The 516,414-nt window shown below is 41.8% G+C and overlaps 2 protein-coding genes, 1 non-coding gene and 3 pseudogenes across 4 annotated transcripts; 3 read left to right on the plus strand and 3 right to left on the minus strand.

Moving 5' to 3' along the window:
• Window positions 1–40,060: 40,060 nt before the first annotated feature.
• Window positions 40,061–108,645, plus strand: TAX1BP1 (Tax1 binding protein 1). Of its 2 annotated transcripts, none has more exons than XM_016135951.2 (18): window positions 40,061–40,203; window positions 46,342–46,507; window positions 49,864–49,966; window positions 54,381–54,568; window positions 58,517–58,675; window positions 67,791–67,939; window positions 68,026–68,116; window positions 71,375–71,560; window positions 75,137–75,361; window positions 75,878–76,024; window positions 77,349–77,469; window positions 78,762–78,865; window positions 81,255–81,380; window positions 83,737–83,808; window positions 93,787–93,970; window positions 94,298–94,446; window positions 106,843–106,925; window positions 107,535–108,645. In XM_016135951.2, the coding sequence occupies exons 2-18, from the start codon at window positions 46,349–46,351 to the stop codon at window positions 107,734–107,736; spliced, it is 2,448 nt and encodes an 815-aa protein (XP_015991437.1). In that variant the 5' UTR covers window positions 40,061–40,203; window positions 46,342–46,348; the 3' UTR covers window positions 107,737–108,645. The 2 variants fall into 2 exon arrangements, with proteins under 2 accessions (XP_015991437.1, XP_015991438.1); XM_016135952.2 differs by lacking the exon at window positions 40,061–40,203 and adding an exon at window positions 40,831–40,948.
• Window positions 108,646–109,293: 648 nt separating this feature from the next.
• Window positions 109,294–405,516, minus strand: JAZF1 (JAZF zinc finger 1). The gene is made up of 5 exons (XM_016135954.2): window positions 405,182–405,516; window positions 234,688–234,760; window positions 151,463–151,659; window positions 117,233–117,402; window positions 109,294–112,004 (listed from the first exon to the last, which is right to left on the minus strand). The coding sequence occupies exons 1-5, from the start codon at window positions 405,294–405,296 to the stop codon at window positions 111,828–111,830; spliced, it is 732 nt and encodes a 243-aa protein (XP_015991440.1). The 5' UTR covers window positions 405,297–405,516; the 3' UTR covers window positions 109,294–111,827.
• LOC118610948 lies at window positions 314,139–314,257 on the minus strand (annotated as a pseudogene).
• Window positions 346,484–346,602, plus strand: LOC118611242 (annotated as a pseudogene).
• Window positions 405,517–414,976: 9,460 nt separating the features above from the next.
• Window positions 414,977–415,046, plus strand: LOC118610888. Its single transcript, XR_004954143.1, has one exon. It is a non-coding gene; the product is annotated as a small nucleolar RNA SNORD2 (small nucleolar RNA).
• Window positions 415,047–448,217: 33,171 nt separating this feature from the next.
• Window positions 448,218–448,802, minus strand: LOC118610667 (annotated as a pseudogene).
• Window positions 448,803–516,414: the final 67,612 nt, after the last annotated feature.

Here is a 516,414-nt window from a genome sequence, read left to right on the forward strand (position 1 = left end):
TCGGGATGGTTTTACAGCATCACCATAGATGTTATAGGGATTCGGTAGTCTACATACCAACAAAGAACGTAAGGAAACAATGGAATGGGTGTTCTATTAAGCACTGGTAACAGCCTGAACTTTGTGCAGCACTGATGGAGTGTGGAGGCATACTAGTCTGGAACTAAGTGGGTGTGAGTGAAATGAAATGATGCATTATTCATATTTTGTTCTTATTAGCAATTCATTATAAGCATATAACCTATAAGCAGTAGTGTGCTAGTAAATTTTTTAAGGCCAACTCTATAGGGGGAAAAGTGTGTGTGTGTGTGTGTGTGTGTGTGTATATATGTTTAGTATAAATTTTTATAATATAAAGGATGTGTGGCATACAATTTACAAACAATAAAATATACAATACTTTTATTGTAACTTCCATACAGCCAATGGAATCTTACAGAATGCTTTGTTGATTTTTGCCAAACTTTTGTATCTGTAGCCAACATATGGTTGCAATTGAACTATGATTTGACAAATGGAGTTGCATCCCAATCTGCTAACTCTTTTCCTAATAAATCTATTGTCATTAAATCTGACATATGTAGTCGATTTTTCATGGCAGCCTTGCTTAACAACCAGCTTGCAAAATTCCTGAAATATAACAATCAGCTCTAGAAAACTGGCACAAGCCAACTCTAGCACGCTACTATGTATAAACTCCACTTCTCTGACCTAGGGCTCAAAATGAGGATCCATCTATTTTTATTATCCAAATAATACTACTCTGATATCACGAAAATGTCTTTCTTCTCCATAATCCCCTCTCTCTAACCTTGTTTTATCTCCCATCATAAGAAATCCATATCCCCTATGAACTGGGCAGTTAGCCCTACTTACCTCTGGAAGAGATGCTAGAAATACAGCGAGTCAACCAAGGCGGTATATTGGGCTAGGGCTAGGCTGTAGCTGGCGTCGCAGCCACATGGTGGCGCAATTGAAACACAAGTATTGCAGTTGCCTCAGTGCCCCCTCCACGCCCTCCCCACAGCTGCCCCCCGCCCCTGCTTGCCCCCAGTCATGCAGAGCTTTGCAGTGAATCAGCCTAAATCTCCTCTAAAAACTTAGCATCCCTCTCCCTTTTCACATACAGTTTCTTTCAGTGCAGGAAATAGTATCAATGTAAACAAACCCATGGGCATTCTCCTTGCAGAAAAGTTACCTAATAGGACGTTCCTGTTACCTAAAAGTTACCTAACAGATCTGTCCTGGCAACTTACACTTGACCTCCAGTTTGTAAGTCACCAGAGGCCTCCTTGTTGCAGATTTACCTGTGATGCAGGTAAATCTTTGAATACCAGTCCAAGATCTGGAGAAGCTCAAGCCCTTTTTATACTTTTCATGTGTCTTTACTTATTTGTGTCTTTCTATCTTTTGCCATCTACTGTATCCACATGGCCTGTTAGATTTTATTCCACACTAGACCCCAAAGGAAAAACTCCATTCTTTATCATCTTCCATAAGAAATCCAACAAAATTCAGTCTTTTTGTATTTAAGCAATTTCATTGACATGCTCTCAATTTCATATAAATATCCCAGTGAAGGACTCCAATTGGCATACATTGGGTTATGTGCCTAACTCTGGGCCAGTATATGGTACAGTATGACTGACAAGACCTATATCACATGCAAATTTCTTTGTTGGGGGTGTATAAGTGGCAGCTCAGAATTGCAAAGATGACAGGAAGTAAAATACTCCGAAGAAGTGGGGAAATGTTAAGTGAAAATGAAAGACAGAAACGCTGAAAGAACAAAAGCAATAAACATCTACCCCTGGTAGATATTCGAACCTTCCTCATAGTCAGTTCTCTCTTTTTGGATGTTTTCACAATTCCTGGAGAACAACAGGGAAAAGTATGCTTCGTGGGAAAGAATTGTAAAATGAAAACATGTTTAGCATGGTGAAGGGTGTCCTTTGAAGCATTCCTTTGAAATCTTAGCTTATCTATTATGAAGTTTAGACTTTTGTACACTTAGTGTTCTCAAAGTAAGTCACAACTTTTGCGTGCTTTCAAACATCTTGACATGTGGTATTAAATTTTCATTTAATGTCATGTCATAATTTAGGGCCTTCCGTAGAAATATTAAATCAGAAGATTCCTTACACTACTTTAGGTAGAGGCAAAAAATGCCTCTACTCACCCCACTAGTCCAGCTTTATCATTTTGTGTCTTACAGGCTTTTTCATCTTTAAAAATTCTGGATCTAAATGTGAGAACTAGGTCTTAAAATATGAGCTGTTGCAACAATGGGAAGCATTAACCAAGTTCCCTTTGTCCCACCGAGTTTCTGGAATGCCCGTTGCTGTTTGAGTGTCTCACCACTGGAAGGCCATCTTGCATCCTGTATCTTTGAAGCACATGTTTAGAACAGCAGACGGCAAACTGGGTACTCATACTCCGAGGGTAAGTGAAGACTCTTCAAAAACATGGCGACTGGATAGCTTTAATACAATCTTTTACCAGAATCTAGAGTTCCACATGTTCCTTTCCTGAAAAACCTCTTTCCAAGTCCTGTCGATACTGCCCCCTCCCGCCCCACCCCCACCCCCGCCTGCCCGGCTTTTTGATGGTCACCCATCCACCACCTCACAGAAGAGAGACATCTCTCTCAACCTGAATCTTATCTTGGTGCATTGTTTCAGACTATAAACATCTTGGAGGCAATTCATTAAGGAATGATTAAACATGCACCACCATTCCCCCGAAGTAAAGGGAGCCTCCTCCCATTCCTCTCCCCCCCCAAAAAAAAAGCAAAGAAAACCTCAGTAAAAAGTACTTGTCTTGCTTTGTCTAGGCATCCAACTCTTGGTAAATCTCCATGCCTTCTCTCTGTATCTTTTCATCTCTCTCATGTGGAATTAAAAGTCAGAAGGATATTATCCAAATCATTAAAATTTTAAAATGGTAGACATTTGTCTGATTGAGCTGATTGGTTAGTCAACGAAGATTGGTTTGACAATACTTACATGGTGGACTTATTCTATAAACTGAATGAGCTGAACCTATAGCTCCAAGAGTTTGATAAAAACGAAGTCAAAGTATATATTTAAATTACAATGTACCAAGAAGTAGTAAAGTTAATGAATTAAAGTTAAAATAAAACATGTTGGATTTCAATGTAAAATGTCCAAGAGATTGGTTTTCAAAATTCTTTCAGGATTACATATGCAAAAAATTTTGAAGATCTCTGGTCTAACGAACCAGGAAACCACCTCTAGTAATTTAAACTCTTCATTAGGAAAATAGAATTGTGTAACTTATAGCTATAATTAACCATGAAAAATGTCCCACTTAAAAGAAGGATATAAAAGAACATAACATCTTAGTAAAAACTCAGACTTAACTAAGCTAACCTTTTTCTTATGTTAACTTAATTTTTTCACTCTTGAGTCTAATCAAATGCGGGGTTTCTCCCTGTTAAACATAGAGTTTGGCCAGAGGACATACTAAAGCTTTCTTTCCGTCCCACCATCTTTCAGCTTGTTTGTTTATGCTGTAGGTTGGAAGTGGCTAGTGCTTAAACTCTGTTTTCCCAGTATTCAGACGTATTAAGCACATATTTTAACCCTCACAAGACCAAAACTCCTGGTGGTAGTCTCCCGCCTCCCCTAAATATCAAAAAAGAAGAAGGAGAAAGAGGAAGAAGGAGGAAAAAGGAGGAAGAAGGAGAAAGGAGGAAGGAGGAGGGGGAGGAGGAGGAGGAGGAGGAGGAAGGAAGAGGAGGAGGAGGAAGAGGAGGAAGAGGAGAAGAAGGAGAAAATAGCAGTTTTTCCAGACTCTGGTAGATCCCATGACTTTCTCTACCCTGAGAAAAAGAAAATTGCAAAAGCATTACTAACTTTGCCTTCCCTCTTCCACCTCTGTTGCTTAGATACCTTAGGGTCATTGAACACAATACGACGCAAAATTAATTACTGAGGTTTACTTCTATTAAATTGCCAGACGGGTTTACTGACCCAGAGCCAACACGGTTTTTCTACTACCAGTATTTTCCTCCCTGTTTCTAATAACTGAAAAATGTTGAAACATATAAAGACATTGTAAACACTTAGCAGCAAGCACAGTTTTCTCCACAAACCTAACTTCTTACCCATTAATTAGCTGCCAACTGAGAGCAAAATTTAGCCAGGGACACAGAGACCCCCTGAGAGCAAGTAGGAGAGAGAGGAGAGGTGACTACAAAGGGCAAAGGGTTGTTTGGAGAGTGAGCGTGCCAGGGACAAACTTATTGCACAAGCTTGCCTCTGGCCAGGCCAGTCCTTGTGGACAAGGCCCTCTTTAATCACCACTTTTAGCCTGATACAACCTTGGTTTGAGGAGAAATAATAATGTTTTGATATACATTTGGAGCACTGGGTTCATTTTAATTTTGTTTTTCTATGTTTAATTTTCATTTTCTATCTGCATTGTACACTTAGAGTTGTTTTCTATCTGCAATGTTACTTACAGCAACCAGTTGGCCCAACCGTATCTTTGACAAAAATGTAGTTTTCAGAAAGATATTGTAGCTATAGAATTTGTTTGTTTTCACAAGATTTTCAATGTTAAGGTTGTTTCATCTAAATTTTTGCATTTGCATCCTGTAAAGATTTTTCCATCTCCTCATTTGGAAAGTAAAAACTCCATCAATGTTCTTCCTCACAAAAATAATCCCCAAAGCGTAATTATGTATTCCCTGTGGTGATAGGAATGTTTTCTAGTCTCGTCAGCAGAGACTGCAGAGCAAAATCAGTGCACAATAAATAACGGTTTGTGATGATAAAGTCATAGATAAGCAAAATTAAGGTGTGGATTCATTATCAATAGATGATGAAATGGTGAACTTGTTACTAAGAAGAAACAGCTTAATTATTCATGTAATATATTTTAAAATGATAAGAGAACCATCAGTTTATAAAGTAACTTCACCAGCTCAGATTAAATGAAGATTTAAGTGCAGTTAAGTGCATGCACATGCACTTGAGAAAAGACAGAATCTTCTTTTAACTGCCGCATGCTAATAAGGACACCGAGGTCACTGAGGAATTCACCCGAGACTTTGTCTACACAGAACCCTAAATTGGTCAGTTTTGAGACACTGCCTTACAAATCTGTGTTCAGTATCATGTAGGAATAACCTTTATTTTAAAATATCAGCATAATCTCTTTCAATATCCTTAATCCCTCAGCAGGTACTATGTGGAAAGTTTCTGATTTCCCTAGCCTTCTAAGGTTAAACTAACACATATTAAGTGATCTACTGGCTTACTTCTTCGAGGCACCATATCTAGTTTTCCTTTAAAGAATAAGAGGATGATGCATCAAGAAGCAAATCGAATACCGGGAGACAGACTAGACATGTAAGATGAAATGTGGAACAAGGAAGTGGAGGCATGGAGAAAACATGTGGGTGGGGGATGTATCTTATTTGGAAACACTAATTTAAAGTGTTTCCTTCGATGAATTTCCTATTGAGAGTGGGTTCACCGAGAAGCAGCATTCAACTCACACAAACCACCTTCTGAACCCCACAGCATCATAGATGGACTGTTTAATAAATTATATCTAAAGAGACACCTCCAAGCTCCAAAATGAGATGGGTAAAGTGGAATATAAAATAGTATGTGTCTCTATCATTTTAGAGGAATAAGAAAAATGATAAAGTTAAATTTATATCTTTTGACCTGCAGACAAATTCACGATATATTAAATGAAACTAGTAAGCTGTAGAGTAATGCATATGATAGGATTCTACTTCCTGGAAAACAAATCCAAAATTCAATCAATTGATCGATCAATCAGTCTCTCTCTTTTTTCATCATGTATGTATGTCTGTGTGATAAACAAATTATATAGGTTTGATTGTACTACATGATTTGTGAAAAGATACATGTCAATCTTTTAACATGTTTACCTTAGATGACGGATAGAATAGAGAGATAAAATTGTTTTTATATATAACTTTGTATTGCTTCAGTTGTTAAAACCAGCCTTTATTAGTTTTATAATTTGAAAAACTCCAAATTAAGCAAACTGTACAAAATTACATGAGGTTGAGTTTTATACAGTTTCTAGATTTAGTGGTTAATTTCATACTAGTTCAGGATTCATTCATAAATTTTCTAAATTTTATCTATTTATAAAGTAATCGGTGTTCATTTTATGAAGATTGGAAAGTACAGAAAATCACACACACACACACGAAGAAAATAAATATTATCAATAATTCTATTCCCTAGAGATATATACTATAAACATTTTGGTATAATTATTTCTGGTCTTTTTCTGTGTTTGTCTTTTTTAAAAAAACAAACGTTGTATACTGTGTATAACTCGCTCTTTTTTAACCTAACAGAAATAAGTTCTGCAAAAAATCAAATATCCTTCTTTAGCAGCAATTTAGTGATATACTGTGTACTATAAGTGCCACTTAGAATTAGATTCAGCTAAAACAAAATAACCATGATTTAAACACAGAAGTAGGCAGTTCACAGATGGTGTATTGGTTCCACAAAGTCAAGTCTAGCGACATGATTGTGGGGCCCAGTGCAAAATGAAAATGTGGAGCCTCTTGTTTAAAAAGTAGGGGAAAATTTCATTAAAAGAACTAAATATAAAGATTTCTCTTTTCTTCTATGGCCTGTCTCTTGACTTATCTTGTTTTTTTATTTTCTATGTAATATCATTCTAAGTAACAAAAAAATAAAAATTTAAATTAATTGCAAGATTTTACCCTTCATCTTTATACTAATAACAGTTTTAAATGCAAATATAAGAATATTTAACTTGTATATGGAATCTCAGAAATCACATAACTCATATGGCATAGCATGTGCATGCATCCTACCTTGTTCTTATGAAAACAGGAACAGTGTTGCACAGAATGGAATTAACTGTTTTCATGTCACTTCTTGATACATACACCTTCTACTAACACTTGCTACTTTCATCTTACTGATGAGTAAGGAGGACTGAAAGGAAACAGAACTATGAGTTGTCTATCTTTCCTTTTCTTTCTATGTCTTTATTTTTAGGATATGTTGTTTGTTGCCTACTACAGAGAAGTACCATGAAATGATACAACACAGTTCTTTGATTGTCATGTTTCTAGGAATGCCGTTGCCTTCTTTCTGTGTAGTTAAGTTCTGGTTCAAATGGAAAGTGTGGCCTTGTAGGGGTGTTAAGGACCCAGCTTAGTCACTTTCAGATGTAACACAGTTTCTTGTCCTTGCTTTGGGTCTTGCTGAACTGTGGCTCATTGTGGGACCACAGGAATTCTGAGCTCATGAGGCTGGCTACATGCGAACAGGGCAACTAGGAATGGCAAACAAATATATTGCCTCTACCCTATGTCTGGCACACATGTTCCACTGTTTTATCAGAGCTCATGAAGCATAGCTTCAAAGACGAAATTTAGCATTTAAAAATAGCAACAATCATTAGCTAGGCGTAGGGCCCTTCTGAGCAACTGCATAGTTTGCCTGCTTGTGAATGAAAAAAGGGCTCCGTGATGAGCCTGGTAAATTCAGTAACCAAAAGTAACCTCACAGGGTGCTCTGATCATCCGTTTGTAACTGGACAGGTCATGGTGGGAAGTCAAAGTGCAGGCCTATAACTTCTTTAGTAAAAGGTTTGTCTTTGTCCTAAGTAAGCCCTCACCTTGTTATGCATCTCAGTTGACACACCTTTGAAATGCCAGAGAAATCCTCTCTTTTAGACCCCTCAGCTGCGAACCACCCTCAAGGGACACATGGTGTTAACTATTCTATAATCCAATTATACAGATTCCTCTGTCTTGCTTTCATGTGAATCTTCCTTATGTTCCTGCCTTAATTCTAAAGCTATGAAAAGGAACTGCAAAACTATCCTTCTCCAGAGCATTTGAGATCCTGCTTCTCAGCATGGCCTCAGTTGGGCTCAAATAAACTCTAATAAAAAATTCTCTACAGATTTGGACGTTCTTAACATGAACATGCCCATACCACCCTGAATGAAATCAAGAAATTGCTCAGAAATAAAGGTTAATTGATACAGATAGGAATGTCTCTGCCACACCAACCTAAAAACATAATTTACTTACTCAAATCTTAATTTCTATATTTGTGGGTTGTTTCTGATTCCTTACCATTATCAATATAATTTACACTTTCAAATCGTATCTTATGCTAAATTTTGAGAAACTTGTCCCTAAACTACTAGTATATTTCTTCGGAAAAAATTTTTCCATTTATTAAATCAAATTAAACAATATACACTACAGAGTTTTTTTCCTTTAATGAAAAAAAGGGGGCTAATATTTAAATGTTTACACTGCTATTTAGTCCTGACATAAACACTGTGTGGGTCAAGATGACTAAATATAAACAACTTAAATTACATACCTGAATCAATCTAATGAGATACACTGCATCATCTTGTGTTAATATTACTATTGCTAATACTGAACACTAGAATGCCTTTAGAATCTTATTTGAATGTTATCTAATTTCTAATATTGAGTATCTGGATGCATCATCTGTGTTATCTTGACATTGAAGCATGACAGAATACAAAACCTAAGTGAAAACTAGCTATTGCTGATTTTCACACTAGCATTTGCATAGCATATAATCAAGCTGTTCTTTAGTTGGTGAAAATTAGTTCTCTGTTCATTATCAGTAACTTAAGACTAAAATAACTTGAATGTTCTTTGGTCATTTATTTGTCACATCTTTGCCAAGCTTATCAAATTATTCCAAATGAAATGTAAAAAAGATTTTATTAGCCTGCAAAACACTTTTATTTGAAGTAAATAACCATGAAAGAATTTACTTATTTTATTCTTTAAACAATTTTCAGATGGCAAGTATTTAAAATTTATTAAACAGGAAGAACAGTTATCTGCATATTCAGATTCTAATGTGAAGTTTTTCTGAATGAATTTGGGTACAATTAGATTTCAGAAATGAACCATTAAAATCTGAGCATTATGAGCAAACTATTATTTATAGAGTATAGTTCTACATACTCTAACATTTTGTCCTTCACATATAAATATCTGGGTACACGCACCATCTGAGTGTATAAAATTAAACTACCTGAACACCTTTAAAAAATTAGAGTAAAACGTAAAAATGTCTATAAAAAGAAATTCATTAGAGATTTCAAAATATCCGTAAGTGCTAAATAAGGTTTCCAGAAATCGGTGATTATGCTGAAACGTGTCACAAGGGGAACTGTTAACAAGTGTTACTTTGCCAATGGTAGGAAGATTGCCAACCTTTAATTGGCTTTAAAGTTGGTGTTCTATCAATGGTGTATTGTAAAAGGCAATAATGCCCACATTTATGATTTAAACCTGAAATGGGAACTCTAGATTCGACTGAAAGTAGCACTATATGCTAGTCCCTCTAATTAAAAATATTCAAATGCCCGCCTCTTACATTTGGTTAGGATGTTTATTATTATGTTTTTATTAAAAACAACAATAAAACAAAAGATGTTTGTCTACACTTTACAATATACAATGACCTCGACCCCCCCAACTCCCCCACCCCTGCCTTCCTTGGTACACATTAACTCTTGTTCTAATGGAAATACTGAGAGTAGTTCTGAAATGGGCTGCTGGGAAGACGGAATTCTACAAAGGAAATGAAAATCTGGCATGGCGTTATTCTATGGGTTCTGTAAGGGAGGGTGTCCTCAATGATAAATGCAAGAGAGAAATCATAGTATTCTTAATAAGCAGAGTAGACAACACTCTCTCCCTCGGCTTCTAGATTTCCAACGGCGAATTTCTAAACTGCCCCTGACCCTAGGGCAATGCAAAAGAACTCAAGAATGACAATCTGAACAAACAAATACGGTAAACATCCAGCCAAACCTTTAAGAGAGGGGAAACCCCAACAGAAAGATCACTTTCAATATGTATGAGGCTTCAGAGATCCAGTGAGGATTTCTAAGGGGATTCACCCCCACCCCCACCCCCGTATTCAGTATTCGGCTTATTAACCTGGTGGTTTTGTCCTGCTGAATTGAATAGCTGTGGGGATTAGGGATAGTTTACAACTTTTTTGACTCTTGCAGGTCATGCGTTCATCAATTGTCTTTCTACACCAGCCTCATATTTCTGCTCTCTCCTCTTCCTCCTACTTTATGTAACATTGCACACTCCACATTTTAGCTCATTGTCGGTTAGAAATAGGCAAGGCACATGCAGTGACCATAGCTACTGGCAGACACTGTTGGCTGTCTTCCCAAGGTCAGACCAGCTCTCCTGTCTTCCTTGCAGGCAGGGCTGTCCCCAACAGTAGAGGCAAAAAGAAGAAAAAAGCCAAGTACTAGCATTCTCAGCTTCCCTTGTGACCCTAACTCTGGCCTGTGATATAAGGGGAAGTCTATTGGGGGTTTCTGGGAAAGGAGAAAAGACAGGAGTTTTTTCTCATCGCCCACTCTCAGCCTTTCTGTTTTTAATGTGATTGTGTGAAGATGGGTGGGATGCTCCCAGCCCTGGAGGCCATCTTGTGACAATGAGAGTAGAGATCAAGAAATTAACAGAAAAGCCAGTGAAGGGTAACGGTTTGTCACACCAAACTGGGATAGTGATTATTTTAAGCTGGTTAATTTAACAGACAGGAGCGAAGCTCTGAAAACCAAGGAGAAGTCTCCTTTTGTAAAGGACATTTACATTTGTAAGGTAAACCACCACGGGACAGTTTTTCTCCTTGTCCAGGCCGGCCTTCGCTATCAATGGAAAAGGCTGGAACTTAAACCTGCATAACAATCTTCATCTTTTGCCTTAAGCAGAAGGTAGATTTAAATAAAATCTACATAGGATAATGGCCTAAAACAATTACTTATCCTTCATGACAAAGTTAACCGGCCCTAACACTAATGCAAATTTTGTCTATGATACTAATATAAATATAAGACAGAATGCCTGTGGACGTAAAAATGTGTTTCTTAGAAAAGATTTTGTTGTTGTTGTTGTTGTTGTTGTTTGTCATTGGGGAGGAAATGGTTTGTGGAATGTAAAATATGAAGACTCATCGTTACTAAGAGCCAAAGGAGTGATAAGAATTCAAAAAGAAAATATGACTTCCACTTTTTGTTCATGGAACTCATTCTCATGTAATTACAAACTATAATAAAAAACAAATGCACTTAAACCTGAGGTTTTGAGTTCATCTCAGGAATATTCGCAAAAGGAATCTTTTGCATCTATTCTTAGCTGGAAAAATTTGGCAAAAACCTGTTGTCTCCTAAAAGCATCACAATGATTTAGGCAGAAGAACAAAATATGGAAAGGATACTAAATGTTAGGCATTGGATTCAGGGTCAGATCTATCCATCCTGAGGCCGTCCCTAAATTAATTTGGAACTCACATGTCAAATCTTGACTAAATCACTTTGTCTGGTAGTCTCTCCCTTCTGTCAGAAAGAGAAAATCATCCTCTACCCTACGGGTTCTTCTGACTGGACTTAATATCAAACAAACACGAAACAGATTAGCAGGAGAACAACAACTTAAAGTTTAATAACACGTGTACCTCCCTTCTACACGAGAGAGACCCGAGAATGCTGAGTAACTTGCCAAAATGCCAGAAGTCATTCACCTTGAATACCACCTTAAGCTAAAGATAAAAGAAGATGTTAGGAGTGGAGAGTTAGTTCCCGGAGGTTACCTGAAAAGCACAGCAAACAGGGATAAGATCGTTATGCAGATTTAAGGCCCTGCCTTTTCCTTTGAGAGTGAAGGCAGGCCTGCTAACAGTCCCACCTAGGTTTACCTTACAAATGTAAACGTCCTTTACAAAAGGAGACTTCTTGGTTTTCAGAGCTTCTTCCGTATCTGCTGTTTGTTAAAGTTAACTAGCCTAAAATAATATCCCAAAGTGGCATTTTTGGAGGTGGCAAACTCTGCTCTTTCGTATCGTAAATCTGAAGTGATTTCAAAATTAAAAAGCTTATTAAAAACATTTACTAGGGTTATGCCCTATATTCTTCCAGTCTGTTCCATATGCTAGTGACCACATCCAAAGATCCATTCTATTCATATTGGAACCATCAGGTCCACATTCTAGACAGGAAGCAGGAAGCCAAGGAGGGGGCGAGGAGTTGAACCAGATCTTAATCACATGGCTAGAAAATTGTACTCTTTTAGCTGGGCGCACTGTTGTGTGAAAAACAAAAATAATAATTCTGTTACTGAAGAAGAAGGTAAGAATGGTTGTTAGGTAGGTAACTAGCAGTCTGCCACAGACCTCCAGCAAAACTCCCCATGGCAATGAAAATGGTGTTGAAGCAAGGACGGTTATTCCTTTGGAGCAAGAGCATGAAATTTGCAGGCTATTTAAAAACCGAGTTGGTACTACTGCTGCTACTTAAAAGCTACATGGCCTCAGGCACGCTGAGCCTTAATTTTCTCTTGAATAAATGAGAATAAAATATGCTTGGCAAGGTTACTGTAAAGATTGAATGAGATAATGAGTCAAAGAGTTTCTTTTCTTTTCTTTTTTAATAATTTATCTGCTGAATAGTGATTTTAAAAGAGACCTAGGGCCGGAGCTATACTCAGAAGAGCTTCTCAGGACCAGCAGACTTCATATCGGAAGTATGAGTGAATTGGTTCTCAGAGATCTGAGAATGATCTCCAATGGGCGGCTTTCCCTCCGGGAGCCTGCAGAGCCCTTTCTGCCAGAGCAGTTTAGTTCTCTGTGATGGTTAATTTTATGTGTCAACTTAGCTGGGCCATGGTACTCTTAGATGGGTATGAATGTACCTTACCTACTTCAGACATGACAGGCAACACCGTCACACATAAGGCAGAGACTATATAAATAAGTGTTATATTGACTATATGTTTTATTCTTATTACTTTTCAATATTGAGCTGGTGGTTTCCTGGAATGCTTATTAATGTGCAAATTAATTGAATTTCTAAAAGCATTTTGCAAATTTTAAAACATAATTTATTAGCAGATAGTCCATAACCACAAATACTTTCCGACTGTGAATACATCAATTCATCATTCCTTGATACTTTTTCATCACACATTTCAGAAATGTACTCTCAGTGTTTGGTTGGAAAAACTTCAAATGTGTGGTGAGAAGTGTCTAAAATAAAATTGAGCATGAATATGATTTTCCTATTATAAAATTTCAAATTGTACATGTAATGATGACCAATTCACACTGGCAAACCAGACTTTTGTGTAGATAACTGAGAAAGAAGTGATATCTCCATTTTTTATTTCTCTAGTGTTAAATAAGTACTTTGTGACTATGTGTAGACCTTTTGATTATAAAGTAATAATTAATTTTCCACTAAAGACAATATATGGCTTTTGTGTATTTAGATGTTTTTGATTACTTAAAGCTTACTGCTTTATTTTTAGCTTTTGCATTCCAAACAGCAATCTTCATAACACTCCCTTGAGTTATATTGGGAATCAGCCATAATCTTTGGGAAATGTAATGGGATATAATATATATTTATTAATATAAGTATATATTATATGTAAAACACATACCTACTCTAAGTATACTTAATTCTTAATATTTTTACTTAGACATAAGTAACAAAGCCAATTAAATGTATATCTTTTATATAATTTTTTTACCATTGGTATCTTCTCACATGCAAAACTTCATGTATATGAAGGTCCAAAGACATTTACATATGATTAAATTATATTAGACATATGCACGAAATGGTACTATATTTTTCCTATGTCTGTAAATGCCTGAAAATAATCTCGAAGGATGCATGCTTAATTGGTAACAATGAATAACGCTGGGCAAGTAGAGCTTAGATTAGGATGAAGGTAGTGTTCTAAGAGAATTTTAGTTTTATCTATAGTATATAGATATATTATTTATTATTTTAATAATTAAGATAATTTTTAAAATAGAAGTGTGTAATGGCAAAAAAGAATTTCTAACAGTATTGGCTATACCCATTGCCTGGGTCCCTGTAATCTTATATGACTGCTTGTGGCCCTGACTACACAGTACATGATTATATGGATTCTTCTCACCACAAAGAAATAGGCATTATAGAGGTTTCCCCATTTGTAAATAACGGTTTCGTTATGAATAATAATCTGGGGTTCAGTGATATTTATTCTGTGCCTATTCTGTGTCTAGGACCAGGGTAGACACTGGACATACAAAGATGCAAAAAAGTATGTTGTCCTAAGGAAAGGTGGAAAGACTGGGAAGACAAATTAAAGAATGAAAATATAGTGAGAGAAAAGATAATGGAAGTCTGAACCACAAAGGATGGGGTAACAAACGATGCTGAGGACTGAGATGAAGAAGGAATCAAGGGACTTGAGTGATGTTTTTTAAAAATATTTTTTTATTTTTAAATTACAGTTGACATTATGTCAGTTTCTGGTGTACAACATAGTGATTAGACATCTAAACTTCTTATGAGGTGATCACCTCGATAAGTCTAGTCCACATCTGACACCATACATAGTAGTGACATTTAAATGGATTCTTGAAGCACGAGTAGGTGTATGATAGACAGACAAGAAGAAAATGGGCATAGCCAGGCAAAAGAATCGTTAAAGTCCAACTCCTTAAGCAAAGATCACTAGGGAAACCTATTGATCATTCAAAACTGAATGTACACATACTGAGCAAGGCAGAGCACAGCCATTATGTCATCTTAAAAGGGAGGAGTTAGAGAATGTTACTTAAGAGACTGTAGTTTATCATCAGATGGTCTTAGGTGGCAGTAAGTGTGGTCTTGGCAGAGGTTGGTCAGCATTTGTAAATAAGGTGAGCTATTGGAAGAGCCAGTTGTCCTCTCTGTAGCACACATGAATCTGCAAAGTTAGTCGTTAGTTCATCTGTGTCTTAGTTGAAAGATGTGAATTAGAAGGAGCTAGAGTTCAGTTTGATTTTAAATAGTGTGTGTTGTATGTTATGGTTCAGTGCAGTTGATCTATTTTGTGAGTCTTGATGTATTTTTCAAGTTACATTTCTGTTTCATTTCCCAGGGTCCATTTGTGCAAATGTACAAGAACACGAAAGGCCATGGCCTGATTATAAGCGTTGCATGAAAATAATTACTGAGATTGGATGTCGGCCCCAGGGCCAGGTTGCGATGGATGTTTTTCTGTCCCTCGGAGCTGAGCAGGTCTCTGGGACTCTACTGGCAGTGGGACCAGCCATGGCTTCAACGTGTGGCAGGAGGGTGAGAACAAATCTAGGAGTGTTCCGGTGTCAGAACCAGAGAAGTCAGAGATGGGGATCTTGAGCCAATGTAAGAGAGAACAAAGAATAAGGTTTAAGCTGAACAAGATGGGGGAGATCCCTGGTCAAACTAAATAGTGAACAAAAATAAGAAAGGAAGGATTGGGCCACCCCAAGGACAGATGTGAGGTCAACATCCAGGAGACTGTCTCTTAAAGGCTCTACATTTCTCATTGATTAACTTATTTAATCCTCCCAACAGTCAAGGAGGTGGGAGCTATCATTATCTTTATCTTTATAGAAACTAAAAGATTAATTAATCTTTTCAGCGTCATACAGAACTAAACCTCCAATCCAGGTATGTCTGACGGAAGCTCGGTGCACCACCTTTCACTAGGATATGCCAAAGAAAGTATGCCATGTCTGCTGTCCGTGAACTGCTTAGTGCTCAAACAAGATGGCATCTCACCACCTTCTGTCCATGGGCTCATTTATTTAACAAACATTTCAGCTTGTACTGTGGAGCCGAATTGGCTGCATTTTGCAGGAGGGACTATGGGTAAAAGTGAAGGGCAGACTGGGGCATGGGGCTGCAGCTAGTAAATGTGAATGTGGAATGTAAACACATTAGTCATCAGTCACATTCTTTACCCTTAACTGACAGGCTTCCAAGAACAATAAATGCAGGGAAACTATGTAATCATGTGATTGGAGTTGGCAATAACGATGGACTATAATTAGGAAACCAATAGTATCCGTGTCCATAAAAGTGCTTGTACTTCTATCTAGGTGAGCAAGACATTTATCAGCGTTCAGAGATAAACAGGTGACGGTGACTCTTACAAACCTCAAGGTTGAAAACCACTGGTTTACTAATTAGGTTCTGTGTAGGTGAGAGACTATGTAAAAGAAAGTCTTTTTTAATCTTTTGATATAAATTGTCCTCTTAATTGTTCATGTAGTCAAACTGTGGTATTATAAACACGTAGGGATGAGGTCAGCTTCCATTTATTGTGCCTGTGGTGCTGTGGGCCAGTCTCCCTTATGTGCTGGACTTTCGTTTTCTCATTTAATTGTCAAAGACTGTTAGGGAGGTATCCTAGTTGTCATTCCACAAACAGTAAATGGAAACTTAGGAAAACTAAGCCCTTAGCTGTTAGTAATTTGGTACGGAGCCAAGATTTGAGTGCGGGTGTGGCGGATGCTTGGAAGGGGATAAGAGTGTAGTTCATCTACTCCAAGGTAAGCCATGTAAGTTGGAGAAAGTGTCCACTACCTGGATTTGGGAAATGAAGATGTCTTCAGAGATGAAACAGAGAAATGTTCAGCTAGTCCTGAGATGCAATAATGGGTCATGGTACTAAGGTCCCATGGCCCAGATACCAGGCTAGAATTTTAGATGAAGAAGATGAAACTTCTCCTATGAGTGGATTGATGAGTTTGATATATTTTTTTTTTTTCCCCCAATAAACCTATGACACTGTTTTTTCAAACTAATAGGGAAACCTGTTAGGAACATACAGGTATGAGGAAATGAGTTTTACCTACCCATGGGGGAGGAGGAATGTGAGAAGGAATGGGGAAGTGGAGACATAAATATAGGGAGAAGGAAGACAACACCAGGTGGTTTCGAAAGGACCCGGCATTGTCTTCCTACACTGACTAATGATAATAATAGCAAACATTGTTTTCAGTACTTACCGTGTTAGGTATGTATGTGAGCACTTCACAATTCTACCAAATAGATGCTATGTAGGTGAGAGAAAACAAAGGCTCAGAGAAAAGTAACTCTCACAAAAGTCACTCAGACCTGTCTGACTCAAAAGCTAAGACTATATGGCATTTCTTAATCCCTGCATGCATCACCCATTGTTCAGTCAGAACGTCTTTTAAACCCTTCCCTAAGAAGGCATGGAGGCAAAGAAAAATGTGGAGAGAAGGCTTGTGGATGATTTGAGTCAGCATGTCTCTGCACAGGACTCTCTGAGAGGGTGTGGACACAAGGGCTGAGAGCCTGGCGCGGTTTAGATACTTAGGGTTGGAAATCTGTGCTTTGTTAGCTAGGTTATACTTAACGAACTTTGTGTTTTCCTTGCTTACATCCTTTTGTCTTCAGTCACGTTTCTTTGGAAAATTCCAGCCTGATTTTCTGTGCTGAGAGGAAGGAACAATGTTCTTTTGTTCATGCTTGAACCAGAGAGTGAGAACAGCACTTTCTCTGTCAGGGGTAGAGGAAAGGCTGGGATGGGTTGATCGGTGCCACGCCATGGGGGGTGTAACAGTGGATGTCAAAGCGAGAGACACCTGAGAGGGAGACCCTGTGCACACACACTCCTCGGTCCTTTTCTCCTCCATGTATTGTGGCAAGGGCGAGGTCAGGGAAAGGGGGTTAATGCCTTTTACTTAACTTGCGCTGCTGTCCTCCCTTACCGTCCTCCCTCTCTGTGAAACAGGCACCCAGGCGAGCACACGCAGGAGCTCTCTAATAGACCTCGCCACTATTTATTTCTTTGATTTGGGATAAATCAGCCTGACGTCTCTTAAAGTCCATCAATTCCTCCTTCTCTCCCCCGCATATTCCTACCCCCCCTCCCCTGATGTTGGGGTCCTTGCCCCACAGGCAGCTCTCTTGAGTGGGGTACCCTCAAGATAGCTCCTGCCTGCACAATCCTTTTCATTGTACGCTTGGCCAGTGAAACCCCACCCCCCTGCTATCCTTGTCGTGCCCGTTGGAGATCTGACTAGTTAAAACAAACAAACAAACAAACAAACAAACAAAACAAAACTGAACTTTAATTGACACATTCATGTTTTACCAGCTACGTCTAAAACAGCGCCGTCTCTGAGGACATCTGCTCTTCTGCCTAAGCAAATGAACAGGCCGTTCCTCAACTGCCGCCTCTTTGCTCCTTCTCATCACTTGCCAATTCCTCTTTCTTCTGCTCTAATAGGCAGAGAGAGTAGATGAATAATTCCAGGGCATAATCCTAACTTCATCTGGAAAATGGCTCTTACAGATACTTCCCAAATTTATGCTGGGAGGTGGATGGGACAGGAAGAAGGAGGAACAAAGCCTGGTGGAGGAAGGGAACTCACAGTCCTGATAGTTATTTTAGAATTTTTGGTTGTTGTATCTAAGCTGCTGGCGATAGGGGCGGTAGCTGGAGCAGCAAATCTAGTTTTGATTTTAGCAAGTTTTGAGGGCCCATATCTGAAGGCTTTCCTCAGAATCGAAGGTGGAAAGTACAAGCACCTATTATCCTCAGTTTTTGCACATTAGTGTTTCTCAGCTTTGGGGTTTTCCCAGCAATCAGAGGCAATAGGAACATTTATTTAACATTCAGTTGCCTGTGTTAATGCAACCACAAAGGTGAAGAAGTATGCTTTTCTCAATTAGAGGGTCAATCTGAGAGAGTAAAATGAAATAGCAAAAGGGCTAACAGCCCCAGCTCACGGTAGCTATTAATTAGAGTCAGACGATCTCTAATATGAGACCTGTAGGGCCAACCGTGTTTCAGAATTCAGAAGTTTTTAGATTTTAAAATGGTAATTCTATATATTATGTAGCATCCCTAGGGAGTCTGGCGCAAAACTCTCTAATCAAAAACATTACTATTTCTTCAATGAAACGTATAAATGGTCACAGTAACTGGTTTCAATAAAGATGTTAAATAGACCAATGCCAGTTCAGGTGATGACTTGCCACTAAATGAGTTCAGACCAGTGTATGGTTTGGGCAGCAAATGCATTGTGAACAAATTGACACCTTTCAGAGTTCCTAAAATTTCAGTTTCATATAAAATATTGTGGATTTGCATGAATAATATGAGGTCGTTGTCCTAGGAACTGAAAACCAACAAACCAAGTCACTAGGCTATAGCTGCCTCACTGCCAATGTCCAACAATGGATCGTTGATCTGGCCCTTTACAAAATAAACTGCTCCATTTGACCCAATCGTATCTCACCAAGCTAGCCAAAAACAATGCCCTTTCTAAGTGCGTCCATTGTTCTACCACTCTGGCAAATGGTTTTGATGTCTAGCAGACAGGCCTCTTGGATGACTATAATGGTACAGATTTATTAAATGGTGCCCTCTGGTTAACAAGCATTCATACAACTCTGAAGCATGCCTAATTATAACCACGGAGCGCCAGGCACAGAGCTGAGTTCATTGGGAATTTTACCCACCTTAAAGAATATAGGGTACACCCCCTGGTTATTAGTCTCTTTAAAGTATTACTTTCTGGCTACTGTCGGTTGATTATATATGCCATGAACTTTGGCCAAGCTCCAGGTAATCAAGGATTTCTTCTACTTTTGAAAGGCTGATGTTTTTATGTTAAAAAAAAAAACTATAAATTTAATACACAGAGTTTCCAGATTACTTAAATTTATTGTTTAGCTTGAGATATTTACTACCAATTGACTCATTTAAAATAATATACTGTAAAAAAATAAAATAATATAGTGTAGAAAGCTTCATGTTATGCTAAAAATATTTTTAATATTAACTTATTAGAGCAATAAGAGAAATATTTTTAGCTCAATGTTAAAAGTGCCCTAGAGCTTTAGAATTAAAAGACTATGTTCATAACCTCCCAGGGTTGGCGTGAAATATAATTTTCAAGAAATATGCGGGACGATAAACACGTAATTCAATACTAGTTATCCCTGTAGGGAGAGAAGTACCATCTCTGAGGAGTACATAGGGGCCTACGAACGCATTGAGAAAATTTTATTCTTGAAACTGATTAAAGATACGTAGGTGTTTATTATTCTTCATATATTTTGAATGTCTAAAATATTTCATAATTAATACATATGTATAGCCTGCATTAATTCATTTAGATTAGGGCAAGAGACGCACACAATATACTTCTGTGTCAAATGTCTTGAAAATGATTAACTATTTACTTATTGTTCAGCCATCTTCCATGGATTTGCTGCCTGTGTTCTCCGATATTTCTTAATTGCTGAATGTCCTCCATGCTCAAAGTTCTTTGTAGGAATTAGTTGGTTGACAAAGGTTAAGGCCTGCAGACGAACCATCTGTGGAAAAGATGCTCTTGTACGTGAAGTTTGACATTTCATTCTTAGAGGGAGATTGAAAGTGCTGGAGGAACTCCTGGCCTCCTTCAAGGCCCACTGTGATCCCATTTCTGTCCCCTTGGTCTGCCTGCTCTTACATGTCTCCTTGTGTTATGCCCCGACTCGTATCTCCACGAACCACCAAGAAGCTGACACCGATGCAAGAGCAAGAGGGAGTTTATTTCAGACTCGAGTCCCGACCGCGCTCCGCATACCGACGCAGCAGTGAGTAGGAGGCGGTCCTGAACATGGGGCTTCAGGGGTATTTGAAGGGAAAAATCGTAAGCATGGGGAGCGATGTCTTGGTGTTACAGGATTGGTACAACGAGCTTGTCTCTTAGCAGGGTTGGCTGGGTGATGGCACCAAGGAACAAGGAAGGGAATTTGGAGAGTGACTTTCCATAGTTGCTCGCTATCTGCAGCTTTTCCGGGAACTGGCCTGTGCTTAAGATGGAGTCTTATACCTAGGATGGAGTCACTTTGGTTGTTCACTTGTAGCCTTAACCTTTACATGATGGAGAAGTTGGTCATTTGTCATGATATCTGAGTTTTTTGTTTTGTGCTTCTTTTCTCATGGAAGCCATTGAAAATAAGTTATCATTATTACACGAGAGTGACCTTTCCCAGAATCCTAGGCTTTTTTTCCCATAAAAAGTAATAGGCAAAAGGAGTCAGGTTTACATCGGCCAGCCTTAACAAGATGTGAGAACCTAACCATGGAGTCTATTTGGTATGCAGAAAAATCGCCTTAAAAGCACATGTTAATCAAACATCATGAAAATGCTTATTTAGCACTGTTTACACAAACTTTAGTATACTTAACGGTTTCTTATATTAAAATTTTGTCTTCCTCTTAGGTTATATCCCAGTAATTATGTTCCATTCCATTATGAGTATGGTTCAGATAAGAAAGGTCTTCGCTGTTGTGGCGTGTTCAAATTTATGACCCACGCAGCCAATTGAGATGAATTGTGAGCCTTTATTAGCGGGCCAGCGACTGACTCTCCCCACTAGAGAGTCAGCCCCGAGCTTTCAGAGGAGGTTGCTTATAAAGCCTACAATTACATTAAACAACCAAGCAGGTTTACAGAAGCTGGAGTTATCCATTAGCATATCTTTGCACAGGATGACTACATCCTTAACATTAGCATATTTTTGCATAGAATATCTCCTATTACTATGCCCTGGTTAAACATTAAACAAGAGAGCAAAAGTTGGCCATTTGAAAATTCCCCCCCTTAACATTTGCTATATGTATGTATGTATTATAAGCAATGTTTATAATATAAAATAGTTCTTAGAATCTTATGTTTCTCTAAAGTAAAATATGCTATATTTGAAATCTTCAAATAAACTCATGATTTTCAAAATTTGTTGCTTCATAAAGTGGATGCCTAGGTTTTGTTGGTGTTATTTACCTGTTGCCTGTGGGCTCGTTTTTTGGGGATGGGCAGCTGTAAGGCATCTGGCTCAGTAGTTGTCTCTCCTATTAACACCCTAAAGGAGTCATGGGGAACTCCAGGAGCAGAATCAAGGAAGAAGAGGAATTCAGTCTGGCAAGAGTGTCCAGAACTCACCGGTCAAGAGTATTGTCATGATAAACAGGGTAAAGGAAAGAGAACTTAGGTCATAGGTCTTGCAAGGCCCTGGTTTGGTAATAAAGCCAAGACTCTGCTTTTCTTGGTTCCAAGGGCGGAGGCCTTGTTGTGGTGCGATCAAATTTAAGACCCACGGAGCCAATTGAGATTAATTACGAGCCTTTATTAGCCAGACGGCAATTGACTCTCCCCACTAAAGAATCAGCCCTGAACCTCTAGAAGGAATAGCTTAAAAAGCCCCAAAACCCCCTCTAGCAAGCAAGCAGGTTTACAGTAGCAGAGGCTGGCCATTAACATATCTTTACACAGGATAACTACACCCTTAATATTAGCATATCTTTGCACAGAATAGCTCCTAGAGCTATACCCTGTTTAACATTAAACAATGGAAGCAGAAGTTGGCCATTTGAAAATTTTCTACCCTAACAGCCTCATTGGCTTTTTTTGTGAATCTACACAGCTGGCCTTAAAATGGATGAGTCTATATCTGTAAGAATCCCAGAGTAAATGCACTTCTATCAGAAAAGCAATCCAAAATTATGTTCCTCAAAGGATGAGGCACTTACATTATCTCTGGCAAAAGGAGACACCAGTGTTCAATTGTGAAATACTAAATAATGATCTACGTTTCTAAGGGTTAAATTAGCCAGAGTCCATTCGCTTCGAGGCAAAGGCCTTGAGAAAAGCTGATTTTGTAATGGAAGCTTTTGCAGACTTGGTGACCTAAGTGTACTAATCTAATAACTGTTTTTTAGTGGCTCCAAACTGAATTGGGGATGATTATAAAACTTAGATAGCACCTTACCACATACAAAGTGCTTTCTCTCATCCTTAAATCCATGAGTAGCACTCGAGGCAGAGAGTCAATTGTTACCTGGTAGATAAAGGAACTCAATATAGCAGGAGTTCTGATCTGGCCTTAATGGAGACTCTTAAGTTGTGTAACATGTACATTCATTCCTTTAATATTTGTGGAGTTTCTGTTATGGGCGAGGCACTGTTGAGGCGTGGAGACATTGCAATAAATGAAACAAAGTCCCTGTCTTCGTGGAACCTGTATTTTTACAAACGAAAATATGGCAAATAGCAGCTTGTGATAAGTGCTGTGAGGAAACACGAAGTAGGATAAAGGGCTAGAAAAGTAATGCAAGAGAAGAGGAACACTGTTTTGCATAAGGTTGTCAGAGAAAGGTCTCGAAGGAAGTAACGTTTGAGCAGAGACTGGAATAAATCAGGAAAGTATGCAACCTGACTTTCTGGAAGATCAACATTCCAGGCAGCGGTAACAGCATATGCAAATCGTATATTGAGGCAGAGACATTTTTGCATCATTTTTTACTTTTTAGTAGGGAAAAATTTAAATATAAACAAAAGCAGATAGAATTGTGTAATGAACCATGTGTTCTCTGTTTACTCAGCTTCTATACCTCCAACAAATTCACCAGCCTTCCCTCAAATGTTGGTTATATGCAAGCAAGCCCAAGACATTATATAAATATTTAGTATGCATTTCTAGATTAAGAACATTTTTCTTTGACATGCCACAGTATCACTGTCATACTCAAAAATTTTTCAGTAATTCATTAATATCATCTAATATTAACTAGTGTTCAACCTTCCTGTATTGGCTCATATATATTTTTACTAATTGGTTTGTCGAAGTTACTTTTTAAATGCATTATCTGGAATATCTGAAAAATAACAAGGAAAATAGTGCGGCTGGGAAGATTAGAGCTCAATACCAAGTCTTATAGGCTCACAGATGAGGACAAAAGTAGAATCAGTTAAACTAAGTGGAAGAAGGTGAGCAGTGGTTATCAGGATAAAATAGACAGACTGATGCTGGCTGGCAGAGACGCACAGGCTTCTCTCTCCGTTCTGTTGCCCTGTGGTCTCAGCCTCCAGGAGGAGCAATCTAGGAGGTGAGATTGTCCCATGAGGTCCTTGAATTTCTTATTCCTCAGAGTGTACAGGCTGGTGAGAATACTAACATTTCTTCTTAGCACGAAACTAGGAACTTTTATACTAGCTCTTAATTCTCACAATGACTCTGCAAGATGATGATTGTTGCTTATAAAAGATGAAAGTGAGGTTCGGAAAAGTCAAGTGTCCTGTATGGAATAGAGAATGGATTTGAGCGCTGGCCTATGTGGCCCCAAAGTTGGTCTTCACTTTCTGATATTATGTCATATAGTCATTTGTTTATTGTCTGTTTCCTCCCCTATCAGAATGTAAGTTTCATGAGGACAAGGACATTGTTTATTTCTTTGCTTGTAATTTTTGCGGGCGGGCCTAAGGAAGTGGCTAACACATAGGTGAAACTAAAAATATTAATTCAGTGAATGATGTACATGTTATATAACCTTGAGTCTCACAGTAAATGCTTTTGCAGAGATCAACTCTACACATTTTAGGGTCTTTATGGCTCAATATGAAACTTGCCATCCTTCTCTACCTCCTTCAATTCCTTCTAGACCCACACAGCTCTGAGACAGCTTGGCATGTCATCAGCATTAGGCAAGGGGAAGAAAGCTCAGGACTGATCTCAAATGACATACCATTTTAAACCTATTTAGGTTGGTAAAAAGCAAGGTCTGAGAATATCAAGTGTGAGGATGTGGGTAACAGGGATTCTTACATGTCACTGGTGGGTGTGTGAATTGATACAATCACTTCGAAAAACTTGTGCAGTATCTTGCAAATTTGAACTTCCACATACTCTAAGACTCAACGATTCCCCTTCTAGGCCTTAGTTCTAGAGAATATTCTGTTCACCAAGAGACATTCGCAACAGTATTGCTTATAATGGCAAACAAAAACCAAACAAACAAAAAGTAAAAGCAAAACTAAACTAAGCAACTAAAATGTCCAGGGTTTTTAGAACAACTTCATAAGTTGTGTTGTAGTCAAATCAAATTTGCATGTGTGAACTGCAGTTGCAAGTAATAGTACAAATGAATTTTCGAAATATATGTTTAGATGAAAAAAAAGTCAAGTTGCAGAAGATTACATTAGATATGATATCATTTTTGTAAAGCATAAAACAAGAAAAACAAAACAATACAAAATTTCAAGGTGAATGTGCATATATATATATATATATATATATATATATATAGACTAAAACTATTTTTTAAATAGGAAAAATAAACACAAAAGTTAAAGATTGTGGTTACCTCTAAAGAGGAAGCAGAGGAATGAGGTAGGAGAGGAACATACAGGTAGTTGCAAAACTGTGATAAAGTTCTAGTTCTCTCCTCAAGTTTGCATAGTGTGTTCATGGTTGTTTCTCATAACACTTTAAAACTTAGATATAAATGATGTGACTTCCTCTGCATGTAACAAATACTAAATAAATAAATCAAACAAGCCTGCCCAGGATGGAGTTCTGTGTGAAGGCAGTGTGTCCGTCATTTGTACAGCCAGCTGTTGGCTGCTGGCGGGGGTATACTTCTGGCATCTGGAAGCTGTTGTTTACTGCATCATGGGTGCCAAGAGGTGAGCTGAATCCCATAAGTGAGCAATGAAATACTCACTCAAACTTGGAACTCCCAAGTACACATCCAGTAATTACACACCAGAGAGGAAACTTTATCCAGGGCAAGTATAATGTATTCATATTTAAACATTCCTTTACTGTTTGACAATGCAGTGATCTAACCAAGAGGTACCAAGGATTCCAGTGTGTTCTTTTATAAACATTTGTCTTCATGCCACTGTGTTGCATAAAGTAGCCAAAGTGCATGCCTTGGATTCACTTAGCCCTTTCTCCGTAGGCAGGCAGGCATACACATTCTCAACTACACATGTTGAGTTAATGTGTCTCATATCACTTGGTCTCACGTGAGAAAAGTTGCAGATTTCATGGCTCTTTCTAGTAGTTTCAGGAGTCCTGACAGCTCTTGCAATCTGTAAATGGGGTAACTTCCTTAATTCTAATTAAGTGTCAGAGATGAAAATTGAAAACACACAGAGGCTTTTCCTTAATAAGGAATGTTAACCACATGCATGTGACCTTAGCTATGTGACAAAGACAGTACTTGTACTGGAGTCTAAGGTGTCAGACTGATTTTGGAGAGTATTTAAAGTCCTCTGAAAAGGAAATTTCTACATTATTTTTAATGATAAGTGTTAGGTGGGAGAAATGAGCAAACTTTTTTTTTCTTTTTAGTTTAAATACATTGAATAAAAAACAATTTATAACTCTGCTTACTCTCTACATAATGAAAACGAAAATTTATAAATCACCGAGAAGATATGATCAATGTAAATAAGCTGGTAATTTAGACACCTTTATTTGTTTGGTTTATATTGTCAATTGAGTGTCTTTATCACATAAATCAGATAATTTCTAAATCTCCACCTCACTTTCTTCAGATTAGACACAGTCTGAATCATTGGTTCAGGCTACGAGGTAATTTTCTTATAAATTTAAAAATAGCTTTTTTGAAACTAATATAATAATGTATGTCAACCGTAACCAAAAAATAAAAAAAAATTAAAAAAATTTTAAAAAGTCTTTAATAAGCCAACTAATGAAGGCTCTCTGTGTGTATTTTATATATATATATATATATACACACACACACACACATATAATCTATATAATGTGCATCTATATAATGTGCATACATATATATGGACAAGTTATTTTCAAAAACTGCCCACTATTCTTTTTTTCACTGCCCACTATTCTTAAAAGTAGCAGCAGGTTTATAAAAATAGACTTATAAAACTCATTTTCTAGTAAATTTATATGCAATTTAAAAAATATTATTGTGTAAATATGATACATTGCACAGAACATAATATACATGTATTATTTTGTAGCTTAAGTGTCTGGTCCATTTTATGGAACTATTTATTATGTAGTTGTTAGTACTGTCCTTTATAAACTTTTGATTCTTAGGCACCATGATAATACGATACCCATTGATTCATTTATCCATTCATTGGTTCAACAAATATTTATAAAATGCCTATGAGATGCTAGGCCCTTTTCTAGCTGCTGATGACCAGATGATGAACAAAAGCAAATCAGATCTTTTGCCTCACAGAATCTTCTATTTAACGATACAGAAAGATGTTAATAAAACATCACAAACTTATAAAATGTGGATAAAGAAAAAAGTATATGGCGCTGAAAGATTATAATGGGGGGAATATTAGTTAGGGAGAATCTCACGAGGCTTCTCCAAGGATATGATATTTGACGTGAGGAATCCCACATATGTAAAATTGACCATTTGAACCTCATTTTAGGGAGAATTCCTTTTACTCCTCTATGTTTTGCTAGAATTACTCTCATATTGCTCTTAAAGTTGTGTGATTGATTTTAATCAAGTTCACTATGATTACTATGTAACAGGTAGTATGGGAATGAACTAAAATAATTAAAGTTCTTACTTTCAATGACTACTTAGTAGGGAGAAAAGCGCAATACGATAATATAAAACAAACTTGATAAGCAAAGTAAGAGATTTACAAGCAAGAACACAAAAGAAGGAAAGCTTTCTTCTTAATAGATTGTAGAACTTTTTCATGGAATGTGTGGCAGATGCTTTGGGTCTTACAGTTTGGGTGGGAGTTTGAAGATAGATGGAGGGGAAAAAGCATTTTAGTAGAATGTATGGTTGGGAAAACATGAAACATCCTAGAAACTGTGGATCCAGTTGTGGATCCAGTTCGAGTTAGGTAAGAGGAAGCAGTGAGAGCTGAGGCTGGAAAGTTAGATTAGAATCAGGCTGTGACAGTTTTTGATTGCTATGTTGAGTTTGTACAGGACTCGGAAAGTACCAGAAGATAAATTTTTAGTTGTGTGCATCCAGCCTTGCTCAGCTCTCTCATTCCATGATGTGGTTCTGAGCCCAGAAAATGGTTAACTCTGATATCCCTTCTCTCTGCTCCTTAAGCTGGTTAAAAGTGAGACAAACGAATTGTGTGTATTTAGAGAAACTCAGAGGGCCTGCATCCTTGAAGTCGGGGACCTTGTCTTATTTATTTTGATATGCTTAGCATCTCACATAAATTTGGCATGTGATTACATGTTTATTGTTAATACTAATATTTATCTTCTCAGTCATTAGGTAGAAACCAATAAAAGAAGGATTAATACCCATATGTTCCCTTATTTTTCTTAATTACATTCTCTTTAAATTACAAAATGACACCAAATAAATAAAACCAAACACAATGTGTTGTATTGGACCTTGGCTTGAAAAAAAAGGTACAAAAGGCATTCCTGGGACATTTGGGGAAATTTGAAAGTGGCCCAGATATATGAGGATATTACAGAATTATTACTCATTTTCTTAGATGACTATAACTAACTTTAAAATATTCAGCAAAACGCACAAAGATAAAAGAAATATATCTAAACATTACCAATTGTTCAATCTGGGCACATGGCATGCAAGTGCTGTTCTTTCATTTTTCTAAATGTTTGAAATTGTTCATAAAAAGTTGTGAAGAATTTTAATTTCAAAAATATACTCTAGTCAGTGTTCTCAGTTTCCAGTAAAGAAACCAACTTGTCTAACTTAGGAAAAGGTCTTCATTAGAATGATAGTAGGGTAGTTCACGGACCTTTTGGGAAGACTTGCTTTACCGGTCCTGTGAAAAGCTCTTCACTCCACCCCCATCAGCCTCACAGCTGGTTCTGCTTGGATGCTGCCATTGCTGCAATATCTTCTTGAGCTTGAATATAGCTGCCACCAAACCACTGCCTTTCCTGGGCCAGATTGGATTCTGTAAGCATCCAACTAATGTAGCTCATGCCCCGACCACAAGGGAATACGGGAAAGCACAGAGATTGCATTTCCAGTTTCTAGAGTGGAATGCTTGGCCTGCTCCATAAGGTGGGAGGATCTCCAGAAATAACAAAGTGGTTCAGATGTTTGGCCAAGAACAAGAACAAAAGTCAACTGCTTTTGCAACTGCTATAGAAATCTATAAAAGTCACACTCCTTCTCAGAGGAAGTCACCATGTATTTATAAAGTATTGATAATATATACAGATTCTTTACAGAAACAACAGTTTATGGGAGTAGCTAACATTTACAGAACAATCACCAGATACCATTTTAATATATGCTTATATGAATTAACTCATTTAACGCTCACGAAAACCCTGTGAGATAGATACAAACTTTACTGTTTTCTTTTTCCTGTGAGGAAACTGAAGTTCTAAAGGTTACGTAAAATATTTAAATTATGCAAGTTCTCAGAGCTCCTAAGTAGTAGAGCCAGGATTATGAATCCAAATAGAGGCCATGCTCTTTAAATACAGCCTCTCTGATACCTATTGTTCTATTTTCTTTATTCATATATCAATATATGTGAATAAATTTGTCTAATTCATTTTTTTAACAGCTGCATAATACAGGTTGCAAAATTAATGCAACCTACTTAAAGGATGTTTTCCCTATTCAAAACAATATTTTAATAAATGTCCTCTTGGATATTATCTTTGTGCATATGCGTGAGTATTTCCAAGAGTCCCAAGGAGTACAGTTGTTGGGTCAAATTGTACAAACATCTTAAATTTCATAGATACTGCCAAATTGTCTTCTAAAAAAATTTCAGCTCGCTAATAGAACATGAGTATCCCTTTCTCTTATTAGTCTCTACATTTGTGAGATTAAGTGAAAAATATTTCATTGATTTTAATTTATACTTCCCTAATCATTAGTAAAGCTCAGCATCTTTTTATGTGCTCCTTGGCCCTTTATACTTTTCCATGAATTGGCTATTTATATCTTTTAACCAGTTTTCTCCATTGGCTGGTCTTTTTTTTTTGAGAATGCAATTTATATAAAAATCCTTTATCTGACATATATGTTACCAATGATTAAACTATCTAAACTGAGAACTAAGGAACTTAAAAAGCAATAGAAGTGTTGTATGTTTTGTGTGTGAGTGCGTGTGTATGTGTGTTTATGTGTGTGTGTGTGTGTGTGGTGTGTGCGTGCACGCGCACGCATTTCTCTGTGATTAAAAAAAATCGATCTGGGGTGAAATCGAAACACAGCCTGTACTCTAATTAGCAGTATTGTGCTAATGTCAATTTTCTCGCTTAGACATTGTTCTATAGTTAAATTAAATATTACCATTGGGGGAAGCTGAGTATATTAATTTCCTAGGCCTGTTGTAATAAATCACCACAAACTAGGTGAACTTAAAACAACGGAAATTCACTCTCTCACATTTCTGGAGGCTAGAAGTCTGAAAGCAAGCTGTTGGCATGGCAACTCTTTCTGAAGGTTTTAAAAGAGGACCCTTCTTTGCCTCTTCCTCAGTTTCTAGAGGTTGCCAGCAATTCTTGGCATTCCCGGGCTTATGCGTACATCATTCCTATTTCTGCCTCTATTGTGAGATGGCACTCTCTGCATGACTGTGATGCGTCCAAATTTTCCTCTTCTGATAGGGACACCAGACATTGGATCAGTATGACTTCATTTAACTTGCTTATATCTGAAAAGATCCTTTTCCAAATAAGGTCACAGTCTTAGGTACCTAGGATTCAGACTTGAACATATCTTTTTTTGGGATGTAACTCAACTCACAACACTGGGTGAAGTGTAAGGGGACTCTCTGTACTATTGTTTGCAACTTCCTCTGAGTTTATAAAACACGAAGTAAAAAAAAAATATATATATATATATATATATCAATAATACCTCAATAAAGCTGGGGGAAAAATCCTCTCTGGAAAAATAAAACTAAATTGTTAGCAATGGTTACTTCTTTAAAAAATTTTAACATTTTCTTTAATACATCACTATATAGCTTGGCTTTCCCTGGAATTATGGTGTATTATTTTAAAAATTAATTTAATTATAGTTATATAATACTGTAATTTAAAAAAATTAATTAAAAACTGGGGAGAGGGAGGCATGGTCCGACCATCAGAGTGCTTAGAGCTTAACCTTTTAGAAGAATAACTTCAGTAGCAATGTGAAGGGATAGCGAAGGGAGGATTTGAAGCCAGAAGTTGAGAAAATAGGTAAGAGACAAAGACCTGAGCTGCGGCACTGGTAAGGAATGGCAAGGAGAGGATGAATGTGAGAAACTTTCAGAAAGTAACACGTACAGGACTTGGTAATTAATTGCACATAGTGGAGTAAGTAAGAGAGGAGCTGAGAGAAACTCTCCTGGCTAGCGAGATGGGGTTGTTGGCAGTGCCATTCCTGAGGTGATGTGCTAATGAGTCTCTATTTATCTAAACAGAGCTACTCTCCACCCTTTACCTACTGCTTCGTGCCCAGGAAATCGACCTCTGTGGACTGAATCATCTGGGCTCCTTTGACTTCTGCTTTCAGGTTGGGTTTGGTCAATGGGTGGTGACTGTGGAGACAGGCCACAGTTTGGGCATGAGTGTGGCCATGACTTCTGTCAGGCCTTTGCCGTACATGCAGGTAACATCTCCTTCCTTAACTCCTTTAGGTCTAGCGAGGATAAGAGCTTCCCCTCTGTTGCTGCAGAACCTTGTCAAAGCTCTTAAACCCCGTCACTGAACTCTCTTCAATTACTTCTTCAGTGCGTTATGTGTCTCCTGCCAGGACTTTGAGTTTAAGATGTTTGCGTGACATCCACGTGGCAATGTGTACACGGGGCTGAAGTCAGGAGGAAAGCTGGGGCTGGAGATCTGGTAGTTATTAATGAAAGTATCAGTATATTTGGAAGCTGAAATATGTAATAACAGGAAATAATTTAAAGCTCAATGGGCAGAAGTCTGGACTCTGACGGTCAGAATTTAAAGGGGCAACTGCAAAACGAGTCCCCTGCAAATGAAATTGAAAAGGAGTACTCAGAGAAAGAAAAGGAAGACTCGGACACAATCGTGTCACGGAGGGGGAGAAGGAAATAGTCTCAAGACGGAAGGAGTGGACAACAGTATTAGTAGTATTGATCTGGCGATTGAAAGCTTTTGGGATAAGGTCTGAGAATTAAAAATTAGGTTGGGAAATCTGAGAGTTATTAATGGCTTTATCACAGGACCTTTTAATGGACTGGGGGTGTAGAGCGCCTTGCGTGGGGTGAGGAATGAGTTGGGTGAAGAAGTGGGGGTGCAAGGTGCATGACTTTTAGCACAGAATTCACGTCTCTAAAAAATTTTATTGACATATTCCACCAATTCAATTTCTATTTTGAGTCCATCAATTCCAGTTTTGTTAGGATTTAGGAATATCACTCAATACTAAGATGGGTCAGGGGTTATTTGGAGACACAGAAAGGTTAGGCAGGTTGGGTAGGTTTGTCCACCTAGACATAACCTTTCACCTTCCTCCAGCTGAAAGAAATCTATTTTTAGAAATCTCTTTGGGGAGGGGGATGCTACATGTTCTCCTCCCACCTTTATCCCTCTGTCCCTGGCTCTCTTTAAGCCATTTCTCTGTGGCCTAACTCCTCTTGCCTCTTTGGGGCTTAAGGTTTTGGAATCAACTGCCAGAAAGATTTTCCTTCTGTATCCCGTCCCCAAGTCCACAAAGCTATGGGTTTGAGATGGGGTAAGAGTTGGGAAAATGGCAAGCTATCGAAGGGGAAAATACCAAGAAAAAAAAAAATAGGTTACTATCTCAAATATATTATCTTATCATATAGATTGGTCTTTACAGAAGTTAAGTTAGGAAGGGAAGAAGAAGAAAAGATGGTTGGAAGAGGATGTAGGGTAAAAGAAGGTTCTGCTGGAATTACAGCAATTGTGATTTAAAAAGCACACGCAGAGTCCATTATCTAGAGAGATCTTCCCCTTGGATGCATGAAAACCTACGACGACAGGCTCGTTGTTTCATGCTCACAAGTCTTATTTTGAGGTTCTCATACTTGCATTAAATCTCTCATAGTCACAGAGACTAATATTGAGACTCAGTTTCTTTGTTTTCCCTGCACAAGAGTGCCTGGTTCCTGAGCACAGGGGTGGTTTAGCTTGGGAAAAGATACATGAAAGGATGAGAAAAATGTAGAAAAGTAAGGATTCAAGAAGAATTTTATCTACTCTCAGTTTCTGAGAACCTGCTGTACCACACTAATCAATCTTAAAGTCAATTTTCACAATTAACTAATAAAATATATTATAAATGATTTTCTAAAGATGCTCAACACAAGTAATTATTTCACTTTTCCCTTTTGTCCTCATGTCAGGATCAGCACAGCCATGGTCTCTTCTGAGAATAAAGGTATTTCTTTCATCTAGGAAGCCCATTGCTAAATGGCAATAAATCATTGGTCATCGAATTCTACAACCTAAACTATATGTTACAGAAGAAATTCTAGCCCCTATACATCATAATTAACATCAAACAGCACACAAAATTGCAGTACAACTAAGAGCTACATGGCAATAACCCAGCTGGTCAGAACTAAATTAACTTACTGAGCAATTAAGAAGAAGAAAAAATAATCAGGACAGGTTCTACCTATGAAGCTAAAGGAAGGGGTGTAGTAATTACAGCAGTGTGGGTCCAATCAGTAGAAAGAAACCACAGTATTTTGAACAGGGAAAGTTTAAAACATAGACTTACTATTACAGGGGTTTGGAGTAACTTGGCTGGTAAGAAGTAAAGGGAACTCCAAAGACTGTGAGAAAAGCAGGTACAAGGAGCAGGTACTACCCCCACGGCTGAGATGCGTGCCCAAGCAAGGGCACCTCCCAGGCTGAAGCCCAGACCTTGGAGAGGGCACGGCTCTTAATGAAGTCCCACAGAGAATCTCACAAAAAGTCCCTGTGCTGCTGAGCTGGCAGAACTTTCTGGAAACCCACCCTCCAAAACTTGCCCGAAAATCATCTTCTGGAATTTGTTGGGCATCCACTATGTGGAACTTGCCTTAAATTTGCCCTCTAGATACAGTTCTGGGAAAAGTTGTTCACAGAGAAGGATCTCGCTGCAGGCACTCCACCACAAAACTGCCCAGAGGGGACTGCTGGGGGCATGGCGGCTCGGTGCTGGATGTCGCCAGCCACCAGGCGCTGCAGGAATCGGACACTGGGAAAGCCGAGCGAGCAGCAGTAGCTGATGCTGAAGTCACATGCACTGCAGGAGTCTGTTGACTATGTACTTGGGAACTAGGAAGCAGAATCTTTTCCCCTTGCAATGCCTCTCCAGCACTTTCTACCAGCAGCGCTTAAATCATTCCAGCTTGCAAGGGAGGGATATTTAAAGGACTTAGATGCATTTTTCACAGAGCAGGTAAAAAGAGTGAACTGAAAACTGAGATGCAATAAATTGATAATTGGCACAACAATAACCTCCAAATTTCATTCATCCACCCTAATTTTTAGGCTCCTTAAAAATGTTTTGTTTTATGAAGTAGCTGGATATCGATCAGGTAAACGACTGAACTCTCCAGTCACTGACAAAATTCAAATTCCTTTTCATGGACCTCTCGAGACTCAGGCAAACCATGGATGTGGTCAGACACCAGGTTAACATCCATGAGACATGCATGAATATGAAGATGGATTTGTCCGTCTAGAGCATATTCTGATACCAATGCAACCTGATTTGGTGTGATGGGGCCAGGATTCAGAATGAAGTGGAGTCAGGAAAGGTGGGAAACGACCGAGTGCAATACAGACAATTCTTTTTTAGCAGTGAGAAGTTTGTGAAGGTGAAGACAAAAGGCAGTAGTGGCTGGAAGGAAATATGGAGTGAGGGAGTTTTTAAAAAATTAAATGGAAGAGGCTTGAGCATGTGGAAAGGAGAACGGGAATGATCCTGCGGAGACGGAGAGCTTGAGCATAAGAGAGTTCCTGAGAAGGCGGGAGGGGATGGGATCTGTGGAAATAAAGACACTTTAGCCTAAAAGTTTGATTCTGGCTTGTTAAAATTAAAACTTCAGAAGATTATCTTAGTGACATTTTCTTAAGATAACTTTTGTGAACTTTAAAAGCCACTGATATGCAAGTGACTCAAAAACAAATGCATCTAATGAGAAACAGAGAAAAGGACCTTGTTGACATTAAATGCTTTAAGAATTCAAAGTACTGTGCTGGCAGGCTATTATTACTCTTCTCAGTAAGATAAGAAAGAAAGGTTAGAGAATATTTACATTCCAGCGACCTCTCAGTTATACAAGGAACAAAGAACACTGTTAGGAGCCAGCCAAGTGATGCAAAGGTCTTACTAAAGTATAAACCTCTGCAGGCTGTTTCTTAATATCATAATTGATATAGCTCCTCTCTTTGACAGTGCAAGAAGTTTCCCAAGACCCTCAATTTTAATGTCAAAATTTTTGCTCAGTAATCCCAGGAATCACCTTTGATGGTAGAGCATATGATGACCACAGTGCCTATAGCATGTTCGCTATTGAACGCTTAGTTGGATAATAAAGGAAGTATTAAAAGGAGAAAGTGTAATAGATTAGAGATCCTGATGAGTTTGAAAAATAGTTACAGTGGGCATATTTGCATAAGCAAGTTAGAAGACTAGGAGGTTTCTGTCAATGAGCAGGATGCTTGATTTTGAAGGTGAAGCAGTTACAGGTGATAATAGGGTCCAAGGTATGAGCATGAAAATAGGTATCTAGAGTAGAATGGAGATTATTGGAGATGAGGGATTCACAAAATCAAAAGGCCAGGATTTTGGCCTCTTTATTTATTTATTTTTACAGTAGAAAAGTTTTATTAGAAGGGAAAGTACACTTCCAGACATGGAAGCAGGACTGAGCAAGGAAAGGGTGGCTCAAAAGGCCTCCTAACAAAGCCTTTGGGGTTTTTACCCCTATTTGCTATAGGTGGTCATTTTTCTTAGGTGGGTTTCCTTGATTGACAGCTAAGATTGACAGGACTTAAGTGATTCATCATTTTGCTATCTACCTATGTTTGTTCCCAGGATTCAGTCTGTTATGATGATATTAATGAACTTCTGGGCATATGCATCATATTATAATGATAGTATAATGAGGCTCAGGTGAGTTGAAGGTCCTTGGGCTCTTAATTGCACAGGTGCAAGTGACTGGCTTAAAATAGTACCTAATTCTCTGCCTACTTCTTTGTGAGAGTTAAAAATGCCTTCTGGCTTGCTTAATTGTGGGCAGATTAGCGCGGACCCCTTCTAGGATAGGATGATCTCAGTGTCTTTGCAGGCAGACTCGAAACCCCCTAACTTCCTGCCTAGCTCTTTTCTAAGAGCCATGAATCCCCTTATTATTATTATGGATGTTGAGGGACAGGAGGTCTCTTCATCTGTATGTGCTTCCTGCTGATAATGGCAGTAGTCCCTGTCAACAGGGGTTTCATGGCGCTCTTTCCCTTTCTTAGTCTTGGGTTTCCTGCTGAAGTGCTGCCTCAGTCCAGTTATGGAGCCCGGAAAGTTCAAGATCAAGGTCCTGGTAGATTGGTTATGGGGTATGGGCCTTCTTCCTGGTTTGCAGATGACCGCTTTCTTTCTGTGTCCTTAGAGTGTGGAAAGAGGGACTTAATTTTAATCTTATCCGGGTAGGCACTGAAGGGCTTGGTATGGAGAGGAAGGCTGTGCTAGGTGATAGTCTTCAATGAATGAGGAAGAGTAATTTGGAGATCAGCAGATGTTGGCAACAAGGAGGGAATAGGGGATTATACCTGATCGGCACGCACCTCAAAGGAACAAAGTTTTTTGTACACATCTGGGACAGTACTGATAGGGAAGCGATCAGGAACAAGGAGCATGTTAACCCACCTTCTGACACAAGGAGAAAGCAAGCAACCATATTTTAGAGTATTTTGAGTCCTCCATCTAACCCAAACCTACCATTATTTAAATCTCATCTTTAAAAGCTCTCTTTTTAAACAAAAAGTTTTACAGATGTATTATTTTTAAAAGAGAGAATCATTTCTAGCAAAGGGAATCTTTAATACAAACTCTAAGGAAAACCATGTTCCAAAGGATAGGAGCTTATTTTGCCTGCTTTTAACACATGTAATATTTCTATAACGTGCCCATTTGAGCTGATTTGTTTCTAATTTTTAACACATGTTGTACCACCTAATTGTCCCGTTTTCTTCTCTCTACGTAAGCCCTTTTCTCGCACTTTCAGAACCTGTTAATCTTTCAAAGCTGAGTCCAGTTTCTTTAACAAAGTCTCGCTAATTCCAAAATTAATTATTCTGTATTAATCTTTTTCACTTCTCAGAAATCATCTCCTGCAAACTTAACACTTCACTATACTGTTTTGTACTATCTTAACTAAATTCAAGCAGCTTCAAGAAAGAAACCATGGTTTATTCTTTGTTTTCCCTAGAGCACCTACCTAACAACCCAGAGCACACAGCAAATGACCAAAAAGCCCTTATCAAGAAGCAGCATGACATGGTGGAAAATGCATAAACTTCTGGGAGTCAGTTATGAGTTCAGGTTTGGTTTGCCTTTTTTGTGATCATGAGGTTAAAAAAAAAAAAAACCACAGGCCCAAAGTAACAACACTTATGTTAAAAGCCTGTGATACCAAACCTAGATTTAACACCTAATTGTAGCTTCACCTTCCCCCAAGAGTGGAATTTTAAACCAATCAGCTTGAAAATTCCTGATCCTAGCTGGTGAGATAATCTGTCTGATAAGACTCCCTGTCTTCTAAGAGAAGGTGTCCTTGCCTGAAATAACCCACTCTTAACTTCTTAGGCTTTCTGCCTTTAAAAACCTTCTATTTGGACAACCTCTTGGAGCTCCCTTCTCCTTGCTAAAAGGGATGCTGCCCAATTCATGAATCGCTTAATAAAGTCAATTAAATTCCCAAATTTACTTAGTTAAATTTTGTTTTTTAACAAAGGGCAAGTGATTTAACTTTTCTGCCCCCACACTCCCCTGCAAAACAGGGATAATACTTTACAGTATGGCTGTGAGGAGGGGAGACAACCCATGTGTCCAGCAGAGTGCCTGGAAAGCACTGGGTACTCCGCGGACAGGAATTATTATTTTTTGTTAACAGTCTTCTCCCTGTCTGACTCCTTTGCCTAAGATGTTAGACCCTGACTTGAAGTCTTCCTTTTACCTTTTCATCGAGATCCCACTAACTTTAACAATCTAGGCCTATCTCCTCTAAGCAAAGAGTACTGCTCACACAAGCCTATCTATACTGAATTCTCCAATCTCTGAGTGTCTTATTTTATTTTTACAGTATATTTTATAGTCACCTACATGTTCATGGATTCATTTATTTTTTTCCCCTTTGCTATCATAAATTCTTCTAACAGAGGAACAGTGTCTTTTTAGACATTTTCATAACCAAAATACAGGATAATTAGTATGTGATAGGTTAGGACAACTGCTTAGAAACTACTTGAATTATAATTACTCCAGAAATATTATGGGATACTAAGAGGTTTACTTTCCAACAATTCTTTGAATAGGTTTACGATCTCTTATTCACTATTTTGAAATTCAAAAAGCTTTGAAAATAACATTTTTTTTTTAACATTTGGTGGTAAAAATCTATCCTGACCTAAACTCATTTGTCAATAAAACGTGACCTGATCCCGTGGTGGCCAAATGGCAAAACTTGTTCTGAACTGAAGACAACATGCTTTATTTCTCCTACTTAGTAGTGTGATATTCATAATTTCATAATTTTTCCTGAAAAAATGTTAACTAGATCACAGAGTGCTGCCTCAGACCTTGTGGGATGCCATGTAACAAAATATACTTTTTTAGAGTATGAAAAATTTAGAATCCTGAAATCCATCTAGCCCAAAGTTTTCATATAAGGGATTATGGATCCATATGTCTTATTAACCTAGTACACTACTATATGTAAAATAGGCTAATTTTTAAAAATTAAATTAAATACTAAAATGATATATATTTACCTCGCTTGGAGAAATACTGCCTAAAAATTTCAGGGATCATTATTAATAGGACTAAAGCAAGTTAAAGTTCCTAAATGAATACTTTCATGGGGGAAAGTAAGGTTTAAAAAAATCAAGAAATTATTAAAAATAACAAAATAAAAATATCTGCACAAAAATGTTTTTCAATTATGGCTTTTATTAAGCATATTGTTTTTCTGATTCATCAACTGAAAATTGTAATTAGAAATTTACTACATGTAAATAAATGTCATAAAAAATGCAAAGAGCGACACCTCTGAAAAGTTCATAAAGTTTACTGCTATATTTACATTTAAGGGACAGGTATTTCTGCTACTAGAAGGTTGCTACCAGTAACATCAGTGATTATTGATATCACACTGTTTTCTTCATCTGTAAAATAAGGTTGGGACTAAATGACCTATAAAGGTTCTTTAATTCTATGATCAAGTAGGATATACAGAACAAGACCAAGTTCAAAGATCTCAGTATATAGAAAATCAGTCGGCAAAGATTCAAAACTTATATTATTGAAGGTAATCTTAATTATGTGGACGTGAAGATGAAAGTGTATCAAAGAGGAGTTTGTAGTGCTGTACTTAGGAGGTGCTTCAACGTCTAATGTGATCTAATTTATTATCCTTAACTGGTGATATTGCAAATTTTATCACGTTTTATGGCAACCCAGGAATGTGATGAACAGAACAGAACACACTTGCATCTGAGTTACGATTCAATCTAAATGCTACAACCTAACAGTCAAAAGCGATTTTATAAATTATAATTGAACAGAGAATACAGGACAAATTCACAACACACAAAATAACAGATAACACAAGCAGTTAACACTCATAGAGGTGCTGGCGGAAAGAGGCCACTGCTGGAGCACGAGGAAATAGAATCACTGAGCATTAGAACTGAAAAGCTCCTAGGAGAAAGAGCAAACAAGAACAGGAGAGGACCAGGAGTAGGCGAGCACAGGAGAAGGGGTCGCAGCCTCAGCGGTGTGGCCGCTTACTTCATTTCTCTGGTTTACTTTCTGATCTATAAAATGAAAGGATTCGCTTAGACAGATTTTTAAGAACACAACATGGTAATATGCCGCTCGGCTACCCTTGTCCACTTAACTGGAAAGTGGCTTAACTTTCCGGTGAAGTGATATTTAACAAGGAAAATCTGCAGTTCAAAAGGACCGTTTGGTTTTGACTAGGTCTCTGAGCGAAACGGACAAGATCAAAGAAAGAGGAACAGCTGGGTCGAGAGAAAAAGTGCGGACTCGTTAGGGTAAATAGGATAACCGCAGGCCGCGAGACCGGCTGGAGGAGACCCGGCCCCCGGCCCCTGGAGACGGCGGAGGCAGCGGAAGGGGCGGCGCCGCGGGCGGAAGTGACGTACGCCGGCTTCTGGCTCCGAGGGGGAGGGTGGCCGGTCGCTGGAGGCCGGCAGTGGTGGCGGAAGAGGCTGTGCGGGTGATGGCGGCTCGGGCTCGGAAACCTCTCTAAGGCTCCCGCTCTGTCCGGGAGCCCCTTACGGGTAAGCGCTGTCCCCGTCCGCCGTCGCGCCCCGTGCGGGGCGGACTCCAGCTGGAGCCCTTTGCGGGCTCGTGAGACGCCCCCACAGCTCCTGGAGTCTAGGGGCCTGGCCGGTCTCAGGAATGGTCTCCGTGGTGACGATGCAGCCAAATGACGACGCTCTCCTTGCCGAGGACAAACCTTTCCTCCCGGACTGGGATTGTGACGGGGTTGTGGGCGACTTCGGTTAGCAGTGGAGTTGTTAAAAGCGACGAGGGGCCGCCCCACACGGCGGGGAGGCCCCGAGACAGGCCTTCGCGATTTGGGGGAGGCGTGTGGGATGTGGGCTGTGGAGGGGGGCACGGGACGCGGGGGGCGTGTGACCGGGGGCGCCCCCACAGAAGACACTGGCTCGCCCGAGGCTCACCGCTAGGGTGAGTGTTTTGAGGCTAGAGTGGGCGCTGCGGGCGTTGTAAACTTGGGCAGACATCTAGGTCGCGTTCGGAGAGGACGCCCGGGCTTGCTCGTGCGGGGTGAAACCCGTGTTTTGGTTTGATTCGCCTGAGAAGGAGGCGGAGACCGCCTGCGCCGCTGACGTGGGGGGCCGCGGGCGGGGTTAGCTGCGCCGGCAGGATCTCCTGTCTCACCTGGGGCACGGCGTTAGTTAGCGCTGCTTTCCTTCTCCTGTTTACGCGTGGTCCCTACGCCGATCGTTCCCAGGGATCTTAACAGGTCTTCTCGCGAGAGTCACATCTTTCTTTGCTGAGGTAGCTTTACTTGATTTCACAAGTCTTCCTCCCTCCATCGCGGCTCCCCGCAGGTCTGCAGTGTGTGGACAGTCCTGACAAAGCGTCCCTCGCTTCGGAGCATCTCTGTTTAAAGACTAGGGTGCGCGTGGGTGTATTGGTAAACGTATAATACCTTGTCGATAACCTTTCGTTTAAAACGCTGGCATATGACTTTCTACATCAATTAGATTTTAGGTTTCACAGTAGTTATGAATTACTATTATGTCAGGGATTTAGATGGGAAGATAAGTTTTCAGCTGTGCATGCTTCTAACTGCAAAATTTCTGCAAACTGCACGAACAGTTACTAATTAAAATCGTGGGGGCTCTATTCCAAAAGTATTTAAAGAAGTTGTTTGAGTAACCTGCTGCTCTGAAAGTAGGGTGATCGCCCTTAAAGTGCTATTCAGGTATGGAGGAGGGCTGAGGTCAGACTTTTGTTCTGTTACTGGCAAGGGTAGACTTGATTTCTTGAGGGCTTACTTGATTATGTTAGAAGTGACTTCTTAAAACTTCAAGGAACATCCTACTGTATTTTCGTTTTCTACTTATTCATTATCGGTGCAGCCATTTGTGTAGAATTAGCCGGTAAATACTTTTCCTCAACGAAATAACAGGTATTGTGGAATTCTAAATTTCAACCTCTTTAATGGTGCTAAATATTTATGAAAGAGCCTAACAATGCTTTTCTATACTACTTTGGGGGAATTACCTCATAAGTGAAGTTTATTGGATTGTAGTTTTTGGAATTTGGATACTTCTAGGTGAAATTTTGGCTGTATGCACTTACAATTTTTAAAGTTTATTTTGCCCTAAGTAAACCCCTAATGGAAGAAAAAAATTTTCTCCCCTCTAATATATATGGGCCAAGATCATAACGTTTTATAAACTTTAAAAATAATCTAAAAAGTAAGAAGTGGTGTGAGTAACACCTGGGCAGAGTGTAGCACCATTCACCTGTAAAGAATTCTGGAAATAGGCTCCTGTACGTGTAGATTAACTGATTGGTGGTTTTGCTTCGGCTGGCCTCCCAGTAAGATTGCTAATAACGTTTTTCTGGCCTGTAAACCAGCTGACAGTCTTTGTTTGAATTAAAAGTATGACTAATTGGAAACTGTTAGAATGTCAGACATTTTTTCCTTTAGATATCTGTGTCTTATAGGACCGAAATTTGGAGATAATTATAAAAATATATTTTTAACTGAAAAATTTAAACTTTTGCTGTTAGCCAGATTTATTACTAATCTTGATTTGCTCTGGTTTTACAAACTTTTATTATGGAAATTTTTTCAAGCATGCACAAGAGGAGAACAAACAAAAGGATCCACTGTTTTGCTAATCTTGTTTTATAACCCTTCCCCCCAACATATTTTTTTCCCCTGGAGTTTTTAAAGCAAATCTGAGACATCAGGATATTTCACATAGTTTACCGTGTTTAACTCATAAGGGCTTTGAAAAAAATACAGCCACCATAATACTATAACAGAACAAAATTACCTATTTATTCTTGAATTCTGATTGTTAGAACTGGCAAATTATATACAATATTTAAATTAAAAAACTTATTTTGATTATATATGTTTAATGCTTAGAAGTTTTTGTATGATCTGTTTTCTACGTCACTTAACTAAAGCTTACATTTTGGGGCTAGTCATGTAAACTTGAGTTACAGAAGCCACTGGAAAAATACTATCACAGCCCGATCTGTTTTGGGCTTGATAAGTTCTAAGAGGAAGACGTAAAGATAAACTTTAGAAATGCCTTTTTTCTCCCAAATTTATTTTAGCTAATTAACTGAATGCCCACTGCATATTGTTTATCTTCAAATACTGATGATTCCTCAAAATAACAAATTAGGTTTTGGACCAAAGACTTTATAGTATGAAGTTTACAGCATAACACATTAAAAGGAACTCTGGAGATGTTAGTACTTTAGGGACTACGTTCGGAAACGTGAAAGGAGGGCACTGCAGACAGCACGTGTAGGCATTTCAGACTTTGTTTCCCAGCCTAAGGTATGATCCTTTAATTCTTGACTGGGAAATTTTACTTTGCCTTGGCTTACATCTTAATGTACCCATTTTTGTACTTTAGAGAATGGGATGTAGCATGGAGATGTATGTACTTTAGAGAATGGGAAGAAACATTTGGCGGCAAAGCTGCTTCCACTTACCTTTGTGTACGGGGACTATATTTCCCCTCTCCACCTGAGATGTAGTTCTTTTTCTCATGTTTGTGAAGCTACACTTCCCAACCATTACCACAAGGTGATGCAATGACTTTGCACATTCTCACAGGGTGGTTGTGTGTGCACTCACGTGCGTGCATGCATACATATACATACTTGGTGTGTTAATCAGCCTGTGGATCATCTTGATACATTGGCAATCTCAGTGAATTTCAACATTTTTGGAAGCATGCCCATCTTTTCACTCTTATCCGTGAGGAGTGAAACAGGAACTGTATGGGAATTAAACTTATCGAGTTGGTTGATTTCATGATGTAATTATATTCAGATTACATTTATCTGCATTTACTTCTTTACCACTAGAAGATATATTGGAATTTAATTAAAAAAAAAAGTAATGAGTGGAATTACTTGTAAAATTTCCATAGTTGTAATCACATCGAAATTTTTAAAAAGGTTACTGTTGGAGAGGGATTAATGAAGATTATTAATAAGATGAGCACTTGTCAGATTACAGTTCAGATTTATAGGCATCATGATTATATTTAAAGTCTGATGTTAGGGTTTTAAGAAACTTGAATTTTGGGCAGAAAGTTTAAAAGGAAATTTTATGTTAATATGTTTGTTTAAAAGAATGAAAATATTGTATTTATATATATATTCCGGGAAAAATAGTCAGAAGTCATTTTAAAAATATTCTTAATGAGTAAAGACTTAACTGTATGGTGTGTACTTTGAGTCCTTTTTGATGCATTTGTAAGCATATATACACATATAAACACATATATACTTTCATGCTATTTTATACTTTAAAAACTTCAATGAAGTAAAAGTGTCAGGTGAATTACGGTTTTTTAAATCACTGTTGTACTACTTGAGGTTAAAAATTTAAATGCCACTGCCTTGTTTTATAACATAATTACAGGTTTGTTGATTTAGTTGACTTTAGGAAATGTGTTAAAAAAATTTCATTCTTAAACCACTTCTAATTAAAAACATGGGAAACTTACTTTAAGCTAGCTTTATTCTCCTTACCGAATATCTTCCTCAGAGAAACTTAAGTATTTATTCTCTTTGTAGAAAAATATTACTGATTTACTTGCCTCAGTTTATTTAGGTAGTTGTATTTGTTAGAAGCTGGTTCAATTGATTTAGCTATAGTTTTCTTTATCGGTATTTTATAACCAGTAGTGAACACTTTTTTCAAAACACATCTGGATCGGGTTTTCCCTTCTTTATGAAACCCCTGACTTGAATAGAGATTATCTTTAGTGACTGTATTAGCATGAAGACATCTCCTTGAGCCCAGATTAGTTGAGACAATTCAAGGGAACAAATAGAACTCTTCAGTTGTTTTAGGCAGAGTTCCCAGGGTCTATTAAGTGCTACCTTTTCATTTTCTTGAAGGTTTTGGGTTACCAGTTGGGGAATATTGACAGTTCAGTTTTTCTGTGAAATAGGATTGCTGGTTATAGAGCCTTTTTGTTAGCGTAGAGTAGCGGAGGATTGCTTCTGAATGCACTGTTTTTACCTCTGAATTCTGGGAAACCTCAGGTGGGAAGAGTCTAGCAGACAACCAACCTGGTATTCTACCACAGTGGCTTCCAGGTTCACAGTTGGCAGTCTCCTTATGGAATACCCCCTGTATTGTTTTGGTAAAGCAGTACTTTGACCATAGCAGAAGCAGAGAAGATACATGAAGAAAAGTGGATATTTTCTAAGGTGCTCGTTATTTCAAAACTTTAAAATAAAAACTCGCCTTAGTATTTCAAACAGGTCAGCAAAAGAAACAATTGTAAAAGCATATTGGCTTGGATCTTTCTAATAATAGACTTCGTAATAATTGTTAAAATATAAGTAGAATCTTACCACTGTGCTTGCCCTGTAGAAACTTCATTGGTTTGTGAACTAGATTAATTTGGTTAGCAAAAATCTTGACCCAGTTTTCCCTAATGTTACAGAGAGTCCTGTTTTGATGACTCAGAAGCAGGTGCCATAGGGCCAGTGTTATAGTTTCTTAAGTGTACAGTAGAATCAATGATTGTACTGAGTTTGTGATACACTGTATCCATGGCTTTTTAGAGTAAATCCTCAGTCATATCCTTTTTCTCAATAGTAGAGCACAAAATATGGGAAAAATTTGGATCCTATAGATTTTTGTAGTCTGGTTTAACCATTTATCTGCTATCCAGTTCCTGGTGTTCACTAAGCCAGTAAGCATTTACTGAATCCATAATAGATTTTCTGCAGTATGTATTTAATTGACACTATACATTTAAAAAATGGATATTTATTTTAATTGGTAAGTATGTGGAAATCAATGGAAAAAAATATGAATACTGAAAGTCAAGGCAGGGTCGTTGAACCCAGAATGAAAGGGTAGAATCGGTACAAGGAGAGAGATGAAAATAGGCCGAACTATTTCAAGTAGGCCAGGTGAGATTTTACATGGTTTGAGAGATCTGAACAAGTGTGTACCAGAAGCCAAAGAAGATGGGATGGGTCTAGGCATCTGTGGAAATGAGTGAGAGATGATAATAGAGACTTACGTTGTTGAGTTGGGTCAGAGTATAATTAGTGGTTCTTTGTCTTGGCCACATACCAGATTACGATTACTTGGGGAGATTTTAAAAGAAAAATGAGTATGCACACCCAGCTGCAGATAGTCATCATTGTCTTTTGTTTTCTTTTAAAGACCCCTAATGATTCTAATATTTAGCCAAGGTTGAGGAAAGCTGCTGGAGGGTGGAGGAGGATCATGGATTTGGGTCAGGGATCCAGGCACAGAAAGATTAGCAAAGGAACCTAGAACCTAGAGGAGGATGAAATGTCAGATTAGGGAGGAAAATAATGAAGTTCAAGGGTCCAGCATAAAAGCTCTTGGTTTACAAAAGAAGCAAAGGGCTAGCTAGGCTTTTCAGTAGAGTTGATGGTTTGATTTTGGTTTTTAGATTTTTTAACACCTGTGCAACTTTCTGAGCCATATGGAAATTATTTCCCGGTTTTTCTGTTTTTACTTTAATCCCATTTTTAAAGAGTTGTTCTAGTATTCAGAAGCATATGTATTTTCAAAAAATTATGACATGTAAATATATATGTAATTTGCATTCAGTGATACATATTTTCTGAAGTTGTAAGTTTTTCTTAGATGAGATTATTCAATTTGTGTGATTCATTTGTTTCAGATTCACAATGACATCCTTTCAAGAAGTCCCACAGACTTCCAACTTCGCCCATGTCATCTTTCAAAATGTGGCCAAGAGTTATCTTCCTAATATACACCTGGAGTGTCATTATACCTTAACTCCATATATCCATCCACATCCAAAAGATTGGGTTGGAATATTCAAGGTAAGAAAAACTGCATATTTCTTTCATCTGGGTACTCATTTTTTTTTTTTTAAGCAGGTTGATCAGTAGTTTGTACTAGCCTTGTCACTCTATATTAAGGGTCATTTTTGAAAATGTCAAATGTAGAACATTTATATTTATAAATGCAAACATTTTATGTAATGAAATATTTAACAGTTCAAGATAGTATACAGCAAATGCTGGGAACTTCAGTGCAGGCTTTCCTCTTTATGTTAATAACTTTATTCAAGGTCTTGTGAAAAATTTTTCAGAATCTTTCTTTTTCCATTTTCTCCACTCCTTACCTGAAAAATGATCTGTTTGTTTGGATTACTGTATCATTTACTATCTTTTCTAGTCATTTGTAATTTCATATAGCTCTACAACCATGTTATCTCTTCTATTGTCCTATATTTAAATATTGCTCATATTGTCTTACACTTTTATGAGACTGTTCTGTTTTATATGACTTGTAAATTGTTTGATGGCAGGAGTCCCATTTCTTATATTTTGCCAGTCATTTTGTATAACATATGCTTGAAAATTACATTGAAACTATCATCACACTGGTGCTTCCTGTGCTGGAGGTAGGTTTTCTGGTAATTTTAACTCTTCAGAATGTAGTGAAAAACCAAAACAGAAAAGAAGAAAGTAAAAATAATAATTATTTTGAGCAGTCAAAATACTGTTATAAATGTCCAAACAATACAACTTTTTTCCTGGTTTACTCTAGATTCTCAGAATCAGTTTATTTTAGATATGATTTTAATGGTCTCAAAATTTTTGTTAGTCTGGGTTGTATAAGGTAAACAGCAAAGTAGAAAGAAATGAATAGCGGTTAGAATGAGGTACACTGAGAATATTCAGAAGTGAAAGTCCAGCCTAATAGTGAGGAGGGCTGAAAAACTATATTGGACAACAGAATTTTGGCATTTAATGATACTTCAGTTCCTATTTCAATCTCTCATTCCTTGATGTTGCTGGATAGAGGAACTATTTACTATTTAGAGTGTGTGTGTGTGTTAGCTTGTCAAATTCTAAAATGGGGTTGCGTTGATTGTTAAGCATTTTGTGAAATCAGTGTATCAGTTTTGATATGTGAGGTCTGGGTTTCAAGTTAAAGATACTGATGGAGAATTAGTGTTTTCTGCAATAGTGGATCAGAGAGGAAGAATTGAATGGGGAATTGAGATTGAGGGAAGGGCATTGCTGTCAGGAAAATGTTACAAGCAAAGGCATAGAGGTGAGAATGTTCGTGATAGTGAGTCACTATAACTAGAACATAAGCTTCAATTAGGGAAATGGAAGAAGAAGGGTTGGAATTAAGCTTCATTCTGTCTATTGGGTTGGTATATTCAAGGTAAGAAAGGAAGACCTTCAGTGTTAGGCTAAACAGTTTGTAGTCTTTTTTCTTCCTGGCAGTGGGAAGTCTTTGCGAATGTAGGTATATAGACTCCATGTTGGAAGGAAGAAGGTGGAATTTCAGAAAGTATGAGAGTATTTTATATTTTGATGGAAGAGTGAGTAGTGTCTTGGTGGTTTAGAGCTTAAACTTGAGGTTCAGATCTTGACTCTGCCGTCTACTGGCCTTTTCCTAGTTTCTTTTTTGAGTTGAGGATAGTAACATTTGCTCTAAAACAAATATTCAGTAAACTATCTGTTACTGTTATTCCCAGTGTCACTTGAATTAGAAATCTGTAATTGCATTGTTAGCATTTTTGTGTGGCAGCCATCACAAATAAATGGCATACTCAGCCCTTCTTTTGTCTGCCTTGTCCAGGGTAGAACCTATTCATGGAGGGAGATTTTTTTCAAGAAAGATATGGCTGTAGATAGTATTTCTTTCAAGATTAGTATATGGACAGGGACAAAGAATGCCAGATCTGATTCATATCAGGTGTATCTGATGGGGGAAAAACTTTAGATGGGCTCCTTTTAAGAGTTGGTAGAAGCATTAGGGGATATGAAATGAGGGACAGAGCATTGTAGAGTCAATATCACTGTCCCTAAGTCTCTGTGTCCTTGGATATTAATGGTGACATTTAGTGAACACTGATATGCAAGGCACTGTGTTAAGTGTTAAACTGGAATTATCTCATTTAACATACATACAACTTGTCTGAAGTCATAGCTAGGAAGAGATTTTTTTTCTGGCAGTCTGACCTTAATTCCTTAATCATTGCATGCTCTTAATCACTACAGTATATTGTGCTTACAAAATCTACCACTTATGAAGTGCTTACCATGGCTCAGGCACTCTTTTAAGTGCTGCTTTGATGTTCGTCTAATTTAATCCTTGTAACGATTCTGAGAAGAAAAACTCAGGCCTTAGATTCCTTAAGCTTCTCATCTGTAAAGAGTTGAATGTTATAGTGTCTTTCAACAGTTTTGACCATGACACACAGAAATAAATGAATTCTGTGATTCGAATCAGCAAAGTTGCTTATAAATACACCTGAAACAAATTTTCATGAATCAATGCTTAGCCTTTGTGCACTCTGATACTTTTGAATTCTATATAATTAAAAAATAAAGTAAAAAAAAATGTAATGAACCACTAAATTGATAACATGAATTCCTATTGGGTCGTGACTTATAGTTTAAAAACTCCTTTATAGACTAAAGATTGCTAAGATTGCTCCAACCTCAGTATTTGGTAATCTTTAATCCTAGGTTAATCAGGATTATAGAACATGTATAATCTAACTCTGGACAGTCATAATTTCTTGTAATATTACGGGCAAATGGATGTTTAATATCTGTTTTTAAACATCTTTGATAGGTGTTTAATATAGTACAATCTATCTGGAAAATACAGATAAATATGTAATGTATATAATCATGTTCTAAGTTCAACAATGTTTTGGAGTTAGGTGGGACATAAGTGGTCTATTCGTATATGCAAGCATAAAGACCTTTTAAAAAATTTACTAATTTGCTGCAGGCAGGACTTGCTAAAAATGAGAGATTAATGAAGTTAGTGGATTTAAGGGGGAGGGGAAAATCTACACACTTAGATTTCAGGCATAAAATAAGTTTTAAAAACATGTTTAGTGAATTCAAATTTTAAGCAAAACATAAGTTTTTATATTTGGTACTAAGATTTTCCTTGAAAATTAGATATCAAATTACATTTTAATACATAGTAGAAACTCAGCTGTACAATTTATATTGATTTTTATAGTATTAGATTATAGCTCATTAAAATCATAAAATTTGACATGCTTGTTAAAATATTATGATTTGTAAACATATTAACACATGTCTTAACTTTAGGATGCAGTAAAAAACAATATGCTGTAAGATATCACTCTAATGTTAACTTATTTAATAATATCCATTTTTTGTTGTTTTAGGTTGGATGGAGTACTGCTCGTGATTATTATACATTTTTATGGTCTCCTATGCCTGAAAATTATGTAGAAGGATCAACAGTCAATTGTGTATTAGCATTTCAAGGTATGAATTGAAAACTGCAGAACTGGATGAAATTAGATATTTTATTGCTATTAAAAATGTATACCATTGTAATTATCTACTTAGGCATATCTAGCATATCATAGTTGAATCATTTGGTTAGCAGAAGTCATAAGAATGTAAATATCTAGTTTAGGCCGCATAGTATTTTATGTAGACATTGCAAAGGTTTTTGCTTGTTAACTTTCATTGAAGAGTTGGTTTCTTTTCAGATCTTTTGATGATTTTTTTCAAATGAGAGAACAATGCCTTTACTGATATTAGAATAACAACAAATTAGAGATGAGAAAAATATATTACATGAAAGCCACAGAGGTGATTAACAGTATTTAGAGTAGTTATATTGATTTGTAGGGAGGTTTGCCTATAAAATGGATATAAGTGATTAATGTAAAATTCATTTTTATCTTAGCTTGGCATTATATACAGATTTAAAAAAATACTCATATTTGGAAAGCTGTCACAGGATTTGCTGTAGAGTGATTTTGTATTATAATTATACAGACTTTGGGTTGTATTAAAGCAAATTGTTAGTCTTATTTATGCCATCGATTCTTTTTTGGTTTGGTGAAGCTAATAGACTGTGTCAGTATAATACACAAAATTCATAGAATTGCAAAGGAAACCAATACTATTTTATTGTATAGATGCAACAGTTTGTTTATTCATCTGTTAAAGAACATCTTGGTTGTTTCTAAGTTTTGGCAGTTGTAAATAAGCATTTATGCATAGGTTTGTGTGTGTGTGTGTGTGTGTGTGTGTGTAAGTTTTTATCTCATTTGCATAAATACCAAAGAATATGATTGCTGGATCATTTGTTAAGAGTGTGTTTAGTTTTGTAAGGAACTGCCAAATTGTTTTCCAAAGTGGCTGAACCATATGCATTCCTGCCAGCAATAATTGAGAGTTCTTGTTGTCCGACATCTTTGCCAGCATTTGGTGTTTAATGTTTTGAATTTTGGTGTGTGTGTGTGTGTGTGTGTTTTTAACTTTATTCCGAGGTTTTTGTTTCTGTTTCGTTTTGTTGTTATTCTGCAGTGTTTGTTTTTAAAAGCTGTGGTTTCCGGTCATTTTTAATGTGGTTAGTCTTATAATAGTTAATTTTCTAAATTTGTTATAGTGACTAATGCATTTATTTTTTAGGAACTTAGCAAAAAGCGTAAAACCAATAAAAAAGACACCTAATTTATGTTTATACTTTAAAAGCATTTTCATGGGAGCTAAGCATAAGTGCAGTAAGTTTTACAAGTTTTTGAAAATTTATGTTAATTTTTACTTTGAAATAAAAGTTTCTCCCTCCCTAGAATTAGTTTGTTATATAGAGAAGTCAAGGTAGTCATGAAAAACTTAGCAAAGGCTATTAGATGTAGGAGGGATTTTTAAGCACAATCCAAATCACTTTGCTCATTTTATGGATGAGTCATGAGAATCCTGAAATGCAAAATTTAAAACAACTAACAAAAATACATAAATGTAATTGTGTGCCTCATTTGTTTATTGTAATTGGACTGATTGCTAATGTTACAGGCTATAAAATTTGACTCAGTTTGGTTTTTACTTTTTCCTACTTTATTTTCAATGTTATTAAGCTGACAAGAGCCTTTTGAAGATAGCCCTAAATTGCAACTCTGAATAACTACGTCTTTTACTGCAAATGGTATTTGCACCATATTTTTTAATATATGTGAGATTTTAAAATATCAGTCCTTGAATATCTAGTCTGTAGAATTTCTAATGTCATGATATCAGAACTGATTAGTATGTTTTTGTTTCTGTTTAAGCTTTAAATAGTTTAGTGGCCATATGCAAAGTTACTGAGCCATGGATTGATAGATTTAGTAGTAGCTATCTGAAGGGTGGGTGGGGTTTTTAAAAACATTAAAAAATATATCGCCAAATGTACCTTCATATTTTTAAAAACTTCATATTTTGAAATAATATTAGCTATAAAGATGCAAAAATAGTACACAGAATTTTCTCTATACTCTCCCAGCTTTTCTTAATGTTAACATCTTGTATAACCATAGCACATTTATTTTAAAAACCAGGAGTTTAACATTGGTAGAGTACTATTGACCAAAGTATAAACCTAACTCAAATTTCACTAGTGTTCCTAGTACTGTTCTTTTTCTCTGTTCCTGTTCAGTCCAAAATCCCACATTACATTTAGTTGTCATATCTTCTTAGTTTCCTCCATTGCGTGATAGTCCCCATTCTGTCCTTGTCTTTTATGACCTTTACATTTTTGAAGAGTACATTCAGTCTGTTTAGCTTTTTTTTTTTTCCCCCATAGCATGTTTCTCATTTTGGGTTTGTCTGATGACTTTCTTATGATTAGATCTAGGTTATACATTTTCACGAAGAATACTACAGAAGTAATGCTGTACCCTTTTTAGTACTTTGTGTCAAGGAGTACTTGATGTCCATGTATCTTTTTACTGGTGATACTAGTCTTGATCATATGGTTAAGGTGGTGTCTGCTGGGTTTCTCTACTGTAGAGTTAGTAGTTTTCCCTTGGCAATTAATATTATAGGGGAGCTACTTTGAAACTAAGGAAATGACCTTGTTTCTCAGACTTTAACACACAAATTTTAGTGTCCATCACTGGATCTTGTCTAAAACAGTATTGTGTTTGCCTAATGATGCTTTTCTATTTTCATTCCTTGTACATTTATTAGTTGGAATTATGTTAGGAAAAGTCTCCTCATGAACTTATGGATATTTATTTTCTTCTATAGAATAAAGTCTTAATACTATCATGACTTTGTTGCTCAGATTGGTTTAGCTTTCTTTGGCTATGGTATTAGTATTCATGAGATTTTAAAATATACTTTTAATATCTAGTTTGTAGAATTTCTAATGTCATGATATCAGAACTGATTTGACTATTTTTCGTTTTCTATTTGAACTTTTTATTTTTTTATTATTCTGCCTACAGCATCTGGTCTTCCTAGGCGGTCTCCCATCCAAGTACTAACCAAGCCCAATTCTGCTTAGCTTGCGAGATCAGACATTGGGCTTGTTCAGGGTGGCATGGCTGTAGACCATGGACCGTGTCTCCACTGGGGCGTGAACCCAGGACATTCTGCATGTAAAGCAGACGTGCTAACCGCTACACTATGGAACCATGTCCTCTGTTAAAACTTTCTAAATAAGCCTAGTGGCCATTTGCAAAGTTATGTGATTTTTTGGACATTCTCCTCCTTCCGTAATTATTTTTTAAGGATTTCTTTCTTATTTTCAAGCACCAGAATATGTTCTAGGCCTATCTCGTATTTTTTTTCTGCCCCTCCTTGCTTTTCAGGAAAAAGGCTATTTTTTTTTTTTTAAATAAAGTAGATATCATAATAAGGAGTTTGAAAATTTTAAGGTATGAAAGAATAGCAGGCATAATGATTACAGATTTCTGGGTAGATATTACTCTCCAAGGTAAGGTGAATATATTCATCCTTGTATGTTCATTTCACAATCATCGAATGCTTCATTTTTACAAGTTATTCTGGGGGATTCCAGAGTTTTTATGTTTATTATATATCTGCCCTCAGTATTTCTTGAGGTATTGATATAGGATATAAAGCATGTATATAATGAATAGTAAGGCAGTGTATACTGTGAAGCTTATTTTAAATGTGAAAAATGCAATGGGAGCTTTGGAGAGGAGAGAAAGAGATTAATTTTGAGCTAAGATAATCCAGCAAAATTTAAAAGCAAGGGTAACAATTGAGAGAAGGAGCAAATGTTAAACAAATTGTCAGATAGTGGGCTAGATGTTATGAATACATTATCTATACTTTGAAACTCAGGTAGTTGGCTTCATGTCTATTTTACTGGGCTTCAGGGAGGTTAAGTAAATAATAGTGGTAAAGGTGGAATTCCAGAATTAATATGTGTAGTTCCAAGGCTTATTTTTGTTCTACAGCACCAGGGAACCTCGACCTCTTTTCCAACTTTACACAATTCACATATCATATGTAGCCTATTCCTATTATTAATCTCCCCCTTTATATGTAATGAATGTCAGATTCGACAGATATCTTTAAATGGCATTCTCACCTCTAGTCCTCCTAGATTTTTATGCTGATTTCTTCCCTCACTCCTCTTCTAGTTTCTTTCTCATTGAAAACTACATACTTGACTTTCCCAGATAAGTTACTTTAGCTCTAGGGAAGATTTGGGGAAAGGATATTCTGGGAGTGTAAACTTAAGACTAAGGAAAAATTTGGGCATGTTAGGGGAAGAAAGTCTAGTTTTGATGATTTATGAAAGATAGGAGGAAAGATATCCTAAATGCCTAGAACAGGTTTAGGAATGAGAGGAGATGGCAAGTATTGTTAAATAGAAATAACACTAATTTAATAATAGGAAGTTCAATATTTTTCGTTAACTTCCTCTTAGGATATTACCTTCCAAATGATGATGGAGAGTTTTATCAGTTTTGTTACGTTACCCATAAGGGTGAAATTCGAGGAGCAAGTACACCTTTCCAGTTTCGAGCTGCTTCTCCAGTGGAAGAGTTGCTTACTATGGAAGATGAAGGAAATTCTGACATGTTGGTGGTGACCACAAAAGCTGGTCTTCTTGAGGTTGGTACCAACAGTGAGTGAGCTGGTGCTATATAAATCATTGTAAGACCAGAGCATGTAAGGACATGTGTTGATTACCATTTTAAGAATTTGCAGATTATGTGAGAGTACAACCTAAAAATCAAATGTTTTTCAAATAAAATAATGAGCTTAGCATGTTGTTTTTGAAACACTGTAAAACTTTTTCTGTCACAATTATGTTATTGATTTCACTGTGGCAGGAACTGTCTCTAGGGTCTTTCAGGATTTTGTGTATGGTAGATCTTCAGTAAATAACCATTGAGAGAATTTAGACCAACAGCTTTCCTAGTATTCTCTCAACCTAACCTTTCTTCTTTGGTGGCGTAATCCATTGATTGTGGAATAGTGCAGATTTAGGGGGTGAAACTGGAGGGAAAGTGGTGAAAAACAATAAATCTGACTAACTGGATGTGAACTTCATTTTACTGTACCACAAGCGTGCTCTATCCCAAGTGTGGTGGTGAATCAGGGAAGCTTTCCCAGTCTCTAAGTTTAGGTTGAACATTTTTAGAATAGTTTCTTTTCCTTGTTCCTCTGATCAAATAAATAGCTTATATTAACCATAATTAAAGAAAGATGAAAAATCATCTTAATTTTTTTTAATTGGATATTTTGGTGTCATTAAATTGGTTCCATTAGAAATTTACTGTGTAGATGGCCTAATGATGCCTTATGTTTTGTTATCGAAGAAGAAAATAGAACATTCTTATTTTAAGATACTTGTCAATATCTTTACCCTAAACTTAAACCAGAATGTTACCTTCAAGTTTCTGTGAAAAAGTGTCTTTAATTGGTTCAGCATACATTTCTGGTTAATTTATATTCGTATTTAGTCTGTGGCAGGTCATTGCTTTTTCTTTATATTCAGATTGATTTTTTTTTTTTGGTATATAAATATTTTATGCCTTTGATTTTATTTACCTTTAAAAACTGAGGCTAGGGAAAAAAGAGGTCATAGATAAAATAATGACAGTAGAACTAAGAAGGCTAGAAGGAACCAATCACTTTTTACTCTGAATTCTTTCATATCATCCCTTCCCCTTTCCAGAAATTCTTCTCTTATCTTAAATAGAGAAATGTAACTTTTATGGGGTGACTAAAACATTTTGTGGTGATCAAGGTTTTTAGTCTGGTATTTGAATGCTAGTCAAAGATGCAGAAACAAGCTCAGCTCTTAAGAAAGCAGATAGTTTATATTGCAGCTTTTTGAATACTTGTTAGACCACCCCGATTTCAGGGCCTCCAACAGAAAAATGGGTAATTTGGCATCTACATTTCTCTTGTGCTCCTTTTCTAAGTAAATTGGGACATTGTACAATTTATTTCACTTTTTCCTACTCATAAAAGTTACTTTGTAAAGTTTTAATTGTATTCTCTTAGGAAAATATTTCTGAGATAAAATATTTTTATGTTCTGACCAGTTTTGGACAAGTCTTTTAAATTTCTACATTCATTAAAATTTTTAATGATTTTATGTAAACCTGCTCAAAATTAGACTTCTGGGGTACTGTTGACATTAAAAGTGATTAATGAAAACATCCTTCAGTGTATGAACCCTTGACTAGATACTAGATTTTTATGGACTATTTATTGGATGTTATAAAATTATTGTTAATTTTTCTTAGCTCTTATGTTAGTGGTTGAATAGGAAACTCTTCTTATTAGAAGATGGTTTCTCTGAACTTAGGGGTGAAGTGTTTGTAATTTCATATTAAATGCTGTAGGTCTCTCCACCCCCCTAGTCCAAATTACATAATAAATAAAAGTACTGCGTATAAAGGGAGATAAAATAAACATGGCAGAATATTAATCAGTGAATTTAGGTTATGGGTGTATGGGTGTTGATTATCATATTTTAACTTTTGTGTGCTTGAAAGATTTTAGAATACAAAATTGGAGGCAAAAATTAGACTTGTATACATTTTTATTTATTTTGAATTCCTTTTAAAAATTTCTACTTAAGGTTCAGTTAAACTCTTCAGAAAGTATGTGCCAGTTAGTGAATCACCAGGGAAAAAAGTGGTTCTTTTATGATGCTTCTTTGGCATTATGTCAAAATGTATCTTTATTTTGAAGCTGGCAGAAAATGTACAGCCAAAATTATTTTTTAAAAGATAGGTAAGGTATAAAAAAAATTCAGTGAATAAACAAACTTTTCTCTTTTGGGGGCATTTACTCCTATCATTTGCATTTGATGTAATGAATCAGTTGGAAGGGTCATTCTAAAAATTTTTGATTAAAAGCTATTTTAATCATGGATTCTGTATGGAGGGAAAGACATTTTTAGCTAAATGTATGATTCCTTCTTTGTGAATCCTTTCCTTTTAGTGTACATTCTTCCTCTATTAGAATCAATGATTTTATGCTGTAAGAGAAATATTAACCATTTTTTTATTACTACTTTAGGTCCCTTAATTTAGTAAATTTTAGAATTTTGGAGTTTAGATTTTCCTGTACTAAGTAACTATTAGTGTCCCCATAAGAATCACTTATGTATTTTTAGAGTCTGTATTTTTGTCCTAAATTTTATGTTTACTTATAAAGTTTTAGTCCAGCCAAATAGAGGCCATTATACATAGAAATTTATTCCTTAGTACCTTACTTAAAGAACCAAAACTTTTAATAATAATTCCATAGATGAAAGCCTTATATAACATATGAGGATGTTTTTGATAAGATTTAATGATTTCCCATAGATTTGCATTCAAGAACAGGTACACAATTTTCTTCTTGATTATTGACTCAAGATGAGAAAAGCCCAGAATTAAGTCGCTAGGAAACTTTATGCCTTAATTTTAATATTTATTCGAAAAGTAATTAACAGGCACTTTCATGATAAAATTCATTGATTTTGTGCCTTGTTTTGCTTTATTTTTCAGTTACTGTTGACATTTGATATTAGTTTCAGGTGTACAGCATAGTGGTTTGATATTTATTAGCTTACAAAGTGATCGCCTTGATAAGTTCTAGTACCCACCTGGCATAATACATAATTACTGCAATATTATTGACTCTGTTCCATATGCTGTACTGCACATCCCCGTGACTGTTTTGTAAGTGCCAATTTGTACTTCTTAATCCCTTCCCCCTTTTCACCTAGACCTCTAACCCCGCCCTACCAATCTGGCAGCCATCAGTTCGTTCTCTGTTTCTATGAGTTTGCTTCTGTTTTATTTTTTTTAGATTCCACATATAAATGAAATTATATAATATTTTCTTTATCTGACGTATTTCACTTAGCATAATGCCCTCTAGTTCCATCCGTAATGTCTGAAAAGGCAAGATCTCATTCTTTATATGGCCGAGTAATCTTGTGTTACAGATATCTGTGTACCACATCTTTATCCAGTTGTCTGTTGATGGACGACGTTAAGGTTGCTTCATATCTTGGCTGTTGTATATGAAACGTCCTTTGTCTCTTTTTATAGTTTTAAAGTCTATTTTGTCTGATGTATTATTGTTCAACCATTTTATTTATTTCTGATTACATGAAATGTTTTTACATCTCTTTACTTTCAGTCTGTGTGTCTTTTGATCTGCAGTGGGTCTCTTGTAGGCAGCATGTGTATAGGTTCTTGTTTTCTTCTCCATTCACCCACCCTGTATCTTTTGATTGGAACATTTAATCTATCTACATTTAAAGTAATTATCGATAGGCATGAAGTTATTGCCATTTTATTCATAGTTTTTATCTTTTTTTTCTTTTTAAAGACATTCCTTTAACGTTTCTTGTAATAGCTCTTGGTGGTAGACGTCTATAGCTTTTTCTTGGAATTTTGTATTTTTTTTTAAATGTTTTTTCTTCGCTCAACCAAAAGGTTTTAAATTTATGCTAAAAGAGGCTCACTAATAGGAAGTAGATAATATGTACAAGTTCTTTCTATGAATTCCTTTGCTATTTTGAAATTTGAGTTTTTTGTTTTAAAGCTGAAAATTGAGAAAACTATGAAAGAAAAAGAAGAACTGTTAAAGTTAATTGCTGTTCTGGAAAAAGAAACGACACAACTTCGAGAACAAGTTGAAAGACTGGGAAGAGAACTTAACCATGAAAAAGAAAGATGTGACCAACTGCAGGCAGAGCAGAAGGTTGGTTGCGTCTTGTGTAACTGACTGGAATTGACATAGTATATTGTCTGAAACTCATATTTTTTTAAGAACCAAACCAGTTAAAGTGAGTGAAAACCATGTGTTGAAAAACAGTAACATTTAGATAGATATTTATATAAGGACAAGTCAGTTTGTCAACCTCTACCACAGCTGCTTTTATGTTGTAAATAGTTAAAATTTTGGATTTTTATTCCAGACGATGTAGTCCCTGACAAGTGTTTCTAGATGTTTTGCATATAATTGAAGAATATTTGATTGATTTTTAAGGGGGAGGAGCTGGGAATACAGTTAGGAATAAGAAACATTGAATAAAGAGAAAGTAGAATAAAGTAGTTAAAATACTTTTCATGAAAGTAGAATTCAATGAAATAAGATGTATTAGACAAAATTTTGAAATCTTTGATTTGAGGTATTCTATAAATTATCCTAAAAACTTAATATTGGTACAGTTTCTTGAGATAAGAAAAAGAGAAGTATAAAACTGGTTTCTTTAGAGATGCAAATGAATTTAAGTTAGCTGAAAAAAGTGGGGGGAAAGCAATCACCTAGTCATTGGTTTGTTTATTTAATATTTTCACAAGAAAAGCGATTTGTTTTGACATATCACAATCTCACTTATAACTAGTTGGATACACTATGTCTATTGATAGTATTGACATATTATTGTTTCCAATGGATGGGATCTGTTCCATTCTTTTGTTCAACAGGGTTCAGAGCAGTTGCTTAATAATTGTTAATTGAACTTTTAGTGCAGTAATTTCAACCATTTTTATACTCCAGTAGAGTGGTTGTATGTTGCACACCTGTGCTGAGATGATGTCAAATAGGGCTTAAATCCTAAAAAGATTTCTCTTGCCTTGTTCTATTTGAGAATTGCTCTTCGAGTTGGAGGGTAGAACAGCATGTACAATTGTAAATCTCCTTATACACATCTGTAAAATCTTTTGTCTTTATTACTTTTAGCCTTTTTAATTTAAAATCTGCAGTTATTCTCCCAATTTTACTCTTAGGGAACACTTGGAATTCTCCAGTAGAGGTATGCTGCAGTAGGAGTATCCTGCAGTAGGATTAAGATGTCCTGTTTGGCTAAGGAATTATTTATTTGAACTTTTTAATTTTTTAAGCAAGTGTACTAAATATTAAAATGTAAAATCTCATGTGCCTGCCTTATTAGTACATTCAGCTAAATTTTTTATTGAATTGTTTTAACTTTTTTTCTGTCTTGTGTAGTTATTACTCTTTTCTCTCTGCTCTTCACACATTTATTGTTTGAACCTGGATTTGGCAGTTTCCAGATAGGAATGCCAACTTTTTTCACTGTATTACAAGCCAAAAGCGTAGAGGTGAGATAGAAGACGACTCAGAAAAATGGCCCATGGCAGCATGGGATGAAGAATACCCTGAAACGTGGCCTTTGATGTTTCGACTCTAATCGCCTTGAAATCTAAGGAAAAAATGGATTATTGGGAGAATAGGAATGATGGAATGCCTTCAATTGGGCGGAATTACTCCTGTATATCAGGCCATGCCTCTGCTCCCATCGAGTGTTAGCTAAGATTTAAACACACTCAGGTTCTCTCTACTGTCCAGGTGTCAAAGTGTTAAATGCTGTAGACAAGATCAAAAGCTTATTCCGATAGACTTAGATTGGGAAAATGGTAGACTGAAATCAGGAGATTAATGAAGCAAAATTTGAAGGGGATTGTGGCTGTGGTACCCAGAAGAGGTCTTTAGCAGAAGTTTTTATGGCAACTCATAAATCTTGCCGACAGTCACTAGTCTAAGAGGGGCTTCTTCCCTGATATTCTTGCATTGAGCTAGACTCCCTGGGAAAATGAATTGGAAGTGATTTTTAAATGATACTTTAACTGGTGATAAAAGGACCTGGAATAGTGTTTGTTACATAATAGATTCTCACTAAATGTAAATAGCTATAATTACTGGTTTTCACAATGATGAACCAGAGAGTCACCAAGGAAAAACAATATGAATAGCGTCATATAAAAGGAATGGAAATATATAGTATTTCCACCAGATTCTAAAAATAATAAATGATAATGCAAAAAAAATTTTTTTTTAGTTATATGTTGGCAGTTGCGTGTTTTGAGGAATAAATAAATGCGCTTGCCAGGAAAGACAATTTCTCTTTGTTATTAGTCATGGGGCTTCTAGTTTTCATGGATTTGCTTTTTACTTTCAAAATTAGTTTCCGTCTTAATCAGGCAAACCTGCTGGACAGGTAGGACAGCTCCATGACATTTCTGGGCACTTGCTTCAAATCTTTTTACATGGTGTGAATTCTAAAAAAACTAACAGTACTAAAGATCTTCTCTTTGAGGTGCTGAGTAAACTGCTGAATATCTGGAAGAATATTATGATGTGTCATCTACAATTTCATTTAAAGTTTTATAATGGACAGTATACTAAGAATGATCAGTAAAAATGTCAGTTTCTTCATAATAGAAGAAATTCATTGTATTTTCATTGTTTCGGTAAAATAATATTTGGCATATTACCCAATTCAGCACTTGACAAATACTAAGACATTAGTTTATAATAAATTTTTATAAATAAAATCTTTTATCTTTTATGAACATTGACTTCTCTTTGTAAAATGCCACTAGCGAGAACACTCCTATCTTGTAAATTAAAAAAATTAGATATGTTACGGTTATTAAGACCAATTGGTTTAAGCAATATATTAAAGTTATTTTGTGTAATTGGCTGCTCGAAGGAATAAAGTAGGATTACAATGTAGATTAAAACTGAAACCAAATGTTTATAAATTGTGAACTGTAAATTACATATTGTAGTTTTCCTGTATTATTTTAATGCAATGATATATTTCTCATTTATGTATACCCTAAATTAGAAAGTAACTTTTTCATTATTAAGTTTAAATAAGTGTGGATTTCTCTCTTCTGTAATAGGCTGATTAATAAAAATACTCATACTTAATGTAAGTCAGTGCTGTTTTGTGTGTTTTCACAATGTGAACTCACACAATCTTATGAAGTAGGTACTGTTATCTGCATTTTATAGAGGTAGCGCAGAGAGGTTACTTAACCTGCCTGATCAGTTTGGAAACTGTAGGGCAGGCCATCTGGTTCCAGCCAGTGCTTTTTGTGACATTGCATACTTCCACCTCTGAGGGCCAAAGATGTGACCATATCTAAGTGATCTTTTAAAAAATAGCTTTATCGAGATGTAATTTACAAACCATAAAGCTCACCACTTTAAAGTGTGCAGGTCATTTGTTATTATATTTATAGAATTGTGCAACCATAACCTAATGTTAGAACAAAAGAAACCTTGTACCTATTTGTAGTCACTCTCCATTTTCCTCCTTCCCAGTCATCGACAACCACTGATCCAACTTTCTGTCTCCGGATTTGTGTATTTTGGACATTGAATACAAAATAGAATCATATGAGGTCTTTGTTACTGGATTCTTTCATTTAGCATAATGTTTTCAAAGTTTATTCATTCCTTTGATTGTCAAGTAATATTCTGTTGATTAGTCTTTTAATTTCTTTGCATTTATTGGACTTATGTAAAAATTAGCAGTTTATATATTCATATTGTTGTCTTGGAGTGCTAGATGCACATTTGAAAATTAGATGATTAAAAGTTGAGGCTCGGGGAATCAATGATGTTGAATCTTGTTTTTCTAATAGGACTAAAAAAGGCTGTGAACTCTGTTTCAGTTTTTAAAAATTTTAAAAAACTTTATTTAAAGCAAACTAATGACATTTGTAGGGGAGCAAGATCTCAAATGCTCCCACCTTTTAAGGTTTTTAGTTTTTAATTTTTTGGAGCCTAAACTAGGAATTTTTTTTTCCAAAAAGTGTATTAACTTTAATTGGATAGTATATAATGGATGTACTACCTAAAACAATATTGCTTAGACAATAAAACCCTGTTATGAACTGTTTTATATATTCATATTGTTTTGGTTCTTAGGTTTCACAAACTAAGTTCGGTACCTTGAGATGTTACCAGCATTTGGGAGTTAACCACGACTATAGTACATACAGGAGTGAGAAAACAGGAAAGGTCATTCATTCATGTTTTGGTGGCTCTGGCTAGTATGGACTTCTTCAGCTATCTATATTTTTGGCTTTCTCTTCTCTGTACCTTTGTCATTGCATTGGATACCCAGTTTTGGACTGCTTAATATATGGAATTAACCCGATTGCTTAAATGACATATTTCATGTGGAATTGCCAAAAATCAATTTTGAAGTAGTGACATCATTGAATTTTCTTTTTATTGATTGTCATTGAGAAAAAAGACATAAAAGTGTAATTTTAATGTGTAGGGGGTGATGGGTATAACTTTTGTGTATATAGTAATAAATTTCTTTAAAGCCAATTATTTTCATATTGTACCTGATTTGTTAGTAAGTTTATATTTTGTTTCTGAAGTATAGGTACATTTATGTACTTTCAACTAGCTAATAATCTTTGTATGGATTAAGACAAGTGTAAGATAAAACATTTTTATACTGTGTTACATAAGACATATTGAATATTTTTTCTTTAAGTTTTATTGAGGTATAATTGACAAAAATTGTAAAATATTTAAAGTGCAGGTCATGATGTGATACATGTATACATTGTGAAAGGATTCTTCCCATCTAGTTAATGAACACATTCACCAATTCATATTTATCTTTAAGTTCTCTCTCAGCAAACTTCAGTTACAGTGTTAAGTGTAGCCACCGTGTTGTACATTAGATCCTCAGACCTAATTCATCTTATACTTAAAACTTTATACTCTTTTATCAGCCTTTCTCTACTTCCCCTACCTCCCATTCGCTCACAACCACTTTTTTACTCTTTGAGTTTGACTTTATATTTCACATAAAAATGATACCATGCAGTATTTGTCTCTGACATCTTTCACTTAGCACAATACCTTCAAGGTCCATCCATATTGTTGTAAATGGTAAGATTTCCATCTTTATGATAACCGAATATTGTAGATATTGTACTATACCTTTATTTTGCTGTTGACACTTAGGTTTTTTTCTATATCTTGACTGTTGTGAATAATGCTGCACTGAACATAGAAGTGCAGATATCTCTTCCATATCTTGTTTTCATTTCCTTTAGATATATACCCAGCCAGAAGTGGGATTGCTGGGTCATAAGGTAGTTCTATTTTTAATTATTGAGGAACCTTTCCATAGTGTCTGCACTAATTTACATTCCCACCAACAGTGCATAAGGGTTCCCTTTTCCCTACATCTTCTCCATCACTGTCTTGTTTTTTTGATGACAGCCATTCTAACAAATGTGAGGTGATATCTCATTGTGGTTTTAATGTGCATTTTTCTGCTTAGTAATGTTGAATGCCTTTTCATGTACCTGTTGACCATTTGCACGTTGTCTTTGGGTTCCGTTCCTCTGCCCCATTTTAAATTGGATTTTCTTTTTTCTATTGAGTTGTGTGAATTTTTTGTATATACTTTTGGATATCAGTCCAATATCAGATATTTGATGTGAAAATATTTTCTCCCATTTTGGAGGTTACTTTTTCATTTTTTTGGTTTCCTTTGCTGTGCAGAAGCTTTTTAGTTTGATGTAGCTCCATCTGTTTATTTTCATATTTGATATCAGTCTAAAAAAATCATTGCCGAAACCATTGAGCTTGTCAAGGACCTTCCTCTGTTTTTTCCTTTAGGTGGTTTAAATTTAAGTCTTTAATCCATTTCGAATTGGTTTCTTGAGTATGGTATAAGATAGTGGTATTCTCATTTGTTTGATTGTGGCTCTCCAGTTTTGTCAGTACCATTTATTGAAGAGAGAATCCTCTTCCCGTTACATACTTTTGGCTTGTAAATTATTGACCATATATGCATGTGTATTTTTCTGGGCTCTCTGTTTCATTGATTGTAGCATGTTATATATTCATGTGTAACGTAGATCATTAAAACAATACATATAAACCATTCAATTTCATTAAAAGGCAACTTAATATAAGTAAAATTATGCTATTCTAAATGTTTTCTTATTCCTTACCTCTTTAAAAATATATATGCAACCCAGTGTTAAAATTATTTCTCTGGCATGTGTATACACATTCAGGAAATAATTTAGGCATTAGATAGTATTTGTGGCCTTTCTTCACTCTTTAAAAAACTTAATCTTTTGATCTGATGTTCTCTTAGAAAGGTAGAATTTAAGTTTCTTTGCTCATCACATATTTTTGACAGTAGAATTAGACTTCATTATACTTTATTGTATTTAAACTTTGCCCTTTTAGAATATGAACAGTATTCTTTAGAGATATTTTTGTAGTGGATTTTTTGCTTTTGTTGTTTGAATAAAAATATAAGACTTTCTCAAGATAAATTTGACGTTTGTTACTGAAGAGGTTATATGAATATTTGATCTTTAAAAATGTCGAAATGAATCCACTAAAATAATATGTGATTTCTCAATCAGTTAGTTTATTAAAACAGAACACAATTGGAACTTAGATTGTTTTTATGGGGACAGTGTTAGACAAGTGCCTAATTATTGTTATTTATTTTATTTTTGCCTTTTAGCCCATTATTTTAATGCTACGAAGACAATTTATTATTGTATGTTGTCAGTTATATTTTTGTCTGGTAAATTTCTAGAAACTAGAGAAGATACATTTATATTTTGCGTATCTCTTTACATTGCTCAGTATTTAGTTGATTTCAAGAAGCAGAGTGTTTGAAAAAAACCAGATTAACTCAAATGAGTAGGAGTAATTTTAAAATCTATTAGCAATTTTCAGAAGTAACAATTCTTTTGCCAATAATTTGCTATTTAGAGTATTAAGATATTTACTAAATTTTACTGCTGTATGCATTTGAATCCAGAATACTGTAACTTTTTCTAAGTAATTTTCAGTGATCATTGTATCTGGTTTCTTCATGTGTATTAATTTGTAATCAGAACTAATTTTGGCCTTTTTTTTTTTTTTTAAACATGAGAATGTGTGTTCTCTTTATGTATTTTTAGTGCACGGTTAGCTACATAGATAAATGTCACAGTCTTTTCTGGTTGCTCATTTGTGAGAATTATGACTTGGGGGAGTTAGTAATAGTGGCTCATGGTAGCAGTGATTCTTCAACCCAGGAAGAGGGTGAGAAGTCTGCGTGAATCTGAAATGCCAGATCTCTTAATTGCCTTTTGCTCACATTTTTTTGTGCGCAGTGTAGTGCACCTATTTATCTGTTTTAAGTTTTTGTTTTAATATTAGAATTATGATGTCTTTTTGGTATGATTTACAAATATTAACCAAACAAATATTTACCTTAAATTGCAAGTGTTTTTCAAAGATTGTGTTGTAGATTTTACTCTTAAAAATTTTTTTTTTTTTTTTTAAAGAAAGCCTGATTCTTATTTTTTTTGTATGTACATTAAGGGCTTTGATGCTGTTTTCATGCTAAGGAAGACAGCCACATTAAAGAGGCTTATGCTTCCCTCAGACATGAGAACTAGAAACCTGAAAAAGCATCTCTACTTTAGTGCTTTCATGTCTTTTGAAAAGAGGGTTGGATGCTGAGAAGCTATCAGGTACTTTTATGGGTACCAGAAAGATTTTAAGACTCATGAGTTACCGTTGGAATAAATTTATGACTCTTCATAGAGTCAACTGATTCATAGATAAAGCAATTCATGTTTTGCATTTAGATGCTTATGAATCTTTTTTAGTTCTTGCCCTATTTTTGGAAATGCTATTTACCTACTATAGAACTTCATTAATTTCAGAATCAGAAACTTGTTTTTGACTCTGGACAATCTAGTCTTTGTCCCTGGGAGAAACACCTAGATTTAATCTAAAACCTATTCGTGGTGCCAAGAGAGCATTTAGTAAAACTAAAAATAAAAAAAATGTAAAAGAATTCTTTAGAAATGTTTTTGACTGTTTTCATAAATCAGCAAGACAAATAACTGACAATTGGTCAACTTTAGCAAGGGTCATTGGGTATTTACAACAATTATATCAGAGGGAATAAATATTTGCTTTCTCCAGTGTGTTGGAATCAGAAAAGCATTTAGTTTTTATAACAATCTTTGGTTAATGTTACAAATTCAGTAAGGTAACCATTTGCTTTGAGCAAAAATAAAACCAAGAGTATTATTGACAACTGTTGTGATAAGCTTTTTAATGCTGTATAGCTGCAACATAGCAATTTTCAGATTCTAGAAAGATACTGAAAATAAGATATTTCACCTTAAAAAATTTGAGTTTATGAAAGTCAAAGTGGCTTATAAGTACTTTTATAATATTTGATACATTTGGTGATTTTCTTTAGTTTGTGCTTGTTGAGGGTGGTACTTTTAGTGGGAAATTAAAAAATATTTTTAATTAAAACAATTTCTTAATTTATCAATTCTGTTGACGTGTAGTTTTCTAGAACAGAGTGCTTGCATACACATTGTTGTATTTGGTTCTTATTATCTCCAATTTAGGTTTAGAACATATATAGAACAGCATCATCGAGCTCTTATACAATACTTGTCTTAATTGATATGATCAATTTTATACTCTTAAGTTATCTATTTAAAGTAGAATATTTTATTTTAAATAGAATACTTTTTATTACATGTATTTATATTTGTTACAGTTTCTTTGAATGTTCTGACCACTGAGTCACAGTGGCAGGAGCATTAAGGGACATTATTTTAAGCATTTTTCTTAACCTAGTGTTTTGGTATAGTCATCAGTGGCGCTTAGTGATCTGTATGTGATAAGTGAGTGTTCACCTTGGTGATATCGTATAAAACCTGATTTGTCATTGGGATGACATTGAAAAGTGAGATGTGAAAAATGAAAATGACTAAAAATTTTTTTCTCATTTTTGTGGCCTGCCCTCTGGTGGAGAAGTTAGTGAAATGAACAAATGGTATATGAAAAGTGCAGGGAAAAAAATTATTTAGTATATGAAAAGTTGAATGTATGTTTCAATTTCAGGTTTAGTTTTTAGTCTTAGTTTATAAACTATGGAGGGGACCAATATGGGATTAAAATTTAAGAATACATAGATTTCTTAAAGATAAGCATGTTTGTCTTATTATGTTTCTCAAAACACTTTATTGTTTCTAAGGGTCTTACCGAAGAATCAGAAAGTTTAAAAATGGAAAATGAAGACTTTAAGAGGAGATACAATTATGCTACATCCAAAGCTCTCAGGCTGGAGGGAGATATTGTGTTAATGACAAATAAAGCAATTGAAAAAGAAACTGAATTGGACAGGTATTTCTGATGCTTTTAAAAAACATCTTTATTTTAAAAATGTTTTAACAAAGTTTTTTGCCGACATTAATGTTACTTGACCTCAGTTTAAAGGACAAACTCAGGAAGATGCAATGTGAAAGAGAACAACTTGAGTATCAGTTAAAGACAGAAAAGGATGAGAAGGAACTTTATAAGGTAATTTATTCTTTCTGTTTCTATTACCTATTTCTGTGTAACAGATTACTCCAAAACTTAGTGGTCAGGAACTTGGGACCAGCTTAGCTGAGTGGTTCTAGCTCAGGGCCTCTTAGGTAGTTGCAGTTAGCCTAAGGCTTGATCATAACTGTGGGATCTGCTGTCAAGGTGACTCACTCCCATGACTTCTTTCAGGAGGCCCTTCAGTTTCTTGCTGTGTGGCCTCTTCAGTGGCTGCTTGAGTGTCCTCATAACTTCGCAGCCAACTTCTCAGAGCGAGCTATCCAAGAGAGAGCAAGGAGGAAGTTGCAGTGCATTTTATGACCCAGTCTCCAAAGTTGTACACTGAAGGGGAAGCCACTTGGTCCAGCTGACACTCAAAGAGGGGAATGTTAGGCTCCATTTCTCGAAGAGAGGAGTATCAAAAGATGAGGGGATGCATTTTAAAACTACCTTATGGTGTATAGTTCATAAAAGTTTTCGAGAAATTAGTTTGCTGGTATTTTAGATACTTAGGTAATGTATAAGTCAGAGGTTTATAGTAACAAGACAAGATATCTGTTAACAGGATTTACATGACCAATTTACCTGTTTTAAGAACACGTAAACCTTAGGGAGAACATTATTTCAGTGATGGTGGCCATGTTTTAGAGTTTGACTTTGGGAATAATTGTCTGAGACTGTATTTTAAAAAATATATTCTTACTGATAACAAATCTTCACCTTTTGTATTTTTTTCCTAAGCGATTCTGAAATACTTAGCTTAATTGTTAGATCGAGGCTTATTTATCTTGAGCGGCTCATAAGCAGTTCCTGATCATGATTGCAGACAAGGAATTTCAAGAACATTCTGAATTAAGTCATTATTATTCAGATAGATTCAATCTCTTGATTAGGGTAGAATAGTACAATATTCATAACTTGATTAAAGATAAAAGCATACAACTGCATGTAGTCAGTATTCGAGAGTCACAATTTAAACTAAGAAACTAGAATATGATTTGTTGTATTTAGTGGGTTTTTCCTTCTCATTTCTGGTGGTGGTGGTTTTGTTTTTGAAAGATAAAAAAATAAAATATTGAGTACTGGGCACCTCAGAGTAGAGCATAGCATAGATAGGGACTTTTTGCTTGTCAGGGGCTAATACCCATTCCATTTCTTGGAACACTGCTGCCCCTAGCGGGGGTGTGTATATGTGGGTATGTGTGTGTATCGCTTTCAAAATAAGAAGAAAAATAGTTGAAGATAACTGGTGGATAATTTTATGATTTGAAATTTTGAGAGAAAGTATCTAAAAATAATGTTTGGGTTTTGAACAAGATTTTGTGAAAAGGGGAAATAATAGAGCTATCTAGAAGAGGAGAATTGATGCAATTGGAATACCATTTATATGATTTCGAGCACTACTTTCAAATGCATTTTTTTTTTGAAGTTATATAGAACATCTTTTAACTAAGTGACAATTTGGCATTTATAACATTTTTAAATTTAATGTTACTATGGATTTCAGTGAGACCGTTTTGAATTTTGTTGCCAGGAAAAGACTTGGGCATTTTTTCTCTGGATAATTAAGTGCTTTCTGTGTTTTTTTTTCTGTTAGTACAGTGGGAGACAATAAGATTAATAGAGTATGCATGTCTTCATTTTAATTTGGTAATAAATATAAAGGCATACTAGTTAGTGTTGGGAAGAGTTTAGGAAGGTCTTAGATAAACCAGTGTTGCTGGATTGGGAAGGGTTTAGGACGGTCCTAAGTGAACCAATGTAGTAATAACTATGATGACTGACTTTGGAAAGAGGAAAAGCTATCCCTAAAGCTGTCACCTTACCATTCTGCCTTTCTTGTCTCTCTTCTGTTCTGAGAACAGCACTTTTGTTGTTTTATAGAGAGTTGGCAAGCACATTTTAGGGTAAATCCAGCATTTATTTTTATCCCTTATATTATTTCTTGTTTTTTCTTTCTGCAAAGACTGCGTGTGTAGGTCGTACCCCTGAATGATGAGTCCTTTGCAAAAGATTTGACAGGGAGGAAAGAAGGAAAAGAATGAGATTTCTTGGTATTTGTTCTTTCGCAGTGTTCTAGTATCTGCTTTTCTGTAAGCATTAGCAGTTGGGATCAAAGTGACATTGAAATTTCCATTTGATTCACTTTCTTCCAACCTCCCAGTGTTCTGAACAGAGTTTCATTTTATTTGTGTATGTATACCTCGAAAGTTAAAAAGTAAAATGCTTCTTTTAGGATTTTTGTTTTGTGTTATTTTGGCAAGTAGATTCCACTTACCAAGTGTGACATACTGTACTGTTAACCTTAGAACAATACTTTCCCATCCAAGTTGTTCACATGAATAACTAGAGAGAGTCCTTTTCTCTCCTGGCTCCTATTGGGTCATATAATCCATCCCTGCCCTATCAGAATTGAGAGGAATTGGTAAAAAACTTTTATGAGCTGATGATTATGAAAATTAGGTAGTGTTTTTAAAGTGATGCTGCAGAGGTCTTGACTGCTGACACCTTTAGAGAAGCCAGAGTTAAATTCTATCCTTGTGAACAGAAATTATTATTATAGCATTCGATACATTTAAAGAGTGAAGTGGAAGAAGTATGTTAATTCGTTTCATTTATAGTGGATATTAGATATGTGTACATTTTATTTCAGTTACAGAATTTGATTTGTATATTTGTTGTGAGCAAATGAGCAGCTGCAGCCAAAGTTCCTGGGAAAATAATAGTTGGGTTAATCAACAAATATATTTTTAGGTACATAGGACATAAATGACAGTACTTTTCACACGCAAAACTTAAATGTTTTAAGATGTTTTTCAGAATCTGCTTGTGCCTTAATATCCGAATATATCTTTAACATAATCTGTTTTCTCAAAAGAACAACTAAATCTATTTGTGATTTTGAAGAGAATTTAAAGTCATTAAATCAAAGGAAAAAAGACTTTAGTGATCAGGTAATGTTAGACCTTAGAATCAATCTCTATGGAAAAGTTTTTCTTAAAAAATGGAAAAACTGTGTTCAGCTCTGCTTAGCTAGTCATTTGGCAGAATTTGGGTCTCCTCACTCCTAATTGAGGAGGTCTTCCTTACAAGCAACTAATTGTCTGTTATATTTCAATAAAGACAGGGGAAAAAATGGAAGTTTTTCTTTCTCTTAATCATGTTTGGGTTAGAGATAAACAGTGGTATTTTAAACTTTGACTAACTTAGGTTATGGAGTTAGAATATTGTTGACATTTTCAAGCATTGTTGCAGGTACATTTGAAGAACAGAGAAATAGAAAATACCAAGCTCATGTCAGAGGTCCAGACTTTAAAGAATATAGATGGGAACAAAGAAAACATGATTACTCATTTCAAAGAAGAGATTGGCAGGCTGCAATTCTGTTTGGCTGAAAAGGATAGTCTGCAAAGGGCTTTCCTGCTTACAACTTCGAGTAAGGTAAGTAGTTTTGCAATATGTATTTGAAGATTGTAAACATTATTAACTGTATGCAATATGGTGGTTTCTATTTTTAATCTCCTCTCTCCCCAGCTTTTTCTTTTGAAAAAGTTCAAACTTTTAGGAAAGTTGGAAGGACAGAACAATGAATACATACACCCTCAGATATTTTACTATCTTTATTTCCCCTATTTATGTTTTTTTCCTGAGCCATTTGAAAGTCACTTGCAGGTATTATGACATTTCACCCTAAATACTTTAGCATGTCTCCCCTATCAACGAGTACCTTCTTTATCACCATAAGACCATTAGCACACTTAAGAAATTAACATCAATATGATAATACTCATTCTCATATGTAGTTTTAGTCCACATTCAAATTGTCCCAAATATATTTTTCTATATCCTTTGAAATTTCTCCAACCAGGAGTGCTCAAAGATGACCCAGTTAATTTATTATCATATTGGTCTGCTCTAATCTGTAGTAGTCTTCCTGTTGTTTTGTCTTTTATGACATTGATATTTTTGAAGAAGGCTTGTCTGAGAAAGAGTTCAATAATTTAGATTCGTCCATTGTTTTCTCATGACTAGATCAGGTCAAACATTTTTAGCAAGAAAAGGCACATGATGTTTTGTACATTCTTTTGCAGTCTGTCAAAAGTCCCATGATGTCAGTTCCATTCTTGATGACATTGGGTTTAATCATTTGTTTAATGTCTGTGTCGGTGCCCTTCCCTCTTTGTGATTATTGAGTAATCTGTGAGATGATACTTGAGGGCATGTGAACATCTTATCCCCCAGTAATCTTTTACCCAATGTGTTTTAGCTCTTGATGATCCCTATCTGCACCAGTTATTACATTAATGATTTTAAAATGGTGATTTAAAAATTCTTTCATTTCTTTTAAATTTGTTAGTAGGTATTCTTTTATAATGAGGTTCCCTGCTGTCCTCTTCTCCTTTCGTATATCACTATGGTCTTTGGATTCTTTTAAAAATGTGTTATGCATTATGATCATTCTTATTTTTCATATCCAATTGACCCTTATTTGGTCGGAGGGAAGGGGGGGACCTTTTCAAACCAGCTTTTGTGTCTTTTCAGTATTTCCCCCTAATGCTTTGACTACTTCCTTACTTTGTGGCATAACTGCATAATACAGTTTTAGGTTCTGCCCCAGAATTGATTATTCGCTATTTCTCCAAGGAGCCCTAGTTTTTTCAATAGGGATCGGTGTTTTAAAACCAAGAATTGGATTCTTATGCTAATAGGGCTAGTTGCCTCTTTGTACTTTGTACATTGGACAGGCATTGTAAGTCTTTAATTTATATCAATATCTCCAATTCAAATCTCGTACCTTAGGGTTCTTCTTTACCATATTTATATAACTATTCCATATTTATATATTTCGTACCAGTGTGAGAACCCTTTTCCCTCAAAGCATCATTATATTTATTCTTTACTCAGCTATACACACCAGTAGATTCAGAATTATTATGTCGATGCCACTTGCAACAATAAATCTAAATAAAATCAAGATCTTTTCACCTCCTTTTTCTTAGACTATATTTCACTAAAGATGTAGAGTACCATGTTCAAAATTACTTGCATTAATTTAACGTTATGAATTTGTCATATAGTTGTTTATTTCTTATTAGTATTTAATTTTAAGATTTGCTCTTATTCTCTTAACCTTAAAAATTTTTTTGACTATGTAAAATAGTTGTATCATTCAGAAGACAAAATGATATAAAAAATGCATTCAAATGACCCAATCTTTCCCTAAAAAACCCTTTTTAGTTTCCAGTGTATCCCCTTTTTTTTTTTTGCAAATATAAGCTTATGTACATGTACGTGTGCACACATGCTCCTCTCTCTTGATTCTTAAAAAAAGGTGCCATGCTATATATACCCTTGCATTTTTTTTTTAACAACATAAACTGGAAATCATTCCATATCAGTTCATAGAGATTGTATTGATTTGTAAAAAATGGTGGTGTAACACTGCATTATATAGATTTACATTGATTTGTTTCTTCTATGGATGAATATTATGTTGTTTTCTGTAGTTTGCTGTTAAATACACATAAAATGTCAGATGTGCGTGACCTTCAGAATTAATGATTAAGCCCAAGTTATTTTTCAGGGTATTTAATGTAGCAGATTGTAAATGTAAAGATGAAAGGTACATTTGATTGCTTATTAGTTATTTAATACACTGCTAAAAATATCTCTTACCTTTTTCCTCTTTAAGCAAGATTTTTGTGAGGAAGAACATAGGACTAGAAATATGACTCCTAATTGTTAAAACTTTAAAATTATAAAAGCAGTGAAGGTCATGCTTATAAAATAATTCAAATAATACATGAGGGTACAAAGTAAAAAGAACCCTTGTCTTTTCTGAGGTATATCATTATAGAATTTTTAATTTTTTTAGAAATCTATTGACTGGTTTTATTAAAAAATATTGCATGTACAGAGAATATGCATAATGTCTCAAAACCTTTTTAAAAGTTTATGGACTGAGTATCTTGCAATGTGAGTACACATATAGATCTTTTCTCATTCATTAGAACAGCTGTGGTAGTATCTCTTTAACAGCTATATATGATATAATTGTTTTTAGTTGTCTATAGTCTTTAACTATTACAAGCGAGTTGCAGTAAACATCTTTGTTGGATAGCTAGGAACATGTATAAATGTATAGAATATATCCTTCCAAGTGGAATTGTTGGGTCAAGTGTTTAAATTTTCAGTTATTTTCAAATTGTTTCTCAATAACATTAACAGCGTTATGTTATATACTACTCTTTGTAATGGCAGTATAGACTTTCATCGTGTGGAGGATATATCATAGTTTATAATAAATTCTCATTTTTAGACATTTTTGACTTAGTAATTGTTAATTTTAATATTTTACTCTATTTCAGTAAAACAGTCTTTCCTTAGAAAGCTAAGGAAATGTTCATATTCTAATTGTTAAAAATGCATGGAAAAAAATTGCTAGATCAAAAGCTTTTTTTAAAGGTATTCATGAATGTTTTAAAAAATCTGATGAGAAAGGTTATATCACTTGCAGATTATGTAAGTCCAACTTTAAGTGTGCTGATTTTCCTAAACCCATCCTAATATTGGAATATTACTATTTTTTTTTCAGTACAGTGTTTTTAAAGGACATATTTTTTTTGTTACAAAGACGTTTTTGAAAGTTTTTTATTGATGATTATAAAAAATGAAGGTTAATTCTTCCAGCTGGAGAGATTCTGGGGGACAAAAGCTTTCATCTGAGTCCCTGTTAGGCCCGGCCATTAAGCGCTGGGTGTGTTGCCTGTCTTCCGTATTTCAGTTTCCTCATGCATAAAGTGGTCATAGTGATACCCAGTGCATGGTATTGTTGTATGGGGACTCTAAAAGCAAAGTTGTATCTTAAGTTTTTTTTTTTTATAGATTTACCTACTTCATTTAAGTCATGACTAGAAAAACATTTAATTTAAAATTTTGGATTTGTTGAAATATCAGTAAAAATTGTTTGCTTTTTATTTGAATGTTTTAATTACAAATATATTTGCCTTTCTTCAGGAAGATACATTTATTTTGAAGGAGCAACTTCGTAAAGCAGAGGAACAGATTCAGGCAACTCGGCAAGAAGTTGTCTTTCTGACTAAAGAACTTAGTGATGCTGTAAACATGCGAGATAAAACGATGGCAGATTTACATACTGCACGCTTGGAAAACGAGAAAGTCAAAAAGCAGTTAGATGATGCAGTGGCAGAACTTAAACTAAATGCTGCGAAAAAAGACCAGGTAATAAAGCAGGTTAATTTTGAATTTCCATTTTGCTCAAAACTCATTTTTAGAATGAGTTATGTTAAATCAGGTCAGGTTCTTGATCACAGAATTTTAAGTTTCCATTAATTTTGTTTAGTCATTGTAACTTCTTGGGTTGAAAATAATGTAAGCTTTAAGAAAAAGTGCTGTAAGCAAATTCCTAATGGTTAGTAAAAACTACTCTATTATTGTTAATTAAACTTTCTGATGTCAGGTATATATTGCTTCATTTGGAATTTCTTATTTACTAGCTGCATAAAATGGTATTATGGTTATTTAACAGGGTAATACTTGCTCCTTGGGAGGTGGATTATTCTTCTCTAGTTTTTTAATGAACCCTTGTCCTAAGGATGTAAAGCCAAATTTATTAGGCGAAGTAATGTGGTTCTGTAGCCAGAAAGAAAAAAGTGAGAATGAAGTTTGGATTTACTCTTGTATTATGAGATATGAAATTTTTAGCTTTTTCGTAAAGGTAGTGTTTATTTCTCTCAGGAAAAGACTGATACACTGGAACATGAACTGAGAAGAGAAGTTGAAGATCTGAAACTTCGTCTTCAGATGGCAGCAGATCATTATAAAGAAAAATTCAAGGAATGCCAGAGGCTCCAGAAACAAATAAACAAACTTTCAGACCAGTCAGTAAGTATAATTGAATTGATACATCGTGTAGTATTTCTTTTACCAATATTTTGTTTGCAGATCAAATTTATTCTATCAACCTTTTAAGTATAATTTACCTCTGCTTGATTTCAAGTCATTGACTGAATTTTATAATGCTACTTATTTTAAAATCTGAAATTTTTATTTGCTGGAGAACCAACAAAGAAAACAAGGGCAGCAGCAAAAAAACAAAACAAAAAAACCAAAGAGAGCCCTCTATACCAGTTTCCTCTAAGATCTTCATAAATGTCTTTTTCACTTAAAGATGCAATACATTTTACTGAATCCCTCCTTAAGACAGTAACACCTGTCCTCAGTGGGATTCACCATTGATCATCCTCAAGGTCTTAGATGGTTTCTCAGTTGTCATTGGTGAATTCTTTTATCCTATTCATATCCACTAGATTAGAAAGAGTGAAAAAGTGTTAGCTAATTCATTTGTATTCCATTGAGAGTGAGTAGGCATATTCAGTAAAATCGAAGAAAATGTTTCAATTTTGTTATCTGTGAGTTTTAATGTGGGCCCCCCAATTGTGTTGAAATATAAAGCCTTGTTATGTAATAGAGTCTTGGAAGTACAGAAACCCATTTAAAATCTGAAGTTGAGAATGATATCACAGTTCTCTTTACTAACCAAATTTATTGTAAAGACATTTTTATTTGTACTGTACTATATGATACAGATATTTTCCCAGTCTTTTTGAAATCTAAAAGGAGATAAAAGCAAGAAATGCATGCGATAAACTAGGAAGGCTTTTGTGAAAAACATTATACTTTAAGTATGACCCACATGTGCAGATTGTTGTTTTAGGCCTTTGATTATGACTTCTAAGTAGAAAACTTGTGAGGTTTCCGTGAATGGCTTGTTTTGATGATTTTCTAAGAAAAAACACAAGGGTGTTCTCTTTTGTAATGTGAGTAAAGTGATGTGTGCAACTTAGTCTTTGTTGACTTTTAGGACAATAGCAACTTTGTGGAGTTTTCAGGATTTCTCCCCCCACTCCCCCTTTTACCCCTGACCCATGGATGTTGCCATTTCCCCTTAAGAATTGGATCTCTGAAAGTGGGGTGGGGGGGTTCCCTTCTCACGTGCTCATGGTGTGCACCTGGGGCTAGGCGCACCCACGGTTATGGTCTGTGGGTCCACCTGGGGCACAAACCCAGGACCTTCTGTGTGCAAAGCAGACATGCTAACCACTACACTATGGAGCCACCCCCAAAGATTTCTTGATATGAGTCTTATTTACACAGTTATTATGAGAAGAAAATATAATTAACAATTTATTGTTAACGTTCTGAATAGGCCAATAATAATAGTGTCTTCTCAAAGAAAATTGGGAATCAGCAGAAAGTGAATGATACCTCAAACACAGACCCAGCCACTGCTGCCTCTACTATAGGTGTAAAGCCACCATCTTCTGCAGGTAAAAATCTTTCGGACCTTTTGTGTAGTGTCCTGCCTTGAAAAGCGTTTATGCCTATTTATTCTGTCCTGTTCCAGGTGTAAGAATTTTAGGGAGCATTAAGAAATCTTTTTAAGTGAAGGAATTAAGGCAAAGGGAAAGAAAGGGTCTAAAAGTAAGTCGTGTGTGTGGTGAATATTCAAAATGTGAGTATGAATGAGTATTTGTCTTCATGAGAATATTTTTTCCACAGTTTTTTAAGGAGATTTATTTATTTGAATTTTTTTAATTGAAGAAATGATTTAAATCCTCCCTATCCCCACCTTTTGGTAACTGCGAGTTCATTGTCCATGTCCATGTTCATGAGAATATTAATAAGTTTTCACTGAGCTGCTGTTCATAAGCTCAAATGTGTTATCATTTGGGCTATAAGACAAAAGCCAAAAATTGAATTTTTAATTAAATTTCCACTAAATCTGTGGAATTTGGGAACATTTCTGGCATTTTAATTGTATAATTCCATTGGGGAAAATAACTTATAAATCCCTTGTTTGGTGTCTCTCATCTCTCTCCCTGGCTGCTTTTGGATCAATAGGGTACTTTTCCTCGTTAGTGTACTTGTTGGTGGATAAGTTAAATTTTACATTAGTTTATTTTATGGAACAGATTAAAGACATAGTGAATATATGAATAACATGAAAATTTGAATTAACTCTAGGTTTTTACTTCTTTTTTTTCACCTTCTGTTAACGATTTGCCAATAATGAAAGTGAGTACTAGAGTATATAAAAGTATATTTCCTTGTGTAATGTTTGGGGCAATTGATATTTTATAATTTTTAAATGTATTGTAAATTTCCTATACTACTAAATACTTAATTAGGTTCAGCTGCTACAGAACAGGATTCTGTTTTCCATTTCTGTACATCCTCTGTAGTACCTGGATGGTGTTGTAGACTATTTACTTAATAAAGACCTAGTGAATAGTAATGAAGGACTGGAAAAAAGTTTTAAAATGTTTTCTCAGAGTATGCTTTCGATCTATTTTGAGCTAATTAAAAAAAAAAAAAAATGAACCTTTCGTTATTGAATGTGAACTTGGTTCTGGCCAAACTGACATTTCAAATATTCTCACCTGGAGTTTATGTTATCCTTTGTTTATTTAGTGTATGAATAGATATTTTTAAATAGATGTTTCTCACCTGTATTCCATTTACTATATTTCACAGTATACTGACCTTAAAGTTATTCCGAACAGGAAGATAATATAAGAGGGAAAATAATTTTTTAATCTTATTTTCTGCCTTGTTATAGCTGAGACAGATTTTGACATTGTAACAAAGGGGCAAGTCTGCGAAATGACCAAAGAAATTGCTGACAAAACAGAAAAATATATTAAATGTAAACAACTCTTGCAGGTAAGCTAGCTATGTTATAAGTAAGTGAAAGATTTATCAAACGTGATGGCTTAGCTTACCTTTATTGTTTTTGATTGATAGGTGTCCTAGGGTTTCTTTTTTATACCTGTATATTGATATTGATATTTAACTGTTGAGATGATGAGGGGTGTTGTTCTGTGTACCTTTTAATTAGGCCTGTGATTTAAATCATGACCTTAAAATTACTTTCTGTTCACCTAATGTCTTTCTCTTAATAATAGGCAACTGATTAAAGGTGGATATTATTGTCTCTTATTTAAAAGGATACATGAAAGGTGTTTGAACTTCATAAAAGAGGAGTGCTCCTTTAACAATTACTATAATAATAGCAAAGAATTCTACCACATCTTAACATAATCAGATTTTCCGAGTGGGGGGCGGGGGAACATTAATCAATTGAGTTGTTGCCTTTATGATGTTTTTTATTTTGATTACTTTAAATTGTATTATTCAAGTATTTCAGTTTTGCAACACTTTTGGAGTATTAAAGGATAAAGGGGGAAAATGCTTCTCATTTATATCTGATTTACAGAAAGGCGGAAAAGATGTTTTATGCATATACTTTTTGTTTAAATATGTTTTTGTGTCTGTTGCATGTGGAGAGGAGAGGGATAATTTTTAGAGCTATAGAGTGAATTTCATACATTACCTTGAGGTTACTAGAACAATTTAAAATATTTTATGTTACCTCCTTCTAAGTAATATTAATGTAATCTTTTAATCAAACTTTGAACGTTTATGTTGCTTCCGATAATTTTTCCTTCTGTGGGTTGATTAGAATAGTTTTACCCTTGAGTTCAAAGTTGTTTATAAGGGACTAAACTTTTTTTCATAATGAAACGATTCTGGAACAATTTTCATTATTTAGTATTACTGAAAGGAAGATAGAATGTTCCATCGAAACTAAAAACTTCAAGGTACTTTTTTTTTTTTTTTTGCAACTGTGTTGAGGTAAATCGAAGTCCAATAAACTCATATTTAAAATCTACATTTTGATCAGTTTTACCATATATAGTTGTGAAACTACCACCATGTCAAGATAATGAACATTTCCATTACCTCCCCAAATTTTTAGTACCCATCTCATTTGCAACTCATCCTTCTCCTCCCCCATCCCTGGGAAACTGTTGACTTGCTTTCTGCCACTAAGATTAGTCTTCCTTTTGTACACTTTGTATAAATGGAATCATATAGTATGTGCTCTTTATTTCCTGTCCTCTTTGACCATAATTATTTTGAGACTTGTGCATATTGTTGCTGATAATGTACTTAATTCTTATTGCAAGAGGTCATATCTTTTGTCATTTTAAAGATTGGGTTGTTGATCATATTGAGTTCTAAGTATTCTTTATTCCGGATATAAGTTTTTTTGTCTCATATGTGTAGTGAATATTTTCTCCTGTCTATGGCTCGCCTTTTCATTTCCTTAATGGTTTTTAGGAAAAGTTTTAATTTCGATGATGTACAGAGCATCAATTTATTCTTCTATGTTTTGTGCTTTTTATGTTCTAAGAAACATTTACCTAATTTAACTTGTAAAGATTTTCTGCTATCGTGTCTTCTAGAAGTTTTATGGTCTTAGGTTTTACATACAGATATGTTAACCATTTTAAGCTTATTTTTGTGGATAGTGTGAGGTATGGTATGTGTAGTATGGATATTCGGTTGATCCAGCATTATTTGTTGAAAATACTTTGTCTCCATTGAATTGCTCAAAGCATATTTTTAAACTTTCACCTTGAACAAAAACATTCAAAATGACATTGGCCAATTTTGTCATTTTATAATTCCTTTCTTTTTAACATTCTGTGTTATAAAGAAGATGATGTATAAGAAGTCAATCTAGAGATTGTCTTGGTCAGGGAATCTCAGAGTTTTACATATTAATGTCTGGAAACAGTGGCATTATACATATATATGATTTTTAATACCTCCTTTTGCAAAAGTAATACATGGTTATTGTAAAATCTTATGTCATTACAGAAATAAAGAATAAAGATGGTAAAAAGTACCATCATGATTTTGATCCCCAGAGATAAGAGCTATTAATTTGGTTTACATTTTTATACACCGCATAGGCATCATATAAAATTGTGTTAAACAGCTTTTAAAACAAATAGGATTATACTACATATTCTATTTTTGCAACTTGCTATTTTTAGTTAATGTGTCTTGAGACATTTGTCTTTGTTAATTCTATTGTGTGGAAATAAAATGATTTATTCAGTCTTTGCCTGACATTTAGTTATTTTAGTTTTTTACTATTTACAATAGTGCTGTAATAAACATTCACCACTTATCTGTGTTCGTGTACATATTGGCTCTATATGGATTTAAAATTTTGTGGTAATTTACTAATTTCATTTAGGATGAGAAAACAAAGTGCAATAAATATGCTGATGAACTTGCAAAAATGGAGCTGAAATGGAAAGAACAAGTAGAAATTGCTGAAAATGTAAAACTAGAACTAGCTGAAGTAGAAGACAATTACAAAGTAAGTTTAGTATTCATATAACTTTAGTATGAGGCATGGTACTTGGTACTTTTGAAAATGTGTTATCTATAATTTTTATTAATCTGATGTACATTTTTAATGTGGATAATAGGGACAGTATTTTAGTGTATAAATAAGTGTATTATATATTTAGTTATGTTGCATTTAGTTTATAAACTATGAACCAAGAAAATGTATACCCATATATATTGTCATTGTGACTTTAATTCTGTGATTCAGATGGTTATTAGAATTATATATTTTAATTGTGCTTAGTTTTTAAGATGAAAAGTGATCATTATCCTTCTCTTAAAAAGAAACATGAATGTGTATGTAAAATTTTTTTAGGGCCTCGACATTTTTGTGGGAGTGTAATAATATTTGATTAGTAATTTTTAAAATTTGTATGAGTTTTAAAATTTATCACCAAAATGTGTCACCTATGATCCTAAGTGAACTACTGCAGAGTAAATTTTTGCCAGTGTACCATAAGGCAACTAACAAGCCTGAAGAGTAAATGATATTTATAAGGATGTTAGAGAAAAAAAGAGCAGACTGTTTAGCTAATAAGGATAAAAGTATATACATGTGTGTATATAATTTGCATATTTTATGCTACTGAAGACTAGGAAGTTCTAAATTATTTAACTTAACTAAATTATAATTAAGTATACCTATAATCTGATTTTAAATGTAATATTCCTAAATGTAATATTCTTTAATAGTCTTTAGTTTCCCCCATTGGGATTGAGAGGGTGGCACATTTACAGACTAAGATAATTTTACCGGTGGTCCTTTGTAAATCTTATATTTTTAGAGTGAAATCTTTGAACCTTTTTATGATATGACGTAGTAGAGATAGTTAGAATGTAATGGTGATATTCACAATTCTCACGTTCACAGCTCAGGTAGTTGTCTGTCAAACCAATGGGGAGATAAATAACATTTGTTTTTTTATCAGTGATAAAAATGAACAATTGAGATTAAACAACATAATAAGGCTACACAGCTGGTAAAAGGTGCCTGACATTTACTTTTGTGTCCTTTCCGTGGTTTTTCACTGTTTAGACAAAAACACCCACCAGACAAAGCAAAATGTAATGAAGTACTTGCTACATAAATGATGAGTTTAAGTATTTTAGGGCTGTTTCCAATTGAATATTTAGGAGTTAGACTATGAAAAACTAGATCTTTGGAAGACGAAAGTGGAGGGGCGGGGAAGCAGAGCTAGGGAAAGAGCACGGGGCATCCTGAGGAACTGGGGAACTGCTCATGCTGGTGTGGAGGTCAGACGTGCAGTGCACCGTCCGGGGACTGTGAGCAGTCTTGACTAATAGGACTTCAGTGTCTGTAATGGAATGGATTAGACTTGAAAGAGAGGACGAAGACAAATTTGGGCAGCCTGAAATGGAATTTGGGCATGATTTCCTGTTCAGATTTTTCAAGGAGAAAACCCAACTAGAGTGGGTCTTTTTGAGGATAATTTGGTAGTACTGAGAAGATTTATAGGTGGGAAGGGCTTTTGAAGGTAAAAAAATCAGGTAAAAATATTCTTAGGATGAATTGATAATTCTACCTTCTTGGGTACCTTCTCCAGTCACCTTATCATTGAATAGGGCAAGGAGAGCTTTGAAAGACATTATTATGGGGAAAACCATTAAGGAGTAGTAGTGTTTTTATTTGTGTCCACAATGCTTATACTGTAACAAGTGAGTAATGGGTGGTGGTTGAATGAATAAATGAATGACTTAGAGACTGAAAATGTTGTTGGTGTGGAGGAGAAGAAGGAGAGAGGGAAGAAATGTTCTAACGTAATTTCCTAGCTTCAATTACAGCTGGCTCTGAGTTGATAATATTAATGAAAAAAATAGAAAAATAGCTTTGGGGCATTTGGCCCTTGCAGTGCAGGAAGACAACAGTGAAAACATGTCTAATCAATTAAAAAGGCATATTTGGAATTTGAGAAAGACAGAGTGTGCATGGGTTAATATTTGTGATTTATTCCCATGGAGATGATAATTGAAAGCATAGAAGAAAGGGAGTTTTTCAGAGCATACAGAAAGAAGCAGCCAAAGAACCTTTGGAGAATACTCATGTTTGTAATTGTGAAGTGGACACACAGCGCCTGAGAGGATGACAGTGTTGGTGCTGTTCCATATAAACCAGAGGAAAAGTTTTAGGAGTGAAAGAAGTTGGTTAATAATGACAGGTCAGAGATGTCAAAGAATAAGAACCAAGGAAAACACATGGATATAGTAATAGCAATTATTTCTATAGACTGGTATAAACTCATGAACTATAAGGAGAGAGTAGAAAATGAAAAAAAAAATTAATTGTTATTTCTTTCCTTCTTTAGCTTCAGTTGGCAGAGAAAGACAAAGAAATAAATGGTCTAACTTCACATTTGGAAAAGCTCTCCAGGGAGAAGGTATTGAACAATCCACTTTAAAAAATGTTTCATATGACACTGAATGATGATAATACAGCTTTGTGAAGAGACAGGTTTTACTGTTCATGCAAAGATGTTTTTTTAAAAGGTTAATAAGGAAAAAGCTATTTAGGCACTTAAATGGAAAATTTTTTTGTTAAATATTTTAAAATATTTTACTTTCCGTTATGAAAAAATGCTTAAGTGTTGAAACTTAGTCTTTGTTACATATTTTGTATTTAACAGTAAACAAAGTATAGTGTTCAAATTTAGGACGATGCAAAATCTTATAATTTATTTGGTTTTCTTCTAAGTAATACTAATGTAATCATTTTAGAAGTTATAGCACAACCTGACATTCAGCAAGAACATTCCTTTGTAATATAAATGTACTAGTGTAGCATTTCTCAAAGTGCGGTATGTAGTCCTTTGTGGGGGTTCCCATTGTCTTTTAGAGGTCTACAAAGAACTCTTTTCATAATACTCAAGTATTATTATTTGCAAGCAGTGGTGAGAAAACTGACATATTAGTACTGTGTCAAGGCATTGGCACCACAATGCATTCATTAGTAATTACCTGTAGTCCCAACCGTGCATTCAGGGTTTTTTTTTTTTTAAAGCTACTTTCACCTAAGGTGATGAAATAGTAAAATAATTAATTTTACTGAAACTTGACCCTGGGGTACACACCTTTTTGGTATTCTGTTTGAGGAAATGGGAAGTACCTCCAAAGCAGGTACTTCCTGATGAAGTACAATCGTTACCTTAAGGTAAAGCACCTGTGCAATTGATTTTTGGAGTTGGGAGCTGAACTACCTGCTTACTTTCACAGCACATTATTTCTATTTTAAAAAACAACTAATAGACAAAATTTGGTTAGTCATACTAGGGTATTTGGCAGACATTGGAAAGAAGTGAAGTGAGCCTGTTACTCTAAGGAAAAACAGTTGATAGTATTTGTTGCCAATCATAAATCAGTCTTTTAAGCCGAAGTAGAATTTTGAGAACCTGTTTCTGCCACCATAAGTTTGATACTTCCCAATACGTATAGACTTTTCTAATGAGATGGGTGGTAATATTAAGACCATGATTTAAAAAAAAATTGTTTAGTGAGATGTGCCAGCATTTGGAAGATCTACATTAACTTGGGAAACCAATCTGTAGTTTAAATCAGGGGTCCCCACCCCCTGGTACCGGTCTGTGGCCTGTTGGGAACTGGGCTGCATAGTGGGAGGTGAGCATCGGGCAAGGGAGCGAAGTTTCATCCATATTTGCAGCTAGGCTATTATCACCGCATCAGCTCCACCTCAGATCATCAGGCATTGGGTTCTCATAGGAGCACTTGGTCCCTATGCCAGAAAGGTTGGGGACCGCTGGTTTAAAAGACCGATGATGATATTACAAAACGATGTGTGGTAAAAGAATCATTCTGAGTGTTCGATGGACCTTGGCATTACTGTGATACTTGCAAAATTCACACTTCAAATTCATTACTTCTTCCCTGTTTGTCTCTTGGGATTCTGTAATAAGGAGGAACCTTCCTTTGCCCTCATTTATGCTCTAACAACAATTCTCTAACATCAACTTGGTTTACTACAATTCAGTTCATCTTTGACACCAACTATTGAGTTATTGGCAGATCCAAGTTCAGGGCTTAGCTCCACACCCTGCCCCCCACCCTGATATTTTGTTAGAATGACCTGAAGAACTCAGGAAAACACTATTCTTATGATTACATTTTATTGTGAAGTTTTATTATAAAGAGTGCAACTCAATAACAGCCAAATGGAAAACATAGAGCAAGGTGGGGGCGGTGGTGCCACAGAGCCTCCATGCCCTCTTCAGACATGTGACGCTCTCTGCACATCGATGTTTCACCAACCGGAAGCTCCCCAGACCATATAAGAGCTTTAATCTGGGGTCTCAGTACATAGATATGATTCATTAAATCGTTGGGTAAGTGATTTAACTTAGTGTCCACCCTCCCTCCTATCCCTGGAGGTGTGGAGGCAGCTGCTGAAATTTCCAGTTCTGTAATGTGCTTGGTATTTCTGGTGACCAGGCCCTCTCATGAAACTTTCAGAGGGCCGGTCCACCAGTAGTCACCTTCTTAGCATACGTTTGGATATGGTCTAAAGTTTAAAAGGACTTGTTAAGAATGATGAAAGACACTCCCATGATTCAATAAATTCCAAGAGTTTTAGGAGATCTGTGCCAGGGATTGGGGACAAGGACCAAATCTGTTTTTTATTATCACCATGTATATGTATGTATTTTTAGTTTATATCTGGATGTCTTTATTCATCTACCTACCTACCTACCTTCCTGTCTTCCTACTTGACAGTCATCAGTATGAACTCTTTTTATTCCATGAATAAGAATTTGTTACTATTTTTAATTTGATGTTCACATAGTCCTAGATTTGGTCGGGGGGATACCTTTAAGCTGGTTTCTGATATGCCCCAGTATTAAAAGGACGTTGCTGTTTTTTTTAGCACTTAATTTCTTTTTAGCACTGCAAGATAGTCTAGCTTATCTTGTAATCTTGTACCTTTCTTATCTCATCTTTGGAATTGGCCTTTTCTTTTTCTTTTTTTTAAATAAGCTCTGCTCTAACTATGGAATCAGTTATTTCCCCAAGGAGTTGTGATTCCTTATTAGTGAGAAATGGTATTTAGAAACCAAAATATGGGGCCTAGGTGTGCACCTTGTTACTACTGGTGCTCATTGCTTCTGGATTCTTTCAGTGGGCAGAACTAGGAAACACTTGCATTTCGGATACCATGAGTTGTGGTCCAACTTCAGAGGGTTCTTCTTTGCCGTCCTCATTTCTTACTTGTATACCTATTCCAGTGAGAATCCTGGTGTGCCCCACAATGTCAGCACATCTGTTCATTTGCTATATTCCATAATCCACATAAAATAGTTTCAGAATTGCTTGAGCCATATCACTATGAGGAAGAAACCTATTAAGAATTTAAGACTGTTTGCATCCCTCCCCCCCCTTTGGCTGTCAGGATACTGTGTTCAAATGTTACTTGGCATTAGTTTTCTCTCCTCACGCTCCTCCCTTCCCTCTCCCTCCTTTTTTCCTCTCTTTTTATTTCAGTGCGAGGTAACACAATGGCAGGTGGGTTAAAAAGATTACCGCAAGTGAACCAATTAAAGTTGAAGCAATAGGAGCACAAACGAGTAAAAATTTATTTTGGGTATGCATTTCGATTAGGCGTATCGTAAAGTTAAAAGAGTGATGCTCTAATCAGATCTTAAAAAAAACTTGGATGTATCTATTCTAGATGCTTAAGACAACTTTTTGAAATATGGATTTACTTTCACTACTGTTAATAAGAAACCTCTCAAGTGTATTTTGTGCTTAGAGATATTAATGTTAGAGAAGTAGTCAAGATACTTTATTTTTATATATTTTACATTTATGAAATATGCTTCTTACATAAAATATAATTACAAATAAGTTATATATTCACATAACAGCTATATTTTACATATTTATATATTAAAGTTTCATACATGACAGTGAAAAATAGTCCTAAATGGTTATAACCATTTATACCTTTTGTTGTAGGATAAATTGGCTAAAATCACACGGGGAAAACACTGTTGTTTTTAATTAACTTAATAAAGTGACTTAATTATATTGTGTATGAGATTACCCCCAAATTTAGTGACTTAAAACATTTGTTATCTCTTTGTTGTTATGAGTTAGGAATCCCAATATAACTTAGCTAGGTCCTCTAGCTTTAGATCTCTCTCAGGACTCCAGTCAATGTCACATGGTCACATGGGGCTCAGTCACCTCACAGGTATAGATCTACTTTAGAGCTCACTGAAGTGGTGTCAGAATTCAGTTCCGTGGGGCTCATTGGACCGAAGGCTACACTCCCTACTCTGCTATCTTCCATGATGTGTAACTCACTACCTCTACTCTCGATTCTTAACATAGCCTATAATGTTTTATAGGGAGTGTCTAGTTTCATCTTAAGCCACAATTTTCTGTTTCACTATCTTCTATGTTGAGTGTCTTAGTATTTCTCAAACTTGAGCTTATATCAGAACCACCTGTATTGCATGCTAAAATACCGATTTCTGGCTCCCATTCCCAGAGATTTGCATTTCTAGCAAGTTCTTGATGCCACTGGTATCGGACCACCCTTTGAGAACCGTTCTAGTCACTCAGGCCTTAAAGCTCACCAATTACTTTGGTGTTTCAGGGCCCTCATTCATGTTTGCCAGGAATATTCCTGCCTACAATTCTTTGTGATTTTGTTAAACTCTTTTTTTAAAGAAGAGTTTAAGCATGTATGAGAATAGAGAGAAAAATATCATGAACTCTGTTGTACCTCTCACCCACCATCAACAGTTGTTACTTTAGGGCCATCTTTATCCGATCATATACCTTTTCCTCCTCCCCCCAGTGATATTTTTTCAAGTATATCCCAGAATTTCTATTGTTTCTCTCTAAATATTTAACTCTTATCACTCTTGACTTATCCTGAAGTCCCAGATTAAATGACTTCTTCAGAGAAGCCTTCTTTGACCTCCCAGTCTAAATGAGGTGTCTATGTTAAATTTACACCTGGGACCTGTACTTTTATTTCATGGTACTTAACCATAATTCGTAATGTTTATTTCTGTGCTTATTTGTCCAACATCTGCTTCCTCTGCTTAATTGTGAGGTCCACGAAGACAGGGATTGTGTGTCTATTTTATTCACCACTGTATTTGTAGTGCCTAGTACTGTGCCTAATATTCGAAGTAAAATATTTGTTGAATGAATAAACACATTAATAGGGCAAATGTAATTTATATCATTTGCTTATAAAAACGTGGTGAAAGAAATATACTGGAATCAGCAGTTGTATTTAGTTACTTTCCTGCCCTAAGAAATTCAGCAGAAGTAGGTCATTTTGCTTTCTACCCCTTGTCTTCTTCAGTTAACTCTTGACTGTCCTACTGGTGACATATAATTTTATATTACTTCAGAGGTGTTATTTATAAAAATTTCTACCTGCTATGCCAAGGCCTTGCTTAATGCTTGTCTCCTCTCCCAGTGTTTCTCAGAGCCCTCCCTCACCCCTGACCCAGTCCTTCGTAGGGTTAGGATTAAGTCCTTTTTGTTTGGCCTTAAAACTTGATGCAGTCACAGTGTGTAGAATGAACTGATCATTAAGCATTAGTTGAGTGAGTAAGTGAAAAAATGAATTTATCGCCATCTAACAGAATATGTACTTTATTTTGTTTATTGTCTATCTTACCTGCTCTAGAATATAAGCTCCATATGGGCAAGAATTTTTCTTTTGGTTATTCCTGAATCCTTAGTGCCTAGAATAGTGCCTGCCACATAGTAGAATACTCATTAAATATTTTTGAACATATTCATGGATAAAATAACTCATTATAGTTTTTAAAAATTTAAGTAGCCCCCTAGTATAATAAAGTATATTTAAAAATGTTTTTCATAGTAGGAAGTAATTTAGTGTATCCCTTAGGATTAAAAACCCTACCAATTTAAATTTACTTAGAAACTTACTAGCTTAAAGTATCTTATTTTTTTCATATCATTCCAGCACCACTATTTAGAATTATTTAGCATTTCTGTATCTTTATACTATTTTAGATATTCTGCATAAACCCTTTATTAGAAATTTGGAAAAGTGCGTAAAAAAATAAGGCAAAGCAAAATGGGAAATAATGATAAAAAATATTGGGAAATTGTTAACTATTGCCAGAGAAAAAAATTTAAAAAATTTTAAATTAAAACTATTTCAGATATTTCTTAACATCAGATACATGACTAGTGATTTTTCTGAATCATCATTTTATATTTTCAGATGATCTGCTTTTCTTCTGAGAAAGAAGAGTAATATATACTTGTATATGATTAATGGAAGTTGTCTCTAATGAAATGCTGTAATAGCATGATGATTAAATAATATTGACTCCCCAAAACTGATCTTATGAAATTTATATATAGGCTACCATTTGTTTACCTTTTTAACTGTAACTTAGAGGCTGTCTGGAAGTGATAAAAGGAGAGATCATGAGAATTATATACCTTGATCAACTTTTTCAGAGTTTTAAGTAATTTCAAAACATTTAATGTCTGTTCTCTTCTACTCTCATAGCATCTGCATGTGACAGATGAGAGCAGTATATTATTCTATTTAACAGTTGGAGAGCCAGAGACATCCTTAACTTGTCGAGTAATTTGTAAAACCAAGGCTACTGTGAGACATTTTGGGGCCCTGGAGAAAAAAATAAATTTAGGCACTCCGTCTAACAAAGGCAGACTAGCTAAGCAAACTTGTGTGCCTTGGAGCCGGAACTATAAAAGAGGACTTCTGGCAAAATCTATGTGGAGGCTTTTTATTTTAGGAGAATTGCAAATCAGTTAATATTGTTTTGCTCAGGTAAGATAGCTATGCTTATGTTACGAAATGTTTTAAGATAGGGGAGATCCCGCAGGGATTCTTGATCTTTTTTGTTTCAAGGGCCTTTGATAGTCTGGTGAAGTCTGTTTTCATAAAATATTTTTAAATTAATGAAGCAAAATGTACAGAACCACAAAGGAAACAAATTGTAAGAAATAATTATTAAAACAAATTTTGATATATATGCTTATTAGAATGTCACAGAATTTAGCATGTCTAATAATTACCATAATTTTATCATAAAAAATTTACCATAAATTTACCATAAAAAAGTAGTGATGAATATAAAGGCTATTTTGAGATGGCTGCAATGACTAATATGAAATGAATATATCTGTGATATCTTTAGGTGACAAAGGTACTGCAACTATTGCTGGTTTTTTGTTTGTTTTTTTTTTTTGGCCTACATTAACAGTGAAAATGCTAAATGTCAAAAGTTAGTGAAAAGATATAAATTTTTTTTCTCCATCTAAGTTCATGGACCCTTTGGGAGGTGTTGTGAATGCAAATTTAAGAATCTTCTTTAACTTGAGATTTCATTCTTCCAATTTGCCTAACAGCCGGACCTTAACTATCTTGTCTTTGTATTGTGTTTACCCCACCCCAGTTTCCCCCATGAGAAATCAGAGCTTCTTTTTACAGGTCCTTTTTTTTACCCTCCATCCTACTTGCCTAGGACTTAATGTACCTTCATGTTGACTTTGAACTGTTTATGGGGTGGGACCCCTGTGAAGTTGCTGATTCCACCAGTGCATGCAGAAATATTTTGGTGAAAACCTTGACTCCATTTAAGTAGTTTATTGCTTGCTTATAGAAGAACTTAACTATACTTCTTGAATTTGTTTAAACTTTTGTAGAACTATTCTGTCAAACTATAGGATGTTTTTATTACTGCACAGTTACTCATGCTCATTTGTAGTCAGCTTCTCCAGCCACTCCCAGAAACCACTGATCTTCTTTCTCTTACTATATTTTTAACCTTGTCTAGCATTTCATGAAAATGCATTTATGCAGAGTTTATCTATTCACTAGTTCATGGACATTAATCCCTTTACCAGCTGATGAGCATTTGGATTAGTTCGAATGTTTTGCTATTATGAATAATGCTGCTATGAACGTTATTTACAAGTCTATTCGTGGACATATATTTTCATTTTTCTTGAGTAGATACCTAGAAATGGAATTGCTGGTTTACACGTAAGTGTATGTTTTTAAGAAACAGCCAAATTGTTCTTAATTGTTGCTGTACCGTTTTACATTCCTGCTGCAGTGTATGAGCATTCCATTGTTCCACAGCAATGAAGTAGTTTAATTTAGCAACATTTTTCTTAGTGGTTAGTGCTATTTGTGACCTATCTTAAGAAAATTTTTGTCTAACTCAAGGTTACAAAGATTTCCTATTTTTTCTCTCAGTGGATAACTAGTTTTAGATTTATGATGTATGGTATGATACGTAGTCAATATTTATTTGTACGTGGATATCTAGTTTTTAGCATCATATGTTTAAAGGACCATACTTTTCCTCCACTAAATTACTTTTATAGCTTTGTTGAAAATTGACTAAATGTATTGGGTATATTTTTGGACTCAATAAAATGAAGATTTTCTGTTAATATAAGAAGATTTATATCAGGCATCAGCAAACTAAGGCCTATAAGCCAAATGTGTCTTAAGACTTCAAATCAGGTTGTCTTCCAGCTTGGTTCTGCTTTTTAAAAATGGGCTATTTCAGGACCTTTGCATTTTTTACTGTGTTAGAATTAGCCTGTCCATTTATACAGATGCCTGATAGGATTTTGATTAGAATTGCATTGACTCTGTAGATCAATTTGGGGGGAAATGATAGCATTAAAATATTAAGTTTTCCAGTCCATGGATGTAGCATATTTCTCTCTTTGTTGAGGCTCTCTTTAATTTCCATAGTGTTTGTTGTTTTTAGTGTGTAGGCCTTATGCATCTTTGTGAAATTTATTTTTAAGTGTTTACTTAATGCTAATCTAAATGGAATTTTAAAAATATTTTTCAAGTATGTTACTTATATGTAGAAATAAAATTGATTTTATATATTGACCTTATACTGCAACTTTGCTAAATTCACTCATTCTTCTAGTTCTAGTAGATTCCTTAGGGTTTTCTACATACATGATCGTGTCATCTGTATATAAAAACAGTTTTTACTTTTCCCTTTCTGGTCTGTTTTTTTAAATCTTAATCTTGCCTTAATCTACTCTTTAGAATCTCCGGTGTAATGTTGAGTAGACGTGATAAGAGCGGACGGACATCCTTGCCAGTATTGATCTTAGGACAATCATTTAGTTTTTAACTATTAAGGTTCACTGTATGTTTTTGTATATGCCTTTTATCAGGCTAAGGAAATTCCTTTTTAGTTTGCTGAGCTTTTTCTATTTTAAATCATGAATGTTGAATTTTATAAAATATTCAGTGGCTTAAGTCCGTGCCATGGTAAGTTACATTGATTTTTGAATGTTAAACTCAATTCGCTTTTTTGAGATAAAACTCACTTGGTCACGATGTATTTTTTTTTTTTTAATATTGTTGGATTTGGTTTCTTAAATAAGTTAAGGATTTTTGTGTCAGTATTCTTGAAGGACGAGGTCTGTTGTGGTATCATTGTTCAGTTTTGGTATCAGGATAATAATGGCCTTGTGAAGTAAATTGAGAAAGTTTTTTTCCTTTAGTTTTTGAAAGTTTGTGTAAGATTAGTAATTGTTTTCTACCTCCCACCTGTATTAATATTTTTTATAAATAAGTTTCTTAAATGTTTGATAGAATTTATTAGGGAAGCAATCTGGGATGGTCGTTTGGCCTTTGATTTTTATTAATAGCTAACTTGTAAGAGGTTGTTTTCCAAAGGATGCTTTTTTGGCACAAATTTGAAAATAATTGGCCTTAATTCTGCTTTCTGATGCGTTCAGAAGGGGTATTTATGAGAAGTTGGAAAGCCAGTCTTTCCAAGTGTACACTGTAAACATACAGTAGCTCCCCCTACCCCCCATCCGTGGGGATGCATTCAAAGACCCAAGCGGATGCCTAAAGTTGCAGATAATATTGAATCCTGTAAATAAGAGTTTTTCCTGTATCTACATACCTCTGGTAAAGTTTAAACTACGTTTACACTTCGGGGCCATTATTAAGCATAATAAGGGATGCTTGAACACAAGCACTGCAATACCACAACTATTGATCTGATAACTGACAGCCACAAAGGGAATAAGGGTGGGCAGGGTACAGAGAGTGGATGTGCTGGAAGGGGGTGTTCCTGTCCCAGACAGGGTGGAACAGGCCGAAGTGAGATTTCATTGTGGGCAGTTTAAAACATGACTTGTTTATTTCTGGAATTTTTCATTTAATTTTTTCGGGCCGTGGTTGACTTTGGTTAACTGAAACCAGAGAAAGTGAAACTGTGGATAAGGGGAAAGTACTGTAAAAGGGAAATAATTTTATTGTTAAATTTTGGTTTTATAAAATAATTTGATTGCTTGTTCACATTTGTTTTTGTTGATTTTAGGAACTTAAAAGGAGTTCAGAAAGTCAAGCAGAAGGGAAAACGGAAGGTCAGAATTCCCAGGGTCCTCAGCAGATGTCACAGTGTCCCAACACATGCTCAGAGCAAACTGGTCAAGTTCCTGCGATACCAGATACACAGCCAGTTCTGCAATATGGTAATCCTTATGCAGCGCAGGAGACAAGAGGTTATTAAAACATTTTTCTTTGGGGATAGCTGAATATGGAGTGTTTTTTGTTTATGTCTTTGTAGGATTAGAGAACTACTAGTATAGTCAACTGTAATAGAAACATTATAACAAGCAGTTTTATGTTTAACAGTAACCAGCTTCATCCAGATGTGGTTCACCATGAATGAATGAGTAGTCTCTTTGCTTATTACATACAGTTCTTATTTTAAAAAATAAAAATTTTTTGATGTGTTAAAATGGCCCTTTATGTCGTGTTCATTATACACAGAGATTCTAATTTTAGTACTAGGTTTCACCCTTTCCTTGCAAAAAATTTTATTTCAGATGGAGCAGATGGTGCTTTTTACCCAGATGAAATCCAAAGGCCCCCTGTGAGAGTACCCTCTTGGGGACTAGAAGATAATGTTGTCTGCAGCCAGCCTGCTCGAAACCTTAGTCGACCTGATGGTTTAGAAGACCCTGAGGATAGTAAAGTAAATTGAATTTCCATTTTCTGAGCCCCTGCCTCTTTTATTTTCTTTACTATGTAGAGTTATGTGGTTATGTGTGTGTTGAAAGAGTGAGTGTGCATGTTTGTGTGTACACATGATTGCTTACTTGATTTTTTGAAAAACCTCCTTGTATATAAATTTGAAAATCAACTATTGATATGTTTCATCTTTACACTTTAGGATTTATATACTAAATAAAATATCAAGTTTAGAGAATGACCTTAGATATTAAGACTTTAATCTTAAAAAATTTTTTTTTTAATGAGCCATAATTAACATATAACAACCCTGTATTAGTTTCAGGTGTACAATATGATTCAGTGTTTGTACATATTCTGAAATGATCACCGTAAGTCTAGTTACCATCCAATTCAGTTCATTTTTTCCCACTTATTGCAAAACCATTTAAGATTTATTCTCTTAGTAACTTTCAGATAAACGGTATAGTATTGACTGTAGCCACAGATGGTTTAATCTTAATTATCACTTAGTAATTTACTGTATTCTTCTGATATGAATATACTAGGCTGGAAGAAGCAAAGTGTTAATGACAATATTATGCTTCATTGTGCATCTTTTCGTTTTAGCAGTTATATCCCACTTGAAATTTTAAGGTGGATTCTTTATTCAGCTAGAAAAAGAAAGGTATATATCATTCTTTTTCAGAGAAGTACACTTTTAGACAGTGTTAGTATTTAATCTTGACAGCACAATACTGATGATAATTGAATTTGCGTAGCATGTCATTATTTCTATTTCATTTAAGAGCTTTACCATTTAATAAATAGGTTCTTTTGCTCATAGCAGCTCTTTTTGGATTTCCTGTGCATTAAGATAAATTTAAAAGAAATGCTTTATCGTGCTCTTTGCAAGTACAGTGGTATCATGACCTGTTTCTCATTTAATCTAGTTTGCTGCATTTAATTGCTATTAACCTTTGTAGAAACTGATCAGTGTTCAGACAGGCATGATGTTAGCCCTAGTGCTCAACACCCATAATGGAGAAAAATGTATTTCTCTCTCCTGCCTTTTGGCCTCCTATGTCCATTACTGGGAATAATTAGGAAAACTGTCAGAACTTTTGTAGCCTATTTAAAACCTAGAGTATCATTTTACTGCTTTTCCACACCTTTACTTCACATTTTGCATATTTAATCTGATCATTCTTGGCACAGACGTTATGTGTGACAAGCCCCTCTCTTCCGTAGTCATCTGCTTCAGTTTAATTAGCAGAATGTTCTTTCTGATCCGTGCGCTTTGCCCTGCTGCAAACCCATGAGAAGCAGTGTTAGAGTCATGTGCTCATTTGCTGACATGCTTAGATTTGGTAATGAGATGGAAGGGCTTTTTAATAGACACACCTTCGGTAATTGTATTTTGCAATCAGAAGATTTTTCACATTAGACAGAAACTAATTTTTATGTACATTCAGACCTTCGTTTTTTTTTTTTTTTAATTCTTGTCTCTACAACAACAAAAAATCACTTGCAAATGAAGTATTTTAGTAAATAATTTTAGTTAGAATATAGAGAGCAGATCTGAGTTGAGCTATTTTTTTCCTCTGGTTCTCTGCCCCAGGAGTGATTAATAGCCACAGGACCCAGTATCTTTGAGTTTGGGTTGAGGTGGTCTACTCTTTCTGCCTCGTCCAGTCAGACACCTACCATATCTCCTCACTTCACCAGAGACTGTGGGCAACAAGCAGATCAAAAGCCTTTTATAACTTCCTCTTACCTAATAATTGCAATAGCAGTAACTGTAGCATGATGATGATGGCAGCAAACATTTCTACAGCTCTATTTGCCTGCTAATGCTTAACTCTCTTTTAAAATAGTTTTTCAGTTATGGTTGGCACACAGTATTATATTAGTTCCAGGTATACTACATAGTGATTAGAATCTATATAATGATCATTCCAATCTAGTCCCCTCTGACACCATACATAGTTATTACAATATGATTGACTATATTCCTTATTCTGTACTTTGTATCTCCTTGACTTTTGTAACTACCAATTTGTACTTCTTAATCCTTTTCTCTTTTTTCACTGACCACCCCCTAACCCTTCTCCCATCTGGTAACCCTCAAAATGATCTCTGTATCTATGAGCTTGTTTCCATTTTTTCAATTTTATTTTTTTAGATCCCAAATGTATATGAAATCATATAACATTTGTCTTTACCTGACTGACTTCAGCACAATACTCCCTAGGTCTATCATGAAATATCTTTTTCTGTCCCTTTACTTTCCAATTGTGTGTGTCTTTTAATTGGAAGTGAGTCTCTTGTAGGCAGCCTGTGTAAGGGTCTTGTTTTCTTATCTATTCAACTATCCTATCTTTTGATTGGAACTTTAATTCTTTTTTCATTTCAAGTACTTGTTGATATGTGTTATTGCCATTATTCATATTTTCCCCTAAGTCCCTCTAACATTTTCAGTAATACTGGCTTGGTAATGATGAACACCTTTAATTTTTTCTTTTCTGGGAAGATCTTATCTGTCCTTTGATTCTAAATGATATCTTCGCTAGGTAGAGTGATCTTGGGTGTAAGTTCTAGGTTTTCTTGACTCTGAATATTTTGTGCCAAGCACTTCTGGCCTACAAAGTATCTGTTGAGAAATCAGCTGACAGTCTTATGGGATTTTCCTTGTAGGTAATTAATTGCTTTTCTCTCTGCTTTTAAGATTCTTTCTTTGTATTTAACGATGTGTCTTGGTGTGGGCTTCTTTGGGTTCATCTTGTTTGGGACTGTCTGAACTTCCTGGGCTTTGGAGTCTGTTTTCTTCACCAGGTTAAGGAAGTTCTCCATCATTATTTCTTCAAAAAGTTTTTTAATTTATTGCTCTCTTTTCCTTTGGTACCACTATGATGTGAATGTTGTTATGCCGATGTCTCAGAGGCTCCTTAAACCATCTTCACTTTTTTGGATTCTTTTTTCTTGTTTCTGTTTTGATTGGGTGTCCTCCACTACCCCATTCTCTAAATCAAGGGTCCCCAACCCCTGGGCCGTGGCCTGTTAGGAATCAGGCCACACAGCAGGTGAGCAGCGGGCAGGGAGCAAAGTTTCATCTGTATTTGTAGCTGTTCCCCAGCGCTAGCATCGCTGCCTCAGCTCCACCTCAGATCATCAGGCATTAGATTCTCATAGGAGCACCTGTCTGTGGTGCCAAAAAGGTTGGGGACCACTGCTCTGAATCACTGATTCGATCCTTTCCTTCATACTCTGTCGATTCCCTCTAATATACTCTTCATCTCAAATACTGTATTCTTCATTTTTGACTGGTTCCCTTTCATGTTTTCCATGTCCATTTTTATGTTTTCTTTTGTTACAGTTCTCACAGAGTTTATCTACTCTTCCCCTAAATTCATTGAGAATCCTTGTAATCAGTGTTTTGAACTCTACAGCTGGTAGATTGCTTGTCTCCATTTTGTTGAGTTCTTTTTTTGGAGATTTGCTCTGTTCTTTCATGTGGGACATGTTTTTTTGTCGTTTTGTCTTGGCTGCCTTCCTGTGTCTGTTTCTGTGTATTAGGTAGGGCTCCTGAGGGTCCTGGTTTTAGTTGAGTGGTTTTATGTAGTAGGTGTCCTATGGGGTCCATTGGGACATGTGGGCAAGGTGCTCAGGGGGTGTCCCTTGTGTGTGCTCTCCTGGTCTAGTTGAACCTTGGTTGCTGTTTGCATGTCGATGGGAAGGATTGACTCTTGGCTGATTGTTCGTGAGGACTGGCTGATGAGGATTCAACCCTATGATGCAGGATTCACTGTAGTAGGGCTCTGGTGCCTGTCCAGCCTGCCCTTTGCTTGTGTCCTCCTCAGATGCAGTACGGGGTGTTGCTATGGCATGCTGGTCAAAGCAGGCCACTGGGCGGGCTGGCCCAGGGGCCTCCTGGGAAGGGTCCAGCTGTAGGCCAAGTGCAGCAGCAGTCTGTGTTCCTCTGGGGCCACCTTGTAAGAGTCACCAAGTAATCCACAGTTGGCTGCCACCTGTGCTGGGCATATAGGTGCCTCAAGAGGCCAAGGCAGAAACTGAGGCCGGCTGCCACTAGTGCAGGGTTGGGGGATGCTCAGCAAGAGGTACTGGGCACTCTAGGCCAGATGTTTTTTTTGGGTTCTGTGAGGTTTTGAGAGATTTTAGGAAAGTCTGCAGCAAGAGTCAAGGCAGCCTATTTGTATGGAATAAACCACTAGCAGCATCTTGGGTGGGCCACCAGGTTGGAAGCGGTGAAGTCTCAGGGAATCACCTGGGTGGAGTGACCTGTGTTAATCCAGGTTAATAGAGGCTCAAATATGGTGGCCCCTGTGTCCCCAGGCGGCAGGGGTGGGCAGGGGGAGGGCTCAACAAAGGAACTAGGGATACTACCAGCACCTCTAGGAGAAAGCTGTCCCTTCAGCCCTTGCCCTAAAGCTCGGAAGCTCTGTTCCCCCATATGTCCCTGGTGCTCCTAGAGCAGCTTCCCTAGTGCTGGAGCTCAGAGCGCGTTAGCCCAGCAAGGAACTTTGGGTGTGGGCCCTTTAAGAGGAATGTCTGTGACTACTGCAGCCCTGTCTCAGCCATAGCCTGTGCTGTTTTTCACAACCAGAGGTTGTGGGGACTTCTCTTACCAGGCTGGAACCCTGGGCTGAGGAGCCCCACGTGGAGCTGGGGTCCCTCACTCCTCAGGGGGAGCGGGGGCTCTGCAGCCAAGATAATCCTGATTCTCATTTGCCACATGTGCTTGTGGGACTGGGCTGTTGCATGTCTCTGTCCCTCCTACTGGTTTGAGGTTGTCTGTTATGTTTGTCCCTAGTTGTAGGGTTTCTCTTCAGCCAGACCTCAGGCAACTCCCAGTGATAGTTACTCTGTAGTTTTGTTATAGTTTTGGTGTGGTCATGAGACAGAGCATCCACCTTCTATACCATCTTGACTGGAGGCCCTTTAAATATATTAACTCATTTGTTCTTCGTAGCATTCTGAGAGGAAGGAAGTAACGCTATCTCTGCTGAGAGACAGATTAATTGCCTTGCTTCCCATCACACAGCTGGTAAGGGTACAGCCAGGGTTTGAGCCTCAGTTTGGCTGTAGAAGCTGTGGTCTTTAACCACCTGTCAACTTATCAAATAGGTTAAAGCAGAGGTTCCCAAACTGTCTCAGTTCATGGCACCTTTAGCATCTCAGTAAATTTTTACTATTGCCCCTCATAAGCTAAAAGATATCCTTAATAATTGTAATAATCATTTGAAAAAAACGTGAGTTGAAAATTCATATTTTTATTCCATGCTTAAATAACCACAGTTACTAAGGGATGTGTGTGATTGCTGATCACTGTACTTGTCCTCAGACCTTGGAATCAGACTGGATAAGCCACTTTCATTTCCTGTTTGACATTGATTTTCACAAGGCACATGCTTTGTCTCAGCAAGGGCTGCCAAGCAAGCTTCTCAGAGATAAGAGGAATGTAGCACTATCTAATGTTGAAACTGAGTTATCTTGAACTTAGTTGTTCATGAGTCATGTGAGAAATGTGGAATGTTTCAGCATATTTAAGTAACTTAGAAAATAAAAAATAACCCATAATACCCCAGTCATTTTGCTGTGGCGCCATAGCCTCCTGCCTGGTTTTCTTGAACCATTAGTTTAAACCGTTGCTACTCAGAATTATGGTTTGTGGACCAATGTGTAGGTATCTCCTGGGAGTCTGTGGAAATGCAGAATCTGCCACTCCAGACCTGAGAATCAGACTGCATTTAATATAATCTTTAAGTGATCATGTGCTCAATGACGTTTGAGTTACACTGGTCTGGACTTCCTACGCCCATCTCCAAGTACTCCAGCCTTGGAGATGGGCTTACCCATGTTTTCATACCTTTGTTCAGTGTTTCCACTCCACCAGGATTGGCTTTACTCCTTTCCCTTTCATCTCTGAAAGACTGAGTAAGGCTCACACATTCTATTTATGTTTGATTTGGTTGCAGCTTTCCACATGTGTTGTTCACTATGAATCCCGAAACTGAACACAATTTTTTGTTGTTAGACATTTTTTTCCTCATGATTTTTTAGCTTTCATTCTCAGGAGGTTCTGTTGATTCTCAAAGGGTCTGTGACTCTAAAATTGTTGGGAACCACCGCTTGAAAGAATCAAGGCCTGTTTCTCATTTGTCATGGTGTCGTGGTTGAGATTTTGCCTTTCTTAAATTTTGCCATTTTTTATGTTGTCTTATTTAAAAGTTTTATTTTGATTATAACCAATATGTTTTGTGTTTATAAAAATAGTGTATAATTACAGTGCATTTATTTTTATCAAGAATGGCAAGACATTTCAGTGGGGAATAGTAGTCGTCAACAGATGGTGCTGGACAGTGGAGATCTCTATGCAAAAGAATGAAATCGAGCCCCCTGCCTCCTACCATCTCTAAAAATCAAGTTGAACCTTAATAAGGGTTGAGGTATTAAAAAAAAGAGAAGTCTTTGTGATATTGGATTAGGCAATAATTTCTTAGATATGACAGCAAAAGCACATGCAACCCAGGAAAACATGGATAAATTAGACTTATCAAAGGGATTACAGGATGAATTATTATTAAATTCTGTACTGTTTAAATACATATTTCCAGCTGATGTTGTATCTCCGGTATTTCTTAATGATGAATTTTGCCTTTACCATATAGTACAATGCCTTTTATATAGTGGGAACCATTTAAATACTTGTGATTTAATGATTTCAGTTAAAGAAATGCATTTAATTGGTTTGTGCCTAATAAACTAAAGTTCAGGTCATCTTAGAAAAGTAAGTTTTGGTAATAGCTTTATTGAGATATAATTCACATACCATACATGTCACCATTTAAAGTATACAATTCATTGATTTTTTATCATAGTCATATCTGTGCAACTGTCAGTTTTAGAACATTTTCCTCACCACGGAAATTCCCATGCCCTTCAGCAGCCACTCGCCCCCTTTTACTCCCCAGCCTCAGGGAACTTCTAATCTACTTTTTGTCTGCAGAGGATTGCCTGTTCCGGACATTCGTATAAAGGAAATTATATAGCATGTGGTCTTTTGTGCCTGGTTGCTTTCATTTAGAACATAATGTTTTCAAGATTTGTCCATGCTTTAGCATGTACACATTTTTAGTATGAAGAATGTACTTCATTCCTTTCTAATTTTGAATAATATTCACTGTATGTATATATACCACATTTTGTTTATCCTGTCATCTGTTGGTTGACTTTTTGGTGGTTTCTGCCTTTTGGCTATTTCGAATTGTACTGCATTGAACTCACGTACAGGTTTTTGTTTGAATACCGTTTTCAATTCATAGGGATATTTATACGTAGGAGTTGAATTACTGGGTCAGATGGTAACTCTGTATGTAACCTTTTGAGGAACTGCCTGATTGCTTTTCACAGTCGCTGCATAATTTTACTTTCATATTAGCAGTGTATAAGGGTTCTAGTTTCTCTACATCCTCATCTACACTTCTCTGTTTTGATTATAACCCATCCTAGTAGGTGTGAAGTGGCACATCATTGTGGTTTTGATTTGCATTTCTCTGATGGCTGTTAATGCTGAGCATCTTTAAATAATGTGCTAGTTGGCGTTTGTATAGTATCTTTGAAAAAAATGTCTATTCAAGCCCTTTGACCATTTAAAAATTGGATTTTTTGTCCCATGTCAGATAACAGTAGTTCCCTCTTATCTAAGGGAGATATATTCCAAGACCTCTAGTGGATGCCTGAAAATGGGGATAGCCCTGAACCCTATATATACACCATGTTTTTTCTTATACACACGTGCCTATGATAAATTTTAATTTATAAATTAGGCACAGTAAGATTAACAATGACTAATAATAAAATATTAGTTATGTGAACATGGCATTAAGTAAAATAAGGGTTACTTGAGCACAGTTGATCTAACCAAGACTGCTACCAAGTTACCAATGGGCAGATGGTATATACAGAATGGATACACTGGACAAAGGGATGTAATTGTCTCGGGGTGGGAATGGGGGGTGTAGAGCAAGATTTTATCCTGCTACTCAGAATGGTATGCAATTTAAAACTTGTGAATGATTTATTTCTGGAATTTTTCATTTAATGTTTTCAGACTGGTTGACCGCGGGTAACTGAAACCGCGGAAAAGGAGTGAGTACCGTACGTGACTTGCAAATACTCATTTTGTGGGTTGTCTTTTACTCTTTTGGTGATATCCTTTGCAGCACAAAAAGTTTTCATTTTGATAGTCAGATTTATTCCTTTTTTGCTTATATTTGTTATATCTCAAACCATTGCCTGATCCAATGTTTAGGAAGATCTTTCTTCTAAGACTTATAATTCTAGGTCTTATATTTAGGTCTTTGGTTCATTTTAAGTTAATTTTAAATACGAAGAGAAGTAATAAGGCAATAGAGATCTTGCAAAAGTGTTTGATTTCTAATACCTTTATAGTTCAATGATATCCCTTTATCGACATGATACATTACTACACATGACAGAGCTTAAATAGCAACATCTCCTAAAGAGGAATGTTGACTAATTTACTAAGTTATGAGGGATAAAGAGATAACTATTCCCTAGTTTTATATAAATCTATTGCTATTCTTTTCTCTTATGTGTTGACTATGGCATTGGCAAATACATTACCTAAAGAATACTCTTGAACTAAATAATAATTATCCACTTAGTAAAAGTTTTATGAAGTGGTGGACCTTTCTTCCTTGACATTCATTACTCTTGAATGACAGCTAAATATTTCAGTTAATAATTGCTATCAAAGATTCTTCACAATACAGACTGGGAAATGCTGATCATGTCTATTCCCATTGTCTAGATCCAGTGATTCAAGTGGAGTAACTCAGACATTAGCTCCTGAGTGTACATTGCTGTTTTAATCATTATTGCATTTTTTTTTTAAAGTTGTGGTAGAATACACATAAGTTACCATCTTAACCATTTTTAAGTGTATGGTTCTGCAGAGTTAAGTACTTTCACATTGTCATGTAACGCCAGAACATTTTATATTTTGCAAAACAAAAACACTATATAGCTATTAAACTACTCCCCATTCCCCTTCCTGATTCTCTTTTGTGTCCATGAATTTGACTAGGTCCCTTATATAAGTGGAATCATGGTATTTGTCTTTGTGATTGGCCTGTTTTACTTAGCATAATGTCCTCAAGATTGATCCATGTTGTAACATGTCAGAATTTCCTTCCTTTTTAAGGCTCAGTAATATTCCTTGGTACGTGTGATTATTGTGTTTATCCATTATTCCATTGATAGTCATTTGGGTATAATGCTGCTGTGATCATAGGTGTACAGATAGATCTGTTCCAGTTCTTTCAGTTCTGTTGGACATGTAGACAGAATTGGAATTGCTACATCATATATGGTAATTGTAGTCTTACAATCATGATTGCATTTTGAATTCAGTAAGATTAACCCTATTTTATTGTCTAAGAGATTAATCCATTTTATTTATTTTAAAATTGTTTATTGGGGTAACATTGGTTAAGACAATTATATAATTTTCAGGTGTACATTATCATTTGACATCTATATATTCTATTGTGCGATTACCACCCAAAGTGTAGTTTCCTTTAGCTACCCTACACTTGATCCCCTTTACCCACTTCACCCTATCTCTACCCCTTATATTAGACCCCCTTTACCCTGTCTACTTCCCCCATCCCCTACCCTCTGGTAACCACTAGTCAGTTGATAGTCCCTGAGTCTCCTGTTCATTTGTTGCTTTTAGGTTTATATCCCACATATAAGTGATATCACGTGATTTTCAACTTTTTCTGTCTGGCTTATTTTGCTTAGCATGATTATCTCGAGGTCCACACATGTTGTTGCAAATGGCAGTATTTCATCTGTTCTTATGGCTGAATAATATTCCATTGTATATATGTGCCACAGCTTCTTTATCCAATCATCTATTGTAGGACACTTTGGTTGCTTCCATGTCCTGGCCCCGGCCACTGTGATTAATGCTGCTATGAATGCCGATGTGCAATTATCTTTTTGGATATAGATTTTCAAGTCTTTGGGGTAAATACGCAGTAGAGGGATTGTTAGATCATATGGTAGATCAATTCTTACTTTTTTTTGAGGAACCTCCATACTGTTTTCCATAGTGGCTGTACTAATTTGCAGTACCCCCCAGCAGTGTATGAGGGTTCCTATTTCTTCTCTCCAGCATTCACTACTTGTCCTGCTGATTATAGCTGTTTTTACAGGTGTGAGATGGTATCTCATTGTGATTTTGATTTGCGTTTTCCTAACAGCTAGTGATGTTGAACATCTTTTCAACTATTTGTTGGCCATTTGTATGTACTCTTGGGAGAAGTGTCTGTTCAGATCCTCTGCTCATTTTTAGATTGGATCTTTCGTTTTTTCTTGTTGTTATTGAGTCGTATGAGTTCTTTGTGTATTTTGGATATTAGGCTCTTATTGGAGGTGTTCCTTGCAAATATATTTTCCCATTTGGATGGTTGTCTCTTTACTTTGTTAATGATTGATTTATCCATTTTAATACTATTTGAGACATTCAAGCTGGTTGTATACTTATATAAGAAAAGATTTTTTTTATAAACTAGATTTTGAGTTGCTCATCTAATGAGAAGTTTTTAAATTTCAAATAGAGCAATTTACCGTAGCTTGCTTCCCTTTGCTTAAAAACCAGTTTGTACTAGACAGTTATTATGCAGATGGGTCTGAAGATAGGTGAACAATGTAAGGTAGCTTGGACTTTTGTAGAGATTAAAATGCTATAAAAATTATTTAATTATTTGGAATTATTCATAAATTTTAGTATGGCACTCCCAGTAAAATTTGCTTACATGATTATTTTAGCAGTTTAGCTAAAATACTGGGTACTCGATACTTGAAAACCTGCTATTCCAAATTCCTTTGAGTTGACAACTTCGAGTTCTAAAACTTGATAATTTTAGTAGTTTTGGGTAGAGATCTGTCTATAAAATGGAATACACAATTCTCTCCCTTCTTAAATATACCTAACATACCTTGATGGGTCAAGTTCAAATTTAAAAATCAGCATTAGAGATGTCATATTTTAAGATGTAAAGATGTGCGATGTAATGCTGAAATACTATTGTATTTTTTGAGTTCTCAGCATTTTTTTCAAAGAATGGGAAAACTGTTCATTATCACTTGATATGTAGTTTAAGCAGATTCAACTATATAATTTTTCTTCTTTGTGCCTATAGACTTAAAAGCTGTCTGAATTTTAGTTACTTGAAGACTTAAGTTTCGAAGTCTATAAAGTACTCATTTTTTCTAATGCCTCAACGTTATTTATCTTTTTTTGGTGCAGTTACAGTCTTAAGGAATCATAAATGTAAAAACTATTTTCTCCTGGGATTAAAAAAAGTCTCTCACCCCTTTGACCATTCAGAAGGGGATAATTGTTCATACTAGTCAATTATACTTAACCTCCACCCAAAACACCTCAATTTGTCTTTTGTTCGTGTTGAATTTCATACCATACACTTTTTGAGGGGACAGACTTGACTGCTTAGCCCATTAATAGCAAGCATGACTCTGGGGCAAGCATGGCTACCCAGCAGCATGAGGTCTTTAACTTTCACTGGTGCCTGCTCTACCTGTATACGTGCTGTTAGATTAGGTCTCAGAGGAAGAGAGCGGATGGGGCACTCGCCTGGATGTCACTGCTGTTGATGTAGAGTGAGTGTCTTTTTGGCTGTTGATGTAGCATGTACAGATCTCTAAAAAATGACCACAAGATGTGGACATGGAAACTCAATGTTTTCTTTTAGATTCAAACTCAGATTTAGATTTTCACATATCTTCATTGACAGTTTGTCAATCACATATTTAATTTTGAACTTTATTCTTTCATAGCAGGGTTTTGAGGCCCGTACTTTGGTACATGGCTTTCCAGCTGGATCTGCTGGTGTGTGTGCATACCCGCCCAGGTGCATGCACATGCAGACTCACGTGTTCATATGCATTAAACATAATTATTGTATGTCATGTTGTCAAAGAAGATTTTATCTTGCAAATTGTTACTACATGAGAATAATAGGAAAAATAATGCAGTGTTAAAATTTTGATGGAATAAAACTCAAAGTTGCCTACACGTCAGTTCAAAAAATCCCTGCTGGGCTCTGCCTCATTGGCAGGCGCAGGCGCAGTATGTCCTTTCCACTCGGTGCTGCTTTTTATTTCAAGACGACTTAATCCTTAGTGAGATACTCAATGATAAGTTTTCTTTGTGAAGACTCAATTAAATGGCAATAGAAATAAACATTTAAAAAATGTAATCTTATTTATATTCCGCTCGAGTGAATTAAAGAACTTATGTTGTTTCACTTTTCTCAAAAGCTGAAAAATTGTTTTTTTTTTTTGCTAGGAAGATGAGAATGTCCCCACTGCCCCCGATCCTCCAAGCAAGCATTTACACGGGCATGGAACAGGCTTTTGCTTTGATTCCAGGTAATTTTTCTTTCTTTTGTAGAATTTAAATTACATAGACCAACGATTCTCAAAGTTTTTAGTCTCTGGAAACTTGTTAGAAATGCATATGGTCAGGGCCCTACCTTGTATCTTTTGAACCCGAAACTCTTGGTGTGGGGCCCAGCGCGGTGTGCCTTACCATGCCTTCCAGGTGATCCCGATGCATGAAGTCTTTGAGAACCAGCGCCATAAACACCCTTAGTTGTTAAACCGAAAGGACACTTGGGAAATTATAAGTTGTATTAATTTTTATAGGTTTACAAGTAATTTTTCTGTTATTTAATTGAAGAATTCTTGTCACTAAGCCTCATTTCACATAATGTAATGGTTTTTTGGAGATTTTAATGAAAAAAGGTTTTTCTTTGCCAATCTAATTGTAAATTCGGAGGCTTCTATAAGTAGTTCACACAGTTGTCAATAGCAACAAGCATTCAGCAGCAGAAACAGGTTTCTGGGGTAGCCGAAGACTTTGACGGTAAGTTAAGTGTGACTATCAGCTTAATTAGTAAATGTAACCTTGTCATATCCTGAAGGCTGTTAGACGTTTATTAGAAATATATAATTCTTTCATTTTTCTATTTCTTCAAGCTTTGATGTTCACAAGAAGTGTCCCCTCTGTGAATTAATGTTCCCTCCCAACTATGACCAGAGCAAGTTTGAAGAGCACGTTGAAAGCCACTGGAAGGTGTGCCCCATGTGCAGCGAGCAGTTCCCTCCCGACTATCTCCAGCACGACTTTGAAAGTCACGTGCAGACCCATTTTGATCAGAATGTCTTAAATTTTGATTAGTTACTTTTTATTGTGAGTGAATTATACAGGCAGTTTAAAACAGATCCTCTCCAGTAGACCGCTGAGGAGACCACCGATAATCACGCTGACGCTCCCTCCACTGACCGCACTTTTCTGACCAAGAACTACTTTGATTTTGCTGTTACTAGGTTCAGGGTCAATCTTTGGCTTATCAATAACTATGATGTTAATAACCTTTAAATCTTAACTGCTTAGGAAGTTCTTGCGTGTTTGTATCTTCCCCAGTTTGCAAAATTATATGACTAAAGGAAACAGGGATTATTTTAATGTTACTGCACTGAAAAAATATGTATAGCGTGTTACGTAGCAGAATATTTACAAGTTTCTGTTGACCTTGTTGATTGAGCATGACTACTAAATATTATGTAATAAAAATAATTTATCCTAACAATCTTGCAAAGTAATTCATTGAATACAGAAACTTGCATAATTTAGCCCATGAAATGTTTTTTTAACCCTCTTTAGAAATGGAGCTATGTGTAGAAAGAAATCACATGTTTGCAGTGTAGCAAATATTTTCAAATTTGAAATGTTTGCATTAGGAATTAATGTAAGACATATTTTGCTAATTTTGACTAATTTTTTTAGAATAACCTGAATGATTATATTTAAGCCATCAAAGTTGTATTTCTATCTAACGGGAAAATGGAACAAGATAGGTGAGTACAATTCTTTCATATTAAATGATTTACTAAACTGGTGTTTGTGGTACAAAATCACAGAAAATGTATCCGTATCTTTCACATTTGCCTGACGAGTATGACTTTGAAATAACATTTTCAGTTAGTGATTAAAAATGTAATGTCAGCTCAAATCAAAAGTAATGTCTTTGTCTCTGCTGTGTATAGTATTCTCATCAACATTAAAAAAGACACAGTTTGGAGGTAACTTCATTGTCAAATTTATTTAGCATCATGAACATGTTGTTTTCATGTCTTTTTAAAAGTTTCTGAACTGTATTCCTTTCTTTTATAATATGTTAAGTTACTGACTTGATTCTATGCTTTTGTAGTTATGAAAATATTTAAGCTTGTCCTAAGCAAACTAAGATGTTAAACTAATATTCAGTATGGTGGCATTTTGGGATGCTGTGTATGAACTGCATTATACGTCATGTGCTTGTATTTGTTTATAGGAGCAGAATCTGTCTATTGTTGGAATCCTTTGAGAGGCTTTTTGAGTCTAGGGAAAACAGTATTAGGCAGTCAGATGTGAGCGGTTAGGACATAGCAGACCTAGGGGCAGTTATACCTGATAGGTTACATGGCAAACAGAATATATTGAGGTAAAATATAGTCCGCGGTAGCATTTGTGTTGCATTAATAATTATGGACGATGCTAACTTAACTCCTTACAATATTATAGTGCTGCTATTGTTCCTCAGTCTAAAAGGAGTCGTTTTTGGCCCTAAGCTATAATTATTTTCATTTAATCTTCAATTTATTTTGGTGTTTTTCAGTTATCTTTTTTGTAATGATTTCAAAATAGGTTTAATTCCACTGTGGTCTGAGAAAATGCTTTGTATGATCTACATTCTTAGGAATTAAAGTGTGTTTTGTGGTTCATAATGGTCTCGGTAAATGTTCTGTGTGAGCTTGTGTGTCTGCTGCTGGATGAAGATGATCATAGTTAATTGAGCTGTTGAGTTTAAGTTCTTAAGTAGGTCCGCACATTGCTGATAGAGGGTGTTGACATCTGAGTAAAATAGTGGGTTTATTTCTCATAGTTCTGTCACTCTTTGCCTCCTGTATTTTGATGCCTTGTTAGGCAAAAATTAAACAATGTGGTCTAATCTAAGCAAAACAAATTTAATCTACATGTCAGCTGAATTCTGCAGCAACAAAAAAGGCAGCCTGAGGTAGAGCAAGGCATCAAGTGGATATATTCGTTTTTGTGGTAAACTTGATGGTGGCTTTTCATAATGGATGCTAATGAAAATAGAGCCATATTTGTTTGTTTTGGGTCAGAGACAGTTTATTTTAAATGTGATTTCATTTACATTTATAAGCAGCTTTTCTTAACAGGAATTTTGATTAAGTTGCCTTCAGATCTAATACCTCTCGCTTTCAAACTTAATGTGCTCTGTCCCCAACAAAACATATGAAAATATAATTTAAAGCACAGTTTTCACAGACACAGTACAATACATTCACTATACACGGTATAACAAAATATCCCCATCCTTACCTGTTTAGTAATACTGTCACAATGAATAAGCAGATAGGAATTGAATCTGTTTTACAGGTGAAAAAGCTATGTTAACATGCACAATGACTGTTTAGCTGCTGGACTGCTGATCCAGCCTGCAGTTTCCTGCAGTAGAGGGAGCAAAGCTAAATAACTGTTGGCCTGAAAAAGTTTTGGTCAATTATAGGTAGATATGGAACAGTCAAGTAGGGCCGCCTTTTGCACCATCTAGTTTGCTAACTCATGTCTGGATCACCCTTTAAATGTTCAGGGTAGTACTGTATATTCAGAACCAAGATCAGTCTTCAGAGATCTGAGGGAATTTTTACAGGGCAGTGTCTTTATAAATACCTTTAAATCCCTCAATGAGGGATTCACAACTTAAGAATAGAGAAGCTTACCCATCTGGCTAACAGAACTGTCATCCTTTCAAAGGGTCTGAAAACTCGAGGAGGGACACCCTTTTTCCAACTGTAAGACTTTCATCAAATGGGAACATAGAAGAAATTTTGTAAGTGATGTGAGTTTCCTTTTTACCAATTGTGTGAGCAGTTGGCCATCTCAAAGCAGTTTTAATTCCTAATTTGGCAACTGGTAAACTCATGTTTAAGGAATAGCACTTGGGAGAAAAGAACACTCAAGGCATGATGGTATTGTTGGTGAGAAAAACTTCAGGAATGGTCTAGATGTAGGTTACTCTGATGGGTCATCTATCAGTCACTCTTTGATCACTTGCTGCAAGAAAGCACTTAAATTGTCAATAAGGCTCAATTTCATATTTCGGCAAATTGTTTTGTAAAGCTAAACAGACATTTCCAGTGGGAATACAGACATCTACAGTGTCTTAGGAAAAGGGTTTAAAAAAAAAAAAAGGCAATAGGGGCCTTAACAAAAATGTTCCTCTTTGAACCGTGCTTGGCATTTTAATTATTTGCAACCCACAGGTTTGTTAGGGCAGTGGTTGTAAGAATTGGCAACACAAAACATTAAATCTGTTGGCAATAGAGAACTACAAAGTGCTTTAAAACTTCACCTAAAGATGAAGATAGAACTAAATTTCACACATGAAATTTGCACGTACTTCAAAGTGTTTCCTAACAGATTTCAAGGGTCAGTATTTCCCTAAACTAGCATCTTGGTCTACAGATAATAGGCATAAATCAATTTCCTTGCACCCAGCAGGCACTCAATGAATTTGTGTTAATGAGTGAACAGACTATTTTGTACAAAAATGCCATTTATAACTAAAATAATTGGTAAGTCAGATGGCAAGACTTTCAGTGTTTTAAAGGACTTGCAAGATAATAGAAAACACAAAGCACAGCTTTTATGTAATTTAAATATGAAAATATTTTAGCATATTGTTAAACATTCTTTCTTAATTTATATTTCCATTACCTAAAGTATTTCTACTCACAGATACTAACTCCGTTATGTAAGGCATGATAACCAGTTTGATGAAGTTATTTTGGTTTTGAACATAGTTGATGTGTTGAAAAACTTCAATCACATTATATAATCTTGGGGGGGGGGGACTCCTCAGTACCAGCCCCTCGTCCCCCAGTTGATGCCACTGCAGTAGGACTAAACACATGCAACGTGCCCTCAGTCATCTTGTTTTGGGGGAAATGTGCTGAAGAACCTAGAGCTTTTTTGTTTAGCACCTTATATCAAAGTAATGAAAATGGGTACGATGATTACATGTGCAAATGTACAAAATCATTAACTCTACAAAGATACATCATTCCAAAATTACAGAAAAAATTTAAAGCATGCATTTAATTCTTTAAAGGGTTGCTGAATGCTTCCCCTGAAAAAAGGTGGCTGTTTTCAAAATCAGCAACTGCTGGTGAGGGTTTCTTGGCACAGTTACGACCAGCATGTTACTGCTGCATCTTCCTGATGATCTCAGCCGACACCGGGGGGTGGAAATTGATTGTGTGGTGCCGCAGGCCCTGAGCTGTCTTGTAACTCTTACCACAACGACATTTGAATGGTTTGCGCACACGAATCTGTGTTCTGTGACCATTCTTGGCGTGGTACTTTATGCCATTCACATTCTGTGGAGAAGATAAAAATATCACCGATTAGATGGAGCCACACTGTCCGTCGGCCTAGGGAACACCTCAGTGTGCATCTGGGTGGCAGCTGTTTGCACACATGGGCTCATGCACACAGCTAACTCAATCTGAAAACTGACTTCCAGGTTTTATATAAAATGTTTGTGTAAGACTCACTGTGCAGAAGCACAGTTGCCTCTGCCTGGAACGCTGCTTCCTCTCCATCTTTTTTCCACTCAGTCTTGGGATGCCCTCCCCCCAAAAAAATCCAAAACAGGTTTAGGGCAAAATAACATTCAAGACGTACAGAAATTGACAACTGTGACCGATGCTAACCCCTACCTGACCTAAAATTTTTGTCCATTTTCTGTTCTAAGTCAGTGTTGCTGCCACGGTGGGAATGGCCTGCCTACTGCACATACCTGTGGACAGACCAGGCCCTGCTTTTATTTACTATTCCAAACATGCAGTGAGCTTTTTAAAATCTTCAGATTATGGAATTCTCAGCAACTGAACAGTTCTGAACGTCATACCGGCCGCCTGGATTTCCACTCGTCAGTTGTGCTAGCTCAGTGGACGCGAGACTCTGCCTAGAATCACAAGCTAAATACTTCCTTTTGCGAATCCCAGGTAAATGAAAAAATGGCCGAGGTGATAGTAGAGCATAGGTCTGGGAAAAATTTCCAAGTCAGCTTTTGCCAGAGGAGGGAGTCGCAGAAAAAGAAGGCTTGAGACATGCAGCTGCCTAGTGTCCCGTGGCTCTGGCGCCAACACCGTCGTGTGCTTGCTGAGCGCCCAGAGCACGCGGGTGTGCTGTCTGCTGCTCCCTCAGCACCTAGCACAGTGCGACATTTCTGAGTGAAACTGTCAGAACATGCTTCACTACTCTAGGAGAAACTGGTTACTACTGTTTACTTCCCCTTGAGTCACAGCGCACGGTGATCCTTTAAAAGTCCTACGCTAGAGAATCCCGCTCGGCTTCACCGCACCCAGGGCTGTCAGCAGCAACCAGTTCCTGGCTCCGCTTGCAGTCTGAGCATTGTCCGCTGAGCTGAATCACCGGGACCCTCTGTTTTGAACACCTGTCCAGCCCCTGGCTTTCTGCGCCACCCTCCCTCATCCCTCCTGCACCAGTCCCTGCCCGCACGCAGGTCAGGGAAGCTTCTCGCTCATCTGGAGGAAACAAGAGCTTGCCATAGTGGGATGTGAAGAGGGCAGTGACGGTGGCAGAACCAGACCTAATGACACAGGATCGGGAGGGTGACTATGCCCTGCGAGGCCCAGGTGTGTAAAGAAGCCAACTGGTATACCTAGCCCCACCTGGCATCTTGCTGAGAGCAGGAGCGGCCGAGGCAAAGAGGTACTGAGCTCCAGCCAGGGAACCCACAGGACCATGAAAAAAGGATCATTGTTCTGAGGTAATGAGTCAATAGTTTTATGACCATTAGAAAGACTGTCAAGTTTCCAAGTAAGTAACAGGCTCACAAACGTCAGATATTTGCATCTGCTTGCTTTCTACCTCTTGTATTAGCGCAACAGATATTAGTCAGATATCTAGTAGGGTCCCTTTCTGTGGATGAAGGGTTAGTAAAACGCGTCCCTGTCTCAAGATGGAGCATCACAAATCCAGCTACCCTTGTTCCCCGGATCCATCACACCTTGTTAGAAAAAGGAGGACACACGAACTAAGCAGCATCTGACCAACAAGCCAAAGGCACAGCAACTCCGCCAGCATCAGGGCTCAGTCTCCAGGCCCGAGTTTTTATGACTAATTAGGTGATGGAAAGGTTGAAACCAAAAATGGCAAAAAGCCACAGGGAAACCAGATCCAGAGCTCACCGAGATGGGGACAGGCCCACATTCCAGCAGGCTCTGTGTTCTCTTCCCAGCCTGGATGGAGACACTGTGTTGTGTGTCTGACTGTGAGAAAAACAGCCAATTCCATATATTGGCGTTATTACTCTGGAAAAATTAAACCATTTCCAGAGTTGGCCAAAGAACCTCAAAACAAAACCAACCAACCAAAACCCCCAACCCTACCATACCATCTGATTCTTTGATGCTGTGATGTAAAATTTTCACATGTCAGCGACACATGAATGTTAGTACAAGCTGTAACCGGACTCGCGATTTTCCCCATCTGTTCATTCACATGTGGCAACGGGAGCTTCCACGTTCTTAGACCTAATGAGCTTAAAGAGTCACCTAAGTTCCTAATTGCAGAGATCCCAGGACATTTGGCCTTTCAAAAATATTAACGGAATAAACAATGGCAGGCTACTTGGAAATGGACTGGACCGCTTAAACCCTCTGTCCTCTGGAGGGAGGAAAGGGAATCCGCCATCAGTGAGGACAGTAACGGGCATCAAGAATTTCTTCCCAGGCCGAGTACTTAGGTCCACTGGCTTATTCAATACTATTCGATACTCATGTTTCACATCAAACTGACATTCAGAGGTGACCTGCCCGAACCACAGGATGCCTGACTCTGGGGTCCATACTTCCCCCTGCAGTTCCAAGCGCCTGAACACACTGCTGTGCACTCATTCCTCAGTGCAGGAGTCGGGGAGGACAGGGACACTGTCCGGAGACAACTGCCCACGAAGAACGATGGTCTGAAGGAGAAGGTATGCAGCGGGCCCCGAGGGACGTCCTGCCCTGATGAGGGGGCTGAGCCGGCCAATGGGCGACGATGGAGAGGCGCTCTCCAGCATCCCACTCCAAATCAAACCACAGAGCCTGCAATCTGGACACCAAGCCGGACCGTCGTGTTCTTAACTGTATTTGATCTCTGTCGGTATTCAGGCCTGAATAAATACAATATGTGACATCTGCCCTTGATATAAAAACCGTGACTTCTCAATTTCCTGTGAGCCTTGATGCTCTACGTAAAGGAGAGGAGGAAGTTGCTTGGGGATCTGATGGGGAAGAAAAGTGAAAAAGCAGAAGCTGGGGTTGGCGGCAGAGGGACTCGGTGCAGCGTGGGGACACCCCGCCAGCCCCAGAGAGTGAAATGCAAGTCACTCCCCACTGGCCTTGACGTGAGCACATGGAACGTTCCCAGCCAGTCAGGCAGGAACCTGGTCTCTTCCCTGACAGTGAAAGTGACCTGCGTACAGTGTAGGTAATTGTAGAAAATACACAGAGGAACGAGGAAGGAAGTGGGCAACGTGGGCAAAGGAAGGGGCGTGAGGAACAGCCTAGAGACTTCGCTACGTTCCCGGGCCCTCCCTCGCCCCACTCCGCGCGAGGTCCGGGACGTCAGATGGTCAGGTGCCTCGTCTTTCAGTTCTGCAAATGCCAGCGACATGCTGAGCAGAGCTGAGCCTGAGTCAGTGCCCATGAGACTCACTGGTGAGAGTCTGTCTCTGGGGGGGGGGGGGGGTGAGGACTGCGGCACGTCTGCAGTCGGCCCTGGGGACACACGAGGTGGCAGCGCCCCGAATCCTGCCGACCCCACGGCGCGCCCGCTCGCTAACCCCTCTCTCGCCAGCACCCAGGCCCACGACCGTGCAGTAAATGAGGGGAAACAGTCGTGCCGGGGAGCAGCACAGCCCTCTGGCCGGCGTCTCCCCGCGGAGCGGCAGGGACCGCGAGCGCAGCCACCCCGAGCTGTCGGTCAGCAGCTACGCCTTCGTGCCGCCCCGTCCACCGGTACTGGGCACTCTGGCCCAGAAAGGAGGCTCAATGTGCCCACGAGTCAGGACCGCTCACCGGCACCTGTCACGTCAGGCAGTGAGACTGAAGCCGCCTCCTGCCCAAGGTTCCCTCAGGCTTCTCCTAGATGCAGAAAGAGCCCCTGTCGACCCAGGCACAGACAACTGCTGGCCGCCCCAGAAAAAAGCAAAAGAAAAACGACAAGAAAATAGCCATGAATGGGGGGAAAGGAGCCAGAGGTGGGAAGCGGAGAATGCCTCGTCTTTTAGCCAGAATCGGGGTGCGGCATCCAGTTCTGTGTTTGGTCAGCCTCAGTCTGGGTCATTACCATGCTCTCTTTCAACACAGCTGATCCGCAGGATGTCCCTTAAGCGGCGTTTGGACACTTTAGAGGTGGCAGCAAAGCATGGAGGAACCCTTACGTGACATGCGGAGAGAGTTTCTGGAGGGGCGGGCCCCACCCAGGGTGGCTTTCTCCTCTGCAGCGCACAGCCGCTGCCCTCTGGCAAAGCGAGCTTGTCTAGCAGTCGGCCGGGCTCTGGCATCCTCCTCCCACCCCCGCGCCCCTACACTGCGTTCGGGGCCCTGCCCAGACCTGCGCAGCTCTTCAGGGTGCCCTGTATCTCCATCTGGCGTTTTCATGTTAAACAGCACATCTGGGACTCGCCATGATAGCATCGTGACAGGGGACAGAGTAGAGGAAACCTCGGGCCACTCACCTTGAGATCCATTTGTATCAGTAGCAGATATGAAAAGTCCTGAAACATGATTTTTTTGCTGTTCGGGCACACGTATTTGAGAAAGCAACACAGGAAGTGCTGCTGCTATCACATACCTTTCAGGTCAGGCTGCTGAGCTACGGTAAACGAGCTGGTCACAAATGCTCCAGGTATGCGTCTGATCTTTGCATTCCTGTCTCAGAGTTGGATTTTAAGGAGCTGCTAACACTTCATGGGAAAGTTTGCCCATTAAAAAAAAAACGTGACCTCTGGACCCGTACTTGATCGTTGTGGGTGTTTCTCATTGTTTTGTCCCTTTGAGTTTTCTTAATAGAAAACTTAGTGCCCCCCCCCCCCAGCTTCCAGTGAGACCCAGAGTGAGGCCCTCAGGCACACGCACTCTGTCATCTGCAGAGGACAGAAGCGGGTGGTTCCCCGAGAACAATATCAAAGCCCCTTTTTTCCCTCATCTCCTTTCATGCCGCTGGGGGGCGGGGAGGGAGCGAGAACTTCCTCAGCTGGAAGCTAAAATACCCTACAACGTTTTCCAAAAGGGCTCTGGGCAGGGGCGTTAAGACTTCAAAGTGGTGACAGGTGACATGTTTCATAACCTGACTGATGTGACATGAGTTTGACGAGTACCAAAGGTACGGTCATCCTAGAGAACAATCTCCTCCGCCCCGCAGCTCCACGTGGGCCAGAAGGGGAAACCAGGGACGGCCCTGACCGCTGGCAGCCCCGGGCCCAGCCACGTGCCCAGTTAGCACGGGAGGAGCTGCTACCTGCAGTGGGCCTTGCCCACAGCCATGCGGTTGTGGCACGTGACGTGGCACTTTTCCGTTTCGTTTTTACCTTGTATCTCTTTTTACATCCAGGAACTGGGCAGGCGAAAGGCTTTTCTTCCCCTCCGTTCATGCACATGGAGCCGAGGATGGCCTCGGAGCTGATGGCGCTCTCTGTGGTCCAGGACTCGTCGCTGTCCGACTCCTCGTAATCCACCTCCTCCTCGTCATACTCGCTGCCTGCAGGGGCAGAGAGTGCAGAGGCCATCAGGAGCCGCCCCCTCCTCACAGGCTCACGCCACAGGACAGGAGCAGCGCGGTGACAGGCCCAGTGACAGGCCGGGCAGCTCCCTCCTGCCTGGGGAGAGGGCGGTCCAGGCACGAACAGCAGCTGGTCCTCAGGACAGTCCTGGGCTGCCTGCTTTCCCGCCTAGGACAGTAGTTTAAGGACCTCCCAGCAATGCGTGGCTAGGAACTGGCAGAGCAAGGACTTGAACTTGGTCCTGCAGCAGGCCAATCTATGACGGCAAAGGTTCTGGGAAGGCGCCAAGGCCAAAAGCGAAAGTACCAACGACGACAGACACCTCCCGCCCCAGCACACAAGCTGTCCGACATGCCAACACACAGAATTCTGGCCCCTTCCTTTTACGCTTTATTGGCCTAGTGGATGCAAGAATCTGTGGGAGGGGGCTACATCTTATACTCATTAGGTATTTAGGCTTCAGTGGGGATTAGTTTCAGACCTTTTTCTTTGTAAGTTGAGCTGAGAAGACTATGAAGCAATTTGGAATTATGGGAGGCTATCGCAAGTCAGGGAGCAGAGGGACAGAAATGCTCGGAGCTTTGCAGGCAAATCGTTGGTGTGGGAATGCAGGTACCGCTCACGGAAGACCACACGAGTCCCTACCACACCTGACCCCGGGGAACTGCACCCAACATCCCTGTGAGGCTGCAAGGGAGTGAAGGCTGATGGGAACGGGGGAAGGCCCTCGTATTGCTGAGGTTAAGAGCTTGGCTCAGACCTGGATTTAAAACCTATCGTGCCGGCTTCTGTTCCAGACGGTGGCAATGGAGAAGCCCTTCGCCCGGCAGCCCCCTTTCGCTCTTTTTAAATGAGGCCCAAAGCCATTTATTTTGAGCTTTTGCACAATACGAGCCTGAAGGACATAATTCTACAGATCATAAACAGTGTAAAATAATATGTTGACAAGTCCTAATGCATTTACAAGCCCGGTGGAATAAATAGGAATTATAGCACAACATTAATAAGAATTATATGGTAGCAATTACAGTTGTGAAATGCATCCCCCAGGTGTGAGTCTAAATTGCACCAGGGGCCTGCCTGGGTGCTCCATGGGCTCGCTCTGCTACATCAATTATTTCAACACCAAATATTGGCACTTTTATTGGGTTTCGTTTTAATAGGCATTAATAAGACTGTTTGAATGGCCAGTTGAGCCGGGAACAAGGATGCCGGCATCTGAGGCTAACACTTAAAAGGATCCAGGAAGGAAGGACGGGACCTTAGGTTGATCCAGTGCCTCTTAAGTTTCAGGCACGGCAGACGCATTATCTCATCTAATCCTCCCGTGACCCTGTGAGGTGGGGCTGTCACTCGCAGACACATGAGGAAACTAAGCCCTTTGAGGCTCAAGAGTTTATGCATTTTCAATTAGCGACTAAGGGAGGTGACTTTTTCCCACATTGCTTCCCTGCGCCCAATGCCCGCAGCTCCCTGAGGGGCCCCGGCTCAACCTCCTGGAGCTGCTGGTTCTTCACCACCCACCACTCAGATGAAATGCAAAAGCCGGCTGTTTTGAAGCATGTTTAGAAGCACTTGGGTGGTGCAGAAAAAGCAATTTGGCAAAAACGAGGCTTTGGAGTTAAAAGTGGGTTTTGGGAAGCCCCTCCACACTTGGCTGTGGCCCCCAGACACGAGGCCCGTTTCAGAAACGCTTGCGTGAGAGGACGCGGGCGTCTAATCTGCCAGTCTCCACGTCTGTCCCTGAGCAAATCTTGGACTCTGCTTTTAAGTAGGGCATCGTTTAGGACATTTTACTCTTAAACAAATTCCACATGCTGTCGTCCTTTAAATTGCTTGTTAGAAAACTATAAATGCTATTTTGCAAAGCTCCTCCAGCAGGACTTGGGAAGGTCAGAGTGACGGATTTATCCATCTCATTGGGCTAATTCGTTAACCTGAACACCAAGGACCATGCACATTTATAACTGGGGAGAGCTCTGACCAATCGAGGGCTTAATGAAGCCCAGCAGAAGAGGAAACTTCAAAACTCTACGGGATGAAAAGGGGCCAGCTCCCAAGGGGCCAATGCTGGGACGCCGTGGCCTGGAAACCAGGCGGCGTCCAGCCCCGAGTGGGGCAGGTGGGTCACCCACCTGCCCATGCAATTTACCACCCAAGCCAGGGGGCCTCCGAGTGGGAGCCAGTGCTGGGACGACAGGTGTAAACTGCCTCTGTCCCGGGCTCGCTGGGCCACACCGGGCGTCCGTTTACCAGCGAGATCCCCTGGGGGCCCTGTGAAACTGTCCCCCGGGGCGGGGGCGGGAGGCGGATCAGGCAGGACCTGTGCAGACTCGAGTGACAATGAGGAGCAGTGCACGGCCCTCGTGGCTCACGTCTCGGCTCTCACTAGCTGAGTGACAGCTCCTTGGCCTCCACGTTCTCTTCTGTGAAACGGGTGCGAATTCCTTCCTCACCATTTAATGTTACGGATTAGAATTAATGTCCGCAGGACGGTTGGCACGCGAAGACCTGCCGCACACAGCAGGTGCTCAGAAAAGGGAAGATCACCTTTCGAATATCACATCTAAAATAATTTTAGAAAGGCCTGTTGTGAAACCAATCACACACACAAAAGTCATTCTGAAAGGTTTGGGACTCTCCACTAGGAAAAATGCAAGAGGGATTTCATATCAAAACGGGCACGGAGCTGGCTGTGGACCTCTCAGTGCGGGCCACAGGACCAGGCGGGGAGCACAGGCTGGGGGCCCACGCAAGACCCCTGGCAAGTGACGTCACCTCTCTGAGCGTTAAGAGTCCACATCTGTAAAACGGGCTAATAAAACTGCCACCAGTTAAGGCCGTTGTGAAAAGTAATTGAGTTCCTGTTTTTAAAAGTACTTAGGACAATGCCGGGCTTGTGATAAGCGTTAAAGGAGTGTTTGGTAGATAAATAAGCAAAATGCCACTCGAGGGTTTATTTTAGTCACTCTTCCCTTGCTCTCTTTTGAGGATACCTGTTTTGTCTGAAACGGGGGAGTGCATGGGGATAAATCTACTGTTGCCTGTATTACTGTGCCCCAAATGCCACCCTGTCATCAAACAAAACTGCCAACAGCTGTGAGGTGGCCCTGATTCTCTGCTGCAGGCAGGGAGGCCGCAGTTGTTCCAAAAAGCCACCCGCTCAGAGGCTGGCGTCCGCCCGGGGCCCACATCTGGAGAGCTTGCCGGCCGGGCCCGCAGTGTCCTGCAGAACACGTGAGGCCAGAATCCCAACTGCTCTTCATCTGTTTTCGAACATGTCTGAACTCTAGGAAGAGCCCAGCTGAACCTGAAGTTATAGCTTTAGTTACAAAAAACATCTGGGCCAATCCTGTCTTCTTTGCTCTATTAATTTCCTCATGTCTTTCCAAGGAGAAAAATGACCCCCAACCTGGGTTTCCATCTCTGCTTCATCTGCTGTCTCAAACCAAACTGCGGAATGAATGAATTCCTAGCTCTCTCCAGAACTTCGCTAGAGAACTCCCCCAGCCATCCAGAGACAGAGGGATGGAGCAAGGTCCTCCCAAGCAATGATCCCCCAGCTGTTTTATCCTGTAGCTGAAGACATCCCGTCTCCTTCCTCCCCCTCACAGACCATCTTGTGCGTCCACTGTAGACCCCGCTCCCCTCCAGGCCAGCTGCAGGGGTCGGCAGGATACGTCACGGCCAGCAAGACACATCGCAGCCAGCTCTGAGGCCACCGCATTGAAATGAGGCTTTGGACTATTCCTGGGGAGGAGGAGGGGGCGCTAAGGGCTGGACACACTCGTCCCCACATTCGCACAGCCGCACTCATCCACCCCTGATCTGGAGCAGGGCGGCGGCCCCCGAGGCCCTGTCTAAGCCCCACCCTGTGAACCCGCGTGGAAGGTGCCGGCTCCAAGCCAGGAGACGGGGGGATGACACAGACCAGTAGAGCTGCTTGTTCTGGGGCCCCCCATCCAGGACCCACAAACGTCTATGTAACTTGGTAAAGCAAAAATTGTAAAAACGGTTTCCTCTGTGTGAGAGGGGGAAAAACCCCCAACGCCCTACCTGTAAGGAACTGGGGCAGGAAAGCGGGGAGGAAAGGATTTGGAGCACGTGAGTCACAGGAAGAACCTACCCTGCGGGGCCCGGGCGGGTGTCTGGGCCAAGCTGGCAGCTGCCCTCCAAGGCCACCCTCCTAGCAAGCTCTGCTGGGAAATACTGGGTGTGGAGCCAGGAATTTGGAGCTGACGGAGCTCACGGGGCCACTGAACCCCACACTCTGACGCCGGGCAAGTCATCAGGGCTGTGCTACCCCCTTTTCCTCTCCACAAGGCCCTGAACCCTGGCAAGTGCCAGCTCAAAGGGACAGGGCGTTCAAACGCAACACAGACAGACACCCCGCTTGTACCAACACCCCTCTGCCTCCCCCTTTCCACAGGAACGCATTCTCACAAAGAGGAAACTGCTGACTTTAAGAAAAACACGAAAGACCCACAGCAGTGGCTCCGAGAGGCCACAGCGGCTGGTCTGGTGGCTTCCGCCGCCACCCCTTCTTTTGAGGTGTGCCACGTGGGGCAGCTGACAGCAGGGAGCCAAAAACAAGCGAAGGCGTTTCCCCTGAATTTCAAAGACCGATGGACGGGATCAGAGTTCCAGTCCTGATAAACCCATTCTCTGTTCCACGGGAACCCCCTCAAAGGCCCGCCCCAGGCTCGGAGGACACGAAGGTCCGGCTGCTGGGCGCTGCGCACACCCGCGGGGCACTGGGCCGGACGACCGCGTGGGCAGGACGGCCGGGCGCCCGCTCCATTTTCCCTTTAGGTCTGGCCTTTTAAGTCATTTGCGCCTTAAGTTCTGGAATTCACCTGTGCGCCTGAACCTACCTCCGCTTGGATTTCTTTTAATAAAAATTGCGGCTGCCTAGGAACGAGCAGATTTTGCCTCACACACGCATCTCCAGAGGCGGGAGGAGTCGGGACGCGCCTCCCATGGCCCGGTGCCGGCCGTGCGCCGAGCCCTCATTTCCCCAGTTAGGAGGAGGAAACGGGCTCGGAGGTGAGGGCGGTGCCACGGTCACCTCGGGCCGTCTGGACCATACTCGGGTCTTCGGTTCCAAAGTCTGCCCTCCTTTGATTTATTTTAAAATTGCACATCCCTGCACGACGGAGATAAAGACGTGACACACACAACGAAGCCCTGGAAACGCTGGGAGGGCGGGAGGGGACGCGTCCCACGGCGCCGCTCGCAGCCCGACGTCACAGCCGCGTCACAGCCGCAGGTGCGGCGGGCGGAGGGGCCCTTGGCAGGCGCTGCGCCCCGCCCCACGCAGCTCAGAGGTGGGGCCTGCCTCCCCGGGGTCCGGTCCAGTCCAGTCCTTCGAAGAGCTACATGAGTTTCCCCTCCCCCCAGGCTCTTGGACACTATTAATCAATTTTAAAATGTCATTCACCAATGTTAAGAGTTTCTACAGGAAAATGTAACTTCACTGTGCATTGTCACACGTAAAAATTGGTTGCCACTAATCTCCCTCGGGATGAATCTTCCATTTTTGTGCTCCACGTCTGCACAGCTCCCCCGTGGTGGCCGGAGGTGGGCAGGGCGGCGGCCGAGCCCGGGGCCTTTGGTGGCCCCAAGGGCTCATTTCGGCATTTCAGTTTGGGAAATGCGTGAAACCTCGCAGATACGATTTCATAATAAGACAATTATATCCTCCAGTGCTGAAAAACTCCTACTGGTTGTCAGCAAAGGAAGTAACACCAGAGCTGGTTTCCTGAATCACATGAGAAGGCGGCCCGGGGCGGCTGCACACGCGGACACAGGTGTGCGCCCACCTGCAGCGAGCTCACGTCCCCGCACGGCAGCCCTGCTCAGAGCCCCCGCCGAGCTGCCCTCACGCACGCAGGAGAGCCGGTTCAAGTCCCGCCCCTCCCCTCACACCTCTGCCCACCCGGCTCACTCCTGTACTCTGTGCAGTTGGCCCATGGTCCATTTTAGGGCCTACACCATTCTCACTCTCTGTATCCAAAGACATAGTGACATAGAGATGGATAAAAATAAGTCAACCTTTTCCAGAAACCCAATATACCACATTTTTTTTTATAACGCAGATCGTTAATATTCATGCTAGAGTGATATTGCAGTGACAGCAAATTAAAACTCTGCTGGGGTGTCAAATTCTGGCAAATACATTAGCAAAGAGCTGCCTTTCTGCCTTATAGATTTATCATTATAAATTAGCTTTCCTGGCACTGACCCACTTTGCTGAGCTGAAGCGACAACAGTCTAAATGGATCAGCAACGGATGATGATGAAAGACATGCTAATGGACCTGGGGACCGCGAGCCAAGCCTCTGAGATTCCTGACCTCCCTGCCCCTTGGCCTCGCTCCTGGACGTTCTCTCTCCCCCATCTGCCCCTCCGGTATGGAATGAGTCCTGGTTCTCCGAGCCAGCGGAGGCCCCTTTAGGTGCGCTCCTTAGTCCCTTCGGTATTTCTCCATCGTCATTTTAATTGGTTTCTTCTCTTTGATCCAAGTTATCACTGCGCACAGTGGGAAGTCAGATAGCTCTATGAGGCTTAGAACGCACGCAGAGTCCTCTGCCCCGCCCCGCCCCGCCCCGCCCCGCGCGACCCCTGGCACTCCACCCTCTCGCCCCGACCCCGACTGTCCGCCTCCGGGCTGACCTCCCACTTCTACATAACGTGCCTGCACTGCTACTTCCTGTCGTTCAGTTCTGGATGTACCGACTTCTAATTATGCAAGAATTCGATCCTTGACACACCTTCCAACTGTCCTCCTAGAATTTCATGACAATATTCGGTTTCATAAGTATTCACTGTTTGCATCGCCGTGACGCTGGGCCGCAGAGTGAACGATGATCACATTTTTGTTGTCCGTGGAGTTAACAAACACCATTTCTGTCGCCTATGTGCCTTTTCTCTCCCTTACCTGCCACCCCCGTCTCCTCACGGCCAGCACCACCATCGTCGGGGCAGCTGACCTTATCTGGGGCTCGCCACGTGCCAGGCACAGGTCTAAGCACTGGGTCTGTTAACTCATTTAAAGCTGACGATGCCGCCATAGGGCTGGTACTATGACCATCTTCATTTGACCTAAAACGGAGGCTCGGAGGCAAAGGGCCTTGTCTGGGGTCACAGATCCTTCTGTGGGAGGTCCGATGCGGCCGTCTGGCCCCAGAGCTCGCGCTCCTGACGAGCACCCCACACGGCTCCCCTGAACTCCTCCTGGCCCTCCGATGGGCGTGCGGACTCTCTGTGGTCAAGCCCGCCAGGTGTTTGGTTTTCTCTCTCCTCACCTCCCTCTCGTTTCCTCTTTCCTTCCTTCTCCTCCGAGATACTCTCCTGCTGCCGTCCACCCTCTCGCCCCGACCCAGACTGTCTGCCTCCGAGGCCCGCCACAGAGCTGTCTCCCCAGGCCTTCCCCTCGGCCCACGGCAGCTGGGGGGTGACCCCGTTTTTCATAGATTCCATGTCTTCCTCTTCCTTCATTTACTTCTTGCCTAGGTTATGGGAGATACAATTCTGAGCCCCTGAATATCTGAGAATGTCTTTCTTCCACCTGACCGGAGCCTCTGAGGATAACTGCCGTCTTCCCTCTGGATTTTGAAGGCCCTGCTCCAGCGTTTTCTAGGGGGCTGTGAGGCGTCCCATGCCACACTGACTCCTCATTGTCCTCAAAACCTGTCCTCCCTTCTCAGGAGACTTAGGACCTTTTCTCTTTTGTCCCCCACATTCGGAGGTATCTGTTGCTCCCGTTCTTTTAAAAACATGACGTAGAAGCGTTAAGACAAAATTTACACGCTATATAATCCACCACCTCAAGCGTACGATGCAGTGGTTTTTACCTCGAAGGGGAGTGCCGTCATGGCTGGTCGATTTTAGAATGTCTTCATCAATCCGAAGAGAAATCACGTGCCTGTCATGTGGCCCCAGTTCTTGAGGCTTTCTGGGGTTCTTTGGGGCCGATCTGCTTGCTTCCGAGCTCACTCACGTCAGCTTGGGTCCCGACTTTTTCTAGCCTCAGTCAGCCATGTCCGTTGCCTCCGGTCCACTTGCCTTCCAGCTTGTGGAAGCGGCTGCTGCTTCATCGTATCTTTGAGACTTTGCACCTGGCTCTGTCATTGTGGGCGCGCGTATGTTCAGACTGCCATCCTGAACTGGACGTTCCCTGGCCCCCTGGGAACCAACCAGTGTTCCAGGCCTGTCTTGGATGTCTCCTGCCCCAAGGCGTTCTACTTCCGTTTCTCAGGGGACGGCACAGAGACCCAGCTCCAGGCGGTGCGGGTGGTGGTTGGGTCAGTGCTACTGAGACACCTACCTAAGCTGTGTGGACTTCTCTGTATGACCACGGGTTCACTACTGACATTTCTGATTTAACTCTAACATTAACTAATCCATGAAAACGTTGTTCACGGGATGTGAAGTCCAGCACAGGGAATGGAGTCAGTAACGTTTAACGTAACGTGCCGGGTGGGAACTAGACGTCCTGGGGCATTATGTTGTAAGTTATATGTCTAACCACTATGTTGTACACATGAAACTGATAGAATATTGGATGTCATCTGTAATGGAAAAGAAAATGTTATTCAGACTAACCATTTCAATGACACCACTCTCCACACTAAATTAGAAGCCAAGTGTCTAGAAAACGCTGAGCTTGCTGCCTCTTCAGAGCTGTGTTCTTCTCTTTGGACACTCTTCCCCCGGGTTTTCTCACGGTTGGCTTCTCCTCAGCATCCAGGTCTCAGCTAAAACGCCACCTCCTCCGAGAAGCCAGCCCTGATAAGCTTGCCCTGATCACCTGCCTATCTGAACATCCCGTCCTTCTTCAGGCGCGATCTCCTCCCCCTGGGTACCTTCTTCACATCACATCGAAGTTTCTAAATAATCTTGTTTTTTTTTTTTGTCTTTATCTTTCTTCTCCACTTGAAAGTAATCTCCACATCACTGAACTCCTGGTGTCCTTAAAAGTGCACACAGTAGGTGCTCGATATATTTGCTGAACAAAGGAAAGGCAAGGGCAGCGTCAGCCCCCCTGACACCCGGCCGCTGCTTCCCGACCACGGGATGCTGCCGCCTTCACAAGGATGAAGGCAGAGCGAAGGCACAGAACACTCGGGTACCCGAGATTCGGGTTCTGGCCTTAATGGCACATGAGACGCATTCGTCCAATTCCCTGCCATCTGTCTCCGTTCTGACTTTTGACGAGGAAATGAAAATCACGAGTCGCTGAAAACGGTCACAGGCAGCCACACCTCCTGCTAGAACAGTGAGTGCTGGCAGAAAGCCGAAGCTGCCACCCCCAAACCTGTCGGGGCTGCGAGCAGCCCGGACGGTCACTAACGGCCACTGTGACAGGGCTGCTGTCATCGTAAGGGCCAAGGTTTGCACGGAGCCTGCGACTTCCCTTCCTAGCTCCTTCATCCTCCGTCAGAAAAGTGGAAAGAATGCCACCCTAAAGCCACGGCGGGCGACTTGGTCTGAGGTCAAGATCAAAGTGAATGAAATCGGTATCTTTTCAGCATCTTCTAAAAACTGGTGATTCCGATTTTCAAACAATCCCACAAAGCAAGAAATTCTGTATTTGAAGAGGTACTTCCTCAGAAAAAAAGATGAAAAGAAGTAAACACCTAGGGAAAAAAAAAATTGACCCCTTTCTCATTAACCGTTACTTCTCATTTCCCTTTACTGTTAGGCCTCTGAATCCTTTTCTTCTTTTCTCTCTGAGACTTCAAAGGAGCCCTCTGTACTTTCCTCTCACCTACTCACTCTGCAGTCCGACCCCCCTGGCCTGTTTCTGGCTCTGAGCTTGGTTTCATTGCCAGCAGGAGTCCTTTCTCCGCCGAGTATACTTCTCTGGGTACCTAATTTGTCCGCTCTCCATCTTGGTCAGAGGAGGAAGAAACTGCCCTAAAAGCACAAGAAAATGGCATCTTCTTTGCTGTTCCCACGTCTTGGCTATTTTTCAGGAAAAACAGGAGCAGTAAGAAAGGACAGCGTGGGTCTCGGCAGCACCCCCTCCCCCGCTCTGACCCCAGGCATCAGACCTCCTCCCTAGCCTTCTAGCTGCTGCTTCGGATTCGCGATTTAACACAACGGTGTTGTGTAGCAACTGGCAAATCTTAGGGCCTACACCTAATTCAGGGTCATAGTGTTTTCAAACCGCGTAAGTGGGTCATGCATCAGTTTAGTGGGGAACAACCAGTATTTAACAAATAAAAGGTCAGAATGGACTAGAAAGTATCAGTCTGCCTAAAATGCTGGGAAAAAAACCACCTGGGATTTCCTTCCATTTCCAATACAGTGGATCGAGATACTGATTTCCAATGCTGCTGGGGAAAAAATGTCGATTTAGGATGATACTGCTGAACTTATTTCCACGAATTCATTCCCAATACCGAGATCCCGGGATGAAAGAGACTCGCAGTATCTCCGCCCCCCGGGTGTGCAGTGAGGCCCGGGCACTGGACAGCTCCTGGCCACGCCTTGCAGCTCTCCGCTGGGGGAATGGCCTGCTTTCGATATAGATTCTGAAAACGAGGGAAGCAGAAGAAGCAGGGGCGGCCTTTCTCTGCAGGATGAGGCGGCTTGCCAGGGCCAGTTCCTGGTATGGCGTTTTCTGATCTAACTATGAAACGTAATGTGCGATATTTACAGGGTGCAAACGTATGGACAGGGTGAGGAGTTTTATGCCAAGAGCAAGCTCGAAGAGGAGGGTCAGGAGCAAAGGGTGATGGATATTGAGAAAAACTGTTGCTATGATCAAGACGATAAATAATTAGGGTCCGCCAGCCAAAACCGGTTTCTACTGCAGCAGAGTAACAAACTGTCTCTTGCCAGACACAGCGTATGACATGAAAATGCATCACAACAGAAAGTAAGTGCTTCTCTGGGGAATAATGTCATGAGAGTCACTGAAAGTTCACACGAATCTCAGAGATGTCCCATAAAAGCTTAGCTTCACACTTTGTCCCATGTGGAAACTACAGCCTGTGCCGCGTGAAAAACAAGTTTTATGAGAGTACTTCTGATTTTTAAGAAGGCTATTTGGCTTCCTAACAGGGCAGCTTCCTGAAAGCGCCAGTCATGTCATTTTTACATATTGCACGTATCGGGCTGGCTTCATAATCATCAGGGCCGCATTTATATACGGCAAAACGTTACGTGTGTGACAAACCTTGACAAAAGTGATTGGGAGAAACTGCAGGTGCAAGACTTCCCCGAAGAGACCGTTTTACGTATGTCATAAAAATGAGTCAGACTTTTTACGCCCCGGGCATGATAATCAAGGCTCGAGTGAGAAGTGGGCCGCGTGGCCTCTCCGCTCACAGCGTTATTCATTTCCTACATGCCTAGTCGCCAGCTTCTCCTACGCCCTGTTGTTGTGGCAGGTTTTAAAAGGTCGAGGTCTTAGTGCGGCCATCCAGTGGCCTTGATGATGCTTTCCCTTATTTGTTTCTTTGGCAATATCTCACACAGTCACAAGAGGACACTTTTAACCTGACAGCCTGGGTCCTAACACCAGCTCCTGTACTGACTCACTCTATGACCTCAGGCGAGTCACTCAAGTCGTCTGCCACAGAGCCCACATGAGAGGATTAAATGAGTTAATACATAGCTTAAGCGCTTAAACCAGCCCCTGCCATAGTTAGCACTGGCAGCTCACTGGCTGAGCAGACACGTGATTTCGCAAATTAAAGAGTCAATCGGGACGATGGATGTAGCTTTGGCGGCTTCGTTTCTGACTTAGGGTCAGTGAGAGAACCCCGGGAGCGGTGCAGGAGGTTGACGGAGCTGCCCAAGTGCCCTGCCCGCTCGCGGCTGGTTCCCGCCCCTGGGGTTCCCGCCCCTGTCACTCAGCCCCGATGTGCCACGCTGAGCTGGCTCCTGTGGTCTCCCCTCTTCCTCCCGGCTTGCTCCGGCCCACCTGTGTTTTACGTAAGCTGCAGCGTGCTGTAACCTGGCCACTACCTCTAGATTCACCCATGCCGCGTGCTGTTCCCGGGAGGTCAGTCTCGCTGGGCTTTCTCGCCCTCCAGCCGGGAGAGGATCGTGGTGTGATACGCACTGGCCTGGCCGGCCAGTGCCCTCAGCTCCCCGGCCCCAGCCTGTCCTGGTGCCACTTCCTCGGAAGGACACACGAGCGAGTACCTGCTGCAGCCAGATGCCAAAACTCAGATCCCGTTCGTGGGGTTTCGGGAACTCGTCTCCTTCAAGCCCCAGGTACCCCACCTGAATGAGAACTGTAACAGCAGCTCCCTGACGGCCGTGGTGAGGACTGGCCAGGACGTGGCACAGCCTTTTCACGGAGCCGGGCCGAGCCCAGGAGCGGTGCAGGCCCCGGGCTGACCATCTCACGCTCCGAAAGCAACACATCTTTCTTCCCCGCTCTTCAGCACAGAGGTCGGTGGTCTCTTCCCCCTCCACCCCCCACCCCTCTCCAGTCAGCCTCGGGGGCTCTCTCGACATATGCTGGATGGGAAATCCTGCGTTTGCAGGCCTCTGCTTCTCGGTGTTTAAAACAACGAAACGGTGCCAGATAAATGCCACGCGGTGATAAACAAGAGGGTTTCCTGTGGTTTGGTAACAAGACTAAGGGAATATTAGCAGAAATCTATCGAAGGCTGCAAATAGGAACAGTTGTGGGCGATCGGCCCCCAGGCAAGCAGCAACGGAAATAACCAAAGACCTGTCACTCTGGCCAAACTCTCTCACGGACATGTGATGGACAACATGTTTACAGGTCAGGCTCCCAAATCGTCAGGTGCTGAAATTCTGTTCAGTCTGAGCCGCCTGTGGCCGGTCTGGACGGGACTGTTTTATCATGATGAATGAGGACCCAGCAGGTTTCTTGGAGACCTTAGACCGCTGAGTCTTGACGGCACCAAGTCGGAGGTGCAGACTCACGGCGTGGGGCTGCTCCTCCCTTCTCCTCCCTTTTCCAAGACTCAGGACCAAACCCCAGCAGGGGCTTCTATTTGTGTCACTTCCCTGTGTGGTAACCCCACGGGAGACCTGAGGGGCTGCTTCTGGCTTCTTTTCCAGGAAAGGGCAGGCCAGAAAGGCCCTGGTGGGAAGTAGGCTTTGTCCATCACACACACACACACACACACACACACACACACACACACACGGCGACAAGCGACAGCATCTCACCCCCCTTCTGCCATGTTCCCTTAGAGTTAGGAAACGGTATTTCTACCGAGATCTGACTCTCTGTGCCAAGCAGAGGAGGAGTTTATTTTGGATTTCTGTGTCTCACTTTCCTAGAGCCTCCCACTAACCGGCCCCTCCTGACTTCATGGAAAAGCCCGCCCCCCGCTAGCTCCTCTCCTCCGGGGCCTCCCGGGAGGTGCTTTCACTACTTTGTGCCTCTCATGTCCCTCGGCTCCTGCTCTTCCGCCTGCTCTGGCCTCCACCTGCCCACTTCATGCATGTTTTCCGGGTCTGCTTTTGGCTCCCGAAGAGCCTGGACTCTGTCTTATGCTTCTCTCCTGCACTTATAAGTCCGGAGTAAGCCTCAGTACCTACTTTTGGACTGGTTTAAAAATGCCCAAGCTTGACCTTTCTAAAATGCCATCACTGGGCCATAAAATAAAATTTCCAGGCTGAAAAGCACGTCAGTCTTCTGTGCCAACCTCCCCTCCTGTGGAGGACGAGATCAAGGCGCAGGGAGGTGACCTATCTCTCTGGTCACTCACTCGGCAAAGGTCCAGACACATTCTGGATGCCCGTCTCCTGCCAATGTCCCATCAGAGGCTTCCTGGATCAAATAAACGGGGAACCTGGCATGTGTAAGCCAGGTGACAGAGGTCTCCCTCCTTCCACAGAGGCAGCAGGTAGGCTGTTCCCAACTCGCTCCCAGGCGCTGGCTCAGTGAACACGCCCAGTCCTCCACGACTGAGTCTACTCAAACGAGAGGCCCATTTACTTTTGAAAACTACAGATAGTTAGCGATGCTTCCTACATTGTTATGACTGGGTCCGCGTATCCCCCAGCCATGATCTGTATACACAGACGCAGCTCAGAAACAGGCAAAGAATAAGTGGTTAAATCCCTTCTCTTAAACTGTCCCTTGACTGTCAAAAGGTAGAAGAAGTTGGGTCCTGAGGGAAAAATGAAGGTGAGAATTTTCGATCCTAAGTTCTCCTATCGCCGAATTCCTTTCCTGCCCCATCCTCCTCCCCACTCTGGTTTAGAGTTTGATTTGTGGCCAGCACTAAATCCAAATGGTCCATTTTTCAAATCAATCCTGGCCCAGAGGCACAAAGGTCGGCCTTGAACGAGCAAAGGCAGTCCTGCGTGTCAAAGGCTTGTGATGTTTGCAATGCGATTACTACTACCCCTAGCCACCCTCCATTTCTCAGCCTGGGCCTGGCGAACTATTTTCCCCTTGCGTTTATTTTGCTCTGTAAGGAGACTGTTCCTCCTCATCCAAAGGCAAACCAACGACCCTTTGCAAATCCTGTTAAATCGTATGTCATCCACAGATTTCCTAACGGGATAATCCATGTGTCGCAGACTATAAAGGAAGCATTTTCCAGCTGCCTAAATGAGGATTAACGAACAGATATTCGGCAAACCTTTGGGGAGACACAAGAAAACCTGGGGAACGGGCACCGTCGTCAAGGCCCGGGCGACGTGCCTCGTGTGCATTTGTAAACGGCCGCTTCGAACCACTTCGGAGGCGTGATTTTCAAGTCGTGGCATCCATGACATGTTTTATATGACTGCATTTTTCTAAAAAAGTGGAACTTCAGAAAGCCAAACCCCAAATGCGTATTACATGGTGGGCTCAACTTTTTCCCTTTGTTTGTGAGGCGGGGGGCGGGGGGGGGGAGCACTGGAGTGAGAAGGCGGGGGTGGGGGGGGTGAGGGGGGGTGGGGGACGGAGCGGGGGGCGCCCCAGCTGCCCGAGCGCCGGCGGGCACGGAGAAAGCCTGGGCGCTGCCGCCGCCTGCGCTCCGGTCGGCCGGGCTCCTTTTGGGACCAGGCGGCCGAGGCACGTGAGGTGCTAAAGAAAACTGTCGTAACGTCACCGCACGCGGCGCTGTCGCGGCTTTACGGGCACCGGAGTCTCCGGAGGTCATTCATTCTTCATTCTTAAACGCCCTCCTCCGCACCCCCGAAAAACTCCGTTCTCCACAGAAAAAGGCCTTTCAAATAATGAACGGCCATCTGTTTCACAGAGCACAGAAAAAAAAAAAAAAACCACGACAAACCGAGTCACTCGGCCTTGGCTGTAAACGGTCTTACACAAGATGTCTACACCGCCACATAGACGAAACGCACGCTGTTAACCACTTGCAGTGCAACGACAGAAAATGCGCGGGGCTCTCTGCAGTTCGCCGAGCTGCAGGGCGTTTTACGGTGCCGTTTTATTTATAGCGAAGGAGCGTAAATAAATACATTAAAAGTCGAACAGACCCCTCCCGCCGGAGGCCTACTCTGCGAATTAACCGTGCAGGAATGAGAGCCGCGCCGGCTGGAACCCCGGCCCCGGCGCTCGGTGGCGCGGGCGGCCCGGGCAGGTACGGGTCTGAGGAGGACGCGAAGGAGGGCATTTTCCACCTTCGGCCAGCGATGTTAATTGAACTTTGGCAAATGTTTAAAGATTTCTCTCTCCGTGTTTAAGAAAGAATTAAAAACAGTTGAGCTGAGGAAAATGAACATCTGTTCCTGACTTACACTCACGACCACAATGAAAAACATTCGTAATTAAAGCGATTTTGCTTCCTTGTTAGCCGGATCTGTAATCTTGGGTTAAAAATACGAATGCGGAGGCTCCGTGTTGTCTTTGGGGCTTTTCTTCTGATGGCTGCTTGTAAAAGAGGCAGTTCACGGGGAAGGGCTTTTCTTCCGCTGGGATCACAATGTCAGGAAACAGATCTGCGCAGGAGGCCGGGGACGGCGGCAGGGAGGGCCCGCGCCACCGGGCCCGGCCGGCGGGGCCATGCCACGGTCCTCGAGAAGCGTTTTATACCTGGGATTTAAATGCTTTACGGCCGCGTAAAAAAAAAAAAAAACCAGAGCCGTTTCGGGCCCAAACATAAACACTGCGATGTCAACAAGGCTGGCTTCTGTTGAGCGAGCCGGGCACAGGTTCCTTACGGACTGGGAGGGACCCGCGTGTCTCGCACAACGGCGCTGAGAAGTCTCCCACATCTGGTCCCTTCCCGTCCGACGTGCAGAAACTTCATGGAGAAAACCAAGTCGGTCTCCATCCGTCCACCCTGGTTATTGAAACAGCCCCCCGACCCGCCAGCCGCACCTCGCTGCCCTCCCGTCCGTCCGAGCTCCTGCTGCAACGCCCCCCGCCCCCCAAAGGGCTTCACCCCATCACGTCGCTCTTTGAGTACACGTCACTCACTCCTCTCGTCAGAAATGGCTCCCTGCTGCCAACTCCACTCGACACAGACCCCGCGGCCTAGCATCCTACGTCTGTGTGAGGGCTTCTGAATCCTGCACACCAGCCTACCTGGTGTGTCTGCAATCACTGGTCTCTGAACCATCTCTGTGCTGTCCGCCAGGTTTTGGGGCTTGGACTACGCAACCCAACACACCCTACCCTGTACTCGTCTTTGGAGACCTCCCAGGTAACTGTTGCCAAGCGGAAGTGACTTCTCCTTCGTCAGTTATGACACTCAACTTAAGGCTCCTAGGTTCAAAGTCTTACAGGAGCTTCACTTGCACACATGCCTTCCTGTCTCTCTAGGTCACCTCCTTGAGGTCACTGGTTCTTTTCCATTCACCTTTGCCCCCCTCTCCCACCCCGCACCAGGCACCGGGTCACCCAGTAACAGTCATTAGACCCAGCTCCTCGGTCGTCTCTATTCTACAGTTGGCATAACATTTTTTGATTCTTGTCTGATATGCTGCTGATAAGGTAAACGCAGAGGCGTTGATGCGGTCATTACATGGACCAGAAACAATCATACTCACTTCCATCGATGATGTGTAATCTGGCCAAACACGTTTGCCAGGCACGGATTCTAACTGCAACGACCATGTTAATTCGTCCCTTTACTTGGTCAGGGCAAGAGGGAATTCATCGTTACTCATTATTTAACGTTGTTTTGGAAAAACCTTACGACAGTATAAAGGAGCTAATCTAAAGTTCAGCACTGCCTCGCCTGCCAAAGGTCTGGGGGCCTCTGCCGGGGGAGGCTGGCCACATCCCCGCACCAGGAAATCCACCCACGTACAGGGGACGAAGCTGGAAAAAATCCCCACGGAAAAAAGGGAGGGTAGAAGACTGTCGTGCCCTCAGCAGAATGTGAGGCTTTTTCCGAGGCTTTGGAAAATAAGTCTGGACAGTTTCCTTTCAAAGTGGTATTGGCTCAGCCCGCCTCTCTCTTGCCCTGCCGCCCCCTCAGAAACGAACCCCAGAAGTGCTGAGGGAGCCCCGATGTTCTTCCTGGCCTCAGCATGAGCGGGAAGAGCCGTAAATCAATGAAGGAAGCCGAGGCTCCTGCCACGTGCAGAACCCACCCACCAATTTATGAGGATCCGATCATTCTGACAGACATCTGAGCCTTAGGTCCCCACGAAAGGCATGACTACATGGGAACGTTCCTGTAACTTAGGAAACAGCTATTCTTTCAAGCTTCCTCACCATATTAGGATATGCCTCGACATCAAACAACATCAAAGAAGCATGGCCTGAATCAGGCCAGTCAGCAAACCTTGGATTTCAGAGCGACCTGTCCGGGAAAACTGCTCGCTGTCACGGGGCAATGACCCAGAGGAGAGACGGTGCGGCGTGATACTGGTTTTGCACCTGGGCAGCACTATTGATCAGACGGCCTTCAGGTCATCGAGACTGGCCTTGGGGAACAGGAAGCCGAGCGGTCGCTGGGCAGTTCCGATTTCTAGCTCTGCCCCTCCGGGTCACCGGGAAAGTTGGGGAACTGCTGAAATACAGTCTGTCGTGAGAGGTGGTTGAGGGTTTAAGACGATGTCTTGATTCTGAAACAGAGCCCTTGTTTGTGCTTTGCCCCGAGAACCTGCTCCTGCCCCTTCACGCTCAGGGAAGGGCACCACCGCCCACTCGGCGGCTCCCGGAGAACCCCGCAGTCGGCGCGCTCTCCGGCTCCCGCGGGCTCCCCCTGCAACACCGCCTGCGCCCACCTCACCTACGTCTCCACCTGGTCCTAGTCCCATTGCTACCGCCTCCCCGAGCTGATGCGACAGACGCCCCCGCCCCTTTAGCCATTCTCGGTCCACCCCCCAACTTTCATGCATCAGCCAGAATAACCTTTTAAACATATAAAAGCAGGCCGCGACATTCTCCTGTTTGAGATCCTCCACTGGCTTCCCAGCACACTCGGAAGCTGGGCGAACTCCTGTCTCCGGGGCACGCCTCTCCCTGCCAGCCCGTCTGAGCCAGCCAGCTTCACAGTCCTCTTCTGGATCTGACTAAGAGGGACTCATTCTCGAAACCCAGTTTGGATACTGCCGCCTCTAAGAAGCGACTCCCCCATGCCAGCGCCCGGCCGGGCGCCCCTTCCTCCCGCGGCCACGCAGAGCGTTCTCCGTCAGGGATCTCAGCGTCCTGGGTGGGTTTTACGGTCTCCCTCCCCCACCAGCCTCTGGGGCGGGCTGCTTACGGACAGGGGTCATGTCTGTCTGTTACTCGTTGTACATCTGCTCGACACGTAGGAGGCACTCGAATGTCTGCTCTGAGCATCGACGAGGATACCGCTCTCAATTACACCTGGACAGCAAAGCCTCAGCCCCAGAGCGCAGGGTGTCCTGGGCACTTCGGAAGGGCACACAGACGAAGCACCTCTCGCTGCTCATGTTTTCAGTAGTCACGGAGGACGGCGACCGGTACGCTTCGGAGAGCTGGGCGCCCAACTCACTCGCAGGGTAGTGTGGCCGGGCAGTTACTTGACCCCTCTGACCCTCCCGCTGCCGTTCATATACAAAACGGGCATGTGACTAATGCGCTTAGCAGAGTGCCCAGCGCCTGCCAGCTGTCCCCACATGGAGACTCCATGGTCATTCTCACTCCTCCGGGAGGGCGCCCCACTAGGCTCACTCTAACGCCCCCTGCCAGGGCGTGCGGGCCAGAGGGTCTCTCTTCCATCGGCTTCGGTAATGATTTTATCGCATCAATCGTGCCTTCCGATCTGCAGGGCACACGGTTCCATTTCCCAGGCTCGTCAGCGCCACCGTCCTCACAGCTGCCAGCCCTGGGCCGAGAGCACTGGGTGAGAAGTCTGACTCCTTCTGAATCTCTCACCGGGCAAGCTTTGCCAGTCTAGTTTCTTAAAATGTCACGCATGAAGCTGCTTTTATCTCACGCATCAATAATTAGGCAAGAAAGAAAAAGGAACAGGTACCGTCGGATCCTTCTCAAAAATAAATCGTGAAAATAAAATCCCAGACAGCGTACTAGGCGTAAACTGCAAGGCGGGGGCAAGGCCGTGCAGATACCAATAAGGCAGGGATCACGAGCTGGGGCTGGGGGCAGGTTTCCACAGTGAGCGCTCTCTGCTCGAGAGCCCTTCAGGACCAGAGGCGGCCTTTCCCAGCGCTGCTTCGTACGTAGCCTGGAAATCCCCACGAGCGATGCCTTCACCGGCCGGCATGGTCTACACAAGAGGGTTACTCTTTGGTGAAACTGCTCCTTGAAGAGGTTACTGCGAAAATTCCCTACAACTAATTCTGACGGGCGGCCTAGCAGGGGGCGCTGGGCTTAGGCCAAGGCGGGAAAGCCGGTTTCCCCAGCTTTATCAGGATGGCCTTTATTCTCTCTCCCGTCAAAACAAGGACAGGAAAGGGGAAGAGGAGCTCTCACGAGAAAGTAACAAGAAAGAACAAGACATGAAGGCTGCCCGCGGCTGCCTGCCAGGGCTGACCCTTCTCTGATCATTGTCCTGGTTTATTTTACCGACGTAAATGATTTCTACTTTCTCAGCAACTTCAGATCTTTAGGAGCGAGCGTGGAAAGAAAGATGCAATGGTCTGAACTGGGTACGGGATAAAATACTTCCAAAAATATCAGAGTCGTGGCGCTAAAACCCAAGAGGAACTCACAGCTATTTCCACCTCGGGTTTACAGGACCGACAGAGGTGGGTGGCTGAATGTGTTCCCTCAATACTTGGGAGAAACAATTTTCACTGACCGCAGGACAGAGCTGAGAGAGGATGTCTGTCTAAAGAGCCTTAGGTTCTGGTCAGCTGACTCTCTGGGAGGGGAAAGCAAGTTCTGGCAGATTATCTTCTCCAGAACCTTCCAGACCACAGCTGCCCACACAGGGGCCTTCTCTGCCCTTTGTGCTGCTCCGGATGACTCTGCACCAGGACAGACACAGTGCCCTCACGGGAATCCTACTTGTCGTGACATAGTTTCTTCTCTTTGCCATTGCGTTGCTTAGGGTGCAGACTGTATCTTCTTCCATTTTCGCTACATTCTGCTGGGCCTAGCATGCTAAGTGCTTGATCCACGCCTGAGATGCATAACTGAGTAAACAAAGGAGACATTTCTACCGAAATTAAAAAAGGCATGGAGAGAAAAAGCATTTTTCTTCCTCCTTGCAGTTTAGCTCTATTAAAGGGCCTTGTATTTATTCTGGGGATGGGGAGTCTGGGAACATTCCAGGATCTGCAGGCCCAGAAGGAATTTGGCCATGGTTATGAGGTCTCGTGAATGGAGGACTATAAATATAACACGACCGACTAGGAAAACACACTTGGTATTCTGTAGTGGCTGAAGTGTGAGTGAAAGGAAAAGCAGTAGAAGAGGTATCAGGAAGCCTGGACTTTGGTTCTGTTTTGACCCAATTTGGTTAACGTGACCAATTTGGGCTCGACACTACACTTGTATGAAGGAGTGAGTCTAGGGGGCTGGCTTTCAAATTTTCTGGCCCCCCTGCCCCCTCGCCACCCACAAAACTAAGACCAAGTTTCCCGAGACAATACTTAGCCTTGCCAAGTGTGAAGCATCTATTTCTATTTCTATTCTTTTTTTTTTTTTTTTAATGCTGGTCATAACATACGAATTATAACAGCCAGTGACCTCTACTTAGATCTCACGCAGTCTGCCATGCTGTTCTCCTCCTTTGCTTTCTTTGATGAGGAGAAGTTTTGGGGCAGTAACACACGCCCAAAATCCAGGGGTGTCAGGGAATGACGACTTACATAATAAAGCCACCACGTCACCGTCTACCACAGCAGGTGGAGGAGGGGAAGAAGCTGCTCACTCTCCTCTCTCTGACCCTCACTTTAAAGAGATCAGGAGATGGAACCGGCCCCCTTCCACCCCAGTCTTAGTATCTCTGTCCTTTCTAGGAAACAAGAAGGTGTGAAGCCACCCCAGTCTTAAGACATTTCCTTTTACCAATTTGCCTTTGTCGGTCTCCTATTCTTATAAATATCCTAAAGGCATTTGTACTGAACACAGAAGACCTTGAAAACGAACATGTTAACAACACTACTGCATTGTCGCTGAGTAAACGGAGGCCATTCGGAGTACTTCACAGACGCGCACTCTGAGTTTGTTTGTTTGTTTGTTTTTCTATAACCATGATATTCTCACCCTGACCTTGATCCTTTGGGCTCTATCAGAAAGCAAGGCAAATCTTTGAGAACCTGATTTGCCCTCTGTGTCTTTCCCACATCTCTGCCACCTCTTTCCTGAAAGATTTCACGGAATCACATTACCTGTCATTTGATGGTCACCTACCATCAACATGGTTCATGGCCCTGGAATGGAGCCAACGGAACTGACTCGCACGGGAATTAAACCCATGACCTCAGATTTATTGATACGATGCTCCCGTCACTCGAGCAAATTTTTAAGTCACGGTGCTTGGCTGGTGAGCATCACGAACAGAGAGGAAAGATGACTTTCTCCAAAGGCGCCAAGAACCGGCACTCAGAACAAACTCTGCTTAGTGTCCTTCTCTGACAATGAGAAGAATCAACAACAACTATTAATTGCATATCTAATAATGTGGCTTAGTAGGTTAATAAATTCAGGGTACTCAGAACACATTCTAGACAAGAACTTGATCTCTCTCTGAGGAAGCCACAGATTGCCATCTTCTGGAAGGCGACAAATGAGGCTAAATGTTCTGAGAAAAAATATCCATTTACTTTGCAGTCCTGCCCTCTTTCCAAAACACACTATCATGTAATAGAAAATACAGACAGTGTAAACAGAAGTTGCAGGAGGCTGTGAAATGCTATTTTTAAGAAGCACAATTATGAAGATGAGACTACTTTCAAGTTTATATACAGCATAACTCATTTTCTAGTTTGCCCTCCTTGCTTGAGAGAATTAAGACGACGATGCTCATCTGTATGCACATTTATAGCTTTAGCCCATGGACTCCCACGTGGCAAAGGACAAGCCTTCTAGTCTTGGCAAACCCTCCTTTTTTTGATGATGCCAGGAAACAGATCTTTGCTGAGAAGCAAAAAAGGGAGGGGGAAAAATCCTTTTTGGAATATTTATTACTTTTTCATTTTAGGAAACACGGTCCTATAGATTATTTACAAATGTGTCAACTGGATTCTGCTAAACTTTTAATTTGCTATTTACTTGCCAAGTACCATGAATTAGTCACCAAGGGTGTATTTATGTTTCTGTAATGTGCACTCATTATAGAGTTATTCTAGAAACTCTGATTTATTAAAAAAAATTTTAAATCCCAAATTTTACGCTTGCAGTTACTTCATAATTTTAACTTTATAGTTTTAGTTTCCAAAAGAGGCTTATTCATCTCCCAGGAAAAAAAACCTTCCAGGCTGAGGTGTGTGTCCACACGTGGGGGCACACCTAGCCTAGCCGGTCACAACCAACTGCAAGCCACAGCCCTCGGGCAGCTCACTCGAAAACGAGCGGCGACATTTTCACTTTGTGCTTTAAAAGTTAATCATTTGTCAAGTTTTGTTAGGCTTAAGAAAATAATTTTCCTTGAGGTACAGCACAGCCTCTGCTAAATTGCACACACTGACATTACTGAAACCAAATGGCTTTAATTAAACACTTTTTTTCCCAAAGACCGTTTCCTTTTAACGGCAATGAAATGCCGTTCATAGCATCTGAGTGCTCTGCCAAAATTAACTTCATCAAGGTGATTTTTAGGGAGACTTTCAACACAGTGATGGCCTGGAACTTTGTGTAATATTAGAAAGTGGCCACTTCAGGGGGAGGCTTGGGGTCTTGTTCAAGATATGGGATCACGCCTGTGTCCCAAAAACATCATCCTAAATGGACTGCCCGGCCTTGGTCCCCGCAATTGTTAAGTGCATTGGGGTTCAGCCCAGAGAACACCGGAGTTCTGCCTGGCGGACGGTAGGTGGGAAGGAACAACAGCAGGTCCCTTCTGCCCTTGAATTTACGATGCTCTACAACTGTTTTCCATACAAACGCTGTGACTGGAACTTTAACAGTACAGCGACGGCACATCTTAGCTCCAGATCTCTCGCTGGAAAGCCCGTTTTCACTATTTGCTACAAGAGAAATATGCTTTACATGTATTTTTTTTCCCTTATTTTTTGAACATCATGGCAATTTTGAAAAAGTGTATCTATTTGAAAGCTGAAAAATTCCCCCAGACCCAGGCTGAAAAAGAGATGTCTCCGCTGGCAGCCAATGGCAGGCATTACCGAGCTACTTTATTCAAAATTATTTTGACCAGAGGAAAAGCAGTTTCTCTGAGCGTGACTTATTTTTGGGCCTGTACCCATCTGAAACACCTTGGCTACCTTTTGCCTTTAGAAAAATCGGGTACCTATGCAGAAAAGATAGCACATTACAGCATTATTAGATGTCGAATTCCAGTCTCCCCCCCCCCCCCCCATTAACATTAGCTTCTCAGGAGTGATTTTTTTATGTGTGTTTCTATAGTAAAGAGAGCCTGAACTGGCTAAGTTAAAAATATTTTTTTTTTACTTATTCGGCCCAGTGCAGTATGAAACACATTTGTGATCTGATAAGATCGAGCCAACTTGCTGCTGGTTTGATGAACAGAAATTAACACCAGCATCCGGTTTTCCATGAAGGAACCAAGCCCGTTGGGGGGCAGGGTGCTGGACGCGCACACCAGCGACCTCTCTGTCGCTGGCGCCCGGATTCCAGCAGCCTCGGTGTTTCCCCTCCCGTAAATACCACTGCTTCCTTTTTACCGCATTTCCAAGAAGTCTGAACAAAGCCCTGGGACAGGAGCAGGGAGATTCTGTACCTTGATTGTTTTTTTTTTTTTTTTTTTTTTTTTTTTTTTGAGCAAGAACAAATGAGCTCAAAGCATTCCCGTTTTTTCCTGCAGATTCTTTCTTCAGCGCTCTGCGGCAGGGTGTGCCTGGGGACCATTTCATTGTGAAAACTAGACCCACATGGAAAAGACATTAAAATAGGGTTGCTGCCGTGATACCCGCAAAGATGAAAGGGCTTCTCCGATTTTAATAATATTTCGGAGGAGAGGGAAAAAGAAAAAGCTTCTTTGGAAAGGTCCACCTTCAGTCCCGCTCCAAATCCGTCAGGTGTTAAGTCTCCATCGCCTCTCCGGGTGAGGTGTATGGGAGCTCTGAGCGCCGGTGTGTTTATTCGCGTTTTCGGTGGAATCCGCACCACTTTCCGGGCTTACAATACGCTGCTCTCTTCGGTACTCGTATTTCGGTTCTTGTACTTGCTTCCAAAGGAAAATCACTGGGAAGTGTGCACTGACGGGCGTTGGCACATAAGCGAGAGCTGGACTCTGACTTAAAGAGGTTACATTCTTTCGGGGGGTGGGGGCACGTGTGCGCACAGCAGTCTTCATGTGCGCCCTTTAAAATAACTCTATCTTGTGATGTTTCTCGATATTTTTTTGGCCGGCGCAGAGACCCACGCTGGGACAAAGAAAGAGCAACAACGATCGATCGATCCAGGGCCAAAGCCTGGCCGCGAACTGTGTTTCTAGCGCTAGGTGAAATACGACTGTGGAGAGCTTAATGATTTCTTGGGGGAATTCTTCACAGAAGACTTATTATCTTTATTGCGTTTGCTGAAACGGTAACAGTTAATAGTGGAGATGAAACTGAGGTTTGTAACGAAATGTAAACAGTGCAAGATGGCCTTGCTAAACTGGTAGGCCTTACAAATATTTTCATTAGAAGGTAAATTATAGATACCTTCTGTTACTGTAAATATTAAGTCTGAAGATAAGCGCTATGAAAGGGCTGCCTATTACAGAGTGTCGGAGGATGTGCTCGGCAGGGGCTGAAATGGAGCAGCCTTAATTTTCCTTCCCGTAAGAGTCTCGACATTACGAAGCACTCTTCGTCTCACAGGAAGCAAAGCATTTTGGATGTTTGGAAGATCCAGATGCTAAGCTATTCTATCAGGAACGTTTTCAGTTATTAACTAATTCTAACTATGACTTAAGACCGAGTGTTTGGCAACTGGCTTTTGTCTTTCCCTCTTCTTTTCTCTCTCTCTCTCTCTCTCTCTCTCTCTCTCTAATACGTGTTGCAATTGTCTGATTTGACCACATGGCTGTTTCCTCCATGTTCCTACGCTAAGAAAGCCAAGAATAAGGATTCCATGTACTGTCTTTCTCCAATGGAGAGGAAATTCCAGAGATTTTCCTGCTCTACCTCCTGCCTTTATTCACTTCTTTTGTCCTCACGTGATTGTTTATAGAGGAAACGCTATTTGCCCAATCGAGGGATGGATGGGTGGGGGCCGTGGGCCCCAGCTCCTCCTTTCTGCCTGGGCCGCCGGTTCCTGTGGTTTCAACTGAGGTAAACACATATGGGGCAATGCACGGATCTTAATTATGGAATTTGGTGAGTTTGATACTTGTGCACCCTTGTGTAACCAACGTCTCAATCAAGATCTGGAATACAGCTACCATTCCAGCACGTTCTCTTGTGTGTGACCCTTCCCCACTCCTCCCCTTAGGTCAGCTACTTCTTGATTTCTATCACTACAGGTCAGTTCACCTGTGCTGGAATTTCATACCTCCTCTTCTGTGTCTGGCTTCTTTCACTCAATATGTTTTTGAGATTCTTCTTCTTCTTTTTTTTTTTTGGTGGATCAGTACTTTGTTCCTTTTTATTGCTAAATAGTAATCCATCATGTGGCTAGATCACAATTTGTTTATCCATTTTCCTGTCAATGGACTGCATAATAGTGGGGCCTACTGGGAATAAAGCTGCTCTGAACACCCCTGCACCTGTCCTGTGCGGACATGTTTTCATTCTTCTTGGGTAAATACCTAGAGTGGAATCACCAGGCCAACATCGCTTTGGTTTTGGAGCCATGACGAGGCTGTATGACCTCTGCGGGTCTTGCGCTCCTCAGCTGGGCAGAGGAACAGTGACATCAATGTCTTCCCTCTCAGAGCAGCTCTTCATAGGAAGGAGGGCAGGGAGTTTCCAAGATGCTGTAGTCGAAACTCATCTGGTCCTCTAGACCGTGAGATGTCCTTTATATGGCCCTGTGACCTTGATGTATGTATCTTATTGGTGAGATGTTCAGTTCTTCCACGTCTTAAAGGGAATCAAAAATGTAAAAGGACCTCAAAGTGGGTGGGGCCAAGGAGCATCTCCACCCCCACCCCAGCTGTGATGATGGTTGGGCCTATGTGGGCACATCCTTTGACCAGAGGGAATACAGCTCATTAACGAGTGTATCCATCTGTTAAAACACACCATATTTTGTTTTCTTACTGCTTTGAATTTCCACTTAATAGGATTATTATTGCTATTTTTACTAAAAAGAAAAACAGGACATAAAAATCTGTAAACTTGCTAACTCTTTACTTCTATCATCCGTTGGTCACACCATGGTTAGCTTAAATACTCCTGAATTGATGGGAACAAACAGAGTCATTTCTGTGTTCAGTCAGGTACGTGCCCATTGCCCAGAGCAGGTCATGAGCAAATCCCGCCGGAACCAGCCTTCCCTGTGTGGACCAAAACGAAACACGCTCAAGCAGTCCCGGCCAGGGCTGGTGAGAGGCTGTCTGCCCAAAGGGCAGGATTCAGTTCAGGGCGAATTGCATCTTCTTTGTTTTGAACATGAGATAAAGCTACTTCAAGAAGCCCTAATTAACCTGACAACATCAGCCATTTCCACCAGTGACAGCCTGTAGTTCCTGAACATGCCGACCTTATTTACCAGGGGAGGGTATGTATCTTGAGCGCAGAGTACGGCACTTCCGAAGCCGATGATCTTTCTCAACTGGCAGTTTAGGTGAGACAGTGTTAACATAATCAGTTGTTTCTGTCCTTTATTTCATTAATCCTCATGGTGAGGTAGGCATTGCCTCCAATGCACAGATGAGGAAACTGAAGCTTGGAAAGGTGTAAGGCCATCTATCTATCAAGCATCAGAACCAAGATTTGAATCCAGATCTCTCTGGGGCCAAAGGTTGTTACCACTTTACTTCCACGTCCCCACAGTGTTAGAAGGTGGCCCAGGAAACTCCTGGTTGACATTATGACCTTTGTCAACATATCCGGGTTGCTTACTGATGCCCTAAGCTGACATTCCGTAACGATCGGAGGCTATACAACTGTTTGCCCCAAATCAGTTTCCACGGCTCTCACCCTCTTCCCATTCCTTTGGAATTTACATTTGCTCTGCAACATCTAGACACTTCTGAGCGTGAAGATACAGCTGAGTGTGAATCTCTAACTGTGCTAAAACAGCAAAGAGAGGAATGACCTCGTGCATACCTCTGTCTTGCCTTGCTAATCATCAGGGCTGATAATTTAGTCCATCTGTGTATATGTCGTGTTCACGAAGTGTCTGCCCTACCTACACGTATATAACCTGCTTCTGCTAAGAGATGTAAATTCTAAGCTACAAAGATTAGAAACAAGCTTTCTGCTTTTCAATATCTCCAACGCCTGGCACAGTGCCCATAACAAAATAGATGCTCAATAAATTATGTCAAATGAAAAGACACCAAGTCCTGGTGTTGTGGAAAACAGCAGCTACTACAGCAAGTTCTTATTTAAAAGAACCTCAATTTCTTTGCCTTTAAAGTGGGGTTAACAATAATGGTTGCCTGTGTCCCATCAGTGTTAACAAGGATCCAATCAGATGGCGAATGCTTTTGTGCACTATAAAGTGCTAGAATCCATTATTAGTATTACAGATCGGCATTGATTTGATGGTTTTCTTCGATTCAAGAAAACCACCTTTCTGTCTTAAGTGGGATAGTTGTGGGAAAGTAACTGAAATACTATTCTGTTGTTGTCATCCTTACTCTATCAACACTTAGAGTAGCAGGAGAAGATTAAAAATAAATAGCCGCACGAGATGGTAGGGAAGGAAGCAGAATTAGCCATAAGACCGGACCATGGCACTCAGGAAGCAGGATAAAGGTTTTACGAGTCAATCAAAAAAAGAAGATGAAAGGGCAATGATCAGGACAAAGTAGAAGATTAACAAACAAGCAAGCCAACCGCGGGCCAGGAAGGGGTGTGTGAGTGACCCTGAACACAATGTGAGCCAGATAATGCAGCCATTCCTGTCATTCTCCAGCTACAAGGCAGCAAATTTATGTGGAAAGGGAAATATAAATCAAGGCCATTTTCTTTGTAGAAAGATTTGAGGGAATGTTTCTTAGGCATCACCCGGACAGTCGACTCTTTAGGGCAAAGCCTGCTGGAAAAACCAAACCAGGGCCTCAGGAATTCATAAGCAGGTCACGACATTCAGTCGGGCTGAAATATTTTGCTTCTCTTTTCTCATTTCCACCATTCAAAAGAACAGGACTTATCTCCCTAAGGATTCTCCTTCTACTTCATTCTCTCTTTTTTTTTTTTGGGAGAATAGCGGGAAGGGTGTTAGTTTAGGCCTTAGTTATTCTTTTTCTAAGACTTTCTGCCTTTATTAAGCCTGTTTAAGTTTATTTTACTGTTTAAAATACAAGGCATGGGGGAGAGAGTTCCCTTCACCTCCATTCAGAGGGAATGTCTAAATGTCAGGCAAAAATCTATCAGTTCTACGTCTGTGTTACAGAGTAATTTCTATCCTGAGGGAAAAATGAATACTTTACTTTTTAAAATGATCTGCCGCATATCAGTAACTCCTGAAAATTTCAAAATCCTTCTAAGTTGGACAATTTATTACGAAAGCCATAAAGGAATGTTAAGGGTCTACTATAAGGCCAAATAGCAAGAGATACGAGAATGTGAAATGAAATAACAATGCAGGAACTTAAATTATGCATGACAGATGCACTCTCAGGCAGCCTAAACAAATAAGAAAACAAAAAAATCGGTTTTATTTCGTTGGGTGCCTTTCTCTGGTTTAATACTTGAATATGTTCCCCCCCGAGTCAGCCAAAATATATACACAAATATTTTCCAAGAGAGCCTCTGCAATGCTCTTATAACCAGAAATCCAGCCAACTCTTTCCATGGCTTCTCCATTAAGACATAAGCGAGCATCTGTTCAGTCTCTGTGGACTCATTTCCGAGTCTCAGCGAGGGGGATGCAGCAATCTTCCTCCAGGCAAGGTGGAAATATGTTAACCCAAGCAGGAAAACACACAGCTATGACAGCCAGGCGGGCCACATTTTAAAAAGTGGTTTCTCAGCTCCGGCTATAGGTGAGAATTACCTAGCTCAAGAGAGCGTTTAAAAACTCCCGATGTCCAAGCCTCAGCCACCAATCAAATCAGTCACAGGGGTGGAGCCCAGGCTAAAGGTTTAAAAATTCTCTGGGTGATTTCCATCTTCGGCCTGATTGAGAGTCACTCTTTTAAGAGACTCAGTGGGCAGATAAGGGGACAGAAAAACAATTTGCTTTCTTAACTAAGCTATAGGCACTAATAACCAAACCAACCTGCTAGCTAATGATGGATGCAAAGCTAACTTAAGGCCTTTCCTATGGGGCAGGGAAGGGGGTTGGTTAGGTCAGAGTAATTCTGACTGTATCTTCCAGTTACATGTACTAAAATAACTGTTTTAGTTACAAAAGTAATACAGGCTCATGTTAGAAAACAGGGGGAAAAATAACATCCATCTTTCTATCATATTGAGGTAACCATAGATCACTTTTTTGGAGTAAAAACATAAGATTGGGATCATACTGAGCATTTAGTTTTGTAACAGGATCATGTGAAAACCTTTCCTTGTTGTTATAGGATGACTTACGACACTGTTATGAATGTCTGTGAAGCAACCCAGAGTTTGACATGACCATTATTTACTAGTTGGTGCTTGACTGTTGCTTTAGGTTTTTATTCACAGACACAATTAGGACCATGATCCCTTGAACTGCACATTAAGATTAATCTAATAGATATTAAAAGGATATAACAGTGGTATAACGGTAAGGTGAGGAGAGGGCAAGTCCTGACAGGCAGCAGCACGGCCGGTTTTGCTGGTGTAAACACTCCTACCACGGCCGATTTCAAGATGAGTCCTTTTGGAGCTGTCTAGTTAACTGGGACAGCCAGTTACTACATTAAAAAAATGTAGTAATGTGGAGAGAAAGCACGAATACACTGGAAAGACCACCTTTTAATGAACAGATAAATGTGAAGCTTTGTGCAAGTTAATCTTATCAAGCCTCTATTTCTTTATTTATGGGAATAGCATTGTCTTCCGTGGGGCCGGTGTTAGGATTAAAAACAACATCGCATATAAAGGATACGGTAAGCACAGATAATAAACACTCTACAGATGTCAGCTGCCTTTCTTAGTAATTACACTGTAGATATTATTACTTCTAAAGGAGAAGGGTATGAATTGTTTTAACTTTATTTTCAGGGAATTTAATTATGTTTATCTTTAAATTCCATATCTTTATGATTTAAACCATAGGTAGCAAACCATGGCCTACGACCCCAATCTGGCCTGGTTTTACAAGTAAAGTTTTACAAAAACTCTGCGTTTTAGTGGACCCCTCCCCTCACCCCCCATTTGTTTATGCAGGTCTATAGCTGCTTTCAGAGTGCAAGGGTAGAGAAGTGTTTACTATCTGGTCCTGGACAGAAAGTTTGTTGATCCATGATTTAAACCATTCTAACCTATCCTTAAGTGAATACTTTCTTTTTGTACATACTAAAAAAGCAAGCTGAGCAAATAAGGCGAGGAAATGAAAGAGATGAGATGATTCTCCTACAGTCTGAAAACTGCAAAATAAATCTCGGTTCCAAGAATACCCAAGAAATACTTGAAACTCTAGGATAAAGCTGAGCTCCAATTCAGTAAATTTTAAAGAATATTTTGCAAATGAAATTTTCTAGATGATGACTATTACTTCTGGACCAGGAATGTACCTTGAGTACGGAACTTGGAAGAGTAAACTGAAGGAGTAGAAACATGGGCTATTATTTATAACCTGGCAATGTAAGTGACTGAAACCACATTAGTCAGGCAAAATAAGCTGATCTCTCTAACTACAGGTAAAATAACATTTCCGACATTGAAAAATGTACACAATCAAAATTATACAGGGTAGGGGTTTAAGAAACCATTTCCCCTGCTAATTTTTGATGTTTATGTGGAATGTTTTTCAAGCAGCAAATAACTTACCAATGATCTTAACAGACGGAGAATGATACATCTTTACCACAACATAAATTAATTCTCTGAGTGGGAAATTGCTAGAATAGGCAAGATGTCAGAAAGATTTCTTTATGTCTGAAGGAAAGGAAATGATTCCACTTCTTCCAAACATTCTTACATGAAAAATAATAAACTCTCACTTTTAAACTGTCTTGATTTTCGTGGGGGTCTAAGGCGCCCTTACTGACTGGGGCACTCACGGTTATCTGGTGTTGGCCATGAGTCGGTCGATATTAAGTCAGGTATAAAACAGACGCAGGTGTCAAACTGCCCCCATAATTCATATTATACGTGAATGAATATTCATAGAAACACTCAGAAAAAAGGATCACGGAATTACATTCACACAGCATTCCTTAGAGTCCCACAGTAAATGTCACACAAAGATCTTAGAAAGTAAATCTTCACAGAGTAAAATGAAAGGGGAACGACTGGCCTATCTGAGCGACTGGACAAATACCTAACGCAAATGAACCAGTTCGTCCTCTGTAGAAGAATGACCCTGATTTTGTTCCCGAAGCAACTATTTGAAAACTCCAGATGACAGAGACGAACATTTATTGAATGTTGGGTAGGTACATAGGCTATCACATTCAACTCACACCAAAAACCTGCAAAATGGGGATGGTACTATCAGAAAATTTTAAAGGGAGTTCAGGTACGAACTCTGGTCCGTCTGCCTTCCATGCCTATCCTGTTTTCAAAATACCCAATCCTGTCAGAACCCAGGGTGTCTGTTGACCATGAGTCTCCTGAGATGCCCCTAGAAAAAGAGGTCCCATAGTCGAGGTTAATTTGACTAAGTTCGAGAAACTTACTAAATCTTCCCCTTGGAGAACAACAACATATATTGAAGCCCGGCGTGAAAGAAACCAGTTTACCTCTGTTCAACCCGTCATGTCTCCAAACTTATTAGGGAATCCCTTCTCCCCACCTACTAAGTAATAGGGTCGGCGCACTGTGTCTGTGGGTTCCACATCCACGGATTCCACCAACTGTGGATCGAAAAACTTAGGAAAGGAACCTTGCGTTGTCCCTGACGTGTGCCATGCAGTTAGGTCTACAGTGGTTGCATCTATACTGAACACTTACAGACTTTTTTTCTCGTTATTTCCCAAACAATATGGTACAACAACTATCTACGTACATAGCGCTCGCATTGCATTAGGTGTAATAAGTAATCGAGAGGTGATTTAAAGTATACGGAAGATGTGTTTATGGTATACGAAAATACTGCACCCTTTTGTAGAAGCAACTGGAGCATCTGTAGGGGGTCCTGAAACCAGCCCCCCGAGGATGCTGAAGGATGACTGCATTCTGAAACACACCGCACGAAACACTACTGTCGTCCCCTTTGCAAGACGTCCCCTTGGCTGGATGCTCCTCCTTCCCCGCTTTCCCTGTTTGACGCCTACTTAATCTCTCATGGGAAGCCGTTCCTGACTGGGTGGGGCTTCTACCCGGATGCTCTCGTGCCACCGAGTCCTTCTATGTGTCACCTGTCGTGCCTACAATGCCATCTTTACTGGTGTATTTATATGATGAATGCCGGTTTACACTCCTGCTGAGGGGAAGGGAGAAATATGCCATGCTTCTCAGACGGGAAAACGAAGAAGGACGTTTCCGGCCGCTCTCTACCATCCTTACTCGCTCCTGCTCACGGACGAGCAACGACTTAATGGCCCTCTGAGCTGGGAAGCAGGGACTGCACCCGGTTCAGCTGAGGACTCAGGGTGCGTCCCGCTCTGCTCGTACTCCAGGGTCAGCTTAGAAGGGCCGTTTGGGAAACAAACTAAAGCCAGGGAAGACATACCAGGAAGCGCGATGGTTACAGACCCAAGATCCGTTCCCCGGTTCAGCTCTGTCCACTAATAAAGCTGACTTTGATCGCCACCTCTGACTCTGACCTTTCAGCCGCTCCCACATTTGGGAGGGGAAGACATGAGTGTGCTTGTGGCCCCCAGAACGCCAGCGTCTTCCACTCAGGACGAGGACGGGGTCTCCTCTGGCTCACTACTGGAGCTTGGTGCCTGGCACACGGGAGGCACTCTCAATGGCTTCTTTTTTAAAAAAATTTGTTTTATAATGGAAACATTTATACATAAGCAAAAATTAGGAGACTGGTATAATGAACCTTTCTATACTCATCACCCAGCTTCATCAATAATCAATACATGGCCATCTTGTTTCATCTACTCAGCCTGACTAAAGCAAGTCCAAGACATCGTCACATAACTTCGTGCGGAATAAATCGTAAAAGTCTGAAGTATCTATGAAACCATCATCACATACATATTATGAACAATTTATAAATATTTCTTCAATCGTAAATAGATGAATGAATCGACACACTCTACAAAGACCAGGAAAGGATCAAAGAGGTGGATCTGAACCATCATCTGCCCTTGGTCCCCAGCCCATGTCTGTCTGTCTGTCTCACACGCACGCATGCACTCGCTCTCTCCCCCGCTCTCTAGGTGGCGCCCGGCCGCTCACCTGTTGGAGTGCTGCTGCGGAACGAGGAGGAGGGGGTGATGGGCGGGGTCACGGGGGGAGTAAGGCTTCCACTGCTGTGACGTGGCGGAGTGGACACATTCCCGCGAGACACGGAGCTGGACAAGGTCAGCGAGAGCTTCGGCTGGATCTTCTTCTTCAGGGACTCCTGCTCACGGCGGGCAGCATCTGTCATGAATCTGAGAAGACAGCACAGGTAAGCAACCGGGGCCATCTACAGAGCAGGAGGACTTACGGCAGTCACCTGAGTTTGAGGGATGCTCCCCCCCACCCCTGCCCCTGGGGAAAGGGGCTGCTCACAGGTCTGCCTGTCTCAAAGCTCTCCATAGAGTCCCTTCCCTGCGTGATGAAACCCTCTCGCTTGCTGTTTGACGGCTGCCCAAAGCCAGGCCGACCTCTTCCCACAGCAAACGCTCCCTGCGGGTACACAGACGCAGCGCAGGCCGCTACGAGGCGAGACAGCCGCCCATCCTGCAAGTGCCCTGACCACCCCGGGGCACAGAGCATCTCCTCCACTTGCGGGCTGGCAGTATTTACGGTTCGTACCCCTCCACCGCCAGGTGACATCACAGCCTCGAGACAACTCTGATTCTTAATACTACTCTAGATGCTCATACTGTTATTTGGGTTTGTTAAGTGTTTCTTGGCTGACTGAAGGGCTTGTCCCCCTCGCCATTAGCTGAAAGGCAAGGATTCGAGTCCCTGTCATTATTGCCGGCTCACTGCCCAGCCCCCTTCATTTACGGAGCGACAAAACGCAGGTCTGCCCCGGCAGACTCAAGAAGACGGGAAGAGAGCCGCACCCGGAGGAAGGCCGCCAGCAAAGGTCTGTCCAGGTTGTGATGTTATCCCTCAGAAAGGCAAAGGTGGTTTTTCGTGATGGTTTCGCCACGGAAGCTTCAAAGTTACTCTTTCAACACGTCTCTCAGGTTAATAACGTTCAAGTTCTTTTTTTTTTCTCACTGTACAAGCTAACATTTCACAAATTCATGTAATATGAGATTCGAAACAATCTACGAAATGGTATCTTTTACCTGAAGAGCAAATGTCTTTTTGGGTCATTGACAGGCAGACTGTCAGCTGTATTTAAAGAAACCGCGATGGGAAATCTAGTGAGCAGAGTATAGGAAAGCATGTAGGTAATAAAGCAGGCACCTGTGCCCACCGCCGAGGCTAAAAACAGAACATAACCTAGCCCTTCGAGTCCTCTCCGTCCCCCGCCCCCCATCAATTATGTCTTGACTATTTTAATACAATTCATTGTAACGAATTCCACTGCTCTTCGACATGGTATTTTACCCAGCCCCTCTCACATTCTGCCGATAAAACTGCTTAGTATTCGTCTTCGGTACACTACGAACTTTTGGAAGTCAACAGATAGTCTCAATGCCTGATAAAAGCTAAGGGTCAATCAAACACCCAATGAAACAATATTACGATATTGTTACGGTGTCTTAAAATGTCTGCTTCTATACTTGGAATATGAACGGCACGTTTCTTGAACGGCTTCTGCAATACAATCTAGATTTATAAACTGGGTTTTATATGTACACAACTGTAGTAAAACCTACAGACTTTGCCTTGAGCTCTCAGGTTTTGCACTAAAAGATGGTGATGATTTAAAAAGAAACGACAATGCAAAACAGAATTGTTTGTACTCAGTAGCCAGGTACTCATTTATTTTCAGATGCAAAGTTGACGCTACTCTTTTTAAAAATGCTTTTTCCCCTCCCCGTAAACCTCTACTCAAAATGTGGGCTCTCAGAGAAAAAAAGCAAGAAACTAGTGCTTTCTTTTATCATTCTAAGCAGAACTAAGAGGCACAGTGCTGAGCTCAAACTGGGGTGAGCCGTGTAGGCAAAACCACAGGCCAAGCACGTGCTTCTTCCGGGAAGACCGACTGTTCTCAGCACGGGCAGTGTGAGCCAGTGTGTCAAACGGTCAAACGCAGATGTGCCACGAGGTAGAGCAAAAGAAATCTACGTTCCGCATCTTCGAGAACAGCGTGGAGTAAGGCAGGCTACGGGTCAAGTTCTGGCTGTGTTACTTGCTATGGGACTGAAGGACGTTGATAAACCAGCCTGAACCTCAGCTTTATTCTCTGTAAAATGGGACTAATGATTGTAACAGACAATTGTAAAGGGTTAACAGACATCTTTTCCCTTTCTGCAAGAGGGGTTGATTGCTGGGTAACTCTGGTGACCTGCTGAGATGCTATGCCAACTGTGCTGACCGACAAAGCCCTCAGTGGCCTCTGGTCATGCTCCGAGTCTGAGTGTTCATGACCTGAGAGGATCGTGGTGGCAAGGTGAGGCCAGTGCCGGCCTCAGAGGGTCGTGGTAAGGATGCAGTGAGGTAGCGCGGCCTGTCATAGAGGAAGTGGCTCAGAATTCAGAAGCTGTTACCATTACGATAGGCTTTACGATGTGGTTTTATCTCTGTACCCCTCACTAGCCCCCAGGTTCTTGAGGGCACATTGCATGTAGTTCATGGCACTGAAAGCCTCACATATAGGATGAATTGTGCAGTGGCTGACCAGGAATTAATCAGCTCCGAGTCGCATACGGTCACCTACAGAGAGGAACTCGTGCGTGCGTGTGTGACTGTGTGTGTGGGGGGTGGGAGGGAGAGGGAGGGAGGGAGGAGCTCTTTTCCACGTCCTTGCTCACTCTGGTTAAAAAGTATTAATAGCTCAGATATGAAACAACTACTATAAACAACCACAACACCCCCCACCCGCATCCCCTGCCTTCGCCCCGTCTGTGTTCGGTCAGCTGTGGGTGGCAATCTATCTTTGCTCTGTACCTGCAAAGTGCTTTCTCGGCCTGAGAATGAAGCACTGGGTTTTAAAAGCGTCGATCATAAAACTCAAAGCACTTCTGCCAGCCTCTCCCTCCCTCTCCCCTCCCTCCCTCCTCTCTTGGATTGGTGGTTTGAACTTGCAGCTACACCTGTAAATCATGGCGACTTTGCCCCACTGAGATTCGCAGCCTGCACAGTTCGCTGCTGGTGACTACGTGCACAAGCACGGCATACGGGTGCATACGGGTGCCTTGGGAGACCGGCTGGAATTCACTCAGTTCTCACTGGCGATGCTGGGCTGGTCTTCCTCTTTCACTTGTTAACCGTGGCTTCACCTACTTTTTGGTATTAAACCCTGAAGTTTTAAAGCAAGGTTCTATCAATACAGCTTTTTGTCAAAAGAAGGGCAGATTCCCAAGGGCAAGGAATCGTTCGGGGAGACGAGTTTATAAAGAGCTCGATGAGGTGGAGAGTAAAGGCTGCGCTACAGCCAAGGACTGAAGACTCGAGTTACTTGGCTCTGACCAGAAAACCAGACGAAACCATTTCCGTTTTCAAAGGTGCTGCACTGTGTCCGACGCATCCTCAGAGGGTCACGGCCCAGATCTTTCCATTGTCAGAATTAGAAATGAGCCCTTGTATGGCCCCCCTGTCCCCCAAGGCTGAGAGAGTGTTCAGCCTTGGGAAGCCATGTTACTCTGTGGTCTGATGAGTTTTTCTCAACGGGTTTTGATATGATCGGTCATCTTTCCGAACAAAGCCCTTGGTAATCAGGGCCAACAGAAGGTTTCAGAGCTGTAAGAAGCCTGGTCTAATCCCCTAGGCCTACCCCTAGTCCAACCCCCTCATTTTTCACTGTAACTGGGAACTGGCAGAGCGGCCTGGTCAAGGTCACTGCTGGCTGGTGGCAGAGCTGGCATCAGAGGAATCAAGACTGGAGGCTGACTCGCAGGCCCTTCCTCCACCGCGCTGCCGTGGGCGCGGCCACGACCCCTGACCGTTCTTGTTCCTGCTTCGCAGCTGTGGTTTTCAAAGTTGAAAGTGGGTGAAGGACCAGAAGGCCTCACTCGCGCCATGTCCGCCAAGTTCTGCTATGTGGGGGGCTGCGTGGCTCCTGGGGGGGCCCTGGGTCTGGAGCCTCCCTGGGATGCGATGTGGGGAAGGCGGGCTGTGCCCACCTCCCTGAATTCTTCCTGCTTTCCCACGGGAACTGTTCCGATCTCACAGCAGCAGGGTGCTGCGGTGGGCTCGTCCTGGCTCGTGAGAGACGAACCTTAAATTTCCAGGGACTCTGTGAGCCAGTTGTCAAACACGCCCAACATTAAAAATTAAATTATGTCAATTTGTAATTAAAACAAGCATATTAAAAACAAAGGCAATAATATTCAAAGCTCATTGGCTTTTAATTTACCCCATTTTATTATTATCTATGTTATTTACCTCAATATTATATCTGTCTGGTAGAATTACTATATAACGATGTTCTACTGACCCTCTTCCCAACTCTGTTCAGCGACGTCATGTTGGTAGCTTGAAACTGGCCACAGCGGGAGCATTTACAACATGGAAATGGGCAAATATTACATATCAGGGCTTTTTTCTTCTTTGAGTCAGTTATAAAACAGTTACCATAAAATACACTTTGGAGTTATTTTTTAAATGCGGAATAAAAACATTTGAACCAGGTTCCTTGACTACTTGCTAAAGGAGCTAAATGGGGAAGGGATAGAGAACGGATAAGGAAGGCTTCTTTTCCTTTTAAAAATTATAAAAATAATACAATTCACTAAAGAACAACCATTGAAAATTTTTTATAGATTTGTGCCTTTTGTTCAAAAACATTTTTGAAAAAGCTGGAATATATGTATATACATATATAAATGAGTATACATGATTTACACATATACTTTAAAGTATTAAATGATACCATTCAGCTTATGCGGGAAAAAAATGCTAGAGCTTATGAAGCCTCCAGGTTTCCAGATACAATTTTGGTGGATTTTTCAGGGTATTTCCCTTCTAGTATCGCTTTCCTATACATAGAGGAAAATGAATATTTCTTAAGGAAAAACACCAGTCACCTGAGGGCTCATTCACTGTTGACTAACAGCTAGGAAATCTGCGGTGAGGCAGAGCCATGTTTTCATTTTGAAACCGAAACTGCCATAAGATTAATTTTAACTTTCCTACAAATCAGAAATGCCTAAGTTACTTTAATACGGTCATTTGTAGTAATATTTGTTATTGCTTGGGGAAGTACATATTCCTTAAGTAAATTTTCAAGACTCCATTATAAATCTTTTAAATCCTTAGACCACAATGTTCATTCAGTCTGACAGGTTAAACGTGGAAACATGAATATAACACCGCAGGGGGAAATGTCGAACTGCTGGTCCGGGGAGACCAGTTTCAACCACAAACTGAGGAAATTTACAGAGCTCCCTGGAACCTGGGCACAGACCCCACGGCCACCTCTCTCTCCAGCCAAGTGCCTGAGCCTAAGTGCCCTGCTGGGGAAAACCACTTGGCTTTCACTGGCTCTGGAGAACTCAACGATGGAAGTGACCACTCGAAACCCGAGTCTCTCTCACAAAACCTTGACCAGAATCCAAACCCGGAGATGCGTGCTGCGGTTTGGTTGTTATTACAAGGCTCTGGACAGGGCGTGAGGTCCAGAGGCCCGAGCTGTGTGTCAGGAGTCTTGCTCTGGGAGAGAGAAGCGGGTGGCCGTGGGAAGTCCCCACGCTCTCCATGCCGGCCCCAGTTTTTCTACTTGTTAAAACTGAGGAGTTCTGGGTTTACGGCTAGATGGAAGAGAGCACCCCAGGTCCCTTCCCAGCTCTGCCGATGATCCCAGCAACAGCGTCGTGTAGTGTTTCCCAGACTTGACCTCAACCCATCATAAGAAATGTTTCTCTACGGGGAGCCTGTACACACATAGGTATAATTAGGTCTGCAATCTGCAATTTGGAAATCTCCAAAGCTCTGGCATTGAAAATATTTTTTACAAGTTTGGCAGCAAAACTCAGTGGGAGACAAACCCTGACATGAACTACTTAAAGGCTACTTACACACTTTCTCGATTGTATTTACTGTGAATGTTAATGTGCTTCACTGCACAAATATTAACGTTTTTGATTACAGGGGGCTACCCCAGACCCTGCAGGGAGTGTCAGGTAATAGGAAGTGTTTGTACCATATTACCTTTCTGAAATCAGAAGAATTGAGTTATAAAACACAACTGGATGCAAAGATAAAGAATTTTTACGTAAATGCCCGAAACAAAAATTCCATGAGACACTCCTTACTACACGTGATAGACCCTGATATTTTTCTCCTCTGTTTCATTTTAACAAAATATCCTGGTCGTGACCACCACAGACTTCTCGACCTAACACGTCATAGTCCTCAGTTTGAAGACGCAGAGCAGCAGTGAAGAGGGCAGGCTTTGGAGGTAGGGTAGTGAAGTCTGAGTGTATGCATGTAAAAAGCACTTGGAACAGGGCCAGGCCCTTTGTGCTTGACAAATGTCTGGTTCCTGGTACACAATGGATGAGAATGATGCTTGTTCTGGAAATCTTGACAAGTCTCTTTCATCTCTGCCACTTACATCAGCAATTTGGTTACTTCTGAGCTGAATTACTGAGTATTAGGATAAGTACTGCCATCATGAGTTTGTCTGATTCTAAAGGCAAAGGGCCACCTTTCCTGATTCTGAGTGCACTTATTAGCTATGGCTGTCACCATAGGCAAATTCACGAAGGCAGTTACAGCAGCTAGAATACAAACAGAAGGTTCCTCTTCTCAGGGACCACATGCTGGGGTGCCGTCCATCAGCCCATACGCCTCCTCTTCTGTACTTCTCTGCCATGATTCTGTTCGGCTTTTTCAGTGGCCCTTCGAGCATTACTATTTTTCAGTGAAGAGTTGTTTATGAAGCTCAGAAAGCCTTTGAGGAAAGCTGCCGGGAGCTGGCGCACAGGCCACGAGATTCCAAGCACTGCTATCTCTGGGAACGCGCGGCTACAGAAAATGAGATTTCTGAATTGACAAGGACACAACCGATCTTTCCGAAGGGGAGCCCGCCCTGTACGTTATGGATTTTTCTTTCCTCCGACTGCTACTACGTGCAACGGAGGACGAGGATGGACAGAAAGCCAGCGAGGCAGCCAAACAACTCGCAGGGCGTGCGAACAGAGGCCGTGGGAAACGGCCAGGGGAATAATGGACAGACACATTGCAGCATGGGATCACGTGTGGCCCACATGTCTTGAGGACTTGGCTGCTCTAGGTCTCCCAGTAATGATGGCTTTCAGAACGCACATCTGCTAATAAATTCATGGGGCGGGTCTCCTCATTTCAGCAGCAACTTAAAGGCACAGTGAGGCTGAAGGGGTGTTTGGTTAAGACCCCCGGCCAGTGAAACACGACCCGCAAGCAGCTAGGGGAGTGCTCGCTCATCCACACCCCCTGATCAACAGTGGGGCCTTTTCTGATGATCTGAGAACTTAATAAACGCTCTTTTCGGTAGACAAAAGAAAAGGTGGACTCCCCAATAATGCTAGTTTCAGAAAGTTTCCAGTAATGTTTTGGACATTATCTGTTTTACTCCTCATTCCAGAGCTATTTTTGACTTCCTGATCTGAGGCCTATGGGGGTGGATTTTGAAGCTCCATTAAAATTTCTGCACTGTCACCAAAATGCCGAGCCTCTTTTTAACATGTTGCTATTAAAATTTTAATGCTTAATAATAAAACTAAAAGCAGACCAGGAAAAAAAAAAACCCATATCCTCTATCCGATCGGTTTGGCACTTAGCTTATAAGGGTTTGTGAGGGTGTGATTTTCATCCAATATTCAAATGGGCATAATTTCGAAGTGCCCAGCCAATGAATCAGATTTTGTTCTTGAATACCAAACCCAAACTGACAGAATTATTGCATTGAGACATTATTATTTTTTTCTTTCATCTTTTCTTTATGAAGTTTATATCTGACACATACATACATAAGGATATAGCTCCCGGACTTTGAGGAGTTCTGGTCTAATTTGCACAAAATAAATTAACATGAGGGCAAGCCAATTTCATATCGGACCCTGAAGCTACTTTTGCTTATAAATGTTCACTTTATTTTGGGGAACAGAAGGAAGAAAAAAGAGAAGGGGGTAAAAAAAAAAGACGAGAGGTTATCTTCCTTTTATTTATTCTCTTAATTATATATATTTTCTTTTTAAAGGGCAGCTACAGTTAATTTACCTTTTTTTTTTATGGTATACTATAGCTTGAATATTCTAAAACTCTTAAATATTTAATAACATTGGGTTGCCCATTTTTATTGCCAAGTGGTATATCTTATCTAACTGCCATTTACCATCAGTAGCTTCTCATTCAAAAGAAAAATATTTTAACATAAAATATAGGATGGACTTAATCTTAGAACAATCCTTTAGAAAGACTGTTCTTTATTCTGAGATTATAATAACAATAGAAAAACATGGGAAAATTAAAAAAAATTTTTGAGATATACAGAGGCTACAACTAAAAATTTGATTTTAACATTATTTTGTAATCATATATGTATGCTATAAAATACTGCTTAAGACAATTATTACATATAATATTATTAAAAATATCCAGCTTTATTTTCTATCACTGATATTTCTATCAGTTTCAAGGACGAAAACGGAACTATTTAGGAGGAATCATTTGCAATATGCTCGGCAGAATGAAAGAAGTCAAATACTAGAGCAACCAAATCCAGTAGCTTTTCCTTTCTGAGAGCTGGGAGAAAGGTGAGAGGAGCTGAGTGTCCTAGGGCAGGACACACTGGGCTGGGAGACCCTGGGCGCTCCCTGGCCCCACACGCCTCAGGCAACTTGAAGACTGAAGATCAGTGGAAATATGCTCATGAATGGCATCCTTCAAAGACTAGTAGCTGTTCTGTGACTAGTATTAGGAATGACTCCCCCCCCCCCCAAACCAATGATTTCTTTTCCAGAATTTCAGCACTCTAATGAAACTCATGCATGGCAGCAAAATATAATAATGAACAAAATCCCATTCCTGGATATTACGACTCTGTATATTCCCAATAAATACTGGGTGTTTTCTCACAGCAAAGGAATGACAGAGCTAATCTGCCTTAATGAAAGCGCTGGTCCGGATTCTAGCGACCACTATTTTAAGCCACAGGTCAGCATAAAGTATCAGTGAAGCAATTAATTTTGATTTACTTTAGCGTGAATGGAGTAAACCATGGTCTTTTTCATGGTCAGTGCCAAGAAGAAAAACCACTTCTGAAAACTACACCCACAAATCTGTAGTTTGGCGGCCAAGTGGAATATCCCTCTCTTGGCAACTATCATCCTTTCCATTCCTTTTCTGCTTTCATCTAATTGGGAATAACTCTGGTTATTTCTTACACATGTTTTTCATTGCTAATTTGACATCCATGTAAAAACCAATGAACAAAACAAAGAAGTTGCATTTTATGAGGTTTTGTGGTACAAACCTACAAATAGCTTTTGAGTTTTTTTGTTTTGCCTCCTTTGGAAGTAAATTAAATGAGTTATTTGAGGTTTCCATGTAAACTGCTAATGAGATGATGCGTAATTCTCCCCATAAGCTGGGAGAAGTTTAAAAACTAAGAAAATATTAGATTTAGGGTCTCTGGAGCCTTAGTTCCAGTATCATTAACAGCTGTGAACAGAGCCTGGTGGTTGAAAACTGAGGTTCTAGAGGCAAACTCTTAATCTGATTTACTAGGCATTTGAGCTTGGGAAAAGAATATTTACCCTCTCTAGCCTTGGGATCCTCATTTATAAAACAGAGGTACCCCTAACAGCTATCTCCATGGGGGTTATTGTCAAGGTCTCATTAGATAAATGCAGAAAAAGCAGTTGGCTCAACATAACATTCCATACATGTCAGGAGTCTTGGTATTTCCACGGGTGCTGGGTCTGTGCTCCTGACTCTTATGTTATAAATGGAACAGCCACCTGATTGGATATAAGAGTCAGTTGTGGGCAAAACCTATGCAAGTCCATGGATGGACTTAGATATCCAAGTCCGGGATCAAGTCTCTATTTTGAAAGAAAAGTACTTCTCTGATGCTGCCACGACCTTCTACTTAGGTGAACTCTCCTGACCAGGTGGGCTGGGTGAAGGACAACATTTAGCCAAGGAAGGATGAGGGATCCCAAATGAATCCAGCTCTGAGGGATGGGGTAGCCTGGAGGAAACGCTGGGATGAGAAAGAGGAGGAGCAAGTGAGACAGCAGAGGACTCTCAACGTCAGAGAAGATCTCAGACAGGCAGGGTTTGTTTACGTCAGGGATGTGGCATGGACTGCGCCCCTGGTGCCATTTTTAATCCTAATCCACTCTGCTCATGAGGGCCATCGCCAATCAGTCACAGCGTTCTCGCCTGCATTGCTTATGGATTCCGTCTTGGAATCTTCATCACTGCTATCCCCTGAGTAAGGCGACACGTAGGCTCAAAGTCTGTCACCTCTGACTTATACACATCCCCCTCAATTCCCTGATGTTTCCACTAATATCCCAGCCTAGGCATTTCTTGGTTCGATTGACGCATACTTAATACATTTTGAGAGAATCAGCTTGCAAAGATGGCAGACAATACATATGATATCTGAGAGAGAAAGCTATGTCCAAGACAAGAGCAGTCCCTGAAATGAGGCGAGGATATTGAACACACACATTCAGGTACCTGCGTGTATTTGTGAATACAATTACAAGGCCAACTGCTCAAATTTATTTCTGTGCATATGCGACTCACTCAGAGTAGCAATCAGTAGATTAGTACTGTTCAGGAGCAGAGTGGTGGCAACAGCATTTTTCCTTAAATAGATTAATGTACTTAGGCAGTGAAACTCTTCTGGCAGCAAAGTCAGTTCTATGCATGGACTGTCCCTTCAGAAAGTCTATGTCTGTAGACATCGCGAGCTTATAAACCTCAAGTTTCGTGGGCCTTGGAACTGATTGTTTTCTAAGTGATCCCCCCCCCCCTTTTGTTGTTAAGAGTTCAGTTTAGCTGCTTCTGGACCAAAGGGTTTGGTCATCTCTTGTTTTCTCGGAGGCTGGAGCCTCATAAATTGTTCCAGTACTTGGTTCTGCAGCTCAGCACACACATCTGAGGGCTGAAAAATCGCTAAACAAAAATCAAAGGGCTATCTCTTCTTTCTGCTGGAGTTAACCCAATGAGTTTGCGAATTCTAAAGACACTTGGTAAAATGTAAACCGTGCATGAATATTGGGGGTAGAGAGGATGAGGGGACTCATGAGGTGATCATTTAAATTTTGCACTAGAGATAATTTTAAAAACACACAAAACTAGAGACATCAGTATGCTGAACTGCCGTGTTATCGACGTTTTGCCATCTTGTTTAAACTTTTTCCCTTCTCCCTTTTTCAGGCTATAATTATTGATCACTCACGTATGTCCCATCCTGTGTTCTTATAATCACTTGTAAAATATATAGGAGTAAAAAAGTGGAAGAATAAGGGGAAAGGGAAAAAGGGGGTAAATAAAAAATTTTCATCCCCAGGAAATGATTCAGAATTGACTAAGATGGTTAGTAGCATAACCCCAGGGTCTCTCTCCCACACAGCTACACGATGACGCTCGCAAAGTCAGAGCACCCTCATGCAGAGTGTAATTCATACTGCCGAGTGATCCACAAAGGTTTATTAATCTGTTAAGGTCTGAGCCAAAGAGTCCCAACTCTTTCAGCGGTGGGTGCCCCGTTACCATATCGAATGGTGTACTGCTTTGAATATCATAATGGCACTTCTGGTGTCCTTTAAATTGGGGGGTGGGGGGAGTAATAACACAGAACTACTATTCAGCACGGCTTTGAAATTAATTTGTATTTTACAAGATCCCCTAAGCTACTTTCCCCCCACAAGTTCTACCCCAAACTGAGAATTTACAGGTTATTTGAAGAAAAAAAAAAAATTCAAGGTGTGTGTGTGTGAGTGTTTAAAATTTTGAAGAATGCCACTGTACTCAACTGCTAATGAAGTGTTCCTTGGAGAGGCTTCCAGCCCTTCTGTTGATTTACAATGAGTGGACGTCGTTTGCATGCCAGACGCATGCACTAGTCCTTAGCATCAGCTGCCTCCCAGAAATCCATGTGCCCCCACAACTCTGTTTATCCTGCTGGTTTATTTAGCAAAGCTTTTCTTCACAGAGAGCACAGGCCCCCATTTCAGGCTAGCCAACCTGATTATCCCAAATCCCTAATTAGTGTAATTAAAGCTTTAATGGATTGCAGCCTGGATATAAACCATGCAAACCCCCTTTAAACTCGTTGCTTGATGAGTGTGCAGGACTGGTCCATGCCAGAGGGCTTCCTGTTGGGACTGAAGGCCCCGGACACCATCGCACCCTCCACCCAGGCCAGTTCTGATGCCCAGGGAGCCTCTTCATCAGGCTCCCGCGTGCAAACAAGCCGCCTCGTGCCCAGCAAAGCACCTCCCAGTGCTCCTCCAGATGCGAGCCTCATGGGGAGTTTTCTCCCCGTCGCTGTGCCCTGGGAAGCAAGGCTAATGCCCTGAAATAATTCCAGGCACCCCAGGAGAATCTTGTTAGGTGCTGCAGAGCACTCTTGTATTAGCTCCCTGCAGAGAGAACTGCTTAGAACTTTCCCCCAACCAAACCCCAGAGGTCTACGGCTTAAACCCAGAGCACTTTTAGGTGTTCCTCACAACACGTGAACTGGTCCATTCGTAAAACGACTCCGGTGACTGTTCATTGTTTAAGCTTCAGATGGATATCTGGCAGTTAATATTACAGAATACATACGGAGAAAGGATCGCTTATTTTAAAAAAAGCTTTTTCAATATGGGCCATGTCATCTGCCTTCCTGAAGCATCATAATGACCTTGCCAGGGGTTATTATCAGTCCCATTTTACCGATGACAAAGTTCAGCCTCAGACCTGTAGTTTGCCCAAGGACCCGTGACTAATAAAATGCCATAGGAAAGACAAACACAAAAATACTAAAGATGTGTTATGTCCAAACCAACAACCATTAGCCACGTGAGGCAACGGAACACTTGAAATATGGCTAGTGGGACTGAGAAGCAGAATTTCTAATTTTATTTCGTTTCGATAAACTTTAAATAACCACGCGTGGATAGTGGCTGGCACTGGATAGTGCAGAAACAGCGGATTTCCATCATCACAGGAAGTTCTATTGGATGGTGATGTTATAGCTGATAGAGGTTCAGTTCTGGACATGCTGGGTTTGGAAACAGTGGTAGGACATTCAAGGGGTATAAACAACCAGGTCAGCAATCTAGACTGAGGAGTCATCTACCCAAAAGGGAAAGCAAGGGGACACTCCAGGAGTGAGAGGGACAAGTGTTGAGAAGAGAAACTTGGGGGAAATGCCTGTACTTTAAATAGCAGGAAGAGGGGCCCCCAAAGATACTGAGGAAGAGTTCTTTTTATATAGCTTCTTAGTTTATAGTTCTTTATTTGGGTGTAGTAATTTGCTTTTCCTCTTGTACTCTTAGATGAGCATTTGGGGAACAAACAGATTGCTTGAGATTGAACATGTGCCTTTTGTAACAAAAAAGTATATTTGCTTATGCATTCAATTGATGCAAAGACATCCTCCCTTTGAGAATGGCAAGGCGTTTATGCTCAGGGCCAGTACACTGTGTGCAGAAAAACGTTAGTACAGGATGCAGCATCACGTGGCTTTGATGCAATGAGCAGGAAGTGGTTCAAATTCAATTTTAAACTGTCCGCAAACCTCTTTAGTAATGAGATCCCAACGACTTGTTGACATAAAAGCTCTGAGGGCAGGTCCCTGCAGTGAAGGGTACTTTATGATGATTTTCACTCAAACCTCCCTTTCAGTTGCTTGGGGGCTTCTTCTAGAAGTTATCTGATCCTGTACTTCTTACTGTAACCACAGTCATCCAGAGAAAAGGTCTATTCCTCTCCTTTATCGGGAGTGAAAAGTCTGCTCAGCATGCCTTTGCAGTAAGAACTTCAGTTAAGATCTGAGACCAAACTGTTTTTCCTGGGAGAGGGTGAGAAAAACCTCAGGCCAGTTTACCTGATACTCTTTATCTTACAAACTGATAGGATCTGAAACTCCCACTGACTTCAAAAAAGGGCGTTTCTCACCCACCCTGTAGATGGAGGTGGGTGATGCAGAGAGGGGAGGAGGAGGAGGAAGGAGCCATGAGAAAGGTACCAGCAAGGTGATAAACGAGCTTGCTAAGATGAATGGTAAAGTTAAAACAAAATACTTGATTTCCTCGGAGTTCTGAAAAGCCTATTAAAACATTTCCAGCTTCTTTCCCTATATAACTTATAACTTACTTGGGGCTTTGATGACTATTCACAGTGAGCAAGCAGCCCTAAAGTGCACAGTGCAGAATTTGGGAGAGAGGAATTCTGGGAAGTAAAATGTATGAAGCATGCAGACAATGCCGGCGTTGCCTATTAAAACCGGGGGAAGACTGGAGGATGCCAAAATGGAGCTCCCAGTCTCCCCATCCTCACTCCTGATTGCTGCAGGCGGCGTTTGCGATCCTGCTGCCGAATTTCCATACAGCCATTTTTTGCCTCGTTTGTGCAATTAACCACACTGTGTCTGCATCGCTCCCCGGGAGAACATGAAGAGTCTGAGAGGAGGCATTGTACCTTTCAGGACACTGGGAGCCATTTAGCGGGTGATTCGCTGAATGGAACCCCAGTGCCTTTGTAAGAGCTAACTCACCTCCTGAGGGTTCCAGAGAATGTGCCTCATCAGGCCTAACGGGACCAAGGTTGGGGGGAGGGGGAAGGGTGTCATTACCAAACAGCTTATCTAATTTTCTTCCCTTTTTTGGATAAGCAAAGTGATTTTTTCTAATCTTTTAGTTTTAAAATTGCTATCACCACAATGCAATGTATTCTTAAGAAACAAAGAAACAGAAGAAATTCATACCTTTGGGTAAGTAGACAGGTGACCAGAGCGTGGTCTTTTCTAAGGCCTGGCTCATCTCACTCTCCACCCCTGGACAGAGGGACAGGGGACACTGTCATGAACAGAGCTGAGCGCGCCAGGCCTAGGCAGCCCCCGAGGGGTGCTGAGGACCACGGGTGGCCATGGGCCTTACTGCACTCAGGATGGGAGCCATTCGCTCTCCAGGCTGGGTCAGAGCTCAGCTCAGACCTTCCTTCCCCTCCATCTCCCGCTTGACCAGAACGTCCAGAAGGAGGACTTCCAGCCTACCTCATCCCTTATGTACAAAAAAAGAGATACTTGGGGCCACTTTATATGTGACCTATCCCCCTCCTTTTACTGTAACCGAAGCCTAACTTCTCTCATTCATTTTCAGCACGGCCGTCACCCAGCAGGGGCTGTGGTGCGAAAACATACTAATTCTATGCCTGCGTTCAAATCTTTCCGGGCTTCCGTTTCATTATCTGTAAAACTGGGGTTTTATTTACTCAATTTTTAATTTCTGCCAGTTCTGGAAGAATGAACGGTGGCTTTCCAGTATACATAGAGTACAATGAAGTAGAAAGGAGAAGCAGTAAGGCAGAAACAATGCTGAGGACACAGCACGGGGGCGGAAATGGGCCTGAGACAAACGCGGGTGGGGGCGTTCTGCTGCATGGCTGCCACGTGGGCTGACCATTCCTGAAACCCCTGGGAACTGGGAAATTCTGAATGAATATTAGGATCTGCTCCCGATAATATTTTCAGCAGCACGGGTCCCCGTGCGCTGCAATTCCATTTCACAAGTATTCACGGACCTGCGTGGGCGGCGGGAGACAAAGCGGGGCGTCGCGGGGTCCCTGCTGTCCAATCCCGCCAGCGGTCTGATACGGGGCACCTAACGAGCACAAGCGATTCCAAAGCAAGACGTCGGGGGGCGCCAGGGAAGCACAAGGCCGACGCGTCAGGCCGAGCCGGGGCCCCGGGTGCTGAGCGCCGCGCGCCCCTCGCCGCGGCCTCTGCGTTTGCGTCTGTGTGAGTCCCGCGTGCCCTTGGCTTCCAGGCTACATTTCTGACTCCCTCAAGCGTCGAGAATGGGTGCCAGGAAAACAGGCTCACATCCTTTACTAAAAATGGAAAATCCTGCTCACCAGCCAACGTCGGAGGGGCGCGTGGCCAACACTGACCTCGCCATTCTTGCCTAGTCTCCCATATAGAGACATGCCACTTCTCGGAAAGGACAGAATGACATTAACTTTCATTTTCACGCGGGGGTCTTCTAGAACCTTAGACATCCGTTCAACCTGGCCTCCGTCTCAGGCTCAGCATTCCCAGGGAGAAGGGGCCGGAGGTCCCCAGCGCCTGCATAAGGCTCCTCTGTCTTCTAGAACCTCCGCCTCTGGGGTGCCAGTGGAACCTATTTTATTTGTGGCAGTAACCAAAGCGCCATTTACTTCAAGTAAAGAATTTTAGTTGGCGCAGAAGTGAGCTCTAGCTCTGAAGCAAGGATTAGACGCGGCCTCGGGAACCAGTAAGATGGCTCAACTGACAGCCATTTGAGCTACAAATCACTGTTAAGAGTTTACTCTCAAGATGATTCCTTCAAGCAGGCCTTATTAAAAAAATAATCACCATCTGCTAGATTCCTCTCTTTTTTCATGAAACTGGTCATTAATTACTGGTAACAACTAATTTCGTCTGGATTTTATTGAGTAATTATAAAATAAACAGGGGAGGATATCAAGCTTCCTGCCTTGCTGAGGGCAGGAATTCTTTATAATGCTTCATTTCAGAAGGGGGCTGTAATAAACTACCACATTCCATTTAATATGGTAATTATAATTCTCAAAATTCATCCTTCCTGTGGTTAACGAGTGCCTTCTTTCAGCTTAGCTCAGCCTGACTTCAGCTTGGGTCATTAAATAGCAAACTAGTTTTCACCCATTGGTAACAACAGATCTTTCATGGGTTATTGCCTAATTAATTGAGGTGCATAATTTGATCACTACGATTTTTAAAAATTTTCATATTCCAGGTATCACAGAACAATATGATATTATTGCAGAGTAATTAAAAATGGGGTGAGTTTAAATGTTCTGATTAGAACAGGTTTATCATCCTGAATAAGGTGAAGCACAGTCTTACTAACGTTTTTCAGCTACAACATTTAGGTTAAAATATTTGAAACAAGCCATTAATTTAATAACATGCTCATCCGAAACAAATCATAACTCATTTCTTTTTACTGCAAAAGTAATTGAGTAATGAATAATGAAAATCATCCCATTGAAAAGGCAGTAAATATGTTGACTTTATTATTAATACTCAATTTTGGATAATAAGGCAGCTATTAAATCTGGAATACGATGGTCTTGATTTATTGACTTATTCAAGAGGACAGTGAAACATTATCTAGTAAATACCAGGGGTCTTGCAAGAAAAGATCTGATCATGAAACAAACTAAAATTCAACTGAAATTTCAGTTCATGTTTAGATCTGACCTCAGACCCTTATGTCTGTACCTTGCATGCTCCTTAAAGAGTTAACTGCGAGTGTGTGCGTGTGCACACGTGCGTGAGTGAGGTGGGGAGGGGAGCGGCTAAGAGTGGTTTCCATTTCACTCTGCACTCTGGTGAACTGGAATCCTCTGGTTAATCGGTATTGGTTTGGCCATGCTTAGACTCTTTCTAAAAGGAGTTTAATAAAATATCAAGAAGACGTTAGAGACACCTAAAAGGTGGTCTGTAGCCTAAGTCTTAAACAAAACATTTCAGTGATGGTTCAGGGTGGGGAAAAAAGAATCCCAAAACTCATTAAATGTAAAGGAGACTAATGAAATGTTTTTTCTTTCCTCCTGTAAGTAGGATTACAGTTGATTCTTCAGTTATTCATAGTAGTTATGTTCTCGAAAGCAAATATTGAATCAGTGAAAGTTGAGCCATTGTGTCACACATATTGATTTGGGTTTACAAAATTTTAATGAGCAGGCGAATTCACAAATTCTGAATCTACAAATGATGGGGATTGACTGTATCTTCTACTACAGGTTTATACTGCCCATTCACCCATGTTTATCCACTGGAACTTACTTATAAGACAATCTCAGCTTTATTATAGGCCTTTGTGCAATGCTACGGGACAGAATATACGTACTTTATTAATAAGTAAAGCCTGAAATTTTATGGGAATTACTAACTTTTAGAAGAATTGGAATAGTAATTAGAGCTTCAAGTAATACATATTTGGGGGATATTTCAAGTTCTTGTCCAACATTTTCTTATTTATTTGCATATTTCAGAGAAGAACTTCATTTCATACTAGGAGATATCACATAACATCCTGGGTAGATATAGCTCCAAATCAACAGTGACATTTTTCATATAAAAGATTTTACAAAAGATTTCTCGCCTGTTTCATTCATGGGAAGAACATTCACAACTTCGTCTTATGGGAAACATGTAACACCTCTAGGAGAGCTGAGATTGAAATTTTTTATAAATTATAACAGGATTTGGGCCAGAGACCATGAATTGATGGCCTCCAGAACGCTGACCCAAGATTGAAAAATGAGATTTCATATGACAATCTAGATTTCCAGATTCCCTGGAAAATCAACAGCTCTGGCCTCACTGGGCCCAAGTCCTCACAAGCAACAGTGAGCGGGAAGCTGGGCCCTCACGTAAGCCACACGTGGGCTCTCCAATCCACGCCCTGTGTTTCTGGCGCCCTGACAACTCTGCTCACTGACAGGAGTTATTGGGCATTCTGAAGCACCTGCATTTCTTGCTCCTTGCTTAGATATATATGCAAAGCTCCAACGAATGTTCATTAGATGCCTACTACGTGCCAGATGGTCTTGCTTTCTGAGAATAGCCAAAATGCCTCGCCTTCAATCTGGAGAACTTGAAACTAGGTAGAAAAACCAATATTGCAACAAACAAAAGAGCAACCAGAAGAGCAGTGATTCTCACCTGGGGGAAGGGAAGAGATGGAATTTAAAAATGTACCCGAAGGATGTCGGTTGGCGAGGGACAATGAGAATCGGATTCCTCCATGGGGGAGTAGCACCCGTGCATGAGTGTGTTGGGGCGGACACAGGTCAAGATCCATGAAGTTAGATGGCATTTGAACGATGTGTTGGCTGTGAGATCACTTTAATAACCTGGATTCACTTTGAGAAGGGTTTTTCTTGTGTTATTAGGTTGGACACAGAGGGCCTCTTGCCTTGTTACATGCCTTCTAAAAAAATATACTTATATCCTGTGATGGGTTTTGAGTGGCCTAAGGTAGTCTTAAAAAGCTCACCTGCCCTTGGAACATATATAGATGCACCTGCAAAGGGCCGATTTACGAGCTAGTGACTGTGTCCCTGTTCTGGGTTTCACAGCTGATGCGGTGGACGCAGTCTTAAGCCTGTTCTAAGGAGGGCCAGGCTGTGCAGGGCTGTGAGCGCAGACCTACCCGCTGATGCTTGGGAAGTGAGACAGTGGGGCCGAGGTAACAAATTTGAGCTTGTTCAATATCCTTTTTTGAATGTGGAGCTTCCCCTAACACTAACCTGACTGCATAGAGCACAAAAGAGGAACAGTCTGGCATATGAATTGTATGTAGCTGGAGAATCATTGAGCTAGCAGAAAGGAAGACTGACGGCTAAAGGGGGTCTCAGAGTAGAACAAACTAGCGGCGGGCAGTGATTTATTCGGGTCTCTCTGATCCCCAAAGAGAGAGAGAGACCTGTGGTAAAGAAGGGAGAACACTGCTGGAGAGCCGAGTGGAACTTCTGTTCCACAGCCGGGATGCTTTTTGTTGCAAGTAACCTCATTAACACAGAATGTGTTACCTACAAAAATGCTGGAGAAAGAGCAGTTTCAGACAGTTAATCCAGTAGCACCCAGGACTCGGGCTCCTTCCATTTCTTTGTCTCATCACCCCTGGCATGCTGGATGCTCACCTGGTTGCGAGAGGCTGCAGTATCTCTCGTCATCACATTTTTTTCATAGAATCGGTCTTGTTTTAAAAGACAATAAGGTCCCTCCCCCGAGTGCCGCCCCCCACCCTCCGATCTAGCATGTTTCCCCTGAAGTTTCACTGCTAGATGGCATCACGTTATTAACTGGACATTTGTCCATGCCAAGGAGAAGGAACCGCCACCATGAGCTTAGGCCAAGTTTCTGATTCAGGGCTGGGGCGGAAACTAAGAATTTGGATTTCTAACAAGTTCCTAGGTGGCGCTAACGCCATTGGTTTGGGAACCACTGAGATTAGATGATTCAAGATTTACTTCCTGAACGAACTTACAGTTCTTCCAGCAAATGAAAAGGGGAAGGAGAATTTTGAGTGGAAACCAGCAATGGCCGCTACACAAGCTCCTTATAGAACATACAATGTCTGTTGGAACACTGGTCAGGGTGCTTGCAAGTGGGAAGCTTGAAGACTAGCAGCTTGTATTCCCAGTTTTCTAGCTGGAAGCTAAAACCCAGCGAACGATTTAAAAATCTCCAGAAGGTAAACTAGAGATTATTAAGCTACGATCAGCTAGCATAAGAGTTTTATTTACTGGGTATGCCAAGTGTTGTATTCTTTGTAAAGATTACACAGAAAGGTGTGGCGGTCACTGATGCTGTCCACTAAGTGTCTCTGGCTCTTCAGCTTCTGGTACATAACAGGGCATGGCCATGTGACTTGATTTGGCCAGTGAAATATGTATGGCAATGATGCTTCACAGTGACTCTTGCTCTTGATCATAGACTATGGGTCAAGTTAAAGCCTTCCTCAGACGAGGTTCCTGAGTAGAGCGATCCCCATGAGCCACAGAAGATGTGAACAGAGAGCAAAGACTAAACTTTCGTTAAGGCCCTGAGACTTGAAGGTTTATGAAAGCAGTATAATCGAGCCCATCCTGAGTAATACAACACCTAACATTTTTATACTGCATCTAAATTATTTTTTTCTTTTAGCCCAAACACCCCCTTTTAAAAAACACTATCCATCCTTCAAGGCCTGACTTAGTTTCTTCATCACTTCGGCCAACATTTATAACATGTAGACACCAATTCCAACTATAAGGAGATCACGAATTTCAGTACTTAGTGATTTCATAATTGCCCATGTATATTAATATCATTTCACTGACTGGAGACTCTTGCAGAGATCATGGCACAAGATCTTTCTACTCTGTGCAAAGGAAGGAAATCAGCAGCTTAACAGAGAGAGTCTAGCTGAAGAACGGAGCTGTCAATACTCTCCAGTACTTGAACTTTTCCATTTGTTGTCTGCATACTTAACACAGGTGGGCACGCTATCATATTAGGATGGGCTATAAAATTATATTTTGCAGAATTACAACTTTTGAGTTCTCAGGAGAGAGAAATATTTTAGAATTGGTCCCGACTTGTGAATAGAAACTAAAACGAGAAAATTTATAGGGACAAACCAGTAAAGAATAAAGATCATAAGTCAATCATGCTCAAACCTGTGATGAAAATTTAAGAACACCCTATCATTTAATTTTTCAAAGGTAAATGGATCCAGTAGGCCTAGGGTGGCACCTAAGAACCTGCAATTCTAACAAGTTCCTGGGAGATGGCGATGCTATTGGTTTGAGAAGCACTGAGCTTAGATGCAAGCATGTTAATAACACCTTCGAGTGTGTCTAAAATGTAACGACCAGTGCTAGATAGAGAAGAACAAGCATGAGGATACATACTATGATAACAAGTGAAGCGACGCCAACTTTGCCAGAAAGCACACAACAGGTGTGGGTGAAGTGTTAAGAAAAGAGGGATGGCTTAAGGTTACAAGACAAAGGAGTTGGCTTGGTTTTGTCCCATCTGACTACAGGCGCCATCATGAGGATGATGGATGCCAGGGGGCTAAGGAAGGTTCAGGGCCACCGGCAGTCCAATTTTATTGACACCTTTTATTAAATATTTAAAAGCAGCTAATCAGTTTGTGAATCACAAGTTAGAAACAGACTCTGACTCTATATACCATTAACGACAACGTACTCAGAGGACAATTCACTCCTTGTTGCCAACAGCTGAGTGCAAGCTGTGTAACCGCTTGTCCCTTAGAATCCTCCTGGATTGCCACCCTTAAAATCCAAGTGAATGGATGTCTCACAGGTATGAATGCCAAAGGGAAGTGCCTTTGGTGTTTGAGGAAGCGAAAACACCTGACCCTCACCTACGACCAGACCTCATTACTGTAAGTTATATCCGAGAGTAAAGATGTTATGGTAATGTTTTCATAGACTGAGTCCTTAGTTTTTTCAAAACTTCAGCCTCATTTGGCAACTGATGCCTCTTGAGGCACAAAATTACTTACATCATTAAAACTTCATCAAGTAATAATTTTATTGCAGTTGTTAACAAATAACTGTAGTAAATAAGTAGCATGATTGATTTGTTCTTCACATCTCAAGGGAGTCATTATTTAGCTCTGATATGTAAAATCAAAACAATATTTATTTGAATTGCAGACTGCATATCAATATCCACTTGGGTGTGTTTTTAATTTGCTTTAGGGTTAGCACATTCCATAACTGAACTATATAAACAGGTCTGCTTCAAAAACAAGGTCTCACATAACAGCTAAGTTAAATGATGATGTGTCATATGGCATGTCAAATATTTTTCTGCTTTTCTCTGCTTCCCTTCCTGACACCAGGAAAAAAAAAAAAAACTGTTCTATTAAGACATAAAATGAAATTCTGCTAAGACAGGAAAACGGAGGGGCGCATGAATGTAAATGGAGGCACCCCTTCTTTTGCAGGCAGCAGGAAATGCCTTTAGCCCTGTTCGATTTGCCTCAACAGCACAGGACAAATTTTTCTTTAGTGCCCCCCCCCCAACTCTTCTACCAATAACAGAGTAAGATAAAGCCTTCTTAGATTACCATAATACAATGATTGAAGGGGAAACATAAAGGGGTAACACACAGAGGTCTAAATACTTATAAGTGGAAAAAAGCATAAATGACGCTTTTAATTAATTTCCTAATGTAAAACACAGCTGCAGTAATGTTGGCAAGTCTAACCCGCCCGTTTTAAATTTGTGACATGAAATCATGCCACTTAATTAAGTCCTAATGCACAAATATATATTTTATTTACTTTTTATGGAACATGAGCATTTAAAGCTTTCTATTTATGTGTGTAAATGCTTTATAAATTCCTTGAAACACTGAAGAAAATCTGACTACTACTAATCAGCAGTTACAACGGACCAGTTTTGGTTTCAGTAATGAAATGCCTTCTTGGCGGACTCCTGCTGCTAAGTGAACTAGCTCTAGGCTAGGAAAGTAATGAGTCCGGACAGAGTTGTCATCCAATCTCATGCTTGGGACAAAATTCAAGGAAAAGGACTTCGCCTACAATTCCTACTCTGTTTACCAGACTGCAACCAGACTGGCTGCTGGAGCATTCTCCAGCCTCTGCGACTCCCCCTCCCCCTTCCAGCCAGGACCCGTCCTGCTTTCGCCAAGAGCGAGCTAGGAAAACGCGGTGTTAGAGAGCCCTCTGCAGGCCAGAAGTTTTGTAGGCGCTTACCAGCACAACTGTTCTTGGGGTGGTGGTCAAGGGGAGTCATAATTATCCAAAATGTATGTATCAGGTTTCATTGGAAAGATGTTTGTCATCAGGGCTGACAATGACTCTCCCAAAAGACTTTTGTCAACTCATGTAAGGCATGCTGCCTTGATAGAACAGTCTTGGTAGGCCCCTAGGAACTAAAGGCACAATCATTTGTCATTGCAAGAATTCTTAAGATCATTCACGAAGAATACCGGGACTCTGAATAGTTAACCTAAAAAACGCAATTTCTAGCACATCTGGGCTTTAGAGATGAGCATGCCGGGAAGAAACTAGCAATTTTTCTCTGAACAAATACTATGATTTCCTTAGCCAAATTTTCATTCTAATGAATGAAGTATATATCTAACAAAGTTCAGTGTTTTAGGGCAGGGATCCCCGAGCCCCAGGCTGCGGACCAGTACTGCTCCACGGCCTGTTAGGAACCAGGCTGCACAGCAGGAGGTGAGGGTCAGTTGAGGCAGCGAAGCTTCATCTGCATTTGCAGCCGCTCCCCAGCACCAGCATCACCGCCTCAGCTCCGCCTCAGATCCTCAGGCATTAGATTCTCATAGGAGCACCCGTGCCTGGTGCCAAAAAGGTTGGGAACTGCTGTCTTAGGGAACTTAGTGTAAATTTTTACAGGGCATTTTATATTGTTTTAAACTTTTTGAATGGAGCAGATATAAGTTGTACGAACAGAAATCCACACGTGACGGTGAGTATGAAGAGGCGCACTGAATACAGGACAAGATCTTGTTTGTACTTAGGCGGTACTTTTTGAACCACATTTTATCCTGGTTATAAACTATTCTTAAAGGCAGCAAAATAACCAACTACTTTTAATAGGAAATTTTTTCATAATATTTTTAAGTCAGCAAAAGTGCTAATAACTTTTAATAGCAAGTGATGGTTTCATAATATTTAAGGGAGTATTAATTTAAAAGAGGAAGCCTTTGACCAAAATATTTCCTTTTACTGAGTTTAATCTGTGTCAGGTAACTCCTATGCCTGAGCACCCAGAGATACACGCTTTGAATAACTCTCAAAGGACAAGGCTGTCCCTTCAAAGTTCCTCTCCTAGCAGGAAACTAGAGGGTCTACATTCGCCTGGAAGCCAGGATGAGTGGAATGAAAGGGAAGTGATGGATGAAGAAAAAGAACCTGATAAAACTCCTTTCCTGGGGATTTTTAATCAGTTAAGGGATCTTTCTCAAAGACCTGCAATGAGTTAACAAACAGGAAGCAGTGGTTTGGAGCAAGGACCAAGGCCGCAGTTTGCAGCAAATCTCTGGAGGATCCTCGGGGGTTCCTTGGGGACTCCAGTGACAGTCTAACCGACCAACCCTGTATTCTCTGGTTGTCTGACAGACCCGACTGCTGCTTGTCCCAAGGACACGCATTTGGTGTTGCATTTCTCGTCTCTTCCTCGGTGCTGCAGACCAGGTCTGAAGGTGATGTCAACAAAGGTTTCGGTTCCAGTAAAATGACTCTTCCCAACGAAAACCCAAAATTAAAATATTGAGCATCCAGCTCTGTCGAGTCCGGAAACAAGTACTCTCAGCATGAACTGTCAACAGCCACAGTTAAACTGGGGCAGCTGCTGGCTCCCGTGGAATCATCTCCACACCCCCCACCCCAACTTCACAGAACTGTCAGACAGTATTCTACCAGGTCTGGCATCTGGCTGCAGAGCTCAGCCTCCTTCACTGGGCTTATCTCCCACTGGGAGGCTGTGGCTGATGGAGCGACATGCTTCTCAGCAGATGTTGGCGGCCGTGAATGGGGGCGCAACTGGGCCTGGCGCCGTCAACATCTGCAGTCCTTCCTCGCGGCCCTTCTCCTGGGCGGCCCCCAAACCCAGTCCCAACAAAGCCTGGCCTGCAAGCAGACTTGGCCCACTGGGAGAGGACAGGTGATAAGGATTAGGCCTACCGTATTTGCATACCCTCAGCATGGGGAAGGAAATTAACACCGCAGTGCCATGACTTAGTGGCTGAACTTAAATCCGAAAAAGCCCTAGACCAATTTTTGAACACCAGGAGACCGAGGGCAGGAGAATGTGCAATGCGACACATCTGGCAGGGATGGGCTATTCCGGGGCTGATGAAAGAAACAGAGAGGAATGAGCTGGTTTGGGTCCAAAGCGGTGTCTAAAATTCACCCACAAATTACAAATGGGCTTCATTCTTGGGCACGAGAAATGCCTCCTTCACCTCATTCTTGTTGGATGGGGGTAGGTGGGCTGGGACTGTTTAGGACACTGTCAATTGTCTGTCCAGGGAGCGATTTCATAGCCTTCACAGACCCAAAATCAGAGTGCCCACCACTTGGCTGCAGCCAGATTGGTCTGACAATTAATCACCTTCCAGAAACTGGACACTTTGTGGACTTCTTCACTATAATAAGTGCGTAAAGACTTTTTAAAAATCTCTCACGGAAGCGAATGAGAAAAGAATTAGCAACTGTGAAGTACATTTTCATCTTTCTAGAGCTTTTTCCTTTGGGGAAGCCAGAAAGAGAGGTAATACTTTAAATGCTTATTTGGACGACTGTGGCACCTGATAATGGAAGCGGGCAAGAAGGCGGCTGATGTTATTTCGATTTGCTGTTATATGAAGATCATAGCTAGAAAAATGGACGCCATTAAGCTTCTCTCATTTTCGCAAAGCCAGTAAGGTGCCAGGTGCGTTCTTTGGGCAAATCTGTTTAAGTCGCTTTAACCTGTTTTTTTGCTACTACAACAAGTTCAGCTCCACGTAAGCCCAAACCCAGAGCCACACCCCCACCCCCACCAACGGCGCTTTTATAACACAGGACGTGTAGAAATCAGGCAGAGTTTAAGACGAATGCCACAACACACAGGACAAGAGAAAGCTCTCCTCTTCACTGCTGCCATCTTAGGCGGCCGCACACACCTATGTCACTAAGCTGCCATTTTGTCGCTCGAAGGCATCTTAGACATCCTCCGAAAACAGCTTTGGAAAATGCCTGGAATTCTGTGGAATATCACTGAGGAGTCGAAGTCCCCTTGTAATTACACCTGGAGAAGGTGGTGGATTATTCAGCTTCTAAGCCCCCTCAGAGTAAAACACACACAGCCGAACTCACCCAGAGCGAACCAGCTGTGGCTACACGGGAGTCTAAACCTCTCACGTGGATGGGAAATTACCTTTGGAGGGCATCCCAAATGAGCAGCTCAAACGTGGTTTGAGCAATGAGAATCATTGAAACGCGCCAGCAAACCTCTCCCAATGTGACACTTTTAAAGAACAACGCTCATTTGGATGAATACTCATTTGGTGTGTCAGATTTAGTAAGCCCATCAGGGGAGTCCTTAAAAATCACTGTAGCCTCTCCTGCATCTAGGGGTCTCCATTGAGGCGACTTAGATGCAGATGGTCTTTCTCCTGGGCAGACACCTGAGTGTCTTTATAACTGTGGGCTCCCAACTTTAGTTACGAGAACGGGCGTACTGGAAACTTTGGGAACCGCACCGCAGGCCGGCAGCCTGCACAACCTCCTGAGGAATGTGGAGCTGAATGCCGGGGAGAAGTGAGCCATTCTGCAGGTGCGATGAGTCCCAAAGTAGGGAATGTGCCACTAGAGGAGTACGGACAGATGACCCAGGCTCAAGGAGGAGAGGAAGGCTGGTGACTGTCAGAAGCGCCTCTGTACTCAGCTTCCTGGATGCGGCACATGGTTTTGGGGGGAACAACGGCTAAAGCGAGGAGGAAGAAACAGAACTGTGGCTGGAGTCCCACGTGGGGGCCCCACCTGGGCGTGGGCCATGGCTGGACCCGCGAGCTCCCCTTAGCAGCGGAACGCCTGCCCTTGGAACCGCAAGGACCCACCTTCGACGGCAAGAGCACTGCGCAAGAAAGGGCAGAAGAGAACTGCTTGGAACTCGGCCTCCTCTTCCAGACTGAAGGGCGGAGGGGCTGACCCTCTGGACTGAGCCATCACGGCGTGCTCGGACAGCCTGCGGACGTGGAGAAAGCCTCACTTTCTGCTAATCGAACATGTGGGCGCTCCACCGACTGGAAAAATGGAGAGCTGTCGCCATATCGCTATTTTGTTGTAAGCTGGTACGTATTAGGCATTCCACAGAGACCTGTGAATACGGGTTTCACGACCCTCAAAGTCAGCGATGTAGATGGCGAAAGCGAGGCCCGCTTTACAGACAAGGAAACTGAGGCGCAGAGGCCGAGAGACCGCGCTTTGGGACAAGGAATTCCGGACTCCCTGCCAGGCTGGTGCGCGTCCCAGTCGATTCCGGGCTGGCGACTGGAGACGAGCAGAGTGAGCAGAGCCCAGGCCCGGCGGCAGGGGGCCCTGAGAGGGGGTTAGGGAAGGCGGGGTGCATCCACAGCACTCACATCGAGGGAAAGGCATCTCTGCTCCCCGCAGAGCACTCGGCCACACTGCCGTGGGCGTCCGGGGACAGGGTATCTCCCCAGGGTGCAGGAGATACCCTGTCCCCGTAACGAACAGTCACCCTTTCATCTTCATGGTGCTGCCGGGGTCAAAGACTTGGGTGGATTTTTCTGTGACCTGATGATAATTCCCAAGGTCCCCTAGCAATTATGGGAGGCAGGGGAGAGGGGTAGGAGGAGTCTGGCTCTCGCTCCAGGCAGAAGTGCAGGAGTCTGTGCTGAGCAGCCGAGGCTGCCCCCCCGTCCTTCCGTTTCCCGAGGCTCCCAGCGGCAGCAGCGGCCGGCTCTCCCGCTCGGCGGAGAATTCCTTGGGAGTCCCTATTCCAGTCCGGTGTTCTCCCCTGAACTTCTGTACTATTCAGTGTGGAAATGAACGATGAAGCTCGCACTATAGGAGGGTCCTTCACAGACACATTAAATGGCGCAGGGGCTTCAGGGCCACTCTGCTGGGTTTTGAACCCCAGCTTGACCATCTAGCTTCCTGTGTGACCATGGGCAAGTTTCTCAACATCTGTGTCTTAGCGTCTTCATTTGTGAAATGGGGCAATCGTACCTTTCTTATAGGATTGTTGTAAACATAAAATGTTTTAATAAAGTGCACCAAATGGTGTCTGGCATATGCACACAGACACGCGTACACCTATTAATAAGTGCTCAACGAATCACCTACAGTATTTTTCTTATCATAGTAGTACATTTTGCCTTCTACAAGTAGTAAAATTTTAATATTCTTTTTCTTTTTTTGCCCCTAACTACACTATAAGCCCGCAGAGGGCAGGGACCATGCATGGTGTCTTACAAAGAGTCATCAATCCATGCTTCTTATTGGAATAACACGCTTCCCAAGACTACCTGCATTAAATAAAAACTATGGAGAGAGGTTACAAAAAGAAATACTTCATAAAGGTGGATCTGGGAACACTGCTGGGTAAGGGGTCCTCAGCACCCTCTAAATCAGTATTCTATAAGAATGTCAGACTCAATCTGGAAGTAAGAGTTTCTTCCCCAGAATTAATTTTCAGGGACCCTATACTGAAAACTTCTCATGTTACATGTTATTGATAAAATGAAATAATAATTGAATCTACAAGGCCCACATGCAACATGAGGTCGTAAAACTTTGTGTCAACATGTTTATATATTATTTGAATAGTTCATTTATATTTATTTAACCATATATTTACTGAGAAGCAACACAAGACTTGTACCGAATTGTGACAAATGGTATGTGATTACTTAAAATGTTTGGATTGTTTTGAACTGAGGGATTTATTTTCTTCTCATAGCTTTTGGAAATCTGGACCTATCTGGTTTCAGTTAGGCAATAGTCTTTGGCCAGCATTTTCTGGTACATTTGAAACTGTTGAACAATGAAAAGTAAAAACATGTAATTGCCAGGGCAGCTTAAGCCTAATGCAGATATAAACACAGTTAAGAGCACTTTATTTAGGTTCTGCTTTATTATTCTGAACTTTCATAGTAATTTTGAATCACAATGCATTAACAAATTTTTATTAGGTTTCCCATTGGAAAGCCAGTTGCAGGCAAGGTCTTTTACGACTCTCACTAAAGAATGTCGCAGTTGATTTTAGATTTACCGTCTAACATAGAAGAAAACAAAATGGTTAAAAAAAAAAACCCGCTTGCTTTTGTTAGGGTCTAAGTTAATATGTTCTAAAGCAGTGGTCCCAACCTTTTTGGCACCAGGGACCGGTGCTCCTATGAGAATCTAATGCCTGATGACCTGAGGTGGAGCTGAGGCGGTGATGCCAGTGCTGGGGAGCAGCTGCAGACATAGATGAAGCTTTGCTCGCTTGTCTGCCACTCACTTCCTGCTGTGCGGCCCAGTTCCTAGCTTCCTAACAGGCCACAGACTGGTACTGATGCAGTACCGATTCACAGCCGGGGGTTGGGGACCCCTACTGTAAAGTACACAAATTCTTTCCTTTGCTCTTTGCTAGCACCATACTTCATATGCGCAACTAACTACCTGCCTTAACCATTTGAGTTACAGCTTTTTAATGGGACACATGGCAGTTAGCAACTAGAGGGCAGGGACAGTGTTCGCCACGCTCTAAGCGTGGGCAAGGAGTGGGGTGTTCGACACTTGGTTTAGACTGGCAGCGGAGTTTTTTTTGCAACTGAAAATATTCTAGGCAATTTCTCACTCTGAACTCTTCTTCAAAACTTAAAAATAAAGCAGTCTTATGGGAGCCAGCTCCTTTGGAAGAGCTGCTACGTTGTTTTATGATTTATTTAGTGGTTAAAATATTTCCCTGTGATTTAGGGTAGGGTGGCTCCAGTGGGCAGCCAGGCCCTGCGTGGTGGCCTGTGGGATGACCAGCACATTGCACGCTATGGCCAGCAGGGGGAGGGGCAGAAGTGGCAGCCACCCTGAAAACTGGTGGCTGGCTGCCAGGCCAGGAAGCATGTCCAGCAGCCACGTGGAAGAGATCCAGGCTCACAGCGGGGAGCGGGGGGCCTTCTGGCATCTCCTCTGAAGACACTCACTACAGGGTGCACGGCAGAAGAACCACTTCTACTAACTAGTACATTGACCACAAAGAAGTTCCTTAACTTGCCAGTTTCAAACACTAGCTTACTGACCACGAGCAAAAGTTTGCAGGCAGGAGAGTACACTGTCTCAGGGTGAGTTTAGATGGGATCTGTGGCAAATGATTTTAACCTTTTGTGTCTTAGTTTCTCAAAATGTGGTTTATCATACCTGGACACCAGAGGGATGCTATTAAGGATTAAGTAAGACCAAGTGTGTAAAGCTGTTTGCAAAGTACAGAGTCAAAGCAGATATTCAACAAACGGCAACGTTACTACTCCTCCTAGGCCTGGGGAGATATACACCAAAACATCAACAGTGGTTACTCCTGGACGGGAAGACTACTGGAATTTTTCCTTCTACCTGTTTTTTTCCTGCATTTTCTATAATGAATCTATGTATTACTTTTTGATCAGTACAAAGTTATTACAGTACTAAAATGTATCATCCATGAAAATAAAGAAATGTTAAGAACTAGACGAGAAAATGTTATTGCAAGCCTGACATGCGTTCTCCCAGGTGGCCTCTGGAACATTCTTGCCTGTCCTCCATTTCTCTCAAGAGGAACACACGACAAGCAGTCACACTGAGGTTAATGAAACAAGGCACATTTACAGTGATACGATAATGTCAATATGACAGATATACGTTCAGTTTTTGATAATTCTGTTGGGTTTGAGATATAGTTAAAGAAAAAGGGAAGATCAGACTTTTCTTGATGAAAAAAGATTTGTTTCTTTCAGATGCTTTCCTAAGAACTCAAAAACGTAAAAATTTGCTTGCCACCAAGAAAATGTTCATATAAGCTATGTTCTGTATCTTACCACTGTAATACAAATATTCCATCTAATTTTCTTCTGTAAATTGAAAGCAAATTAAAAGAAAAAAAGAAATACTAAGTGTCGAGAAAAGCCTGATGAGTATGAATGCCGTCATAACCGGGAAGTGAGCTTACATGTGATGCCAAAATCTCGGAATCCTCGAATATATATGAACGGTAATTCGATGCGTTCCCGTCACTCTGCTCTCAGAAAAAAAAAAAGCGGTGTCAACGACCACCTCTTTACAGAACGTGAAACCAGACCTAAGGAAACGTCTACTGTTCCTTGGGTACGTTCACGGCAAAGATAAATTCTCAGTACGAGAGTAAATCTTGTTTCCTGGAAGGCCATCTACGATGAGATTTGATGCCGGGTACGAGGCAGCAAACTTTTTCTATATAAATGGCCAGAGGGTAAATATTTTAGCCTTTGCAGGCCGAATGGCCTTGCTGCAACTACTTAACTTCGCTGTGACAGAGTGAAAGCAGCTATAGGGGAATCCTAGATGAATGGGTGTGGCTGCATTTCAACAAAACTTTATTTACCAAAAGGGGTAGGGCTGGATTAGGTTTACAAATCACAGTTTGCTGGTTCTAGGTGTACATGAACAAAACTATTGAATTATAAAACCATTCTTTAAAGTCTAAATTCTAAAACAGACATGACTATCAGACTATGAGAATAAACTGCTTTGGGGGGTGGCGGCGAGACAGATCTGGGATAGCTTTGGACAGCAGATGTACAGTTTGCACGTGACTGTGATAATCAGGTTCGGGAGACTGGCCTGGATGTGCTTGGGAAGAACTCTCCCTGAGTCACCGGGGACTGACTCCTGAGCAGACTCATCTGATGCACTAAAACCATGGGCTATTTGTGATTAAAAAAAAAAAAAAAAAAAAAAAAAAAGGATGGGTAGGTGAGAAGGGAGTGACCCGCCTAGGGAAAAGGGGGTAAAACAGAGAAGAGTCCCATGAGTATGGAGAGTGGGAAGGAAGAGACAGAGAAACCCAAGGTTTGGAAGGCGTTTTGGGGTTGGCGGGGAGAGGCAGTTAGTGACCTCAGGCATTTTCCCCGATTGCTCTCAAGTCCCGGCCTGGGTAAAACGAGGCATGGGTGGTGCCAGCCCACGAATAATCAGAATGTTGTTTGCAGTAGCAGAATCTTGGCTTTATGCTAGACACGGCTGACAAAAAAACACTGGTGTTTGATTGGTCACATCATAATGTAGGTACTTTATGCCAACAACTTCTACGTAAAATCAGACACCGTCTCCTTTAATGCAGGTGGCACAGGTCCTTATTCCTCTCTAAAAGTAGCCTGAAATGGTAAATGAATCGGAAGATTCCCAGCATGAAAGAGACTTAAAAGGAGACTAAAATTGAAGCTTTTAGTCACACACGGGTTATCCCAAACCATTTTAATGTATATCTACCTATTGCAAACTCATCTTTTCTTTAAATAGCTACGGCTAGAACTAAATCAAGACCAAAGATGAAAAACGAAGTCTTTCAAGATGTCAGAAGGAACTCAGCGACGACATATTTAACAAGGCTCTTTACTTGCTCTCCCGTAAACCCAGAAGCTAAATGATTTCAGAACCACTCATGTGTGGTGGTCTGGTAGGCTACTGAGAAACGAGATTCTTTTCTTCTGGCTTTGAAGTTTACACACTCACCTACATTAAAATTTTATTCCTCTTGTTGATGATGTTTTTGATACTCTATTTAAATACGAACATGCTGGGCCAGAGAAGTGCAAATCTGATCTGTGCGATCTGGTGACGACGGCTTTCATTCATTGAGCATTTTACCAGGACAGACGCTCTCGACAACCCTGTGATGTGGGTAGTATTAGTTCTATTTTCCAATAGAGGAAAATGGCCTCCGAGCCTTCAGGATATCCAACAGTGACCTAAGTCCTATATAGTGATCTGGGATTCAAACCAGGGCCTAACTCCAAAATCCATTAAGCCACACTTCCTCCTACCACAAATGTAAAAAGTTCGAAAGCGAGTAAATAGCAACCGAAGAAAGAAACAGGCCATAAATATCCAATCTTTCACAATTTTTTTCTTCTAAATTCATAATACTATATGTTCTTTACACACACAGAAACCTTCGAAAACTCACATACCCATTCTGGAGTAAGATAAATGAGCACTGTGTGGGCCTTTGAAATCTTAAGAAGAAAAACCTTTATTCACTTATCGCCAGGTTAGATATATTCTCTGGGAGAAATCTTTTATTTTTTTAATGCTTATATTAATATTCTTGTTTATGCCTTTCCTCTTTTTTCCTCTTGCTTCCTAGGCAGGACTATTCGGAATCTCCTTTGGCCTTTCCTAAATATTCCTTGAGTTTACTTAAAAAGTCTCCACAAACATTTCCATTTACTTCCCTCTTTTCTTTAATTAAAATGTTTTTAGACCATTAATAATACTCAATATAAATAGTCCGACTGATATTCAAGTCTCTATTTACTCATTAATATGGCACTGTTTTCTTCATCTGTTTATCACACATGTACAAAATTCCAGCTACATTATGCTTAGGTGAACTTTGGTGCCCTAACCTGGGACTCTGGTCACCACGTATAACACCGTTTCTATGGAAAGTGCATTCTTGTCTAACCAACTGATTTATAAATGGACACTTGGAATGTAACCCATTTGGAAGTTAGGAGCTGCCTGTAAATTGGAAGTGCATAAAGCAGAAGTTGCCATTTTTGATTGGTTTAGCATCCTGAGGCTGTGCTATTCAAAGACTTCTCACATACTTGAGAGTCAATAGTCTGGTCCTGGTATTGTTCCCAGGTGCTAAGGAAGGGCTCCTCCCAGGCCCGTGGGCAACAGGGCCAGTAAGTGGATTCACAGGCACAGAAAAAGGTCCAAAGGACAGTATGAGCCAAAAGAAGTCCACGCTTCCATTTTAACTTGGTAAAAAGCAGGAATACAGAAGCAGAACAGAGACCAAATAACCACCTTTTAAAAAACACCATCTCCACCCTCAAAACTCCGCCTTCTTTCTTTCACATCGCACCTTCGCTTTGGGTAGTGGCAGCTGTCTAAAAAGCTTCTGCTATCAGTTCAAAGATGACCCCCAGTTTGAAGAAGAAATACAATAAAAACCTTAATCACATGAGCTCCTAAGTAACATACTAGGAGTCATTGCAATCTTGTCTGTCTGTTCTTGGCTATAGCTTCCGCTCTAGGAGCTATGAATTCAATTCAACTCCACAAACACTGACTGGTACCTCCTTGGGCTGGCTCTGGGGTGACCGCAGGTTAGATATTAAGACAAATCTGAGTTTCCAACCTCAAGGAGTTGAACAGTCCAACAGGTGAAAAAAATACATACAAAACTGAATATAGTTCAAGGCAAATGTAAATCTAGCAAAGCTATTAAATGCTCCCCTCAAACACCTCCACTTTTGAAATTTCCCTGGTTTATTTTTTGTAAATATAGTCCAATTTTCACTCTAATGATTTGTCCATTGTCTAAACAGATATGCAACGCACACTAATAATTTTGAATCAGACTGAGAAGGCAAAAATAAGAAATAATCATTACCTGACTGATAACTACCAAGCAGGTATTTTCCCAAAATGATACTCTGGGCACTGAGATTTTAAGAACTGACATGTAATCTGCACAAAAACCAGCAGAATTTCTTTCAAAGTATGAAATAATCTACAGTAAAATCTCTCCCCAACCCTCCTTTGGGACTCTTCAGTTTTTTAAAAAAAATACCACGTGAATATTATGATGTTTTGTGTTAAGGAAAAAGTACAAAGCAAAATAGGGAGTCTGGTTATAGATTTTCTTCCCGAGATTTAGAAGTTTTGATCTCTGAATCACGTTTACGACAACAGAGTCATTCTAGCCAGCCGTATTTAACTAAAGATTCTTTATGGCTTTGGTGCTTACGGATATACTGTATTTTTGCACATTGTGGACAAGATGTTGACTTCATTTTACAACCAACATCTTGTCCACATCAGGGGAGCTTTCTCACACAGACATGCATACCATGTGGGCTACCTGCTGAGTTCTGGCAAGCGTGGCAGACTGCAGAACATAATGGGAAGGCAGTTGGAGTGGGAAAAAAACCTTCCTGGGAATTTTTTAAGTGGTTAAAAAAAAAAAAAAAAAGGCAGACCGTTTCCTAATGTCCCACACTGTGAGTTGGCACAGGGAAGATAATCCAGGAAATGAGATGTAAAAACTGTACACAGGTTCTTTAACAGAAAAGGCATTTTGCAAAGAGCCAACATGGAGAATGCGTTTCTCTTTTAGGAAGTCAACCACTTGAAAGTTTTACTTTTTAATTAGCCACATGGAAGTTGAAAGAGCTGGAAATCGTCATTAATTCCACATGGAGATGTTAACCATTTGCACCCCCAGTTCTCAGAAACCGGCATGCTAGTTTGACAGTTAATGCGCAGGGTCACAGCAAGCAAGCTGGGGAAGTAGGTTCACTGGGGAATGTCTTTAAGAATTTAAATTAGATAATGAATGTTGGGTAAAGTCATCTAAATGCAAAATTTCACTTTTCACACTTTGGTGTAATGCTTTCCTCCAGGAAATAAAGTGGCTCACTCAAGCAGAATAAAAATCTTCTCATTTTCATAGCCAAAAAGAAAGAAAAAAAGAAAAAAAAAAGAGGAAATGCAATAGCACCACCTAAAGGGCATTTAATAGTCATAAAAACCAAAAGGCTAAAAAGCAACGAGGGCTTTGCATTTTGCTTCGGGGTGCAGTGTACAAGGGTTACAGCGATAAATGCAGCCGGGATTTATCCGGATGGAACCTTGCGGGGTCGTTTCTGGAGCAGTTGTATTCCAGCTCCACATCCTGCCTGAAAATTGAACAAAATCAATCCAATCCATAGAAAAGATCATTCTGTAAAGTTCAAAACTCAGTTGAATGAACGCGAATGGATCGCAGATCTAAATGTAAGAGCCAAGACTACAATCCCCTTAGGAGTAAATCCCCTTGACCCAGGGTCAGGCAGTGGGTCCTTAGATATGACGCCAAAAAGCACAAGCGACAAAAGAAAAAACAGATACGTGGACTTATTAAAACTAAAACTTTCTTGCCCTCTCTCAGCTATGGATAGATCATCCAAAGAGAAAATCAATAAGGAAATATCAACCTTAAATGACACATTACACCAACTGGACTTAATCGATATGTATAGGGCCTTTCGTCCCCAAATACCAGATTATACATTCCCCACTAGAGCACGCGGAATGTTCTCAAGGATAAATCATATGTTGGGACATAAAACTGGCCTCAACAAATTTAGGAAGATTGAAATCACACCAAGGCATATTCTCTGACAGTAATGCTTTGAAACTGGAGATTAACCACGAAAAGAAAGTGGGAAAAACCACAAACACGTGGAGACTAAACATGCTACTAAAGAAGGACTAGGTCACAGAAGAAATAAAAGGAGGGAGCAAGAGATACATAGAAACAAACGAGAATGAAAACACGTATCAAAACATTGGGGATATAGCAAAAGCGGTAATAAGAGGGAAGTCCATATCATTATAAGCCTATATCACGGAACAAGACAAAGCTTAAACGACCTAACATTGGATCTTAAAAAACTAAAACAAATGAAGCCCAAAGTCAGCAGAAGGAAATGATAACAATTAGAACAGAATTAAATGAAGTTGAAAACAGTAAGATAATAGAAAAAATCAATGCAACAAAACTGATTATTTGGAAAGATTCATAAATTTGACAAGGAAAAAAAGAGAAAGGACATGAAATTCAGAAATGAAGAAGTTATGGCAGATACCACCGAAATACAAAAAGCATCTTACAAGAATACTATGAAAAATTATATGCCACAAAATTCAATAACCTAGAAGTAATGGACACGTTCTTAGGAATACACAACCTTCCTGGATTGAAGAACTGAAAAATCTAAATAACTGATCAACATTAAGAAAATTGAAATGATCATCGAAAACTTCTCCAAAAGTAAAAATCCAGGATCAGATGGCTTCACCAGTGAATTCTACCAAATATTCAAAGATAACTTAATACCTGTTCTTCTAAAACTTTTCCAAAAGACTGAAGAAGAGGCAATACTTTCTAACTCATTTATGATACCAACACCTGGTAAAAATAACATAAAGTAAGAAAACTACAGACCAAACCAATATCTCTGATGAATACAGATGCAAAAATCCTAAACAAAATACTAGCAAATCGAATACAAGAATACATGAGAAAGATAAATACCGTATGATTTCTCTTATATGTGGAATCTAACAAAAAGAACAAACTAATCAAAAACAGACTCACAAATATAGTGGACAATTTGGTGACAGACAGAGGGGAGGGGGTTAGGGGGCTGGGAGAATGGGGTGAAGGGTTAAAGAAGTACAAATTAGTAGTTGATAGTTGGGCACGGTGATGGGGAGCAGGGCAGAGGGAATGCAGTCAGCATTAATACGATGGCTAAGTGGAGGGCCAGGGGAGGGAGGGAGCCATTGGGGAGGATTGTTTTATGAACTATACAGATGTCTAACCAATGTACTGTATACTTGAAACTAATTTAAATAAACAAATTTATTTTTAAAAAAGATTATACATTATGATCAAGTGGGATTCATTCCAGGGACACCAGAATGGTTTAACATGCAAATTGATAAATGTGATAGAGTACAAAAAATAACAGATAAAAACCATATGATCATATCAATAGAGGCAGAAGAAGCATGTGACAAATACAGCATCCATTGACGATTAAAACACTTAATAAAATGCGTATAGAAGAACCCTCAACATAATAAAGGCCATACCCGAAAAATCCTCAGCTAATGTCACATTCAATGGTGAAACAATAAAAACCTTCCCTTTAAGATCAGGAATAAGACAAGGCTGTATCCCCTATTGTCACTACTATGCCATATAGTGTAGGAATTCCCACCTAGAGGAATCAGGCAAGAGAAAGAAATAGAAGGCATCCAAATTGGGAGTGAAGTCAAACTGTCGCTTTTCGCAGATGACATGATTCTCTATATAGAAAACCCTAAAGACTCCACCAAAAAACTATTAGAAACAATAAACATATACAGTAAAGTTTTAGCTGAGGATTTTTCGGGTATGGCCTTCTCCAAAGAAAATAAACAAATGGGCAATAAGCATATGAAAAAATGCTCAACATAATTAGTCATTAGGGAAATGAAAATCAAAACCACAGTGAAAGTCCACTTCATACCCACCGGGATGGCTATGATCAGACGGACAACAAGTGTTGGTAAGGATGTAGAGAAACTGCAACCTTCGTGCACTGCTGGTGGGAATGCATAAATTGGTGGAGCTGCTTTGGAAAACAGTTTGGGAGATTCAACTGTGCCTCAACTGATACACAAAAGGGATACACAAAATATGGCACAGCCATATACTGGAACATTATTTGGCAATAAAAACAAGGTACTGATACGTGCATGAACATGTACAACCTTAAACGTCATACTAAGTGAAAGCAGCCAGATGCAAAAGCCCACATATCACACAATGTGACTCCATTTCCATGCAACGTCCAGAAGAGGCAAGTATATGGAGACAGAGTGGATTAGTGGTTGCCTTGGGCTGGGAAAGTAGGGGAATGGAGTGAAAAACTAATGTGTGTCTGGTTTCTTTTAAGGAGACGAAAATATGACAAAATTAGATTGTGGCAATGGGCACGCATCTCTGTGAATATGCTGAAACCATGGAAGTGTATGAGTCAAACAGGTGAAAAATATGGCATGAAAATTATACCTCAATAGAGCTGTTAGAAAGATTCGGCTGAAGTTTTCTTTCAACTGCTACTCCCTAGCGAAATGGAAGGTATGATTTATATATCTAAGTTTCCACAGTCTTCTGCGATCCTGCAGTTTCCAAGGCCCTACCACCACGCCACGGAGGAGGCATCAGTCACGGCTTGGGGAGGTCACACGGCTGCCAGGAGAGGAAGCCGGGCCAGAGCCAGGCCTGCCCGAGTCCACGCAGGCCCGGGCCGCGGGCGACGCAGGGGCACCTGGAGCGCCACACTTACAGAGGCGCCACTGTCAGTGCCTTGCTCGCCCGGCCCAGCCCGGGCCCCACGCACACGGGAGCACGTCCTTTCCACGTCACCTCACTGGGACGTTCAAAACGAGATCATCCGCCAACAGGAACGCTGTTGTTAAAGCTTCAACCACCGTTCCTCATTTGTTTTTCCTATAAATACCATTCAGGAAAAATAAGAGTTTTCCTTGCTTTTGCTTTGGGGAAAAGAGAGATGACCCAAAGAATGAGAGGTTAGGTAGAGTTTGGAAGGAAAACCAAGTGAGAAAAAACACGTGCTTGCCAAGAGGACATGTTTTCTCTGGTCGCCAGAAGTAACAACACCGCACACTTTAACTATTTCATTTAGCGTGGTCTTCACGACACGGCTCCTACGGCTGCCAGCTCGACCGGTAACTTGCCAACTGTCTCACTCATCTGCGTCTACACCAGCCCGCGTCGTTTCCACTGGTCGACTCTTCTTGTGAGTACGACGAGTAAAAGTTTCCACTATGGAAAATACGGCTTATCGACGGACACCGTCTGCTTCAGTAAAAACGCTGCTACTCAGCAATGCTTTGTTTTCTATCTGCACGTTTGCCCACTCCCTCTGCTGTAAGCGCGACGCACGCCCTCTGCGCGGTGCTGGCTTACCTCCACGCACCAACTCAGGTACGAAGTGCTCCTGAAAGAGTACGCAGGCTTTCGCCTTTACCTTGTCCACGTGTTTATTTCAACCACGACTGACAACGGATGGTAGTGAACTGTAAAACGCGATCCTGTCTACTCGCGTGACCTGTCCTGCCTGCTGATGGCATAACACGGCTCACGAGGCCAGCTTTTCTGGCGTGTTCTGCTTTAGTTGCTGTTGTCAGAGAGTCCCTGTTTATTATCCCCCCCTGAACGGGCTGCACGCTTCGGCTGAACGTTTGCATGCCACTTCTTGCTTTAATCAGAGCCAAATATTTGCAATCACGGACATGCTTGGTAACTCCAAGTTTAAGAATCCCAAGTTAAACAGGTACCCTGGAGGCTTTAGCGTCCTCACGTTTAGTTTTGCTGTTTCCCTGGACGAGCATTTAACTCATTCCTAAAACTTCACGTGAGGCTTTGCCAACGGTGTTGTCTTCACAAACTTACATGGCCAACTAGAGCTGCTGAAGGCCTGTCAACTTTACTTTCCGGGTCTATGTCTTAGAGACCCAAGAGGTTTGGGCCTTAGGAAGAAGCTCATGTACTGAAGCCATTTAACCCACAGGGAAGCAGTGAAGCCTGATGGCTAATGAGGACTCCAGAAGAGTAACCCGCAGCCTCTGTTCGGAACCCCACGCTGCCATTTGCTAGGGCTCTGCCCATCGTCCTCAACCGAGAAATGGGACCGTAACACCTGCTCCTACGCTGGGCTGCTCGAGGGATAAGGGAGGCGCAGAGCGTTAATGCGGGCAGGGCTACTTCTGGTGTTGCTGAACTTTTGCCCTGTGGATGCTTCCACGAAGTGCTCTTACTCTGGTTTGCTCAGAGGTAAACAAAACGTGATCCTTCTCTTTCAAGAGCATATGTGCTAATTGGAAAATACATTACTGCCCCGAAAACACTCAAAAATCAGTTGAATAGGTTAGGTTTAGTGCTTACAAATAAGAAAAAAATTTAAGCATTCGGCGTTCTCGCTTGTTTTTATGGATCTCTAACAACAGAATCAATATGCTAATGAAAAAGCTTTATATCCCATTAGGAAATCTCATACACCTGACTGAATAGGACTGTCCATTAAATTAAAAAAAAATCTTTGTTTCTTTGGAATTCAAAAGCAATGTAACTTATTATGAGGATCCAAACATTATAGGATTATTTATTATCCTATATTATAAATTATAATTCCTACAGTCTCATCCCAACCAGTATCAGTTGCTGAGGTATACTCCAGATTGCATTTTTTGGTGCATTTTCTTTACTACTTTTTAAAATGTAAGAATATACAAACAAGTTATAGCACTTTGAAAAGCACTTTTTCTTCTTAAACACAGCAATATACCTTGGACACCTTTTTAGGTCAGTACATGTGGATCTACCTCACAGTTTTAAATAGGATGGATACACTCAATTTACTGAACCCATCTCAAACTGAAGGGCACTTGGTTATCTTCATTTTTTTTTCTATTACAAACAACACTGACACGGCCAGATTTTTAACAGTTACATGGCCAGACCCAGTCTCTAGACGGTTAAGAGAGGTTCTTCCACGTTTCACTACTGTCTGTCGGAATGAAAGGCCATGTGTGCCCTCAAGTGAGCCCTGCTATTGTATATCTTGTTCTCTTTAGGAAGTTTAGGGTATGCTGTACACAGGAGCCTGGCTTGTTCTTAACTTTTCGACATTAACCCTTCCCCCGAAATAAAACCAAAATTCCTAAAGCATCTGCGTTTAGGTTAAAATCCTCTGAAAACCAGTTTCTCTGTCTTGGCCCTTCATCTACTCAGTAGCAATTTGGTACTTCATGGCGAATATTAACCTCAGCTCTGCCTTTCATTGGTGCTACATCCTTGGGCAGCTTCCTGATTAACTCTGTGCTCAGTTACTTCATCTGTGAAATGGGGATAATACAGACGTGAGGGTTAAACAAATTAACGCAGTACGAAGTGCTTTGAACAGTGCTTGGCAGTAAGTGTTCGGTGAATAGTAGTCACTACTGTTCAAAGTTGTGTGGCTTTTAATTATTTTTTGCAAGACCTGAAAAACCAATTTCTGCCCCTACGCGGGGAGTGCTTCTCCCTCGTTTCCATAATGGCATCCTGCCTCTTTCACCTCCATCGCTGTTTAGCTAAAAACCAGACGCTTGGGCCATGTCCCCAGAACACCCCTAGTGCTGCAGAGCCAAGTAACAGCTGGCCACGCAATGTGGTTTGAGGAGCACAGAGCAAACCTTTCCGCTCCAAAGTACACGAATGAAATGCTACAGTTAGAGATTGATTATGTGGGACCTTGGGAGCTACTTGGTTATCAAGGACCCACTGCTTAAAAAAACAAGATTTCTGGGAGAAAGAAAACTCTTTATCAGCTCAGAGCTTAGCAAAGATGAGTTGGCAGGGAGTTAAGCCAGAACAGGTGGAGACAATGGCTTGGGGATGGGGAAGGTCTGAGAATCAGGGAGAGAAACACAAGGGGAGAAAGCGGGGTATGGGGGGGAAAGCCTCCCTTGCTTGCAGGGTGCATCTCACCCCCAGGGCTCTGAGGGCACCCGGCCAGGCGTGGAGGGCTCTGGACCTGGAGAGAAGGGGACGGGCTGTGCATCCCTGTGGTACATGGCCCTGTGCCCTGTCCTCCCAGCCAGCTAACTACAGCCTTTATTTCCTCCTCCGCATCCCTCTCAGGGCAATTTCAGCAGGGAGCAGGTTTAGGCAAGAAATAACTGTGGCCTTTCAGAAGTGGGATGATCCTGTGCTTAAGGCCACAGGCTAAATGCCACCTTGCCACCAGCAACCCTAACATGTTGTTTTCCTTACATCTGGCACTCACCATAGGAGCCTAGTTTTACAGTTACCTATTGGCCTGTCTCCCAGCTTCATGAGAACCTCTGTGAGGATTCAGATGTTTTCACCCCTGGGCTCCCGCCTTGAGGTCTGCACACTATGATTATTGAGATGAATAAACTGGAATCAGAGGCTCTTTTCCTATCTGCCTGTAATTAACCCCATCGCTTTTTAGCTAAGGCTGAAAGCTTACTCCACGGCCGCCATGGCCAATGAGGATGGTTCTGAGGACCAAGCCAGGCAGTGGGGTCAGCTGCAGGTACGAATCGGGACTCCGGTGTGTGATGGCAGTGAGCAGCCCCCAGGCTCCCAGGAGGAAGCCGGTCTCTGCCGCGGGTCTACCTGCCCTCTTCTCGCCTGCTTGCCATGGAATACTGTACCAGTTCTGAGCACGCCCCCTTTTTGTGTCGTTTCAAATGAACCCCAGAACAGATAGTCCTCTCAGTGTCTACTTTCAGGTAAGTTCCTTAGAAAGGCTAGCGAAAAAGGCCACACACCTCTGCCGTGGCTACGGAATACTTTCGTACCTTTCGCCTCTCCCTGCCTCCCCTCGGCATGAGCCTCCCTGAGCTGCTCCTGACCTCTGGGCATCTACAACACCCTCAGCCTGGTCGACATGCCCTTCCTGTGACCGAGACCCCCCCCAGAGTCCCTGCCTCAGTCTAATTCATTCTGTTCCTGCGGCTTTCATATCCATGCATAGCATTCGCAAACCCAAAGTCCTCTCGGCCTTAGTTCATCTCCATCTTTCTACAGAGAACAACTGTGAACCACAAGCAGGCTTTTAACTAAAGCTGTCTGATGATGGCAGTGATTTGGTTGAAATCCCTCAAGTCTAATGACAGCGCCCAGATGCCACTGATGGCCCACACCAGTCACTGACTGCTGGTCTGGGGGTGGGGGTGGGGGTGGGCTCTAGGAGAGGCTGCCTGGATCTTGGGTCTTCGGAGGGGTTTTACACCAATGCAGCAGCCCTTGAAATTAATTTTCTATTAAAATCCAAGCCTCTCAGTTTAATAAACAAACTGTGCATTTGCTGTGGATTCTGTATCTGACCTTTTACATTGGGTTTGTCAACAAAATTTACTGTATTCATAAATACTAATGTTCTCATTTGGTTCCCTATCTTTAGTATACTGTAAATTATCAGCAAGTACATAAATGTCTTGGTCTGGTAATATAGTGGGCTGAAGTGACTTCCTTTTCCCTTTAAAGATGTTGCATGTTTTAATGGTAGGTGTTTCTAATTAACTCGAAGTGCCATAAACTGCCCATGTATGAACCAAAGACAAGTGAGTTGCATGAAATTAAAAGTGCAGTATCTGACTAATGTTAACAAATTAGGCACGCCTTCTAGATGCACAATTTCTGTTTATAGTTGTCATCGCATTAATGCAGAGGTATCGAGGCTTCTAGAACAGCCGTGCCGAGTGAGCCTTTCGGAATTCATATTTTTGGCAATCAATTAGGAATAAGATCTTTGGCTTTAAAAAGATTCCCACTCAGACCGTCTCGACACCGCACCCCCTCTCTTCTTCCTTCATAAATGAGCTCCATTTGGGGATCTGATCTTTTTGCCAATATCAGTCCAAATTAGCACTGTAAATATTGAAATCGAATGTTACTACTTGGCCTAATTTTCTTTCAGCTTGCAGTTAATCTTTATTCAGATTTAATGAGTATTTATTGTGTGACCCTGACAGCTGGCTACTGCTGTGATAAATTATCTGACTCAAGTCGATTAAAAATGCAACCCCGAGTGCTAATTATCTCAACAGACCTGCTTAATAATAGCATTTCTTGTCAATTATGGAATCTCAGCATGGGTGTCAATAGCAACAAATGCACAGGCCTACCTTAGTCGCTGACTTCCCATAATGCCCTTTTACTTGCCATATGTAAATCAGGGCGCTTTTGTACCTGTGGTGACCTTTTATTAGCAAACTGTCAAAATGATAAAACTAGCCATAGCAAAACCCCCACCACCATACAATTAGGGGCTACAGTTTAGGACAACAGGAGGTCAATCAGACATAGCTAATTATGATGCATCTTACTTATGGCCTGTCCAGCAGGAGGAATTAGCTGCTTCTGAAATTTATGCCGGCTTATGCACGGCCCGCAGGAGGAAGCTACTGAACGTGGGGGCTGGAGAGGTGGAGGAACTGCACAGTCCTACAATTTTTCAGGGTGTCCGGGATCAGATCTGCGTTCCATTTCACCTCTGTCACTTACTTGCTGTGACTTGGAATAAATAAATTCCACTGAAAAATGGAGCCTGCACCATCCGCCTCTTGGATAGGGGCGTGGTAAGGTGTGGGGGGCTCGATGAGGATCAAGGGGTAGCGCGTAGGAACACGGCATGTTGCTACCACACAGTGGGCGAGGAACAGCTGTTAACTCTGTCCCCCACTGGCCTGTTTCCATTCCCATGACCAAGATAACGCAACAAAAGCTGCGAGTAGCACTTACCAAAGCTCTGGCTCTGTGCCCTTTGCGCTATCTTACACGTGTCCTGCCATTTAACCTTCCTCCTTCGCCACAGGCAGAACCGGGGACAACAGCTGAGCTAAAAGGCCTCCCCGACAGATCATGTAGCGCAGCCTCCAGTTTATCGGTACAAATGCCTTAAACTCTTCAAAGCCAAAGGCGAGCCTCTTCGTAAAGGTTATCTGAGGCACACGCTTTGCAACCTACCTTGGTAATAGAAAAAGGAGCTGCATTTTATTGAACTGGGCATTTCCTCTGGGCCAGTCACTGTAGGACGTGCTTTACTTTGTTTAAGCCAACAATAATAACCCTCTTATCATCTTCCCTTTGGAGACCAGGTGGTAGGTTAAGAGAGGTTAAATGACTTGCCCGACATGCCACAACCGGGAGGTTTTAGTCCCCAGGCCAGAGTTGAGAGCCAAAAGACCCCGCTTCCCAACATGCGAGGGACCCCCCACGCTGTATTTACCTTGAGGAACGCTTTGAGTAGAAAGGATGGAGAGGTTGACGCTGGCCTGAGAATGTTACACTACACGGTTATGTGGCACTTAATTACAAGGAACAATAAATATGCGCCCTTTTGGCTCTCTGCAGTGACAAACCACAAAGGAGCGAGCAGGGCAGGGACGAGACGGAAACAAGCCTCCGTCTTTTCGTGGGGACACGGGGCGCTGGGGAGCGAAGTGAGAGGAGCTACTATTTCATCCCAGGACCTCGAGCATTTTCTGCCTTAGGTGGTAATTTGGGGGTACACACCACCTCTCCCCTGGCTTTTACTCCAGAGCCTTGGTTTTTCAAGTGGAAACACCATCACTGTTCGCCTGTCACATCGCCACCGCCTTGACTCACCCAAGAAGAACCCGGAGTCGTGCAGGGGTTCTGAGCGTAACCCGAAGCAAACCTCCTGAGACGGTTCCGGATTTTCCCAGACTACAAGGGCACCGTGTCTCAAGCACGCCCCTATGAAAATACAGACGGCGTTCACGTTTCCCACACCTGGACCGTGCAGTGTGTGGAAAGGACGGAGAATCGCCCTGTCCCATGACGGCCAAATGATGCTTCCTCCCCCCCTGTGGCCGGGCCCAGGATGGCTTGCGAGAGGCTTCGGGGCTGCGGGAAACGACGACGGGAAAGGAGAGCAGTGTGGACGCGTCCACGCTAGCCAGGGGCCGCGTGGCTGGCTGGCTAACGAGACCCAGGTGAGGGTCTCTCAGCAACGGATGCGGCCCTTCCTCCCGAAATGGCGTGCCCCCTCTTCCCGAGCGCCTCGGGCCTGCTTCACCGCTTCCTTCGCGTGTAATCGCAAATTAGGAAGCAAATCTTTCCCCTCAATATGATGCCAAGTCAGCGCCATGAGGGAGTAAATCAAGTGTTCCAGAAACACCGTGAAGCTAATTTTCTTTCCCGTGGTGAAGTCACTCATCTCGCCTCCTAAGCATTCACTATCTTCCCATTAAGGAAGTGTGCCTACATTTTCTTTGATGGGCGTTGCTAATTGTCACTTGGGGTGAGGTACGAAGCTCTTTCTCCAGGGTAGGAGCTGAAGCTTGATGTGTTCCACAGTTTGCCACATCCTGAAGCTTCTCATCATCCTGCTGCCAAGGTTAAGCCCAGATTTCAGCTGGGAAGAAAACCTCGCGGGCTTAAGTCTGTCTCCTGATTTTCACACTTCCTTTGACTCCCGTGACACCATGCAACGGTGGAGTGGAAATTACTTCATGCGACTTCCCTCCTCTGTGTGTCCTTAAACATCCATTTACATTCCGCATAAGGTTTCACAGGAACTATGGAAACACATCCTCTACAGGCAAGTTTAGCATGAAAATCATCGCCCCACTGGGCAGAGCCCAATGGTCTGATACCATTTACATCTCTCTGAACACTACAAAGGGAACTAAACCTAAGCACTTTCATAACAAAGAACACAACGTAGTACCCGGTGTACTATCAGACTCCTACTTTGATACTCTGTATTCCAAATGGTTCTCTATGTATTAGTTCAGTTTAACAGGAAGTGTGGCTTAAAGGCTGGGTCGACAGTGCATTAGCTTTTAACGGGTCTTTGCTTGCCTGCAGACCGATCCCTTAATTTCCTGGGCATCTGACCACTTGCCATTTGGCTGCCTATTGTGAAGAATATGCCTGTTGACACATTTCTACTGAAAAATTAAGTAATCTGAAATACAAACTGTGACTTAAATGGTGAACTATAATTTGTTTTGTACGTGGATGCCAGATTTGAGCAGCTATTATCCATTTTTTCATTTTATAATGTTGACCACATCTTAAAAATTAATTATGCCTGCTCTTTATTTCCTAGTCCTGGTCTCAGGCCAACAAAATAGTTCTTTGAATGTGCCCGAAACATATGGATGCGGGATCACATTTATTGTTTTTGGTAAAGTCACGTTCTTCCAAAAATCGTGCAGGGGTCACATGAAAATCTTGGGTGCTGTCATTTGCCTGAAGCTGTTTCCATTAGCAACGATATCCATAAAAACACATGTCAGCAGTTAGCGGTCCAGCAGTAAGAGCAAAGCCAGCCCTCGGGAGATTTATTTCTATTTTGGGGCCTCACTGTCCTTCCAAGGGGCAGAAAAAGGTTTCGAATCATTTGGCTCTGCAGGAAACCCCTTGCCTAGTTTCTGCTTCTCTAAACCACACCCACTTTGGAACCCTATCGTCAGCTGTGATGCGACTACTAGTAATACATTTTGGATTTTAAGAAATAATCTTTGACACCTTCCCACTGCGCATTATCATCTTAAAACTATCACAAGACCTACAAGGAAACAGTCCTTCCGTCTCGAATCTTTGGGGAAGTGTTTGAGAATCCACTTTGGTACTACTGGGTGCTGACTTGGGGAAAAAAAAAAAAAGCTTTTAAAAAATCTTTCAGCGCCAGAGCTTAAACAACAGCTGCTGGGAGTACAGTTAGAAAACCGAGTAAAACAAGAAGATATTGTTTTCAAACAGAATTGAGTGTGTGGGTACCGGCTTTAAACAGAATTACGGCAGTGCTAGTGCATTAAACGTCCAAGGAAGCCCAGGGTGAGCCAGGCCCAGCGCTAATTTTCTGGATTGTGATGAACTCTGGTTATTCGCACTGGGCTTTTGTGTGGCGTTTCTCAACCTGTGACGCTGACGGGGACCAGCAGAGCCCTCTGGCCCTCCTCTCTCAGTCCCAGGGCTCAGGGGTCCCTGACCAGTGAACTCTATTCAGCAGTTCGTCCTCCTCTTCCCTGAAAGTCACCAGTGCTCCCCTGACCAGGTGCGGTCACACCTTTTTTTTTTTTTTTTTTTTTTTTTTTGGCTATCTGCTTCTGCCTAGACCACTGACCAACTGGGGGTCTGGTTCGTCACAGCACCCTTGCTATGGGTTCTCAGGATGAGCTGCGTCGGCCCCGCCTGGGTACTTGTCAAATTAAGACTCTTGGATTCCATCCCAGACCTATGTGATTTGTATGTAGGTGAAATTTGAGAAGCACAGGTCTGGAATTGAGAGACCTTTCTGGAAAGCAATGAATTTCTCAGAGTTCGAGATAATCTAGGCATTTGGGACAGTCCCTAGAATATCAACGACTATCGCCACCTTCTCAAATCTCACAAGTGGAGGGCTCGTGCCACTGAAGTAACCAGGATATCCATCTAAATCTGCAGTAAATTCAGTTACTTAGTCTAGATGGGAACTTAAATATTTTAGTTACCATACACACCAAGTAGGGACAAATAATTTTGGATCACCTAAAGGTGATCTATCTAATATGCCAAACTGAAGACACTCTGGCATCTTGTAGTGCCTCATGCCTAGCACCAGGTGACAGGGACAGATGAAGCAGCCTCTGTTTTACTTGACAGTTACTGGAAAAATAAGTCAGAGGGTCCGCATAGTGCCACTGATGACAAAACTCAGTGCTTACAGGGCTGTGAAGGCCTCTAAAGCCAACGGGGAGGATTAGTGCCTGCACACCACTCCTCGACCAGCGTCCCTAGAGGTTGGAGCTGAGGGATCTATGCCTTTAAGAGCTCCCCAGGTGACTCTGAGGAAGGGCCATAAATGGGAGCCATTGTTCTAGGCCACTGAGTGGCTCCAAAGGTGGCTTGCCTATTGTTGCTATTTATCCTCGATCACACACAGATTCACACGCAGAGATTCAGACTAAGTAGAATTGTGAATCTAAAGGTGAAAGAAGGGTTTTGTTGACTGTGGGTCCGTCCTTGAATTTGTGTCTATATGCTTAGTAGACTAGGTGGGTCTATTCATTACATCAATACGTGAGGACAGCAGATCACTTTAATTCATGAATGCGTGCTACAACAAGTACCACTGCCCTAAGGGGGAAAACGTTCTGGGTAGCCCCCACGCGCTATTTATGCCCACTGCATTTAATCAGGAATAGTTCTGTATTTTTTTGGATTTCAGGAACACTCAATTTAAAAGTCTAGATCATTCTAGAGTGGAATTATGAAACGATTTGTTTTTCCCCCTCTGAGGTGAAAGTAAAAGTCTGATGTCTACTGCATGTGCCATGTTACCTAATAAAGCATGTGATGTTATACATTTTGATTATCTTCATAGTCTGTGCTTTTCTTGCTTTCCAGTAGGGTAAATTATTTAATCACTGTGCCTGAGGATGCTCATAATGCCATGTTTGCGAAATAGTGTTAAATGCGCTCAAATGCTTCCAAGATTAAAATAACTGCCTCGTGTGTTTTGCTCTGTTGACAGTTAAATTTCATTTCATCACTGGACGTACTCTTTCTCTAATGGATTTATAATCACTACATAACAGCAGTTGTTCATAAAGAACACTATAATAGGAACAATTAATTTACTAAGTAATTCTGTTTGCTGTTTTTGGTTTTTGTGGTTCACAAAAACTTCTGCTTCTTGCAAATGAATCTGCTTTAATACAGCACTTGTTTCTTGACATTTCACATAATTTAGTCAAGCCCACACTCCTTAATTTTTTCCCTTTGATCCGTGATGATCTGTAAACCAACCAAACAAAAAACTATAAAATTCTAAATGTAGCAAATTTACTCTTTTTCTCCTCTCTCCTTCTATTTGGTTATTTACATCGCTAGTGACATATGGTAATAAATTGCCATCACCATCCACTCCTCACTGTGGATCAAAGCCTTGGAATGCTTGATGAAAATTTATTAGGCCTCTGCCCACTGATTCCCACCTGGCTGCTCATAGTACCCGCCGCCAGCACTGCCTTGGGCTGGCTGGAGACCGAGGCTCTGATGACTAACAGCTGGGCATCTCAGCCAGCCAACCCTGCCTCCACCCCCCAGGGCCCGCCTCCATTTGCCTTCCTATTTCTCTTTCCTCATTTTACCTAAGTCTTTGGTTGACTTGTAGCAGAGGCTGCCAAGAATGCCATAAAGGCCTGAGAGGACGCTGGGGGCAAAGGGGTGGGTGTGGCCTGCACAGGTCTATGTGCTATGGATGGTGACCGGTGCTGCTCAGCCGGTGGGTGACAGGCAGCAGAAGGTAGTGTGCAACTAAGGGGACCAAGGGAGGCTGGACAAAGAAAAAAACTCTCTAAGGGGCTTTACTGGGAAATTTATAAGACCCAGGGGTGTTTACATCTGTGCTCACTTTTGAGCATTTTACTTACTGCCTCATGCCATGGTGCTCCAGCTTATCACCACCGCAAAGATGGTCAAATAAAAACTACATGCTGGTATTTGGTGAAATTTATACAGAAGGCGGCTGTTTTATTTTTTCCCTCACATGAGTCCCATCTAATCAAACAAATCTGGCAATAAATATTACAGACTTTAAGGTCCAAATAGAAACCTTAGCAACAGCCTCTAATTGCCTCCACAGTGATGACTTGGCATTTGTACACCTGTCTTTTCGAGGGGTTGGAAGAATTCCAACAGCCCCATATTCTGAAGACAGCTTCACGCGTGTTGTAATATTTATGGCTAAGGTGTACGCAACAGGGACACAGCGACGGTATATTTATGCTAATAGTCTACAAGGGCTTGAGATAGAGTTCTACAACTTTAAAAATCTGGAGGAATCCAGCTCCGTGTTATTGACCAGTTCTCACAATAGTAATATTAACCAAGCTACCGTTTCTCCTATATTGATACTCCATCTATGATCTTCCATCTATAATCCAGCTATATCTCATCTTTTTGGTGACTAAAAAAAGAATGGAGACTGCTGAAATTAAAATATTACACTAGAAGGCAGTGGTTGAGTTTTGGAACTCGATTTTTGAAGCTTTCTCACGTAGACTCACAACACAATTACGTCGATGCCAGCGACTGGAAAACCTGATAATTAATGTCATTAGCTACTACCTGCCCTTAGAACGTACCCGTTTTCTGAACACCCAAGAGGTGACGACAGAATGCGGAAATGCGCGCCCACAAACTTACGGGGCTGGCTGAGAGGCCGAGCTCACCCCGCCCTGTCGCAAGCTGCGCACGTGTCCCGTAAAAGCCACGCCCCGCGTCGGCTGCGCCCTTCGCATCACTATCTGGATCGCTGCCCTTTGCTTTTCTTTCTGGAATCCTCCAATACACAGTCATTTGGATAAATTCTTCGGGATGCTATGCCTCTCCGCATTAGGATTGTGGGAGGCCAGGGAGAGTTGGGGAGAAAGGGAAAGAGTTGAGAAGAAAAAGGTTTTTGATGAAAGGCAATTCTCAACAGACGCATTCTAGCGGATCGTGAGGATGGATCCTTGGTTATCATGTGACTTCCACGATACTTTTACTAGTTATGCCCACCTGTTGCTGTAGTATTTTTTTTTTTTTTCCTCTTTGGTAGCTGACGACCCCACACTGCCAGCTCCCAGAGTGCACGTGCAGTTCCAGAATCCAAGCTGCACGTCCGGAAGTGCTGCCACGCTCATGGAGTGATGCTCACCTTTGTCACGTGGGTCCTGACCCATAAAATAGGCTCCTGTGATCAGTTAAAATTCAAGCCAGTGCCGGTCTAAGGGAGCTCTGCCCCACAACCCTGACAGCTTTGTAGGATGTATATCAGGAGCCTCAACTTTCCCGTTCAGATTCAGGTAAAACCATCTCCCCACTGTCTCCTAACTCCAATGCAGACGCTTTCCAGGATTCCCTCCTCTCGACTGGATGCTCAGAACCAGACCCATATTAGAGATTTCCCTGCTCTTTATCATACGTGTGGTGCAACCTCACCCTGCTACCCCCTTTGTTAGACGCAGGTGTCTTTTAGTTTCACACACATCTGTTAACATTTTCAAAGTTCAAGCCTTCATAGTACCAACATGAGCAGAGCAAACGAGATGAAGTATGCCAAAATGCTTTGTAATCTGTAAAGTACTACAGAAGGGGTTATTAGGGTCAGCTAAATCTCTGATTATAAGACGTTCCTTAAACTCTGCAGAATTGAGTCTATGTAGCCTGGAGTCAGAGTGGGACACCCTGTTGTCACTCTAGACAGTTGACAGTGAATCATGTGAAGGCCTAAACGTGCAGAGCTGCTTCACGTTCAAGATGGGGCAGTGTCCTGAGGCACGTCTGGAGCCATCTCCCTGGAACTCCATCCTTCCCCAAGAGGGGCCGGCACTGTCTAGATACCCCCATCTAGTGTGAGAAAAATACATATGTGGAAAACTAACCATGAATGGCCACTATCGTGCTCATGAGTAAGTCTCGGTAGGCATACATTATACTGAAAAATCGGTTTAATGATAATGGCCTTGCTAATCACCAACCTACAGTAACTGAAAACTACAGCTCAAACACTGGGCTGCTGTTGAGGAAGCCATTCTAACTTTAAACCAAACTTAGCTAACAAAACAACTTCCATATTGCCCTCCTGAATACTCGCTATGCGCTATGAGCTAGATATTTTGTTTAATCCAATACTTGGCTGACGATGTGCTGCATAGGATTACACCATGTAGTAGTCACAGTATCCACAGATTAATGGTTATTCCAAAGCCAAACACAGGACACAAAATAATTACAAATCAATACAATAAGTTCCTATTAAAAATGCACTGACGGCTCAAACAATCTGAATCTCAATCATAAAAGACATACCGGCGTGTACAAGATGATTTATCCTTTCTTCTCTAATTGTCTGCAAATACAAAATAAGGCCGCTACATTCTCCTTTTTAAATGTATTTAAATAAATATTTGTATGCATTCCACAACCGTGCCATTCTTTCATGATAGTAAACTACCTAAACGGGATTTAATTACTTCCATTCCCCATTTTACTCAGGAAGTTTTGGCTCAGGGCCTGGCACACAGTAAGACCTCAACACACAGTTGCTATTATTAGGCCCATTTCCCCTACTTAAGTATGCTCTTTCATTTTAATCTCTCTGCGATAACTTCCTTTTAGGAAAGTATTCTAAGCTCAACCTTTGATGTCTTATAATGGTCCCCACCCAGACATTCCTGAGGCATTAGCTCTGCTAAGGCCAAAAGGATAGTACTATGACCCTAATAAAATGTATAGGCCTCTACTAAATAATGCACTCTGAAACCAGGTTCTAAAGCATTTGCTATCACACTGTATGTAAATACAGAGTAAAAGCACGCCTTTCAGATGTTAAAGCACAAGGTGAGTGCTTACTTGTCTGATTTTCTTGGGCAACCACACTTGCTTTGTAGTGACAAGAATCTAAGTGTGTGCATTCTTGAATAATGAATTAATTCACTGGCAAACATTCAGGATTCTGAATAAACACTTGTAGAATGAAAAACTGGTTAATGATAAGGCTGGTGGGTAGGTGCCTAGAGCAGCCGCATAGCCATTCACTTCAGTGTAAGAACAAGTTTGTGTTCAGTTTCAGGGTATAAATATAAAAAACGGCCCCTTTCTTCAAGGAGCCCACAGTCCAGTAGGGAAGGCGGGTATGCAGAGAGACAGATCAATACAGCCACTCTGCGCAGGGTGGAGGCAGCACTTAGCACACAGGAGCAATTAGCTTCCGAGGTGAGGAGAGGTCAGGGCCGCCTTTTTGAAGGCGGGTTTTGAGGCATCACCTGGAGTTTATCAGACAGAAAAGAGGAGTCGGGCACTGACCGTGGCTCCCAGTGGAATGGTTTCTACGCTCTGCCTACGTCACGGATCCAACAAGGAGGGGATCTTTCCTACTTTCCATGAGAGGCTTTGCCAATACGGACACGGCCCACGAGGACAAAATTATATTCCAATCCACAGCTTTTCTGCTACATTCCTTTGCAGGTCCCAGCAGTAAACCCAACAGCTGAAATACAGATCTGGCTAAAAGGAGTCAAGCCCCCTCAAACCTCCCCCAAGTGGCTGAGCTTTAGCTGGGAGCGGACTCGTCTCTCCGGACGATGAATCACTGAGAAAAAGGGACTGAAGAGGACTGTAATCAACTATAGGACTGGGAGAGCTAAATAAGCATGCTCCTTTTTTATTAAAGTCAGATGTCATCAACGTTAGTCTGTGTTTTTCTCTTTATATAAGCACAGACACAGAAACACACTTAAAACATGTTCAGGAAAAAACACATTAAGGTATTTTCTTAAGCGAGTACAAGCATGGTGGGATTTGAAGGCACCTATTATCAATATTCAGTATAAAAAGTCTGACCTATTTGATCCCTTAAATGTTACCAAAAGGAACCACATCCTGATCAACAAAGAGCTTCAAAATAAACAAAATCATCTTCTGCAGAGGAAAAAGTGTAGTTTCCTTTGTTTGCTCTAAGGACAGTAGCATGGGATATTATAGCATTAGCACAATCCTGAGCTTAATTTATTTTAAAAGCACGGAACAAATATTTGATGATTCTTCAAGTTCTACCAAACTCAAGCTTTTCCAGCTGGCAAACCACAGGCTGAAAAGTTAAAGTCGCATAAGGCTATGTAGCCCCATGTCCTAAAAATATTTTCCACTAACGGGTAATTTTTCGAGCCCCTCTAATCCTGCGTGTAGGTGGACAAATTTTAAGCTCAAACAACATTTTAAGGTGTGGGCTTTTTGTTAACTGCAGCCAAGGGGTGGGTAAAAGCTGTCCAAACCCAATTCTGGCATTCAATGAAAAGGTAACATTTGATTTTAAAATTTGTGTGTATAAAAAAGGATTTACAAACTTCATGCTGAACCTAAAATGTGCTGTTTTAGTCACCAAGGCAAATGACAAATCCAGCCCTTTGACACCGCACTTAGCTGAAGTGCCTAAGTTTACTGCAAGCTCAGCTCTGAGGGGTGAGAGGGGGTGGACTCCAAGTGCCCGTGGTTTGGCTGAGGTGCCTGACCTCAGAACCGACCTAATCAGACAGGTCCAAGTCCTCAGGATCTCTAAATAGGGCTTTGATTAGGTGGCAGGTATACGCCCACACTGTTTTGACGGGGGGCAGGGGAGAATAAAACAGATGAATTTAACCCGAACAACTGGAAAACAGCCTAAAATTGATATTTAAACTTCTTTACAGATCAGACCAAAGATCTGTAAAAAACATACCCGCAGTAAGTTATGGGCCAGGTCTGCGAAAAGGTAACGAAGGCTTCCGCATTGCCCTGGGGGAAAGGTGGACTTTGTCCTGGACAATCACATGCAGTCAGCTTCCCACTGGAGAAGCCACAGCGACAGCATTAACACCTCCCCAGCATGATGAATAAGGTGCTGGAGGGCTGTGACTGCTGACTCACTGGACCTCTGACCCCGTCCCACCCTGGTGTCCGGCCAGGCCTCTCTGCAGTGTGCACACTCATCCCTCAGCTGGCCCTGCCCAGGCAGGGTCCAGGGACCAGCAAAGATGAGGCTTTACAGTTCTAACTGCAGACATCCCGGAAGCCCCTGACAGACATCCTGTGTCCCCGTGTTAGGCAGCCCACCTCAGGGACCCCACCCATCACAGCTCCTATAGGTAAACACATCAGTTCGTTTCTTTTACCTGTTTCCCCTTCTCTTGATTTCCTCCCCAGCTACTCTGCCCAGCCTCGCTGGGGATGAGTGAGGTTCCAGAGATTATACAGTGGGAGAGAGATGGCCCTCAGGAAACTCAGTGCCACCTGCAGAGGGATGCCCACTGTGGAGCCATGGAGTCTGGGAACACTTGCTGAGGGTTTTGTGGGACCTCTCTGTCCACCTGCAATGGCAATCCTGTCCTCCACCCACAAAAGAAGAAGTTCAGTCTTGAACTCCGATGTTTCACTATTGTGACTGGTCAGCCTATAAATGACGGCCAAATTCAGTAACTCAAAGAAAGGTGGCTTAGGACACCAACGTGTAACAGTGAGGACCGCGTGAAACTCAAGCGCACAAAAGTCAAGGTCCGTGGGTGGAGGACAAGGCAGGCTCGGCTCCAATCTGAGAACAAGACCCTTCTATCGGCACTGCTCAACTCTCTAGGCTCGGCAGGACTCTTAATTGACTTCTCCTAACTCCATGACAATTAAGGAACCCAGCCAATAAATTCCTGTGGTTTGGCCTACATATACTTTTTAAAAATATATATTAGTCTTTTACATATTTAATGTTGGTTTTTGCCAGATTTGTGAAGTAATAGAAAAAAGCGGTAATATGTGAAACACATCCTTTGTAACTCCTGAAAATCAAGCCAACACGTATTCTCTGAATTCAGTGTTTTTAGAAAAAGAAGTGTAATTTATGTCGTTTCATTTATAATGGTGCTAAGTTAATGCTCTTGGCTGCTTTTGACAGAGACCTTTCCAATCGGACGGAGATGATTTGTTTCCCTGACACGCTTTCAGTACTCCAGGACTTTTAATTAGCTTTCGAGAAAGTGTTTTCCTGATGGACATCACCTCCCCAAAGCCTTGTAAGTTTCCTGGCTTCCAAAAAAGAACAAGAAGTTGACTCAGATTCTTCGAGTTTCAGGCTGTGGGTCAGGAACAAATTGCTGTTTTGTGAAATTGCATGTGACTGCTACGGACTTGTGTAGACAGGCTTCTTTCTCTGCCCTCTCTCCCCGATCCCCAAACTCACTCGGCGTTTTGACTACATTCTTCATTTCACAACTGACTGTGAAGGGGTCACTATAAGGCATGTTTCTACGCAAGTGTCAGCTGCAAGTGGTAATAATACATGAGGCCACAATTAGGCATGACTTTGACCTAATGCAGTACTTCTGAAAGGGTTCTACAGACATACAAATTAAGGAACCCACAAATTGGGCACCCCTGGGGCTAGGCAGAGTCGATCAGATATCTTTGGAGAACACAAAATTCTCAAGACTTTTTAATTTGCATCGTGAATCTTTAAACTGTGCATCATGAAGAAGTATCTACAATGCGCAGCATTTTCCGAACTTAGCAGACCATACAGTCCTTCGGAAGAGCGTCTCGTGGAATGTGCGTTCTGAAGAACACACTTTGGGACACGCTGACCTCCCGCACTGGAGGGACGAGCAGATGAACTTGTGTTTTGATGGGGGTGGACTGGTGGATGGGGCATGGGTGAAGTAGTGGGAGGAGGGCCAAGAAAACCCTCGAGCTCGGTGCGGATCTGAAAGGCACCGCACGACGATCGGAACCTTGATCCAGCTCCGAGAGCTGTAAGTACAGACAGAAGGCGACGACGGGCTAATGTGGGACCTGCGTAATTTGGATACAACTTTACCCTCGTGTTCCCATGAGAGCAGATGACCAACTAGCTATAGAAAACAGAGGATCCTTGACTCAATTACTTCTCTCTCTGGTTCTGCCATGTGCCCCTATTGAGATTGTGGGACTATGACTCAAGTATTCAAAAAATATTTCGACATGAGAATGCTAACAGAGGGTAATGTAGAAGCCGCGATGAGTCAATGCCCTTGAACCTCATGAATAGCTCGCTAATACTCCCTAATGTCCCCACAACTTGGAATTGTCATTTACGGCTCCCCATCTTCACCCCCGACCAGGACTTTCAAAGCTACCGAGGAGAAGGCCCCATGTGGAAGGGTGACAGGGCATAGGTCACACAGTCGTCAAAGAGGAGGATGGGGTGTAAACGCGGTCATGCCGAATTCCACCTGCCTCACCGTTTTGGGTGAGGCCAGGCTTGGCTGTCGTGGACACCTGTGTCATGGACACAGGGCCAGCCAGTACAAGGAGCATGTCTGCAAACAGTGAGTTCAACCACTTGGGACCAAGAAGCCAGAGGGGCAGCAAACTATGCTAATTGCTGCTGCCAAAATAAGAGTCTACTTACTCGAGACCCCACAGAATCAAGACCGCATGTGAATAATGGCTGATCTCGCTTTCGAGGTTTAACAGAAAAATTCAGAGTGATAACTAATAAAGCCATCTGTTGGAAAGTCTGTGCTGATGATTTACTTTTCTGCCCTGAGCCTGCATTTTCCTCTCCCTTCCCCTCTGGTGACAAAGGCCTATGTGGATGTGACAGATGGACCTCCCCGGGTTCAGCGAACTGTATGTAAATGCTTGAAGCACAACCCCTGTGACCTGCCACGGGCTGGCCACACTCACTCCTGAAATCTCCAGCTTCTGCATTCTAGATGTCAGGCCTCGTTTGACACTTCAGAGAGAGGTTTTCGGTGCTTGTTTTACTTATAAAAGAAACCTATTTCGTGCTTTTTGTTTTCTAGGAAAAGGTGACACAAGGTGGTCTTGGAGGAAGTGAGAGCTTAGGTTGGTTCACCTAATGGGGACGTTTCTGAAGGGTTTTAACTTATGCAGCAGGTAAGATGTATTGTAAATTTCCAGAACATCAGCTAGAGATGCGATAAAAAAAAAAAAAAGGATGAATAAAAACGGGCATAAAAATAAGTCCAAATGAGGTGTTTTGGGTTATCTGGAGTGCTGGATTTTCCTCCCTAGCCCAGCTCCATTGTTGCAATATTCTGTCACCTAAAAGATCCTCATATTTTAATTCACTACCTTACAAATGCCCCTGCTCTATACCCAGGCTACTGCCATTATATAGCAAGATTAATGAATTCACAGGCTGTTTCTAAGGATTTAATGGCTTCTTAATAGAATAGGGTGCACACACAGCTAGACTACTATGACAAATCATAAAAGCTTCGTAATAAGAAACTTCAATTAGTTAATTAAAATTTGCTAATTGGAAATTCTAAGAATAGCCTGTACCATAAAATATTCCAGACCTCCAGATACAGCAATAAAACACATATCTAACATACCCAGCAGACAAGTGTTGCATATCTATGCAGCAGGAGACCTTGGTCAGGGAAATAAGAAATGACAGAACAGGTCATCGCATAGGGATCCTTAGAGAGTGGTCTAATATGTCAGCAATGAGCACAGGAATTATCATTAATCACATGGAGAGCAGGTGTGAGGAATGGGGTCACCTTTGTTAATTTACTAATTTCTTATTGCTCCTACTCTTCTACAGATTCGTCTGTCTGAAACGACGTAAAGTCATATTTAAAAAAACAGTGCACGGGTTTTACCAGTTTTGTATATTCTGTCACCTTTTCCTGTTCCAAAAGGATGGACTTGATATTTAGGGGTGGCTCCACAAGAAAATGCTCAAAATATAGATCACTAAGGTGGGAGATGCAGACTCTTTACTAAACAGCAGTTGGAACGTTGTCAGGGAAGGAACGCCTTCTGAAGTAGATAGAAAAAAATTTTAACGCCACTCGAGCAGCTTCGAGTCAAAGGGAAAGGAGGAGACTGATACCGAAGGTAAGGGGCACACGGGGTGCATGGCTCAGCCTGGCAAGCCAGCTCGTACCGGAGGCTCGCCTGGGGCTGCACACGATGGCGCTAGTGAAGCCCAGTCGGGTTCTGAGTCATTCGTGTTAGGAACCGAGGGTCCAGTTCTGTGCGACTTATCTTTACTCACTGAAACTTGTGAGTAAAGTAAGTTCAAGTGTTTTGCCTTTGAATTCAGACTTGGAATTTGAGTTTTGCAGTCCCGTCTGCACCAGACCCACCCTGCTGTGCCCCGGTCAGGTCTCCTTTCAAGAAATTTTGGAAGAAGAGAATGGATAGCAATGGGGTTGGGGGAAGGGGACAAGCAGGGAAAGAGCTGGGATGTGACTTGCTAATAGAAATCAGCGTAGTATTAACAGTGGCTGTAATAGAACAGGAAAAGTAGAGGGGCAGTGGCAAGATTATTAAGAGTACTGGCAGAATCGTGATAGTAGCAGTAATATTACTACCAGTAACCACCTGGGAAAATGTCGACTGAGTGTTAAAAGCTGTGTAGGCTTTTAAAATTAATTCTTTATCATGCTCACTTTACAGATTAGAAAACTATGGGTTGGAGGTTAGGTAACCTGCACAAGGCCAGAGAGTAAATAGACTTCGGATTTTTATTAGGATTTTCCTGATGCTTTCTAGCCACACTCGGGGTCCTCTGAACCAATCTCAGAAACACCTCTGAGTCATTCATTCTTCTAATCCTTTCATACGGAAAGTCCTTCTCCTTCCACGCTAGCTAGTCCACTCCTGCTTAAAGTGCAAAGCCTAACTTTCTCCCTCCTCCAGGAAGCTTCCCCAATTACAGCAGGTCCTCAAATAAGGTCATTTCATGAGAATGTTGATGGGATGCTGTAGGAATTAACTCTTTGTTTTTATCAATTAGCCTATGGTAAAATTCATTTCGTCATATTGTTTTGCTTCAATTAGCAAAACCTATCAATGACATTAAGTGAGAACCTAATGCACTTCAATTTCCTTAAGTCATAGCACTCACTGATTGTTTGAGCTACTCACTTGGCACTGAGGGTCCAGTTCTGTGTGACTTATCTTTACTCGCTGTAACTTGTGAGTAAAGATAAGTAAGCGGTATTTTGCATTCACTGTCCATGTGTGTCATCCTACTTGAATGTAGGGACATTTTGTATTTCTTGTCTCTGTCTCTCCTTAAGTACCTGGTACTTTTAAGTATACGTTATCTTCATCTCACAGATAAGGCCAGATTAGTGCAACAATATACTAAGAATCCATAGTAGGGTTAAGGTGAAATACTATAAACCTCATCATTTATTTAGCACGGCAATGCATTTAAATTCCCCTAATTCTTTCTTTGGAAAAGGTATAAATCTGTGAGCAACGTCCTTACAGAAAAAGGGGAAATTTCAGAACATAAAATCTTCCCAATTCATTAGAGCTATTTACTTAAAGCATCTTTTCACAGGAAAATTTTACATAGCAACAATTCATGTGTCTCTTTTAAACCACATGACCGGAAGGACCCAAGGCATCCAGAAGTGAGAGAATTTCTCCTCTGGGAGAAAACCTCTGGTTTCTACGTGCTACATTTTAACCTGCGTATTTTTCTTTCTGGTGACACTGAGCTTACATATCACATTTCTTTGGGTTGTATTCGTTTTGGGATAACCCATGATAAATTAAACCAGCACAACGAGTCAGCAGAGAGGAAACACGTGCCAAGGATCAACTGGCTCTACTGTTTCAGATCGTCCTTGCTGGTGTGCTCAATGACCAAAAAGGTTATGCTGTGGTGTGAGGTGGAGCTTCACCTTGCTGGGGACACATTCCGAACAGCAAGAGAGCTGAGGCCGCCATGGCTGCCCCGGCATTTGCAGGGTTGGCACCATCAGCAGAGTGAGAACTGAGGGAGTCTGGTAAAAAGCAAAGCCGCGGGGCAGTGCAATCTGGAGGGAGGATGCTCATTTTTCAGACGCTACCACGAGGCTGCGTCGGGACCTCTCCAGCACGAGCTGTCCCCGCTGCTGGTGACCAGGCAGCAGAGCCTGCTGAGAGGCAGAAGCTGGGGGCCAGTAAGCAGAAAAGAAACCACAAGGGAGGAGCTAGGGGAGACGCCAAAGGTGTGCGTACAACGGACGACAGACACAGGTTAAGAAAAAAAAGTCACGAAGAAGCATTACAGACCAAAGATATAACACAAGAAAAATTAGGGCGCGGCAAAAGGAGCGTGTGAGAGGAGACAATGGAGCAGCCAACTGTGACAGTAAAATCTCTTCATCGAAATGGAAACCTGGCATTTGAGAGCTTACTTTTATCCTTTCTTCTATGGGAAGCTTAGGGGACAATAACTGTCAATCACATAGGGCTTCCTATGCGCCAAGCACTGTTTTAAGTGCTTTTCACGTGTTACTTTATTTAGTAATTACCACAGCCAATAGGGTAACTATTATGATCCTCATTTTACAGATGGGAAAACTAAGGCACAGAGAGGTTATGCAACTTGCCCAAGGCTACCCAGCTTAACGGAGGGATTGATATTTGAATCCAAGTAGTCTGTCTCCAGAGGCTGTGTTCTTAGCCACTGAGCTATGCCGTCTCCCACAGTCCCTTGCTGTGCAATTATAGTACATGATCTGTACGTGAGATGTAACTGCCTGAGGCATGTCTTTGAATTCTGGCTGTTGCCACGGCTGGGTGTGTAGGTGAGCAGCACGGGAGGTGACCCGGTCCCAGTGACTGCCTCTTATGGCTCCACGAGTGGAAGAAGGTGCTTTGTTTGTCACCATATACATGCCTAGGAACACTGGTGAAAGCGTTAAAAAGGTAACTGTTGAGGAAAATATTCCCTCCAAAGAAAGCTGACTGCAAGAGCTAGTGAGGGCAGGAGAGATGGGATCTGCCTGGATTCATTCTTGAACAGATTAAAGAATGGAATGCTGACTTTGATCAGCTCTATGACATGAACCTGTCCACTAGGCATTTTATATAAAACAAAGAAATATCATTAAAAGTTTTAGTAGGAGCTCCAGCCACAGGAATCCTGCATTTTCCTGTGTGCCCATGTGATGACATTTGAGAATCTTAGGGTTTCAGGGTGCTCTCAGGATCTTTCCATTACAGATGTCAAAGGTTGACTGTCATCACCCTGAGGCAGAAGGCTGTACTGACTGGCTCAGAGCTTTGGAACCTGAAAGACCCAAGTTCAAATCTCAGCTCTACTACTGATGAGTGACCATTTCCAGCTTCGGTTTCTCATCTGTAAAATGAAGATGGCATCTCAGACATAATGAGATTTTTGATAGTATTAATTTCCAACCTTCTTGCTTTCTGCACACCCACTTTGGTTGATACGCATTTCTGAGAATCCTCTATGCTCACTAATGTGATTCACCACAAAATGGACATTCTCACTCGATTAACTGAGAAGTTGCCAGATACAAGACTAGCTGCACTTCCAGAAAACGAAAACACACAGATAAGACATATCGAAAGTTTCCCTCAAAACTTTCTGATTGTAAATGTGCTTAACTTTGTTGACTTTATGTTAGAGAAGGGTAAAATGATCACAGTAATATTTGAAAAATTACTGGAATCCACAGCCTTAAGTATTAGGAAGGCCAAGCTCACAGGACACACGTTTCGCTTCTGAAAAGCTTGTCCAACCAGCTCTAATAATTGGGGCGATTTTTCACCGTCTTCCCTAATCCATGAAGGTCAAGACTTAATTTTTTAAACACGGAAAGATTCCACGCTAATCCTGGACTCTGCAAGGCAAAGGGGGAACCAAAGGGATCAGAAATGGTGGGTACGAGTTATATTGTGAATCCCACGCTGAATGCAGAACAAATCCGTGGAAGAAAGGAAGCAGACTTTGCCAGGCCATAAATTAATTACCTTTAACGGCCAGGCTTAGGGTAAAAGCAAAAAGACAAGCAAGCGCTTCTCTATCTGCTTCTTTCACTCTGGTATTTAGCACAAGAGGTAAAATCACTTTTAATCGGCAAGAAAGGCGGTTGCTTTTAAAACAGTAACACGCCAAACAGAGAATTTCCCCTGATATTGTGGGGAATTTGAACTTTGGCCCTGGCTGTAGAATAATCCTACATATGCCTGTCTGGAATAAACTGAAATCTTTTCTGCGCCTTTAAATCAACACGCTAAAGTTCTCCAGAGGTTAACAGAAAGAATTTTACCCACCGTCGTTTCTTTTAAAATATCACTGTATAGGCTTAACATTTACCTCTTTGATTTAATAAACGGAACAAAATGAACACAACGAGCTTTTGAAATTAGGGAATTCAAGTTCCAAAGCATATTGTGCTTTGAAGTGGAATTCTTTGGGATTGATTTTCTGTAAATCAAGGCAAACACATAATAAGAAAGAATTTCCTGGGGAATCTATTTGCTCATATATACTATGTACAGTTTGGCACACAGCATTCTGTGAATTTATTTTCTGTTTGTTAAGTAAATGACAATTTTAGGAGTACAAAAATAATCATCTTCCTCTGTATCACAGCTAAATTTCAATTAACTCTAAATTTGAAACAATGTAAGCTCTTGGGGGCTATGTTTCCAACTTTAAGAGAATCAAAGCTAATCTGGGGAGGAGAAAAAATTTACTATTTCATTTCAAATTCTGAACGGCCTCTCCTTGTTCTCCGTGGTTACTCATACTGAGTCAAAATGGTCGTGTGGGAGTGGCTGTCAATCCTGGGGTCTTGTGTATAAGTTATCCCACAAATGACGGCAAATGTACCGATGCCTGTAAATGATTCCATTTTAACAAACCGAGGTAGACTTAAGGTTGACTGTATGTGAGCAGTACTTTCTCTTATTCTAAAGTAACTTCGTAAGTGGAGAATGATGCCAACCTATGAACCGGTTACTTATGTACCCGTAACATAGTGATGGCATTTGTGAATTTCTCTAGTGGTTCACCTATACCTTCCCCTTCTCCAATTGGGACTTGGTATAAATCTAAGATTTCCCTTGGGACTGTACGACGACTATCATCATCCAATACGTACACTGTGGCAGAAGTTAGAGATTCACTGGAACGTCCACTTCTGAGAAAAGGTCCTATAGAAATTATCTAAAAGGGGAAAACTATAGGTGCCAGAAAAGACATTTGCCTCAGTATAATCTAGAATAATGGAACCTTGTAAGCAGCCACCATGACTACATGTGACATGGGCATGTTTCTATAAGCTCTATCTTATGTAAGGTATATTATGTTGTCTTCTAAAAAATAGTAATTTTGAAGATACAGCAACATGGAAAATGCTTATGAAATAATACATTTAAATGTATGTTCTGACTAGAACCTCAAATCAATGTCTATACAATTAGAATGAGACTCAAAAAATTAAAAGAAACATTAAAATACTGGGCTAGAATAGAATGTAAATGATCCACCCCAGTCCATCATTTGCAACGCTTACTTTAGGATTTCCTTAATTTTGAAAAATAGTTTTAATAGTTTATATAGTATATTAAGTTTTTTCAAAGGAGTCGAGCAGAAGAGGGCTAAGGAAACCAAAGGAAGAAGGAACCAACCTCTTCTGGGGGGGGCATCAATCTTACGGATGGCTGGTTGGGTCACCTCAGATGCTGACAGTAACTCATGAATCTATTAAGTCCTTAAAATAGTAGCTAAAATGCTCAAGGTAATCAGAAGAAAAGTTATTTTAAAAAAAGGAGGGATAGAGGAAGGGAGAAGGGGGGGAGGAAAGGGAAGAGAGAGAGAGAGAGAGAGAGAGAGAGAGAGAGAGGGGGGGGGGGATGGGGGGGTGGGAAGGAGGGAGGGAGAGGGAAACGTTTCCAGTATATCTTGTGGTCTGGAATTTATCATGGTATCTGTGACTGTGAGCGTGTATGCGTGCATGTGTTTCTTTTTTCTAACATTATCAGCATGAGAACAACTAGAAATGCACTGTAGATTTTTCAGAAGCAGTCAAGACAGCTGTGACAGCTACAGGGTTTCATTTACAGACCCTGACACTGCACATTTCAGTACACATCAGACTCAAAGGTTAAAATATGTACATATTGTTCTTCAGCTCGAAATCTAAGCAAAGATCACACGTAACTCCTGACAGTACCACAATGTTGCATTTCTTTTTTCAAGTCATCGTATGCCCAGCCCAACTTTGTTCCACGATTTTTTAAAAACACAAATAAGCAAATGAAAAAGTCAGGTATCTAATAAAAGAATGCATCCATTCTATAGGTGGAGTTTAAGATAAAGTAGAACTGGTAGCATTAAAGGAAGATCTGAACATGTTTGTTTTATAATCGAGTTGTCTCATGCGGCATAGATACATATGTTTTCCTTAGAGCTGATATTAACACACACGAATATCTATCACTCAAGTCTTCTGACACCTCAAAATTACTGCTGGAGATGAATAAGGGTTGTGGATCACAACATCCTTAAATTTCCCCAAATCTGACAACACGAAGACGACTGGCGAATGTCTCCCTGTTTAAAAAATGTTGTATTTCTAGGTGACATCTTTTTGGAGCACTTTTGGCCATATTCGGTAAAGTGTGGATTAACCCTTCTTGATCTTTACTCCTGACAACAAATGAAAGATCCTTGTATTTTATAAATCTTGAGCACATTAGATTTTGCTAAGTCGAAGGACTAATGAAAACCGAAAGAGAAAAACAAAGCCAAAAATCATAAATCCTTCCTGACTGGAAGGCATTCCTCCCTTATCCCTAAAAGAAATTCATTCCCGCACAGCTTGTTTGAATTTAACTTCTGGAGTTTGTCTCGTCCATCCCTAGAACAAGGCAGGCGGCAGGGTATAAAGATATGACTACGTGAATAAAAACACATGACCACTATGGCCACTGCACATGCAAAGACGAGATGAGACAGAAAAATATTAACTGTCAAGTGACGTGTCACTTGGAGACATATGTTTCTGTATTTTGTCATGAACATTCGGTTGAAAAGCTACTGGAAGTATCTGAATTCTCCTTCCCTTGCTATTGCAAAACACGGAAACAGAACCAGGAAAAGCTAATGTTCTATAAGCGGCATGCTGGCATTACTTTTCAGTTCTAGAAGATTCGCTAAAAGCATTCAACCTATTAACACTATACAATGCATTCGGCAACGCTGCGAGGAAGGGTGAGGCGCCTGCTAACGACGCCGGGTTCTTCCGAGACGGCGCTTTGCACCGATGCTGGGTTTGAGTTTAACTCGGGAGGAGGGTACTGTCTTTTCATCCCCACCCAGTCTTTCTTACACCAGCCTTCCGTGATTTATAGTATTTTTATTGCAAATATAGTAATGAAACCTCACTCTGTGCAGATTGAGGCAGTGAAGAGGGAATTGGAGTGCTCGGGCGATGGATGCAGGTAAAGTGTGAGTTGCAAAATTCTATTCCTGTCACGAGTGAGAGAACACAATTCGAGGTTGACCCTGGACACAGGGGGGCAGGGGCGGAGGGGACTCATGGAAGGCAAGGGCACCAATGGCATACGGAATGTGGCTGAGCCTGTAATGGGATGGACTCCATACACCGCACTATCCCTTTTCTGAGGCTCTGTAAATACTGGGAAGCAGGATAGCACAGCCTGCCACGATCGTCACTCGCAGCCAAATCTCTCTGGTGGGAAAGCCAGGTTTATTTTCACGCTTTCATATTAGTTGAAGCTTTTGAGTAAACAACATTCTTTGGAAACTCTCAAGAGATGGTCCTGACTGTCTGACCTTCCCATGGTAACCTTCTTGGAAAGTTCTTTCCAGTATTTTCTTCATTCCTTTAGAGGTCTAGGATTGATCTGGTAACTTGCAAAGAAGTAGTACAAGCAGTAAAGATGAGGTAGTGCCTTAACCTCCCAGAGGCTTAAGTTCAGACAAGAAAACTGCCCGGGACATCCAGGTTGCCTGCAAGATGGTGATGCAACTTACAGGTCTGGGGAACCGGGCTAGGCAGGGCCCACATCGGCTCCAAACTGAGAGATTAAAAAAGACCCAAATACCATGTCTTATGACAGTCTCTCACCTGAGATGTCTGCTCTCTGTGGGGGGATGGGAAGGAAGTGGGGGGCCGGAGAAAGGGGCTGTTGAAAAGAGAACCAGGAAATCAGTCAGAATCTTCCCACATCTCGTTCTTTACTCTTCTGCGGCCTTATTGATTTTCAAAGACTGATCACAAATGGTAAAAAGAAAGAAACAAGCCTGAATACAAGATGATCTTTATCACTCAGGAATCTCAAACAAGGGATTCTATAAGTTTATTTGGATGGTATAATAATTGTCCTGTGAATACTGGGGCTAGAATTCCGGGCTTCGATCTGGACCTCACATTCAGTAACCTTCTGGAAGGAATTCCAGAAGACAGCTTGGAAAGCATGTTGCACTGCTCTGTTACGGCCCCGCTACATGAAAAACAGAGATCCATCACCACGTACCGATGTTTTCCTTAATATTCAATTGGCAAAAGTTTTGAAAATGATAACCCTGATGCCGGCAAGGAAAGGGAAAAACAGTATTCCTGTTTATCTCTGGTAAGAATAAAAATGACCACATCCATTACAGAAATAACCTGACAGTCTGCCGGTATTAAACTGTTCATACTCTGGAATCTCAGTCCTAGAAATGTGTCCGAGGGAATCGCAGCATCATTTATAACAGTGAAAAATGGAAAACAATCCAATGACCTATGCCAGAAATGGCTGAATAAGTTCTAGGTATTAAAACTACCAAATGATTATTCAAAAAAAATATTTAGAGACAAAAATTGTTCACAATATAGTTAAGTGAGAAAAACAAATGACAGAATTCTTTGTATGATATAATTCTGGGAAAATATACATAAAAAAAAACTAGAAGAAAACACCTAGAAATTTTAACCATGATTAACTCTAGGTGGAAAAATTTGAGTATTTTCATTATCTTCTTTATTTTGCCAAATTTCCACAATGAGATATTAGTTTTGTAAAGAGAAAAAAAATAAGATAGTGAATTGAATAGACAGATGAAAATGATCACAACAATGGAATATGTTGTTTAAGTTTTTCAAGCTGGCAAAGAGTCAAAAGAATTCTAATTCCCATTATGGATAGGAAATGGCAAAACGGACACTATGTATTTGTAACACACATCTGTGTGTATAATAAGTGTCATTGTGGAAATAAATATATACAGAGAGAAAAAAGAACACACAAAATCCTCAAAGGACACAGGCCGAAATTTTACAAGTGGTTTATTTCCTGTGCGTGATGGTAGAAATATAGGGGATAAAGGGGATTTTCATTTCTCTTTCATGTCTTTCATTGTCATATGAATCATGAACAATGAGAATGCATTGTGTGCAACATTTAAAATTTCAAAATGGTTTAAAGAATACTGTAACAAAAACCTGTAAATCCACCTTCAGCTTAAGAAATAGAACACTCCCAACACAGGTGAAGCCCCTTCTCTGCTCCTTCCCATGGTACCTCCACCTCCAAAGATACCTACTATCCTGTATTTTGTAGTTCTCCATTCCACAGATGTCTTTTTGCTTTTATTATATACATCTGTACACCTAGGCACGGTGCTTTTATTCTCAGAAAAGAATAAAGCTGTTCTCGTTTTCGAAAAGAAAATCTGATGCAGCTGCACCCACCTTAGGATGGATGGCTTTGGGGGTCAAAGTCACCAGCAGACTACAATGCACGGGAGGAGGGCACCGGGAGAGCGGCAGGGTGCATGCTGCAGGCTCACCTGGCCGCACCCCCAGGCCGCATCCCCAGGCCTAGGCAGGAAATGGCTCGGGGACACCTGTGGGACACAGCACGCAGAGGAGGAGAAGGCAGGATACAGGGACAGCCCACAGTTTCCTGACTGGCAAAGAGATTCAACGCACACTTTTCTTTGTAAAAAGATGGACTAATGTCTTCTTACCAGCCCTATCTGTGAATTTGAATCAGCCGGGATTTTAAAAAACAACCTATCGTCCACACAGGCATCAAGAAAAACAAGCGAAAAAGCAAAGCTTTAAAAACAGTTTCTCTATTATAATTTTTAAATATATGTGTGGATAAACATGTGAAACAAAAGCATCTTGTTGATAAAATCTAAGTGCTTTTTCTTTCAATTTTGTATTCCCGTTATTTTAGCATTTTTACATAGTAAAAATAAAGAGGTATGATAGATCAAAAATAAATTACTCTGAATACCACTATACAACCACCAGAACAACTAAAGTTGAAATGACTGACAATACAAAGTATTTGTGAGCGTGCAGAACCACCGGAAGTCTCGGGCCTCGCCTACAGGAGAGTAAGTGGTATCATTCAACCACTTTCAAAAACTCTTCGGCTATTTCAAATAGCTAAACACACACCTATACCATACTTCAGCAATTCCACTTCTAGTAAGAGACCACAGAAATGAATGCCATGTCCACAGAAAGACTGGTGTAAGAATGTTCACCGACTCTATAATAGCCAAAGACCATCAATAGGAGGATGGGTCAATTTGGTAATCCGTGTAATGAAATACTATATAACAAAAACGAAACACATGCCAATACATGCAAGGATATGAACGAATCTAGGAAATATGTGTTGAGCAAAAGAAACCAGACACAAATGCATATCAAATGGAAGGCCACTGAAAGTCCTGATTTGCTTTGCACAAGTAGTTTTCATTCTATACATAACGGAATGAGTCCCACAATTCGCAGTTCGCGTGAGCTTATTAACGGATGGGAAAAAGGAGCTAGTATGAGGTAGAATTCCAGAACCAGGAACTGGTTTTAGGGGCTACGAAGGTGTTGTGCAACCTCAAGAATCAGAAATTAAAAGGTTTACAATAGCTTTTCAAGTTTGAATTAAGATTTCTTTGACTTTGATATTACATAAAAAATATGTGTATGCTCCTTTAAGACCCTGATGACTTAGCCCTAGAGAAATCTATGCCAAAAACCAGAAACAGTTTTTTTTTTTTTTTTTTTTTAAGGGTAAATGAGCTAACGGCATAATGCGCCTTTATAACTAAACACATTCTGGCTTTGATTTTAAAAAATATGGCTGCTGTCTAGCAAAGATTAATGCGACCGGCTTTTCATCATACTTGTTTGGCCCAGGAGAACTGTACATCACTGGATATGGTTGGTGCCGAACAATGATAAAATGGGAAATAAAGAACGGATGTTTGTATGGGCACGATGATGCACAAGTATAAGCAACTCCTCAGCTTATTTGCTCCAAATGAATCTGTTCCAATGATGACAATGAAAAAAAATAAGTTGAGTTCGTACCAACGATGGATTCTATTTTTCCTGAAAGTCTACACAGGGGCACCTGCTGTTGACACCATAACACTCTTTCTCTAGGTGGTTAAGGATAATGACACCACTTAGCCTTTGCTGTTAACCTGAGCTCGGGCAAAAGGCAAACTCAGGCAGTATCTGATGTAAAGAGGTGGGCACGCAATTTGCCAAGGTGACACTGTCCTTTCCGAAAGGAACACCTATCGACTGTTGCTCATCTCCCTTCACTTGAAATGAAAGACTGAGCCAGCCAGGCACGGTCAGGAAAAGATGGAGAGACACTGCCGAGAAAGCAGGGACAGCTCCAAAAGCGGCATCTCATTTCTGGTCTTGGGATGCTGAATCACCTATCACTAGAGGAGAGAGGGAGCTGGCAAGAGCTGATTGTACTCGGGCCTCACCATCTGTAAACTACATGAGCCCATGTCGTCACCTAAATCTGCAGGGAAATTTTGGTGATCGCAAGGTGGGAACCGCTGAGAAAACTTCTCTGTATATCCTTCGGCTTGTTGAACTTCAAGATTACAGCCTTAGCAACCGTGCGGACTGAACAGATCGTCAAGGAAAAAGCACTAATTAGCATCAAGGGGGAAAAGCCCCTGGGACAGGACTCACACGAGTGCAATGACCAGAGACTAAATTACCACCTGCTTGGGGTGGAATGAAAAATCCTCCTCGCTTGTTTGGTTTCATCAGCAACGGGAGACAGGGACATAAAATACAAGCTAGCACTTACAAGTATTCCAGTCTGGTAACCCCACATGGTCTTTATGATCGACTGAAGACGTGGATATAAATTCTGGGCTACGGGATTTTAGAGGTAATGTGAATGAGGCAAGATGGAGTTGGACATTTGGAGACATGGCCTTATCCCAGATGTGCCTAGATCGTGTGGTTTTCAGAGAATCACCTGACATATCTTTTTCCCTTAGTGCCCAGGCAATCCAGAAGAATGATAGAACAGGGACATACAGTAAAAAGATAATAGTTCAAACCCCAAGTCTGTGATTTACTAGCTGTGTGAACTTGAGCAAGTCACAATTTCTCAGCTTTGTAAAATGTGAGGTAAGAGCAATCTATTATGGTAGAATCATGACTCAACAGAGAAAATGCAAAATTGCATAAGGAACTAGGATACTTGGAAATATTTGTAAAAGTTCTGTGAAAATAAAGAGCTGTTATACACATTTCGATTTCTATTATTTGCTTCTGCAGTGACCTGCTCTGTAAGACAGTATGATTGTGTGTTAAACATGTGAAGTTCTTATGGAAAGCAAGGTGAAGGGGAGGCACTACAGCATCCGAGACGAGGCGAAGTCTTTGGAATCGCGTAAATTTGGGTCTGAGCCCCACCTCTAAAAGCTACTTAATGATCGTGACATCTCAGGTGTTCCTAACCTGGGGTCTGTGGACATAGAGGGGCCATCGGTTGAATTTAGGAGATCTGCAAATTTGGATTTAAAAAATTACATCTTTACTTTCATTAACCTCTAACTGAAATGTAGCATTTCTTTTCATTATGAACATGGGCAGCTAATCACATTTTCGCAGTATCTATGACTTCGCGCCCATAAAAGTCATAGATTTTTCATCACACTACAAGTGTAACAGATCTCAAAATACTGTTTATACTCATCACTAATCTGAAATTATGGAAGCCACTAACCTGGCACCTCGACTTTCTTAGTTAAGACCTTAACAAAGACACACACGTTACCACATCACAAATTTGTAATTTTAAATATTTTGATATTTGCCTTTTAATATAATTGGTCTTCTTTGTAACCCTCGATATTTCAGTTTATGAATTTAAAGATGTTATTTTGGGAAACAGTTTGTAGGCTTCACCAGCTCACCAAAGGGGTCCAAGGCTTCTACAGCTTCCCTGGGAACTCACTGCCGCTGGTGTAAGAGACACGAGCTGTGATGCAGGGCCGTTGTGAGATCACAGACAGCACAGTGAAGTGCCCTGCCCAGTGCTCTGCACGCAGCAGGTGTTCAACAAACTGAATCTTATCTGGGTTGAAAACGATGAGACAAGGGAAGCAATTTTCTGCTACACATCTCATTCTTCCTTGATACGACAATTTCAATAAAACGTAGCTTTGGTCTTTAAATGATTTGAGGTTAATGCTTTCTTATGACTTGACCGTCTTTTGCATGTCGTTTGGAACATCATGGCTGTGTGGCTGTCCTTTCTGACTCTGGATTGCTATTGCTAGAAACAACCCACGCACAGACCAGAGGTGAGAGACTACACTGTGGCTGAGGATGGAGAGGTCTTTCTGGGGACATGAGGCTGACCTAGCTGCACTGCTTTGAGCCAACAGGCAAGGTCCATGGCAGCGGAAATGAGAACAAGTTATTTAGAACCTGAAAACATGAAGCTATTTGAAAGCTTGCGAGTGAATGGGCCTTCGAAGGCAGGACTAGTCTTTAGGCTCAGCATAATGAACTCAATGTGAGAAAATTAAGTAATGTTTCAACGTGAGTCCCAAATCAACAGTCTCAGCAATACGAGAGTATCCAGCGAATGGGAGTGCGTTGGAGCTATGGAGGGAAGATTCATGGCCTTCTTAATTAACTCCGGGGTGCTGCGCGTAAGGGGAAACCGATAAATCAAGTAGACGACTGCCAGCGGTCTGGATTTCCACATGAAATGAGAGGTGCGGCGCCTCGAGTCGTTTGTAAATGTGTGTGACGGCGGAGGGGGAGCTCCAAGGTCATCCCTTATGTTAAAATTCACCCCTATGCACAGCAGCCCCTTGATTTCATTCCATATCGCAAAGTACTTGCCATAGAGTCAGGTGCGAAGAGGCAGGAAATCAAGAGGTGAGTGGAAGACACAAGGGGAGGGCAACGCAGCACGTATGAAACTGAACGTTTTTCACGCAAAACGTGTTGATTCAATACCTAAGGCGTCTGAGGCGCTGTTCTAGAAGCTGATGACCACGTGATGACCAAGACAGACAAGTCTGTCTTGCCCCATGGAGCTCACATTCTCCAGGGGCAGACAGGCACTCAACCGCAAAACAACTAAGCTGTGATTTCAGGTGGTGGTAAGTGCCACGAAGACCAGGAACGCAGAGGAAGGGCACCGAGGTGGGTGGGCAGGGGACTGCTTCGGGGAAGGCCTGCAGCGCAGGTGACATCTGACCAGACAACTGAAGGCGTTGAGAAAGTGAGCTTCATGAAGCGCTTGACAGGAGGGAGACCACCAAGGGCAAGAACTGGGAGCAGGAGGAGCTGCGTGTGTACCAAGACGCGGGGACTGTGGCTCCTGCTGGGAGCGGGGGCTGCCGAGGGGTGAGGCTGGGGTACGCCTGACCGCGGAAACCTTGCTGGCCATGGTGAGGTTTGCCTTTATTCCCAGTGTGACAGGAAGCCACTGGCAGGAGGGGGAGGCAATCTGACTTAGATTCTACTAATGTAGAAATATAAGTAAAGAAATATTGATTTGTAGCCTAGAGGGACTAAATCTGTTAGTGGCAAAAAATGCAGACCCATGCAAACGAATCCGGAAGCAACCTGAATGTCCGCCACGCAGTAGCGGGAGCGCTGAATTGTTAGACATACATATCTTAGAGTTTCACATAGCCATTAAAAAGAACTGAGTTACTGCTATCTCTAGCTTTGACCTAGAGAGATGTTAAGTAAAAAGCAAAACAAAAGTAGTATTATATGTATTTTTGTATATTTTCTCTTTCTCTCCTCTTAGCCTCTCTTGAATTCTCTTAAAGATGAATGTTGCAAACAACCAAACTTATACACCAGCACCTGAGGAAGAATGTAGACGGAAACCCACCATGCCCTTAACATCGGTTATTCTGGGATAAGAGGCTTGGAAAATGTACACACATTTGTGTGTGTGTGTGGGGGGGGGGGGCGGTGGTTAGGGAGAGAAGAGAGCTGATGATCTTAAATACATTTATACACAAATTTAAATTTTATTTGATTCGATGGTCACAGCAAAATGGGCTGTATGACCACAATGCTATGATTTTGAAAAAGGAACTTAAATATTTAAATCAGCGGTCCCCAACCTTTTTTGGCACCAGGGACCGGTGCGCCTATGAGAATCTAACGCCTGATGGTCTGAGGCGGAGCTGAGGCGGTGATGCTGGCGCTGGGGGCGGCTGCAGATACGGATGAAGCTTTGCTCGCTCACCCACCACTCACCTCCCGCTCTGCAGCCCAGTTCCTAACAGGCCACGGACTGGTACCAGTTGGCAGCCTGGGGGCTGGGGACTCTTGTTTAAACAACTTATTCTGGGAGGGTTGGGAACCTTCGTAAAACAGGTGGCATTACAAGCTGATCTTGAAGAACAGAACTGTCACAGCCAGAAGAGAATGGAGAAAAGAGGAAGAACACAGCAAGCTGAGGGCAAAACACGGAAGGTTTCTGTACATGGCGCTGAGGGACTGATACTTTTGACGAGTGTTCTGATGGCAGCTGGTGGTCAGGGCTGCAGAGGAGAGAATGGAGGCAGGCTGGGCACATGCGTGAGTTCCTGGGACAATCCAAACCAGGATGTTGGAGCCTCAGGGAAGGACAGCGGCAGTGGAAGCATTCGGGGTGATTAGGATGCAGATGTTACAGATTTGGTGCCTGGCTATTTGGAAATGCGAGAGAGGGAAAGAGATGGCCAGACACTGAGTAACTCCAAGCTTCCCAGACTAATGGTGGGTAGGCACCACTAAGTAACATCGTGAATCCACAGACGAGGAGCCATGTCGGAGGTGGGTGCAGGCCTGGCACTGGGTGAGCTACGTCTGTAGTGGACATTCGTTCATTTCAAGGGGTAGTGGGCAGTCAAATGAGGACTGGAGGAAACCTGGAATTGGCATCAGACCACCCTCTCCGCAGAGAGCTAGACTCATGGAATGCAGTGAATACAGATGGAAAAGCCACATACTGGGGACAAAGCTGAGGGAGGAGCCTCCGTTTGTGTGGCTAAGAGGTAGGAGAACCAGAAACCGGAAGTGGCCAAGGGCATCAAGGGCAGATAGGCCAGGTGGGGAAGGTCTCAAGGAACATGGTGTAGTTATCCGTAAGGGCTTCTTAGGACAGATGAGACTTTAGGATATATGCGGTGTGACTAAATGAAGCCAGAGGAGGGAGAGTTTGAGGCCACAGAGAGGAGAGATCGATGTGGAGCACGGGCCGTGCTGACGGCTCTGAACACGGTAGAGGAATGAAGAGAATAGGCATGGAAGATCCAGATGAGAGAAGGTGAGACAGAAACGGCCTCCATCGCCTCAGGCCCGGGGCTGAGACCAGCCTCGGTGAAGGGCTGGGGAGTCCTTCAGGGTCTCGAATACAACGGGCAACACTTGAAACTGATAAACTTAGCCAGGTGTTAACTTGAGAGGGAAGGATTACGGGACCGTCTTGAGGGTCGAGCCCTACGAAGGGCTGCGTTTGTGGTGGGGCGCATCGCACCGCTGGGCGCTTTTCTGCGTGACCCTCGGCAGCTAGCCCGAGTAGAGACACACACGTCACCCGAGGCCTGGGACGGAGATCATGAGCGGGCAAGGACACCAGAACAAAAGAATTAACCTAAATCGGTAAAGTCAACGTTCATATCCAGCAACCAGCCAAATGTGGAAGCGAGCGAGGACGGGAGGGCCGAGATCCCAGAGAGCTCAGTGCGAACGTGGCATGAGGGGTGGCGGCAGCCATGAGACTGCTCGACGAGGAGGTGTCACCGTCAGAGGCAGCAGAAGCACAGCGGCTCTGCTTGGGACACGTTCCAGACAACGGGTTTCTACAAACGGGTCTCCCGACCTACAGTAAACTTGAAAATATGTAGCTCTGAACTGGACTCAAAGATGCATAAAATGGAGATTACCCATACATACGTATGGGTGGACAAAGGAAGACTCAAAAAACGGCCTAATATGATTTGAGTTGTAAAAGCAACCTGTTTTAAAACAATAATTGCCCTAAGGGCATACTGTAGACCACAAAGAAGTACGTTATACAAAGTGGTCTAACAAGACAGCCACGTCACCTAGCTCTGCCAGGACTCACCTCTCCACCACGCTTTATGCCGGCAGCACGAACTAATTGCTGGGGCAAGCCAAACTGTCACGCAAGGGCTCTATCCAGCTTCCCAGCGTCCTCTGAGAGCACATGGGTTTTGCAGAACACACGGAGCAAGCCAAGCCAGGTTAGAGAGAGATTGCAAAGGAAATCTGGCAGGCAGCCATCTCGGCTTTGTTTCACTCGATGTCCATAAAAACACAGGCTAAGAAAACGGTAGCACACCGTCTGGTGCCTGAGATCTGACAACATGCAACATGTTTACGGCACGCATGAGGCCACGGACGTTAGGGTGGGGCTGGGGCACAGAGAACCTCAGATCTGGTGGACAAAGGAGAACAGAAAAGCATGTCTCCTATGGCGATAAATATGACTGCTCTCAGAAGACCACAAACAGGTGGTTTCCTGAGAAAACAAAACACCGCCTTCAGATTTAAAAAAAAAAATGATTCAGGTTTGTCTGTATAATAGGCCATTGCACACTTGGCTAATTACAACAGTTTTTTACGAGGCTACGACAGACTATAATCTGGCAAAAATGAATCCAACTAAAACAGCAAGGGTGAGAGTTTGGGGGAATTAGGTGAGGTTTTAGAGTGAGAAAGAGGAAGAAAGCTTTCATTAAGTAGTTTCACATTCTGGTAGCAGGATTATAAAAATATCATCCAGACTGATTTCATTTTCATTCAAAACAAGTTCTTATTTGGTACATTTTCCCTTTAAGTTGTTGAACACATTTATAACGGTGGCTTTCAAGTCTTTTTCTCCTAAATCTAACCTCTGGGCCATCTGAAGGGTCTCTACTGGTGGCTTTTTTTTTTCTTTCTTTTTTTACCTGGTCCAAGGGTTCAATTTCCTGTCTCTCATGTCTAGTAATTTTTTATTATATATTAGACATTGTGTTATCTAATTCATTCCTATGAAGACTACTGGTTTTTGTTCTAGCAGGCAGTTCAATTTCAGGCTGATCATGTTGAACCTGTGTAGGCCTAGATTTATACTTTGTTTCCCAAGACCTTCTAAATTGTCAGGACTCACCTCCAAACTCTTGTCTCCTATGACAATCTTATGAAGCTCTGGTTTTAGGTGTTTTTAGAGTGACTTGCTCTAGAGACACCCTAAGACAAAGTCCATATTTCTAATTTGAGGTCTGACCTCTTACTTGGAAGGTTAAGTTGTTAATAAGCTATTTCCACACCAGCACTGCTTGCCCTCTCATCTGGTGTATTCTCACCGCTGTGGCAGCTCTTTGGTAAGACTTACAGTCTCACTCTGTCTGAGCAGGTGCAGCCCAGCCTTAGCTGTGGACTCAAGAAGGGCCCTCATACCAACTTTTATGGTCCCCTTCTGCAATGACGCCTCATCTCCAGTCCCTCTGTGCTACAGACTCCAACAGCTTTAGTACCCCCAACTGTGACCGCTCTGTCCCCAGCTTAGTGACACTGCTGTGCTGTGCTTGGGCTCCAGCTCACTCCACTGCGGTAAGGAAACTATCCTCAGAAAGTGGCCAGGCGCTTCCTTCCTCTCAATGATCACGGTTTGTACCGCTGATTGTCCTGAGTCTGAAAACCATTATCCCACATACCCGTCAAGTTGTTTATGGTGGAAGAATTAATGATGGTCACCCCCAAGTGTATGTTCATGCTGAAGTCCAGATATTTGCTGAATAAAAGTTGCACAACACTGCGTTTTCATCACAATGCCCCTGGGTAGTAGAGGCTTCTGGTTTCTCACAGAAGTGACCCTAGAGTTCCTAGTATCACTCATTTACTCACTGTCTCGTTCACGCATACGGGCATTTACACTCATTCATTCACTCACCCAATAAGTATTGATTGGGAGTCTACTACATGCCAGATACGTTCTGAGGGCTGTGGTTGCAGTTGTGGGAGACAGAAAATGGCTCTGCCCTCACGGAGTTAACTTCCTGGTGGGAATCGTTCTGATCCCATTGCAAAATGAGATTTTGTAGTTGTTTCTCTAGGTACTGACTTGATAGAGGAAAGGGTGACTTAGCATGAGTAGAATAAAAAGAATAATAAAAAGACCTATTACACTGTCAGAGGTACTGATATATATGATTTACATGCACTAATTGATTTAACACTATAAGGAAGGTATTATTATTAGAAATGAGAAAGCAGAGGCTGAGACTTGACAGCTTGCTCACGTAGCCTGTGAACAGCAAAGACAAGACTCAAACCTGAGCAGGCGAGCACCTGCTCCAGACTCAACCATAGCAATGCCCTATTTCTCAGAGAGAAGAGAATTACATTGGCGATAGGGGGGAATAAACAGTGACAGTTTCTAAGCAAAAACAAAACAAAACAAAACAGAAACTTTATTTTTAATAGAAACCAGCTAGATGTCTAGCCAGGTTACGAGAAGCAAATGGATCATTATTAAAAGAGGTCCAAGAGCAGAAGTTGATTGAGTTGGCAGATAAAGGCACAAGTTTGTCCTGCTTTGCCCCAGCTACTGTGAGAAAAAAAGATAGTGTTCTGCATTTGAATCAGAAAAACAGAAAGCTGCCTGAATAAAAGACATCGAGGTTCCTTGGGGAAGATGAGGATATAGGTGGAAGCAATGTAATTCTAGAACACTCCGTGCCCCCGCCCCCCGCCAACCGGTATATGCAGAACTACTCCCAGCAGATGTTTCAAGAAAATGTGCTCTGGCATCAGGCACATGTGAGGATTATATTATCCCTCTTGGAGAGGTAAAATGTGTATCACTGTAAGAGAGAATCTGATAAATCCTGTGGTAAAGAAACCCATTTTATTTAGCTTAGGATTCCCCAAGCTTAATCCACTCAAGAATCCTTTTGTGAAATGAGAGGAGGAAGAGAGGCAGAGAGAGAGAGAGGCAGAAAGAGAGAGAGAGAGAGGGAGGCAGAGAGACAGAGAGAGAGAGAGAGAGGCACTGGAACCACCACTGTTCTATGAAACCCATTTTAGAATTTGCTGTTTAATAAAACTAAGCTAAATAAAAATCCATTTTTAGAGGAGGTCAAACCTAACTACTACTTTGCCAAGCAGTGCAGGGAGTCTTAGAGGATCTGAGTAGAGCTGTAATTTGGTATAAAAGAATATTACATTTTTATTAAGTAGTAAATGACAAGGACTGAGTGCAAGAAGGTACCAATTTGTGCCTAGGCATATTCCTTTACAACTTAAACAAAAATGATATATATATTTTAAAATTAGTTAATTTAGAAAGTTCAGTTATTTTAATAAAAACATGTTTTGTAGAGAAAATAGTGTAATTAACAGCCATGGCCATGGATGTTATTCTGTCTTTAAATGATCTCAGTTACCCATTTCCAGAGTGTCACAAGTTATAAGCCATCCTGTCACCTCAAAGCAGCTATCTGAACGACATCTCAATAACCTGAAAGAAATATCCAGATGTAACCTAATGCTTCTCAGACCTTTCATAGACTCACCTGACTTCACCCTGCAGCTCACCTGTCACCTGTGCACTCACTGTGCTCCGCCCTCTCCTAAGATGCTACGGTAGGTACCCCTCCCCACTGCAGCTGAGGCCAGCTATGCTAGGATATGCCTTGCACACTCATTTCCTGGTAGCGATATATCATTTAGGAGTTACTGGTCACCTCTCTCATAGCATTTTTAGCTTCTGCTGTTTCCTACTGTTTCATTTTATTAGGTTTCTACCCTCCAATTATCCATGGCATGATAATTACTCTTATTTTTGTCTGTTTCCTCTGCCCAGCTGCCTGACCCCATTTTTCCAACATTAGTTTTCCAAATTCTCCTCTTTTCTAAACTAATACATTACTCCCTGATAGCCCAACAAATCAGGCTGTACAGTGATTACAGATTCTGGAGCCCAATCGGGCAAGTTTGAACCCAATACTCCCCCGACATAGCATCCAGGGACTTAGGGCAAGTTACTTAACTTCTGAGTCTCGACTTCCACACCTGTGAAATGGAGACCATCAGAGTACTTCCTTTGTACGGCTAATGTGAAGATTGAGTGAAATAAGCAATGTAAAAAAAAAAAATGCCTAGCACAGAGCATAAGGCATGAAATTGTTATATTTGTTCTCCCTAGTGTTATTTCTTCTATATTCTTTTTCATTCAAAATCTTCTGGCTTTTCTTCTTTCCTATTATACTTTTTCCCTCCAGGTGTATAAATATGACACAGACTATTTTCCATTACATGGACTTGCCATTGCTTCTCATATCACAAAATGAACAGGACTTCCTATCCTTAAAATTGATGTCCTTCTTTTCTTCCTGAAAATGTGTTAAGGTGTTACCAGTAGTGAAATCTGGGTGGTGGGGATGTGATCTTTTAATTAAAAAAATTTTTTTTGATTATACTTTTTAATTTTCTACAATGCCTGTACATGCTCTAATAATAAAAGGTTTTTTTTTTTTTTTTTTTTAAAGGATTCATTTTCTCCCAGAAGACTCATCCAAGAAATTTCGCACCATGGATTATGCCCTGACTCTCCAGGACTCTGGCATACCCCACTGCAGTTTAAGCTAAATTATCACACTTGACTCAGGTTCTCTGGTGGTTTTGTGTATGTGGCCCTTGTCCTTATTCCTCTGCCATCCCAAATCACACCTGGCAGGATATTTATTTCTTTAGTAAGTATCACACCTGTGTCATTAGATCTTTGCTGCCAACATGGCTTACAATATAAACAGAAAGAATGACTATGACAATCTCATAGACTCTTATTAGAATAAGGCTAAGTATTACACAAATTTGCATACCCAGGTAACCCATTTTACCCAAAACACGAGAGCACACAATGAACAAAGTCCTACTCAGTACAATTAACCTATAAAAGCCTAGTCATTCTTTTCCCTAAAATTAGTAGGGTAATTAAGATTCATATAATTCTAATGTATAATTATAGACTTTTAAAAAGCCATGCTAAGCACTAGAAACAACATGGGTTTTATATGAGTAATCCAGATAAGTATATGCATTTTTATTTGTATCTGATGTGTTTTGAAGGTGTTACTTGAAAATATTTCAAAATTTATGGGTAGATGATTTCTCTGACTTCTATGGAAGGCTGCTAAGTAGGAAATCCGAAGTAGATATGCAAGTAGATGTTCATATTAATGAATCATTTTAAAAACATGCTTCATAAAAGAACTTGACCCAGCACAGGCACCTACAACTCAAAGCTCTCCCTAGACAAGGCCTGTTTTCTAAAAATACATTAAAATGAAACAGTACAGATAATTCATTCCTCATTTTGCACTTCAGACTCTGAACTCTGGTCCCAAGAAACCGAAAACATTCTTCACCTTATATATATAAAAAAAAGGGACAGACAATAGAAATTCATGCACTGAATTATGAGTGGAGTTTTTTATTCTCATTAAAAACTAGTTTTGCTTTGCTTCTCTTTGCGTGCATGTTTTAATATAAGTTGATTTCAGATTCTCTTCAAAAATTACTGTTTCCTTAATTACTTGAATTGGCTGTAACACCTAGTCCCTTTTTAGACCTGATGGACCAAGGTCTAAGCGTTCTCTAAACCTGTGCTCCCATGTTTGCTTCCAGTAAAAACCACCTAAAAAAACTGACTCTACACAGACGGGGTTAGTTGCTGAGAATGTTCTTTACCAAAAGATGAGCTGCTACTAAATAACTTTCTGATATTAAATTCTTTCAATTTGTTATAGTCTGATGTAGTGAGATATTCCAACAATGTTCTGAATTCATAAAGCACCTCTTTGCCCCAGGATTTAAAAGTTCCACTCAAACATAAATCCATTAATCTCCCCACTGCCTTACGAAGTCAAAAGAGCATATTCTAACTCTGCATACAAAATACTTGTAGAATGAGCTTATAAATCAATCACGTTTTCAACCATAGGCACTGAAAACTACATCTCAACACAGAAACAAAATTCCAGAGAGTTAATTTTCAATAATCTCCTGGAAATATTTTTAAACTGAAAACATTTTTCTATTCTGTTAAAAAAGACACATTTCAAAATAAACATGTGGCAGATATGAGGTTGCTATAAATTCTGAAAATGGCTTACCTATTAATGTAACTGAGAGCGACATAGGTTGGCTGCTGTAATTCTTGTTTTTCTAAAACACGTGGATCTGTATCTGTAATAAAAACACAATTATGATTTTTGAGCTTTGCATCAGAATATATGAACCTAACATAAAGAGATTAAATAGAAAAAAAATTTAGTACACCTCTTTTAAAGAAAACGGTCAGCAAAGCATAATCATTGGTTCATTCATTCATAAATAACAAGATATTGCATGACTTTAAGGGAATTACAAACACCAACAGAGATAAAATGTCCATCTGTCACACAAACTCTTGCACAATCTCCTTCATAAATATTGGTTTTCACTGCTTACGGTTACAATGTTGGCATGGTTTTTGGTGGTTAATCGGCCTAAGAAAGTAAGTCTCTGTTAATTATGCTCACTTCAATGCTGGAACAAATTAGCTGCCATTGGAAAGCAACCCCCCCCCCCCCGCCCCCACTCTCCAATTTGAAAATCTGAGTATTGTCCACATTCAGTGAACACTTTTCTGGGTTGGGATTCACATTCTGGAGCATAGCTCTTCTCCCTTTTAGTTGTTTAATGAGCTTAGCATAACTCTTCTGGACTCTCGATCAGAAATTCTCATTCAGAACCCACAAATAAGCACATTCGGAGGGGTTTTTCCTCTTGGAGAGACAATTCAACACTGCATCAACCTTCCATAAGGCTGCTTTTCCAACATAGCACCAGAAAATGCACGTTTCCTAACTAGGAATGTATTCTCAAGCTTCTCACGTAGAGAAACGGTTATGCTAACTATATGCAAAAACAATGTTTACGTAATAAAACTGGAGGAAACTGAGCGCATTTTTGCTTTTTTAGAAAAGGCTTCTTCAGAGATTTCACAGATTTCATTATAACCCTACTTTAAACCATCTCATTATTAGAATTCTTCCAGCCGCGCTTGGCAATGCCTTTGATGTAATGACAGATGTTGTTTCAAGCACCTTTGTACGGGAAGCGTTTACTGCACATTAGATGTAGGACACACCCACTAACGCCAAAGTGCGTGAACGGGCGACAGGGGCAGGTACGCGGGCGCAGTGGCGTAGAGCACGGCGGCAAAAACAATCGCATAAAAATCAGTTCACGAAAGTTTTAGGCTCCCAGACTCAACCTGGACTGTACTGGCAATTTTATTCTTGGTGTGTTAAATCACCTCGTGTTCACTTTGTTTCTCCTGTGCCAAGAATTTCAGGGACGTACTAGTCAGAAACCCTGCTTTCTGGGTCTTTGCCACTGCAGGTCCTTGAAAGCCAACTTCTGAAACGAGAGACAAAGATTCTCTGAATGGCTCCATTAAGTCGGCAGCACAAGTGAGAAGAGCAGTAACTCAGCATTTCCTCTCCCTCCTACAACGACTGGGTGCCACAACTGAGGCTGTAGATCACTGGCCTACGAACACGACCTGCAGTCCTCTAAAGCAGTGGTCCCCAACCTTTTTGGCACCAGAGACCGGTGCCCCTGTGAGACTCTAATGCCTGATGATCTGAGGCGGAGCTGAGGCGGTGATGCTGGCGCTGGGGAGCGGCTGCAGATATAGATGAAGCTTCGCTCGCTTGCCCACTGCTCACCTCCTGCTGTGTGGCCCAGTTCCTCACAGGCCACGGACTGGTACTGGTTCATGGCCCAGGGGTAGGGGACCCCTACTCCACATAGCCAGAAACCACTCTTCGAGGGAAACAGTTTTCAAGTACAGCCCTTACTGACCCTCATCTACGTCTGCTGAAACCCTACAGTACACGCATGTTTCTGGAAGGCGTGCTTTGTGCACTTCTCCTATGTTCGCTGCAGGGGGCGAGCAGAACGGGGCTCACCAGGGAAAGGTATTTCGTCCCTACAGTGGTCCACAGGAGGGCCAGGCACGCCCGTGTGAGAATGGGGACTGATGGACCGAGCCTGCAAGGCCCTTCTAGGTGCTGAGGGAAGAGACAGGCTGAAGACGAAAACCATGAAAACGAAAGTAGGAAGAACAAGGCAATGACCACAGACGTCGATGTGGAAAATGTCCCAAGCACTCACAAAAAACGGTTGCGCCTCACATTTAGGAATTGATGACTGAGGTACTTTGCTTTTGAGACATGGGCCTGAACCTCATTTGCTAAAACCCGCTCCAGTGAAACATCTGGTTCGTGATTACATAAGGTGTATTATTTTGAGAGCAAAGAGCACTGTCTGAGTCTGAAATGTGTGTATGAAGGGAAAAGTGTTAAGAGGCCAATAAACCTTTTTATATCTTCCACATTTGCCTTTATTCCTGTAACTGATGCCCAGTCTAACAGCATGCCCACAAACCATCTTCTAAAGCCTTTCTGTTTCCAAGTTATATAATTTCTCGAATATTTTAAATACGACCTCCTTAAGCTACCTTGACTTATTTTTCTTTTATTAGTGTGTGTGGGTGTAGATGTACATAAACCTACACACACAATCTGTATTATTCTTTTTTTCTTCATACTCTAGCACCTCTTTGGGGAAGGAAAAGAAAGTATCTTATATAAAATTCCACAATTCTGATGTTCAAATAAATGGTATTGGCCACTGACAGTCACACACAAAAAAAATCAGAACATTTGCATTCTACTTGCAAAAGAAAGTTTTGAAATATTTTTTTACTTTGTTTTGCTACCTTCCATTACTTATGCTAGACTATGTTCATACCCCCTCAAATTATGAGTGGTGAAATAAACTTCCAGGAGCTTCTTAATGCCACCCTGTCCATGACAAAAAGACCATCTGGCAGCAGCTCAGGCAAGATTCTCCTCTTTTTCTAGAATGCAGACTCTGGTAACTGACAGGAAAGCAAAACTTCCAGACAGATGTCCACCGAGCCTAAAACATCTTTTTCAGATGTTTCCTTGGGCAACTTTTAGAACATCCATTAAAGCTTCAAGTTCTTAAAATGAAATTAGGCACTTGGTGCCCACAAATCAAGAGAGGCCCGAGCAAGTGCTACTAGAGCAACAGCATCGGCTGCTGGTCGCACATAAACTCCAGCTCCGTTGCCCGCTTCCTGGCCGCCTGGTTTGTGGCGATCATGACTCACCATTTTATGGATTTAATTACGCCGCTGAACACTTCACATTCAGCAGAAGTATAATAGCTGCCTTCATTATTTCTCCCTTCTTGACAGAAAAGTAACTGTCTGAGGCTTAAACCTCTACAGGAGAAGATTATAGTGACAAGAAACTAGGATTTTCACAGCAGGACAATGACGTTCTCGCTCCTCATGAAGAGGGAATGTACATTATCAGAACGGAGTAAACTGGAGCAGATAACACAATCCATAGGCTATTACTGAATTCAATAAGGACATCTTCGTGCTATGTGCCACACCACTGAGGACATTTTCACATAAGTTGCTACAATGAGAAATGTGATACGAACAGCAATGTCTGTAGCACGCAATCTCCCAGATCGTTCTCCGGCTTATTTGTTTATGGCACCAATAAAAATATGAAACTGGAACACTGGCTACCATTACACAGATATAATCCACCTCAGTAAATGGCCTTACTTTGTGGAATAAAAACATTTGAATTTTTCATAGCTACATGATGCTCCTTAAGCTGGCAACTGGCAAGAATGTAAGCATTTCTACAATGTGGCGGTCTACAAATAACACTCGACCACTTTTGTATCACTAAAAAGTGACAGGAAGATAAATCAGCCTTTTCCACAGGGCGTGGTACGGCTGAAAGACACACGGAGTGGTTAGTTTTCTGCTTCATACCACCTCTTGCACACTCACAGAGTTCGAGTGGAATGATGGCTGAGAATCCAAATGTTAAAATGTACTTTAAAATGGCCAAGCAATAAAAACCTCTCGGCTTATGTTAAAGTTGTTAAAGTTTCTACAGCACCTTCGCAGGGAAGACAGCCCTTACTATATGTAAGTCGTGCGTCGTCTAGCAACCCTATCTCAGGGTAATCCTTGGACACACACCTCCACGGCACAGACTAGACACAGGCACAAAGTGCAGGCTGTAGCTCATGTGGTCCTAGTGGCTCATGGTTTCAGATTCACTTAAATGGCAATAGGCTCAATGTCACGGCGCTAGCCCCCATCACTGCTCAAGAGGCGAGGAGAAAGGCGAGGCAGGCGACAGAAGTAAGGACATCCAGACCCTTCTTAACAGGAACCGGAACTGCAACAGGACCAAGGAGAGGCAAACACCACAGACCGCCTAGTCCCATCAGTGAGGCCCATGTCCGCAACTCTGCTGCCTCTGGCGCTGGGAACCAGTGGCAACCAAGTGTCTACATCTGCGACATACATCGAGCCTTTCACAGTGCTACCTTCGGGCCTACATGGAAACTCTATCAAGGTTGTTTGCTGGGTTAACTGAGGCTGATTAATGGGCTCACGAGCTTTGGCTGTGCTTCAGATAGTCTACACGACGATTTGCAGGCCGGGCAGCAGTGAGGGGCGGACTGATACCTCGCCCCCCTGGAAAGGCCTTCTTCAAATTCTGTCTTCCCAGTGCCAGACTCTAAGCGTGTATGGCAACAGCGAGAGGCCTGCGGGGCCGTGGGAGGGAAGGCGGTGGCGTCTTACAGCACTGGACGACCCTGGGGAGGCACAGGCCCACCCGGCCGGATGAGGGATGCTGCAGCTCTGGGCTGGACACACCGCTTTTCTTTGGACTCGCTCGGTAATAATTAACGGGTGCCGTCTGGTCACAGTCTTCCCCCGACAGCTGAAATCACAAAGCCGCAGAGTTTGAGCTCATTCAGCGGGGCTGTCCGTAACATCCCCGGCCGAGGCCGTCACACTCCTCTTCCTTCCGCTGCACCTCTTCATTGCTAGCACTGTCCCTGTACGCGTCACCGTGGAGGCATTACCCAGGCGCCCCTGCCGCGTTTCCCAGAGGTGGAGAACGCTCTCGACTTCTTTCATCTCTCCAGCACTCAGTTCGGTGCCCGAGATTAGGAGGGGCGCGATAATTACTGAATGGACACACCAAGTTTTATGATGAGAAAATGGGAGACTTTTGATCAAACATGGCAGATCGATTGAGGGCATTTGTTTCCTTCACTATCCAAGATCTCACTAAAGTAGAAACAAAGGAATAAACTCACCAGGGACAGAAGAACGGAGAGACATCAGGAGACAAGTGATTCCCACCAGGGCTTTGGAAGATGGAAAACCCATCCACGAGTGGAAAGTGACCTAGAGAGCACAGGAAGCTACAACCACAAGTGACTGCAGCGGGGTGTGTGTGGGGGTGGTGGCGGGGCATGGGGAGACTCAGGAGCCAGGAGGGGCCGCGACGGCAAAAGGCAAGGAAGGGTCGGGGCTGAAAACGAGAGGGCTGTTTAAATGGCTGATTATCCAGAGACACGGAACCGGGAGACCACGCACAGTGGAGGAAGACCGGGGGAACACCCTTCATTTTACTGCACCTCATCCATTGTGCTTCGCGGATGCGTTTTCTTACAGATTGGGGGCAAGACCCTCCACCATCGAAAAGACTACCGCTCCCTTTATGGCGATGGCCCTTTTACGGCGGTGGTCTGGGACTGAAGGCACAGCATCCCTGAACTATGCCAATGCAGGGCTGAAAATGGAGGGATTCGAAGTGGAAATACGCCTACCCCACTGCTCCCAGAAACGCTGGCAGCCAGTCAGGAGGATTCCTCTCCGATTAAGTTAAGTGGGCTCCGAGAAGAGACCGCCAGATGTGGACATCTGGCGATTCCCTAATTAAATGATCTCCCTACAGTTAAGTCCATGGTCAACAAGCCCCATCCGTGCCTCTCCATCCAGAACCTCTCATCAGCTTTTTATTGCCTCGGACTTAAACACGAGCCAAGAACAGCCAGGGATCTATCATTAGACATTTGAGGGAAAGTCTTGAACATGAATAGAAGATACTCAAACAAATAGTGGGGGAGGGAGACGTAGAGACAAGGACAAAGCAATAAACGGATGCTTGGGCGGTTAAATGGCATACCCACTGACACGAACCCACGTAACTGCAGGGCTAGGACCAGAAGCCCTGCATCCTGAGTCCCATCAGGCCAGTATTCTGGCCATAAAAAAAGGGCTGCTCATCCTCTAAAATCAACTCATTGCCACCACCCAGTTTAACACTGGACTCTACAATCTTTATAGCTTTCTTAAAAGCCCAGCATAGTTATGTTGTAACTTTCACTCTACTTTTAGGACTGAATTTGATGAACCAACAATTTACACAGAACAACTTTAATTCATGGCTAGTTTACTTCAGCTGCTGAAATAAATATTTCTTCTTGGCAATGGCCTCTTTGAAAAAAAAAAAAATTCCTACGATTGCACATTGCCAGCCTTTGAATGGATCAACTTTTCCTTAGTTTATAGACACGTCATTTGAAACTTTTCCCAAGCCATAATTTCCATTACAGGGCAGTCAGTACAAATTACAGTGAGATTCCTGCCTTCCAAAATTCAATGTGAAATCCAGATGCAGTTAAGTGTTGCTGTAAACTTTACGAGCTAAATATCTAAAAGTCGGGGACACTGCAGCACAGTAACCCCACCCGTTAAAAAAGCGTCCGCGTTCCCATTCGTAGCCTGACTTTTTCTCCACACGTGAATGAACAAACATCATTCGGCCAGGGACCCTTTGGACAATGGTGTGGGAGGTTAATTTAGAATGGTACGAGGTTAATTCATAAGCAAACACAGCATATTGCAAGCTTTCTTGGTTTCTGACATGGCCGGAGGGTCAAAGTTATTAGAAATGGTTCTGACTAGGAGGCTTTCCAACTCTTTACCAGCCTATCAAACGAGAAGCATTGTGCACTGCTCGAGAGTGGGAGCTATTTTCCCTAAGTGTAAGATGTGTAGCCCTATGTCTATGATACGACCGGTCCGTACCCTAAATGGTGTCAGGGTGTAATTTATCCACCAACTTCTTTCACCTTGTTACCTGTGACGAGAATACCTGCAAGAGATCATCATGGATGCCAGGTATGCTCGTACACCTGTATACAGTAGTCCTGGAGACTGGGCTTCTAGGTTGACAATAAAATCTTTCAAACAGGAGTAAGGCCAGAAACTTGGTTCCATTTAATCCTACGCACATGTGTGCGTATACACACAAATTTACATGTCTGGTTCTCCAGAAATGAACCTGATGGTGGATCCAAGAAGCACATAATACAAAAACCCAGAAGGACCTTCTACATCACTCCTGCCCATGGGAAGAGCCTCTAAGGAGGTTTCTGGAAGAATAGGTAGCTGCTGGTGGGGATGCTCAGTGATGAAAGGCAGGGGAAGTTAGGCTCTTGAAGTCCTCTCTTCAAGGCTGGAAGGGAAATAGCTGTTTTTCTTATAGAAAGAGACTCTCCACTCCTCTGCCTAAAATCATTCACCCAAGGAAATACTACCCACCCTCCAAGGCACCAGCCTACACACCACCTACCTCTACTATGCATCTCATGCTACACATACCTGCAAATCTATCTTAACACTCCACCAAAATGGAAGCTCCTTAAGGGAAAAGATCTTACAGGCCACAAATCCTAAGCTCAATACTTATTATGATGTAGGCTGAATAAATGAATGCCCCGGACATGCATAATACAAAAGACACAAAGATACACATCCAGCTTAGACAGTTTGATTAGGAGAGTCAGACGGGGAAGGAAGGTAGACCCACACATAAAGGACTGGACCAGTATCTACAGATATTTATATAGGTTGATCACATTAAGCATAGATGTTCAGAGGGCTACAAAATGATGCAAAATTCAGAAGGGGGAAGGAGCTGATAGGTCTAATTTGGGAGGTTTTATGGATGAATGGGAACTGAGCTGGGTTTTGAAGAAAGGGATCAAGGCATAGGGGGTCATTCATAGTTGAGATTACGGAATCTAAAAATGACATGAAGTTTGAGGCAGAAAGCACTGGTGAGAAGATTGTGAGTACAATGTAAAGGTAGTAGGGCTGACGAGCCAACACTCATTACTTACGGAATATTAACAGAGATACTTTAAAACAGCAGTTCTGAACCATGGGCAATTCCCGACCCCTTCTCCCTGGGAGGTTTGGCACTGTCTGGAGGCAACTAACGGAAGGATCCTACAGGCACCTAGTAGGTAGGGGCCGAGGAAGCTGCTAAACATCCTGTAATACACATATAAGACAGTTCCCACCCTGTCCCCCACAAAGAATTATCAGGCCTAAAATATCAATACTGTCAACATTGACAAACCTTGCTTTAGAGCTACATGAATATTATGAGAAATGGAGCTATTGCTCCTAAATTACTTCCAGATCACAATTCCTGATATTTTCTGGGGTCTCGATCATGAAGCCAGAGGCTGGTTAGGAAGCTACAGGAGAGAGATACAAGAGGCTGTCTGGACTTAGACAGCAGCGCGGACTTTCTTAAAGGAGACAAACTGAATTCAAGAAAGACACACTGAATTCTTGCCACGTGCTAGGTGCTCAAGTGCATTTTAAGTCAGTAGCTTCACAACTGGTCGAGAAAGACAACACACTCTCTGGTTAACCATAATCTGAGACAGACTGTGCTATATGCCAGTACAGAGGAATGCACCGAGTAGAAAGAAAACATGATTCTCTGTGAGAATGGGAAAAATGTTTTCAAAGAAAATTCTACATAAGCCTTAAGTGAAATAAATCTCCAGACAGAAGAGGCGAGAAAATGGCGAGTGGGACTGGAAAACCAAGAGCGGAAGCAGAAATGAGCAGGGACTGGCGAGAAGTCTAGGCTGCGTCTAGCGGTTCGGGCCGGGCCCACGCCCCGGGCGGTTGGAAATGTTCTCTCAGCGTTCAGACTGAATTCTGTGGACACTGGGGAGCTGCTGATGGTGTAAACTGAGACGATCTGAGTTTCAGCGACAGAACTGGTGGTGGTGCAGAGAATGAGGGAGACACTGGACTATAGAAATACAAGATCTGGTTAACGTAGAAATACAAGATTTTACTGATGTTATAGGTCTGAGTGCCTCATTATCAAAATGAAGGAAGAAAGTGGAAAGCAGAAGGGTTTGACAGACAGGGAGGTCTGCTTCTGATGTGTGGTGAGACATCTGGGGAACCAACAAGTCTGGGCCTCAGAGAGAGGTGACAAAGGACTCATGAGGCAGATAGGAACGGCAGTGCTCAGAGTGCCATCCTCAAGCCGCACATTCCAGCAAGCACTGGAGCCAGAACAAAACAATGACGTGGAGTAAAACCCCGATCACTCTGAAAACTTGGTTATCACAGAACTCAGCCAATTAATTGGTAAGTACGGACTGAGGATCAACCAGGTCTAGTAGGATTCCAGCAGGGATAAAGAAAAGCCAAAGATTGCACTGCATCTGAAACCAAGTAAATGGTAAATTTCACAAAGGGAGTGACGACAAAAGATGGCAGTGGGGGGAGAAGCAGAGTTAAAAAACCTAGTCGAAACTGACCCCGAGCACAGTGAATTAAATAATCCAGTGCCCGAGTCTCTAAGGCTCACTATTGTCAAAACGCTCTTGTTGGAACAGCTGCTCCCGCTTCTTGGCATTGCTCAGAATTTATAACACAACTCCACACAAGCCAAACTTCCTCAGTTTAAGTCTAGCCATATAACCTCCTTAAGACTTAGGAGTCCCCGCCCCCTCTTCCCATCTGTAAAATGTTGATAAGAATAGCACTAGGGGTGAAATGAGGCTTAACTAGCAATGTGCTGGGGGTAGCTGCTACTCAGTTCTTTAGCTCATAAAATGTTTTGAAATCAAAACTCTGCACTGTTGTGGATTATCTCCATTTTATCGTTAGTGGCATAATGACACACAGAAAACCTAAGAACTCATCATTTACATAATGTGGCAGAGAATGTTGGCTGCATCAAGGACAGGCATACTTTGAAGATACTGAGGGTCTGTTCAGTTTCAGACCACAGCAATAGAGTATTACGATAAAGCAAGTCACACAAATTTTTTGGTTTCCCAGTATATATGTTATATTATAGTCTATTAAGTGTGCAATAGCCTGATATCTAAAAACTATATCTTAATTTAAATTAAAAAAAACTTAGGGAATATAGTCAATAATATTTTAATAACTATGTATGGTGTCAGATGGATACTGGACTCATCTGAGTGATCACTTCGTAAATTACATAAATGTCTAATCACTATATTGTACATGTAAAATTAATATGATATGGTATGTTAACTATAGAGAATTTAAGTAAAAAGAAATATGTTATTGCACAAAAATGCTAACCATCATTTGAGCCTTCAGCGAGTTGTAACACTTTTGCTGGTGAAGGGTCATACAGTCAATCTGTAACAACATCTGCGATGCTCAATAAAGTGAGGAATGCTTGTAGTCATTTCTCCCTTCTTCCTCCATAATGCTTAGGGTCATGACTGTCCTATGTAACGACTACATTTCCCAGAATTCCTTGAGCCAAGTGCAGCCATGTGACTAATTCCCAGCCAATAAAATACAAGGCTTCTGAGAAGCTCTCTAAAAAGTCATGTGCCTTTCTTTGTGCCATCTTTCCAAACTCCTACAGACTGGAAGGATGACTGGAGTCCCTGCATCTATTATAGATACGAGATAATCTTGAAAATGGAAGTCATACACGACAGAGCAACACAACGGGCACCTGGATCCCTGGTTTTGTGAAGCTCCGTACCCTTCCTGGACTGACCACCTCTAGACTTCTTGAAAGTGAGAAGTAAACTCTTCCACTTACACCACTGTCAAACCAAATCTTAACTAGAACAACTGGAATGCTGGTTTATTTTATTGGACTTGAAATATGAAATATTTTATGTCTTGCCTTATTTCTCTGGATTTAAAAATTCTTTAAAATTTCTCATACTAAGCTCACAGGAAATCAGAGTAAAATCATACCCGCATCACCACAGCATCAAACCGGGGTAAGGAATGGGAGAAAGAAGAGGAAACCATCAGGTCAAATATGGCTCCTTTGGTGGCTTTAGGACTTTCCAGAATTGGTTATTAGTGGGCAATAATGAAGCAAATTGCACATGCATATTACTTCTGAGTTATGAACAATGCAACCAGCGGTAACCTTTGAAGCTGTCAGGATTTTTTCAGGCAAGCAATTAAAGTGAAAAATGAGAGCGTGCGCAATTTCCATCACCCAATACTACATGTAATAACACTACCTACAAACACTGACATAAGAGCGGGACTCAGTCTGAATATTTATTAACGCAGATCTGTTCCCATTTGTTCCTCCCCGCCCCCTCCGCCCCCGTAACCCATCCCACCTCCACCCATCCCACCTCCACCCGCCAACATTTTTTTTTCTTTAAAGGGCAGCTCTGACACCACGAATTGCATTTAACTGAAATCTATGACATCTCTCACTTCTGCACCTAAAAGAATTCCTTCTCTCTCCATTGACCAAAATATACATTTAGCATAAGTTTGGATCCTAGAGAAAAAGTTAAGGGAGCCTTAACTGGGGAAAGCACAAATCATGATTAAAATAATCAACAATATTTACAGACATCCTAATATACACGTCAAGTATTTGGTGATAAAAACTGAACCCCACCAACTCTCAAAAAAGGTCTCGCCTTTCCAAGTAGACCAGACTCTAGAGAATTTTTTTGTTGATCTGTGATAAAAATGATCTAGTGTAAAAAACGTTTGCTTTTCTGCGAATATGTACGAATCACTGCCTGCTTACATTTTGTGCTGTAAGTATATGGAAGGACTCCAGAGAAATGGCAGAGATAAACAGGTGAGCCAGCTGGAATAGGTCTTTCCAAGCTGAGAAGAAGCTTCTGCGCTGAGTCCTAAGACCTGATACCTATGAGCCCTATAAACAAGTTTGTCTCATTTGGTTTCAGCCACTTTCTACCACCAGGTACCTAGAGACCAGCGGTTCACAGTTGGAAATGCATGTTAGTATCACCTGGGTAGCTTTAAAAGAATTCTGATGCCCAGGACCCACCTGAAAAGATTCTGGTACATAACCGGGACTGACATTCACTAATACGGGCGCTGAGAAGGGTTGGAGACCAGAAAAGGGACAGAACTCGTTGAGAATGTCTTTAAACCAGTCTGAATTTTTCTTCAGACTGAAGAGGCAGTTGTGAAACTGGAAATGAATTACTGAAAGTGACTTAAAGGTTTTATAAATAAGTCTAACATCCATTAAAACCTTTTAAATTCAGACTTTACTTGGGGCTCGGGTTCCACCCATCTACTCACCCCCGGCCTTTTACTTTCTCTACGTAAAGTACGAAGCTTCTTGATAATGTGGACAAGTTAATGTCATCAGGTTTTTTTAAAAACAAATCACAAAGAGCCAAATACCAACAATTCAGTTTCATCTATCCATAAGGGAGTTCTGATAAGACCTCTAAGGATCCTTTTTAGTTTTTTTGGTCACTGATTTTCTTCACCGTGTTCCTAAAACTAACAAAACTACATCATTCCAAGTAATCCGTGGCTCAGAATTTTCTGTAATTCAGATTGGCCGGAACTAGTGTGGTTTTCCTGTGCTATTATTATTCGCCTCAGTTACAAATCAGGTCATAACCAGGCATATTAGTTTTGCATTTTGGAAGCCGGTTAAGTCAAGGATTTGGCAAAAGGAATCATCGTTATTACTTCTCATTTCTCAGGGAAGCTGAATAACTGCTTTAAAATAAAAAAAAAGGCAGAGAGAAACAGCTGAACATCTGGACGCTGAGTGACCTGATTGTTCTGCCTAAGAGTCATCACACATAAGCGCACACATCGGTTACAGCTTACTCAGGTCGAGACCTGATGTGGGGAGCTCTGCCCGGCCAGCTATGGGATCACTCACACTGTGCTCATGCCCAGATAGCAGCCAGGAACACAGTGTGCAGGGCCACAGAGGTTACACAGTGGATGGGGATGCATTTCTGCCCATTCTGTGTGGTTAGACCTTCATTCTACTTGCTAATGAGTAGGGGCACATGCTGGGCTACAGCTCAGACCCACCTCGCTGATGGTGTGAATTTAGGCACCTGGGAAGGCCCTGACACCTGGCTTTTGTGGAAGGGCTTCTGGGAAGCTCTCTGGACTTTGCTGCCTTTTGTAAAAATAAGGCTTTAATATAATATGGTATTTCTGATCACAGTCTAACTTGCTATGTGACGTGAACAAGTTTCTCAGCCTGTTTTCTGAAATGGAAGACAGTTATTCATAGTTCCTACACATTATGCGATTTATTATGAGGATTAAAAGACATAAGCCATATAAAATACAGAGCACAGTAGCTGGTACACGGTACCTACTTAATAAATCGTAGTTATTATTTCAGGTAGTCAGGTCTGAAAGCATTCAGTGTTTACATTATGAGGCTACATTTGTAATCGATTGTTCCTGAATAGCAATAATAAAGATTTCATTACCATTACTGAGTGCCTACTGAGAGTCAAAGCAGAATGAGCTGCTTTCTATGTGTGATCCTCAGGAAAACCCTGCAGGGGAGACAGATCCCGCACCCCTTTCCCAAAGGAAAATACAAGGTTCAGAAAAAGCCCAAATCAACAACTAGGTAGGAGATAGGGTCTTAGGCACGAGTCTGACTTCCAAGTGTGTGCTATTTGCCCCTGACCATGGCCTCGTCCTATCACACTATTCAGCATCAACGCTCTCAAATTAAATTGCCAATTTTTTTTTTTTGCACTAAAATAGTGCTTTACGGATATAAGAATGCTTTGGAAGCACTGACATGAAACACACGGAGAAATTTTGATGAAAACCAGGACGTCTGACAGGCTGAAACGGTTCCTATACCTGCATCTCCTATTCAGTCTCTCCTTTGGGTGACTGACCTTAGCACCAGATTCGGAACCCAAAGACCTGGATCCTAGCCTGAGTTTTATTTCTAACTTACGGCTCTTAGCAACCGAGTTTCTTTACCCGGGAAATGCAGATGATGATAGTGCATCACCTCCCTCAACAAGCTTGAGGTAAGAATCACACATCTTAGTTGTAAACTCTAAGTTTAAACTCTAAGGCTCCACTTCCGGTGCCAACCCAAAGTAGCCTTGGAGTTACTATTTCTCCAAAAGGAATAACCCGATGCAGCCACATGATTCCTTGTTAGTCTCTCTGGCAAATACTGTGTGGGACACAGAAGGCTGAAACTACACCCTAAAATACTGACCTGAGTCATTTATGTAAAGAACTTAGATTGCATTTTCCCTTGCCATCCCTGGAGTTTAGAGCGTGTGCATATGCACCTGCATTACTTTTCTCCTGGAAGAGTAAGGGCCTCATCAGAAAGCTCTCCAAATGCTCTTCCAAAGCCACACGCCTTTTCAGGAGACACAGAGAACTTTTTGCCTAGCTTCAGCTGAGTTTAAGGCATTTGACTAACTAGAAACAGTGATCAATTAACTTGCTTTATAAAGGAAAGCCTTTCAATTTTTAAGCCCAGACACATTTAAACGATTTTATCACATCTTCAACCCAAATGCACAACTCTCCGTAACCCTTAAGTAAAACAGACATTATCAAAGTAATCACAAGGCACGAGATTCCTCAGAGGCTCTGGAGATTTGGGGATGTGGTAAACATTGCTATCAGCTGAGCTTTGGAAAATGGAAGGCAGAGGCTGATGGATTTTCTTAGCTTACTTGAGGTGAGGTTTAATACTCTAGACAAGGATTCAATATCATAAGATATTAAAAGAGGGATGGCTTTAGAAAGGAATAAACTTAAAAAATATGTTACTTGCTAAACATCTCAGCCACATGGCCTGTCATTCTCTCCTCTCCTCAGTTCACCTCCACACCGGTCAGTGATCTAGCTTAGTGTTTCCTCAACGTTTTCCCTGGAACCCACAGCATAACGCATGTTTTAAACCATGACCGGTATACCGCCCCCAGAGAAATATAAGCAATTTTCGCAAAACATTACTCAACTTTGCTACATGCGATGCACTGATATTATTTCATTTTTTAAGAATGTTGGGACAACCATTAAAGTGATTTTTATGATCCACTGATGAGTCCCAAATGGTGATTTGAAAATGGGAATCTTGTTGAATTATAAATGAATAATATCATGGCTTAGGCCCGCCCCCACGCCCTGTTCTCTTCCCACTTCCTGCTCTCCGGCAACTCTGGGCCTCTCTGCACACACCTGGTTCACACTCCACGCCTTTTCTGATTATCCTGTTGCTTCTCCACATCCACCGCCTGCCCCTTCTCAGACCTGTTCCAAGCTGGTTTACTTAGAGTCTTTGGCTTCTGGTTGGGTTCAGCCAAAGGCACCAGTAGGAAATTAAGGTGAAAGGAGAAAAGTCAGGGTTTTCTTCTCCTACTTCCTCCCAGCCAGGCACGGTTTGGACAGAGGCTGAACTCCTCTGCCTGGGGCCACAGCTCCTGTCAGCCACCCGCCTCCCAAGCATCCCTCTCTAAGTGCTAACAGCATCACCTCCTTCCCCCACTGCTGCTGTTGCTAGGTCCTGGGCACCTCAACATCCCCGAACTCAGCCACATCCTTACGAATGGCCCTTTGATTTAACTCTCTTCTATTCTTAGGATCCTAACTGATAAGCCTTCGTAACGGCTGTTTCCCCCACCCAGGACACCTCCTCCCCCATTTCTGATGATTCCCCAAAGTCTACTACAAAGGGTATCTCCCCTCCCAGGTAGCCTTAGCTCTCATGTCTGGTAAAAGGATGAAACACACTTTAAAGTGTTTATGTTCCCGACAGACTCAGCTTCTCCAAAGCCAGCACCCCGTTTCTCTTCTGTCCCCAGCACTTAGCAGAGAGGCTGGCGAGTAACCCATTTCTAAAAAGATCGCTAAACGAATGAAAGACACCAGGATTCTTATAATTACTGAATGACATCACAATTATGTCAAAATGCAGTATTTTTTAACACTAGTGTCGCCAGACCTACTTCATCTAAATTCCCATTTCAGGGAAACTAGTCTATTTTCTCTACATGTAGCTGCTGGGAGCCCACTCAAGACAACTGCTGCCTACCGCTCGGTGAACCCACCATCTCTGTAACTAGCTCCCCACAAGCCCGCATCACCTGGCAGGGTGTTTTCTGCTTATTATGCTAATTAGATTTTACTTGAAAGATGTAATTATTGCTGCAATCCGAGGAAATAATTAATGGCCAATTTTAGTGGGCAAAATATTCATTAATCAAATCAATAGACAAGAGACCTGCAGAGTTTAAGAAAGGTCCTTAGAGAAAAAAAAAAAGATAATCACCCTGAGATTTCTCCTTTCCATAAATACAGGTTAAGTCTATTCAATTATAGTTCTCTTGAAAGTTTACATTTCAGATACAGTCCGATGACTGCTGAAGAAGTCTAGATGTAAACTTTTGGGTTCTAAAAGGCATTGCCCAGCAGATTTATTCATTTTCCTGCAAGAAAAGGTGTGTTAAGAGGAGATGCATCCATCTCCTACTTGGTCCCTTTAAAATGGTTATTTGCTCAAGGGTTTCTAAACAACAAACATGGGCCTGTTTTCTTACATGAAAGGCAGGGTAGAAGGTGTCAGAGAGAACACTCCTTGGTTGGGTGGACATTCACGTCATCTTTGTCCCTTGCACTCAGCCTTGTAGAACTGCGGGTGAGAGAGCATTTTAAGTTCTTCTAACACCTTGCCACTCACAGCCCAGGGAAATATTTGCCAATAAAAAACAACAATCTAGATATCAAGCCTACAGTATTAAAAGATATTTCAACTCCAAGAGCATCGCCCCTCATAAAACTAGATAAACAAACCCCTCTGGTCTGTTCTCCGCAGCCTTCACCTCAATGCATTTTTATAATATTCAGGTCCTCAGATTTATGTCGACGGTACCATGACGAGACGTGTCTCCCCACTGCATTATGAGGGGCTTAAGGAACAAGAAGAGATGGGTCACAGAAAGCAGCACACAATAACCGGCAGTGGAGTCTTTTAAACCAAAGAAAACACTTCCATGTTTTCATTTAATTTTAAACGCTAACAACCATATTCTAGCCTCTACATACTCATAAAGCTGTTGAACAGTCCAGAAAGAAAAAATAATAATTTTTAAATAATGTTCACCATCCACATCTTAATAGTCTGGACACTGGAGCATTTTCCATTCAGAGTAATGATCTCCAGGACTAAAAATAATATAATTATAACTGAACTACTTTGGTCAGCTAAATCACAACCAGAAATGCACTGGTATGTATTTCATTGTGTCAAGAAAATCTTCATTCTGGACCATCAACATAGCACTAAATTCTGATCTGTCACTGAAAACAGGTCGCTTCTATTTCTGGCTTACGGCTCGGGAACAGGGTATGGCAATTGGCAAAGGCAGCTAATATTTCACATTAAATCTCCCCACCTGACCTTCTGAATCAAAAGTGGAGAGACATGAATAAGGAATCGTTTGTGATATAAACATCCCCTTTACGTCTTAAAAAAAAAAAAAAGAGTCTCTTACAGCGTGGGAGGACCACCATTTTGGGGAAGAACACTTGCTAGGATGGCCGCTGAAGTCCAGTGTGTGTGTGTGTGGGGGGGTTATGCTCCTGACCTGCTTCCTTTTAAAAGCCAGAGAGAGGTGGGAGCCGAGGTGTCCGGGCAGATGCCCTGGAGACATTTTCAGTGAAGAAATACGGGCTCACGGGGCACACCATCTGTGTCGGGTGTGGCCTCTGCTGCGCGCCTGGCTGTCCCCTGCCACGGAGAGTTACGATGCATACGGGCGGGATGGATTACAGGCGCGGTGGAAGGGACCGTCTCCTGACAGCCTCCTCTATTGAAGTCACATGTGGCTCCATATTTAAACCATGTTTTCGCCTTCTTTTAGTTTTCCCTCTAATAAAATTTTGAGAAAACCTTCGCAGATACTTCCTTTCCTTTACCCCCAACCCAAGCCTGGGTAAAGAGACCCTGCCGTCTGCTCCCACCAACCCTCTGGCTACCCCATCCTCACACTTACCACAGCGCTCGAAACCGCCTAACTGGCGCCTCTCCCAGCAGGCCCCGGTCGCTCACTGGGGCGTGTTATACCGTGGTTTACACGTGGGTACTGCCCGGTGATTGATTTAATTGGTCCGGGATGAAACACCCACTAAGTGAAGGCACCTGGATTTTTAAAAGCTCCTCAGGTGACTCTAATATGAAGCCAGGGCTGCGTACTCAGCTCTTCGAGCAGAAGCCCCGTGGCTGGTCCACCTGCGATTCCCTGCCCACCTCCACCTGGCACCCGGCACTGTGCTGCTCACTAAACATTGACAGAATCAAAGAATGTCGTCCGTGGACTGAAGAGTGGGAGAAATGGCGGGAGGGGCATTCGGGGTGGGTTATGCACTGATGCTACTTCTCTAACTTGGCCGGCCTGTTACAGCTCAGACTGCTGCGCCCCAACCCCCAGGTGTCTCATTAGGCAGCTCTGAGAGGGGGCCTGAGACTCAGCTTTTCTGCCAGCTTCCCAGATGATGAGGATGCTGCTTGCTGGTCTCAGGACCACACTTCCGAAGTACTGCACTAGACATGATCAAGGCAGTCTTAGATTAGGTGACACAAAGTAACATGTGACAACCCGGGCTGCGGGCATCTCTGACTGCGTGGCCAAGGACATAATCCTGTGGGGGAACGTCACAAAGAGGAGCTGAGCAAGTCTTTAATCCTATCTGATTGCTAGCCACAGACCAGGGCCCAGGAAGCCGTTGGACTCCCAGCTGAATCGGCAATCTTTAATTTCCATGGCTCAAGTATCTGAATCATTCATCTCGTGTTTTCTAGCACTCAGAATTAAGGTGTGGTCGGCAAGCACGACACACTGCCATCAACGTTGAAATAAAAAGCACAGAACACGTTCCTAGAAATAGGTTCAAGATCAAATTTTCCCAGAGCACCAGTGGCAGACGTAGGCCAGAAAACAAACCCATGGCTGCTTGTTAAATCAACTCAAGCACTAGATTCTACAGCTGTAAAAATATACAGTGGTTTAAAATCCAAGCTTCTAATAGCCACCCAGATAGATGCTGTGTTAGAATTACTCGGGAGAAAAAGGCATGCTGTTCTTCCACGACCCTCAGCTGAGATTTCTCTCTTAAGAGACGAAGGTAAGGAAAAGGGGAAAGGCCTGGGGTGTGAGTTTTTCCCGTGAGTGCGCTGGTTACTGGTTCCCAGAATCGGGCAGCCGGAACTCCTGCCAGCCCCCCCCACCGCCCTCCATCCCCGGAGCCGCTCCTCGCCCAGCGGCACCAACAAAATCGTGACAGCAGCCCCGGAGGGACTCGCTCTGATCCCCTTATCGGTCCTCTGGAGTCGAGCCGGCAGCGATAAATCCGGGCGTCAGAAAACTGCATACTTTCGGGCTGTGAAACAGTTAATCTGAGAGGAGTTTCTGGAGTAAAAGTAAAACATGAAATTGTGGCTTCTGGAAAAGAACTCTGTCATTACGAAGAAGAGAGGGGCGTAAGGCTGGAGGGCTCCACGCACAGGACACTCACCCAGGCTTACATTTACACAGAGCCATAGTGACACAGAGACGCCCCGAGAGGACACAGCGGCTCCACACAGTGCGGCATCCTAGGACAGGAAAAGGACGCGAGGTTAAAACTGCCGAGGTCCGAGTGAAGAATGAGCTTCGGTTAATTGTCAATTCGGTTCATAATGGTGACAAATGTACGACATGCTACTAATGCAAGGTGCTAATAACAGAGAAGACTGAGTGTGGGAATATGTAACTCAGGACTGTCTATGATTTTCTGGTACATCTATAACTTCTAAAATAAAAGGTTCTCTTAAAAATTTAGAAAACTGATGCTCAGAGACATCTGTAAAGCTAGGTAGCAGATACACAGGTAGTGTCCATTGCATTATTTTCTGAATGTTTAAAATATTTTTGAAATATTTTATAATTTGAAACTACAAAAATTACACGCACATATTCCCTGTCCCCCACCCAAGGTCTGGTGTTTGTTTACACAAGGATGCTGTGCCGGAAACAGGCCTCAAACACACCCCCATCCGACCAGTGGGGACGGAGCCTTCCTGTCTGGGCCCTCCTTGGCTGTTAGCTCTGTCCCCAGGGCTGTCCCATGTCAGCCCCAGGCTCCGGGTCCCTGTCTCTCCCCTCACATCCACCACAGTCCTTCACGTTTCTTCTTACTCACAAGCCCACAGCTCGCTCAGACCCCTTCGCACGCTAGCTGAGAGCTGCCTTACAACACTATAGCCGTGGCATTTTGACCAGGACAGAGGAGAGCCTCTGAGCCCACGGGAGTGACCGGAATGGTGGGACTGCAAGGCCCTGTGACAGGCAGAGGGCCCCATGGATGCTGTGCACGTCCCTGCTTAGCTTCAGACTAAACTGCGCTCCATCAGAGGTGAAACCCAGCCCCCTATCTCCCCGCCTCCCCACCAACCCTCGTCCCAGCCATGATCTCTAACTGAGGGATGCTTCCAGTGCCGCCCGGAGCTCTTCATGTCACAGGAATTAATTAATGTACTGATTTCTTACATTTTCCAACCTCAGAAGGAGTTAAAAACAGATGGTGAACACCAGAAAGGGAACGCGGTGGAAAGGGGGCTAAGAGGCCCGGCCGGCCCCTAGCTGAATGCTAATCCCCGGACCAGCCCACGCGGTCCGGAGGCGGGCTATTTTCGCTCGACTGTTTTAATGCCAGTACCAAGGAATGTGCGCGTCGGCCAGCTCTCCCCCGACACCTCTGCCTTGGGTCTCGCCCAGACCAAATGAGCGAGGATGAAGGGCGCGGAGCCAAGGGGACATCATTGGGGAGTTCAATAAATAAACCTGAAACTTACTGCTTTGTTTCCTAGACCAAACAAGTCAACATCTTGTACCTGCCGGTCCCCCCTTGCCCTCATCTGTGCCCTTATCTCCTCGGAGATTTCCCCCTTCCACCCTTCAGTGCAGTCAGATCCAACCCGTGCCTCAAGCGCCCATAAGAGACCTACAGGCAGCCCAGGGGTGACCAGCTTCCTTTTACTTCATTCATTCTTTCACGTGACAAATTTTTATTAAACATCTACTCTGTGTCAGGCTCGGTTCTAGGCACTAGAAATATAGCAGTGAACACGAGACGAGGAAGACAGCCCTCCTCTCTCGGAGCCGACATTCTGGGAAGGGAAGGGGCCAGCAAGGAAATAGGTGAATATAAACTACTGCGTTTACCGTGTCGGGAAGGAAGGCTGGAGTGACAGTTCTCCTGGTCGCTCTCCTGGCACTTAGTATATACCGCTACTGAACTCGGTCAACGTTCCTGTGCTGCCCCTTCGGTCAGGGACCCAACGCTCCCCAAGGACAGGGGCCGTTTTAAGCTTCTTTCAGCACAGGATTGTGCACCAGTTTCAACCAATCAATTCTGTTGAGTGAAAGACCTGCTATGACGCAGCCGATTCCTATTTTAGACCCTCAGGCCTTAGGGATGCCGAGGAACGTCGGGGGTTAAGCCGTCTGCCTGCGGCCACCTGCACTGTCCTTATCAGGTCCCCATCATCCGGGCAGAGCGCAGCACTGACGAGACACCAAGGAATTAGCCGGATGTGCTTCCGGCCCTGGCGAGGTGTACGTTTTGGTGAAAAAAAGACAGCCGAAAGATAAGGAGACAGGAAATAATTCCAATATGCAGCCATTTCTATGAAGGGAACGAGCTGAGAGAAGAAAAAGAGGATCGCAGCACGGAGGGAGGGGAAGGGCTTTCTGAGAAGGTGAGGTTCCGGCTGGGCCCTACGGGGTGAGCAGCAGCCAGCCGGGCGGGACAGGGATGCTCCCGGTGGAGGCGGCAGCAAGGCCAAAGGCCCGGACGTGGGAATGCGCTGAGTGAGTGCAGGGACGAGGCGGGGAGAGGGGCCGGAGCCAGCCCTGTGGGCCCTCGGGAGCCACTGCAGGGCGTGTGGGGTTTATTCTGAGTGCAATGGGAAGCCGCAGAGGCGTCTAATAAGCAGGAGAAAACACGAGATTTGTATTTTAAGAAGATCACTCCAACGAGACACTACTTAGGGTGACCGCGTGTCACGCTCTGTCAGGGACGTCGTTTTAAGCCTGCTGCCCAGCATATAATTAATAGTACCCCGTTTCACTCTCCAAAGTGTTCCAGATTAAAAGGAAAATTATATGATTCTCCTCACCAGAACCCATTATTATCACCAATATGATTCACTCTTATTATGAAACCTGGTGTCTTCTCTGCCAATCACGATCCCCTTAAACCAAACGCAGCAGAAGATGGATATAACATACCCTACCGTGTCGATTTAAGCCTGTCCTCCAGCACTGTAATTAGAAAAAGGCTCTACTATTTTTCTTTTTTTTTTTTAATGACAGGAAGAAAAGAAAATTCTATAAAGTTCTCTCCATGATGTATTTCATGTTTCATAGCTGCTGCAGGGGAAAACTTTTCCACGGATCAAATCTAAAATTTTTGTGGCTCGGCTGGAGTCTCTCCTCTCTCTATATGAACAAACAGGGTCAGTCACTGCTCTCTGTACTGGATACTGAGAGTCCTGTTCTAGAAGGAGCCTGCCAAAGTCACCTCCGAGGAGCTCCAGGTTACATAACTCCTGTTTCTCTAACCTCGCCTCTCAGGTCTTATTTTTCAAATGTCCAGTCAGCCTTGTGGCTCCTCTGTTCCTCCTCGCCAAGTTCTTCACACTGCCACAGTACTTCTAAAGTTATGTTCCAGAAGCCCTCTGCCATTTCCCCTACCAAGGCATCCCAGAAGCTTCAAATCCACTCTCCTCGCCACCTACGCCATGGACCGGGCCTCTGCAAAGGGCCCTGCCACGCCACGCTTTACCCTGGCTTGCTTTCACCTGTCCTCCTTGGACCAGACCACCTAACGGGAGGATTAAGAGTCATCTTACCATCTGGGTTGCAAAGGCGCGCATGGGTGGCAACCTCTGTCAGCCCGGATTACACCCCCTTCTCATGTTCCACCCTGGAACCACAGAATGTCAGGGTCGAAGCAACCTTAGCTACACGTTTTGCATTAGCAGATTTATTTAAGGCCGACCTACTGAAGAGCCCGTGGAAGGGCTGGCAGTCGCCCTGGACCCGAGCCCTGCTTCCTGCTTCGCCCCCCGTCCATCCTTCTCAGGAAATGCCACCGACCCGCTCATTCTCTATTGATCTGTGCGTTCGTGTCTTTTCCCGTCCCCCTTCTGGACTTTATTTTGCTTCTCGAGGGCAGAGAATATATTTAATAGGGCCGTACATTACTTATACCACGGAACCTTCTGTATATCCAGGACTCGACGTGCACTTGCTGCTCGAGGCACACAAGGAGTCCTCATTTTTTACGACACAGACAGTTGAACAAGAGTGACGATGTTACCAGTCTTTGCGTGGGCACAGGCTCTGGGGACAAATCCAGGCTCCGCCGCTGGCTCGAATACGCGTTACCAGTTAACTGAGCAATGGGCGTGACCTACTTCTCTGAGAAGGTTTCAGGGGCTCACCAAGACCTCGACGCAATGTGTTTGCTTAGTTAACACGGGCTCTTACTTTTCCTCTGTAGGTTAAACATGCACTGGGGTGGAAGGAAGACAAAATGAAACGAAAACCCTAACAGTTCTGTTACTAGGGATGTCGTTTTTTCCCCCATGCTGAACTACTTCAAGACCCTCGGAAAGAGATAAAAACTAAGCTGTTACTCACATCCTTTCGCCAATTTTTAAGAGTGCCGAGATAACACTGAAATGAGGGGATTCCTAAGGCTATTTGTGACTTCAGTAAGAGTTGGGAAAGTATTTAAATTTAGAGAGAGAACCCAGAAAAGCCTTCTGATGAGGTGTGAACCAACGGAAAACTGTACAGGGAAAATTAATCAGAGAGGCGGTACACGGGCTAACCCCGCAGCAGAAGGAGCCGGCCCGGCCGGGCGTCACGGTTTACAAACCGAGGGACGGGCCGTTCTACATGCTGCGGCACCCAGGACTGATACCACACTGACATCTTGTGGTCATACGCGTCATGACACCTGGGCATCCCCAAAGCCAACGCGGACCTGCGCGCATTCTAACACTCCTACCGTCTGTCACTGCTGCGGCCGTTAGGAAACGTCACGTGGTTCCCTCCCCACAAGCCCACTGTTTTCGCACCATGGAAACAGAAGCGGGGTGGCTGCGGCGGTACCGAGGGACACGCGTGCCGGCCAGGAGCGCGGCTGTGACGCTGGCGTGGGCGCTGCAGCGGGACCGTCTAGTGCCTCTAACAAACGTCACGTTTTCAAGCGTTCGCAGTACTTGGCTGAGACAGGCCCTCTTATCTGGCACCCGAGACTTCGGGGAGGAGGGTGACGGAGACTACTGGTCGTTTGAGCAGTGAAGTGACAACCGCGGCTGGAGCTTTCAAGCGCCGACCGAACTTCCCCTCAGGAAGTCTGAGAGAGGAAGGGAGGGAACAGAAAAATAACCCCCTTTGGAATGTCAACATTAAATTTTTCTTTATGACTCTACCCAGGAGCTCCCTGGTAATGGGTGCATGCCAGAAATACTCTGTCTTGCAGAGTCCCACGCTGTGTCAAATGTCTACTGCACGCGAAGCACTTTGAGGCCCTGGTGGCCCCAGAGAGAACCTGGTCCAAGAGGCGGTGGACGTGGCTCTCCGTCCCAGGAAGCGAAGCCGTGGAGAACGGCCGCCAAAGAGCTCCGGTGCGGGGGACACCAGGGAAGGCTTGCACGGAGCGCCGCGTTTACCTTTGAGGACAAGCAGATGGGGCACGGCCAGACGGGCATGACAGCCCGTGCGGCAGGGCGGTGAAGGTCGGGGGCCTGGGGGTCAGACACAAGAGGAAGTCATTCCTGGGCCTGCCACCTCCTGACTGTGCATCTGAGCACGTCACTCCTCATTTTCTTCACCTGAAAAGCAGGGATCATTCCTTTCACATCGTGGTTGTGAAGACAGAATGAAATGATGTGTAAAAGCGAAGGCCCGGCACACACTAAGGACACGGGTGGCGGGACCGGCAGGCGTGGGGAGATGAGCAGGAAGCCAGGAGTGTGTGAGCGCGGTGGGCACGTGATGGACGAGGACGTGGTGGGGGGGGGGACCACAGCGGAGAACAGAGGTCCCTGAACACCAGGCCGAGGCACCCGACCAGCTCCTGCTTCCTCTGCTCCCAACGCGTCACCTGAACCGTCATCGCTTGGTGTGTTCATTGCTTCGCATCGTCTCCCCAGAGGTTATTCTGGCTTCTCGAAGGCAGGGGCCACATATCGCCATGCACCCAGCAGAGGGCCGCCTGCAGAGCAGACGCTCGAGAAGCATGCGGCCTGGCCCCTCACCGTGCTGGGTCGCTTTCGGCAAATTAACAGAAAGCTCTCTTGGTTGCAGGTTCACCATCGGTAAAATATGAATATATAACAATACCTGCCTCCGTCGGTCGCTGTGAAGGTGAAATGAGATAATTCCAGTGAACTGACACGAAGCAGACACTCTAAGGGGTGACTGCTGTCAGAGCTGGACCTGCCAACACTCATTCTCTGCAAAATCCAGTCTCAAAGACGTAAGGGTTTGCTTTGGTTACATCAGGGAGGAATGCGCAGATCACCACGAAAATATTTTGTCTAGGGATTTGTTAAGAAAACTGGGTTATGGTCTTAATTTCTCAGCATTATGTAACTTCTCAGTTCTTCAGCAAAGCTCCCAAAACACACCATGGCAGGGCAGCACTGCCCTTAACTGCTTTTCCAGACAAATCTTTCCAACTTTCCACGAAAGGAATGCAGCCGGCACCACCTCACCCCGATCGTCCTCATGGGTGAATCACGCTGCAATAAGACGGTTTAGCTCCAACCTCTGTTCCTACCTGCCAGTGGGGTGTGGCCATAGGCTCTAAGGCAGAAAAACACTGTCTCTTAAAAAATAATAACACTGGTGGCTTTTGCTCATCATAAAAAAAAGAAGAGAGAGAGAGAGAAAGAGATATGACTACAAAAAAAGTGGAAAATCTGGAATATAAATGTTACCCATTGTCAACTAGCCAAACATAGTTCGGCTTGCGCATTTGGCTGTTTCCTTCCAGTCTTCGTTGCATATATTTTTAAAAATGGGGTCAGTCTTATCTTTTCACTTATTATATCACGTCAAGATTTTGTTTGATTATTTTGCTCTTGGATAAAATCACCGAGCACTCATTTCGTTCAGAAAGCTGTACCTGACATTCAGAGAGACGGACAGACGTGCAAGAGGAAGACCTGCGCCTTAGCCGAGGACACAGGACAACGCCCAGGAAAAATGAACAATGGTATATGATCATGACTGCAGAAGCGGCGCGTGCAAACAAAAATGTCCACGAGGGATTCACACCTAAACGCGACGGCCCAGAATGGTCTTGAGAGGGTTTCCTGAAGGAGAAACACAGGAGTCTGATCGTGAAGCACTAATTCTATAGGATATGCCTCTGCTGATTTACTCCCCTTTTCTCAGTAGGAAAATTCTCCCACAACGACAGATTCACTGTGGCTATGCCTTTGCTTCTTACGGACAAAACTGAGCTTCTGAGAAAGAAAAAAAAAAAGCTGTTTCTCACAATAACATCAATGAGCCTAAAAGTAATTCAAAGCAATTTTTAAAATTATGGATTTATTCATAGGAAAATCAGAGCTTTGAGTGAAAATCAAGACGTTATCTGAGGACTCAGAAGTGAATTCTGAAACTCCAGAATCCTGGGGGATGTGAGAGAGCTTGTACACAACATTAGCAAGAATAAAATTTGTTTAGGGAGAAACCACTCCATTCCATACGTGATCTCGAAGTTCGGAACCACTCAGCAACCAAACATAACGGCCGGGGGTTCTTTCCTGGTTCGCCTGCCTTCACCCTCTCGTTCATTTAGAAAATGCAGCTCACCTTGAACAACACGAGTTTGAGTTGTGCAGCTCTGCCTGTACATGAATTTTTTTCAGTAAACACTGTAAATGTATTCTCTCTTCCTTCCTCATGATTTTCTCCATAACATTTTCTTTTCTCTAGCTTACTTTACTAAAAGAATATAGTATATAATACATATAACGTACAGGCTTTCTGTCAATCGACTATTTATGTTATCGGTAAGGCTTCCGATCAACACTAGGCTATTACTAGTAGAGTTTTTGGGGAGTTAAAAGTTTCATGTGGATTTTTGAGTGCATGGGGGTGTTGGTGCCCCTGACCCCTGCATTGTTCAAAGGTCTTACTATACTGATAAGTACTTCAAAGTGTCTGCCAATGAGGCCAGGGCTGCTGGAGACACAAAGGTGGAGGGAACCAGAGGGAGGGTGTCCCGCCCTCATGGAGCCGTCGTTTAGTGGAAGGGACGACAAACGACAATTACAACCCGACGCGCTGAATGCTATGCATCGATGCGAGGTGAGGAACACGGATGCTCTGGGTAAATCCGAGGTTAAGGAATGAGCTCCCAGAAGGGGCACTGTATTAACCCAGGCGTGGAGAATCAGAAAAGGTTTCTCAGAAGAGACGGTATGTAAGTTGAAGGAAGAACAGCAGACAGCAAAGGAGGTGCCTGGGAAGAATGGATTGCATGTTAGGAGGTCTAGAGGAAATTAAAAACATGGTAAAGAGAAACCATGGAAAAGAGACGTTTTGTCCTCATAAAACAGATGGCAAAACTAGAAAAGGTAAAATTGTCTTTCTTCGGGCAATGGCTAATAAGGGCACAAGCATAATTCAATCCCCTTCTGATTCCAAGTCTATTATATCGTTTAATTCTACTATATCATTTAATTATTCAGAAAGAAAAAACAGGCATTTGAAAATATACCCTCTCTCTAGTTGGAAGATACTGTGCTTGCTAGAGAAGACCAACTGGTCAAGAGCCCAATGTGGGGTGTACCACTCTACCTTGAAATGATCCCCTCGACTCCTAAGCCTTCATTTCTGGTTCAGTGGCATGCTGTGTTGTCAGCATGGCTCGCACAGGACCAGATGTTGGACTGAGGTGAAATGGAAAGATTTCTGGCCGGGTTCTAAAATCCTAAATTCTAGACAAGCCTTTCATGGTGGCTGTGGGTTCATGAGAGGCTGAGGTGGGTGGCTCCGGCCAAAGGCACTGTTACCATTCACAGCTTCGCCATGGCTCTGGTAAGTCAGGGTGGGCTACATGTCCGGGATGCAGAAGAATGGCGAGCATAGAGTTTATTGTCCTCCGACAGTGAAAGGGGACCCTATAACTAAGTATATCAGGACAAATGTGAAAACTAGGTCAAGCCAGGGCAAAACAGAACTTCTGGTCACCCTACTCATCAGAAGATTTACCTTCTAGTGTAAGGTCTAGATTATAGCAAGTGAAGAGGCCTTGCTGGGTCTGGTCCCCAGGCTTAATACCACATCCCGTTGCTAATAGCGACAAGTGGCTTCTAAAGATTTAGCTCCAGGGGAGGATAAACAACAAAAGCATTCTTCTCCAAAGCCCTGAGCTAGCCTAAACCACCTGCCCTAAGCCTTGGAGCAGGTGTGCTGTGGTGGAGGCAGCCTGTTTACCTAACTACCTCTAGGACTCGGCCAAGAGACTGTCCTCCTCCAAAGAGGGACCCAAAAATCAGACAAAAGGACTTTTAACCATCCGGGCACCAAACTGACAGGCCCTGGCATGTGTGGGAACCTGGATCAGCTCCTGCTCCCCTCAAGCCCCAGGTTCCCCCCCGAGACTGGGACGCCTCTAGCACGGCACAGGACGCAGGTGGCATGGGGCGCCCGGCTAGGATGTGGGGGGCCACGAGACGGTACCAGAGGCGTCAGTGCAACCTTTAAAGCACCATGAAATGCCATTTTCCCCCAAGCATACAAACATAAATGGCTTTTATAATTTGTATACTTGTATAAAAAAATTAACTGTCACGGAGAGAGCCAGACTGAAAAGACCCAATGCTCTGTCCCTAACCCAGAACTCTACCCTGAGCGTTCACTCACTAAACATTCTCTCAACCGGACAGAACCAAATTAAACGTCGCTCAGATCATCACCGGACGTGGGAACACACCGCTCCTTGATGCTGGAGGTTAAACAGAGATGTCCACAGAGCAGCCGAAGCCCCTGCAGCCCTCCACACCGCTCACCCCAGTTCTCCACGGCACCACGTCAGGAACTGATTTGAGCTGCCGTCCCAAGGGGGTTTCACGCCTTCCCCCATATTTGCCAGCGTGTCTTTTTCCATTACCCGTGTTTAAAAACAGACTCTTTAATTTATGGACATTTAGGGCTGGTGAAAGTCTCCAAGCCTCAGGCTCACCACAGACTCAGGGACCTAAATGGTAACAGCTGAGTGGGCTTGTGTGGGTGAGTGAGTGTGTGTGTGTGTGTGGGGGGGGGGGGGTGATGGCCCCATCTCCTGTCCCTGAGAAACAGCCTGCAAGGGCAGGCCTACTGAGCCCACCCCCATGCCGGTCTCAGGCTCCCAAGGGGCTCACTCGGGGGATAGTGCTGCCTCCATGCTGAGGAAGGAAATCATCTTTCTTGTTCAGGGAAGTGGGAAAAGTGGTCCCTAACTGTCGGCCCCGGACGGTGCCCGATCTCCGACAAGAGATCAGACACTGGTAGGGACAGTCCTCTCCCTTTTGGTTAAAAAAGTATCCTGTCCTTTGTGAAATAATGTTGACATTACTGGGTATATTTCTTCAAAGTCTTTAATTGGAAAAATACAGAATTAGCATCAGTATGTTAATGGTTTGGGGGGTAAAATTTTACTGGTTCATGAAATGCAAAAGTCTGGTGAACCCTGCTTCAGACTCCAGGACTTCTGAGGAGCAGAGAAACGGCCATGGGGCTCAGGGAGTGGGGAGAGCAGGCTGCCGTTTGGTGCGACAGAAACCTAAATTCATACGTGACAGGGAAGACGTCAAGTGGGTCTTCGGCAGCTGCTCTACAGCAGGACGTGGACTGACACGATCCCCGTCCTCCTCATAGCGACTCTGCCAAACATACTGCAGTTCCCATTTTACAGCTGAGGGCATGAGTAAAGGGGCAGCGGTACAACGACTCATCCAAGGTGCCGCCGGCTAACCGGTGGCACGCTGGGACGCGGCCCCAGTGCCTGTTTTCCTTGGCTGTAGTCTAGGGCAGGAAACAGAAAGGCAGGGGTTTCAACCCGTTAGTATTGAACGAGCTCGACAAAGCTCCCAAATCGTGCAGGAAGCCTATTTCTGAACTGAGCCTCCTGCATTATAAAACCCAGGTGATTACGAAAACATTACAATGGAATTTTGTTTACTCTCTCTATTTGCTCATCGGTTTATTTGAAACTTTGGTCTCTGCAACTGCAAAGACCTTGGGAACGACCTTCATCAAAACGAGTCCAAGTTCAATACGAAACCACCACCTAATCTCAGACGTTACTCCGTCAAGTAACATTATTCAGCCAAATCTAAATGATCCATGCAGTCATCCTTTTTTCTTTACCTTTGGGTGTTTTTATTGCTTGTTGCCATCTCCAACAAAGGTGAGGGTAGGCTAAAATAACTGTTCCTTAAAACCGGCAGCATTTAAGTGGAAGGGTTTTGAAAAATACTAGGACCAAAGTGTTCACTAGAGTATTATCTGTGGATTTAACTTAACCATGTTACTGCTACTTTCCAAAATGGCACAAACCACACTAAAGCTGTATTCTTAAGGATCACACAGCATTCAGTATTAGTGTATCAGTATTAGTGCATATAATTATTGTCACAAATAATGATGGGATTGGGCATCTCATTTGGAATGTCTCCTCTGCCTTAACAACTCTATTAAGTGTTGATGAATAATATCAGACAATCAATTATTCATGCATTCAACAAGTATGTACTGAGTGTCTATTAAATACCAGCCATTGTTCAGGGTGACAGGGATATAGAAGTGAATTAAAAATACACATGAAAATCTTTGCCATTATGGATTTTTCATTCTAGTTGGGAAGAGACTGTTGATAAACAGTAAAAACTTTACTTTTTAAAGTTAAAATGGAAAATTTAAATCTAAAAAGAATATTTTCACTTTTGGACAGTTTTCGTGGTACATGGATGGAAATCCACGTGAGTTGCTCATATTTCTTTATTTCTTCATACTAAAAGAGTGTTTCTCACACACACACACACACACACACACACAAACTTAAAATGATATACCCAATCTGAAGCAAAAGCATACGATATCTTTCGTTAATATCCATGTACCTGAAATATCTTCTCTGTGTGTTTCCACCTCTGGCCATTGAAGTGATTCGAGGGACTATGCTGAATGCTTTTTTAGAGGATGGTCCCAGGGAGGGACATGGTTCCCAGCACAGGTTTCGCCCTTGCACTGTCCCACCCAAAGTTACTCCCTCTAAAAACCAACAATTCATTTTTGTGCTGGGCCATTAAAAAGTATGACAATGCTTTATTCAAAAAACCTGGGCAGGAGTTTATAAAGGATGTTAAGAATGAAGGTAAGAGAGTGAGGATGAGACAAGGCACTTAAGAGTGAGTACCTAATATATCACACCTCTTTTGTTGTAAGGAATTGCTAACTGCCGAAAAGTAAAAGTAAAAATCTCCTCTTGAATAACCAGCTATCAAATACATGCAACAGAACATATTAGAATCGTGCATCTCTTCCATTTGGCTGTTCCTGAGTTATATTTATTCTTTTATAATCAACCTGTGATCCAGTAAGTTAAAAAAAAAAAAAAAAGAAAAGGAAAAAAAACACAAAGCAATGTAACTTTCGTTACTTTTCATTTGAAGTCATCAGAACCCAGTTTGCTGGCAAGGTGAAGTATATATTAATTCACCCAGGGACGGACTGGAGTTCATCTCTAAGAGGAAAGGAAATCATGGGAATAAGGCAGAAGGTTCAGACTAAGTGAAGTGCTACATATTCCTTGAAAGTCGGGCATCGGCAGTCCTGGCTGAAGCATTGACTTTGGGTACATCTAGTTTAAAGGAGCCTTTGTTTCAAGATCAAATAAAGCAAGATTTTACTAATACAGCTTGACTGCATGATATCGGGGTGTCAAAGCATGTGAGCTGAAGAGGTTCAGAGAAAACAGACAAGGACTATGTAGCTTTGTATCTCTAGATTTAGTTCTGAGCAAACCAGAAGCAAGAGCCCTTTAAGTGGTTGTTGGATAGAATGTTTTTAAAGAAGTGAAAAAAAATGTTGAGTTGATATATGGATTCTCTCTCTCTCTCTCTCTCTCTCTCTCTCACACACACACACACACACACACACACACACACACACAATGCAGCCTCAGCTCAGACTGCAGTGTAGCCTAAATTTTATAAGCTTGCAGAAGGCAAGAATACAAACAAATCAATGTGGACAGGAGTAAGAGATAAACAGTTTTAAATGCCTTGTACAGTGAAGATGTTTCTGTAGACAGGTTCACTGCCAAAAGGAGAGACTTGGAAAATTTCAGCCTGGCTATTCCAATTATATGGCTTTATGAAACCACGTAAGACATAGCCGTGTCTTCCCGAGAAAAGCAATGATGCCCTGTGCAGGTAACTCTCCAAGGTGAGTGTGACTTGTTACGGACAGGGCTGCATAAGTAAGGACTGTCAATCCTTTCAAGCCTTGCCTTTCATTCTTTTTGGAAGGGACTCAGGAAGATCTTGTAAATTTCACATACCTATTTGTCAGATTGAGACTTGCCCCACTAAAAAAAGTGCTTGAGTTACTATGAACCTTTCTACTATTTATAATGTAAACTACAGGTCATCAGTTACCATCTTGACTTTAAAATAGCTTTTATTTATCACCATGTTGGTTTAAAACTTAAACTTTAAATAATGTCTCTCTCTTTTGGTTCAGGGACAGAGGATAATAAAAGTTTTGATTTCTAATTTGGTCCTCGCCAAAAGTATTTCACAAACATTTACTAAGAAGATAATCAGGCTTGACCTAAACTGCTCCCACAATGAAGATACAAATTTTATGACAGATTCAGGTAATTATTATATAGTAATCATTTTCATTCCTGTGTTGTAATTCATACCAAGAAGGGCATAGTTACCATTAAAAATAATTAGAATCCATGGGCTCCCGTCAATTACCCAAAGTGCCTCTTCTTGGCAAAGCTTGGGTGCTCTACATGAAGTGCATTTATCTCTAAGTCCATAAACATTTCCTAAAATCCCTCCAGTGGATAAGGTGTTGAGACAAGAGCTGTAAATACAGCTTTTTCCAGGGTCCACCTGTCCTTTCTATCCTTTCTCTATCGATGGTACATGCATTCATTAGATCCTGAAAAGTCACACTTCATAAAGAAGAGTCTTCCTAAGTTGATATGAGCAAGAAGGGTCCAGAAAGAATCTTTGTGATGGCCATTCCCACCTGTGTGCACACAAAATTCACAGAAAGCAAATACTGCGTGGAGGGGGAGTTTGGAAGTTGAGTGGCTGGCGGAGAGAAGAAAGAGAAGGCCTTTCGTGGGAAGACCCTCACTCCCAATCCCCCACCCCTCAGCCCCATCTTGCTTCTCAAGATGAGAAGCAGAGAACAGAACAAATAGTGACCCAGTGAGACCCGACCTTGGTTACAAGCACCATCCTGCAGATATACACCGTTTGTAGATATATATCCTCTAGATAGGCCCTGTGAATACACACCATTTGCACATGCATAATTTTTCACTTAAGACACTGAACTTTTCTCTGATAAAGATCCCTTGGGGAGAGGCAAACACCTAAGCTTTATCACATGGGGGAACTTGGAGTGAGAAAGAATTAGGATGTTCTTTCTCCTGCATGTGGAGGCTTTGCTTCCTCAAGGGTGAGCTGGAGTATCTCACAAATCCAGAAGCAAAGACTGAGGGCGAGATCTCTAATGAACCTTTATAATAAATCTCTAAGTAAGTTCTGGGTATGGCCTATGGAAGAGCTTATCCTGGATATGTACAAATAAATATGTAAAACAGAGCGTTTACAGCCTGATTTCCTCCGGGCTTTCACATATACCTTCTTCTTGTCTTTACCTGGCAGATGGGCACTGTGAATTCTCTATTAGAATCAATCAAGGGTCTTCACATTTTGGATATAAACCAAAGGAAGAACATTTGTATTCTTTGAGAGAACTAGTTAAGAACTAAATAAACAGGTATGTAATTTGGAAATTAAAAAAAAAAAAAAAGTTCTCGGGCATTCTTTGTAAGAACCCCGGAAAATAAACATACCTCATAAGCTTGAGAATTAAAGAAAGAACGAAGAAACGAAGCCCTGCCCTCCTGCTGAAAGCCTTCTGCGTCCGGCAGGTCTGTAAACAGCGTATTTCACTGAGGGCCAGAGCCCACTGCCCCACTCCCCGGGCGGGCCGCCCGTTCTGTTTGTGGCAGGTGAAACCTGAGCTTCACTTAAACAACAATCTGTCCGATGTGTTTAGATTATGAGCCAACGCCATCTGAAGCAACAGAACCGTCTGTGCTTCACCCGTTTCAAGACAGGGTGGAGGAGCTGCCGCAAAAAGACTGAGGGCTCTGAATACTTGAGTTTGGACAATTCTGGTCCAGTAGAGACTCCATGACTGGGCAAGTGTTATTACCAGGTAAGGAGGTAACCTTACCTGCCACAAAGGGCCTATCCTTTGACTCTCTGCACCACGATCATTACCGCCCCTGGGCCTCTGTCCTCTCGCCCCGAGCCAGCACCCACCACAGCTCCCTGCAGGTTGCGAAGCATCCTAAGGCAAAGGCATGCCCGCTCAGGTATTTCTTTGGGCCCTGACTCCACCCATCTTTATCTCCTAAAGATGTTACTATAGCGCTGTACCAGCTGAATGTAGCCAAGGGCCTCCCTAAGCAGGGACTGCAGAATAATCACTTAAGCGCACGCGATGGCGAGCCCCTAGCTCACCCTTTCATCATGGGAAAGCTCTTGGCACTCAGATCACCCAGTTGCTCAAGTGCTGATTGAAGGGGCAGTAAGGACAGTGGGAACAGGGCTGGTGACAGCAGCAGACCCTGCGGTGGAAGATGGGGAAACCGTGGCTCTGACTATTCCCAAGACACCCCAGGACCCAGAACTGGTCGGTCTTGGTAACACGGGGCTGCACATGTGCACCTCTCTGGGCACTCGCGCAAAGTTATTTGGGGAGCCGAACTCCAGGAAAAAAGAGGACGTCTCACTAATGAGGACTGAGCGCTGGGGACGCTGAAATCGGAGGAATTACTGTATTGTGGCACAGTCAAGAACGCACCAGCTCCCCGGCTAACACTGTCCAGAGGGCTTAACGGAATTCTTTCAAAAGCCATGCTGTGATAATTCGCCTCTTTCCTTTCTGATTTTGAAATAGCCCTGATTTCTGAACTTATAATTATGGTACTCTACGGGGACTTTTATTCTTCTTAAAAATCATCCTGTCCTGATGCATAATGAATACCAAACTCGCTCCAAAAAAGGGATTCTCTTTCACATGACTTTCCGAAATAAAACAGGACAGTATATATTTCTAATTGTTTCGTGCTCTACCGTGACAAGGCAGAACAACGCCTGCCCCCCACACTAACACACTTAGTTTACACAGATCTTTTCAAAGTGACTGATTCAATACATTTGAGAAACTATAAGTCTGTTCTTGCTAAAAAGTGTCTAAAGCCAGGTTCGCCCCCAGAGCAACGCTGGTGAGTTTTCCTCCAGTTAAGGTGGGTTTCTGGTCCCTTCATCCAAAGCCTGGAAGACTTTGCCCATCGGGGTCTCAACTGCCTTGAAAAGAAACAGCTGGGGGAAGAAGGTCTTGAGGCACAAAGAAATCCTTTCCATTTCTTTTGTGACTGATAAGTAGACCTTACTACTTGCCCTTTTGAGTACTGAGTGGCAGCATTTAAGCATGGCCAGTTACAACTGAAAACCAAATTTGAAAGAAGATAACTAAGACACACATAGTGATTTACAACTTATGTGATATAGCATTTAATATCCACAACATCCTTGTAGGGCAGATATTCTCATTATACCTAATTGTGCCCCATGGCAGACTGCTCGTCTTTAATTCACAGATGGAAACAATAGAAGCCAGGCCATGAAAACGAAGTGAAAGTCACTTGCCTGTACACACACACCCAGGTGTGTGGTCAAGTTGGAATCTGAACCCAAGTCTTCTGATTTCAAACGACATGCTCTTTCTAGAACAATACACAAATGACACCTTCATGTCCTTTAACAGAAATGTGAAGCTGGATGAAATACCTGCTCCCCTTTTCATTCAGGAAGGAAGGAACTTGTTATTGAATAAAAGGTAAACAATGCCATAGCCTCTGCAAACAAAATATGGTTTTTTTTTTTTTACTAATGAACTGTATTAATGAACTATCATCACAGCTGGTAAGACAGGGAACTTGCAACATGAAGCAGAAGACATGAAGGCTGAACAATTACTGTCCTCAAACTGCAATATTATAGACACTTTATAAAAAAAGAGACAGGCCCAATTTATCAGTTGAAAAAGATCAGGGTGGCATTAACCTCAAGCTAAAAAAAAAAAAGGCAGAAAAAAGAAACAAGAAATTTAAGTGATTAAAAAGAGCACCATCAAAAATAACTGTAGAAATATTTTCTGAGAAAATACTCTTAAAAGCAAATGAGCTACTCGATTAAAGGCATAGAGTTCTTCCTTCCTAATTGATTGTTTCTTTTTTCATTTTGGGGACGGAAGGGCCAGAAAGAATAAACTGGAAGATAAGGAGTGGAGAGAGAAATTATGACATGCTTAGAAATTGTTAGCATGTGCTTAGTAGAGAGTACACAGAATGGCAAAATGTGAATCAGGAAACACATAATCTGATATGTTTTCCTTCTGGGCTTTCAAGCCCCACCAAAGCTTTCAACTGTTGCCCTGAGCAATTCTCAATTTCAATTGCAAAGTAAGAGCAACTGAAATGCTGAGAACAGGCCATAGGCATGTATGACAATAAACACATGAAAACAAAGAAGGAAAAATTAAATGTAGTTATCAAAGAGATAATACCTTTAGCCAGGCAAAGGGTGCATTGTGACAATTTAGTGAGAAGATCATCTTTTCTTCTAACGGTATAACATAAAGTCAAATTGAGTTCCTCTAGCCTCTTTATAACGAAATGTATGTAAGATGATTGATAAGGACCCTTGCAACTTTACTCAGGAAATTAGTCGTTTCTTTGTCTTGATGCATTAGTGTGTCAAACCGTGTGTGGGGGGTGGGTGGGGATATAAGTAAATCAAACCTTCCCCAAACCAGCCATTTTAACATGTCGCTCTTCGCAAGAATTACGGTTCCATTACTTGCAAACATCCACTGGGACAGCAGCCTTGCCTGGACTGAACTGCAGGTTAGAGTCTCCTCGATAAATATTTATGAAGAAGTCACTGATGTGATAATAAAATATATTTCACCTTCCACAATGAACATCTTATGTTTCATAGTGTTATCAGGGACATTCAACTAGTTGAAGACTATCAGTGTAAAGGTCTCCTTCCTGCACATTCCTCTTTGGGCATTAAAATCCTGGCTCATTTTTGCAACCAGGATGCAAAAATAAACGGTGATTCATGCAGCCCGGTGCTGCAGGCAACTGTGGACACAGAAGGCCTCCTGACAGATGCTCAACTCAGAGGGAGGGTCACCTCTGGAGGACATCTGTGCTTCCAGCCGGGTCACAGGCAATTCTGGGGCCTGCCTGCACAGGAAAGGAAGGAAAATGGCCTTTCTGACTTTGTTCCCTGTTATTACACACTCAGAGATTTTCGACTCGGCCTGGGCACTCTGGGACGTGGGATGTGGGGATGTAGCTGGCCAGTGCTCCTAGAGAGAGCGTGGCAGTACGGTCCAGGTTAGAGTGAAGCATCTGGAAAGAATACACAGAGCTACACGGAAGGCAGCAAACGTACCAGCAGCTCTCATGGCAGACCACCTTCATCTGAAGAACAAACAGGAGCCAACAGACATACAATGGCTTTCAAATCCCCACTGGCCACAGTTCGGTGGCCCAGGTTACTTTAGGAAGATTCTCAATCTGTGGGACAAGAGAGGACAGCTAAGCAAATACTTAGGAGGGTGCGAGAGACTCAATCTGTTCACAGAGTTTATTTGGGTACGTGTAGACCTTGCTTAACTTCTCTCTACTCCTGGCAGAAAACACAATGACTGTAGGAAAAGTCAGAGCAGTGAAACTAGACGTACTCACGTATGATAAATATTATGCTTTCTTCCAAGGGTCTGCTGCAATAGATACGGCAGCTGAGAAATTTAAAGGAAACATCCAAGAGATCTGCTCAGTCAGGAAAAAATCAGTAACGTTAAGTTATGATTAAGGTTTAATTTATCTAGTTTAATTTATCTTAAGTTTTAATTTATTCTCGAACAGTTCTTTAATGATTGATCTATGTGACTAAGAGCTTAGCAGGCCATATTTTGACTTTGGTTGAGTTTTATGATTTAAAACATTCTGAAAATGATTAGAGGTGAGAGACGGGACACGCAGTGTGAGAAAAGTGAAGGAGGACTCATGAGATCGGAGTTCTTACTCCCAAATTCAGTGACTAGTTGTGTGGCTTTTGGATGGGTCACGTGATTTCTCTGAACCACGGTTTCCTCATCTGAAAGCAAGAGAAGGAATTTTCTAGTTTTATTTACATGTGTCTTTTCTTTCTATCTCAATTTCATTAAAAACTCAGCCCAGGTCAAATATACTTAAGTCAAAATGTACCCTCTTTCTAAATTCTGATTCAGAGAATCATACAGTGTCTGGAGTCACGTGGGGTGGAGAGGTCACCTGAATCGACTCTTTAAAACGAACTCCAAAACTTCCAGGACACCTCCAGCAATGTGGAACCTTTTCTGGGTAGCACTAATCACAGGTACCCATGACTTCTATCTACCACTCACTTGTCTCTCCTCTAGTCACACATACATCTAAACTGATTTACTAGGAATGGAGAGACTTGAAATTTTCACTGCCAACATCACAACGTCACAATTTTAAATAGGGAAAAAGAAAGGCTTTTTTCATCTTCGAGTGGGAAAAGCTCGAAACTCAGTTGACAATTCTTTGATCACTTCATAATTCTTACAAAAGGTACTAACCAAAGGAAAGGGGGAAAAAACCTTAACAACGGGAACGAAACCACCAGGTCAACACCACTAACGGATCAGGGAGAACAGGAATTTTCCGTGCTACGGAGATGGTCCACATAGATAATTCAAGACCACGATCATTTCTCCCCCAACTTAATGTGTGTATTTCTTTCAACTGAACTACTCTAACATTGTTTGTGTCCCCAAATGGGCTCCCCTCTGGGTTTTGCAGCAGTCCTTAACACCATCAACAGGCCCGCGTTAAGTAAGAACCTTGGTCTCATAATGCCTAGCAAATAGCCTCTTAATGTACTTGTATTAATTAGCATAACCAATAGATATATACTCCTTTTGCAGGGTTTTATGGTTCTAACATTATAAATCAATGTAGATTTGAACTTGTTATGCTAATGATTCATATAATTTTATTTCCATTACTGGACAAGATAAAGGAAGGAAAAGAAGAAGAAAACGCCACTATTGAATTTATTTTCTTTCAAACATTTATAAATAATGGAGATAATCTCCTTTTAAAACAAAACTGCTTAACATCTGCTTTTTATAATGTTGTTATTTCTTGTGAACACACCATGTTTGCAATTCTTGTTCCCAGGAATTACTTGCAAATATCAAATAACTAGAATTCCAAAAAAACAGAAAAAAAAAAGAAAAAAGAAAAGAAACATGTGCACACCTCATAACTCCAGTAAATACTTGATTAACTGAAAGCTGGAACCCAACCAAACAGAATTCCAGATTACCTGGAGCCTGTCCTTCCCACATGACTTTCATAAGAAAGTAGGAAACTACAAAAAAAAAAAAAAAAAAAAAAAAAAACAGCTATTTATTTAAAGCAAAAGACTTCCTGAACATATTTACAGGCCAGTACATATCAGACTAATTGTCTTTACTCGGTACACTTAAAGTAGAACAAGTAAACAAGGAGGAATGTTCGTGATGAACATTTCTCCCTACCTCAAATCTCTTTGTTGAATAAATCTCTCTTTTATCTCTTTAACTCTACTGTTTAGCACATTGATTACACATCCATGCGGAAATATGTGTTAAATTAATAAATAGTGGTAAACTGGACACAGAAGATATTAAAATTTAAAAGATGTGTGACAGTACAGTTTATTGGAAATCTGAACATAGAATCTTAAGGTTTAAGAAGACTAAAGATCTACCCACCCTTTGTAGTGCAGAAATCCTCCAAGAGCATTCTATTGTTTTTAAAAATAGTTTGGTATCAGAAACTAAAGTGGACACATACAAACACAAAATCATCTTACTTCCTCACAATATTCTGATAAGATAGACATATTAATCTTGGCAAACAGGGAAAATGAGGCTCAGCTAATGAAGGAGGGGAGATGAGGAAGAAGAAAGAAACAAACATCACAAGTTTCTGCCAATTGTTTTCTAGGTTCTGAAATCCAAGGGTAAACAAGAACTAAATTTGACAAGATAAAAAAGTGCCTCTCCTCCCGTGTCCAACGCACACAGCAACATCCCATGATTAATTTATTGAGATATGTGCAATAAGCTAAGCCAAACCCTGGAACATGATGTACACATATAAATGTTGCTTCCTCTCTTCTCGTTGCAAGGCATTGTGGTGACAGACAAAAATATTTAGGACCTGCTCCCAACTTTAAAAATTCAGGAATTACCACATAACTAAAGAAACCAAGGAGGAATGCTAAAAGACATTCCCCTAAGAATAATCAGTTCAATTTTGTTTTTTATTTTAAAAGTCAATAAGCATAGGTTTCCTTTTTTCTCCCCAAGGAGATAAATAACTGGAGAGACCGAATACAGCACAAAATACAGACGTGGGAAAAGAATGGCAGTTTTAATTTTGAAATTCACCATTCTTGTCAGTTAAAGTCAGACCTAAAGCATTAATTTATTCTGAAACATTAATTAACTGGAGCTTTTTTGCATTTAATTTTCTCTGGCATTTTGGAATCTATTCTAAGCCCTGTGGAAATGGCAGGTCTGATGTTATTAAAGTTAGCCTTTCAGAAAGTCCTCGAACTGAAGACTCCAACACATTAAAAAATGCTGAGAGTCCAGATAATGCAAATCTAAAGTATTATTAAAGGGTATTCTTTACACATCAAAGAAAAACCTTAATTTCACTAAAAATGAATTCTACTGTTAGGAAGGCTTCAATTCTATATATTAACTGGGCCCTTCGAACTCTTCCTAAGAAACAGCTAAAGCCATTTGCATTCATTTGTTCGTTCATTCATTCATTCAAATATCCATAGAGTGCCAAGCACATGTCGGGCAGGCACTGTTCTGAGCGGGGCAAGCAACGCTCAATTCTTGTGTAGCCTACAGTCTAGATGGGGAAAATGACAAGCAACAAATAAACAAGAAAATATCTAAGAGCAGTGAGAATGATAGAGAAAATAAAAGGGTAATATGATCAGGAGTAATGGGGAAGACCTCTTCTTTGAGAAAGAAGTATTTATGTTGTCTCAATGACGAGAAGTTAACCAAAGATCTGGAAGTAAACATCTCAGACAGATCAGCTGGTGCAAATGAGAGAAGGCTGTGACTGAGCCTGGCAGCTCTGAGGAGCAGGAAGGTCATGGTGACTGAACCCCAAGTCAGGTAGGTGATGGCATCATCTACTGAGACATGGACGCCTGGGAGAGGAGCAGCTGTGCCCCCGTAAGTGTGCGTGCGTGAGTGTGCATGTGTGTGTGTGTGTGTAAGACGAGGAGGCATCAAGAGTTCTATTTTGGACATGTGGAGTTTTAGATGGCCACTTAAAAGAATGTTTCAAATACACAGTGACAGCGATCACATGATCACCTGGCATTAAGGAAGGAACCTGAAACGAGGCTGCTGACTTATGGCTGTAGTTTCTAACAAGCTTTATGCCATCCCGTGTGTCACTTTACTCAATTTAATCAAGCAATATTAATATGCCCCAAATTCAACCTAGTAAGCAAGTCATAAAAAACCTATTAAGGAAAGTCCTTTTAGAACCACGCAGATTATTTCTGTTGTATAGCCACAGTGTGATTTCAAAGATACAAACTCTTTCCCAGAATGCAAATCAACAGGTGTCCTAGATATATGTGGCTAATCTGTTTAAATTAAAATACGTGCAACAGACTTGGTGTAGTAGAAATTAGAAGCAAAAGACTGTGCTTCACAACATAAAGAACTATTATTTGGCTGGTGACTATCAGTGTGTATAAGTGTGTGTGTGTGTGTGTGTGTGTGTGTGTGTGTTTCTGCATTGTGATAGTTGATGTTGGCCGACGGTGGAAGGAGAGTTTACCTCCTTTCTGAATCAGACTATCCCAAAGGACTATACTTCCCTACTTGAGATTCTTTGAGCTTGAATTTGGATGGCTTTGGGATAGACTATGTATTTTTTAAAAAGGCACTGCAGGCATGGGAAAAATGAAACTAGATATCTTACTAAAGTGCCAAATTATGAGGCAGCGCCGAATTCCGTGAGTACATCTATTTCCCAAGTCTCAGCTCTCCAGAAGCTAATAAAATATCGCTGCATCTTGAGTCCTTCACTTTCCAAGACATTTTTGTGTCTGAGCTTCATCTGCCTGAGGGCAAGACCTACATTCTTCAGATTACTTGAATTTATAGATTACAACTATAATACAGACCGGGGCCAAGAGTTCTGACTCTGAGCATCCTTGCCAACATTTAGGAAAAGGCTGCCTTACTCTTTATTAACTAATGTTCAGGAGAGAATTCCCCTGCAACGTAGCTGTCTGGCAATAAATAACGAGGGCCCGAAAGTTCACCTTGAGCACCTCAGAGTCAGAGCTAGTACTTCTCACACCTACAAATGCTACTAATGATCATTTTCTCTGAGAAACTGCTGAGCGGTAATTTTAACATTGATTGGACTTTCAAGGAATGGCTTCCTCTTTTGTCCTATAGGAGGAGATAAAGCCTCTGTAGTAGTGTACGAGAATCCAGATCATCCTATGAAGGGCTGCCTTCAAAACACGTTCACTAGTCCAGTCTAAGATGATGGGGTCACCTCACGAAAATAAAGTCCTGGGTGCCTGAAAGAGATGATCCTCTTAGGAGCAGAGAAGACGACAATTACAGCCAAGAAGAATGCACTGCAGACACACAGGATGGGTTTTGACAGGTGAATGGGACTGAGGGTAAGAGGGCTGGGAGATGGAGACGCTCGCACGGAAGCAGCCAACCGCGTGATCAGGAGGCGCGACGGAGCGCGGTGCGTGGGGGACAAGCGGCCCCGTCGGTTTACGGCCCGACGCGGGCAGCGGGGAGAGGAGACGGCCGCCCGTGCCACCCGCAAGGGCCCAGAGGCCCTGCCAGGGCGTGGTCGTTACCCCCAGGGAACTGAAGACAAGATGAGGAGTCGTGAGTGTGGGGTGCGGGGTGGGGGCCGGGGGTGCCTGAATGATCAAGTTTGCATTTTAGAGGTAACACGGGCAGCAGTGAGAGAATGGCTGGGGGCCGGGGCTGTGGCAAGAGCGGAACGGAAGCAAAGCAGAAAGATAAAGTAACGGACAAACGCACGTCCAACACCAACATGACGACCGACCTTCCTCCTGCCGCCTGGCGGGAGGGGACCTTGGTTAGCGCCACTCCCCTGCTGGGTTCATGTTTACTGCAACATGTTCCACCATTTAGCGTGTGTGTGTTTCGTTTGCCTGCCTAGCAGAGGCTTCTGGGGTAATACGATCCTGCAAAAGTGTAAGACCTAAGATCTGGGCATCACCAGGAGGGAGGCTGGAATACTGAATGAGGGTTCACCTTAAGGGAGGGAGCTGAGTGGGTAATGAAGGCCAAGGACAGCGAAACGCAGAAACGACAATCTGGCTAGCAGATGGCCTCACGTAAAAGATGGCTGCCTGGTATTGCTGGGCCATCAGCCCTCCTTATCCCAGAAGATGTGTTCTTTGCACGCAAGAATCCCGAATCTCATGAGTCTGTCCCTCCCTGTGTGACCTCTCACCTCTGACGTTCAGCCCAAGAGCCACCTCCTCCGAGAGCCACAGCTTGAGCAGCCTCCCCCAAGCCCCACACCTCCCACCTCCACCGGGTCAGCCCCAACATTATTTCCTGGCGTACTTTGCCAGGGATGGGGGCTGCTTTTTATTTATCTTTGTACTCGCACAGCCTGGCACATATCTGTGTTTAAGAAGCGCTGTCAGTTAAACATTGCTTTAAAAAGACTGCACAGCTACTGTGAAACAGTCTGCCAGATCCTCAAGAAGTCACACAAAGAATGACCATATGACTGGCAAGTCCAGTCTTAGGGGTATACCCCAGAGAACTGAAACCAGGTGTTCAGACAAAAACTTGTTCACAAATGTTCAAAGCATCATTATCCATAACAGCTAAACAGTGGAAACAACACAGATGTCCACCAACTGATGAATAAACAAAATATAGTATATTCCTACAATGAAATATTACTCAGCCATAAAAAGGAATGAGGTACTGGTACATGTTCCAATGTGGATGAACCTTGAAAACATTATGTTAACTGAAAGAAGCCAGACACGAAAGGCCACATATTGAATGATTCCATTTATATGAAATGTCCAGAATGAGTAGATCCATAGAAACAGAAAGCAGATTATTGGTTTCTCGGGGCTGAGGGGAGGGAGGAAGAGGGAGTGACGGATTGACGAGTACGGCGTTTCTTTTTGGAGTGACGAAGGTATTCTGGAAGTAGATAATGGTGATAGTTGTACAACGTTGTGAAGGCGCTAAAAACCACTGAATTGTACCTTTTAAAGTGGTAAAAATGTTGAATTTTATGTCATGCAAATTTGACCTCAATTTTTAAAAATACATCTTTATAAATTTAATCTCACTGAAGACCCAAATAAGTGAACCTTCGCAGCCCGTGTGAGTGTCCGTCCTTCCTTCCTTCCTTCCTTCCTTCCTTCCTTCCTTCCTTCCTTCCTTCCTTCCTTCCTCCCCGCCAAACCCCTCTCTCTTCCTCCCACTTTCCTCCACTGCCAGCTTCCCAAGAACCACTGGCAAAGTCAAGCAAACCCGTCGGTCCTGAATTTCATCTGCAACATGGGCGCTGCACTAAGATGATTGCCTTACGGGTTTTTCTGCTCTAATGTTTGAAGGATAACTCTATTGGGACGAGGTGGGCCCTATGCGTCAGACGCCCCCCGGCAGAGAGTGGGCACAGGAGGGGTGGTCCCCTCCCTCCGAAGCGTCTGCACTGTCCCAGCCGACGAGGCCGACAGCTAGAGCCTTTTAAGGAGTCTATCAGCATTCTCTGAAAGTTCAGCAAGATAAGCAGGAGTTACAAAGAAAGCTAATAACCTATTCTTCTACGGAAAAAAAAAAAAACCCTCAGAAAATGTATTTTTCTATGGTTTTTAATTAAAATTGACCTTTCTGAATCTATGGCCGGAGGCTGCTACAGTAATGAAAAACGATGTCATTTACTGGTGATACTAACGTGTGGCAGTACAATGAAAAAGGTTACACTCATCACAGAGTGCCGAGGTCCCTATACCCCCTAATTGTTGGGGCGGAGAGGGGGGCAGGGGAGATGCAGATTAAGAGACATTATAACCGCACTTGAGCGAAGGACTGAAACCCAACTGGAGCAGGGTCTTCCTGGGAATTTAGTCTCGGCTTTTCCTTTAATGATTCCAACAGCCGGAAAAGCAAGCGAGGAGTTCAACTGTCTAAGAGATGAAATTCTGACACCAGGGGTCACCAGGCTCTTAAACTCTGAATGAGGTGAGACCAGTGCCTAAGGGGTAGGAAGGAAGGAGAAAGGCTCTGGGAGGAGGAGGAAGGAGGTGAAAATTAGGGGAACATAAAAGAAATTCATGAAAGAAGGTGGGGGGCAGGGGCGGGGAGGAGGGAGGCAGGAGTGTGTCCACAGGAATGCTGTCTCGGAACCCACGTCCCCTAGAACCCAAAACGTTTTCTGACAGCATCTGGACTGATTCCTTTCTCCCCCAGGCAAGTCCACCCAGACCGCACGACAAGGAAAGGCCGACGGTGCCAGATAACACTTTCTGAGGGACGCTCGAAGCTCTGCTGAGCTGAGACTACGGTCCTCCGCTGGTCCTCCGCTGCTATCCCCGTGTTCTGGATCGCTCAGCACTCAGGAGCACAGGAGTGATTTCATGCAGCGTGAGAAACACCTATCAGTTTGGTACCTACGGCGCAGACGGAACCGCTAACGCAGGATGCCTGCCGGGAGGGTGGTGAGACCGAGGCTGTTAGGAAAACTTCGCAGTACGCGTGGATTTTTTAAAATACCATTTTTTTTCCAGCTTAAAAAATAAAAAATCACAAAGTAGCATTTGCTCATTTTAAAAAGGGAAAAAATCCTTAATTTACCAAAATCAAACAAGTGTAACATTAGAAAGTGACTCTCCCTAACCTTGCACTACCTCTCCTGGACTAATGCATTCTTCTCTAATCTTTTCTACCCACGAGCAAATACGTAGCTGTTTGTACCACATTTTATCCGCTTCTTACTTGCTACTGCACATGGAGCATCCCGTTTACTTCCCAGAAGATCCTTAGGAGGTGAAGTGCTATAATTATTCCCGTTTTTACAGATGGGTAAACTGAAGCTTAGAGAAGTTAAGTAACTTGCTCAGAGTCACCCAGCTAGTAGATGACAAGCCTGTTCCAGACCTGGGCTCTTAACCATTATGCTGACGTATGGCATCTATCCATATCAAATTACATAAAATACACTTGTTCTATTATATATAATGAATACTCCAATTTTTATTTAATCTGTTCTCTTAGTGAGAGACATTTAGGTTGTCCCAAGGTTTATCATAAATACGGACATGATGAATTTCTGTGGTACAGCAGGAGACCTACTAGGTCAAAAGTAGGTAGGTTTTAAGTTTGGATAAGTGCGGCCCTCCTGAATAGGCTGTGTACATCTAAACTTCCAGAAGGATGTATAAGAGTGTCCTCTTTGCTACACCTTCCAAAACACGGGACGTTATCAATCATTTTAATTTTTGGCAATCTAGTAGATGAAAACTGAATCCAATAGGGGTCTTCCCTGAGGATAAATGAAACCGAAGGTAGTTTGATATGTTTATTAGCCATTTGTACTTTTTATGTGATTGTTCATATCCTCTTCACACTTCTCTATTCCGTTGTCTTTCCTTACTCATTTGTGGGCACTCCTTTATCTGACACATATGTTCCATATATTTTCTCCCAGTTGGCCACCACATTTTCATGAAACAGAATTTGCTAAACATTTTAAGACTTTAGGGCTTCTTGTCATGCTTTTAAAGGCCTTCTCCGTGACTATAAAAATATACTGCTTCATTTTCTTCTAGAACTTTATAGATTTGAAATGTAGTCTGTGGCATAAAATGAAGATCTAAATACATATATTTTCCCAAAGAGATTGTGGTTGACTTAACACTATACATTAAACATCTTATTCTTTCCTGATCTTAAAGTTTTATCTTTATTATATATTCTCATGTACACAATGGACCTATTTATAGATTCTCTATAGTTTGTTTTAAAATCTAGTATGCCAAATTCCCCATTTCTTTTAAATATATCTCTTTGCCATTTTTGCTTATTTATTCTTTTGTATGATCTTTAGAAGCAACTTTAAAAGAAAAATTAGCCTTCTTATTACAATGGCACATAAGTGTTATATTAATTTGGAGAAAGCTTGCTTTAGAATACTGAGTTCCTTAACCAGACGTTATCTCTGTCGACAGCTCTTCAGGCATTTCAGTAAAGTCCTATTGTTTGTCTCATAAACATTTTATTTTTGGTTAATTTTACTTTCACATTTTTATAGATCGTGATGTCATTGTGAGAAGTATCATTTTTCCCCCCATAATACCACCTATGTGGTTAACACTATCATATGGGAAAAATACACATTTTTGTTGATTCATATGCCAGTGATGAATTGATCTTACTGATGCTTTATTGCTTTTAACCAATTGCTTCTGATACTTATCATATTTATGATCATGTGGGTTTAAGCATTTTCTCCTTTTAAGTAAGTGAATTACACTGTTTTCCTACCACTGGACTATGCTTACCTTCCCAGACCAAGCCTTAAATATCACAGTGTGCTATGTATGCTTTGGGTATTTTGGAGTACTTGGTTTGCACCTATATCGATAAGTAAAATAGCTCCACATTTTCTTGGTCATATTTTTGTCTGGTTTAGGTAACAAGACTTATGTAGAATAAACCTGGATGCTTCTTGTCTTTTTCTATGCTTTGGAGGCGTACCAATTGCCAAAATCAAATCTGTATCTGGTATTTAGGGGGGGAGGAGATTAGTTACTTTTAAAAAAGAATTAGATATTTGGTTAAGATGCAAATGGAAGGATGGATGGCTAGATAGATGAACATATGGAAGAAAAAGTAATTTTCTTTTAGGCGCTCCTTCTTGAGTCAGTGTTGATCATTTATAATTGTTTAAACTTTCAAATTCATTGCTAAGAAGATAGAAGATGCTTGCGAACCTTTGGTTGTATCTCCCTCTTTTCTCCTATTCGGCTTGCCAGAGATGTTCCTATTTTATCAATTTTTTTTACATTTTCAACATTTTTTTAAAAAATGCCTTTTCAATTGTATTGATCAAATCTGTTAGGTTTTTTTTCTTTAATCTTGTTTTCTGAATTTATAGTTATGTTATTTGACTTTTTTGGGTTAATTTTGTTGTCCTTTTTCTCAAATATTTGTTTGAATACTTAGTTTATTTATTTTCAGCAGTTCTAAGTTTCTGACAAGTGTCTCTGAGACTACAATCTGTACTTTGAGAACTGGACTGCACACGGCTCATGGGTTCCTGCATGGAGCGTTCTCATTCCCAGTAACTTCTAAATAGTCTGCCATTCTAATCACGGTTTTGTTTTTTAACTTGGAGTTTAAAAAAATGTTCACACAGAAATATGGCACATGAATGGTCATAGCATCATTATTCATAATAGCCAAAAAGCAGACACAACCTAAGTGTCCGTTGATGGACGAATGAATGAAAAAAAGTGGTATAATAATCATGTAATCAAATATTATTGGGCCGTAAAAAGAACCAAATGTTTACTTATTCATGTTAAATGTATGAAGTCTGAAAACAAGCTAATGAAAGAAGTCGGATATGAAAGGACATATTCTATGTGAATATGTGAATATGAAATGTCTGCAATAGGCAAATACATAAAGAAAGAGAGCAGGTGAGTGGTCGACAAGGGCTGGGGAGAGAGGCACACGAGAAGTGACCGCTAACGGGTGCGAGGTTTCTTTTGGAGGTGATGAAAATGCCCTGAAATTATACAGTGTTTTTGGCTGCAAAATTCTGTGAATATACTAAAAGACACTGAATCATACACTTAAAAAGCATAAATTTTATGGTAATATGAATTGTGTCTCAAACAATAAGAGTTACAAAGAATAGTACCACTGACCCTTGAACAATGTTGGGGGGGGGGGTTAGGGGTGCTGACTCTCCATGCAGTCAAAAATCTACATGTAACTTTTGACACCCCAGAAACTGAATTACTACTAATAGCCTACTGCTAACCGGAAGTTTTACTAATAACACATATTTTGTATGTTTCTGTATTATATACTGTATCTTACAACACAGGAAGCTAAAGAAAACGTTATTAAGAATATCATAAGGAAAATACATTTACAGTATTTACTGAAAAAAAGTCTACGTATAAGTAGGCCCACACGGTTCCAACCCGAGGTGTTCAAGGGTCAGCTGCATTTTAAAATTTCCAAGTTGCTAGGCGGAGGGCAAGCTGTTCTTGCTTTAACATCTAGCATCACTGTGTCTGGTTTGGAGAACCTGGACCATGCACGCTGTCTAACCTTCAAACGTACAGAGATTCCCCTTTGTGGCCTGGTCCATACTCAATTTGTGTGTCACACGAGTACTCAAAAAGACTGTGTTCTCTTTTTGTTGGGTATTAATACTCTCATTAAATCAAGCTTGTTAGCTGAATTACTAGTATTTTATATATGCTTTCTTTTGTTATTGATTCTCCAGGCGATTTCTGAGAGAGACATTATGGCTGCTTTTTTTTTTAAACTGTTATATCTCAAATGAGTATAATTACTTCCTATAAATAATATCTCTAATTTAGTAAAATCCTACATTTTCTCCTGCAAACTGGCTTCTGAAGAGACATTTTCCAGCCCCTTCATCTGCTTCACTTTTAACCAACATATCTCCCCAACAAGCCCCTCCCCACCCAACTTCTGGAAAAACAAAAAAGTGTCGTGGGATTCATAAGCAAAGGCCAATGCCCCAAAAGCGTTGTAAGTGACACAGTCCATCAATATTTAAAGTCTGCAAATAAGAACAATTAAAATCAACTAGTAACTCACAGTACAACAAAAATCGCAAGGAAAGAAATCACACCTAAAATTGATCCAGACTGGCATTAGAATCCCTACCATGTGATTTAGTGACAGAAACTAAACACTCTAGTGTGGTCTAGTGGGAAAGAAAAAATACCATTTTTTTTTGTTGGTTAGGAGCTAATTCACTGAATCTTTGAAACTGCAGGTTCGCTCCCAGGGTAGGCCTCATGTGATTTTTAAAGGGAAAAATTAACCTTGCGCATACCTCCCATATTCAAGATCATTAATGGAAAGCCAAAAATGTTTAACTTGCTCTGATGTTTCTGCTTTCTGTCATTTTTGTATAGTTAACCGCGTCATAATTTAATTGAGTCACACATTGTAAATAACCTGGCTGTATTATTCTCTCCTCCTCGGTAATTAGACCACCTTTTGTTACAAAGAATCCTATAAACCATTTAACCGTGAGTGGCTGTAAATTGCTTGTATTGAAAATTGGGTGCTCCCCTTCCTAAACTGAACATTACCAAGGAAACTGCATACCTTTTCATCTCTAGTTCATTTTCATTTTATTTGAGTTTCTGGAATCAATTTGATAATTTGATAATTGAAATACAGGCATAAAACTCGCTATAAAAACTTTTGGAAGGAAGCAGTCAGTCCCTCTTGACACGGTCACTTTCCATCAGTGCAAAGGAGATGTGAGTATTGCACACAGACTTGTCATCGAAGCCTTTACACCTACGAGTGGTTTCATCAGCCTAGTTTGACAATGATAAAGCCGTCTGGCACAGCGGGCAGTGCAGGAGCATTTGACAAATCAAAAAACCAAACAAAACCCTTCACCTCTCCAGTGTCACAAGGAGAGGAAACCAACATGGAGCTTTGTGTTACTTGAGATTACTTAACACGCTGACCAGGTCAACGATGCTAGAATCGAACCTGCAAAAATCACGCTAAGACTGCCCGTCTCAGAACAAAGGATACTCACAAAGATGAGGAAGCATTTTCTCCCAAAGCAACAGTCACAAGTATGGAGGCTACCTTCTTTTTATTGTGGTAAAACAAAACACACACACATAACATTAAATTTATCATCTTAACCACTTTTAAGTGAACGGCTCAGAAATGTGAGGTATAATCACATGGTTGTGCAACAGACCTCTAGAACTTTTTCATCTTGCAAAACTGAAACTATTTACTAAAACCTGATTCTTCCTCTCCTCGCCCCCACCAACACTGCGCAATCATCTTTCCACTTTCTGAGTCTATGATTTTGATCACTGTAAATACTTTGGACGAGTGGAATCATATAATACTTGTCCTTTTGCGACTGGTTTTTGCTTAGTACAACGTCCTCGAGGTTTATCAGTGTTGTAGCACGTGAGGCAAGGTCCTTTTAAAAGGCTGCAGAACACTCCATTGGATTTACATGCCACATTTTCTTCATCCATTTATCTGTTTGTTAATGGACATTTCAGTGGCTTCCACTTTGTGGCTATTGTGGCAACGAACATGGGTATGCAAATATCTCTTTAACTGCTATGCTGTATACCTGAAACTAACATAAAATGATACTGAATGTCAACTGGAATAAAAAAAAATAAGTAAAAAACATCTCTTCAAGATCCTGCTTTCAAACCTTTGGGATACACACTCAGAAGAGAAATCGCTGGATCATCTGGTATTTCTACTTTCAGTTTTCAGAACCTCCACACTATTTTCCTTAACAGCTACACTACTTTGCAGTCCCAACAACAACAAACAGGAGTTGCGATTTCTCCACATCTTAGCCAACACTTGTCATTTTTTGTTCTTTTGATAGTGGGCATCCTAATGGGTGTGAGGTGTGAGGTGATTATCTCCTTGTTTTGATTTGCATTTCTCTTACCAACTAGTGATGTCGAGCATCTTTCCATATGCTTTTCGGCCATCTGTACTGCACATCTTCTTTGGGGAACCGTCTATTCAAGTCCTTTGTTCATTATTTAATCGGGTTATTTGTTCTATGTTGTTGTTATTAAGTTGTAGAAGTTTCTTATATAGTCTGGATATTAACTCCTTATCAGGTACAGAATTTTCAAATATATTTTTTCTTTCCATGGGTTTGCCTTTTTAGTCTTGATTTTTTCCTTTGCTGTACAGACGTTTCTAAGTTTGCTGTAGTATCATTTGTCAATTTTTGCTTTTGTTGCCTGTGCCTTTGGAGTCCCTTCTGAGAAATCGTTCCCAAATGCAAGATCCTGAAGATTTCCTATATGTTTTCTTCTGGCAGCCTGATGTAGTTTTAGGTCTTTAGTCCATCTGAGTTATTTTTAAAGGTAGACCAGAAACTTCAAAAATTGCCTGATATCAGAACTTATTCCTGAGGGAACCGATACATTGCATCTGACATTCATTGTGCTTTCGCCTCCAGTTTCTAAATTAGATCGATGGATTTGGACAAGACTATAACAATTAAAGTTAGAAGGAAATAATCTTTCAGAGGCACATCAGCAAACAGTTGAAATTTTATCTACTCTATTAGATAGCAAAAGAAAACGGTGTATAAGAAAGACGGTATTTTCACATCTCCGACTAATGGCAAAAAAATATCCCTAGACCCGAAATATGTTCTGACCCTAATGACAGATTTCAAGAGATAAGAGGTTGAAATGAAACAGCTGTTTAAACTTTCATACCGCCACCAAAGTGGGTTTTAAGTAAATGCATTTGGAAATAACTGAAGTGGGCTGAGAAGTGGGCGGAATCTGTTCACACCTGGGAAGAAGCCACAGGGCTTTGTGGGGATGGTCCATCCTGACCTTTCCCACCTAGCCCGCGACCGAAACAGGCCTGCATTCATCTTTTTTAAAAAACCTGTTGAATAAAGCAAAATAAAAAGGAAAAAAAGGAAAACCGCTAGTCATTAAGCTCCTCCAGGGATTAAAATTCATTTTCTTCAATTAAGGTAGAAATCGGTATAATTCTTTGCCTGTTTCTCTCTGACTTTCCATATACTCCTTCCAAATATATACTTCCCGACTCCATTTTGAAAAGTAAACATGCCACAAACCAAGTAGGATAAACAAAAGCTTCAAATTGTATTTGCTACAGAGAATATATTCCTAACATACACCCAAACATACAAGACACCACTTTGATGCTCAACCAATACCATTTATCTAGAATGCCTTTCCTATTTGCTTTGGTATAAAACTAACTACACAATAGTAACCAACAAAAGTGAAAAAATACAGCATAAACAATCTACCCTTTTAAATGTGACCAATCTCAGTGGTCTTTTCTAATAACTAACAAACAGGTATTTCGCTAGTATGTAGCAATACAGTTATCAGCCATGGAACGAGAACAGGTCCCCTCCCTGTGCATAAAGAGAACACAGTAGAATTCCTTCGAGAGGGAGCGTGGCAGGCTGCACTGACCTGGAGGATCCCTGTGCCAGACCCAGTGACCCCTTCCCCCTTGTTTGCCGGCTGACAAGATCTCTATTTGTGGTTTGTTTGGGTATGTTCTGGCCACACTAAAGCTACTTGTAAATATTCCGACTGTTTCCCTTTAGGAAACCCAGGGGTTGGTATATAAGATGCAATCTCATGCTCGGGGCTATTAGGGTAACGGAGCGTCATGCAGCCCACTTAAAAGGTTAACTCAGGAAGAAGTGCAGACTCTGGTAGACACAGTCTGCCTTTCTTCCTGCTGTCTGGTTAATGTAGCAACTGGCTGCTCAGAGAGGAAGGGGAGGGGAGGGAGATGGACGGGAGAGCTGAAAAGTAGCTGGCATGAGGCAGAGCCTACCCTGCGGACCTGCCCCCCATCCTTCCCTGGCATGGGCTCCATGATGGTGCCCATACTGCGCTTTGGGCTACAAGTCTCTAATAACGGTGCTGGAAATGTTCTATATCTCAATCTAGCTGGTGTTCGTGTATCTGTTTTTAAAATTAGTCGGGTAAACTCAAGATTTGTGTATTTTGTATCAATAGCCTTTAGAATCTTAAGTTTTAAAAGTTCCCGATCTAGACTTAATAAGTAACGGGGTGGGCTCGAATGCAGTCCTTCAGGCTCTTTCTTCACTAAACTTCCTCCAGCTTCCAGCCCTGCTCCCTTCCAATTCTCTGGAGTGTCACGAACATGGTAAAACTTCCTAAAGTCCAGATCTGGTCATGTCACGCCTAAGGTTAAAAGTCCCCGATGGCTCTCCAGTTTATCACTGTCCATAAACCCCCAGCCTGGTACTAGCCCCGTGCACCCCTCAACAGCGGTCCCCGAGTCTGTCCTGTGCAGAGTTCCACCCCACAGCCGTGTTTGTGAGCCTCTCTCCCCCACCCCCACCCACATTTCCATCTCAGATGTTAAAGCCCTATCCCCATCCATGCCTTTCAAGATTCCTCCAAATGGATAATAGTAATGGCAACAAATAACTTGCTCACTCTGAGTTTTTCGGTCGCGTTTTAATCCTGTTTATGACATAGGATGTAAGCGCCTCAGGGCAGGGCTCTGTTTTAGTCACTGATGTATTTTACACGCTTGGAACACCGCCCGCGTGTAGCAGGCACGTGACAATTACTTGCTGATTTGATAACTTGCATGAATAAAACCTTGTTTCTCACACACTGCTTTATATTAAATTATTTCTATTCCTGAGAACACCCTTAACAGTGTGGATATGCCCCAGGGTCTAGTTGAGGAAACTAAAGCTCAGAGATGTTAATTAACTTGTCTAAGGCCTCACAGCTCAGGATAGTCAGGATTCGATCTTCTCTTACTTTCAATTCTCCAAAAGCAATGGACCAGGTGCTGCAGCGAGGCCCTAGCCTGCCCTCCCCTCGTCCCCCTCTGGTTCCCATTCTTTATGAGCAAAGTGAGTGTTGACCCATCACAGTCTCCCCAAAGCACCCGGCGCAGCTTTACAAAGTAGGGGCTTCATAAACATCTAGCAATTCATGTACTGAAGGGTGGCTGTTAAAGGGGCAGTAAGAGTATAATTTAGAGCAGGGGTCCCTAAACCCCAGGCTGCGAACAGCTCTGGTCCATGGCCTGTCAGGAACTGGGTCTCACAGCAGGAGGTGAGTGACAGGCCAGTGAGGGAAGCCTCATCTGTATCTGCAGCCGCTCCCCAGCGCCAGCATCACCGCCTCGGCTCCACCTCAGATCATCAGGCATTAAGTTCTCATAGGAGCACCGGTTCTGGGTGCCAAAAACGTTGGGGACCGCTGATTTAGCATCTCTCCTTTCAAAAACAGAAAGAAAACCTGGAGCACGCAGTAAAGCGAAATGAACACTAATTAGTAAAAGGAGGCAAGTTAATTAGTAAAAGGAGACAGTTCACAGCACGTGGAGCTGGCAGTAGAGAGCAGCTCTACGGAAACATGTCTTTAACGTATAAAAATTAACTGCAAGATGCAAAGGGCAGTGATACGTTAAAGGTGGCTTCATTTCTTGTACCATTTTGAAATTTAAAAAAAAAGACCTGTCCAGACTGGACTGAATGTGTTACCTGAACGTGAGCATGACATTTCTCAGGAGAATAAACCATTCTAAACATTTCACTCCGTCAGAATCATGTCCACGCATGTCACAAGTGCTAACCTAGTGGATTAAGCTAAAAGCAAACATGGCTGATGAAATATGGAGCGCTCCCCAGCTCTGTCCTCAGATGAGGCTCAGGTTACCACCTGGCAATAACCGGCGTGGCTGAGCACTGCCCTTTCCTTTGTCTTCCTCATCCGAACAATTCCCACTGCACACCTTGTCACCCTGTTCCTCAAACCCATTCCCCAGTCTGCAGCTCTTTCCCTCTAGGACTCGACTCAGTCACCTACGGCGACATCTGGGAAGACACCCATCTCTAATTTGGGGACTATATACACTATCCTTTATGAATAAATACCTGTAAAAATGTTTCATGCCTTTTAAGGCATAAGGCTTTGAGCTAGAACATGCTAAAATGTTAAGTCATTAAATTTGTTCTGGAACACATGAAAAAGAAAACACTAATTTGGCCATTTTTCCCGATTTCTCAACAGCAGAAAGTAAAATGAAAGCGTGTTCCTCACAAGCCATCATGCTGTGACACTCATCACTGAAGTCATTTTAAAGTCCAGTAATTGCTGTACACTAAAGAGGGGTTGGTGACTCAAGGAAGGGTGGGGTGGGGTGAGGGGAACAGGTAGAATTTTATCAGTGATCCACACCTTGGTAAAAAAAAAAAAATTGCTAAATAAATGAATTGGTAGTATAAGTAAGATTTCGGCCTGATTATTATAAAAGCGCATGAAAAAAAGTGATTTCACGACTTTAACCTATGTGTCTGCATCTATGAGATTTTCAGACATTTTGCACCTTCAGACCTCAGCACAGGCTGAAAAGAGACCCCGCGAATGAGCCCAAGGAATGACAACGGCTGAAACGTACTGAGTGTCTACTACTGTGCCAAGAGCCACCAAGGCAAGTGATGTGCACTGTGTACGATCTCATTTACTCCACAGTTATCCTGTGCGGTAAAAACGTCGGGACTGGTGTTTTCAGCACGAAGATTTTGGGCTCCTGTTTGTCATAGTTATAGGCTATCCAGGTTCTTGCAGCTTCTTGAGTCAGTTTTAGTAGGTTAGGGATTTGTCTGTTTCATCTAAGATTTAAAATGTACTGGCCTGAAATTTGTTCAAAATAGTCCTTTATTAGATTTAAATAATAAATCTAACTTCAGATAATACGGTTTTTCTTTTAGTAATAATGTTTACTTTTGGCTTTTCTCTTTTAGTTTTCCTTGATTAATCTCAGGAGAGTACTGTCAATCTATTAATCTTTTCAAAGAGCCAACTTTTGGCTTTCTTGATCCTATTTAGTGTAAATTTAAAGAATTTTCCCTTTGATACTTGATTTATCGTTTCTAACTAAAGATCTCTTTGTCCTGGTGTTCTGCAGTTTTACTGTGTAAACCTAAATGTAGATCTATTTTTAAAAAATTAATCTTACTTGGTATTTGCTGGGTGTCCCGAATCTGTGGACTGATGTCTTTTATCATTTCTGGAAAATTCACTATTCTCCTTGTCTACTAGCCTTCTATATTTTCCATCTTTTTGCCCCATAATACCACATTCTGAACACTTTATTCATTCTTATCTTCCAGTTTATCAATTCTATCTTCAACTCTGTCCAGTCTGCCATTAAACTGCCTTTTGAGCTTTCGATTTCATATATTATTTTTTTATTTATATAAATTGTTTTCTTCTCAAATTTTCTTTGTTATTTCAATAGCCGCACCCCTTAGACATACTTTAAATCTCTTCTTCCATTTTTTAAACATAGAAAACATACTTACTTTGTATACTGTATCTGATAAATTTATTATCTAAAATCTTCCCAGGTGATTCTGCTGACTCTCTTTCACGATGACTTGTTTTCTTGTATTTTGTGATTTCTGAATGGGAGCTAATGTATTTTAGAAATTCTAGGAGGGGGTTATTTATGCTCCTCCACAAAGAATTTGCATTTGCTTCTGCTAGGTTCCGGGAGGGACTACCTGGAATCACTTTAATTCTCCATTTAATGTTTTTCGGACCATTCAGCTAGTGTGAACTCTCGTGTAATCCCATGAGCTGCCTTTCGGTTATAAATTTTCTAAGATTTATTTTTGCTTCTCCACATAGTTCTAATGTTTAAGATGGAAAATTTTTCCTTGGAGGAACCTGCTTTTTCCCCCTAGCTCGCCATTACCAAGAGAATATAGCTCAGGGGTTTCAATTCCACGGTGGGAGGGACTTTTGCTAATTATACCACTCAACCGAGGTAGGTCTAGGCTTTTGCTTTCTGTGGCCCTGGAGGCTATAAAAACCTAAGAGCAAGTTTAAGGTGAAAGTCAGCCTGACATGCTCAGCTGTCTCTCTGGCTTTCCAAATTCCACTTGGTATTTATCATCTGAGCATTTCCTTCCCGTCTTGTCAGACTGACAGTGCACTGAAAAAGAATCTTTCCCATCGACCCTGAGGGCAGCACTGAAACCCAACTGCCTGGAAATATTTTGGGTGAGATTAGAGTGCAGTTGCAATAATAATAATCTTTTTAAAAAATGCAGGGTGCTACTAACATAAACTTATACACATCTTATCTGTTATTGTCTGCACAATTCTTCCTAACTCGGTAGTCCTGGGGAGTTTTAAAAATTCTCTGTCTCAGCAGCCCTATCTGTAAAATGGGAATAAGAATTGTACTTGCCTCATGTGTGGGTTTTTGAGAGGATTTAATGAGTTAACACATGTAGAGCACTCAGAATGTGTGCTGTCATTACTACTGTTAAGTGGTGTTGCTATGATGAGACCTTACAGTGCAGACGTTCTGCTCCATAATACTGCTCCTTTGGATTATCATTGTGTAAAACCAAGGTCTGCCAAACGTAATTTTGTTAACAGTTCCGCCCAGGCATTCATTTTTCTGAGGCTTCTACTTAAGAAAGTACACAAAACATAAATACATGCACAATGATGAATGGCAGACACACTTCACTGAACACTCCTATTTAGCCACTCGTGTAATTTAGGACCAAGAGGGGGCACGATGAAATTAAAAGGCATAAATTAAAAAACCCTCAGAGTGACTTCAATGACATCTCATGGAGGGAGCCCGCTGCTGCCACCAAGTATACAGGTGAGCAACTACGTGGCATGTTGATGGGAGAGTGGACTGGGGTTTGTTAGAGAGGATTATCCCTGGCTCTTACTAACCACTATGAGACACAGATGCACAAGTGAGAGGCAGAAGCGTTTTCAGGCTCAGAGTGACTGTGTTTAGAGACGTGAAAAGCCAACATATTACAAGTAACGTGAAAAGGCGTGTACTAGGCCTAACTTTGATCTTAATAGTCGGAGAGATGGTTTTTGTAAGACAGGTATTTCTTGATTTTCATATCTGATTTTCAAAATAAACTATCAAAACCAATCTCACTATCATAAACTCAATTTTTAATCGAGTACTCAGTTTACACTGCCGGCGCTGATGGATCCTTCAGTTACAAAACAGAGTGAGCCCGCAAAAGGAAATCGGCTCCTTCTGATTTGACTATCATTTTTCTTAATAACGAAGCAGTACATCGTTGACTAAATTGGCACTTGGGGCTGTGCCAGTTATCAGCTCAACACATTCACTCTCGAAGCCGTTCTTTACAGTGAGCTCGATGTTCGGAATTGTCAGTAGAGGGCGCTGTAGGGGCACTGCAGTGGTTCCAGCACACAGTTCTTGCATCTGGGTCCCCAGGCCTTGCATGCATATGAGAACATCTGGTGATGCTCTGCTCCGGCCCACAGTCCCTCAGTGATCACGCAGCACTGTCCCGGCCCACCCCTCCCCACAGCCCTCCCACACGGCCCCTGCATGCTGCAGGCCTTGCACCCACAGAGGTACCCAATTCCCTTTGAACACTGGCCCGCCAGCTTCAGTCTGCCTGTGCACAGAGCGTTTTTTTCCTTCTAGTCCAGCAACTGTGGGCCAGCGGTGGCCCAGGCAACCTGGCAAACTTCCTGCCATCCCAGTGGGCTGCATCCGCACTCTCTGCCAGCCTTGGGGAAGAATCCCCTTCCCGGTGTGTCCTCCCTTATAGAGTCTTCTTCAGTTCTCGAGGACCCTTTCTAGTTTTCTTTATATCTTTATACTTATTCTCCTATCTAACCTTAATAATTCTTTATTGTAAATTTCTCCTATTTGAATAAATGTGTGGTTTCTGTCTCAGTTTGACGCAGACTGGCAGTACTTGATGCTGCATTTTTTAATTCACGTAGCCATATACCCTTTCCTCCTCATACACCAGTCTATCTTCAAAAAATGCTCCTTTAGTGGACAATACAGCTAAAATATCATGCGATCATGCTCCTCACGTTTTGGAAAGCCTTGAATGATGCCAAGAAATACTTTCTAAGCTTATTTTATTCTTTTCTTATAACATATGGAAGAATTTCAAGCTCAGCATCTCACCCACCCAAGGATCTAAAATCACATTAATTACATCATTCTTTTTTTCACATCCTGTTCTTTCTTCCTTTCACAAGGAAGAGATGATGTTATGTCCACCATTTCAATTACAAATAGAAGATTTTGCCATGCCTTATTCTAAAGCCTTTTATTTTGATAGGAATTTGAAGATCCTAACTACTTTCAGGTAACGACTTGTAACGAAGCTACTAAAAGCATTTAAAAATATAAATTATTTGTTCATTTGTTCGACATTGTTTGTGTACTCAGTATTAGACAGATGCTAGACTAGGCATTATGGCATAAAAAGATGAATGTGGTGCCCTCCCCTCTCTTTAGTGGAATACGAGTCCAAAAAAAAAAAAAAAAAAAAAAAGGAAGGAAAAAGAAGGGAGACTTAGTAGTAAATAATAAAAAGTTCCCCCAAAGAATCACCCATATAATCACTGAGAAACATCTCTAAGTACCTCTTAAGTGTTACTAAATACCCATATGTTCGGGGCGGGGGGGAAGGGGTGAGCGGGAATCACATAGCTTTAGGAATAAATATTAATAGTTTTCATATCATAGCCATTTGGACTCAGGTTCTTAAATGAAGCTGAATTAAATTTAAAAATAAAACAAAACTACCCACAACACAGTAGTTGCTATACAAAAAAAGAAAAAAGAAAAAATATGCAGTATGCTTCATTTGCAATATTTCCCCGTTTCTTGGTAATAAAAACAAATATCTGAGATTAGAAAGTCTTCTTAGGACATCCAATTCACCGGCATGCAAATAACTTGACATTTCACAACTGTATTTTCAGTAACACTTGCGATTCCCTGAGCAAATAGTTCCCAGTCCATATGCGTCCCTTTGGCATATGAGGGACGCCTCAAGAAATGCCACCACCTGAAAGTTATCACAATGAAATTGCACATGCAATGAGCTGTGTCTCATGTCTACGCAGAGAGCATCATCAGGACCGCAAGAAATGTCCTATTTTTCTCCCCCCCCAAAATTCTAAAAGGTCACTCTGGTCTAATGGTGGTACGTAACTGCTGAGAATTTTTTAAAAGTAAGAAGCCTGTAAATTTTAATTTTTTAAAAATAGAAATGACTGAGGCAGGCAAAATTTATATGTATCAAGGAAAGCCAAAGACATGGAACTAACATCGCTTACCGACCAGAAAAATCTGGCCACATATTCCCTTATTTCCATCTCTTAATTTCAAGTTAATCTCCCACAAAGATGTAATTCAATACTCAGCATTTTCTACTTTAACCGGCCGGCAGAAAACCAACACGCACACACAGAAGGAAAATTATATAAGAAAAAATATTATATAAGCAAATGCTTTTGCAATTCTTATCCTGCCGCATGAGCAGAAAGCAGCATTTCTAAAAACTGATTATTAATTAGGAAAGAATGAAGAGGGACACCATCCTACTCATCCCCCGCTCAGCAAAGAACTAGTTTTTTAAATTAAAAACTAAAACAATACATTCCAAAAAGTGGTTGCAAAAGAAATGCTATAAATTTTCGAAGTAACTTAATGACAGCCGAGAAAACAAACTGTCAACAACACTCAAGCAGTTAAACAAAGCTTCCCCGAACTTCGAGTCGGCCAAACAAAATACCATGAATGTGGGGTAAAAGAGGAAGAGACTTCATCGTCTAATTCAGATTATGAAATCTAAAACCAAGTAAATGTTTTTTTCTTTAAACATTCTCTGTTACTGGCCTTGTGAGCAGATGGGATAAATAGGGTGCAATTTTAGGACATTAGGACATCATCCTGCCCCTCCAATTCCTTGACCGTCTGAATAAGATACCTGAAATCGTGCCATCAGAGATTCATTCCACTGGATCATATATTAGATCTAAGAACCTGAATGTTGTAAGGTCACTTATATAGATCGTCAGTCTAAAATCATTCGAGGAGCGTGTCTGAATTACATTTAGTTTTAAGTTCCTTTAGGGAAATAATGGGTCTTTACCTCTGTAACTCCAGTGCCCGGCAGACAAGAGTAATGCACAATTAATTGTGATGTTGATGAAATAAATGGCCAAAGAATCAGAAAGAATCACTGATAAAGAGCTCTCTGGGAATAAGACTTTGGAGAGTTACATTCTGACTAAGGGGAAGGACCAGATGGGAATGAGCGTTGGGTCTGAGAGACAGAGTCTGACAAATGGAAGCAGAGACAAAGGTTGGCGTAGAGGAGAGGGTGAGGGAAAGGGGTAAGTGCCTCAAAAGAACATTCTAGAAGGTGAAGCAAAAGAATAGAAGAAACACACTTTGTTTACTGCAAGGTTTCACAGACCCTCCCCTGCCAATGAACAGACTGTAAATGTCACCATCCTACCCCAACACTTGTGGTTAAGTCAGTGCAAGATGACTTAGAAATTTGAAATTATTTTGAAAAATTACCAAAGATGTTTTGTTAAAATCTTCTTAGCTTAGTTAAATCACAAGTTTAATGCGAAAGCTAAAAAAAAGAAAAAAAGAAAAATCACCAAACCATCTCATGGCCTCTTTTTTCTTTCCTAGGAAATTGTAAGTTATATAGGTCCTATATTCGTCCTTCATTTTGAATGGGAAAAAGCAGAGAAAATAAAACTTCAAGGTATTTTATTTTTGTGTTAGCTATACAGCCTGGGGCTCTTTTTTCTTTCTCTTCCTTTCCCAAACAGTGTACCTTTAGATCTGACACAAAAGACACAAAAGAAAGGGAAATTGAGCTCCATCAAACAAATTTTTACTTGTGACAAAAATACTGGACCAGATGGATTGCACACTTGCCAAGAGCACAGTTAAGTGTTCACAGGAGAACTACTAAACATAAGCACAGAACTTGCTGGTTCTTCTATCTGTTTTTGTTTTCATTCCAACAAGAACCAAGGGCTACGAAACGCCGAGGAAATCACCCGCAGGCAGACTCGGTCTTTGGCTTCCCACATTACCTAAGTGTTAACATCTCTGATGCACTGAATTCTAACACAAACAATCACAGAAACAGATCTCTAAGGCTACAGAATTTCACCAGAGATGTTTCAAAACCTGCTGGACAGTTTCTCAAAGAACACTGAGAAGGCTGTGACACAGGCTGGGTCAGAGCTGGGAGTTGGAAAACATCAACCGCAAATGATGAAAAACATCGGCCCGGACAACGGCGCTGCCCTGGAGGACGGGGAGATCTCGGGGCTGGACGGAGCTGCCTGCGTGCCTCACTCGGCACCATCTGAAAACACAAACAACGCTCCCCGGGGGATGACTGCTCTTGCTGATTTTCTTCTTGTTGTTTTAATACTCTAATTGGGAAAATCTATTTTATGGCCTGAAGAGATGAATGGCCTTTTAAGAAACGCTTTCCAAAAAAAATCCCTACAAAATCCATGTGAAGACGGCCTCCACTCATCCAGGGCCAAGAGAACCAGCGAGTACCTACAGAACACTCGGCACGCGGCCAGACCCCATTCTAGACTGGCGCTCCCGCTGGTTAGTTAACTCCTTTGCACCTGCCTCACCCCTGAACATGCCAGTCTCTGACAAGCTGCTGCCATCCATCCTCGGGCCTGAAACCACCTGGATAAAACCCAAAGGAGACGCATGCTGGAGGCAGTGTCCACTGCGGGACACTAAGTAGAGCTTTATCATTTACTAGGCCCACAGCAAATGGAGGTAGGAGAGGCCGAGTTTGAACAAAATTGAATTGGCAGAAATACAATCCTCACTAAAAATGGTTCCCTGCCGTTTCAGTGCGGTCTGGGGCAAAGCTTCCACGGGACGATGAGCTGGGCATCAGCAGGGCCGAATCCTGCCGTTACTGGTCGTGAAACCAGTGGACTATTGCTCCCAGAGCTGGCAAATGCTGCTGTGCCCATATCCCAGAGGAGTTCCTTACTGCCCCTGCCCTTCCTTTCCCTGGGGCCAAGTTGGGCCTCCCCACTGTCTAGCAACTAAAGGGGCTTCCATACTCAGGCTCCCCCAGCGTCTGGTCCAGGGCTGCGCACACCAGGCCTAGCGTTAGGTAATCCGATGATCGTCTCTGGAAAACTCTGGAGGACAGGCGATGGAGAATGGGTTGGGCAAAACTTCTCTTGTTTTCTGCCCAGTTTAACAAAATGAGAAAAATAAAATAAGGAGAGAGATGAGCTTTGGCCAAACATAATGAACTGGAACCAAGTAGGGAAAATCAGTGTGCATTAGTGAAATCTCAGCGTTAAAAGAGGTTGGACGGGGGCCTTCAGCAGGTCCTCTGTCAAACCTCTGAACTGTACAGATGGGTTAAGAGACTTCTGGTCACCTGCTGGTCAATGCTTCGGCCCCAACTCTCAGTCTAGGGCCTCTCTCTGCCTCACTCACGCTTCTCCTGAGTCTTTATTTATTTTTAAGACAAACTATTTGCATTGCTTTCAAGGGAACTGGGCCGGGTGGTGAACGATGTGAGATGTCCTTCCATTAAAGTGGAAGAAGGATCTCTACTTGGCATGCAATTGATCGGTAAATACCTAGAAGTTTCTAACGTATGCAAAATGAATTGGTTCCTTTGAGTTCGACATTCCCCTTGTCATAGTAATATACTACTCATCTAATTAATAAAATCTTTCCTAAATTGCATAAAGGCAAACTTCCCCTTGCCAATGATTCCAGTGCCCACTTGTTGCAATACTATTAATGAGATTTAACTCTACTAATAATGTGAAATTTTAACCAGGGTCACAGGAAAACCTCATGAGCAGGATAAGTACAGAAAATGTAGAGGTTAAAATTTCAAGTTTACCTCCCCATTCGCGCAACATAGAATAGAGAAATAACAGGCCTAGGAAATGTTGCTTAAAAAAAAAAAAAAGATGAGGAAGAAAGGAAAAAAAACATGAGTCACTGGTAAACAATCTGTTGATATTTTGAAACCATGCAAAGTGTTCTGGGGTATTAACAACTGCCATAGTTTCCCCTGGAATTGCAGAAAAGCTGGCTCTGATAGCAAAGACAGATGGGCCGGGCCGCTAAGTGACTCATCCCTGTGTATGGTTTCAAAATGCTGCCTGATATCACGGCAACCGCGCAGGAATGAATGGCACACGAGACGCGATCGAGGCCTCCGACGGGAAAATCTCGTCATGAAAACGGGGTTCACGCCATTCTAAGGTGTTCCCAGGCTTCTAGAAATCAGGTGCTCTGTTCAGTCACCCCGTCCTCAGGGCACAGAGTCTCAGGGCAAGGGGGGAAACTTCCGCAGCATCCGGCCTGCCTGAGGGACAAACCGACCCGGCGGGAGCAGGGCCCCAGCGACTTCCCCACTCTCACGGCCGGCAGCAGAGTGGCCGGCAGCGCCAGGCTCTCTGGACTCCTAGCTCAGCGCCCTTTTCTCAGGTTTGGTGAAAACTGAACATTTCTCAACATTCAGTGGTTTTCGCGAGGCGACTCACGCTTCATGACTATATCATATTTTCAGTCAGGGGACCTGAATGTTGCACTTGAATTAGATATTTGTGTCACATGGACTTTTCCTTGTTTAAGATGACAAGAAAAATGGCATACCCTGCACTTTTCACTTCACCAACCATGGTCTTAAAGACAAGGCGTCTCGGCTTCCCTGGTCCTCCAGGTCCCCACCTGTCAACCAGGTTATGAAGCCCAAGTAAAGCTTGGCTGGTCCGCTGAGCAGGCCTGAGCCACGCACCTCGGGTGCCACGTAACGCAGGAGAGGCCCGGTCCCTGGGTCTGCGTCACGTTTTCGATGTGAAGCATCCTTGAAGAGCTGCTTTCCACACTCCAACTGGAATCACGGAAGAAATAAAACGTGTGCCTTGGTGTCTCCTATCAGACGCGAGGCTCATGGAGCCCGCAAACGTCACGGTTCCACCCCCCTTGCAGGTGACCCAACACCCTCTGATGACGCCAGCACAGAGGGGGCCAAAGTCCTGGGCGTCTGGATCACATCTAAACCCAAACCCATCAGGGGAATGAAAGCTACATGCTCTTACAATTAATTTCCAATTTAAACCCCCGGGGTCTTTCCCCAGTCATTGTTTCCATCTTTTGAACATAACTACACAAACGGGGAGAAATGAACTCATTTCAACCCAGCTGGTTCCCTGATAATCATGTGCAGAGGCCCTTAGCGTTAGATTCGGGCGCTTTTTTCTCTTCGAGGCAGTGGGGGCAGCCTGATGCTCGGTTTCACAGCACTCACAGGACCCGGAGTGGAACAGTTTGCTCAAAACCTCATGCCCCGCCACAAGTTTTAACAAACTCACATCGGTCCCCAAACAGGTCCCCACCGGGCCGCAGCGAGCCGGAGCACACCTCATCTTGAGGCCTGCAGGCGTGGAACACAGCCAGACCCAGGCTGCTCACCGACGGCCGGGCGCCCAGCGCCGCCTCCTCTGGGCGCCCTTCCCGCCCTGCTCGCTGCTAAGTGCCCTTCGAAAAAGACTCCTCAGATGTGGAGCTGGGGCCTGGCGGTGATCCCAGGAGAGGGGAGCTTTTCTGGAGCTCCCTCCTTGATGGAGGCTCGCCTTCCAGCTGCGAATCTTTCCTTCGTTTATTTTCAAGCAATTAAAAACGACAGCTTGATATCATTACTGTAATCTCGCCACATTGCGTCTGGGGCGATTTTTTCTTTCTTTAAGACTTCGTGTATCTCTCCAAAAGAAGAGAGAAAAGTCCAGAGGCATCGCATACCTCAGGAAAGTGACTCGATTGGTTTTCATGCCTGAAAAAGCCAAACACTTGGAAATGAGAAGTCGAAAACATACATGTGGCCACATTTTTTCCTCTCCTTTGCTTCCATATCCACATGGAAAAGAAGAAGAAAAACTGTAGATATTTGCAAAGGTTTTATGAAATATGAGCTTTGGCTAAGCGAATGTTTTTGAAAATATCTGAACCATCCAAACAGAGCAGATGTTTTTGCAAAATTTTCCACCATCCCGTCACTGCCGTCCACTGCATGATGCTGCCCAGTGTCCAGCAGCCTGTCGGTGGCGGTGGATCTGAAGAAAGTCCCCGAAATCATCTAGCCCTTCTTATTCTTTAGAACAAGCTCTTTCCCCCCCTTTTTTCCATACCCAATTTTTTTCCTACCTGCTAAGAGGAGGCTCTGGCGTTCAAAAAGCATGCAGGGCCAGGAGCAGAGTGTGAAGCCAGAGGAAGATACCAAATTCTCCCTGCAACACTCATAAGCAAAGCCTGAAATTTCACAAGTACAAGGCTTATTTCTTACCATGTCCTAAAGCATTAAGGTCACTCAAAATCCCCTGTTAAACCATGGGCTCCTTGAAGGCACAGACTTATGTTTTTATTTATCTTCGCATGTCCAGAACTAGCATATTGCACACTCACAGCAGACACTCAATCGATGTGATTGACTGAACTTAAAGCTACAGATATCTTCGTGGGAATAGGGCTGTGAGTAGCAGGAATCTTAACTAGAACTAGTTGCCAGTTGAAAATCAAGATAAACAGAGTATTCCTATATGGTGAATGCAGCTGCCCGACATGGAACCGGGCTGGTTTTCCCATCCTAAGAGCCAGTCTCCCCTGTATGTAGTAAAACATCCTACAGCTCAGAAAGCACGCAGTGTGGCACGAAAGGCCCAGACCAGATGCGCAGGGAAGGTTCGGCACCAAAAGAGACTCTCAAGAGTGCTACGAGTTGCAAGAAAGGCCCCTGAATGTTCTAAGAAGAGTTCAGATCCCAGCATATTCCTTTTCAGCTTTTGCTCGACAGGACAAAAATATAATACGTTTACCTAACATGCCTCTGTCAACCACACACACCACCAGGAAGACTCTACCATTTACTTGTGAGATTCAAATTCTTCTGAAAATCCTGCCTCCACTGTCCTCAAAAAAAATCTGTAATCCTCCTCCCAAAGGTCTACAATTAAACTTTTGCTTCTTTTCTTTCTCACAGGACCATTTGGAAGGGTTTTGGTTTTTCAATACGTATATGAATACACAAATGTTAATACTTTCCATAAAAGTATTTTTAACCCAACTCCTAACCTGCCAAGATTTCTCCTGAACCGTTCACTCACCATTTGCCACCCACATACAGACCCACAGACGGACCGACCTTCGATCCGGTGACAGCACTTACAGCTGATTAAAGGGTCTTGGAGGTGATGACAAAAATATGCTCGGTTTACAAAAACAGGCAACATGGAAGGGCACATCTGTGATCAGAAAAGGCACAAATCTGCGGAGGAAGCTGCTTTCAATTTGCATTAAGACTGCCTGGGGTCGGAAGGAGACAGTGGCTGTTCCAATGGTCACATGGCTCAGCGTCCCGAGGGGTCCCATAACTTAATATGTTCTTGCTATTTCTTATACCAAAAATATGGAACAAAACTACTAACGATAAAGAAAGGAGCTGGTTTTAACTTATTTCTCCTTGTCAGAAGACAGAAAGCGTTAGATTAAGGAAGAAATTTGTGAGCCTGGACGTTTAATGGGAGAGTCTGAAGTCTGCGGAGAACATGGCACCTGCAGGGCACAGTTCTTCCGTTCCGAAACCCGCAAGAATGAGGGACTGTCAAGAAGACGCATGAAGGAAACACATACTGCCTGCAAAAACCGGATCCCGCTGCAAATACGGTGGATACGCTTCAGACGCCGCGTGCACCTGAGCCCTGCATCTGTTCCAACTGCCCCAGAGCGTGATCCAAGGTCTTTCATTTCAGTGAGAAAGTGTGACAATGTTGTCAACCTGGGGTGTAAAACTGACTTGAAACAAGCTGCTATAATCAACTTCCCCCAGACCGCCTGAACTGTATGCATGCTAGTATGCAATAAATAATTAATGCAATTAAAGACATGGCGTGAGCCCACGATAGAATTTAATCTGTTCAAGCTGAAGAATAAAGTTCATTTAAAATAATTGTTACCATATTAACCCATGGATATGACTACACAACGCCATGCTTAACATCACGTAAAACGACTTCGAAAGCCGGGTCCTTTAATGTCACCTTGGAGATAGATGCCCCTAGACATACAAATTCTTGTATAAAACTTAAAATAAAATAAAATAAAATAAAAAGCCTAGAAATAATTGTAGAAATTAGAAAATACAGAAAAATTAAGAAGAAAATATAAATCACTGATAATTCAGCTCCCTTCCACCACCCCAAAAAACCCTGTAGTTAACATTTACTTTAGAAGTAAAAACTAACATGTAACAGAGGCTGCCAGTTCAAAAAGTTGGGCCAGGGTGAAGAGATTGAGGAGGATGAGTCTGCTTTTCTCTGCACTATCTAAATTTTTTTTTTTTATCATGCACATGTATTAACAATTTTAATTTTTATAGAACGACCTTATGCGCACATGCACATAACTTCCAGACTTTTCTCTGGGTACATATTTTTTAAAAAGCTAAAATATATTGTGTAAACGACAGGGGAAAAAAATATATTTAGGAAAAAACAGTTGCTCCCCGGCCCCTCCCGACCTGGGGGTGGGCGAGGGGGAGGATGGAGGATGAAGGACCCCAGCGCCATGCCAGTCGGGAGGTATGTGACCTTCGCAGGTGGTACTGTGAGTGTGAGGGCGGAGGGGGTGTGCGACCCACAATCTCTCTCACGAGAAATGTTTTCTAGATTTCTCTCATTAGAGTTGAAGAGGATCCGTTCAGTCCTCTAAGATTTTAAACGAGACACCAATACCTAGAAAGGTTATATTCCCAGAGCTAGTAAGCCAGAGCCTGGCTGGAAGCCTAGTCTCCGGCCACCCCAGGCTCCCCAGCTTCCCTGACCACCCCAAACACCCTGGCCTCCCCACCCGTCCCCCTGCCCCAGGCTGTTAATTGCTCTTTCACATGAGTTTCATGCAGAGATGGAGGGCAGTCTCCGATGAGCCCTGGGGCATGGTGACTTTAGGCTGCTCTGTGACCCCTGACACGGGAAAGACCAGTTCCCAAATCAAAGTCGTGACCACATTACTTCCCACTTGACTCCCTGGACCTGAATCTTTGCACTGTGCTTTATTTTCACTTTAAATCAAAGCACTTTGTTGGACCGACTTCTCTTAATGGTTTGGCCCAAAGTGTCCTCCCCTTCACCACAGACAAGCTCACAAGGTGCACTTAAAACCACCCAGGTGTACCCCCTTTTGAGGAACACGGAACACTCAAGCCTCGCTGTTCACTATACCTGTTTCTGTCCCTGACTTCACATCTGCACCACTCTCTCTGCCTGGGGAAGGCTGGCTGGCAACCCAGGAGGGACAAGCGCTCTGCGGCGGCCAGTTTCCAAGTAACCAACCTGCCATCTGCTGAAGGCCCTAGCTCTGTGAACTCTTCTGTGCAACAGAGGGTGAGAAGGTTCAAAGACAACCTCATGACTACATGGTCAAAGCGACTGATAAGAAGAAACCTAAGAAAATAAAATAATCATACTCGGAAATAACCTGTATATGAAAAAAGGAACCCGGGCATGAAATAAACTCCCATCCAATGTATTCTACACTTTCTTAGGCGTTATAAAAATATAGCTAAGTGACAGCGTTAGACAAGAGTTACTGCGAAATCTCAAAGTGCCTCACGTTTACAGTGCTATTTGTTCAGGCTTCTGGAAGATGTTTAAATTATTGGGTCTAAATACATTACTTTGCCCCAGATTAAGTTAACAAAAGTCGGTGTCACAATGTCAGAAGAAGGGCCATTAAACGTTAGTTCAGGCAACTGGATGAGGCTCACTTATGGCTAAATTTAATAATTTTTAAAAAATGCTTTTAGTGGTAAAATACACATAACATAAAATTTACTATCTCAAACGTTTTTAAGTGTACAGCTCAATATTATTAAATACATGCATAATGTCGCACAGCCATCACCACCATCATCTCTAGAACTCTCACATTTTGTAGATGAAAACTCCATAACCATTCAACAGTAACTCCCCCCAAGCCCTGGCAACCTTGGCAACCACCATTCCACTTTCTGTCTCATTATTTTCTTTCACAAGAATAGTTCCAAAGCTTGAGTCGTGGAATAGAGCTGAAACCTGAAATGGGATTTTAATATTATGTGTAACACCTCAAAAGGCCAACAGGAAAGCAATGCCCCATATGAAGCAGAAATCCAAGCTAAGTAAGATCTGAGAAACTAAAGAAATGTGTAGGGCTTTAAAAAAAGGACTAGGAATGCATCTTTGTGTACACACATACATGTACGCACACACAGACACAGGGAGATTTCTGGTCTATGGAATAAGCTTCATGTTTTTATGGAATAAAAGACTCAAGTCTTATTAAATAATAAATATGTTGGACGAAGAGAGCCATGTGAGTAAGCAATCAGCTTAAGTTTGGCAATCAGTTTAATGAGAGCATTTTCACAGTAATTCTGATCTTTAAATTGTGCATACTAGTTCTTATTAATGAGGACACTCCCCATCTTGACTGCTGTGTGAAATTATTTATCTTTCAGTTGAAATTGAACTGACATTATTACACACGATCTCGTTTTAGGACAAAAGCTTTCATTCACTGGAGAATCCACAGAGCATCCCACGGGCCTAGAAAGAGACTTTTTCATGACGGGTCCAAGTGTTCCTTAGAAATGTCACCCATTAACAACGACAGCAACTACTCCTGAATTATGTCTTCCCTTTCTGGAAAAAAATCAAAGATGAAGGATAAGATGACCTCTGAAATAAAATCTGCTCTCAGAAATCAAGCAGGGAGGAGAGAGGGGGTTAAAGGCATGGCCTTTGGAGCTGAGCAGACCTGGGTTCAAATCCTGACACCTCACGTTGAACTTGTGACATGGCGCATCACTGACTGGGAACCTGTGTGTCCTCAGAGGAACAGTGAGCATCTGCGAGCAAGGCTGCTGGAAGGATTAACTGAATGATGAACGTGAAGGCCTCATTCAGCAGTAACTTCTCCCGTTACTATAACCTAGCGCCTCGTGAGGAACAGGAGCGAGCCTTCCCCCCCTCCTCCCCCCACTCCGCAGAAGCTCATTGATTTATCTATGATAAGTCATTGGCTTGAGAGTGAGCTGATCTACCTAAGAATATAAAAATTATTGGTTAAAGGAGAAAATAATTTTAAAATACATATGAGACAGTCAAACCCTTAACTCCCCCCGCTCCAATCCCCACTTTGCCTTATTTTTACCAAAATGATTTGGCGTGCATTCTTCCAAACTTTTTCTGTGCACCTATAAATGTATATTGTGATTGGCTGCCCACTTTAAAACAAACAAACAAACAAACAAACAAACAGATTCACGCTGTATGTGCTATCCTGTAAATGACTTGCTTTACTCAACAATATATAATAGATAACCGTCTTTTTAATGGTTTCCTATAGTGAATATGCTTTATTTAAGCACTCCCCATATTAATAGATATTTAGGTGAATCCAATTTCTTTGCTATTTTAAAAAAAATGTTGAGCTAAGCGCTCCATCTAGGTACTTGACTGATCTGAAACTTAACTTGACAGTGGCTATCTTGGTCTCAGCGACATCGGATCACAAACAGGGTCACGATAACATGATGGGAGGGATGAGAGAACTTTCACTGGCATTCGGAAGGTGTTTTTCTCTTTGAGGCGGAAGGAACCCATTGAACAGGAGTGCCTCCTCCCCATTCTCCAGGCAGAGACAAAGCTCACATGCTTAAAAGTACATACGTGTTTAGGATTCTAGACTTGGTTTAACTCAAAATGGCCTTGATTGGATGGGGTCCCTCCACAGTATTAAAACTGCTCTAATTGCATTCTTCAAGCCAGCTGAAGGCTGACAGCTTCCGCTCCCGGCTCATTATCAGAGCACTTCAAGGGGCTCCATTATGAGCAGAGCACCTGGTCCAAATTTATTTCAACGGCCCAGGGCAAAATGGGAAGGTGCTTAATGTTCAACCACAATGGTGACATTTTTATGAGATATCCAAGGTTCAGAAACAAATAAATGAAAGGTTTGAAAGGAGCACGAACAGAAACTGTGACAATAAAAATTCAACATTAATATATCAATTTTAAACCATATACCACCCAGACACTTGGGGTAAGGCCAAAGGTTCAATGCGGGCTAAACTGAAAGAAAAAAAGGAGGAAAAAAATGCCAGTTCCCAACTCCTCCCACGACAGCCTCGGCTAAAAAGGCTGATCAGACGTTTAATTTAAGGACATCAGAATGAGATGCAGATTCTGAGTTCGGGCTAACAATTATGTTATCAATCTGCACCAACACGAGAAGGCAGAAAATTCAGCCAGAATCCAGAGTATCAGTTCTCAATGTGCTATGTTCATACCTTCTCTCTGGTTGGCTTACAGACTTGCTGTCTGTCTCCCTTTTAAAAATTCCCTTTTGGAAATGAATAAGGTCAAGATTCCTTACACAGATGTTTCCATAAGCAAACACTGTGCAAATATGTATTTAGAACTTTTTAATAAAGGTATGATAGGAAAAATTTCCCAGGTAGATCACAGTGGATCCAAAGTAAACATCACACCCTATTGCATAAATCCATATCTAGAGACTTCTTGTCGAGTGGGATTTCGCTCTGCGGTTGAGCATTTGCAGAGGGCTGAGCATGCAGACGACGACCAATTTTAAAGCCCCGAAACCCAGCTGCACAGCATTAGTGAACTCTACCCTCCATTAAGAGACTCTGTTTAAAGAAATATTTAAAATAAACATTTGTATTCTTTTACTAAACACAACAATGACACTCACTCACATTGGAATCTGAGAAAATGATGAATGAAAAATTATAACACTGGCACTTTACAATGGGAATGCTGACTAAACTGGAACGCTACAGATTTACTAAATGTTTAGTCTCTTAAGAGAAAAAGGGAAGGATAATTAATCAACTGCACTAGGAATTTTTTTTTTCAGCTATTAGTTGCTTTCGGTATTGTAATTTTATCTTTCTCAAGCATTTTCCTTATTAAGCCAACCATACAATTAATTGGCTAGCCTATAAAGGCTTTAATTATTTTACTGATTTAAAAAGGCAATTAGGCAGTCCCTATTTTTCACATATTGATCGTACCTACTCCAGTTTTCAATCTGAATGCATGAATCATTGGGCAACTGGTATAACAACCACAGGCTGCTACTTGAGCCTTTTAATTTTTTTTCCCAACAAATGAATAAAAGCACTTAAAATTAATTATCTGATAGAATCACCTTCATTACAAAAAAAAAAAAAAAGTGGCAAAATCTCTTTAGAATAAATTCTATATGTTCTTCCCCCCTAGCAAATTGACCACTCTGGGTCTGCCTGCAGGCCCACCAATGCTAGGTTTTTTAATTTGGGAACGTGATCTGGGTGTCCAGTAATAAACACGGTGTTTGTTTAGTTCCGATTTAGCTTTGCTTGGGCCTTGACTGTGTCCTGCTGTCTCCTTTGAAATGACTTAAAAGGGCGGAGCTCTGGGGGTCCACAAGGAATTTCCAAGTTCACCATGGAAACTGAAGTAACCGTGTGAATTATGTACGTCCAGGTCCAGGTCTTGCCTTCACCTTGACCTCTCTTGTTACCCTCCCCACCTCCTGTCTGTTTAAGACGCACCACATGATATAGATCAAAATAACTACGACTGCAGTGACGGCTGTTCCCGGCGGCACTTAGGAGGCAAACGGCCCCAGCCCTTCCCATCTTTCCAGAACAGAAGGACACACGGGGTGCTGGAAAGCTGCACAAGATGCCGTATCAGGTGAAAACACTTGAGAACCGCGGTCATATAACAGACGATTTTCTAGCTTTTGTACAGCCTCCCAGCTCTACGTTAGGGGGTCGCTGAAGGACGATAATGCACCACTTACGGGCAGAGTGGCATGCTAGAAAGACACCTAGATTCAGGTAAGATCTGGCTGGATTCAAGCCCTGGATGGCATTTAGTAGCTGTACAACTCAGGAAATCATTCTTAAGCCTTTCCGGCTTTAGTTTCTCCATCTATAACATGGGAATAATTACACCCGCTTTACCTGTCACAGAACCACTAAGACGGTCACACGCACATATGTAAATGCATGTAAAATGCTTTGTAAATTGAACACTAGTGTTACAAACGTTGTCATTCCTTCAGGAAGCCATTTCCTTCATTCAGTCACCTGCGCTGCCCTCTTGTGGTGAATAGGCTGCAATGCTACTCACAAGGCAAACTTACTTGTTGAACAGACTGTATTACTACCACATAATTTTCACAAGCCTAACCTCTGACCCTTAGACTAGTAGAGAGAGGGACACGATGTGGAATATACAAAGTATCTAGCTGGGTTGTTTTTTTTTTAACCTTGATGTCGTAGCAGAGCCTGAATTTCAATGACACAGAACAGAAAGAAAGTTTAAGAAAGAACCTCAGGTTTGTGAACAGTGAATCAAGACACTATATTCCTACCTATTTTTTTTAAACCACTAGAAAATGATTTTTAAATTTTGGACAAGCAGAAAACTTGTCTCAGGAGACCAGTCGAGTATTGGTGGGGAGCTGTCCCCCCTCCTCTGAACATGGATATTCAAAAGCCAGTGGAAATATTCACCAACTGTAGGAACAGAAAGCCATCCAAATATTTACTTGGACTCTAGAATGAAGACTTTTAGAACCGGGAGGGACCTGAGATGCCATGTTCCGCTTCCTTTATACAGTCGACTCTTGAACAACACTGGTTTGAACTGCCTGGGTCTACTTATACACGGATTTTTTTTCCCCAATAAATACAGTTGGCCCTTCATATCTGTAGATTTTGAATCTTCCAATTGAACCAAGAGCCAGTAGAAAACAGTATTTTCATGTTCCCAGCCACGGTTTCTCAGCTGCAGACCCCAACAACCATGGATCGAAAGCTGTTTTGGTTCCCAGTTGGTTGAATCTGGATGCGAAGGGGTCAACAGCTTACTAGTTTTGGGGGAGTCGAACGTTACACACAGATATTTGACGTTCCAAGGGCGTCGGTGCCCTTTGCCCCTGCATGATTCAAGGGTTAGCTGTAGTTAAGAAATCTAAAATCCAGATCACTTAAACGGCCTGCCTAACTCGGGCTGCAACTCCTGAAACGGCATCGCACACACCACCACACCACGCAGCCTCCGGCTTCCATTCTTATCATGTCATAACTCACAGCTCAGAATACATCTTCGTTCCCATTTTTCTGTGACACTGGTATTTGCAATGGGAAATATGTTGAGAAATACTGAAAAACTAAGCCATGGGGAGGAGCAAAACAGAATGTCAAAACTATTACTTAAAGGAATTCATGATGAGAAATCAGGGAAGGAGCAAGTCTCCGAACAAAAAATTACTTGAGAATTTATCTGTGGGTTAGCACAAATTAAAATAATACCAACAAGGACACTCGGTTCACAGGCAAATCGATAAAAGTTTGTTGACGGATTAAGTGCTCAAGAACTTGACGCCTCTCAAAATGTTTCATTATAAAATATTATGCTCACTATGCAGCAAGCCCTATTTCAAACGCTTTGTTCCTTATAATCGCATCACGACGCCCAGCGTGCCAACGACATCTTTACTGACTACAGCATCAGTGTACAAGCGACAGTGAGTGCCATGGGTCAGAGAAGCGATCTATTAATGAGGGGGAGATACGAAGAACCAACAGAGTAAGCTGGTAAATTTGGGGGAAGGCGCAGGGAGAAGGGGCACGGGGGGCAGGGGCACAGGGGCAAGGGGCACAGGGAGAAAGGGCACAGGGGGAAGGGGCTGGCAGAGCTAAAGGATGCTTTGCATTCCCTCGACTTCAGGGCAGCAGAGGACACAGTAGGAAAGGTGACCAAGTCTAAAGTCTAGTTAAGGTTTCAGCACAGACTAAGCCGAGGGGTCCCACCCCTCAGTAAGCCTGGAATGGTGCGCTCCCTTCTTATCATAATGACATCATGATGACGGAAAATGCATGCAACTGAAAGACAGAGCACCCTGCCCGGCTCCGACTCGGAGGAAGGTCCGGGCGGAGTCTCACTGCAGAGGATGAGCTTCACAGGGAGAATCAAGAGCTTCTGGTTCAAGGTTTGGTCATAACAAGGACCAATAAGGCCAGCAACTGCCATGTCCACTAGCTCATTCTACTTATCCACACTGGCTCACGGTGGTTGGTTTTGGGGACTCCGAAGGGCCCTGGGTCTGGAGGATGCAGCGTCCATGGCCCTGGGGCAGGCTGGAGGGGCTTGGGGCACTGGTGGTGGCCTCTGCTCTATCTGTGCCTTGGCCAGGAGCCCGACACTGCCCAGGGAGGCGTGGGACAAGACCTGAGGCGACAACGAGGGGCAGGAACTTAGTACACCTTAAGGGCCAAGGAGTGTGAGGTGCTCAGAACCTCACGGAGAATGATCCCAGACCCCGTCCTTAATAGGAATATCAACTCGGACCAACCTTTCCCATTTCTACACGTTCACATATCATGACATCCTCACGACAACAAAACTCGGCACTTTACTTTCTCAGTGAGATGCACACAGCACAGCTCCCGTTAACCTGCATGCCGGCTGAGGACAGAGGTCAGCAAGTGGCCACTGAACAAATCGGCGACCCAGCTGAGGCAGCGGGGCTGCACACACCCACCCCACAAATCACTTTCGACCTAAAAATGGTACATTTTGAGACAGCAAATGCAGTGATTATTTCAAAGCCCCTATGCTGTTTTAGAATAGAGGGTGTGTGATGATTTTGAGAAAGTACATGAAGACTTAAAACTTAAAGGAAAGCCAGAGCATTCCTTACACGAGTCTCTTCTGACAAAATGAAGTGAGTGCTGATAGAATTTTTCAGAAAAATCGAGCCAAAGGCTCAGCTCCTTGCATGGGCGTGCGTGGGGGAGGGCGGCGTGGTCGCTCGCCCCGCGGTCCTGCGTGTCCGGCCTCCCGGCCGCATCCGGCTGCCTGACCAGCGAGCCTCGCCGAAAGAAACCCTGTTCTCGGCTTCCGATCTGCCTTGGTCCACTGGAGCCGCTCTAACAAAGCGCCATCAAGCAGGTGCCTTCTGAACAGCAGAACTTACTCCTCACAGAGCCGGAGGGAGGGAAGGCCGAGGTCCAGGCGCCGGCAGCGTCGGCGTCTGGAGGGAGCCCGCGTCCCGGGTCAGAGGTGGCACCTTGTGGCCGTGTCCTCACGTGGTGGACAGGATGAGGGAGCTCTCCAGGGTCCCTTTACGAGGGCACTACTGCTATTCGTGAGGACGCCACTTTTATGACCTCATCACCTCCCAAAGGCTCCGCCTACTAACGCCATCGCCCCGGGGTGGGGGAGGAGGGGGGGACGCGGATACTCAGACCCTGGCGCCACTGCTCTCCCACCTCCGGCCCCTGTTTGTCCCTGCGCGGGCTCTCCGTTCTCTGTCCCACCTGGCGGTGTCCTTGAGTTCCCGTCACGCCGCGCGCTCCTTCCTTTCCTGTGGTTTCAGTTAATCCGCGTAGACTAATGCCTCTCCAAACGCCCCCTCTGGCTTCGACTGCCCCGGCTCCAGTATGTTCAAAACTGGCGGCACCACTTGCTCCCCCTGCATCTGGTCACTTGTCCTCTGATTCTCTCTTGGGTGAAAGGCACCACCATGCACCCGGCCACCCATCAAGGTTCCTGCCTGGGGCCTTACCCCTCACCTCCCACAAATCACCGAGGACCACCGGCATCCAGAATGGATCCTAATCACGGCCACTGAGACTAGGCCTTCGGCTCCATCATCCCAAATCTACTCTGCGCTCCACGAGACAGTCAGACCAGATTCCCAGCTGCTAACCTGATCACCACGTCCCAGCTCGAAACCCTGCCATGCCTTCCCACAGCCTCTAAAAGTCCCTAAAATTCAGTCCAAAGGCGCGTCCAGTCCTGACCACTGTTGAGGAAGGGCTCCAGCCTCTGCCCGTTTAAATACCTTTTCACCTACTTTGCATTTGCAGTACCTTCCAGATTAGAATGCTTTCCTTATCTACCCACCCATGACCCCCAACAATCCTCTCCACCTGGCCAAGGCCCCCCCTCCTTCAGCTTTTCAGTTTCTGGGAAGTTTTTCCTAAACCCCTAAATTTATATCAAATACCCCTTCCAGATACAGCACTTGGGTCTCTTCACATCTCTCAGTTTAGCCCCTGCGCCTAGTTTGTAATTTCCTGTTTACTTCTTAGTACCCAAATACTTTAAATTTTATCTATCTATCTATCTATCTATCTATCTATCTATCTATCTATCTATTTTTTGAGTGCCTACAGCATCTGGTCTTCCTAGTTGGTCTCCTATCCAAGTACTAACCAGGCCCAACCTTGCTTAGCTTCCAAGATCAGACGAAATTGGGCACATTCAGGGTAGCATGGCCGTAGACTGTACCCCACAATTTTTAGTACCCTGATACTCATTTAGAGGCTCTTAAAGGCTACAAATATAAAGTCTGTAAGGCTGTCTTGTTCATATTGAGCCCCTGGAACCTAACATAGGACTTATCACATGATTGGTGCTCAAAAAATAATTACTGATGAATTAATCATTATTACCATTTTACTCACGAGTACTTGACCTCTAAGTTGCTAATACAGAATAGGAACACTATAGGTTTTAGAATAAGATAGACCTGGGTTCCCATCCCAGCTCACAAAAAGTGTGAGTTGTAGGGGCAGAATAAACGATTAACTTCATGGGGTTATTGTGAGGATTAAAATATATATGACATAAAGCAGCAAGTGCACTGTATTATTTTTTATTTTTCAAAATTCAGTGCTACAAACTTATTCATCATGGTGTCAATTTACTTCTGCCTTAACCTTTAGGCCAATTGGGGGACATTTCTTAAGTTCTTTATGCGAGCAGTTATTCAAAGAAATAAGGCTTGCCCATCAGCCCAGCACATTCATTCAAGACTCTGCATTATTATTCAAGCAAATTGGTAAGTCTAATGCCCGTCAACCTAAGAATTATAGATGTTGCTTCTACATTTTACATTTTACGGTAACAAGTCTAACAATTTAAGGAAACAGTTTGTTCCTTCCCAGGGTGATTAAATGAGGGCAGAGGCAAGTATGAGTACATTCTGGTAAATATTTCAGGCACGAGAAATAGCCCTGAAACACACGGCAGTCTTCTGACCACGGCACTGCAACCCTCGCTGCGGCCTGCTGGGAATTCTGGACAAGCCCCCTTGCTGCTGGGGGCTCCGAGAATTATTTCGTCCTTGTAATAGTTTGTTATTGTTGAGTTAAAAGAAATGCCCTATTTTCCAAAGGAAGCAAAGTAGGGAGAAAGGAAGGGAGGGTAAATGGAAGGGAGGAGAGTGGGGGGGGGGGGTGAATGGAAGGGAGAAAGGAAAGGAGGGAGGGAGGGAGGGATGGAGGGAGGGAGGGTAGAGGACGGGAGGAAGAAAGCCTAAAACTTGCCCATCGATGCAGATTTAACAGTCTTGTTTTACTGATTTGACGGCACAACCAAACTCTCTATCCCGCAAAGACAAAAACAAACAAATGAACAAAAATCCCTTTTGGTCAGGCCAATAGTGGCTTTGGAACCAATTACAAAGTATTGTAAGATGACTTTTAAAATTAAAACTCTTAAGCTATCTAACAAGTCAAGAAAATTGTGGCATCTGAATACCCACTTCAAAAGTTTGGGTTTTGACCACAGCTGCCCATCCAACACCCCTCGGATTCCCACAGGGTTATAACCCTGGCTTCCTGGCCTCAGCCTTCACAAACACCAGTGACCGAAAGGGCCCTTCAGTCCTTCCCTGACAGGACGTGAGAGTCTCAAACTCCGGAGGGTGAACTCGGCCCCCTCACTCTCTACAAAGTTGGGGAGGCATTCATGCAATCCCCAGGCCTCGGGAGGTGACAGAGAGCTGGCCTTGGGGCAGGGCTTTCTCTTCCATCAGAAAGAGAAACTTATGTTCTAATTCAGAAAGGGTGTTTGTTGTCTTACCCAAGGTAGCTCACTTTATATTATACTTTCTAAGACCAGCATGTTGCAAGCTTTGTCCTAGAATTCTCATTGATTTTGAGCTAAAACATGGCTTTATGTGGCTAACTGGCATAAAATCCCAAAAGCATTAACTACGGAATAATTTTTTAAATATCATCTGATATGTGTCATAAACATGCTCAAAACATTCCCTTCTGATTTAAAATATATGATACAACACCTAAGTATAGAGTATTTCCTTAGGAAAAAACTGAACAAAATGAGCAGTAAGAAACCCTCTTCAGTATTTTAATATTTTTTTCTTTAAAGTATATAAAACGTGAATTTTATATGCAACTTAGGTTTTCATAAACCCATAAATAAACGGAACATTTAAATCTATTCCTTTAAATATCTTCATCTCCCAGGACTAAGAACTCATATTCAAAGTGTCATCCCGAGTGATTTTTTATGGCTGAGTTATAAACCCCTTCAAAAATGGGGTTTACAAAGGAAGTGTTGACATCACATTAACTATTGCTCTGCAAACAGGGCCCAGTAATCAGGACTCATTATCTTTATGAGGCAGGTAAATGTCTGTACCCATTAATCACAGAGCTGTATTGACAGATTCCAAGTTCAAGGTCAGCAAAATTAATGTATCCCATTTCTTGCATCATTGAGACCCAGAAGATAATCTGTAGGCATTTTTATAATCCTAAATCTTTGGCATTTGTACAGAATGAGGGCGACAGTCTTGCCGAAACATTTCATTTATTTATACCTGCTACGGTCAGGTTTTACACTTGTGAATTACTAGAGAAAAGTTGTCTTTTTCACAGATAATTCATGAGAGTGGCATGCATCTGCACAAGCGCAGTCTTTAATGGAGGACGATCACAATCATGGATTCTATGAATCCCTGTGCCTTGTCTCCACTGAGGCCACACCAAACTGTGATTAATTACCAAAGGCATATCCCACTCCTAAATTATAATTCCGCATTCCTATATAAAACAATCTAAAATGTCAGCACTCTGTCTTTATGACATCATGTCATCCCAATAATTCTGTTTTACAAGTAAATTCCTATTATACATTAATAAGGGCTGTTGGTGGCTAAACATCTTGCCTCACCAGTAATGACTGGGTGGAAGGCAATTAGGAGAGCCAGGTGCAGCTGTGCTGGGTACTCATAAAAGTTTTTAAATTTTACTATTTCCGTTTGATTTTGGGGGAGTGCATTCCAATCTGCCCAAATTAAAGAGGAAGCTACGTCTGTGTTTTTCAGTGGTTGCATGTTCTGACCATTGCGATAACCCCATTTCATATCTTTTCTGCTCCTTAGCTGATGATCTGAGGAGTTCAAGTTTCACCCTGAGCATCAACATCTCACATGGCCTGTCAGTGGTCTCTCTCACACACACATACACGCGCACGCACGCACGCACGCACACAGAGTAATACAGCAGCACCTTCATTTAAGACTTTCTGGAGCAGCCCTGAGTAGTAAAATCAGTGCATGAAAGAAAGAACTTTACTCACTTAGTTAACGTGTTTTTGTTGTAATTAGCTTGGGTCAGTGAAGGAGACATCAAATTAAAGTTTTATGTCATAATAGGAGCGATGATTTTCCCATTACAAGAAAATCAATTTCCTTCTACAAACTACAAACACTACATAAAAGAATTAGTAAGTGTAAAGACTTAACACATCTGAAGCAAGAGAAAAAGGTTGCCTCTGAGGATGACAGATACCCTTAGAAGTAGAATTTTAAAGAGTTAACAACTTACCCACAGCCGTATTATAAGGGTGATGTAACCTGGGAAATTTCCTACCAAAATGACCCGCAGGAAACATGGATTCCTTTATTTCATCTGTTACATTTTTCTTCTCTTTACTCTGTAATTCATACCAGTCAATTTGACTTAAATCCTTTTTTTGAAAAACTAGTTGAATGTTATAAACAATCAGTTCTATGATACCAAAAGACTGAATTAACAAGATTCAGTGTTTTTTAAGAAGTTAAATAAATACTCTATATATTAATGATCAGAAAGACAAAAGTGACTATGTATCAGCTGCCAATTCAAGGACCGACACCCTCCATAAAAGCTGCATAGTCCTTGTACTGACAATGAAACAGGGTTTCACTGATTTCAAGAATACATTTTCCAGAACCATCCTAGGAAGTAAGCTTGGAGGGGCTAACCTGGCACAAAGGCCCCTTTTAAACGTGAAGAATCATGTGCCATTTAATTTCAGAAGGCAAAATGGACATGATCACATCTGTACCAGGACGGTCTTCGAAAGGAATCCTTGATTTTCTTTCTTGGTTGTTTGGGGACTTTCCTGCTGGTTTTATTTTTTTTAGAAACAGCTATGTTTACTGGAACAGGATTTTTAAAAACAGAGTGCTGTGGTACTCCTTCAGAAAATAACATGGTTCAGAAATGCCCTTAGTTTCATTAACTCCTCTCTCCATTTTCTCAGAAAAAAAGTCACATAAAATAAGACCCTCTTCACGCAGTTAATCATCTCTCGCTTCTTAACAGAGAGAACGTTGCTGAGGACTCGTTTTGCTTAGGATATTAACCTTCGCAGTGTAATCATTTTACACGCCGTTTTTCAAATTTACCAACAGAGAAGCACGGAGTATGAAAATCTAACCTTCTTATCTTTGTCATGTTTCCTTTCCTTTTCCTTGATCAACAACTCTTCTCCTACAGACGAACTTTAAAAATGCCAGTTTTAAAAGAGAAAAAAATAACCGTCGGTGCTCTTATATATTCTTCCGCTCACCCGATTTTTTTCCTAGTGGGAATACAGTAGGTAAGAGAGGGGTTTGAGAAAAGATCTTTATTTCTATCAAGCAATTGCCTAGAGAAACCTGTTTGCCAGTCACTATCTCTCTGCCAACTTCTGGATGACATCCAAAGCCCCTCATACAGACTAGACACCCCACGTCGACAAACAGAGCTTTGAAAATGAGGGGCGTCTGAAAACACGCGCCTTCACAGCGCGTAGGGACAGGTAGGGTTAACATCCATAGGGCTACAGTCAGCTGTGAAAGGGGAAATTATGCGGGAGCATAGTAGCCATATTTCGACAAATCTGTCTTCCACATTGCTAAATCCTTTGGCTGTTGTTGATTCTGAGGTATTTTTCCTGTTAGGAGGTAGTCCCCCAATGGGCTCCCAGTGTCTTATGAGGAAATTCAGCAGTTCATTAATAAATGCTCTGGTGGCTCACCTCTTGCCATCAAGGTACAACTAGGTTGCAGGTAATTAGACCTGGAGGCTCCGCTGTGGAACATGTTTTTCTGTTCCCTAATTACACAAGAAAACCTCAGTTAAGTTCACATTTTAATAGGAGTGCTTCCTGCCACAGAGATCAAAGTCAGAGGTGAGTGTGACGAAGTCTGGCCAGATCTGCTTAAGGAGTGTCCCCTCTTCCTTCCACTTACAAACCCTGCCTCACCATCCCCCAAAGAGAAAAGGGGGGCCTGTCTGCTTCTGGGGAGCAGCCCTCTGACCCGCCTCTGCTGGAGCACTCTGTTATTTTCACCTGCCAAACCACCATTATTTCACTAAATCATGGCTTGTGCTCTGTTCCCTCAAGTATTTTTTTTTTTTTAAGTGGGGATGGGTGTTTATGTGAGCTTATATAATCCAAGGATAAACTACTAATTGTTAAACTACTACGGAGCTTGATTTCCATGTTAATTCCTTCCTCCTGGGTCATTTTAACTGATCATCTCTGAGCTAGGAAATTAGCACTGTATATATTCATTATATCACCAACCACCAGTGATTTTCAACGAGGATGAAAATGCTATCTGTGAGTCAGTCCCCGTTTGGGTATACTTTTTCATCAGATTACATTCCACTGAACAATAGAGGGGAAAAAATAATACAGAGGCTGAACCCACAACAGTATTGGGTATTTAGGGAAACGAAATAAGTTTAAGCAGCTACTGTCTCTCTCACACGCACACCAACCACGGTGTCAAAACTACGCTTCTATAAAAAGAAAAACAAGAAACTCAATGGTAGAGTTATACTCTTCGGACCAAAAAGCTCACATTAGATTTGGAACCCTAAGAATATGAACACGGGCACCCCCAAATCTATCATGGTGCCCATGTCAGTCAAGGACTTCGACCCCAACATCCGCTGTGGAGACGGGGAGAGTTACTTAACCTCTCTGAACCAGTCTCTTCCACTGTCCATCAGTTTAATAACTGAACTTCCCTTATCAGGTGTAGTGAGGATTAAATCAGACACTGCGACTGTGCATCGCTCACAGTGACTAGCATCGTGGCCTCAATGAACATTAACTGTCATCAGCATCATCTTCCTCCGAATGAACCACAAACCTCTCTGCTCATCAAAGATGCAGATATCCAGTCAGAATGCGATTTGCATATTGGGTTCCCTCCAATTTCTTCCACAATTGCTTGACTTGCCCATTCTTTATCTTATTTCCCAAAACTTTAAACATTACCAGATCAAGGCACAAGAATCTAAGGTCGACTTTTAATACAAATTCAAGGCCGATTTACATGCCAAAGAGAGATGATTTTAGGATTCCAATGCATTCACTTTAACATTTTCTATTCTACCTGGATGAAGAGTAATAGCTGACTCGCTCTGTATTTGAATCATCTCACCTGAGCAGCGCGACACCCTCTGAAGCAGGTACCATTACTCTTACATCAGAGGAGACGGATGAGGCTTAGCTGCTTACCCGACCCAAGGCCACAAAGCCAGTGATCGACGGAACCCGAAATGAAGCCGTTAACAGACATTTAAACATATCTCCTCACCACATTTGTCTTCTCTTTCCTCATTCTCGCTATCCTTTTTTTCCTAATCCATGGAATTTTTTTTTGTTTCAGTTGTTTTATATAAAAATTAAATAGAATTATTATTTTTAAATTCTATCAGGTGAAATAACATTAGTATTATTGTTTTATACACTTTGGAGAGTTGTTCTTTATTCTATCACCTCGAACTTTGATTTTTCATTGTCTCAAATAGAAGTCTATATTTTCATGAAAATTTAATGTTTCCCCCTAACAGTCATGTGATTTTTCACAATTATTAAAAACCACAGTTGTTAAATCAGGTATTTATGAGGCATTTTCCCTTGCTCCCAATGTGAGACCATAACAGTTTTCACCACCAAGAACATTCCTAAAATAGTTTAGATTTTTTTTTATGTAGGTATTACTCCCATTAAGCCTACTTTTAGAGAAAAGGGAATAAGGTTTTAATTTCTTGTATGCTCTTAAAATTGACTTAATATTAACCTGAAAATATCTTGAATATCTCACTGTAAAAAAATATATACAATATATATGTATAATATATATATTATATATAGTGAGAATAAGATCAAACAAAAACCTGTTTCATGTAAAAATTTGTTTTTTACTTTTGGATTTTAGAATTCTGAAATATACTTCAATATCCATCTCTCTATCAGAATAGTCAGTATGTGTGTGGCCCAACCAGGAAAATATTCTCTTGTTTTAAATTATAATGGTCCTTGAACCCCATTTTACGGAACCTAAAGAACCCAGATTTTATCTTGGCATGTCAACAGGTCAAAACCTTGTAAAATCAATTTAGCAATAACATCTCATGCAGTTCAAGTGTTGTTACTTCAAGAAAAAATTTTTTTGCTAGAATGGCTTAATTATAAAAGTACATACTAAAATTCAACTTTCAGTTAAAAAAAAGGTTAAGATTTTCAGAACTTCTAATATTTTCTTTATCCTCTCATTGGGGGGATATTTAGAGTGCTATATGTGATCCCATGTATATAAGTAAACATTGTATTTATTATGTCCTTATAAATATAAATGTATATATAACTGGCAGCCCATGGATAGGAATTCATATTTAAGCTATCGACTTTAATCGGTTTCAAATCAGCTTTTTAAATCTGGCAGCGACAATCTAAATTCCAATATCCCATTTTAGGCAAGAGAAAGCAGAGTCCCATCAACCATTCCCAACGTAGAAAAAGAAGAGAATAAAAAGATCTCATTTTCAGAAATGATACCTCCTTATTTCGGCCTTCACTTAGTTAAAATACAAAGTTTGACTGAACTTTGTCATATTTTGTATTTAAAGTGTAAAAAAAATTAAAGGGGAGGAGGACTGCTTGAAGTACTTCATAAACCTGCTGTCAGAAATTTTTATCTGGAAATTCCATTCATAGGCAAATAATCAATATATTAGTTTGTGCCATTTAAATCCCTTTATTAATACACGTCCCTTGAAGGATTCTTACAGGTGCTCTAGTTCCAGTTCCCATGTGTATTAGAAGGACATAAAAAGGCACGTCTTCTTAAAAACATTCGTCAACTGTGATGTTTCAACATCTGACTTGTCATCCCCTTACCTCCCACCATCAGTTACAAAATCAGTGACTCTGGTGTCGCAAACAAGAAAGTAGTAATTGAATCACCTCGAACTTAATTCTCCAGAAAACCTGATTCTTGCTCTGTCACCACTTAGGTATCTTTTCAATTTGCTAAAGATTTCTCCTGGTTTACGCCGCTTTGCATGGCTAAGACCCATCCAGGTCTGCCAAGCAGTGAGTTCACTGGGTTGTTTTGCTAAGTGGGTCAGTTAGCAGGACACAGCCCACTGAGGGTAAAGGAAGGAGCTCAGCGTTAACATTCCACTTCCTTCACTGAGCCCAGAGCTCACCCCCACTGACAAGCGAGACTCCCTTCTTTTCAGATGCTGTAGCGCCCCCCTGTGGCAATGCCTGCAAGCAAGCCAATGACATGGATACCTTTTGCCATGGGTCACTGACAACAGAGTGTATTCAGTGCTCAGTACGAGCTGCTCCTTTCCCTTTCACTATCCCGTAGGTTAATCTGCAAATATTTATCAAGTGCTACAAGCGCATCATAAATGTGGAGGCACCTGAGAGACAGACCAAGGTCCTGACCCTCATGGAACATACATTCTTGGGCAGTGAAAGAAGGAGACAATTAACCAGGTAAACACAAAAATGAGAGTCAGAGAGCGATAAATGTCCTCACGTCTCAGGTGGGAAAAACATAAATGTCCAAATGTGGTAAGACTATGAAACATGATAATACACAAAAATCAGCGATGCAATCCTCTGAATAGAAGTCAAAGTTGTATTTGCTTTGTGGCAATAGATGCTCGTAGTTTTTTTTTTTTTTTTTTAATCAAGAAAGAACCTAAAAACAAACAGCCGTCTGCCTGCCCAATATCCACCTTTCTCCACTTCCACAGATCCCTAATGTTCCAGAGCGAAGGCCACGTTTGCCAACGAGGTTCCGCAGCTGGCAAGTGTCAGGGCAGAGCAGGAAGGACCGGTCACCAACTTCAGCGGTCGCAGTCTTCCCAGGCCCCATCTCCAGAGCTGCCCTGCTCGGCCCATCATCCATAAAGCCAGCGCCAGGCATCCTGCAAGGCCCGGAAAGGCTCGGACTGGTCTGGGCTTCTGTCCTGGAAATATCAACTAGTTTGTGACCCTCCACACATTCATAAGCTCTGCTGAAAGCCGCCATCAATGCCACGAGGGAAGACGGAACCATTAGGCACAGAGCACTTGGAAATTTCTGGGAGAAGGAAAGAGTGGGAAGCACACAGGGCCTCTGCTTCTCAACAGGCACGCCAGCTGCACCCACTGGTCCTGTTCCTGCTCGCGGTCTTTTGACGACGGCCTCTTTCCTCCACCGCCCTGGACTTTCCCATCAAAGCACCTCAGTAAGGCAGAAAAGAACACACAGAAATATGCCTGAAGTCCCATCAAGTTAGACGCCTCATCCACAAAAACGCACCCAGAGGTGCACAGTCCTTATTCCGTGGTTTGGCTGACCCCTGACGCCCACGTGTGCCCAAGAGTTTGGCATCTCTCAGTCTGAGAAGCTGCCCACAGCCTCGGGGCCAGACTACTCAGACGAGTTTCCAAGGCTTCCCCCAGCTACGCCCGTCCCCACGTCTCCACTGTCAGGCAGGTCCAGCTCTTGTCTCCAGTAAACGCCCCGTCATTTCAGGCACTCGCTCGTTCTTCCAAATCACCGAGGCCAAACCCGCTCCCCACCCCATGCCACGTGGTCCCCTGTCCTTCCGCTGAGCCTCAGCTACCTTCCAACATTCGATGACGGTTCCCTTCTCTGTCCCTCAATCCCCATAAGATGCTAAGACAGTGTCTCAGCTCCAGCTGCCATAACAAAATACCATAGGCTGAGTGGTCTGAACAACAGAGCTATATCTTCTTGCCATTTTGAAGGCTCAAAGTCCCAGATCAAGGTGCCAGCCAGCGTGGGTCCTGGTGAGAGCTCTCTTCCTGTGTCGTCACGTGGCAGAGAAAGCTCTGGCATCTCTTTTCTTATAAGGGCATCACCGCTACAGGATTAGGAGCCCTCCCTTAGGACCTCATTAACCTTTATCACCTGCTCACGAGTCCTAGCTCCCAACAGTCACATTGAGGGTTAGGCTTTCAACATAGGGACTTGGGGGAACACAAACATTCGGTCCATCAAGAAGGACACTAAGGGGAAGTGGGGCCAGCAGACCTTACAATGAGGCTGCTACAGAGAGAGAAGGCAGAAGGCAGGGCTGTGCTCCTGGCGTCGGGGGAGACAGGAGTCGGGGCAATGAGCGAGCCGCAGAGTTGGGTTCACGGACGGGATGGTGAGTGGCGGGAAGCTGTACGTGTACAAAGCAACGGTGTGATGTGAGGAAGCAAGAGGAAATTAAATTCATGAAGCAAAACGGCAGCTCGAATCTGCTCTGGACAATTTTTTTTTTTTTTTTTTTTTTTTTTTTTTTTTTTTTTTTTTTTTTTTTTTAATTCTCAAATCAGATCTCTAAAATAGACGCAGAACATTCTAGCCCTCCGGCATGGAAACGCAGCAGCCGGAGGCTGACTGCAACCAAAACACTGACTTACACTGCCCTCTGCTGGTACACTGACCACATTGCAGCTTCCTTCGTTTACCAAGCTGCCAAAAGGCAGTTCCAGTATTTTGAACCAGCAAATTCAAGCCTGATTACTAAAAACAGGTTGTGGAAAATATTACTAAGTGGCTTAAATACCATCTGCACCACATCAGGCACACATTCCTAATGAAAAGGGCACATGTGTGGGAAGAGGTGGGGCCAGATCACATCTGCTAACCTAATATAAAGGGTTTCTTAACCGACTCTTTAAAATATGCATTAAATTCACAATAACGCCTTTAAACTGCACGCCCCCTTCTCACCTAACCCCTGCCACGCCAACCAACTTTTCGGAAAACAAACAAATACAGTAAAAAATAATTAAATCTTGGCTCCACCAGTGCATTTTGGCCTCCGCTTAAATCGGTTAGCGACCTAGCTGCATGTTACTGCAGTATACGAAATCCATTTTCTATGTATAGACTTTTCTTTAATTTAGAAGCTGCTAATAATTTGCCAGCATGTTGCTGAAAACATGCCATTTGTTTAAATACACACACATCGGCCTCCATTAAAATGATTACAGAATCATTCAAAAGTCTAACGCATTTATTAGGTGTCTCTAATACTACCGAGCATTTTACTAAGTCCTGCATAAAAGGTTAAGCCAAATCCTCGCCTCAGAGCTTGTTTCCTAGAATAGATGAAGTGATACGCATTGACACAATGGAGCAAACAGCACAGTACCTTAACTTAAGCAAGTGCACCTACATTTTGTCCTGAGGTACAAATGGGAGCGCGTTCTCATGCGCTGGCTGTTTATAAAGGGCGGGGTGAGTGGAAATCACAGGTGTCTAAAATTTGAACAGGAACGCCTCGGGAAGGTGGTGGGATTCCATGTGACAGTGAAGAAGGGGGAAGCTCGGGACCTGGGAACGAAGGAGGTAGCCACAGACCTCGTCGCACCTGAGAGGTTTCCTGCACAGTGTCATGAAAGAAGTAAACCTTAGAAATTCCACGCCTCCCCACAGCCACGTAGCAACTTCCCTCAACCAAGCCCACGGCTCTCTGTGCTCCTGCATGGGCGCGACGGGCTCCAGGCTCCCAACGAGCCACTGGCTCAGACGCATTCGAAGAGCTCCAGACGCAGCTCCAAAGTCACTAGCTGGCCCGAGTCACTGACCAGTTTCGCAGGCCATCTTTGAGAGCTTAAGCTTTCCTTCATGCAGATAGGCAATACCTCAAGTTCCCACAGCTCTTAGGTACATTAATTTACTTTACTCAATAAACACCTAACCGTAGCCCATACCTCTTGACAAATATTAATGCCTTAAACTCTTATTACCATTCCATCACACAGGCATTATTATTAAACCCCCAATTTTACACATGAGGAAACTGAGGCACACAGAAGTTAGCACAAGCATGTGACAGAACTGGGAATCGAACCCAGGCATTCTGGTTCCGACCTTAGGCTCTTAAGCACTGTGGTGTGTCATATAACATAATGTACGTTATAATCTCCAAGAAGGAAAAAGGCTACTGTATAGCCAAGTAGGATAAGTTTTGCTGAAGAAACAAACGGCCCCCAAATCTACAAGGCTAGCTCACACTACTAGTCCACTGAGGATTGTCAGTTGCATGTAGGACAAGGGGACCCCAGAGAACCTCAAAGCTTGCACGAGCGATTACGTGTTCTTGCCCAGACGTGCCGCTCATCATTTCATGCGAGGATGTCACTAGCTAGAACCAATCGTAGGGACCCAGCCAACAGGCTGGGAGGTGTGTGCTCCTACTGTGGGAGTTGTGTGCCTACTGTGTGCCTAAAAGGAGGCAGGAATGGAAATGCCAGGCAAACCACCGCAGGAGACTACCACAAAACACACACAGTGTCCGTTAAAACAGCAACGTCCCATTTCTGGAAAACGAAGATGACACCGTTGGCCCACTCACGCATGTCAAGTCGTGTCTCCACTTGCGGCAATGGCCTTGCGTGGGGTCAGGCGTCCAGTTAAGCAGCACTGGTTCATCCATGCGTCCACTCATCGTCCCCAAAGCACTCCCTAAGTAGTTAACGTTCACGAAGCAGCACCTTTCGGTCTCGCGGGGGAAGAAGCCCACGTACACATGTGTGCAAAAACCTGATAATAGAAGACACGTATCCAAGGATACTAACTGAGCACAAATGAAGCACTCTGCCGGGAAAAGATCAGCAATCCAAAAGTGATCTGCATTTTGAAGGTAATAAATCTTTATGTGGCTTTTCTGATGGAAGCCCAAACAGGCTGGGCAGGTAGAGAGAGGCTGGTTGCCTGGAGCAAAGAACACTTTCTAGAGAGAGCACTGCTCAGAAGCGGTGATCCAGGGCTGGAGAAGTAAAGAGCTGACCTCAGGGCTGGCTGCACGAACCTGTCTAACCAGCTCCACTTAGGACACACTGGGAATGAAGGAGGCGCCAGCACTCAGCAGAGGTGGGACCCCAACTCTCTTGACTCTCGTTACGGCCTTAATCGGCGAAACGCAACAACGTGCTGGCTGAAGACAAAACTTTCACGCGTGATTTTGTCGATTCGCAGAATGGGCTGGCCCTTGAAAATGAAATAAAACCGCGCTGTCGTAGAGGAATAAATGTTTCCGCTATTTACTTCTGAAAGCTAGACTGTGAAATTTGAATTTTTAACTAGAAAAATTACTGGGAAAGAACACACACTGGAAGTTTCGGGGTTTGAGAGAATATTTGCACTTGAGCAGCGCTAGGTTTCTAGACATCTTATAGTTAAATTTCTGAGTTATAAGTTCAAGAATTTTCGAACTAAAAAAATCATAAACCGAAAATCTAGTCCAGGCACTGCATTTTATGGGAAAGATGTGAAACACAGAGAGTTTATTTGTCCAAGGCCATCGAATTCTCTTGGAAAAAGGTGTAGACTTGTGCCCAGCCCCTGCACTGTGGGCTGTGCCCTGCCCACTCATATAACTATCCCTAAATAAAACTGAGTGTAGTCTCAAATGGTGGCTGTAACATAAACGTTAATAAACGTATACGTGACACAGCTGAATTCAAAAATGTTAATCAATCTCGCTTTTTACATGAGACAGAATGGTGACTACCGTTTCTTCTATTTTTAATCCCCTTGTATCTGAAAATACAAATTTTCTATGGTGTCATTGAACCATTAGGTTAAAAACCAAGGGCAAAGCAGTGTTTTTCAAATACTGACTGGGTCAATTAAGTTAGCGGATCACGACCAGTACTTTTTCCCCTTTTTAAATGAAACAATACATATTGACTCGGGCTGTGTTTTCATTTGCCAAATACCAAGGCAGACTGATGTTTCTTCTTACTGCCTTTGCCCAGGATTAAACAATCATTTTTTTACTGCCATTTAAGTAAAATATGGGATTTATGAGCAAGCTAGTTGTGAACGGATTGAGTCAGGAGAGGCCGGTAAGTAAGAAGTGCACGTTGGCCCCTAAGGCCTCTCCTCATGACCCTGCCCTGAGGCTGGAGAGCGGTGGGGGGGTCAGGGCTACGGAGCTGTGAGAGTCAGAGCTTGCAACTCCGTCCTGAAGATACAGCAGCTGGCGGTTAAATGAGAAACTACCTGGAAGGGGCAGAGGACAGGACTTTTGAGTGAAGACCAAGGTCAAGGTAAGCCAGGGCGTTGGGGCCTACCCCACCCCTACAGAGGGTCCTGAGGCAGGGAGGAAACTGGGGCAGAGGGGAGAGATGAGCCCAGAGGGGAAGGGCTGGCTCTAACCTGGGGTCAGGAGTTAGAGTAGACATGGGAGGTCTTTTTTTCTTTTTTCTTTCCTTTTTTTTTTTCTTTCTTCAACCATGACATGGTACAGGGAGGGGATGGGGGTCTATGTAAACAAGAAGCTGCCCTAAAGGGGTGAAATTCAGGAGTCTGCATGCAGACAATCCTGTGTATACTTCTCCAGGTAGGTACCAGATCCCTGCCTAAATGTGTCCTGTGTACTATGAGACACTCCGCCATTTAGATTCTGAAACGGGATGGCAGGCAAGGTTTCTTATGGGAATGTTTAAGAACTTCCAAGAAGGATCAATAGTTTAAAAAAGTATTTTCAATAAACCTATATTTTTCTATTTGTTATATTTTTAATAATGCAAATTATAGAAAGTAAAATTCAACCATCTTATTGGCTGGTGCAAAACTTGGGGTCTCAAAAGGTTAACAAACCAATCAAGTCTACCTTAGTATATCAACTACAGGCAGATATTGTGGGTTCAGCTCCACACCAGGGCAACAAAGAGAGCGTTGCCATCGGGAAGGTGGTAATCTTTTAGCTGCTGGTGGGGGTGGGAGGTGGGGAGGGTCCTTGCCTTCAATTTATACAAATCCCAACATCAGTGGAGCACAGAAAAGCGAAGCGTAATAAAGCCAGGCGCGCTTGTCCTTCCATCCTGGCTGCCTTCCGCCCAGTAAAGCCGCCAACATCCCTCCTGGCCGCTCTCCTTCCCTTCTAGACAGCAGGTATGAGCAGTCTCCGCCACGCCACGGCCAGCAACCTGACCTCACCACCTCTCCCCTCAGCAGCCGACCTTGCCTCCTACCGACCATAAAGAACCATGAAGAACAGGCCGGCAGGTGGCCAGGTGGCCAGGTGGCCAGGTCCTCAGCGCTTCGCCCACGCCTGCAGGGTTCCCGCTTCCATGCCCCGCCTTCTCCTTCCCTACCCTGATGTCCTTTAGAGTCTCATCCCTTCCGCCTCCTCAGGGGCCTCACTTGCCCACTTACCTTCCTACTTACTCATCTTCAAATAAACAAACCAACAAAAACCCCTTCCCTAACCCTCTCCTTCCCAGCCCCGATTCTAGAAGCCTGGTCGACCCAGCTGCCCTCCACCGCTCGCCTTCTCGTCCTCCCCACGCCCACTGCACTCTGGACTTCAGACTCCCAAGTGCACCAAACTGGCTCTAGCTGAAGTCACCAACCTCGTTTTCACTAAACGCGAGGGGCCCCTTCATCTTTCTAAGCCTCCTGGCACGTGTAGTCCACTGAGAGCCCAAGACCCCGTTCTCCCGGTGTGCAAACGCTCCCCTGCTCTGTCAGCTTTCTGCCCCTCCTCCTCGGTCTCTTTTGGGGTCCTCTTCTTCCCACTTTTCAGATGTTGGATTTACTATCTCGGGACCTCTGCTCTTCGGAAAGTATGGATCCTCTCTTTGAACAAACTTATCTGCCCCTCTTTGCGTCGTTTATCACCTATGTGATGCTGCTGCTGAAATCTATAGTCCCTCCTTGAACTCCACTGGAACGTCACTAAATCAAGCATGTCCAGAACCCATCTCTCATCATCTTCATCACAAGTCCGCTGCCCAGTATAGATCCCCCATTTCGGTCAAGGTCACCACCATCCACTCAAATGCCCAGACCAAGAAGCCAGGCAACACGTGGGCTCATCGCCAACCCATAAGTCAAGGTGATCAAGTCCTATCCACTCTGCCTACCAAACACGCCTTGAATCCGATCACTTATGCACGATGGTTAAAAACAGTCGGGTTCGAACTCTGCCCCTGCAAGTTCCTGGCCCTCGGGTTCCTCATCTGCCCAATGGAATAAAACAACATATTTTGTATGTTAGTAGTGCACACTTCCAAAGGCCATTCTGAGAGTTAAATGAGTTAGTTCAGGTGAGGCACTCGGAGCGGTGCCTGGCACAGTAGGTGCTATGTAGGGGGGACGATGCCCTTGCGTTATCCGCCATCCGTCACCACCCCGCCCCAGGCCCTCGTCACCTCTCGCCTCGACTGGCTTCTCAAACTCCCTTCTAACCGGCCTCTCTGCCTCCGGCTTGCCCTCCTCCAACCCAGCCTCCACAGGGTGGGCCGCAATGACCTTTCTAAAATGCAAACCGATCGAGTCACTCCCCTGTCTACGGCTCCTCACCAAGGCTCGCGGGCGCCTGCTCGCCCTCCACTCCCCACCCCGACCTTACACTCCAGCCACGGTGAGGTCCTCTCAGCTCCTCTGACGCGCCACGCTCTCCCCGTTACAGACCAGCGCTCGCCCTGCGCCTCTGCTGGAATGTTCCGCTGTCCTCCTCCTCACTCCTGCTCCCCCCTTCAGGTCCCAGCTTTCTCCACCAGGTTCCCCCTGACCCCCCAAGTCTGGGGTAAATGTCCCCAAGAGGACCAAAGAGAATAACACTGTACCTCGCAATCATTTAGCAACTGCGACTGCCCTTTACTCGCCTCAAGACGTGAGCACCCCGAGTGCAGGGACCACACTCGTCTTCCTCGTGTTTATATATTCAGCACCTAACCAAGTGCCTGGCCCATAAAAGGTGCTCAGGAGCTACCAAATGCCATTAAAAAATAAATCCCGCTGGCCACAGCCTCTCTAATAGAATGGACAATCCATTCCGTAATGAAACTGTTCAGTCTTTCTGTCAGGGCTCCCTCTAAAGCATACCTGGATTCTACCTAGATTCTAGTTCCTCTGAATGCACGGATGCCTCCTCCTGTGTCCCACTGGGAGTGAGGGGTGCTGGGATTCACAATTCAGCATCTGATGGTAACAGACGATTAGAAACGATGATAACGGCCACAGCTAACACTTACCGTACACATACAACATGTCAGGCACTGTGCTAAGCATGCCATACACGATACTTCATCTAAGTGTCTGGGAGAACACCTGTTATTCCCAGTGCTTCGGGAAGATCTGTAAAGTCCACCAATATGCCCAAACTCCTCTTCTGAAATTATTAACAAAACAAAGTGCTCTAAATGAAACGGCCTCCCTTCATCCCTCCCTCTCTTCCCCCCATTCCCACCCCCAGCCCCCTCTCTCCCCATGGTAGGCAGCCATGACACTAACTTTTCCTAATAAGCTACAGGGCTAAGTTAGGTCCAGGACTGAGGGCTGCCAGCCCCACTTTCTCCTGACTTTGTTATTGGGGACATCTTAGCCAATGTGACTTAGGATACCCTAAAAATTATCTGCATTAACAGAACTAAAACTTTCCTCTTCTTTTCAAAGAGGATAGTATACTTTGTCCAAATGTCCAGTCTCATCTCTTATCCTATAACACACCCAACACACCCTTCCCCCCCCCCCCAATCTCCAAATTTCAATGCTAAAGGATTTGGGACCAAACAAACAAACAAACAAACAAAAACAAAACTTGTATATAGACTGACTGAAAAATAAATTCTATGAAATTTTCACTGTCTACTGACAACTTCCAACAGGACTAAAATTTGTTTACAGTTAATAAATTCCAGTTTAGAAAACTTAAACCTTCTAAGCTTTGGAACCTCACCAAAATGGGAGAGAGGAGGGGAGTATGCAAGATGAAACAGCCTTTTAAATATATTTTCAAAAGCTACCCAGTGACAGAAACGGAACTGATGAAGAAGAAGGGGGTCTTCGCTTTCCTACCCGGAGACTTGCTTGGCCTTTTAGTCTCCAAGTTTGTGCAGCTTAGAGCAATCCCTGGCTGGCCTCAGTACGGGGAAGAGCCAAGAGAAGTTTCTGTGCTCGCTAAGGGCGGACAGGCACACTAAACATCCTGTTCTTTTTAATAGTCCTGGTGATATATATCCAAGTAGTTAAAGTCAAATTTTTGAAAGATGCTTGCTTTATTCCGTTAATTAATTTGAAATCCAAGGCTGGAAGGAAGAGAAACGGACAGTGTGTTCCATACTCCCAATTTATTAAAAGGGAGAAAGAAACAAGTTCTGAAGAAGGGACGAGTGTAGAAACCCATCAGCCGTAGCAAATGAGAGTGATACTTCTGTTCATCAATCGAGTTCAACTCTAAACCAGGATTTATAAAACAACACAGAAGGACATTTTTGTAAGCCACAATCCTGACACAAACTCTGGACTTTAGATTAGTATCTCTGGGCTTGCCTAAAATTTCTGTAAAGCAACCCACTACAGATCCACATGAAAAATGTCTTCTTTCTGAAATTATTGATTGCTCAGGTAGAACTTACATACACATAACTGATGGATTATAATTCTTATCGAACGAGGCGGTTTGCAGCTTATGAACGAGAATGGACAACTTCCAGAGGCACGAAGCTGGGTCTCAGACAACATCCAAATGCTAAGGATGACTCATCAGGTTTTATTTACGTGTCCTGTATTTTAGAGGCAGCATACTAGGTTCTATAAGCAGCTTCATTAATTTCTTAGGAAAGAGCTCAATTTAACTTAACCCACCGGAGTGTCTGTCCTCTCTGATTACTCTAGCTGCAAACCTAAGGAAGCATGAGAGTGGAAAAGAAAACAGAATCACGAGATCGTCATCACCAACATGCACTGCTTTTAAAAATCTCCTGCCAATATTCTGAAAAGACGAATCCGGAGAACATTGGTGGAACATGACACAGGACCACCACGAGGCAGGTGTGGGGCGTGCGCGTGCAAGCTCTGTGTTGGGTTAAAAGCTGGAGTGAGTGAACCAAACTCCTAAGCAGCTCATACCCATCTTTCAGATAAAGATAAAGCTCTTACGTAACCTCACACTGAGCTGGTGGTAGTAGTTACTTAGAGATACATAAGCTGAGCACCTACAAAGAGAATAACACCCCAATGATTTGTATGGAATTTCGAATTTTCAGTCTTGCTTTGACACATAATGCTTAGTGACTTAATGAAGTAAGCAATCCACTTCCCCTGCTTTACAGAGGACAACAAGGACGCTGGGAATACAGGGGTTTCCTTTTTCTTTGCACTGTGCCACACCGATTTTGTAAGTAACCCTGCCACTGTGACTTCAGACACAATCTGATGTGTCTGCCCCTGCTGCTTGTTGACGTCCTAAGTGTTGCTCTGCCCCACACGGTCGGCCCGTCTCTGTCACAGACACACAGTTACAGTAGATGCTGTGTTCTATACATCATCCATTTACAGATATTACACATTACATATATATTGTTTCTTTCACCATAAGAATATCTTATTATAAAACTACGATGCACAGGGTTTGAAAAAGAAATCCCAAAAGGTACTGACATGTTTAAAGTTTAAATCACTCAAAGCGTATTTGCAGATTTGTCAACCTATAAAAGAACAAATATGTATTTAACTAATGAGCTAAAATGTTACTTTTTTTTAAGCCCAAAGAAGATCAATATTGACTAGAGTCATATTGACTCTTTCCAGGGTTTTTTTGTTTTCTTTTTTTGGTTTTAACCAGTAAACCTTGAATGAAACCCTAACTTTCTGCACGAACCACAGATGAATAAATGGCACCTCATCAAATACGGCTCAGAGACTGGAGCGGGTGGCGGGGCCCTCCGGGTGGGAGGGAGGTGACGGGGACGCTGCTCCCATCCCGGCACGTGCTCCCAGCCACCATCCTGCCGCCCAGCTCCCCGGGGCAGGCAGTGGGGGGGGGGGGCAGGCAGCTCCCCGGGGCAGGCAGTGGGGAGGCAGGCAGCTCCCCGGGGCAGGCAGTGGGGAGGCAGGCAGCTCCCCCGGGGCAGGCAGTGGGCGGGGGGGGGGGGCAGGCAGCTCCCCCGGGCAGGCAGTGGGGAGGCAGGCAGCTCAGGAGGCGCCTGGGATTGCGATCAAATGTGCAAATACAGCGAGAGGTAAGAGGTGGGCAGGGGAGAGTCTGTAGGACCTGGAGCCGGACCGACCGGACCGGATGCAGCCCCGCTCCGATCCGAGCCGCATCCTCGCCGTGAGCGAGTGTCTATCTCAGGGTCTCGACTACAGAAATGTAGATAAAGACAGTACCTACCTCAAAGGACTAGTGTGAGAATTAAATGACATATCGCAAATAAAATGCCTGGAAACCATGCCTGGCATATGGCAGGGCTCAGTGAATACGAAGGTTCTGTTATTATTACTGTCCTATTTCCGGGACAATTCCCATAGGTGACCTTGGATTATTTCTTGTCACCATTAACCAACCTGGCAAACTATATTACAGATATCCAGGCACTATTTAAAAAAAAAAAAAAAAGGTATAAAACAGTATGTACAATATGCATACCATGATGGACATTCATGACATACTATTGAAAATGTTATAAAAAGGTAACATAACACAATATATTTAGTACGAAATCTGTTCTAAAAACAATTTATATGTCCATCTATATGGCTGAGAAAAAGTATGGAAGGAAAGATATCAATTTACAAGCATGGTCCTCTCTGAGTGGTGCAATTATTAATAATTCAGACGTTTTTTGGGCTTACCTGTTTTTCTACTAATTTTTCTACAATGAACATACATTTACATAAAAGACATGGCAGAACAATATTCTCATGCAAGCTCAAAAACAAAAGCATGGTTAACGGCTGCTGAAACAGTGGAAGTTGCGCCAACATTTACCACATGATGCGAGAAGCACGTGACAACACTACCCAGCACGTGAGGGTCAGGTAAGGCCAAAGGACTCTCCTGGCTGAGAGAGAGTGAACTTGACTTTGAGCCCTGGCCCAGCTGTTTCCAGCCGTGGCCCTCGGTGCGGTGCATCATGGGCCTCAGTTGATGGCTGACTGATAGACTCGGTTTCGACCCGCGGCAATACCGACATGACGACCATCCCCTCCTTGCTGGAACGCCTGGTCTTGGCTTCCAGCTCGTCCCCCTCCTGGCTCTCCTCCCCACGCCCTGCCCCTCCAGTGGCAGCTCCCTCTCTGCCTCCGGCTCCTTCACTGGTGCCTCTACCTCCCTCGGCTTCTTACGCCCCAGTGTCCCGGATCGAACCTTGCCCTCTTCCCCCGTCTACGTATTCTCACCCCCGAGGAGATCTCATCCAGTCCATGCCCCAACGCTGCCTGGATGTCTCTATCTTCAGTTCTGACCTCTCCACTGAATTCCAGACTAAACGACCAAAAGTCGGTTGCAAGTCTCATAGGCACCTCAAACTTCACATGGCCCAAACGATGCCAGCGATCTCCTTCCGGCCCTCAAAACCTGCTCCGCCCATCACCCGTGTCACAGCTAACAACACACAAATCCTTCTCGCTGCTCAGATTAAAAACTCTGACTTGACTTCTTTCTTCCCCTCGTGCTTGAAACCCAAATCGGCTGACCCTGCCTCTAAAATATACCCAGAACCCTATCACTTCATGCCACTTGGGTCCAGAGCCATCATCTCCACCCTGGATTACTGCGGTGGCCCCCGAACCGATGCCCCCTCTACCCCTGCCACCTTCGGTCTATTCTGAACACTAGCGGAGTGCTCATGTACCATGTCCCTCACCTGCTCAAACGCGCCGTGGCTCTCCATCCCCCACAGATGAAATGCCACCATCCGTGTGCCGGCCTGCAGTGACACCTCCGCATCACCTCCCACCACCCTCTTCTTCACCTGCTCCAGCCCCGCTGGCCTCCCTGAAGTTCCTCCAACATCCCGGGCAGGTTCCCCCCTCAGGGCCACTGTACTAGCTGTCCCCTCTACCTGAAACGCTGTTCCCTCAGATAAGCACCTCCTTACCTTCTCGAGTCACTACTCAAATGTCTTCTCACCAAGGAGATTCCACAGCCATCCTCTTAGTATTGTGAAAAGACTCCCCACCACAGCACACCCTCCCTCCCTATCCTTTTATCTTTTTTTTTCCCCATAGCGGATACGCCTCCAATACACCTTGCGCTTCACTCACTTCATTTATCTATGGTCTGTCTCCCCACAGCTAATACGAGTTCCACAAAAGCAGGAATTTTATTACCGTTTTGTTCCCTAGAACAGGGCCTGGCACATAGTAGGCACTGAATATTTATTGAATAAACGAATACGATTAAATGGTACCTGCCCTTACCTCTCTTAAAAAATAATAAGGCATGTGAACGTAACCACATTTAGATAAATATATGAATAGTGTTATTATCATTATTATTATACTGAATGTGTCACGATCCAGCCAGATACATCCTAAATTAGTTATTCTTGAACTCCAATTTCTGACCTCCCTTTTACCTAACACAGTTCAGTACAAAGGTTGATAACTGAGAATTTTCACAAGACTAGGATTCTGGAAAGATCAAGTTCATAGATCCACTCAATGTCTAAGGCCACAAATGATCACCTTAACCACAATTTGGGATTTCTGTCTTCCCTCGAAGAAGAAAAGGGGGCAGAGGCAGGAGAGAGTAAAAGACGAAGTATGAATGCCAGGCCTCATACTTCCTTTTATGTCAGAAAAAAACGCTTAACCTCCACACAGCTCCGAGGGAGGACTCTGTCTGTCCCTGACTTTCTCGTTCAGCCCTGATGCTACCACCATGTCTCGCCCAGGGCAAACTTCCCTGCGAACTGTCAGTGGACAAAAGGTTGGGTTCAGCTCAGCGGTCTCCATCTGGAAACCAAGAGCATGCAAAGCATGCTACTAACTCCCCGGAGACACAGAAAACAGCGTGTTTTATCACGACACGCCCGGCATTACTTTTGGAGGCAGCAAAGATTCAGAATTAGAGCTCTCTCCTAAATGCAAATGTGTCACAGCCAGTAACAAAAAAACTCAGCCTGAAGACGAATGTGCTAACCTATATTCCGTCTTGGCTAGAATGACTGATGAAAGCTCCTCTCTCTGAGTCCCCCAAAGCCACAGCCCTTTGGAGGACAATTACAGTACCCTCCGCTCGCAAACCTAACGTTTAGTTACTGGGGCTAAACAGCAAAGCACTGTGAATCTTGGTGAGGAAGATAATTAATCTAATTGAGCTGAACACATAAAGGCTTTCGAGTGGATAAAACTGCATCCTGGGACACCTGAGCCCAGTGACAATGCCTGCGCTGTTTAGGGACCGGGCAGAGGTGCAAGTGGGGTGGTCCTAGCCCTCTTCGCTTTGACCTTTCAGTTGTAATAAAACTTTACATTTTTGAAGTGGATTTCCTTTTTTCTTCCATCTGGGCCCCTTAGGAAGAGGCAACTTGTAAAATTATATCCTATTAAGGCCCCTTACATCAAAGTTAGAAAACTGAGCTTAATCAGCTTAATTGTAAGATTTTGCTGGTCAGAGACATACCAAGCCTGACTTGTTCCTCTCACATCATTACGCTGATTGAGACTGCATTACCCAAGAAATGGGAGGAAGAAGATCAATCAAAGAATTGCACAAGTTTCTACAGAAAAAGCTTAGGGACTAATTAGATGAGAGTATTGCATCTCATCCTCATCAATCTTGGAGTCCTTTTTCTTCATGAAAAACAAACAAAACAGCCAAATTATTTTGCACCTAGACGCTCTTGCACGATGGGTCCCCAAGAAGGCTCACGTGGCAGGGGAACCTGTTTCCGGGACGATACACAGGCACGCTCAGGATCCATTCTGCCAGGACCCAATCCGAGCCCGTGTGGGGATTTTCAGCGGGTATCACAAAGACTCTTCACCACGGCCGGTGTCTTACCGCTCACTTCAGCATATGCAATGCTTTATTTATTACCGTGCAACCAGGGAAAATGAATGACTCCACACCAGACCACAGGATCACAAAGACAGAAATTCCCTGGTATTGCTGACATGACCCTTTTTGTTCCTCTGATAAGCAATGATTTTTTTTTTTTTCCACTTGCTGTTAACTCCACACTGGGTTTGATATTTTCATCACACACAAGTCAGGAGACCTGGAGTTAATGTTCCGATAGCCACTCCTCCCATCGGCCTCTCCCGAGGACCTGCACCTGGCGTGGTGTGCATCGGTGCACCCATTACGGCATGTCATCATTTCAATAAATAAAACTCAAGTGGAACAAGACAACGCCGGGTTCCTGGGAGGCACAAGATCTGACACATGTGAATACCTCATTATACACCCAGGCCTTCTGCCAAGCACCAGCCCGAGAGAAGCACCTTTTCACATAAACATTACAGGCCTTTCTTGCTGTGAGGATCGAGTCCAGTGTATTTATTTCATTCACCACGTGGTCGTTTTCCCTACACTGTAAAGGAGGTTCAGTGAATAAAAGCTATGTTAGTATAGCATTATGCTTGAGAATTTTAAACAAACCAGTGAGGCAAATCACTTATGGTTTTCATACCAAGCATACCTCTGACAGGCGCCACATAAATACTCCTTTCAGCTCAGAACGCCATACATACCTTTAGGAAAGACTGTCCACTGCATGAGCAAGAGACATAAAATTCCACTGACTTAGGAAAGACAGGTTCATGTGTTTACACCTCCATCTTGCACGCAGGCCCTGTGGTCTAGTGTGTTGCCCAGCACTGGACTGAAGACATCTGAGTGGTTACAGGACTTCCTTAGATCCTGACAGGTTTTGAGTTTAGGAAAGTTGTTTAAATTATATCCCAGCTGCTTTATCACAGAAAGAGGGAACAAAGGTAACACGAAATTTATAACTGCAGCAGAAGCATCTTAACTTTAAGCAGTTCCAAGTGACTCAGACTATAATCAAATTAATCTGTCATCTAAATCTCCCGTCTAAAGATGGGCTTTTTAATTGTCTCTCAAATACCAACCAATCCTATAAACCTCCCACTAGAGTAAGTTCCCAGCTCTTACTAAATAAGGTATCTTAAAGCATTTCTCATCTGTGCAAAGTTCTAAAACCATTCTCTCAAAGCCCTTCTGTTTATCTGAAGAACCACATAGATACTACAGAGAGGTTAAACCACAGAGTAGCTGAGCCAAGTCACCTGCAGAGAGTACAACCAGGGATAGTGTCTGTCTCTGTGCCAAATGACCTAGAGTACAGCAATGTGCTTTGGAGGGTGGAGAATGGTCTTGGTACCTGTAATCACTGTGCTTCTCTGTAGATTGATGAGACCTCAACTGGGGATGTGTTTCATGCTATACAGCATGAAACGGCCAGTAATGTAGGGATCTCGCGTCCCAAATGGCCTCTCAAGGCGAAAATTACACGGCTGCAGTCTCAGCCAGAGACCACCACAGCTGACCAGCAGAGACAAGGTAAAGACTAAGTACAACGGAGTCAGCCAAAGGCAAACAAGCAAAGGAGGAATAAAAGGCAAAGAACCTTCACGGCTTACACAACATTATCGGAACAAAATGTCATTCTACAGCAGTTCAAAAGGAAGACCACACAGAGTCACAGCTACCCTTACTGGACATGTGGATCTAACTTAGTTTACTGTCTCAGAACTCATACAAAGCTCCACTTTCTGGATCCTAAAATAGAACTAAAAGAATTTCATAGGGATGATTTATTAAACTAATGGTGGCTTTCAAATTAAAACAGAGAGACAAAAGACTGCAGGCGTATGTAGCACATCTTATCCGGGCTCATGTCACTTCCCTGAGCTTTAAAAAAAAAAAAACAAACAAAAAAAACCCACACGTGCTCTGCAGGGTTAAACCCTGCCCTCCCAGGCTGCAGTAAGTTCCCTCAGGCGGCATGCAGTAACTCTTCCTCAGAGGACAGGCTTTTTCAGAAGGCGGAGTGATAGTTAACCCAAGCACACGGCTAGGTTCTGCACCTCGTGCTCTCCATCAACTTCGCTGCCCCCATTTATGAATTCGACAGATACCTGCTCAGCACGTACCCTGTGCCAGGTACTGTGCCGGGTCTCAGCCTTGCTTTTTCCTAGCGGACACAGTTGTACCCTGGCTCAGTTAATTTCTTGGTTGGATTCATTTTCCAACCTCTCTGGACATTTTCTTTTCCAGTAATGCCAAATTCATTCGGTCCCCAAGGTCCCCAGGCTCCTAGTTTCAAAAACCCGGAGCCTCGTCTTGATGCTTTCATGACATTCCGGTGGCGAGAGAGCCCACGCCCTCGACGTCTTACCTCACCTCTCCAGACGATCAAACCAGCGCAGCTTCCTTGGCTTCCCTCGTTCTGCGAACCTTCTCTGCTCCTCCACCATCCGCTTCGTACCTATTGATCTGATCGGCTCTTGAGGTGCCTTGATCGCGAATGGCTCATCCCTTTCCTTACGCGGGCAACTCCGATACCCCACCTTTCCTACGTGATTCATCTGTAATGATCTCAGCACCTGATCTAAGTGTCCCAAGCACCTTCCCATGGTATAAGTGTCACTGTCTGCAACAGTAACACTGTAACACTTCATAAAGCACTTCCAATTATACCATGTTGATGAATCCTCAACAATGCTGTGAGACAGATATTACTTAACTCATTTTACACGCAAGGAAACCAAGGTGTGTACAAATTAATTAGCTTGTTTTAGATAAGACAGCCGGCGAGAGGCTGAACTGGGACTCAGACCCTGTCAATTGGCTGCTGAATCACTCTTCCATTCCTCACTCTTGTCTCTGCCAAACTCCGCTCAGGAACCAGCCATGAGAAATAGGTAGAATGGAGAGTACTCACCTTGTCTCATCTGTTGAAGGCCAAATTGGGCCAAAAGATGAGGAGAGAAGCAGACAAGACAAAAGAGATGGGAATTTGAGGACTGGGGGCCTGGATTCTTAAGTGGCCTAAGTGAATCTAAAAGAGTAGGTAGGATCCGGCAGTGAACCTAGAATGGAGCCGCAAAGGTTAAATTACAAAGTACAGTAGGCATTTTGTAAGGAACACCTGCACATCACACGCTTTAATCAGTAAAAAGCAAAACATCTCTTTGGCTCCTGAAGAATTGTAATTTAAAAAGGAACAGGATCAAAAGGGGAAAAAATCTACTACAAAGAATTATAATTAGAAAGCTTAAAGAAAAATTAAGAGAGAGAGGATTCCAGTATTCTCAGAAGAAGATGGAGTTCTTATAATGAAGTGAGAAAGGGACGTATTTTCTGCCCTAATTTCCCTGAGGATGAAGATTTGGTGATGTTCCCACCTGCCCGGCCTCAGACTTGCCTAATACCTCAGGTATCAGAAATCTCACTCTCACTCATGAGCCTTGCTGGCAGGACCTTTCGATTCCACCCAGAAGTTACTGTTTTCCCTTTATTCTTGTAAAAAACTGGTAACAATTTTTTTTTTTTTTAAAGTAGAGTGGACGTAATACTTCACATCTACTCAATAGACGGAAAACCATGCTGATTTTCTTGCCTTTCTTCCTGAAGACCTTACTGCCGTGGCCAACCACATCTGACGGAAGGATGTAGAAAATTGTCAGTCAGTCTCGGTCAATTTTGTGTTCGATAACAACCCACATATCCAAGTATTCCTAGATAAAAGGATATTGTTATTTTTCTATTTAGCTAAGTAATGCTAATTCAATGAAATTCAATATATATTTTTATGAATCTACGAATCGGCCTGCCTGCACCCTGGCCAACTCAGATTATAGGCAAAGAAATAACGAAGACAAAATACTCATTTGCTTCCATGTTTTTACTATCTGACTATTGAAGACATTTAGCTTTCGGATTTTGTTTTATTCATTAGGGTGTTTTATTTATTTCTTCATACATTCGTTCATTCATTCCTTCAGTGAGCTTTTCATCGAAGGAGAACATGCGATATAGGATTTGCGATAAAATATAAAAACTGACCTACAAAATATCATTCCTTCCTACCACGTCGTATCTGTATGTCTTTGAAAAAGTCACAGTACTTCACTGAGGAGGTTCCACTTGAGTAAAAGAGGGATAGCGGAGTTTTACCCTGCCCATCGTGGTTTGCTGAAAGCCAAATCAAATGATAGGTCTGAAAATGTTTTGTAGATATTGTTAATATCTACGGATCAGAAAACCTAGCACCAAAAAGTGTGTATTTACCTTCAAGAGACTGCCCATGGGAGTGTGTCTGTGTGTGCATGTTACATGCACGTGCATGTGTGTTACCAGCATGAGCAATTGAAATGGCTCTGGGCCCTCCAGGCACTGTTAGCATGACTCAGTTGCAACTGTATCTCTGCAAATGTCCAAGTTTAAGGTAGAAACCAAGCTTGGCTACTGCCACCTATGTACCTGAGCTTGAACTGTCTGGATACCATGTTGCTACACCAACATCTCATTTTTCAGTTGTTCCAACTCTAGAGCCCTTTAAGAGCTTGACTGGTGGAGAAGATACTTAAAATGTCCCAACCCCAAGATTCTGTGACCGTGGGGTATTGTCACTTCCACCTAGCTGGTGACAGAAGAGTGGGAAAAGTGGACAAGAGCTGCATAAAGCAAGCACCACTGGGAAAGAACTTTCTGAAGACAACCTTAGTGGCCTCCAAACTGGCAACTGAGAGGAACCGAGAGTTAGTGAAGGAGAAGTCACTGGCGTAGCAGTCGAGGGCAATTTTATTAGCTTCATTCAATAAAGCAGAACTTGGACCAAAAAATTCATTATTCAAACCAGATGCTAGTTTTGCAACATTCACGTCAATGATGAACTGTTTCAATTTTCTTTTATTTTGAATATGTAATATAAAGCAGGCAAGTCGCTGCATTAATAAAGGCACTCTTTAAATATATAAAGTTGGTCTGAAAAACAACTGAATGCAGAAACTCAGTTTTGGGAAGTTTATTGCCAAAAGTATATATTCTTTTCTTTTACAATCATGTCACGAAAGAAATGCAATAGTGGGTTTAAGACAAGATCAATTATGATCAGCAATGAAATTACCCTTTAATGATAATTAGCCCCAATCTTGATTACTGCCAGCTCGAATTATCTGGTCACAAGGCATACAAAGCACTGTGTTCATCTACTTCAAACCAGAGCAAGTAGAAGAGCAAATGAGACAGAGAAGGCCAATCACACAGCCCTCCGTGCCTCAGAGGAAACAAAATATGCACAAAGTCATTTACAAAGCACAAAAGTTACTTAAAAAAATAAGTCAGCTGATAATCTCCCTCTTAAAAAAAAAGATGGTTTTCTCTCATTAGAAGAGAATAATGAGAAACAGATCTCAAGCCCTGACAAAAAGCGGGGCTCCCTGGTGGAAAACGCAGCCAGGTGGATACGGGGGGACGGTGAGAGCAGCTCGTGGGGCAGAGCCCGGGGAGGAGCCTGCGGCCTTGGGGCAGAGCCCAAGAAGAAAGGGGGATGCTCCTCCAGTCCCAGGCTGTCGGGAGGTGGCGGAGTCCGGCCCGGCGAACTGCTCCCCCGCCGCCGACGCAGCACAACCACCTGAGGTCAACGGAGACTGCTTGGCGGAGACAGAGTCAGAGCACTTTAGGGACGGAGAACATCAACACCTTCGCTTGAGAAGCGAGGAGGCTCAGGGGCGCGGAGCTGGAGCGACTTCGCACGGGACGAACTAATGGCAAAGCCAGGTCTCCAGCCCGCGTGTCCTGACTCCTTGCCCACCTGCTCCCTCCCTCCCTCCCTCAGATGAGGAGGAGGCTCTGAGGGGCAGTGACCAAGGACTGCGACCGGCTAGCCATCGCCGCAGTCCGTCACAATTCTGAAAGGACACGCTGCTCTCCTGCCTTGTAGGTGCCCATCTGGTGATTCCACACCAGACAGTTGCCAAGGAAAATCGACATTCGTACTGGAGCTATAAATCCTACTGACCAAAACCTACTACGCACTGGGCCCCGTGTTAGCCACCACTGTTCATGCGCCTCTTGTAAATGCTCACAACCCAGGTGTTTATGACCTCATTTTATTAAAAAACGAGGCCTGGAGAGAGGACGTACGCAACTTGCTTGTTATGCCCACCCCGCCAGGCAACAGCGAGCCTGGGTCCAGACCAGTTTTACCAGCCCCTTGCGCTTCTACTAAACTACTGGCCCTCGACGTCATGTGAAAGCAAGAGCTCCTCATTCAACTGACCGTGAGAGCTGCAACAAGACTCTGCCGCGTGAAAATATCCCAAACGATGGGAAGAAGCTTCTAAAATCTGGGTCTAAATATGACTCCTTCCAATTACTTAGCTAATGAGAGGAGTTTCTTACAAAATTCCATTTCTTTTTTTCCCAACTCTTTGCTCCAGAGATCCTAGATATTCTGTTTACTGCTCTTCTCTTTCAAGCAAAAGCTTAAGTCCCCACAAGCAGAAGAGAAAGACAGTGGGGACCTTAATAAGTGGGAAGAGGACCTCGGAGAAGGTCACTGAAGTCAGAGCGTGGCGGCAGGACCGTGGAGAACCTCGCTGTTCCAGCTCGGCCGGCCTCGCCTCTGGCACCACCTGCCACCTTTACCTTCTGGAAACACGGGCATAGGGCCGGCCCGGGGATCTCTGCTCGGACGGAGCAGAGCGCCTCTCCCTTCCCAGCCTGAACACGACCCTGAAGACCGGGTGGGTGTGGCACTACGACGTCTCTGCAGTCTGTCACCTTCTGCCTGTAGGGAGGTTGCCCTGTTAAAAGCTAGGACATCCCGAAGAGGCCTATTCTTAACCCAGGGAAGACCTACGGGGTGTGAGCCTGTTTCCTCACGTACAGACCAGACGAAGAGAAGTACTAGCCAGGCAAACGGGGCACTGTGTACTTCCAGCGACCTCATCTCCGAGTGCCTTTTTGGGGGTTCGTTCACAGGGAGTTGCAGGTTCTGGGAATACAGACATGAGGGGTTCTGCCCTTGAGGAGCTCAGAGTCTGCTGGGGAGACAACACCCTTGAAATGATTAACGGCAGTGTTAGGTGATAAGTACGAAAAGGCACAGGTTCACCAAATGCCATAAGAAGAGAAGACGCGGGAAGTGGGGGAGCCTCAGCAGAGAAAGGGGCCACGGGACCCAGGTATGTGAGATGAGCAGGAGTTTTTCAAGGCAACGAAATGAAGGTTCAGGGACCTTGCAAGTAGAAGGGATAAGTGTGTTCACAGGCTCTCGTTTATGAGGGGACTGCAATCCGAGAGAGTGAAGAAAAGTAGAGTTCGTATGTGAGGGGAGGGGAGGAATCCGTAAAGTAAGCATCGCAGAGACTATCGCGAAAGGTCTCTACAGGGTCCAGCAGCCAACGAAGGTTGTAAAGCACATCTTTATATTAATTTTTTAAGAAATTAATTCTGGCAGACATGCCAAGTATGGACAGAAGCCTACATCAGGGCTGCACAGAAAAGAATAAAATGCAAGCCACAGGGCCAAACCACATATGTAATTTAAAAATTTCTAGTAGCCACATTTAAGGTTAAAAAAAAAATTAAATTAATTTAATAATATATTTTAACTCCCCAAATGCAAACTATTATCCTCCAACGTGCAGTCAATATTTTAAAAATTATTAATGAGATAGTTTGTATTCTTTTCCTCTCGTACTAAGTCATCTAAACTCGGCACACTTACAGCACATCTCAAATGAAACGGGCCACATTTCAAGTGCTCAATAGCCAGATGTGGCCATTGGTTACCGTATTCGACAGCACAGCTCGTGACAAATCAAATACAAGACCCACTTAGGAGGCTGTGGCTGTAGCCAAGAGTCCAAACAAGAGGCGATGAGAGTCTGGGCAGATATTTCCAGCCACTGGACAAAGGCCGAACTGCCACTGAAATGAAATTTTGCAAACGTGAAACTTATTTTTTGTTTTGAATGGGTATAATTCAACAGGGTTTACAAAGACATCCTTTTTCTGACCACCCCATCCCCCACACACCCATTAAAGGTAACCAGTGAGTTTCTTGTTGACTTTTGACGATTCACGCGGACACCATAGGTAGCACTACATATTCTGCCCTACCCCTTGGCTTTGTCATTTAGCGACGTAGCTTAGAGATCTTTCCACTTACTGCATAAAGAATTTCTGTGTTCTCTTTACATGCTACACAGTACTGAACTGAATGGGTGGATCACGGTTTATTCCACCAGTCTCCTGCTAATGGATAAATTACTTCCAATCTTTTCTATCACAAACAATGGTCTAAATGTAAAACTTTCCATAATACGTCACTTTATATGTATTCAGATGTACCTGCTGGGAAAAATTACAGAGCCAGATGACTGGGTCAAAGGATAATTGCTGTCTACAGCCATGATACCCTGAACAAGCCCGATCTCGTCTGATCTCGGAAGCTAAGGAGGGTCGGGCCTGGATAGCGCTTGGATGGGAGACCACCTAGGAAGACCAGGTGCTGTAAGTAGAAAAAATAAAAAAAAAATAAGGCTTGTAAAAGCTGACAAGGTCCTTGCAGCTGTGAGGTCAACCAAGGGTTGCCTCACCTTAAAAAAAAAGGGGGGGGGGGTGATTGCATTTGTAATGGTGATAGACACTGCCAAACTGACCTTCTCAGGGCTGTGCTATCTGTGTTCTCACATGAAGTACAGTGACAAATTTTTCCACAGCTGGTCTATAATGCATAATTGTCACACTTTAGAGTTTTCACAAATCTGATGAAGTGAGAACTGCTACTTCGGCAATTTAAATTTGCACGTCTCTTATTATGTCTGAGTCTGAAGATCTTTTCTTCAGTTTAAAAACAATCTGTTATTTCTGGTTTTACGAAACGTTCTATATATCCTTTGCCTATTTGTCTGTCGGTCTGCTAGTCATTTTCTTATTCATTTATTTGTAGAAGCTCTTTACATAGAGAGATTGGTCCTTTGTCCATGGCAAATACTTTTTGCACGATTGTCATTTGTCTTTAGAATTTGCTTGTGCTCTTTACCAGCTAAATTTCTTTTTATCTGAATTTAAATTTATCCATCTTTATCTTTTATGGTTTCTAAATTTTGAGTCATAGTTTAAAAGGCATTCTTTCTTCAAAATTATAAAGGTATTTACTCCCGTTTCTTGTAGTCCTTTCATGATTTTACGAAGGTGTGAATATACTCATATTTTGAAATCCTTATTTAAAAACTTCACTTTTCACTTTTTCCAACCGAGGTAGACTTTTATGAATTGCCCTTCTGATTTCTCCCTCGTTTCTTTGTCATGATTCTTTTGAGTATCACGTTGATCACCATATAAAATGAACTAATCAAAATGGAGCTTATTTGAATGGTATGAGATATAGAACCAACCTCATCTTTCTCCACACAGCTACCCACTTGGCCCAATACCATATACTAAAAATTTCATCATTATCCCATTAGAAACATAATTTTAAAGTATTTTTCTATTTGTGTAGACAGTAACCTGGGGTTTTTAAAGCCCATGTTTTTAATTTTCTAATCTAGATACTTATAGAGGTAAATACAATGTACGTTATTCAATTATTTATGGGAACTGCCAATCATCATCAATATCTCTTCAGTCAATGAAGAGATGTACAGGCACAAACTGCCACGGAGAAGTTTACAATTCAGAGGTTACTAAATTATTTCTTACAATTGATTTGTCCAAAAGGCAAGCGGCACACCACACAATTAAAGTTTAGGAAAACTCTCATCGATGACAGAATTCCTGTTTCCCCAAGTTCATTTTATATGATCACCAGTATGATATTCAAAAAGAATTATTAAAAAGAAAGAGAAGAGAGAAAACAGAAAGGTGGTTCAGAGAATATGTGGTCCACCTCAGTTGGAAAGGAAACACTGTTTTTTGAGTTTTCATAAGGATAAATAAAACTCTGGGCTGCTTCGCGAACCTGTGTGTTCCCCTCACACACACCATGCTTATCTGCTCTGTATCATTTGGCAACATATTTGGTATGTGCATTGCCAAAATGAGCACGAAAAATGAAATTCTTTAACAAAGATTTGACACTCCCAATTATTTCTATTCAAAAGTTTCTAGCAAACGAAAATTCTTAAAGTAAAAATGAGAAAGGTGTAGTATTCTAAGGTAAATGCCCTTTTACCCTAATACTAATTCAGATCTCCTATATCAGCATCCTTCAACTTTTATTCAATCAATGCTTATTGTATATATTCTCTGTCCTTCGAGGTTGTAAAATTCATTATTATAGTTCAGTTTCTAAGAGTAATGTAGACATACACATACACACTTAGTTATAAGCAGTATCTCCTTCAAAAATAGCAAGATCAGTTCCTACAGTGCATGCTTATTAGACAAATTATAAATATACATATAGGGGATAATAGTACCAGAAAAATGACAATGTCAACAAAATGATCCTACACAAGAAATAAAGGAAATGCTGGAGAAGTGGGTCAGGAGCACCCTATGGAATAAAAGCTCCCCCAGATGTGAACAAGGCGCAGTTTCTAAGACCTCTGTGATGTTTCTAAAAGACACAGAGTTGGAGTAGAGGCCAACAACAGCCTTCTGAACAAAAAGAGCATCATCATGCTGTGGGGATGGCTCCTGTGTCTCCCTACCTCCCAACTTTCTAAACTGCTGCTTCCCAAGCCAACCGGCAGACTCCTGAGAAGGACTCCCAAACCTGATCTCCAGCCCTGAGACTTTCCAACTTGCAAGTGTCTAATGGAGGCCTGTTCTCCCTGCATCATGCCTACGGGTCTGAAATTAACCACTAATGCCCACTTGCCCCTCCGATCCAATAAGACCCCCCTTCCTTCCCCTACGTATGTCAATACGATTATCATTTCCCAGTCTTCCTGGACTCCTTCACACCTTATACCTTAGGCATCTTCTGACTCTTCACACCCTGACAGTCAGCCACCAAGTCTCTCTCTGTGACGTCCCCCATCCTGCCCTTCCCTTTTGTTTCCAAAGCCACGTATCAATTTTAGACCCCCCCCCATATCCGGTGCCTACTTCATAATATGCTGAATTCCTTGTGTCCTCACTCTCCTGTTTACAAACAATTCTGCATCCAATTGCCATGTACTTTTCCTAAATGGTTACTTTCTCCCAAACTTGTAATGTTCCCCATTATTTACATGACAGCCTGAAATCATGTCATTCATTTCATTCATTCAACAAATATTTACAGAGTCCCACTTTTTGCCAGGCGCTAATTCTAGGCATTTGGGACCCATCGATCAACAGACAAAAACTCCCATTTCGCCTTGTCTTAACCTGTTGTTTTCCTGTCTTTCACCCGCTAGTCCCCTAGATAATTATAGACATCATCTATAAATAAATCTATACCAGCAGTTTTATTCTGGTATATTTATATATTCAGTGATGCCTAACAAACCCCTACTATGTGCGGGATCCAGAAGTGAGCAAGTCAGACGTAGTCTTTTCCATCTGCCCCCCTCCGGCTTCCCCTCATCCCCTTCCGGCTCTGAAAGCATTCTCTTTTCCTTACTCTCTAAACCTTGTTCATCCTGAAACAGGCAGCCAAACCCTCCAACTTCCCTGAAGACTCCCCCGAGGCACCAAGGCCCACTACAGGGCCCATCAATCTCTTTCCATCTTGTGACCTCCCTCATCTTGGAAAGAAAGCGCTCTGGTTGGTGTGTGTTTGGTTTTTTGTTTTTTACTTTTTGTGGGTTGAATGAAACTCCCTGATTAGGGCAGAGGTCCGAGGACCACACTTTTTCTCTTCTTCGTACTGCCTAGTAGAATTCCACAATTCGCAGAACATTACAGCCAAAGGAAACCTCTGACACTGGCTCATCAAACCTATCTTGCTGCTTGAGGAAGCTGAAGCATAGAGAGGTTAAGGCATAGTGTCAAGTGTTAAAAGAAAAAAAGAAGTGAATAAATAGGGATGGCCGACTGGTAGGCATCCTTCTTCCCTCTGTCCCCAGGGATGGAGGAAGATGCTCGGCCTGCTGGCGGTGCGCAGTTCGTCTCCCCTGGAATCCACGCACGTTCCCAAGCTGCCTGACAACGGGCTGAGAGCCACGCCCAGCTGAAGCCTAACCAACCCAACTGGTGGGCTTGCCCAGTTCTGCAATGCCGCCCTCGTTCCCATTCTCCACTTCCTGCAGATGGCTTGAGACCTCAACGATGCTAAACAACTAAACCCATCGACTTTACGATTTCTCCTACCCTGTGCCTACTTCATAATCTGATTTCCTTGTTTCCCCACTCCCCCATTCACGAACAATTCTACATACAATTGCCGTGTACTTTTCCTAAATGGTTCCTTTCTCCCAAACCTCCAACGTGCCCCATTATTTACATGACAATCTGAAATCTTGCCATTGATTATTTCATTCACTTGACAAATATTTACGGAGTCCCACTTTTTGCCAGGCACGATTCTAGGCATTTGGGACTCATCGATCAACAGACAAAAACTCCCGTTTCGCCTTGTCTTAACCTGCTGTTTGCCTGCCTTTCACCCACTAGTCCCCTAGATAATTATAGACATCATCTATAAATAAATCTACACCAGCGGTTATATTCTGGTATAGTTACATGTATACCACCCTGGCCGGAGGACTGCCGCTGCCGTCACCCAGAGGGCTCCCTGAAGGGAATGGCTGTTAACAGCAGGGGCACCCAAGTAAAAGTAAAATGCAGGTGCACTCGCCACTACCGGCAAGCGCAAAATAAGGAGAACCCTGCGAGACGTACAATTTGGAACAGGCTGGTTGCGACGAGAAGTCATCGACGAGGCTAGGAGACGCGGCAGGACATAGAAATGGCAGGAATTTTAACATAAGCCCCGAGTCTACTTCCTTCTATCCAGGTGACTTCCTCCCCACTATTCATACAGAACTTAAGGGGAGACGGGTGATCGTGCTTTCATCCCACTCCTGGGCCTACTGAAATGGGTGCTCATAACGGTTCCTGAATCTCCTGCCCACGGAAGGCCGGTTTATCCTTTGCCTGAGCTGAAAAAAAGTCACATTTAACAGAAGCGCGGTCGTGCGCATATGGCCAATGTAGATAAGAGTGTGTCATGTTTGTACGTTTCTCTGTGGGGCCCAGAAGACCTGATAGAACTTAATTGGCCACAGATTATGAAGCCCACGTTCATCAATTTAGACTGGAGGTAATTGCCCTTCAGATGTTGTTTCAGGCAGCTGTTCCATTATTTGCAAGTAAATCTGTGCCCTCAATTTACAGTAATTCTCCACACTGTGGCCTCTTGGCATAGCTGAATCTGGTAACCTTGGAAGCCATCAATATTTCTCTCTCAAGCCACCTTTGGACCTAAAGGATAGTTTAGTGGCAATATTCGCAAGGGGGAAAAATCTTGGTTTTCAAGATCAAAGCACATTCCTTACATTGATGACAACCTTTGAAATCCAGGGGCTTTCTACCCAACAGCAGCCAGTAGGTGGCTTTGTTAATTTCTATTTAAGTAAATTAGTTGTTAAAAGGAGGGGGGAAATTCTAGGCACCAATTTGAAATTTTCTATCTGATTTTAGCTCCTTTGGAAAAAGAAACAAAAATTCGTGCCTGAGCCTAAATTAAACGACATAGAGTCCTCCTGTCAGAGATTCAGCTGACAGTCTTCTTTAATGTGTCCCCAATCTGCTGTCCCAGCTTTTCCTCCCACTCTGCCCCCGCAGACGGGGCGTCCTCCACCAAGCCCGGACTCCCCATCACATCTAGAACATGTTCCGCAGCCCCGCCGATGTGATTAGCTGAACCAGAACTGGGCCGCCGCGACCTAGGTTGGCCTAACGATCACTGCTGACCCACGCCATGGGCTAGAGCTCTTTCTGGTCTCTCCTGCCTCAATCTCAGACTGGCTCAGACAACTCAGGTGACACTGGGCCAGTGAGCAGGAATGACAGAGCCCTCCCAGATCTGCGGAGGAGACACAGGCTGGGGGACCGCGGGGCCTGAGACAGCAGTGCAGCCGGCCTTCCATGAGTTAGTTCATCAGACCTGAAAAGATGTAACACTAACATATCACTGCTTCTGAGGTCAGGTCAACCAAGGGGCGCCACCCACTCAGTAACGGCATTCATTTATTCATTTGTTTGTTCATTCATTCTCTATTTAATGAGTCCCTGCATAGGTGTAAGCAGGTCCATCTCAATACGGCAAATCTAGTAAAATCTAGTTAGCCTGAACCCACTCAAGTATATACTTCCATTAACTGAAACGGTGGGGTTCCTTCACATAGGTGACATTTCAGCCACACTAAACACACCGAGTTACCGATATTCTGTCTCAAAATGCCTCTCCTTTTTCTCTACTAAAATAAATCAGTTATACTTAAAGTTACACATGTCACTTCCCTAGGAAGCCTTTTCCAGCTCCCCTGGGCTTCTTAGAAGGCTTTCCAGCCATTACCTCCCACTCTTTACTCAGCTCCTGCCTCAGGGACTTTGCACGTGCAGCCTGCTCTCCTGAAATATTTCTGTCCATCTTCCACGCCGAGCACCGGAGCCCCTATTGCTCACCCCTTCATTGCGGTAAGCCTCACCACCTTTCAGATCTCGGCTGAACCAGGAAAGCCAACCCTGAGCCAAAACAATTATTCACACCTTCACCACATGACACACGTTTTCTTCCCAGACTCTCTTTATCATGGTAACCACACTGACTAGCTTGATGGCACATGGTAGGCATAGTTAAGTACTGGCTAAATGAATGACTGACTGTCTCTACAGTATATGTGTCACTGAATTCCAAACGCCCATTTGTGTACTGGTCCCAAAGCCTGGCCCCTGCCGGCCACCTCAAAGCTAAACAAATGTAAATGGGCGCTGATACCCATCACCTACACCTCGGAGATCCCCAGCTAGTAACAATGGATGCTAAAATGAGGATCGTAAGATCCTGGGGCTGATGATCTGCGTGCATTGCTAAGGTCCTGAAAAGGGGCCTTAGAATATATCCGAAAAGGCTGTGTTCGCCCCAAATGTATATGTTTAAGTCCTAACTCCCGGTACCTCGGAGTGTGAGTAAATCTGGAGACAGGACCTTCGGGAGGTGATTAAGTCAAACGGGCCCCGTAGGACGGGCTCGAATCCAATCTGACTCGTGTCCTCACCTCCCAGGAAGAGACTGGGACAGACACACGCAAGGAGAGGAGAGCACGTGAGGACTCGGGGTGGGGGGGGGAGGGGAGGACAGACGCCTATGAGCCAAGGAGAGAGACCGCGGAGGGAATCAACACTGCCAGCACCTCGGTCTTCCGTCTTCGGGACTGTAGAAAAAGTAAACGCTACCGTTTGAGCCAGTCCGTGGCACTTCGGTATACAGTGCCCCCGGCAAGCCAACGCGGCGCCCGAGCTGAACTGAGGGAGAGGGAAGCCATGTGTGCCAGGAACCCACGGCCCGCCCCAGTCTCCACGCCCCTCGGCCGTCTTCTCCCCAGTGCCGGCCTTGCGTCTTTGACACGTGGACACTGAGGCACGGAGGGACAGAACCACACAGGGGCTGCGGGGGGCTGGACTTCGGCCCCCACGTTGCACGTCCCCTTTTGTAACGTCCCTTCGGATCCAAAAGCCCAGAGTATAAAATATGAAAGCAAATTCTCATTTGCGTTAGTTAGCGCTCAGAAAATGGTCAGGATCACGATTTTTAGCCCAGTTGAAGAACCATATGATTTGTATGCACCACCCAAATAAAGTGGCTGAAATACCGTGAGCAGATGTGAATAGGAACTAATTTGCTTTTTAATGAGCATTCTGACCAGATCAATACTACAAAATGCTAAATTATCAAATGTCATGACAATTTAAATGCAACTGCCTGGTGATTGGTTCAAAGAGGCACTTATAGAAGCTAAAAATGTATTTTCTCTTCATAAGAGTAGGAGTCTATTATGTAAAATAAAGTCATGAAAATTTTAATTGCACTGCCTAACGGACAGAACCTGGTCTAAGCCCACATACCATGGAAAAACTGAAACAAAATGCAGCTGAATGCTTAATCAGCTGTCTGTCACTTTCTGAATAGTGCCTAATATTCTAATTATTAGTCACCACACTGAGAAGGCACAATTACGGAGCAGGGGCGACTGCTTTAATTTTTTTGTTGTTGTTGTAAACCCACAATTTGTGAAGCCTTCACAAAAATATGATTTAGTTCCCCACAAGCTATAGAGGAAAAAATGATTAACAGTTAAAATTCAGTTTCTCTCCACTAAAACATAAAAAAAAAAAAAAAAAGCTTTCAAGTTGTATTGACAGATATGACTAACAACTGTAATCACAGAAATAAATTTAGTAAAACGATAATTTATCTGTCACAATTTACCGAGGGAGAAAAAGTACGGCACAAGCAGCTGAATTGTGAAGTTAAATGAAAGCAAAAATAGAACCCAGTTTTTAATGAAATGTAGAGCATTATTAATTGGTTTCCTAGCAACAGCCAGGCTAAAATTACTTAACACGTCTGCTCAATCATATGCAAATATAAGTGTTATCCCTTAAATGTTGATTATAGTTGGTCTTTTCAGATGCAAATCCAAAGTGTAAAGTGAATGTAAATGTTGACAATGCTGATACCAAAAAAATCCCCTGATTAACATCGTTCTGGTGTTCAAAGCACCAGTTAAGAATCTTTCCTTTGGAACTGCGAGCTGCCTGGGCTGCCCTCTTCCTTTACCTACCTCCTTGTCTCACCTTAACACTGACTGCCCTTATCCCAACGCAAGCATCAGAGGTAACTAACATCATATTGCTGGGCCTTGTTGAACTGCACTCCAATTATGTCTTATCAGCGCTACAGGATGGATGGATGATGCCTTCGGCTTAGAGTTCAATGACGAAGCAAGGGGCTTGCCAACCCAAGACAAAGACTGGCCTCGAGTTTGGCTTTGCAGGTAACACCAGACCTTTAGATGACTCCCTCAGAGGCCATATAGACAGATTCCTTTCAAAACTGCCAAATAAAGTCCTTCTTCAACTTCCCTCCAGCCGTCCTGCAATTCGAGAGAAGGTCAAGAACAACCATGTTCCTTCCACAGGCAAGAGAGGCACTGAGAAAGAATGCCTCTAGGGATAGAAAGCATGTAGCCCCCTCATTAAATCCAGCAGGGCCCAAAGCCATCCCAACAACACACCGCTCCAAGAAAGACCAACATGCTTGATATGCTTTCATTTATTCATGCAACAAATATTTATCGCATAATTACTGTTTGTCAGGCAATGCTCTAGGTGTTGGAGAGACAGCAGTGAGTAAGAAAAAAAAATCCCTACCTTCAACTGTCTGACTGCAGGGGAAAGACAAATAAATCAAGAAACACATAAACAATAAAATTTCAGGTAGTGGAAAAAAAAAAAAAAGACAGACACAAAGTAGAGAAAGGAGGAGAGGGGGATGGGCAGGGTTGGGCAGATCATGGTAAAGAAGCCTCTCACAGGTTGTCTTCTGCACAGATGCTTTTAAAAAAGGGACGAGCCACGTTCAGGTGAGGGAAAACAAGTCCGTACCCTGGGGCAGGCATGAGCTCTGAACAACATGAAGATGGGAAGGGATGATGGGGGTGGGGGGTTACATATGATGAGAAACAGAAAAAGTGTGTGTGTGTGTGTGTGTGTGTGTGTTTGGGGGATGAAGTGAGAGGTGCAGCTTTGAGCTAAATTTTTAAACAGCCTTCCTATGATAAGCCTGCATCGTGAAGCCCCGTCTTGTGCTATTTCAGGGGCACTACTGTTTCTAGATCCACCTTAGGAGGATAGATATTTCAGGATCAAATGATGAAGGGAAAGTCTGCCATGTGTCGGAAAAAAAGAGGAGAGGATCAGTCCCAAAACCCTAAAGATCCTCCCCTCTCTAGGTCAAGGTGCAGTCCCCTCCTGACCCCCGAGAATCTTCTGAGCCAAGTGGAAAAGTTCATTCCTGAACCTATCTCCCGTGAAGGAGGTGCGGTGGGCTTTTCCCTGCCCGTGAGCCTCCAAAGGTTGCAGAATAAACAAAACAGTTAGTTATGGACACCCATCAAGGCTCTGGGTCATCCCAGACAGGGGTCAGCAGTTCAGGACATGTATTCCAATAAGTTCTGAATCTTGTTTATAAAAGGATCAACAAAGATTCTATAGACAGCTCCATACCAGAGACCGAGGATCCTCAGTCTAACCTTGAGCGTAGGGCCAAAAAAAAAAAAAAAAAAAACAAAGGGCAGGTTCTTCCTCCGAAACATCACACTCTGGCCTTACAAATCATGCCTTAAGTCTTAGAAGGCTTTAAGAGTTACTATTAAATGCAAATGACCTTAAAAGAAACATGAGAAACCTCAGGCATAGCCTGTCTGGGGGTGGGGACTTACAGATGGCCAGAGGAACCTGTGGAAGTGGGCTGGATGGAGCCTCATCCAGCTGGATGGCCTCGAATGGACTTGCTTCTAGAATGATGACAGGGGCTTGGTTTGCACAGATTTTGCCATACCTGTCTGGGTGATAAAAACATTTCGCCAGGCTTGGCCTTAATTCATGTTAACCCTTAACATGTACTTCATTTAGCCTGGACATCGAAAAAGGGAAAAAAGTGCCAGTTTAGTTTCATCAAAGTGGATACAAATGTCAAAAAGAAAGGAGAATGTGGCCCACCATTCAATTAGGAAAAGGAAAACCCTCTAGTTTTAGCATCTAATCCTAGTTCAAAGAAGCTATAAGAAATTTTGAATTAAAAATCAAACAGGTTTACACATGAGTGGAGTCCTGGTTGTAAGATGTTTCTTTCAGGCCAGCGGCTCTCAAAGCAGCAGGAGCAATACCTGGGAACTTATGAGAAATGCATATTCACAGGCCAAGCCCCACATTTACTGAATTAGAAATCTGGCAGTGGACCCAGAAATCTGTGTTTTAACAAGCCCTCTAGGTGGTCCTATGCACACTAAATTTGAGAGCCACCTTTGGAGGCTGATCCAGCAAGATGGTGTGTCTCCCAGGTTATGCTTAGGACTAACTAGCTGCAGATTATTTCACTCAACAGGAAACTAAGGATAGTTGCACTGTCCCTTCAGCACGATGGCATGCATTCAAAATAAACACACTAACTGTGTGAATGCCTGACACGGTAACTTTTTCCAAAGAATGTGCCACTCAGAACAAAGATGCTGATTTACTGATTTCTTAAGATAACTGATTGTTCCAGCGAAGAGAGAAGTGAAAAGGAGTCAGTTATTCTGCAGGAAACTCAAGTTTGGTGTAGCTCTCTGGGGAACTCTGAGGATCCATGAGTTGGCTGATCTACTGCGAGCCTCTCGAACCCGCTCCGGCACTGTCAGGGCCCATCCTAAACGACAGGTGCTCCCGGGGGTGGTGAATGCGGGGTCCTCCAGGAGGACTCACTGTAAACTCTCCAAACACCCTTGCTGAATGGACGGCTCCCTCGAATTCTTATGTTTTAGAGAGAACGTTTCAGCTTTTAGTCTAAGTTCCTGACAATAAAATGGATGTTATGTGGGCATACATTTATTAACAACTTGGAAGGTGAAAAATAATCTAGAAGATGCTTTAATCACTGTCAGATAAATAAGCATGAGGGACCTACAATCAGAAGGGTGAATTTCAAATTTAATTATGCATCAGAATCATTTGTGATGCCTAAAAAAAAAAAAATGCAGACTTCTGGGACTTGTTACCAAATATTTTGATTCATGTGATTTGGGGTCCAGCATTCTGACTATTGAATAAGCACATTGCGGTGATTTGTATTTAAATTACCAACATGGTCACTGCTCCAATTTTCAAAGGGTATCAGTAAGGGGTAATGAAAGTGGGTTTATTTACTTAGGAAAATAAAGCAATGCTACAGCAAAATACCTACAAGTTCCTTTTTCTCTATGTGTGTGCCGAAGTTGGAGAATTGCAGTTGAGAAAAAGTTTGTGTGCATCTTTAAGTAACTTAAGTAATTTATTTTCTGATCACAACGATTATACATGTAATCATAAAAAAAATTGGAAAAAAATAAAAAAATAAAAAGTAAAAGGGAAAAAGTAAAAATACCCACAGTCTCACCATCTGAGATAACTTGGTACATTATATACTTCCAGATAACTTGCTGGCTCTATCTACACACACAGACACACACACACGCCCTTTTAAAAAAATAGTGCGATCAGAGTATATGTAATTATTGTATTGTGTTTTTTTATATCTAATAATACTGTCAACACCTTTCTACCACTTCTTGATTATGTTACATAAAAAATGACTATGTCTAAACATTATTTACTGGCAAAGAGTTTTTTTAAAAAAATCAAGAAATTAAAATTCTATTTATATAGCCAGTACATAAATACAAATATTTGTACCATTTGTATAAGTATGCTAAAAATCTCATTATTGTTTTTATTAAAGTGATTTAACATTGACACAGTTTATTAGTAATTTTTATTAGTTCATTAGTTCACTTTAATGAATGTGTACACATTACTTGAAGGCCTCTGGACATATATACAGAATATTAATACAAGTATTTAATAAAACTTATTAGATCAAGGTTTTTCTCATTAAATTCAGAGGGAGCTAAAAGACTCCACTGAAACAAAATTGAGACCAAAAAAAAAATTTCTTTTCACATGCCCCGAGAGTCTATAAACTTTAATTCTATTCAACCAGGAAGTGGTCAAAACATAAATGCATTTCACAGAATACACTCGTAACTTGAAAGGTAAATTCCTGCAGGTTTTATAAACGAGGCAGAAAGAATGCGAGTTCGTGTGAACTAGCCCACATTCACACCCCTGGCAAGACCTGAATCAGAGCACATAACACCTTTAACATCCAGCAGTCATGTCAAGTAAACCCCTTAAGTCTTCTATGCGTAAGTTTCTTCATCTGGAAAACGAGGGTGCTAATAAATAGTATCTGTGTTACTAACTCCCAAGGGTTTTCTGAGGCGCGAATGGGGCGACGCACGTGTCATCCAGAGTCCTCCAGACTAGCCGACGGCCGGCTCTCGGAAATGGTGCTCGCTCACCATTCATCAGTCTGCTGCCCTCCCACGAACTCTTGAGCCCGAAGGACAGAATACAAAATGTGTGCGTGTCAGGCCAAGAAACAGAAAGCAATTTAACCTTTTAATCTTTGGCTTGAGGACGGCTTTAAAATTGAATCAGACGTCAGGATCCCTTACTATGCTCATGGAATCATGATGAGATATATTCTGGGAAGTTCTTCACGAGTGACGGCTCTCTGAGAGTGATGGGCATGGCCCTACATCCAGCTTGTCATCACCACTGCCTACAGACGAAGAAGCCACCACGACTAGAAACAGGTTCCCAGACTCCGTGACGGAGATTCTGCTAAGTTTTCTACATAAACGCACAGGAAATTTCAGGTTGCCCTCCCTGACCTATCACAATAGTTTCTAAGCCAATGATTCTTAATATTAAAATTGGTTTGATAGTTTTCACAAGACTGGGAACCCTAAGTACAATATGACTGAACTGCAGGTCGGTGATTTGTCTAGCCACAAGAACACAAGGCCCTCAAAACTATCCTCCTCACTTCAACAACAACAAAAATCTACCTAAGTGACTACCTGAATATGCAGGACCAGCTTTCCTCTTGGTCCAAGGTTAGGGAAATAACCAGAGATTGCCAAGCACTTTCCAAAACAAGTTTTATTTCACCACGACCTTCTCTCCTTACATGAATAATACCACACAATGCACCAGATGACTAGAAATTTTACAAACATCCTCAAAATCATAATTACCATCTCTTTTTCCTTCTCTTTTTCCTATAAACAGCAAGCAAAAAGGACAGACATTTGGCCTCTACGACCTGCTCTTTGCACAGACTGACAAAGCCCTGGACACGACATTCTTTCATTCTTTCGACAAATGACCAACGTAAGCATTTCCCGGCACCAACCATGAAGCTGCAGAACTCATCCCTGAGCAGCATCCTACAGTTTGCATGAGTTTTTGTTACCATCGTTTCAAAGAGTCAAATACCGCCTGATTTTCCGAACCTCTGGGTTGGAAAACGGGGCTGTCACTTTGTCATGGGCGTTTTTTCTCACAAGTTTCCTCCACTGTGGGGATAGCACCAACAGCACAGGGTTCTCTCAGTGTACTACTATTCTGTGTGGTTCTTGAGATCCGAGGCAGTAACAGAAGTCAACACACAAACCTTCAAACTTATTGTACTAAGTAAGCAATCTGACCCGGAACATATGGGTCAGAGACTGACCATATAAGATATTGATAAAAAAAAAAATCCAAACCCCGCCCCCCGCCCAAAACCCCTAGCTCTTTGATCATACTGTCCCCAGGATCAGATGTTTCTTGGCTAAAACACTTCTTAGTTGGAATCCCAAGGAGAATATCATTACATGTAATTTTCCTACTATAACTGATGAAATGGAATGTAATAAGTGCTCGTTTTGAAAACATGTGCATTATTGGTCACCTGATTACTATTAGAGAATACTAATTAGGGTAAACAGTATGTGGCAGTCTTGGACTGAAAGACAGTTAGCGATGAATTCATTAGCGAGCATGAGGATCAGCAAGGCTCAGCCAATTTATAATATTGACCGCAACATGAAATCGAGTCGTGTTCCAGAACCAGAACTCATTAAAGTGCAGTGGGAGAAAAGGGAGCAGAGACCGCTTTGCTTACAAACTTGAAGACTTGTGGGAACAAAGTATCGGGATACCCATAGCTCAGGGGAAACCAGGGCTGCCCATAAAGATTTCAAAGGAGTCTGCGTCAAGGACGAAGAAGGATTCTTGAGGGTGGTAAGGAGAGGATTAACAAGAAGTTCTAAAGTGAAATTATTGCAAAGGCAATTAGAGCCACACATAAGGAAGCAATTTCCAGCCATGATTTTAATTAGGAGCACAGAATGATCTTCTGGGTAATGATGGCCCTGCGTCATTTCCATTATTCAGAATTACCCGGCATCCATATGCATAAACACAGAGTGAAGACAAAACCGACATGGCGTAAAGGTCGACCATAATCAATTTTTTTACTCTTCCAACTGCAGGTGAAATTTTCCAAATAAAATGTCCATATATAGTTAGCTCTCACTTTATATTTATATTCAATTTACGCTTGATAAACCCAGAGAGCAAACGCCCTCTCCCGCCCTCACCCCCAACCCATCTCTGGCCCGGCACACTGCTCCCCAACATGGGAATTCTTGCTACCGCTGCAAAAGAAGCTTTATGGATAGATGTGGAGCTCCTGAGAGCACTTGTGAGTGGAGAAAAGGAAGAAGCCATAAAAAGCAGACACGGGTTTAACCACGGAGGCAAACTCCCAAGCCGGAAGGCTGGGTCTCTGCTTTCCAACAAAGATCACCCTCTGAAGCTCTCGAATGGTTCACTCATCTTTACTTTACCATCTTACTCATTAAAACGGGAGATCCGTTTCAGTTAACAAGCACTTTTGAAATGCAAGCATTTTATAAGCAGACCAGACCGAGTCAGTTACTCACACCGTGCACCGGGTCTGCCTACCCACCAGCTGTAATCAGCTGCCTCGAAGAAACAGGAGTTTTCATCGAGAATGGTTAAAAGGGGAAGAAAGGTAAAATCAAGTTGAGAAAATGAAGTGCTCTAGGGATGTAACAGGGAAGGTGTATCACAAGGGGGGATAAAATTAAAGAACCCTCAGAGCACCTGCTGCCTAGATAAAGGGATACAATGACCCAGACAATGTGCCAACTGTGTTGACGTTTTCAAATCTGCCAGGAGGACCCAGAAAGGAAATAGAAATTTTCTTTTTCTTCTTTCCTTTACGTGGCAGCAACTTGCTTTCGGGAATTCAGCCTCATGTTAACTAGACTTCAGTTGCACCTTGTGCTCTAGCCTTGGAACCTGTTTGTTAGCACCGCCCCTTACTGTAGCCTACTAGGACCCACCTCCCCATTCACCCTCAATCACAATATTCCAGCCCTGCTCGGCTGCCCTCTGTTCCCCAAACAGGCCAGCTCGCCCCTACCTCAGGATCTTTGCACATGCTGCTCCCTCTGCCAAGAACAGTCTTCTGGAGAGCCTTTCACATCGCTCTGGTCTCAGAACAGACTTCGCCTCTTCCCATGAGCCTTCCTTGACTTTAACCAATGTTGTCCCACCCGCAAAACTCGCATGTGCTCTCTGGTTTTTATTGGTCCCGTTTCCTATTTTATTTCCTCCTTAGCACTTAGGCCTATCAAAAATATTATCTTGTTTGTGTATTTAATTGTGTGTGACCTGTTTTCCTCACTAAAACCTATGTTTTCATAAAAGCAGGGCTGTAATTTCTTACTTGCTGCCCTCTACTCTGGGTACTGAAAAGTACCTGGCCTGCAGTGAGCATGCCATGGATACTGGTTGTTCCAGAAAGAACTTTAACAAACATATGAGACACTACCTTTTTTTTAATTTAAGTTAGAGACTTCGTTACAAAAAACATCAAAGGCATATCCAATGAAAATCCCTAACCATATATGGTTTTAATATCCAGAGTTGGTTCTCTACTATTGTATTAAATTTACCAGTAATTTGCCTTTCACTGAAGAAATACAACATGACCCTGGTTCCTGAGGAACACCAATAAAATCCCAGTTTAAAATGATTTTTTTTTAAATACCAATTAAGTTATTTTAGTTTAAAAACAAGGTCTTGTAGTAAAACAATACAAGCTTCATGGTAGGGGACGACTTCTCAAGGATATGAGAATAGAAGACTGAAAAGTGTGTGTGTGTGTGTGTGTGCACGCGCACGTATTTGTAACTCCAAGAGTAGATTGTCCAATCCTTTTTCATACTATCATTTATCATCTTCTATTTTGTATTATAGTTATTTACATGCATATTCTCTCTCTCGGACTGTAAGTACCTTGAGCGATGGGGTTCACGTCTGACTCCTCCTACCTCCCGAACGCCTAGCATTGTGCTCTATCCGTCACAGGCAACCTGCCAACGGGATGCACGAATGACATTCATGTTGTGACATTCATGAAGCAAACTATGAACCATCCCGCCTGCAGGTAGCAATTTCCCAAAGCGATGACTGGGTAAGTCAGGTAACTAATATTTTCCTTACACAGTAACATCATTCATTTACTATTGAGAGAGAGAGAGAAAATCTGAAACACGAAGACGCACACGTTACACTGAGCACACGCGGAGACACCAGTCTGAGTGAAAGTCGAACATGGAAATTTAACCGTGGAAAGCTCTCGTGCGCATGTCTGGGTTCCCCCAAACTAAAGCGCCCTTTCTCCTCAACGGGGCACATACCTAACAACAGAACTGTGTTGCTACTACAGACGCCGACTAAAAAGGCAGATAGGAGAGGGCGCTTTCACCATGTGGCACAAACATATTGTTTAAGATGTAGGGGTTGCTACGTGTTACGAGTTTTACAATCCTTGTTATGTCAGTTAATTGCTTCTAAGAGCGAACAGCACCTGCCACATGTTCTTTGGCTATTTAATAAGAACTGGCTTGGATTTACAGCAAAATAACTTTGCTCAGGACTTTCTGCCAAAATCTTATCTGATAAACACCCCCCACACATGGACATCTGGGGATGGCGTTCTGAGGCACTCTTCAGAAAGAACGTGGAGAGGATGTTTTCAAGGGCAAACGAGAGCTTCAAAAGAAGCAATTACTTTTTACATCTGATCAATAGTGGAGAGCATTAACTGTAAACTGTCTCTTAAAAACGCATTTCGGGGTGAGGTGAAGTGACATTTACAGCAACCCCAAGAACAAAACACTTATAAACAAGTTGGTGGTATTCCGGCTGAGTAGGTAATACCAACATAAAATTCTCTGTTGATCTAGTATCTAGGTGGAAGGAGGTTATCAGCAGACTCATCTCCCGTCCTCTTCCTGTGCTAACGTCTGGTGCTGGTTCCCCCGTTTTAAGCAACACCACATAACGAAGTTTCTGCAAGCTGCCGAGATTGGCAACTGTACAAATACCTTTTCCCATTCTCCCTGTTTCACCCCAGGAAAAATGACTCATTTTTCTGAACTGTGTGGATAACACAGCCAACGTACAATGCTCCATGGAAGCCAAAAACGTAGCAACAGTGACCACAGTCTTTGCAGGGACTGATGATTGAAAGGTCACCAGGTGGCAGGTACCAGGCTGAACATTTTGCAGTTTTTATCTCATACCCCTCGCAACTCTGTGAAGAAGGTATACTCTCCTTATTTTATAGATGAAGAAGCTGGGACACAGAATTTGTTACTTCTTTGAGGCATGACTGCTAAGAATAAATGATAGGTCTGGGATTCAAACCCAGTTTTCCTAGCTCTAAACTCAAGCCCTTCTCTGCTACACCAAACTTTTCCCTGCCCTTGTGATCTCTTAAATGGGAAATCATCCTGTGTGAGAAGGAAAAAAAGAGAAAAGTAACCTGGATACAAGGATACGGTCTGTGCCCGTCCAGGAGGGATGAGTCTAGAGACACAGTAGTGAATTGAGACAGAAACGACATCTCCCCTGAGCTGGGTTTGGTGGGGATGCCTCAAGTAGGGAGATGAATGTGTGGTAAGACTGGACAGCTCGAATCCACCAGTGTTTAGTGAGTACCTGCCATACACTGGCCGCTTCAATCCCTGCCAGAATTTCAGAGGTAATAGAGCCCTTGTCTTTGTAGGTTTGCAGTCTGGTTAGAGAAAGAGACCCGTAACAGCAGCAATTAAAATACTGCATGAGACCTAACACTGACGTAAGTGCCAATTATTCAGACACAGGGGTGTGTAGCTAAGGAGGAAAGAAGGACTGCCCAGAGGCTTCCCAGGGGCGCTGGGTCTCAAGATAAGCCTGGAAGGAGATGACCATGAAGTGAGCAGATAAGCTGGAGGGCCGGAGGGTGGATAGGTGACACAGGACTTCTGCAGAACGTGAGGCTGGAGGCCAGAAAGTAACAATGGCTAATGCTGCACCTTACTCTTTGCCAGGCCCTGTTGGGCACTTACAAGCCCAACAACCTGGTGAGTGAGGCATCCTGATGCCATCTTACAGGTGAGGCAGCTGAGGCACAGTGGAGGGCACTGACCGGCACAAAGCTGTTCAGCAAAGTTGTGGGGCTGTGACTGGGACTCAGGACTTTCCATCCCAAAGCCCAGAGCAGACCTCTGTGTGGCCTCTTGGGCTCAGTAAGGGCCTGAGGGCAAGACGGGGTTTACGCAGCTGAAAAGCAAGGGGGAGGTGGGAAGACCAGCGTTGCCAGGCCAACCAACTGCTGAAATGTAGCATTTTCTCTGCAGCCCACTCTGCCTCGTTGATGGCTCCTCGGTCCTGCCAGTCACCCTCCACAAGCCTGTGGCATTCCAAACCAAGAGGGTGAAACCTACTTGGGACTAGCAGTCTGCAGCAAACCAGAAACACCCTTCCCTATGACTCCTGGGACTCATCAACAGCATTCATCACAAGCACCAGAAGCATTTCCTTGCAAGTCTCTGTCTCCCCCTGAATGGTGAGCGCTCTGATGAATTATGCATAATTCATCTATCTTGTGTATCCCCAGGATGTAGATGCTTTCTGAATGGTACCACCCTTCCCCCCCCCCACTCCCACCCCCACCCCCCTGTCCTGAGGCTGTTTCTCAGTTTCTCAGTAGTCATCACATAAGTAGTATGGCAGTACAGCCAGGAACTCAGGGTGGTCAGCTTGGATCCTTTTAGACCAGCGGTCCCCAATCTTTTTGGCACCAGGGACCAGAGCTCCTGTGAGACTCTAACGCCTGATGATCTGAGGTGGAGCTGAGGCGGTGATGCTAGCGCTGGGGAGCAGCTGCACATACAGATGAAGCTTTGCTGGCTGGCTCGCCAGCTGCTCGCCTCCTGCTGTGAGCCATCCTGCACGCCACCGCCCCCCCCCCACCCCCTCAGTTTCTAATAGGCCATGGACCGGTACTGGTCTGCAGCAGCCTGGGGATTGGGGATCCCTGTTTTAGATTATCTGGCAAATGGGAGTGCCTTGGCGACCAGAGAATATTATGTCTGTACCTTGGGGATGAAAAGCAACTGAGGACCAGATGCTGGGGAAATGTCACCAGTGCTAACCAACATGCACTGGTCCTTGAACATCCTGGGCATGCTTCTAAGCACTTTACACGTATTCATTCATTCAACTGTCCCACAACTCTGTAAAATAGATATAATTATTACTCATTTTCCTGATGGGGAGGCTAAGGCACAGGCAGGTTACACACCTTGCCCAAGGTCACTCAGTAGGTACGTGGTAGAGCCAGAATTCAATTCTAGGTAATCTCAGTCAGAACCCACAATCTTAACAACTACCCTCTACTAACGACCTCTCTGGGAGAAAAATTAAGAGAGGAGGAGATACACATTGCAGAACCAGACCTACTATGTGATTAAAAAAAAAAAAGAGCTGTAATGTCTCTGTAGGGTGTAAGTGTTTATTACAAGATGGGAGCAAAATACAAATAGCATGTTTCCAAAATCCGGATGCTTCTAGAAGTCATAATGGAAATAGGAGCAGAAACTCTCATTTCTGCAATTCTATGAACAGACTCAGCCAAGTCAGAAAGGCACAGAGAACAAGTTAATAATGGCCTAAATATAAAGGCTTCACTACAAAATCCAACCTACTATTAATTAATTTATGTATTGCCACTAGGGAGGAGGTAGTTAGTATTAAGTTAGATTAAATTATGGAGAAGCTTCAGCATTGCTGTGACTATTTCAACAGTAATTATTAAGTTGCTACGCTTTCCCTCCCTAATAAAAAACCCTTTCTTCTCATTCTCGGAATGCTTTCCCATTCACCTGTCACTGGCTTCTTTTGACAGCCATGACAAGCTTTCAGATTAAAGACACTTTTCAAAGAGAACAAGGAAATCTGATTTGTAACTCCTAGGCTTCTGCTCTAAACTTGGTCTCTGAAGAACATTTGCCTCCATTTTTCTCCAAAAAGGGTCCTGGATCTCATTGCTGTGCTGACTGTGTGCCTACCACAACCAACAAGCTCGAAAGGAACTGTGGAGCACTGAATCAGGAGTCCAAGCACCTGGGCTCACTCCCTGGCTGGTCACTGAGGAGCTCGGTGACTCTGCCCTCACGTTGCCACATCTGTAAAGCAGAGGCACCTGCACTAACTCCCTCCCGGAGACGGCGGCGGCGTTGGCAGGAAGCTCAAACGAGACAACACACATGAAAGCTGTGTGGAAACTGCAAACCACACAGATGGGAACTGATTCACTAGCTGGTTTGTCAGCTAATTAATTGACTGATTAGTTAACTAAATTAACGGATTCATTAGGTCATGGAAGAGCGCAAGTGGAAGGGCTGAGTTACTACCCCACGGCCCGGCTCTGATGTCCTCTTGTCCTACTACTCTCGCTTCCTCTCAGTGACAAATTTCCCGACTGCCTATAGTGACACGTGATCCTGGTTCAGATTTTGCCACAAAACACTGCTCTAGTATGCTCCTGTCAGTGCCAAAGAACCTGAAGGGCCATCGCCCACCCCGAAGTGGCCTAACCTTTCTTTCAAGTAAAAGCTCAAAGGAAACTCTTAGCAAGGGTTCACTTCCTCCCCTCTGTACCTGCTAGAGGGCCGGGGACACTTAGTAATTGCTCTTCCTGTCGCCCTGCACTAAGTAACTCATTCATTCAATGCATTTACTGAGGGCTCACATGTGACTAGGCCCTGGACACAAACAAGGAGACAACGGCCTGCCCTCAAGGAGCTTGGAGCGGCACAGGAGGCACCAGCCCCGTGGGCACACATGGCTATGCTGACCGTGGGCTGGATGAGAGAGGCCCTGCCCTTTCAGGAAATGGAAGGGTGTTGGGAGGAAGACCAGGAAAGGCTGGAAAGCTCCTGCAAAGCCATGATGAAGTCATTACAAGTCCCAGTTGCCCAGAAATCAGGCAGAGGGCACAGTGATTGAGGTGTCAAAATAGAGGGGCATTCACGGTGACAAAAATACTCATTACAGTATTTTTACTGCCATTTAGGAAACACATGCCTGCCTGCCCCTCACCCTAAACCCCGCCGAGATTCTGCCTTTGAAAGGTTATGCAAGTGATTTTCCTACCCGCCCCCCAACAAATCCTGTTGGTGCTCCCAACATTTTTCACATCATGGCACAACACAGTAAACGATAAGATTTACACAACACACTGATTTAACTTAGCGGTGATCTGGCAACACCTACGTGGGAAAAACCAATTTTTCTTCTTTATATTACAATCCATGATAAGAAAAATAAAATGCAAAGAAAGATATTAAACAATGGGTTTTTATAAACATTCCAAATATAATCTTATGAAACCACTGAATTCAAGAAGTTTACAAAGGGAGCCATACAAGTGATGTTCAAATATTAACTTGATCTGTTAGAACTTTTCGGATGGTTGCAAGAAATAGTAAATGTTTCAGCACAGTAAGAAATTCATGGCCGTGAAATCTGTGGTGGCACACGCAAGACCCACTCAGGGCATGCAGTTTTAGGAAACTCTCAGGTTGTGTTGTTCCTGTTTTTAATTTGGGGTCAAACAAAAATTAGCAGGCTCAAAAGATGCAGCCACAGTCTGCACCCTGTTCCAGTGACAGCCCAAGCCAAATGTTAAACAGAAAGTCGATCTGGGCACAACTCAGAGACATGTGACTTCTAGAAAGTTTAAGTTAACAAACAGAATGAACAAGCAGCTCCTACATAGGAAGCCTGACGACCAAAAGAGAAGGTTTAAGAAAAAGATTTTTTTAGAGGCTCAGTTTTCTGAGGTCTAGAGGTAAAGTCAAAGACCCTGCCCTGTGTGCTCGTTAGGTACGTGGTGGTGGAAAGCCAGAAAATTCCTGTAAGGTGCTGGTCAGCGGCCAACGCTACTCAAACCGGGCCAGTTTCCTCAGAAAAAAGGCTGTATTTACAGTGATGTCAAATAAATTCCAACAAGACCCTCAATTCAGCTTGTATGGAGTTATATTATCGACAGTCCCAAGATCAAACCAGACTTTTTCAGTACAGCAAGCCTTAGGAACTAAAGGCTTCTTTATTATTATCGGGCATAGACCAAACTAACAATCATTGTTTAGAAGTCCTAATTTTGGGTATAAATGCTCATATTATGTTCAGCAATTACTATGAACTTACCCTCAGAAAGATAACACAAGTACCAATATTGAGTGCTGGACAGATATTTTAAATATTTACAGTTCTCTTAATCTATGGCTTTCAGACTTTTGACCCTGGCCTGCAGTAAGAAAAAGTTTTTAATATTTCACAGTATATAAGGAAAATTGAAAGTTTCACATTCTTTTCTAATTTTCTTCATTTTTAAAATAATACTTAAAAATTTATACTGGTCAAGACATACAAATTGATTTATAAGCAATTGAAAAAATAACTTCTTAGGTAATTATTGTATACCTGCAGAATGAAATACCATGTAGTCTTTAAGAACAAGGCAATTTTCAGATAGGAAATAATTTCCAAAATAGATTAATAAATGGAAAAAAATTTTTAAACTGATAGGGTTCACTTTCTAATGATTTCCAAACACATTTTCCTCCTTTGTCGACAGGCTGTGAAAAATCACACAAAAGAATTTCTCAAATGTTACCGGCCAGACAAGTTATCTGGGGAGCTTGGTGAAAGTCCTCAGTGTCACCCTCGGAGGCTCTGCAGTGACAGGTGCTAGGCTCCAACAACCACCTTTGCAGCAACAGCCACACACCAGAGACCTCAGTCTTTCAGAGCCTGGTGGGCGGAAGCATATTCCCTGAGGCTCCCTGAGGCTTCCTGAGGCTGCGGCACTTCGGAGGAAGACTCTGGGGAGCACTCACCTCCCAGGGTCAGAAATGAGTTCTCGGGGCAAGCTGGGGGAGGTGGCATCACACATACTTCCCTCCCAAGACTCAAGGCCTTTTTTCTAGTGTGCACATTTTTCCTTCTGTTCCCCACTTTTAGCTCATAACAGAGTAAGAGGTCAAGCATAGAAGAAAGCCCTGGTGTTGAGATTCAGTTTGTCCCTGTGTTTGTCCCTCAGAGCCAGGGTATGTCTCAGTAGGCCTCCCAGGGCCCTGCTAGCCCAACTGGCCCTTCGTGGGACTTCAGAAGAAGTACTTCTTCTTTGGGGTAGGACTAACTCTCGGTGCAGGATGCAGAGTGTGGCCAGCAGAGAGCAGGCTGGATTTTGGCACCCCGCCCCTGCCAGGCATGGATATGCAGCAATCTACCTGCCTGACCTGACCAGATGCAACCCAATTCACCGTGCTGGGCAACCCTGCCCTCAGTCTAAGTCTGTGTTCCAGGGGCGAAAACTGCAGGCACTCTGTTGGAGCAGAAGAGCACTGGGTTGGGGGTAGGGAGAGCTTCCAGTTCCAACCCTGCCTCCAACCAGCCACGGGACTGGAATATGGTCACTGGGCCACTCTGGTCTGCAGTCTCCTTGGAGACAGGATGAAGAGCTTTCCCTAACCCTCTGGGTCCAGCCTCATCTTCCACAACTTCACATTTCCTTCTCCATGCCCCAGCTTGACTGAAATACTTCTGCTTCTAGAAGTCACCAGGCTCTGCTCTGATGCCTCTGGCCTTTGCTGCGTAGCGCTGTTCCCTGCTCGGGAAGGCCCCCCTGACACCTGTGTGCTTACTAACTCATCCATAGCCTTCACATTCCAGTTCAAGGCTATCTATTTCTCTGGATAAGTCTTCCCTGACTCCCTCAGGTAATGCTTCCAACCACTACACCTCCTCCTTAGAGCAAGGGCCTTACCGAGTTAGAATCCTTGGCTGGTGTGTCTGTCTCCCCATCACAGGCAGGGATTGCACCCTTGGGAGACAATGTTCTACTGACCACACAGCACTAGGCATACAACGCACTCAGTGTTCACTAGAGGAATTAATAAATGCAAAGACTGTTTCTTCTGCCCTTTGTAGAAGTTTCTGAAGGGTCCCTCTTATCACGGAGGAGACATTACCTATACCTATGTTCAGCCTTCAGAACTAGAGACAAATCCTTTAAGAGAAAGTACTATCCATAAAAGGAATCTATAGTATATTTTCATCAATCCAGCCAGAGTGGCCCTTTAAAAATATAAGCAAGGTCTTGTTTATTATTTTATATCTGTCTTTACTACTAATATGTAAGCTCCAGAAGGGCAGAGTCAATTTCATTGATTGCTGGATCCCCAGCACCTAAAGCAGCACCTGGAACTTAGAAGATGCTCTGTGAAAAAAGAAAAAACTAAAATTATATGAATGAATGAACTAACAAATGAACCTATCAAGATTAAAGTTGCTTAGGAGGAGAGGTTAAGAGAAGGGAAAGAACTTGGAACACATTCTGCCCTGCTAAGCATGTTTACAAATTGCTTTATAATCACTAATTAGCTTTTCTAAACCACATCCCCTCGGGTACAAGACAGGCCTATCCTCCCAATTTTAAGATAAGAGAATTCAAACCCAAGGTCACACAGCAAATCAGCTTCGAGTTCAATGCTTAGCCCCTAGCTGGTAATAAGAATGAGATTAAAGATACTGGTGATTTGTAAAAGGTTGCAATATTAGAGGAAATAAAAAGAGTTGAGGGCATGGGACCAAGAAAGCTTTGCACATATTCTCAGCACCCTGCATCAAAAGAAAAACAGCCTGTTCTGTCTGGAATGGTTAGTTCTCAGTGTGTGTACACTGCATTATTCAGTCATCAGTTTCCACAGCCCTGAGAGGCAGACGTTTGCAGGAAACAATGGGAGCTGCGGTTCTGCTCCAGTGTCTCGGGCCCGGCCTGCCAATCAGCAGTGACACCACAACTCTTGTCACCGGGAGGTTGGGGCTCACTCAACACCAGGGCCTGCACAGGCTCTTGACAGAAAGAATGGAGAGAAAAGAGAGAGGAGACTAAAACATCAACTAAAAAGGAAAAAAAAAAAAAAAAAAAGAGGGGTTAAATCAGATAACAATAGGCTGGCACATATGTGTGAAATCACAGTAGAATCTTCTAGAGGCAAAGATGCTCATTTATATTACACAAGACTCTATAAACTATACCCGCGAAATGAAGGAAAACGGACAGATGATAAGAGTCTTAAATCTTTCCAATTCAGGTTTTTTAAATCAAAACCAAATTTGATGAAAATCACACTTGGCTTCCCGGCATTGATAACTCATATTTAGAGAGGGGAGAGTTAAACGTAAATTTTGATGAAACTTAGAAATTAATTTTGGTCGGTCTTTCGCAATTTACTTTTTACTTAGCTTGGGAAATGAGATCAATCTGCTATCTGTTGTTTTAGGAATCATCTCCCATTAAAACATAAAAACACGTTTAATGCTGGGAGGAGGAACTACGTCACAGTGAGTTTGCAGGGCCGAATGGGAGACGAAGGACGAAGGGCGAATCCAGAAACGAGCGCGAGCCCCATCCTGGGCCCCCTTCTACGCCTGATCCACATTTCCACCCCGTGGAAGGAACGAGGAATAGGTAACTAAAACGTCCAGGGCAGGGCACGTCTCCGCAGCAAGGCTCGAGCACGCAATCCCGCTCCTCCGGGGGCTGAGGGCGTAACACCGTGAGGTCCCGCCTCCCCGAATGCTGGAAGCAAACAGGAAAACACACCTGAGCGCGCAGTGAGATGGAGAGGAGGGAAATCCAAAGCTGAGGATAAATTGCACCCAACCCGGAGGCTTCGTCAGTCACTCCCTTGCAACGTCACGCGAAGTAATGTCAGATGAAGCATTTCTACACACCCAGCGTGGCAGTTTCTTGGTGACATTCCCCAAAACCATAACAACACTGGAAATGGTTTGGAAATAATTCATCTTCGAAGGAACATAAAAAGTGATTTGAAACTCTCTCCATATTAACTTTTTAAAACAGCTTTACTGAGATAGCATTTATATAAAAATCCACTTATTTTTGTGGATTTTGCAGTTTGATGAGTTTGGGCAAATGTATATAGTTGTGTGACCACAATTGCAATTAAGAAAAAAAAAAGAAAATTTGTGTTACCCCAAAAAAGTTCCTTGCTGCCTCTTTATAGTCCGAACCCCTTCTTCATCCCAGGCCCCGGGCCACTTGTTTCATTTTCTGTTGCTTTGTTTTGCCTTTTCTAGAATTTCACGTAAACAGAATCATACCTTGCGTAGCCTTCTGCGTCAGGCTTCTTTGACTCGGCATGACAGCGTTGCTGTGTGGAACAGTCTGTCCACTTGCACTGCTGAGTACTAGTCCATCTCTTCACGTTCCTTTTAGATTCTTCCTAGAAGCCCTAAGATAAGCCCTATGCTGACATCCCAAATTTTGTCAACACAGCTTTGGCCAGGTACAAAAACAACTTCAGGAGGGTCACACCGGGCAAGCCAACAAGACTTTAAACACAGAGCTGGAAATCACTAGACATGCTGAGGGAAAAAAGACCAAAGACAAGAAGCCAGCACCCTGATGAGATCTCTCTATATAAAATATTAGACCAACACTAACCTGAGAAAGCCATTTCCCCACTGAACAACTGTCCAGTATTCCCATGTTTTAAAGAATAATGATACACCTGACCAACTGCTCTCTGTCTACCATGAGGGGTATATCAGATATACCCTTATGGCACTTGAAGATTCTGGGTTTTCAGTAAGCTTCAGATAAGTGAAATTTACCTTATTATAGTGCCTTTAAGTACTAAAAAGGTACTAATTCCATGTCTTATTAAACAAAGTCTACTGAACATAATTAAATGTTTACTTGATGCAGGATCATCATTATAAACAGTCGGACTGTGCTAAGCTCTCAGAGATGTCCTCGGGGGTGAGCAAGTTTGGAGACTAGTGTCTCCCTATTCGAAATGACCCAAGACAACTGTCGTTTTTAAGTAGAAGTTTCTATCTTCTTTCTCTAGTGTTAACTGGCTCTCTGGATAGTGTTGTTATGTCCTTGCTGCTAACCTACTACTATTTTCCCTTTAAATATGTAATCATAAAATATTTCCATAATATAGAAAAATCTAGAAAATAAGTATTTTACCCTCTAACTTAGAATCTGGTCGAAATTGATATATTTATTGTTGAATCATTTTTAATCAGAAAATATATTTATTTATTTATTTTTTTTACATTATGAAAGTAGTTCAGCCACCTTTTAAGGTGGCTGGAAAATAGAGAAATCATTCATTATCTACCATCTGAACAATGAGTGTTCACTTTTTGGTGAATTTCCTTTTCTTTTTTCCTATGCAACTCGGTTTTCCCAAATATTTGTGAGCATATATATAATTTGGAATGTCACTTTTATGACATTTCTATCAAACCCTTTTTGAGGTTGCCACATAACCACCATTTTTTAGAGGCTGCATAGAAGAGCAAGTGAATATACCAGTTATCAAGCCAATCCCATCTCATTACTCATTTAGGTAGATCCAATTCCTTGCTCTTGTACATTGACTTCAGACAGCATTTTATGCATACAGTCTAACCTCCCGACATCTAATCTACTAAGAGGATATATCTGAGTATTAACTGGCTTGAGAATGACTCCTCGGTATCATCAGCGTGAGTCTAAGGAACTGTGTCACTCCTTAATTCATCCATCTATCTATTCATTCATTCAAAAACACTGGAGATCTTTTTTTAGTAAAATAAGTTAAAAAGACTAAGACGTGGTCCCCTCCATAAGCTCACAGGCTAGCTTTGAAGACAAACTTGCTGCTCTTGAAATAATCACAGAGCAACACAGAAACGGCGAGAGCCACAGACTGACTGCTAAGCCCCATGGCACTGTAGACACAGGCTCTCAGAGTGTCGGAGGAAGACTCTGGTGAATAATGCAGTCAGAGGCGGCAGGTGAGGGGTGCTAAGGACAGGTAAGGTTGTCCTGTCCACTCATATTGGCTTCATCTTATTCACAAACAGATGGTATCCAAATCTTTTCTCCTAAAGTCAAGCACAGCAAAAATGGTCATAACTTTTTCTCTGCTGGCATTAAGCACTGTCACTGTCATTTTTGGTGAAGAAATCGAGACCTTTCTTGTGAGAGCAAACAGTGTTAGCGGATGAGCTGGGCTGTGCTGCCTGTGAACAGCCTCCTGTCCCCAGGCGGCCCACACACTCCTATTTTAGAGATCCGAACCAGAAGATAGCCCCTTTCTTGTTCTGTCACCAAATCCATGAAAAGCCTCGTTTTTTCCTTAATGCCTATCAGACTGGAAATAGTGCCGAAGAGGTATGTCGCCAAGGTCAGGACATATGTCTACAGAGAATAAAAGGGTGGCAGTTCATCTATTTTTTTCATTTGAAGGTCAAACGTGAACAGGCAGGCTCAAAGGTCCCACCCCACCCCAGTGTCTCAGCTAGATGAGGCCTTGTCTCTGTGAGCTCCAGCAAGCCCTCCTGGGCACGCCTCCTTCCGTGGTGAATTTCTCAGTTGAAGAAATTGGGAGAATAATCTGGAGAGGAAACAGAAGCACTGGCAAAGCATGAACCCATGGGTTCAAATAAATTTCCATACAAGTAACCCATTTTTCTTCAATCTGCATCAGTGGGAAAGAAAAAAGTTTACTTCTCTTTAAACCTGGTATTGTTCTAAAATAAATGTATCCACTGAAACATCTGATATGGCAATGAGCTAAATAGTTACTAGATACTTCCCTCGTTTTGAACAGTCATCTCCTTTTCTTCACGTTGTCAATTTTCTTATTCCACTCTTCTTCCTATATTTTCTTCCCCCCATGAAAAAAACACACTGTTTGTAAAAGTCTTTACACTGGTAACTGGAAAAGCACCTCCAGCAGCAACCTCTGCAGGAACGCCAGAGTAAACAAATGCCACGTGGTCACAGGAGGCAGAGCCAAGAGCACGGTGGGCCTGGCTCCTTCAGGGGAAGGTCCTCAGCACAGGGCTCAGCTTCCCGAAGGGGCGTCGAGACTCGCTGCGGGCGGGAGTCAGAGAATGGAGTGAGGCATGAGCGTTACGTGCCGGGGAAGTGATCCTTCTCCCTGGTGGAGATGCAGGTCCGGAAAGCTTCGAGGGTGACGCTTGAGGGGACCCTGGCAGAAGTTCCATCCTGTCAAAGAGTGGGGACGAGCATCCCGAGAGGAGCTAGCAAGGTGAGCAAAGACATGCAGGGGACAATCAGGGAACTGCCAAGAACTCAACTCAGCAAGCCGGCGGAAGAGTTGCTTCCAGCCTTGGTTTTCACAAAGCAGGGCTTTAACGACAAGTAATGTGCCCAAGAAGGGTCCAGGAACAAAGAGCTATCTACTATCTTCATCTTCATTCCATAAAGGAAGCCACGGTTTAGCACACACACTCAACCAAGGGCATCGTCTCAGAGTAAAGAATGCAAATGACACACGTAACTTAAAGGGATGTTTACATCGTGTCTCCTTCTTCTCTCACTTTGCTGCTGGCCAGTGGGAAAGGTGTCAGGAGCTGGCGCGGGTCTCTACGTTTGGGCGGGGTCACTACAGAGCTCAGGACAGGCTTTCCCTTCCGTATGAGGCCACAACTCAAGATGTGATCTGAAAGGAGGCTGCGGTGGCTGCGAAGTGGACCTTCTTCCCTGGCCACAGGCCACCCAGACTCAAGGCCCCTGCAGCAGCCTGACAGCTGAAAGAGACGGCTCCTGAGGTCTGAGATTCTTCTAGTTATTTCAGTGTCTCTAGACTGAATTCATAATTAATTTTAAATTTTGGTGCGGGGATGCAACAGGAGCTCTTAAAAGCTTCATGTGCAAAGAATTTATACTAGAAGTAAAAATGTTTCACTTACAGGGTAACAGAAAAAGCCTGATATAAATTATATGTAATAATTTAATGGATCATATAAACAAAGAAAGACTGAAAGGAAATACATCCAAATATTAATGGTAATAGCCCTGGAAAGGATTATGAACGTATTTTATGTTTTTCTATGTCTTCTAAATTTTCTATCATTTATATTTATATTATTCTACATTTTCTTCATTTTCTACAATATTTTCAAAACCAGAGGATAAAATATTTTTGTTTTTAGAAGTTTGAGGTTCAAAACTAAATTTTTTAACCCTGCATGTTGAAATTGTTATAAATGGCCAAAATTCAATAAAGGTTTGCAATAACACATTTTACTAATAAAAAAGAATCATGGCTCCCGTGGACATATACTTACAAATTATTTTTCTTTCTGCTTTAGAATATCTAGTGCATTATCATTTACCTACGGATTTCCCAAAACAAATCAACAGGTTCACAGCTTTCTGCAGTTTCATTCTGACACAACGAAATGAGTTTCAATTTGACTTAATTATTTCACCATGCAGAGGCGAAATCTAGCTAGAGCTACCGATTAATCAGATGATCTCTTATACTTAAAAAAAAAAAAGAGACTACAGGTCAACTCATGATAGGTTTAAAAGGGAATGAAGAATTAGGTTGGATAGATTCATGATAGGGTCGCCAAACCTCCTCTGCATAGAATTTCCCCATATTTGACTCCAAAGAGTTTACTAAGATTCATCTGAATACTTAAAAGCTCTATGTTGAGTATAAACTCCTAAAGTATGAACTGAAAAAGTGGCTTGGTTTACTACTTGTGAAACCTTGCATCTAGTTCCTAGGATGAGTAAGCTGGCCCTCTGACCCACTGATACCCCATCTACCAGTCCCTATACTAACCACCTGTTAGCATATCCCTTTTCTCCCAAGCTTACTGCATTTCCTCTAATTTTCATTAAATGCTTAATGTAGGCAAGACATTTTATTAGTTTCTTCTACTTTCTACTGACTCAGACAGAGGTGGGGGGAAAATCAAAGGCCACATAGGTAAAAGTAAATCTTGTTTTTAGTGTTCCTTTGCAGAGGAGAAAGATAAAAATAAAAAATTCTACTCAGGAAATAAAAGAATAAAAATGAGGCAAACTAATAAAGAACAGGTAGGAAAGCAGTGATTGGAGAAAGGGTTATAGATACAGGAAGAAGAAAGGAGAAGATGTGAACGGGGTCACAGTGAGAAAAACGACAGTGAGAAATCATCAAAAGTATACACAGGCAAACGAATATAGATATTGAGAGATTACTTGAATTAAAAGTTTTTCATAACTATTATGACTAAGTGACTAAATCTGTGTGAATCTGTGTTGCATTTTAACAACAGGTACAGAGCAGTATTACGAAGTTTCTTGGGAAGAATTTTTAAAATTTATAAATCATGTAAAACGTTTAATGAGCTATCTGGCTAATTTCCAACATCCAGAGGCCGGTTTTCAGTTTATGACAATTTTGCCTTTGATTCGGAAGCAAAGATGGAGAAAAATTGTTTGGGCAGAGAACAGCCTGGGATTGTCTCTAACAGAACTACAGAGCCTGGGAGTGCCAGGCCAAGCCCCACCCCAGCCCCGCCCCACCCCAGCAACATGACCAACTTACCACGCCAGGGTCGGCTCCCCTTCTATACCTTCCTCTGACACGTGCCCACTCCTACGCAGCGCCAGTCCCCAGCGCCAGATGCGACCTGCTCTTCCCACCACCCCACGCCTTTGCACACAGTCGCCTGTGTGGAAATGTCTGCCCTTCTCTACCTTCTGATGCCATTTTTCCTGCTAGACCCTGCCCGAAGGCCACCCTGAGATGTGGCCTCCTTCCACCGACTACCTCTCGCCCACAACCCAGCCCCTGCCACTCGCCTCCGCTGAAGCCCTGGGGGCGGTGCGGGGCAACCGGAAACGCCCACGGTGAGACCTCGCTCAGTTCATCTCTGAACAGACGGCTCCCAACACAGTCCCGGCCAGGCAGTGGGCTCTTAGCAAATCTGTGATCAAATAATATTAATTAAATGGAAGCATCTGGCTCTTCTGTAAAAACTAAAAGCATTGCTTTTACGCTAAAAAAATAAATGGTAACCATGTGTTTTAGAAATTTCTTTTCCTAAAGTCTGTATTCGGATTATGATTTAAAAAAAAGATAGAAAGAAAGAAATGACTACTTTTCTATTGGGGAAATTTTCATTATTAATATCCAGACTGTAGCTTTTTTTTTTTTTTTCAATTATAAGAAAAAAACAAGGGCAAAAAAAAAGAGGAATTGGTCAATTTCAGATGAAGACACCGGTAAATTCTTTCTGAGGCCAACTTGGCCTACGGTGTTCTCCACTCTGACCCCATCTTCATGCGCTGAGGCCACAGTAAACACACCTATTCCCTGTTTCCCGACAGGCTGCCTCACTTGTGAACTGTGTTCTCCTCACCAGGCTGAGCATTGCCGGCCACTCATCTCTTCCTCATTCGAAGTTTCCAGACTTCGTTTCTCTACAGCCCTTCTCTGGAGACCTACTTCACTAAACGTGACAACCAGAACTGATGTGGCTACCACTCACCACAAGCGGGGTGCGATACCCCCCATCACGGAGCTTTAGGAGGCCTGCGCCAAGTGCGGCTCGTGCTGACTCTGTGAGGAATCGAACGCCCAGAATTTTTTTATACACTACATAACCTCTCCTGCCCCACTTGCCTCCCTCCCCATATTTCTCCCTGGAATAAGCATTATGACAATCTAAAAGAAGCTCCTCCCTATCAAAACTTCGCTATGAAAAATCCAGGCAGAATGCTGGGGAATGGCTGGGCCCTTTTCATAATGAGATGAAGGAAGTAAATGAATGGCGGCCTGCCATGTTCTTCCCAAGGCTTTGGAGACTGTTGTCCTGCTTGACTTCCCTCCACCCAGGAGGATACCTGGCCTGTGCAAGAGGGAATCTGCAAAGCACACATGAGCTTTAGCTACAGTCCCACAAACCGATCCCACAATCAGAGCTGTCCAACAACAGGGTGGCCCAGAACGGACCCGAAAGGAGGAGATGATGCGCCCTCAGTGCTACAATGTTCGAGGATGGCAGACAGCCACTTGTCAGGATCCCCACAGAAGAAATCACGCATGGAGTTCCTGGGTGGGTTTGAGACCGCTAATGACTCCTCCAGTATGTAAGATCCAATCATTATACAGCCCTTTCAAGGTCCCTGGGCAAACTCAACCTCATTTCTAGTACTCTGGTGCCCTAGAGGCGGTGCAAGATTCAAACATTCACTCAGCAATCAACCAACTAACCAAATCACATTAACTGAGTACCTCCCCATGCCTGCCATTGTCTATACAGGTGAAAATAAATCCCATTCACATTCCCTATCCAATTACATTCTTTATCATTCTGCGTGTACCTTGTTATTCTATCACTGAGCAACTTTAGGATGTTGATGACAATTTAACATTAAACCACTAATATGTCATTCCTACTTATCTCTTATTATGATACTTATTTTCTCTATTTCAAAATTTCTGTAACATCAGTGACTACAAATATATTCAATATTTTACTAAGGTGAAACCTACATACTGAAATGAAAAATGGTGTTTCTATGATAAAAAGAATGGCCTTTTTCTCCTCCAAGAAAATTCTAGTCAAAATAGGTAAAGCGTACTACAGAGAGCAAGAGTCAAACCATTAGAAACAGAGAAAGCCAAGAAGCAGATACAGTCACCTCCTTGCAACTGCCATGTGCCCTTGTTCACTACGACCAAAAATAAAACTGGCCCGTAGTTTACTAATTTTGGTTGCAAGTGCTTTTCCCACCAAAACATTCTGCAACCACATCAGTCACTGCTAATAATGATTGGGAGGGGGATGGAAGAGAGGCTGCAGTAAAAATATACTGTATATTTTCTTGACTGGATGATAAAACAGAAGTTTTCACTTCTCGTTTCAACTATTTTAGCACCTTCTCATCTTACTCAATTTCAGGCCCATTAAAAGGACGGGGTAGCTAGGCAGAATACGAGAGAACTCATTTTGAGAGAAGATTAAAACCCACCCCAGTCATAAACTGTCTTCAGTTACTGTACACATCTGTCAAGCCAAATAATTCACTCGGGGTTTAACTCATTCTGCAGGACTCCGAAATAACATATCGCTCTCCTGATGGAGGCGCAGGTCCATTAATTACCAACATGTGCTGCCAGCGCCATACGGTCTTCATTCTTCTCCTGTGAAGTGCTCTTAGTTTTGAGGCAAGGGGAGAAATTCAGATGGGAAATGAGTAATTTGGGAACCTCTTACAGCTCACTGGCCCGCAGTAAGTAATCCTTTCTTCCCTTTTCAGAGTCAATCAGCAAAGGTACTGAGCACAGAAAGCAGAGCCTGGCTGGCTGCTCACGGCCACGCGGCAGGTAGACCCTCCGCCCCAATTCTGAATTATCGCACTCAGAAACGACTCATGTAAAGGAGACCGAGAGAAACGACCATGCCCATCCAGGCTGTGGTCGTCCAGAGCGTGTGGGCACGCACGTATTTGTGTGTGTAACCACGGAAGTACAGACACGAGCATCACTTTTAGAGGCTGCATTGTGGTACAGCATGGTTTCTAAAGCCCAACTGCCTGGGTTCAAATTCTCACCCTGCCTCTTTCTGAGTAAAAGACCCTGTGAACTTGAACCTCGCAATGCCTCAGCTTTTTTGATCTGTAAAGTGGTCATGAGGTACCCACCTCCTAAGGTAGCCAGGGGGTTATATAGGCTGATACTAGTAATGTCCCAAGTACCTCGTGTCAACAGACCTACCCTTGATAGACTCAGTATTCATTCAACCTAAATTGCCACTTACTCCAACAGACTGGTGTTTTGTGGCTGCCAAGGGCTATGCAACAATATACTTAAATACCAAATCACCTAAATGGTTCGGCTGGAGCCACCACCCCTTAACCGAGTCTTTGCTTGTGAAAGGTTCCCTTGGCCCTGTTTACATTGGATGGGTATCAAGTATCAGTCTTTCCCTGCATCTGAAAGTCACTGGGTCGAGGCTGTCAAGGTCCCTTTTCACACAGAGCAATCAGTCAAGGGCCAAAGCAGCTCTGTGTGGTGGTGGTAGTGGTGGTCGCCTGGCCAATTTCATAGGGAGTCACTTTGTGGCTTTGGCAGAGTCTGCCACTGTCTGCTGGAATCAATCCGGAGCCAAAATATGATGTCTATTTTGATTTGTATATATTTTCTGAGTACAAGAGGGTATTGATAGGGAATCTAGGTAACAGGGGAAAATGTTTGTTGATTCTCCTGAAAGTACAAAATGTTTATTCAGTGAAAGGGGCCATTGACCCACTATAATTATGGATTAAGGCTACATCTTCTACAGCAGTGGTTCCCAAAAGTGCCTCCGAATCGCCTGGGAGCTTGTCAAAACACAAATTTCTGGGTCCCACTCCCAGAGTTTCTGATTTAGTAGGTCACAGTGCTGAGAAGTTACATTTCTAATACGGTCCCAGGAGATATGATGCTGCTGGTCTGGGGATCACACTTTGAGAATCACCGCTCTCTATATAGGTGAACTTCCTTAGCTGTAAGAAAGTTCAATTCAGATTGTAGGATACAGCACACCACCCAGAAAAGAAGGGGGAAGCATTCTCACTAGATATTTGTTGAACGAATTCATGAGTGAACAAGCAGATGATAAGTCCACGTCCATCAATACATTTCACATATTTGATTATATTGAAGCTACTGAACACTAGATGTAAATCAAGACAGCCTTCAATACTCTTTGCCCAACAGCAGTGGATTTTAAAATGGACGATAGATTGTAGCTTGGGCGCACGTGCACACCCCCTGTGATCAGTCTGCTAAATACACCCCAACATCTATATACTATCCTTCCTTTTAATAATAGAAGCTCCACAGTTTTAGCTGGGCAAACGGTTGCCCAGTTGCTAACTATATTTCTCCACCTCTCTGCAGCTATGTGTGACTGATGGCAAGTCCCTCTTCCCAAAGAGACTAGTATGACCTTGAGGAGGTCATACTAGCTGGTGAGGAGGCCGTGTGCAACCATGGAGTGCAGGTCCACACTCTAGAGAGGGAGTAGGGGAGAACTTTTTCTGTAAAGGGCCAGACGGTACAGTTTTTGGCTTTGCAGATCACATGGTTTCTTTCCCAACTATTCAACTCTGCCAGCGTAACACCAAAGCAACCACAGACAATAAGAAATAAATAAGTGTTCCAATAAAACTTTATTCATGGACATGAAACATGAGTTGCATATATTTACAAGTTAGAAAACTTTTAAAAATGTAAAAACCATTTAAAAATGTAAAAACCATCCTAAGTATGTGGGCCATTTAAAAATGTAAAAAACACTTAAAAATGTAAAAACCATCCTAAGTATGTGGGCCATACAAAAACAGGGGACAGGTCAGGTCTGGCCCATGGGCCATACCCGGCCGACCTTGCCCTCGAGGATGATGAAGCCTCAAGGGAGAAGAAAGCTGAGCACAGACAGCCTCAGGGAGCAGAGGCCCTGCCCACCCCTCGCCACAGTCTGCTTCTGTTGACAGAGAACGAGGCTTCCATCTTCTCTGAGCAATTTATTAAAGAACTTTAGCGTGCAACTGTCAACCACGCATCTATATATACAAAATTACATTTTGATGCGAGATAGTCTCAGATATCCGGACTGTTCAAAATGAATAAAGTTAAAGGAATGAAGAGCCCCTTTTTAAGACCCCCGACACAGGCTTAAACGCCACATGCTCTCCTTATAACCTTCTCAGGTGGCAGAGCTGGGAGGAGTAGACAGCCACCTTGGTCACAGCAGCAGAGAATGTCTGTCTGTCTGTCTGTGTGTGTCTCTCTCTCAACACACACACACACACACACACACACACACACACACACACTCACACACACCCTAATGCTCCCTCAAACCACAGCTCATGAGAGACTGAGAGGAGATAACTAGGCCTTCCCCTTCCATTCAGACAGGGGCGACAGGTGTACCGTAAGTGGCTGCTGTCGGGTAAGGCTTCCCAGAAAGCCCCTTAGCCCTCCTGAAAGCCTGGGTCCAAGAGCATGAACCGAGCTCGTACAGCCGGGACATAGTGAGGAAGAGAAGGGCAGAGATCTCAGCGACATAAACATCCTGGGGCGCCGAAGAGGAGCAACAAGCCAAATCCGGAATTCTTCTGCCTAAGCTACTGCGGCCAGGTGTCTGTTGCCAGCAGCTAATGCCATTCTAATTCACATAGGCCCCAAATGAGATGCCACTTGCAGAAGCGAGTACAGATAATACCCACATCTGTACAGCGCACAGCTCAGAGACGGAGGATTCTGGAATATCAAGGAGCAACAATACAAGGGGTCGAGATGATGTCTTGTAGGGTGATTCTGGAAAAGCCAGTTTATCCTGCTCCTACTAAACCTCCAGCCAGCCCTCTGTACCTACCATCCGAACACTGAATGCAGCTGAGAATTCAGTCTGACGAGGACGAGGACTCGGTACTGATGTCGAGCACTGGGTGTCAGGAAACCTAGTTCCTCGTGCCAACTGTTGTCAGTCACGTCCTGGACCAGGCTTCCCTGGTCAAAAGCCAGTCACAGTTGACCAGGACATCCCTATGTGCCAGCCACAGCTCCGGGCCCTGGGAAACAGCAGTGCACTTGGCTGGGAATGCCTGCCCTCAAAGCGCTGGCATTCTGGTAAGGGAGACAGACGATAAAAGCGCAAATACATAAATAAGATAATTCCAGTAGAGGGAAGTCCTATGACCGTGGGAGGGGAGGGGGCAGTGCGAGCTGCCCAGTTAGCCGAGGTAGAGAGAGCGAGCCTCTGAGTAGGTAAGACCTGAAGATAAGGACACAGTCATGGGAAAACCTAGCGAAGTAACTGAGTGCCCGGCTAACAGGAAGCCTCTGCAGTATGGACACGATTTTTACACAAATCTAAAACTGTTCTAAAAATTAAAATGATTTTTTTTTTTTTAATATAAAGAAGAGAAATCCAGGCGGAAGGAACAAGAACAATGACCTAGAAGCATGACGAATGCTGCAGGTTGAAGGGAGAGGACAGTGAGGAGGGCTGGCAGCCGGTGGGCTGGCAGGGTGAGAGGTGGCACGACTTGTAAGCCCTCGCAAGGCGTTTGGAACTGCTCTTGTCGGAATAGAAGGCTGGTAAGCAGGGTGGCTTGATATGACTGACGTTTCCGAAGATCACTATGGCTGCTGCAGAGGACAGGCTTTAGGAGGTTGAAAGCCAAGGAGACCAGGGAGGCAGGGCGCCCAGTTAGGACGCTGCAGCACTGAATGAAGGTGGTTAGAGGCTTGGTTGTTAGACCCCTCACCGCCGGCGGTAAGAATCAGTTACACTTAATGAATTTCATCCTTCCTCGTGTCCGTGTAACCTATTATACTGTATACTGCATGAACACTGGGAGTCACACTTTACTCCAAATTTTTCACCCAAAGCCCTAATACTCATACATAAAACCATCACTGGCAAATAAGGTACTTGGAATAAAAAAGTTCTTAGATTAGACTGTGATCGTTTATAAGCGGCTACTTCAGTTTTGTTCACAATAGCAAAAAACGGAACTTAGAAGAAGAACAGGGTGGCATCTGCCCCTGAGGCGGTAACAGCGGTTCCGGGGTGGGGTGGGGGAATCTCACTCTTTTTATATATAAAACTCAGATATACATATAGTTCATAAATTAATAGACAGTCTCTTTGTGGTATTAAATTTTCATAGCTTGGGGGAATAAGGAACAATGTCTGAAATAGTTCTCGGGGAGGGGCTTAATGATAAAAGGGTTGAAAAACAGCAGGTTTAGGTAAACACCCGACTGAAACGGTACACACTGAACTCCCACTGTCGCTCTCTATCCCCTTGTCCTGCTTTACTTTTCTTTCCAGCACTTTCCACTACCCATCATAACACTGTCATTTCTTCTGGGTCCCCAGCGCTTAGAACAGCACAGGTGCCTGATAGGTGAGGTTCACTGTGTGGCAAAGAGGCTGCCGGATTAGATAGCCTCAAAGGTTCCTTCTGCTATAAAGTTCCATGATTCTCAGATGCCCTGAAAAGCTTGGTTAGCCACAAAGTATCATTTTTGATCCATCCCCAGAGGCCATTCCTCACATACCAAAAGCATCTCATGAGAAGGTGGCCCCTGTTTACGGCCCCAGGACCAAGAGCAGCTGTGTTTTAGGAAAGCTTCGGTATATTTATCAAAGCAGCTCCAAGATCAGAAACGTCAGTGCAACAGAACCTCATGCAGCATCAGGTGATAATGAAAAGATTCCAAAATTTCTGAAATTATCAGCAAGAGACAGACCTTTATGACTCATACTCAGCTTCTAGTAACTGTCAGAACAAAGGTAGGAAATTGGGAGTATTCCTTAGCGAAGAGTTCTTGCTGTCTGTACAGGGCAACGGGCACAGAACCCCAGCAGCATTTTTAGACCTGGGAGAAACCGCAGAAACCGTCCATTCCTGCATCAGCGTGTAGCTCTGGATCTCAAGGTCCAAGTTCGAATTCTGGTTACTTTCTCGCGAGTGACAATGAGCAAGCTTTCTGACATTCTATGGCTCAGCTTCCTCAGCCGTAAATTGGGAATAAGAACAGGTGTACCCCGTAGGTGCATTAATCCACGTAAAGCACTCGAAACAAGAATATGCCTAGCACACCACAGGCATTAAACAAATATTAGCCATCATCACTATAATCAGTCTTTTGGTTTCCAGTTTTTTTTTTAAACTTGAAAAATCCTTTAACCTCATAAAAGTTTACCCAAAAGCCCTATCTGTCGGGGATGAAACTACTAGCGAGTTCTACAGAAATCCTAGGGCCCTAAGAAGCACTCCTGGAAACCAGTGATTAACCCCAGGACACATATTTTACTCCCCAAGAAATGAAGACTCAAGGTTAAAGTGACCAGTTAAGGTCATACTAGTCCATACTGACACTTTTGTACCCTGTGTTACCAGGTACCTCCTCGTCACAAAGGAAGTACGAAATGTGTGTGCTGGTGGGACTTCACTGCTGCCACAGGAATGCGGGGTCTGGGGTGACATACATAAACTGGAATGCACAAAGCAGGGCACTGAGAATCAAGGAAGTCGCCATGGCCCGCGGTGCAAAGCAGGAAAGCCCTCTGTGGCATCCCCAACAGAGGTTTACACAGCCTCCGCTCCTATCATTTCCAGGGAAGCCACCGCTTTGCCTGATCGCCTTTGCTGCTGACTAGCGGCAGACGCCAGAATAAAAAGCAGTTTATCACCGCCCTTTATCCCTCGGGAATTTCGCCATTCCCAGGACAGCAGGGTGAAAGCTTCGGAGTCAAGCGGGCCTAGCTGCCTATCTTGATGAGGTTTTTTACCCTCCTTTAAGACTCAGTGTCTTGACCTGTAAAATGCAGATAATAATAGAACTTCCCTCACGACCTTTCTAAGGGGGTCAAATGAGATAATGCCTTCGATTGTGTTTAATAGTCTCTGGCACATAGTTGGAGCTCAATAAATTACAAATCCTATTATCATTATAACTACCCACTCTTTCCCCATTAAACCGCTAGACTACATATTAGCTAATCAACAGAAAGGCAGAATTCTCGGCAGCAGGCTTTTTGGTCTGGGGTAGGAACTTGCTCACTGTCCCCTCAAATCAGGCCCTCCCTTCCTCCATAATAATGTAAGTATAGTACGGCCTCGCTGGGGGCTGCATATGCCAGCCCCTTATAGCTACACGTGGCCGTGCAATTAAGTTCTCACCAATGGAGTAAGAAGTGACTGGTTATTCTTGAAGGTCTGGGCCATAACACATTATATGTGCACTCCTCCACACTCTTCTCTTTCCCTCAGGATGAATTCAAAGATTCATGCTCAGAGAAGGACCCCAGAGAACCCAGCTTTTACCATACAGAAGAGAAGATGGTGGGAGAGCAGAGAAGAAAAAATGGAAGGAACCTGAAGTCCTGAATGACTGTGTGGCACCGAGCAGGCTGCCTACCTACCCTGGATCCTTATGTGAAAGAGAAACAAACTTCTTGGACCTTTAACCTATGTAATGTTGGACCTGTTTGTTATAATAGCCGAGTCCTTTATCCTAGGGTGACTGCTCCTTGGGAGCAGTCGCTTGGCTGAAAATTTACAAATTTTGAACAAACTGATGGTAAGATCACAGCCATAATCTGAGAGGCAATTCGAAGGGCAGGTGTTAGAAGAATATTAGCACGAAATAGCTTTAAATGCTCTTTAAATCTTGTAGACACATGTGAAAATTAGCTTCTGTGATTTTTTTTTCCCCCAGCTCCTCTGATGTAATGTAAAGAAGCTAGGGCTTCCTTGAGTGTCTAGAAAATATGTGATCAAAGACAAAGCACTGAATAACTCAAATCCTTTACATTTTTTCAAGGCTTCAAAAGTCTTCATTACAGGCAAAATGTGAACTTGAAGGATGAACGACTAAATCTATTTTTAGGAGCAACTTAATCCCATCCTTGGAGCTGAAGACCTCATGGTAGAAGATACAGTCTGGGTACAATTCATTGGATATCGGCGTAAGTCCCTACATCACAAACTTAGTGTCACTTCAGAATGGGGACAGAGCTGAAACAGTCATGAATCATGCTTTCTGAAGACTCAGGATCTAGTGAGGAAAAAATAGAAATACTAGAATAACAACAATGGAATGCTGTCTGTTGTAGCTGTGGTAACAGATAATAAAAAAAAGCATTTATCGGTTCATATTTATTAAATGTTTAATATGCCAGGAGCTATGGTAGGATTTACCCCTTAATTAACCCTCATAAAAGCCCTATATATCATATTCTTCATTTTACAAATGAGAAAATTATATATTAGTAAGTTGTTCAAAATCGCAGAGCAGCCCAACCAGAACCTGGGACGTCCAACACCAGTGACCACTCCCTCAGCCACCAGAAGGTGCAACGTACAGTTGGAGAATGCAGAAAGGAGGTTCCTGCCTGGCAGGTCGACTCTTTTCTATCCCTGGTGACACTGGCTCAGAACTGGGGGAAAGAGCAGGGACACCAGATCTACCTGGCAGAGCAGCCCCAAAGCTTTTCTGAAGCTCTCGGTGCTGGCGAAGCACACCTCAGGGAGGCTCCCCCACCTTCTCGGCCATGCCAAACAGCTCGGGGCTTAGAAGACAAGCAGAGAGTACTGGGCAACCCCAGGGAACTCTTCAGAAACCTCAAAATGGAAACGAGTCATCTCTAACCAGAGAGGCAGATTCTCTGTTCTTTGAAGCTAAGCAGAAATCATTTACTTGCTTTTACTTTCTTTAAGTCTTCACTTCCCTGTGTGAAATGCTTATTCATTCCTCACTGGGGAGTCCCAATGTATGCCTTCTAGGTTCTCTGCAAGGCTGTAGGGACAGCAACCTTATGTGTACGTGTACAGTATTATGATCCCTTTAGGGGAAGATTTATATCTCTGTCCTAAATTTCAAATCTGTTTGCACTCCTTCTGTTTCTGATAAAAACTGCCTGCGATGCTGTGCACTCACATCTCTCCCACTGGTCCTTGAGGAGGGATATAGTTCCTTGCCCTATCAACTCTGTGCTGGGCCATGTGACTTGATTTGGCCAAATGAGTGTTAAGGACATGACATGAATTGAGGCCTTAAAGGAGCTTCCACTTGTGCTCTGGTGGTCCAATATGAGAAAAGCATGCCCCTAGTCACAAATGCCTCTTCAGCCTCATCCTCAAAATGAACACTGGCTTGTGCCCAACCCACAGAAAATCAGCTGACCAGCATGAAGCAGAGATACCAGCTGAACTAAGCTTCCATCAGCCAAAGTCACCTTGCATACCAGAGAGCATGAGAAGAAGTGCTTATTGTTGAAAGCCATTGAATTTTGGAATAGTTTGTTATGCTGCATTACCATGGCAGTAGCTGACTAATGCAGCAAAACCAACAAGTACAGGTACTAACACAGATATTTCTCATACTCTTTGATTCTTCCCTTGAATTTCATTAACTGCACAGGCATCTTGTCACCCAAAACATACCATTTGTCAATTACTTGAACAAAGATACTAGCAGGCTGGAAGACAGACAAAGGGGTCATGTGCCCTTAATGAAAAGGGAAGTTCATCTTGACAGTGAAATGTTTATATTAACCTCTCCTCATAAGATGCAGATGTAGAAGACAAACCAGTATCTACTTTTCATAGAAAAGCAACATAAAATATTACTTTTCCATGTAAAAAAAAAGGTACTAATGGTGAAATGTGTTCAGGCTCATGGTCCATATAAATCTCCCTCAGTAATTTTTCTATCTTTCTGTCATTATGCTTCAAGTTACTGTTTTCTAGACCAATTCTCTCTCTTTTCCCTCTTTCTTCTCCTCCCCATCTTCCAACATTCATACCCATTAAAATCTGTGCAAGAGTTCACAAAGCTCCTGAAGAAAAATTTTCAATCTATAGGTACTCAAGAGTTTGGAAACTGTGCCAAACACTTTTAAATGCACTATGATTATTGATAATCCTTATTTTCACTCCCACTCCAAAAGAAACCAGCAAACACTAAATGAATTAATCAAATGAATTATATGAGTCGAAAATCGTATTTAAATATAGATTTCAAAATATAAAATAGTCAGGGCTTTTAGGACCGAACAAAAAGCAAACTAGATCTGAAGAGAGAGGTCTAGAGGTCAATTGGGGTTTCTCATTTCTCCACAGGGCTTGAAAGGTGGTCATGGGTCCTTGAGCTACGTGAATGTCACAAAAAAAGCACAGTGGAACTTAGAACCATTATAAAGCTGCATAACGTTCCACACCATTGATTGGGGCCGGAATTATAGCAACTCCTTTTGGTGACACTGGCTGACAAACAGGTAGGTCTACACGCGCTGGCCCCTGACAACCGCTCCTCGCCCACCCCCCACCTCTCTCCTCCTCACTCCGTCTGTCCCACCACAGTGGCCTCCCTGTGGCTCCTCAAGCACGGCACACACTCCTGCTCAGGACCTTTGTCCTTGCTGGTCCCTCTGCCTGGGACACATACCCGAATGGCTCGTTCATCCCCTACTTTGCTCGGGTCCCTTCCGAGATGCCTCCCTCTCAAACAGGCTGTGCCGGACTCTCTTATCTCAAAAGGACCTCTCGACCTCTACCTCCTCACTCACTATTTTTCTTCACGGCATCATGACTGTTTGAAATTATCTTCTGTATTTCTGTTTTGTTTGTTTCTCCCATGAGTACGGACTTCAATTGTGTAATTCACTTCTGTATCCCCAGCTCTAAGACAGTGCCCTCATAGTTGGCACTCAATAAATATTTACTAAATAGGGAGTTTCATATGCTGCTGCATTAAAAACACACACACACACAGAAAAAGCATTTACTTATTAAATCAGAATGTTTGTTACACAAAAATATTTCAAGACATAGAATCCATGGGGAGTAGGGGAAAAAAAACTAAAACTAAAGGGGCCCTCAGTAATAAGAGTGGGAAACCATTTCTTTATTCATCTACTGATAGGTCACATAAACCTGGATCAGCTGATGTATTAGATCCCAGCATATTCTTCGAAGAGAAAAAACAGTGGCAAATGTATTCTACAGAACTGAAAACGCTTCAACTGCTGTCAAATACCATTTTGGAATAAAGTATTTTAAATATTCCTACATTCAGTAGATAACTCACTATTGCCTCTTGAACTTCTAAACAAGGCCTATCCTGGGACTTTCCCAAGAAGCTTCCAGCATTTGAGTATGTGACATTTCAAGGTCTATTACTAAAGAGATGCACAGCCACGCAACAAGAAGAAAATGCCATTTTGTTGGAGTCCTACAGTCATGTTCTTGGGTTTTTCTTAAAAGCCCTACAAATACATTCAAATGACTCACAATAAACCTTTACAAACAATGCACACAAAATCATCTGTTTTTCCATTGCTTAGTTGATGCAAGATGAAAAAAATTATGTTTTCTGTTTATATAGTTTAATAAACCTCTCTAGACTCTTAAAATGCCTTTTCTCCCAGATAGAAAATTATACTTATCAAACATGTAAGTCATTTTTCTAATCACATGATCTAACGTCTCAAAAACTTAACTCTGGATAAACAATACTAAATTAAGGCTGGTATATTTTGAAACAGCAAGAATTTGTGTGTGGAATGTTTTCACAGCTCACAGATTCCTAGGACCACTCAGTATGACTTACACAAACACAGACCAAAACTCTACCAGGGAACTCGAATTTCACCAAACATCTTATCGTGAAAATGCGTAACATAAAAAGCAGAAATAGATAAGCTTATTTTGAGTCTTCTTCTTCCATCACAGTAGGGAAACAAAGAAGACAGAATGTGAGGCTTGGGGCAGTGGGAGCACTGTCCCGGGAGCAAGGGGCGGGCACACCTGACTGGTATGAGCACTCAGGATGTGCTTCCTGGTCGTCACACCTTGCATACGCCTGTTTTTTATTTAACCCTCAAAACAACACTCTGAGATAAACACCACCTTCATCTGACAGAGGCTGAGGTCTAAAGAAATCAAATGACTTGGCCAAAGCCACACAGCTAGCGGGATTCGAGACCGCACCCCGAACCACTCCACAGCAAAGCCTCCAGCACCGTCTCCTGCAGGGGCAGGAGGGGATCTAACTGTCTGGAGCTTTCTTTTCTTTAGAATTCACCAGAATTCCAACAGCTACCACAGCAAACATATGTGGTATCTCACTAAACCTTGAGATACACACTATTACTTCCATTTTAGAGATGAAGAAAAAACAAGGTAAAGAGAGGCCGTCTGCTTTGACAGAAGGAGCAAAGCCAGGATTCTACGTGAGGCAAGTTGGCTCCGGGAACCACGAGCTGACCCACTGCTCCGCTGCGGCTGTCTCGAGTCTCGGCCAAGCACTCTGGTTCGCCCAGGACTTTCCAACACCTCGGCTTCTTCACCTATGGAATTAGCAGATCGAACTGATCACCTACCTCTAAGTTTCCTTCCCGTTTTTCAGTGGTACGATGCTCGAACATCTGCAAAAGGTTTTTCTGCCTGTTATACTTTCAGGATTGAGGCTCAATTTTTAGAATTTGGTATAAAAAATATATATATATATAACAAATCACAAAGTTGTCATATTAAACAACCACTTCCTAAAGAGAAATGGAAATTAAAAACACTGTAAGCTACAATTCTTTCCATTATACCTCAGTTTGTATAGCTTCCTTGCTGGAAACGATGGTCTAAAGTTTACATCTCAGCTTTCCTACGTACTCCACTAAAACACGTGGCCTTTAAATAATATCTTTTATTAAATATAGCGATAAGGTGGGGTGAGTTTCTTATACAATATATTAAAACCATCTGTATTTGTTGTGAACATTTAAAGATCGATGTCACATAAAAGTCTTAATTTCTAGCTTCTCTCTCAAATAATAACACTAATAAAAGGATTCGCAACAAAGGTCTGCACTCCAACATGGCAACGCCGGGCTGGAGGTGAGCAGCTGCTGCCTCTTTAAATGAAGCGAGGGCTCTTCTGCCAGAGTCCCCTCCACTCCCGATTACATTGAACTTGGTCACTTCGCTCATACATTGTGTTCTGAGGGCATCTGAACTTGAGAGGCTTACGTCACAGGCTCCCCAGTTTAAGTATTTCTGCTCTCCAATGTGCCTGAGCTATTCTCACATCTTCAGATTTGCTCTATAGTAGACACCTGGCTCCTGTAAAACTAAAAACTACATCTGTAGTAGGGAAACACAAAAAGTGTCACACCCCCTTAAAAGACTGATTCCTTTTTAAAACTCCAGAATCCTTAGGATGCTAATTATTTCATTAGTATAAACCAATGGGTTCCCAACAAGGACAACATATGAGAATCAGCTTTGAGGCATTATACATACACACAGCTGCTTGGTCAGATCCTGACCACCCCAGGTCAGTGACATTATCAGCTCTGGGAGTGGAGCCCCGTCACCCTTATTTTTCCCGCTTCACCCAAATGACTCTGATGGCAACCCAAGTTAAAAACTACTGATGTAAACTCTACTGACATATAGGGTGAAGCTTTTACATCAGTACGATTGACTTCCACAAGCCGCGGGTAAGAATAATTCTCATTATTTTACAACATACATAAACACTTAAGAGGCTATCGTCCTTCCAGGTTCTGACAAAATAGTCTTTATTCTAACATCTGAAGTGATATGCACATATAACTTAACATCTCTGGACGAAATTTTTTGTCTGATGCTTGCATATTTTCACAGCAGATATTTTGGTGTGGGCCCCGGGAAGTGGTCATGTGAAGCCAACTTATAAAGAGGGAGTTTCCAACTTGGGCACGACACTGAGACACATTAGTTAAAATCACATATTGTTAACCATTGCGTTGAGTTGGTGCCAAACTCCGGATGTCTAGTGTCAGAAATATCCTATCAAAAGGTCGACTCGCAGAAAATCTAAAATCTGAACTGACTGTAGATGACTGGGGGCCTGTGGAACACCTGTGTGACACTTGCTGTGTCCCTAAGAGGAATGTGAGTCTACAGTGCAGCGGCCTGTCTTCTTCCCTCCTGGGGAGAGAGGCCTAAAAAAATTAATCTGGGATTTTTTGGTGAACGCGTTCTGTAATATGTACTTAGTTTGAATTTACAAAGAAACCTCAAAAACCTCATTTCCTTCATTTGATGTCTGACACCTGAGGAAGCATGAGCATAATTTATTTATGCTTATTACCAGGGTGTTCAATTTACTTAACAGTAAGCTGTGCAAATATGTCTCAAATTCCCCTGCTTTGGCCACTACTTACATAATTACACCATGTATGAACAACCAGACAGCTAAATTAGCATTTGAGAAACTTGCACTGATCGAGTTAGGTAAGAAAAAGGGTGCTTCAGTTTCACGCCCAGATTTGCTTCAGCACCAGCTGTTCAAGGTCTGGTGATGGAGTAAGATGACCTAACGTGTGCTCTCTCTGTGACTGCCACCAGGGGACTGTCTGGTAGGGAGGGCCCTACACACGTGCCACAAGAAGCCAAGGTTTTGGCTCTTAAACTCACAATGTTTATAGCTGGGTCCTATTAGGTATCGTTGGTCCGAACACATTTTTAAAATAACGCACATGAATGTAATGCCACTTTTAATTCTGAAAATCTGAAGTGAAAGAGAAGTTTGTAAGTGTGTACAGTGTTAGGTAATGTTTACAGGAGTTTCCCCGTTCCCCCTCCCATATGAGTATCAGTGAGGGAAAGAAAACCAGTTAGCATCTTCAGATAATTCAGTAATTACAACTATTTTAGAATTACCATATTATTGTTTTAGTTATTACTGCAATGAGGAGATGCCCAAGGACCCTTCCAGCCTCCAGAAACTTTTTTTTTTCCAGAAGTCTGGAAACATTTCTATTTCTGCCAGAAGGTAGGCATAAATGTACCTCCCAAACCACCTACACTGGCCCCTTTGGAAATCCAGCCTTTCTGTATGTAAAACACTCAGGTACACAAGAGCCTTCTATTAAAATACAAGTATCTTATAAAGCATCACAACTCAGGCTGTGAAGAGCAGGTACTAAGGCACATGGAGACGCCTGAGAGCAAAGCCTGCCCCTTGCTGCCCCGAGCATTTTACTGGCTGTGTACTTCAGGCCAGGTTATTTGGTCTGTATCTTGGTCTATGTCTTATGTCAAATGGGACTAATACGATGCTCTTAAGCAATGCAAATAAGCAACTAGCCAGTGCCTTACTTGTAGGTGCTTAACAAATAAGAACTACTGTCACTATTTTATACAAAAAGGAAATTGTCAGACCTGTCCAAGTTTGGAGAGCTAAAAGGTAGTAGAATCAATATTCAAAATTCAGTTCTGTCTAGCTTCATAATCAAAGCTTCTCCTCAGCCCAGCCCCCTGCCTCCTTTATGCTAAAAACTCGTGGCAAAGTGGTTGGGAGGAAGCAAGATACACTTTTGTCCTAGCATTGTTTAAGCCCTAGAATGGTCTAGGTGACCAACACTATAGGTAAGGCAAGAAAGGAATCGACTAAAGTTCATAATGCTCTCAACCTAGAAGAGGACTGACCAAGTGAAATTCCCAAGTGTAAAAATAAAGACATGGCCTTCCTTTTCAAAACTTAAAAAACAAAAGTCTTCAAATTCCCTTAATATAAACTACCCTCGACCAATTGCATAACTGGTATTTGTGTGTATGCCCATAAACATACACATATAAACACATAAATATATCATCCCTCAGATAGGCATACATCCTGAGGTTAGCTTCAAAGATGTTTTTCACTATCCAAATTATCTTTGTAACTTTTTTTTTCACAGTCCAAAAGTACCTCTCGATTTTCATTTTCATTTCATTTCTGAAAACATTTCTGGAGGAAGAGGCTAGAAAGATGACAAGGGCCCATCCCCCATGAAGGGGGCTGCATTTCTGGGGGAAGCAAAGTGCACAAGGGGTCACCCTAAGTCTTGGTGCTCGCAACTCTGGCAGAGAGATGGGCAGGCGCTACAGGGCAGAGAGGGAAGGACCAATTGTAATGATGCTGTCATCTGAGGCAGGAAACTTTCTGTCCTGAAGGACAATATTTGTTTTACAATCTTACCAAAATAAACGTTCTACTTCATATTTCACTAGATAAGGTATTTAACTAATATGGTAGCATATTTAACTCCAACCTGGAATGACTTCTAGGAAGGGTAATGCTTACTTCATGGGTTTACAGTGAGGGTGAATTAAATATTGTATGAAAATTGTTCAGAACATTTTCTGGCATGTAGTAATGACTCCCTAAGTGGTACCAAGTAGCAGACCCAGGTTTTATGAGCACTGCAACTTTAGACCTTTGTGGAAAAAAATATGCAATGTTACAAATACAAAATGCTTATGAAAGGGATTCTAATTTAGATTAAGAAATCACAACAAAATACAAACTTTAAGAAGCTGACATTACCAAAACATCACAAACTCAAATCCAGAGAGAGAACCAATCTAGTATATGAATTAACGAACCACCTCACATACCACTACAAATACTTCTTTTGGGCTGCACACTCTTTGATTAGATCTCATATAATGATTTATATTAATATTTTCTGTAAGGCACAAAAATAAATCAGTCTTTCCTCAAGTGTGATCAAATTTTATATTTAATTATTGATAATTCAAAAAAGTTACTTTCAGACTCACAGCGCTTTATCGGGAATGCCATATGAATTTTTAGGATCGTTGTCAAATTTCACATACACCTCTTCTACTTTTCTTTCATATATGGGCCATAAGAACTCAAAGCATTAGAAGCTTTCTTGTGCATTGACTAACTTTAAATATCCTTTGTGTTGATGACACTCACTAACCAGTTTGTTTTCAGTATTTTTTGCAGATAAATGTATATGTGTATATACACTCATATTAAATGTGTGAGAAACTTAAACACAGAATTCTCATTAAAAACGGTGCATTTATAAATGCATATTTGCATTACTATTTTCTTAACAGAAGGAATTTCCTTGTTAATGACACTTAGATAAGAACTGAATCTTCTGCTTACAATTCTCCACATCAAACAAGTAGAAAAATTTTCCAGACTAGCTTCTGGCTCCAGACATTTCAAACCAATTCCTAGTGCAGATGTCACAGTCCACATTCATGCCGCAATACCACCTCTGCCCCTGCCCCATGTCTAAGGACCCAGGTGAGCTGGCACAGAAGACGGTTTGTCTGGGAAGCGAGTCCCATATTAGCATGGGCTAGCAATCACTCACCTAGACAGAGATGGCTGCGAATTGTATAAATATATCCCACCAAACCCAAACTAAAGGTGTCTACAATTCACTTCCCCTTAGCTATATCTCAAAAATATTCTCAACTCCAATGTCACTGAACTCAAGGAGAAATGTTACAGAGAGGAAGTCAGAGTGGAAGAGGAAAACAATAACTGCCTGCTTTAATCTTACTTTTTCAAACTGTACAAGTTACGACCCCATGAGCCCTCTGCTGTGTATGCTGGCGGGGCTCCTCCAGGGCCTTAGGAAAGGGCTGGGTGAACCCTAGCGAGGCATTAAAAAAAATGGTAAACCGTGTATTTTGCAAGTGAAAGGCCTTAGAGCTTGAGATTCAACATCTTCACAATGAATCTGCCTCTGTGGTTCCTATTATTCATCATTTATCTCGGTCTGTACATGTCTGGTCTCTCCAAATAAATTTCAGTTCCTTGGAGACAGAAAGTACTGTCGTAAGTACTAATATATAGGAAAGACTCAAAAATGTGTGGTAGCCCTACTATCCGTAGTGATCTTGACACAAAGAGAGAATATATATGTATAATTGTATGTTTGTATCATATACACACATACATGCACACATGTATGTGTACATGTGTGCTGTATATACACATGTATGTATAAATACACACATACACACATTATTTACCAATGTATCATATAACATATATGTATTGTGGTTTACTTATATATATTTATGTACATAAACATATATACAGTAATCTATATATTATATTTATATATATAAATTCTATATATAATACCAAAAAAATAGTGAGTCTTTCCATGTTAATAACTTGGTGTCCAGATCTCGTCCCGTCAAGGAGATCTATCTAGCCTGGCAGACAGTGAGTGAATAGGGCTTCCTCTAGGAGGCCAGAGTCGTGGTGAGCCAGGCAAGGGCCACTCTGGCCAGCAGGAGACTATCACTGCTCTCTAGTGCTGGACAGAGAGTCTGTAGTCAGTGACCCAGGAAGAGTCAGTCACTGGCTGAGAGTTACTGGGAGGACTTCATCCCTAAAGAGAACATCCATTAGTCTGGTCCCTGCTTGCAGCTGGCCTTTCAAAAAAAGGCGAAAAACTACTGCAACATTCCAGTGCTTACTGCAAGCAGAAAATATAATTTTCTTTAAATCGATTTAACATATTAAAAGGCATTTTTTAAAACAAACAAATTTCTGACATCTGCAGTTTCCGATTTTCGGATTCTAAATAAACAACATTAGCTATTCGACACTTCAGTCAGGTCGATGTGGAACAAATCTACTACTTTGTCGTGAAACAAAATTTATCATCTGCACTCCGGCAAGCAGTGGTAATCACGACATGTCTGTACTGTTAAGACCCGAGGTCAAGGGTAAAGATGGAGCAGGGAGAGGAATATAAAGATATGTGGGGTATGGTTCTGTCTTAAAAGCAAAAGCTGAAGAAAGGGAGGATTTTTAAGGGGGCTCAATAGCACTGCGTCCTCTCTCAGACCTCAGTCTAAAGCATAAGGCCTCTGGCTTCCACCTGGTCCTAGAACAGCCCCTCTCATCAAGTGTCACCAGCCTGCTCCCGCCTTGAGGCTTTTTCACTGTCATCAACAGGAAGAACAGGGCTTTCTGAAAACAGCTGTCAGTTTGCATTTCTAGAATTGTCAAGATGGGAAATATCTCCAATATATATGCATTCGAAAGGAAGCCATTTTCCAAACAGTATGAAAGGCTTCTGTCAACCCAGTCAGCGGCAGGCAGGGTTTTTCTGTCTATACGCTTCAGTCGCGTATCAGAAAACACGCACAGTGCAAGTAAACAATCAGAAGCTTGTGAAACTTCTGAGACGGCATGCTCACCAGCAACGTTTCCTAGAGGGTGAGTTGACTGTTTACAGGTGAGAAATGGGTAAAAGGAAAAACTCCCGAGATGGTGTTTTGGAGAACGGTATGAAGTTTTATGTTTGGGGTCTCCCCCACCATGTGTGTGGGTGTACACATACGTGTATATGTGCACATGCACACACACGCACTTAAAACTTCCTCTGGCTCTGTACCTGGGACCTTCTTGTGACCACGGAAGGAAGTATCTTGCCACCAAGCCACAGGGTGCAGGCAGAGAGCAGAGCAGGCCTTGACAAGCCTTTCATTTATTCATTTATTCATTCAGTCATTCCTTTTCACCACAGGAAATGTCCTAATAGAACTGTGCCCACAGGCCCAAGGCACAGTGCCTCTTTTTAGTCCTGGGTTTTTTCAAATAAACACAAGCCACAAGGAAAGGCCATGTTGGAAGCCACTGGCCTTCACACCACTCACTTTCCAGTTCACAGCGGCGAAGGCCTTTGCCAGTGTCTAAAGTACCTCTGGCCACACACAAGAGAAAGTGGCCAGAGGTTGCAACCCCAATGTTGGACTGTTGAAGGGTCTGCTGTTTCCTAGTCTCAACCCTTCCTGGGAAGGCCCTGACGATTTTACATAGTTGTAAAAAGCCCCAAACCATCACAAGTAGGTGGACATTCAAAGACTTTCATAGAAGGATTCAAAACACACTTATTTAGTAAATACACAAAATGGCAAGAAACTGGGTGATGTTGCTAATTTAATACCGTAGATGAGTACTTTACACTTACGAACTCACTCAATCCTCATTATCCACTCCATGAGGTAGGTGCTATTATCCTCATTACACAAGGGAGGAAAACGAGGCACTGTGTGGTTAAGTCATCTGTCCACCGTCAAATGGCTGACAAGTGACAGAGGTGTATATTCGAACCCAGGCAAGCTGGGTTCACTCCGCTGCCTCAGACGAGCCTCATCTCAAGAGTTCAGAGTTCCTTTCTGTAGGATGAAGCACAGATCAGTTGCGTCTGGAGGGGTAACAGGGACGGCACTGCCAGTTCTTCACCTATGTGGTAATGTGGCGCAGGCCCAGCTCTGGGTACCCGTCTGCAATTCGAATTCCAGCTCGTACTTGCCAGCTATGGAAACTGAGGCAAGTTATGTAATTCTGTGCCTCAGTTTGCTCACCTATAAGGTGAGGATAAGGGCTAGCGCTTATCGTACACCCATTTATTTAGTACGCTGTGATGCTTCTTTGAGAAGATAATGTAAACGTTTACTAGACTATCATTGGAACCAAATTCTACATTACTGCCAGAAACTACCTTATTTTGCTTTCCAGAGACTTTAATCTCTATTAATTAGGTGGTTTACGAATCTATCCTATGACATAAAGCAGCATGGATTTATTTACCTGGGCTTTGGAGATGGAGAAACTAATGAGGAGCGACTCACGTGAAACCTGCTGACCAAGTCCCAGGTACTGTAAGCCACTATTAGTCACTAATACTCCATCTCCTAATGAGACCCCTACAGGAAAATGCGAGTCGACAACAGCAAAGCTGGAGCTCCTAACATCTGGGTAAAGTTCTGAATGACCTGCTGGTTTAGTACGATCACAAGAATAAGTGAATTGGATCAGATTCTGTTTCAGTTTAAGGGCTGCAGCCTGCCTGAGGGCCTTTGCCCTGTCTGTCCCCTCTGCCTGGGCCTCGCTGTTTCCTGTGCGTCCTCCCTCGTAGCTGACTCCCTCACTTCTGTCAAGGTTCTGGCTCACTTATCAGCTTCTCGATGAGGCCTATCCTGACCAACCAATTCAACATTCCAACACTTCCTTCTCCCAATCCATCTTAGCTTGTTCTACTCTTTCTCTTGTCCCTATCACCATCCAACACATAATATAATGTACTTCTTATGCTGGCTGTTTGTTGTCTATCTCCCAACACTAGAACATGGACTCCCCAAAGACTGGGATCTTTGTTCATCGAACAATAGCAAGTACCTAGAACTATGCCTGGTATACAGTAGGCACTCAACGTGTATTATTACATAAGGAAATTCGAAATGCAGAGGCACTTTTACGAAGGTGCCAAATAATCAGATCTGGTAAGAATGATTAAACAGTGGTCTCTCAAGACCAAAAGACTTCACAGCACCATGATGTATGGATGGAGGGACAGGCATTTCATGAGTCTGTGACATGACCAGTGCTAAGTTTAGTGCTCTTGGTGTTTCAAGGATTCCTAGTTACCAGTTGAGCTCCACCCCTCTAAGATGTGCATGTCAAGAGTGTTTCTACAAAATCAAGTATCTACTCACAGATAAGAGGCAAACAAATCCTGATCAGCTCTTCCTCTCTCCAAGAAACAGAAGCAGGCTCTGAATGAACTGACAAGGCTGGATGATGGAACACAGTTGCAGGGCTGGGGTTTTCTAGGCAAATCAAGTTGGGGTGGGGGAGGGTTTCAGCTGAGATACTTGAGCTATACATGGAGACAGGTGCTCCAGTGCTAGATCAGTGATGACAAACAAGGAAGAAAACAGGAACACACATGCAGCCCTCTTCCCAGAGGAGGGAGAGCTGTAACAGAGGATGGTGAAATTCACACTTCCCTTGGCTCTACAGCCTTGTTACTTATGGGTAAAGGAAAATGGTTAAAAACAAGAGCTAAGTGCACATGTGTAAGATAACAGAAACAGCTACATTTAGTGCACTTAGTCTGAACTAAGCAATAGGGTTATAATGAAAACTGAGGGCCTGGTAAACCAAAGGCCTTGAAAAAAAATCTGTCAAGCAAGAAACTTGTTATATTCCCATAAACCTTCATTTCTTTATTGCTTAAGAATATGAATTAGTAGTTCAATGGTAGTAACTCAGAAAGTTCCCCAAAATGGAAATGCCACCTGAGTATATCTATAATACTCTTACGGTTAATAAATAACAAGCTTATTTAAAAATTAAATATTAACATATATCTCTTAGTAGTTTTTTCACACATCTTTCTTACGTGGCCACTTGATAACATGGACACAAAATCAGTAAGTCGATCATTAAAAATAACTATCTATCTCTAAAAATGTATAGTGAACCACAAACAATAAAGACCACTTAACAACTGAACTTTCACTAAATGCTTTGTCTGATTTATTTTTACTCATGTCTCTTCATCAAGAGTGTATTTATAAGATTCTGCCTATGAATCAGGATTTTTTTTATTCTTATTTCTTTCTGGTCTTTCAAAATAAGGGACCTCTCCTCATCCAAGATACACAACAGTTTAAGATGGTCTCTCTGCCTGGGAATTTCAAGTGTTTGTTCATTTTAACATTTACTTTTCATAAAGTTTGCCAGTTTCAACCTGATTTCCAAAGTATAGTAACTGTTAGCCTTGCTTCACAGTTCATCTAAGTCACAGCTATTGTTTTAATTAAACTTAATTTTTTTTTTTTTTTTTTTGTATTTTCACTAAGAGAAGAATGCTAACCCTTTGGGGTGACCATTACTTAAAAGTTGAGTTTCAGAAAATTTATGGAACCCTTAATCCTCTTTAAAAATGTTTGCACAATACTAAAGACAATTTCTGCAAACTTACAAAGTTCCTGTAATTTACCAAGTTAGTTTAAAACCGTCTAATTGATTACGAACTAAATCCTCAAGGATAACAATCTGTAACTCATTTAATATAGTTTTCTTTTATATATAATATAAAATATAATTAATATATTTTCTTTTAAACAGCTAGTCAAGTAGGCCGACAATGTAGACAATCATTACTCACTTTACATTAATTATAGTTTACCCTGAAATAACTGTTAGTCACAGTGAATGGGATGCGATTACAGCCATCCTTAGGTTAAAAAATATTATCTATATAATTTTATTTATTATTTTATACGTATTATTCAAAGTAAGGAAAGGAACTTGACCTAAGAAAAATTTCTATTGGAACTTTACATTACTGGGGTTTTAGTATTATTTTAAACTACCCGTCATGAAAAATCTGATTTATCCTTTATCAGTTATGATTATTCAATCATGATATGAATCAGCAAATTTGTTCCTCCACTAAGCTCCTACTTTTAAGACAACCAAAACTTGCCTAGTTCTTCTGTCACACCTTTATTACAGGAGATGGCAGAAACTATTATACTGATGTTTTAAAACTTTTTAAGTTTCAAAATCGAGTCAATTACTCATCAGGATTATCTTATGAAAGACTTTTATAGACGTTTTCAACATTTCCCATTTTGGATGCCCCATCGCATCCTAAACTAGCATTCAGCGCTTAACAAGCACCCACTGTGTGCAAAGCGAAAGCATCACACTAAGCAAAGGAGAGTAAGGCTCGGCCTCGTTTTATTCGTGCATAAATAAGAGCAGTCGTGATTCATTCTCTCAACTTTGTAGAAACGTGAGCGGCATCCACATGGCTGAATCCACAGCCTTCATGTGGAAATGACTTTGTGGGGCAATTTACAGGTTCTCTGGATTAGACAGCCCGGTTGGGGCGTCACCTTCACCTTCCAGCCCTCACAGGACAACTCGTGGACACCGACCACACCTTCCGCAGGTGGCTGGATCGCCTGAGCCAGACGCACCCGACCCACCGCCCCTCGCAGAAGCTCCGGACAGGAGTGTGTAAATGTGCGTAAGGACTTCAGCGAATTGAAGGACTTGTTGAAGGGCCGCAGGAAGGGAAAGCAGCCGCCCCTCGTGGCGCCCCCTCCCCGCGGCCACCGCGTCCCCCACGCCCCGGGCACTGCGCAGGCCGCCGACGCCGATCCCGGGCGCAGCCGGCGCACCTCGGGCCTAGCACGATTTGAAAGGCAAATCGCAGAGCCAGGACGCATTTAAATGCCGGGCCGCGGGCCTCGGGGGACTGCTCTCCAGCGGCCGCGGCCGCAGGGGCCTCCGGGGCAGCCCGGCCCCGGGGCGCTGGGCGCGGCCCGCCAGCGCGCTCAGGACCTCCGTCCGCAGCGCCCCGGCGTCCGAGCCAGGCCGGGGAGGGGGCGGGCGCCCAGGGACCCCGGCCCAGCGCCCCCGGCCCTGCCGGGCGAGCAGGCGAGCGCCGGGTCCTCCGCCCGCGGCCGCCGGCTCGGGCCCCCTCCCGACGCACCACACCTAGCAACCGGCGCTGACAGGACGCAGTGGCGGCGGCGGCGGGAGGAGGAAGCGGAATGGCTGCCGCGGTGGAGCCACCCCCGCCCCCCCCCCGCTCCCCCCTCCCGGCGGCTGCAGCCGCCGCCGAGCCCTGACAGCTCGAGCCCGGGCGGAAGCGGCGGGCGGCGTGCATCGCCCGCCCCCCGCGCCCCCCGGCGCCTCAGGCCGCTCCGACCACCCGGGCCAACTAACTCCGCGCCCCTGCTCAGCGCCCGCCGCCCGGCCCCGCCGCGCCCTGCGCCCCGAGCCCCCTACCCCGGCCCCGCCGCCGCATCTCCCCGCCGCCGGGTCCCTCCTCCCGCCGCGGCGCACCCCCACTCCCACCACTCCGCAGCCGGCGCGCACGCCCTTCGGAATCCCCCAGCCGCACCTCGGGGCGCCGTCCCCCACCCCCACCCTGCTCCCCGCCCCCCCCCAGGCACCTCGCGCCTCCGCATCCCGCCGCCCCCACACCCGGGTCTCGCACACACCCTCCCCGCCCCGCCGCCTGCCTCCCTCCTGGCCACCCCTGGCCATTCTGGGGTTCGCTCCTGGGCAGGAGTTTCCGTGCACCGGGCACCCCCCGCCCACCCCCGGGGCATTTACCGATGTGGTTGTCCTCGATGTGCTCGATGAGGTCGGCCAGGGTGGGGAAGTGGAGTCCGCAGCCTCCGAATCGGCAGGTATTGGAAAAGAAGGAGGCGGCGGCGATGCCTGTCATGGTGCTACATCGAGAGCCCCCCTGGTGTCGACTCTGCGAGCGCCGGGCGGGCGGGAGGAGGGAGGGAGGGAGGGAGGCAGGGTGGGGTGAGGAGAGGAGGGGCTGGGGGAGGGGGAGAGAGGCGGGGTGAGGGGAGCAGAGAGGACGGGACGGAGGGAGAGGGGCGAGAGCGATGGAAGGAGAGCGAGGAGAGACCGGGAGGCTGAGGGGAGGCGGCGGCGGCGGCGGCGGCGGCGTCGGGAGCGGCGGGGGGAGGGGGGGAGCCGCCGCAGCTGGGAGGAGGGACCAGGGCGCGCGGCCACAGCTGTGCGGCCCCAACCTCTGCTCCTGGACCGAGGCCTCACCTGGGAGCGCCTGCCACCACCAACTTTATCTCCCTGGGCCTGCTCTTCGCAGTTGGTAATACGTGCAATCTGTTTGGCGCCTCCTTGGTTATGTATATCACATTCTTGGTATATACACATCTATTAATTACATATGCATCCAGAGATGGGAACTCGGGGAGTTACCCAGGCCCCTCTCGGGGACATTTGTTTGCACTCGGCCACCTGTCTAGGTGTGACACTGACAGTCACGGGGGACCCAGGAAAGGTAATTGTGTGCACCTTACTCTCTAAACCTTCTTAAAAAAAAAAAAAAAAAAAAAAGTCCATGTTCTCTGGAGGTTTGTACTAATTGATTTTAATGAAGTTTCCCTCTAGGCCAGAAGAAAATCTTAGCTTTATTTAAATTTCAAAATAGTGTGCTTGATTGTCAAGTGCATTGGCCTGTGTTTTACATATGTACCACATTTGTTACATTCCCTGCTCCTTTTGGGAAAACAAAACTAAAATGATTTCATTTCCCCAAGTTACAGCCGCCCTCCCCCACCCCTACCCCACTGCCCCTTCTCAGATCCGTCTCCCCAGGAGCAAGACTGCCAGAGCGTAAGCGACAGTGCATAGGTTAAGGCTGGAAGGAGTGGAAACAGGGTCAGGGGACATATTTACTCTTCATTTAAAAGAGAAGAGATTCTCCAGTCAATCAAGATTGCACCATCCTGTGAGCATTTAAGCCATAATGTAGACCAGTTAAGCACTTAAGTTGAGTTTGGTAGCTTCCCTGAAAACCAACATTTTCCTAAGAATCAATTACCTTGTCCCCACCCCCACCCCGGTTGCACTTAACGTTTTTAGTTGTGAAGTGTGTGTTCTCCAATAGCACTTTTCCAAGTGCCTAAGGAACGTGACATTATCAGCAGTTTATGATCCAATAGTGAATTTTTTTAATTAATCCAGATATACTGAATTTAGCAATTTTTCTCAAATTTTGCTTACTCTCTGGTGCAGATACATAGAGAAATATTCTCTCCGTAAACTATATTCATCTCTAGTGTTATTTCTAATCATATGTTCGTTAAGACTTTTCATTCATGTTTTCAGTAAAGACAGAAAAGACAGTCACAGTGATTGGGCGTGATGAGTTCCCTCACCCCTGGCATTTCCTCTTCTAGTTCATTTCTTCTGTCTCCCAGCTCACAAGGTGATGAACTTGTGCTAAGATGAGAGTTGGGTTGGAGGAGGCTGGCGTAGTTGTGTTGAAGTTGAGTTTGATGCCAAGAATGGTTTCCTGGGCCCACTTGGGGTAGGGGCAGGGCCTGGGTGGGCCTCATAATGAGCCAAGGACCCAGTTGGCTGGAGACTGGAGCCAGGGCCCAACAAAGGTCGAAAGAGCAGGAGTTAGAATTCTAGATCTTGAATTAGAATTTTGGCAGCTGTGCAGTGCACTCAGCTGCCCAGTCTGGGAAGGCCTTCAGCTGAGAGCAGGCAGAATCTCTGGCAGATACACACCAAACCAAGAGGACAGGCAAAGGCAATGCAAAAGCTTCAGCCTAACAGGTGCCCAAACAGCTTCTTCCTAGAGATGAGTGTTAGGCAACGTGCCATGCAATCTCCAGGGAGCACGGAGAGTTTGGGAGAAGTGGCAACTCCATCCTCCAGAGGCAACACCGTCTATGTGGAATTATTAACTGCAGAAAAAGTATAGAGAGGAACAGAGGTAGTTCAGGCCAGAGAATTCAGAAATGGAAAGTGCCAGAAATGTGCAGGTGAAAGATGAAGGGAGAAGACTGGGTTTCACTAATGCATGTCCCTGCTCCCTGCTCTCAGTTTCAGTATTCCTAAAATAAAACCTTGACAGGCCAGATTTAAAAAATAGATTTGTTATAATAAATGAGCCCAAATGAGGTTTAAAAATGAATCAAGATTTCAATTTTAAGATTAAAAAATGTTTACCTTAGGCAATTATTACTATTTTGTAAGGACTCAGTTTATTTCAAGTGAAAAACCCACTCTACTAATTCTTTATATGTGAACCAAAGCTCTGCTTCTGTGACTTTCTGCTCATGTTACTATTTGTTTTTTAATTTGCACACTCTAGGCATTTCTGGTCTTTTAGATCCATAAGCTACTCTGGCCGTCAGACCCGCTGATGATGTAGATGTGGTAAGGTAAACTGAGGCCAGAGGTGTGGAGTGAGTTCTTCCGTAGGCACACACAGTTGGCTCCCTGTCTGTATCCACAGCACATTCATTAAGGCATCAATAGACACAAATATAGTAACCACAGGCAAACTTATAAAAAATTGCTTTACAATGGCGGGCTTACCATTATGTACTAAAAATGATTGTTTTCAAGGGCGTCCCTTCAGATAAAGTCAGCCTAAAGCTCTACAAATATATATATATATATATGTAAATATATAAATATATATATATAAATATAAATATATATAACACTTTAAGCTCTTATGTCCAAAGGAAAGTGATGGCTGATATACCTCTGTGCTAACAATATTTGTCTGTCTGGTTTGGGTAGTAAAAATATTTTAAAGGAACAGGACAGTGAGAACTGAGCAGTCAGAAGGATAATGGTGATGGCTGTGGACTGAAAGCGTCCTCTGGGTGTGAGAGCCTTTTCTTGAAAACCATTTGCCTCTTCCCAGGGCGATGTGCCTCCCCATGTGTAGGCCTAGACAAAGTGTGGCTCCATCGCGGCCTGTACCTTGGTGCTTAGCGTTGCAAATGATTTGGGATCCAGTAACCAGCTCCCAAAATCCAGTTTGACCGTTGCCACTGGGTGCAGGAGCTGCCAGGAAGGTGTGAATCCATTAGTCTAATGGAGCCAATCGAAGGCACCAGTGGATTCTGCTTCATGTAATCGTCTGGCCTCCACATACAGGATGCGGTTAATCTAGGAATACGCTGATAATCAAAACTGCACTTCCTGTGCCCTCCATGGATATCTGTTAGCACTGCAGGAGGGTGCGTATGAACCCTGGGTTCTATTTTTAATTTAACTCTCCATATCGCCTTCGATGCTAGCTTTCTCAGATTTTCTGGGTTATTCTGCAGGTCGCTCTTAAGGTGCTTTCAGATTTCCTAGATGGAAACAGGATCTTAGGTAGCTTGAGACATTCTTTTTGCTGTCACCACAATGTAGACTGAGCAGATCACGAAACAGGTCTTCTTAAGTTCTTTATATTGATTTTATTCTAGTTCAGAAATGAATCAGCTTTATCTGCTTTTTGATGATGAGGTCTCATTTCGGCCCCTAGTGTCATTATGCTTAGAATAATGAGTTGGCATTAGAATGAGTAACAGGGGTTCTCTAGTCAGATGCCACCAGTGACCAACCCTCATGGGTGCTACTCCTTCGCTACCCACCTGGCTGCTCCTGCCTTGCTGACTATACAGATAGTTACGGCACTGCATTTCCAGTTTCTTGCACGATATCTTAAGAACTCAATGGAATATCCAGCCAGTGACTCCAGTTCTCATTGAACATCTCAGGTTTACCCCTGACTGTTGTCTGCTACGCTGCCACCTGAGGATAGCTCCAAACCCAAATCTGATAGAAAATGGCTAGCCTTGCCTCAAGTTTAAATAAGGTCATAAGAACAGCCAGGCAATGAGTCTTCCATTTGTTTCTTTAATGTACTTGATTGGACATCTACGCAAGGCTCCTGGTGCCTAACTCTAGAAGGTTATTTCTACGGACAGTGACCTCAGGGTTCGTACAGCCCTGCAGTCCTGAGCCATTGTGCAAGATATAAAGGATACAATTTGCTTAAGACAAGTACAGTCTCTCCTCGGATAAGGGAACACCAAATGCTTTCCACGGTCCCCCTGAATTCGTCCTTGGAGCCTGCCAGCGGTGACCCCGTGAACTCTGCACACTGTCTTCTTGGTCACTGTGGTATCTGCCATTTCCCTCCTTTCTGGCTTTGGCTCCCTTCGTGATAACTCTTGTTAGTGTTGACTGTAATGGAGTCATGAAGGCACTAGTGCTTGAAAAAGACTGTAGCCTTTGGGCCCAGAGATGTGTTCTTAGACATTGTTGATACTCATCCTGCAATGCCCAGAGCGTTGAAGCTTTTCTATCCCTTCAAAGGCGGCCAGCACCGTTTTTTGTTTTTTGGTTTTTTTTTTGTCCAAAGCTTTTGAGATTTTACGTGCTCGCAGTACTACAATCCTTTCCTCTAGGACTCAGATGGCAGCAGAGCCTGGGCTAGAGGATCAAGGTGGGAACATGGCTCCTTGATCTCACCTCCCCTGCTAGAAGCCCTCGGCGCCAACCATCACCATCAGAATAGGCTTTCTATTCAGTGACTGTCACGATCGATCTCTGCCGTTCCCTCACGTACACTGAAAGTTCATGGACCAAATTATTTTCGTTTTCAAAGTGTACACACTGTACACACACGGGCCACCTTTCCATTCCATGTGTTGTGTAGCCTGCCTGAAACATTCTTCCCTCTTCTCTCCCTCCACCAAACATACTTTAGCAGCTCAGCTTGTCACCTCCTCCAGGAAGCCTTCCCTGCCTTCTCTTTCTTCCCTGCTAATCTACATGCGACCTGTGCTCCAGGCAAACTCTCTCTGAATTAAATTTTGACTGTTGGCTGATTGGTCTTCCTTCTTTCTTTAGACCGGTGGTTCCCAAAACTTTTTAACCAAGAACCTACCACATCAATAAAAAATTTAAACCTCGATTCTGTGAATATTTTTATTTATAAATTATATACAGGCACTACTATTCAAATATAATATGTTTATTAGAAAATAAGTCAAACACTTTAAGAAGATTAATTTTCTAAAAACAAATGAAAGGTTTAGTATCATCATCCCACACCCCAGAGTATTGTCTGGTCTCCATCCTGGGGTAAATGCATTTCACCATGGAGGCCGCTGATCCTAGTCTCCTTGAAAAAGGAGACTGTCTTGCATTGTGCCTGCACGTAGAGCTCGATAAAAGTCGTGCGGGGGTAGAGCTCAACACTGTGATAAGGTAATACACTGAGATTTCAGTTTTCACTGCTGAACCAATTTCTAACAATTTTGTTACTCTTTTCTCTCATGTGGCATCAGCAAAAGATAGTCTTCCATCATCTCTCAGTTGGGATAGATTACAACAGTTATAGCTTCCCATGATGACAGCCCAACCTTTGATGAGACCTCTTTTCAGGTCTAGCGCAGTGTCACTGCACTGTGCCCCTAACAGACACTAACAAAATGCTTGTCTCATTGGTTTTGATGGCAGTAGTTTCCTAGTCTCTGCTGATGCAGACAAAGCTGTTCAACTGGACAGAGATAAGCAGAGAAGCATTCAGCCATGACATGAGATCCGATACTGATTCTCCTTTTATTCGACTGGCTAGGACACCTTCCCTTTCACAGATGTTCGGGTTTATTGTTACGATTATTTTAAATAGTAATTACCACTAGGCATTGAGTGCCTACTGTTGCGTCAGGCATTGGACTAGATCTCTTAACTAGATCAGTTTTTAAACCCTCTAAAATACATAAATGTATTATGCCCAAATTATGAATGAGGAAAAATAAGACACAGGGAAATAAAGTAACTTACTGAGGTCCATAAAGCTAGTAAATGCTAAAACTAGGATTTGAACTCAGGTCTGTCTGACTCTAGAGTCTTTAGCTTAACGTAAATTCTGTACTTGAATTTGGGTGTCAGAGGTCATTTTTCTTCTCTCCCTTGAATCTGGGGGAGAAGTTGGGCTGTTGGCCACAGGCAGAACCATCTCACATACCACTCAGACACTAAGCATGGGTGGCAAAAGCATCCTGCTTGCCAGATGCGCTCAGGAGAAGGCGCCGAGGGTCAGGATGGGGTTGTGAAGACGCAGAGGGCTTGGGGCCTCCATCAGGGACTGAGGTGCTTGTCTTGTCTTTCCCTTTTCCTTCTCCTTTGGAAAGTCCTTTTGTTGCTCTTGCCTAAATACCTAATTTAAAATCGAACTTCATAGAGAAGTAAAACTGTGAAAAGCCACTGTTGTTCTGCTGTTTAGCTGGTTTCAGACTTGCCCTTCACTGTGTACCTTCCTACTGTCGATTTTGGGGTGGAGTGGAGAACACCCGCATCACCTACCATGTGGAAGGGTGACTGGCTCTTTTTGCTTTTGTCCTATTCTTTGTCTTTGTCTCCTGTGTGTAATGACTCTAATCACGTTGCCTTTCAGCCAGTCGTTTGACGTAATCATATTAGCTGTTGCACTTTTGGGTCTCGGAGCCTGGAACAAACAGCCCTTGCTGAATGCCATCTCCAGGGGCTTTGCAACTCGGTCCCTTCTTTTCCAGAGCTGGACCCAGGTTGCCTTACACAAAAGTGACCCAGATCTCAGTAATTTTCCAGGAAGGACTTTTCTCCTTAGTTTTATAACTAAATTTACCTTTCTATAATTTTCATCCCATTATGCTTTTGCTGGCATGAATGATTTTTCTCTGTAGTGCCTCATATGTTTAATGACTTTCTTTTTTTTTTTTTTTTTTTAACTCTTAGAGGTCTCACACTCAGAAGCCTTAAAGGCCTAGCAGGACAGCGTGTGAGTGCATGTGTGTATGTTGAGTGAATAGTGGGGACCAGTGGTGAACTGGAGAGCAGTGTTCTCCCCAAACAGTAGAAGGTAAACAAGTCCCATTTGTGGGCCACATCTGGCCCATGGGCCACCAGTTTGCAATATTTGTTCTTCCTTCCATGCCACAGTACAGCAATTATATTACTTTTACCATCACAGCAGCCCAAGAGTATCTGGATTAATTATTTCTAAATTGCTCGCCACCGTGAGATAAGATGCAATCTAATTCTTGGTGCAAATAATTCGAAAAGGACCCTTTGCATCTTCAACAGATCTCCAAGATGACGTCAGAGCTGCCCACTTCTCGGTTCTCAGTTTCTTTCCATATTTCCCAATTCGGATCAGAGTCTGAAGAAAATTAATTTTCAACAAGCTGAATATGAGATTACTCCAAATTTATCTAAAGTGAGTGCTATACATAAATACGTTTTATAGTGCCTGACCAGTTTCCAGTTATGCTTTAAAATAATTAACAAAACCCCTCAGTTGGTGTGTTCGGTCTTCCCAACATCTGAGTGTCCCCATTCCTGAGCCTGTAGTTCAAGGTCACATTAGTCCTTGAAGGCATTAGTTCACTTTAAAAATGTATATAGTAATCTGACAAATTGGATTACAGTTAATCTTTAGTATCAGAGTCGACTTCTTCCTCCTTTTCTTTCGCCATCCCCATCCCCAGGCCCCTTCCCAATCCTATACCCCCAACCCCCACACGCAACTTTCTACCCTTGGCCCCCTCACCATCGCCCTCAAACCCTCAATTTTTTTTTTTTCAGAATTAATTTTTGAATGGGGCTTGGGCATGAAAAGTATTTGATATTGTGTTTGAGAAAGTTGTACCGAAGAAGATAATTTGAGAAAGAAACAGTTAGGAAAAAGGAAATTGAGAATGAAACCCCAAAAGAGGACAGAAGCAAAGGTTGAGAAGATTGGTCTTTTTTCTCAAATTCACCCCAAGTCCTGAGGCAGAAGAATCCTCCTTTTAGAAAACCCCTAGTTAGTCTCCTGCCACTCTGAATGAAGATCAAATTTCCTTTTCTTATTTTTATTACTCTGTTTTCTGGTCCAAAAACTAATCAGAGGTTCCTTATAAAAGTTCCACATCAAAAAGACCTAGATCCCAATGTCAACTTTATCACTACAAGCCATTGACCCCGGGTAAGTCAGCCACTGAGTCTTCCTGAGATTTCCTTTTCTACACACTGGCTATAGCAGTGCAAATCCTACCCAGCTCCCAGGAATGAAATGAGGTGTTGCAAACACATTGGAAACCTATAAAATGTCAATCAAAGATGAGATATTATTATTATTTCTGAATCTAGTGCTGCAGATGCTGCGACATGTGATCCTCTCTTCTCACCAAATGTCCTTAGATTTCCTGGAGAAGGGGATGGGTGTACAGTCTAATGCAACAACGAGGCAGAACTCGATGTTTTAGGAGGGAAGTTGGCATTTAAAATTGCCAACCATTGCTATTTCTCAGATCTCACGGGGACGTGAAATCACTTTGGAGCACACCTTCTCTGTTCTGGGATGAGCCATATGAGTACATTTTTTAGTTATGTAGACATAGTGAAAGTAAGCACCTAGTATTCTGAGAGAATGTGTCTGGTTTTGTTTTGTTTTGTTTGCCTGACTAGGGCTTGGGGCTTCAACTCTGCAGGCAGATTGGGGTCTTACTACCAAAATGACTGGCTCAGAGGGTGGACCCAGAAGTTCCTAAGAGTTAAGCTCTGAGCTTTTATTCGGTGGTTATCTGGATAGAGGCTTTCTCTCTTCTCTATTGAACAAAGAAGCATGTAGCCCAGTTGATGCCGGAAGACATCTTCTGTCTATGAGAGACTTCTTTCTGAAGATGAAAGCTATGTGGCAGAACATAGAGTTGAGAGATTTCAGGGAAACTGGATTGGAACTCTGATAAAACTGTGCCTGAAGCCCACATTGGTCTTTGCAATTACATGAGCTAATGACTTCACCTTTATTGTCTTAGCCAGTTTGTGTCAGGCTTTATAGTACTAGATGCTGATGGCGAAGTCATCATAAATCGTACAGAGTTTGAAAAGTTCTGGAGAAGGGGTGGGAATGTAACAGTGTTTAGGGAACTTACTGAGAGGAAGCTGCTCAAGTCTCCTGATCTTTCCCGCGGAAGGCTTCCATTCGTGAGCATGCCTCCAATGGGCTGAGGAGGGCTGCCTAAGATCAGCCGACAGAAGGGACACTGCTGGAGAGGGCTGTCAACAACGGGGCCTGAGAGGTCATTAAGGAAGGACAGCTGGAGTGGGTCCTAGCATGGGGATATGGATATAACTGGTTCACGAGGTTGATGGACGTGAATGTGGTCCATGATTATGCCAAGGCTCAGTTTTAGTAGTTGCTGCCAAACCATTTCTTAAAGGGAGTTTGCCAGTTTTCATACTCACCATCAGTGTTTGAGAGTTCCCAGGGTTTTTTACTTTTACTTTGCCCATGGACCCATAAATGAGGTGTTCTGGTTTTACTGAAGTACAACAGTTTACAAACAGGAAATTAAAAGGTTGCTGCTCGAAGAAGACACGCCAAAAGTAGGTACGTACATACACACGACCACACGAAAGCATAAGAATTCAAGTAGCATAGCAATTCGAGTAATAGACTAAAAGGTAAATACGTTTCAATTATCTTCAGTTATAAAAAATGCCACTGTAATTCAAGTGCCCGAGTACCGACTGGTGCTAACCTGTCCTCCATGAAATAGGAATACCTCAGCTCTCCCATCAAAATTTCCCTTCCTGTGAAAGGATTGCAATCATCTCTGAGGAATGACTTGAAATGAAGAGAATACCCATTGGCTGATCACTTGATTGGGGAAAAAAAAAATCCCTTCCTTAAATATAGCGGTGGAGCCGGGGAGGGATCGTGTGGCGTATGTGTGTTGGGGCAGATGGCAAACAGGCGAAATGGTAAGAAAAGTTGTTTTCTACACAAACAACAGCCAGTCAAAAATGTTCCATGACATTAAGCTATTCCATATATATTGATGAAACAGGCAGTTAGAGTTCGTAAGATCTCGTAAATAGTTGGTAATTTTTTTTTGTTAATTATTGCCTAAAAGAATGTCTCAGTTATCTAAATAATTCTTTACATTAGGCTGAACCAATGGCAGCAGCTTGTTAAGCATAAAGGATTTATTTGAAATGGCAGAGTTAATAGCATAATTTTCTCATTTTAACATGTATTTACTAAAAACAAACAAATATCCAAACTGACAAAACTATGCATACCCACTCAGGTAAAACCTAATTTATTTTTATGTCACCTTTCATGGGTTCCATCCTTAGAGTAGGGGTTAGCAACCCCATGAATTGATTTGTCTTCAGTTGCAATGTCGTTTACCTCCTATTGTGTAGGCTCATCATGTGTGCTAGATTAGTGGTATTATTGTCAGTTTGTACTATCTGTTGGTCTGTGAGAACTAGTAAACAGACCTCAGGAAATTCCGGCTTCTTTTGACACATTATATTTGGTAATATTCAGCAATTCACATTTTTATCCATTCACAAAACTCTTGTTACAGAAATCCCTAGGTACCTATCTAATTCCACTCTCACCTTGCTCCTCAGTAACAAATTTTGTCAAGGAAAGCAACATGTCCAAATCAAACCCAACATTTCCCAGCCTTCTTTGCAGATAGGGGTAGCCATATGACTAAGTTCTGGCCATTGAGATGTAACGGAAAGGTGTTGGATAGGGCTTCCGGGAAGGCTTCTTAAAAAACATACTGACTCTTTGAAACTAATTTTAAAAATAAACAAGCAAGCATACATACATGCCGATTCAACTGCTGGGCACCGTTTTCACTTGGCCCTTCTTCCTTTCGGCTTCCAAGAGCATGATGTGATAGCTGGAGCTCTAGCAGCTATTTTATGAACATGAGGATAAGAGTCACACTCTAAGATCGTGTGCTGGAACTACCACATTAGTCTTAACTGCCTGCCTCTGGAATTCTCATTTTGTGAGAAAAATAAATCCCTGTGTTATTTAAACCATCGCTTCTCAGGTTTCTATTACTCATAGTCGAATGCAATTCTACTATTCGAAATATTCATTCAGTGGAATCCTCCATCTGATTTGTTCAACATTGTATGATTGTCTCTGAACAGAAACCATATAACAGAGATGTGTACAACTCATTCAGGTTTCCTTGGCCTGGATCATGAAGAATTAAACTTTAAAGATGCCACCAAGCTGAATTATAGGGCCCGGGTGGCAGGGCAAGTCCTTCTACTCCGGGGTATTATTGGGAAGTCCACAGAATGGAATCAAAGGTTGAGGTCTGCAAGTTATCACAACAGAACTCTCAGCCTGTTGTCATGGCAGCAAGGAGAGATCCATGGCAATATGTTGGAATAAATATGAGACTTCCTCCTGTCTTTACACTGAGTCTTATAGGCCTCTCTGATTCATCAGGCCCCCTGAATCTACATGTTGAGATTTTCCAGCAGGCTTTGGCCAGCATGAACACCTTCTCACTACATCTGGCTTTCCCTTTTCCCAAAGCTAACCCCCAACATCCCCCGCAATGAGGCTTGTCCTCACTCCTGGGTTCACATCAGTCAGGGTCCCCCAGGCTTCACGGTGAACTCCACTGAGTAAAGGGAGGTGCCTCCCTGCTGGAAGTGAGGCCTCCAGGCCTGGACGGGACAGTTTGAGGGCCTTGGGTGATGACTGCGCCAGTTTATAGGAGTGGCTGTGGACTGTCTGCCCTTCACACTTAATAATTAGCTACAACCTCACCACCTTCTTTGGTTTCCTGATCTAGGTTCCTAGCTTGCAAAACTAAAATCCCCTTTGGACACTTTTGTTCTTAGCATACTTCTGGGAAAGAGGTGGGATCTCTTCCTCCTTTCTGATTCTGGACATGGAATTATTGTCTATTCTTTACACAATGACCTTGGGGCTTTTCCTCTCAGCTTCCATCTGACCTTCAAGTCTGGCTGCTCGGGAGCACACACCCAACAGCTAATTGCTCATGTCAGAGAATGTTATTTATCTACTCTTCCCTGAAGTGCAGAGTGACACACCTGCAAAACTCCATTACAGTTGAGAGTGTTTTTTTTTTTTTTTTTTAATCTTCTTCCCTAAAGAAGTTGGTGTGGAAATTGATTTCCTACCAAGTGACAATTCTCAAGCTGTATTATGGTTTAGAGAAGCACACTCAAAAGTAAGTCTCCTTTCTAACACTGCCAAGCCCCTTCCCCAGCATGCCCCTTGCCTGGAGCCAGAGGCAATCACTATTACTAATTTTTCATTTTGCCTTCCAAAAACATAACGGGGTCTGTGTATGTATCCTTAGTAACCAAGGGGTACTGCAATATATGCATTTTCTTGGATCTTGATTTTTTTTTAATTTAATAATATATCTTAGAGATTTTTGCATATGAAAACATATGGGGGTTCTTCATTCTTTTCAGTGGTTGCACAGTATTCCGCTATATATGAAAATAGCTGTATTCATTTTCTCTTGCTGCTGTGATAAATCATCACAAACTTAGTGTCTTAAAACAACATAACCTTTTTGTCTTACACTTTTGGAGGTCAGGAGTCCAAAATTTGTCTCACTAGGCTAAAGGTGTCTCGAGGTTACATTCCTTTTGGAGCCTCTAGGCAGAATCCGCTTTCACGCCTTTTCCAGCTTCTGGAGACCACCCCATTCCTTGGCTAGTGGCCCCAACCAGCATCGTATCAACTCCAACTTCTGTGTCTATCATCACATCTTGTTCTCTCTGACTCTGACCCTCCTGCTTCCCTCTTATAAAGACTCTCGTGATTACCTTAGGACAATCCTGGGCAATCTGAGATACTGTCCCCATCTCAAGATACGTCATTAAATTACATCTGGAAAGTCCTTTTTGCCGTGTCAAGCAAGATATTCGGATATTCCAAGGATTAGGACATGGACATCTTAGAGGGCCATTATTCTGCCGATCACAGTCCCATAGTTTACGGGATCTGCCTCCTACGACTGGACTTTTAAATTGTCTTCGGCTTTATTATAAGCAGCGCTTCAGTGACTATCCTTGTACATATGCCTTAAGCGTGTGTCAGAGCAGAAGCAATTCCTAGAAGATGAATTGCAGGTTCAAAGGGTATGTACATTTGAAATTTTGATCGATCTTTGTCATGGTAATTAAAAAGCTATATTTTACTTGAGATATTCTGAATGCATAATTATCATAAACCATTTAGAAGGTAAAATAATTTTACTCTCTTTTTCCCCTTATCTATGACTGCTAGGACTGGGTCCTTTAACAAAGGCTCTGAATCTCAGGGAGTGTGTTTAGAAACAGGAACCTTAATCGATTTATTTGGTTAAGCACCTAATACTGTAAAGCTGTGGCTATTTACATTTAAAGTTAATCAAAACTCAACACGATTAGACATTTAGTTCCTCAGTCACACTAGCTACATTTCAAGTATCCAATAGCCACATGTCACTAGTGACTACCACATTATAAAGGGCAGACGTAGAACAATTCCTCCATTGTAGAGGGTTCTATTGGACAGTGTTATATAGAGTGATCTTTTGATCTTCTATCAAATTTGAACTAACCCATTGCCTAGACTCAGTTCCATTAATTCAATGAACATTTATTGACTGTCTACCTATGCAAGGCACACAATGATGCTTTTTTAAAGGTTTCTGTGTCAAGTAGGTCGCAAATCAATGGAAAAAAAAACAGACATGTTTTCTGGACTTGTCCCAGAAATGCCGACTATAACTGAGAAAATAAAAAGTACAATAATAAGTTCCAAAGCAATTTAGGGGCATGAAAGAAGAACATACAATGTGTGGGTGATCCTGGAGACAAGAATGTAGAAGTTATTCTCCTGTCTTTAACAATAGCTTGTTCATTGTCCATTTTCTTAGTGCTATTGAAATACTAAAACGTTCATTGGTATTTTATTTGTAAATAAAATGAGAAAGCATTTTAAAGGCTCTTAATAAAATGCTCCAGAGAAGAGATTACGGCACAGGCCCGGCTGCACCCGGTTCAAATCCGGGATAACAGCTATTGGCTGGCTGGCTGTGTGACCTGCGCATGCTCCTGAACCCCTCTGTGTCTCCGTTTTTTCATCTGTCAAATAATTACTTACCTCACACGGTTATTACGAGGATTAAATGAGTTAATGCCTGTAAGTGCTCATTGAGTACTAAGTGCTAGCCGTTGTTACTGTCTAAACATGAATAATTGTAATGCTGGGACTTCAGCCCCTCCTGGAGGGAATCTACATGTTCCATTGGTTCTGGATTGATCATGGAGGTGTTCAGGGCTTTGCTGGAATCCATCCGGGTCTGACCAGTCAGGGAGACAGATGTGACATATACGTGGCCATCCTGGCTTGGGTCCACTGATCGCTTGCCCTCCCTGGACTCTGCATGGGACAGTGATACTAAGGGAATTTGTGACCAGAGGGCCTGGATTTCCTCTCTGCCATTGATGGAGGGAATTCTACACTTTCATGGTAATTAGTTATGGCCTGGTCATTCATAAATTTGACCGACTACTCCCCCTTCCTGTTCCATGTGCTTATCTGTAAGTGTGAAAATTAATATGTCCTTTTATTGATTCTGATGCTCTCCCTACTGAACTTTGAAAGATATCCTCCCTCCACTGCCTAGAAATTCAGGGTTCTGTGATGGCCGCAGGTGCATCCATTTCGGTCACGCCTTCCTTTGGATTTCTCCAATATTTCTGCTCCTTCGGGTCTGTCCTCTGGTGTTCCCCTCACCCTGCCTCTCTCATTTTTGGTAGCTTCTCCCTCTTTCTTCCTTCAAAATGATGCTGATACCTACCGAGACTGGACTCAGAAGACTATTAACAGAAAATAATTAAAGCCTAGAAGAAACTCAGCAAATGCAAAGTGCTACATCATATGAAATAATAATGCTTTGAACTATAAAAAATGTACATTTTACTGTTTTTATTGCAATCTGGGTTACCTGACCTGTTTGTATCTACAAAGCCTACTTCTTACATACTAAATTCATCATGTGACATTTGGAAATACATATTATCAAGGCCATTTGTTGGCTTGGCTAACCATTTAGCACCTGCTTTTAAGTATCTAGGACTGTTGTTTATCTCTCTGAAACTGTCAGCTTTGATCTTAAAGCCAAACTGCAGAATATTAGATTGTTTTCACCAAGAAAAAGGCAAAAAATATGAGTAAGAAAATAAAACACACCATACTGCTTATAGTTTCCTTAATGCAAATTAGCTCAAGTGATCTTCAGAAAAACAGGAGAGATGAAGCAATTTGCAGGTGGTCCCGTTGCACCCTATACCACTAAAGATTTGCCATAAAGCTAATGACACTTCCATGGGTCCCTACCAAGTTCCTGTGTCTAATGCTGTGTTCTTTTTCTTAAGCATCAAGCTCCGCAGAACCTCATGTCCCCTGTGGGTACCATTCTTACGGCCACTGGTACTGGAGCAGCTATGACGCGTTCTGTGCCGAGCATCGATCTCTGTCTTGCTGAAGCCTGTGCACTTACTACTTGGTCTAATTGTTCATGGACTTGCTGATCAGAGCCCATGACACTGTCTCTCCCTCTGTTAGGCAGGCCCCGTGGCTGAGAAATCATTCCCTGAAACTCACTCCAAACTTCTTTAGAATCCTGCAAATTTGAGATAGTAGCTCAGGCATCAGTGAGAGATGATGACACTTTTGGAAGCTATTCCTTTAATCCAGGGTTTCTCAACCTCAGCACTATTGACATTTTGGACCAGATAATTCTTTGTTGGGGGTGAGAGGGTGGGGGGAGGCTGTCCTGGGTGTTATAGGATGTTTTGTAGCAGCACTGGCTTCTGTGTACTAGAAGATGCTAGTATTAACTCCCACCACCCTGCACACAAACACCACTACCAAGCTGTGACAACCAAAACTGCTTTCAGACATTGCCAAATGTCCGCTTGGGCAAAATCTCCTCCATTCAAAAGCAGCTGCTTCATGCAACATTCTAGCAAATACTGGAAGATAGAAACTTTCCTTTTCTCTTGAATAACAAGATGGGAATTTTGGGCTCACTGGTAACATGGCCTTCACTCCAATGCAGGCAGGACTTCTGACTGACAAATTCAAAAGCTTATTGTTTATTCACAGATGACATGATCTCATACATAGAAAATCCTAAGAAATTCATACACACACATGAAATCTATTGAACTAATAAATAAGTTCAGCAAGATTTCAGGATACAAGATCAATACGCAAAAATCAATTGTATTTCTATATACCAGCAGTAAATAATTGAAAATAAAATTAAGAAAATTCCATTTACAATAGCATCAGAGAGAACAAAATACTTAGGAATAAATTTAATGAAAGAAGTGCAAGGACACTGAAAACTATAAAACATTATTGAAAGAAATTTAAAAGGCCTAGCTAATGGAAAGACATCTAATTGAAAGACTTAATATTGTTGAGTTCGCAATACTCTTCAAATTGATCTATAGCAATACAACCCAAATTTATCAGCTTAATTCCTATTAAAAATCCCACCTGCCATTTTTTTTACAGGAATTTACAAATTGATTTTAAAATTTATATGGAAATTCAAAGAACCCGGATTAGTCAAAACAATCTTAAAAAGGAAGAAGAAATTTGGAGGACTAATACTTTCTAATTCCAAACTCACTACAAAATCACATAAATCAAGCCAGTGTGGGATTGGCATAAGGATAGACTTATTGATCAATGGAATAGAATTGAGAGTTTAGAAATGAATTTATAACTCAATGATTTTCAACAAGAGCACCAAGACAATTCAATGAGGGAAATAATAGTCTTTTCAACAAATGGTGTTGGGACAACTGCCCAAAAATAGCCACATGAAAAGAATGAAGTTGGACCCTACCTCATACCATATACAAAAATTAATTCGAAATGGATTAAAGGCCTAAATCCATTTCAGTAAGAGCTGAAACTATAAAACTCGTAGAAGAAAACACGGAAGTGAATCTTGGATTACGAAATGATTTCTCAGATTTGACTCCAAAAGCAAAATCAACAAAAGAATGAATGGAAAAATTAGACTTAATCAAAACTAAAATTAAAATGTTTTATACTTCAAAGGATGCCAGCAAGAAAATGAAAAGGCCAACCACAACATAGGAAAAAATGTTTGCAAATTACATATCTGATAAGAGACTTATGTTCGGAATATATAAAGAATTCTTACTCAGCAACAGAAAGACAAAGAATCCAATTTAAAAAGAGACAAAAATTTGAATGGACATTTCCTCAAAGAAATGGCCAATAAGCACTTGAAAAAAGTTCAACATCATCAAATATTAGGAACATGCAAGTCAAAACCACAATGATACACCACTTCACACTCACTAGGATGCCTTAACTTGAAAACAAAGACGGACAATGACAAGTGTTGACAGGTTGTGGAGAAGTGGGAATCCTCACATATTGTTCTTGGGAACGTAACGTGGTTCGGTTGCTTTGGAAAAGAGTTTGACGGTCCCCTAAAATGTTGAAAGTAAAGTTACAATGACCCCACCATTCTATTCTGATGTATCAAATTGAAACTTGAAAATGAAATATAAGAAATATGAATGAGAATTGCAAATTTATGAACACATGAAAATTGTACATGAATGTTCATTGCAGCATTATTCATAAGAGTCAAAAAGTGGAAACAACCCAGATGAACTGATGAATGGATAAACACAACATGGTAAATCCATATAATGGAATATTATTCAACAGTAAAGAGAGATGGAGTATTAATACACGCCACACAATGAAGAACCTTGAAAACGTTATGCTAAGTGAAAGAAGTCAGTCACAACTGACCACATATGGTATAATTCCATCGAGTGAAATGTCTATATTAGGCAAATCTATAGAGATAGAAAGTAGATTAGTGGTTGTCAGGGACTGGAGGAAGGAGGCAACGGGAAGTGACTGCTAATGGGTATGGGATTTCTTTCAGGGATGATAAAAATCTTCTGGAAATAGTGGTGATGTACGCAACTCTGTGAAGGTACTAAAAGCCACTGAATTGGACACTAAAAAAAATGATAAGCAGATTAATTAAACAAACAAATAAACAAACAATCATTTATAGAGAAACAGGATTGCTACAGGAACTTCATCAGAGAGGGCCTTGTGGAAAACAAAAGGCTATGGAAGGCAATAGTCTCGCATAGCTCGGTGAGGGGCAGAGAGATGCCTTACCACATTATGATGACAGCTGCACCAAGTCCGCCGTGGGGAATGGGGCTGCTGGAAGACCTGCCTCCTCCAACTCTCCCCCTGTTGTCTGGGCTATGAGTTAGTCTGATGAAACTTCAAGGTAGCACAGGAGGGAGTCACTGATAAAACCCACAGAGAGAAAGGCCCAGAAAAACACTTGCTTACAAAGTGTGATCCGCCACGCATAAGGAGTACCAGCACGAAGAATGCATGCTTCCTTCACTCCCATAATGAAGATGAGGTTTCTATTCAGGAACTGGATACAGACTGTCTTAGTTCATTCGGGCTGTTAAAACAATGCCAGAGACTGCAGAGGGGTGGGGGGTGGGGCGGAAGGGAGCTTATAAACAACAGAAATTTCTTTCTCATAGTTCTGGAGGCTGGAAGTCCAAGATCATGACTGGCTAATTCCGTGTCCGGTGAGGGCCTGCTTCCTGGCCCATAAGTGGCTGCCTTTTTGCTGTGTCCTCACATGGCAGGGGAGGGGAGAGAGCTCTCTGCGGTCTCTTCGGTAAAGGCACGAATCACACGATTGGGGTTCCACCCTCCTGACCGAATCACCGCCCAAAAGCCCACCTCCAAATACCATTACGTTGGGGATTACGTTTCGACATATGAATGTTGAGGAGCACAAACATTCAGTCGCTAGCACAGACTTTGTTCCTGTTTTTTACATGTATAAATCTACTTCCTTTGTGGTTTGTCCCATTAATTACATTAGATTCAGGACTGCCCCTTTTGTGGTATATATACGTATATATATGTACACACGCACATTCATTTTTCTGTAGGGTAAGTGCTCAGAAATGGATTTCAGGATCAAAATGTACTATACATTTTTTACTTTTGACAGCTATCACCAAGTTATACTCCAATACATTAGCAATGTATGAAAGTTTCACCATAGCCTTCCTGAGTGTTATACTGTTTGGGGGTTTGAGGGAAGGAATTTCTGAAAACTGTGTTCTCAAATGCTGTCTTGGCTTGTCTAGAGATGGTGGCCATGAGATTGTGCTCACAGAGGCGACCTGCTTGGTTTGAACCATGACTGCTCTTAAAATCCACCATACGATGAGTACCAAGAGCTCAATCGCATCCTCAAGCCCCATAGTATCTTGACTTAAAAAAAAACACAAAAACTGTTAAGTCCATGAGGATAGAGTTAGAATTTAATGACAATGCTGATTTCTCAAAGATCTGGTGTAGAGAGGCCTGAGATACATCTGAATTAGTGGGCTAGGAAATAGAACTTCTCCGGCAATGAAGTTGTCAATATAGCCCTGAAATTATTCTAGAATCTCTTATTATTGGATGAGTTTGTCTCTTTTGAATATGTGTGTATATTTATTGTTGAAGGCCATAAACCAGGCAGCAAGAATAATTCTTAAGCAATACCTAGTGTTATGGGCTGACTTGTGGTGGCGCAAATTCATACGTTGAAGTCCTAACACCGTTACCTCAGAATGTATTTGGAGGTAGGGCCTTTAAAGAGGTAATTAAGGTTAAACGAGGTCATTAGGGTGACCCTATTCCTGCTGGTGTCTTTATAAGAAGAGGTCAGGACACAGACACACCCAGAGGGAACACTCTGTGAAGATATAGAAAGGAGAAAATGGCCACCTGCAAGCCACAGACAAGGGCCTCAGAAGAAACCGACCCTGCCAACACCTCGATCTTGGACTTCCATCCTCCATAACAGTAAAAAGATAAATTTCTGTTACTTAAGGCCACCCAGTTTGTGGTACCTTGTTATGGCAGCTTTAGCAAATAAATACGGCAAGGGATGGCCAGGGAATTATTCATATCTGATTTTAAACTGCATAAAGTTCTGAGATAAAGAAAATATTGTGAGTGGAAATTTATTTGATAACTTACTTGCATGTCTCTCTATTTTAATATCCCTCTTAAGGGGTCCACAAAACATTCAATTTCAAGATAAAGGAAAAACATTTTGTGACACTTTTGGAACTTATATTTTCTGATGCTTGCTTCTTATGAAAGCAGTATGCTATTAAATGGCATGACAGATATATTGATAACTAGTAGTTTTTCAATACAGTTAAATGTTAGACGAGGCAAGGCTATCACTTCTCTGTGTACTGAGTTTCCCCCATAATGGAGTGTAGAGTCCAAAGTGGCCCTTGGTCACTGACACAGGTAGTCATTTAATACGAATACCTCGCTCTGTGACTGTGGTTGGAGTGGATAGATTGCATACGCTTTTAGGAAGGCAGGAAATCTCAGACTTGAATCCTTTCTCTAAAGGCTCCCTTAGGGACCAGCCCCTAAATTTATTAAGCCAAGATTTTTGTACTTCCTGTTGTGTTTCTTTCAGTAGATGAGGGTAAAATTTGGCCCAGGAGGCAGTGATTTGAGATGCATGCTGGGATTGTCAACAGGATACCTGTTTACTAGCAAGTTGAAGAACAGCCTTTTTGGCACAATTTGCAAACTATTTACATATGTTTCATGAGGTATAAAAATAACTTTTATTTGCTTAATAAAATTTTCTATTGTTTATTTTACAGACTGCTTATGATAAGAAAAAATAGCATTTTGCATTTTTTCGAGGAGGATTTTGAAAAATCTTTATTTGATATTCTTCTGGCCAAAGGAATTTACTTATGTTAAGCATGGAGGTAGGGAAGCCTAATGCTTGGGGTCTGTTTTTCTTTTATATTTTGAATTTAATGGCCTCAAGTCATATTCTGTTGGCATATTCTTTGGATATTCATTCGAATTATTAAAGACCTGGAAGAAAATAATTTCTTGCTAAAGCACTTATATTATGCACATGTCTAATTGCCATACCCATATTCCGCTAGGAACCATCACAATTCTGAAATCATTCATTGTGCAACCTTAAATGTAGAAGACAAACTTAAATAAGGAACACTTAAAAAAATTAAGATACCTAACTTCAGGAACTTCATTTCAAAAAGGAAAGCAAACACAGCATAGCTGAACCAAATAATTTGAGATTCCTCTGAAACCTCCCACGTCTTTTCACTTTATAATGTAAACCTGAATAGGAAGTCCGTAGAAATATTTCACATTGCAACATTATTCATGCTTCTCATTGAAATAATTTAAAAAATTACAGGAAAGTCACAGGAACAGTTCATTTCCTATATATCCATCAATCCAATACCCTATTCAAATTTTCACATTGTCCTAACAATGTCCTTCAATAGCAAAATGATCCAATACAGTATCATCTGTGGCTTTCGTTGTCACGCCTCCTCAGTTTCTTTCAATCCAGACCAATTCTACAGTCCTTCTTTGACATTCAGGACTATAACATTTTTTAAGGCACGAGGCAAGTTGTTTTGTAGAACGTTCCTCAATTTAGGGTTGTCTGATGTTTCTTTATAATTAGATTCAGGCTATGCATGCATTTTTGGCAGGAAGATCGTAAAAGCAATGCTAATTTCTCTTCATATCCTGTCAGGTGACATCATTTCAACCTGGTGATGTTACAGCTGATGTTACACTTGAGTAAAGTCCTGTCTGCCAACTTACTTCACCGGAAAGCTAGTCCCTTCCACCTTTTGTGGGAGATACTGTGGATCTATGTAAATATCCCATTTGTTATCTAACTTTCACCCGCAAATTTGAGCATTCATTGATGTTTCTTGCCTGAATTATTACTATTACTAAGACTGTTGCCAAATGGTGATTTTTATTTATTTCTTTTACATTTGATAGCTGGCCGTCTATTATATGGAAGAGCTTTTCCTTCTCCCCATTTATTTATTTCATTTGTTTCTGTAAATCTATATGGACTCTAGGATATTTTATTCAACAGATTAAAATCTATTTCTATAACTATTTATTTTGACGTTCAAATTGTCCCAGGTTGGCCCAGTGGTTGGCCCTTCAAACAGGCTTCTACATCCTTTTGACGTGCCCCTATCATATTTTGAATGCTTCATTACTTTCTGACATTAAATTACCTTTCATATTCATCTTGTGCTTTTGCTGTTCCAGCCTTGAAATCACTCATTTTTTTCTAGGACATCTTCTGTTAGTGGAAAATAGTTTTGAGAAGTCAAAATCTGCATGGCAGGTATACTCACTATTATGGGCTGTTGCTCAGTGGACAGAACTGTGATAGAACATAGATACATCTACTTTCTATCTATCTATCTATCTATCTATCTATCTATCTATCTATCTATCTATCGAGTTCATAGCAGTACTTCCATTTCAGTTCACATGCAATACCACAGGGTTCAGGGGTTGTAATCCTTCTTCCTTTCTATATTTAGAATTCTCTCATCTGACAGCAAGAAATCTGGCGCCATAATCCTTAATATATTTACTTTATTTGCTCAATCTCCCTCTGTGCAACAAATCCTCTACCTGCTGGGCCACTATCCATTCAACTACTTCTGGCTGTCCTTTGTGATTGCGCCTTACCCAATGACTTTTTTAATGAACTATTAAGGATAAAGGGAAGGAAGGGAGGGAGGAAGGAAGGATATTAGTTATAATACTGATCATGGATAAGTATGTGAGTAGAAAGTATGTGAATCAAGGAAAGAAAATACAAAAATAGGAATCTCCCTGATTGAGAAGGCAGTGATTAGTTAGATGAGGATAGATCACATCACGAATATCCTAGCAGTTTAAAACAGCAAATGTTCATTTCTTGAGTCCGCAAAGTTCACTGTAGGCCTGAGTAGCTCTGCAAGGTGACTGTTCTTTTTGTGGTGGCTCAGGACTTGAAGTTGCTTTGACCTCATTGTCCTTCCATCTTATGATGCCACCATCTCAGCACAAGTCTCTGGGGATGTTTTGAGGCAGAGGAAGAGAACATAAGATGACCAGCTCTTAAATACTTCCTCATGGAAGAAACGCATGTCAATTCTGCTCACTATTTATTGGTTTAAGAAAGTCACATGACCTCTCAATCTCAAAGGGGCAAGAAAGAATAATTCTCCCCACTGCTCAAAAGGGGAGAATGAAAAATACTGGTAAACACAGGGATAATGAAAACAAAGCATTTTTTTCTCCCAACTGTTAGGAAAAGCTATTGATATTCATTTTCATCTATTTTTTTTTAAATAAAAAAGATTTATTATCTCTGGGTAGCCATAAATATTTTTGAAATCCAAGGTAATTAAGATAAAGGTCACATTATAGTGACTTCCATTTTAAAATTATTTACTTCCAAATTTACATAGGACTTAAATCCGAAGTTAGAAGTGGTTCCCATAGTTTCCATTCAGAAAAACTTTTTAATAATTATTTATGTCAGCAATTCTTAAGCCTGACCATGCATTAGAATCAGCTGGGGAGGTTCTTATAGAAAGTATTGCCTTGCCCTCACTCACAGAGATAAGATCGAATTGGCCTGGGGGTCAGGTTTGGGTAGCAGCAGAGTGGCCCCCTTATCCACGGTTTCACTTTCTTTAGTTTCAGTTACCTGTAGTCAACTGGGGTCTGGAAATATCAAATGGAACATTCCAGAAATAAACAATTCATAAATGTTAAATTGAGGGCCGTTCTGAGTAGCGTGATGAAACCTGGCGCCATTCTGCTCCGTCCTAACTGGGATGTGAACCACCCCGTTGTCCAGCATGTCCACGTTGCACGTGCTACCCGACCATTCGGCACTTGGCAGCCATCTTTGTTATCAGGTTGAGTAGTATCGGTATCACAGCGCTTGCGTTTAAGGAACCCTTTTTTTACTTAATAATGCCACATTTACATGGCGGTGGGGGAGGCGGGGGAGGGGAGAGACGACTCTAGTTTTGGGAGTCTAATGCAAATTCAGGATTAGAATCTCTGCATCTGATCTTGACACCATTGTACCCCACCAGCCTTTCACCCTGTACGCCAGCTCCCCAGGGAAAACCCCCCAGGCCCTAAGTCTAGGTTATTCACTCCCATGTCCGTTTGAATTTTCTCTATCATATCCTCCCACTGTCATGCTGCCCTGTATCTGTCTGGATGCTTTGCCCCATCTAGATGTAAGCTCTATAAAGATCTAGATATGTCATTTTCATGTATCGAATGCCCAGCTCCTGCCATGATGCCAAACACATAGTAAGTGCTCAATTCATGTACATTAGTAAAATTAGTACATTTATTGGACTTGGAACTTTCTGCCATATTGTTTTCTGTTCCAGTATCAAGTTTATAGGTACAGACATAGCAGTTAGGAAATTGGCTTATTTGTATCTTTGTGAATGACTGATACTGACCTCTTGTAAAAAGATCCTGGCTTAATTATACCATGAACATTTGTAAAACTGGGTAACAGCAGCAAGTAAAATATCTGATGCTAATTGTAATTATTTGAATTCATTTGAGGGTTAGACACATGCAGACAACTTTTCTTAGGAGAATCAGAAATGGCTAATTTATTTGCCTAAGCATATCTCATCTGTAGGCATTTGGATAAGATAACAAATAGCAATCATGCTGCCTGCAGGGTAAAGTATAAACTTTTCTGTTGTTCAAGGACCTTCACAACCTCTCCCCCACATGCCTTTTCTAACTTCTCACTGCTGAATACAAGTCCTGGGAGCCAAATGAGTGCACCACTGTTCCGAGAATCTTGAGTGGTTTCTTCACTTCCCTGTGCCCGTTTGGGGAAACAGGACCCGCCTCTCATGGTTGGTTTGAGGGGTAATAAGATATTGTACATGACAGTGCTTTGTATGCTAGAAAGCCCTATGCAAATGCAGCCCATGGTTAGTTGTCAAAGAGAGCTACTGGTAGATGTCACATTTACCTAGTTTCTCCATTTTTCGCCTTCCCAGCCTAGAGTACTCTATTTTCACATTTCTGTCTATCTTGTTATTATGCTCCATGATTGTCAGTCTCTCCTTCCTCCCTCTTGAATTATTATTTCTAATGGAACCCAAGCAGTGGATGCAGTGCAGATTACTGTATTTTCCATAGTGCTGTAAGTGGAGAACAGGGTAGAAGAGAAAGAGTAATACTCCCAAATATTTGCTTACCCATTTCAAATGTGCCATTTACTTTTAATTGTTATTATAGTACTTCAAAGCATATTTTGTAAAATTAATAAAGTCTGAGTAATTTGAAACCTCTCTTATTTAGCCCGCCGATACATCTTTGCTGACAAATGCAGTAAGTGGAATTCTGAGAGAATGATTTGATCTGTGGGTCAGGGACAGAAGGATTACTGGGGATTTTTTATATGTTTTTAGAGTGGCTTTCTATTTCAGGAGAAAAATAATACAAATTCCATTTCACAGAAGCAAGTGGAGTTATACCAGGGAATTACTTATTTAGCAAGGAAGTAAATTTTCACCCTACACCACATTCATTATGTTTATCAATATTAAACAGAGAATGAAAACAATTTCGAAAGCAAAAACAGTGTTTGTGATTGAACTTTTAAAAGCTGATGCGGACATGTAATTGAAAATATTTCAGCTGTGTAAAGGCCGATACTAATTTTTGCTTGACAACGTTTGTTTCCAAGGTTTCCTGTTGAGATTAGAGACTTATACGAGCATTTACCAGCATAATGTCATGGAAGACTGATTCTGCATGATGCCCTGTGACGAAAGCTTTCAAGACGGAACCAGTCTAGTGAAGCGCCCATGCTCCTCTCTCTCTTGGAGATCCACCATGCATGCCGGCCTGTTCAGACTCTGAACACTGCAGCAGTACAGATCCTGCTGACATTTGTTTAACTCTGTCATTCCCGGATTTCTTTCACTGTGGAAACTTTTAAAAAATAATTATTATAACTATTTACAGTTGAAATCTTTAGTGTGCTCTCGGGTACCCACTGGGAAGCTCTGAATTACGTACATGGATTAAACATATTTGTTTGCCCGGCTAACCCTCAGAGTGTACTTTCTGAAATGGGGGTGCAATATAAGAATTATGTATATTTTTACATAAAATATAATGTGATTTAAAACTAACCATAGAGGAGTTTTGTTGGTGTTTTTTGTTTGTTTGTTTTTTTGTTTGGTTTGGTGATAACTTTATTGAAATTTAATTCACATTTTGTACAATTTGCTCATCTAAAATGTACAATTCAATGGTTTTTGAATATTCACAGATGTCTTTTAGATATCACTCCCCTATCCCTCCATCACCCCACCCCAGCCCTAAGTAACCACTAATTCGTTTTCTATTTCTATAGATTTTGCCTATTCTAGGTATTCCATATAAATGGAATTATATAATATGTGGCCTTTTGTATCTGGTTTCTTTCACTCAGCATGATATTCTGAGGGTTCATTCCTGTCGTAGCACGTATCAGTACTTCATTCTTTCAGCAATAAAGTAATGAAGATTGGCAGACAACCTGGAACTTTTAAGAAAGTAGATGAAGGGCAGGATTGGTGAGTTGTCATTCAGAGACTATCTGCTCTCCATCTGTGGGGGCCATGGTGAGCAAGCGCCCTGGTCCTCCCCCTTGGGGTAATGAGAGCTTGGCTAGGATAGAAATGTCCTGCCAGGAGAAGGAATGCATACTCTTTCCCTTCTTCTCTGTTTATGCTTTGGGCTTCAGATCTTTTCACACATATTGAATTTACATCCTCTGCAAAATCTGCTTCCAGAAAATTTTATGTGGATCAAAACCGATGCTGTTCTTTGATATATGGGACAGGAGGCTTGCACCTGTTTACCGAAATGAATATCTGAAGTCGGAGACGCTGGTACTCGTTTCCTGCTTATTCACAGACTTCAGGAGGGAATTTGGGGAGGGGGGTGTATGGAGCTTCAGTTAAAGCTTTTAAAATGTAAAAATAGTCATGAGAATGCTGCTTCCCTCCTGAGGCACCTACTAGAATCACTATAGGGATATTACATTTCCTAAAGTGTCTCTCAGCAATTTTCAGTAATTAGCTCCTAAGAGCTCTGGGGATGAGAGAAATTCTTTTGCTTAACAGAGCAGGTAAAGCAAAACCTGGGCACAGAATTTCCACCCAGTCTTACTATTCCCTATTACTAAGAAGAGGAGTCTGGTTATCAAGAGATAACTAGCAGTTTTTGCTCTGATATAGTCTATGCTTTTTAAATATGTGGTTGAATTTTAGATACAGTCTGTTAATGTAATTGATTGCATTTTTTTTAACTCATTCAACAAATACAGGTTGATACCTACTGCATGTGAAGCATCGTGTTAAATGCTAGGGATAGGAAAACCAATAAGACACAATTGGAACTAGACATTACCAAAAAAAAAAAAAAGTTACACATTAAAGGATATCATTAAGAAGGTGGTATCTAGTGAATAAGAAAAAAAATTGTGTAAGTAATACACCTGATAAAGGAATAGTATCTAAAATACACATAGAACCCTTACAACTCAGTAATAAAAGGACAAAGAACCCCAATTAAGAGTTGGGCAAATGATCTAAATAGATATTTCTCCAGAAAAGTTATACAAGTGACAAAAAAAGCACATAAAAAATGCTCAACATTATTAACCATTAGAGAAATGAAAAAATATAATATTACTTTGCACCCACGAGAACTGCTATACTGAAAAAGGCAAATATGGGTGAGGATGTGGAGAAATTAGAACCCTCATACACCGCTGTTGGGAATGTAAAATGGTACATCTGCTTTGGAAAATAGTTCTCGTTTTTGTTCCTGGCAGTTCCTCAAAAGTTAAACATACAATTACCATATGACCCAGCAATTCCACTCCTAGGAATTGCCCAAGAGAAATGAAAACATGTTTATACAAAAATGTGTATGTGAAGGTTCACAGCAGCATTATTCGTAAGGGAGCCGAAGTGAAAACAACCTAAATGCCCATTGACTGATGAATGGATAAATGAAATGTGGTATATTCATACGACGGAATATTATTCAGCAATAAAAAGTAATGAGGTACTGCTATGTGCTACGACTTGGATGAACCTTGATAATGTTATGCTAAGTGAAAGAACCAGTCGCAAAGGACCATGTGGGGGCTAAAAAAATAAGCAAGACATTTCCTCTAAGTTCTTCTAAGTTCTTCTAGCGGGCCCGATAATCAAATTAACAGAGACAGACTAACAGGAGAAAATCAAAGTTTCAAAACACGTACATGGACAATTCACATAGGCATGAAAATTTCCAAAGACAAGGAGGCAACATTGAGTATATACGACATTTTTGTATAAAGGATAAGGTTGGGTTGGGGCAGGGTATTAGATTTCAGAAGTGAGAATGGGGGATTTACAGGTAGTCAAGTGTGAATAAGAGCGGAACATACATGGCAGGAAAATTCTTACTAGGCAACTCAGAAACAATGGGACATAGCAGGTATTTAGCTAACAGTCCTCCCCACCCCTCCTCCACCCCCCACCCCCACTCCCACCCCCATCACCACCATCACCACCATCACCACCACCTGAAGACCTCTTTACCATACTTGATTCAAATTAGGCCAAGGAGAACATCCTAAAATTTCCTGCCTAAAGTAGGTTTTTCTGTCTGAATCTCTTGGGCAGGAGAGAGGAGAGGGTCAAAGGTTCTTTCTGAATTTTGCTTAATACCCAGCTTAAAATCAATATGCCAAAAGGCAGCTTCAGGGAGGCAAAACTTTAGTTCCCTTCACACAACTTTGTGAATATGCTTTTGAATTGTGCACTTCAGTGGGTGAATCGTGTATTATGTGTCTTATTATATCTCAATAAAAAAAATTTTTTTTTTAAAAGATACCGTTAATGCTGGCTTATCAAGGATCCAGTGCTTATGAGTTTGGTGTCAGCATGGAGAAGAATTAGAGCATTGGTTCTCAAAGTGTGGCCCTGGACCAGCAGTGTTGGCCTCATTTGGGAACTTGTTAGAAATACAGATTGCCAGGCTCTACTCCACATCTGCTAAATCAGAAACTCTGGGACTGGGACCTAGCAATAGGTGTTTGAATAAACCTACTAGGTATTTCCGATGCATGTTCAAATTTGAAAGCCACTGAATTAGAGACTATAAGAGGACTGAGGGAAAGTATTTAGGATGTTATTTCAATAATCTAGGTCAGAAATTATGGTGGGTATTGGTGGCCTGAAGTAAGGTAATAGAAATAGAAATAAAGAGATGGGTGGGTTCAAATATTTGGTGACAGAGGAAATTTAACTTTGGGTGGTAAACACACAATGCAATATATATTAGACATATTTTTGAATTGTACACTTGAAATTTATTTGATTTTATTAACCAATGTTACCTCAATAATTTTTTAAAAAGAGATGGGTGGTGATTGATTGGAAGGGGAGAAGGGATTGAAAGCAACACTCTCTCCCACCTCAAATGATCTTGCTCTTAAAATTATTTTTATCAGATGTATCTGGAAACACTTCTAAAAGAGTCGTAATATACTTATCCATTAAAGTAATGAGTCAGGAGGTAATGGGTAAAGTTGATAAAAAAGAACTCTAAAGTACATTTAAATAGATAAGGGAAGTACCCTATAAGGGGAACAAAAGAAATAGTCATCAACATTTTGGAAAGAAAGAGAAAAAAAATAATGAAAAACCTTCGTCCTTTTTGGCAATCTCTTGAATGACTTTGAAGCTTTTGATTGATAATCCCTTCAATCGACAATAAATTTTTGAAAAGAAACATAAATTTATGAAAAGAACTAAACCCAGAAATGGTCAGAAGAAATTTCTTATGACAAGGTGGTCAGGGTGAGGCTTTTAATTACATATCCTTCTGTACTCAAACAAAAAAATTCAAAAATAAAATGTTTATATTTTTAAAAACTAATAGCCTTCTGAGGCAGACTATACTCTTTATTAATCTCACTAATCTGAGATATTAGCTACAATTTATGAGTAAATATGAAAAACCAAGAGATTTAAGAGGAAGTGCCAGAGAATTAAAGTCAATATAACTAAGTCATCTAATTGTAACACAAATAATCTCAGGTGTTTCTAAACCTCAATAGCTGATATTTTTTTCAATGTGAGTTAATGCCACAAGATTCTTGATTTCTAGATGTTTTTCTTGTTTAATTTTGTGTTGCTCTTGTCCTGTCTCCCAGGTATAAAACAGATTTGTTTCACTTGGGCCACCCAAATCAATACATTTATTGGTTCCTTCAAGGCATTAAATTCTGAGTGTCCTTATACTTCACAGAGATGACCAGACATCTCAGGAATCCTGGCGCACATTCTAATCAGGTTTTCAGCCCACCATTCCTCTAAAACTTATCCCTTCAAACTCTCGATGACCTTCATGTTTCTGGACTCAATGGTCCATTCTTGGTGGACATTTTTTTGCAGCCCATCAAACACAGCTGACTATTCAATCATTTACTATCTTCTCTTGGCTTCCAGGGCCCCACTATCTTGGGTTTTAGACTTTCCTGATGGTTCTCTTTGTTGGTCCCACCTGTATACACTGGTGCCTCAGGCACCAATCCTCAGACCTACACTCACCTACTCATTCCCTAAATGATCTTACCTAAGTCTCAGGGCTGCGAATGGTTTCTATATGCTGATAACGTGCAACTCATTTCTATGAACTTCTGACTTGTACTTCCTGGTGCCTAGTCAGTGTCTCCATTTGGGTAATGAACAGTTATTTCAAATGTAACACATTCTAAAATACTCCCCTGCCAATCCTTATTTTTTGCAGGCTTTCCCAACACAGTAAGTGGAAACACCCTCCTCCAGCTGCCTAGGCCAAAGCACACAGACTCATTCTCATTCCTCTCTTCCTCTCATACCCCATTTGTGATCCATCAATAATACTGCAGCTTTCTCATTAGGTATATGTGGAAGACCACGTCTCAGCATCTCCATTACCACAGCCCTGGGCCAGCAGTCATCATTTCAGGATAGATTATTACAATAAATGGTCCCCCTGTGTCCACCTTTGTACCTTTCCAATTAATTCTCCACATAGCAGCCAGAGAGAGCTTCTTTAAATAAACATTGGATCATGTAACTCCCCTGTTCAATGGCTCCCATCTTACCCAGAGAAAAAGACAAAGTCCTTACATTTTCCCTCAGGTATGACCTTATCTAGCAAATGATACCATGATTTTCTTTCCCTTATTAGGTTAGTTTCACTCTGTTCTGGAGGGATCCTTTTTCCTGAAGCTAGCTATCTTGAAAACACAGGCAACTACACACAGAGAATATTAAGTGAGAGTAAGTAGCCAAATCAGAGTATTTCTGTCTGCTAAAAACAAACAAAAATAGTGAAAAAAAAAAAAGAGTAGCGTTGATGATGCCCCAATAATGAATGTTTATATGTATAACAAGAAACAATGTTGGTCTATAATCTCAGATATTCCAGGAATGTACTTTATTTATATTTCTATAACTCAGTTTATATATGGAGCAGTGCTATCCCATAGGACTCTCCGAGATGATGGAAATGTCCCATCTTGGCACTGTCAAGTATACTAGACATCTACCACTGGATGACACAGACCCAGAGCCCCGCTTCTTGCCAGAGGCGGAAAACACAGTCAAAGCTGCGCAAACTTAGAGCAAGGAATTCTGAGTCAGTTCAGGGGATCCCCTATCTGCGCCCTCAGCTGCATCCTTAGATGCCCCTAGAAGCTCTCCAATTCTCGATCTTCCAGCAGTCACTTGCTGAAATATCTTAGAGCCTGAGTACTTATTTGGTCTCTGGTCATTTCTCTCTCAAGTTCTGTATCTTCTGGTTGGCTGGTCAGCCCATAAGTATTATTCATGACCTGGTGGTATGTGCGTGCATGCGTGTGTGCGTGCGTGCGTGCGTGTGTGTGTGTTAGATGTGACGGTTGAATATGCATTTACTCTAATATTTGAAATATTCAATTCTGTTACAGAAAACAGAAAAGGGATGGTAGCACTCATAAAATGTGTTCGATGTAGATAAGTAAGTTAGTAACTTGTGAAGCATGTTAAACATAGATAAAGTAAGTAGGGACCTATGTGTACTAAACATAGATAGGAAGAAATAGAAGAACTCAGAGACATCTCATTTTCACGAAGCACTAAACACACATGAGAGACCAGAGGCACCTAATCTTCATGAAACACTAATGCGCAGGAGGCGTATAAAGCACTCAGTATTCACGAGGTCTTAAATTAGCCACCCATTGGTGACACCCATTCTGGCCCCAATTACCCTCTAGCAGACAAAGTCTACAGCCGCTCATCAGGCTAACTGGTAAGCAACAACTCTGGCCAAGTATACACATTCCTGTGTCTCTCCTGTGACGCCTGTGCCTGTGTTGGTCCCAGAGATCTTCTGTGTCTTGGGCTTCTTTGCTCACACTTCATCTTTGATCTTATAGGTGCACCATCAGCAGGGAGAGGGGTACCTGTGAGCACTGCATATCCAGCTTTTGGGTAGTCTGGCCTTGCACCTTGCTTATGCCTTTTCCTAAGTATGTTACCTACCCTATCTCTTTCTCTTTGTTTCTTACTGTGTGTTTTAAATTGATTTAATCAATCCTGTGGATTTTTTTTTTTTTTTTGAACATCTTAGTTTGGTCTCTGATCCTTCCTGCCTGGTAGTATACTTAGAGATTACATGGCATCCAGGTAATTCCCCTCATGACTTCTGGGGCAAATCAAAGGCTTTCTCCTGAGTGAACCAGGGAGTGAGGCTGCCTCAGGCTCTCTCTGCTCAGATGGGCTGTCTTTTGTCTATGGCTGATGTTCTGCCCTACCAGTGTGGGAGATCGCTCCGAGATTTGCTGTTTCTGTGAGTCTCAACTTAGGAGTGAGACACAGCCATTGAGTGCTCGGATCCCCAAACTTATGAGGGGGTCCTACCTATCTGATGCCTTCTTTGGAACACCCATCAGTGTCTAGCTTTCTTCCTCCTCCTATCCCAGTTTGAAGGTTCTGTATCCCCTTTGGAAAGCATCTTTCCTCCCCCAAATCTGTAGATAATAGTATAAACTTTATGTTTGTCGTCCTTAAGGATGTTGGTTTTGATTCTGATAATCCAGGCTGCTGAAAGTCAAAAAATGCTGAAGTCTATTTTGAGAGTCAGTCTTTTCTATCGCTCCATTTCTGTCATGGCAACTCTACTCTGAGGGTGTGTACACATGTGCTCGCACGTGCATGCGCGTGCGCGCGCGCGCGCACACACACACACACACACACAAAACCTCTGTCACCTGAATGAGGGGATATATGTGGGTAGCTTGAAATCTTGGGGAAAGAAGAAGCATAGTATTTCAAAATATTGTTCTTCGTTTGTGAAGGGCCACACATAGTTGTAACAGGCCTTAGAAAAGAACTTCCAAGGGAAGTCTGAACCCAGGGATTGGATGATTTTGCAGGCCACTCCTTTATGTCTTAATTTGGTCTTAATTTCTGCTTGTCTTTATGCAACAGCAAGATGGTCACGGCAGTTCCACAATGACATTATCAGTAGAGTCCAAAAGATGCTACGACATCTCTGTAGTTTTAAAAGTATCTTCCTTACCCTCTGTCTAATGTTACTTTTAAAATTTCACAACTGGTTCTGCAAGGGAATGGAGATAATGTTTATTGATTACCTTCCACATACTGGGCATTGCTTTCCAATATTCTTCCCATTTTAAATGTAAATTCCCTCTGGCAGGGAAACCCTCTTAAGCCCTCATTACCTATCCCCTAGAATTAACTTATTAGAACCATTTCCATCTGTCATAGCCAGCCGTGATCAAGGCCATGGGAGACTGGAGCTGGGCCAGTCAACCTGGGGAGGGCATGAGGTAAAGAGCCCAGAGAAAGGAGAAGGGGACGCTGAAGTTTTCAGGGCAAGAGAAATGGACTTCCAAACCAAAGTTTGCTCCACAAAATTTGCCCTATGGTAAATTAAAATGTGCTAATTAAAATTCTCCTAGATTCATTAAAGCAGTCCTGAGAAGCAAATCTCTGCTTTGCATAGAGGGAAGCGAGCAGTTTGTGTATAAATATGAAAGTAATGTGACTCATTGCTTTAAAAGAAATTCTCTCCTTTTGGCTTTTCTCCATCAGTCCAAATTATAGAGTTCTAACATCATTGTAATGCTTAGGAATGTAAAATATTGATAATTGGATGAAAGAAGAAGCGTAGGTCATATAAGCAGCCTGGCTTGTGACTTATCATTTATACTGTTTAGACTGATCACAAATGATCAGTCATTACGCATACATTAAAATGGCCTATTTATACAATGGAATACTATCCAGAAATGAGAAGGAAGGAATTGCTGGTATATGCAACTGTGAAGATGAATCTCAAAAACTTATTGAGCGAGAGAAGCTAGACAGAAAAGAATACATACTGTATGATTCAGTTTATATGATGTTTTTGAATAAGCAAAATTTATCTAAGGTGAAAACAATCTGAATAGCCATTGTCTCAGTAGGGGTGGGAGGAGAGGACGGAGGCATGAAGGAACTTTCTGGAGAGATGGAAATGTCCATCTCGATTTGGGTATCGATCATATGAATATACACATTTGTCAAACTTGTAGAGTTGTACACTTCAGATATGTGTATTTTACTACAGAAAAATTATACAATAAAAAAATTAAAAACGACAAAAAAACAAACAATCCAATTTCCTCCACAGAGAAAATGCAGATGGTTAATCGACATATGAAAAGATGCTCAGGGTTGCTAATCATCAGAGAAATGCAAATTAAAACCACAATGAGGTATCACCTCACACCTGTCAGAATGGCTATCATCAATAAATCAAAAAAACAAGTGTTGGTGAGGATGTGGAGAAAAGGGAACCCCCGTGCCCTGTTGGTGGGATTGCAAATTGGTACAGCCACTATGGAAAACAGTATGGAGGTTTCTCAAAAAATTAAAAATGTATATATCTTTTGACCCAGCAATTTCACTTCTGGTATTTATCCAAAGCAAACCAAAACAATTATTCATAAAGATCTATGCACTCCAATGTTCATGGCAGCACAATTTACAATAGCCAAGATGTGGAAGCAACCTAAATGTCCATCAACAGACGATAAAGAAATTATGGTTCATATACACAATGGACTATTATTTGGCCATTAAAAAAATGAAATCCTACCATTTGCAACAACATGGATGGACCTAGAGGTAATTATGCTGAGAGAAATAAATCAGACAGAGAATGATAAATACCATATGATTTCACTTACATGAGGAATCTAAAGAACAAAAAGAACAAACTAATCAAAAACAGACTCACAAATACAGTGGACAATTTGGTATCGGACAGAGAGGAGGGGTGTAGGGGAGCTGGGAGAATGGGGTGAAGGGTTAAAGAAGTATAAATTAGTAGTTGATGGATGGTCACGGGGATGGGGAGCAGGGCAGAGGGAATGCAGTTAGCATTAATACGTTGGCTAGGTGGAGGGCCAGGGGAGGGAGGGGGCAAATGGGAGGATCATTTTATGAACTGTACAGATGTCTAACCAATGTACTGTATACTTGAAACTAATTAAAATAAACAAATTAATTTTAAAAAATAATGGTAATAAAAACATTTCCTGGTCTTCTATTGGACTGGTAGTCTGCGTGTTGGCCAGCTGTCTGGGGTAACTGACAGCATAGCTGTCATACGGAGCATAGAGCTGGAAGGGCAAATTATACACTATGCAAATCGCTGTACGTTGAAGTACTATACATGTAGGGCTGCCAACATGTCTTGTTATTCATCACTTTATTATGTAACACATGTTCTATTTATCCTGAATGCTTTCTAATAAGAAAAATTAATCCTTGATTGATTTAAACAAAGTCTTCAAATCGCTTATTCTTCTCTGTGCTACTCTTCATGATTTCCTTTTGTTCTGGGAAAAAATGTAAATTCAAAGAAAAAAAAGGTAGTTCAGCTATGCACCTATACATATATCTGTACATTTCTGTCTAATACACAGTAGTGGATACTACTGTCTATTTTATCTATTGACTATTGACTATTGCGGAGACATTATTAGGCTCCCCCACCACCACCTCTTTCCTGCTTACAGTGATCTATGGAATAGGAGTAGCCGTCTCTTAGAGTAACTGATATCTCCTGGAAAACTGAGCTGAAGTAGTTTTCTTTAAGGCTGAAATAATTCTGAAAGACCTACAGCGTACTGTCTCATCCTAATAATTCTTCTATTCTTATTGAGAAGAAGAGTCATGCTTATTTTCATCATTCATCTGCTCCCATTGTTTATTTCTTTCCTGAAGTCATAATCCTCTCCTTGAGACATCCCAGTTGGTTGCTATGGAAATAATTATTTTGCCACAAACATAGAATTACAGTAAAGAATAAGCAATAAAGAATAAGCAGCAGAAGCAAATGAACTCTTGGGAAAAAACTTAGTCCTGTTAAAACCAAAATAAGACTGAAAACTGTTAAAACTGCAACGAAAGTTGTCCAGAGTTTTTCATGAGGCAATAATTTATCTTGACATTTTCTGAAATGATTATTATATCTATTGGTGAAGAATTTATGGTTAGAAAACATTTATGAGTACTAATACCTGCATATGTTAAGGTCTATCCAAAGTTTTGAAACTAAAGCTTCAAAAAAGCAACTAATAATTTGATATTAATAATAATTATTTAATTCTTTCCTGCCTGCCAGACTCTAAAAATATTCTTTAAAAAATTTATTTTTAATTAAGTTTATTGGGATAACATTGGTTAATACAATTATATAATTTTCAGATATACATTATAATTTGACATCTGTATATTCTATTGTGTGTTTACCACTCAAAGTCCAGTTTCCTTCAGCTGCCATATATTTGATCCCCTTTACCCACTTCACCCTCCCCATCCCCCTATATTTGACTCCCTTTGTCCTGTCTACCTCCCCGCTCCTCCCCCACCCCCTATCCTCTGGTAACCGCTAGTTTATAGTCCATGTCCAAGTGTCTCTGTTTGTTTGTCCTGTTCATTTGTTGTTTTTAGGTTTATATCCCACATATAAGTGATATTATGTGATTTTCACCTTTTTCTGTCTGGCTTATTTCACTGAGCATGATTATCTCAAGATCCATTCATGTTGTCACAAATGGCAGTATTTCATCTCTTCTCATGGCTGAGTAATATTCCATTGTATATATGTGCCACAGCTTCTTTAGCCAATCATCTATCATAGGACCCTTCGGTTGCTTCCATGTCCTGGCCACTGTGAATAATGGTGCTATAGACATAGGTGTGCAAATATCTTTTCGGATATGGGTTTTCCAGTCTTTGTGGTAAATACTCAGTAGAGGGATTGCTGGATCCTATGGTAGATCAATTCTCAGTTTTTTGAGGAACCTCCATACTGTTTTCCATAGTGGCTGTACCAAGTTACAGCCTCACCAGCAGAGTATGAGAGTTCCTTCTTCTCTGGATCCTCTCCAACATTTGTTATTATTTGTCCTGTCGATTATAGTTATTCTAACAGGTATGAATTGGGATCTCATTGTAGTTTTAATTTGCATTTCCCTAATAGCTAGTGATGTTGAACATCTTTTCAAATATTTTTTGGCCATTTGAATGTTCTCTAGGTAGAAGGGTCTGTACAGGTCCTCTGCTCATTTTTTGATTGGATTATTTTTATTGTTGTTATTGAGTTGTATGAGTTCTTTGTAAATTTTGGATATTAGGCCCTTATCTGAGGTGTTGCTTGCGAATATATTTTCCCATTTGGATGGTTGTCTCTTTACCTTGTTGACGATTTCTTTTGCTAAGCAGAAGCTTTTTAGTTTGATGTAGTCCCATTCATTTATTTTAGCTTTTCCTTCCCTTGCTTTTGAGGTTAAATTAAATAAATCCTCTTTAAGTCCAAGGTCTTTGAGTTTAGTTCCTATGTTTACTTCTATGCATTTTATTGTTTCAGATCTGATATTCAGGTCTTTAATCCATTTCGAGTTAATTTTAGTGTGTGGTGATAGACAACAGTCTAGTTTCATTCTTTTGCATGTGGTTTTCCAATTTTCCCAGCACCATTTATTAAAGAGGCTTTCCTTTCTCCACTGTACGTTTTTGGCTTTTTTGTCAAAAGTTATTCAAAAATATTCTTATAACCGTATTTCAAATTCAGCCATATCAAAAACAATTTTTGTTTTGTTTTGTACTTTCTTTTACTTTTATTATATATTCTTTTCCATATTTCTACATCATCTTAATATTTATACTGTTTAAATTATATTGGAGAAACTACTTATCCTGGTTTCTTAGAGTTGAATATTAATACCCTATCAAATTATTTTTTTTGTCATTATAAATGACACTGCTTTAAATATCTTGATAGTGGGTCTTAAAAGAAATTTTCTAGAATTAACTCAGAGAAGTTGGGTTTCAGGGTAAAGAATACAAACATTTTAATATAGCACACTGCTCTATAAACACATTCCAGGCCCCCATGAAATGTTTGTTAAAGGGTGGCTCTCATTGTATATACTAATTTTATGGCAGGTAACATGTGTGACTCTTATAGGTTACAGAAAGCAGGACAAAAGAATTTGGGGAAGAAAGCAAACTCTCCATAGGCAGAGGTCCAGGGAAGCTGAGCGGCTTGACTCGGGCCTGGCCTGTGAGCAGGGCGCGACAAAAGCCTCTTCCCTTTTCCATTTAATTCTTTCATCTGCACCAAGCTGTGCTTCTAAGGGAGCTCGCAGGGACTTGGGAAGGCCTGAGTGAACACAGCATGTTTCTGGTTCTATTTAGTTTGTTAATTTTTTGTTTCTTTTCTCTTCCAAAAATGATTGCAAGCAGATTCTATAGAAACAGAAAAGCAGTAGAATGATGCCAAAATAAAATAAGATAATCAGATCAAGGAGAAAGGATGGACAAGTACATAAAGCAATTCCCAAAACATATATTTAAAGGTCTTAGGGAGTTGGAAAAAATGTGACACAAAATTGTCACTCTGAGCTTCTTCGAGGTCAAAGAAGAGGAAATAAAAGCCAGCACCTGATAAATCAGTTGCTCAAGAGAAGAGCCACCCTCAATGTCATCAAAACCATGTCTTAACACTCCTTGAACTCCAAGATATTGCTACATCATTTCAGCTATGTCGCTTTGAAGCTTCCCTGTTGTGACAAGCGCTGTCACTGAAATAGGCTGGGTTTATAAAGCCTGGCCCCAAAGCGTCTCACACTTGGTGACTGAATTTTGATGACAGCCTCTAGGTAGGGAGTAATACAGGCTTGATGGGGAGAAGTTAGGCCTAAGTACCTGAGGATCTAAAAGTGTTTTATCCTGTTTGAATCTGAGTACAAATCCTTCTTTTCTGATTCTAGAAGTAATATATAATACAGCCTTATTGTACAAAATGGAAAAATTATAAAGAAAATAATGTCACTACAAGTCTACTGTGTATAGAATTTTTTAAACTTTCCGGTATATTTCTTTCTATAGGTATGGTTTTATATATACACGTGTATGTATTTACGTGTATGCGCATATGTGTGTGTGTACATGTATATCACACAAATACACAGCTGGGAACTCCAGACAAAGCAAATGGGAGAGAAGCAAGTTGCAAAAATTCTCTGAGGCTCTGCAGGGTGGCTATTGGGAGCTTGGCCTCATCATGGGTGAAAAGAGAATGGGGGTACGGACTCCGAGTCCTTTCACCTGATAGTCCCTCCATTTTTCTAAGGCTCATATTTCTCAGTAAAATTTTAGTTTTCTATGTATGGGTTCTACACATTTCTTGCTGATGTTTTGTTTTTCCATTTCGTGAACGTTACATATGCATAATACAGCATTTCTAATATGGATTTTTATACTTTGCTTTTGCATCTGGATGCTTAACTGAATTCTCTTTTAACTATAAGATTCTTTTTTTTTTCTGCAAAGGTTTCCTCAGAATGAAATATTTCCTGAAAATAATGATAATGTTATCTCTTCCTTGTCAACTGACAAGTTTTGAAAACTCATTTATAGCTAATGATTATCTTTCTAATATGAATGGTATGCAAACATTCTTTTTCTCACCATTAAATGTTGTGAATCATAATTTTCTCATTTGTAATTATTTTCATTATCTTTTAATGAATACTTATATGCGACCCTTGGTAGGATTAAAGAAAAAACAAGCCGACAAGAAAAATGAAGAAAGTTTATCTTTTCTATTAATTCTTGCATTTCTGCTCACATCCTTTTTTTCTTTCCCATTTCTAAGGACCAGTCTCATGTCTGCATTCTAGGAAGACAGGCATGGAGAAGAACAAATGTGGCTCCAGACGCAGCAAAATATTCCTAACGTGTATAATGCCTTCCAACTTACCAGAGATTCTATTATGATATATAGAATTTACCAACGATTTTAAATAACTTATTTTCCTTTAAATTACATAAGTGACATGTCTGATATGAGAAACTGAGGACATTGAAAAACACTAATAAAAAAAAAATCCAAATTACCCTGAATCGTCATATCTCAAAATAACTTTTGTCTTTCTTTGGATTTTCCCAGAAAAAGCCTTCGATACTGTTCTCCTGCAAGTTGTTTTTTATGGGAAGTGATCCCAGGCGTCAAGAGGACTGGAGAGAGGGAAATAGGGAAGGGTGGAGGGGTAATTCAAAGGTGGGTTATCAAATTGTTCACCGCTCCAGGCAAAGAGGGCTCCGTCTCACTGGGTACCGCTGGGGAGAAAAGATGCATGGAATGTGCTTCAGGTTGTCCACTTCAGAGATTGAAGAGATGAGTGGCCTGCTTGTCCCAGCTTGACATAGCCTGTTGTGTACACCTCTTGCTAACACTGTATTCAGTGACATCCAGTTGGTGGCTTGAAATCAACTGCGGTGGGAGTACTTAAATTGTGAAAATCGGTGAATGCTACAAATCAGGGCTCTTTTTGTTAAAAAGCTGGATGTTAAATATTTGCCAGCACACCACTTGACATATTTATCCACTGGCTCCCCTCCCACCTTGGTCGAGGGTCACCTCATGGGGCATGACTACCCTCTTCTTCCAAATGTGCACAGACCTCAGAAGGTTGAGAGGGTTTCTGCAGATGACTCACCAAGTTGAGAAAACCCTCTCGGCAGCAGCAATGTGCCATCAGGTTACACCAGTTCACCTTGTTTCAACAGCAAAGCCTATTAGGCTGACTAAGGGGGTATGAGGCACAAGGAAGACCTAGTCCAAACATGAGATTAACATTTAGGCAATTCTCTTTCCATGGGCATGTGCACTCCGTGAGCGTGCACACACAACACAGCACAGCTCTGCACTCACCACAACGACACCGTACCCGCCACACTCTGTCTCTGTCTCAGATTTTGGTCACTTGACAGTAGATGGCGGATATTTTCCATGTCAACAAATATGACTTCAGTAGTTGCAAATTATTAGATAATCCATAAAGTATTTTGCTCATCTTCCACTGTTGCACATCTAGGCTATTTCTAATTTCATGCTATTATAAATAGGGATATGGTATATATATATTTGTGCATATATTTTTAATACACTTTTATGATAAATTCCTTGAAGTAGAATCACTGGGTCAGAGGGCATGGATATTTTAAAGACTTTTTACCACGTGGCCTAGCCCATAACAGTTACATCTACAAAGCCCATAACTTATGATCTTTTGAGGTCTTTTCTAACTTTATTATTCTATAATTCTCTCATTCTAATATGGAAGTATCCACGACTAGCATAAACCACAATAAATAGATTGCTTATAACCATATCCAATAGTTCTAAATAGTATATACTTCTAAAACAAAACAGCCATTGTACTTTAATAACAGCCCTACCTAAATAAAGGAATAATATGTTCTTCCATATTTATGATCCATAAAAACAAACTTGTAGAAATCTAAAGATTGATTTTTTTAGACTTTAAAACTTAAGCGAAACATTCCTGTAACTGCTATCCATCACCAGTTTTAATATATTATCCTAGCAAAGGCTTTTGTCTCTAAATCCACCCTCCACAGCTATTTTATTTGGAGGAGAGTATAATGCACATGACAAATGATTCATTGCTCCCAGAGCAATGTAATATCATTCCTGGAACAAAAGGAAAGAAAAATAGTAACAAACATCGTTGTGATATTTTTGAATTTACACTTATTTGATTCTTCGACGCAGTTCTCATCTATCATATTTTCTGTTTTGTTCCATTATTCTAATCAGATCTTTAATGGCAAAAAAGAATGTTTGAAATCTTACATATGGGCTCAGATATTTAATAACTCAAGCAATTGTTACAACGTTCAATCTATTGTTTGGTGAAAGATTAGAAAATATGAAGTCACTGTCACAAAGCCAACATGGGGTTTTCTGAGAGGCTTCAAGTTCAACATTCATCACAGACCCTTACTGAGTACCTTCTCTGTTCTGGGTACAGCGTCAGAGAGAATGCAGTGAACCAGACAGTCACCACTCCTGACCTCACAGAGCTTGCAATTAAGAACCATACTCCAGTGGAAATAAATGAAATGAAATGAAATGAAATGAAATGAAATGAAATGAAATGAAATGAAATGAAATTAAAAGACATTAACCTCTCTGGGGTCACTTCCTTTTTGAACAATGAAGGGTTTGGTGCTGGATTAACTTTTTTTTTTGTCTCCTTTCTTGTTTCTTCCGTTTTATTTAAGAACCATGCATCATGACTGCTGCCCCTCCCAGCCCTGCCCTAAGCATTCTGGCACATAAATGTTGAAGGCCACCCCTGATGCTTGATTATCAGTGTCACATCCGATAAGTGATAGACTGAAATAATTTCTGTTACAACAAATGGATCTTTTATGACTGATTTTTATAAAATATAAGTCTTTGGCAATTCACATCATGGGCCTAGAGAACATCTAGTTATACAAATTGTTGTAATTAGTTTGCAAAGTCTTAATCAAAACCAGACATTTAATTGGAAATTCAGAAGTTTCAACACTGCTTTGAAAAATACTTCTGCACAATGCTATCTTTCTCATAAGGAAAAAAAGGAATAACATCTGATATGTCAAAGGTTTGTTGAAAGCTCAGATATTTCCTGTTTCTTTGTTTTAGGTCTTCCAAAAGCTCCGCTTTGCGCTTGCTAGAAGCCTCCAGTTGTAAGGAAGCACTCGTTCATCTTTCGCTCCCTTCATTGCCTGAGAGGCAGTTCTTCAGGGTGTCTGATCAGCTTGATGGAGAATGTTAGTTGAACAAATAGTTCGGTCTGTTTCCCTTTGTTCCCATTGTCTTCAACATATTTTACCGGATTTTCCAAAGCGGTAAGCAATAAATAGTCAACTCCGGGCTGGCCTCAGAACATGCTGGACTCTGAATTGTGAAGCTGTTGTGTTCTCAAGCATTTTTCTCTGGATCGGGCTCTTCTATCTTTCTTCCCATCCGGTGGACGGTCTCGGCAGGGAGTAGCCAGGATCTCTGACCATTCCTCTGTAAACAGGTCTGGAGAGAACAATCTAAAAAGAGCTGGCAAAAGCCTAATGAACATTTGCGAGCCAGTTGTTAGACTTCATATCTCATACTTTGATAATAAAAGTTGTCATCTAAAGTCAAAAACAAAGATCTAAAAAGAGCAGCCTTTGTTAAGAGGTAGCAAGACTGGGCCTCAAGCGCGGCAGAAGATACGGGATCTTGATCTTTTAAGCAGGTTATAAAATCTTCCCACATGGCTTCAGTCCTGTTGGGTGGGGCAGCCATCTGACACCCATAAATGACAGCCAGCAAGAAGTATTCCAAGTACTTCAACAGTTCCTGTCGACGCAGTTTCCACCGGGATGGCAATGGTGTGGGCTCGCCTCCTCGAGGAACGCATCCATGCGCTCCTCGGGCCTCCTCGCCGGCCTTCTTGTTCTCCCCTGAGACCATGGCTGGGAGCATTGCCCTGGCCCTGGACTCCAACCACGCCCTGGATTAACTTTTAAGGAAAAGCTCAAAACTGCGATTTGACAGATCGCATCCCAACCTAAATGCATCCATTTTTATAGCAGAAAACAACATAGAAGTCACATAAATAACCAACATACGTATTTTAATTGATATCGACCGTATCCTCGGTTTCTGTCCAGCTGATGAGCATCCCCCACTTTCGTATGTACGCAGTACTTAGAGAGCCTCTGAAAAGCTCAGCTTTTGGCAAAACGCGACTGGTGTCGGTGACCCTAGAACCGAAGAAGTTGGTGTTGGCTTCTGGGGCAAACTGGTCCCAGGTAAATTTGGGAGAGTAACAGCCACCTGTCAGCGGTGCCCTCTCCTCTGCTCCGTGAGAAGCCTCCCTCCCAACCTCTGCATCCAAACTCACACGTTTGCCACCCTTTCCTCATCGAAAGGGTTTCCGTAACCAATCTGATATGAATGCCCACGGATGTGCATTTTAGCAGAAGCTTTAAGTCAAAGAGATAGCACTAAATAAGTAATTTAGGGCGTTGGTGAGCCTATCGGACATATTTGGGCCGAACAAAAGAAAACTAGTAACAAAAATTACTTGGGGTGGACGCCGGCATCAGGTCACACAGCCGGAAAAGCCCAAATTTTGGAGGGCAAAACATACTGGGATTCAAATTCTTTGTGAGTTTCAGGTTCTTCAGGGACAAAATGGGGATAATGGCATCTGTTTTATGAGAGAATATCTATTTTATAAGATCTGATCTACTGAGAGTGTGGATTAAGTATGACAATGCCTATAAAGTACATGGACCACTGTCATTGCTCAATAAATATTGACTATCGCCGTTATGCCTTTGAAGTAAGATCGCAAAGGTGGTTGTAAATTCTGCATAAGAGCACTTCTTCCAGCTCTTTTCCTATCTGCACTACAATGGGATACAACAGGGTTCTTGAGCTGACTTTGAACTTCAAGAATTTGGAATATTAGTGGGAAAATATGCAAGACAGGGTAGGAAGAGCAGACCAATTTTTTTTTTTTTTTACTTCTGTATATTTTTCTAGAGTAAAGCTGTGTGTGTGTGTGTGTGTGTGTGTGTGTGTGTTTAACACTTAATTTGCATTAGAATCATTCAGGAAATTCCCTTTTATATGTTAGTTTATTCAGCACATATAGACTGCAAACCTATTATAAGCCAGGTCTATTCTTTCCTCAGGAAACTTGTTTTTAAATGCAAAGTCTGGCCCGCGTTCCTAAGGAATTCTGATTCAGAAGATCTTGGGCAGGCCCCAGGGAATCTGCATTTTAAAAAAGCATCATAGGTTCCTGGAGAAAGTGTGCCTTGGTTTCTGCTTTGAGAATACACTGTTTTGGAGAAGTCTCTTTAAGGGGCCTTTTGGTAATTGAACGGAAAAACAAACTTTCTTTCAGAAATGGAAAGAATTAAGACAATGAAACAAAATTGATCGGCAGAGTAAAAACAAAAGTGAGATAAAATTGTTAGTGAGATAAAATCTTGGCAGGTTTGTTTCTGTTAGGAAAACGCTTCTTTGTTCCAAATATAGATTTAGACTACTATGAATCCAGACATGATTTTTCTTCCCAAAGAGTTACAAGCCAGGTGAGCTGGAGCTGAGGTGGATAGGAGCAGCAGGACCAGGAGGTCCAGATTATTTTGCAGACGAAAAGCCAGCAAAGGGGTGGGACTGGAAGTACCAAAGCCCTTTCAGTTTTATGATGACTGCTGATGCTGCTTCAGACCAAAGGCTTTGGACTTGAGAAAAGGTGATTAGTTACGTTGGATAATGATGCATGCTTCTAGTGGCAGTAGGAGTGAGATCTTGCTGTAGGTCGGGGCTTCTTGGACGGTCACTCATCTTGGAAGGTAGAAGATCTTGAACTGCAAAGTCCTTGTTTGCAAGTCGATTGGGGCCTGGGCTCCAGAAGAAAACTGGTCTAGAGTGCTCTTCTCATTGGGGAAGCCTCCAGTTGTTGCAAAATGTTGTCCTCAGGCCAGGGACTAAGGAGATAGAACTAGTTTACTCACTCCCCTTTGGAGGGGCTGTTTGTATGACTCAGTTGGAAGGTTTTGGCTTTTATTTTTGTTCTTTTACTTGTTTCTTTCTGTTGTCTGCAATCCTTTAGTAAAGATGGGCACATTCAGCAGATTTTCAACTCCCAACTGTTGAGCCAATGCCATGTTTGAACTTGGCAGACAAACATCCTACCTCTACAAGGCTTACTTTCTAACTTTAAGGGATTTGAAGGAATGAGCTGGTGTCCAAACTGGACCAGGTTGTATGGGGGCCAGGGTTTACACAAAAGACCAGCACTCCTCTAAGCACCTGGCAGGATTCGTTCCAGACCTAGAAAGATCTGAACATTTAATCCCTCTTGAGGCTGCTGATGGTTTCTTCCTCTCCCCCCACTATAGAAAATCCTTTTATAAGTTTGACTAGCTCAGTACGCATTTTTACTAATGCTCTTGAAGAGCTTACATGTGAGCAGTTTCAACCCTAAAATATTATAAAAGAAATTCTGCTTTTTCCAGACAAAAACATTGACTTCTACTAAAAGTATAAGTAGAAACTGCCTGATAAGTTTCGATGAAAATGAGAATTGTTTATAATTAGAAATTACTTTTTTGGCATCCACACGGCCATCTGCTCTCTTTAAGCAACCTCAATCCACCATCTTATTTTAATTTAAGACAAAAATTTTCCATTCCAGTAATACCTACTTCTATTGGAAATCTAGAAAATAAAAATAAAGATAAATATAAGGAAAAAAAATTGTCTGTAGTCACACAAATACATTGTGATGTATTTTCCTTTTAATGCATACATTTGACATAGTTGCAATTACATAAAATTGCATATACTGGTTTTTTTTTTTTTAATCTGATTTTAAAATATCTGCTAACCCAATGAAGCAGGAAAAAAATATCACTTTGAAGTCTACTGCCCAGGCATATGATCCCTTACTTTATTTTTGGGTGCATTTCCTGATAATTCCTTTTTCATACTTTTTTTTTTTAAACATAATTGCAATTATGGTGGATTAAAGATTTGTTAACACAGGAACATTTGCAGATTCTGCAAGAGAGAGGTTATGAAGAGGATCAATGAGAGATCATCTGGGTTACATGGTGGTTTCGTAGTCTTTCCTAATTAAACCTCAATGACTCAGGACTCTCAGTATGACTTTTAAAGGCACAGAAAGGCATCGTTCATGTCCCATGGCAGAAGAAAAAAACCCATCCATTATGTTGCACTATGTCATTCTGCTCTTGAGTGAGGGAAAGCACCTTTTAAAAGGAATTCTCCTGCTTCAGTTTCTTAACAGAGTGACTAACCAGTATGGCCGTTGTTAGCAAGTTCTGGCAGCGAACACTCTCCAGTACTGTTGTCAGTGGCCTTTAAACATGCTAACGATTTCCTCTAAACTGGAAGTTGAGAGATATGGCTCAATAAGCCCATTTCCGGGCACTGGACAGTGGATGGTGAAGCCATAGGAGAGCCTTGCGGCGGGAAGCGCCGTGGGGCCAGGCTCTGTTCCTTCACTCGGACCCCCAGCTGGAGCTCTGGATTCCAGGTTTGACCTGAATAGGTGAGGGGTCCTCTGCCCTTTTAGCTACCACTTACTCCTTCTTAATTTTTACCTACATCTTGGTCATCTGAATATATTTTCTAGTAATTTCCAGAAGTAGGATACAGGGATGGTTTGTGTTCTGAGATGTCACATACTTAAGAATGACATATACAATTTCACACAAACACGTACGCACGCACACACACACGAAATTTTGATGTCATGATCTTTCTCCCAAAGTCTGCAGATACATCTTCATGGTCTTCTAGAATTCACCATTATAGAAGCCAAATCTGAGGCAAGCCTGATTTGTACCCTTTTGTAGGTAACCTTGCGGTCTCTCTGCTTGTTTGGATTAGTCTTTCATTTTTAATTTAATGATTTTTCTAGAACATGTGTAATGGAGGTACCATTTTCGTAATATTTTCTCTGTGTCATCTAGTTTATGACTTCTTTTCCTTTCTCCTGCAGTCCTTCTCCCGTGAAGGCTGGTCTGTGAAGCCCGTAATTCCCAAGGATAGAGAAGTCAGGATTAAAGAAGGTTCTAGAATACAGATGGAGAAAGATACGTTGTGTTGATGCTGTCGGAAGAAACAACTAGGCCTTGACTAAGTTGAAAGAACACACGGGGAGTCCCTCCAGGGCCTGGAGGCGGCGGCTGACCCACACCGGCTCAGACTTCTCCCCCGGACACTGCACAGCCCACTTCCTCACTGCCTTCAGGACTCTGCTCACATGCCACCTCCTCGGGGAGGCCTCCTCTGACTATTCTGTCCCACTGCCACTCACTGTCCCTGCACTCCTACCCCTCAGACCCTCCTTTGGTTTTCTCCCCGGCACTCACCACCCTGACACAAACTGATTTCCTTCTCTGTTGTCTAGCAGGCTTTTTCCTAGTTCTGCTTTGCTGGGCTGAATTAGATTAGTTCATGGGGCTTTGCCACTCTGAGTGGACGCAACACATGAAAACTTCGAGATGTCCCTGTTGCCACTGCAGCACCTTCTTGTGGGGGCCGCGCCTTCCCTGATGCTTTGGCACTTTCATCTCTCTCTTTATTTTGCTGAATTTTTGCTAAATGGGCAAAAAAAAAATTGATACATGTCTTGCTCGAAGGTAAGCTTCACAAGGGCTTTTTTTTTTTTTTGTTCACCTTTGTATCTATGGCTTCTAAAACAGTGGTTGGCATGGTACATAGTAGGTATACAATAAATAATTGTTGAGTGACTATATGAATGTACTTAATGGACAAGTTCGGGAGAGTTTTTTTGGAAATGAGAGAGTTTAGTGGGTGAGACAGGGCCCTGACTCCTTCAATAAGCAGCAGTCATACTATAGGACAGAGTTCCTTATTTCTAGTAGGCCTAGGACTTGTATTTGTGGTGTGAGATGGTGGGAAAGGGATGAGTGCGTTTCTGCCTAGATAAACAATCTCATTTTCTAGAGGCGAGAACTGGGAAGACCTATGAGATTCTGGAAGTGGGTTGACTGCACTTGTTTTTGACATTGTGAATTTTTGTTTCCTGTACCTTCACGTGAATTGTAGCAGGAAGGTGGACATTGCCCTTTCAAGATTTCTACCCAGATTTGCCATTTCCAACTGCACATCTACTTATACTTTTAATTTCCTTAATGAACACTTTACCGAGAATAAAAAGAGCAAACTACGGGCAGCTCAATTCATCCCCCAAAGGGCAGGCAAGAGACTGTAGGTCTCCGTTATGTCTGTACAACAGAGTAGTTTAACAGAGCATTTTGTTATTGCTTCCAAGAACACACAAATACTTTTTAACAATTAATATTGGCCACGTTCATTATTCTTATTTAATGTACATTAGAGAATTTTTACTATTTTTTTTTTAAAAAAGAGCTTAAATGATTAACTAAAGCATTTGGATACAGATGGCACATAAGTTTTATCCATTTACAAAATGCAAGAAGTGAAGATTAAAAGAAAAGCAACATCAAAACCCACAGAAACAAGTAAAATGTATTTAATTGATTCTTTGGCAATTTAGTGATACTGAGACTTTTTTCCTTTGAAAAGATATAAAATTTCCCTTTTATCTTCCCTGAAGCATGTCAAAATAAATTAGTGACTGCATAATTAACATCCAGGTATTTTGCGATATTTTGATAATGGGTTCCCCCTCTTCTAATCTTATTTTATATTTCAGACCACACAGTCTCAGTTTGTTGATAATGCATTCAATTGTAGCCTGAGATTTTTCCAGGTCTAAAGCCAGGTTCACATTTTTGCTTTGAAGAGACAGAAATTCCAAACAAATACAGATGGTCAGACCATAAACTTAATTAAAATTTCTATTTTACTGGATGTTACATTAAATATGGCCATAATGCCAAGAGAAATACATGCAAAATCCATTTATATCCATACCCTGCTGCTTCCACGTAGTATGAAATAACAGAATGCTAAGAAGTATGTGTTTGTGTATATGTGTGTGAGAGCATGTGTGTGTTAATCCAGCTCTCTCTTTTGGCTTGGCTGTCATGCTAGTCATGTTTTGACCAATAAAAGATGGGTTTTAATTAAAATCTGGAATTGGCCAGCTGTACATCTGTTAACTTTTCCTATAGGATTCTCAAGCCCCTAATTTAGATACTTTCTAAAGCACTGTGGTTTTCTCCTTTTTGTGCAACTCTGGAATATTTTAATCTTTTCTAATTAGCCCAGAATATTTATTTACTTAGAATTATGTGGAGATAATAATTCATCTTCAGAAGGCTAATAAAGGACATTCGTAGGGAGATGAACCTGGGCTTTCTGATGAAATTTGAAGGGGAGGAAGGGCGCATGAGGATTCTCTGTCCTGGCGAGGACAAGTGAGAATGAATAGTCCCCTTTGGCTAGAACACTGCAGCCTGGGCAGAGAGGGCTGAAAGGACAGCTGGGGCCACAATGAACAGGTTGGGTTATCCCTGTAATGAGATACCATGTAGTTTCCATCAGGTTTCTTAGGCCAAATTCCCAGAAAGACAAACTAAGCCCATGGCTTATATCGAGGACTGTATTGGTGAGCATGATTCCAAGAGGGTGAAGATGCAAACCAAGGAAGAGGGCTGTTTCCAGCTGGCCATCTCCATGGTCAATTGTCTGCTCTATCCCGTAGAATCTTCCGAAGAGCCTAATGAAACACATCTCAGGACCCTGCTATGAGCTGAAGTGTGTTCCTCCACCTCATTTCATATGTTGAATCCCTAAACCCCAGAATATCAGAATGCGACTGTATTTGGAGATAGGGTTTTTAAGGAAATGATGATATAAAATGAGGCTGGTCGGGTGCGTCCTAATCCAATCTGAGTGCTGTCCTTTTAAGAAGAGGAAATTTGGACACACAAAAACACTCCAGGAATGTGTACCCACGCACAGGAAAGACCATGTGAGGACACAGCAAAAAAATGGCCACCTATGAGCCAAGGAGAGAGGTCTCAGAAGAAACCGCTCCTGCCAACGCCTTGATCTTGGACATCTATGCCTCCAGAAGTGTGAGACAATAAATTTCTGTTGTTCCAGCCACGCAGTCGGTGGTGCTTTGTTATGGCAGCCGTAGCAAACAAATACACCCTCTGACAAAGGAGGAGAAAGGGTGCAAGTTTTGACTGTGTGACTGATAGCATTTCTGGGTTGTATAGGGTTAGGCGTCAAGCAGTTTCCCCTTGAGTCCCATGCATTGGGGTCAACAGAGATGTCCTAGGGCAGGAAGTCACAGGGGTGCAGCTGGATTTACGGTGAGACCTTCGTGGGTACCAGGTGAGAAGCAGATTGAAACCTGTGTAGGAGCGGGCTGCAGAGGGTGAAGGGCGTGTGTGGGAGGGAGGGTGGCTGGAATAACAGACAGGTAAAGCCGAGAGGAGCTGAAGCAGGGCTGAAGTGGCATCTGATCCCCAGGGTACTAATGATACCGACGAGGTAACAATGATAATAATCAACTAATAATCACTGGATGGTGAATGATGAGTGATAATTATTGAGGACATTCTATATGCCAGACACCGGGCTATGTGCTTTACATAAACTATCTCACTTAACCCTGGCACCCGTCTAAGATTTAAGTAACATTATCATCCCTGAGGAAACCGAAGCACTGAGAGATTCGGGAACTTGCCTAAGGTCACGACAGCTACTAGCCAGTAACGAAACTCAAGTTCGTTGGAACCTGGATTCGAAGCTTACCTTTTCACTCATATCACTCTGCTGTCTCTTGATGCTGTGATGCAAACAGTGTTTTTAGAAAGATAAATTTGAGTAGATGTTTGAATTTAATTTTGAGAAAGTTATTCAACTTTTCAGTGCCTCGTTTCGAACCTGTGCACAATAAAAATAGTACCCACCTCCTAGAGTTGTTGTAAGAATTACTTTATTTAATATATACAAAGTACTTCTTCTATTAGGTATTTTTTATTACAATGTTTAAAAGGATTGACCAGATGTAACTTCTTCCAATAACTCTTATTGGTACAAAATTATCAAACATTCCATGTGCATCTCTAAATTTCTGCAACGCTTCTGTTGTTATGTAAGCTAAGGGACAGATTTTTCAAAAGTAGTCAAATGTCAGCTGTTAAACATCACATTGCCGGCATTATAAATGAAGTCACCATTTGGCAGATAATATCTTGGCAGGAGGTAGTTCTCACCAACAGGGAAAATGAAAAAAATTAAATAAAATCTCCACTGTAATTTGTTAAGCATTTCAGACACATGGCTCAGCGATTTTTTTTCCAACTGCAACGTTCTTATCCTCCCGTCTTGGAACTCAGAATGCTGAGCTGTGTAGAGGTGAGCTATGGGGTAAATCCATTTTTCGGTCCCGGTGCTGTCATTTCCCTGCAGGTGAGGCTGTTTACCACAGGTAGAAGATAACCAACCACAGGCACAGAGGCCATAGTTTACTGATTGCTTTAACTTCATGCGGGGGAACCGGCTGAATGGTTGCAATAGTTGTTCTTATCTCATTTCCTCCCTTTCAAGAGTAGATAGAGCAAGTTTCCTTATCTATGAAATGAGGGGGTTGAACCAGATATCCTCGAGGCTCTGACGCTCTGCGGCTTCAGCTTCTCTTCTTGGGTAATGTTCTTTGTTTTCCAGTGCATTGAACGGGCCCAACATCTCTACATGCTTATTCCCGTTTTGGCTGCTAGGAGAGCAAACGGCGAGGTCTTATGTTTCAGAAAGCCTTTGCAATTTATAACGTCCCTTCGCACATGCAGCCTTTCTAAAATCTTCACAGAAACATCCGAAGAATTTCAGATGAGGAGAATGAGACCTAGGGAAGTTAAGTCCGAGGTCACACATCTTGAAGAAAGCAGGGTCTTAACAACAAGTTCTGTCAGTGCACTGCAGAGGAATTCGCAGTCTGCCACAGTGCCTTACCACCTTCAGAGAATGGTCCAGAGTGGACTCCATTGGTTCTGATTAGGTCATGTGAACAATTCTGAACCAATCATTTGGCCAGGCGTAGTCACAGCGACTTTCTGAAACCTGGGATGGAATCAACTCCCCTGGATCACACAGCTGAAACTGGAAGATGGAAAATCAGGAGCAGACATGAGATAAAGAGAGAATAAATGATATGCAGAAAAATAAGAAGATAATTCTCATTATACACAGAAAAAGCATTTTTGCAAAAGCAGTTTTCCCTTGAACCAAAAAGTCAAATCAAATACTAACATTAGAGTGACTGAAGAAACATAACAGTAAAAACTCAATTATTTCAAGTACTGGGATTTCTGGAAATCGATGTCCATTTATTTAGTGCATTTGGATCAAATGAGACAAGCTCATTGTCCTCTGAGATGTGAAATAAGAATTTGGAGCTTTCCCAATCAGATCAAACCTACAATTATTCTTGAACATCTTATGTCCAAGGTGCTGAAGGTAAGGAAAGATTAGGTGGTCATACTTCCTGCTTCGACAATTTGACCCTCCCATCAAGTTTTTCGTTTCTAGTCTGGTGACTCCCAGATTTCATACCTGTGAGACACTGTGCTTTTTTGGGTGTGCGTCATTCAAATCCACTTTGGCTTAGAGAAGCTGCTAAAAGAGTTTTTTTTTTTTTAATTGGTTTTGGATTATATTCTGTTGACCAAAACTTTCCCCTCAGTTGTCATGGCAACTTTTATATTGCAAGAGTTAGATGTTAGCTAAGAGGTTTGACAAACAGATGACTTCCAGACACTGGGACTGATTTAGGACTTTTGAGCTGGGACACAGGGCTTTTGCTGTACTTGAAACCAGTTTACATAATTTGTAAGTCATTTCAATACAAATAAGCTAACTACTGAAACGACTATGGAGTGTTTGGTTACATCCCAAGTCCCTACAAGGTATTACTCAACTCATTCATTCCGATTCTTCAAATATCTACTAGTAGTTGACAAGTTAGCTCATAGATGTGGGGGAAAGAAAAATTGCCTGTCATTTTGCAGTTGTTAGCAAGTCGGGTGCTGCTGTACTTTTGTTTCTTAACCTATCCTTCAGTCCTGCTGGCTTCCAAGAACATTAACTGATCCCTCAGATCAATTACTAACCCCCGGACCCCTAGTCTGGCCCTTATATGCTGCCTTAGGCCACTATTCAGGAAAATATGGCTGGCAAACCACAATCTGCTCATTGAAAGACAACATATTCCTGTCAAATTTAGGATTGCTGTTTTTAAGGCCGTTTGCTTCATTCCCTCATTTAAATTTGCCTCTTAATTATTCTATTTTTCAAATAATTAAATTTGCCTTTTAATTATTCTACTTTCAAATATATATATATATATATATATAATTCCTGGAAGTTCCTTTTGAGATTCTTGAAGGGCCACTGTTCCAGGAAAAAAGAAACAGACAAAAACTTTTGTTATTTTTTTTCTGGGTACGAAAGACATGTTCATTGTGAAACAAATTTAGAACTTAAATAAGTTTTAAAACCGTGTGGTTAGTAACAGAAATAACCACTGTTAGAATTTTGGTATGAAATACTTCAGGGTTTTTCTTTTAAGTGTTTATTGTGGGCAATTTGGAGAGTTCTTAGAAGTACAAATCACTGTTAATGTCACTATCCAGAGACAACCTCTGTGTATCAGTTAGCATTTTCAGTGTACTGAATAGCCTCAAAAATCTCACAGACATACAACAATGAGCAATTATTTCTTACTCACAGTTCTATGGGCAGGTCTGTTTTAGGCTACAGGACAACTTCAGGTGTGTTCTACAGGTGTTATCTTGTGGCTCAGGCTTAGTGGTTGCCTGGAACATATCTGCTCAGAGGATGAGTGGAAACGTGTCTTGCCTCTAAGATCTGAACTGAGACCTAGCACACTGCTACTTCTGTCCATACTCCATTGGAGGATAAAACAAGGTACATGAGGTCAAACTTCAGTGAGTAGAGAAGTAGACTTCTCTCATGGGGAAGGAAGTAAATATTTGCTGGACAGGATTTCAGCACACAGATTAATATTTTAATGTTTATATTTTCTTTTTTCCTCCCCTATGTAATAGATTTTTATATAAAAGCTTATTTCTTTTATAAAAATGATTTATTTTTAATAAGCATATGAAAAGATGTTTAACATCACTAATTGTTAGGGAAATGCAAATCAAAATTACAACGAGATACCACTTCTCACCCATTAGAAAGACTATTTATTATTAAAAAAAAAAACAGAAAATAACAAGTCTTGGCGAGGATACAGAGAGATTAAAACCCACGTAAACCTCTAGTGAGAATGAAAAATGGTGAAGTTGCTATGGAAAACACTATGGTGGTACTTCAAAAAATTACAAATTAAAAATTATTATATGATCCAGAAATTCCACTTCTTGGTTCATACCCCAAAGAATTGAGATCAAGGTCTCAAACAGATATTTGTACATCCATGCTCATAGCCGCTTTATTCTCAATAGCCAAAACGTGGAACTAAGTGTCTTTCAGTGCACGGCTGGATAAACAAAATGTGATATATCCAATTAATGGAATATTATTCAGCCATAAAAGGAGATTCCGACACATCAATGAACCTTGAGGATATTATGCTAAATGAAACAAACCTGACATAAAAGGATAAAAACTGTAAGATTCTACTTATATAAGATCCCTGGATTAGTCAAACTCATAGAGACAGAAAGTAGAGTGGTGGTTGCCAGGTGTTGGGGGGATGGGGGATGGGAAGTTGTTGCTTAAGGGGCATAGAGTTTCAGTTTTACAAGAAGGGAAAATTCTGGAGATGGGTGGTGGTGAGGGTTGCACAAGAATGTAAACATACTTAATGCCATAGAACTGCACACTTAAAAATGGTCAAAATGGAAAACTTTATACTATATAAAGTTTACCACAAAAATGATTTCTTTCTTTACATATGGTTTTAATTGCCTTAACATTTCCAAATCAATGAACATTATTTATAATAGTATTTTAATGATGATGGTTTTTCATAACGTAGATACAACATAATTTATTTAACTTCTCATTACTTTTTCTTTTTTTCCTTTTTTTTTTTTTTTAGCTATTGTAAATAATACCTTTGTTCTCATCTCTGATTACTTTCTGTACATAATTTCCAGAAATGGAATTATGAGGTCAATGAATATGAACACTTAAAAAAGAAAATGTAAAAGATTTGAATTCTCATTTCTTCATTCACTTGCCATTATGTTATGTTATTATTTTAAAAAATTGTTTTTGGCCATATGTAAAAGGTTAGTCCATAGACATTTAATTTGCCTTTCAAAGATGAGTAATAAAGATGAACATACTTTGATAGAGCCTTTCTTTTTCTCCCTTTCTCTCTCTCTCTTCTTTCCCTCTCTTTCTTTTTTCTCTCTGTGCGTGAATTGCGGCCTTGACGTAGTAAGGGCAGGACAATGAAAACAGTCTATTTGGGGTGCAGGCAACATAGGGGTACATTGCCTATAGACAATTTAAAGCTAATAATAAAACCCACTGAAAGTCAGTCTGTACCAGCATTTTAAACAGTCAATGATAAAATTCTCCCCATCCACTCTAGCAGGGTCTGACTGTTCCCACGCCTCCCTTTTTTTCTTATTGGCCTATAAAGTTCTCTCTATAATGCAGTTATTAAACCTATGCATCGTTTCATTTTGTTGATAGCTTTAAAAGTTGTTTTGAATCAGCGATTCATTCACATGTTGAAAACTCACCCAGTATAAAAAGGTCGCCAAGAAAACATCTTCCTCTTTTCCTTGTCCCCCAGCTACCTAATTCTCCTCCCCACAGGAACCATTGTGATTAACTTCCTATGTGTCCCGCCAAAAAGAGTTTATGCAGAGACATTTTCCAATTAATGAAATAGGAGATTACTATAATATTGCTCAATGTCTTGCTTTTTTTTTTTTCCATTTAGTAATGGATGTTAGCTTTCTGCGTTTAGCTTAAAACCTTCCTTTTTTTCCTATATACTACTACTCCATTGTATGAATGTAGTAATTAATTTTTATCATAATTAATATTATCATTTCCCTACTGATGGATGTGTATTGTTTTACACATGTACCAGTATATCTGTAGAATAAATTGCTATAGGTGGAATTTTTACATGAAAAGACTTGTGGATTTTCATACTTTATGTTACCAAATTGATCTTTCTATAGGTCTTATAAATTTACACACCCAATAGTAACGTAACAGGGTTTGTTTACCACAATCCATTCACCATAATGTGGTTGTTTACTAGTCTCTTAGTTAAGAAACATATTTTGCTGAACTACTTGAAAGTAAGTTGCTGATATCATGACATGTTATCCCCAAAGTGTTTGGCATACATTTCCTAAAATATAATGTTCTCCTATATAACCACAATGCCATTATTATAACTATGAACATTAACAATAAATTCATAACATCATCTAATAGCCAGTCCCTATTAAAATTTCCCTAGTTGTCCCAAATCTTTTATAGATGGCTGCTTTTTAGAACCAGTCAAGCTTTACCCGTTGTGTTTGATCGATGGGTGTCCTTAGTTTCTTAATCTCTTCATACTTCTCATTCATCATTACTTTTGAGGACACCAAACCAATCACATTGTAGAACGTTTATCATTCTCAGTTCATTGGCCCGGGTCCTCCTGGCGTCACTAACGCCGTTCAGGCCCTGGGGAAATGCTTCTCCACGCTTTCGTCCTTATCACAAAGTGATTATGATGGAATATCCTGCAAGTTCAGGGCTGCGTCTACAGCCAGTGATGGAGGCACATTGCTTTAAATTGGGAGGTGAAAGTGAGGGGTGGAGTACTTACTTAATTAGGAGAAAAGACAAATAACTCAGAAGATGTTCTTCTCAGTACGAGTGCAAAAAATTCTTGCATAATGAAGTATTGCCATCCAGTAGCGCCAAGCATCCATTCTCTTGCTTTCTTTATGCTGGAAATTAAGGTTCTGGAAATCCTCATGAATTCATGTGGTGTTTGTAAGCTGCAAATTTTGCAATATTAAGCAATTTTATATATGCATAAAGTATAATACTAATATATATATAGGCAACTGGATGAATATTGCAAACTAGAATTATAAAGTATTTTATTTTTATAAAAATATTTAGTAAGTTTTCATTAAATTTTCAAAACAAATATAACTTTGGCTTTAATTAAATACATTTCATTAAAAATTTTGATATTTGTTAATTATAAATTGCAGATGCCTTTTAATAGATCATTTTGAATATTTAGAAGAAAAACAATATTTTTGAAAAGCACATATAAAAATAAATTTAAATTTTCTATATTTATATTAATATAATTTCTATTTTTTATAACATGTATTTAAATTTTAGATATTTTGAATGCCATTAAATTTTATATTTCTAATCCTATAGAGCGTCACTATTGACAGGACAAAATTTTTGTCAAATTACTGATTACAAAAACCTAGTTAGTGATTTTACTGAATGAAGGCAATAAACATTAATACTGCCCAAATAAATATGCAAACAAATTATATGTCTTTATTTTCTTACAATATCACAGTGCATCAACACAAAACTCACCTGTGCCCAATAATTAAATTCAGTCGTTTTTGAGATTTTTCCAGCTTTTAGCCATCTAAAACTCTCTGTATTAAAACACCGCAGCTTTACACATCTGTACATTATAAATCTGTATTTGTCAAGTTACAAGAATTAAATACACTTTATGAAAGTCAGTAGCTTGATTCACAAGTTTTAAATGTTCAGATAGTGGCATGTGACTTCCTCGTGTTCTTGCACCCCTGGCCTTTAAATGTGAGGTGGGCCTGCACCCAACACTCAAGTCTCCCGTGGGGACCAGCCCTCAGGAGATCTGATCATTGAGATAAGGTGGTAACCACTGAATCTCTCTTTTGAGAACATACATTCTCTCTTTGCATTTAGTTAGTAATCTGCGGAGTGAGACTTAGTCTGCTCTGTGTTTTAGCACCCGTTGATAATCTTTGCCAAATCGGTTATTACCTTGGGGACTAGAAAAAGATTTTTCCGATTTTAATATTGTTTTTACATTTATTACATTTTTTTCTGTTACAAGGAGTTTTCCTTCCTTCTTTGATAACTTTACCTATTTTCATTTTCTTTTAATTTAAAAGAAGTTTAAAGCACCACTGTGGTGGTCACAAAAATGCATCTTTCAGATGTCCTGTTGTGGGGAGTGTAATTGACTGACAGCCCAGCTGCTACCTTTTGAAAGCACTTTCAAATTCACACCAAGGTTGTGCTTCCCAAGGTTAATCCCAGCCAGTGACTGGGCATGGCAAGGGCACTGCTCTTCTTAGGCATTTCTCTTGTATCTCTTGCATATTTAACCCCATCTTGACTTCTTGGAGGAGCTGAGCTAATGCAGTCATGAACACAAGACTGTATAAAACACATGTATACCCTTCACCTAACAATAAAATAAAGATGTGTGACTCTGCCACTCACACTATGAAAAAGAATTACCTGTAACCCCCTCCTACCTCTCTTTCATTTCAAGTTTACCTCTGTCCTGAATTTCGTTACCATTCTCTCCCTTTTCTTTACTGATAAATGCATTATCAAGCAAATCATTGTTAATTTTGTCTATTCTGAAATTTTATATAATAGAATTATATCTTAGATATTCTTCTATGACTATTACTCACCATCACAACCCATTAACACAACATTCAGATATGTACAATCGTACTTAATGTGAGTTGACTTTGATTTTGTCTGGTTTTGATCATATACTTTATTCTTTTGTGTATATTGTATATGTCCCGCCCGCGGGACCGGTTATTTGGTGGGAGAACCGAGGAGAACCCAACCTAAAGAAAAGAGGGGTAACACGGACGAGAGAAAAGAGTGGAGGCAAGACAGTATTCTGATCAAGCCTCAAATTTTATTTTGCAAAGCAGCTATATTTATAAAGCAAAAACAAAGGGGGGCAAGCAAAAGGGACTTGTCACAATATAATTGGTCTTCAGCTGGTGCTATGGGGACAAGGGGCAGTGGAAGGAAAGAAGAGGAAAGGGGGTACTGGTCATGTACTGATCGGTCAAGCACAGGTGGTGTAAAACAAAGGAAGTTCTCAGAGTTCTCTGTACAAACATGTTGGTGTCACGGGCTGCTGAGCTGCTATTTGTCTTCTGTTCTTGTGAAGCCCAAGCCCAGCATGTTTTATCCTTAACCCTTAAGGGCCCGTTTAGGTTGTGGCGCCCCTAACATCTCCTCCCTTTCTGTTTTTAGAAAGGCGGGCCTTAACCGAGTGAGGGAACATTGACCTGGTTCCTCCCGTGGGCTATATACGCCCATCTATTGTTGGCTCTTGGTATCTTTTGGGGAGGAGAGGCAGAGCCGGTTTTAAATTGCGATTTGGATACCAACCTCTATGCAAACCAGGTATGTTCTCAGGGAAGGACAGAGGGGACCCTCTAGTGGGTCTTCCCTTGCAGTAGCTTTGCATCTGCACCCATCTCGATGCCCATACCTTCCCTTGGTCTATCAAAGGTGAAGGTAGACATTTCTCTGTCCCTTATGTCGTCCCCGTAGGGAGAGGGGTATTTACCACCAACCAAACCTGCTATACCAAGGTCGAGGTCCCTCTTGGGCCAAGGTGGAGAAATTTAGGGCTGCGCCGACTTCTTCCGAGGGCTCTGTCATTGTGATTTGTTGGTAGTATACCGTGGGCCCTTTTGACAGCGCAGAGTCAACCTGTCTTTTGATTAGATCTGTTATTCTCCTGAACGCCCAGGGGCCAAAAGTGAGTAATAAGAGCAAGCCTATGAAAGGTCCTAATAGACTAGGGAGCAGTGTTGAAAAGAGTGGGGAAGTGGAAAACCAATTTTTATACCAGGCTTCATCTTTTTCTCTCTGTTTCTGCCTGGCCTCTAGGCTTTTTCTGACTTTATCTATGCTGTCCTGGACAAGTGTAAAGAACAGCAATCCTAATCTGTGGGTAAGGGGAATATTAGAGTCAGTGCAGAGGAGGACGAGAAACAGGAGGAAGAGCAAAATTCCCGTGAGGAGGAGAGGGGCTGGAGACCATCCTCTGCAATGCTTCTCCGGAGGACGGGGCGGTTATCTGTAAGAGAACAGAGGGGAAGCGAGGTCTCAGGGCTGTGGATCCCTGGACGGATTATAGAGTTTCAGTAGTCGGTCAGGTAACCACCGGGCGTTTTGAGCCTGATTGTCATAGATGCAAGCGTGTCCCTTTCCCCAGATAAGGACGGGGTCAGGACCATTCCATTTTGATGTCAGAGGATCTTTCCACAGGGCTTGTGCATAAGAGTCTGCAGTAGTAGGGTGCCAAAATCGGTCGGCTGCAGACTTTCCATCATTGTCGAGTGTCAGAAAATTAAGGACAAAAAGGGCATGATTTAGCAAGGTCTTATTATTGTTGTGTGGGGGGTATAGGATACCTTTGGAGTGTTGAAGTTTTGTAAGCATATTCTTCAGAGTCTGGTGTGCTCTTTCAACAATGCCCTGGCCCTGGGGGTTGTATGGAATACCTGTAATATGTTTGATATTTAGTTGAGCACAAAATTGTTTAAAGGAAGTACTGGTGTAGCCTGGGCCGTTATCAGTCTTGAGAGTTTTAGGTAATGGTAGAAAGGCAAGGCATGAAATCATGTGACTGATAACATGTTTGGTGGCTTCTCCAGACTGTAGGGTTGCACAGAGAAAGCCACTGAAGGTATCTATAGAAACATGTATATATTTCAGTTTACCAAAAGGGCTGAAATGAGTAACATCCATTTGCCACAGTTCTCCAGGAGTAAGGCCGCGAGGATTGACGCCAAGATGGGGTTCAGGTAGTAGAGTAAGACACCCCTGACATTGGCGCACTATTTGGCGTGCCTGTTCCCTAGTAATGGAGAATAAAAGGCGAAGAGTCCGGGCATTTAGGTGGTGTATCTGATGAGCCTGTTGAGCTTGTTGAATGGGGTCAGTAGAAGATATAGCCATAACAAGGTTGGAAACTTCTCGAGAGGCTCTGTCAACAAGATCATTGCCAGTACTTAGGGGGCCGGGGAGACCTGAGTGAGCACGGATGTGCCCTATAAAAAAGGGATGAGATCTGGCGAGGATGAGGTTTTGGAGTTCTGAGAATAAGGGGGAGGCATTAGTGGAGGGTCGAATAAAAGGGACGGTCTCCAGAAGGGGAACTGATTGACTTATATAAGCACTATCGGTGAACAAATTAAAAGGACTATTAGGGAGGGTCTTAAAGACTTGAACAACTGCAAAAAGTTCTACAAGCTGTGCGGACAAGTAGTCGGTCCTGATCTTAGTAAGCTGTCCATTAATACTAAAGGCAGCAATTCCTGAAGAGGAGCCATCTGTGAAAACAGAAGGGGCTTGTGGAATAGGACGGCTCTTGGTCAGGGAAGGGAAAACTACAGCTTGGTTTTTAAGGAATTGTATGAGTTTGTCAGCAGGGTAATGATTATCTATCTTTCCTTGAAATGAAATACAATTGACAGCCCATTTATCTGATGTTTGTAGTAGCCATTTGACCTGAGCTGCTTCATAGGGCACAACAATGATGTCAGGGTCTTTGTTAAAAAGCTTTAGGGAGCTTTCGCGCCCCATTTTAAGTATTTGTGCGATAAGAGAAGGGTAGACAGGGAGTATCTTAGAAGGAGTAGCTGGCAAATGAAGCCAATATAGGGGTTTGTTTTGCCACAGGACACCCGTAGGCGTGAATGTTGTGGGAAGAATTAGTAGCCACAGGGCACAGGCAGGGGAATAGTATGAGATGTTTTGATTTAAAATGGCTTTTTCAACTAAGTTTAAGGCCGAGGCTGCCTCAGGCGTCAGGGTGCGTGGAGAAGAGGGATCAGGATCTCCTCGAAGAATGTCAAAGAGGGGCTTTAAATCTCCGGTGGTCAACTTTAGATATGGGCGAAGCCAGTTGATATCACCTAACAGGCGTTGGAAATCATTGAGGGTCTGTAAAGAGTCTTTCCTTAATTCAACCTTTTGTGAAAGGACCTTAGTGGGGTGTAACTCGAAGCCTAGGAAGAGGAAAGGGGGCTGTAATTGAATCTTTTCTGGGGAGATCTGTAGTCCTAGATCTTGAAGGGCATCAACTAATTTATGGCTGGTATCACGCAAGATGGCAATATCAGAGCCTGCCAGGAGAATATCATCCATATAATGAACAATGTATAGGTCGGGATGTGTAAGGCGAAACGGATCAATGGCCTGGGCAACAAATTTTTGACAAAGGGTAGGACTGTTTGCCATGCCCTGAGGCAAAACCTTCCATTGAAATCTTGGGGAGGGTCCTATGCAGTTAACAACCGGGAGGCTAAAGGCGAAACGCTTTCTGTCCTCCGGATGTAAAGGGATACAGAAAAAACAGTCTTTTAGATCTATGACTATCTTGTGATATCCTGTAGGTATTGCAACGGGGGACGGCAGCCCTGGTTGGAGCGCCCCCATGGGAACCATGGTCTTATTGATTTCTCTGAGATCTTGAAGAAGTCTCCATTTACCCCCTTTCTTTTGTATAACAAAGATGGGAGTGTTCCAAGGGGAGGTAGATGGTTCAATGTGGCCAGCATCTAACTGTTCCTGCACTAACTGTGTGGCCGCTGAAAGTTTATGACGGGGCAAGGGCCATTGATCGATCCAGACAGGGTGGTTGCTCTTCCACGTGATTTTATCTGCCTGGAGTGCAGGGGGAGCAACGGCCCTCACGAAAAATTTTTGATGTCGTACCCTAAGCCTGTCCGTGGGGCCCTGTGTTCGGCCTCTATGGGAACGGTAATACCCTGATTATTTTTTCCAAGGCCCTTGCCCGGGATAAACCCTTGGTTTAGCATTTGATGAGTAACGGTAGCTGAGGGACTGAACATTAAAACTCCCATCTGGGTCAATATGTCGCGACCCCACAGATTTACGGGAAGCCCGGGGACAATAAAGGGGCGGACCTGACCAGTGTTTCTATCAGGGTCTTCCCAGGTGAGGAGTTGAGAGCTTTGAAAGGTGTTTTGAGAGTGTCCTATGCCTTGAAGATGAGTAAGAGAGGGCTGGCAAGGCCAGGAAGAAGGCCAGGAGGCCTTCGCAAGCACTGTAGAATCAGCGCCCGTGTCAAGGATGCCCTTGAATTCTTTGCCATTGATTTTGAGTGTGTGGTATGGGCGTTCCCGAGAAAGTTGCTGGATCCAGAAAATATCAGAGGAACCAGGCGTAGACGCCCCTCGGGAAGGCCCTAGGGAAGGATTAGATGTGTCGAGGGGTAGGGGCAGAGCCTGAGCAAGGCGTTGACCTTGGTGTATATAAAGTGGGCCTCTGGAGCTACTGGCTAATATCTTTATCTCCCCGGAATAATCACTGTCAACAATAGAGGGAAAAATGGTGATGCCCTGCAAGGTAGAGGAGGCCCTTCCAAGGATAAGAAAAAATGTTTTAGGAGGAGGGGGCCCAAAAACGCCTGTGGGGATCACCTGAGTCCCGCTATCGGGCTCTAATATGATGTCGGAGGAGGCACAGAGGTCCAGTCCTGCGCTTCCTGGGGTGGCCCTGTAAAGGGAATGGACTGATTTTGGGGAAAGGTGGGTAGGGGCTGAGTTTGTTCTATCTGGCTGTTCCCCGAGGCCCTGAGAAAAGGGATTGGCTGAGGGGCCCGGGGCTGGCCCCTCTGTCCGTTTCCCTGCTGGCGAGTGATGGGGTTACCGAGTATGTCGGTGGTGGAGCGGCAGTCTCTAGCCCAGTGTCGGCCCTTTTTGCAAATGGGGCAAGGTGTCGAGGGAGGAGAAGGTCCTTTATTATAAGGGCCCTGAACCCTGGGTTTGTCATGGGAACCGTGGCATTGACGGGCAAAGTGTCCTGGCTGACCGCATTTGAAACAATTTTTCTGTTGGCCAGGGTTGGCCTGGATTGCAGCACCAACCGCTAGATGAATGGCCTGAGATACCTTGGAAGTAAATGGATCAACGTCTCGGCACAAGCGAAGCATTTCATCGAGCGTCTTGTCTCGGGTCTTACCCCTGAGGACGGCTTGGCAGGAGGCGTTAGCATTTTCAAAAGCCAATTGTTTGACTAATCTATCATTAGCGGCGTCGCTTCCTAGAGCGCGCTCAGCAGCCTCTAGGAGGCGACTGACAAATTCACTGTAATCTTCCTGGGGACCTTGGATAACCTTGGTGAGTGGCGTGGTGGGTGTGCCAGAACTAGGAAGAGTCCTCCAGGCCCCGAGAGCGGCATTATGTGTCTGAGAGAGGAGTCCAATAGGGAGATTTTGTTGCCGCTCCTCAGTGGCATATGTCCCCTGACCAGTAAGTTTTTCAAAGGTCCAAGAATGAGAGCGGGGATTTTTAAGATTATTAGCGGCTATAGTCTGGCAGCGGTCACAGAAATCAGCCCGCCAAGTTAGATATTGGCCACGGGTGAGGACAGCCTGGACTATGCGGAGCCATTCACAAGGGAGAAGGTGTCCCCCTCGAGACAGTGTTTCGAGGACAGATAAGGTGTAAGGAGCATTAGGTCCATAAGTCCTGACAGCTGTATTTAGTTCTTTTAAGTTTTTGAACTGTAATTTATGGAACTCTTTACGCTCCGGGGCGGGGGAAGGGAGTTCGTCGTCACTGCTTTCTTCCTCATCATTATTGTTAGCAGTATCCTCTCCACCTTCAGGGGCATCAGGGGGATCAGCGGTGTTAGAGGTGGGAGATTCAGGTCGCTGGGATCGGGTGATGACAGGGAAAGTGAGGGTTTTTGGTTTGGGGTTTTTGGAAGGTTTTATAGGCAAGCGTTGGGCGGTAAGAACAGTCTCTTGTAAAGCAGCCTGAAGGGAGGCCAGTTTGCTCTCTATCTCGGCCATCTGTGCAGCAAGCTTATCTTTGGTTTGTGAAGCGTTATTGCCGTTGGAGGCGGGGAATGGCAGAACAGGCGCACGGAACTGTGGATTGTAGGGTGGGGGCCAAGTAGAAGGCCAATCTGGGTTACGATATCGTATGGCCTCATCTTCTAAGGTGGCGGCATCACCAGGATCTAAGGGGTCATTGAGTGGTCTTTTAGTCAATAAGGGATTGGTAAGAGGACCTTTAGGAGAAGGGGAATGTCCTGTGGGCAAAGAGGGGTATATGCCTTTAGTTGGAGAGGGATCGCTCATGTCTATAACGACTAAGGGACATCTAGAGGGGGGCTTTTCAGTGGGAAGAGAAGCAACGGATGCTGAGCGAGACAGCGGTTTAAGGCAGTACTCCGCTACTGACAAGAGTTGTCGTTTTTCGGGGTCATCGGAGGCGGTTTCTACAATGTCTCGAATTAGTCCCCAATAAGAGAAAGCAGAGACGGGGACGGCATCAGGACCTTCCTTTTGTAACTTATCGTTTAAATCTCTGCCTACCTTTTGCCATTTTTTTGGATGGATTTCAGGGCCATTTACTATGAACCAGGGACAGACTTCATCAATGAAGAGAAAAAATTTGACTAAATCCTTCTTTTTTACTCGGATTCCTCGCTCCTTGAATGAGCATTTTAAGTCTTTTATGAATTGTGCTTCTCTGGACAAGGTTTGTCCCATTTTTTTTTTTTTTGTTTTATTTATCTAAAAAGAAAGAGGGATAGGAACTGAGGAAGTGAACATAGGTATCAAGACAAAAAGGAGGAGAAGGGAACTTAACTTCTCTCCCGTGTGGGCAGCCAGTTAGTACAATCCGCTAACACGGACCCCCTGGGGTGCGATGCCTACGGACGTCCCGCCGGCTGTGCCTTTGGGCATAGACAAGGCTCTTTTACAGAGGCGGCAGAGGAGGGATTATATCAGAGGTCTCGACGTGGGCAGTCGGTTGGTATAATCCGCCAACACGGCTCTCAAGAGGCGAATCGCAGACCTACCGCTCTCTCCAGGGCGGAGGGAGAGGTCTACGACCGGGATGCCCTCTGAGTGGACGACTTCTGCCTTAAAGTCGACTGACACACTGTATTTTCCCAACTCAGAAAAAGCAGCCTCTAACCTCAGGGGTGGACGGCTTGTGCCAAGAAGCGGGCTAGAGAGAAAAGTCCCAAATCCTTTGAAAAAAAAGGAAAAGACAAGAGGACCTAGAGAAGACAGAGGGAGTTTATGCTCAACTCTTTTCTCCGTTTAAAATTTGTTACTTATGATCCTAGCAGTCCGTGCTGAAACTAAACTAAGGCGGATGAACACTCACCGAAGACGGCGATCTCCGGTGAGCCGAAGACGAGGACCTTCCATGAGCGGTGAAAGGCAGTCTTCTCTGAAAAACTTCTTCTCTGAAAAACTTCTCCTTAACGAGCCGCGGCCTCTGTTATTTCGTAGTCCGCCTGGGTAAGGGTTCTGCACTCGGGCCCCACGTTGGGCGCCACCTGTCCCGCCCGCGGGACCGGTTATTTGGTGGGAGAACCGAGGAGAACCCAACCTAAAGAAAAGAGGGGTAACACGGACGAGAGAAAAGAGTGGAGGCAAGACAGTATTCTGATCAAGCCTCAAATTTTATTTTGCAAAGCAGCTATATTTATAAAGCAAAAACAAAGGGGGGCAAGCAAAAGGGACTTGTCACAATATAATTGGTCTTCAGCTGGTGCTATGGGGACAAGGGGCAGTGGAAGGAAAGAAGAGGAAAGGGGGTACTGGTCATGTACTGATCGGTCAAGCACAGGTGGTGTAAAACAAAGGAAGTTCTCAGAGTTCTCTGTACAAACATGTTGGTGTCACGGGCTGCTGAGCTGCTATTTGTCTTCTGTTCTTGTGAAGCCCAAGCCCAGCATGTTTTATCCTTAACCCTTAAGGGCCCGTTTAGGTTGTGGCGCCCCTAACATGTATATATACTATATATATATATATATATATATATATATATATATATATATATATATTCTGGATACTAATCTTTTGGTAATTGCATGTGTTAGAGATATCCTTTCATCATTTGACTTTTCGGTCTGTGCTATCTTTTGATGAAAAGATGAACAGGAGTAATCGATGACATCTGTCTTTTGCTATATTGCATTTTATTTTAAAAATTCTTTCCTATCCCAAAATCTTAAAAGATATTTTCCTGTTTTGGCTATTAAAAGTTTTATTTTGCATTTTATATTTTAATCTTTAAAGTAACTGAAAATTTTAATATGGCATAAAATAGGAATCTAATCCAACTTTTTAAAATTGAGATAATTTACATTGGTAAAATTCATCTTTTATAGTTCTGTAAGGTTTAATAAAATTGTGAAACTACCCTCACCATCAAGATATAGGACCACTTTTTCACTCCAAAGAGTCTCCTTGTGCTTTTTTGTAATCAGACTTTTTATTGGCAATCCCTGGAAACCGCGGCTGTATTTTTTGTCTTTATAGTTTTTCCTTTTTTATAAGGTCTTATAAATGGAATCATACCGTGTATAGCGCCTTGAGTCTAGGTTCTTCCACCTTCTATGTAATTTGAGATTTATCTACGTTGTGTGATTCAGTAAATCGTTCCTTTTTTGTTGCTGAATCATATTCCATTGTGGGGTCGTACCAGGGTTTGTTTATCCCTTCATTCACTGAAGAATATCTAGCTTGTTTCCAGTTTGGGGTGATTCCCACCAGCAACATAGGAAGATCCCTGTTTTCCACATTCTCACCAGAACTTGATATCCTTTTTTTTTTTTTTTTAAGCCATTTTAATGGGTGTGTAGCAGTATCTCACTGTGGTTTTGATTTTCCCTTAGGATTAATGATGTTAAGCATGTTTTCATGTGTTTTTTTGCCATTTAAATATCTTCTTTTATAAAGTGTTAGCTTTTTAAAAAAATTGGGTTGCTTGTGTTCTTATTATTGGAATATTAGAGTTCTTTATATATTCTTAATTAAAGCCCTTTATCAGATAGTTGTTTGTAAATATTTTGCACCAATCTGTGTTCTGCATTTTCACTTTTTTAACTGTGTTATTTGAAGAGTAGATGTTTCTAATTTGATGAAGCCTATTTTATATTTTTTCTTTTAAGGATCATGCTTTTTGTGCCCTATTTTTCTTTGCCTAAGCCAAGGACAGAAAGGTTTTTTTTTGAGAGGTTTTATAGTCTTAGTTATTAATTTAGGTGTATGAGTCATTACAACTTAATTTTTCATATGCTAAAAGTCAAGCAAATTATTTTTAGCAATAAGATATTACTATTTAGAAATATTCTATTGAAAGTTATGTAGGATATAGTTTAGCTACTCATGATTCAAACTTTTTAAATGACTAAAAAGAATGTGCATATTTTTCCCTACTTATTATTATAAACCTTATTTTTTAACCAGGATATAAGCAAATATCCAAATCAAACAGTTAATCCATTAGCCAACTTCCTTGGTAGCATATAAACTGTAATGTTATTTCATGTGCAGGAAAAAAATCTTGATTCTAAATATAAAAACATTTGATGTTACTGAGTTGAAAATATAAATCTCAAAAATATCTAATAAGACAGACTTGCTTTACTTTATAAATTTCAATGAGAATATTGTTTATTTCTTATTGCTTAAAATTCCTATTTACTCAATAAATGCATTTAAAAAAAAACTCTCAAAAGAGGTACTTTGGAATAAGTTTCATTTGGATATAGTCTCAGAAAGAAGATTCTCTCTTTAGTAATATCTGCCTACTGGTTTGCCAACAGCAAGGCCAGTTGACATAACAGTAAACCGTACACCTGTCACTTCTTAAGATTCATTATTAAGATTCATGAGTGTGTGTTTGCGTGTGCACACTCATACATGTGCCTGTGTATGTGTGCCCGAAGAGACCTAATGGCAATGAGAAGTCTCTTCCACTCTGTGCACGTGGGTAGCCAGCCCTTTGATTAGTCACTATGGTTGAAGAGGCTGTTATCTAAAGGGCCTCTTACTGTTTATGATACCACCTCTTGGTCTCAGTGTGGGCCTGAAGCTTTTGTCCACAAACAGCTACTCCATTAAGCACTGCTAAAGCTGTACCTCTGGCCAACCTTTCCTGGGAAGTTTCTTCAAAGCATTGTGTGACTTACAGTTTGCAATGACAACCCTTGCAGGTGGCAAGCAGAACTCAGCGCACCCTTGGCAGAATCCCACAAGCAAACATTCCCATGGAAGAGTGGTATTTTCTACCCTTTACATATTGGATTTAATAAGGGGTTAGTGTCAAAGTCACAGAGAATAGAGGGGACGATATTATTGAATGCTCGGCATGGTATCTGCAAAAGTTGTCTGCTGAACACAGCAAATTCCTTTTCAGGGCTGATAAAGGCCAAAATGGGCTGGAATGTTGGTATGAAGTGGAACCCAATATAATCACATTTTGGCTCTAGGCCCGGCTCTCTTTAAACTATGTCATCTTTTTAAAGTCACGGGAGACAAGGATCATATATAAGGTCATTGACATCTCTTTTTTCTACCTCTGGGGGCCGGCTACAACTATTGGTGACCAGGAAGTCATGAAAAGGAAAGACGCTGCTACCAATGAAAGAATGGCTAGAATCTTAATGTCCTTAAAAAACTAAATAGAAGAGAATCTTTGTGTTCAGCTCTGTAATTTAGTCAATACATCAAAACTAAATGTTACTATTAAAAAAAAAACAGATGGTATTAAGTAAATCTTCTCCCTTTTTAATTTGGTAGATTGGTTTGTCTCTGGGTATATCTAGGAGAGTATCTTTACTTGTCCCTGATTTCCTTATTTCCTGGTTTTGTTTGCAATAAATTAGAATCTTTCCAGTTCTAGAGGTACAAGCCTGCCTCATTTGTAGTAGAATGGACCCAGGGTCACAATCTGAGTTTATCCTGGTCACTGGCACATGTGACCCAGGGCCTTTAAATGACAGGGTTATAGAAAAGCTACAGAAAGACCCATTGCTACTTAGGGATTATATTTGTATTTTAATTGCTTAAAATTTTAGATGTTAATGTCTAGAGTTTCTTATAAATTGTTGCAATAAGCAATTTTATTAATTATTTCATTAACTGAATTGTAGAAATACATATACACATATGTGTAATAAAATTATTTAGCAAAATTTCATTTGTGGATGCCAACTCTTTTAGAATTGAGAATGCATAAAAAAAAATAATAAAACAAGTACCAATTGTCTTGTACTAAAAGCCGTGGAGATAAAATTTAAAATTATTAGTATGTATATTGCAATAAAACAACATATAGTAAATATGTTATTTTAACTCACATTTTAAAATATTACTTTACTTAGTAAATAAACTACTGGGAATTTTTTAAAGGACATAATCTAAAAGAAGGAAAAACAATATGATTTGATTTTCATAGCCAACTTATTTATAACATAGAAAAAAAAGAAAATAAATGTCTCATAAAAGGTCTACGCTTAAGTCAATTGTTAACTATTAACTAGTACGTAGTTGTTAAAATGACATTTATTATTTCTATTTATAGGTATATAAAATGTATATGATTTGATATTAACTGAAAAAGCAAAAGTATGGGTACCACATGACTGATACTGTATAAAGATACATGCACAGGAAGAAAGACTGTAATGTTACTAAAAATAAAAGTGTAGTGGTGATTGATTGTAGATTTTTAAAATATTGAATCATTTCTCATCAATACTTCCTTTTTAACAATAAAAAATATCAGAGTATCTTTAAATTATTAAGCCACAAAAATTATATCAAATTTACATAGTTTTAAACTATATTTCTTCAGTATTCTCCATTTATTTCTGCAAAACCAAAAAATATATGCACCATTAGAGAATCAACAATAGTGTACACATTAAGTTCAGTTAATTTTTTTTGTCTAGCATGACCTTTTAAAAAATTTATTTATTTAAAATAATTTCAAGTGTACAGTACATTGGCTAGACACCTATATAGTTCATAAAACAATATTCCCCAATTGCTCCCTCCCTCCCCTGGCCCTCCTCCTAGCCATCATATTAATGCTAACTGCATTCCCTCTGCTGTGGTCCCCATCCCTGTGACCAGCTATCAACTACTAATTTGTATTTCTTTAACCCTTTACCCTATTCTCCCAGCCCCCCAAATCCCCTTCCCTCTGTCCGTCACCAAATTTTCCACTATATTTCTGAGTCTGTTTTTGATTAGTTTGTTCTTTTTGTTCCTTAGATTCTGCGTATAAGTGAAATCATATGGTATTTATCATTCTCTGTCTGACTTATTTCACTCAGCATAATAACCTCTAGGTCCATCCATGTTGTTGCAAATGGTAGAATTTCATTTTTTTAATGGCTGAGTAATATTCCATTGTATATATGAACCATAATTTCTTTATCGTCTGTTGATGGGCATTTAGGTTGCTTCCATATCTTGGCTATTGTAAATTGTGCTGTCATGAATACTGGAGTGCATAAATCTTTATGAATAATTGTTTTGGATTTCTTTGGATAAATATCCAGAATTACAATTGCTGGGTTCTAGAATGACTTTCTTGATGAAGGTGCAGTATTTTGATTTACATTCTGGTACAAATTCCTCATCTTGTTGCAGATTGGTCCCAGACAACTCTCTGAAAAGCCCTGTTTTAGCCATACTCACCTTCTTCCTATTTCTCAAGCATACCAATCTTCTATCTCAGGGGTTTGCATTTCTCGTTTCTTTCTGGAATGATCTTGCCAGACTGCTCCATTCCTGAGTCCTTCTCAACACCTCAGATAGGTCTTCTTTAACTTATCCTAGCCAAAGTTGTGCAACAAAATCCCCTCTTCCTTTTCCTGGAACTCCTCAGCAACATTTCCAGCATTTGCTTATGATTTGGGAAATTGATTAATGGGTAATTTTTTGGATATGACAATGGTATGCTTTGATTGCATTCCAACTGAGACCAGGGCAAGAGTGAAAATGGCACTAGAAAGTCAAGTCACTTGGCAGATACCAATGGGTGGGAAGAAACCTGAGTCTTTCACTGGCAATAGGAAAACTCCGAAGATCTCATGAAGGATCTGAGAAAAGTCCACACTGAGGTAGGACACAGGATTGAGCATCAGCTGAAGGAAACAAGTTGAGACAAATGACTCCAGAGGCCCCTTTGCTTTCTAATCCCAATGGACAACCTGTATTATCACCATCCTCTTTCCAAGTAGCTAACACCTTTGATATATATATGACAAGAAGTCCCAGATGGAGTGGCATTGGTGGGGATTTTACAAAGAGAACACTCACATCACGTAAAGAGCAAGGACACTGTTTTAAGTAGGTTTATTCTTGGTATATCTTTCCTTTCTGCACTGAACAAAATCCTAACACATTTTCCTGGAAGCAGAGAGACTGTTGCTCTGGAATGGCCTGGACACCATCCTGCCCGACACCCACCTGATATCCTCAGCCATTCTATTCCTCACCTCAAAACTGACGCCTTTTACAAAGGAACAGCGATGAAACTTCCCAGGTTTCAGGACGTCTAGCTTTGACCCTAGAATGCTGCAGAGCCTCAGAATTCCACAGAGTAGGGGGAGGGGGGGGGCCATAGCAGAGCTTTTCAAACTTTTTGAGTTCACGACTTTCTCACTTTGTTTTTGGTTAACTATACATGTGCTAACAAGGTAATAATTAATATTTGTATAAAGGCAATAAGCCAGCTATCCAGAAAGGTTTCCAAAACAGCAATAGCGATGACAACTAATAATGCCGAGAATAGAAATCATGAGGTTTGTAGTCATATCTTGCTCTGTATTGTTTCTTGTCTAGGCCAAAATATGACAAAGGGAGTGGATATTTGATCTACTGGTGCAATATGCTTTCTGGCATGGTTCTTTGATATACTTGGGGGTAAATGCGCTACTACAGGATGAAGATGATAGTGTCATTCAGAGGTAGAAGAAGAGAAAAATTGCTTCGGAAATAGCCTCATTGAATCTTAAAATCAGTAGATTAACAAAATTACCTAAGTCTAACATCTCTTCCAAATGTCTCAAGGAACGAACACAAGTTTTTGACGATTCTTTGAGTGTCATGATAATATATTTAGAAGGACTCTATATTTGCCTCTTATAGATTGACTGGTTTGACAGAGAGGATAAAAATTCCTCAATATTCAAATTACTCGGGTAAAATTTTATTTTTGCCTAGAAATCTCCCTCAAATAGATTTTTTAAAAAACAAGATTTGGCCCCAAGCAGTTAGGAACAAGGACTCCATACCTATGTGGTCTAGATTCAAATCTCAACTGTCAAGTACTCTCTCTCTCTGACCTAGACAGGTTACTTAACCTCTCTCAGCTTCAGTGTCTTCGTTGATTAAAAAAGGGTAAGAATAGCATACATCTTACAGATTGTTATGAAGACTAAATGAGTTAATCAATGTAAAACATTTAAAAAAGCACCGGGCACATGGTCTTTGAAAACTGTTTGCTATTGTTAGTTTAAACATAGTGGATCAAAGTATCAGGTTAGACATTGGTGGTAAAACACTTAGCTGAACTGGATTAATTATTCTTAAATAATTTAATGTTAATATGTCGTGTAAATAGGTCCAAAATTTAAACACGTTAATGTTGCTTGGAATAAATTATATTGATCAGGTTTTCTAGTAGTTCACAAAATAAATTCTAAAGCAGTGATTCTCGAACTGGAGCTTGCATCGTGATCGACTGGAGGGCTTATTAAAACACAGGCCGCGGGGCCTCACTCACGAGTTTCTAATTCATGATAGCTCTGGAGTGGGCCTTCGGGCATTCCTTTCTAATAAGACTCCTCTCAGGGCTGCTGTTCTGTGGGCCATACTTTGAGAACCAGTGCTCTGATGGTTTGTGCAGTTCATAATAATTACATGGAAGAAAAATCTTCCCCTCTTTCTTTTTCTGTGAGGAGCACCACCTTCCCGTGGGTTCCTGGGAACTATAGTGTTCTTTACAAACTTAATCCCATTAAAGTCTCCATTTTCTACTCACTTCATCTCTGCAAGTACTTCCCAGACAGTTCATTTTTATCCTAGGGCACTGGTGTTTGGTTTGTTTGGTTTTTGTTTTTTAAAATTTGGTCAGGAAATGAACTTTGTATAAGACAGATCACTTTTCGCTTCCTCGCAGTGCTTAGACCAATGAGCACAGTGTGATCTTATACAAGTTTCCAAATTTATCTCCAGGTCCCTCATCTGTAGAGAGGGCATGTCTCCCACTTTAGAAGGGCATTGGGATTGTTGAATGAAATCGTATAAGTCCTTCATGTCTGGCTGAGAGCAAAAGCTCAGTAAATGTGAGTCATTAATATTCAGGAAACGGAAGCTGAGACTTTGAACTAAAGAGCAAAGTACTAGACAAGAAAATAGCATTTTTAAAAAGAAAAGAGATGGGAGTGAGGAGGATTTTAATTTTGATCAGATTAAGAAAGCCAAGTCACCAGTTACTTCACTTCGGCACCTAATAATACCATGCATGAGTTAAGGCCAATTTACTGGAGTATTTTGACTTGTTTCAACTTGAGGGACTAGAAAAATTTTGCTGAGTTTTACAAACATGTTGTTAGAGGAGTTTTGCTGCCTTTCTTTTCTCTTGTCAGTGCTCTTTACATATAACCTCTAGGTAAAGGACACATTCTAATTCGACTTACATTTTTTCATATTGCGAATGCAATGCTTTTTCTTCCAATTAATTTATTTCCTTGAAGCTCACATTTTCCAAACAACTTTTCACAACTTAATGTAATTTGTCAGGAGTTAGTTACCACAATAGGATAAATCGCTTTTGCAAACATTTAGAATTCTTTGGAAGAAAATTTTAGTCTCACTTTTGCCTGATGGTATTGTTTATTTTTTTCATACATATATATATTTATCTTTCTGGCAGCACCAGACATCATGAGGCATGTCTACAACTATGTAAGATATCTTTACAGTAGATATATTACAATTCTAAACATGTCTCCAAAAACTTCCTTTTAGTATAAAAGAGGTTATTATTGTTGACATTAGTAATCGTTACAAAACAATTTTTAAAATTGCTTTGTTCAGGAGGCCCCAGAGAAAGAAGGTAACTTTGAGAAATAGAATCTTTTCTGGAGAAAATTATATATAAGAACCTCTCTTTAACAGTGAGGCCGTCCAAAGCATGCATCTTCAATAAAATGAATAGAATAATAACTTCTGGCTTTGCAATAAAATATGAGCTCAAAGCTTTCCTCTTCACTCTTTAGCTTAAATATTCAAACTTTGCATAGTTTCCAATTTACAAACACCTACAAATGATTCACCAGATAACTTTTTTCTGGCTCCTCCCTCTTTGATTATCAGAGTCCCGTTCATAGGAGTTTTTCAGAGGAAAAGTTTAAAAAGGAACAAAAAAAATCTCCAGTTGGAACTTTTGGAGCAGTGGTCCTCAAACTTAAGCCTGTATCAGAATCACCTGCAGGGCTTATTAAAAGAAAAATGTCCACTATGGGCAAATGTATAAGCAAATTTGGTATGCATATATTACAGGAGAATATTATTCAGAATGGAAATTATGACACATGCTACCACACGGATGAAGCTTGAGGAAATTATGCTAAGTGAAATAAACCAGACACAAAAGGACTAAAATTGCATAATTTCACTTATATAAGTCAAAAATGGTGGTTGCCCGGAGCTGAGTAAGAGAATAGGGACTTGAAGTCAATTTTTCATGAGAATAAGAGTTTCAGTTTGGGAAGCTGAAAAAGCTCCGAAGATTGGCTACAGTACTGTGGATATGTTTAACTCTACTAGACCCTACACTTGAAAATGATCAGGATGGTAAATTTTGCTATGTGGATTTATCACAATTAAAAAAAAAATTTAAGTAAAAAAGAGAATGGGGAGAAAATTGGACAGCAAGCACAGAAACTTTCAAGTAATTTTTCTGTGCTGGAAAGGTGAAAAATGGGGCACAGCTGGAGGTGGAAGTGAAGTCAGGTGTTTTGCTCTTGTACTGTAATCCTAGGTTGTCTGTTCATATTTATGAGGAAGAATTATGTTTGTTAGTATGAGGAAGCTTACACAGATTTCCTCTCAGGTGGAAGCTTGCAAGAGAGTAGGATATGCTGACTAGCAGGACTGAGACTAGATAAGAAATAGTTACAAAGATGAGTTTTTGCATTTATAAAAACGGCATAACAGTATTAATCAACACCCAGGTTCGTGATGATCATTAAACAACACATGGAAAGTGCTTGACTTATGCGGCGCTTAATGCTGAATACATGTTGGGTACAGTTATGGACTATTGTTTATTTGCTGTTAGGAAAAGGCAAACTTAAGTTTTTATATTTCTTTTAAATTTGTGAATTATTTAATTCTTTAGGAAAAAACAAACAAACCAGTTTTCCACCTGTGTGTTTCCTTTGTTTCTCTCCCAAAACCCTTCAGTCCTGGTTACCAAATGTGTGGGGGTTTTCCAAGAGCAAGCGATTCCCTGTGACACCAGCTGGGTGTCTTATAATTCAACTCGTTCCAACTCTACCCTGGGACAGCGTCTGATCCCACACGATAAGGGTTCAGTTCTACAAGACCGTTGCTCCCCCCCCCACCCCGCACTTCAGATGCCAGTCGATATTTCAGGTTATCAGTTTCCTAGGACCCCCTCTGTGGGTTCTATTAATTTGCTAGAGTAGTTCACCGAAGTCAGAGAAATAAGTTACTTACTAGATAACCGGTTTATTATAAAAGGTTATATAACGCAGGAACAGCCAGCTGCACAGGGTGAGGTATGCAGAAATAGCACGCAGTTTCCACGCCCTCTGTGAGCTCAACGCTCCCCATACATCTCCACGTGTTCACCAACCCAGAAGCGCTCCGTTATGGGGGGTTTTATGGAGGCTTCATTACATAGGCACGATTGATCAAATCATTGGCCACTGGTGATCGAGCTGTATCTCCAGTCCTAACGCTCCTTGCCCTTCCTCTACCCCTCAGCCCTGGGGCTGAAAGTCCCAAACCTCTACTGCTAACCAGCTCCCACCCTTTCCAAAAATCACCTCTTTAACACAACAAAAGGCACCTTGATGGTCTAATCACTTAGGAAATCCCAAGAGTTTTAGGAGCTCAGTGCCTGAATCAGGGATCAAGACTAAATAAATACTTCTTATTATAAATCACAGTATCATACTTAGGAAACAACATCAGGACACTTTGCAGGCGTACCTCAGAGACACTGTGGGTTTGGTTCCAGGTCACTGTAATGAAGTAAGTCACAGTCTTTTTGCTGGTGGAGGGTCTTCAGTTTGTGAAAAAAGCAACAGCTGTGAAGCGCAATGAAGAGCAATGAATGAGGTGTGCCTGCGTCGGGACACCTTGTATGGTTAAACAGAATTGGCGGTGGTTCCTTTGTCTACAACCTTTGGACTTCTCCATTCCCTTCCCGGATTTTAAAAAATGAGATAGTTGTAACAAATGGGAATTTTCCCCCCTTAAATTTGACTTGGTCGATTTTTTTGCTATATATGAAAAAATGAAAAAAAGACTATTTTTGCAAAGCAATCGTTGCTTGTGAGCTAAAAGAAATCTTTCTGTTTTGGAAGAAAAATGTATAAATTTTCCAGAACCTTTACCTTAGACCACAAGAGAAAAAAAAAAAAATCAATAATTTGCTTTGGCTTTTTTGAAGACTCTAGTTATCTAGAATCCAAGAAAAAGCACACTCGATTTGTGAATTACCATTTCATGTGAACCAATCGAAGACTTTATTCTATTCTTCATCTGGTTTCTCAAAAGGATTTAGATAATAGGTGCAATTTACAGAAGAGTTTGTTCTCTCTGGGGCCAATGCTGCTTCTTCTGAGGGTTGCAGGTTCTCTGCCCCCTTGTGGCCTTCTGAGGTTTTTTTTTTTTGTTTTTTGTTTTTTGTTTTTTGTTTTTTTTAAAAAACTGTGTTCTCATTTCCAGGCTTGGAGAGAAAGGGTTGCCTGGTTCCCTGAACACCAGATGCGATTGCTAATCACATTTGCCCAGATGGGGGAGGAGGCCCCTCAGCCTACAGGACTTAATTTCCGAAATTTATTTTCAGAGTGAAGCGAGAGAGAGGATTGGCTTCCAAATTGAAAGGAATTATGTTACAGGCATTTGATTGTGTGAGGAGGCAGAATCCCAGAACAGGAAGGAAATCTTCAGAAGTTTTTTAATTCGATCTGGGCTCCAGAAGACTTTCAGGACAGATGGGCAGAAGCTTAATCTCCGTGTTTTATCTTCCTGTCTCTCTTCTTGTGGACAGTGAAATTGTTTTAAAAACATTTTTTTTTTATTATCAGAAGTACATGTTTATTGTAAAAAAAGAAATTGGGAAAATGCTAAAGAATAAAATAAAGTAAAAACCACCTATAACACCATCGCCCAGACACAGTCACTATTTCCATTTTGGTTTAACCCCTCCTGGTATTTTTTGACAGAGAGAAGTTAGGTGTACACTTTCGGATTGTACGCACAACAAAGTAAGGTTAGTGTAGAACAGACGTTGGCAAAATCTGATCTGAGGCCAAATTTAGCCCGCAGCCTGTGTCCGTATGTCTTCTGGGCTAAGAATCGTTTTACATTTTAAAATTGTTGGAAAAATATCACACGAATAACATTTTGTGACATACGAAAATTATATGCAATTTAAATTTCAATGTCCGCAATAAATTTTTTTTAGAACACAGCTACATGCATTCGTGTATGGCTATTTGCGCCCCACAATGGTAGGACTGAGTAATTATGTAGCCTTGTAAAGTCTAAAATAGTTACTATTCCACCCCTTTACAGAAAAATATTATCAATCTCTGATATAAAGTAAGGATTTTCCAACGACTTGAAATATTTTTTTCAAAAAGAAGACAGCACAGTGATTTTTTATATAGTTTGGTGGGCTGGGTGCTACTTTCTCCTCTTTTGTTGTCCTGCTCTTAAAAAAAATATTTTTTCACAGTGGCCTTTTAAAAATTTCATTATAAAAATTTGAATATACACAAAAGCATCACCCAGATTCAACCATTATCAAGATTTTGCTGCATTTACTTATTTTTTCCTTTTGTTATTTACCGAAATGTTTTTTTTAAAACAAATTACTTAATCATGGAATTTCATCCCAGAAACTAGTCCTGCTCATGATGAATAAATACTCAAGCAAATTAAAATAATAAAGGTGTACTTAAATACACAAAGTAAAAAGTGAAAATCCCTTTTCCACCTTTCTCTTCTAGCTCCCCTGCCAGTTGAGTAGGCATTTTTTCAGCCATTGTTTTATGTGTACAGAAATAAATTTTTCATAATATAGATTAACCGCTTAAAGATACTTTTGGAATAAAGGAGCAGGAGAAGAAAGCCACACGAGAGCACAGATGACAGCACTCCGAACTGGCACCTTGACTGGCCAAGAGGGACGTCTGGGACCCTCTAAAATCATTGGTTGGGTAGGGTGTGTTTTCTTCTTCACTTGCCAGCCATCGCCATCGAGCCCACATAAGAAAACAAGCCTGGGAAGGTGGCGTGATGAGGATGCTCTTTTTACTGCCCATCCCTCTACTATTTGCCACCATCCCATCTAGTATTTCAGGTAATAGGTGAATACACATAGGATATCTTAGGGACCTTGTGTTAGAACCGCCCCCCCCCCCCAAATTAGAGTCATTATATTGAATTCAGCTTTTTATTTTGAAAACAAAACTTGAATTTAAGGAAAGTTGCATGAATTGTATAATGAACTACTACTATAAACTCTATATACCTCTCAGTGATTGCAATTGCCACGTTTATCTCTTTCTACATACTTAAACTTATACTTATTGTTGTTACTATTATTACTGAACGGTTAGAGAGTAAGTTGTGGATATCGTGACTCTTTATTCCTAAATCCTTCAGTGTGTCAGCACACTTGTTTAGAAGGTTCATTTTAAAGTGTGTCTTGAAACCTCATGCAGAAGACTGCAGGGTCCAATGTTATTCTGTAATATGACTATATTGCATCTTATCAATTCATCGGTTGATGGACATGTAGGTTTTTGCATTTCCTGGATATCATAAATAATGCTCCTGCGGACATTTGTGTATAAGCTTTTGTGTGGAAATGTATTTCAGTTATCTTGGATAGATACCTGGGAGTGGCGTGGGACCTAAGGTAACTCCATGTTTAACCTTTTAAGGAACATTTTAAGGAAGCACCAGACTGTTTTCCCACATGGCTGCATCATTTTACAACCTCAATAGCATTGCATGAGGCTTTTAATTTTTTTCAAGTCTTTACCAACAACATCGCTATCATGTCTCTTTTTGATTAAAGCCATCCTAGCGCATGTAAAGCGGTATCCCATTGTAGTTTTGATTTGCATTTCTCTAATGGCTAATGATATTGAGCATCTTTTCATAAACTTATTGGCCATTTGTATATCTTTTTTTGGAGAAATGTCTACGTAAATTCTTTGCCCGTTTTTTAGTTGGGTTACTTGTCTTTTTATTGTTGAATTTTTTATATGTCTGCTAAGATCAGATATAGGATTCGAAGTATTTTCTCCCTTTCTGTAGGTTGTTTTTTCCCTCTTTCTTGGAAGTTTTTATAGTTTTAACTCGTACATTTAGGTCTATGATCCAGATTGAACTGATTTTTGTATATGTTGTGTGATAGGGCATAGGATACTTTTATAAATAAAAATTTAGAAGTATTTTAAAAATGAATTTATACTCAAAATGTACTAATAGCTTTCAAACTGTTAACATTTGTTGCTTCAACGTTTTGTATGTCCATAGGCTAGACTTTGACATTGATTATCATTAGGCTGAATTAGAAAAAGTGAAACGAAGCAAGCTTTTTCCTTTATTACAAGGTGTAGTGACGCAGTCGTCAGATGGCGGCTGCCTGTGGCATTCTGCCTTTGACGTATGGCAAAGCATTCCACATCCCCACTGTTCTAGTAACCTTTTTTTTTTGCCCCCCCAAATTCTCATTTCTCAAGAGAGCTAAAAATAGTCATGGAGGTCTAGCTTGTATATTTTAAACGTAGACAAATCAAAAATAACAGAAGTTTGAAACAGCCGACAAAAACGATTCAAAATAATTTTTCGAATGATTTCTTTTGGCCCACAACCCCCCCAAATAATGTTTATATACATTGTAAGTCGATAAATGGGATTTTAAAGTTTTCAGTTCCCATTTTCGCAGGTCATAAGAAATTTGAGGGATTCTCCTCAACGTGTTTTCCTAGCTACTTACTTATTTTTATATTAAATTGTTAAGTTCTTTAATTTAGGTATCTTGTCTTAATCACCTGTTTTCTTCCTCAGTTCCCAGTGGAGCTGTGTGTGCTGACATGGCTTGTGAAGAGCACACTTCTAAAGAGAGCCTGGAGTTACTCAGTGTCCCTCTGTTCAACTATACATGGTGGTCCAGACCTGCACAATAAATTGCAAGCAGCAAGTCTCGGTACGCCTTCGTTGGGTTCAAATGTTCTTGGTGAGCAGGGTGCATATGAGGCAGTTGTGAAAAGTAGCCCGGGTGACTGAGTTAAATGCCTCTGATGCGCGTGTATTCAGCATATAATGCCATCTTTCCACGTATATTAAGACAGACTCTCGTCTTTGTTCTGCTAAAACTAAGGACTGACCTAACCCAGGAAGCGGTGTCCTGGGCAGGGAGTCCACGCCCTGCGGGGTGCCAGGAGGCTGACCTGGCGTGTCGCATGTTTCCTAAGGCACATTTACGATCTGGAGACTGCAGTCTCTGATGCCTGCATCCTAGGCATCCACCTTGTGTTCCTTCCTTTTCATCGCAGAATTGAACTTGGCTTTCACGTAAACAATACTGGGTTTGAGTGACCCAGCAGCTGGTACACTTTGGTGAGAGCGCTCGCCTTCCCTCCCCCTAGTTCTCATTTCCCTTTTCTGTCCCCCGTCACTTTCTCCTCTACCCCCACCTCCTCTGGCTTACTCTACCCAATTACCACGCCAGCAACCGCTCCTGTCTCTCTCCTTTCCCAAAGAGACGCTTCCTTTATTCAACTGCTTAAACAAATAAAACAAAGTTTCCCTTTTCCCTGAGCCACCTGCTCAAAATACAAGCGGGAGACCAATTATAACAGAGGGGACAAATCCCCTTTGAACAGCTGATCCAGGGCATGGATTTGGAGGCTTATCTTCGGTCTGAATCACAGGGTCATGCCAGGGTCATCCCTAGAGCAAATTGTCCCCTTGGCTTCCACAGAGCTTACTGAAATGCGCAAACTGGATCTCTTTTCCCATGGATTATGAAGCTGTTTGGGGAAGGCTGCTCATTTGATGTACTAATCAGTACCTTGACATAGCACATGGGAAGAGTTTAAAAGTTTGCCTTTGTTGTAAGGCTTCTTGGAGGGAGTTTCTAATTATGTCCTTACAATCGCAGACAGAGGCCTGTGACTGTAAACCTGAAAAAGGAACTTGCAAAGAACAGGGCAGTGCTTCCCAAACATTCCACGTGTATCCAAATCGTTCAGGGATGTCTTTTAAATGGGGCCTGAGATCCTGCATTTCTCACAAGCTCCCGCGTGATGTCGATGCTATGTTTCGTAGGGCACACTTTTTTTTTTTTTTTATTAGTTTCAGGTATAAATAGGGCACACTTTGAGTAGCTTATTTTATTCACAGCTGGCCAGGAGCCTTTCTGTTTGAGGCATAATTAGTGAAACTTGGTATTCCTTCATATTACCCAGGAACCTCCTCTGTGCAGCTACCCGCTACTACCCAAACTCAGCTGGCTATTTCTCCATTTTTATCACTCTCTACCTAGTTCAAATCTCTGTTATTGCTGTGATCACATTGACTTACATTTGTTTACATAGCTGCCTCCTGGACTAGGGGTATGTAGGGGTAAGACACTCTCGTTCATCTTTAGATCAAGGGCATCTAGAGCAGCATCGGGTTAAACAGTGTACACTCAACAAATATTTACTGAGTAAAAGAAAAATTACCTATATCTGTCCCATATTGTAATTCAGGTAAAAAGGAAAATGAAAAACTGAGAAAAGTATTTGCAGCATATAAAGATCTCTCGTGAGTTGTTATGGGTTGAATTGTGTCCCTCAGAAAGATACATCCAAGTCCTAACCTTCAGGACCTCGGAATGTGACTTTATCTGGAAATAGGGTCATTCCAGATGTAATTAGTTAAGTTAAGGTCTTACTGGAATAGGGTGAGTCCTAAATTCAGTATGACTGGTGTCCTTATCGGGGCAGGAGCTAGAGAAGGAGATGCAGGGAGGATCTCAGGGGAAAACAGAAGAGATCGCAGTGACACATCTACAAGCCAAGGGACGCCTGGGCTACCAGAGCTGCAAGAAGCAGGAAATGTCTTCTTCTAGAGGTTTTAGAAGGGTATAGTTCTGTGACATCTTGTTGTTGAACTTTAGTCTCCAGAACTATGAGAAAATAAACACTTGTTGTTTTAAGCCATTCGGTTGCAGCATTTTGTTACGACAGCCCTAGGAAACTAATATATGAACAAGCAACAAGAACAATTTAGTAGCAAAGGGGACAAAAACCCCCCTAGGCAGAGCACAAAAGAACAAAAGCAAATTGCCTACAAACAAGTAAAATACGTTTAAGGGCTAATAATGCAATACAAATGGAAGCAGCAGTGAACTTCTATTTTAATTATTTCGTCGTCATCATTATTTATTATTTTAATCATTTTATTAATTATTTTAATTATTTTTAATGAAAATAGTATTATGAAAGTTCACTCGAGGTACCATTATCTGTCGATTCGACCTCTAAATAAATCTTAAGTCCTTCCATGTCTTCTGCCACCTCCTCCTTCCAAGGCACTATTATTGACCTTTAAACAACTGAATTAATCTCCTAAATGGTCTTGCTACTTATGTGGTTTATAGCAACCAGAGGGAACCTTTTAAAAACATAAATCAAACCATGTGACTCTTGTGTTTAAAACCCTTCGATGACAGCTTTCCTTGCAAGTGGCGTGGCCCCTGCCTAAGCTCCCTGCCTCTCGGTCACTGCGCCCCAGCTTCCTTCGTGGAGTCCTCCCCAGACCCGCGCGCTTTGCCAGATCCTCTCTCAGAACGCTCATCCCTCCTCTCTTCACCTTCGGGTCTCAGCTGCAACGTCATGGGGTCACTTCCTCTGCGTGACTCTTGCAGCCCTGCCTCGGATAGGCCCCTCCATGGGGGTGCTGTGGACTTTTCCTTCATGGTTCATTATAGGTTGGTGTTTGCTTAATGTCTCCCTCTGTCTAGATTGAGGTATGGTCAGGGCAAGTACTGGATCTATTTTACTCCCCACTGTATCCTGTGGAACTGAACACACAGCAGGCCTGCAATGTATGTTTGCTGACTGATTAAATGGAGAAAAATTTGAGAAAATAGGTCAAAGGTCTAAGAAACATATATGCTCTTTCAATCAGCAATTTCATTCACAGGAATGTATTTTAAGAAAATAATTAAGGATATATGTGAAGACGAGTTACATCACAACTTAAATAACAGCAAATTAATAATAGCAATGAAGTGGGGGAAAAAAGGCCTAAAAATGACCAGTTTCATAAATTATTGTTTGTACATTGAGATAATATTATGAAGGTGCTCAAATTAATGTTGCATAAATATATCGATTGACACAATTTCTGTGTTCACACTTTTTCATAAAAATAAATATTATATATATTTTATATCTTTCTCAAATGCACAGAGGATTTGGAAAGATGCATACCAAAGATGTTAACTGTGGTTTCCTTTTCAATTTGTTTTGATTTATTTAAACAATTTCTTTAATCTATATTCAAAACATATAACAAGCATATTTCTTACACAATTAAAATAAAAGTAATGACAATTTTTAATGTGTGAGTGAATGAGTGAGAGTTACCTGGTTTGAATTTCAAACTTCCGTTTTTACAAAATAAATAAATAAATAAATAATTAGTACGAGCAGAAACAGCATTATAAGATGCCGCTTATATCTCAGACACCACTGGCTACTTCCACACAAGCTGGAGCTGTGAAGGGAAGATGTCCCCTTTTTAGTTAAGTCCCAGACAATTCGCTGTATTTCATGGTTGAAAGTTTATTCTGTATCTTTCTGTCTTTCTTTTTATTTATTTACTTGTTTGTTTATTTTTAATTTTTAAAATTTTTAAAATTAAGTTTATTGGGGTAACATTGGTTAATACAATTATGTAATTTTCAGGTGTACGTTATAATTTGACATCTATATATTCTATCATGTGATAACCACCCAAAGTCCAGTTGCCTTCAGCCACCGTATATTTGATCCCCTTTACCCACTTCGCCTATTCCCTACCCCTGATATGTGACCTCTTTCATCATAGATTTTTTGGTTTAAGAACTTAACTTTTTCTCTATCTACTTTATTTTGATCTTCTCTTTCTCTCTGTCTCTCTGTCTCTCTGTCTCTCTGTCTCTCTCTCTCTCTCTCTCTCTTTCTTTCTCTCTCTTTCTCTCTCTCTCTTTTTGGTGTGTGAAAAATTCACAAGAGACAGATCACTGGGATTATACTCAGGGAAGGGATCTGGATTGGGGACAGGGGACAGGGCGGGAAGGAGATGTACTTTTCTCTGTACACCCCTTGAAGTCTTTTGCAGTTTGTATAATATGTTATTACTGTTCAAAAATAACAGTAAAGAAACAACTAGTTCATTTGGACTTAGCACCTACTCATTTTTTTCACAGGGAGACTTTGTACCTTAGTTTCTTAAGTCAGTCAAAAAACGCATTCTAAAAATTACTTTAGAAGATTATTGGCTTCCTCTGATCTTTTTCTTGAAATACTGGTCTCAGTTCGTCCATGACTATTTTTTTGAAAAGTAGCATTCACCTTTAGCCAAATATATAACTTCTTTATGTCCATATACAATAACGTACCACCCTGGCCCTTCAGACTTTCACACAAATGCATCCTAAAACTTTGGGAAGGAAAACATCGTTCATTACATTGGTCTCCTAGGAAGTGGCCAGCTTTTAGAAAGCAGACTCCCACCCCCACCCCAAATGCTAAATTGTTCCCGCATTTTGACAGTCTGGACAAAATATTCTTTGAAGGTCATTCTATTCCTTCCTTAGGAGTCCTTACCAAGACTCTAATTTTAACCTGGAGAGGTTGTCTGGTTCCTGTCTTCTGGACTATTATGTGGCATTGCCCGTGGCTGGTTAGAGATTAGTGTCTAGGAAGGGAAGCCATTACCGTATTAAAGAATTATAATTCAGAGTTTTGGGAAACACAAATCTTTGTAAGCATAAATTTTTCTAAGATACTTTTGGAAATTCAAGCACATCCAAAGGGTGCCAATGACAGGTACAAAGGCAAATATATTCAGTTTTTCAAAAATTCCAAATAATTAAGTAACATTCTTAAGGAATAATTTTGCTAATAAATATTCCCTATCCAGGACCGATCATATAAATTCTGGGTCCAGTGCAAAATGGAAACTTGGAGCCCCTTGTTTAAAATTATTAAAAATTTCAAGACAGTGACAGCAGAACATTAAATCGAGTGTTGGTTTTTCTGAGCCCAGGGCCCTGTGTGTCACACAGGTTGTACACCCGTAATGAGGGTCCATGAATCAAGTCCTAATCCTATAAGGAAATTGTCTCTGTAGAGCACTGAGGTTAAGAGTGTAGATTCCAGGGCCAGGAGAGCTGGATTTAAATCTCCGCTCTGCTACTTACTAGCTGAGAGACCATGGGCAAGTTATTTATTTCCTTGGAGCTTTAGTTTCTTCACCTGTGTAACAGGAAAAATATCATGAAACTCATAGGATACTGTGAGGATAAAGCGCTTTGAACAATGCCTAGTATGGAATGTGCTCAATAAATGTTAGCTCTGCGCTCTCTCTCTCTCTTTCTCTCTCTCTCTCATTTCCCACCCTACATTGCCTTGTTGCCCACAGGGGGAGCGTTCACATCTTTGAGGTTCAAGACCACACCATTTTCTCTATTCCCTTTTTCTTTATTGAAATGGTTTCTGCGTGTGTATCATGGCTCCATTGAATTATTCTGCTCCTTTTTAATCCTCAAAATTTTAAATGCTGAGTAGTATCTTCATAATCTACAACCTGGAGCAAAAGTCAAATGCTTGCGTTCGCCTGCATTTTGCAGTTAGAACACAGCGTGCGTTAAACGCAACGGAATGAGATCCTCTTGTTTTCTACCTCTAACTCCATTGCCTGTTCCGTGTGGCCTCTGATATAACGCTCTGTGCTTTGTTTCCACTGCACGACTTATGCTATTAGTGGAGAGCGAACACCTCTACATCCTGTTCTAGTTTGATATGATATTTATTTAGTGATTGGTGCCCTAGAAACAACTGCCAGGTCAAAGTAGTAACCACGATCCCAAACATGGGGTCAGTGGTATAAGAGGAAGTCTGGCCCGCTTCCAAGTTGAACTCACCTTGGGAAATATTTTCCTGAAGGGAGAAATGTCCCATGGCTCACTGGACAGAGACTACTGCCTCGAGCACCAACTGATGGAGCCAAGCCCAGAGCCTGGAGACCAGCCCGAGCTGGTATGGAACCCACAAAAATGTAGTGTCTGATTGACCAAGTCCCTTTCTTGGGCCTTTTCTCATCACCTAAGATGTTTTGACACTATTCCTTACCTCAAAGGGTTGTTGCAGGGATTGAGAAACATGGGAAAATGTTTTATAAATGTTGAAGGGGACTAAAGTTTTGTCACTCTGAAGCTGCCTTTGGGGATATTGATTTTAAGCTGTGCTTAAGAAACGCTACTCAAAAAGAAACGTCGATTCTGCCCCCACCCCGTCTCCCCTCGCCCCCTCCCCCCGCCCCCTTTCCTGCCTAAGAGATTCAGACAGAAAAATCTGCTTTAGGAAGGGAGCTCTGGCTTAACCATCCTAAGAATCTACATCCTAGCTTTAGCCAGGAGGGCTCCAAGCCTGTTAGCAAGATACTCCCTATGTCTCCTCATTTCTGAATTGCCCAGGAAGAATTTTCCCTCCAGGTAGTTTCTGTTCTTCCTCAACTACCTGTAGATCTCCCATTCTCACTTCTGAAGACTAATACCTCATCCCAGATTTCTCCTTTATCCAAAAGTCATATATACCCAATGTTGCCTCACCGTCTTTGGAATTTTCATGCTTATGTGAAGTCTCTGTGCATGTGTAGTAAAATTTGATTTTCTCCTGTTAAGCTGTCTCTGTTAACTTAATTATTAGGCCAGTTAGAATGACTTAGAGGGTGGGAGGAAAAGTATTAATTATTGTTGGCCCCTACAATGTCTTCGCATCTCCCCCTCTTTGTCAAAATTTCAAGACATCGGCCGAAGACTGTTACGCATCAGGCTTGCGAACATAAGTCAGTGTTTCCTGCAGCAGTGCCGGAGTCCAGAGATTTGCACATAAAGAAAAAGAGCTGTTCCACAATGCAAGATATTTATACGGAGAAACGAAAGCTGGTGTTCTGCAGCCAGACCTGCATTCGGGTCCTGGCCTGGCCACTTACCGGCTGTGCGGCTCCGTGTGAAATTATTTTACAATTAAATGAGATAGTGCAAGGCCAAGTACTTGGTGCTGAGCTGTTGCTTTTTTAAGGATTACACAGAGAGTAGAAGAGACTAAACTACAGTGACAGGGGCAAGTTCCAGCCCGTCGTGACCAACCCAACTAGCTTTTGCCAGGCATGATTTGGAACAGTCCCCTCACCTTGTGGAACGCTTGCTTTGGCTCAGAAAGTTGGAGGGAATTTTCTAACTTTATTTCTTCACAAAACAAGTCAAAATCGGTAGACACCAACCATTTCCAAGGGGACCTTTAAACACTTTCTGGAAAAGAGCTCTAGTTGGTATGATTTTAGGCAGCTTTACACAAGCGTTATCTGCCCTCTAACCTATAAAAACCAGCTTATGAATTTATGAAAACTGCATTCAAATTAGATACGATTAAAAATGATTGGGGTCAAAAGTAGCTCTTCTAATTTCCTTGGACCATTACAGCCCTGGATTACAAAAGAACATAATGATTGTGAAACTGGGGCCTTCCAGCAGTCAGTGTGTTCTAACGACAACCAAACTCAGCCTTTATGACCATGGTCTTGAGGCGGACGAAGATCTTCTCTTCCAGTAATGGGCACTGTGGTGCTTCACTTAGGGCCCCCATCAGGCGGGGCGGGGAGCTCACTTTCCCCAAGCCAGGAGCTCAGCTCACAGCTGAGTTCTCTTGGGGCACTGCTGTTTGTGGCGAGGAGCCTCGACAAGGCCACGCCCTGTGCAATGACTAGAAGGGGAGACAGCCCTTCGCCTGCATTTGGGACAACCTCGAAGGGCTCCAGAGCTCCCTGAGGAATTTATTTGACATCCTTACTGCAACTCCATCTCTGTTCAACATTTGCCTCTGCCCACACTTGCTTCCTTCACTCCCTGCAGGTGCTGTTTCTAAGAGTAAACCTCAGGTAAACCCCCAGCAGAGGAAACGTGACCCAAGGCGCTTCTCCCACTGTCTTCCCAGAGCTTCTATAATCGCACAGTAGTGGTCTCAGTGGGGGGTGCTTTTGTCCGCAGGGAACATTTGGCAATGTCTGGAGACATTTTTGGTTGTCCCAACTGTTACCGGAGAGTGGGATCCTCTCCCGGAATGTTGTCCAGTTTCTTAATGTCTCGAACAAAGAATTGAGCAAAACACCAAAATAGAGTAGAAAAGAAAAGTTTTATTAGAAAGGAAAGTACACTTCCAGATGTGGAAGCGGGCTCAAAAGTCCTGGTAACAAAGACTTCAGGGTTTTTATCCCTTTTTGCTGTGGGTGGTTACTTTTTTTAGAGTAGTAGGCTTCCTTGATTGACAACTAAGATTGACAGGACTCAGTGATTCATCATTTTGCTTTCTGCGCATGTTTGTTCCTAGAATTCAGTCTGTTATAATGATATTAATAAACTTCCGATCATTTGCATCATATTATAATGATGGTATAATGAGGCTCAGGTGAGTTGAAGGTTATTGGGGTTTTCATTGCACAGGTGCGAGTGACTGGCTTAAACCGGTACCTAAATCTCTGCCTACTGGTTTCTTTGTGTGAGTTAAAAAAATGCCTCCCGGCTTGCTTAATTGTGGGAGGATCAGGGATGACTTCTTCTAAGATAGGAGGACCTCAGTGTCTTTGCAGGCAGACCTGAAACCCCCAACTTTCCTGCTTACCTTTTTTCTAAGAGCCATGAACCCCCTTATTAGCATGGATGTTGAGGGACGGGAGGTCTCTTCTCCCGTATCTGCTTCTTGCTGAGAATGGCCGAAGCACCTGCCTACAGGGTTTCATGGAGCTCTTTCTCTTTCTGCCTCAGTCAGGGTGTGGTCTTCGGTTTCCTGCTGAAGTGCCACCTCAGTCCCCTAGACAAGGAAAAGAAAATGCAAACTCATTATTTAAATCATACATCTATTAATTTCTAGTATTGATTTGCCCATTAAGTGAGTAAAGGGAAACAGGCTTGGTTAATATGTTTCTTAAAGAGTAAAAAGAAAGACCTTTGGCTTAAAGTCCCCCCTCTCCCCCAAACTCTAAGGGCCCTGCCAGGCTTAACACCATTTCTGCTTAACAATAGGCTGATGAATCTTATCAACAGTCAAAGGATCTGAGTCTCCAGGGCAATTGTCAGGATTTGAGAGAGAGGGCCCTTTTTTTTTTTTCCCAAAGAAAGGAGGGAAGAAAACTTAACTAGGTTTACTAAAAAGATTAACTTTGCAAGAGGTGTCCTATTTCACTTCCTGCTAAAAGATTAAGAATTTTACAAGTGATGTCCTATCTCACAACTAGCGGGTAAAGGTCAGAGAAGCTGCCGAACATCCTACAACGCACCACAAAGAATTATCTAGCCCAAAATGGCAATGGTGCTGAGGCTGAGAAACCCTGGATCAGAGGTATTTTGAGCCTGGTTCTGTACTTTCAAGTACAGCTGACCCTTGAACAATCAGGGGTTAGGGGTGCTCACCCCTGTGCAGCTGAAAAATCTGAGGATAACTTTTGATTGTAGAATGGTCCTTTGCATCCACAGTATCTTCCACCCACAGCCAGAAACCACAGCTGGGAATCTGTGGGTTGGGAATGTGAAAATACTGTTTTCTACCTGCGGTTGGTTGAATCTGCAGATGCGAAACCAGAGGATATGAAAAGCCCCCGGTCTTTATTGGAAAGAATCCATGTGTAAGTGATCTGAGCAGTTCAAACCCATGTAGTTCAACTGTATAAGAATGAAGATGGAGAACAAGTGTTGTAATTCAGATCATAGTGCTTAAGGTAAGAAGGGTAATGGAGTTTAGATTTTATTAGAGTAATGGGAAACCACTGGTTTTCTAAATAGAGGACTGACTCGATCCGATTTACATTTTATAGACCCCTCTGGCCGTTTTGTGGCTAACGTTGGGTGGGTGGGTGAGAATCGAAGCCTACAATCCAGTTTGAGAGGCCGCTGGGTTAGACGAGGACAGTCGCAGTGAAGTGGAATAATTTTGAGGTACATTTTAGTTAAATCGGATCGAATTGACTTCTGGTTTGGCTAAGGGAGCAGGATGTGAGGGAAAGGATAAAAACTGTGGTTGATTCCCAGGCTTTTCGTTTGAGGAGCTGAGCAGAAGATGATACCTTTACCAAGACGAGGAAGGAGTAGGGTGCGAGGTGGGGGTACATTCTGTAGTGGGGGAACGTAAGTAATGAGCCCTTCTACGGACATGTTAAAGTATGAGATATTTATTAACCATGAAGTGAAGAAGGCGGATGCGAGGAAAGCAGAGGCAAGGAAGAGAGGAAAATCTGATTGATAAGGAGCTGCCCATGAGATAGAAGGAAACTAGTAGACTGTAAGGTCAAGGGAAGAGGGAGCAGTATTTTAAGCAGGGGAGACTGGTCAGCTGTGTCCAGTACCGAAGAGAGGCCTAGTAAAATAGGGCAGAGCATGTAACTTAGCTGAGAAAGGAACAGGAAGCCGGGGCACTTAGTTTACGGATGCGAAGGGCTCGCACGTTGGCTTCAGTACCGGGATGAACAGCGAGCTGTTGAAGTAGTCCCTGAAGGTAACTTTGACCACCCTCGGCCACTGTCGCTACCTCCATTTCCCTCTTCCTCTCGCCCCTGTTGCCAAGCCCTGAGCTTTCCGTCATTCAAAGCTTTTCATACCTTCTCTAAGCAAGCACATTTCCCTTAACGAAATAGAAAGGTGACAGTATCATGGCCTCGCTCTATCAGCTTTCATGGTCCCTCGAGTTGCCTCTGTGGGGGCTAAAAAAAAAAAAAAAATAATTAATCCTTTCCCTCTCACTTTCTAAGTTCTTCTAGCTGGCCTAATCATCAAATTAACAGAGACAGACTAACAGGAGAAAATCAAAGTTTTAATACGTGTGCGGAGAATTCACGTAAGTCTGAGAATTCCAAAGACAATGAGGCAACATTGGATATATATGACTTTTGGACGAAGGAGAAAGGGGAGAGGGTCGGGTATTCGATTTCAGAAGTGAGAACGGGCAATTTACAGGTAGTTGAGGAAGAGCAGAACATACCTGGCAGCAGGTTCTTCCTGGGCAATTCAGAAATGATGGAACACAGTGCTAATAGGCTTAGAGTTTTTCTGGCTAGTACTGGGGTGAAGATTCTTAGGGTGGTTAAGCCAGGGTTCCCTTCCTAAAGCAGATTTTTCTGTCTGAATCTTTTGGGTAGGAAAGGGAGGGTTGTCAGACTCTTTCTGAGTCTTGTTTCTTAACGAACGGCTGAAAATATCCTCAGAAGGCAGCTTCGGTGTGGCAAAAGTTTGTTTCCCTTTGCGTATGGGCAGAGCTGCTGGACAGGGCAGAGGGACAGAGCATTGGCGTGGAGCCGCTTTGCTTCTCTGAGTTACAGTTTAGGTGAAGTGAGAGTTCTGGGTTGAAAGACTGTTACAGGCCTCTTCGGACTCCAATCTTGTATAGATCTGGAGTGGTTCCATGTCATTCACCAGCAGTGGAAAGCAACCCTCCAACCCGTCGTTCGGTCAATTTAGTCCAAACACCACATTTCTCCGTCTCGAATTTGCCTTAAACGGAAGGGGAAATGTAGGCTGCATTATTCCCAGAATAGGGAAACTCAGTCTGAGATTCTTAGTATTATTGCAGGGTACACTTATTTCTTGCTAATGATCCCTGAAGCTGATTTTGGTTTTAATCGTGTGAGCTGAGAACAGCATAGACACTCCGGTTTGTAATAATGACTCTGAAATCAATACAGAGAAACCTTGGGTTATACGAGACTGCTACCACTCAGTGAATCATACTATGCAATATTTCCTAAAAGATAATCGCTTTCAAAACCAGACATAAATCTTTTGTGACATGTTGGCTATTTGTCATGTTTTCTGGTGGTAGAATTACAGCAGCTTCAATAAAATCCATTTGGTGGTTGAGTCATAGATTAATATATGATACGATCACGGTCTTAGGACTGCAAGATGTGAGTGCAGGGGGAGGGAAGCAGGTTTGCTATTGTTCTAGGGTTCTAGTAACCCTAATGCCAAACCTTGGCCCAAACATTGCTTAAAAATTGCAAAAAAAAGCAATATAATGTGAGTCTTTGAATATGAAGCTCTGTAAAGCGATACTATATTCTTGAAATAGTAAACATGACTTCCACATGTGGCCGAGTATGCTGCACACTGCCAGCCCTAATGCAAAGCAAATTGATTTGCATCTGTTTTGTTCACACCATTTTAACTCCTGGCTTCCCGTTTGAATCCTTGACACAGTTTAATCGCCTCTGCATATTTCTCGACTTAGCAGAAATAGTTCCCCCCACGACAAGGTACATGAAATCGATTTTCTGATTAAATGACTTCAGTTAGTCCTTCTCAGTGAATATCGCTTCCCTGTGACAGATGAGTCAGCACCGTTTATTGAGTCCCCACTGGGCAAGAAGGATTTATAAGGCGTTACGTGACTCTGTAAGAGCACTAACTCGGTGGCCTTCGTAACCCATCCACGCCTGGAGTGAAGCAGCTGTTTCTGTCCGGAGGCCAGGTTAACACCTAATTCCCCCAGTGTTGTGGAGCTAGGGAACGTTGTCTTGACAACAGTTTGGAAAAAGTCAACTAGAAGAATTTCCTTAACCTAAAACTGCCATCTTAACAATCGAATATGGATGCTAGTTCTCTTTGTAATTTACGTCAGTATCTGACAGCTCTTTTGAAAAAATAAACAATCGGTAATAAGAGTTACATGTTGAAAAAACTAGAAAGGTAGGAAAGGCAGCTGTAAACTGTCCTCTTCTCTCCCCAGTCCCTCGGGCATCACTCCGGCCCATGGTCTCCGTTGTCTCCAGTTTCCTATATGTCCTTCCAGAGATAGCAAATGCATCCAACAGCTCTCCGTCACAAACGGTGGCACATTTTTTGTTCTGAATCTGTTTTTCAAATAAGAGTGTTTTTTTTTTTGAGATTCTGGCAAATCAGCACAAAGAAAAATGCCCCCTCCCTGATTCTTTTTTAAATTGAGAAATAATTGACATAACACTGTGTTAGCCCAAGGTGTACAACATGGTTTGATATATATATATATATATATATGTATATGTATTGAGAAGTACCGTAATAAATGTAGTTAACATCAGTCCCACCCACTTATTTTAAATCGTGATGAGGGCTTTTAAAGTCTACTCTCTTAACAACTTTCAAGCGTACACTAGGGCGTTGTCAATTACATTCGCCGTGCCGTGCCGTACGTTACGTCCCCAGGAATTATTTCTCTGATAACTCTAAGTTTGTACCTTTTGATTCCCTTCACCCATTTTGCCCGCCCCAAACCCCACCCCTGCCCTTGCATCTGTATCTGTTTGTTTGCTTGTTTGTTTGTTTTAGATCCCACATATTAAGTGAGATCATCCCCATTCTCTCTGATGACTCCCTAGTATTCCATTGTCATTTATTTAACCAGTTCTCTGTTGATGGACTTGTTTCCTGTTCTTATTACTACAAACAAGGTGCAATGGATAGCTTCTCATAAAGGTCACCTTTCTTTTGTGCTAGTATATTGATGGGCATAAATTACTAGAATTAGAATTACTGAATCAAAAAGTGGGATAAGTTTTTAATTTTAATAAACATTGCCAAGTTGCCCTCCACAGGGAATATTAATGTATTTTATCACCATCAGTGTATGGGAATGCCTGTTTCTTCACATCCACCCTAACATAGCATGTTATTATATCAGTCTTTTTGATTTTTGTCAATATGAGAGGGGAAAATGGTATCTCAGTGGTTTTTGGTGGGTGGGAGCAGTTGGTGGATCGAGAGGTAGGTCTAGGCAGAATCTAGGTCTCCTGTCAGATCAGAATTTCCTTTTTTTTTTTTAAAGGCAGAATAACATTCCATTGTGTGTATAGACCATATTTTGTTTACCTATTCGTCTGTCAATGCATCTGAGTTGCTTCCACATTTTGGCTATTGTGAATAGTGCTGCTATGAACATGTGTATACAAATATTTCTTTGAGACCCTGATTTAATTTTGGGGAGATATATATATATATATATATATATATATATATATATATCCAGAAGTAGAATTGCTGGGTCACATGGTAATTCAAGTTTTAATTTTTTGAGGGACTACCATACTGTTTCCTTAGTGGCTGTACCATTTTACGTTCGTATCGGCAGTGCACGGGGATTCCAATTCCTCTGCAATCCTAGCCGGCACCTGTTACTCTGTGTTTTTCTGATGGTAGCCATCATCCTGAGTGTGAAGTGGTGTCTCATTGTAGTTTTGATTTGCATCTTCCTGATGCTTAGTGATGTTCCTTTGGTGTCATAGCCAAGAAATCGTTGTCAAATACAGTGTCAAGAAGCATTCGGCCTATGTTCTCCTCTAAGAACTTTATTATAGTTTTAGCTCTTGAATGTAGGTCTTTGATCCATTTTGAGTTAATTTTTGTATGTGGTGTTAGGTAAGGGTCCTACTTCATTCTTATGCATGTGGATTTAGTTTTCTCGGCACCATTTGTTAAAAATACTATCATTTCCCCACTGAAGGTCTTAGCACCTTTGTCCCAAATCATTAGCGCATCCATGGGGGGGTTTATCTCTGAGCTCTCTGTTCTACAGACCTACGCATCTGTATTTACACCGGTACCACACCGTTTTGATTACTGTAGCTTCGTAGTAAATTTTGAAGTCAGAAAGGGTGAGTCTTACAGCTTTGTTCTTAAACATGCCACTGGATTCTTTTCGTTAATGTTATATTCAGGATTTGAAAATATCGAAGGTCATAAATGAGATCGTTTTGCCTTTCTCCCCGTCCTCCTTTCCTCCTCCTCTCTTTTTCTCCTTCCTTTTCTTCTTTCTGTGTTAGGTCTTCTTCGTTATTCTCATGAATTCTCCTTAGTAGCCACATTGTTTTTCTCTGACTCGGCTATAGTCTCAGAATTCTGAATCTTTTATCCTGTTTACAAATTACTCCTAATCTGTTCTGAATAAAGAATATATCCTAAAGGAAGATAGTGAGCTCTTCAAATGATGCTGCTATTTGAGAGTCCAGGTGACAGGGCATTGCATAATATTAATGCATCTAACAAACATTTGTTTATCACCTATGTATCAGGCACTAACTTAGATTTGGGGAATAAAAATATTGATAGAAGCAAGACTTTTGTTTGGTGAGGACAGAGTGTATCAGCAATCACTAGGCTGTAAGGTAAATGCTCCAACAGTTTGCTCAGTATGTGCCGTGGGAGGTACCTGGGGTGCGGGGGTGTCTCAGAAAAGCCTTCACTGCTAGGTCCACCTCCTCTGTTGTTTCTGGTGATCTATGTTTCTTTACCTAAACTCAGAGTTGGCATGTAGCCTCACATCTGGCAAAATCTCTCTTCTGCTCATCCCATTGTTGTCCCACGATCCAAAGAATCTCATGCGATCGTCCCTTTGGAGTCACGGACTACTTAGATAACCCACCGAAAGCTTCAGGCCTCCTTAGAGTATAGGTGGCCTGCCCAAAGCCACACAGTCAAGAAGTGGTGGAGTCATCTCAGGACCGATTCATAGTGTCAAGAAACAAATGTGCCGAGTTCCCACTGGGTCCTGAGAACAGGTCCCGGGAGACACTGGAGACTCTGAAGCAGGGCCCTTCTGAGGACTCAGAAATCCTGAGGAGGTAACAAATACCTTCGCTTGGCTTATGTGGTACAAATCTTTGAGTACCAAAGCAGCTCTTTCTTCTCCATACCGGAAGTCTTTTAGGACTTCCTGAATTCAGCCAGTCTTTCTTTCTGCCAAAACTGACAATAGTGTCAATTCATGCCAACTGAGCCAATGTTAAATCATGGTATTTTCTTATGTTTATGTTTGCTCTTGATCTGCACTTGTCCCAGGGAATATTTGTAGCTTCTATCACTTTAAAATGTCCCTCGGAGTTACAGTTTGAGCTCTAGCAAGATTCTGTGCCAAATTCAATACAGACTTGGGTTCTCTTGAATCATGGAGACGAGGGGTATGCCATCTGCCTACCCTTCAATGACAACGAATGCTATATGGCCCTGATTATTTTAAGTTACTCTAACTTTTTGCTCTTTAGACATTTGCTTCTTGGAATCTACATCTATAAGAAACTTACCTGTATTTCCTATTAAGCATTTTTTTCCCCCATTTGGGGAGACACTAAATTGGAAAAAACTAACTAATCCTACACACAATTCTGTAACAGTATATTCTAGGTAAAATGTAATACTAGCACGCCATTCAAATTCTTTACTAGAAGATTAGCTACAATAGCCAAAGACTAATGTAGCTTTTGGAATACTTAAATTTGGTATAATTATAAATGTACATAAGCTGATGATTCATGAACTCTCAAATTATACATCTGCATTTAATTTTATGTTGAAGTGTTTTTAAACCCTCGGAAAAAGATGTTACCAAATGTTTCTGGCTCACTAAAGGGTTCTATTTTTAAAAATTCTTAATCAAAGGCAAAAACTCATCCGACACCTTCATATAAAATTTCTTTTAATGTAAATAGCTCAAGCTAAGGAAATTCAGATAAAATCTTCTTAAATCTTAAACACAGTGATTATCGCTGTTTTCGTTTCTTAAGAAAGGCTGTAAAACAAGGCACTGATTGACTTAAAAAGGACAGAAATGTGACAGAATCACAGTGTGAATGGACAAGGTAGGTGAGTCATGCCACCATCATTACCCCATCTTAGCCGACACTGCTTAGCATCTAATTCTGCAGGATCCTTCTGGCCAGAAAGGATCTCGTTGGAGTCAGAGTTTCAAACAAGCACATTGCCACTGGGTGGCACAATTGGAAGTCTGTAAAGAGATCAGGCTGTAAAGGAGTCCTTTTCCCTCCCTCCTCAGGCCTGGGATTTATAAACACGAAAGCTGCTGCCCATTGTGATTGCTTTTTATTAGGGACTGTTTATAAAAGTGAGGCAGTCTGTGGCCTTTCAAACAGTGTGGATTTCACGTTGGAAGTCTTCGCGTTGTTATTCTATATGAAATTAACCGGAGTATTTTTTAGGTTTGTTTTCTTTTTGATCTGGTGAATGCAAGGAGTAGAGCAGGAGGCAGATTTTGGATATGGTTACAAGTCTGTTTGCAGAAAAAAACAGGCCATTGCTTTCTGCTCTCGCATTATTTTCTATACCTGGATGTCTAGTGTGGCTGGTTCTTACTGCGTGTAGCGATTGAAATTTAAATTCGAATTTATTAAAATGGAATGAATTGAAAATTCAGGCCCTCAGTCATGCTAGCCGCATTTCAATTACTGTCTCCTTATGTGACTAGTGGCTATCATATTCTACAGTGCAGATAGGAAGCCTTCCCATTATCACAGAAAGGTCTGTCCGACAAGGGTGCTAGTATCCTTTTCTTATTGTCCTCAAAAGAACAGAGACATAATGAATGGTCTCTGCCCTCGCCGCCTAAAGTTCTTGGGAAATGTTATTCACTGGCATTAACTGTGCGCCAGTACACATTTGCTGAACATTTACCCGATGTTAAATAGATATATTTTACAATTCTGCAACATTAGGAGCTAAGGTGGATTAATATACACATTGGATAATATATTTTATTGACATTGAAGTTATCTTAAAGTTGACTTTACATGTACATATTGTAAGAATCTGTTCAGAATCTATATTACTAAGATTTTGATAATTAAATGTAATTATTTAGTGATTCCTAATCTTTCCAGGTCCATTTTTATGTGACGTGTTATCTTTTTGATTTCTGTCATATCCGCTATTCATTTTGTTCTTTATATTGCTTCTTTAAAAAAAAAAAAAAAAAAAAGTTTTGTTGTTATTATTTTGTAAACCTTAGGTGTTTCATTTAAGTCACACAGGGAGGTCTACACACCTTCCCCAACCTTTGACTCTTCATCAGCCCTAAGGGGATTGCTTAAACTATGCTTCCCACCTTCTCCAAGTCTGGCTCCCCTGGAGGATATCACATTTACATGCTGAATGGGCTGTGAGAAGATAATTTGCTCCTCTTATATTTGTGGCAAGATGCAGAAGTTTTGGCTACATTTATTGGCTCGTCAAGACAGCTTGGTGAAAAATGAAAATTTCAGGCGATTGTGTCCTTTTCTTGAACAGAGCATATGCCCATCTCCAGGTGACTGGTGCTAGGTGGACAACATACGGATTCAGTTCTGGAAACAGTTATTGAGCATGTCTTTTGTGCCAGGCTCTGTGCTTAGTACCTAGGGGTACAAAGGTGTATTTGAGGCATAGTTTTTGCTATTTGAGAGATTTGCATGCTAGTAGTAAATGGACCCACATTAAAGAAAAAAAAAAAAACCCACTGAACATTTCATTTTGCCAAGAAGTTTTGGAACCTTGAGTAGTCTGTGCCAAAACTGGGTAAGTGTTAATGTGTGTGATTTAATGTGATGAAACAGTTTCATAAGATGGATGGGAAACCAATCTCATTTTTCAATACTCATCTCATCTTTCTCTAGGACAGTGGTTATCAAACTTGACCGCACATTAGACTCCCTTGAAAGAGCTTTTGAAAAGTGCTGATCTTCAGGGCTGACTCCTTGAGCAGTGATTCTAAGTGTGGTCCAGAGACAAACAGCATTAATGTAACCTGGGAACTTGTTATAAATGCAGATTCTCAGGCTCTACCCCAGACCTACTAAATCGGAGACTGGGTTTGGGGCTCAGCGATTTATGTGTTAACAACCCCTTCCATGTGTCAGATGCATGTGAAATTACAGAACCACTGGCCTTGAGATTCTGATTTAATTGGTCTGGAGGATGCCCTGAGTTTCAGTCATTTTTAAAGGGCTCTCTAGGTGATTCTAAGGTGTGGATAGATCTGGGAAGTGCTGCTGTCAGAGAAAAGTTGCTCACACTTCCCTTTTGATTTGGAATGTTCGAATGGGCATGGCATCAGAGGACCAGCTGTTTCTGCTGTCCTTGGAGTGTGCAAAGTGTCAGAAAGAGATTTTCATGCTTTTAAAGTAAGCTACAGGGAGAATCCATTCACTCTAGAATGGGGTGTGTAGGAGCAAAATTAGGAATCGACCAAAACCCACTGGGAAACAATCTCTAGACCGAAGTAGTCCACTGCTCCTCGGACCACCTGGGGATGTTGGTAAATGCAGATTCTGAGTCAGTATGCCTGGGGAGGTGCCTGAGAATCTACATTTATCTCCGATAAACCCCCAGGTGGTGCTGGTGCTGCTGTCCTGGGGGCTTTGAGTAGCAAGTTAGAAATGAAGCCTGAGGTCCAACCCCAGACCTATTGAATTCATATCTGCATTTTAGTAAGTTCCATATTGTTGAAGGGTATTCTGTACTCTAGAAAAAAGAAAGCATATTAATCTCTGGCAGATACAGCCTTGAGATGAATTTGTATTGTGCTTGGGTTTGTTTTGTGTCTGCTGGAAGAGGAGGATACATGAGGTATAGTGACATGATTGGAGTCCTGGAGTCCTGACATAGAAAATTAAAAGGGAATTCTACAGATACCTGTTTTGTAATAAATCCTAACATTGAATATGGTGTATGTATACAATTATATTTGTCAATTATTCCTCAATAAAGTTTTTTTAAAAAAAGCAATTTCTTTGAATTTGGTGTTCTTAAAAATATTTACCCTGAGGCAAATTTTCTTGGAGGTTTGCTAAATAGAAAAAGTGACTGAATGAAGTTAGATCTTTGATCTAATTCTTTTCTGAAATTGCTTCAGAAAATAATAATGTGATTGGGTTGGAAAATTTTTAAAATTAAATTTATTAGGGGTAACGTTGGTTAATGACATTCTATAAGTCAAGAAAAAATTTTAAAATAGATAAACTCAGAGAATATTTGAATAAATTAGAAAAATGAATTTTTTATAATAAATGTGATATATGATTTCAGCTAAAAATGTGGCATATTATTTAAGCTGAAAATTATTTAAGCTAAGTGAAGTGTGAAATTTCAATATCTCTATATACCAAATAAAGCTTCGAAGTAGCAAATAAAAAACCCTGCTTATTTGACATTACATTAAGCATTTCATTAATAATTTGAGGGATTTTGGGGATTGAGTTTTAGCTTCTACTGAGAAGAAATAGTAATGTGAAATTATTTTGGAAACAAACATATATATGATTCTCTTTAGTGAATATCACAAGTTAAAAATCTTAGTTTAAGTGATTCATACATATTAAGGCTAAAATTTACAGTGAACTTAATGTGTTTTTGTTATGTTTACTTTACGAAAATCCAACCATACAGCATAGGATTATCTAAACCATGAGATTTTTAATATAACCACTTCATAGAATTTAGAGCTGGAAGAGATCTTAGATGTTGAGTCCAATCCCCTCATTTTATAGGCGAAGAGGCTGAGAGCCAGAACATTTCCATGCCTCTTCCAAAATCCCAGAGAGCTGGAATTTGCGTGGTATGGGCTGGGGCCAAGAGAGGCAGGAAGTGCCTTGAACGTCCTGCTAAGGAGTTTGCTGGGCCCCTTGGACACGACCTGTCACCTCCCATGGAGAGCCAGACCTGTCTCTAGCACAGAAATGAGGCTCTAAGGCATCACCTTTAAAGACCAGTGTGGAAAAATCACATTAGTAGAACAGAAAACCACATCTGTTTGGCTTTGGACCCACAAGGATTACAGAAATCACCTCTTCTTTGCCCACCAATTACTGTGATTAAATTACTATAAAAAAATCAAACTTGAAAGGGCGTGCTGTTTTGCCGTTTCACAAGATGATGGCAGAATATAAAGCTGCTCCCCCATCTTCCCTCACCATTTTTTAAAAAAAAATCAGAGCAGAGAAGTAATTTGCTAGTCCTAATCTTAGAATTATTTGCAGCTTGTGTAATTCCAAATATTTGCATAGTATATGTTTAGTAAGCAGACCTAAAATGAACCTGATTTATTTGGGTAAGTGCTGTTGGACCTTGAAAATATAATGGTTGACTGGCCTAATTCATAGGCATAATTTTTGATGCCAGTTGAAAATTTAGGCCCTCACTTACATGTTGGCATAGTTAGCGAAAACCTAATAGAAAAACAAAGTAACATATGATTACACTTTCATTTTGCTACAAGAAAGACGGGATTCTTTAAAAATACTATAACAATAGCTTGAGAAACTAGGCTTTATCTAGTTGACACTCCAGCGTTTTAATGCAGAGAGAGTGTTCTCTTTGGTTTCTTAACTTTGCTGTATGTAAAAATACATGAACACCTAATAAATGTATACATGCCTTCTGACTAGGCTGTTTGACACAAATATTTGCATAGTTGTTGAAGATGAATAGGAATTGAATATTGTGTTAGAACTTCTATGAGTCAGTAAAAGAATAGGGTTGATATAAATATCCAGTTTTGCCTTCCCGCGGCCAATTTCTCACTTTTTAAACCTTATGGAACTGATCCAAAATATATACATATACATACACATTTAACTTAATGCTATTGCAAATAAGAATTTGAGAGATGTGGACCTGATTAATGTTAACTGGATTTTATAATATTTTATGCACAAGTGTTCAAAAATAAAGTTTAAATAAATGCAAAGAAAAATATCCATTTAATTTACATTGGCAATAAAAGTGAAATAAAATAAATATAGTTTTAATATAAAAATCAGGCAATCTTGTTAATACGAGACTAAATAGCTCAAAAGAACAGCTGCTTTTTTATGAGTCCAATACTGGCATTCAAAATGCCATAACACAGCTCAAATGTACAAATTAACAGTGTTATTATAGTACATAATGATAACAAGAATAAACTTAAGCTTCATCCTGTTTGCTTTGCCCAAAAGTCTTACATTAAAGATGTGATTCTAGTGTCAACCTACATAAAGAGGTAGACTGAAGTAAGCTCGAATTACCAGAAGTCAGGTTTGTTCAGGAATAGCAGAGAAACTGCAATTTGGAAATGCAAACTGTAGCAAGCTACAGGTGAGACCATGGCAGGGTTGGGGAAAGCTGCATTTATGGGCAAGGTCTGCAGAGGCGGGCGTATGGAGAGGGGGCATCCAGCCAGAGCCCACGCAGTCAGCTCATTGGCTCGAGCGTAGGGAGAGATTCTCGGTGGATGTTCATTGGTCTGCAGATAAGTTTCTGTTTTCTGTAAGTCACAGGTTTATGGCAAATTAGTTCCTCAATTCTTTAGTTCTGTTCTTCTGGAGGGCACATGCGCCAGATTCTCCATTTCCTATCCTCGGGTTCCATTTTAGATAGAACCTTTCTATGCCATGCATCGGACTCTGTCCCAGTTATAGATTTCTAGGACTGGAGGATTTGTGAAAATCCAGCTAATGACCAGCATGTGAAAAACGCTCAGTTTTACAAGTAAGCAAAGAAATGACCATTTATACAAGCTAGTGTTTTCCCTCTCTTAAAGTGTTCCTCTTCATAGCCTCCTCCAATGATTGGGGACTAGTAGATAAATTATAGTATCCTTACACTATGGGATACTATGTAGTTATTAACACTCACATCGTGGAAGATTCATTTGAAGGAAAACATTTTTATGATATACAATTACATGGGAAAAAAACAGGCTGTAAGATGGTAAATGCTGTATGACTCTGATTTTGATAAAAGCATGTACATATTTGTAGAAATAAAAGGCTGGAAGTATATATACCAACGTCTATATATTGATTATCTCTGGGCAATATATTAATGTATGATTTTCTTCACTGAGATTTTTTCATATTTCCTAAATTTGCAACATGCCTAATTATTTAATTAGGAAAAAATACAGTTTAAAAAAACGTTTAGCTTCCCCAGTGTCTTGTTCTAAGTTACAAAGCTACAAGTTGCCAATCTCATCTTAAAACATAACCTGGGCATGTTTAGCATCTCTCCTTCAGCGAAGTTCAAGTCCATGTCTACAATTCACTTTCATAGTCTCTCCTGCTCTTCATGTTAGAACACGATTCTGAATCTACCCTTTGGCTCTCTTACTCTAATCTTTTTGGCTTCCCTCTTCCAGCCTTTAACTCTTTCCTTCTTCTCTAGGTCTCCACAAACAGCATCCAGGGAAAACCTGCTTCCAACTGAACAAGAGGAGGGCGGAAACCCTCTAGTTCTTCCAATATCTGTGCAGATCCGAGTAATGGGCTTCTCCCTGGGGATTTTCTCTGTTTCTCAGTCACGCGGCCCCAGTGGTTTCGATGAGTGTGTACTGTACTTAACCCAAAGCTCTTGTCTTCCCTTTGGGCTTTTCTGGTGTGATAAGGCAGAGAGTGTAACCACAGGAAGAAACTTGCTGACACTTTGAGGCCCGAAGTGACTTCACTGAATGGATGTTGACTCATTCATTCTTATCTCCCAGTAGCAATGCTTTCCCATCCTTTCCTGGCTTCCTCTGTGCTATCAGTCTTTGATGGTGAATATCTCCTGTCTGCTTGACTTATTTTAAAACTTTATTTTTAAATTTTAATTGACTTTCTTATTGTGATATTATGACTCCTGAGAAGAAATATATATTTGGTCTTCCTACCATTTCTAGCACAGAGCTGCTAAAACTCTTGGAGTTTCCTAAGCGATGAGAGAGATAAAGGTGTCTTTTGTTATGTTAACAGAGGTGACTTTTGGAAAGTCCCAAAGTCACCTAAGAAAAGATGCTGCCAACCAGGTGATTAGAGGGCTGGAATTTCCAGTTCTACTCTCCAACCTCCAAAGAGGCCAGAGGGACTTGAGATTGAGTTCAGATGCCAACGGCTAATGATTTAATCAATACCTAAGTAATAAAGCCTCCATAAAAACCCAAATGGACAGGGTTCGAAGAACCCTGTGGAGATTTGGGGAGGGTGGAACACTGAGGGAGGGAGAGAGAGAGAGAGAGAGAGAGAGAGAGAGAGAGAGAGAGAGAGAGAGAACATTGCAACTCCACATCCTTTGCCCATACCTGTCCTGTGCATCTCTTCCAGCTGGCTGTTCCTGAGTTATATCTGTTTATAATAAACCGATAGTGTAGTAAATAAACTGTTTCTTTGTGTTCTGTGAGATGCTCTAGCAAATTAATTGAACTCAAGGAGGGTGTTGTTGGGTCAGAAGCACAGGTAACAACCTGGACTTGCAATCGGCATCTCAGTAGGAAGGAGCAGTCTTGTAAGAATGAGCCCTTAACCTGTGGGATCTGATGCCATCACCAGATAGATAGTTTGGAATTAAGCTGAATTGTAGGACACCCGGCTAGTGTCTGAGAAATGCTTGGTGATGTGCAAAAACCACCCCCACACATTGGAATTGGGTGCAGAACCATTATTCATTCATTTATTCATTTACTATTGGTCGATCGATTGATGAGATAACACATTGCCTTGTCAACAATTCAAATGATCCAGAAGTGTGTAAAGTTTCCCCAGAGGTCACGACTAATGTTATGTGGGAATCCATCTATGTATTTGTCTACACATCTAAAACATTGTGTGTGTGCCTGTGCACCTGCACGTGTGTATAAGTGGACATACCATATGTGGTCTCCCCCCCGCACCCCAAAATGGGATCGCCCTTTTGTACAGCTTGCTTTTATTCAGTCATTCTGGTGCTGATAGCAATTTAGATTAATCACCCTTTTTCATTTTCACAGCCAGTGCTGTAGCGACTGTCCCTGTGTGGTATCTTTGTGCCATCTGTTTGAGAAAGCCAGACTCTTTCCTGGACTCCAACAGTAGCCAGCCAAGGGGCCACTAATTGTAACAGTTGCTATTTATATCAGAAGTTAGCAGAGACCCCTGAACTGTCAAACTGAATACCAGTTATAATAGTTATCTTTTGCTTCATGCTCCCTATGTGCCTGCTGTATTACTCTTCGATAGGTCCCCATTTTGCAGAGGAAGACACTGAGGTTTGGAAGAGATTTGGACCATCCCTTATTGCCATCTTCAGGTCCATCTCACGGCTTTGAAGTGTATGACTCTAAACTCTGACAGTTTTCCACTCCACTACCTTGGCTTCCTTCTGAAACTATAGCCAAAGCGAGTTGGTGTCCTCTAGGGCAAACTCCCAAATCCATGGCACTCACAGTGGCACAAAATTCTAAAAGGGAGATAAAAAAAAAAATCAGCATCAGTATGTGTAGGTACAATTTTTAGTCAGAAAAAGGGAGTCATGAATACATACGAGATGTGAGAATGATCGGGCTTGTTTACTTTTGCACTCTGAGTGTATCTCCAGCGGCTTTCGCCTGTTCAGAGAAGAGCCACCCTTGCAATTTTTCTTTAGACTTGGTTTTTTGCTAGTAAACCTGAAGCAGTATTGCATGAGATGTTGACTACTTGCAGATAAAAAGATGGGTGTCAGATGCCCTCGCCGCTCCTCCAGGGCCCCTCAGCCGCACCAGACGTGTCACATTTAGTCATGATGTAATAAGCATTTCAGGTGGCCACTGTGAATCAGACTCAGCTGAGAGCTGAAATCCATCATCTTAAGATTTATTAAATTCTTTCAACACATATTTGTTGAGTGCTATGTGCCTGGCACTGTGTTGGGTCCCAAGGGTTCAGCTGTGAATGATACCAACTTGGTGCCTGATCTTATGGAGCTGACAGAGCGGAGAGAAAGATAGCCAACGACTGAATTTCTAATTCCCGATACATTGATTAGTCTACAAAGAAAAGCAAGAACTCCAGGAGCACGTGATGGAGGCAGTTCACTTGGTCTTGGGCAGGGATGACTTTTTCTTAAACTGAGCTCTGCACGATAAGTGGGAGTTGGCAGGTGAACTAGGTGGGGCCCGAGTTTGGCTGCTGCTGGCACAGGGACCTGCCCTGCTCTGGCCCTAAGGGCCATTCAGGGCACATAGAGAAACCTGGGGTGACTGGGGGGAGACTGGGGATCCTGGAGGAGAGAGGTAAGAGGTCAGTCTATGTAGAGACACATTCAGGGCAAATCGGGCAGTCCTTAGACGCCTTGAAAGGGATTTGGGTCTCTTTCCTAAGAAAATGGAAACCTTAGAAAGGTTTTAATTAGCTAAGTTCAACAGATTTACCTTTTTAAAATCACAGGACTGACGTATAAGACAGAGTCATTACATGGCTTAGTTCCTTCTCATTTTGAAGAAAAATTTTGATTAGAAATTCTCTGAGTGTCTGTTAGGCAGAGTGCAGTAAGTAAGCTGCTCTAGTGCTTGCAAATAATACTAGCCAGTGGCTCTGTAGCCCTTACATGGTGCCAGGCTTTACGAATGCTGTGTGTGTGTGTGTGTGTGCTTTACAAATATTCAACCCACTGAATTTAGGAATTACCTCATTTGACACAGATATTCCCTGTGTCTCCATTTTATGGAGGTGGAGACTGAGGTGCAGAGAGTTGAAGTAACTTATCCAAGCTAGTTAGTCGGGGAGCCGGACTGCAACCCAGGGAGCCTAGCTTCAGTGATCATGCTCTGGTGATGATGGGCTTGGTCCCCCCTTTCCAAGAGCTTACGAAGCTCTCTGTTCCTTGCCAGGTCCCAGCAGAGCCTCCTCAGGTCCAGCCTCACCAGCTTCTGGACCAATTCTCTCCTGACCATGGCAGGAATCATAGAAGGACCTGCATTTTCATCCAGGTATGAGACCTCTCATTAGTCTTCCAGTTCCTGTAGTTAGTTGAGACTTTCTGTTTCACTGCTTGTGATAAGGAATTTTATGTGTTAACTTGGGTGGGTCACCAGATATTTGGCTGAACGTTATTCTTTGAGGATGATTTAAGGTAAGATTCACCTTTAAATCAGTGGGATTCGAGTAAATAAAATTGCCCTCCAAATTGTGTGAGTGAGCCTCATCCAATCAGTTGAAGGCCTGACTAGAAGAACAGCAACAATAGAACTCTGAGCAAGAGAGAATTCTACAGCAGACTGCCTTTGGGCTCAAACTGGGTCTTCAGTCTGCTGCCCGCCTTGCAGATTTTGGACTTGCCAGGCTCCGTAATTGCATGAGCCAATTCCTTGTAATAACTCTCATTCTCTCATTCTCTCTCTCTCTCTCTCACTCTCTCTCTCTCTCTCTCTCTCTCTCTCTCTCTCTCCATACACACACACACACACACACACACACACACACACACACACATACATACACAGACAGACAGACATTCTATTGGTTTTGTTTCTCTGGAGAACACCACTGACTAACACACCCCTGAATCCCCAGCATTTGGCTCAGAGCGTGTACTCAATAAATTTGAGCAGCATTAATAAGCCTGGTCACCTGCCCACGGAGACTTAGCCTCCAGCCCTCCTTTTATCACCTTACACATGCCCAGCTGGTTTGCCTGGCTTTCTGGCTTGTGCTTCTGATTCATGCCTACTTTCCTCTGCCAAGGTAGAGGCCCCTAGGCTGACAACCCTCACCATCTTCCCAATTTGAGGGCTTGGTTATTGCCCTGATGCCCAGTTATTGAGCTGTCTGATTTGATTTTGCTAATGCCAGGAGAACCCACCTACCAGCCTTTCCCCTGGAGGCTGGCTCTTCTTGCATCTCGATTCTCCCAGCTAGGAAAAGCTCAGGCTTCCTTAATAGCCATTGGAAATTACATTGAGATTTCAGCCCAAAGCTCTACCTCCCTCCCTTTCCATTTCCAGGGCCAGCCAGATCCCTGGTGATAGTTTATGGCTGTACATGGCCTCTTTGGTCTTGGCTCCCTCCATTTGCCTTCTGGCTTCTTCCACTGTAGTCTCGGCATGCCCGACATGAGACCATCAAAGGGCAGGGCGTACATGTGCCTAACTATAAAGAAGAAACGCGATGAGGACTATAACAGAGGCTCGGACCGAGGGCTGGGGGTGTCTAGAGAAGGGGGAAGACTTCATGGAGGCGGCAGAATTACACTGGGCTTTGACGCCAAGCCAGATTTAGCAGGAGGAGCTCGGCCCTGGAGGGTGTTCGCAGATGCCACGCCATGCCCCTGAGAGCAAAAGCAGCAGCAGGTGTGAAGAGACTGGACAAGGGGTGGAGGCTGGTTCTGGGGGCTGAGGAAAGAAAGGAGGGGAACGTGGTGAGGGTAAGGCTGGAGAGAATGGGAGTCATTTAATGCAACATTTTTCTCAGAACAAGAACGATGCTCCTTTGTCTCTCATCCAGAATAACTTCTGCAGAATAATCAGAGTGAGGTACCTTGTTCGAGAGTTCATGACACCAGGATTAGAAAATCATGATTTTACGCTCTTCTGATGGCTGTTTGGTGTAGGAGCTCTGGCCTAAGAGTCTAGAGAACCAGATTCTAGTCCTAGCTGAACAGTTGAGGAGTTGGAAGATCATTGGGGTGGTCTCAGATCCCTTATCTGGGACACAAAGGTGGGTGGAGCATTCCAGATGAGGTCTAACCTTCTTGTCAGGTATGAAGCTTTAAGAGTTTGAGATAAATTTTGCTCTCAGCAGTAATTACAAGAGCAGACTGATAATATATATACAGTTGACTCTTGAACAACATGGGGGGTTAGGGTTCCCCAAGATACACAAATCCCTTATAGAAAATGGCATGGAACAATGCTTATTGTCGCCCTTCTGCATCCGTGAATTCCCAACCACAGATGGAAAATACTGTTTTCAATTCACTATTGGATGAATCTATAGATACGAAACCTGGGGATACAAAGGACCGACTGTGTATTTATTGAAAAAATTCATGTATAAGCGGACCCACGCAGTTCAAATCTGTGTTGTTCAAAGGTCAATTGCTCATGTATGTGTGTGCGCGTATGTGTGTATTTGTATAAGGATTTTTTAATTATAAAATTTCAAACGTACACAAAAGTATGTTTACCTAAATTATTAAGATCTTAACCTTATTCGCTTCATATTTTTCTACTCCCACCTCTCTTTTTGGTTTAATTATTTAAAAACACTAACATCATGTTGTTTCACCTCTGCACGCTTCAGTGTTGTAAAATATACGGTCATTAAAAAAAA

Source organism: Rousettus aegyptiacus, unplaced genomic scaffold (assembly GCF_014176215.1).
Source record: "Rousettus aegyptiacus isolate mRouAeg1 unplaced genomic scaffold, mRouAeg1.p scaffold_m13_p_13, whole genome shotgun sequence".
NCBI lineage: Eukaryota > Metazoa > Chordata > Mammalia > Chiroptera > Pteropodidae > Rousettus > Rousettus aegyptiacus.

Bases quoted from the DNA above. Each gene is read 5' to 3' on its own strand.
- TAX1BP1 (XM_016135951.2), top strand. From the start codon at position 46,349: ATGACATCCTTTCAAGAAGTCCCACAGACTTCCAACTTCGCCCATGTC. The intron at 94,447-106,842 runs GTAAATTGAATT...TTTTTTTGCTAG, and splicing joins AAGACCCTGAGGATAGTAAA to GAAGATGAGAATGTCCCCAC. The intron at 106,926-107,534 runs GTAATTTTTCTT...TATTTCTTCAAG, and splicing joins GGCTTTTGCTTTGATTCCAG to CTTTGATGTTCACAAGAAGT.
- JAZF1 (XM_016135954.2), bottom strand. From the start codon at position 405,296: ATGACAGGCATCGCCGCCGCCTCCTTCTTTTCCAATACCTGCCGATTC. The intron at 234,761-405,181 runs GTAAATGCCCCG...TTTTTATTACAG, and splicing joins CATCGAGGACAACCACATCG to ATACAGATCCACGTGTTTTA. The intron at 117,403-151,462 runs GTGAGCGGCCGG...CTGCCCCTGCAG, and splicing joins CCGCAGCAGCACTCCAACAG to GCAGCGAGTATGACGAGGAG.